The 576,716-nt window shown below is 46.4% G+C and overlaps 1 protein-coding gene across 2 annotated transcripts; it reads left to right on the top strand.

The window, feature by feature from the left end:
* The first annotated feature begins 100,896 nt into the window (after window positions 1–100,896).
* Window positions 100,897–378,069, top strand: HDAC3 (histone deacetylase 3). Of its 2 annotated transcripts, XM_086931362.1 has the most exons (15): window positions 100,897–101,091; window positions 123,956–124,038; window positions 137,144–137,286; window positions 189,118–189,199; window positions 235,291–235,347; window positions 235,459–235,514; window positions 268,393–268,526; window positions 269,411–269,491; window positions 269,583–269,656; window positions 271,949–272,013; window positions 289,065–289,154; window positions 289,322–289,380; window positions 290,198–290,277; window positions 321,112–321,269; window positions 376,458–378,069. In XM_086931362.1, the coding sequence occupies exons 1-15, from the start codon at window positions 101,037–101,039 to the stop codon at window positions 376,525–376,527; spliced, it is 1,287 nt and encodes a 428-aa protein (XP_086787488.1). In that variant the 5' UTR covers window positions 100,897–101,036; the 3' UTR covers window positions 376,528–378,069. The 2 variants fall into 2 exon arrangements, with proteins under 2 accessions (XP_086787488.1, XP_086787489.1); XM_086931363.1 differs by lacking the exon at window positions 137,144–137,286 and having other exon boundaries at window positions 100,938–101,091.
* Window positions 378,070–576,716: the final 198,647 nt, after the last annotated feature.

Genomic DNA, 576,716 nt, shown 5'->3' on the forward strand with positions numbered 1-576,716 from the left:
AATTTTTCATCACTTCATCAGACGGTGCACCTGTTTTAGAGTCCCTAGGATATTCTTCTTTTGGCCAATCAACAGTGATCTTACACTAAGTCCATAGATCTGCTGGAACAACAATCTAAGTCCTTTAACAAAACCTTCAAGAGTTTCACAAACCTTTCTACCTGTTTGTACCATTCAACTGGTTTATCTTTTAACCTGGGGAAATCATTCGTGAAGGACAATATATCCTGTCTTGTCCATGGAACATGAAAATATCCACCACCTGGTACTCTCATCGGACACACCCTTTCAACCAGTTCTGTCTCTTTTAACTGAAACATGGATGCTCCTTTACTAGCTGCTCATTCCTTCTTTCTCGGCCATCTATTTTTCCATCGATCTACATCTCCCCATTTCTTCTTAATTAATTCTTTTATCTGTAATCTTTTTCCAGACGCATTCAAACTCTCTAAGTTCTGTATGATGTTTGCAATACTTTCGATTTTTCTATGTCTACTCCGTACTCACTAGCAGCTTCAGATATCTTCTCATGTAAGTCCTTTGCTCCCAGGTAATGCTTTTGCACAAAAACAACAGTTCATTATCTCGATAAATCCCTAATCTGTCTGGATTTATTGTCCCAATAATAATTTCTTCCAAATCTACTTTTAATTGACTCACATTAATACTCTGTGGTTGTGTTTTCGGCTTTGTCATTTCCTTTATCCAATTATTCAATTCTTCTGGTGAAGGACCTGAAGAACTCCCTGCTATCGGAGTGACATTCGGTCCTATTCTCCTTGGGTCTAACTGTATACCCCTTTGGGCGTCTCCGTTATCAACTCTCAAACCAGAAGATCTCATAATATGGTATTCTGATCATCTTGACCATTCTCATTCATTACTGTCACCACTCCACTCCTGCTACCCCTTCTCGGAACTGCCAATGAATGCACTTTTTATATATTCTGTCTTTCTCCATACAAATGAACTACGGGATCAATTGTCACATGTACTGTCAATGCTTCCGCATTCAGGCTTAACTGGATTATTTTCGGAACCTGCTTCAGTCATGCCTTATTCAAAAAAAGTGTTTCATTTTCTTTCACCACTTTAGCTATTTCGGTAAACTTGGGTATCAGTGGGGTTCCCATCTGTGGTGCACTCGGGGTTATTTCTCCTAAATTTTCTTCATAAGGCGGCAGAGGTCTTTCAGTCATCATATCCTCCAACAACTCATCATCTTCAGAATTATTTGGGTCATCTCTAAAACTAGAAGTCTATACATTCTTCTTATCTTTACATTTTGCTCCTGTATGATCATCAGCAACTAAAACTGGGTACAACCCTTCTCTGACTACAGCTCTCCTCCATCTTTTCAACTTTTCTTCCCTACTTTCAAAAGAGATATCCATGCCTCCAATTACTGTATCTTCTGTTACCTCCTCATTTCTCTCTTTCAAATGCCTCAACTTCCCATTCTTCCAATGCTTTGTACTGCGTCAATCTAGGATTTGGTTCTAGTGCATTAATTCGATATCTCAGATTCTGCAATATCCTTACATTAAACGTACCACGTTGTGGAAAAGCTATGACACCATTGCCTTTGTATACTCTACAAAATTTACTAACCACAAGCACATGATATCCTCGCTCCAACATCATATAAGAAGCAGGCGTTTTTGGGGGCAGAACAGGGATAGGAATTTCTTCTCTAGACACAATCGGTTTGTTCCTATTGAATTTTTTTTTATTTTCTTTAGCAGCTTCATTTTTCTGATCCTTTACACTACCTCACCAAAATAAACAAAGAAAATCCTTCTGTAACTCTATGTATTCTATGTGTCAACTCTCGTCCTATCCCAGCACGACTCACACTAACCAACCAATCAGAGAACTTCTACGTAAGCAAAGTCTCAACCAGTACAAGCACGTTTCACACCAACCAACCAATCACAGCTCAATACACGCCCACTGCCTGACCAATGCCAAAGCAGCCTTTTCTGACGTCACTATTACTCCTTCTACTGACCCTCCCTTCACAAAGTCCTATGGTAATATTTTCAAAGTAACAACACAAAAACAATGCTAACTTGTCTGTTCCACTAAATAAAGAGATAGTTTTCACTTTTTTCTGAGATTTTCCTTCAATATGAGTCCTAATAACGACCAGCGTTATTTTACTCTTCACACAAGGTCCAGGAGGACCTACTACTCCTCTAGGGATAGGGCCAAGATTTCACAAGAGGACTTTTTGGCGTGCAAAGAAGTCATGTTACTCTCTTTGGGGATAAGGCTAGAGTTTCGGAAGTGGATCCTTCGCTATTTCAGTCACTCCACTTATATACAAAATGTTCCCTACTATGACACCTACAGCCCACCTACAGCCCTCCGTAGCTTTTAGGTAGTATTACAACAGACTAAGTACTTCTGCAGTGTGGCTTCTTTACCACACTCTTCTCCCACCTACTTCAGGCTAAATTCCATTCCCGGGATTTCCTCAGGTAACTCCGTACCTGATCTTCCAAACAGGGGCACTAACTTTTCATGTTAAGAACATATAATCAATAATTATTACCAAACGAATCAATAATTAAACCTTCCTTTGCTATCAAGAAACTGATCCAGTGCGAGGTCAATACTTGATCAGGGATCAATACTCAATTTATACAATTAAAATGGCACATCCACATTCACCCAGAATCCCTGATGCGCTGGGGTCAATTTATTTATATTCAATACTTTCCTTTCTATTAACCATGTATAACTTCATTAGAATGCCTACTAATTTAATTAACCAACTTTCCTTCTATTTGGTTGACGGACCAATTAGTTGAATAGTTGATGATGAATGAATGAATGAATTAATACACTTTTATAGAGCGCATGGCTACCTTTAGGCATCCCAGCGCTATAAGACCAGTGGAGTACCCATAGACACTCAATGGAATAAATGTGTCTTCAGTTGCTTCCTAAAGGCGAGATGGTCTCTTTCAAGCCTGATGTTGTCTGGTAGGTTGTTCCAGTACTTAGCTGCCAGGAAGGAGAGCTGGCGGCCTCCCATTCGGGCTCGCTTTAACCTTGGTATTACCAGCAGATTTCGCTGATTGGATCTTAAAGACCTGCAGGGTATATGACAACAAAACATGGGATGTAAGATAGTCGGACCACCATTCCAGATGGACTTATGTGCTATGCACATGACCTTAAACTTCACTCTCTCATGAATCGGCAGCCAATGGAGAAGCCGCAGTGCGGCTTTAGCCGAGCTGCGTTTAGGTATGTTCATCAGCAGGCTAGCTGCACAATTCTGCACTGACTGCAGAGTTTGGATGGAGCTTGCTGGGGCCCCGAAGTAGACTGCATTTGCATAGTCCAGCCGAGAAAGAATCAACGACTGGACCAGCATAGTCTAGCCTCAAAGGGAAGGAGGGTCAAGACCTTCCTGAGGACCCTGATCAATCCAAAACAGGTCGCGGCCACCTTCTTTGCCTGAACTTGGAATCCCAGGGTTGAATCAAGCCACACCCCTAAGCTCTTTATCTGGGTTCTAGGGGGGGTGGAGGGCCAAGACAGTTAGGCCACCAAGGGTAAAGGTTGAGGGGGGCTTTATAGCCCAAAAACATAATGTCAGTTTTCAACCCGTTGAGTTTTAGGAAAGAGGAGGTCATCCACTCCATCACCTTGGTGAGACAGGGGGTAAGGTTACCGATCCCTTGATCTATGGCCTCATCCCTTGCCAAGGAGACGATCAACTGTGTATCATCGGCGTAGGTGATGAGCTGGATTCCCCAGGAAAGCACCACTTCAGCCAATGGTCTCATGTAGATGTTAAACATGGTAGGGCTGAGTGATGATCCCTGGGGGACGCCGTGATGCAGTTGAAGTTGGTCCGATGACCCCTCCTCTTCAAAAACGGAGAAAAATCTTCCCGACAAGAAGGAATGAAGCCATTTGAAGGCCATTCCCGAGATCACAGCGAGGCGGAGCCGGTGAAGCAGGAGGGGATGGTTGACTGTGTTGAAGGCTGTGCTGAGGTCCAACAGGATCACAGCAGCGCAGCCTCCGGCATCCACAATACTCCTAGTCGCTTCCACCACTGCCACCAACGCGGTCTCTGTCCTCTGCTTGGCTCTAAATCCTGTCTAGGAGGGGTGTAGAGCTCCAGTGGTCTCTATAAATGAGGATAGAACATGATTCACATGTTTTTCAGCCATCTTACTGAGTCCCGGAAGCAAGGAGATGGGCCTGTAGTTGGCTATATCGTCAGGGTTAGATTTTTTTAGTAGGGCCTTGACTTTAGCCAGCTTCCAGGTGGGGGGCACTACTCCCGTCTTCAAAGAGGTATTGATGAAATGCACTATGGCCGAACACACTGTCCCCGAAACCTGTTTAAAAGCGGATGGTGGTGCAACATCCAAAGGGGAACCTGACTTAAGGTTATTGAGGAGTCGTTCAACTGTGGCCAAATCCAGCAACAGGAACACCTCAAGAAGTCTGTGGGGGTCAGGACTGACCTCTTCCAATGTACCCTCACTCTCCTTAGTGCTGGTGGACTGGTCTATTGGCGTAAAACCAGCATAGATGTTATTAACCTTGGCTACAAAAAAGGCCGCAAGGTCCTCACATTGTTTCAAAGTATTGGTAGGGGCTCTAGCGGCCAGAGGGGGAGTAACCAGTTCTTGAAATATTTTAAATATTTCTCTTGGCCTATTGACCGCTTCTGAGATTTTATCCTGGAAGTATGCCGATTGCGCCGATTTCAACTGGTTTTTTGTAAGATCTAAGCAATACCCTATATTCCTCTTTAGCCGGGGTGGAGAAATCTTTCCTCCATTTTCTTTCCGCCCGTTTACAACGTTGTTTAAATTCTTTAAGATCCCCCGTGTACCAGGGTTTCTTATTCGGGCCGGACCGATGGCAGTATTTGTTCCAGTTGTACTACCCTCAAAGTGTCTAGCAAACACTGTGCTGGTGATGCCTCTGTGTCGTCGAGCTGTATATTGAGGTCCCCCAAGATGGAGTAATTAGAGTGGCTACTGATGGGAAGAGTGATCTTATCCACCAGGTTATTACAGAAGCCATGATGATCTCCAGGGGGCCTATAGACCAAAATGCCTGAAAAGTACAGGTCGGCGAGAAGGAGATAGAGAAACCTAGGCTCTCACAATCTAGAAGGGGACTCTCAGAGGAACGACAGACATAAATATTTTTCAAAATAATGGCCACTCCTCCTCCTCATCCAGATTGACGATCTAGTCTATGTATTGAATAATCGGAGGGAAGCGCCCGTACTATATCCGGGTCTGATGACTCTGTGAGCCATGTTTCAGTTAGAAAGAGGGTGTCAAATGCTTGCCCTTCCAAAAGTAGATGAATTTCTGCCGCATGCCTAGGAAGAGAGTGGCAGTTTAGTAAGGCAAGAGAATATGATTTCGGAATACAAGATCCTGGTCCTGTAAATTTACATAGGGGACATGGTTTCCCTATCTCCTCTAACTGAATGTTCATAGAGCAGCAGATATCTTCCCTATCTCTGATCTCCCGCAGCTGCTTACCACTGTAGCTCCGCAGTTCCATCATAAGATCCCCAGGCCCCGCTGGTCCCGGCCTGGCACGGACAGGCACAGACGGGCTTTCCATAGGCGCTCCTTCGGCGCGAAAAGGCACGTCCGCTGTTGCGTACACTGGCGCGTAGAATGACCGTCTGCTTATGAGTGTTTGGGCGCGTCGTATGAAGCGCCTCTAGCCAAACACTAGAGCAGCAACCTGCACTACTCAATATGGCCGCCAAAGTGATCCGCCTCTCTATGCCCCGAGCCGGATTCAGCTCCTATTCGGCTGAGGTACCGGGTCCTAATGTGGTGACACTCCAGGTGAGCCAAAGCGCTCAGAGAAGGATTAAACACACAGGGTGGTGAAAGCTCAATTCAAAAACAAACAAGCAACAAAACGCGGACACGCGATTTAAAATAGCAGGTCTAATTAAGTGCACAGAATCAGTTATTTAAAACACAATTACAGCTAGCACTGGCTCCCGGCGTCTCGCCTCAGGAGCAACCAAAACTCTGGTCTTGATGATGATGATGATGATTATCTTATCTATCTTATCTTATCTAAATTAACCCTACAGTTAGCTAAATAACCACAGTCACTCAGTGAAGTTATGAAGCTTTATCTCAATATTAATTCAGATGCTTATTGCATACAGTCACAAATGCAAATAATGAAACTCACAAAGGGAGAGAAATCAATCAGCGATTTTCAAATGAATACAAACTCATCTCTTAAACAATGACATTATGAATGGAGGAGTGGATATATTAAGAGATAAAAGATTCAGCAAAATCATATGCAAAAACAGAATACACCCAACAGAGGGGATAGATGAAGAGACAATAGTTTCATCTAAAATAATATGTTCATTGTATCTAATATTGGAGTGGCTAGGAGGAGAGACAAACGTTTCAGAGACAAATATACATATGCAAATAAGTTTGCATGTATGAGTCACACACAAAATACAAACCTAACAGTCTGTGGGAAAACCACCCCCTCAACATAGGAGATGATGGGGGTTCCCCTAAATAGAATCAGGGAACAAAGATTTCAGGTCTCAAAGTAGGACAGAGATAGAATACAGCTAGGTCTCTCTGCAAACCGACGATCAGTGACGCATTCACCTGTCTTCTCTTCCTTCCCGCAAGTCTAAACCACACCCCTAAAGGCACCCCAATTATACCCTAAAAACAACAGGTCCATCCAACATAGATTGAAACATTTCTGAGAACTAAACAGATGATTGGAGGGTCTAGTGGGTGACTCTGTCACACCATGGTGACTTCACGTATAATTTAGTCACTTTATTGTCCTACAACTTTTCTCACAGTTTGGTTCTTTACACAGACTCATACTTTCTTACATAAGTTAAAATTGATCACTTTTATTCATAAATTGAAAACATCCGCAGAATAAGACTCGGGTCCCTCGGTTGATTCTGTCACTTCTCCTTTCCCACTTTTACACTTACAGCCTTTATATGTTGTTATTATCATTAAGGCTACTATGGCCACAGAAACAATTGGCATTATTATTTTCCCTAATAAGCTACTTCCAAAGGTAGAAAACTATTTACTCACAGAGGAGAAACCCTTACCAAGTTTCTCCCAAACACCGTCAACTACCAGTTGGGTCAAGTCCTCATGTAACTTCATAATATTTTTATATATCCCTCAATTCCCTTACTTTTATCAAGAATATAGGTACAGCTGTGTTGGATTTTTAACATGCCACCGACTCCACCCTCTTTTTCCAGTGAAATATCAAAAGTCAATTTTGCAAAACCATTGATCTGATTGCAACCATTTCGGTGTCAATCATCAAAAACCCACCAGCAGTATCTGTTGATAAACGATCAACACTGTGGACAACTTTCGAATTTTGTGTGAATTCAGGATGACTCTAACTGAGGGTAACAGTGCGTCAAAAATATCACCTATTATTTCTGAGAAACTTGCTCTTCTATTGTGTGTTAGTCCTTGTTTTACTTCGTTGAGTTGATTACTACTTCGGTCAATGTGATATACCTTAGGGAAGACAATAGCAATAGCAAAATAACAACTTCCATACCAGTTGCAGGCAGTATCACAGTAGCAGTTCCACCTTTCAATCCCCAACCTCCAGCAATGTGCAAAGTATGCTCACATTCACTACTACCAATAAAGTAATTGTTATATTTAGTTTTTGTTGTAAGTAAACATATTTTCTCTTTCTGGGCCCAGTCCAGGGACATTGCGGCATATGTCTTACCTTTCTCATAATCTCCTTCTCTAAAAGCCCACCGAGGTACCAGTGACTTCTGTTCAGCAGTTTTTCTTTGGAAACTTTCTCTTCTACCTTCTACCATTTCTATGAAATCTTTTCTTCCAACCACAAACTACAAGTCAGGTTATTTCTGTATGCATATTCTACATCTAAAGTTTTAGTGATATGGAATAACTCTCCCATATTTCGTGCATTTTTGCCACTTAAAACTTTGTTCAGCTCGTTAATCCCAGGAATTTCTGAAAATACTAAATCTATGTTAGAGTAGTGGTATTTGTGTTTCCCCGTCACTAAAAATAGGCTAGTTAGTACACTGGAAGACACACCATAGGTTAAAGGTAGGTAATTATAAGTCACCCCCTCAATTACAGGCGAAGGTAATTGCATGCACACATAACAATCACTCACATTCATTGTTTCTATATACTCATACAATTTAGTAAACACATTTAACTAGGAATCTCTACTTGATTTATCATGATGGAGAATACTTGCATCCAATGGTTCTAGTTTAGTATTAGATGTTTCATTAGTGACATCACTCATTCTTTCTCTTGTTACATCATTAGTATTGTATCCATCATTAGTTACCATCAGAATAGGTACAAGTACAGTTAGTAATATCCACATAAATGTTAAGAACAAGACACTACATAAGCAAGCTTTAATACATCTAAGTGTTAGACTAGATTTTGGATGTTCAGTCACTTCTGCTTTAGCCATTTTGTATCTTTAAAAAATAAAAATCTATCTAAACATATGAATGCTAAATAAAAAATCAGGAACAATAATGGTGTAATCCTACACCTACAGGCTTTCTTGTTTACCCCTTTCTTTTATTTTCTTTTTATTTTGATCTTCTGAGTCATTCAGTTTTTTTTCTTTTAGTTAGCAATTTTCACCACTTTACAATGTTCACATTTCTTTTAAGGTGGTCTTAATTTGCCTTCATTGACTTGCTCAGTATCAGAGCTGTCTTTTTCTTCACTTGGATCAGAAGTATCAATTTCTTCCAAAATGACGTAGGTCCATTCTGGTGCCTTGTATTTTCTGCTTGGAATTCTCATGCTCCTGGTTTTTCATAATAATTCTTCTCCTGACTCTTCTTGTTCTGTTTGACTTTTCACTCCACTCGGCCAATTATCACCTTTTCTTAGTTTCTTGGTTTGAACTACTTTTTCACCTTCTCTGTCTGGGTCACTTGTTATTTTATTTGACCTTTCTTTGATTTGCTCTTCTTCCTGATTTTCAGCAACAGGATTTTCTCTTTCAACTGTGAACTCACTTCCCTCTGATTCAAGAGCAGTTTCACTTGTTTCTGGTTCAGCTGTGAACTCATTTGGCTCTTGATTAGCATTGAACTCACTTTCTTCTGGCTCAACAGTAGTCTTTTGAGGCCTAGTATCTGGTGCTCACTTTACTTGACTTGTGCTCGGCTGTTCATCATCTGGTTGATCTTCAGAATCTGTCACTCTAGATTCATCAGCGTCACACACTTCAACCACTGGTCTTTGTTCTTGTTTTACCAGTTGCTGCTCTTCTTATTGTTCAAGTGGACCTAGGACTCATATGGTATGGTTCACATGAATCCAATTTGGCAAACCACCTCACTTCACTGTCGTTGTCGTCACCAGTATGACTTGATAACGTCTGTTCCACCTGGGTTCTAACCATGATTTCCTTACGTGCTTCTTGACAAGAACCCATTTGCCTGGACTCAGATCATGAGTTTGTTTCTGCTGTTATAGTGGCATCTTCTTCAACCTGGTAAGACACAGAACGTACCAGATCGGCCAATCCTCTGCAATAATCGACACCAGATCATTAGAAATACTCATCAATTTGTTTGCTGGTATGTATGCTTGTCTCATTGCTCTTCCCATGAGGATCTCATGAGGACTCAGTCGGTCTTTTTGTCAGGAATACTTCTTAGACTCATCAGTACAAGGGGTAAAGCATCAGGTCATTTCAGTGATGTGGATGCATACACCTTCCCTAACCTGGATTTTATAGTGCCATTGATCTGCTCAACCACTCCAGATGCTTCAGGTCGATAGGCACAATGCAGCTTCTGACCAATCTTAAATACTGCAAAAATCAGCCGAATTATCTTATTATTAAAATGGGTTCCTCTATCTGTGTCTGAAGTGACTGGAATTCCAAACCTAGGGATCAGTTCTTTCAAAAGCAGTTTAGCCGTAGTGAGGCTATCATTTCTTCTCGTTGGATAGGCTTCCACCCAACGAGAGAACAAACAGACAACAACTAGTACATACTTCAGCCCGTCACATGGGGGAAGCTCGATGAAGTCAAGTTGGAGTCGGGTAAATGGTCCTCCTGCTCTATCAAATCGTCCCCAACTAACAATTGACTTTCTGCCTGGGGTTTGCTGCTGACAGGTGACACGCCTCTGGCAAAGGCTCCCTGCAATGACCCAGAACTTTAGGTTGTACCATGACTGCTTGAAGAGTCTGACCATTGCATCTCTTCCAATATGTGCAATTCAATGGTAAAATCTGGCCATATGGGAAAGTAAAGAATCTAGTAGAACTGGTCTCCCATCATAATAGACCCATAGTTAATCTTCTGCTCTCTTATTACAGCCTGTATTAATCCGCCTTTCATTTTCCTGCATCTGCCTAACTTCTTCCCAAGTTTCAAATGTTGTGGTAAACATAAGATGGCATTCGGTATTTCCCCTTTCAATTGATCTGTTTAAAGCCATTGAATTTTGTGCACAGAAACGCTCAATTTGGTCGGCATATCTGTTGCCCTTTGTCACATAATCATCTCCTGATTTATGCGCAACCCAATCATTTGAGGGGGTAGAGTCATTTGAGGTGGTGGAACGCAAAAGTGATGTCACCTACTTGCAGGCTCCAAGGAACCCTTTGAGGGTCCTCCACGTGAACCGCCTCAAGCCCCACTTCGAGAGTTCCGAAGTGTTGCGCCCAGCTACTCACCTGTCCACCAGTTTGTTCCTCCTCTGATGACTATTCCCAAATCCCTCCGAAAATTACAAGAATGCCCAGGAGATTTAACACTGCCCAATCCTATAAGTCTCTGGGGGAAGGGGATTGGAAGGAGAAAAAAGAGAGACAAAAAACAGGTTGCAGTCCTGACTTCTGCTAATGTCCAGGATCTGGTCTCTCTGAAAGGGGAAGGGCACCTAACGTAGTGGATTGGTTGAAATGGGTTTGAAAATCGTGGTCGCCTGAAGTTAACTAATATAAAAGAAATAGTTTGATTAACCAGGATTGTCTCTATAAATGTGCCAGTACAACTTATAAATTTACCATTGCTTAATAAATCATACCAGGTTCTATGAATAGTTCTGCGTCTTTCTGTTTGGCAATCTTCAATAAGGAACTTGTGGTATCCTTCTATGTGCTATGTATGTGTAGTAGTTTTCTGATTATAGAATGTTATTTATAGAATATCATGATGTAGTCTTGTGATGATTCTAAGTGTGGCCGGGACTCTGTCAGTTGCTGCTGCCTGCCTGTGCCTCCTGTGGATGAGATCCTTTCCTTCTTTGAAATGAATAAAGAAACCTTTTATTCAACTTATATCTGAGATGTACTTCTGATGATTGATGAAGACTCTGATTCGGATTCAGATGAGTTACATTGTGGTGAGATTTCCATATTTGATGAAACTGTTAATTCTAATTCAGATGAATTACATTGTGGTGAAATTTCCTTATCTGATGGGAAAAAATGTAAAGGTGCTATTGATGTTGTGCGCATTGATAATTGTGAGGTCAAAATGCTATTTGACTCTGGAGCAAAAATTACTTTAATTCCTGAAACTTTCTTTAACAAGAAACTTTTTGGAAAGGTAAAAGTTCTCAAACCAGATATAAGACCTGTGGCCTATGGGAGAAAACCTATTAAACTTGTAAGTTATTTCAATGGTCAGATTGATTACAAGGGACGACTTACTGCTGGGAAAATGTACATCTCTTGCAGGGGAGATAGCATCATAAGTTGGTTTCACCAGGCGGACTTACATCTTGCCTTACTTCCTGGTGAGAATCCCTGCATAGTTCTAAGAGACATAGTATCTCACTCTGGGAAAAATGATCTTGTCTCAAATGATCTGTCTTCATACACATCTGGCTGTAATGTGGTAGGTGTACAAGAAGTCTCTAATCTGAGTAAAAATGAGGTGTCTTATCCTGATTGGCGAGGAATGTTTGAAAATGTCTTTACTAATAAACTAGGTTGTCTTTCTGGTTATGTTCACAATATTATCCTGAAGACAGATGCTGTTTCTGTGGCATGTAAAGTGCGCAGCGTTCCTTTAGCTATGCAGGAACCTATGCGTCTAAAGTGCGCAGCGTTCCTTTAGCTATGCAGGAACCTATGCGCTTAGAATCAGAGAAACTAATGAGTGATGGAATCATTGTGAAATCTGAAGCAAGTGAATGGGTTTCACCTGTTGTCTTAGCGCGTAAGCCCTCAGGCGAGATTCGTTTTCGTGTCGACCTTAGGGGTCTTAATAGGGAGGTTGTAGCTGATAGATACCCTCTTCACCAATATTAATACCCTGCTAACTCAACTTGGGGATGCTTGCATGTTCTCCACTCTGGACTTGAGGGCTGCATACCACCAAGTGAGAATTGATGAGACGTCCATGGGTTTCACAACCTTCATCACACCCTTTGGCACATATAAGTTTACTCGTTTGCCTTTTGGTTTAGTCTCTGCAGCTTCCGTTTTTCAGAGGGTGATGGAGGATGTATTGAAGGGTATCACTGGCGTTAAAATTTATCAAGATGACGTACTTGTTTTTGGTTCATCACAAAGTGAACATGATCTTAGAGTTAGATCTGTTTTGGAGCGTTTTGAGGACAGAGGACTGACTTTGAGAGAAAATAAATGCAGATTTAATCTGTCGGAGATTGACTACTTAGGTCATTGCTTGACTCCTAATGGTGTAAAACTAAAGGATAAACTGGTGAAGACCATACAAAACTTGCCTACGCCGAAATCTAGGGAAGAATTGGTTACCTTTTTAGGTATGGCAGAATATTATAACAAATTTGTGCCTCATTTTGCCAATAAAACTTCTAACATGAGAGCTTTGTTAAAAAAAGGAACTAGGTTTTCTTGGTCTCAGATGTGCCAAAAGGAGTATGAGCTTGTTAAACATTATTTGAGTTCAGCTCCTTCTTTACAGAGTTTTGATGTGAATAATAATTCAATTTTGATCAGATGCTAGTTCTCGAGGTTTAGGGGCTTTGCTCAAACAAATGAGAGATGGGAAAGAGATTACCATCTTGTTTCTGTCTAGGTCTTTAGTTGGCCCAGAGTTGTCATATTCTGTGATTGAAAAGGAGGCTCTTTGTATTTATTGGGCAATTAGGAAATTAAAAAAAATTCTGTGGGGCAATTTGTTTGTGGTTCACACGGATCATAAACCATTGAAGGAGGTCTTTTATAAAAAGGGTTTGGATGCCATTTCTTCACATATTTGCAAATGGGTTATCGATCTCCAAGAGTTTGAATTTGATGTGAGATATTTACCTGGGGTGTATAATAAAGTTGCGGATTGTCTCTCTAGGCTAGTTGTGGAACAAACTGACCAGAATTCTTTACCATCTGAAGATTCTTGGGAAGTAGATGAGTTCAAGGTCTGCGAGGTGGTTGAAGGAGTTGTACAAGAAAGTGATTGGAGAGACGCTATGTGTACAGACTCTGAGTTACAAGAAGTTTGCGATTTGGTAAGTAAAGGTTGGCGATGTCTTAAGAATTTGAGTGTTCCTGCCAAGTGGTATTGGAATGTCAAGGATGAGCTATCCTTAAAGGATGGTTTGTTGTGGAGAGGCACTAGACTTATTCCACCTTCTCCTATTAGGGAAAAAATTCTTCTCTTAGCTCACCAAGGACACCAAGGCATATCCAAGATTAAGGAGAGAATACGATTACATTTCTGGTGGCCAGGCATCGATCTTCTGGTTGAGCGAATGATTCGTGATTGCGTTGAATGTAACTCTTCTGACAAAGTGTGTAAAACAAGGACACAACCAATGGTTATTAGGGAAATGCTGTTACGTTGTTGGCAGGATGTAGCTTTGGACATTCTAGGCCCCATTTCCCCTGGGAATGGTCAGAGGTATGTGCTAGTCATGATGGATATGTTCTCACGATGGCCGGAGATAAAAATAACCCAAAATATTGAGACCAAAGATGTAGTTAAATTTTTACGAGATATTTTTGGTAGGGAAGGTTTACCTGAAACTATCCTTACAGATAATGGTGTGCAACTAGTGTCAAAGGAAATGAAGGATTTCTTGGCAAGTAAAGGTATTAAACACAAACGTTGTTCACTTTATCATCCGGAATGTAACGGAATGGTGGAGAGGTTCAATTGCGTACTTAAGGAGTCTATTCAGATCTCTAAAGACCAGGGCTCGGATTAGAAAAATAATCTGATGGACAGGGTAATGATTTATAGAGTTACACCACATTCCACCACAGGTGATATTCCTTTTGTGCTTTTCCGAGGTCGCATTCCAAACACTTCTATATTTCAGAGTTGGATGAGAAATTTAGGGGTGGAAACAGGGAATCACAGCAAGGACTTAAGTTCATTGAAGCAGGAGATAAAGTTCAATATGAGGAAGGAAAACTTTGATAGAAGATATGCTGTTGCTCATACCAAAGTGTGTGTTGGGGATCGGGTAAGACTTTGCTTCCACTTAGATCTTCTGGGCCTAAGTTTTCTTCCCCCTTTTATGTCACAAAACTCTTCCATAATGTTGTTAAACTAAATGATGGAAGGATTTGGAATTTGAATCGAATTGCTTCATTTTCAGGTTCTTCTGGTAAGACCTTACCAAATAGCAGTTTGATTAACAAGGAGGTTCATGTCAAGTCTGATGTTCCTGTCAGGAGAAGTACACGTTTGACCCGTGCTCCTGCAATTCTCAAAGATTATATTTTGAAATAGTTTTTTTGTGTTTAAGGGGAAGGTGTGTGGTATCCTTCTATGTGCTATGTATGTGTAGTAGTTTTCTGATTATAGAATGTTATTTATAGAATGTCATGATGTAGTCTTGTGATGATTCTAAGTGTGGCCGGGACTCTGTCAGTTGCTGCTGCCTGCCTGTGCCTCCTGTGGATGAGATCCTTTCCTTCTTTGAAATGAATAAAGAAACCTTTTATTCAACTTATATCTGAGATGTACTTCTTCACAGAACTCTAAACTCAAGGTTCTCTCGTAGAATATCTATAACATAAAGCAATAGTTATACAGTGTTCAATCTCCTAAAACGTTTGACACATTATATCTTGCAACATGGTCCTCTTAACATTCCTACTAATTGTAGTTCATCAGAAGTATTGAGGTGCCAAACAAAAATAATAAACTAGAGAAAAAATATGCAAGTCTTTGCGATCTGTAATTATCCTTCAAACAGTAGTCTGAATACAATGGGTTAATTTGTTTTGAAAGAGATCAGTTCTCTTGTACTGTCCTTGAAATCTACTTGTAATTGTCTTTAGCGTTAATTTCAACAGAGTTAGCCTCTGAATGCAGACTTGACCTTGAAATCCTTTAAATCAAGTTCTTGGTTTCTTATTTTAACCAATAAATAACTTTTGCAGTTAGAAAATAAACTTAAAGCTTACCGCAATACTTTTGAGGAAAGCAAATGTTTTACTGAGTGCTCAAGAAGTTGCTAAGCAACGTATTCACTGTGGTTGTCTTTTTTTTCAGGGCCAGAAGATGCCTCAGGTAAGGAATTCAAAGAAACACCAGGGACCGGAACTTGCCACTGGAGAAGAAGGGAAGCTGGAACGCGCGTCGAGCAGGGGCGGCTGGTTACATTTGAAAGTGGTGAGGAGTAAAACAATTGTCGTACTTCACTGTAGCAAGCGAGCGTAGCGAGCGAGCCTGAACCACCTATGGGGAGGTTCATGGAAAATATTGAAAAAAGAGTGGGCATATGGTGCATTTTCAAGCAACAATAAAAAAGAATTTTAAGAGGGTCAAGGGAATATCTTTAACGACCCGTCATTCCATTTCCCTATATCATAGACAATTACACAAAAATGAAGAAATGACCAGTCTTGTGTGTGTTGCTGTACTTGTAGCTGAGAAAACAGGACTCATGCAAACAGTGAAAGAGTTACAAACGGCTGAGATATTCCCATCAGACCACCCTTCTGGCGGAGTTTCATCATGTGGAATGTTTGTCAATCCATCCAACAAACCACCCAAACCATCGAATGATGGTGCGGATATGGATGTGGAATAAAAACTCTAGCCAGAATGTTACTCTAAGGGTAGTGCTGAAGGTTTGTGGTGCAGTGCTGTGGTGAAGAAAACTTAAAATTAACGACTCAGACAAAAAATATGTTTAATGGGAATTGTCTTAGTGTCAAGGTATAAAAACACGCCGGGTAGCCAAGATATGTCGCTACACTATGGCGCTGTGCAGAACGGTCAACATGTTTCAGCCTATTTGGAAGTTTCTCCGGCTTTCATCAGGACCTAGGTGTTAAGCTAGTGCAACATCAATAACGTGAATGTGAAATTAAATAACAACATTATTCATAAATTATATAGGAATACTCATATCTACCAGGAACTTGGAGCCCCAATGTTCACAAGGAAGATGTGATTTGTGTCTTTAACCGCATCGCTGCGGCGGTTATTTTTCCGCTGTGCGGCTTTTTTCTAAAAGCCGTGTTACATGACGAGCTCAGCTCGTCATCCGCACACGACCACCGTGGCTGATGACGAGCTGAGCTTGTCATCAGCAGCGAAGGGGTTAATCCGCGCTTTGCATGGGAGATGACCTCACCTCACCCGGCAACTGCTCGGGAATATGAGGCCCCGCTCTGTCCGTCGGTACCTCTCTCAGTCTTCCGAGAGGAAGTGGAGATCACCAGACGGCTGGAATGCCAGAAACTGGTCCTCGGAAGCTTGTTTCCGGTCCTACGAAGGTATGGCTTGGCAGTTCGGGCTGGACTGTTACCATGAGGCACAGGGTCAGACTGATTTGCATATGGCCATGTCTGCACTGGGGTGGTGTGGAGTGCAAAAAAACGATGGATTTAGGCCCAGATCTCTGAACTGGGGTGAATGTATGACATTGTTCTGCATTCTGTCCATCAACTGTGGTTTTTGCAAAGACCAGTTAGCCTCAAGTGCGCACATTGCGTGCTGCATCCTGCATCCTGCCAAGTCATGTGTTTCTAAGTTTGTAAATGTAGGTGCACCTCAGATGAGTTCCTTAAACGGACGCAGGGCACTGTCTGCTTATTTACAGTTTGTTGGGCACATCGGTGTTTAGTATTCCGTGGCTTAGCAAGCCTGTATTCCACATGAACGACCATTCTGAAAAAATATCTGGTTTGGGAAAAGCAAGTTTCTAAAGCACAAATGTTTTCAGCTTCCCTCCCTTTAATACATCACTCGTCCCCCCTTAACCCACTCTTGTGACACTGTTTTATGTACTGCAGCTCCTATGCAAGACGACAGGAAAAGTGAGGCGGAAAGGGGATGATGTTGCCTGGCGGGTGCGTGAAAGAGGGCTCGCTGGTGCCGGATGGTGCGCAGCAAACAGACACCTGTTTTGCCGCCATTCATCTTGAGCTAGCTGGATCTTCCCCAACCAGTGAGCGTTTAATGTCTCTGACTTAATTGGGGACATTTTTTCGTGGCTGGTGTATATTTGATAGTTGATAATGGTGTTCTTTTAACCCCTTCACTGCGGCGGCTATTCCGCCGCAGTGCTAAGGGGGTGGGGCGGCCGCGCGGCGGCCAAATGCTGGTGACGGAACCGCTCCGTCACCAGCGTCGGGGGCGCTGTGCTTATGACGGAGCGGTTCCGTCATGGCCCGCCCCGCTCAATGGAACGCTCAGCGCAGGCGCGGAATTCGCGCTGCGCAGGCGCTCCGATCGGGCCATGACGGAACCGCTCCGTCATCAGCACAGCGCCACCGCAGCTGATGACGGAGCAGTTCCGTCATCAGCAGGCAACGGGTTAAATAACGTTCTTCCTTACGTTGACATTTGGCATCTAGGTTAATTCAGTGCTTTAAGTACAAGTATTGAAGCTGGCCATCTTATGGCATTGTGCAAAGGACCTATATAGTATTTATGCACAGTCCCTGTGTGCCAATATTTATTGCCTTTTTTTTATATTTTTTCAGTGACTGGTCTTTAGCTTTTCAATTTTGTTATTGTTCAGAATTATGTTAAAACGTAATTATGTTTGAGAATTTCATCCTTATGTCACCACGAAATGAAAAGTTGTTGATAAAACGCCAAAGTGGTTGTTTCTGATGTAACAAGGGATACGTTACTGTACCAAGTTTCAATTATAAACTGCCTTCTTTTCAATTCCTCTCTTTTATGGAAATTCTGTGCCTGTTTTAAATGGTTTGTTGAAATAATTAGATATGATGCTGTTTTACAAACCTTGCCACAGCCTTTAGAGTGAATAATAAAGCAGCTGAATTAAGTATTCTGATCAGAGTACACGGCTATGAGATATGTTAGAGGTTTTACTTTAGTCGTGCCATGATGAATCTGGTTTATGCACCTATCAGATATCAGTGTGAGCTCTGTTCGAATAAAGGTGGTAGACAGCTTACTACTTTGTTTCAGTTTAGAACTTGCTAATGCAAATAAAAAACCAAAAGATTCTACCTCTCTCATAGGTATTAGTCAGTTGAATGAAATTGTTCAATTTATAAACACCAAAAGACCTTCCGGCAGTAGAGCACTTTAGAAATCTGTATTAACATAACCATTGTTGAAACAACTGAGGATAGCCACCTTATTTCTCTTCATGTTTGTCAAAAAACTCGACTTCTCGCACCGAGACTAGATGGTGTGAAATAGTGTTTGAAGGCCAGAGCGCCTTAGGTCATGTTCAGTGATCATCTGTGCGACGAGGATCAAGCCTCAGTGCCTCAGATAAGTTAACTGTTATGCGTGGCTCATGCTCCAATACTCATGCGAGGTGGGGGGGTCCCGCGTGGCGCGGGGGAGGCTAAAATAAAGCACCATTATATTAAGCAAACTAAATTTACCGGATCCGCTCGCCTCTGCGAGTCCTCCTGGTCCTGGGCCGGGGTCTGACTCCCACGTTGGCGCCTTAGCAAGTATCGCTTGCTCTCAGCCAATCCAGACGCTGCTCCAGCAGCAGCGCCAGGATTGGCTGGAGCAGTAATGTGCATGTTGTGTTTAGGGCTTAACATTTTTTGCAAAGAGCCCAAACAGGCGCACTAGGCTGCTCATTAGAAGAGTGGCATGGAACAACCCTCGCTCTTCTAATGAGCAGCCTAGTGTGCGCATGTTCAAGGCTGGTCGCAAAATGTTTAAGCCCTAAACAGAACATGCGCACTCTTGCTGTTCGCTCCGCCAATGACCGCCTTCTGTGATACGTGGATGTCATCAGATACTGTCTTGCAGCTGAACTCCTCTCCTCGATTGCTGCCCCGCCCCCTTCTAAGCCGACTGCTTCCGGCTCATGTGGCCTGAGATACAGGGATTGCTGCCAGAGTTAGAGTGATGGCAACGCTCAGTGGGGCAACGCCCAAGCGCCCTAATGGACGCACCGCCCCTGGTGTCGAGTGCACTGGAGCTTGACTGAAGACAGGTGAGTGCCAGCATACCAACGAGGCGAAGCAATTCTCAGTTTAGTGGGCGTGGTTTAAATACTCTTGCGCTCAGCTTGTAACAAAGAACATGTGTGCACGTTTCTGTTCCTGACAGTTCACATGTGTCTGAAAGCAGCTGTTTGTTTTCTTCTGCGTGCTGTTCTGTTTGGATTAGTAAGCACATGTGCACCTTTCTGACAGTTTTCAAAAGTGTAAAGTTTAACCCGATGCTTCCTCCTATCATGCAGAATCAAGGCACGTTTTTTAACACTTGAACAGGCGTGGCTCACTCACAAAGACAACGTGAGCTGAATTATTAGACAACCTTTAGTTGTGCCTGGTGAGATGTTAACACTGTACTTTCATTTCTTTTATAACAACAACTTTTATTCAATTCTAAATATACATCGTACAGAACCTTATATAGGACAATTAGGGAAATTAAGAAAGTGATGCCAGATCCTTGCTACCCGTAACACGAAGTGAGCATGCTCTTGGCGACAGATGATGGGGTGAAAGAGGAGAGTGAACCTCTCCCTGACCTCCTGTCTACCAAGTAGCGCGATGGGTCAGTGGAAGGTGTGATCCTCTCCCCTACACTGACTCCAGAGCAGCTGAGCTACTGTCACCAGTTGTTGGGACAGTTTGCCCCACTGTTCTCCCTGACCCCAGGAGTTACTTACTGGTGAACCCATGATGTGGACACCAGTGATAGCCCTCCCGTGAAGCACAAGATTTACAGGTCCAGGCCCTTATTAACCCGTTTACTGGGGCCGTTATTTCGGCTCAGTGCGGGCATTCTAGAGAGTGGGCGGGCCGTGTTAGCCGTTGAACGTTCGCAGCACCAGCCAGGTAGTGCTCCGAACGTTCAGCGGCCGAAGGCAGCGCTGATAGGGTTAAAGAGGAGTTCTCTAAGATGTTGGTGTTAGGGGTGATCGAGCCTTCCAACAGTCCTTGGGCCAGGCCAGTGGTCTTGGTCCCAAAGGCTGCTGCACCCGGTGCCACTCCAGAACTGCGGTTTTGTGTAGACTACCACGGGCTCAATACCGTCACCAGGACTGACGAACACCCCAGCCCCAGAGCTGATGAGCTCATTGATTGGTTGGGAGCTGCCAAGTTTCTCAGCACGTTTGATTTAATGTCTTTGTACTGGCAGATTGCCTTAACCAATGGGGCCAAGGAGAGGTCAGCATTTTCAACCACAGAAGGACACTACCAGTTATGGTTGATGCCCTTTGTGTTGAAGAATTCCCCTGCCCCTTTCAGAGGTTGGTCAGCCAAGTGTTGGCTGGAGGATTTCACTGCCGCCTACCTGGATGACATTGCAGTGTTCATTCCAGCTGGGAAGAATATTTGCAGCATCTGAGTGAAGTGTTGAAGGCGTTGCAGAGGGAAGCTCAAGGCCAGTAAGTGCCAGATCGGGCAGGGTTTGTTGGTGTACTTGGAACACCAGGTAGGAAGCGACCAGGTGGCGCCCCTACAACCCAGGATTGACACCATTCAGGCTTGGGAGCCCCCCAAGACCCGGACAGAGGTGAGGGCCTTCTTATAACTCACCGGGTACTACAGGAGGTTTGTTAAGGGGTATGGCACCATTGTTGCCCCCTTAACTGAGTTGACTTCCAGGAAGCAGACCAAGAAGGTGATCTGGACTGAGTCCTGCTAGAAGGCATTTGATTCCCTGAAGGCCACTATATGCATGGCATCCGTGCTCAAGGCACCCGACTTCTCCAAGGAATTCGCCGTGCAGACTGACTCTTCAGAGCATGGAGTGGGAGAGGTGCTCTCACAACTGAATGAAGAGGGCCTAGACCAGCCTGTAGTCTTCCTTAGCTGAACACTACTCCCCAGGGAACAGAGGTGGAGTGTTAAGCGTTCATCCACGAGATTCCGGTTGTTTCCTTCTTGGCGCTGCAAGCTCGCAACTCCCCTGAGAGCTAACCAGCTAGCAAAGAGGAGTACACTTGACTGAACTGGTTATTCCCCAATGGAAAGGGGAAGTGGACAGAGAAAACAAACAAAACAATGGATCTCTTCTGAGATATCAGCCAGTTTTCTCTTGAAGTGTTCTGGGCTTCAGAGTGATCGGATATGTTCAACCACTAGTACCTGTGCAAACCGGACACACTTGTAAATAGGGATAATTGGTGTTAAACGAATACTCATAATAGCTGAACATAATCTGTACATACCAGTTTTAGCTAAAGCCCATTCGCACACTCCTATTATTGCAAGACGCTGTGTTCTGACTTTGCCTCTTTTTAAGAAAAAGGAAATAATACAAGATAAATCAACCTAAGCCTTCAAACATTTAAGATAAATCAACAGGTTAGTTATTAGTTAAGATTATTGTAACTTATCACACCACACGTCTTAATCATACCTTGCAATAAGAAATCGTAGTCCGTAAAATGGGTTCTGTAGAGTCAAAGAAAGAGAGAAAAAAGAAAAGCCAACAGAACAAATTCTACTCTAGCGTCTTTTGATCGCAAACGATAACCAGCGCTAATGTCTTGAATCAGCAGTTAAAGTCACTACTGCCCAAACTAGAATCTTAGTTGTTCTAGGTTTCACATTAATATCACATTAATTGAGCTTGAACTTATACATAAAATAACTGTAGCAATTACATTCATCTTCAGCAATTACATTCATCAAAATCTTTCTATAAACTCAAAAAAGTCTTGCAGAAAAATACTCAATAAGAAATGTCTTTAGCAAGAGTTGTTTCTTTTTAAAACATGGATCGGGGATTGTCTTTAACAAAGTTTGTTGATTTTGTTGTTTGGCAACTAGAGTCTTACTGTCTTATCTCTTCCAGGAAACAGGATACGGAAGTCCTTGCAGGTTGAACCAACCGGAAACCGAAGACGGAGAAACTGGAGTCCAGGAACAGCTCCGCAGACCGGCAGCAATGGCAGAAAGCAGGTAGGGAGGAACGGGACGGAAAGGGAGGGAAAGGGAAGTCTTGCGCGGACTGAAGGCAGGATCTGGGGAGGTATCCGGCGAGAAGAGGAGCGGGTTAGCGCGAAAGAATAGCTGACGAGGCAGGAGACCTCAGGACCAAGACGGGAAATCCAGGCGGGGCAAGCGATGTGTCAGGAAGCTCACGGTGACGCTCGAACACAAAGCGAAGCGTCACCGTGAATGAGAGCGCTGTTTGAATAGTCTCTCGTTTAGGGCGTTGGCTCCTTCTCACATGTGACTAGAGAAGCTGTTTGCTGGTAGGTAGAACGTGCGTGGGATTCAAACAAGCACTGTAAACTGCAAGAGCCCATCCAGCAACATTAAGCTGAAAACAAGCATTGCTACTCACAAGAACATTGGAATCAATGCAAACAATCATTGTCAGTTTACAAAAGAACACATTTCCATGAATATACTCACTATGTAGTATATTAACAATGTTTGTACACTCTTTCACCTGACTATCAATGAATATCTTACTAACAAGGAGTATCTTAACTTAAGGCAGCATGTGCGCCCATGACATGGAGTGCCGTAGAAAGGAATCTTTCCCTATGGTCTGGGTACTGAAGAAGCTGAGACCATACGTGTTTGGGACTCCCTTCCGGGTTCAGACAGATCTCAGGCCCCTAAGGTGGTTGATGCAAATGAGGGGTGAGAATCCAATACTGCTGAGGTGGTCCATCTCCCTACAGGGAATGGACTTTACGGTGGAACACTGTCCTGGCACAGAACATGCCAATGCAGATGGTGTGTCCAGGTTCTTCTGATAGAGCGCGCAGTTCACCCGTGTCACCGAGTTCACCAATTACTTACACGCACTGGGCCCTGGCGTGCGTAAGATTTAATACACCATTGTCATTGTAGGTGAACTGGGTGATGGCTTTCGCTGCACACTTCTATGAGCAATTAAGGTTTGGGTTTCACCTCTGCTTACCACGTACCTGACTTACTCCAGGCACAACTACATACGACAGATCTGGAGCTAATAGGGAAAATAGTAGACAGGGAACCTAGGAAAATTATATTCTTTATCCTTCAGTACACACTTATCCACAATTTCTATAAAATGACCACAGACACCTGAGGGAAGTTCAAAACTTTATATATAGTTCAAAAAGGAATATGACAAGGTAATAAGTGATAGGCAGAATAATGCATCTAACATCAAAATCAAAACCATAAAATAGCTATAGATTAATGCTAAGACCATTTGAGTATATGGGAAGACTAACAGGTAGGAATTTTAGAACAAACTAGTCACTGCAATTTTATACTAGGAACAATAGGACGGGGATGGGACCTAGAACATGTACTTAACCTAAGTGCACTAAACTATTCTTGCTAAGATCACTGCAACCAGCTAAAGGAAAGGGAAAAATTGGAACACACTAATACAATATAACAGTTTGACAATTGTCTAAGGGAGGGGAGAGAAATGGAACAATTCTACAACAATTGCATATGACTTGTTCTCAAGGTGATAGAGCAATATCACAGGCAAGGGTGCTTTATTAAGAAAAATAGAGAGAGAGAGAGAGAGAGAGAGAGAGAGAGAGACAAACCCACAGGTTAATATTTACCTAGGTCTGAGAGAAGACTAACCCTGGCCACGGGTCAGTTGGAAGGACGGGGACAAGGACCCTCAGGAAGGAATGCCAGAATGTGAGCAGGTACAGCTCACGGACAGTAAGGACAGGATACCCCTCAGGATTTGGATCAGGACTGGGCTCACCAAGGTACGACCAACACCCACAGCTTCGGACAGCAACGCCAGCGTTACCCCTCTCTGCAAGTAATCCGCCAGTAACCCCGCTTGGGCTTTTGAATTTTCCCAGCAAAGTGCTTCGCCAGCACTTAGGATTTTTCCACCCCTTAGGAGTTTGTGGAAAGTATGGACAGAGTGCTCCGCAGCACTTCAGATTGAGCACCTATAGAGTTCGTAGGGTCAGTGACAGGTCTGCTACTCGGACAAGTCGGACAATTTTCCTAAGCTAAACTGGGGCAATTATACCATTCTGGGGTCCCTCAGACCACCCACTAATGTTGCAAGTGACAGTTTCCCACATTTTGATTGGTCAGGAGAGGTGGTGCGGTCATTACCACCTCCTAAAATTCAACGTTCCCACCATGAAATTTAAATTTTTCTATCCGCCCATTAGGTTCACGTTCCCATCCATAGAATACAATAGAAAATCTGAGTGCACAAGACATCGCAACAAAGTCAGTTATTCTCAAGGTGAGTGTCCTCATCTTGTGCTGGTTTTCTCAGGCGCATTTGGCTTCGGGAGCCAGCTGGCTGATTTCAGCTTCTGCGCAGTCGAGTTTCTCCCAGGTCACATGGAAATACCCAGAGGAGCTTCAAAGATGGCGTAGCTTAAGCACTCCCAGCCCCCAGAGACGCGGTACATGGAAAGTAAGCGAGAACAAATTAAAATCACATATAAAATGATCACACTGTATACCATGATAAAATCTAACCAACCCTTATTTTATAATGACTATAGCATTATTGTTTAGTGCGAAAAGACAGATAGGCTGAAGCAGCAGTAGCAAGCGGAGAGCGTGGTGAGAGTCAAGCGGCCATTTTTGCAACAGTGCGCATGAGCACAAACTCCCTCCAGAATGCGAGTGCGTCACATCACATGGGTATGACCGACGCATGCGCAGACTGAATTTCAGCGAAGCAGCCGATTCTTTAGTGCAAGCTTCGTTAATATGGAAAAGACATACGAGCAAGCATCCTGGGGACACCCGCGTGTATGGGAAAACGTATAATAAATGACGAACAACAATGTTAATATGATTATACAGTTTAGGCAAGGGTTTTGTTTACGAGCAGGGCGCTTTACATGCGAATCCCTGCTCCATCACTTCCACCTTAGTGAAGAGAACTCCCAGGAGGGTGGGTAGTAGGGGCAGCTGCTGCCTTTGGGCGTAGGGGCTGCGCCCTTCCAAGTTTCCTGCTGCCTTATTTATTATCACAAATATCAATTTGGATGGCACATAAAGCTTTTATGTAATTATGTACCATCCGGATCCACATTTGTAATATTAATAAATTGCAGTACACGATGTGTGACAAAGTTAACAGTTCCTTGCTTTCATGCCCCGATTATCACTTTGAGGGTCAGGCAGTAACGTGGCACTTTACACAGACATGCGCTAGGGCGCATGTGCTAACCATCGCAGAGGCCAACGGGCTTACCTTACACCAGCCCTGGCCTTCCACGATCAGGGGTCTTCGGTGTCCACCCCCATATGACGCATGTAAGCAATACAAAAACAGCCCAGATACGCCTCTGGCTGTTTGTCAATCATTGCTGTCTCCCACCCTTTCCTAAGTAATCACAGGGTGGGTGGGGTCAAGTGTTATAAGCAAACATCACTGACTCCACCCTGTGATGAATTGCGAAAGGGTGGGATTACAGTGAACGCATGAAGGCCGCCTATGTTGAGGTGGTAACAGAAACACTTTACCAAGCGATCCGACGAAGGCAAAGCAGGCGCGGGTCACTCTAAATTGCCGAGATTCCATTTTGAAATTAGGATATTACCTCTGAGGACGAGCAGGCTCACTAGAAGCAAAGAACCGGCGCTCCACAGCCGGAATGAGACAGGATGTGTGGTGTGACGGCCGGAGCTGCATTCTTTGAAGTAGGAAATTAGGTTTGAATCTCGGCACCCCCTCAACATCCAAATTAGTTAATTTTCCCGTGCCTAAAAAACACAAAAATGTGTGTGACCTTGTGCAATGCAACTAGTGGCACTCCAATACCTTTAGCTGGAGTTAGCGCTTCATAAACATTATGGGACTCAAAACTCATCACATGTTATATGACACATTTTCAGTGCAAAGTCAGCGTCCGCATCCAAGCAGAACACAATATTCTACAGCTATTTTGTTACCCTTTCACTTCTAGGTAAAACATTTAAAAAAAATATACCTACAATTAAAAGTACATGCAATTTAAAAAAATAACATCTGGAATTTCTGCTCAGTCAGTTGATATGACCAGTGCACATGACTGAATAATCAGACAGTCTCAGAATTGAATTCTCTATTGCCCAGATTGGGAATAAATAGTGACATGCATATATATGATGCTATGAAGTCCCAGTCTTTGACTAAACATTCTTTGAATATGAGAGTCATTATGAAAACATGGTAGTATCCACAGTATAATTTAATGATGACCTTGGGGGCCTCTAGCTGAAAAGGAAGGGATTAGGGTGTCTAATTTACTGTCAATCCACTTGCTTTTCCCTAATGCTAAGGCTAGCAATGCCTTATAGGTGCGGCGGCTGCTATTTTCTTAACTTATGGGAATGGAAGGTGCATGAGAGGTTGGAAGTTGGGGGAGCGGTGATGTGACAGAAGAAGGGAAAGCAGGAGAAATGTGGCTTTGTGGTGAAGAGGGGGGAAGAAAGGGAGAGGAGGAAAAGGGTTGTGAGGAAAGCAAAGACGAGTAGATGCGGGAAGGAAACTCAAAAAGAGAAAGGGTGGAGAGTGGCATCTTGCGAACCTCTGACTGGTCGCAGGATGTGGTCTGAACAGAAAGTACAGAATATAAGGAAAGACTCTAGATGACCGATAGCAAAGAAGCAGTGCATAAGAAAAAGAAGTACAGAGCTCAGTGGTTAATATTACAGGTTAGATATTGAAAAGAAATACAGACACTGCAGGAAGGAAGAAGTTATAATGCTTCTTTTAGGGCCTTGCCCAACCTTGTCACATGGATGCCAGAGAGAAGCAAAAATACTCTGTCCAGAGAAGACAAGGACGGTAACCAATTCTTCTGCTCTGCTACAGGCAGCAGGACCCCCTCCCTCTCTTCTTTCGCAATAAATTCCCTCTTTCTATCTTGCTCCTGCTCACTTACTGAAAACTGTGACTTCAAAGCAGTTGGTTTTCACCCTCTCTTTTCTCCTTGCGTTTATTTGTTCACCAGTGAAATGTATCCAAAAAAGACGAACACTTTTGCTGGAATTTCTATGTGTAGCCTCGGGAATAAATGGTTCAAAATATTTTTTTAAAAATAACGAAATAAAGCAAGCCAGAGTGGTCAGAAGAGGGCACTCACTGATTTCTGAATAGTGAGTGTAAAATTGTTTGGTTAACCATGTTGTTTCTGCTTACATTTCACATGCTTTACTTAATGTTGCATACTATGAGTGTTTGCTTTTTCCAGGATGTTGCTACTTTTTTTTTTAGACAGCATATTGCTCTTTTCTAGTGTGTAATTTGAATTGAGTTGCAATGTGCAGTCAAGTGTTCAAAAGTTAATATGGGCAAATGATAACATCAGCATACGCAAAGATTGTCCTCTGCAGCTCATAAAAATCGTCAATTTCTTTAATGATAAATAATGAAATCGTATTGCTTTATTAACCTTCCTGCTTCCTCAAATGTGCTTGAAAATGCACCATTTAGCCACTCTTTTTTCAAAATGTTCTCGGGGGAGAACCCCCTGTAGGTTATTCAAGCTCGCTCGCTCGCTGCAGTGCACTACGCCAATAATTTTACGCCCTACCACTTTCAAATCTCACCAGCCGCCACTGGTGGGTAGTTCTCCCTACTTTCAGCTGGAGGGGACATGCGTTAGACTTGGCATCTTTTGGCGTGTTTCCCCTGAGTTTTTGCTTTCGGACCTCCCGGTGTTGACTCTGTTTTTGCTGACGTAGTGTTTCTGCTCACTTTTCTCACTGCTGATCAGTGGTAAGGTGCAAGTGCTCCTGTGGTAAATTGTGTTATGGACTGGTGTTTCCATGATTGGATATTTGATTTACTTGTTAGTCCCTCGTAAAGTGCACAGAGTGTGCCAGGGTCTGTGAATCAAATGCTACTAGTGGGCCTGCAGCACTGATTGTGCCACCCACGTGAGTAGCCCTGTAAAGGTAACTCAGACCCGCCATTGCGGGGTCTGCGCGTAGTTTGTAACTGCCATATTGACTTGGCCAATGCAGACACTTGCCAGTTCCTCACCTTCCCTTTTCTTACATGTCAGCCACCCCTGTGATAGGCCCACTCCCAAAGTATCCCTGTGGGCCAGGTGCAGTGTATGTAAAAGGTAGGACAGGCCCTGGTGTGTGTGGCAAGTCCTTATAGCGAATTACGGCCAATTTCGTTTTTTGCGCTATTGCAAGGCTACCTGTACCCCATAGGGGGGAATGGGGAGATTGTTTAGAACATCTTATACACATAACTGGCCTGGGGAATTAGGTAGGACAATAAAGTTTAGTATGCCTGAACTCAGAATATAAAGATGCATCTTTTACTGAAGGTGATTTTTACATTCTGTGTTTGAAAATATCACTTTTAGATAGTAGTTATTTTCTTGCTCTGTCATCCCGTGTGCCTCTGCTGGAATGTGGATGCCTGTCTGGGTTTTGGATGACAGAAGTCTGGGGACCAGGAGTGGCTCCAGATAGTCTAGGTGGGCCAGGAAAGGGCTGAATAGACCAAGGCTGCAATTGGGGCTGCTTAAGAGATCAAAGGGTTTTGGGATATAAATATTGGGGCCCAGACCCCTGAACTTTAGAACTCTTTTGGATCAAGAAGACAGCCAAGAAGAAGAGCTGGAGAAGCTGTGAGTGAGGAGGAACTACCACTTTGCTGTGTGGGCATGTAGTGGCTGCTTCTGTCTTGGGCAGTGAAAGGACTGGACTGAACCTTCTGCAATATATTTTTGTGTGAAGGTGAGCCTCTCAGCTCACCTTGCGCCACCGGCGTGTGTCCAAGAGGGCCCACCACATGCTGAAGCGAGCACCAACGCTGGGGCCCACGTCCTTGGCAGCCAGAAGGTCGCAAATTGGATTCTGGGTATTGATATCGCAATGGCAGAGAACATATCAATGCACCTCGCTGAGGCAGGGGCATAACAAAGGCCCCTGCAGCCCCTGCAGTGCAGAGGGCCCCGCGCTCCAGGGGGCCCCTCACACTTACAAACTTCTTCATGAATTAAATGGCCGGCTGCAGACTCCTAATAAAATGGTGCTCAAGCTTGCCTTGGGGGGGGAGAGGGAAGGCCCACTCCAGGAGCCCCCTCACAATACTTAGCCAGTATCAGAGGTCTCCAGCTCTTAATTAATTAAATGGTCGCAGTTGCGCACGCAAGCGGGGGCCCCGGCCAGGCCTCTGAGCTTTTAGTGCCATAGCGACTTCTCGAGTGACTAAGGGTGGCGACAAGACACCCTTCAATATATCTATGCCTTTCTTTTGATAATATTATATTGAAAAAAGGTTTTGTGTTACACGCCAAATCTACACAGGTCATCCTGCGTGATTTGCAAATAGTGAAGGGGCTGGGGCAATGAAGTGCTTTGCTCAAGGTCACGCACACCTGTGACTGAGGCTTTTTATTCATTCATTAAATTGTGGTGTGTGGGGGTGTGGGAGCTGATGACCAATGCCATTGAATTTGTTGTCAGACATGCGCATTGTGGAGCGCCCCCAATTAAAAGTGCGCATGAGACTTGTGAGCCTGAGGTGAGCGAGGCATCCAGGACCCAGCCACGCTACGCCTAACATCAGAGACTGAAAAGGACCAGGTGAGTGAGTCTGCCCGAGGCAGTAGAGGGGGCCCCAGCGCTCCAGGGGCCCCCTCACTCAGCAAGAATCTTCTGCTCTTCATTATGAATTAAATGGTTATGGTGTGCACGCCCGCCACCCGTTCTCTTATTGTAAATTAAATGGTGCGCACGCATGGAAGAGGCTGTTCGAGGACAGCCCCGGACGGTTGTAAGCGCCACTCAGCACTGCAACTGTGCCCCTGTGTACGCCGTGTGATCTAAGGTGTTGGTAAATCTCTACAAATACATATTCCTGAAAAGCAATCGCCATATGTTTGTATATAGATCGATTTAAAATGGCGTTTGTTGGAATTAATTGGGAGATACATTTGAAAACAAATGCAGTTGTTTCAAAGACTTAAGAAAGGAGGCAGTTTATTTTACACATTGCTCACAGCTCGTAAAAAAACTATTGCATTAAACCAGTCACTAGTCTGTACCTAGGGACTACTGTGCACGTTACTCTGCACTATGATACATGCATACAGGCTTCCTTGCCTGCTGAAGCGTCGCCTGTTTGCATATCTGCTATTTTTTTCAAGTGACAGAGACCAAGTCAGTGGAGTGAAATCACGTGTTGTGAAGACCCCCATGTAACACTTCGGCCTTGTGCCTGTAAAAGACCAATACTATAAGACTGGGACAGCGTCAACTGTTCAGCCTGGCAAGTAGATTCTCTGCGCACAACACCCATATCTGGCTATAGAAAACAAGCTAAGACAGTGCAGAAAATAATTCTGGCAAATGGGTGCTAACATTTGAATTTGAAAAATAGGTTTTGCTGAGTCACTGCACTTTGTTACTAAGATAACAAACATGGTTGCCTGCTGAAGCGCAGCCCGTTTGCATTTGTGCCATTTTTTCCATGGCTCAGGCACAATATATGTTCATTTACTCGCCATATGGCAGGCCCCTGATCATCACGCTGCCCTTGCTCTACAGAGCGGTCTGAGGACACGCATTTGACTGCGCTGTGCTGTAGGTGTGCTGTGCTTTTAATTACCCGTTTCTTCATCTTTGTTGATTTTATTTGATTCTCCCCTGTTTTTAAATCCGTGCACCATCTCCTCTTACCCGCACTTTAATAGTGGAATCACCGCTGCTTTAGCGGGTCCGGTTCTGGGGTTTCCTAGTCCATGGGGAATCGGCCGCCATCTTGAGAGTGGTTGGGACGTTTCTGGCCGCCATTCTGAGCAGTCTAGTGTTTTAGCAGACACGCGATCTCCCTTCTTAAGGCGGTTCTTCAAGGGGGTCAGCCTGGACACGCTACCCTTGCTCTATAGAGCGTTCTGAGGACACGCATTTGACTGCGCTGTGCTGTAGGTGCGCTGCGCTTTTAATTACCCGTTTTTTCATCTTTGTTGATTTTATTTGATTCTCCCCTGTTTTTAAATCCGTGCACCATCTCCTCTTACCCGCACTTTAATAGTGGAATCACCGCTGCTTTAGCGGGTCCGGTTCTGGGGTTTCCTAGTCCATGGGGAATCGGCCGCCATCTTGAGAGTGGTTGGGACGTTTCTGGCCGCCATTCTGAGCGGTCTAGTGTTTTAGCAGACACGCAATCTCCCTTCTCAAACCAGTCCTTTGCGCGCAGCGGTATCGCGCAGCGGGAGCGCCCTCATCGCGCCTGAGTCAAGCCCGTCAGCGCCAAGGAGGCGACAGGCGTTGTAGTGTAGTTCCTAGTTTCCCACTAGGCCCTGCGCATTGGAATAACATAAACAGTAGTATCGACGTGGAACTGCGGATATTCCAGGCCTCCACTGACTATGCTAAACTTAATTGGGTTGTGTTACCAACTAGCTCAGAGGTCACTGGAAACTTTCTTCTCTGCATAGGAAGTGATCAGCTTCCCTGGCACAGACAAGAAGGGATTCAGTTTTCCAACAACCGTGCAACATGACAACTTTGCTCCTCAGATCAAGAGTCGATCTCTAGGGTCGTGTGAAACAATAGACATAGATTTCACTCAGTCAGTCTAGTGCAGTTTACTTTCACAATATGTAGAGAATAGAGAGACGGGCGTGTATCAATAAAGGTTAACATTTATTGAACAGTCTTTCTTCTCGTACAAGAGAAATGTATTGCCACAATTGCAATAACTGTTATTATAAAAAGTACGTACAGTAAGATAAGAATAGCGAAATAGAACTGTAAAAGCATTGATATGGTTTCTTAGCCATACAATGGTTTAAAAGTAATAAAACATATATACAGTCATATATACATTAGGCTAACATACTCAACTGGTGCTTCTAACTAAGCCTACCCCGGTGTGCCTGACCTAAGCCTAACACGTGAGAAGGGGAGTAAGTAAGTAGCTTAAGTTAAGTTGGTTTTGCCAAGGTTTGTTTCAAGAATTCTCTTCTAAGGGTTTAGTCAACACCATACCTCTGAATAGAATGATGGAGGATTGGTATCTCCTTCAGGGGTCTCTCTCGATATCCCAGTCACCCGCGAGGGTAAACCGGAAGCGCCGGGACTGGATTTCTCTGCACGAGAAAGGCAGCGGCTTCTCTTCAGCGCGTCGGGAGGAAGGAGGGGTGACAGCGTCCGCGGGCAGCTGGGCTGGATGTCTTCGCAGAGGACGGCTGCACGGCTCCTCAAGCGTACTGAACCACAGTTCGCGCTGTAGCGGCGATAATGGTAATCAGTAGCTTCACCACCACAGGATAGCAGGCTGCAGCGACAGAGTGCTAGTTTTTACCAACACTGGTCATGCAGGCAGCTGGCATCAGCAACAGGCAACGCACACTGCTTAAGGCAACGTTGGTAATATTTATACCTGACAGGTGCCGGGTTTGACGCAAGTTTGCTGGACATAAGACGTCAATAAAAGATGTCACTAGGAAGTGGCAGCTATCAGTTGCTCATTAGAGTTCTATTACTAATCAAAACATAGCAAGCGGGGATTTCCAGGTTTGCTAAGTTTTTATCTTGTTGAAGAACTCGGAGTGTTATCTAGGAATATCAGATAGTGACTGCTGCTCTGTCATTGCACTAATTGGTCGCAAAGGAAGTAGCAGAGAGTCATGCTGGAATGTGGCTCTGTGGCTCTGCTCGTGTGAGGCCAGAGATGACTTTTCAGAAAATCGCACTTGAACGGTTATGCCAATATAGGGAATAAATGGATTTATAGTCGAATAGGGGCATAAGGTCACAGTATCGATCAGGAACCTAGATAAGCACATGACACCCACTCCACGAATTCATGTCCATCAAAATTACTAAAACTAAGCAATTAGATGCATGTGTAACATAGTGTAACATAGCCCACCCCAAAATACATAAATGCATTCGAAATAGGCGTACTTGTAATACATGGAATTTAGGTACTGTACGTTTTTTTTTAAAGCATAGTAATCATTCAAAAGGTATTGCATATAAAATCAATGAACGATTATGCAAAAAGAATTACACATGAAGTATCTCTGACAGAAGAAATGCGAGATAAATCATCACATAAAAATGCATTGTAATAACATGTGTGCTAGAGGCTGGTGTAATGTTGTTATGTCTCTAGATGTGTTTTAGAAATAGAAGTGTGAAGCTTCTGTTCTCTAAGAATAGTTTTTACGTTAAGCAAAGAATTGTTTGTGCCAAAAAGGAAAAGGGTCAATATTTGAAAAATTGTCCAATTCAAAGAAAAATCAGTTTACCAAAGCTCCTGGCAGTTTTTTTGTTGAACAAAACTGAAGGCCGAATCCAGAGTTCATAGGAACGCTGTGTGTCGGAAAGCTTTTCAAAAGTTATTGTTTCTCTATGGGTGAGAACATCGTATCAGACAGGCTCGCAAAGAATTGGTCTACAAAATCAGGTGATAGTTCAACCAAATTAGATAGCGCTGTAACTTGGCAGGTGTGAGAATGATTGCTGTCATCGAAGTCGGGACCAGCAATGCTCACAGCACGTTGTACCTGGATGATGTTGCTTTTGTCACTCGCTCCACTGTTACCACTTGGCTGTAGTACAGGAGTCTCCACAAATGCCGTCATCAGGATTGGTAGCCGCTGGGGACAACACAATGCGTGAGCCGTTATTGGACTTAGCAAAGTATCGACGTCCATTGGTACTGCTGATGGAAGTGAAAGACAGATGTCCAACACGCATTCATCGCCGCAAAGCATACACCGTAGCACAGGTAAAATGCAATTTTGCCATATCGGTCTGAATGAAAGGAACCAGGTCATGTTTAGATCTCTCAGCCTGGCCAATCCGAGGACGTTAGTTATCCTGTCCCTGTAGCGCATTGCTAGGATTGTCTCTTCCATTCCCATGGGAGCTATGTCTGAGCCGAGGCTTGCCATAACGTAGCAGGAGGGTCAAAAATAGAATCCCTGCGATGAGTCCAAAAAATAGTGGAATACCACCAAAAATGGAGTGCACAAAATTAGGAAAGATTCCCAAAATTGCCTGGAAGGGTGTTAGCAGTCCTGTAAAGACTGTCTTAAATATGCCTGGGATGCTTGTAGCACTAGACATGTTAAGGAGTTGGTCGAGCATTTGTACGAAATGCACGGGGCAATTTGTTGATAAAAGGTCATGAACCTCAGTAGCCGTCCTTGCGACTAGAAGATCATACGTCTCTTTGGATGACGTTATAGGCACTGTTGTCTGTAAAAGCACAGATTTCATTTTGCTTAATGTATCAATTCGTATAGAATAGAGATTCAGACGAGGCCAGAGGGGAGTCACTATGTCTGGAGGCCCGCTCGGGAACAATGCTTGCATACAGCATTTGACCATGGACGTTACTTCTACTAGATAACTTAGTCCGGGCGCGAGGCCACAGCACCTGTGATCCGTTCTTAGAATGTAACTCCCGTTTGCGAGTTGCATAAAGAAGGGCTCTATCTGAGTTGCAGGTGTGACTAGCTGGTGGCATGAAAGGTTGTTTGAATTTCCATCACATGCTCCGTGTAAATTAATACCCTGACACAAAAGTATACCGCTTAGTGAATGTTTACAGTTCTCACCACTAAGAAATACATTTTTGTTGCTGTCACTGTAGCAAGAATGAGTGTATGGTAATTTCCATTTGGATTTTAAGTATCCTTTACCCAATTGTTCATATTGGCCAGCAGGTATGTACTCAAGGCATTTATGAAATCGGAAAGTTGTAATCGGAATTGTGATAATTCCGTGTATTATCCATTCAATGACAGGGCTCTCTGACATTGTCAATGGTAATCTCTCGAGTTTCTCGATGCTCAAGATTGTATAGTCTGCTCCTTTCTGTGCCAAACTGATCTGTTTATCAGTAAGGTTAAAAATGGAAAACAATGACGTTGTGTTGATTAAACGCCAAGGCACATAGCCTGAACGAAGATTTTGCAGCGTCCAGCCTAGTTCTATAATAGAGCGTAATTGAGACTGGCCATGTTGTAACATTAGCAAATCTCTGTCTATCACATCAAAGGCAGATGATACAATATTGTCCAAAGAATATATTCTGGAAGACAGAGTCATTAACCCATTGTCTACTACAGATAGTGATTTCTCCAAATTAATACGATCAATTTCTCGTATCTTTTCAGCAGTTTCAATTTGCTTTACTTTCCAAGCCTCGTTGTAAGCAGCATAGATGCTGGTCGCTATGAAACGCTTTTGACGCTGTTTGCGTGGTCCAAGAATGAAATCGCGCAAATCAGCACCATCTTTTAATAAAGACAAGTGTTGCTTAATTTCAGCCAGTGTGGATGTAGCTAGCCATTCTAGGCAGAGTTTACCTACACTGTATGTTGTTATACCCCTGGATGTTGTCTCTGGGAATATCGTGAGTCTAATCTGGTCATTTTTAAACCCTGTGTTTTATTCAGGAACCTATCTTGACAGTTATTTGTGTCTGTAGGCCAGATTAACCACTTTTTCCAATCAGGATGTGTTCTGTTGAAATGTAAAATGTGTGACACGTCTAACTCATTATCTGCAGTTGCATTCTCAGCTATTGGCTTTGGTATAGACGGTGTTTTAAGTTCTTTGTTCTTAGCTAGGCCAAGACAAGATGTTTGGTGTACAGTGTCATTTAAAAATAACATTTGTTCTGGTATCATGCAGGTTCTAAATAGTGCTTCAATGCCTTGCACCTGCCAATCTTTTGTACCCCAAATTGTTTTCGTTTCAATATTATTTTTCCAATAATCAAAACCAAATGTCATCATTTTGTCATAAAATGCTTCTGAATATATCAATTTAGAATTTGTCAGCATTGTTTTCATTCCTGTTTTATCTAACAGTTTGTAATAAAACGTTTCTGCATCACTTGTGTTAAACCCTGAGAAGTATTTGAATTTCTCAAAAAATGCTTTAGAACTGCTTTTAGGTGGTGTAGCACAATGTTCCCATTGATTATACATAAAAACATTTCTAGGCTGTGCAGATTTATGCAAGTAATGATCCCCATAGTGGGTGTAACAGAATAACTGCTCATAACTAGATGAACCTTGTAAATAATCATGATCTGTGAATCTAGCTGACATTACTAAATCAGACATCATGTTATTAATACTGTTAAAGTCCCAATCATCAGAGAATGTACTTGGTGTCACAAAGTCACTTAAGGAAACCTTTAGTTGATGAGGATACTTCAGGATTTCGACCGGACCATAGATCTCATAGTCTGTTTTCTCCCATACTACCCCACCAGGTATTGGAATTGCTGTGACATTTACTGTTGACAGTTCTCTTTTCTTCACGTGGGATGATCTGTGTGGTTTCAGGACTAGGTTGATGTTCTGACTTGCTGTGTCCATTGTAATAAATTTTCCTTCAATGAATTTTCCCAAACATAGTACCATGATGAGCCAAAGCAGGAGGAAAAATACACCTAGACCGAACCAGAACTCTAGCCAAGGGGAAATGAGGTAGATTTCCTTCAGTTGATGAAAGAGTTCCGTTGCTTTTTCTTTAAAAGACTTTTTTGTTTCTGGCATCACTTCGGGGTCGTTTAAATCTTCAGAGAAGTTGTCGAAGTTGATGAAATAACCAGAGGCAGTTCTGTCAATTCTTTCAATCTGTCTCTCGGTAGCACTTTCTGATGCCACATCATTGTAGACTGGTGTTGTTTCCTGACGAACTGTTTCAATCTGTGTTTCAAGAGGCACGAGTTCCATGGCATTATTGCATAGTCCTTCATTGTGCACTGCAGGCTGATCGAATGTGATGAGTCTTTCAGTTTGAACCTCTTGGATTGTTGCAAGTTTGGGTATTCTGTTGTTTCTTGGGAGTCCACTGGGCCTACTGTTGATTATAGGCCACATACTTGTGGTTTTACCAGATCGATGGACACGATTCTGTTCTCCTTTTTACCAGCAAGGGGCGGTAGCACAACTGATCTTGTTCCGGTGACTGCCAAGACAGGTACTGCTTTTCTGTAAGAAGGCCCAAATTCCTTCTTCACCGCGATCTTTTCTCTGACTAGATCCCCAATCTTTGGAATCCAGACAGGCCTTGCTGGGGCTGTTGCGGGTGGTGCCTCGTCAGTGGTACTTGGCTGTTGCTTTAACTTTATGTTGCTTAATGATTTTCTTGTTTCATTCAGTTCCTGTAAAACAGCCAAACGGTCTTTTACTTCAAACTGCTTTGTTTCTTTTTGTACCACTGACATCTGACTATCGAGGTCCTGAACGTTCATTCTTATTCCGAACAATAGTTCGTATGGGCTGAAACCTTTTAGAGAATTTCTTGGCATGTTGTTAAGACTAGTCTGGACACTTATTAAATGTTTGACCCACCCAGCGCCTGAACCTAATACCTTCGCTGTTATAGATTGCTTTATATCCCGGTTTTTTCTTTCTATCACACTAATGTATGAATGACAAGAATACCACAACCCAATTCCCATGCTGGCCATGGCCTCCCCATAGCTCAAGAGCCAAAAGCAGGACCCTGGTCAGAATGGAACGTGGTAATTGCGTATGTGCCGATATGGACTCGCTAATCTTTTATAACAGTTCTAGCGTCAGCCGAGCGCTGGTGGCCTCATTATTTAAGTGTATTTCGTCTTAAACGTTGTACACTGGGACGCGCTTCTCTTCTTTGATTGCGCAGATAGACCGCCTTATGCTGTCTAGAAGGGATCCTGAAACTACACTGGCCTGTTCATTACTGCGATCTCTGTTGCAGTCTTCACAATTTTGAGCAAAACATTGAATATCTATACTCATTCCTGGCCACCAGTACTCTGATTGTAATTCTTTCAGAGAGGCTCTGATTGTTTGGTGTTTCAGACCCAACCCCATGTGTGCTTCCAGTAGGAGGAAGCCCCTCCTGCTCCTGTTTGGAATTACTCTATCCCCCACTCCAGGGATTCGAGCAAAAGGAACGGAGTTTGCATCGATTATGTATGCATAATTGAGTGGATAGTTTACGGGTAGTGCTGCACAGTCGCCTTTTACGGTCGTTCTTACTGCCAGCATGGTTTCCCCGTCTATATACTTATCTGTACGCTTTTTTGTGGCTACGGAAGCCGGGTTAGTTGCTTCCGCGGTGGCTGTATTAGCCAATGAATTCCCTGCAACGTGAACGCCATCACGTTGAAGACTCTGTGCGTGAATCACGTGAGTCTTTTGTAGTTCTTTGTGTAAAAGAGCTACCTCGTTCCAGAGCTTTTTATGCTTTATTGTGGCACCTGTGTCATCTTTGTAGTCGTTTTCGATCCAACTCTGCAGTTTGTTGTTGAAAGAATTGACGCAAAAATGAGAATCGCACACTATAAGTGTGGGGAATTCGCGTTCTGCATTTTCGAGCGCCATCTTTAAAGATCTGATTTCAGTTCTTTGAGCCGAACAGTACTTAACTGATTCAGTTTTTGTTATTTTCGGTTTTATTTTACCGCACAGCCAACGACATTTAATGATCGCACATGCTGCATTGTAGGATTTACTCTCTACATTAAAATGCTGTACAAAGCTATCTGTGTAGATTATACAGGCGTATTGTGGGAGAGGCAGGATTTCGATTGGCAGAGGATATTCTTCTTCATAATCTAAGTCATTCAGTTCTGTGTATTGCGGGGCGAAATAGTATTTCACATCTTCCGCTCCTAGAGAATCTATGCACTGTATCCATTTTGGATCCAGTGACACTGTAGGCAGGTTTACTGGGCTGAATAGCGCTTCGAAGGCGGATTCCGCTGTAAGGATATTAATCCGTTTGCCGTGTGCTAGTTCTCTTTCATTTGCTAATGCGATTTGCACTGCATTCACAGTTTTTTCTGTGTGACTGAATGTTTTTTCTGCTTGTGTGTACAAGTGAGATTTAATAGAAATTGGTACCTTTTCTCCCTCATTAGAGGTTAGGTACGTGAATCCGCATCTTCCTGGGATGACTCGGATTACAAGATCACGTGTGTTGTCACGTGTATCTAATTTAGTTTTTGCTAACATGTCTGTTTGCAGTGATCTCAAAATTTCTGTGTGTTTTTGAGTCCAGTTGATTTGTTTTAAATCAGGTTTAATTAGTTCGTAGAGAGGTTTAACCCTCTCTGCGTAATTTAGAATGTAAGTTCTTCCGAAATTCAGAAAACCTAGTATTGATTGTAAATTCTTCAGCGTTTTTGGAGCTTGGAGTACAGCGCACTTCTCTAAGAAGTTGTCCGCTAGGCTTTTCCCTTCACTTGATAATTCGTACCCTAAAAATAGTACTGTCAGATGGGCAATTCGGGACTTTTTAAAGTTGAATTTGTAACCCTCTGCTGCGAACCCAAGTATAATGGTGTTCACTCTTTTCAAGTGAGTATCCAAGTCGTCATCTGTGAGATAAATATCATCTACGTAAGATAATGCTTCATCATCATAGATTTGTAGTAACTCTGTTACCCTAGCTGAGAATAATCCTGGGCTGTTCTTGAACCCCTGTGGGAGTCGACAGAATTTTTTCTGCGACCCAAATGCGGAGAAAGCGGTCAAGTATCTGCTTTCTGGTGCAATGTTTTGACAAAAGAAACCATTAGAAATGTCTAATGTCGTTTTATATTTTTTCCTAACTATATTATTCATTAGGGCTGCACTATGCGAGTTTTGTACTGCAAAAGTTTTGCAACATGTATTAAGATGTCTGTAGTCCAAAACTAGACGATATGAATTGTCTGGCTTGGAGACAGGAAACAAAGGATTGTTCATTTGAGAGGTGCATGTTTCAATCACCCCCTGGTACTCAAGTTGATCTAAGATCTCCCTGACCTGTTTTTTAGCTTCTTGCTTTATGGGATACTGCCGTTGGGCAGTTGGTTCACTTTTTAGCTGGATTTTGTGAGGCGTAGAATCCTCATCCCATCCTACATGATTTTTATACAATGCAGGTGCCTGGGCTACTGCCCATTTCCTTGCATATGTGTATTTTTTATGAATCGGTATGTGATTCGAGAAGGCAGGCATAATTACCTCTTCGCCACGAGGGCACTCCCTGACAAACTCCGGGGGCCAATCTTTTTCAGCTAACAGAATATCATAGCCTTTTGAGAGCTTATCCCAAAATAGACCCTTAATTTTCCTAGTCTTATCACCCTCTATACGTAATGTTATTTCGTATATTTTATGGGGCTCGCTAAGCCTGGCGTCGGCAGTTTCAACCTGAATGTATTCATTCGTGTCCACTGTCTCCAGATGACTCATCAAGATCTTGCGCGCTATACTGATCTCTGCTGCACTGTCCAACATTGTCAATGCCCACTCCCCGTTTTTCAACTGTGTCCTCAGTATTCTCGGCATGGTTGATTACTCTAATACTGGCTACCTTCTTTTTCTGAAATTGAGATTTCTTATTTTGAGCAGGTTCCTTGTCTTTGGACTTGGTGTGCTCTCCTGGGTCTGACCGTCCTCTTCTTTCCGAATTCTGTGGAAGAGATCGAGAGGGACGTGTATCAATACTTTGATATCTATCAGGTCTTTTTATATTATCCCTATTTCTAAGGTTATATCTTTTCTCAGAGGGCTCCCGTTGGGGAGACTGGCGTTCTCGAGTCGGAGTTCTTTCCCTCCGTCGAGGAGACCTTCCTCTGGACTGGAAAACTTTTTCCTTGGGAGTGGATTGTTTATTTCCATCCCAGCTCTTTTTAGGAGTATTTAAATTATTTTTAATAAATAATTTTTCAGGATTTTCGAGCAGTTGGGGCTTAACTGGTTTTCCACCCAAGCTGTCTCTACCTAGTTCTTCATAGCATTTTTCTATGATTTTTGCTAGCTCAACAGGATCTTTTATATCTGTTTCCCTCAACTTCTGGCGAATCGCCACAGATGCTGCTTCTCCCTTTACATTGGCTAATAATATAGCCGTGACCTGCTTGAAATCTTTCAGTAATTTCATACCTAGATTTAAAGCGGGCTCTGGACCGAATTCATTTTGAATCTGTTTTAGCACGTCTGGTATTACCGCCATAGACGGAACACCGTGTGTTTTTGTGTAAATGGAAGCAAAGACTGTACCCCAAGTGTCGCAGTCCTCCACGTGTGGTGCGATTCCCATAGGAAGGCAGATGGTCAAGATTCTGTGTTTCTCAATAGGGGTAGTATCAGGAAATACTGCCTCTATTTGAGTGATTTTCTGGGCTAACCAGAAAGGAATTTGTTCCCGTTTTACGGGTGTTTTACCAAGACATGACTGTATGTTCTGTGGTGTAATTTTATTTGTGTTCCCCTGATGAGGGGTCAGCTGTGGTGAATTAACAGCTGGCTGGACTGTTGCAGTCCGTATTACATATTGGACTAATTGCCTATGTATTTTTATTAATGTGTTTAGCTGTGCTAACAGCTCTTCCTTAGACATTTTTGCAATGTCAGGATGTGGTGTGTAGCTGGCTAGAACCGGCCACGTGGCTCCTGGTCTACCTAGTGGACCGAGCCTAGTTATGTGATCATTGTGTTTTAGGGCGCCATTAAACCAGAGCAGGTGCTCTTGAAATTTAAGCGGGATTTCAATCTCCTCGAAAGGAGCGTACTCTCCCGGAGGTTCCTCTATTTTGTAATAGTGAAACTCTTGTGTTATAGCGTTTACCGCTGGAAAGTTTATCCATGAATAGAATACCTCTGTCTGCCGATACTCGTGAGCCTCTATCACGAAAATTACTGTACCACCTTGAGGTGTCAGTCCGTTCTCTATAAGTTTTAAAGTTATAGATCTTCTTAACTGGACCGGGATGATAATAGCATCCGGGTCTGCCTGTAGGAGACTCGAGTCCTCCTCTATTAGTATGGAAGCCAGCCTAGCTGCTCCTTCATTGTCTGACATTTTATAAATGCAGGCTTTGCAGAGTAGGTCTCCAAGGAGACAAAGATTAGATGCACAATATTTTGGAACACTGTATCCTTCAACGTTGAATAAACCGGAGCTTTACATAGGAATCTCTTCCTACTAAGGTCGGGCGGATTTTAACCTTTCACCCACTCCAGACGTCTATTGGAGTATTTACGGGAGAAAGGGGTGTGAAATATGCACGACTGAGTTACTCTACAAGTCTTACGTTAGTTTATCGCCTTACCAAACGTTGGGCGCCATGTAGTGTAGTTCCTAGTTTCCCACTAGGCCCTGCGCATTGGAATAACATAAACAGTAGTATCGACGTGGAACTGCGGATATTCCAGGCCTCCACTGACTATGCTAAACTTAATTGGGTTGTGTTACCAACTAGCTCAGAGGTCACTGGAAACTTTCTTCTCTGCATAGGAAGTGATCAGCTTCCCTGGCACAGACAAGAAGGGATTCAGTTTTCCAACAACCGTGCAACATGACAACTTTGCTCCTCAGATCAAGAGTCGATCTCTAGGGTCGTGTGAAACAATAGACATAGATTTCACTCAGTCAGTCTAGTGCAGTTTACTTTCACAATATGTAGAGAATAGAGAGACGGGCGTGTATCAATAAAGGTTAACATTTATTGAACAGTCTTTCTTCTCGTACAAGAGAAATGTATTGCCACAATTGCAATAACTGTTATTATAAAAAGTACGTACAGTAAGATAAGAATAGCGAAATAGAACTGTAAAAGCATTGATATGGTTTCTTAGCCATACAATGGTTTAAAAGTAATAAAACATATATACAGTCATATATACACTAGGCTAACATACTCAACTGGTGCTTCTAACTAAGCCTACCCCGGTGTGCCTGACCTAAGCCTAACACGTGAGAAGGGGAGTAAGTAAGTAGCTTAAGTTAAGTTGGTTTTGCCAAGGTTTGTTTCAAGAATTCTCTTCTAAGGGTTTAGTCAACACCATACCTCTGAATAGAATGATGGAGGATTGGTATCTCCTTCAGGGGTCTCTCTCGATATCCCAGTCACCCGCGAGGGTAAACCGGAAGCGCCGGGACTGGATTTCTCTGCACGAGAAAGGCAGCGGCTTCTCTTCAGCGCGTCGGGAGGAAGGAGGGGTGACAGCGTCCGCGGGCAGCTGGGCTGGATGTCTTCGCAGAGGACGGCTGCACGGCTCCTCAAGCGTACTGAACCACAGTTCGCGCTGTAGCGGCGATAATGGTAATCAGTAGCTTCACCACAACAGGATAGCAGGCTGCAGCGACAGAGTGCTAGTTTTTACCAACACTGGTCATGCAGGCAGCTGGCATCAGCAACAGGCAACGCACACTGCTTAAGGCAACGTTGGTAATATTTATACCTGACAGGTGCCGGGTTTGACGCAAGTTTGCTGGACATAAGACGTCAATAAAAGATGTCACTAGGAAGTGGCAGCTATCAGTTGCTCATTAGAGTTCTATTACTAATCAAAACATAGCAAGCGGGGATTTCCAGGTTTGCTAAGTTTTTATCTTGTTGAAGAACTCGGAGTGTTATCTAGGAATATCAGATAGTGACTGCTGCTCTGTCATTGCACTAATTGGTCGCAAAGGAAGTAGCAGAGAGTCATGCTGGAATGTGGCTCTGTGGCTCTGCTCGTGTGAGGCCAGAGATGACTTTTCAGAAAATCGCACTTGAACGGTTATGCCAATATAGGGAATAAATGGATTTATAGTCGAATAGGGGCATAAGGTCACAGTATCGATCAGGAACCTAGATAAGCACATGACAGCGTGGCGGTACTCTGTTTGTGAGGGTCTCATCTGGAAATGCCGCCGAGGTACGTTTACTCCCGGGCTGATTTGCTCGGTTTCAGGCAGTCTGTTCCACGCTGTCTACATGGGCCTGTTAGTCCCCTTTGTGGCCCGTACGTTTGCGCCTGCGGGGTGTGGTCTCTTACTGCCCCCTCTCCAATCTTTGCCCTAACGGAGTCTTCCCCGGTTAAGCCCCCCCGTAGTAGACCTTTGGTTCCTCAAGATATTACGGTTTGGAATCTGAATATTAGATCCCTTCCGAAGCACCACGCAGAACTTTATGATCTCATTAGTGATGAATTACCAGACGTGTTTTTTATGACGGAAATATGGCTCCAAGAAGCTGATGCGGCTGCCGTGAATCTTGACTCCCCTCTGATTATTCCATCTTCACACACAATCGGCCATCGAGGGGTGGTGGCATTGCTGTAGTCGTAAAGTCTTGTTATCCATGTGAATGGAGGGTAGTGGATCTAGCAGGGTGTGAAAGCGCTTTTTTTAGAATTTCTATCAGCCATCAGTTTACTTTGTCCGGCCTCTTAAGTTATCGCCCTCCTGGCTGCAACACTGCTTTTCGAAAGGCTCTCCCAGAATGTGTCAGCTCTTTGGCATTGGGCTGCGCTAACTTTTGTATTCTTGGAGACCTTAATCTTCATTTTGACTGCGCCCATATGCCCACTATCAGCAGTACCTTGGCTGATTTGGAGGCCCTTCAGCTTAATCAATTGGTCACCTTCCCCACTCATGTGGGGGGCCATACACTTGATCCTTTCTTAATAAATTTAACTGGGGCCAAGGTAGCCAGGCCCAGTTTAGTTGCTTGGACTGATCATCTTTTGGTGAAAATTTCTCTTGTGATTAAAGAGCATCCGTTCAAGCCCCTAGATAGAGTAAAATTGAAATGCCACTGGAAGAAACTCAAATTGGATGACTTTCATCATCTCCTGGAGGTCAACCCACTAGGCTCTTACCCCAGTGTAGAATCCGGGTATGACGCATTTTGCGATTGGGTTTCTCGCGCTTTGGATGCTCTGATCCCCGCTGCCTGGACTAAATGCCGTTCCAGAGAACCCAGCCCATGGTACGACAGTTCCCTGGTACCGTTAAAAAAAGCCTGTAAACAGGCAGAAAGGGACTGGGGGAAATCCTATGAGGCTGGAAAAAAACTGCCTATCTCTCTAAAATCAAATTATATCACAAAGCGGTATGTAGAGCTCGTGCAGCCTACTACTCCCAGGAATTTAGAAATAGCCCCAATCCGTCCAAGCTAATTTTCAAAGTCCTTAAGGACTTGACGGCCAAAAGAGCCACTGCAGCAGAAGTCTGCTCTGTGGATCACTGTGAAAATCTGGCTGCTTTTTTCATTGAAAAGGTTCAAGCTATTTATCATGCCTTCCCCACCATCGAGCAGGTAGATGAGCCTTCTAGTCCCACATTAGCCATAGGTGAGGCCTTATCCTCACTGCCTAGTCTGTCGATGGAGGCATTTCACAAGCTGGCCTCTAAAATTAAATCAGGCTCGCCAGAGGATCCCTTGAGGCCTGCCCAGTTCAGAGAATCTGCTGTTGTCTGCCTCCCTACAGTGTGCCATCTCATCAATCTTTCCCTCGCTTCAGGCGCCGTCCCGATCAAGTGGAAACAGGCCGTTGTGACACCCATACTCAAAAAGGCTACCCTGGACCCTCTTAAACTTGAGAGCTATCACCCTATTTCTCTCCTTCCCTGGGCCGCTAAAATTGCGGAAGCCCACGTGAATGAGGTGTTGACCGAACATCTTGCGAGGGAATGTATTCTGGGTCCTTCCCAGAATGGGTTCCGTGCTGGCCACAGCACGGAAACAGCCTTGCTCTCTATGACGGAACATCTTCGTTCTGTGCTCGACTCCGGTCAGACTGCGGCACTGGTACTTCTTGACCTTAGTGCCGCGTTTGACACGGTCTCGCACAGAATCTTACTCCAACGTCTACGAGAGGCGGGTGTTGAGGGCACTGCACTCGATTGGTTCCGTTCCTTCCTAGCTGATCGGACCTTCAAGGTCGCCACTCCATCGTTCGAGTCCAAATTCCATCCCCTGGAGCTGGGTGTGCCTCAGGGTTCGTCATTGAGTCCCACATTATTCAATCTTTATGTGAGGCCGCTGGCCGCTGTCGTCAAGCATTGGGGTTTGACACGCAGCAGGCGGTCACCTTGAGTGGGGACTCCGACCTCAATGCCCCCAGATTTCGGGAAGGACTCTTGGCAGGAGCCAGCTGGATGAATAACAACTGTCTCCAGCTTAATGCTAAAAAAACGGAGGTCATGATAGTGGGCAAGCGAGCGGATCTCTGGGGTGATACGTGGTGGCCCCCTGAGCTGGGTGTAACCCCTACTCCATTCACAGAGGTAAAGAACTTGGGGGTCTGGCTAGATCCTGCCCTCAGTTTCTGTGGCCACACGAAAAAAGTAGCGGCCACCTGTTTTGGCATCTTACGAGGGCTGAGACCTATCCTGAGGTTCTTTGATGCCTCAACTAGGCTGCTGGTCATTCAAGCATCCATACTATCACGGCTCGATTACGCCAGTTCACTATTGTTGGGGGCCAACCAGGCTGAAATCGCCCGGATGCAACGTATCCAGAATGCTGCAGCCAGAGCCCTGGTAGGGTTACCGAGGTTCTGCTCTGCAGAGAGTACCATCCGCTCTCTACATTGGCTGCCTATGGCACAGAGGATCCACTTTAAGACCCAGTGCCTGTCCTTTAAGATCCTCAGGATGGCCTCCCCCCAGATTCTTGATAATCTTCTGAAGCCTTACGTGCCCTCGCGCTCTTTGAGATCCCTGGGCCAAAACGTGGTCGTGGTCCCACGGTTTAGACTGTGCAGGGCGGGAGGTCGTTCCTTCCGAGTTTTGGCTGCAAAGCTGTGGAATTCTCTTCTGTCCCACATCCGCGAAATAGATGAGCTGCTGAAATTCAGGAGAGCCATCAAAACGCATCTGTTCCCTCATTGCTCTTAGGATCTTGATCTGTGTGTTTCCTCTCTCATACTGCTATGTTGTGTCTGGGTACCCTTCCGGAAGCGCCGGGACGCCCCTTGGCTGGGGCATCTGTGCGCTATAGAAGTGTTATTAACATAACATAACAACATAACATAACATCAGCTGCCTGCAGCCAGTGGGGTGCCAGTCTGGTCATGACGTGTTAAACTCACCTAGAAATTCTGCATTGGCATGGCTGCAGGCGTGGCTGCTTGTAGAGGCCCAGGCTGTGACAAGCGTGTGTTTTTTAAATTTATATGTTTCCCCCTTCTTCATTGCTTCATTTTGCTCGCACAAAAGTGTCATTCATAGTCGTTGAAATGTCACTCATAATTAACACTGAATAATGAGAATGTCACACATAGCAATTTTAAACCTTGGCAGCTATGCGTAAGACATCACGTTGCATGCATGTCGCAGTAGAGGTACGCAGTAGGCAGTTGTGTGTCTGATGGGAGCTATCGTTCTTTGAGTTAAACGGCACAAGATTTACTATGGTGGCTCCGATAGATATGGATTGAAAAAGGTAATATGCAATTATATAACTCTATTTTTAATTACAGATTCGAATGGCTGAAAGTTCATTCAATCCTAAGTACCAAGACTGTACCTTTGTTCCAGGCACAAGATCGCTTGTATGTACTTTTATACCGGAACCGAGAAGAGATGCCTGCATATTATAACCGATTCTCCAGTTTGCTATACGTAAAACCCAGTGACGAAGGACACAGGCCATATTTCTCGCTAAGCCCTCCCCGTCATTCAATCAAGAAGCATCTCCTTGTGCCCCACGTGTCTGTATGTATATACACGCCATGCCCCTCTATTCCCTGTTGTTGTGCCTGAAAGAAGGCACATGACCTAACACTGATGGAGCCATTCATCAGTGACAGCTCTCAGCTACTCACAATCACACATGTTGGACAGTGTGGAACTGCGCAGTTTTCGGCAGCTATGATCCTCTGCCTTATAGTTGAACTGTAACGCTTAAAGGATAGACATGCCTATGTTCCTTGCATCTCTGCAACTGACTCTCTGCTTCGGAACAATCGGGCGTGCATGTATCCCAGACACACTTTACTTTTATCTTTGCCTGAAGAGCAGCATTCTGGGCCAAGCGTGTCTCTGTTTCCATTCTTGAACAGGAGACCTATTTGGTAGAGTAATTTAACTGAGAAGGAGACCATGTTCCTCAGCTTACAAACAGAACATAATGGGGACTTATATGCAGGGCTTTAAGTGGGCCAGGACTTGCCGGTGCATAGCACTGGCAGTTCTTATATGCAGGTGCCAAGACGGGTCCCTAACAGGGTCTCCCTTTCTGCACTCACCATAAAAAAATTACATCTTACCTCTGCAGCAGTACCACCCTCCACTGCCTTTGATGTAACTTCACATAAACTCGTTATAGTTCTTTCACAGCCCTACCATTTCAGAACTAAAGCATTCTCAATATGCTATACTACAAAGGCATGGTTGTTGCTGATTTATGTTATGCAACTAACAACCATTGACAAAGCCAATAGTACTGGCTTGCTGTAAGTGTAATGTTACTTGCTGTATTATATATCTGGATGTATTGACAGAAGTAGCAAAAAAAAACAGTGGGGCGGCACACTAAGCTAAGCATAGATTTTCAGTTTATGTGCTTTTAAGCCAAGCCTTTAAATACATCGTCCACAACCCTTTCAGAGAGCCGCCAGTTTTTTAATCCTACTTAAAGCCCTGCATATATGAGACCCTTTACAAACGGGCCACACGCTATACCTTTGTCGGTATACTAGATATTTGCACCAGCTCACTATGGTTCTTCCCTCACTCCCGGTCCCTCGAAGTAGCGTTATATTTCATTGCCCTGATTCCCGTTTCCTTTTCTTTTCCGGTACGGGAGCGGAGTTAAGAAGACGACGTCCGTCTCAGAGCACAGCCACCTATTCCCGATCTGAACGTACTGAAGCCGAAGATCTAAAGCTAGAGAAAGACTTATTTCTCTAGCTGCTTTCCAAGAACTGTGTTCATGAAAAAACTTACATCCCAATAAAGCCTTCCTTAAAACCGTTGCTGAAGGCACCTGTGTTCCTCTTTTCCCCTACTCCTACCTTAGAACCGACAGTAGCCACTACAGGTCCCCACGTTCCGTCCCACACGGGACAGTTGGCAAGGTGGGAACTCCAGACTGAGATTTATCTAGGCGCAGAGATACCGGGAAGAGGCATGTACAGTCCTCATCATCTCATGCATCAGTTCACACCGTTGATTTCAGGCAAACAGTGTTATACAACGAGAACTATGTCAAGTACAGTTAGCTCCTGAAGCCCCAGAGCCTAAACAGTGTTGCTTTCAAGGTGAAGATAACTTATCCCTGGATGCTCAAAAATGAAAACATGCGAAGCCTGGGGGTTATGGGCACATTGCAGGAGACAACAGGTGCCTAATCATGGCAAGTATTTCAAAGTGCTCTTGCACAGGCTACATAGAGAACTGTGCGGGCATGCATCCAGTAGCGATTACCCCACCAGCACCAACATTGTCTGTGTGTTGGGTGAAGTGCGCATTGAGTATTTGGGTATGTAAGCGCTGGGTCATGTAGCAAGTAGTTGGGAGGTGCCATCTGCGAATATGATGGTCCTAATTACCCCATGGGCTGGCACATCTAGGTCCATGGAAAAGACATTTTGTGTATACAGTTTAGCAAAAAAAACAAATTGTAGCAAAGGTGCAGAATGTTTAAACTCTGCATAAGTGTTTCTGTGGTGGTGCCCATCAAAAGGGGAATTAGTTTGACTAAATAGGTTTGATTTATGTATGCTGCTGATTGCTGTACTTGTTATTATCTTACCAGTCACTTTGAAATATTTACACCTTCATGCACAAGCACAAACCAAAAGGTCATTGGTTGACTAAAGTGGTTTGATTTTTGTATGCTGCTGCCTGCTGTACTTGTTACTCTTTTGCTAGTCACTTTGAAATATTTGAGCCTTCAAAAAGGGAATTGTTAGTTTAAACTGGTTTGAATATTGTATGGTGCTGTAGTTGTTATTGTTTACCCGTTGCTTTTAAATATATGTGCCTTTATGCACACACCAAACAGGGAATTGTGTGACTAACCTGGCTTCATTTTTGCATACTGCTGGACTTGTTTTTATCATGTACGTTGAATGTATTTCCACGTTGATGCAAGAAGTTAATTTTTTTACTAAATGTGCTTGATTTTTGTTTATTGCCAGACTGGTGATTGCTTTATTGTGCACTTTGGAAGTATTTGCACTTTTCTTTTGCTTTACCAACTACAGTTTGCATAGTTTGTCATTAGGTACTTGCTGATATGGTTTGTTTTTATTCTACATGCAGTGTTATTTATGGTGTTGCTTGCACTTGTCTGTAATACGTGTGCCTTACATTTTGTATTGACTGATACCGATTGTGTCCTCCGTGTGTACTGACTGGCGCGCTCATGTAAAGCCAGCCGCGCTAATACTTCCGGGTCGCGTTTCTTCTATATAAACATTAACACTTTTTGAAGTGCAGAGTGACTATTACTAGATTTTGTCTACAGAAAGGGAACAATACGTTAATCATAACATTTCTTCTTGAATGCTGCTAGTTTGTGACCGGTTTAGTTGTTTGTTTAGTTGTTTGCAGTTTGAATAAAAAAATCTGTGAGGTTCTCAGCATTGTATCTTGAAGTCTGTTAGGAAGCTCTGTGGGTATACAGAAAAAGCAGCTACCATGTTGTTATATGACATCCCTTTATTAATGTAATAACTGCACTTTCACAATTGCTTTATTAACCTTCTTGCTTCACAAATTTGCTTGAAAATGCGCCATTTACCCACTCTTTTTTCAAAATTTTCTTGAGGAGAGACCCCTCCGAACCCCTTTTAATTGTTCATGCTCGCTCCCTCCGTTAGTGCGCCACAGTGCTCTCCCACCAAACATTTACGCCCACTACTTTCAAATGTCACCAGCCACCACTGATTGTCAGTCGAGTCATAGTTATTCTTCAGCCATAGGCAGTTCCTGAACAATAAGACCGCTCTTTGGCATTGTTCTGATTGCTGCAGTTCCTGAGACAATAGGATCGCTCCTTGGCATTGTTCTGATTGTTGCCTTAGTTAAATAATCTGCTTTTGACATTATTGTTACAAATGGCATAGCTTATATGAAGGGTTTTCCCACTTTCGCATTAGAACTTTGAGAAAGACAAAAGAGGCATTTCATTTAAATGTTGGAGGTTTCAAATCAAAATATACAAAATTTTTGGGCTGTGGGGCAAAGTGTTAAGTGGTGGACGGAGCCGTCGGGGGGGCCCCCTCCATGTGTTTTTCAGGGGAGCCCCCTCAAGTTTTGTTACGCCACTGCCCTGAGGAGCCATCTTTGTGTGGCGTACACGCGGTCCAGCTGAGCTCACAATTCGGGTATTGATTGCCAGGATGGTGTATCAAGGCCTACGCATCATCGCAGACTGCACACCCACTCAGCTCTGGTGGCACTAACTCAGTGGAACTCAAATCAACGCCACATGGCGGGAGGTCCGTGTTGGCCAAAGTGCCTCGGCTGCCACCAACTCTGTGTACTTCAAGTCATGGGAGACAATGAAAATGGCCTCCAGCACATGTGCCCGGCCCTTTTTATTGGCAGGGGCACATGTCCTGTGATGCCTGTGCTGCATGGGTGTGGTGTGGGAGTAAACCAGTCGTGAGGGAGTGGCTGTGGCATGCTGACAACTTGACCTGTGATCAGCAGACCACTACAGGGAAGATATGAGACATGTAGCATTGTCGTTCCTTCCCTGTTAGCGCAAGTGAAGTGGGCTGGCTGAAACGTGCATTCTTCATGACTTTACCAATATGGCGGTTTGAATCCGCGCATCCACCGAGATAGGTACATGATGGGTGCGCAACTCCACTTTTTTCTCCCCCCAAAAATTTTTGGGGGGTATTTAATAAAGAAGAAAACATTATATACTTTTAATAACAAACACAAAAAATTACCAAAACTATTTTTAGGATATCAAAGTTACAAAATATCACCCAAAAAAATTCTAAATTACTGAAAAAACCATAGGTTTAATGTACATTATAATAAAAAATTTGCATTTAAAAAAAATTTGAAATTCACAAGAATACGATAGGTGTCATGGACATTATACTTAGAAATTAGCATTTAAAAAACCTTAGAAATTCACTGAAAAAAACATAGGTTTCAGGGACGTTATAGTTAGAAATTAGCGCTTAAAAAACCTTTGAAATTCACTGAAAAAACCATAGGTTTCAGGGACGTTATAGTTAGAAATTAGCGCTTAAAAAACCTTTGAAGTTCACTGAAAAAACCATAGGTTTCAGGGACGTTATAGTTAGTTGGACATTTCACTCGTACAAAACCATAGAAATTCTGCTGTTATAGTTAGTTCAGCTAACTATAACTCGTGCACCCGCATTGCACTGCTGATGATGTCACGTATTACATAATTCATGACATGGTCAGTGACTTCATTGATGACATTACTGATGACATCTCAAATGACATCACTGTTGGTCGTTCTATGCTGTATAGGATAAACCAAAGAGGTCATTGTAAGAAGGAACCAAGCGGGAGACCCCTACTTACGGATATCGAAGGAATCACCTGGGACAGAGACGCGCCGGCGGGAAACCCGGGTAACTCTTGGTCCAGGTCTCTATTGCAGGCAGTCGGAGGCGGGGCCAACGGAGAAGACCAATCACGACGTCCCGGGCAGGAGGAAAAGGCGGACCAGGAAACAGGAGACGTCTGGGAGTCCAGAAGCGGAGTAGGGAATACGACGCGAGGACTGGAAAAGACGGGACCCGAGGATACAGCAGAGCAGGACGAGGAGTCAAGGAAGGTCACGGACGACGACGGAGAAACCGAAGAGTGGTCGGAGGAGTGGTGGATTCCTGCCGTTCCCCAGGAAGGCGCAACTGCCCCCGTAACTCGGGAGAGTTACGGCCAGGGTGGTGATTGACACTGTACACAGGGATTTGGGTAAAACAGGGCACGGAGGCGGGAGGAGAAATGCGGGAGGGCGGAATAGAGGGAGGAGGAACGCAGGAGGCTGAAGGGTACCGCATCTCTTTCCACAGAGTCTTGTCAACATCAGGCGATTAGCACTCCTTTCCCCTGGACCCTGTTCGGAAGCAACCTAGCACTTTCCCTGTTTCTTTATACCTGCACATACGTTCCTGCACGATATAAACAGGCACCATCCGATATCAACAGTAACCCCCCCCCCTAATCTTGAATGTAAGCTGATACAGGCTTCTACTACTCGTAATGACTGCCTGATACTTCACTGGGTGTGGTGACGGTACCCCTTTTTTTGCACCATTATCTTGTCCTAACAAATTACGGATCACTTACAGTCCTCTTTTCTTTACTCGAGTATCCTGGGGGTCGACGGAGGAACCACGAACATCAAGTCCACGGAGACGCCAGAAGACTTCATCCTTCACCAATTACTACAAAGACTCCATTTTTCTGCTATCCCTATAAATAAACCCACAATTGACAAACTACTTAAACCTCCTAGCTTATATTTCCGCCCATCCCTCCCACAGTCATTAAATGATTTTTTTCTTTAAAAGAAATGTGTATTTATGGGCAGATCACTAGAAATGTGATGTGTGTCTATTTTCAGATATCCCCAAATATCCCCAAACCTCAAAATATGTAAATGGTTGTCCTGATGAAGTTGGATGGAAATTTGAAATCCCACCGAAAAGTGCATTGACCTGGTTGTTTTGAAATCCCAACTTAAAACACAACTGTTATTTCCTAAAGTTCTCTCTCCGTTATTACCATCTGTGTATGTAAGTGTGGTTGGGAAGGCTAGGTATGAGATGTGATTGTGATAGTGTGCTGCTGTGCATGAGGAGAGAATGGTTCTGTGTCATTGGTTGCTGGGGTATATATTAAGATATGTATTGTATATGTCTCTAAGCTATTGTATAAACATCTGATGCACCATAATGTGGATGAACTGTGTAATTTGAATTAATGATTATTATGTGGATTCATAAAACTGCTTTTAACTTTGGATAATCAAATGAGAAGAATTTCTAATTGAGAAAATTAAAAAAAGATAAAGACTAGTATGTCTATGTCTGTAATTCACTTGTAAACAAGTTTAGTGATGGTCAGCCCTTAGAGCTTTTATAAGTAATTCAGATCTCGTGGAAGTCAACCTTGTTTTCTATCCTCAGTTCTGAACAACCTGCATAGAAGAGGACAGAAGAAGAGACCCATGACAGCATACAAAGAAGAAGGTGCAAGGTCCAAGAGGAGGGGGAAATAACAACAAAAATGGAACAAACCTCTTATTTGACCTATTTCATTTCAACAATGGTAATCACTCAAAAAACGACATTTCCCCATAAACAAAGTCTCATCATATATAATTTTTCTTATGATTCTGATTATTTATCAAAACACTTGTGCTTATTCTTTTTTGGGATGTAATTATCTTTTTTGTGTGCTGAAATAGTCATAAAACCATTTACAAAAAATCACAAATTCATATAATTTCTGTGTTATTAAACATTAAAAGAACACATCTCTCAATTGTGGTAACCCCCACACAAAACCATCATGAATCCATTCCCACCTCTCATTCTTTTCAATCATACTACCAAACATACCACACACAAAAAGTGACAGTAAAATACACAACTTTAACGGGATCCTACTAGCTATTACTTTTTAACATGATTTTTAATGTCATTTTAAATTTCAACTATACCATTCAAAAATGTGCTCCTTGCTTCTGATTGGTTCTTTTCTCATCTGTGTCTTGGGTAGGATTCCAAGGATTCCAAGATGTGTAAAAGATGGTCTACACACGTTTTGGCAAAAAACAATTTATATCACCTTCTTCAGGACCAATTAAACATACATTCCTTTGAATCTGTATAGTGGTCTGTGGGGGTTATATGAGTTGTTTGACGTAAGATTTTCTCTGGTTCAGCGAGATGCCTTGTCCTCAAGTGGGAATCATAGTTTGGTTATATGCTCAGAGATTCATATTTCTAAGATTGTATATTCTTATCATTACCATTGTTGAAATGAAATAGGTCAGACAAGAGGTTTGTTCCATGAGACCCATGAGAGCGACAACAAGACTTGCCCAAAGCTTAAGATGGATACCCTGTTCTTGTGGCAATGCTCTTGGAGCTACCTGATCAAGACTCGTCCGAGGCTATCTCTCAGTTTCCTCAGACAGAGGGACCCCTTGGGAAGCTGAAGCACCCTCAGGCTCCCCTAGACTAGTGGCACTAGTAACCTGCATACTGCAGATAAAACAACGCTCAGGATCTGAAGGATCACTGGCTTTCGGGCTCCCTGTGGGGTCACCCAAAGTCAGATGGTCTAGTGCATTGTGGGAACTGTAGTCTTTCCTTCCACAAAGTTACAGGCAGCTACTGCACTCCAATTGGCCACCAGATGTCAAAGTTACTTTCTGCTTCACTTAACGCTGCCAAGACTTGTTGGTTGCCAGTCCAGCAACCAACCTTTTTACCCGATGCTGCATTAAGAGGGAATTCCACACAACCTTTGACTGATGTCAGCAACCACTTAGTTGTTGTCTTTTTGCATCATTTCTCCTACAGCACCATTACAATGGTAAAAGCTAGTCTCCCGTGGCACCGGTTCAGCACCAGGGACAGCCAAGACAACTCAGCACCTAGGTTCCTCTGGCCAGGTCAAACTGAACTGACTTTTGTGGACTGGTTCTGGGACCCGCAACATCTTTACCCTAAAAGGGTAGAATGCAAAGAAACCTGCACGTGAACGATTGTCAATTAGTGGTTTTTCCCGTAGACAGCCAAGTAAAATTTTCAATGTATTATTTTGTGTAGATCTTCTATTACATCTAAAATCTATAACTTCAGTTATATGTATGCAATTCCATTAATTTTGGTATCTAAATTAAGATAAAAATTCACTTTACTGATTTGTGCCTGCCAGCAACACCGTGCTCAATCTCCGTCGCCTCTTCTGGGTGCTGGGCAGGGCCTCTATCATACAAGAGGATTCAGTCATTGTGTCCCTAGACGCTTTTGATATGATAAAATGGCCCTTCTTGTTCACCTCACTCGAGAGATACGAATTTGATGGGCAGTTTTTATCATGGGTGCATCTACTTTATTCAAAACCCTTGGCCCGAATTACGGTTAACGGTGACATGTCGGCGATCTTTGAATTAGGAAAGGGTACGAGGCAGGGCTGTCCTTTGTCACCGCTGTTGTTTGGTTTGGCTCTGGAACCCTTGGCTCTATGGATTAGGGGTGATCCCCTTATTTGGGGACTTAACTGGTCACCGGAGTCGTCGGATAGAATATTCCTCTATGCCGACGGCATTCTCCTTTATTTGGCCAGACCCTGATTTTCGATTCACAGGATATTGCATATTTTTGCCCTTTTCCAAAAATACTCTGGTTACACCATCAACTGGGATAAATCATTGATTTATGTCTTAAGTGGGTAACCCTGCTCCTTCCCACGGGTTGCGACGCCAATATAGTCACAGACTGTTTCCGATATCTCGATATCTATGTCACGAGAGATGAGGGAGTTTTCCACCAAAGAAATCTCTTACCTCCTTTACATCGTCTCCAAGCTGACGTGCAGCATTAGAAAACATTGCCCTCTCTCTCGGGTAGAGCTGCCATTTACAAAATGATAACACTTCCCTGTTTTCTCCAAGCCTTACAGAATATGCCATATTTAGTACCGCCTCAATACTTTCAGGCAGTTGACTCCGAGGTACGCACTCTGCTTTGGAACAATGGCACACCGCGAATCGCTCTCGCCAAGCTCACAAAAAGCTGGTATGACAGAGGTATTCCTTAGCCAGCCATTAGATCATACTACTGGGCCACACAGTTAGTGGTCCTCAATCACTGGACGCACCGACCTATTACAGACCCAGCATATAGAATGGATCGACACAATATGGTAGCAGGCAACTACCTGAGGTCACTATATGGAGGGACTAGCTATATATCTAAATATATCCAGACTTCTACCACAGTCTCGATCTGGCATACAGCAACTGCTACTTTGGGTTGGAAGGGCAAAATCACGTGGGTTACTCCACTGCTAGAGTCTGGCAAATTAGGTATGCTCTCAAGGCAACCAGGGTTTGGTAAATGGGATCTGATTGGTCTCTCCACGGTTGGGGACCTGTAGGAGAAGGGCGGGGTGGTTCCGTTTAGTGAACTACAAACATTGTATCGACTACATGAGGGAGAAACTTTTAGATATCTTCAGGCAAGAAGTGCGTTATATAAAGCAATTCCCAAGGGTTCTGATCTGCCTGTGTCCTCGCCTTTGGACGACAGACTCCTGGATGATTTCCTCCCAGACAAAGCCATCTCGCTGACCTTAGTAAAATACTTTAAAATTTTCCTGAAACTCACGACAAAATACATGAAAAATGGTGTGACGATGTACGAGGCATAACTGATGAGGATTGGAGGGAGGCCCTAGCCTTTCCCCGGGAAGTGGCTATCCGTTCCAGTTTCAAGCTTAAAATTCTTTACAGGGCCTAATATAGTGGTTTGGTACTTGTTAAGATGGGGCTCCTTGACTCCCCGATATGCCCTGTGGCTGTGGTTCCACTGGTACCTTCTTGCACCAGTGGTGGGAATGTCCCGTGCTTCAGCGGTAATGGGGTAGGATTGTGTCCACCATGTCTCGAATATGTCACAAATCTATTGAGGCTTCCCCTCGACTTTGTCTATTGAACATTTGGGAAGCCACAGATTTGTCACGAACTGAACAAGTATGGGTCTCGTTGGGCTGAGTGGTGGCAAAGAGTAACATTGCCAGAACATGGAAGGGAGGAGTTGCGTCTAGATATACTGACTGGGAGGCCGACATGGACTGGTGTATGCTGGCAGAGAGGGTGGTTTATGAAAGCAGGGGATGCACGGGCAGATAGACAAATATATGGAGCACCTGGAACAAGAGCAGAGGTTTCCTTTGTACCCCCTTTAGCGTCACTCTCTCATTTGATGTTTACAATGAGGAGCTGTAAGATTTTAATAGATGTATGCGACCATGATTCATTTGATTGTGTCATTGACCTATTGTGCTGATTGTATCTAACTGTAGCCTTATGCTAAGTGACTTTGAACATCTTGACAACTGCTCCTCACTGCATTTGTATTTTTTGTATTGTTTTCTGTTGATTCTTTCAGTAAAACAGATTTATAAAAACAAAATCACTTTACTTTTATAAATTGGTATCAAATTTCTCTTGAGCTGTATCAATTAGTTATTGTTCATGCTGGTGGTCTGAAATGTTTACACATGTTCCTCTAGTAAAGCCTGACTGCTCTTTGCCACTCTACCAGGACTGAGCTAAGGATTTATTAGTGTTAATCAAAGGATCAACTTTGGGGAATCGTGACAGTATTACATCATGAGGGATAACCTCCACACGACATATCCCACTTTCGTTAAAGGATTGTGTAGACAAATCTTCCTGAAATCATTTTCAACAAATGTCGAACGTTTTAATGACCCTGGTGGTTTCCCTCAGCGTAAGAATGGGCTTGTTTGAACTGCTTTGGCCATGGATTTACTCTTAATCATCCGATAGGGGATCAACTTCGGGATTTCTGACCTTATTATTGATATTTCTTGCCATGTGTTTGCAACCAGCAAGTAATATTACAATCTAAGACAGCATTTCTACACATGATCTGAATTAGATGAGAATTTTTCAAGCAGAGAAAAGACAGACCCGAATACTTTTTTAAGAGCCAACAAAGTTTTGGATAATTGAACATATTCACCAGGTGGATTGTAAGAGACATCTAAAAAGAGTTGTCTGGTAATCGATAGATTTGTCTTATGTGTGGATTTGTCACTTGGGGCACTGATAAATGCAGTGTCTCTTTTGGCATGTCTAGAATTTCATGTACAACTTCAACATCAGAGAATGTAAAATCTATTGGTAGCTAGCTAGACAAAACTTTAGACTCTTGAATTAAAGATGGATCTTGTGGAGGTAAAACTCCTGTTGTTCTCTCTGTATATATCAAACTTTGTGAGTACTTTTAAATTCCTTCCTTGAAAGCATGAGATTCCTGTGTATTCCTTACTTCTGTTGAGGTCCGAGAAATCTAATCATTCAATGTATACTGAGTATGAAAGAAAGATAGAATAATGGGTAAGGAAGATAAGGACATAGATCCCATATATTGCACCTAGAAGCCTTTGGAAGATGTTTTAGTGAGGCTCTTTTAGTGACTATTATTTGACTGCACAATTTCTTAATCATCAAGTCTGCATCCCTGAGTTAAACGGAAAGTTGCTGAAGTATTTCAGCCATAGGTGGCACTTTTCTGATGTGACCGAGGCGTAAATCCAAACCCTTGCCACGTGTTCTCTTTTATAATTAGGGAACACAGAAGGGCGAACAAAAATGCAGAAAGAAGTACCACTATCTTTAAACAAAGACAAAAACTATTCAATATGCATGGTTTGATTCTGAATTGTAATAATGTTATGTAAGTCAAATAAACACATGAACAGGCGTAACTAATGCACCACAAATAAACAAGCACATTTTTTGCAGGAAGCAAACACTCTTATTAAGCAGGCTATTTATGATAACTAAGACAATCATAGATTAGGCATTATTTTCAAAATATTTCACTTCTACATATTGACATTGATTTGTTTGTGAGCATGTAATTTTTCATTTTATTTTTAAACTCCACCTCTTTCCTTACAGTCTACTCTCTGTCTCATCCCAAAGACTTCTGAGTACTACAGACTCCCAAAACTGTTTTCCAAACCTGTCCATCTTTTCTTTCTATTTCTTTTATCCCATTAACATGCAGGCATGCCATCACTCCAAATAACATCTCACACTGTCAATTTACTAATCTATTTAAATGAATGTAACCATATTCAATAAGCTTGAGTAAATGCTTGAGATCTCAAAAGCATACAACTTAACACACTTAAACACAACTATCTAGTTACTATCTATTATAGTGTGCTAATCACTGACTAGAATTCACATTTAGGTCAAATCATGCTTCGTATGAGGCAAGCTGGATGATGGAGGGTCGAGATGACATCAGACACAACCATTCAGCTGGACATAGAGTCTGTTCTGTGGGGATGCTCTTCAGGTAGAGACAGGGGAGAGAGCACAGGTCGTGCCTGCCTGCCAGCCCAGCTGATCCCGCCACGATTAGCATACGGGCCTCGGCAGAAGAGGAGTAAAAGCTCTCCTGCTCCCGTACTAGCGAGCGCTTCGCGTTCTAGTGTTTCGGGAGTTCGAGGGCCCCTGCTTCTGGACTACTCACCATTGCGTTTCTTGTTCACTGCGGGCTGGCGGCATCTTCTACTCCGCTCTTCACGGGTTCGACGGTATCTCCACCACAGCTTCCTGCCTCCCAGTCTCTCTCTGTTTGCTGTTCTCGACGCAACTCCTGCTCCACTCCTAGTTCCGGTCTACACTGCAGTTCCTTGCTCTGGTTCCCAGTAACCTAGAATGGAAAAAAGAAAGAACCCAAACAAACAATGATTCAGCATTTACAGTAACAGTGCTTTCAGCACCTGTGAACAGTTATTTTAAAAAGCAGATAATGGCACACTTTACCTGAGTACTGGTCTTTCGTCCCTGGAGATCTGTCTCTTCTTATTTTTTGATTATATGAATGCTCCTGTGAAGGTAAAAATAGAATACCTCGTCACTCTTCCTGAAGTTAAGGATAAAACAAGGTATTCAAATTTAAACTAGCAAGTTGCTAAATACATTCTTTTGTTTACCCGATCACAGAGGGTTCCTCTCAGTTTAACTTAGGTGGGTATTATTACATGACTTGTTTTATATTTTATTATAATCTTCGGGCACAGTTCTCATTGGTATTTTTTCCTTTCTCCATAGCCAGAATAAATGGAGCTTTTTCCAGACACTTTAAATTGGCACATAAAGGAAGAGGGGAAACACTCAAGTGGTAAGAGAGTCCAAACCCAGCTGAAACATTACAATTTATTTTTAACTTATCATACACTCATATGCATCCTTTATTTTGTTACATTTAGGAACCTTCCCTGATTGACTGACCCTATGTTTTACGAAGAGACATCGGGGGACAATTGTTTTCTTTACCCTTATTTTTTCCCCTCTTCCCCTGCTTACCATTGTTGCTTTGACATTGTTGGGCGCGACTGGTGAATAGAGATAGTTGGGTACTTTCATCTTGAATGTTGCTCCTGCGGAAACATAGGTAAGAGCTTGACAGCACCTTTCAAACCAGATATTGTTTAATATATATATGAGCCCACCGATTTCAATTATCAAGACATATATAGTCAATCTAGTGAATTACTCTGACGACATACAACTTCTTCTGTCTCTGGAAGTGAATCAATCAGTGTCACTTGATAGCTTCCACGAATGTATGCAAAAGGCTGCAGAATGGCTTAAAGATAATTCCCTGCAATTTAATGCTGAGAAAACAGAGGTCTTATGCTGCATGACAATGAAAATCCCTCTTTCCCTCCCGACTAATTTTTGGCCCATTCGCTCAGATTAGCCTCCAATACCCTCAGAGACAGCCCATAATCGGGATGTAGTTTTTGACAACAAATTTAGCCTAGAAGCCCGGGTGAATAAAACTGTGGGAACTTGTTTTTCCCTCATCAGAGCACTATGAAACAGTCTCCCAATGCTCCCTGTCTCGGCCAGAGCCCTAGTGGTAAGAAGTGTCATCCTGTGCCGATTAGATTACTGTAATGCTCTTTTATTAGGTGCCGCAAACATTTTGATTAGGAGACTCCAGAAATTCCAAACAATGGCTGCAAAGCTGGCCGTAAACAGACCACGTAGTTCATCAGCATCCATGTCTCTAAGGGAGCTCCATTGGCACCCTCTGACGCAGAGGGTACTGTTCAAATCGCTCTGTAACATGTTTAAGGCACTACACAGCCTTGGGCCTATCCTGACACAAAACAAATTTAAATGGTATGTTCCAACATGAAGTTTATGGTCTTCATCAGCCAATCTGGTAGGCAGGTCCAGGTTTAAAACAATAAGATTTTGAGGAAGAGCTTTTAGCATCAGAGCAGCTCGACTCTGGAATGAGCTCCCGTCAACCCTAAGACAGACAGAAGATTTCCTACAGTTCAGAAAGAGGCTTTAAACATGGCTCTTTCCAAAGGAGTAAATCAGATCGCTTGATGTTACCCAGAAATTGCTACCTGTCTAGGAATGTGTGTCAGTAGTTGTAATCACATAATACAGCGCAAGGATACCCGAAGGGTGACAGTGCGCTTTATAAATAGACATAACGTAACATAACATATTGAATGGGTCACTTAAAAAGGCAATTGATTTTGATTGCTGCAATGTGTTTATATTATGTGTAGTTTGTTTGGTGTATAGTGATTTGGACAAACTGAAACAATAAACTATTGGTATTGAATATACTGCTGTACTAGATTTGATAGCATTGCTTGCATTACATTCAGTAGGGTGATGGTGGTGTTGTCAAATTATAGTTAAGGGTTCTGGGATGTTCAATGTCAAACTTCTTCACAGTTGATGGTAAGGGAATCTCAGAAAGCATTAGGCATACGTTTGGCACTGAGGTGAGTATCTGCCACTTTTCTTTACAGCAAAATTTAAAAAGGTTTCTTTATAAGGTTTTACATCAGTAGATTGCATGCTGTTGCGAACAGACACCAGCTATAGCCCTTAAAATCCTGCATGACTTTGAATTACTATTTCCCTCCTTTATTTCAATTGCACCTCTGCTTACCCTATATGTCTCTTCTATATATAAACTACTCTTAAATCTCAAGCCTGTCTGTCTTCAGGGTTTTTTTAAACTATTTTAATCATTTGCTTCTCATATATTCCCCTCTAATGAGCACATCCAAGTCACTAACCTACCACAAAGAAACTAATAAACAGAATGGTTTCCTTGAGCAGGCAAGACTAAATTCAATCAGCAATGGACTGACTACTACCTTTGAGCTCCCGGGTAGCGTGCTACTTGCTGTAATGTGCTTTAATGCCTCATCAGAGGTAGTAAGCGTGAAATAAGTATGATTTACAATCGTTTAAACTGTCATTTTCATTACATTTAACTGTACCCGATTTAGGTATAGCCAGATGTCAAATATTATGCACGCATTCTATGTGGTGGCCCTTTCTATATCGTCTTTATTGTACAACTGTTATGTATTTCACATAATTTGGTATTTTGCTTGGGGACAGCTGCTGTTCCTAAAACTTAATGCCACTCACCAACCTTATGAAATGTCACTGCAATGTAATATTGCGATATTCTGCGCTCTATATCTGAAAATTATTGCATTAACAGAAAAATAGGTTAAAATGTTAATAAACAAATTCAAACAAAAATGAATAAATATGGTTTACAATTATTTGGGTCAGTGTGCTGCAACTTAAGGAAACTAAATTAGATCAGGGATCAGACTGTGTCCTTACATACGTAACTGGTGCTCATGTACAGCTCTCCAACATATTTGGGTCGAGTTTGTGCTATATAAATCTGCAACAAAAAAACACTAGCATTTGCAATGCAATAGGTCTCGCATTTTTTAGAGTTAGAGCTATTTGCGTTGAAAATCACAATGTCTTTTACCTATGTGTTTTGTTTTGGAGTGTAGTGGATGTATGAAGAGAGATGCAGCTGCAGCTCTGTCTAGAGGACTAAGAATATGGGAACTACCATCAGGAACAGAGACACAGCTGCAGCACTGCCTAGAGAACTTAGAATGTGGCAACCATTGACTGGGCCAGAAAAGCAGCTGCAGCATTGCCTAGAGGACTTAGAACGAGGAATTACCACTGGGAACAGAGACGCAGCTGCAGCACTGCCAAGAGGACTTAGAATAGGGAATTACTGATAAGACCAGATAAGCAGCTAGCAACACTGTCTAGAGGACTTAGAATAAGGAAATACTGACTGGATCAGAGAAGCAACTGTAGCTCTGTCTAGAGAAAATAAAATGGAGGAATTACTGATTTGACCAGAAAAGCAGCTAGCAGCTGCCAGTTGACCTTCAGTTATTGAACTGTGCTGGAATGAACATGCATGTTAAATAAACATCTGTGCCTGCCAGTTCATCCAGCACCTAAATTAAAGTCAGTCACCACACCGGAGGCAGACTGCCACGATACGCTCCCTGTGTTCGCGTGTCCACCACCAGGGGGCCACATAGTGGGACTTTCCAGTCTTCTAATAAGCTTCCAGACCCTCCCCTGCATGCATATCCTGACTTCCAGCCATTTGGACACTTATTGCGAATTGACATCCATTACTTCACCTTCTGTGGAAATCACTGTTGTGGCCAAGACTCCTGTGGGCATAATTAAATACTGAGAGCTGAGCGGAGTGGAAGGCAAGGGACAGCAGATTCGGACGCCACGGACATTCCGGGACGACAACTCCCAGGGGACCAAGCGTGACGCTAACCAAACGCATCACTGTAAGCGCCCGGAGGCGCTTAAAACCAACCAGCGCCTCCCGCAGCGCACGCGCGAAGCCCGGGCCAAGGGCGGGCCCGTCCACGCCCGTCCCAGCCCAAAAGAGCCCGGGCTGGGCCATCCCTCTGATATTTACCACCGGGGGCTGCCACCACAAGGTACTGAAGTCAAAAATGTATTTTGCCAACAGTAATCTATCTGTCACTAACTGCATAGTGAGTTGGAACCTTTATCAGCACTAATACATCATGACTAAGCGTAAGGGACCGGTGGGCACCTTGGATGCCTTTATTGTCAGGGCCAAGAGTATACTCACCTACGAGATTGAGCTCACTGAAAGACGTTTGTCCTTAGATCTTTTAACTGCTGAAAGACGAGCATCCCTGGATGCGCTTAACCAGGGTGACATCATTCATCACCGCCTTTCTCTGACACCTCATTTGTAGACTTTACCTGAGGTTGCGCCCCCTCCATCGACAATGTTGCTGATAACCGATTCCCCTTCTATCGGGTCACCTATTGGCCACAGAATTACAACACGGGCGCGAGCCTCTAAAACTTTGGCCCGAATAAATCATCAGAACCCGCGGCAAAACGGAAACGGGTTGCCCCACCAAACTTAAACTTAAAAACGTTTCCAAAACCTTAAGAAACACGGCTCTTCCTACACATGCAGTGAATACCTGTTCTACGGGCACTCAGACTGATGACGCTCTATTTACTCCTAATAAAGATAATTTTATGGACGCCTTGGAGTCTAGAATGAGAACCATGATGAGCTATACTAAGGCCCTATTTGGGAAGAACCTCAGCTCTTTGCTAGACAGATATGAACATTTGGATCATTTGGTCAGCCCAGATTCTCCCACAGAGAGACTTAGAGGTCGCCCCTCCACCTTACCTATTAATCATGTTACGGAGGCTGACTGTTGTCATACGTGCTCCAAAATTCAGGACCTTATTGCCTTAAACTCTGCTGTTATTATTGGTTCTACTTCAGAGGCTCGCATTGAGCAGCCTCCACCCAGGCATCTTTGGAATCTGGTAACCATCTTACTAATGTTACTGGGCACAAGGACTTCCCAGTCAATGCAAGATCGGTGACCCCTAATGAACTTCCCAGAACTGATGTTTTGAATCTTTCTCCTGCTTCCTGTCCTTATGTTTTGATTCTGGCAGGTGCTCCTTGTTTGAAACATAATGTTAATGAGGCATGGCTAGATTTTCGGAATAAGTGTGTGAACTGGCTTAAGAAATATAAAGGTTTTAACTCATCTAACCTACATGATATCTTAATGGTGCGCAGAGTGGGGTGGGTTGGCCAATCCCCCAAAAACATTAAGGGAGATTGCATTGTTATTAATTGCCGTAGCCCTCATTTGGTTTGTAACATCTTATCATCCAGGGAGCACACATTTACTGTACAGACTGACATATGCACCCTCCCTCTGGGTTATTTTTACAAACCCCTGGCATGCCCCCACCCCAATGAACATGTAGCCGTATCTTTAGCGAATCGCTTTTCTGCATTGTCAGATCTGGATATTCCTGACTGACAACTACACCCACAAAGTCATAATACCCAACGATTAGGAAAAGTTGTCAATAAAGTTTTCCCCTTTGGGTGAACTTAAGAGCAAACCACAGTTTTATACTAGACATACAGAGAATTCACCAACTTTAACACAATAAGGAGCAGTAAATGATAAACATGAATCAGTCATACAAAAAACCTTGTACATTTTATTTAGGTAGATTTAAAGCAATTTAAAAAACAGAATATTGTGACACATCATAAATTCGTTACATAAAAAATGGGACAGTACATAAGGAAAATAATTCCAATTAAAAAGGGGAGAAAAAGAACACCAGTTCAATGAATTGATGAGATTTACTCCAAGTTGTATATTCAATTCCACAATTATAGGAGTTTCTTATCTCTATCACTTAGTGCTTCTCCACCACAAAGTGCATCGACGTGTTTCGGTTATGGCAAATAAATGTTCAAGGCCAAAAACCTTCCTCAGGATTAAAATAATAATATCCCACTTAAACACAATATCTGAAAGTAAAAATAAACAAAATAAGATATACAACATATGACTGTCTAAATTCAACATAAGGACATGATATGCAATACTGCTCCTCAGAACATCTAACATTCACTACATACATCTGTGGATTTTGGTTACATAAATTTTCATTATACATTCGAAGTGTCACCAGGAACATGTGTAGACATTAGTCACCGAATGATCTAAGCATTAGTAATAAATAGGTGACTGCTCTCAATTTACCGCACCTATTTGGATCAACGTGTATTGAATCTCAAGGCAATCGGTAACACAAGGTACTATTAGTACACCAATGTAATATAAGTGCAAAAAATGTATACATAGATTATAGGAATAGTTTACCTTGATGATTATCAAGCGAATGTTGCTTACAGTCAACCGCTTCTAATAATCGACCACCTTCAAGATGTATCTACAAAGGTTGACGAATAGTTAATATTGTGCTCAATATTAACTTTAAATGCACTGAAATACCTATCTCCAAGTTATAAGACAGGGCTGAGACCAATCTATATCATAAGGTATTATTTAGATATCAGAGTATAGAGTTCTCAAAAGGCATCTAATTAGGATGCATAGCTTTTAGTTAATCTAACAAATACTCAGTTTTAAACAATGTCCCATAGCTCTTATAATTATAAACGATGGGAAAAAGCCGGTCAATTACACAGCTAAAGGTCAAAATGGCAGGTACCTCAATTAGGGATAGTACCATAAGGTAACACGATATGCATTTGTGATATTTGAGGCTGGCCTCTAAATGTTTAAAAACATTTCTAATTACTCAAAGTCCCAACCGCTATGTACTCGGTATATGTAGAAATGAGGGGTCTGCAGCTAAAGATAGTCGCTATGCCAGAATATAAACCATTCACTGCAAACGATTAAAAAGCCATTTAGTAATGTAAAGGATGAATTACCATCGAAATAATGGTAATGTGCATATAGAAATATACTGCAAATTTTCTTCAGAGACGTCACAATCACGTCTCATATATTGGGGACCGACGGGATGCTATTGTCCTCGTTCCTAGTCCGACTGCCCGCAGCCTAGGGGATACCGAAGGAGACACGGGATTAATACTAAAATAGTCCATGTAGCGTCTCCAAAGGAAAACCAGCTACCCCTGAACTTCCACATACCTGCTAGTTAGACGACTTGGACCGCAACGTGGGGTACTGCGTAATGTCTTCTCCGCTATTGCCAGACGCATTTGGGACTGCGGCTTTTATGTTAAAAAAAACGCGCATCGTTATAATCGGCTTCCGGTTGAGAAAATACTTCCGGGTTAATAGGCTAGGTGATAAGGGAATATTCAATGACGGACTAAAATCGCCTAGCGTATTTTGTACAGCGATTTGTAAATAAATCTCAAATTGCGATATTTTTTACAATTATGGCAACTAAATTGTAGAAACATATGAGCAATACTGCATATTTATGTTACATTTCCAGATAACGATAAGACACATATTATAATTACTTGCAAGTATCATTTTTTCTAATATTGGAACAGTGCACATATATACTTAGGCACGACCATCTATACATATATTAATTCATATTCATACTATAAAGGCAAGATTGAATAACATTTGCATTTGTACATGTGTTAATTCATATTCATACTATAAAGGCAAGGTTGGATAACATTTACCATCCATCTGTAAGCACCGGCAAAAATGCACCATAAAATTATAAGAATGACCTCTTATCCTATACATTGTGTTCTAGCTAAATGAATAACAGATGTTCCATTTACATTATTAATTTTCGGTCGTAGTCTCCTGAGATGTAAAATAGTACATGACAAGTATCTGATGCAATGGTCCGTACCAGATAGTCTGGGAGATAACAATACTGTTGACACTACATGAAACAATTTGTATGTACATTTGTCCTCCTTTTGTGGACATTCAACTCTCATAAATACATAGTTACTGTTAGAAACGGGACCCTGGCTGGCCAAGGCTCACGCCAAGGTCAGTCAGGGATCACCACTTCTAAGTCAGGGCAAGGGAGTCACACACCAAGGTAACCCCTGCTCACCCTCTAGGTAACGTGGCGCGAGCAGCAAGGCTAAACTTGGAGGCGGTATGAGTTAAGTATTTGCGCACGCACCCCAGCAACAACACCCAAGGCCCACCACAAAGGAAACTCCACACAAGGTTATATAAAAAATAGCCTTTGTATTATAATAAAAACACATTAGATAACACACGCAAACTTTAATATGTGCCAGAGGCACGGGCAGAATTTACAAGGGAATTATGTACAGGACAGGGCCACATGGACCACTGTCAGGGGTAGGCACTTGTTAAAAATAATACTTGTAGGTATACACTTAGCACATACACATAGAATGATTAGCACCAAAATAGTACATGTAGCACACAACCAGTAATCACTGGAAAAGAGTAAATACCTCCTACGCAACCCTAAAACACTGTAGGAAAATCACGCAGGGAACTAGGGCCTTATCATCAGGACCTAAGGAAGGAATACAAACACCTAAGCATGTCACTCTTAGGAAAGGGAAGGAAACCTAAACATAAAATGGGACATCAACAATCCTCTATGCAGGTCAGCAAAGTGGATAAACATAAAGTGGGACGTCAACAATCCGCTATGCAGGGCACACCTAACAAAGGGGATAAACATAAAGTGGGACATCAACAATTGCACATGAGGTATTAAACACATTCAGAGGTGCAGGTTAGAACTTTTGCGCAAGAATCACATACAAAGAAATCACAATGCGCAGGGTGCACATAGCACAACACTCGAAATGTCCCTCAGGCCAACTGGCCTCGAAAGGAGCGGGATGCCCTGAGTCTCAGTGTCAGGGGGTCTGCGCAGGCAGCACAGAACACAAAGCCTAAACTTAGCAACTGTCCACTAAGTGCTGGAAAGTTGTAAATCAGAACTGGGCAAACGTTGGAGCCAGGTGGGCTCAAGAACAAAGGTGAACAAGGAGCCTCTCAGGGGCTCGCAAAGCAAATGCGCGAATTAGAGCTTAAGCGCTCTCACAATAATGAATTGCCCCAGAGCCTCTCTCAGGGCTCTAAAGCGATGTGGCCAAGGAGCCTCTCTGCACCCACAAAGAATTGCTGCCACATTGGAGCGGCCCTCAGCCAACTGGGGCCGCTCGAAGAAATGCCTCCCAGGAGCCTCGGGGCTCCACACAACAAGAATGCGGGCGTCGTGGGAGTCCCTCACGGGGGACTCAAAAACAGGTAATGCCCCCAGGAGCCTATCGAGGCCCCGCACAGCAGCGCGCGCGAGATCGCGCTACGGGGGAGGGGCAGACACCTGCAATGTGTCCCGCGGCCCCTCTCCCTCCTCGGCACTCACCGGCTGTTCTGCTGGCGGGACGGCTCCTCGGCGGCTCTGCTGGGGCCGCGGGCGGGCTCCGCCGCTGGTCTCTCGGCTCTTCTGCCACTCCGGGGCTCTCCTCTCAATCGGGAGCCTCGGGAAGACGCGCCGGCCGCTTCCTGCTTCTCTAGCCTGGCGCTTTCCCGCTGTAATCCGCCTGACTTCCTCTGGGGCCGCCAATGGCAGCGCGGCCCTGGAGGTCAGGAGGCGGGACTTCCGGGTCGCGGTAGGCAGTGGCCCGGCAACAGTTTCGGATGCTCCTGGGCTGCGGCGGTGATCACAGGGCAATGCCGGGTGGGCACCGGCACGTAATTAATAAAATATAAGCGAGGCAATGCCGGGTGGGCTCCGGCCTTAAAATAAAGTATATGCGAGGTGGGCACTCGCTATGCCGAAAATCGGCAATTCCAAACGGGCAGATGCCGGGTGGGCACCGGCTGTACCACGAGCGCTCCCCAGTGCTCGGGGACAAAGGAAAGCGTTCTCTAGCGCCAAGAGAAGTGCGCCCAGCGCTACAAGGAAAATAAAGCGCGCCTAGCGCTATAAATCAAACTAAGAGCGCTTCCAGGCACAGCAAAGCTCCAGCAAGGTCTGGAGGCAGGCAGAGGGGCAAGGCAGGGCCAGAGCCAGCACACTGGGTCTCCAGGCAGGGAGACAGCCAAGTGGCAGTCCTCTTGGCTCCAGCAGCAGCAGCAGCCCCCTCTGGCAAGGATCCACAAGCAGAACCAAGGACGGACAAATTGTATGGGGACACAGCCCCTTCTTATACAGTAAAATCCCTTTGTCTCAGGGGTGCAGGGTGGGGGAAAACCAGTCGCAGCTGGTTTTGAAGTACTCTGTTTACCTCAACCACCCTCTCTATTCACTGGCAGGGCTAGGGACATCAGTCGCACTACAGGGGGTAAATCCAGCATTGTGTGGGGAAGGTCCAGGCCCATCAGGGACCAGGTGCACTCCTCCCAAGCCATCAACATGCTAATCTCACACTCACCACCGGGCAGACCCATCCAGCCTTCCTGGAGCCAGGCTCACCAGCCGGCTCCAGCCAATCACACTGCAGGCATATTTTACATTAATATGCCAAGTCCTAGAAATGGCATTTCTACACATGACACACACATACCACATACACCATTGCGAAGCATTCATTCCCACGAACTCGCACATACCAAATTCGAGCATGCACTCCCCACGCATCAGGAACTACTAGGGACACAGACATTCCCCATGCATCCCAATGGGAGAGCAGGCCAGCCTAACTACATGCACGCACTTTACTCTGGGACACAGAGAAAAAGTGTGCACAGACCAGAAAATCATCCACACAGATCACAGATCTAAAGCAAAAAGATTAGGGGTGAACCTGCCTTAAGGGCCAAGTCCAACAGTTACTATAACATTATGCTACACTATATGCCAGCTATTTACAACAAATGATAACCCTTAGTTACCTACTTATTGAACTCACATAACAATGTGGATGATTGCAGAAAAGGTACCATATAGTTCTTATTACTTGAGAAGCACCTAAACAACAAAGTATTTGGCCATATTTACTCCATGTATGGATACATATATAGACCAAAGACTAATCAAGCTCATGGTTATAGTTATTAGACAGGTCTAATGAGACGCTCCCATTCCTCTTTTGAGTTCAAACCCTTTCTTACAGTATTTAAGAATGAAATATGCCATTGTTCACATGATTTTCGTTTCGATTGCATATTTCCACCTCTTTTACCGATGACTATTTTTTCAAGAATAAACCATGTGAAATTATTTTCACCATGGCCTACTTCCAGAAAATGTTCCACTAATGGTGCAGTAATTTTCCTAGTTTTTATGGCTGATCTATGTTCCTGAAACCTTGTCCTGGCTTCTCTTCCGGTTTCTCCAACTTAGCCCAGTCCACACGGGCATTGCAGTAAATACACTATATTTTTACTCCTACAATTCGTGAAGCTCTTGGATTTTAGCACATGTCCATTAAAGTTAATCTCCTTTGCTTGTACACATTGCGGACATATATTACAAGTACCGCATTTGTAATTTCCTAGCGCTATGGTTTTGATTAGAGTTCTTTGACAAGGCTGTAGTGCTTCTCTGTATGTATGAACTAAGAGATCACGTAGATTCTTGTTTTTCTTAAATGCGAACATGGGTCTCTCAAGTTTATTTAAAATATGCCAATTTTTATTCACAGCATTTTTGATTTGATTGCTTAAATTTGAAAACTGACTGACAAAGACAATCTTTTTGAGTGGTTCCTTCTCTCTTTTCTCCCCATTTTTATTATTAACAAGTGCCTCCCGGTCATAAAACCTATCCCTTTTCAGGGAGTGTGAAAGGAGTTTTTTAGGGTAACCCCTATCTCTAAATTTCTTTTTCAGGATTTCAGAATGTTTATAAAAATCATTTAAATTGGAACAATTCTGTCTAGTCTCAGAAACTGGCTAAATGGGATACTCTCTCTTTGAGTTTTGGGGTGAAAACTTGTAAAATGCAATAGGGTATTTTTGGCTGAAGGTTTCGTATAGAGTTCAACCTCCAGGATGCCCTCTGCATCTTTGATGGTAATATCCAAGAAGTCCACTTTGGATGTACTATACGATGACGTAAATCTTAGATTCAAGTCACCAAGGTTCAGCCACCTAAGAAAGTCTTCCAGCATGTCTGTTGAGCCTTCCCACACACAAAAATGTCATCAATGTAGCGGTACCAGCCCGCTACATTCTCATAAAAAGGTGCTAACTCATTGTAAATGTGTTTGGTCTCAAATGCTCCTACGTAAAGGCATGCCAGACTGGGGGCACATGTGGCCCCCATGCTGGTACCCTTCAGTTGTTTAAAGAAGTCTTCCTTAAATAAAAAAAAATTATTAAACAGGATGAGTTCAATACATCTCACGATGAACTCCTTACTTGCTCCGCCCAGATCTTGGGATTCTAATAATTCATCGATGACATGTACTGTATCCCTTTGGGGAATGTTAGTGTAGAGAGACTCAATGTCTAGGGTAACCAGACACTGAGTCTCTCCACAGAACTTTTTTCCTTCTATCAGCGATATCATGTGGGCAGAATCCCTCACATGGGACTTAAGACCACAAACCATAGGTCTTAGGAAGTGATCAACGTACTTACTAATCGGTTTAAGGAGGGAATCAATGCTACTCACTATTGGTCTCATAGGAGGATCCACTGGGTCCTTATGGACCTTTGGTAGGCCATATATAGCCGGAATTCTGGGTTCACTGTTATTAAGAAACTTAAACTCCTCATCGCATATCCAGTTATTAGTTTTGGCTTCATTCAAAAGATCAAAGCAGTCTTTAGATACTTTAACAATACTACTGCCATTGATGCGTATATAGTGTTCTTTAACTTCGAGGAGTTCATACATCCTTCTATTGTAATCCATGGTGTTAAAAAGGACAATCCCTCCTCCCTTGTCCGCCGGTTTAATGGTAAGGGAGTTATCATCTTTTAAGGAATTTAGGGCAGATCTCTCTTGTATGCTGATGTTATAAGCATTTGGTTTTTTTGCTTTACACACTATATTATGGATATCGCTTTCCACTGCAGTCTCAAAAGCTTCTATATTTTTACCAACCATCGTAAGCGTGGGGGTAAAAGATGATTTGGGTTTAAGACCAGAAATGTTGGTCCGTTCTCTAGGTTCTCCCTCTTCGAAAGGAAACACAAGAGATTTTCCCTCTCTATCCCAACTGCCAGGAAATGTAAGTGATTTCCCTTCCCTAACCCCCACCGTTTATGCAGATCAACCTATACTTAATAGGATAGCAGCACCTAATGATTTTAATGTTTTGTCCTGGAACATAGCAGGCCTAGAGTCAAGGCTAGAAGATCCAGAGTGGCTTAGTCTAATAAACCAGCAGGATATTGTAATGTTTCAGGTAAGCATGGGCGGAAAATCCGTTTCGCTCGCGGATTTTGCGGATTTTCGGTAAATTCGCAATCCGCGAGATTTGCGAATCTCCCGCAAAATCCGCAAATCCGCGAGCAGCGGATTTTGCTCGCACTGTTCGCACTGTTCGCGTGAGTTCGCGCCCCGCGAATAAGTGCAAAATTGCAGAAATACGATCTTAGCAAAACTGAAACTACTTACCAGGTTCAAAAGTTCAGGCTCATCATTAGTAGCCATTTCCTGTAGTGCTTCCTGAGGGGCCCCTCCAGAGTTCAGTTGCCAGTTGAAACTATTATGTGACCCTGCTCTGAACCTCAGAATAGTTACACATATGCCACAAAGGTCCTGAATTACAGCTAAGGGAGACAAGCAGGAGCCAGGCTGGAAGTTCAAATCCATTAATCAGCCCCTAATTCATTATTGTCAGTTGGGGCAGGGCAGGTGTTGTAACTAATTTTGCAACAATGAAAGCACTTAGCAAGTGCAAAAGATCACTAATCAGGAAGCACTAAGGAAGCAGGTGCCAGCTAAAAAAATATTCTGTGACACATTAATCAGCCCCAAATTAATTCAGGTCACTTGAGGCAGGGAAGGTGTGCTTGCGTTGCCACAATAATGTACACTGACTGGACAACCAGAGGGTGCTGTGATGAAACAGAGGGTGGCATGGGTGGGCCAGAGGGTGGCATGAGTAGTCAGAGAGTGGCAGTGGTGACATAGAGTGGCAGTGATGAAGAAGAGTGTCCCAAACAGGCTGGGCACGTAGAAACAACAAGTTCGCGAAACTTGCGACCCGACAGGTAAGTTCGCAATTTGCGAAATTGTACAAAACCCTCGCAAACTGGCAGAAACCCGTGCAAACACACAAAAAAAAAAATCCGCAAATTCGCGAGAATTCGCGGATTTTGCGGATTGCGAGTTCGCAGATTCGCAAAATTTGCCCATGCTTAGTTTCAGGAGACCTGGGCTACCAAGGAGCTGCACGTTAATGGGTTTCTCTGTTTTAACTTCCCAGCTGTTAAATTAAGCTTGGGACGCCCGTCTGGGGGACTCTCTATTTGGATCAACATCGCCGCCGCCGCCGGGAGTTTTGAGTACATCCCTACAGATAATTTACATTTCCAAGCCTTATTTTTTAAAAGGAAGGTTTATGTTTTTTCTGATCAATTTTTATAATATTGATTTTAACATGATTCCAAATAGGAATTTTATTGCTTTATTTACATTTATTGCTAAACTAGAAACTATGCAAGATTATGAGAAAGCTGATGGCATTTTGCTGGGCGCGGACTTCAATGCTAGGCTCAATAACGCCCCCTCGCATATTAGGAGTAAAGAGCAAGGCACTTCCCATCGGAGGGGTCTCAAGTTGCGTTCTTTCTTGAGCTCCCACAATTTGGAAAATGCCTTAATTACAGCTGCTAAATTTTTATTGAATGCACAGTTTGTGCCAACTTTTAGAGGCAGGGGGTGTTCGTCAATTATAGATTATTTTTTTTATCTCACCTCGCCTTGCCGACCGCCTAATTGAAGGCATTGTTATCCCAATGAGCCAGGGGCACCATAGCCCCATCAAGGTGATTATGAGACTGGAATCACGACCGATCATAGAAAGGAAATGTGGCGCCAGGAACTTATCACCCTCAACCGATAATCTTAGACTCAGATGGTGGGGTATTAATATAAAGGAAGTGTTTGGTGTCCTAGTAAGAGACAACCTATGCCTCTTTAACTCATGCTTGTCAGATACGGCTCCCCATCCTAAGGCTGTCTGTGATTTTGTTAAGATTTGTTCAGCCTCCAAGTCTCTACTATCAGTACCACAAAGGGAAATTAAATCAGACCCGAGATGGTTTAACTCTGAGTGTTCAGCAGCAAATAGAAAATTACATAGGGTATTGTCCTTTAAACCTATTTGTCCTATTGCTGTGAGAGAAGCTAGAAAAAGGTCTAAGACAACAATTAATAAAAGGAAAAATGACATCCTTGAAGATCGCTGGGATGCATTAGCCAGAGCAGCCGACCTAAGAAAGGGTGACGACTTCTGGGCCGCTGTTAAGGACCTACGTAGTTCAAGTCAATTTCTGACCCCGATTAGCTGTACTATCACAGGTGAAGCATGGGTGGATCATTTTGCTACCATCTATGCTGCACCAATTCCTAGGCTAGTCCCAGTGTCCTTCTCCAAACCACCGAGGGTTGATATAACCCTAGCAGAGGTAGAAGACAGCATCACTCAGAGCGCAGGGAATAAGGCACCTGGCCCTGACGGTCTACCAATTGATATTAATAAATTAAATTTGGAAATTTGGGCCGCACTTCTTTTAAATGTTTTTAATAAACTCACGTCCGCTCCCCTCCCTCCCACCTGGTCATCAAGCATTATCGTTCCTATTTTCAAGAAGGGAGATCACTCTCAACCGAGCTGTTATAGACCCATCTCCCTTATTGATAACACTTTAAAAATTCTTGGTAGGATTTTATATAACAAGATTTTAAGCTGGGTCGAGGACAATGGAATTTTGGAACGCTGTCAATTGGGCTTCAGTAATAAAGTAGGAACCATTGAACAGTGCCTTAATCTAAACCTTATCCTAAGCAAATATAATATTGCACGTAAATCAGCACTTTATCTTGCCTTTATGGATCTGTCCTCTGCCTTCAATCTTGTGAATAGATCGAAACTCTAGACAGCCCTTTTAAATTATGGTTTGGACGAATCACTTGTGCATTTTTAGTTGCACAAAGATCTTAATGCTTGCGTGAGGATTGGCCAGGGGGGTGAAGTGACTAAAGCAATAAAAGTCAACAGGGGAGTAAGACAGGGTTGCGTGCTGGCTCCTCTTCTTTTTATTATCTATATTAACGGGCTGCACAAACCCTAATTGAAATCACACATGACGTTCCCAAAATAATGGGTAAACCCCTCCCTGTTTATTATATGCGGACGATGCAGTGATCATGGGCCGCACTCTGAGGGCTTTATGCGCTCTGGTCAAGGGGTTTACTGACTATATGGAGTCCCTTGATTTAAAAACTAATTTAAAAAATCTTTTATTATGTCCTGTGGCCCCAAAAAATGACAGCTGGGCTGCATTTCTGTGGGCACTGATAAGCTTTGGTCTACTAATAGTTTCCCGTATTTAGGGATAGTCTTTGCTGCGAACAACTCCTGGACTGAACACATTGCCTATTCCAGGGGCAGGTTCTCAAAGGCCATTAATTCTATCCTCAGCTTACCGCGCCCAAAAAATGCAGGTTCCTTAGTGGTAACTTTAAAGATTTATAAAGCTCAATGTATTCCGGTCGCCACATATGGAGCAGAGGTTTGGGGCATTGCCAAGATCTCAACCATACAGTATGAGGAGAACAGGTTTCTGAGGAAGACACTTTGTGTTCCTATTTCTACTTCCCAATATGTCTGCCACGAAGAACTGGACGTTAACTTTATTGAAGACTTTGTTTGCGCACGCCCTGCTCTCTTCTGGCTTTCTATTTGGAAAAACCCTGCGGCACTACTCACAAACGATATTATCACCGATTGTTTGAACTATGATAAGTGCATGGACATTCCCTGGCTGTCGGGAGTGTATAATAGTCTTAGTAGCATTAATAAAGGGAGTATTTTCAATAACCATACTGTTAATGTCCTCCCACCTAAAAACGACTTGCCACATTCTTTATACACACTGTATGCCAGGGAAAGATCCCACAGGGAATCTCTGAAGAAAACGGTCTCCTCTTACTTGTCTTATGCTTTTTTGATTCCACCATTGCCCCGCTATCTGACACTCCCGATGAGTCACTGGGAGCGTAGCTTATTTTTTTGCCTCAGGGCTGGCACTATTAAATTTGCACTTTGTTTCCCCCTTGGCCATCATAATGAACTTGATTCCCTGCCTTGCGATGGCATGAGCGGACAATCCGTATTGCACTTTTTATTCTTTTGCAAATTTTACATGAAATATATTAAATGGTTTTTAATTCCGTATTTTAGAAAATGTAAACCTATTAGCTTGGAAAATGCTTATTTGATGATGTTAACTCTGTATGATGATGAAATTATCTTTCGCACTAGCACTTTTTTGCGTATAGCCGTTCGAGCAAGACAGACGATGTTTGATCCATAATTTCGGCCTTTTTGTATATGTATTATGGTGATCCTTTTATTTTATTATTATGGTGTTTTTAATGTACTGTTTTTCGCTTCTTATGTACTGTACTTTTGTGGATACCTGGATATCCGAATAAAGTTTTCTGATATGATATGATATGACATCCATTCCCAATCCATGCCGGGTTTTGTGAAAGCCAGCCTGCTTATACTTGAAGTAAGCCTACTCATGTCTGAAACTCCATTACCCAGAATTCCCTGCTCACTGCTTTGTCTCCACCCCTGCAGGCCAAGGATGGGTGGAGAAATTCAGCTCACCTGTGGCTCGCTGCTGCTAGCGGGCTCACACCTGATGCATATGATTACTGTGAGCTCTTTTAAGCCCCAGCTCCCTTCAGGCCACGGTTGGTCATTGTAGCTGTTTACTGGTGAGACCGATGCTTGTTTCCAGTGCTCCCTGAGCTTTTGCTATTGTTTCCAATGTTTCCTGAGCTTTAGTTATGCCTTGTTTCTGTCCTGCTGCTGTTTTCCTTGGTCAATCAATCAATCAATCATAATATTTGTATAGCGCGCTACTCCCCCAGAGGGGTCTCAAGGCGCTGGGGGAGGGGGGTCCGTTACTGCTTGAAAAGCCAGGTCTTCAGTTGCTTCCTGAAGGAGCGGTGGTCCTGGGTTAGCCGAAGGTGGATGGGGAGGAAGTTCCATGTCTTGGCTGCCAGGTAGGAGAAGGATCTTCCTCCGGCGGTGGCTCTGCGGATGCGTGGGACGGCGGCGAGTGGGAGGCTGGTCGACAGTAGCTGGCGGGAGGGAGCGTAGAAGGTCAGGCGGCTGTTGAGTTACTTGGGGCCCAAGTCGTGGAGAGCCTTGTGTGCGTGGGTGAGGAGTCTGAACGTGATCCTCTTGCTGACGGGGAGCCAGTGCAGGTCTCTCAGGTGGCCGGAGATGTAGCTGTGTCGGGGGATGTCCAGGACGAGTCGTGCGGAGGCGTTCTGGATGCGTTGGAGTCTTTTCTGAAGTTTGGCTGTGGTTCCGGCGTAGAGGGTGTTTCCGTAGTCCAGTCCGCTTGTGACGAGTGCCTGGGTGACCATCTCCCTGGTTTCGGTGGTGATCCATCGGAAGATCTTTCGGAGCATGCGCAGGGTGTTGAAGCACGATGATGAGACGGCGTTGACTTGTCTGGTCATCGAGAGGGAGTCCAGGAAGAAACCCAGGTTTTGTGCGTGGTCCGTTGGCTTGGGAGTGGTGCCCAGGGCAGGGGGCCACCAGGAGTCGTCCCAGGCGGAGGGTGATGATCCCAGGATGAGGACGTCCGTCTTCTCTGAGTTCAGTTTCAGGCGGCTGTTCTTTATCCATTCGGCGACGTCTTTCATCCCTTCATGTAGGCTGGTTCTGGCGGTGGCTGGGTCATTGGTGAGGGAGAGGATCAGCTGGGTGTCGTTGGCGTAGGAGATGATGTTGAGGTTGTGTTGGCATGCGATGGCTGCGAGGGGGCTCATGTAGACGTTGAAGAGGGTGGGGCTGAGCGATGATCCCTGTGGTACGCCGCAGAGGACTTCGGTGGCCTCGGATCTGAACGGGGGGAGGCGGACTCTCTGGGTTCTTCCGGCGAGGAACGAGATGATCCACTCCAGTGCCTTCTCTTGGATTCCGATGTTGCTGAGGCGCTGCACTAGGGTGCGGTGGCAGACAGTGTTGAACGCTGCGGAGAGGTCCAGGAGGATGAGGGCCCCTGTTTCCCCATTGGCGAGCAGGGATCTGATGTCGTCAGAGGCCGCGATGAGGGCGGTCTCGGTGCTGTGGTTGGCTCGGAAGCCGGACTGCGAGTGGTCGAGGGAGCCGTTTGTCTCGAGGAAGGCGGCGAGCTGTCTGTTGACGGTCTTCTCGATGACTTTGGCAGGAAAAGGGAGGAGCGAGATGGGGCGGAAGTTCTTGAGGTCGGAGGGGTCCGCTGTTGGTTTCTTCAGGAGGGCGCTGATCACGGCGTGCTTCCAGCTTTCCGGCAAGGTGGCGGTGTTGAAGGAGGCGTTGATGATGTCCCGGAGTTGGAGTGCGATGATGGAGTCGGCCTTGTTGAAGACGTGGTGGGGGTAGGGGTCGGTTGGGGATCCGGAGTGGATGGTGTTCATCGTGCGGGTGGTGTCTTCGGTGCTGACCGGGGCCCAGGCCCAGAGGGTGGTGGTGGGGGGCGTTGGTTCAGTGGTTGGGTGCGTGGTTGGTGCGCCGATGCTGTTGTGTATTTCGGCGATCTTGCGGTGGAAGAACGAGGCGAGTGAGTCGCAGAGGTCTTGCGAGGGAGTGATGTAGTTGTTTCCGGCGCTGGGGCTGGAGAGCTCTTTAACGATGCTGAAAAGTTCCTTGCTGTTATGGGCATTGTCCAGTTGTTCTTTGAATGCTGTCTTCTTGGTGGCGCGGATCAGCTGGTGGTGTTTGCGGGTGGCGTGCTTGAGGGCAGTCATGTTGTCTGTGGTCTGGTCGTTGCACCATGTTTTCTCGAGGGTGCGGCAGTTCTTCTTGGAGTTCTTAAGTTCGTCGGTGAACCAGGAGGCTTTCTTGCTGCCGTATCTGTTGGGAGGGGTCTTCAGAGGTGCGAGGTCGTCTGCGCTGTTGGTGATCCACTGTGTGAAGTTGCTGGCTGCTATGTTGGGGTTTGTTGTGCTGGCGGGAGGGTTCTGGCTGAGGGAGGTGGTGAGCTGGTCGGCGGTGATCTTGTTCCAGTTCCTGTGAGGGACCTGTTGCGGGTAGTTGTGGGTCGTGGTTCTTCTGAAGCTGAAGTGGACGCAGCTGTGGTCAGTCCAGTGTAGTCCGGTGGAGTGGCTGAAGGAGATGTGCTTGCTGGAGGAGAATACTGGGTCAAGCGTGTGGCCGGCGTAGTGGGTGGGGGTGTTCACCAGTTGCTTGAGACCGAGGTTGGCGAGGTTGTCCAGCAGGGCGGTGGTGTTGCTGTCCTTGTTGTTCTCCAGGTGGAAGTTGAGGTCCCTGTCCCGGAGTGAGTGGGGACTGGGGAATCGGACGAGACTCTTCTGCTATTGTAGTGACCCTGGAGGTACGATCACGAGAAGCAGAGCCAGAGAACTTGAAAAGACTTTTAAGGGAAGGTTTTATTTGCGTATAGGTTTTTCGACTCCGACTTGTAATGCGTTCTCTGGCGAATGCTGCTGGATCAAATGCCGGGCTGCGAGGGGTATCCAGCGTGCCTCGGATGTCGGGTCAGCTCATCCTTAGGGCCATGGGTCTCCGTATGCAAGGAAAGAGACATAGGAAGTATTAGACCGGGTTATGGGGGCTGCAGGTTGTAGGGCCGGGAGTGAGGGAAACCGGTGACCAAGTGTATTTACAAATACGGACCGTGAGGCAGTGCTCGTGAGGAAAAGGGTGACTAGGTAGGAGAGCTTTACACGGGACTATACAGATATACAACTAGTCAATAGGCGGGACTCGGTGCCCCATCCAACCCGCCACTCGGCCCGTACCTGTTGGAGCCACGTTCCTCCCGTGGGAACGTGGCGGGGCGGGGCACGTAGTTCCGTTCTCCTCCTGGCTTCTCCGTCTCAGCTCGGGTCCTCGCGCTCCTCTCCGTCTCCTCGCTGGCACTGCACACTCCTTCACCGCCTTCTCTCCTCGCCTCCTGGGAAACGCCGACCGTCGCTTCCTGGATCCGGGCCTCTTTTGACGCCGGCGACTCTCTGTGTAGGGGCGGGGCTTCCTCTGCGGGCTCTGAGTCCTTAAAGAGACAGGGTTCCTTTTCATCCGCGGTCGGCCACCAGTACTCGGGGTCTCCAGTCCGCCAGTCTTCGTCCACGTCATGACCAGGTTGCTGCAGAGAGGGAACGGAGGTACGTGAAATATTGGGGTCAGACCACCAGTCCATAGTCCGATCCCCTGTCATGGGGCCCAACGTCTCACACAGGGGGCCTGCCCCGTCACAGTCCCCTAGGAGGATGTAGTCAGCGGAGGGGAGGGCGTGTGGGCTGATAAAGTCTGCGATGTCATCGCTGAATTGTGTGCGTGGTCCCGGGGGTCTGTAGATAAGGGTGCCTCTGAGTGTGGTCTTGGGGTCGGTGTGAATCTGGAAGTGGAGGTGTTCAGCGGCGGTGAAGGTGTCGTTGGAGCTGGTCGTGATGCGGATGGTGTTCTTGTGTATGATGGCGATGCCTCCTCCAATCTGGTTGACGCGGTCCCTCCGGGTGATCTTGTATCCGTCCGGGATGGCGATGTCGAGCGCTGAGGAGGCGTTCATCCAGGTTTCTGTCAGGAAGGCGACGTCCGGTGATGTTGTGTCGAGCAGGTTCCAGAGTTCGACGGTGTGTCTGTGGACGGAGCGGGTGTTGAGCAGGATGCACTTGAGATGGTTGCTGCTGGTGCTCGTCTTGGCGGGTGTCGTGCAGGTCTGGAGGCAGGTGTAGTTGCAGGCTTGGCAGGTGAAGGGTCCGTGGGTGCGTTTCGGGGTGGCTTGGTAGCAGGCAGGGGTTCGGCCAATGTTGAGTGCATTGAGGGTGGCGGTGTCGTAAGTCTGTTGTGTGTTCTGGCGTCGGCGGGGGCCAGGGGTCATGGCACTGGGCGCAGTCCAGGCGTGGACGGGCGCAGACGGGCTTGCCTTTGGCGCGCCTTCGGTGCACAATCGGCGCACCCGCTGCGCGTACGCGTGGTCTCCATTTGATGCCAAGTGGGAGGGAGGAGCAGCTGGGAGGCGGGAGCGGGGAGAACACAGAAAGAAAAGGGGGCAAGCCGCGATGTCACGGCAGCGGGAAGCGGGGAGCGGAGGAGGGGTCACACCAGGGGAGCAACGTGCAAAAGAAACAGAGAAACAGTTTAAAACAAAGTACACAATCAGAGGCACAGGAGGGCAAAAAACGGAGCTACAGATTAAAACCAAAGTACACAGTCAGAGGCACAGGAGGGCAAAAACGGAGTCACGAGCAGCAACGAGGGGGACACAGACTTGCCTACAGCAGGAGGTCCGTGCGGCGTGGGGGTGTCCTGAGGTCAGGTCACACTCACCTGCGCTGCGCGGTCTCCATTTAAGGCCAAGTGGCAGGGAGAAGCAGCTGGGAGGCGGGAGCGGGGAGGACACAGAAAGAAAAGGGGGCGGGCCGCGATGTCAAGGCGGCGGGAAGCGGGGAGCGGAGGGGGGTCCCACCAGGGGAGCAACGTGCAAAAGAAACAGAGAAACAGTTTAAAACAAAGTACACAATCAGAGGCACAGGAGGGCAAAAAACTGAGCTACAGATTAAACTCAAAGTACACAGTCAGAGGCACAGGAGGGCAAAAATGGAGTCACGAGCAGCAACGAGAGGGGCACAGACTTGCGTACAGCAGGAGGGCCTTGCGGCGTGGGGGTGTCCTGAGGTCAGGTCACGGTAATTAGCATTGCCTGCAGTGCTACCTTGACCCCCTGAGCCTTAGTATTCCTTGTTCCTAAACTGCAGCAGTTTCCCTTCTCCTGAATTAGTTGCTACCTTGTTTCTTGAGTTCCTGAGCTATAGCTATTGCTTGTACCTTAATTAGCACTGCCTGCAGTGCTACCTTGTTTCCTGAGTTCCTGAGCTATAGCTATTCCTTAAGCCGGAATTAGCACTGCCTGCAGTGCTCTTGTTTCCTGAGTTCCTGAGATATAGCTATTCCTTGTGCCCGAATTAGCACTGCCTGCAGTGCTCTTGTTTCCTGAGTTCCTGAGCTATAGCTATTCCTTGTGCCTGAATTAGCACTGTATGCAGTGCTCTTGTTTTCTGAGTTCCTGAGCTATAGTTATTCTTTGGTCCTGATCCTGGGCTTCAGCTATCTCTTGTTCCTGATTTGCACTTCTGGCAGTGCTCTCTTGACTTCTGAGCTGCAGCTATGTCTTGTTCCTTGAACCGATTCAGAAAAGGGGGTGGTGATGGACAGAGTATCTGAATTAAGCAGAACACTCCTACCCAGTCAACAGATCAGGGCTTGATCCATCACAGTTTTTTAGCTCACTGCACCATCCCAGCTCAGAACCTGGCTACATGCAAATTAGACTGTCCCTGGCCCAGTGCATCATGGGAACAGGGCAGACCAAACTACCAAGCCAATTCTTTTACTGGAAAGGAAACAAGCTTCCGGGGACCGGTTTCTGGCATTACAGCCGTCTTCGGCCCGGCTTGCTTGAATCCTGATGGTGCAGTGAGCAAGGGACTCATGTCTGAGCATACCCTTCCACGCTTATTGTGGACAAAACGATTCAGAAAAGGGGGTGGTGATGGACAGAGTATCTGAATTAAGCAGAACACTCCTACCCAGTCAACAGATCAGGGCTTGATCCATCACCGTTTTTTAGCTCACTGCACCATCCCAGCTCAGAACCTGGCTACATGCAAATTAGTCTGTCCCTGGCCCAGCACATCATGGGAACAGGGCAGACCAAACTACCAAGCCAATTCTTTTACTGGAAAGGAAACAAGCTTCCGGGGACCGGTTTCTGGCATTACAGCCATCTTCGGCCCGGCTTGCTTGAATCCTGATGGTGCAGTGAGCAAGGGACTCATGTCTGGGGATACCCTTCCACGCTTATGGTGGACAAAACGATTCAGAAAAGGGGGTGGTGATGGACAGAGTATCTGAATTAAGCAGAACACTCCTACCCAGTCAACAGATCAGGGCTTGACCCATCACCGTTTTTTAGCTCACTGCACCATCCCAGCTCAGAACCTGGCTACATGCAAATTAATCTGTCCCTGGCCCAGTGCATCATGGGAACAGGGCAGACCAAACTACCAAGCCAATTCTTTTACTTAGATCTTTTTAAAAAAATCGAAAATCGTTTTTAATTAAAACAAGTCAACCAGTGACTTCTGCTCACTTACCCCCACACTGCCCTGCTTCCTAATTCCATTCCAGCCGATTTTGGGGCTGGGGAGATTCTCTCCCAGGCAGGCAGAAGTGCGGCGGCCATCTTGGGTGGGGAAAGCATCTCCACTCATTCGAGTGGCCAGTACATAAGGGGATGGACTCTCCTCCGTGCAGCGGACGCGATCAGCGGATGCACCGGAAACCCGCACAGGAGTCCAGCCCGTCTGCACCCGTCCGCGCTGAGGACGGGCTGCAGGACGGGCAGCCCTTTGCCATCATGTCCTCAGGTAGGCAAACTCTGGATGGTCGCGTATATTACTCTTCCACGGCACTACTTTCACTGCGACCCTGCACCTCATGCATCTTGCCTCGTCATTACTTCCTATGTGATGGTTGTGGCTTCTCTACTGGCAAAATGCAGCTCTCTAAGACACAACAGAGCGTTAAGCATTATAGGGGAAAAAGGAAGCCTACCAAGGGTCATACTTCTTCTCCTTCCCCGCTCCATCTTTGGAGCCTAAATTGTAGATCGCTTCCTAAGAATAAATTAAACATCTTCGATTTCATAACTGAGGAATCCCCCGACGCTCTGTTCCTGACCGAGACTTGGATACACGCCAGCTCGGGTCCGGACATTGCTGCAGCTATTCCTCCCAACTATGTTGTGCTGCATCAGGATAGACCCTCAGGTAAAGGTGGTGGAATTGCAATCATTTTTAAATCTATTTACCAATGTAAACTGGAACTATTACATCTTCCAGGTAGTGAGGCAGCATTGTTTAAACTCATGATTAATCCTCGAATTACGCTCTCCGGTCTGCTAATTTATCGGCCGCCCGGTAATGCCGCGTCATGGATTACCTCACTCATTGATTGCCTATCAGCAACACTACTAAAATCGAATAATTTCACCATTCTCGGTGATTTAAACATCCATTTAGACGATGTCAATAATCCCCTCAATAAATCTTTTCTCTCTGATCTTGAGGTTTTTAACCTCAAACTTTGTAATTCCGGAGCTACTCATCTTGCTGGTCATCTCTTGGATCCAATCATTTCTACTCTTTCATTTGACTGCACTTACTCGTCGCGTCCGCTCGTCTGGTCTGATCATTATGCGATACATTTCGTGCTACCACCTGGTCTATACTCGGCCAGTGTTTACGTGGAGGAAATTAAATCATCTTATCGCTGGGACAGACTTGATATAGCCGCTTTTAATCTGCGTCTGACTGAGACAATTCCATCCTTTATCAACACTGAGCAGAATCTGAATGCTCCCATTTCTGGTTGGTTGACAGATGCAGTGTCGGCTCTCGTTCCTCGGTCTAGCAGCAAATGTAGATCCTTGCGCCCACCAGCACCTTGGTACTCGGATGAGCTGAAAATCCAACGTGCCAAATGTAAAGCCCTGGAGAGGAAGTGGAGGATGTCTTACTCCGCTCCTTCTAAAGTGATTTACAAAGAAGAACTAAAATTCTATCACGCAAACTGTAAAGGCCTCTTACATCGCCTCCACAATCACTTCAGTGCAAAATTGTCCCCGGACTCTCTTTGCCACAGTTAAGAAACTCACAGGAGCTGATACCACTCCCGCGCTGCCGGCTTTAGATGGTATACAATGTAATGCCATTGCAGACTTTTTTATATCCAAGGTTGAGGGCATTTATCAATCTTTGGCCTCCCTTCCACCTCCAATTGATCTCTCTCAACCCGGTTCTTTCTGCAATGCTTCCGTCTCCCCTACTGAGTTCATTCACAACTGGACACCATTTGATGACACCTCCTTCCTGTCTTGTTTAAAAAGCATCAGGTCAGGTTCCCCGCGGGACCCAGTCCCTATGAAGATACTGAAACAACTTGACCTTGAACCACGGAGATTCCTAATGAGGCTACTTAACATCTCTCTCACTGAATCTCGGGTGGAACAGGACTGGAAACATGCCATGGTCGTCCCCCTGCTTAAAAAATCTGGTGCTGACATCACAAATCTTGCCAACTTCAGGCATATATCCCTGCTGCCAGCCTGTTCCAAAATATTGGAGCGCCATGTTAACACCCAGCTCAATGAGTTTGTTGAAAACGTGGGATATCTTCATTCATCCCAATCAGGCTTTCGCGCTAATTATTCCACTGAATCCGCACTCCTTGGGGTGACTGAGCGACTCCGACACGGTATCGATAGCGGTGAGACCTTTGCGCTTATTCTTCTTGATTTAAGCGCTGCTTTCGATACCGTGTCCCATTCCATCTTATTGGAGTCTCTCTGCTCCCTTGGTGTTGTTGGACCAGCGCTTGCCTGGGTGGCCTCATTTCTCAATGAGCGCACCTTTCAGGTTTTCTCAAACAAAGCTGAATCTGCGATTCACTCCTCTGCTTACGGCGTCCCTCAAGGGTCTATATTGAGCCCTCTGTTGTTCAATATTTACATCAGACCACTTGCTTCTATCGTAGAGGACGCCGGTCTGTCTATATACTCATATGCAGACGACACGCAGATTGTGTTTTCTTTGTCTAGCAGCAGGGCTCAGGACACTTCTGCCCTTAAAACAGGCCTTTCTCGTGTTGCAGCTTGGATGCAAGCGCATCTGCTAAAGCTCAACGGTGACAAGACCGAGGTGATCATACTAGGCAAACATAAAGATCTGTGGGGCTCTAGACACTGGCCCAGTGATATGGGTCCGCTGCCTACCCCCGTGCCTGTTGCTCGTAACCTCGGTGTCCTGATCGATGATAAACTCTCGATGAGGCAGCAGGCAACTAAGGTCGCTGCAATCTGTTTTAATACTCTACGCTCCCTGCAGAAGATCATATGGATGTTGCCTGAGTCCACTCGAAGAACTGTCGTACAAGCCCTTGTGATGTCCCGTATCGACTATGGCAATGTGCTCTATCTAGGAGCAGATAAAGCCACAATCAATAAACTCCAGGTTGTACAGAACTCAGCTGCTCGCCTGCTGCACAATGTTCCACGTAGAACGTCCGCAATGCAAGCTCTGCGTGACCTTCACTGGTTAAAAATTTCTGATCGTGTGGTCTTCAAAACTTTGTGCTTCCTATTTAAGATTCGTCAGGGTTTTGCTCCCATCTACCTGCACTATCTTGCCCAGCCATATCAGCCTGGCGGCTCTCTTAGGTCATCCAACAATGGCAATCTTGTGATTCCTAGAATCCGACTGGCAAAAATGGGAGGCCGTTCATTCGCATATCTAGGACCTAAGATGTGGAATGCTCTCCCGTTGGCGCTAAAAACAGAAACTAGTCTTCTTGCTTTCCGCAAAAAATTGAAGACTCTTCTGTTCTAAGTTCTTCGGTTCTGTTTTTCTTTTCTTTCAGCAATTGCTTGTTTTCTTCTTCAGTCTGTCCCTGAAGCCGGGAAACCCATTGCGGGTAGCTGTGCGCAATACAAGTTCAATAAATAAATAAATAAATAAATAAATACTGGAAAGGAAACAAGCTTCCGGGGACCGGTTTCTGGCATTACAGCCGTCTTCGGCCCGGCTTGCTTGAATCCTGATGGTGCAGTGAGCAAGGGACTCATGTCTGAGCATACCCTTCCACGCTTATGGTGGACAAAACGATTCTGAAAAGGAGGTGGTGATGGACAGAGTATCTGAATTAAGCAGAACACTACTACCCAGTCAACAGATCAGGGCTTGATCCATCACCGTTTTTTAGCTCACTGCACCATCCCAGCTCAGAACCTGGCTGTTTAATTCAGATACTCTATCCATCACCACCCCTTTTCTGAATCCTGTTCCTTGAACCAGCACTCCCGTAGTGCTACCTTGACTCCTGCAACTTTGGTATTTCCCTGTTCCTGAACCAGCCCTCTGCTGTGCTACCTTGACTCCTAAGCCTTAGCTCAATTATTGTTGTTGCCCCAGCACTGCCTTCTATTCTACTTTGTTTTCTTGATTCCTTAACCTGCACTATTCTAGTATACCCTTGTAACCTCCCCTTCTGTATATCCATTTCCAGTCCCTGCCTTTCTTCCCATTTCGTTGGTTCCAGTTCTAGTTTACTGTCTTTCTATTATGTTGCCTTGCATGTTTGTTACCTGCTTTCTGCCATGTGTGCCCTGTGATTTCCTTCCTTTCCTGTTAAGCACTTCTCCTTGCTAGCTCCTTGTCTATTGTGCTAGTGTTTAGTTCTACCCCCTTGCTGTTACTGCCTCGTGTGTTCCTGTTTGATCGCCAGGATCCGTGGGCACAGCTGACTACCTAGGTGGTGTTTCTTGTTCACTGTGAGTATTGTCTTTGAGTTGCATTTATAACATCACCGCAGGTTTAAGCTCCACAGACCCTGCCTTTGCATGCATATCCTATATGTGGGTATTTGCAGTCAGTATCTGTAACAGCAATTGTGGGTAATAAACTTACTGAGCTTCAGTCTTACCATGTGGAGCTCCTGAGTGCTTTACCCCACACCCCCCTTTATTGTTAATGTTGTTTCAAATATATGTCTTGCACATTCGTCCTGGGTGTAGTTATTCTGAATGCTAAACTACCTTGTGAGCGTCCTTCCTTTCTGAGTCTTACCCATCTTGTTCACTTGTACAGGCTTCCCCTTTGGATCCCTTTTTCTTCTCTATCTCCCTGTATGATCCTGGGCAGTGCTGTACTCCTCTTTCTGTGTACGTTTTCTACCCAGTTACCAGTCCTTGCCCACGTCCCTGACTGTGTTCCCCACATAGTCCCAGACAGTCCCTGACCCTGACACAGACAGTTTCCATCCAACAACCAGTGCCAGTGTCACCTATGTAACTCCCTTGAAGTGTAGCCCTGAGTTCAGCATGTAAAGCAGCATCTGCAGCTCCAGCCTCAATGCGTGTCTCTGACATCACAGGCTTCCAGTGGATAGCAGCACTCGAAGTTAGAGCTGCTGCACCAACGATGCACACACCAATAGCTATGGTCCAGTCAGCATTGGGCAAGCTGTTGAGGACCAGAACTGCACTCCAGGGGCCTGTGGGCAAGTGAATAACTAATCACATTGCATATGGTGTTCTGCATTACCAGAGTGACCACCTGGCTAATGAATTGCCACTTTGCCATATATAATTTTTTCAGTCGAACCTGTATAGTAACATGTGCCTCAATGGCCTCTTTCATAATTTGCACTGTGTTGGTGTTTAATAGTGTAGTTCGACGATCCGGTTCTGAAGTATCAATTTGCTGGACAGTTTTGGTGGTGAGCCATGCCATGTCAGGAGTGTGGAATTTAATAAAATATCTACTTGTCCATGGGACAGGTTGCTTCATAAATCTACTTGTCCTGTAACAAAATCCACGTGTCCCTTGTGTGACATGTAACGTGGTGACGAATTATGCCAGCATTCTCATTGTATAAGAACTCTGAAATAGCCTCTCTGATTATGCCAGGGCTACTTCCATAGTAGGGTTTGAATACTAGCAAACACTTATTTTGCCATGTTTCTGCAGATCTACATACTGGGGCTGAAGGTAATGGTAATCAACAGTTTCAGGGTTGGAATGCTCATTTGAGTCTGTGCAAACCTACTTGCATGTTTTAAGGGTTTTCACCAATTATTCTCTAATCTTTTCCAATACTGGGAAAGGTTGGACATTTACTCCTGACAATGGCAGACATAAAACTTCTTCCAGGGTTGTGAAAAAAGTGGTTGGTGGGAAAGTGAACTTGTAAACACTCAGATTTTTCGTATGAGCAAATGTACACCTGCATACTTGCTCGTGCTAAAATGCAGATCCCATATATTTTCTAGGAGTACTATTTCTTGGCCTACTTGTGTAAAGATTTATGAATTCACAGAAGCTGTATATCTGCACTTAATGCAAGGACATGGGTGCACATTTGAGACTTTATTTAATAATTGGGCCCCTAATTAGGTCAGATGTTAACAAGGACCTTTTGTGTTTATCAAAATCCTTTCTCTCTCTCTCTCTATAGTCTAGCTTCACTGTGAGGGACAGTATTCTGTTCTTTCACAAGGAGCATATCGACACACAGTAGTTTTGTTCAGTACCAGGAACTACTGTGGCAATGTGTGCTTTTTGAGAGCAAAACAATTTTTACTTTTGCCACTGTTTGTTATAATTGTGAGGGCCTAGCACCTCCCACACCAATAAGGTTTTACAAAAACCATGCCAAAACAAGTGATGCGTTGACAAAAACCAAAAGTCTGACCAACATTTTCAGACCCATTGGCTTTACCAATGCTTGTTTCTTTTTGTTTCCCATAATCTTATTAAAACTGGTTACACTCATTTTCCATTATGAATATATTTAGGAAATACTAGCGTACATCAACACATACTAAATCATGCAGAAAAGAAATGGTACCTGAACTTTTACAGTAGTTTAGCGAAAGGTTGCATTTTTTGGTGAACGTTTTATTTTGAAAGCAAAGAACCATCAATCTTGCTCTCAAGCTTCTGCAAATAGTTGCATCTAATCAGGGTGCATTCTGGGAGCATTATACAAAGTCTCATATTGCTAAACATTGAAAACTTGTGTACACATTTTTATACGGGAACCACTGTCAATAGTGCATTTTGAGCTTACATTTACTTAGAGCGCTCACCCTAATAATAAAGACTTTGCATTCATGAACCATAAATACAAATTTGAACAGCATTAACACATGGACACAAATATTACCTTAACTGTAGACAGTGCCTTTCCTTGATCCATAATGTGGTACTGTAAACTGGCAGCCAAGGGGCTTGTGCTGCAGGGGGTTGGGCCTACTTGCCCCAAATACAAAATACACATAAAAACGTGCTGCCCTTGATACCATACAATATGTCCCAGGAGTCGAGCTATAGGAATACAAAATTGCTAGCATTCGCGCCTAGAATTTTCAATTCTATTAAGGACACAGAGGCAAGGAATATGCTTTCTCTTTCTTTACTGAAAATTAACATCAGCCAATAAGAACATTGTTAACATAAAATGAAAAATTACATTTCCCAAAATGCCTTAGTACAGCATCCACAACCATAGAGACTAGCCCTATAAATGACGCTCTTCTCACAAACACTTCTTCTTTCTTTGTCCAACGAGCATTGTCCATGAATTAATTGTCCATTGTCTAAGCAAAAAACAAAAACTTATCAAAAAAGTAAGCAATAACGTCGTAGACTGAACTGCAGGATCCGATGACGAGACCATATAAACACCTTCCAAGAAGACCAAAGTCATTGTCTCTTCTCCTTTTTGTTCTGCACCTGTAATAGAATTCGTACTTGTAATACCTTTAATAAACACTTGTCTTAGGGAGGGAAAAACATGACAGTTATCAACAATAAATTTACCTTGGGCGGGATAATCCTTGCCTCCGTGTCCTTAATAGAATTGAAAATTCAAGGTGCAAATGCTTGCAAATTTTTTATTCTATTACAGGACCGGAGACTTTGGATTATGCTAGTTTAACGCTTATCTAGAACCACATAAGCAACATCGCCCACAGGTTTATAATAAAATTGCATGAATGTATAGCTAGACGACCAATCTGCTGCTCGTTATATCATGTATACTGGTACCTAACATTAAGGATTTTGAAGGCATAGCGTCTCTCATGGAGTGCGCTCCAAACAATTCAGTGTCAATGCCTGCCTCTGTCATTACATACCTGAGCCACCTGGCAATAGTAGCAGAGGTAACAGGCTTACAATGTTTTTGTACAGCAATCATCAATCTTGAACAACCGACCAGTCTAATAGGTCGGGTACATTCCTCATATACATTGAGACATTTCATTACGCACAATTTATCATTCAACGGAAAAGCATTGTAATCAAAGGACCTGGAGAAATTTTTTGTACGAGCAGAAATTACAAACGACACTCCCTCCAGAGAAAAAATCCTACCATCTAAATCCAGAACTCTAACATCAGAGACACATTGGCATGCAGATAAACAGGGAAGCATAGCTAATTTAGCAGAAAGTTGTTTCCTTGAGAGTAACTCATTGCTAGGCCAATTGTCAAATAAATTTAGAAGTTTAGCGACATCCCATAATTAGCCTTAGGAGGATTCGCCACGTGTATTCCTTTTAAGAGTTTACATACCACCGGATGCATACCTACCGGTCTCCCATCTATGTGCGCATGCCCAGCAGAGATGGCCGATCGGAAATTGTTAACCAATCTATATGATAAACCATTTGTGACCTTTTTGGAAAGAAAATTCACAATTTGGGAGAAACTTGCCTCCACGGGATCCAGGTGCTCCGCCAGGCACCAACCCAACCATGCTCTCCATGCTGAACAGTGTGATTTCCTGGTAAAGGGAGCCCAGGCCTGTTGGATGAAGCTTGAGGCTTCTTCCAAAATTCCTGGCAACAACACTGTTGCCTAAAAAGCCTCCAGGCCATCAGGGACAGCTGACCCGAGAGAACTAGAGGGTGCAATTCTCCCTGAGGGCCCTGGAGCATCATTGGGGAACACGAAGATGAAGAAGGAAATCGCAGGTCAGCTCCAGCAAGACTGGGAACCAAGGTTGGGGATTGCATACCGGGGTGATTAGTAGGATCTCCGCTCTCTGCAGAACAATTTGGTTTGCTACTCTGGGTATCAAAACAAATGGGTGAAATGCATAATTGAGTGTCCTGGACCAATCCTGAGGGAAGGCATCTATGGCTTTCGCAAGAGGGTCCGGTCTCCAACTGAAAAATGACTCCAGTTGACGGTTTAGCCTGGAGGCAAAAAAGATCCATGTGATAAGGGCCCCAAATTGACTGAGTCATTTGAAAGAGAGACGTGTGGAGCTTCCAGTCGCTGTAATCCTTCAAGACACAGGAATTCCAATCCGCTATTGAGTTGTCTCACCCCGAAAGGTATTCCGCTATCACCATTATTTGGTGAGGAAGGCAGTAAAGTCAGTAGTCCTTGGCGATACCCGCCAACATCAGGGATCTTGTCCCCCCCAGCTTGTTTATATATCTCACCGCAAAGATATTTTCAATCCGTAATAAGATGCAACATGATACCTTCCTGGGTGAGAGAATGGGAATCGCAAAGGATCCCGCCAGGAGCTCAAGACAGTTGATGTGCAACAATAGCTCCTGGAGAGACCATCTTCTCCCATACTAATCGCCTCGCATCGTGCTCCCCAACCCGGCCGGCTGGCATTGGATTCTATGATTATTTCCGGGCGAGAGCCGAAGACTGCCCGGCCGTACCAGGCATCTACGTGGGCTAACCACCATTTGACTACCTCTCGGACTTCGTCTGGGAGTGAAACCTGGTCCGAGTAAGAGAGACCCTTTTGGAGATGCCGGATCTTTTGGCCACGGAAAAATTGCTTGTATAGAGAAGGCTAGAAGGCCTACTAAATGCGCAATCGCCCATAAGGACATGACCTGTGTCTCCAGAGTCTTCCTCAGTTCCTTCTTCAGGTCTCTCAACTTGAGCTTGGGCAACTGGAGTTGAGCCGTCTTAGAATTGATTACAAACCCTAAGAACTCCAGTGATTGCGCAGGGACTAGAACAGATGTAGTCTTATTACAAGACCCAGATTCTCTAACAACGTCATTGTCGTCTGCAGATGTTGTGTAGCTAAGGCAGCGGAGGGATTCATTATCAGTATATCGTGTCCAGGTAAATTATTGAATGAATACCCTGCTCCCGGAGACGTGCGGTCACTGGTTTCAGCAACTTGGTTAAACACCAAGGAGCCAAGGAAAGACGGAAAAGCAGGACCAAATATTCCAGTCGCCTTCCTCGCCATTGGAATTGCAAGAACCGCCGATGGCGATGAAAAATTGGGACCGTCAGGTAGGAGTCCTTGAGATCCAGGTGGACCATCCAGTCCCCTTGTCTCAAAATGTCTGTCAGAAGGAGAATCCCCTCCATCTTGAAATGTCTGTACAAGACAAAATAGTTGAAATCCTTCAGATTTAGGACTAGTCTGTAACCCTCGCCTCTCTTCTGGACTGGGAAGACGTTGCTGCAGAACGCCAGAGGCAATAGGCTACCGTGTATTTCTCCAGCAAGTCTTCTATTTCTTGATCTATAAAAAGTTCATCTTGTTGGGAATAAAGATAGAGGAGGCAGGGTAGCCCTTTGCATAGGTGTTTGAAAGAAATCTATGCGGAAACCCTGTACCGTTGGCAAAATCCAAGCATCCGGAGTAATGACTGACCAGTTGTTTAGGAAATGGCGGATGCGACCCCCCCAGAGGATATAGAGCTAGAGCCATTTGTCTTACCTGCTGTAATCTAGGGTTGGGAGTTCCCCCCTCAGACCTCCATGGTGGTACCGGCGACGACTAAAGCGTCTCGTGGGGTAGAACGTGCCGCCTCTGGTGGTGTCCTAGTACTCTCCTCTACCCCGACCGTAGCCACCTCTGGAAGGGCCCGGGTGATACTGGCGGCCTGGCGAGCGGCCCCTGCCTCGCCCGGCCCAACCAAAAAGGCCAGCTTGGAACACACTCTTAATATTTGATTGGGCCTTGTCCAGTGAGGTGAAGGTCCCGGCGTACTTGGAGATGTCCTTGACAAACCTCTCGCCGAACAGCAATCCTTCCGCCAAGGGGCCGACTTCCGCAGAAGATTACTGTCCATCCACATGAGAAGTAACTTCCTGCGTTCAGAGGAAATGGCACAGTTTGCGTTGCCTAGGAAACCAATGGTGCGCTGTGTCCATCCCACAAGGATATCTGGGTCAATTGGGGCACCCCTGTCTTTGGCTACTAAAGCCAATTCTAAAATCTTTGCAAGGGGGGCCAGTGATATCCAAGAGGTTAGCCTGGCACCCGTGCCAGGCACAGTCAATGCTCTATTTGGGATCCGTCGCAAATTTCTTCAAAAAGGCTAACATATTGAGGTCTATGTCAGGCGTGTCCACCTCCTTATCTGGGCCGTTCGGACGGGGGCATTCGGACCTCAACCTGTTACGAACCTCCTTGTCAAAACTTCGCTTCAGGTTTTGATGTAAATAGTCCGCCACCTATGGGGGAGGAGCCCAATCTGACGATCTCGGGAGGACAATGTCTTGCGGATTAAAGTTGAAAGGAGGATGCAGTATGGCCCTTAGAATCTGTGTCCGTGTCCATGTTGATGTCTTGGACATTGAATGATGAGGGACTGAGATCTGGGGCCCCTGAATACTGGTGATCCCTAGAGGAGGGTGGGGGTAATTTAGTTAGGGACTGCGCGTGCAGCCAGCTCGAAGCTTTGGCTTTAGTTGCAGCTTTTCCCCCCCGAAGAGGCTGCGGCTGGTATCACTGACTCTTGAGGATGCGTCCCATGTCGTTTCGCAAAAGTTTTCAAGCTGCGCCGTGATGGGTTTGAGAATACGATTTTTACGATACATTTCATATTTATGTAAATATATGTATTGATTGAAGAATAAGATTGGAAGTGCCTTTTTGGGCATGTGTATTCTTTTACTGCCTTTCAAACTTTTTGAAGTATACTGTTTTGTATAAAGAATATATGAATAATAGGTATAAATAAATGTACCAGACCAGATTTAATGAATTTGTTTATTTGGTCATCGTAAAAATCGTATTCTAAGTAGTGTGAGAAGAGGGCATTTTTGTGTGTCTTTTGACATTATAAAATGGTCCAGCCCTCCCTCAGCCCCCCAAGGACCTAACTCCTTTTTTGCGCAGTGATGGGTTTGAGAGCGGCTGCAAGGGCTATGTTGACTGTCCGGGGAACCGCCACTTCTACTGCCTTACTGACAGACTGCTGCACAGATGCATCTAGGGCATCAACTAGGTTGTCTTCCAGGGAAGGACTTTGCTCCTCCTTATAGTACCTATACTCATCTTCCTCAGAATAGACCCATCTTCCATCTATAGTTATTACACTGCGGTTTAGACACTTGTTTGCCAAGCCCACAAAATTCCAATGGAATCTATCAAGGGGAAGCAACCCCTAGGGAAAAGGAAAAAACTTTCACTGCTCCTCAGTAACAATGTATTCTCTATTATTCCAGCCCACGAGAGGGTGTCAAAGAGCGAACCATTTAAAAAAAGCCTGCACTCAGCTTGGGCCGTCCTTATTATGCAGCCCGGGACAGGCGCCAGGTACAGGGAAGAAGAAACAACCTGCGCTCCGATCCGCGTTTGGAAATGTGCGCGGAGTGATGAGGAAATTAAATTGGGCGTCGGGTAGCCCAACAATACCCCAAAACCAGCCCAAATGGGCTACGCGATGTCTGGCTCAGGGAGTAATGCAGGCCCATATGAGGGAAGGTGCTGCGAACCGTGGTGCATGCTTGCGATAATTTTGGGTAGCTACAGAGGGGCAAAGGCACTCTGGTGGGGGCGAGTTGCGACAGTGAAATCCTATTGCGCTCGCCACCATCCAATCACCATGAGGGGAACCTCCCCGACACTTGCGCTGCACGCTGCCGTTGAGACACGGCTCAGAGAACAATTATACTCTTGCATACAATTAAAGATCAGCACGCAAAAACCTATGTAAACAACAATAACAAATGATAACGGTTGCTTAAGGGTAATAACAAAATCAGACCACTTAACTCAGCTGCGAGCAGCAAAGAAAGATAAAATGTTCGTGAGAAGAGCGTCATTTATGGGGCTAGTCTCTATGGATGCTGTACTAAGGCATTTTGGGAAATGTAGTTTTTCATTTTATGTTAAAAACTTTCTTATTGGCTGCAGTTAATTTTCAGTAAAGAAAGAGAAAGCATAATCTGAAGCCTCCGGTCCTGTAATAGAATCCCACATCCCTGCATGTATTGCGTTTTTGTGCTGCTCTCTGACTTATTACTTAGTACATAGATGACAAATGCTTCATGTGTTTGTGTTTGGTTAATGGATTAATTAGTTTATTCTAATAGGCTGCATGCTGGAACTTGGTTGTTGGAGCAACATGAGACTTTTCCTGTGACCCTTTTATTTTTCTGATATCTGGTCACTGTTTCATTTCTTGGCATCTTGTTTTCACATCAGCCAATGTCTGCTTAAAAAGACCCTTTGATTTTTTGGCTGCTGGGCCTTGAGTCAAGTCTCGCAACAACACAAGTTTTCACTCAGTGTGGTCTAAGGATCAATAATATGTATTCTGCCACAATGAAGTCTCACCTTTTTTATTGCTTTCTTGTAAGCTGCTATTTTTACCAAGTTACTTATTTCAACTGTGAAAATGTGTTTGGTGGGCTTGGATGTAGCTTATCACCTTGATTCTACAGTAGGTGTATCTGCAGCACGTTCATTTCATGTGATGTTTTTTGCATATTTATCATTTATGTTGCCGATACATAGCGTATATTTTGCAAGTCACATGTTTAATTGTGGAGAGGTTGATTCAGCCTTTCATCTATCCACAGATGATAAAAGTGTATAACGCAGCAACTAATCTGATAGTAAGTCCTACACACAAAACATGGTAGTTACTGCTTGTCCAGTACAGGTAATAAAGTATTGGGTAGGCATTTGCACAGCAGCTACAAGCACATTCTGTGTTGTAGAAGTCGAGTTTTAATGCTGTTCTAAATGCACATCCTTAAATCTATCAATCCCCTCAGCTGCCAATCTATTTTGTAATGAATTCCTAAAAATTGGCACACAAACGAAAGGTATAAATCTATAGCTCCAGGATGTCATTGTGTCTGTGCTGCACACCCACCATTTTTTCCTTTGTGCTGTTCTGCCCCAAATATTTCAAATGCACTATTTCTCTCTTGTTGGCCCAGTCTATTTTCAGCTTTGTTAACAGCTTAGAGCTGCCAGCTAATTGTCCAATTTGAAACACCTGTCAAGCATACAAAGTGTCCCTTGCATTAGAATCATTATACAGCAGACACACCATAGATAGGACACAGTAGCAAAACTTTTGCAGAGATTGCGCCCTTTCAGTCCCACTGACACCGTTTACATCCCCTTGTCAAATCTCTTACTGTTCCTGCAAAGAAGGGTCCTCGAATATCTCCGAAGAGAATCCCTTTCCACTCCCTTTGTTTTTTTCTGAAGCCTAACTCGTGCGGTCTGCTGCCTTGTATGTATGAAATGTACGTGCTTGCGCCTGGCGGTCTATATATGTACATGACAAAACACATCTAGTGGCAGCTGCCTAAATGCTTCTTGGAGGGTTCATATTCACTTTCCTTGTGAATCAAGCTGGCGTGTCTTCACTTCCACAGTGTCTTATTGAAAGCATGAACAAGGTTGCAAAAAGCAACAGGATTATTTCTTGGGAGAGCAATTTTATATTTAGCTTCTAAAGGGAGGAAGTGAAGAACAAGTGAGCAAGCAAAAAAATAAAACTTGTTTCCACTATGTTTACTCCGACGAAAACAGTGGAGCTCGCTCATTGATTGGAAAGGAGGGGGGATGGAGGAGAGAAAGGAGGGAGGGAGGGAGGGAGGTAGGAGAAAAATGAGGGGGAGAAAGGAGGGTGAGGGAGAAAAGAGCATGGGATGGAGGAGTGGGGATAAAGACTAGACAACAAAAGCAAAACCAGCGTAATGCTCATGAAAGGGCACCGTGCTGATAGAGCTGATACCAGCAGTTCTCCTTGAAGATCAGATCCAGCCAACGGGCAGCTGCATGTTTTTTTTTTTAACAAATATCAACATACTTTATCAACACTGGTTTTACTTTAATTGTTGTGTATTTTCTTTGATCTCCCTTCGAATCAGTCAAGGGAATCTAGCCTTGACTGGCTCACAGCATGGCAGCGGTGCCAGGTGTATGGAGAGGGAGGGCGAGCAGAGAAAATACACAACAGTGAAAGGGAAACCAGCGCTGCGCTTGTGAAACAGGCGCAGCGCTGATAAAGTATGTTGACAATTAATAAAATGTGCAGGGTGGGAGGGAAGTGCAGGGAAGAGGAAGTAGCCTTACAGCTAGAGCGGTCGACCTCAAAGCCGGGGAACCAGGTTCAAGTCGCGGTAACAACGCTCAACATCCTGTAATTCTGGGCAAATCACTTTATCTCCCTATGCCTAACAAAAACTGTAACGAAACTGGTGCTCATGTAAAGTGCTCCGATACCCGATGTCTCGGGTCTAGTTTGCGCTATATAAAACTCTTAAAAAAAAAACAACAAAAAAACAGAACAGGCCTGGCTCTGATGATGAGCAGGATGCAAATGCTCTGGGTTAGTTGGGAAACAAAAAGTATGCGAAGTTGGTGCTGGGCTGATACACAAACCGGAGGCAGACCCCCTCCAAAAATATTGCACAAACGATGGAACGTAAATTAAAAAAGTGGCTGCCATTGTCCCGGCTGCACACGTCGTCCTGCCTGCAGTAGAATAAAAAAAGAAAATAGTGCTTACAGACTAACAAACACGTACCCTGTAACAACAGAGGTAAAGGGGCCAGTAGCCATGGGAGGTTACAAATGAAAAGGAGAGACTAACAAACCAATTACTGAATCAGAAGCCTGGGTTTACGAAGGACAAAGACAAAAGCCAATGACAAATATGGGCGGAGCTTCTCTTCCTACACCACACTTCAGCAGCTCCCCAGAGTAGTGCATGCGCCCTGACTCGACCTAAAAAGAAAGACTCCTTTCATTGAGGGGTGGACACTAGACCAAAGATCTGAGGAATCTGTGCTTGAGACGCACAGCGGCAACTTGTGAGGAGAGCAGAGTCCGTGGAACGGCCAACGAACAGGAGATATCCGAGTTGTATAGCAATAACAGTACAATAATGGCTGTTAATCCGTAATGAACCCGTCGGATATCGGAGCACCAACCGCGTGGTTGCAGTAGGTACCGCTGACCGACTATTACTCATTCTCATAAACCCGTGTCAGACTATAACAAATTGCCACGCAGTCGCCGCTGCACTATCCCCCTACACCATACCCTTACTTCTCCTATCCATAATCGTGGGTGGCAACACCACACCATGAATGGCAGGAATCAAAATGTCATAGCTCTAGCTCAAAACCCACTCCATATTAAAGTCTAGCCAGGTACCAACAGACAGTGTTTATACAGGGCAGAAGCACGTGCTAACTCCACAACCAATAAGCACTTCGTAATTTGAGCCGCGCGCAGTGATTTGCCGATGTCCTCTAACGTGCCAATCCTAGGTCCCTCTCGCTCCAGGTTATTCATTGGATGTGTTTAGCCATTTGATTGGCTGGTTATTTGACCCGGAAGTATTAGAATTACTGACAAATGTCATCCGTTAACAGATGAATAGGGAATATTAGACGGAATTTCCGTAAGGTCTGTGTATTTTCTGGACCGAAGCCCACATTAGCGTTGATACCAACGTCCGTGGCCCATATAAATGGCCAAGACAGTGGCCTATTTCTACGACCCGGACGTGGGCAACTTTCACTATGGTAAATGGGGGAATAAAAAAGCCACGGAGGGGAAAAATCTGGGAAATGCAACGACATTCTTGAGTTTTATGATTTTGTGAAAAGGGACTTGTTTATTTTAAGACAAGTATTTTAATGGATTTTTACCTGGAAGTAGAAATATATGCATCAATCTAGGAAACTAAGGATTACCTTAATCCCCATTGAAATTTATAGATGCAGTGGTCCTCCTCTACCTTCCAGAAACGTTACTAGTATAATGGTTTTGATTCGCCCCCTGTGATATATACCTACCCGTATGTTCGATAATATGTCGTCTGCAACTAAAAATGGTTATTTATATGTACTGAGTGGAAAGGAACCTGGAAGTCACACCCGCTCTCAACAGTATTAAAATATAGTTATGGAATAATAGTGATATTCTGTCTTTAGGAAGAAAACTACGTTATTTTGGGGCGAAACAGGCAACCACTTGGTAGTATATTTTGGTTTATTTTTGTGTGTCACACAACCCATAGAAAATGGCTAACCGCAAAGGGTCGAAACCATCTACCCACTGAATGTGTACATCATATGTTTTTCAAGGTTTTCTACATCTTATCCGGTTTAATGGAAAAGCTGAACTTGACCACTGATATCACTTAGTTAGAAGCATATTTCCTGAAACATATTCGATGTAACAGTGCTTGCCATGTACCTGCTGTGTGCATCTGCTTTAGCCTATCCCCTGAAACATAGTCGATGTGACAGTGCTTGCCATATACCTGCTGTGTGCATATGCTGTGATTCCTATTTATTTTGGAGGTTTATATTGCATAACACCGCCGCCTTTAGATTATTTTGGGGTACCAGACGTTTAATGAGCTAAATGACACGTGTGATTAATACAATACACAAACTAAGTGGTTTAGTATGACGTAAGGTGTTCACTCTGCTATGATTATCCTTGAGTACGCAGTTCATCGTAGGTTGGCCTTTGTTCTGGGTAGCGGGGGGGGAACTCGAGGAGACTATCGTGTAACAAGCCGAGGCCCTATTATGCATGCACATAGCATGAATTCGTCTACCTGGCATTGCTCATTGCTGTTTTTGTGATCTTTAACTGTTAGCCGTATATTTTACTGAACTGCCCCATTGAGTATTTTCCTGAATAGAATGTATTTTGTTTGCACAGTCAAGGCTAGCAGGGATGGGGTTACATAGTTTTGGGCTAAATACATAAGTTGATCACCACCGGTGCTTTTGAGCTTTGCCTTATAGATGGCCAATGCACAAGATACAGAGATTCCTACAGGGACATGGCATGTATATGGTCAGTTTGTTGATGTCTCCAGGAACCTTACTGCCACAGGATTTGTTGACTATTTTCAGCACCTTTTGAGCTTGGTCCTGGTTTCTATCTGACACCAGTATGCTAGCTTATGAGGCAGGTGTAGCATGGTCTTGTCACGTCATATTTCGAGCTTCTCTAAATGCCTGGTTTTGAGTGCATTGTTGCTCTCAAAAAGCATTATTTGTGTTTTCGAGTGAAATCTATTGCTATAGCCCACTCTGTGTTAGTCCATTGATCTGGGGAACTAATCTTTTTGATGCTTGATGGAATGGTGGTATAACTCTGGGAAGTTGAGATTTGAATATCGTTTTCTTTTCACAGCCACGTTACTTGAAAGTCGAATCGAAGTTTGCAGTCAAATATCACTCTGAGATTCCTCGCCTTTTGAGCTAGGGGTGTGGATTTTTCCGAAGCATAGCCAAGCACTTTTTAAAGAACCAGACCAATGTTAATTACCAGGTTGAAGCAAGAAGAGTACAAGATCATCTTGGGTCTCCAAGGGGGATATTAAATTGAATGCTGTGGTCTACTGTTTTGTAAACTGTAGTTCTTGCCATTACAATTTGTGCTACCTGTTAATCCGAGTCTAGAGCAAATAACAATTCTACACTTCTACACTCTTCACCAAAGTTAATTTCCCTCATGTGGCTATCATCCCACCTGACTATTTGTAATGGGGTTTACTCGAATTTTAGTGTTGTAAACAAACAGTATAGCTCAACAATTTATTGTCATAACGAGCATGTTAATTGTACCGTTTTACCAGTAAGCAGTAAACAATTTATATAAGACAACTTAAGAAGCATCCATTGTTATAGAAATTACAACATTTATTCATCCTGGTCCTACGCCTATGCTCAATTGAAGAGCACACTCCACCCCCGTCATATTTATTGCAGTGCTTTATTGGACTTCCATAGCCTGGCTAAATGCCTTTTGGCCAGTGTTTATGCTAAGCCAGTGAGTTTGCATTCAGTTTTATTTTTTCTGGCTCACCCAAATAGGCATGCTTTAGATTGTAAAATTATTGTGTTGTCGATTAGCTGTTCTATTGAGGGATCAATTTAATTCCAGCATTGTATAATAAATGTGCACAAACGTGGTCTAGGCATTAGATCTGTATTTTCAGAATAACGTCTCCGAGCATGCGTCAGATACTCTGGGGAACATCATGTGTATTCAACTGGGTGTCAGATTGCAGTGTTTGGATGTTGTACAGAATCAGTTTGAATCTAGCATTTATGGGCATTCATTTTGGACAGCCTTATACTAACTGTCAATTGGCGTCAGTTTAGTCCTCATCTAAATGTATCACCGCCCAGGGCTCCTGTAGTGCCTACGGGGTGGTCTTGATCATTTTCAGAAGGGTTGAGTATGATTGTGGCATTATTTTCATGCTTGTACCCAAACTATGAACCTTCTACAATACAGCATGTTTTTGAGGTGCATCCAGTTCTCTCAGCCCCAGAGATTTTAATTTCAGTTTGGTTGTGAAAGAGATATTGCAAATTTACAGCAAGCTTACATCCCGCCCATTGGTTACCACTGGCTGGCTTTATTGTCATTCTTATTTGCTCACTTATTATTTGATAGTTTAACTTCCATCTATGTGTTTGACCCTTCTTTGAACCATAGCCTCTATACAATACTTTTGATTGTCTGGCTCCCATTCTTTTGGATCTATCCCTTTGAAAAAAATATATATATTAATTTTATTATTTAACATTTATTAGAGTGCATGTGTCTTCTACATCGGTGGTTCTTAACCATACCAAGGGTATGTGCCTGAGTTTATTGACCGCGGGTCTGATGTACTACATCAGCCGGACGATAAGTGTCATTTCTTAGTCGAAGCCCATTGAGGGGACGATTAATAGGTGCTCTACCCCAATCTCCCTCCCTCCAGTCTTCCCCTCGCCCCCTGACCACTAAAACAGATCCACCATGCCACCCCTCAACCATTACCCTCATGACACAGGACTCACCCATCATTAAGCATGGACCTAACTCTTGGTCCATCTTTTACACCTCAAACCTTTCCAAAAAGGGCAATAAAACATTAAACACAACTTATATGCCACCAAGAAACCTTATTTGTTGACAACTATCTTCGCCTAACCTCCATCATAAAAACAAACTACATCTTTTACACTAAACGCCCCTCTAAAAGGAAAAGTATCTTTCTCCGCCACCTTCCTATCATGAATTCCTGTAAAATCCTGTATGGTCTGAAACTTTCCACCACTCCTTACCCCCCACTTTCCCTGGCAAAATCGACATCTCTATTTTCAAATCGGGAAATATCCTCATTCAAGCCTCCGAAAACCACCTCCCTATTTTTGAACTCCACTTCAGCTCATTATCCCAAAACCTACTACCTACACTTACCACTAACCTTCCACCACTCCCCCCCCCGCCCCCCCAAACGCAAGAGACCTCTTTGTCCCCTCGCACCCTGACCCCAAACCATCTGTTCCCGGACACACTAATCGACAATGAAATTCCTGACGCACAGATCTATTTTCCCATGACCTCATCAGCATCTCCCCCTCCTGTTCTTCCCACAACTCCCTCTGTCTCTCAAAACCCCGCGTCCTGCACCCTGCCCGGATCCCCTGACAGCTCCACAAATAACTAATCGCCTTCTCTCCTAACAACCTTACTACAACGCCCACAGTAACCCTTATCCTCCCCATCTAACACATACCCTTGACCCTCCAAAAGCTCCAATAATAACTCCAATCTCTTCTCCTGTTATCCATCCCACCCATTATCTAACAGCCCCCAGCCCCCCTCTCATGCCCCCTTCACCTCTCATAACTCCCAATTGACTCCTGAGAATGTCCTCCCACACCCTCCAATACCACTGCCACCTTGCAACAGTAACACCCCTCTCTCCCCTCCACCTGGTTTCCCACTGTACACACACCCTAGTCCACCACTCCTGACCAACTTGGATCACTCCCTCCTCCCACATGACCTCCTAACCTCCCTCCCCTTCTCTCTTCTTACCCAGTCTCTACTAAATATTACTCTCCACCTCTCAACCCTCGTATTAGAACTCTCCTCTCTCAGAAACTATATCACCTCCCTCTCACAGAGAACCCTTCTAATCACAACTATTCCCTGGACATCATACCTACGTACCCTGCTCCCCATAACCAAGGGATTACTTCCCCTAACGACAATTACTCACCCAGGCCGACTTGCAGTAATTGTTCACCCATACCATCCCACTTCCGAACCATCTCTCCCCCCCCCCCCATCTGATCTTCCTGGACTCAATAAAAACTATCCCCTCCCCTCCCACACCCCCCCACCGACTACTAATTCTCTCCCACTACATTCATCTATCCTTGTGATCCTGGGAACAAGTAGGGCCCCGTCCTCCCCAGCCTCGCCCAGACCTCCACAACAACTCACCACTATCCACTCCTGTTCCCCCACAAAAATAAACTACCCCAAACCCCTCAACTGCATGCTGGTCAAATGCTGATCAGCAAACTGTCATGCAACTGAAATCGCTGAAACCATCCTCAGTAAAAGCATTGACATCGCCTTCTTGTCGGAAACATGGCTCAATGACCACTCCTCGCCAATCCTTGACTTGCTCTCTCCCCCTGGTTACTCCATTCTCAGAGAAGACGGGTTTAATAAAATTGGTGGGGGTCTCTTTATAATTTATAAAGATGAACTCCAACTCACACCTATCCTGCACCCTGATCTTGCTACTTTTGAATACCTTGGTGCCGAACTCACAGTTCAGGGTTCCGCCCCCCCCCCGATTCGCCTACATAATATTTACCATCCCCCTGGTGACCCTCTCTCCTTTGTTGAAGAGTTGTCTGATCTTCTCATCCAATCAGCGATTACCAAATCTTGAAACCTCTTCCTTGGGGACTTCAACCTCCACTGGAACAAAATTGACGACGCCTCAGTCAACCTTGTCCATGACCTACTTCAGCGACTTGAAGCAACTTTGCAAATCTCCAACACACGCCAAAGGTGCCACCCTTGATGCTGTTATCACTAGCAAAGAACTGGCTTTTCTTTCCTACATTATCCCCATTTACTGGTCCGGCCCCCACCTTATCCTCTTCACGATCAACAACTCTGTGTCCCTCCCCCCCCTTATACAGCTAAACAAATGAAACTGATCAGAAATCTTCACCTTATTCCCCTGGGTGAGCTGGAGACTAAAATAAAAGCACATTTACAGCATACTCCTCTCTCCCATAGTACCAGTGACCTTACTGAACATTACAACAAATCCATCGTCGAGGACCTTGACCAAATTGCCTCAGCCACATTAAAACTACAAACAAGTAAACTATCCAAATCATGGTTCAATACCGACCTTTACAATTAGAGGTGAGCTCTCAGGCAGACTAAACGCACATGGAGACAACTGCCCTTCCCCCCAAATCTTGCCCTCCTCAGAGCCGCAAGGGCCAACTGCCCAAAAAATGTCTTTAATGAAAAAGCATCCTTCTTCCGTTCACAACTTGACCGGGTAAAAAATTGACCTAGGGAACTCTTTAACATTGTTAAAAACCAAACTGCCTCAGTCCCCCAAAACTTCCGGCTACGGTTGAAAGATGTGAAGAAATGGCTAGCTTCTTCTTAGACCAAATCACTAAGATTGATTGATTAATCCTTCGCCTTAACTCCACTCACCCCCGCCCCCACATAACCAACCTTCCCTCCTTAGCATTCTCCCCATATCTCCTTCCATTCCTATCCCTCCCCCTGATCCTGCTCCACTCACGTTCACTGTCACCCCCTCGGAACCGCACCACACTGTCCCCCAGCGAAAAAACAATGCTTCCTGTAATAACTTTTGCCCTGTCTCAGAAAGGGATGTCATCAGCATCATCACCAAACTTAAACCATCCTAACATACCCGAGATCCTATCCCGTCCCATCTAGTACAAGACCTAAAACCCTAAAACGCCTCATCGCCCCATATTGGTCCACTATCATCAACTCCTCCCTTGCCACCGGAGAGAATAGAGCCCTGGGGGACGCCCATGGTTACTGACAGAGGTTTAGAAAGGCAATTACTTTTTTTTAATTTATTATTTTTTTTTTTACTTATTTTAATTTGTTGGGTTCTATATTGGAAAAGGGAGGTGAACCACTTGAGAACAGCACCGTCAAAGCCCAAACGGTCTTTGAGTATATTGAGTAGGGCTGCATGGTTAACAGTATCAAAGGCGCAGAGAGGTCAAGAAGAATGAAAAGGGAGGATTCACCTTTGTCTAGAGAGCAATGGATATTGTCAGTAATGTTGAGCATGGCTGTTTCAGTGCTACAGCTCTTTCGAAAACCTGATTGGGAAGCATCTAAGAGGTTGAATGAGTCGATGTGTTTGCCTAGCTGGTGCAGGGCGCATTTATCCAGGGCCTTAGATAAGAAAGGATGGTTAGAAATAGGGTGTAAGTTATTTAAGTCATTAGGGTCAGCTGTAGCGTTTTTGATGGTGGGGTAATTTGACCTAGTCCCACCCTATTCAACCTCTTCATGGAACCCCTCACCCTTATCCTTAAACAAGCGAAAATCTGTTACCACCTCTATGCCCACAACACCCAACTTTACTATAGGATCAAATCCCATGCTGATGTTTCACATCTTAACGATGCCTTAACTAAGATACAATTATGTTTACATCACAACCACCTTAAACTCAATCCTAAAAAAACTCCCTTCTATTTTCTCCTAAAAACAACTTGCTCTCTATTTTACAATGGATCTCTGTCATCGAAGCTCGCAACTGCTCTCTCTCATCTCTAATTAAGTCAAATCCCTCGGCATCAGCATCGGCCAGAACCTCTGTCTTACTCCCCACACAAAAAACTCAGCCAAAGGTGCTCTTTTCATACTCCATCATCTTAAACAATTCAAACCCTTTATTCCTGCCGATGACTTTAAATCAGTTTTACATTCGTGGGTCCTTTCTAGAATTGACTACAGTAATGCCACTCTTGCAGGAACTCGTAAAGTCCACCTTGCCCCTATTAAATCCGTTCTCAACCTTGCTGCCAGGCTAATTACTGACTGTAAACGTTTTGACCACATCTCCCCCGTTCTCAAAGACTTCAAATGGCTCCCGATTGAAGGCAGAACCACCTACAAGACTGCTTGCATCACCCACAAAGCCATCCATCAAAATACCCCATCTTACCTCTTCGACAAACTCCACAAAGCGGGCTACACTAGAACAATGAGGAGCACTAACCCTCTTGTCCTTGTCCCTCCTCTATTAAAAAATAAATCCGCGCAGTCTCGCTCTTTCTCTGGAAATGCACCCTCTGTTTGGAATACCCTCCCTAAAGATCTACACTGCAACCCCTCCTACCCCAGCTTCAAAAAAGACCTCAAGCTGCTCCTTCTCAACTAATACTAGGGTTCTTAATCCACTGCCACTGGCTACTAATTCCTACCCTGCCTTATCAGTATAGATCCCATCCACTTCTTCCAGATCTACTATCTTCGATCTGTTGTTTGATCTAGGTATTCCTAGTTTTTCCCCACTTAAAATCTGCTTCATGTGTTCAAATTGTCTTATCCTATTATTTCAATGTTCCAAAGCTGTATTTCAACTTTGTATTATCAAAACTTGTAAAGCGCTCTGATACTCTTGGGTCCAGCCAGCTCTATATAAAACCTTTAAAATAAAATAAATAAAATAGGTAATTGTAATTGATCATTAAATGATTCTACTAAATTGCTTAATATTTAAACCATGCAATAGTGGTACTAAATGTTTCTAGCAGCAATATAAAATGAATAAGACCATAAAGAGCAGTGTGCATTGTGCTGACTGTCACAGGGGAATCTAGGGAGTTCTGCAAACCATGTACCACAATAGGCGAATGAGAAAAGTGCACAATATAAAGCCTGACATGGGGCAGATCAAATCTATGCTGTGGGGTCTTTACAAAAAGAAGGCAGGGCTTCACTCTTACCGCTGTCCGTAAGACAGTGTGAGCCATCACGGCTGGGCTTCACTCTTACCGCTGTCCGTAAGACAGTGTGAGCCGTCACAGAGAGTTTGCATGATTCTTGCATAAATCTAACATTCTCAAAATAGTTGAAAAATTGCTTCACGTCATCTTTTGTTAAATAAGCAATACATTCAGGATTAGTGAATAATTCCAAAACACCCAATGAACAAAAGACCTTTATATAAGAAAGCCAGGAGATACAGAACATATTATCTAGGCTAATACATTCCTGTGTTACTGCCTGCATAAAACCGGTCTCTGGTTTTACCCATATTGAGATTAACATCAATAGGTGTTTTTAAATCTAGTTGGATGTGGTGTAAAAATGTGCAATCTGCAGTGCGTGAGGCTTATGCCTAACATGGTTGTTCTTTCACATTTCGACAGAATGGCCGTTTCAATGTTTGTGCTTGTGTAACTACCAAGGGTTGATTTGTACTTTATTATCATCATCATCATCATCAAAGTATCTTTATTCGATTCCGAGAATCATAAAAGAACAGTTCATGCAATAATCTAACAATTCCAATTTTTAAAATACATTTGTGCTTATAAGATAACTATATGTGCAAAATTACATTTGTGCATGAATTAACATAAAATTTGGGTAACGATCCATCTAATACTTATCGAAACATTCATGAAATCCATTATACTAATATGCAAAATTGTAAATTACTAGTTAGTAAGGAGCATCGTTTGTGCAAATACGCAAAAATCCAGGGTAACGTGCCAGTGCGGAAAGTTCCGACTACCATAGACTTACAAAATATATTCCATGGGAGACAACAGGTACAGACTATGTATTTTATAATAAAATATAAATACTATGAACATTAAAACGTTAAAAGAAACAATTAGACAAAATACAATCTTAGTCATTTTTTTAACCTATTGTGAGCAAAAAAAAAGACTATTTAAAATTTCAAACCATTCTTCATTCTAATATAGTTAGCAGCCAACAAGAATCTTGCTACAACAAGTTGGGTGTTGTCAGTTTTTAAAATACGCAACATTTCCATATATCTTCTTACACCTAATTTTCTTCCTAGCGGTGCAATTCATTTTTGTCTAGCTTTCATGTAAGTTGGACAAAATAGGAGGACATGTGCTATGTTTTCTTCTTCTGACAACTGGCACATTGTGCACTTTCTATCTTCTTCTCTATTACAAGCACTTCTCCACCCAGCTGTGAAAGATCTGATTAAGAGTGTCCCGCATCTCAGTTTTAAAAACAATATCTTGTCGATTTGGGGTTCTATCTGGTCAAGAAAAACCTCAAAACATGGGACAAGTTTAAACATCAGATAATCGTTGGGTATTGGGCCAGTGCAGCTATTTGATGCATTTTTTAATATTGCCTGGTTCCAATAAACCCTCTTAAGTTCTATTCTTGAGTTAAGAGTCAGATTTTCTGGATGGGACCAGAACTCACTGAGCCCTAAGTTTATTAACCATCTATGTACATTAGCTAGCCAGGGGAATTTTAAGTGTGTATCCAGTGCAATTAATTCTTTTAGTGCCATTCTATAAGTATAGAGTTCTTCAGTAGCCCATAGCCTAATCCAGAACAATAGTCCTCAAAATTGGTTTATCCTCAATGCGCTTTAATCCTAGGTCATGTGTATGGAATCATTGGGGTGTTTTGGGGTAAAGGAATAAGTGCTCGTAGAACCCTATTTTCCCCTGTGGTAATTATAGCCATTTTTTCTCCACCCCACAATTCAGACCCATAGAGGGCCCCACTTTGAGCCTTTGCTTTTTATACTTCCAATGCCGGGGTGATCGATTTGGTATGAGTGGCATGGAGTTTTTTAAGGATGGAGGCTGAATTCTGAGCTAGAACAGTTTTAGCGTTCTCAATATGGGGACGCCATGAAAGCTTGGAATCTAGGGTTATACCTAGGTAAACAAAATTGTAAACCTGTCTCTGGTTTTACCCATTTTGAGATCCACATCAATAGGTGTTTTTAAATCTGGTTGGATGTGGTGTAAAAATTTGCATTCTGCAGTGCGTGAGGCTTATGCCTAACATGGTTGTTATTTCACATTTCGACAGAATGGCCGTTTCAATGTTTAAGCTTGTGTAAGGGTTGATTTGTACTTTAGGTCGAGGACCGTCGCACTGCGTAGCGGTGGGCAGAGCCCAAGATTTAATGTTTCTTAGAGGGGGCTTGGAACCCCCCATTTCTCCATTGGCTGGCCTAGTAAAAGCTGGCTAGCCATTGGAGGAGAGGGGCGTCACTCGGTTCAAGCCCCGTCTTTTTCGGATTCAGGGGCATGTTTTTTGCGTTCTTTCTATCTGTGACGTCATCCGTCACTCAGCAAAAAACACGCCCCGATTCCGAAAATTTCGGAGCTTAGCGGCAGCCATTTTTTGTTGTTGTTGTTGTTGGCAGGAACAGCCTCGCTGCCACTCCAGGTAAGTTTTCATTTTTTTCTTGCTCTGTCGTCCTGAGCGCTTTATTCTGCTTTAATGGGCAGAGCGCTGTGGTTTTCCCTCTGAGGGAAGCGCTTCTGCCCTTCGTATGCCCCAGAGTGCGCAGGTGCCCACCCTGTGTCTTTTGCTATGATTTAAAATTCCCTACGGTTGCTACCCCCTGTATGGCGCCCTTAGCGGGTGTCCACCCTGCTTGTTGGATTTATTTTTAATCTTGAGTGTGCCCACCCCCTATTTTAGCGCTGTCGAAGTCACCGCCGCAGCCCTGAGCCATTGCAAGCCCAAAACCGGACGTCAGGCCGGACTGCCCGTGACAGGTGTGGGGCCTGCCATCGGGCGGAAGTGCGGCCGGGCGAGAGGAAGCTGGCTTGAGAAGAATGGCGCCTGCCTGTGCGGGGCTCCCATGCGGAGGGATAGCCCAGCAGGCGCCCAAGAGTGAAGCTCGCAATGGGCCGCAGGGAGGTACGATTGCGGAGGGGGCCCGAGGCACATTGTCAGTGCCTGCCCCTCCGCACGTGGACCGGGAAAGCTGCTCAAGCTCCATCCCGGCCGAAGACCTACACGGACCGGGCGAAGCCAGAGACTGCAGTAGAGCCACCACAGAGTGAGCCGGTAAGAGAGGGCTCATGGGTGTCTCTTTTTGCCTCCCTACGGAGCGGGCCGCTCCCCCATGTGTCACACCGATCAGCTGTAGAGCCCGTGCAGTGCTAGGATTTAAATATGTAGTGTCTCTACTGGAAGCAACAATGATGCGTCCAGCCCTCTAATCTCCTTCTCAGATTCTGTAGTAGTTAGCTTCTAGATCTTAAATGGATCCAGACCCACAGATCTTAAAGGAGAGGTCCCACAAAAACTTTTGTCTATCCCAGAACGGACACTGGGGATGCACACGCTCAGTATTAAAGTCCCGCAGGAAATTAAACAGGCAGCACGTGCAAAGGCATGCGCTGATTTTCTCATGGTCTACAAAGCTTGGGATATTTGAACAGGCAGGAAACCAACCACATTGCCCTGTCAGCTCTGTCATGCGACTTGTACCAGTGCCATTTTCATACCACCCAATGGTGCACATATACAATATATTTTGTAGATCACAGCGAAGGGTCAAAAGGTGTCCATGCCTGCTGCTCAGCCAAAGCATAGCCCGCCCCCGTAAAGCGCTTGTATGTAAGGTGTTGGGGTCCACTTTTCTGAGCCTCCCGGAGCAGATGATGAGGACTATGTGTTAATAGTTGGCTTCTCCATGCAGGGGGTCACCGTGTTGGTTTGAATTGTTGCCACTCTTGTAAGGAGGGTTCACAAATATAATTGAAGTACAAGTTTATTCATGGGAGTAGATTGGAACAGCTCTTGGTGCGTGTGTGTAGTCCTTGCCCTGATGGGTGTGTTGGTGGATAGATGTGTGGCAAGATCCATCTTGTTGGGGTTTGAGCCTACTTTTGTGAGTGTGTGTGCAAGTAGTTCAGTCCTAGTGGGAGTGCGCAGGTAGGAGCCCTGCCCTATTGTATGGGTGCAGGTACTCGGCCTTACCCACTTGGTGTGTCGCCATATGCTCTTGTCCTGTAAGCAGTTGCGCTTAACCTGTGTGCGGGTTGAAGCCAGTTTCAGGTTTAGCTGTGTGGCTAGAAGTTCTTTTATGGATATGTGTGGGTATAGGAACTCATATTGTATGGGTAGGAGCTGTCATTAAGAAAGTGCGTGTTGGGTTACAAGACCACATCTGACTAGAGTGTTCACACAAGCTCTTTTCTGGGATGTACGTGGGTTGAAGCATCCCTTGTCAGATGTGTATGGAATTGTCATACAACAGCTAATGTGTGCCCCCACGTATGTGTAAGCTCTTACCTGGTGAGTTTTGCTTCTAAACCCTCTAGCTGGGTGTTTGCAAGTTAGTTCATGTCCTCAACCGGTACAGTAGGGTAAAGGATGTGTATGACCTTGTGGTGTGTGTCCCCACTCATTGGCGGCTTTGAACCCGTGAAGTTGACACAGTTTATGTTCTTTCATTATTCCTTACTTGGAGTAGCTGTTGGGATGCTTTTCAAATCTGAATGAGTCCAAAGGAACAGCTTTTGTTGTCTTGCTTTTTTACTCCGTCATGGGGGTCCCTTTAAGTAGCTATTTGTCCCTTTCTCTCCTCCTCCTAATGCCGTCCATCCACAAAGCTGACTTTTTATGAGGAGGATTTTCAACAGTTCACGTGAATCCCAATCACGTGACCTGCTCTCATGCCCGAGCCTTCCCCCTGCCAGCAGCCTTTCTCCCTTCACACAGCATCTGTTCCTCTCTCCCCGCCCCCGTCGTCACTTATTCACGGCCGCCTAATCAGCCTGCCCACCCCCTCCCTACATCTGCCTACGTCCTGCAGAACTTGTTTTTAAATCCGTGCTTTTCGGCCAGCCCTCCCCCCGCCACAACAATGCCGAGAGCTTGTTTATTCCTCTCTCCCCGTCCCCCGCCGTCACTTATTCACGGCCACCTAATCAGCCTGCCCACCCCCTCCCTACATCTGCCTACGTCCTGCAGAACTTGTTTCACAGAGCAGGAGCTTCACATAGAGGTGTTTTCGTGTCCTGAACTCAACCGGCTCCCATGGCTTCAGGCTTACACCTTCTACATCCAGACAATCCTCCATTCAAAGTTGACCCTGCTCCAAATCTCAGGCTCCCCTCCTCCCTTTCATTTCTTCAACTTCAGAACCCTACTGCCGCCTTCACATCCAAACGGGTGTAGCTTGGTCTGTAAAGTTGGGGAGCATGTGTGCATGAGATTTCCTAACACTCACCTTGGCATACCCAAATAAGTTCTACTTTCCCATCTTTAACTTGGGAGCTTGCATGACAACAACGTTCAGCAAATCCGTTTTGCGCAAGAAACCTGATGTGACTGAAGCACAAAATGAATTTTAAACATGACGCATCAATGCTGCCTATTATCTACTGCGATTGCTACAAAAATATATATATATGGCAGAAGCACAGCTTTTATTTTCTATTTAGTGACATTTGTGGCAATGGCGTCTCGCCGCCTTTAGCTTTCAACATCTAAAGCCAAAGTGCGGCAGGCCGTCATTGCTTCAAAAGTCAATAAATAGTAAAACAAAAGCGGGCGGAAGGTGCCTTGTTTTCTGTTGATGTACTTTTATAAAATCACGGCATGCATCCATTTACTTTACACATATTCGGCTAAAGCGCAGGATGCCATGATAGCTACAATAGTAAATACATAGAAAAAGAAATACGTAGGCGGCAAACTTTATTTCTATTTTGTTAGGTCGAGCTTGCTCGACATTTCGTACAGGGGCTTTTCAAATTGCGACCCATGTTTTCCCTGGCTGCAAGCTTGAACGCGCGCAGCGCCAGCTCGCTCCATGTCACCGTGTTGCGCCCCTCCCCCCACGCATTCCCAGCCCTTTGATGCTTCCGCCACACTCCAATTGCTCCCCTCTCCCGTGGCGTTTGTAATCTTGCCCCCTCACCCTCACACTGTGCTCGCGTCTTTGTTTTATAACTTGCTTTTAAGATAGCACCAAATGCCGCAGTGTGCTTTTTCTCAGTGCTAATCAGTGCTAACCAGTAAGTAACTGGATTTGCTTTGTCAAAATTCACCCGTGCTCAGTTTGTCATTTGAAAGACGTGGCATTCATTGTCTTACCCACATCGACTCTTTGTGCACTCGTGGCAAAGTCGTTCAGGGCGGCTGGCATGAATGTGTTCACAATAATGTAAAAAAAATCACTTTAAAAAAATGCCCAAAACACTGCAAAGATTTATAACTTCTACCAGGGTGAACATCTGCATTTCAATCCATCTCTCTCTCTCTCTACCTCTCTCTCTCTCTCTCTCTCTCTCTCTCTCTCTCTCTCTCTCTCTCTCTCTCTCTCTCTCTCTACCTCTCTCTCTCTCTCTCTCTACCTCTCTCTCTCTACCTCTCTACCTCTCTCTCTCTACCTCTCTACCTCTCTACCTCTCCCTCTCTACCTCTCTACCTCTCCCTCTCTCTCTCTACCTCTCTCTCTCTCTCTCTCTCTCTCTCTCTCTCTCTCTACCTCTCTCTACCTCTCTCTCTAGCTCTCTCTCTACCTCTCTCTCTAGCTCTCTCTCTACCTCTCTCTCTAGCTCTCTCTCTACCTCTCTCTCTAGCTCTCTCTCTACCTCTCTCTCTAGCTCTCTCTCTCCCTCTTTCTCTCTCTCTCTCTACCTCTACCTCTCTCTCTCTACCTCTACCTCTCTCTCTCTACCCCTCTCTCTCTCTACCTCTCTCTCTCTCTACCTCTCTCTCTCTACCTCTCTCTCTCTAGCTCTCTCTCTAGCTCTCTCTCTAGCTCTCTCTCTAGCTCTCTCTCTCCCTCTCTCTCTCTCTCTCTCTCTCTCTCTCTCTACCTCTACCTCTCTCTCTCTACCTCTCTCTCTCTCTCTACCTCTCTCTTTCTACCTCTCTCTTTCTACCTCTCTCTACCCCTCTCTCTCTACCCCTCTCTCTCTACCCCTCTCTCTCTACCCCTCTCTCTCTACCCCTCTCTCTCTACCCCTCCCTCTCTACCCCTCTCTCTCTACCCCTCTCTCTCTACCCCTCTCTCTCTACCCCTCTCTCTCTACCCCTCTCTCTCTACCCCTCTCTCTCTACCCCTCTCTCTCTACCCCTCTCTCTCTACCCCTCTCTCTCTACCCCTCTCTCTCTACCCCTCTCTCTCTACCCCTCTCTCTACCTCTCTCTCTCTCTCTACCTCTCTCTCTCTACCTCTCTCTCTCTACCTCTCTCTCTCTACCCCTCGCTCTCTACCTCTCTCTCTCTCTCTACCTCTACCTCTACCTCTCTCTCTACCCCTCTCTCTTTACCTCACTCTACCTCGCTACCTCTCTCTCCACCTCGCTACCTCTCTCGCTACCCCTTTCTCTACTGCTCTCTCTCTACTGCTCTCTCTCTACCTCTCTACCTCTCTCGCTACCCCTTTCTCTACCTCTCTCGCTACCCCTTTCTCTACCTCTCTCGCTACCCCTTTCTCTACCTCTCTCGCTACCGCTCTCTCTCGCTACCGCTCTCTCTCGCTACCTCTCTCTCGCTACCTCTCTCTCGCTACCTCTCTCTCGCTACTGCACGCCACACACTGGTGCAAGCCTCACACTGCTGCACCACTTCACTCTGGGACACCGCCGCATCACTCTGGGACACCGCCGCATCACTCTGGGACACCGCCGCATCACTCTGGGACACCGCCGCATCACTCTGGGACACCGCCGCATCACTCTGGGACACCGCCGCATCACTCGGGGACACCGCCGCATCACTCGGGGACACCGCCGCATCACTCAGCCCAACCACATCATCACTCAGCACCACAACAGCATTGTGCTTGTTTACAAATGTAACAAATAGATGTTAATATTTCAGTTCTGTTCTTGGATTTTCGTCACAATAAAATACACTGAAAATAACCTTCACAAAAGTTATTTACAAAAGTTTAAGCTATTGCCATTCTTAAATTACAATAACTTTTATTTAAGTATTAATTAATGTAAGTCACGTAAGTACAACACATATATTGCATTACACATGCATAGGTGTCACATTTGCGAAAGTTATAACTAGTGGCATTGTAAATGACAAAGCTATTAATTTCGCTATTTTCAAAAACAAAACATGAATAAAAAATGTGCCATTTACAATACCAATAGCTCAAACTTTACTAATACGAGACCTATTGCATTGCAAATGCTTGTTTACAGTTATTTCTGATTTAATGGAAAGTAACACCAAATCCCAGTCACATCACCTGGCCTTACAATCTTTGCTGGCCGAGCAGATTAGAATAATAAATAACAAAGCAACTGTTGGTTTTTGTAGCCCTTGTTTGTTTCATCTTTGTGGCTGCTCTTTGATCCTGGTGGGAAAGCGGACCTTGCAGGAAAGTTTCGTTAAGAGGGTTAGCTGAGGAACAGAGAGCTCATGCTCACTTGCGCAAGCTTCTCCTGGCAGCGATGCCAGCATGGCCTAGGGTGGGTGTATGGGCTTCCTGACCCCTATTGGGACGACGACTTCCCTTTGGATCCTGGATGGACATTAAGAAATGGAGAAGGTTTATCACCTCAGTACCAAGTCTTGTTCATGGGTCCTCTTTTATCTTTTTCGAGCCTGGGTGCGAATGGGTCCGCTGTGCTTGCTTCCCTGCCCCCCTGGCTGTGCTTGCTTCCCTGTCCCCTGGCTGTGCTTGCTCCCCTGCCCCCTGGCTGTGCTTGCTCCCCTGCCCCCTGGCTGTGCTTGCTCCCCTGCCCCCTGGCTGTGCTTACTCCCCTGCCCCCTGGCTGTGCTTGCTCCCCTGCCCCCTGGCTGTGCTTGCTCCCCTGCCCCCTGGCTGTGCTTGCTCCCCTGCCCCCTAGCTGTGCTTGCTCCCCTGCCCCCTGGCTGTGCTTGCTCCCCTGCCTGTGCTTGCTCCCCTGCCCCCTGGCTGTGCTTGCTCCCCCGCCCCCTGGTTGTGCTTGCCTCCCTGCCCCCCTGGTTGTGCTTGCCTCCCTGCCCCCTGGTTGTGCTTGCCTCCCTGCCCCCTGGTTGTGCTTGCCTCCCTACCCCCTGGTTGTGCTTGCCTCCCTGCCCCCTGGCTGTGCTTGCCTCCCTGCCCCCTGGCTGTGCTTGCCCCCCTGCCCCCTGGCTGTGCTTGCTCCCCTGCCCCCTGGCTGTGCTTGCTCCCCCGCCCCCTGGCTGTGCTTGCTCCCCCGCCCCCTGGCTGTGCTTGCTCCCCCACCCCCTGGCTGTGCTTGCTCCCCCGCCCCCTGGCTGCGCTTGCCTCCCCGCCCCCTGGCTGCGCTTGCCTCCCCGCCCCCTGGCTGCGCTTGCCTCCCCGCCCCCTGGCTGCGCTTGCCTCCCCGCCCCCTGGCTGCGCTTGCCTCCCCGCCCCCTGGCTGCGCTTGCCTCCCCGCCCCCTGGCTGCGCTTGCCTCCCCGCCCCCTGGCTGCGCTTGCCTCCCCGCCCCCTGGCTGCGCTTGCCTCCCCGCCCCCTGGCTGCGCTTGCCTCCCCGCCCCCTGGCTGCGCTTGCCTCCCCGCCCCCTGGCTGCGCTTGCCTCCCCGCCCCCTGGCTGCGCTTGCCTCCCCGCCCCCTGGCTGCGCTTGCCTCCCCGCCCCCTGGCTGCGCTTGCCTCCCCGCCCCCTGGCTGCGCTTGCCTCCCCGCCCCCTGGCTGTGCTTGCCTCCCCGCCCCCTGGCTGTGCTTGCCTCCCCGCCCCCTGGCTGTGCTTGCCTCCCTGCCCCCTGGCTGTGCTTGCCTCCCCGCCACCTGGCTGTGCTTGCCTCCCCGCCCCCTGGCTGTTCTTGCTTTCCTGTGTGTGTATGTGGCTCTGTGTGTGTGTGTGTGTGGCTCTGTGTGTGTGTGTGTGTGTGTGTGGCTCTGTGTGTGTGTGTGTGTGTGGCTCTGTGTGTGTGTGTGTGTGTGTGGCTCTGTGGCTCTGTGTGTGTGTGTGGCTCTGTGTGTGTGTGTGTGTGTGTGTGTGGCTCTGTGTGTGTGTGTGTGTGTGGCTCTGTGTGTGTGTGTGTGTGTGGCTCTGTGTGTGTGTGTGTGTGTGTGTGTGGCTCTGTGCGTGCGTGTGGCTCTGTGCGTGCGTGTGGCTCTGTGTGTGCGTGTGGCTCTGTGTGTGCGTGTGGCTCTGTGTGCGTGTGGCTCTGTGTGTGCGTGTGAGGCTCTGTGTGTGCGTGTGAGGCTCTGTGTGTGCGTGTGAGGCTCTGTGTTTGCGTGTGGGCTCTGTGTGTGCGTGGGGGCTCTGTGTTTGCGTGGGGGCTCTGTGTTTGCGTGGGGGCTCTGTGTTTGCGTGGGGGCTCTGTGTTTGCGTGGGGGCTCTGTGTGTGCGTGGGGGCTCTGTGTGTGCGTGGGGGCTCTGTGTGTGCGTGGGGGCTCTGTGTTTGCGTGGGGGCTCTGTGTTTGCGTGGGGGCTCTGTGTTTGCGTGGGGGCTCTGTGTTTGCGTGGGGGCTCTGTGTTTGCGTGGGGGCTCTGTGTTTGGGGGGCTCTGTGTGTGTGTGGCTCTGTGTGTGTGTGGGGGGGCTCTGTGTGTGGGGGGGCTGTGTGTGTGGGGGGGGCTGTGTGTGTGTGGGGGGGCGGTGTGTGTGTGGGGGGGCTGTGTGTGTGTGTGGGGGGGCTGTGTGTGTGGGGGGGCTGTGTGTGTGGGGGGGCTGTGTGTGTGGGGGGCTCTGTGTGTGCGTGTGTGGGGCTCTGTGTGTGTGTGTGGCTCTGTGTGTGTGTGTGGGGCTCTTAAAGGGGACCTAGACTCCTACTCGGGAGCGACCACTGCGCCTTCGGCCTGGTCGCCCCCACGCTCCTCGCCTCTCCTGCCTCCTGAGCCTCACCTGCTGCCTGTGATTAGCGCTGACGCCGATTCCAGCGCCCCAGCCGCCGCAGGGCCGCCCGCCAAGCCTGCACCCGTTTTCCCGCCGCTGACTGCCTGCAGCCCCGCCCCCACGCCAGCCGATTGGATCCCACGCTCCCGCCTCCCACCGGACCCTCCCTCCCGGCTCCCTTCTTATGACGCCCCCAGAGCGACCGCGCAGCGGACGCGCGCAGAGGGAGCACCGAATGAGCGCCGAAGGTGCGCCAAAGGTAAGCCCGTCTGCGCCTGGACCGCGCCCAGTGCCAGGACCCCTGGCCCCCGCAGACACCAGCCCACCCGCCGGACCTACGACGCCACTGAACTCAACGCACTCCATGCCGGCCGAATCCCGGGATGCTACCGAGCCACCCCGAGACGCACCCACGGACCCTTCTGCTGCCACCCCTGCAAGTTCTCCTGCATCCGGACCTGCACTACTCCAGCACCGACCAAGACCAAGACGAGCAACAGCAGCAGCCACCTGAAATGCATCCTGCTCAACACCCGCTCCGTCCACAGACACGCCGTCGAGCTCTAGAACCTGCTCGACACCACAGCCCCCGACGTCGCCTTCCTCACAGAAACCTGGATGAACGCCTCTTCAGCGCCCGACATCGCCATCGCCATCCCAGACGGCTACAAGATCATCCGGAGGGACCGCATCAACCATACTGGAGGAGGCATCGCCATCATCCACAAGAACACCATCCGCATCACGACCAACACCGACGACACCCTTACACCCTCGCACCCGCCGAGCACCTGCACTTCCAAGTCCACATCAACCCCAAGACCACCCTCAGAGGCACCCTCATCTACAGACCCCCGGGACCACGCACACAATTCAGCGAGGACATCGCCGACTTCGTCAGCCCGCACGCCCTCCCCTCCGCTGACTACATCCTCCTCGGGGACCTCAACTTCCACCTGGAGAACAACAACGACCGCAACACCACCACCCTCCTGGACAACCTCGCAAACCTCGGACTCAAGCAGCTGGTGACCACCCCCACCCACTACGCCGGACACACACTCGACCCCGTCTTCTCATCCAGCAAGGACATCACCTTCAGCCACGCCACCGGACTCCACTGGACGGACCACAGCTGTGTCCACTTCAGCTTCAGAAGGACCACGATCCACCACCACCAGCAACAGGCTGCACGCAGAAGCTGGAACAAGATCACAGCAGACCAGCTCGTGACTTCCCTGAGCAAGAACCCACCCACCAGCGCAACGAACCCCAGCCAAGCGGCCACCAACCTCACGAAGTGGATCAGCGACTGCGCAGACGACCTCGCCCCCCTGAGGACCCCGCCTAGCAGACCCGGCAGCAAGAAAGCCCCATGGTTCACCGACTAACTCAAGAGCTCCAAGAAGAACTGCCGAGCCCTCGAGAGAGCCTGGCGCAGAGACCCAACACCGGACAACATGACTGCCCTCAAGCTCGCCACCCGAAAACACCACCAACTGATCCACGCCACCAAGAAAACTGCATTCAAGGAACAACTGGACAACAACGCACACAACAGCAAGGAACTCTTCATTATCGTTAAAGAGCTCTCCAACCCCAACGCTGGAAACAACGACATCACCCCTTCGCAAGACCTCTGCAACTCCCTCGCCTCCTACTTCCACAACAAGATCGCGGACATACACAACAGCTTCAGCACGCAACCAACGCACGCCACGGCCGAACCACCGCCCCCCACCACCACCCTCCGCTCCTGGACCCCGATCAGCACCGAAGACACCGTCCGCACGATGAACTCCATCCACTCCGGATCGCCGACCGACCCCTGCCCTCACCACGTCTTCAACAAGGCCGACGCGGTCATCGCACCCCACCTGTGGGACATCATCAACACCTCCTTTGACACCGCTACCTTCCCGGACAGCTGGAAGCACGCCGAACTTGGCGCTCTACTAAAGAAGCCATCAGCCGACCCCCACCGACCTCAAGAACTACCGCCCCATCTCGCTGCTCCCGTTCCCTGCAAAGTCATCGAAGACCGTCAACAAGCAGCTGGCCACCTCCCTCGAGACGAACGGATCCCTCGACCTCTCGCAGTCTGGCTTCCGGGCCAACCACAGCACCGAGACCGCCCTGATCGCAGCCACCGATGACATCCGAGCCCTGCTTGACAACGGAGAAACAGTAGCCCTCATCCTCCTAGACCTCTCCGCGGCCTTCGACACTGTCTGTCACCGCACCCTAGTGCAGCGCCTCAGCAACGTCGGAATCCAAGAGAAGGCACTAGAATGGATCATCTCCTTCCTCGCCGGGAGGACACAAAGAGTCCGCCTCCCCCCGTTCAGATCAGAAGCCACCGAAGTCATCTGCGGCGTTCCTCAAGGCTACTCGCTCATTCCAACCCTCTTCAACGTCTACATGAGCCCCCTCGCAGACATCGCACGCCAGCACAACCTCAACATCATCTCCTACGCCGACGACACCCAGCTGATCCTCTCCCTCACCAACGACCCCACCACCGCCAGAGCCAACCTTCACGAAGGGATGAAAGAGGTAGCCGAATGGATGAAGAACAGCCGCCTGAAACTGAACTCTGACAAGACGGAAGTCCTCATCCTGGGATCTTCACCCTCCGCCTGGTGGCCCCCCGCCCTAGGCAGCGCACCCAAACCAACAGACCACGCACGCAACCTGGGCTTCATCCTGGACTCCTCCCTCTCCATGACCAGACAAGTCAATGCCGTCTCCTCGTCGTGCTTCAACATCCTGCGCATGCTACGTAAGATCTTCGGATGGATCCCCACCGAGACCAGGAAGACGGTCACCCAGGCCCTCGTCACCAGCCGTCTGGACTACGGCAACTCCCTCTATGCCGGAACCACCACCAAACTCCAGAAGAGACTCCAGCGGATCCAGAACGCCTCAGCACGACTCATCCTGGACATCCCCCGTCGCAGCCACATCTCCGGACACCTGAGAGACCTGCACTGGCTCCCGGTCAACAAGAGAATCACCTTCCGTCTCCTCACCCACGCACACAAAGCCCTACACAACCAAGGCCCAGGATACCTCAACAGCCGCCTCAACTTCTACGCTCCCAAACGCCAGCTTTGATCGACCGGCCACGCCCTCGCCTCCGTCCCCCACATCCGAAGAGCCACCACAGGGGGACGGTCCTTCTCCTACCTCGCCGCCAAGACTTGGAACTCCCTCCCGACCTACCTCCGCCTGACCCAGGACCACCTCGCCTTCAGGAAGCAACTCAAGACCTGGCTGTTCGAGCAGTAGCGGACCCCCCTCCCCTAGCGCCTTGAGACCCTCTGGGTGAGTAGTGCGCTATATAAATGCTTTGATTAATTGATTGATTGATTGCTCTGTGTGTGTGTGGCTCTGTGTGTGTGTGTGGCTCTGTGTGTGTGTGTGTGGCTCTGTGTGTGTGTGTGTGTGTGGCTCTGTGTGTGTGGCTCTGTGTGTGTGTGTGGGGGGGGCTCTGTGTGTGTGTGTGTGTGTGTGTGTGTGTGTGTGTGTGTGTGTGTGTGTGCGGCTCTGTGTGGGTGTAAATGCAATAGGTCATGCATTTGCGGGCGAATAGGCTATTGGCATTGTAAATGACAATGCCATTTATTTGATTTAAAAAAAAAAAGTCATGAGCAATGTCAATAGCTCTACCTTTAATAATGCCGAGACCATAGCATTGTAAATGCTTGTTTTAAAGTTTGTTTCCAAATTTAGTAGAATCATTTAATGATCACTTTACATTTTTTTTAATTTTTATTTTTTAGGCACAGGACATCCGATGAAGCCTCACCGATTGGCTCTGACCCATAGTCTTGTTCTTCACTACGGTCTCTACAAGAAAATGAGTGTAAGCTACGATTGTGATGCTGAAAAAGACTGAATAGTGCTCATTACTAAACAGAGATGTTGGTCCAAGTGATGGCTAACAGCTATGTCTCACAAATGTACCACCAACTCCATTTTAGTGGGTAAATATGAGGGGATACGAAAGTTTAGGTATTCTATCATGCTTTCTCTCTTTCCTTACCAACAGTTTTCAATTGCCTCCTCAAGAGGCAGGCCTGGAAAAGACTTTTTTAAATAAGGCTGTTAATCATTATCTTTATTGTGACTATATAAGAATTTTTTTTCTCTAGATGAGGTCCCATACACCTCATTTCCCAATTCCTTGCTCAGTTCACCATGTTTTTCAACTATTGAAGGAAGCAGGAATGGACTTCATTTACCCAATTTTTTAGATTTATCCTTGTTTTTGCTCTTTCCTTTGGGGCAAGAATGTTTTGAAAGGGTTTTTTTTATTGTCTTTGACTGTTCAAAGAATATAGCAAAGAAAAAGAATGAGCTAACTACCATATCTTTCAACTAGCAACGTGTGCGTGTGTGTGCGTGTGTGTGCGTGTGTGTGCGTGTGTGTGTGTGTGTGTGTGTGTGTGTGTGTGTGTGTGTGTGCACATACACACACACATATACGTGTGTGTATATTAGTCTCTCCTGAAAAAAAACATTTGGTCCTTTGATTTATAGAACCAACCTAGTTGGTGACATGCTTAATCCTAAAAACCTCGTGGGTGAGGGTTCCTTAAAATAAAAGTATTTTTTCCAGGGAAACTACTAATACATATACTGGATGTTAGTTAAATGATATTGTAGTTAGCTCTAGTTTTTTGCTAGAAGTGTCAAGGGAAGAAGGACGAGCGCTTTTTTACTCACTCTCTTCTTTGGTTGGTGTTAAAAAAAAGCCTCCTTTTTTGCTCCATGTGTCAGTAAGAATTGTCTTCGAACAGGGAAGTCAGTGCTGCAGGTTTTCTATTGCGCAGGATTCTCTTAAGACTAGTTTTTTTATCTGAAAGTATTTCAGCCACTGCATTCCTGTCCGTCCTGCAAGGGCATCCAGCAGAGAATCCAGAAGGAAAGACTTCTATTGATGTTAAACATAGGAATGGTATATATTGCAAAACCATTGACTTTGTGGTAGGAGGTGCCTGTTGCCTCTGAGCATTAGGTATTCAGAACTTGTTTTGACATTGCTACTCCTACAGTGATGGATAACATGCTTAGGCCCGATTTGTTTACTGGGCAGAGGCGCTGTTGCCTCGGGACACCACCGAACATTCTTGGAACACGCTGGGACTGATTAAGCTTCTAAAAAAAAATCCTTTGTAGTAGATATTGAGCATGACACTTTCCATGGTACCAGCAGCTCAGTACCAGAGTTGTTTGGATCTGGCGAAGCTGTATTCTGTTGCCAGAAAAATGCACTCCTGTCACCAGTATTGTGAAAGGTACACCATTCACTGAGAATGGAAATGGCATCTCGTTCTCCAGAATTGGGACCCATACTCTGCCCTTCTTCCGTGTACCATGAAAACATAAAGACTGAGGATAGAAAGGAGAATCCTTAAAGGAGGAGTGAATCTTGTCCATTAAGGTACCATTTTCACTGATTGCTTGACTAGTAAATTCAGAGAAAGATTAAGCCTATAGGTTTACCTTTTGCCAGTAAGTGTGAGCCTCCAAAGTGCTTTTCGTATTCACCTGAAGCTGCTTGGAAAAAACCAGGGGAAGAGAAGTTCTTCACCATGTGATTCTCTGATACTCATAAAGGTAGTTTATCTCTGCCCACGTATGATTCCTTATTCATTTTCTAATAAATTTCATGTTTCCCTAATTACTAAATGGAGACATCCAAATAGCTAGCCAAACATTCGAAACAGTGCACACTGACCTTCCCCATTTAAGAATTTTGGAAGCAGGCACTATCCCATCATGACCAGCAAGAAGTCGGACATTTTTCCCATCCTATGATAAAAAACATTCAGATTTTTTAAAGTTTGCTTTGGACTAGGAACATCAGATATTTTGTTTGGTTTGCTACCATTTAATCCATTTACTCATGTTCAACCTTTTCCCACCTTTTTTTCTGGAAGAAAGATTCTTAAGTAAGGCTTTAAACTAAAGTTGTTGTATTGGAATGAGGATGACACGCCAGGTTCTTTCCACCAATGATTTATTGGCCACATCAGTCGTCCTACTTCCGAATAATCAAAAGCATCATGTGTAACGCTATGCTTGAAATGCTAAACTATTTTTGCCTAATTACTTGTTAAGCGCATCAAGTTCCTCTTATTCGACCATCTCTTTCTAGACAGCCAAACATGCAACTTAATCATTTTGGCAACCCTAGTTAGTTCTCAAAGTCTTGACTCTCCCTTAGCCACTTTGTTTTTTTTTTTTTAATGACTTCCATGTTCCGCTTATCCAAATCCATAGACTTCACACACTTATCAAAATACATTTTGGAAGAGGCCTTCTTGAGAACCTTGTTAGGCAGTTCATGCCCCCTGAAACTTTTGTTGAACGTCAGCACATTTGGAGTCTCTTAACCATCCTGGACAAAGTTTAACCGTAGATTCCCATACATTTAATAATTTTAAAGGGGACACACCAGTTGTGCTGTGAGGGATGATGACATAACTCCACACTTACTCTGTCAAATATTCGTCACCCTTAAACCGGAAGCCAAAACTGTCTGAAGCCCGTCCTTAAGGAAATGATTTGCGAGCTCAACAAGTCGATTTTAAACTGGACTACATAGGGCACCCAGTAAATGATGAATCTCATGTACAGTCTAAAACTTGTGCCTAAGTTCGGGAACGAAATGGATCCTTTATCTTTTACAGATAGGGTTGCCAACTCAGCTGGTTTTTACTTGCCTGGCCAGCAAGAAAAGGCAGTGAACCTAGTTACAGCCTCTTTAAGAGGCTCTTCTAGTGCAAAAATATTTGATAAGAACCTGAATACACCATCAGTATTGACAGATTCAGCAAATGAAAAATAGATCCACTTTGAATATTAGACCACTACTGCGTATATACATGTCTTTGAATAGGCAGTAAATAGTATAGACTCAAACAAATTCCATGGCCACCTTCTTCCCTTGGAAACCAGGGAGAGAAACAGGATGCAAAGGCTTCTCTGCTGTTTTCTAATGCTTATCAGACACTAAATATGCTTCGAAATTACTTGCACACCTTTCTACTCCTGTGTCTGGCAAGGCCCACCAATACAATTGCTTCAGATTTTTGCAAGGTGAAGTAATCCCCAAGTCTTCATGTGCCGTCTTAATCCTGGTGTCCCTTAAAGATGCAAAAAGGTAATGCCTCTTTATTATTCCCTGGACTAGAGTTTACCCCCATTGTGCATATCCTCTCATCTCTGTGCTTGAGCATTGTGCCATCGGCTAACCATTTCTGATGTATTCCATGACTTTGGCAAGTATACTATCATTCAAATAATCCATTGTGTCTCATAACTAGTCTCTACATTCATGGACCGCATCAAAAGCAGCCACATCGTCTGTCAATAGCATGCGAGATGAGCAATCTGACTTGACATTCTTAACCTCGGTCACATGCTTGATTGTGAAATTGTACTTCTGGTGTTTATATTGAAGTCCTAACTAGTTAGGACGTGGCCTTATCCACCCCTTTCCCACTAATTAGTAAACTAATGGTTTGTGGCCTCTGAATTGTCAAACACAATACCCAAATTTTAAGCCAGAAACTTCTCTACAGAATAGAGTTTCTCTACCATTCACCCACTGGTCCAAAACATCCTCCATACCCACATAAAATCACATCCCCTGTGATCACGCATTTTTTATTTGTAATAAATGGATTCAGGACATGTGCTTCCAAAATTAAATTGTTACTAAGGTCAATTCAGCTTTACAACCTTCCTTTAATAACGTTCTAGGAGGTTGTACAAAAAGGTCATAACTGCATAGAACAAGCATATTACTTATTTAACCTGAGAGAATAAAACGTAAAGTACTTATCTGTGGCAAGAGTTGCTTTCTTAAAGGCATGGATGAAACAAAATGTAGTCTTAATTCCATTCTCTGAAACTGTATGGCCCAATTACACAATTTTGTGGGTAGAGAATTTCAACTTCTCCCTTCTTACAGTCACCCCTCTCTCTTTAAGTATTGACAGCACCCTTTCCAGAATGACCTCATGCTCTATGGAAGTACTGGAATGCGTATACACCCGAGATATCGCCATACAGGACATCCATCAGTTCCTGTAAAATGCTTGCCGCTAAGAGAAACCCAAACAGGAATTCTAGCTATGAGAATGTCTCAACAGTCTCATAAATATGGTCCGCTCCAGAGACCTTGCATCGAGGGGTATCTGATGATATGTTGAATGCAAGTCAATGATGGAGAAATTCTTAGATTTACCTAAATTCACTAACATTTCATGTATTCTGGGCAGAGGATGACAATGATCAGTACTCTTGCTAAGGGTGCAAATGTCAGCACAGAGATCTATTTCACAGAATATTTTGGATCACTACTGGGGCCTCCCACTCTAAAGAATCAGTAGTTCGAATTAAGCCTTCAAAACAGGATGATTCTAGAAGGGCTTTAAGCATGCCCTAGATGCTCAATGGAACAGGCATCACCTGTTGATTTTAAAGAGCCATGTTGAACGTAAGATTTATGTGTGACTTAAGCCTTATGTTGGAGCTCTAAACCTTTCATCTCACCAATACGGTCCTGAAAAACTTTTGGAAATTTTAACAGAAATCGTTACACACTATTTGAACAATTGAAAGCATGTTAAACTACACTCAACATCGGCATTTCAGCCAATACCATTCTCTGCACCTGGTCTCAAAAGTAATGCCAAATCCTGCTACTCCATGATGTCTCTACTTTTGATGGTCTCACAAGTCTTAGGTTCAGTCATCCTACCTAAACACTCCAGCATGCTCATGAAAACACACAGCATGTCTAGGCCTTGATCTTTAAAATCTTTATGGAGTTGACTTCTGATTTGAACAAAGTATATACTTTACCCCAATGCTCACAGAAGGTTTGATGAGTAAGAATGTTGATCAGTGATCCCGACTATGCCATTAGCTGAAGCTCAACATCGCCTATACACACACATCATACATAGAACCCCTGACAGATATATATATTTTATTTCTACAGCCCAAACCTTTCCAAAAGGCAGTGGAGGGCTGTACATGGTCAAAGGCAAGCATAAAGTCAACAAGTTGCGGAAGCCAGGTTGTGTATGGGTAATGCATTGGGATGTAGTGTTTTTTAAAGAGGTCGGTCTTCAACTCTTCCCCAAATTGGAGAAGCATTTGGGCATTCGTAATGGATACAGAGCTGTTGTTTCAGATCTTGGGTGTATAGATGGAAAAGGCGTGCTGTGTTTTTTCATTAATACACTTCTAGTGTACATTCTTAAACTGTCTTGGTTGCGGGTGTGCCAAGATCCATCACAGACAGCAAGCTTCTCACTAACATGAGCAGGGTACTGGATAGCTTTGTAAATGTTGCAACTGGTTTTCTAGATGGTGCGGCCAGCAAGCGGAGCCAATGGGGTTCCATCAGGATGGAGGTGCTGTGATAATATTTCTTCAGGCCCTGGATGAGATTTGCTGCAGCATGTGGAATGCACCTAAGGGCTGCCAGTGTGAAGTTTTGGAGGCCGTGGATTAGGCCATTAGCATCATCCATATACAAGAGCATGAAATCTTAAACAGCAGTTCTGAATTCACTTTCTGGAAGAAATGATTTCTGTTTCTTTAGAAGTGAGAACTTGTTCCAGACTTTTTTTTAGGCTGTGTGAGGTTGGTGTCTAAGGGGAATCCAGGTGATTTGACATTCATTTAAAGTTGTGGTTCGAAGCAGTCGGCGTTCATGTCATTGAACCAGGTTTGTACCTTACCTTGTTTATTGTTGACAAATAACAGCAATTCTGTTTTTATTGTGTTGAGCTTCAGTTAGGCACTTGGGGCCCGATGTAGGGGCCCTAATACCGGTCGGAAACGGCCTAATTCGGCCGTTTCCGACCGGTATTACGTTTTTCAGATGTAGGGTATGCATTTACAGAATCTGTATTTACAGATTCGGTAAAATTACAGAATCTGTAAATGCAGACTCGGTAAAATACCGATTCTGTAAATGCAGATGTAGCTGGCACATGTCAGAGTGCCACAGGGCTTTAAGAATCGGTATTTTACCACCCAATCCTATTGGGTGGTAAAATACCGAATACAGGTGTGCATGCACATCTGTGCATGCACACCTGTGCAATGTGACACACAGACATGCCCTTAGGGCATGTCTGTGTGCCTCATGGCACACAAGTCCGGAATTGGGGTGCTAGAGGGTGTCGAAGTGACACCCCCTGCACCCTTGCAACAATCGGAATTTACCGAATCGGTAAATACCGATTCGGTGTTCCACATTGATTCCTATGGGCTTCAAGGCCCATAGGAATTAATGGGGGATACCGATTCGGTATTTACAGAATCGGTAAATACCGAATCTTACTGATTCGGTATTTACCGATTCTGAATTACCTACCCCCCCTCTAATTTACCACTTCTTAAATACCGAATCGGTATGATTCGGTATTTAAGAAGTGGTAAATTAGAATTACCTACATCGGGGACCTAAATATCTAGGTCTAGATGATGTGCACTGAACATCTAGGTCTGGGTGATGTGCAAGCATTGTTTAAGCAGAAGAGCCTTTCAAGTAAAGTTGTCCGTCATCGGCATAGTGGTGAATCTTGATGCTGTTATCTGTGAGAAGTGCAAAAACAACAGTTGATGGACAGAATGCAGAACAATGTCATACATTCACCCCAGTACAGAGATCTGGGCCTAAATCCATCATTTTTCTGCACTCCACACCACCCCAGTTCAGACATGGCCATATGCAAATCAGTCTGACCCTGTGCCTCATGGGAACAGTCCAGCCCGAACTTCCAAGCCATGTCTTCCCTGGACCGGAATCAAGCATCCTAGGACCTGTTTCTGGCTATCAGCCGTCTTCAGCCAGGATAGCTTGACTCCAGGGGTGTGGAGAGCATGGGACTCACGTCTGAGCATACCCATCCCACTCGGGGTGATAAATGCTAAAAAAACAGTCGATGGACAGAATACAAACAATGTTATGCATTCACCCCAGTACAGAGATCATATTTGAACTGGGGTGGTGTGGAGTGCAAAAAAATGATGGATTTAGGCCCAGATGTCTGTACTGGGGTGAATGTATGACATTGTTCTGCATTCTGTCCATCAACTGTTGTTTTTACAGTTATCTGTGAGAAGAGCATTAAGCAGCCCCATGTATAGGGTGAAGATGGCAGTAGATGGTATGGAGCCCTGGGGGCCTCCACAGGTGATAAGAATCTTTCGTGACCTGGATGTGCCCATGTGAAGAACATTTCTGTTGTATCGTATGTGAGACTCCAGGGTGCATATGAGGGTGTGGTGGTTGACTGTCAAAGGCAGCTGAGAGGTCCAGCAATATCCAAAGGCAGGGGGGGGGGTCATCTTTTTCTGTGGTCAAGAGACCATATTCTATGATGTGTAAGGGAGCGGTTTCCGTGCTTAAGCGAATTCTGAAGCCAGACTGGTAGTCATGCAGGAGATGGCAGGAGATGGCTAGGAGATGGCTAGCATTTGATGTGATCTTGTAGTTTAACATAGATTGCTTTTTCAGTGAACTTTCAGATGAATTGTAGATGAGTACCAGTTACTTAGTTGCTGAAGTCATTAGTGTCTAGTCTAGACTTCCATAGAAAAGGGAGGATCTGCCTGTCTTGTGGGCTTCTGGGAAATTGTCTTGCGGAAGAAAGGCATTGACAATAGTAAGTAGGTGTAAAAGAGCATTTCCAAAGAGCTTTGATGAAGGAAGGTGATAAAACATCCTCATAAGATGTGGTTTTAAGGAAATTGGTGAGATCTGTGAGCGATAGGACTTTAAAGGCTCACCATTGTATGATTCTATTGGAAGGGGTGGGTGTAAGAATTGAAGCCGGGTTGGTGTTGTAGATGTGCTTCCGGAACGTCTCTACTTTTATCATGAATGAAAAGGTTAATGGCATTCCATTTTTCTGTGCAGTGAGGAATAGTTGGGCCTAGGCAAGGGATTCAGGCAATTCTTGATTGGCGTGTACAGCTTTTTTCTTCATTTGATGGATGGCTTCATTGATAGAAGTTAAAATAGAATCCACAGACAGCACGACATTGGCCAGATTTACATTACATTCATCCTGCTCTGCTTTTACTTCGTCTCACCTGGAGTTCTGGCACTCTTACAGACAATCTGGTGTTTTTGCTCGGATTGCAGTATTTGCTCTGGTTAGAACAATTCTCATTGTTTCCCAAGTGTCATTTTGACTCACACCTTTACCAATCCCCAACAGCCCTTTTATCCGAACTTCTGCACAATTTTTATTGTGAGTTCACAGGAATCGGTTGCTCAATCTCCTGCATGACACTCCCTCTTCTGAAGCCAGTGCTTTAGATGAAAGCATAAGATTGTTCAATGCCTTTGGAGATGTCTACCACCTGCAAATGTGTGAAGTTACTGCATCAGTTCTTGTGTTAAAAACAAACTGATCTCTTATGTAAGTGTAAACACTATTTTCAAAGTTGCAGTTGTAGTCTGCAACCTAGCAACATAGTTCTACACACTTTCCTCCATACTTGCTTTAAGAAAGTTATGACATTCATAATCTTATGCTCGTCAGAATACTGCTTTTGTAAACGTGCTAGAGCCTCATGATATTCATCCCAAACTATACACTGCCCCCGAGGGGCATCTGCCTTTGATCGTTTGTCAAATACTTGTTGGCCCACTAGCCTCAAATGAGTAAATAGGAAATCAGTTTTTCTTGCAGCATAAAACTTCCAACCATCAATAGCCATGTATTACGTATGAATAAGTCAACACAGGACTGTGGGGCTACATCTTGCCTCACATGCACTGCAACTCAAATGGGTTGATACTGCGGTCGTAAACGCACGGACCTTGTTCATCTGTCTCTGTACTCCCAAACCAAGTGCGTACTATCTCATGGCCAAAGAGGTCTGATGATCAGGACTAAATGTACCTCTGGCAACCCCAAAATAGTCCCTTACACTGTAGAACGGATGGTATGCCTTTATAATTTTATTCACAGGCGCACTGCACAGATCCTCAACTTTGTGGCAGTGGGCTCTCCAGTTTACAATTTTCACTGAAATCTGTTGTATCAGAATGAGGATGCGGCACCAGGATCTCTTAACCAATACAAGAGACAAATAGCAACTGCCAGACTGCAGAATATGAGACTGATCATGAGATGCATCATAACATCAGTGGTGATCTAGGAGTAAGTAAAAGTGAGCAAATTCCAGAAAAGTTGCCATATGTGTCCCAAATAATTTTATGACCTGTTGAAAATTATAAAATTGGGAGCGTATTAACACGTCTGCTAGATTTCCTCCAGAAGTAACAGAGGAATATCTGTTCTGTACAATAGGATTAAAATTTGCTATTCTATAGTTCCTCCAGATTAATAACGTTTTTGGGGGACGCTACAGCCAGAACAACTAATGGCTCATTCTGTGCACAGAAAACACGTGCCTCAGAACTACACTCTTTAACTCTGACTTGCAGGTTAAGGTCATAGACTTGCTGGTTGACGTCTAAACCTTGTTTCTGATAAGGTTCTGGAAACAACTAGAATGGGTGTTGAACACCAAGTCACTGAGTATCATTGCTACCTCATAGTAAACCGATATTTCCAACCTTTTATGTCTTTTAAAAGGTTAGCAGTTTTCTTAAGGAACTTCTGATTTTTCTCCACTAACACAATCTGGTCACCCATTCTGCTTCCTGTGATGCCACTAAGAAATCATCATGACTCCTGCAGGTCCCTAACATACTTTCCTCCTTTTACAAAGAATGGTTTTTGTCACTCAGACCAGTAGGTTCTGAAAATAGTCTTGGAGGTTAACATATTACTTTTCTCTTGGCTTCCCCTGTGTTGCCTTCAAAGAAAAAAAAAAAGGCAGAGCTTCTTCGGCAGATACAGAAGCTTCTTCTCTTCGGAGCTAGCCTGTTGAGTGTGGAGCCAAAAAAGTGGGGCAGGGTTTTTACTCTAGGTGCTTTATTGTATCCAAAATACTAGGTCATCATACTTATCTCTGACCTCTACGACCTTAAGCATTTTCTTCTGGTAGACATTTTTCATAAGATAGGTTAAATTCTCAAGACATTACATAATAGAAACTGGTTGCCATCCTTTGACATCTAAGATGCTTAGTTTCACATACCCATCAAGAAAAGGCATTTGTGGTACCTCAGATTTCAGATAGGATTGGGCACTTTCAATATAGATACATATCTCCCGGCCTCAACTCCGTCTAAAGTTTGCAGCGCTGCTCTGATGGGGCTTTTCCACCTCTGCATTATGATGTAAAAAAAAACTACCATGTTCCAGTGGTGATCTTTACTTGTAGCAGGGAAGGGAGTGGTCGGGGCACAAACGCACCGATAAACACTCATGCATTCACACAGGCACACAGGTATCCATTTACAACACCCACTCCCAAATATTTATGCACACAAGCACGCACAAAAAATTAAAATAATTCATTCATACTTATCTCCGCAGCGTTCTGCCTTGGAGATCCCAGGAGGGCTGAAACTGCTGCCCATGGAAGGCAGCAGTCTCTTACTAGTCTGAGAGTGGGATGGGGTCATTGAGACTGCTGACACACCCCACCCTGTGACGAGGTGCCGTGATTGACACTTGCCCATCGGCACTTTAGCTATCAGAACTGTAGCATCCAGGTCCGAGGCATTCAGTAATGCTCTCCCCTCGTCATGAGGGTGAGGGCCTCGAGGTGCTTTGCCAGGCTGAAGATGTCACGCCCACAGGAGCTGTGACTTCTTCAACCCCTCAAAGTTCATCTCGGGCAGCCAGAAGCCTGCACATTTAGTACTGGTCTAGCTCCTGGCTGCCTGACCTGAAAATAGAGTGTCTGCCAGGGTGACCATTGCTCAGCTTAACAGATTCTCTTTATGGTGGACCCTCAGCCCATTTGGATGGTCTGTGACAGCCATGTTCTATTTGACCTAAGAATGAGATGCCCAGTCTCCTGAACTTTCCCTTTGTTGTTCAGGTATGTAGCTCGGTACTTGTAAACATCTTTCTCAAGGCCTTTCTGCTATGGAGGAAAAGAGTGTAAAATCAGACACGGAGTAGTTAGTCTCTACCATGCTGCGCAAGTATGTCGGAGAAATCAGTCTATCCTTCATTCTGTCTTCAGTAGGTGGGAACTTCCTCAAAAAGATGCTTTGTACCCTTATATTGCCAATCCCATCCTGGTGCAGGAGAGTATTCCCTAGCAGAATTGTAAAGGAAAGTTATCTATTACTTTCAACCAGCCCCTTTCATTTCAAGCACTCCACAGAAGTTTCCTTATTCCAACAGCTTTGATATTTTCCTCATAGCCCCTCTTTGCCCGTGATAGATTTGACACTCACACCAGATTCTTCTTCCACAAAATGTTATGGCGCTTTCTCTGATTCCAGATCTCCGGGTGCAGCAAAAGGAACTGATTCTTCATTCCTCCATCCCTCCATACTTATGAGCCTGGTTTCTGAGACCAGTTTATTCAGACTAAGATCTGTGGTACACAGCTATCACTGTCCCTTGTTCTGTCCTAGTGTACTCAAATCGATTTAATTATTATAACAAACTGGTGCTCTTTCAACACTGGGACCATCGAAATTGCCTAAATCGTTTGCAACCATGCTTATATAATAATATTCATGAGACTTTTATCGGCCTTTGCAGTCCTTGGTGACAAATAATTTCACTTGGCTCTCGCTGAATATCCTAATTGGCATGCAACAGTGTTTACTCCAAAACATATGGTACATAATGACACTTTGATAATCTACTCTATTTACATCCTCATATTAAAGAGCTTGTTCCACAGTTGGAGGGTAAGACGGTTAAAAAGTTTGGTCAGTCCCTCCTTGATGCCAAGATCATTCAAACCAATAGCATTTTGACTGTCTTTTTCACTATCACCTCAAAAAGAAGTATAGGTGAGCTTCAAGCTCTCACTTCAAAAGAACCTCAGCGATTTTCAGTAACGATAACATTCTATTGAGAACTGTCCCCTCTTTTATTCCTGAGATTCTAATGGAAACGTATGTACAACCGAAATAAAATCCACTCTACGCAGTAAGACCACATTCCTCCTCATCTTCTGAAACTGTACACACCTTTATTTTCAGGGTACTTACATTCTCCTGGGAAAGAATGACCACCTTCAAGAAGTGTGATCATGTTTTCGTTACTCTGGTGGTTTTATCCCAGCCAAAATAGCAATTGAGGATAGTATTGGAAGATCAGTGGTCTTGTGTATATTAAAAGCATTTGAGGTGAGAGGTTTATTCCCCTCTGTCAGTTTGTGCTCATTCCCACCGGACTAAGGTGTAATCACTGAATTTCCAAGCCCCATTTGTCTATTGCAGGGACTTGTAGCACAGATACTTGGGTTTCCCTGCATTAGTTATGTATTCATTACTCACTGGTTACATCTTCCTTTAAAGAGCTGGCTCTTGAAGTTCTTTTCCTCTATTTGCTTGGTCTGGTCTCGTGTGTTCTGTCACCATCCAAGCATTTGTGGCCTCTTGCTCCTCTAGACCCCTTGTTAGTTTTGTTATGCGTATACCTTACATTGCAGAAAAGAATTTGTTGAATATGGCCTTGCATTATTGATGGATGGGTGAGGATGCAGCTTGGACAAGAACAAGGGGCGCTCATTGTAGATCTGCTCAAATCATTAAAGTGGCTGCATCTTTAAAGAAGCCTTTCCAAGTCCTGCCTGCTTAACATACATTTTCCAATTATCGGAGATGGAGGGAGAGCATGAAGTAAAAGTATTGAAGTCATCATGAACATTTTCTTTTCCTGTCCTTTGTACTTTAAAAAGGAATAAAGGTTAATATAATTTGGGGTACATGAACTATGTGGCACTAGTGGCCACCTAAAAACAGTTCTCATTTGTTAACAAGGCTGCTTTCACATCCCCGCAAATGCTTGATGCCAACATTTCTTGTCTTCCAGGTATTTAAGCCCTACCAAGCTTCCCAGCATGACATGTGCCGCTTCCATTCGGAGGATTACATTGACTTCCTTCAGAGGGTCAGTCCCAACAACATGCAAGGCTTCACCAAGAGCCTGAACACCTTTAATGTAGGGGATGACTGGTGAGTAGGGAAGAGATTAGTACATTTTCAGCATAGTTTAACCAGGGTATTAACAGGGGAGGGTGTGTGGGTGGGCGTGGCGTGGCTTGGGAACATGGCCAACTAGATGCACCTTGCAGAGCTCCTGCTGGCATAAAGTAATCCTGCCGAAAATCCTGCAACATCTGGATCACTTATGCCACATAAATATCCCGTTTGGCACACATGTCGATTAGTGTGTGCGAGGCGGAATCCACGGCCAGGGACGGCGCTACTGATGAGGCAGTGATTGCCGCTGGAGACTCGGTCATATTGAATCTCAGCAGCTGCCGGGCACCTGGTGAGGCTTTTCAAGGTGCTGAGGCCTGAATCATTGCAGGGGGAGCACGCCGGGCACGGTGGTCCCCTGCACACTACAATATTGCTGAAGAGCATTGATTCTGGGCTGCTGAGAGCAACATCTGCAACCTGGCCACGTGGGAACCGGGGCCTGAAGGCACCCTGACAAATTGAAAGGAGAGGAGAGGAGAGGAGAGGAGAGGAGAGGAGAGCAGAGCAGAGCACTGCCTTCTGGTACAGAGGGGCTATTAAGTAAGTGCAGGATGTCTTCGGAGTCCCAACGCCAACGGCCTAGACGCCAGTCCAGGTGGGGGCAGAGAAAAGCTCTGGACACATGTGGCACGTGTGGAAACATCGCAGCGCTCTTGGAGGCAGGCCCCTCTAGGAACAAGACTGAGGTTATGTAATGCATATGGCAGGCCCGTGAGTACGACTATTGAGAGTCCAGTGAGGGGTGGATCTTTGAGGTGGCGGACCGTGTAAGGGAGCTCAGTGAAGTGAGTGTAGTGCATTTGAGGAACAGGAGTTTCCCTAGAGGGAACAAGGCAGGGGAGATTGCCTCCTTGTCGCAACCCAGACGGAGGGTGACATACAAGTTGGGGAAACCTAGGAGTGACCCCTAAAAACACTTCCACAGAGGGCTAGAGGACTGCCCCTGCTGCTCAACAGGGGAGCATGGTACAAGCGGCACCCATACTGGTTTGGTGCAAGGGACCCGAAATTACTGGTGCCGGAATGTTTGGGGAGCTGCCCTGAACTGTGCACAGCAATTGGGGGGGGGGGGGGGGGGGTAGGCTAAACCAGCCAAACAAAATTCTGAATTAAACACGTGATCTATCCTGAGTGGGTGGAAAACGATTCACGGGTCAGGAGTGGGCAGCAATACGATTTTGCCTTGACACTGGCAGACCTGATGGCAGCAATTAACAGCTCACAAGAAGAGCTGGTGGTTAGGATGGACTTTGTGACCATCAACGGTAACCTCTTGCGCACAGATCTCTGGAAAGTAGTGGACCGAGTCACTGGGACAGAAAGCTTAGTCTCGAAACTCAAAAATTGTGAAGGAGCTAAAAAAGAGACAGTACCTATGTTGTCAGAAGTGTCTACAATACTTAAGGACTGGGTGAAGGACCCTGGCATGTCAAGAAGAAACAATTTGCGCTTTATTGGGTTCCCCGAGAATGCCGAGGAACAATCGGCCGAGTTGTTCCAGGAAGACTGGATTGTGAATGTGCTGCAATGCAAAAAGATGTCCAAATTCCTCAACACATAACATACATACATACATGGAGTTGGGGGGGCGTGGCTAAGCAAGCCACGATGGCGGCCGTGTTTTGCTGAGGCTCCGCGATCGGGCTAGCACTCTATCCAAACCCGAGGATCGCCGTGAGCCCCACAGCGCAAAACTGCTGACCGGAGCACCCCAACACGACGGAGCATCGACCGCCGTGACTCTGCCGACGCTGGAAAGGGCGAATTTCCTCCATGACTGCTTCCACCGGAGCCGCACGCCGAGACCCAAGATAGCGGCCACGGCCCGGTGACACTGCTCTCCCCGGGACCCCCTACGCACAGCAGTGAGGTGACTGTCGGTGGATTGCCCGGAGCGGGCGGCAGGACCAGCGGGAGTTGAGCGCTGGTGTGCCCCGCTGCTGCGACACCCCTCCGGCTACAGGAGCCGTCCCGGCACTCCGAGGGCTCGCCCCCGCTGCGTCCGGGTCCCCGGCGGCCGCACTGGGCGGTCCACGGAGCCTGCCGTCATCACTGCATCCCTTGCCGGAGGTACGCACGATGCAGAGACACACTGCATGACTGGGGCGCCCTCCGCTGCCATCCGGCTCCTGTTTCCCAGAGGTGTCTGATCTTAACATGGCGCCCGTGCTCGTCTGAGAGGGACGGCGCCTGAGGAGCTCCCGGCTGCACTTACGGAGGCCCTGATCGCCGCACTCCGCCTATGCGCTCCTGCTACCTGCTCCCAGGAAGTTCGGACTGGCCCCCCCCTTCTTTTCCCTGCCACACGATTGCTACAGCCGCCTGGCCCCGCCGAAGCATCCAGAGACTTGCTCCCTCCCCACCCCCCGTTGCGGGGACCACCAGGGCGGGACTGCCGATACCCACGACGAGGACAACCAGCGGGGAGACCCCGCAGCCCACGCCCCTGCTTCGCCCTTCAAGTGTGGGCACTTCACCGCTCGAGAGCCCAGGACCTGGTGGGCTAGTCCTTGGCCACCCTGCACCTGTCGTGACCACACATTCTCCCCTGACTAGGGTCTGCTCGTGGGACCCCTCCTCGGGGGGCCGGCCTCTCCCTGCCCTCGCAGACTCACAGCGCCCCACCTGCTGCCGGCATGGGGAAACCTAAGGGCACACAGGTGACCGCTGTCCCAGAAACAGCCCCAGAGAACATGCCACACACCCGGACATGGTCGCAAACCCACGCGCCACAAACGGACCCCACCTTATCGGCGAAGCTGGACCAGGTGCTGGCAGCTCTAGAGATGTCCCGACTATCAATGGAGGAACGTCTGGGCAGCCTCTAGACAGACATCAGCTTGCTCTGCGACGACCACCGCAAACTGGCAGACAGAGTGACGGAGGGGGAGAAGATTTTGACCAGCCTACAACCCGCCGTGAAGGCGCAGGGGACAGATCTGCAGGAGGTCCTGCGTCGCGTGGCGGCCTTTGAGGAGCGCACAGTCGATCTGGAAGGGCGGTCGAGACGCTGCAACATCCGCGTCCTGGGCCTTCCGGAGGGGATTGAGAACTCAGACCCCATGAACTATATGGAGTCATGGGCCAGGTCTTTCACCCCCGAGGCGGAGCGCTCGGCGTTCTTCTCCATTGAATGAGCTCCCAGGGTCCCCGCCCGGGAACCAAGACCGGGCTTCCCTCCAAGACCCTTGTTAGCCAAGTTCCTGCATTTCCGTGACCGTGACGCGGTGCTCCGCGCGGCCCGGGCAGCGGGCCCTTTGCAGGTGGAGGACCAGCGGATCATGGTGTTCCCGGATTATGCTCGAGAGGTTCAGCAGCAGAGGTCCGCATTTCTAGATGTCAAAAGGCGCCTCCGGGCAAACTATGTACAGTACTCCTTGCTGTTCCCAGCCCGCCTCAAGGTCTTAAACAAGGGTAACGCCAATTTCTTCGTCACCGCCGAGGAGGCGCAAGATTGGGCTGAGCTCCACTGCCTATTACTACCCAAGGCTGGAGCCCGACGAGACCAGAACAGTCACTCACGGAGATCCAGGAGACGTGGCCTGAAGTGCCCCCAGGCAAGCCCCTCCAAGAGCCAAGGATCCTCCCCCTCGAGATCGCCTGATTTAACGCAGATCATGCGAGAGCGACAAGAGGCTCTGAGAGCGGTGGTTGAACTGCACTCGTCACCCCTAGAACCAGACCTGGAACGCCAACCACACCTCTTCACTCTGGAGAAAGACCGTGACAGTGATGGCACGATGTTGGGAAAAGGTCAGGCCTTTTCCCCCTGGTCATCTTGCAAACGATGGACGCTATCCTGGATGGACGACCTAGCACCTCTGAGTAACATGGGACTGGATTGTATCCTCTTTATGAACACCTTACTTACCGAATGTGCTCTGACTCTACTTAAGCGCTCTTCCTATGTAGGCTCACGCGCGACATACGTCACTCCTGCAAAAGCCCGATCAGCGCCCAGCCTCGCATACACGCGCTGCCACCCCCCCAGTTTCTTGTTGTATTCCTCCCCTAGTGGGACACTAGTTTGGATATACCGCCCCCGGTGATGTATCTCCTGCATTGGGACTGTTTCCCATCCCCTGTTACAGCAGTTTTCCCTCCTGTCAGTTCCTGTCCCTTCCCCTCAGCAGCAAGGCATACACGGGCATGTACACGATATACAACCTCACATTCCCCCGGCCCTCCTGGGTGCTCTCAGTTGTTTGCACAGCCTCTGATTGATGGCAGTTCCACGATCGGACGTTAATGTCCTCACGCTCAATGTACGAGGCCTCCACACGCCTAGTAAGCGCTATTCTGTTTACTCATACATCAAGCGCATGACAGCTGGAATTGCTCTCCTACAGGAGACACACATTAAAAGCACCGAATTGGGCAGGCTGCAGGCTAAATGGCGCGGGACGTTTTGTGCCACGACATACTCTGCTTTTGCGCGCGGCGCCTTAATTTGGGTTAGACCAGGTACCCCCTTCAGGGAACTCAAACGGGTGGTGGACATGGAGGGAAGGTACGCTCCACTGGAGGGGCTTTTAGACGGTCAGGGGATCCTTCTTGGCAGCATATACGCCCCAAATACTGAGCAGGATAAGTTCTGGGATCACCTTACGGGAGTCTTAGCCCAATTCACTGCTGTTCCCTGGGTCTTGGGAGGCGATTATAACTGCACGCTAGACCCTTCCCTGGACCGATCGCACCCTCCCACTCCGCGCTCCCCAGCCCCCGACAGTCGGAGTTGTTCCGTGCTTGGTCCACGCATTGGGCTCTCACCGATGCTTGGCGACACTTACATCCTCATACCCGCCTTTATTCGTTCTACTCTATCCCTCACAACCTCCGGGTCCGCCTTGACAGGTTTCTATGCTCCGCGCAGATCCTCCCTACGGTCGTCTCTGCGGACTACCTGGGACGGGTCGTCTCAGATCATGACGCTCACATACTGCGGCTCACCTGGCGTCCCCCACACCCGCCTGTCCCTACCTGGCGACTACCTAGGGAATGTCTGACTGATCAGGTGTTCCGAGACTCGCACACAGGACTACTTCACGCACAACACGAACACGGCTTCTTCAGCATTGATAGAGTGGGATGCGTTCAAGGTGGTGGCACGGGGGAGTGCATTAAACAAATCGCAGGGGTACGACGCACATTGGAACGGGCACTTACAACCACGGAACAGCGCCTAGCTACACTCACTAAACAAGCTGATCCCTCTGAGGAGCACGCTGCGCTCACAGCTGAAGCAAAGTCGGCCTACCAAGCAGCCTGTGCAGATCTCCGGAAATATAATTTCAGGGCCTATGCCTCCAGAGTCCATAGAGACAGAGACAAAACAGGTGCGATGCTCGCATGGCTGGCGCGACAGGACACCGAAACCAGACCGATCACGGACATCGTCACCCCGGAGGGTGAGCTCGTGCGCTCCCAGGCGGAGATCCTGCTGGCGTTCCAACGCTATTACACCGTGGTGTATGGTGCCCCAATCTCTCTTTCTCCGTCGTCTGTCGCCCATTTCCTTGATCCGCTGTCACTACCCACTATTTCGGATGCCGACAAACTCGCGCTGGACGCCAAAATAGCACCTTCAGAAATCACTCAGGCGCTACGGGCCCTATTTCGCAATAAAGCCCCAGGTCTCGATGGCTTCCCGCTAGAATATTTTTAGACATTCTCCCCTCTAGTGATCCCACGCCTGGCTCAGGTGTTCGCGACGGCCCTCGATCAGGGTGTGTTACCCCGCTCACTACGAGAATCTGTGATCGTGACCTTTTTAAAACCGCACCGGGACCCGCACCTTATGGGCTCGTATCGCCCCATCACCCTACTGTCTGCACACCGTAAACTCCTCGGGAAGGTATTGGCGGACAGATACGCCCAGGTCATACGCCCGCTGGTCCATCCGGACCAGTGCGGCTTTGTCCCAGGGAGAAACACCTCACAGAACATCTGCCGCTTCTTCCATGTTCAGGACCAGGTACGGGACAGGTATCCCCGCTCCGCCTGTCCCATCCTGGACCTGGAGAAGGCATTCAACACCCTCACATGGCCATATCTCTTCTCGGTCCTACGCCGCCTCAACATCGGCCCTGTACTCATGACGTACACGTGTCTCCTATATACAGACCTGTCTACACTGGTCCGGATTGGGCAACACCTCTCGACGGCGTTCAGGGTCCGGCGAGGCACGAGGCAGGGGTGCCCCCTCTCGCCTCTCCTCTTCGCCCTTGCAGTCGAACCACTAGCGATCAGGTTACGCCAGGGGGGTCTGAACTGGGGCATCCCACTCGTGGGAGTTACGCACTGCGTCTCTATGTATGAGGAAGACCTCCTCATCTACGTCCGGGATGTTACGGCCGACCTCACCCCCATATGGACGGCACTCACGGAATTCGCGGACGCCTCGGTCCTCCGAGTGAATTGGGACAAATCCACGGTATACCCCTTCCACTCGGACCTACCACCCCGCGATACCTGGCTGGGGACGCAAAGAATCTCGTGGTCCACGGAAGCCCCTCGATACCTAGGGGTTCGGCTTTACCATTCCCCCGCTGACCTCTTTGGAGGCAATCACTGCAGGGCGCTCGGGAGTGTTCGACCGACGGTTGCTTTCTGGACTAGACTCCCACTGGCCCCGATAGGACGAATTGCCCTAGCTAAAATGATAATGCTTCCCTGGCTCCTATATCATTTTACCAACTTGCCGGTGGTCCCACCCAGGTCCTTCTTCCAGGACCTCAATTCCCCCCAGGGGGCCCTAATTTGGGGATCGGGCCGGTGCAGGGTAGCCTTGAAAACTCTTCAGCTTCCTACCACCCAGGGAAGCCTCGGAGCCCCATCCTTTGAGTCCTACTTTCTAGCGGCCCAGCTCCAATGGCTGTCGTACTGGACAGCGGACCGGCATACACAAGAGGGCCAATACCTCAACGGGTAGGATTACGACGCAGGAGCTCACCCGTCTTCTTCTCCCGGGCACCAAACCACGGCGCACATATCCCCTACAGGTCACGGTGGCGCGTCAATGTATGCTCCGGAACACCCGATGTCTCCCGGGACAACCCCGTATTCCCCGTTGCTCCCGTTGGTCGGCTGGCCCAGGTTCGATTCGTACTTCCCAGCCCCCATGCTCGTTGAGTGGACAAGGTGCGGTATTACGGACATGGAGTCGCTCTTTGAGGAGGGTCGGATTAAATCATTCGATCGACTAATCGCCGAATTGGATCAAGGCGCTCTAAGCCCCAAAACGTACGTCTAGGAACGCCCGGTTTTAAAACATCCAATATTACATATTACACAGGGCGTATCTAACACCGGCGCGGCTGCAGAAATTTTACCCCACTACACAATTCCTCTGCCCCAGATGTCGCTCTCCAGATGCAGATTTCCGTCACATGTTCTGGAGCTGCCCGGACCTCCACCCCCTGTGGCAGTCGGTGCATAACACACTGAAAGACCTCACGGGCCTCACAACCCTAGCCATCTGGGAATCCAGCGCGTTGGGCATTTTCCACATTCCGAAACAGCTCCCGGCACACAGGCGTTTTGTATCCCTAGCGTTACTACTAGCGAAAAGATGTATAGCTATGCACTGGCGATCATTAGAGGGCCCCCCACAGCAGCATGGATAGGGGCGGTCTGTAAGTGGGCAGCGGCGGAAGAAGACGCCCTGCGGGAGGAGGAGGCTAAAGGCACCCGTAAACACCCCATCTCTATGGAATGGGCCATGCTACTACATCGTTTACGACCGCTGACGCGCCATGATGCCCCGGCCACCCCTACACCCGCAACTGCACCCATCCCGACCGATTCCCCCCCACGCGCCTGCTGCCCCTGGCCAACGACTAGTGCCGTACTTTGGCGATGCACAGCCCCACACTACTACCTAGCCCCCAGGGCGATTGGCCCGATGCCCAATCGGCCAGGACACTCCCGCCTTTTAGCAGCTCTGCCCACTGTAAACGCGAGTCATTGACCCCTCTAGTGCCCGACCCCCATTTCTTCTTAATATGCCAGTGCAAACGCCCAGATGCTCCCTCCCCGAGTTCTGTCCCCCCAGTTACTTGGCAACACCGCTGTACGGACTCTGCAGACGCAATCCAATGATCCCCATGATAGTGGCTCACATGCTTGCGCTTGTTTTCCTTTCTCCTTGACTTTTATCCTACGTTTTCTAGCTTATGTGATTACTTACATGGTATGTACTTTTCAAATAACGAAATGCCAATAAAAACAAGTAAAAAAAAAAAATCTCTTAAAATACATACATGGAGTTGGCCCACTTCCACTGCCTGGGGCGCCCCCCACGGTCATCATAGCCGGCATGTTTAATTTCCGCGACTGTGACGTCATTTTGAAATATGTTCGGATGAAGGGCCGACCTTAGTTCGAGGGGAGTAATATCTCCATATTTCCAGATTACACAGAAAAGGAGCAAGATTTGTGCAAGAACTATATGGCAGTCTAAAAGCCTCTCTGAGACCGTGGCCTGAAATATAACCTAATATTCCCTGCAAAAATGCGAATTGTGCACAAAGGGAAAGTTCTGTTCTTCTATACACTGAAAAAGGCAAGTGACTAGCTTGACACACTGGCTGGGAATGCATTTTTGAGAAATGTCCCATGAGGATGGATCCGTCTGCATGCAATGCGTCAAAGGTGAAACTGAGAGATTGGACAATGTCATCAGCAAGCTAGAACTCCACAAAACTGTTGTCTGCCCTGATGGAACCCTAGCAGATACGGAGTGGGAGCCGGACACTGGAAACTCATTCTCGAGACCCACGGTAGACCCAGGGTCAGGAAGCGATAGCACAGACACCAGCCTTACTTGAACTCCCCTCCCCCCCCCCCCCAACTTCATTTCAAGGTCATCTGGGGCGAAGGGGTGGGCACTGTGTGGCTGGAGACATTTGGAACACTGCTTTGGTCGAATCTGCAGCCATTGGTAAGACAGTAGGAAATGGTAAGGGCATGATCGATCTGTGTAACATGTATAATAACCAATGTAAATAAATTGAGGACTGATGGCTCTGCCGGCAGGAACATAAGTGAGCCCTGCTGCCAGGGGGAAGGGCTTGAGAGCCAAGGGCCTTGCCACTCTCACTGGTCAGCGGAACACTGGCTAAGCACTAGTGGGGAAAGAGTTAATTTATTCTCTGAGAAAGGGGTTTGGGCGGTGTATGAGTTCCCACAAACTGCTAGTTGCAGGGTTGGGTTTGTTGCTTGTACTGCCAGAGGGGGGGGTGAGTTGGGGAGCTTCCGGTATTGTTTTAGAGTTTTGTTTAGGGCGACTTCGAATTGCTGGTATACGATTGCCCCATTGCTGATGTTATGCCATGTAATGATAGGGGGTGGGGAGTCTGCAGTGGGAGTACAGTTGACCGAGATAAGCAAAGCAAAGACAGGTAACACCACAAAAATACTGCCATGGATTATCAGAGGGGTAGGATTGGTAAAAAAACGATTGAGGGTCTATGCCTGTATGAAGCTCTGTGGAGTTTCGATGGCCATTCTGCAGGAGAGGCTTATCTGGGGGGATTTCATACAGGTGCTGCCAAAGAGATGGAGGAGTCCTCTCTACTCCACCTCCCTTTTTTTTAACCTATTTTATTGAATTCTAAAAAGAGGACCATTTCAATATGGCAGCATTGATGCAGTGACATCATTGCACAATTACAGCACACTTTGACCAGGTGAATAACAACACTACTTATACCTTTTAACAGATAAAGTTCTGGAACCTAAATTAAAATCCCCTCCCTACAACAATTAACTATTAGCCCACCCAATTTCCCTCCCCAGACTCACGATTGTATCTGCGTTACTCAGCGGAGGCAAACTAGTTACAGTATTGTCTATGGTGTTGAGTACATAACGTACAGGCTTACATATAATACTCATGTGGGGTTCGTATGGGGGCGGTTATCCAATATGGCCATGATAACTGTACAAGGCTACAACACAATATAATATTTCAATGCAATAATGGTGCAGCAGAAATGAACGATTCCAACTACATATCCCATTCCAGAGAAATTGGGTTCTTACTCATCTCTCTATTTTCTTCTCTTCTGATCTCCATACTTTCTGCCCTCCCCCATCGGACCACTACTTCATGCAAGTGGTGGTTGCGCAGACTTCCACCGGATTGTAATTGATCAATTTGCCAATATCAATAGTAGGTTTGCGAATCTGGCCTGTGTTCCCTGTGACTTATGCTTCTTACCGACTCCATCTAGCTGTATTCCATTGTATTGTGCCCCGTCTCAGGTGCTACCTCTATGATAAATTTGAGGACAGTCGCCCAGAAGGGTGTTATTCTTGGGCATGCCCATAACATGTGTATAAGTTCAGCTGGTTGTGTTTGACATAGAGGACATGCATCGGCTACACCTGGGAACATTATACTCGGTCTGTATGGAGTCAGATATGCTATGTGTAATAGCATGTATTGGATCAGTTTAAACTTGGGGTTACTGGATATTTTCTTGGGATATTCCAGAATTCTTTCCCACTCTTTATCCAACAGTTCACGACCTATGTCTCCGGACCATTTTGCCCTAAGTATCTGCAGCGGGAGTACCGCCTGTGAGCAGATACTAGGATATAGCCATCTGGTTGAATTATTCCCATTGCCCATTAAAGTTCATGCGTCTGGGGTTCCACGCCATCTGGCGACCAGGTGTGTCTCTCATGTACCTAATGATGCTGGCTTGGAGGATATATAGGGAATTGGGTACCCCCTGCTCTCTGAAAAAAGTTGTCAAGTTCCATAAGCATATTATCCATAAACAATATTGCGACCATAGTGACTCCCTCTTCTGACCACTTGGTCAGAAATCCTGTGGATATTGGTCTAGACGGTGTGGGGATCCCTAATATTGGGATGTTAGGGGCATAGGGGTTTAATCCTTTGGTGTAATGAATAGCTTTCTTCCAATAGTGAATGCCACTTTTAACAGTGGTGGAGCTGATGTTAGAAGTTTACTGTTAGGCAATAGTAAAGTATGCAGTGTGCCCATCTCCCATTATCTCTGTGACATACATATTTCTTGCAAGTGGCTCCCGTCAGTATGAGAGCCACTGGAGCTGGCTGGCCTAACAATATGCCTGGAAGCCTGCGACACCTAGGCCTCCCCGGTCCATGTTAAGTTGCAATCTAGAAAGTCCTATTGTCCTCCGTTCCTCACCCCAAATCAATCCAGTCAGCATTGTGTTTAGTGTTTCGAATATATGTGCTGGGATTATTATCAGAAGGTTAGAAAAGTAATCTAGGGAGCATAACCTTTTCAGATATGGCCACTCTTCCTGCCACTGAAAGCAGTAAGGAAGTCCAGAAAACAATTTATGTTTTTAACGCCTTGATTGCAAGACCCAGATCGCCATCCAATAGATCCTGTGGTTCCCTGTATATTTGTATGCCAAGATATTTAAACGTGACAGGAGCTACGGGGAATGACCAGTGACCAAATTGAACAGGTTCCTGGCGTGCAGTGTCCTTAAAATAATAGGCATAATATTTGAACGTTGATAGCGAGTCCCGAAAGTGTTTGAAATTTACGAAACACTGTAGGAAGTGGATCATCAGGACCCCTGGGTTAATGAGATAAAGTATAATGTCATCCGCATAGGCCAATAAAATATGAGCAATGCCCTTCATCTTGATGCCACTGTCCGAATCTTAATGGCTAGTAGCTTGAGTGCTCACACAAACCGGAGGGGCGATAAAGGGCATCCCCGTTGTGTACCTCTGCCTACCCGGTAGGGCTGTGAAATATGAGTTCCTGTTCTGGCCCGTGCCATGGGATTCACGTACTCAGATGTGAGTCCCTTGCTCATTGCACCATCAGGATTCAAGCAAGCCGGGCCGAAGACGGCTGAAATGCCAGAAACCGGTTCCCGGTAGCTTGTTTCCTTCCCAGTATAAGAATTGGCTTGGTAGTTTGGTCTGCCCTGTTCCCATGATGCACTGGGCCAGGGTCAGACTAATTTGTATATAGCCAAGTTCTGAGCTGGGATGGTGCAGTGACTTAAAAAACGGTGATGGATCAAGCCCTGATCTTTGGACTGAGTAAGAGTGGTCTGCTTAATTCAGACACTCTGTTCATCACCACCCCCTTTTCTGAATCATTTTTGTCCACCATAAGCGTGGAAGGGTATACTCAGATGTGAGTCCCTTGCTCATTGCACCATCAGGATTCAAGCAAGCCGGGCCGAAGACGGCTGAAATGCCAGAAACCGGTCCCCGGTAGCTTGTTTCCTTCCCAGTATAAGAATTGGCTTGGTAGTTTGGTCTGCCCTGTTCCCATGATGCACTGGGCCAGGGTCAGACTAATTTGCATATAGCCAAGTTCTGAGCTGGGATGGTGCAGTGAGCTAAAAAACGGTGATGGATCAAGCCCTGATCTTTGGACTGGGTAAGAGTGGTCTGCTTAATTCAGACACTCTGTTCATCACCACCGCCTTTTCTGAATCATTTTTGTCCACCATAAGCGTGGAAGGGTATACTCAGATGTGAGTCCCTTGCTCATTGCACCATCAGGATTCAAGCAAGCCGGGCCGAAGACGGCTGAAATGCCAGAAACCGGTCCCCGGTAGCTTGTTTCCTTCCCAGTATAAGAATTGGCTTGGTAGTTTGGTCTGCCCTGTTCCCATGATGCACTGGGCCAGGGTCAGACTAATTTGCATACAGCCAAGTTCTGAGCTGGGATGGTGCAGTGAGCTAAAAAACGGTGATGGATCAAGCCCTGATCTTTGGACTGGGTAAGAGTGGTCTGCTTAATTCAGACACTCTGTTCATCACCACCCCCTTTTCTGAATCATTTTTGTCCACCATAAGCGTGGAAGGGTATACTCAGATGTGAGTCCCTTGCTCATTGCACCATCAGGATTCAAGCAAGCCGGGCCGAAGACGGCTGAAATGCCAGAAACCGGTCCCGGTAGCTTGTTTCCTTCCCAGTATAAGAATTAGCTTGGTAGTTTGGTCTGCCCTGTTCCCATGATGCACTGGGCCAGGGTCAGACTAATTTGCATATAGCCAAGTTCTGAGCTGGGATGGTGCAGTGAGCTAAAAAACGGTGATGGATCAAGCCCTGATCTTTGGACTGGGTAAGAGTGGTCTGCTTAATTCAGACACTCTGTTCATCACCACCGCCTTTTCTGAATCATTTTTGTCCACCATAAGCGTGGAAGGGTATACTCAGATGTGAGTCCCTTGCTCATTGCACCATCAGGATTCAAGCAAGCCGGGCCGAAGACGGCTGAAATGCCAGAAACCGGTCCCCGGTAGCTTGTTTCCTTCCCAGTATAAGAATTGGCTTGGTTGTTTGGTCTGCCCTGTTCCCATGATGCACTGGGCCAGGGTCAGACTAATTTGCATATAGCCAAGTTCTGAGCTGGGATGGTGCAGTGAGCTAAAAAACGGTGATGGATCAAGCCCTGATCTTTGGACTGGGTAAGAGTGGTGTGCTTAATTCAGACACTCTGTTCATCACCACCCCCTTTTCTGAATCATTTTTGTCCACCATAAGCGTGGAAGGGTATACTCAGATGTGAGTCCCTTGCTCATTGCACCATCAGGATTCAAGCAAGCCGGGCCGAAGACGGCTGAAATGCCAGAAACCGGTCCCCGGTAGCTTGTTTCCTTCCCAGTATAAGAATTGGCTTGGTAGTTTGGTCTGCCCTGTTCCCATGATGCACTGGGCCAGGGTCAGACTAATTTGCATATAGCCAAGTTCTGAGCTGGGATGGTGCAGTGAGCTAAAAAACGGTGATGGATCAAGCCCTGATCTTTGGACTGGGTAAGAGTGGTGTGCTTAATTCAGACACTCTGTTCATCACCACCCCCTTTTCTGAATCATGGGATTCACGTACAGCAGCCAGACACAGTTCACATATGCACTAGGTATTCTGAACAGCGAGATGGCACGTAGTTTAAAGCTCCAAAGTAGGGTATCAAACGCCTGTCTTAAGTCGAGGGAAATGCAACTCCCCCTGACATTGTCTACCGGCACCGTGGTGAGTATCTGCTGCAGATGTCCAATGTTAAGGTATGTACTCCTACTAGGAACGAAGCAGCACTGGTCTATATGTATGCACTTCGTAAAGTAGCTATACAGTCGGGCCAGAATCTTACTAAGAATATTATAGTCTGTGTTTAATAAAGAAAGAGGGCGATATCCTGAAACGTCTGTGGGATCGCTGCCTTGCTTTGGAAGGGATGAAAGCCAGGCCTGTCTTGCGGTGGGGGGCAAGAAATCGGCTTCTAACGCAGCCTGGTACAATGTTTCTAGATGATGGATCAATTGTGCCGAAAAGGCTTCAGAAAATTTCGCAGGCATACCATCAAGCCCCAGGGTTTTGTTTTGCTAAGGTTCTTTATGGCCGCTCTAATTTCGGCTTTTGTTATTGGTGCTGCCAATTCTTCTTTTTTTTTTTTTTTTTTTTTTTTTTAGGGGGTGCTTCCAGAAGCTGGGGGAACTCAGATCCTTCAAGGTAGTTGCACAACTCCCCTTCTCGGAGCTCCTCAAGTAGTGCATTTAGGTCCTCATAGTATTCCCTGAATGCCGTGTTAATGTCTAGTTGTGCATGCACTGTGGTTCCCTTCAGTGTATGAACCTCGTGAATTGGGGCAACGGTCGGCAAATCCCTTATAATCCTGGCTAGAAGAGCACCTGCCTTATCTGCCTCTGCCTGTTGTTTCTGCGTATAGGTGCACAAATCAATAGTTCTCAATTGCTCTAGGAGTTCTGCATATTTTATATGTGCTTCCTGCAAGGCCACCCTGATTGATTCATCTGTCACAGCGGCACACTCAAGTCCTCCCCGTCTGCCTTCTAGTTCCCGAAGCTCTCTGGTTACTGTGGCACCGACCTGCACTTGAGCGCTAATGGCCCCTCTACTCTTCCTCCTATTCTGGATTTGTGAGGGGCACACTGATGTGGGTGGTCTGGTGGTCCCATTCAGCGTCAAGGGCCAAAAATGCGATGTGAATGGCAGGTCTTTGGTTTTGTAGGGACTCTTGGAGGGCATGGATGTTTGTCTGATAAATGTTTATGCGTCCTATTCTTATTGCCCACAGTTTTATGGTAGAATGCTAGCAGACGCGACTGAGTATCTGATGGCAGACCCGGTGTTGGCAGGTGACTTGAACTGAGTCTGATACTGTGCTCTGACCACAATCCACCTAGACTCCATACAAAGTAGGCAATGACCGGGGCTCTTCGGGACCCACTGACTAGATTGGGTTTGGTGAAAGTCTGGCAGCAGCGAACACCCACAAGAAGGCGCATACTCCTGTTACACATCAGCTGTCGGAACCCATAACAGGATAGACTATTGTTTTGTCTCTCGGACGATGGAGCAGAATGTGTGGGATGCTACATACCTGGCGAGGTATATATCGGACCACTCCCCCTTACTGATGGGAATAGACCTGGGGCGTGGGTGACGGCCATACCGCTGTGGAGACTCAGGGCAGAGGAGTTGATAGACCCTGTTTCTTCGTCCATGGTTAACGAGACACTGACTCACTACTTTGCAGGAAACTGGGGTAGTGCGGACAGTAGAGCAATGGACTGGGACGCAATGAAAGTGCTACTCCATGGGAAATGCTTGAAAACCACATCTGAGGTTAAGAAACAATTGGAGGGCAGCCTAGATAGCCATGAGCACAAATTGAGTGCATTCAGAAAGGGACTGCTGCGAGACCCGGGCAAACTCCCTGAATGGAACTCCTTGAGGACTGGAGTAGAGTGGACAAATTTGTCTACAAGACCTATTGACAGAGGCTACATGCTGGAGGGGAATAAAGTGGGAGTGCTGCTCGCTCAGCTGATCAGGGAGGAGGTGTGTAAAACCCTGCTGTAATCTGTAAAGGATGAGGGGCGGAAACTAGTCTGCACGCACCTGACCATCAATAACCCGTTTGCATTTGATACATTTTATTAAGATTGGACACAGTCTGGAAACAATCTGAAGGGGAAGGCAATATCTGACGAGAGCACAGATGAATAGGTTAGCAGAGGAGGAATGGTAAGGCTGGAGGCACCACTAGCCAGAGAAGAGATACTAGCGGCAATACCCAGCCTCAGAACCGCAACAGCGCCAGGAGGGAACAGGCTGGCCGTAGAATTTTATCAAAGGCATGCAGGAGTACTAAACCGACAAATTGTTCGAATTCTACAATGAAGCCCTTTCCAGGGTGCTTCTGCCAGACTCAATGCAAGCTCCCTTGGTAGTAATGCTACACAAACTGGGTAAGGACTCGACTGAGACTTCGACATATCGCCCACTTTTTATGTTGAACATAGATGTCAAAATACTTAGCAAGGTGCTGGTGATGCGCCTTCTTCACCACCTTCCCTCACCGATGCACATGGATCAGAGCTGGTTTATCCCAAAACAAAGTACGCTTTGCCATCTAAGACGTCCGGCACACGTCTTCCATGCCCACATCTGGAGGTTAACGCGTATGCCTTGGCATTTTAGATATTGAATAGACGTTCGATTTGGTGGACTGGGAATACTTATGGTTGGTACTTGATTAGACTGGGGTGAACAAGTATATGGGTTGGATTAAGCTACTGTACACCGAACCGGGGGCGAGAGTCAGGACTGGAGGGATGGTCTCTCAGAGATTCATTCTGCATAGGGGGTTTGCGACAGGGTTGCCCACTGTTGCCACTTAAATTAATCAATCCATAGGGGAATTGTAAGCGTGCTACTCACCCGTGAGGGTCTCAAGGCTCTGGGACCATGGGGAATCGATGTGAGCGAGACGCAGCATGTGATTTCCTTGTATGCCGATGACGCACTAGTGTGTTTTAGTCAGCCGGAGTATTCAGTACCCATCCTCCATAAGGCAATGTGTGAATATGGGACAATTTCAGGTCTCCATGTTAACCACACCAAGTCCACACTCTTCCCACTGGCGGTGCTGAAAATCGGCACCCCAGCCAGGCTGCCATTGATGGGTCTCCCGTGGGCGACCAAATGTAGACTTTATTTGGGAATCCGAGTTTGTTCCTAATTTACAGGGTATCCCTGATAAAAAATGGTGCTGCTGGCAAGAAGCTTCTGTATGCTGCAGGGCTCGCTATATGAGATACCACACCGTTATTTCACAGAGATAGACAAATTAATGACAGAACTATTGTGAGCAGTGAAACGTGTGAGGTTGGACTCATCACCCTCAAATGGAGTTGGCTCCAAGAGGGGTACTAAGGCTGTCTGACATGGATTCATACTATATGGCAGCCCAATTGCAACACACAGTACATTGATTAGATCCTGATGACACCTGGGAGAAGCAAATACTAGGGGCCTCCTACGACACAGTCACTGCCCACATTACTGATGAGGGGGGCGGGAGTGCCTTTTGAAGCGCCAAATGTGGTGAGACTGACATGCAGGGTGTAGGAAAAGGCAGTAAAGAAGGTGAGAAATGGAGCGCCTTACGCACCAGGCATGCCTCTTTGGGTACTCCAGCCATTTGTGAAGATGACTGCCACCAATGCAGTAGAGCAATGGAATAGAGGAGGGTGCAACATAGTGGGGTACTTGCACACAGACGGACAATTCATCACAAGACAGGAGGCTATGGAGACCTTCTCGCCGGACCAAGGACAATACCTCCAATATGCTAGGCTCTCTGCCACGGCCGTGCTTTCTGGAAGATCCACCTCTGTCACAGACCCTGATTGGCAATCCTGGCATTAGCAGGGGGAGGAAAGCTGACATCCCACTGTGACGGGGTGGACTCTGGTCCGCCTGGCTTACCTGTCTCACCTCTCTTTGAACAGCATACAGGCGCCTGGCGGGGAGCTGAGGAACAGGACGACACGGATACGGAAGATATTGGAGAACACTGTTTCTTTAATTGGGCGGAGCTGGACAACGATAACATCACCGGACACGCCCCCTCGGCTCAGGTAAAGGCCGCCCAGGAACAATCTCAGGTGTGTTATGCACTCGGAGGAGTCGGAGGTGAGAGCGACGGAGAGCGAAGTGAAGAAGAGGACGAGCGGAGATTGAGAGCGGAGACGGAGGAGAGGCGGGAGCTGAGGAGAGAAGAGGAGGCAGGAGAGGAGACGAGAGAACATCAGAGGCAGGAGGCAGGAGAGGAGACGAGAGAACATCGGAGGCAGGAGGCAGGAGAGGAGACGAGAGAACATCGGAGGCAGGAGGCAGGAGAGGAGACGAGAAACCATCGGAGGCAGGAGACCGAGTCGGGACCAGCGGAGAGAGGACGACGGGGAAAGCCAGGAGGCCAACAGGAAGGCTCTTCGCCCAGCCACACTTCATCGAGGGAAGTGTGGCTACCAGAGGTACGGTCACGGCTTGCGGGCTTTAAGTGGGCGAAACCGCCGTAGGATTACCTCACTCACACCCTATGCACTACCCCCTCCCTCACTACCCTGCACCCTAGAGCCGAGTTGTGCACGTGTGAGTCCTCACTCCCTTTCCCTGTGATATCGGTCCGACCAGGAGCCTAAAACGCTGTTGTTTTTCTTTCCACCCTGACGAGACGGCCCGACACCGTGGAGGAGAAGGATCGGACCCCCAGTCCCAGAAGACACCGGGACGAGAGGAAAACAGCGTCTGAGAAACGCCTGCAAAGACTCACGGACGAAGCAGAGACAGCACTTCCTTATTACCGTAAAACCACATACCGTAAACGCACTTTCAAGTCAATAAAGCCTGCGTTACCCAGATTCCCGGTGTCTGTGAGTCTCCTTGAGGGGATAGTACCCACCCCCACGGCCCCGATCATACCCATACCTACGGTCCAGGACCAAGGCGACCCCGAAGCGCCACACCCACCTTGTATAGGGTGTTGCAGGATGATTGTTCCACACCACTGTTAAAAGTATAGGCGAAATGGGCAGGAACATTAGCTGCACCAATTATGTAGGTGGAGTAGGAATGCATGGTTCAAGCTGATACAGTACAATAAGGGTGATTTGTTTGATGATTAGTCATACAATGTATGTGGTAGGCATGAAATTGAGTTGATATTGTATGCTATTTTAAAATGCTATAAAAAGTATTCGAAGAAAAAAAGGGTGTTAACTGCAGCTTTGGCAAGCAAGTGGTGCAGCTTTCATAGCCCTTGGTGTTAAACGAGATCTATTGGATGTTTGTCAATGCACCTCCGGCTTAAAAACATAACAGCCAAAAAATGTTTATAGTTTAAGGATAAACAAAAATGAATTACAGTACTGGGGAAACCTCTGCCCTTGGACAAAAACTGGATTTTGACCACAGCAATTCCATTGTTAAGATTTTATAGTCACCCTAAACCTTAAGTGATTTCACTGTGTTTTGAGGAACCCTCAAATAAAGTTTGTTCTTCAGTAGAGAAGTTTTTTTTATGGTAATCCATAGTATGTTGATTGTGAAATCCAGGGCATTGGAGCAATCCTGTATTTGGAGAGGTTGTCAGCTATGTTACCATTGCTTGTCTACATTTTATGAATTTTACTTGTCACAAGGGTTCTGTATTCTTGTACCTCCATTAATCAACTTTTGAAATTCTGTATGTAAGGCAGGTGCGCCTACCAATTTTATTTTATATTATTTCATATTCTGTTTTTTTTATATTTTACTTAACAAAACAAAGGCTTACTGACTTTGCTAGATTCATGCTTAGAGCGAATGGGAAGTAACAATATATTTTCATTCTGTGCTCCTTGATAACATGACATATCATATTTGAGAGGCATCAAGGATTTAAACAGGAGAACAATGAGTGCCTGAATTTCACAACTGTGAGCAGTCCTACAAATCCATTTTAAATATGTTTGAATTATTTGCAAGCTATCTTCACTAATTGCGATCACTTAAAAGAGCGGCTCTCCATTCATGGGGTAGACTCAAACCCACTGTGTATCAGATGAAAAAGGTCACCCTGCATTGATTTAGAGGGAAAAGTGTACCTTTTGGCTTAATAGAATTAAAAGAATCGACCTGGATTAGTGAAACCTAAAAATAAAAGAGCGACTCCTCTTTACAGTTGTAGCTTGGTAGGAGTGAGCCACATCAATGCTTAATCTGTTGCTTGCTGTTTAACAACCTACTTGAGTCCAGGATAAGCTTTTCCTTACTTGACTCTGATACAGTTGTTGACGTGCAAAACCGAGTAGTACAGATCATTCTGTTGGGAATTTCCCTACATTTTATTTAAAACCGTTTTAACTTTTCATAACTGGGTTAACAAGGAGTGAGAGCATATTATTGTGGCTACAGGCGCTTGTATGAACTGTTTGAAAAGTCCTAGATGGGCGTGTAATGGGTGATCCGGGCAGGTTAGGTGTGTAGTATTCATATTGTAAATGCATTGTGTTGCACTTCCAAAGAGAACTACCAGCGTTCAGCTGGGTTGATTATGCTAATATACAAACTGCAAAGGATAAATACTGCCGCAAGCATGCCAGGGGGCCCAGGCCTACATCGTCACCAAGAGGAATCGAGAATAAAGACCGTTAGATTTCACCAACTGGGTAAGAGTACATTTTTGGGGTAGCAAGGAAATTAGATAATGAACTCCAGCATGCATAAAGGCAATAGGTGAAGGTGCCCTACAAACATTCCATCTGGCACCTGTTACTTATTTATCATTTTATATTTTCACAGTAGCTTGTATTACTATTCTGAGTATCAACTGCTATAACAGTAAATTCATGTGATGTACTTCTGCCCGAGAAGTTTCTCAACATATGTATTCATGGTTTCCCCGATACAGCAAAGGTCATTAGGTGAATTGTCAGTTGTGTAGTCAAAAACCCAGTCATTGTGTAAATACACTCCCACTTCCCAACATGGAGCTATACATCTGACGAGAACACAGAATTTGGAACAAGAACACAAACTCCTGGGTGAGTGGACGTCTCTCGGGCACGGAAATAAAGCTTTTATTTGTACACGGAGAGGGATAGTTTTAATACTAGCTATATAAGAGCAATGCTCCTATTAAACCTGATCTGGATACTTTGAACCTCTGAGAACGTTGGTCTTCATTCAGGAGGCTTTGTCTACTGTGCTGCACATTATTATTGTCCATTACGACCTTTGCAGCTGATGACCTCATTCAACAATCAAGATGTTGGAGTCCTATCCTGAGCACTTCCCATGCAGGGAATTCAGACAAAACCTCACGAGAGACCAGAACCGATGGCAAACGTAGGACCATGCAAAGACCGCTTTGACTTCATATGCTCACATCTGTCATACATTCATGATGTGCGCAATAGGCCCATCCACTCAAGTAAGGTACCATTTTATCAGAAGTGTGGGAACACTGGATGGTATGATTTTGTGGATCCCTGCAGAACTTTCCCTCAGAGAATTCTGTGAAAATGCATTATTTTAGCCAAAGTTTAAAGTTTGCAGGGCATTTTGAGAGGAAACAAGTCATGAGGTCCATTCAAGTCACACCACCCTGGATCCTTGTGGCTGTCTAGTTTTCAGAAAACTCTAGCTTTGGTAGGTTTCTTTGGGAGGCGGCCGAGCCCAGGCCTACATAACGCAGCTTTCAACATCACCAAAATGGGCTCTCATTGTGTTTTTGGGTCTGACATGGTGCAGCTAAAAGTCCCAGTCACATTAGTGCAGTACAGTTTTTTTCTTTTTCTTGCAAATACAGTAGTGTAAACCATTTATCAATTAAATGTTTTCAATTTTGGCTTCTATATGTAAGCCAGAGCCCATTTTCGCAAAATGCCGACTGAGTCCCTACAGTGCTGGAGTATACAGGCAAGCCAAACAGTCTTGAAACAGAAGGCGGCAGCCAAATGCAGCAATTGCCAGTTGACTTGGCCTGTACTTTGAAGTGCATGGTTTATCAGATATTGAGTCAAAACTATGCTTAAACATTTCTTTAAATATGGCATAAGGATAATTTCTAAAAATGAATAATTTCAAAGGCACTTTCCTCTGGAACAGAAAGGTATTAAAAAAGCGAAATATACTATAACCTGGGGAAATGAATGGGAGTAACATAGCCCACTTCCATGACGAAGGATGGACATTGCAGAGAAGGCCACCGCAGAAAAGGAATTGTGTAGTCACGGGTAGGTTGAAATGACTCGAGAAAAGAAAGGCATGTGTGCAATATAAAAATACTCTGGCATCTGAACATTGTTATAGATGCATTTATTCGATGATAAGCACATATATCCATCATATTGTTCTTAATTCCCCTTTTTTCCCTCATGAACTATTGCATAATAAAATATAAATTGTGATAAATAACTGTGTGAGTGTGTACATATTTGTATAGGCATTCGGTCCAGAGTAGATTGTGGTTCCTATATAGTTTTTTTGCATAAATAAAAGGCAAAAGCATAATAAAAAAAGTTTATTAAAATACTTTAAAAAAAAAAAAGATGCATTGGCCTAGTAACCCTGGATCTGATAGAGAATACTTTTATTGAGAATTTACGCATTGTTCAAAAGTCTAACTCAGGAGCGTTAATGGCTTCAATGGGCTGGCCCATTGCCCCATGCTGTATGCTGTGACGGGTGGAAACAAAGAGTGAGTGACAATACTGGTGACAGCTTTCCTTCTTGACTGCCAGCTTGGCAGATTCAGCACAGAAGTAGCAGATCGAACCCTATCTGTCACTGGCTCCGCCATGTCCTGGAAGTAAAAAGGTAAGGGTATGCTGCTTAACTTATAGCAGCGTTCAGGATACAGTTCCTGGCTCGCCAGAGATCTGACTGCATGTCTCCTTGCACTGACCTCTGTGCGGAGAACACTAACAGGAGCTTTCCTTGTTATGTTATGTTAATTTAATGTATACTGCTCACAAACCACCCTGAGAGGGGTATCTCGGTGCAAATAGGTTGCAGATAACTGATCTGTAAAGTTGCAAATTATAAAAGTGCTGTTTTCAATAAATTGCTAAATTGGCATGGTCAGTGCACATGCTAACATGCAATGGCAGCTCATTCCAGTAGGAAGGGGCAAGGTATTATAAAGACCTGCCCCCAGTTCGAGACTTTCTGCCTTGGGGAATAGTAAGTAAAGCCTTGTCACTGGATTGTAAAGGTCTGACTGGACAATAATCGTGAAGGTCTGACTGGACAATAATGCGTCCGTTTTGCAGCCAGATAGCTAGGACCATTCCCCCACAGAGATTTGTAGCTGAGGCAACACATTTTAAATATAATTCTTTTTCAAACTTGTAGCCAATGAACTGAGGAGAGGGAGCTACCCCATCCCCGTTGTGTTCTGCACAATCTGCAACTTGGAGTGCAATGTTCATTACCCGAAGCCAATAAGGCATTGCCATAATCCATTCATCAAATAACAAGAGCCTGCACCAAAGTTTTCGCAGCAGAGAGTGGGGAGAAAAGGAAAGACTCCCCTCAAAAGGCGCATCATATGAAAGCAGGTGCCTGTAATAGACAGAACATGTTCATTTTGTTTTAGTAAGTGATTGATCTAAGCTGACTTTCAAGTTCTTAATTATCTGTTCAGGAGTGAGAGCCATCCCTAGTTCAGGGGGCCACTAATCAGGGGCCCAAATCTGCTGGGGCTTACCGAACAACATAATCTTTTTGCCAGCGTTAAACTGCAGGCAATTCTCCGACACCCAAGCTGCAATAGCTCTCATCCCATCTGAGAAGCTGTCTTTTTCTTTGTCAAAGGAGATTATTAGCTGTGTGTAATCTGCATAGGGCCATATTTCAATGCTAAAGGCTTTAACAATCTTGGCAAGGGGAACAACTTGTATATTATCCAGCAGCATGGTATGAGATTTATCTGTGCCCAAAGTGATAGTTTGGGTTTTGTTGGTTAAGAAATCCCTTAACCATTGTAATGCTGTACCATGTATACCATTCTCCTGTAACTTTCGCATCAGCCTGGAATGGGACATGGTATTGAATGCTGCTGACCAGTCCAGCAGCACGAGCATAGTTGGTAGATTGGCATCTAGAGAACATCTGATGAGATCTGTAACAGCTAACAAGGTAGTCTCGGTGCTATGAAGATGTCGGAATCCAGATTGTGACGGATCCAAGAGATTTTTGGCCTTTAAATATTCCATGAGTCATTGGTTTACTGTCCCTTCAACAGTAAGGGAAGTAGCGAAATTGGCAGATAGTTTGAAAGATTGGTAGAAGCAATATTGCCCTTGTGTATCTGCATGACCTCTGCCGGTTTACAGGCCAATGACATTTTTCCGATATTAGCTGAAAGATTAAATAAGGAGCAAATTTACGGGGGCTAGCTCATTGGAGAGAGGAGCACAGATCCTCGAAGGGCAGATATCCAGAGGGGAGCCTGGTTTGGCTGATGCAAGTGCTTTCTGTATTGACTCTGTTGAAAAGGCTTGGAATTTTCTGAAGCTAGTGCCACCATAGGAAGAAGGAAGAGTGAGATTTAGCTCCACATGCCTAATCAGATATAAAGGGGAAATTCTGATAGATGATTGAGATTTTATTCTCAAAATAGTTAGCTAGTGAATCTCATAATGCTTGACACGCATGAGAATCGTGAACATGTTTGTGGATTAGTAAAAAGCATTAAGTAATTTCAATAGCTCTTTTGATGAATTGCCAGCCTGCTCCATTTGGCTGGATAAATAACATTTCCGGGCTTTATTAATATGATCATGGAATGCTGTTAAAGATGCTTTATAGTCCTGCTTACCCTTTGGTTTGTTAGATCGACGCCAACAGCTCTTTAATTTTTTATAGGAAGCTTTTTCAGTTCTTAATTCTGTTGTATAACTGGGGCCATGAGATCCATGTTTAGAAAATGGACGATTTTTTAAGGGGGCAATCTTATCGAATGCATAGTTTAAGGCATTACGATATTCCAATTGCTCTTGTTCAACGTCCGGGTTAGCGAAGGTTGGGTCAAACTCTTTGGCAAAAGCGTTGGGAGTGACTTTTCACCAATGTCTTGACATGTTTGTGGGTTTTAGCAGAAATGTCAGTTTCTTTCGCCTTGGGTATCTGAAAATAGATCATCGAGTGGTGTGTCCAGAGTAGAGGTTGGGGAGATTCACTAGTCAGGAGAACTGAGTTTCTAAATATTATATCAAGCATGTGACCCGCATCGTGTGTGGGTCCACTGACCTTTTGGGGAAGATCAAGTGTACCTAGGTCAGAAATGAGCCATTCTGCCTCAATATTTAGAGTCTTCACCATGATAGTTAAAGTCACCCAACAAAAGAAACTGTTGAGATGTGAGCACATTCCATGCAATAAATTCTGTTAGGCGTGGACGGAACTATTTGTTTGGGCCCTGGACGGCGATGCACTAGGGTGCCTTTCCAGCAATCTTTGGAGAGAACTCCAGCTTAAAATGCATAACTCAGCCCAATCGGCAGATAGCATGCCAGTAAGCGAGAATTTAACACTATCCTTAAAAACGATGGCTATACCACTGCCTGACCTGCCCACTCTGTCAACTGTATGCATACGATAGTTGTCTGGGAGAGCCAGCGTAATAGCCAGTGTACTAATGGGGCTTAACCAGGTCTCAGTAAGAAAGGCAACTTCTTGTGATAGACAGGAGAGCGAATCCCAAAGTCCTACTGCATGTTTGGGCAAATATCTGACATTACAGCAGAGCCTGACATGCTGCTTTGAGCCATGTGAGTAAAAAGAGTGAGAAGTGATGCTTAGTAAATCAGCAGGCCTAACAACTGTCTGATGTGTGCAATTTTTAGCCCAACATGTAAGCATAGTACTTAAAGCATCATATGAGCATTGAAATGTATATTTCAAACAAGTAACAGGACCTTCTAGATAGAGTGAGGAAAACCATTGCAATGGGTAGCCACAGGAGCAGAAATGAAATGCGGATCCCTAATTTTATATAGATCATCAATGAAAAAGATACAGGGGTTGTGGCTTCTAACGATGGACGGGCGTAGACAGGCTTACCTTCGGCTATCCTTACAGTGGCCGACCACTTGTCTCACACTACAGTGTAGAATATTTCTGACAGCTTGTCTTCATTTCCTGACTTGTTGTTTTCTCACTTTTCAGTGTGTCAAAGCTCTGGCTGTATGTCGCTGTGTACTACAGGTCTCACACAGTTGTGTGGCAGACCTCTGGTAGTGTGTCTCCATGCAGTGACATGTGACTCTCCTGTCACAGTCTCATACGCTGTTTAAGAGACCGGTTTGACCATATGTCATGTGTGTAGTGAAATGGTCCTTTCCCCCACTGCAGTGTGAGACAACATTTAAATCCACACAATGACATTTCACTGTCTGATGCTCTGCATTGCTTACAGTAACATCACTATCTCTCACTGCTGTATAGGCTAGTGCTGATTATCTGTTTTCACGCAGTGACTCTAGCTCACAGTGCAACGTATGAAAGCTGTAACAGTACATATCAATTAAATGACTTGTTGATGTCTCACAATTTGCAATGCATAGTGTCACTGTCCTCCTAAGTAACGTAGGTCCGACCTATTCCCATCAAGTGATCTTTCACGGTCCCTCACTCTGGACGCCTGGGGAGAGCGGATAGAATGCTCCACTGTGTCACATTGTAGTGTGTAAGAACTCTGATGATCTGTCTTCTGCTCTTGAACATATCTGTCTTCAACATTGCAGTGTGGTAGGACTGTGACTCTTTGCAGTGACCCGTCACTGTCTCAGAGATCACAGTGTAGGTGAGATGTGGCAGTACTCTCACTCCAGTATAGGAGATCTCATAAAGCATGTTTGCATAAAGTAATTAGTATGCCCTTGTGTCACTCTGCAGTGAGAGCTCGGATGGTGTGTCTTTATGCAGTGACTTGTCAAGCTATGCAGTGACATGTCACGCTATGCAGCGTAGAAGAGCTGAGGTGACACACCTCTGTGCAGTGACCTTTCACTATCTTCGGTCTATCAGGCCCTGCTGTTCGTCTGTCTATTCGCTCTGTTCTAGGTCCCAGACTCTGAATGATTCACTTCTTTACAACTTTAGAATATTTCTTGCACTCCAGCTCTTTCTGTCCCTCGACTCACCCCTTCTACATGTTTGTTTTTGGTTGACATTTTAGCTATCTCCAAAGCTGTACTAAAATGGGCACGGAGGGGTTCCCATGGCATTTGTTGCTAGCATTCCACTCACCAAACTAACACTATTCATATTAATGTACATATGCGTAGTAATACAATCCAAAAGTGTGATTTTCTATTTAGATTGTTTTCACAAATACTGAAGATGAAACACCGTGTCAAAACAGGCCTGTCTAAGATCATGCTGGGTGAGCACACTCTGTTGGTTCTTGGTTGGCAATTTAAGCACCTCCAAAGATCTTCTAAAAAGGGCACTGTGGGGTATCCACAGCATTTGTTGCTAGAATTCTTCGCACCAATTTTGTGTATCAGAGAGCGTCCGGAAGTGGAATATTTTGTGGATCCCCTCGATCTTTAAACCGTGAGAGAGAGAGAGAGAAAACAATGGAGCCACTCTTGGTCCCCCCAGTGTAATAGCAAATAAACAGAAGAGTGAAACCAGATATATGAAGAGTTAGCGAGAGGAGTCACACTTTTTTAGAAGAACACTCACACACCAACCTAGTTGGTGACATGCTTCATCATACAGTTCCCACCAGAGAGGCCGAGTGCTTCCCTGGTGTGCTGAGACACTGGATTACTGCGGAGCGGGTTTTTAAAAGTTTTGTGTAGGCGCAAGAAGTGAAGGTGTGAATGTTAAAATTGTCTTTACCAATCCAAAATATTTATTGATGGCGTAGTAAGGCAAAGTTGTTAAAAGCAATTTTAGTGATGTGGATGTAAGACTGGGTAGATTGGCCTGTTACATCTCAAAGTGGTGATCAGGTGTGGTCTACATGTTTCAGCCACCTAATGCCCATAGCAAGACCAGTCAGAGTGAGACACCACAGCTCTCAGCACAGCAAACGAGGGTCAAGTGTATCACCCTAATATTTCAATCTGTGCCTGCAGTCTGGTTCTGGGGTGTAGAGTATGAGTCCAAAGTGTGAACGGGAAGTAGTTGAGAGTGAGAAGAGATGTGACTATGTATGGGGGAGTGTTGAATTGTACCATCTGTCAGCTGTGATTCCTTAGGTGGTGACACTAATTACTTTGCATATATAGTAGTCTTCTGATCTGAAAGAAACATGTGAGTGTTCGATTCCTTACCTTAGAATATCCCCAGACGTCAGGCTGGATCCGGAAAGTTATTGTCAGCAGTACCCTTGCGCGTCGGTAGGCGTCATCTGCGGCTCCGCGTCCGTCATCTGCGTCGTGATCGCCGGGATGACGTAGTTGGAGTACTTAGACGCCGCCCTCGCGCGTTGACGTCAGTTCTTTTTTTCGCACCAGCTAGCGCAGATCCGGGAGGAGCAGTACTCTTAGTTATTTTTTTTATTTATTTATTTATTTTTTTTAAACCTTTATTACAAGAAAAGTAGTACAGTTACAGACCTACAATCACAGAGGCCGGCCAGTAGCAATAAATACCAAATTTGCAATGTTACACAGCTCATCAGCCGACAACCCGTGGGTCCCGCAGCAATATCGCATGGCAATGTAGAAATCCTGTGGTGATAGGACGACGAGTGAAAGGTTTCACATTTTATATTTTATAAAACAAACACACAAACAAAAATTCCGAGGCAATAGACTATACAGTGAGTGGCTGTCCAGGCAGCAGGGGGAGCGACCTAGGTAAAGGAGCTGATTTGATAAAGGATGGAGGATCTCGGGGAAGGAAGGGGGCCGAGAGTAGGCAAGCAATTTGTATACAATAGGATGTAGATGCCATGGAATGCACGGTCACGGGGACAAAGGAATGTCTGAGACTTCTACAAAAGGGGGGGTTCAAATCTCACCACGATATGAGTTCCATTGGCTCCATATCCTCCCCCACTTCTTGGGCCTGCCACGGGCAATATACACAATTTTTTCTCTGAACATGCACCAGTCCATGTTTTCTTTCCATGTTGAGACTAGAGGTGCCCTTTGAGATCCCCACAGTTGGGCTATGTCCCTTTTCGCTATCATGTTGCCGAGGGTGGCCCATTGAGGCCTAGCAACGCTATAGTCATTTGGCTCCCAGATGTTCAACAAACAATGTCTAGCCTCTGGCAATAACGAAACACCCGTCACCTCTTCCATAACAGCATGCACACGGTTCCAAAATACCACAACATCTGGACATTCCCATAAAATATGAAGAAAGGTAGCAAGCATACCGCAGCCGCGCCTTCACAACCCATCCACAGAATAACCCATACACATCAGGCGTGGACCCGTCACATAAACACGGTGTAAAATGTTCAGTTGCACCAGCCGGAGACGCGCCGGAATCGCAACCTCCTTGGGGGAAGATATCGATCTTAGTTATTTTTTGACTAACTTTTTGATCTATTTTGGATCTCTCTTTCGAGTGGACTTCGACTCCTGGTGCCGTAGGGATGCCTGGCTTCAGGCCGTGTGACGACTGTCACCGCCTGATGTCGGTGACCGACCCCCACCATCGGTGTCTCTACTGCTTCGGGTCGACCATGACAACAAGTCGTGCCCCAACTGCCGGGCCTTGACTTCGAAAGCTAGGTGGGAGCGGTCCCGCAAGTTACGCAAGATCCAGCAGTCGGCTCTGCGCCGCACAAGGTCCCGGTCGAGGAGGAGGTCGAGGGACTGGTCGCGGAGCTGCGTTCGTTGAGTCCTCGCCAGCACTCGTCGGGCTCCAAGTCCTCTGGTAAGTCGAGGCACTCAAAGAAGAAGTCGAAGAGCCGACATCGCTCTTCAGACTCCCTTCACCGCTTGCGCGACGCGGCTGAGGGTTAGAGCGACACAGCTCGCGCGGCCCCATCAGAACCGCAAGCGCCGCCTCCAGGCCCATACCCCCGTTCCCTGGCCTGTGAGCGATGCCGGAGGAGATTTGTGATTTCCTCATTGCCATGAGGACTCACTTCCCTCCATTGAGGCCTGCCGGGGCGCCTTCGGGCCCGCAGACCCAACTTGGGTCCTTGGCGGGCCGGTGGCTCCGGCCCCGGCGCCGTCGTGTGCTTCAGCCCCGGCGCCGTCGTCTACTTCGGTCCCGACTCCGCCTGCACCGTGGGATCCGTCCCTGGATCCCGGTCGATGCCAGTTGACCTTACAACCCCTCCGCTGGCGCCGACCCCCATGGTGTCGCTCCCGGCGCTGTCCTCGGACGAAGTCTCCCCAGTTTCAGGCCCGGTCCGGCATCGATGGGTGAGGCCTTCACCTAAGACCCGGCTCCGTCATTCCAGCCTGTTTACCAGGACACGGATCAAGGGGAGGACTGGGAGGGGTCTGAGGACCCTCTGGCACAGCACTGCCAGTTGAGCCAGGACTGGGCAGACGTGCTAGGGGAGGCCAGTGGTCTGGACACTTCGCCCGACACTGGATTCATCTCTCCTCCCTCCGTGGCTACGAGGAAGGTGCCACTTATGGTGTGGTATTACTCAGGGCAGCCAAGGCCTGGCTCTTGAGCTCCCTGCTGTGCCCGTGAGGAATAATCTCCTCACTGAGGTGCTTCAGCCACCAGTAAGCCCCTCGGAGCCTCTACTGCCGTTCAATGAGGCCCTCACGGATGTTCTGTTGGGCACCTGGTCCAAGCCCTCCACAGTGCCCCCTGTGGATTGGAATGTGGCCCGACTCCACCACCCGGCTCCGGGCGACCCTAACTTTCTGTCCGTGCACCCCACCCGAGAGCCTGGTGATCCAGGCCTCTACGTCCCAGAACGCATTCCCTACCGCCCCCCCAGATCGGGAATCCAAAAGGTTTGATCAGTTTGGGAAGAAACTGTTCTCCCCAATGAGTTTGGGGTTGCGGTCTATCAACACCGCTTGCCTTTTGGGCCGTTATACCCACTCTTTGTGGGACAAGGTTGCGGACGTGCTGCCCCTGTGCCCGGAGGAGCCCGGGCCCGGCTCCCCCAAGCCCTTGCGGAGGGGCAGGATGCGGCCCGTTATTCCATCAGGTGTGAACTGGATACCACGGACTCGCTGGGAAGGGCGATTTCCACGACTGTGGCGGTTTGCCGCCACGCCTGGCTGAGGTCCGCCAATTTCTCGGGGGATTTCCCTGCCACGCTCATGGACCTGCCCTACGATGGCTGTCACCTCTTTGGCGACAGAGCAGACCGTGCCCTTGAGCGTTTCAAGGACTCCAGGGCTACGGCCAAGTCCTTGGGCCTGTCGGGCCAGCGCCAGCAAACTTATTCTTTTCGCCCCTTTCGTGGCCGAGGAAGGGGCACCCCCACACGTCCTGCCAGCCACAAGCTGCAGAACCAGCCTCAACGCGGCCACGGACTTGGTATACGCCGTGGCGTGCCGGGGGACAACGGCGAGGTCGGTCCACATCCGCTCCCGCAGCATCTGCCTCAAAGCCTTCATAGTCCGACCTTTCTTGCCCATTCAACGCCAGTGGGAGGACAGGGTCCGCCATCACTTCCTTCACTGGCGCTCCATCACGTCTGACAGGTGCGTGCTGCAAATCGCCCAAAGGGGCTACTCCCTCCCCTTCGAGGCGACCCCTCCCGCCATGGCACCGCAATGCCACCGAATGTCGGGGGATCACTTGCAACTTCTGCAGGAGGAAGTTATGGCCCTCTTGGCCAAGGGGGCCACCGAGCGTGATCATGGGCCAAAAGTAGGACGTGGTTGCTACTCCCACTACTTTCTGGTACCCAAGAAGGGCAAAGGAGGCCTATGCCCTATCTTGGATCTCCGGAGCGTCAACTGCTTCCTCCGGAAGGAGAAGTTCAAGATTCTGACTTTAGCTCATGTCCTAGCTGCCCTAGACCCTGGAGACTGGATGGTAGCTTTGGACTTGCAGGACGCATATTTCCACATTCCCGTCCTACCGGCCCACCAGCACTACCTGCGGTTCACGGTAGGCCACAAGCACTTTGTTTACCCTGCTCCCCTTCGGTCTTAGCAATGCCCCTCGGGTGTTCACGAAAGTGATGGCGGTGGTCGCAGTTCATCTGCGCAGATCAGGGGTTCCAGTCTACCCCTATCTCGACGACTGGTTGTTGAAGGCGGGCTCGCCCCAAACAGTCGTTTCCCACCTCCAGACTACGGCTGACCTCCTGCACTCGCTGGGGTTCTCCATCAACTTGCCGAAGTCACACCTGTGTCCCTCTCAGAAGCTCCTTTTCATCGGAGCGATGCTGGACTCAGTGCAGGTTCGGGTGTATCCTCCCGATCAGCTGGTTCGGGATATTCAGGCTCTGATTCCCATCTTTCAGCCTTTCTCCCGAGTTTCGGTCCGGTTGACGCTGCGGCTCCTGGGGCTGATGGCCTCCTGCATCCTTCTGGTGCATCACGCCAGGTGGCGGATGGGGGCTCTGCAGTGGGACCTTAAGTTTCAGTGGGCACAGCATCCGGCCAACCTGTCCGACCATGTCCTGATCTCGGAGGGCACTGCGAGTCATTTGCAGTGGTGGCTCATGAACAGCAATTGGGTCAGTGCCAGATCCCTCTCCCTACCCCAACCGGAACACGTAGTAGTGATGGATGCGTCCCTCCTGGGATGAGGGGGCCACATGGGAGAGGCTGAGATCAGAGGCCTCTGGCCTCCGGCGGAGTCCCGGCTCCATATCAACCTTTTGGAGCTGCGGGTGATCCGTCTTGCACTGAAGGCATTCCTTCCCTCTGTCCGGGGAAGTGATGTGCAGGTGTTCACGGACAACACCACCGCCATGTGGTACTGCAACAAACAAGGCTGGGTGGGGTCGTGAACCCTTTGTCAGGAGGCTCTGCGCCTCTGGACATGGCTGGAAAGCCAGGGTCTCACCCAGGTGGTTCAACACCTGGCAGGTTCCCTAAAAGCCAGGGCAGACAAACTCAGCCGCCGGTGCATGATGGATCACGAATGGTGTCTAAACTAGGACGTGGCGCAAGGTCTCTTTCGGCAGTGGGGAGAGCCTTGGTTAGATTTATTTGCCACTGAAGAGAAAGTGCAATGTCATCAGTTCTGCGCGTTGGAATTTCCAAGGCGGCACTCGCTCGGAGACGCTTTTCGTCGCGAGTGGAGCTGCGGTCTGTTGTTCGCCTTTCTGCCTATACCACTTCTGCCCAGAGTACTGAAGAAGATCAGGCGAGACCAGGCCCAAGTCATCCTTGTGGCTCCGGACTGGGCATGAAGATACTGGTATCCCGAGCTACTCAGTATGTCAGTCGATCCCCCGGTTTGTCTCCCTCTTCAGGAGGACCTTCTGTCGCAGCATGGGACGGTCCTCCACCCGAACCTGTCCAGTCTCCACCTACATGCGTGGAGATTGAGCGGCGACAGTTGAGGCCTTTTGACTTGCCTCCTGAAGTCTGTGAGTGATTCTGGCAGCCAGGCGTCCCTCCACAAAATCGGTATACGCCTGCAGGTGGAACAAATTTGTGGCAGGGTGTACAGCAAAGGCTGTGTATCCACTCTCTGCCCCCCTTTCAGAAATTCTCCTCTTTCTTCTTTCTCTTGCCCAGCAGGGCTCTGCTCTGGGCACTATTAAAAGCTACCTCACGGCCATATCAGCCTTCTTGAGCCTTCCTGAGCAGCCTTCTCTTTTCAAGTCCCCTGTTGTAAATCGATTCTTGAAAGGCATCACACACGTTTCCTCCTGTTCCCTTCGTGATGCCTCAGTGGGACTTGAACCTTGTACTGACTTATCTGATGTGCGCTCCCTTTGAGCCACTTCATAACTGTCCTCTACGTCTTCTGACTCTTAAAACTGCGTTTCTGGTTGCCATCACCTCTGCCAGGAGAGTGAGTGAGCTCCAGGCTCTATCTTCTAATTCTCCTTTCCTCTCTGTCTATCTGGACAAGGTTGTTCTTAGGACTCGTCCTTCTTCTTGCCCAAGGTGGTTACAGCCTTTCATATTGGGCAGTCCATCACCTTGCCCACCTTCTTTCCGCATCCCTCGAAAGAGGAAGAGAGGCTTCACAGTCAGGACCCAAAACGTGCGCTCTCCTATCTAGGCTGCACACGCCCATTCCGGGTGGATGACCAGCTCTTTGTTGGTTACGTGGGCGCTAAGAAGGGACGGGCAGTGCACAAGCGGACCATCTCTCGGTGGGTCGTCTTGTGCATCAAGGTTTGCTATTCCTTGGCGAAACAGGAGCGTCCTCTGGGGCTGCTCGCCCATTCCACTCGGGCCACACGGCTACTGCTGCCCTGGGTCGGGGAGTCCCCTTGCAGGAAATCTGTCAGGCAGCTACGTGGGCCTCGCTGCACACGTTTGCTAGGCACTACTGCCTGGACAGCCAAGTCCGGAGAGATGGCTTTTTCGGCTGTTCCGTTCTCCAGGACTTTCTTGTGTGATCTTGGTTCGCAGACCCACCACCGGGGTTGGTATTACTGGGGTATCTATTCTAAGGTAAGGAATCTAACACTAACCTTTTTCTGTCAGATGCACAAGGTACTTACCTTCGGTAACGATATATCTGTGAGAAACAGTAGTTAGTGTTAGATTCCTTACCGCCCCGGTGTAACTGGGTGGGAGCGGAAGCCTCTATGGACTGGTGGAAATCTGACTCTACTTCCCCTCCTTCCCTTCAGTCTGACTGGGACACCTGTCCCCTGCTTTCGAACGATGATGAAGAAGTAAGGGAAGGCGCCTTTAACTGGGATCTCCACAGTGACGTGGCCACGCCCTCGCATGACGTAGGAGGTTCCCGTCTGGACAAAGGAGCGGAAGCCCTGTACTGGGGGTGTGTCGACACCCAGGAAGAAGGAAGCGAGGACGAGGAGGTGGAACGCGAGGCTGACGGCGTGCAAGGAGACGGAAGAAAACCTGCAGAAGACGGCAGCGGAGTGCCAGGAGGCCAACGACCCGGTGAACTGCCGTGCCACACTCCCGAGGGAGGAGTGTGGCTTTCCAAGGTACGGCGGCGTTGGGCGGCTTAGGTCGGGAGTAAAGGGCACAGTGTGTAAAAGTGTTTAGCACCCTCTCGTTTTCCGTCACCCGCTTTCCAGTCCCTCCCCTACCCTCCTTTCCGACCCTCAAAACCCTCACTCACCCCTAGAACCACTGAGCACTGTCTTCTAGTATAACGCACAGGTGAACCCTCACAATCACTTGGTCCCCGGTGCAACTCGTATCAGACCGATTTCCTGACCGGTTTCCTCTCTGTTGGTTTTTCTCTTTCCGGAGCTGACCAGACCGAAGCGTCCCACGACGTCTCCACCAACAGAGGAAAGGCTGTACCATCCCTACACACAACGGACGCCAATACGGACCGAGCAGAGTTTGCAGGTGAACGTTTAACATTGCGCACCAGAAAAACCTTTATCCGAATAAAACCCTCTCTACGCAGAACTAGTGTCCAGCCTATTCTTGAGCAGCCCACTGACAATATCGAGCACCCTCCCACCCCCACACTACAACTGGTGTCAGAAGTGGGATCCACCCCTTCCATCCAGGACTCCGAGATGGATCAGGTAATCAAACACCTGATAGAGGGGCAACAGAAGCTGGAGTGGGCTGTCAGTCAACAAATCTCGACCGCTGATGCTGACAGGACAATGTTCAGGAACACTATATCGGCTCAAATAGAAGGACTCCAAAAAGTCGTACAGAGTCCCAGCATACCTGTACCCCTGGAAAGGAAGGCTTACTCACACCATCCCGCCGGGGTCTCTCTGCAAAAATATGTGTCGGGAGAAGACCCTGATGCTTTCCTCACCAATTTCGAAAGGGCAGCTCGTGCTTGTGGGTGGCCAGAGGATAAGTGGCCTTTCTTCTTGGCCCCACTGTTATCAGGAGAAGCCCAAGCGGCGTATCAGGTCGCAAACCATGCAGGTACTACCTCGTATTCAGACATAAAGGCAGTCATATTGGATCTCTTGGGACTGGATGCTGAAGCATACCGGCTACGGTTCAGGAAAGAGAGAGGAACAACTGGAGAAAACCCGAAGACGTTGTTCTTGCGTCTAGAAATGGCTGCTGATAAGTGGCTAAGACCAGAGAGCCGCAGTAAGGAAGAGATAATGTCTAGTATTTACTTAGAACAATTCATGGAAGCCTTGCCTTATGGCACCCAACGCTGGTTGAGGCAACACTCTGGCCTCACCCCCGCTCAGGCCATTGAGATGACGTCCAATTTTGCGAGGGCCCAACCCCGGAACTTACCATGGGAAATGGACAAAGGACTTAAAATGGGCCCCGAGGTTAGACAAGAAAAGAAAAACAAACCAGTGGCAGAACCCCTGAAGCAACGACCAGTGAAAATGGATGTTATGCCACCTATGAAAGGACCCCAGTGCTTTGAGTGCGGGGAGTGGGGACATATCGCAAGACACTGCCCACGGAAAAGGAATAACGAAAAACCCATGGAGGTCGGATATGTCCCCAAAGCTGTGTTGTACACCGCAGAGATGGGACCATTGTTTTATGTAAGGGTAGTAGTCAATAAAAAAAGGGTAAAAGCACTATTGGACTCAGGCTGTAGGCAGTCAGCACGTGCATATATCTCAGATAGGGCCAAATGCCTTGGTTCATATCAGGTGTGTCCATGGGGATGTGAAACCCTATCCAGTGGCCCAAGTCACATTATACCCAGAACACCAACCCCCATGCACAGTAAGAGTGGGGGTGGTGGATTCGCTTCCAGAGGACCTTATCCTAGGCGTAGATAACCCTGATTTTCTATCGCTATTTAGGAGGGAGATAAACAAACGACTGGAAAAACGACCCCAAGATAGCTATCTAACCACAGAGCCCTGGGTGTTAGACAGAAGCTTTAAGTAACGCAGGACAAACCAGACACGCCCTATCCACGGTTCAGGATAAACAATGACTTGTTGTATAGGGAAGGGAAATTGGGGGATCCCCCCCAGTTGGTGGTGCCCAAGGACTTCAGGGAACAAATCCTATTTTATGCCCACACCCATTTAACTGCAGGACATTCAGGACCAGAAAAGACAACCCAGACTATAGTTAAACTATTCTTTTGTCCTGGTATATACAAAGAAGCAGAGAACTATTGTAAGCAGTGTGAAATATGTCAAAAGAGAAATATGAATAGACCCACAGCCGTTCCTCTTCAGCCCTTGCCTGTAATTGGGAACCCTTTTGAAAGGGTAGGAATGGACCTAATTGGACCCCTTCCACGTACCACGAGAGGCCATACTTATGCTCTCGTGATAGTAGATTACAGCACCCGGTTTCCTGAGGCCTTTGCCCTTAGCTCCCCTACTACAAAGAATGTAGCGGATAAGTTGGTAGACGTTTTCTCAAGGGTTGGTTTCTCCAGAGAGATATTAACGGATCAGGGGACTCCCTTCGTCTCCAAATTAATGAAGGAGGTGTGTAAGACCTTGGACCTGAAACACATTCGAACCTCTGCCTATCATCCACAAACAGATGGCCTGGTGGAGCGATATAACAGGACTTTAAAAACCACGTTGAAAAAAATGCTATCAGCCGAAAACAAGGATTGGGACAAACTGTTGCCTCTGGCCCTATATGTCCTCCGCTCACAAGTACAAAGCAGTCTAGGGTACTCCCCCTTTGAGTTGCTCTATGGTCGACAACCAAGAACCCTCCTAGAAATCACGAAGGAAGCTTGGGAGCGGGAAGAAGCCAATGATCAGAGATCTTTACTTGAATATACCCAACAATTACAATCCAGATTGGGTAAACTCAGAGATCTAGCTTATTCCAATCTAGAGAAAGCCCAACAAAAACAGAAGTTGTACTATGACAAAGGAAAAAAATGGAGGATGTTGGAGAAGGGCGATTGGGCCTTGGTACTCCTGCCGTCATCCACCCAGAAATTCAGGAGTGAATGGATGGGGCCATACAAAATCATAGAAACAATAGGCAGAACAACCTATAGAGTGCAGATATCGCCCTCACGACAGCAAACATTTCACATAAATATGTTAAAGAAGTGGATAGGTCCCCTACCCCGATCAACTCACCTGGTATTACCAACACAGGGAGAGCAGTCCACTCTAGAGAAACTCCCCATCAACCCTGAGTTGACAGAGGACGAAAACAGAGAACTGCTACAGGCGATACAACCTTTTTCTGGTCTGTTTTCCGACCAACCAGGTCACACACATATGGCAGAACATTGCATTGAGACTGAAGAGGGAAAGATAGTAAAACAGAGGGCTTACAGAATACCAGCAGCTAGAAGAGCAGATGTGAAAAAGGAAGTAAGGGATATGCTCGATCTTGCTGTCATAAGGCCTTCTCGGAGCAATTGGTCCTCCCCTATCGTGATGGTCCCCAAACCAGATGGGTCCACCAGATTCTGTATGGACTTCAGAGCCCTCAATGCTATACCAACTTTTGACGCTTTTCCCGTCCCGAGAGTAGACGAGCTTATAGAGAGGATAGGGCGGGCCCGATACATCACAACATTGGACCAAAGGTTATTGGCAGGTGCCGTTAAGGGAGAAAGACAAACACTAGACTGCTTTCGCCACTGATGACGGCCTGTTTGAATTTAATGTCCTACCTTGCGGCCTTCATGGTGCCCCTGCAACATTCCAAAGGTTAATGACAGGAGTGTTAGCCCCTCATACTCAATATAGTTCGGTCTACTTAGATGACATTGTCATCTTTAGTACAACATGGACAGAACATTTGGACCACATAACCAAGGTCCTTCATGCCCTACAACAGGCAGGACTGCATGTTAATGCAAAAAAATCAAGAGCCGCCTTTCCCAAAGTCAAATACCTGGGCTTTATGTTAGGCGAGGGGGTAATAGCACCTCAAGAGGAGAAGATTAGAGCAATAACCAATACATCCTTCCCCTCCACAAAAAGAGATCTAAGAGCGTTTTTGGGCCTCATTGGCTACTATAGGAGATTCATCGAAAACTTTGCGGTCATAGCAACACCTTTGACAGATCTTCTAAAAAAAAAGTGTCAAAAACACCCTTAGCAAACCACCCTCAGAAGAAGCAATGAAATTGTTTGAGACCCTAAAGAAAGCCATCACTTCTAGTTCGGTATTGATACCCCCTAACTTTAGGAAACCCTTCTCCCTAGCCACAGACGCCTCGGACACGGGGATAGGGGCAGTGATGTCACAAGAGGGGGTGGACGGGCTAGAACACCCCATACTATTCATCAGTAAGAAGTAACATCCTAGAGAACGCAAGTATCCTACAGTAGAAAAGGAGTGCCTTGCTATTCACTGGTCTATAGATAAACTGAGGTATTACTTGGAGGGTAAGCCCTTTGTATTATATACAGACCATGCTCCCCTCCAATGGATGCAAAGGAACAAATCCCAGAATGCAAGAGTATTACGCTGGTTCCTTTCTCTACAACCATACGCTTTTACAGTGGTGCATCGAAAAGGGTCTGAGAACGGCAATGCAGACTACCTGTCCAGAACTCCTATTCTCCCCGATCGAGAGAATCCAAGGGGGGAGGGGTGTAACTGGGTGGGAGCGGAAGTCCCTATGGACTGGTGGAAACCTGACTCTACTTCCCCTCCTTCCCGTCAGTCTGACTGGGACACCCGTCCCCTGCTTTCGAACGACGATGAAGAAGTAAGGCGCCTTTAACTGGGATCGCCACAGTGACGTGGCCACGCCCCCTCATGACGTAGGAGGTTCCCGTCTGGACAAAGGAGCGGAAGTCCTGTACTGGGGGTGTGTCGACACCCAGGAAGAAGGAAGCGAGGACGAGGAGGTGGAACGCGAGGCTGACGGCGTGCAAGGAGACGGAAGAAAACCTGCAGAAGACGGCAGCGGAGTGCCAGGAGGCCAACGACCCGGTGAACTGCCGTGCCACACTCCCGAGGGAGGAGTGTGGCTTTCCAAGGTACGGCGGCGTTGGGCGGCTTGGGTCGGGAGTAAAGGGCACAGTGTGTAAAAGTGTTTAGCACCCTCTCGTTTTCCGTCACCCGCTTTCCAGTCCCTCCCCTACCCTCCTTTCCGACCCTCAAAACCCTCACTCACCCCTAGAACCACTGAGCACTGTCTTCTAGCATAACGCACAGGTGAACCCTCACAATCACTTGGTCCCCGGTGCAACTCGTATCAGACCGATTTCCTGACCGGTTTCCTCTCTGTTGGTTTTTCTCTTTCCGGAGCTGACCAGACCGAAGCGTCCCACGACGTCTCCACCAACAGAGGAAAGGCTGTACCATCCCTACACACATCGGACGCCAATACGGACCGAGCAGAGTTTGCACGTGAACGTTTAACATTGCGCACCAGAAAAACCTTGTAACAGGGCGGGTCTGATAAACAGGCGTGGAGGCGGTAGTGGAGGTTTAAAGGAAACAGGTTTATTGAATACAAAGGATGAGGTGACGGGATTTGGCAGGGAGTCTTCAAACATGTCCTCTTCTTCTTCCTCTTCCGAGGTCCCCGGGGAGGTGTCAGGCGATGAAAGGGCGCGGGTGGTTTTCGTCAGATCTTCAGAACGTGGTGGCTTGCCCCGGTGGCTCATAAGAGAAGGGAAATAAAGGAGGGTATCGTGAGAACTCTAAATAAAGTTCCAAGAACAGGCGTAATACCTTCACCACACATTTCGTGTCTAGGGTCTGTAAAAATGAACGGGGTAACGTGAGGGGGAGGGGAAAATTGGGATAAGTCAGGATAGGGGAAATTCAGGATATTTACAGAAGTTTTATAGTGCCTAGGAGGGTTGAAAGTGCTCATACGTATGAACATTCACAAGGTCTGGGCAAGTGTCGACAAGAGTGCACAGTGCCGATGGAAGTAAATGCCGTCAAGAATAAATGTAACGCCATGCATTTAAATACCCCGTGTGGATACTCGTAGTTTGGCTTTTTACTCAATTGCACAATGCCCTTAACAAACAACGGTCATGAACGTTCAATCTCCCTCCCTGTATCTTCTTCCTCCCGCTTCCCGATACAATTCCCTCGAGTCGGTATTACTCACCAACCCTGCCGTAACTCTTCCTAGAGTCACGGCCGCTCTCCAGCATCCACCGGACACCACCAGTCCTCGCACCAGCTGTCGTCGTCGACGTCCTGTTCGGGGCTGGACTGGGTCTCCTTGGGTCCCGCGTCTTCGGTCTCCTTCTCTGCACTCCTTTCTCCGTCTTCGGCGTGGACGACCGTTGTCTCCGCCCTTGCCTCTTTGTAGCGTTCCGTCATTCGTCCTGCCGTACCGTATCCGGGTTGTTTCTCCTCCTCTTCCGGGTTACGGTATTCATCGCTTCCGTCTTCCTGAGGAGAGACAGTAAAGGATCGTGGGTGTTGCAGTCCGCTTTTAGGCCACGGCAAGGTACGATTATCCTCTAAAACGGTCACTTCCTCACATCCCCTTTCCCTTGCTGTCCTTCTACTAGAGTCTGTACTTTGGGGATATCGGGATAGGTAGTCAGCATTGCCTTGTTCCTTTCCTTTTCTGTGTTTGGTTTGAAATCTGTATGGTTGTAAAGATAGAAACCATCTAAGTACCCGTTCGTTATGGCCTTTATTTCTGGCTAGCCATTCTAGAGGGGCATGATCAGTAAAGAGTGTAAACTCCCTCCCTTCCAGATAATACCTCAAGGATTCGATGGTCCTTGATGGCCAGGGCCTCTTTTTCAATAGTCGCATAGTTTTTTTCTCGTGGAAATAATTTGCGACTGATATATAAGATCGGTTTCTCCCCTTGTTGAGTTTCTTGTGATAGAACTGCTCCCAGGCCTTGGTCAGACGCGTCTGTCTACAAAATGAATGGTCGGGTATAATCAGGACTGATCAAAACACTATCTGACGTTAGAGAATGTTTCAAAGTGTTAAAAGCTCTTATTACCTCAGCAGGAGGGACCTCCAGGATTTTTTCAGTTTGACTATTTTTCTGTAGCAGATCCGTTAGAGGAGCAGCCAGCTGAGAAAAATTAGAGATAAATCTTCTATAGTACCCTAACAGCCCTAAAAACGCTCTCAAATCTTTTTTATTTCTGGGGAGTGGTATTTGTGAAATGGCTGTCAGTTTTGATTTCTGCGGTCTTATCACTCCTTCTCCTAATAGGTACCCTAGATATTTTACTGTCTGTGCAGCCAAATGACTTTTAGCAGGGTTTATTCTCAATCCATATGACCCTAGAGTTTGTACCACTTGAGAAAGATGAGACAGATGCTGTTCCCAGCTATCACTGTATATCACAATGTCGTCAATATAGGCCCCGGCATAGTTGGTATGGGGCCTCAACACTATGTTCATGGCTCTCTGAAAGGTTGCTGGTGCCCCGTGCAAACCGAACGGCATTACCTTGAATTGATATAATCCATCCGGGGTGGAGAAGGCAGTTTTTTCCCTATCTTCCTTTCTGAGAGGTATTTGCCAGTAGCCCTTACATAGATCTAAGGTGCTAATGTACTTGGCTCTCCCTATTCTCTCTACCATTTCGTCCACCCGTGGGAGGGGGTAGGTATCAAAGTCAGAAATCTTATTTACTTCACGGAAGTCTATGCAAAATCTAACTGACCCATCAGGTTTGGGTACCAGTACAATGGGCGAATTCCATTCGCTCCTAGAAGGTTCAATAATATCCATTTGTAACATGTTTTGTATTTCTTCTCGTATCACCTGTCGGCGTGCTTCAGGTATACGATAGGGTCTTAGCTTAACTCTTTTCCCTGGTGGAGTTTTGATGACATGTTCGATCAAAGTAACCCTCCCTGGTTGGGTGGAAAAGACATGGGATAGAGTTTGCAATTTCTGAATCAACTCTTCTTTCTGAGGGTTCGGTAGCTCAGTATCAATACTCTGTTGAAACAAGGGACTTAAGGACTCTATCACATGTCCAATGCCCTTGATCCCACACAAAATGGCTTCCGTGCTGGGCACAGCACGGAGACCGCTCTTCTTGTGATGGTGGAACATCTCCGTGCGGTGTTGGATGCTGGCCAGACGGCGGCGCTGATATTGTTAGACCTCAGCGCCGCCTTCGATACGGTCTCTCACAGTATCCTCCTGCATCGGCTCGAGGAGATTGGTGTCGGCGGCCAGGCCTTGCAGTGGTTCCGCTCTTTCCTCGGCAATCGTTCCTTCTGTGTTGCCATCCCTCCCTTCAAGTCCAATTTCCAGCCACTGGCCATGGGGGTTCCGCAGGGATCCTCGCTGAGTCCCACGTTGTTCAATCTGTACGTGAGACCGCTGGCTGATGTCGCCAGACAGTGGGGCCTAACTTTGGTCTCATATGCCGACGACACACAGCTGGCGGTTACTCTCAGCGGGGATGCGGAACTAGATGCCCCCAGGTTTCAGGATGGACTGAAGGCGGTGGCTAGCTGGTTGACGGGGAACTGTCTCCAGCTTAATGCCACTAAGACAGAGGTTATGGTTGTCGAAAGGGGAGTGGAACTATGGGGTGACCAATGGTGGCCACCGGAGCTGGGGCCAACCCCGACTCCGGTGCTGGAGTTGAAAAATCTGGGAGTCTGGTTGGACGTCGGTCTGACTTTTGTAGGACATACTAAAAAAATAGCTGCATGCTGCTTTGGTCTGTTGAGAGGCTTAAGACCTGTCCTCAAATACTTCGATGCCCCAACCAGGCAGCTAGTAATCCAGGCTACTGTCATCTCTCGCCTGGATTACGCTAGCTCTCTTCTGGCCGGGGCGAATCAGGCTGAGCTCACCCGCTTGCAACGGGTGCAAAATGCCGCGGCCAGGGTGATTGTCGGCCTGCCTAGATTTTGCTCGGTGGCGAGTGTTCTTCGCTCCTTACATTGGCTCCCAGTGAGGAAGCGTATTCTTTTTAAGGTCCTCTGTTTGACCTTCAAGATTTTGAGAGGCTTAGGCCCTGAAATTATGTCCCGCTTTCTCTCTTTTTATGTCCCTACTCGAACCCTTCGATCCCAAGGCCAGGCCTTTGCTGTAGTCCCTAGATACAGGATGTGCCGTATGGGGGGTCGCTCCTTTTGTGTAAAAGCGGCATCAGCTTGGAATTCCCTTCCGGTGGAAATCCGCCTGCTGGAGGATCTCATGGCCTTCCGGAGAGCCCTAAAAACTTTTTTGTTCTAGTTGCCCCCTAGTTCTCTGCTTGTTTTAATGTGTTATTAAACTTAGTGGTCCCTGTAATATTTTTCTTCTTCCTGTTGTGTTATGTTCCTTTTATGTTCTTCCTTGTCAAATGCGCCAGGACGCTCCTTAGCTGGAGTAGCTGTGCGCACTACAAAAAACAATAATATAACATAACATGTACCGCTGTCGGTGCGGGTCCTTCCTACTTTTTAAGCAAATTAATGTGATAGATTTGGGTTGTATGTTTGTTGGCATCAGTTTCAACGCGATAGGTAACGGGAGTGACCTGGGCAATGACTTTATAAGGTCCTTGCCATTGTCCCAACAGCTTTTGATCTGAGGTGGCCATCATGAGTAACACAAGGTCCCCTATCTGGAAGGACCTAGTCTTAGTCCCTTTATCGTATTGCCCCTTTTGATCACTCTGTGCGTTCTCCAGATTGGTTCGGACAATATCTCGAATTTGTCTCAAATGTGTTTTCAAGTTTGAGACATACTCCGGGAGGGGTTTTGTATTGTCAGGCTCATTTTCCCATTGTTCTTGAGCCATGTCAAGTAAAGTACGGGTTTGTGTCCATACAACAGCTCAAAAGGAGAGTATCCAGTACTTCTCTGTTCCTTACACCTAATGGCAAAGAGCGCTAATGGAAGTATATCCTCCCCCTTCCGGGCTTCTAACGCCAGTAACTTTTTTTAGCGTGGTCTTAATGGTGGCATTGTATCTTTCCACTAAGCCATCTGTTAGGGGGTGATAGGCTGCTGTTTTAATTTGTTTCACACCCAACTGAGTACAAATGCCTCATCATTTTGGAAACAAAAGGAGTTCCCTGATCCGTTAGAATCTCTTATGGAAATTCCACCCTAGCAAAGATCCCAATCATAGCTTTTGATATGTTAGCAGTGTCTGGTCGTCGAAGGGGTACTGCTTCTGGAAACCCCGTAGCATAATCCACAAGCACCAATACATAACGACAACCACTGCGTGAGGGCAACAAGGGTCCTATTATGTCCATGCCTACTCGACTAAATGGCTCATCAATAACAGGGAGGGGACGCAAAGGTACTCTGGAAGGTTGGTATCGACTATGTTTCTGGCAAATTGGGCACTCCCTACAATTTCACCTGCTGGTATATTCCTGGCCAATAAAACCGTTCTAGAATGGTTTTCTCTGTTTTCTCTGCTCCAAAATGTCCCCCTAATAAATGACTGTGTGCTAGATACAACACTTTATCTTGAAACAACTTGGGAACTAACAACTGGGCTTTCTGACTGGGACCCCCTTTCCTATATAGTAAGCCCCTTTTGACAAAGAAGTATGGACATACGTGTTGTGGCTCCTCACTGTCATGGGCTTTACTCCATGCTTCTTGGAGTATGGGATCCTCTCTTTGGGCACCATGAAAATTCCTGTCTGTTTCCCAGGGATTCTCTTCAGGGATAATCGGCATGACTACTGGTACTCTCCCTTTCTCCGCCCGTCTTTGCCTTCTACTTTTCCGTTGCTTAGACGGGGGCCATTCCTTCCCAGTATCGGTGGAGAAAGGTGCAGTGGATAGCCAGTTGTCTTCGGACCTAGGAGCGTTTTGTAGTAATTGGGTCAACTTGGGATAATCATTCCATAGGATTATTTGTTCCGGTAAACGTGATAAAAGTCCCACAGTCATGGGGGTACCATCATCCTGAGAGTGTTGAATTTGCACTTGAGCAGTGGGGTAGGGTTTCGTGTCCCCGTGAACACATTTAATAGCCACCATTCCATCTATGGGTCCTAGCGTATTCCCCAAATCCTGAGGTCTGACTACACTTTGTAAGCACCCCGTATCAGCTAAAGCAGTTAAAGGTTGTCCATTTACTGAAACTGTACATCTGTAAGGGGGTGATTTCCTTTCTGTAGGGGAGCAGTAGTAATTGCGGACCATTCCTATCTCCATAGGTTCTTCTTTCTGTGGACAAAATCTCGCTATATGACCCATTCCTCCGCACTGAAAACATTTTGGACCTGTAGTTGGTGGACGGATAGGGAATGGAGCACTCCTAGGGGGGGACTTGGGATGAAAGTCAGAGTTTCAGGTTTCTTTTGCATAGGAGGCCGGGGATGCCTAATTCCAGTATGGCCTCCGGTTTTCCCTGCAGTCTCGTCTTTCCCTTTTTGGAAGTCTAAAGCTCTATGATAAGCACTTGCTATTTCAACAGCGGTTTCTAGGGTGAGGTTAGCCTGTTGTCGCACCCATCTTTGAATTGGGGGGTGTAGAGATGTCAGATATTGTTCTAGATAGATCTTGGCCATGATTCCGTCCTTATCTGTAGTAGCAGGTTTAAGCCATCGATCTGTCATATCCTTTACTCGGAAGAACAGAGCATGTGGGGTTTCTTGAGGCCCTTCTTTCATTTGCCTCAACTTCACCCTATATGTTTCTTCATCTATACCTAATCTTTCCAAGATACACTTCTTAATGTCAGCATAAGGTACTGCTCCTTGTAGAGTTGCTGCCTGGTATGCAGCTTGTAAGTCTCCTGATAAAAAAGGTCCGAAGTATTGGCCCCATTTTTCGGCCGGCCAGGAGGCTGCAGTGGCCATTCTCTCAAAATTATTAAAGAAAAAATCAGGGTCTTCTCCCGCTACATATCGTTGTAGCACTACAGAAGGTAGGGTGGTAGGGCCTTTTTGTTGTCCTAGTACTTCAGTAAGTTTGCCCATAGCAGCCTCATGTGTTTGTCCTTGACCCGAAATGACTTTTTGGATCTTTTCCCGGTCTTCTTCAACAACGTTTAGAAATCGTTCCATGATTTTTTCCAGGTGTTTCTGATTTTCGGCCATCTTCGCCATGGCGGCCTCTATCTTGCCTTCAGATCCCACTTCTGACACCACTTGTAAGAGGGCGGGTCTGATAAACAGGCGTGGAGGCGGTAGTGGAGGTTTAAAGGAAACAGGTTTATTGAATACAAAGGATGAGGTGACAGGATTTGGCAGGGAGTCTTCAAACGTGTCCTCTTCTTCCTCTTCCGAGGTCCCCGCGGAGGTGTCAGGCGATGAAAGGGCTCGGGTGGTTTTCGTCAGATCTTCAGGACGTGGTGGCTTGCCCCGGTGGCTCATAAGAGAAGGGAAATAAAGGAGGGTATAGTGAGAACTCTAAATAAAGTTCCTAGAACAGGAGTAATACCTTCACCACACCTTTCGTGTCTAGGGTCTGTAAAAATGAACGGGGTAACGTGAGGGGGAGGGGAACATTGGGATAAGTCAGGATAGGGGAAATTCAGGATACTTACAGAAGTTTTATAGTGCCTAGGAGGGTTGAAAGTGCTCATACGTATGAACATTCACAAGGTCTGGGCAAGTGTCGACAAGAGTGCACAGTGCCGATGGAAGTAAATGCCGTCAAGAATAAATGTAACGCCATGCATTTAAATACCCCGTGTGGATACTCGTAGTTTGGCTTTTTACTCAATTGCACAATGCCCTTAACAAACAACGGTCATGAACGTTCAATCTCCCTCCCTGTATCTTCTTCCTCCCGCTTCCCGATACAATTCCCTCGAGTCGGTATTACTCACCAACCCTGCCGTAACTCTTCCTAGAGTCACGGCCGCTCTCCAGCATCCACCGGACACCACCAGTCCTCGCACCAGCTGTCGTCGTCGACGTCCTGTTCGGGGCTGGACTGGGTCTCCTTGGGTCCCGCGTCTTCGGTCTCCTTCTCTGCACTCCTTTCTCCGTCTTCGGCGTGGACGACCGTTGTCTCCGCCCTTGCCTCTTTGTAGCGTTCCGTCATTCGTCCTGCCGTACCGTATCCGGGTTGTTTCTCCTCCTCTTCCGGGTTACGGTTTTCATCGCTTCCGTCTTCCTGAGGAGAGACAGTAAAGGATCGTGGGTGTTGCAGTCCGCTTTTAGGCCACGGCAAGGTACGATTATCCTCTAAAACGGTCACTTCCTCACACAGTGATATACAAAGTTTTGTCTGAGTGGAAAATACGTAGTTTTGCTGGGTAGAGCAGAGTATTTGATGTCCTGGTTCTGAAGCGTCCTTTTCACTGGCACACCCTCCTTTCTGGCAGCCATTACTGCCAGGTTAAAGTCAGAGTAGAACGAGACAGCGTTTCCCTGGTAATATTGTTTGTTGCTGATCTCTGGCCTTGCGCAGCACTGTGTCCCGATTTAGTAACTGGCTATTATCAGTCTAGCCGGGGCACCCGGAGGGGACCTCTGACCGAGGGCCCTCTGGAGCTCTCTACTATGCAGACCGCTGACAGGGAGCAGCCATACACATAGTCCTCAACACGGCTCATGGCGGTAGATTCCGGTATTCCCACAACGCGCAGGTTGTTGCATCTAGATCTAGCTTTTAAGTCCTCATTCTTTATTCTAATCGCTTCCAGAACTTTTTCAATACTGAGCAGTTTTTCCCATGTTGCTGCCACCTCATCCTCCAGCGCAGACGTGTGTTATTCGACGTGACCAATGCGTTCATCGTGACTGGATAGCTTATCTTTTAGCTTGTCCAGTCTGTCAGACATTGTTAATTTTTTGGTAAGTGACCGTGAGTGATTGCTTTGAACATTTCACGGATGTTCAGCTCTTGTGTGGACATGGTGCCCGACTTTGCCTCATCTGTTCATCCTCTAAAGGGTTACCGCTCAGGGAAGGTCTGCGCTGTCAAAGGTCTGCTATGATTGCTGGTTACCCATCTTCCCCATGTTACCTGTCTCTCCTACTTGCCCTGAGTGGTGCACTACAGCGGTCTGGCAGTTATTGTCCTTTGCCACTTTCCCCCAATAAGTACCAGGACTTTCAGAGGGATCTCTCTCTGTCTAAGGGAAAGAGATTCAACTGGACTCTTTGCCTCCTCAATTGGGGAGGGGCACCCACCCTCTCTCACCGGGCAGGAAGCCTTTCTCCACCGGGCAATATTTCACGGGACGCTTGGTCGTCGTGTGGCAGCCCCAGGCTCTTTTAACGCTACCCCTATCTGTACGTGCCATGGGATGCCCTTCCTGAGTCCATGATCTGCCCCCGACTAGGCCCACTCGGTTACACAGCCCCCGGTGGACTGGAAGTCGTCCTACTCCGCTGCTCCCCAGGCGCTTTGTGTTTACGCAGAGACCACCTGCAAGGTCCGCTCTGGGTCGGAGCAGAGGAGGTGATACCCCCAGACGTGTTGCTCCGTTCTGCACAATTGACCACTTATCTTCATGGGAGTGGGCTGAGCGAGGTCTCCCACCGGGTTTCAACCCTCTCCCCACCCACCACCCCCTTGTCGGGCCTGTTAGAGCTCCAGCCGGGCCACCTCCAGGTTGATTTCGCTGGGGACTGCGGGTTCACCTTCTCTCTCTCTCCACTGCTGTGGCCTAGGACCTGCCGCTCCTCTGCTCTCAGCCTCTCTCTCACACTCCTCTTCTCGGGCACATGGATGCAGCCGCGGGCACAGACGATTAGGGTACCTTGATGCACACAGTCAGACTCCATGGAGGCAGTGCCGCTCTCCCACCCACAGGTCTTCAAGCTTCTTCGTCGTCTGGCCTGCTCCCGGCACCTTCGCGGAGTCTCTGCAGCTTCAGCTTCCGCACTGCACTCGGCTGCTCCTCCTTTGGCTTCTGGCCCCCTGGTTGTGAATCGTTGGCCGGGGGGGGGGGGCGGCAGTGTATTACACAGTGCGCACCGTGAGGCTCATGTCGGTATTCTCCAGACAGGCTTGGCGTTAGGGTTGCCGGGCCTTGCAGAGCCACCATTTTCCCTCCAGCCTCACTGCAGCTTGCCTCTCCTCTGTGAAGCAGGTCCTGTCGGTGTCCAGGACATGTTCAGCCTGTGCCTCAGTACCTGTGTGGCAGTCCACATCATTTCTTGGGGTGCGATGTCTACCCAAACTGCAGGATTAATGTTGGATCGGCCATCCAGCCTGCAAAGCCTCACGAAGTGGCGGCCATCTTGCAGCCATGCTCATTAGCACCCCCCCCATGATTGTATTCTTCACAACAAAATGTAATATGTTTGACTGAAGGGCATAGACAAGAGACTAGAAGTTGGATTAAAAGGATTTATTTACTGACAGTATTACACCTTACAGTATGTGCAAGCACAGGAGCCTGCTGTTTTGTTGTGCATGCTGAGAAACATTATCAACGGCTGCGTTTGAGGAAAATTGATGTTATAAAATCTTAACCTCATTGCTGCGGCTGATATTTTCCTCCTGTGCTGGGCCCCAATGATAAGTGGTGTTGCCGTGACGGAGCCATTCCGTCATCAGCACAGCTCAACCGTGACTGATGACGGAATGGTTCCGTCACCAGCATCGAAGGGGTTAAATTGTATTAGAACATTGGAATGTTGGTAGCTCCATTGAAAGCAATGGAGTGCTCTGGGCCTTATAATGGCTGGTATAAGCCCGGAGCTCCAGTATTTCAATGTTTCTTTGTTCACAGCTCTGGCTGTGAACAAAGGCTTCAGGGACCTGAGGGGATGTCAATCCCCTTGCGCTCCCTGAAGGCTTTGTTTTATTTGTTAGAACATTCTGCCCTCTAGTGGCAGATTCTGCCCTCTAGTGGCATAATGTTCTAATAGCCTCATAGCCCTTCGTAGCAGGGCTATACCGGCTTTTAAAGTCCCTCTGCTTTGTTAAAGTCCCTCGCCTTCGGCTCAGACCTTTAACACTGCAGCGTGCCTATAATGTAGCCTTATAGCCGGCCCTAGCGAGCTATAAGGCTATAATCACTACTCGAAGGAACGCCATAAAATCCTAATCCAATCCAACCATATTTGTAAAGCGCCGCTTATCACCCATGAGTGTATCCAGGCACTGAGTTTAATATTCAGCAAACCTTGATCACTGGCACTTGAAGAAACGGAATAGTAATACCGGGAAACACGTGTTGTTTGAACAATTTATAGGAGAGAGGGACTCTTTACTTAAGTGGATTTTCAATGTTTTTTTAAAGACCTTTTTGTAAATATTTTTAATGAAATATTTTGAATCAAATGAAAGTACATTTTCATTGTCTAAAATTTGGACAATTGCTACAATGTCATTAATGTGAAAGATGCAAACAAATTGCACTTGTAAAGAGGTTACTCCAACCTTAAACCTAGCATCATGTAGTACCAGTCCATATAAATGTTAAATACTATTGGCAGTGTCTCTGACTTGGTGGATTTGAGTCCGTGCAGGGTTACTGATGAACACAATCGTGGGTATCTTTTATTCTCTTGAATAACCTGAAATAGAAATGTATGGATTACTGGAGTCCATGACCTTTCCTTGTCCTGATTTATCTCCCGTTGCCTTTCGGATATGAAGTTGATACGGCGAAATACAGTCTGTAAGTTAATAGGGAAGTTTTGGGTCATGTCCCCAGGACGTCATGATCTCTGTACCATCTCTTTACCACGTAAGTCAGTCTCTGAGATCTAATAGATCTGGTCAATTGAAACCGAGCTTATTTCCAAGTTCCACTGTTCTTGGGACAATCAAAAAAGGCAGGGGCCCAGAAAAAAAGAGAAAGCAAGGCAGCACTTCTGTCGGCATACTGATGCATTGGGTGGTTTCCACATGATCATTAGTCTTTCTCAAAATTGAAAGTTAAACTCTTGAATTAAACAACTTATAATATTCTGAACCCCACACTGGATGGTAAGTTTGTGTGCACAGCATGGCATTCTGTAATAAAATAGGCTACAAACGCTTGGTTACAGTTATATCATTTTGCTATTGATATATGCTTTGTCTCTGTACCTATTCACAAAATAAACCTGAAGTCAATTTGAGTTGTATGTCTCAAAGCCTTTTAGAACTTGTTGAAAAATAAGATGTAGTCTGTTAAGGGCAACATAAACCAAGGGATTGGCATCTGCATTTGAAGAAATTCTTTTTGTAATTCAGTTTTTTGTCTGTTTTATTTTGCAGTCCTGTATTCCCAGGTTTATTTGAGTTCTGCTCTCGCTATACTGGCGCCTCACTGCAGGGGGCAACACAGCTAAACAATAAGGTAGGCCTCCGATCCTGCTGCGTTTGTCCCAGGCGGGTATACTCGGGTGGAGGTATACTTAGGTTTTGTACATTTCTCTAGAACACTTTTAGTTCTTGTACCACCACACTGTTTGACCCGCAAAAAAATATGCTCCAGCGCTTATGTTCTACTTTGTGTCAAATCAATAGTAAACTTAAAATCCAAATTTTCATAAATACTCCCAGTACCTCAAGTACTAAAGTTGGTGGGCAGGAGAGGTTGGTAAGTCTCTTCATTGGCCTCACAATAATGGTGAATTGTACATGCATATTGTATAAAAGAAAATATTATTATGGTTGACGCCAATATATTATTATGGTTGACGCCAATGCAAAAACATGTTCTTTGTATCTTTAAAACCGCATTCTTCAATTATCAATTGTATGCTATGAATGCTGCCTAGCAAGGTCACACTCAGAGACCTCAATGTTATACAACACTGTGGATCTATACGCATTTGTATGCAAATCTCCAGCTTGGTAACTGTGTTTCTTGCAGGCCTTTTTATTGCTGATTCCCCCTCTCTAGTATGTCTTCTTGCTTGTCACCCTTGGCATTCCTGCTCGTTTGTGCTATTTTTTCCTTGATTTGAAAGATTAAGTCTGGCTGGGATTCTAAAACTGCAGTTTTGAAGGGGGTGTGTGGGTGGGAAAAGTATTTTAATTTATTGTCAATACATCAAAAAACCTTGTATAGATTGCACTCGCCACTGGTCATTTTAGTTCTTTCTTGTGCCTACAGACTTTTCCCTGCACATTAACATCTAGAAAGAACAATTCACTTCCACTACATTACTTCTGGAATGCAGAGGATTTGACAGTTCGTCTTCTGCACTCCCGGAGAAAATGATTATTGTGCTTTTTTTCCCTCACGTCCCATCCTGAAATATTTGTGTCGGACACTGTGACATGTAGTGTACTGATATCACTTTGATAGAAAATGAAACCATTGGACACCAACTGGTTTCACTTTGGTCAATAATCAGGGGCCATAACTCTGCCCCTTTTACACCGGTCAAGAATAGAGAAAGTCATTTCTGGAAATTGGACAGGCCTACTTTTGCTGCCTTACACAGGGAAAACGATCTGAAGCAGGATCCACCCATTAGACACAGGGGAAAATTATTTTTGGGATTTGGCCCTCTGGGCATGGGGCAGTGATGTCCCCAGTGCACTACAACCTTTCTGCCCCTCCACCCAGTCTGACCCCATTTGGACAGAAAGCTAACTAGACACAAGGGAATAACAGCTATAAGTAAGAAGAACATATGTGGTGCTTATCCAGGCATTGGGCAACTACCTCCATCCAGAACAGGTTAAACTGTTATTTTGCCCCTTTGTCTAGTGAATTGGGGGAGTGCGGTTTACCCCAACTGGGCGCCCACGTAGGGGAAGAGGCAAAAAGTCCACTAGACACCAGGGCAACTGAGCACCCAGGAAGGGGAGAGGCAAAAAGTCCTCTAGACATCAAGGAAAAACGACCAACTAAAAGGAAGGGGTGACAGCCGACTCAGGCATCGGACCGTGCCCCTACCCTAGCGACCGGAAAATGCAAACCATTAGAAGAACATTTTAACTTAATCTAATCACAGTTTTTATCTATTCCTGTCATGGGTGCTAGGCCCAAACACCTAAGTGGAGTACCTTTTTAGGTCTCGCCTGGAAATCGCATCCGAAGGATGCGTCCAGGCTGGAGACTTAAAGCTGTCTGACACGGGGGAATGAAGGACAAGAAACTGTGACGAGCTTATCCTTGGCTGGATTCAGCTGCGTGCACGCGCACCAACTTTCACGCATGCGCACATCACAGCCACACGCATACACAGCACTCACGCATGCGCACATACATACGCATACACAGGCACACCCCCGTCACCTACACGCATACACAGAGACCCCTCCACACACACCAGCCCCTCTCCTCCCGGCTCCACACACACGCACACGCATTTACACTTACACAGACACGCAGGCACCCAGACAGGCAACCCCCCCCCCCCGTCACACACACGCATACACACAGACTCCAGGACACATACACATACACACACACATGCACGCTCACACACATACACAGCCCGCCGCGTGCGCGCACACAGATGCGCCCCCCCCCCCCCCCCCCCCCCCAACAAGGCGAAGCCCCACTCACCGGCTTCCTCAGTGCAGCGGCTCCCACCGGCAGCAAGACTCTCCTTCCCTTCTTCGGCACCGGGGCGCAGGGTAGGCTCCTGCCTGCTCCGGTGCTCCAAACAATCGCGGCTCTTCCGTGGGAGGCGGGGTAGGCTCCCGCCCTCCTACTTCCGGTTGTCCCGCCCGGCCTGCCTGACTTCCTGGTCGCAGGCCGGCGCAAAACGCTGCATAAAAATGCTTAGAACAAAGGCTGCTTCTCAGTTTCTTTTCATCTTCCAGAATATCCCCCTCGAGCGTCTCTATGTGCCTCGTTAGTTCCGTTCTATGCCCCACCATCAGAGCAAGAGCTCTGCCTTTTATGACTACACGAAGGGATCGAAGGGGAAGTGACATGGGAGTAAAGAAGGGCGGAAAGAAGCAGGGAGTGAGTTGAGGGGGTAGTTTATGTCTTCCGGTCACAGTGCCGAGCAGGCAGGGAGGTGCTCGTCCAAAGCACTCAGTGGCAATTTGTAGAGGAATTCCGCGACCGCGCTCCGGTTACCGGCGTCTTGTGTTTTTTCTTTTTTAATTGCGAGCCTCTTTCAGACGTCTGATCGGGATCAGTCCTCGGGCTCGCGCGCGGGCCGGGGTGCATTTCTTGAACAGACGAGTATCGCCTGCCCGGCGGGCCCGGTACCAGGGCAGCCACTGCTGCTAGAAGCGGCGCGGGAGCAGGCGAGGCGCTGTGTACCTGCCAGGCACACTAACAAACCAAGGAGGGGAGACCCCATAACCAAGGGCGGAGAAGACACCACCTTTATGGTGGGGCATGGACAGCCCTGAGAAGAGCCGAGCCAGGGGTCTGGTGTGGCTCTAAGAGCCAGAGCACGAGCCGAGCCAGCCAAATATGTAAATCAGACGAACAATAGCAAGAAAAAAGACATAAAAATAAAACGTTATATATTTTCAACATTTTTCAGTGTCTCAATTAAGTGCATACTATTATATAACTGAGTTAAGCAGCATTTATTGAAAGTAATATTTATAACTTCAAGCATTCAAGTATCACCCCATGCCCTGGTGACATTGCCGCATGTTGCTCAAAATGTGTCAGTTTGCCATGTTCTCTGTTTACGCAGCCTGTATTATTCTTATTATACATGAATCAAGATTCGTTTATTTATGCTAACCTTCTATAACTGAAGTTTTTGTAAGGCACAGATCCACTATTGAATTAATTCAATGTGTTCTCAAACGGGATGGCTAAGGAAAAGTGAAGTGAAGTGAAGCAATGGGCCGTGGAGAGTGCGTGCAGAGTGAGTGCGGAGTGACAGTGAGTGCGGAGTGACAGTGAGTGCGGAGTGACAGTGAGTGCGGAGTGACAGTGAGTGCGGAGTGACAGTGAGTGCAGAGTGACAGTGAGTGCAGAGTGACAGTGAGTGCAGAGTGCGTGCAGAAACAGTGAGTGCAGAGTGCGTGCAGAGTCAGAGTGAGTGCAGAGTGACAGTGAGTGCAGAGTGAGTGCAGAGTGACAGTGAGTGCAGAATGACAGTGCGTGCAGAATGACAGTGAGTGCAGAATGACAGTGCGTGCAGAGTGACAGTGCGTGCAGAGTGCATGCAGAGTGACAGTGCGTGCAGAGTGCATGCAGAGTGACAGTGAGTGCAGAGTGCGTGCAGAGTGACAGTAAGTGCAGAGTGCGTGCAGAGTGACAGTGAGTGCAGAGTGCGTGCAGAGTGACAGTGAGTGCAGAGTGAGTGCAGAGTGACAGTGAGTGCAGAGTGACAGTGAGTGCGGAGTGACAGTGAGTGCAGAGTGCGTGCAGAAACAGTGAGTGCAGAGTGCGTGCAGAGTGAGTGCAGAGTGACAGTGAGTGCAGAGTGACAGTGAGTGCGGAGTGACAGTGAGTGCGGAGTGACAGTGAGTGCGGAGTGACAGTGAGTGCAGAGTGACAGTGAGTGCAGAGTGACAGTGAGTGCAGAGTGCGTGCAGAGTGACAGTGAGTGCAGAGTGCGTGCAGAGTGACAGTGAGTGCAGAGTGAGTGCAGAGTGACAGTGAGTGCAGAGTGACAGTGAGTGCGGAGTGACAGTGAGTGCAGAGTGCGTGCAGAAACAGTGAGTGCAGAGTGACAGTGAGTGCGGAGTGACAGTGAGTGCAGAGTGAGTGCAGAGTGACAGTGAGTGCGGAGTGACAGTGAGTGCAGAGTGAGTGCAGAGTGACAGTGAGTGCGGAGTGACAGTGAGTGCAGAGTGACAGTGAGTGCGGAGTGACAGTGAGTGCGGAGTGACAGTGAGTGCGGAGTGACAGTGAGTGCAGAGTGACAGTGAGTGCAGAGTGACAGTGAGTGCAGAGTGACAGTGAGTGCAGAGTGACAGTGAGTGCGGAGTGACAGTGAGTGCAGAGTGACAGTGAGTGCAGAGTGACAGTGAGTGCAGAGTGACAGTGAGTGCAGAGTGACAGTGAGTGCAGAGTGACAGCAGAGTGACAGTGAGAGCAGAGTGACAGTGAGAGCAGAGTGAGTGCAGAGTGACAGTGAGTGCAGAGTGACAGTGAGTGCAGAGTGCGTGCAGAGTGACAGTGAGTGCAGAGTGACAGTGAGTGCAGAGTGACAGTGAGTACAGTCACTCAGCACCACCACAGCATCACTCAGAACCACCACAGCATCACTCAGAACCACCACAGCACCACTCAGAACCACCACAGCACCACTCAGCACCACCACAGCATCACTCAGCATCACTCAGCACCACCACAGCACCACCACAGCACCACCATAGCACCACTCAGCACCACCACAGCATCACTCAGCATCACCACAGCCCCATTCAGCACCACCACAGCATCACTCAGCACCACCACAGCACAAATATGTTCTCTCAATGTTTCAAGCTTTATTACAAATGTCACAAAAAGATGTTAATATTTCACTTCTGTTCTTGGATTTTGTTACAATAAAATACACTGAACATAATCTTCACAAAAGTTATTTACAAAAGTTTAAGCTATTGCCATTATAAATTACAATCACTTTTATTAAGTATTAAAAAAATTAAAAGCCATTGTTATTTGTAATATCAATACATCTAAGTCACGTAAATACAAATGTTGCATTACAAATGCTATAGGTGTCACATTTGCGAAAGTTATAACTAATGGCATTGTAAATGACAAAGCTATTAATTTAGCTATTTTCAAAACCAACACATAAATGAACATTTGGTGAATTTCCATTAAAATATTTGACTTTTTTACTAAGATATTATTATACTGTTTTATGCAAACAAAATTTAGATACTGCATAAATAACTTTAATAAAACATATTTTATATGTAGCTTTTTATGTAAAAAAAAACTATAGCATAAAGCAGAAAACAATTGCCATTTACAATGCTAATAGCTCAAACTTAAATAATGCGAGACCTATTGCATTGCAAATGCTTGTTATTAGAACAGGCGTGGGAATGCCAGGTTTTAAGTATTTGGTGGATTCTACAGTTTCAGAAATGTTATTCAAGAATTATGAACAAAATATGTGATTTTAGGCAAAGTTTGATGTTTGCAAGACCTTGTATGTATGAAAACGCAGTGGAATCCCCACATTTCACACCACCCTAGACTTCCCTAGGTGTCTAGTATTCAGAAATGTCTGGGTTTGGTAGTTTACCTCGGTGTTGGCAGAGTCCTAGCCCAAATTCTACAGCTGCCCACATAGCCTAATGGGGTTATTTTTCATGACACAAATTGATTACCCCTTGATGAATTCATTTTCTTTACTTTTCAGACACTTAATGCTTTCCGGGTTCACCCATGGGTTTCACTTGTGTTCCCCTAACAAACTGTCAACTTTTTGAAACAATAAAGTAAAAAAATTGACTGCCGGTTAGAAAAAACTGTGATTGAAAAAAGTTTTGATTTTTTCAGGACTCTGCTTGTTCTTCAAAAGCTGGAAAGATGGTGATTCTATCTTAGCAAACCTTTAGTTCATGCCATATTTAGCAAAAATAGACTTTCTTCCACAGCATGGCTTTTCCCATTGTTCCAAAAAACAAAAAATGATACTTTTCATGTGTTTTCTAGGTTGAATGAATGAATGAATGAAAGCCATCTTATAATGCGCGACTTAGCCCAACGGGTATCAAGGCGCCTATCAAAAAATATAATGCAAAAAATTATAGAACCGGGGCCAGGTGCTGGATTATCAATATGCCTCAGCGAAGAGCCAAGTTTTTAATGCTTTTCTGAAGAGCAAAATAGAGGGTTGAGTCTTCAGTTCAGGGGGGAGGTTGTTCCAGAGTTTGGGGGCCAGGGAGGAAAAGGCCCTTCCCCCCCACCTGACTCTGCGAAACCGTGGGACGGATAGGAGATTCTTGTTAGAGGAGCGCAGATTTCTGCTGGGAACATAAGGAACCAGCAGGGATCTTAAACCTTCCGAACATTCGCCAGACAAGGCCCCATAAACAAGGCACAGGATCTTAAAAGTGATCCTTGCCTGGATCGGGAGCCGGTGCAGGCTTTTCCTAGCGGAAGTGGCAGAGGAGAGGCTGGGGGCGGCAAGGACAAACCTAGCTGCCGCGTTTTGGACGATCTGCCGGCGTTGAATCAGGCCTTTATTGATGCCCGCGTAGAGCGCGTTGCAATAGTCTAGCCGTGATGCGACCAGAGCGACAACGACCTGTTTGCGGGCTTGGAGGGAGAGATAATGTGTGATTTTCCTCAAGATCCTGATAATACCCCAACATGTTGAGACCGTCCTGTTTACCTACTGGACCATGTTGAGCGAGGTGTCAATCAAAACGCCCAGATTCCGCGCGGATTTTGAGTGTGAGGGGCAGGCTCCAAGAGATGGAGGCCACCAGTCACTAGACCAGACAACCTGGTCTCCGCTGAAGACCAGGACCTCGGTTTTCTCTCCGTTCAGCTTCAGTGAGTTCAAGATCATCCACTGCGCAACTGCCTTCATGCAGTTCCTGAAGCTAAGAACGGAGGTACTCATTGAGTGGGAGAGAGACACCATAATTTGGGTGTCATCGGCGTATGACACCACATCCATCCCAAAAGATCTTACCAACCTGGCAAGAGGGGCCACATAAATGTTGAAAAGAGTGGAGCTGAGAGCCGATACCTGCGGGACCCCACATTGCACAGGTGTAGCTTGGGACAGGAACTCTCTCAACTTGATCTTCTGCTCCCTCTGATTGAGGAAGGAGGCCAAGAGACTCGGAGCAGGGCCCTCCACTCCTATCTCCCTAAGATGAGCTGGTAGGATAGAGGGAGATAGGGTGTCAAATGCAGCTGTTAGGTCGAGCAGGACCAGCAGAGTGGTATGGCCCTGGTCGACCTTCGCACGAATGTTATTTAGGACCACTGTGAGAGCCGATTCGGTGCTGTGAAACTTCCGGAAACCATGTTGTGACTGGTCCAGGCGGCCAGAGGTGTCTAAAAAGGCCGTAAGGTGTTGATTGAGGTGTGTCTCGAGCATCTTTGCTGGGGCCGGAAGCAGAGATATTGGGCGAAAGTTTTTTAATATCTCCGGGACTAGGGTTGGCTTTTTCAGCAAAGGCTTGACCACTGCCCTTTTCCAAGAGGAAGGAAAAATGCCTTCTGTCATAGCATGGTTCATCACCTCAAGGTAGAGGGGCAGCAAGACTTCCCTACAGTCCTTCAAGATCTTAAGAGGGCATGGATCCAGAGGAGATCCAGATTTAGTTTTATTCAAAAGCAGAACTAGCTGCTGGTAAGTGAGAAGGGGGAAATAGGACAGGCTCCTATGAGGGTCCATTAGACAACCTTCAGGAAGGGCCGGGGCCAGAGGGAGAGGAGAACCCAGCATATCCCTTTGTACTTCAAGAGTGGTATGAATATCCACTATTTTGGAATGCAAAAATAGGGAGATATTGTCACATAACTCTTGGGAACCTATAATAGGATCGGGGGTGTGCAGGGTGCACAAAGAGTCAACAATTTTAAATAATTTCCTAGGAGAGGTGAGGGAGGTCGTTAGATTGAAAAAATGGGCCTGCTTTTCCTCAATTACCTTTGCTTTATAGTCTCTAAGGAGGAGTTTGTTTTTCCCTTTCCCTGAGATCCCAGCTGGCTCGCCAAAGCCTTTCCTGTTTCCTGCAGGCCTGTCTTAGAAGCCTGAGTCTTTCCGAAAACCAGGGGGCTGAGGGTCTTTTCCTAGCAGAGTAGCGATACGACACTGGGGCCAGGAGGTCCACTGCACTTGCAATGGAGTTAGATAACTCCAGTGCAGCGGCACTGACATCTCCCACCGGAGTTGTTCTGACGTGAGCCATGAGGGGGGCCAGAGTGTCATTAGCAATTCTCCTGAAATTCCGCTTAGGTTCCCTTTTCCCAAGGTCATACGACAACTTGTGAGGAGAGGGGGGGGGGTTGATTTCCAGGGGGACAGCTCACACGAGGGGAATGGGAGGGCCTGTCGTAAGTCTAGGGTCGTTGGAGAAGACCCCATCTAGTGTGTGACCAGCTCGATGGGTGGGGCCATCCACCAATTGCCGAAGACCACATGCGGCCAGGGTGTCCACTATGGTGAGAGTGTCACTGGAACCTTGATCCTCTAAGTGGAAATTCAGATCTCCCATAACAGTCAGATAGACACATCCGAAATAGGGTTCTAACATTTTCAGTAGGTCCTGGCTAAAGTCAGCTCTGGGGCCCGGAGGTCTGTAGATCAGGAGGCCAGAGAAGGAAACTGGTGGGGAAGAGGCTATAGAAAAATAAATGGCTTGAAAGGGATCCGAGGGGAGGAGAGAGTTTTAACACGACAAATTGAGGAAACCTTATATAGGATACTCAGCCCTCCGCCCCTACGTCCCACTCTGTCCGACCTTGCCAACGCGTAGCCGTCTGGAACAGCGTTCACGAGTTCAGGACCAGAGGATTCAGAGGCCCAAGTTTCTGTGATGAAGACCCAAGAGGGTTTCCTGACAGAGATAAAATCCCTAAACGCCAGATTATTCTTCACCAGTGACCTAGCATTAATAAGGAAACCACCTTCCTTAGTTGTGGTAGAGGCAGTATGTATTTTATCATTGACTGTATCGGATATTAAGGGCACAGTGTTCCTGGTGAAACAACAGCAACCGGGGAACCCCAGGAAAGCATCGGGCGGAAGAGAGTAATGGCAGGGCAGAAGAATGGGTTTCAGTGCGACTAGGTTCCCTTCATGGGGAATCCACAAGCCCTGTGTAATGGGGGAGGGGGAGAATGAACTGGGCGGAAACTAGGCCGTGTTATTTAAGGCCTTATTGATCTTAATTAACATCTCCTTCTTGCAACCAATACATCTGGGGATGGTGAAAAGAGCCTTTGGAAGTGGGTGACAGTCCTCTTCTTGACGCTGTGTAGTTCGCTTCGCGTCTTCGACTTCGTCGACTCCGTGATGTTAAAAAAAGAGAATAGAGGAGAACGGGTGCGAGATCTCAGTTCGGGGAAGTAAATGAGGAATGGGGAGTGAAGTGCCACCGCACACCGTGCTACACACAACGAAAAGAACGTTTATGCGAAGAAAAACCGTGAGGGTGCTCGAGGTAGGAGAAAAGTGGGCTGAAGAGGGAGAGACCCGGCTATACCTACGGACGCCTGTCCTGCCTCCAATCCAGCCCGACGCCCGCTTCTGTACCTTGGTAAGCAACGCTCCTCCTTGAGCCTGGCAGGCGGCTCGTGGTGCTGAGGGCCTCCTGGTGGTCTCTGGGTTCTTGTTGAGGTCGTTTTTCCGGCTGGTCTCTCTCCAGTTTCTTACGCTGATCCGTAGAGGATCGCGCTCCGGTTACCGACGTCTTCTTCCTCCTTGGTGTACGCACACACCTCCTTCCTGTTGTCATCCGACCTTATTGCGTGGCACGTCGTGACGTCTTCCGGTGGCGGGGTTTTGATGGGAGAGAATACCCAGTTAAAGGAGCCCTCTTCATAATCCTCCGATGCATTTAGGAGTGGTAGAGAGGTTGAGCTCCAATCGTCCTGTTGGGGAGAGACAATAGTGCGATGTTGCAGTCCACCAGTCCACACAATTGTTGTTTTCCTTTGGTATCAACCCCACTTTGTTACACCCTACCCCCTTCTCCCCCTTAGGACACGGGGAGAGGGAACACCCGTGATAGGTAGTCTGCACTTCCATTGTCTTTTCCCTTTCGGTGACGTACCTCAAATGCAAAGGGGTTGAAGAGCCAACAACTAACAAAGGACTCTGGGGTTTGGGGATTTATTCCTACACATCCACTGTAAGGGGGCATGGTCAGTGTACAGCGTGAATGGCCTCCCTTCTAAGTAATATCTCCGCTTGTCTATTGCCCATTTTACCGCTAAGCTTTCTTTCTCAATTGTGGGGTATTTTACCTCCCTTGGGAACAGCTTATGTACAAAATAGGATGTTCAACTCCCTCGTCAGACATCTGAGATAACACCGCCCCCAGCCCATAATTGGAGGCGTGAGTGTGTAGTAAGTATAAAGGGCTTGTTGAAGTCAGGTGATGCCAATACCAGACTCGTAGTGATGGTAGTTTTGAGAGTCTGGAAGGCCTCTACCATTTCTTTGGTTGATTGAAGTAACAGCTGGGGCCTGGCATCTTTGCGGAGAATATCAGTTAGAGGGGTAGCCACTTCGGAAAATTGTGGTACAAATCGCCGATAATGCCCCAACAAACCCAAAAAGGCACGGAGATCTCTTTTGTTTGTGGGAAACAGGGTTTCTGCTATTGCCCGTACCTTTAAGGCTTGAGGTGCTATTGCGCCATGTCCCAGAACATACCCCAGGTACTTCACTTTCTGATATGCTGCCCAGGATTTTATGGAGTTAATGTGTAGGCCGTCTTGTTTAAGGGCTTGTAGGACTATCTGGAGATGCGATAGATGTTCTTCCCATGTCCTTCTAAAGATCACTATATCATCTAAGTATGCTGAGCAAAAGGGATGGAAGTCTTGGTGTACTGTGTTCATTAAATGTTGGAACGTAGCAGGAGCCCTGTGTAGCCCGAACGGCAAGACGTTAAATTCATGAAGTCCTTCTTCTGTTGCAAATGCAGTCTTCCTACGATCTTCCTCTCTCAAAGGTACCTGCCAGTAACCTTTAGTCAGGTCCAGCGTGGTAATGTACTTGGCATTTCCTAACTTTTCGATGAGCTTGTCGACTCATGGGATGGGATATGTATCGAAGGCAGATATGGCATTCAAGGCTCGGAAATCCATACAGAACCGTGTTGAGCTATCCCGCTTTGGCACTATCGCTATTGAAGATTACCAATCGTTCACCGAAGGACGTATCGCCCCCAACCGTAACGTGTCCTGTATCTCCTTCACTGTGGTCCTCTTTGCTGCTGGTATCCGATAGGGCCGCTGTTTTACCACCTTCCCTGGCGGAGTTGTTACACAGTGTTTGGCAAGACTTGTTCTCCCCGAAATATCTGAAAACAAAGCTGAAAACGGCACCAAGGTTTCGTACAGTTTGGCTCTGGCTTCTTTAGTTAGATCCTCATTGATCACCAGCTGGGCAAGCATGGTTCCCTCCATATCAGTAATAGGTTGGGTCAAATGGGAGGATTTTGGTAGGGGCCCCAGCCATTTTATTAAACAATTTTTTATGTGAAAAGTTTGCATCCGTCTCTGGGTCATTTGTATTTGGTATGTTGTCTTTCAGACGATCCCCACAACTTAATAAGGTCCTAACCATTCGGATTGGAATTTTTTTGAGGAGGAAGCGAGAAGCACCAGGACCCAATATCCAATGGACAAGTGTCTCCACCTATTTCCTCGGTTATAATAGGCCTTTTGTTTTTGTTGGCTTTTTTCTAGCTGGGAGTAATTTCCAGATCTTGGATGTCAGTTGCTGTGTGTATTCCAACACACCTTTGTCCTCTTCTTCTTCCTCCTTCTCCCAAGCTTATTTAGTTATTTCTAGTAACGACCTAGGCTGCCTGCCATATAGTAGCTCGAACGATGAGCAGCCCATACTGCTTTGTACTTGTGCATGGATCACATAGAGGGCCAGGGGTAGCAATCGGTCCCATTCCTTTCCCTCGACTGCCAACATCTTTTTCAGAGAGGTCTTCAACGTCCTGTTGTACCTTTCCACAAGGCCATCCGTTTGGGGGTGGTAGACAGCGGTTCTTATGTGGCGCAGATCCAGGGTACGGCAGACCTCCATCATTAGACGGGATACGAACCGTGCCCCTTGGTCCGTGAGGATTTCTCTTGGGAACCCTATCCTGGAGAAGAGTTCCAACAACTTGTCTGCGATGTTTCGAGATGTTTGGTCTTTAAGTGGGAAGGCCTCCGTAAACCTGGTGGCATAATCCACAATTACTAGGGCGTATTGGTTCCCTTTTTGTGTCTGGGGTAGGGGTCCGATTGTGTCCATTCCAATACTTTCTAATGGGTTTCCTACCATCGGCAACGGCTGTAGTGGTACTGCCAGGGGTCATTGGATGTTTTTTCTTCTGACATTCTTCGCAGGTCTGGAAATGGATTTTAATCTCTTTGTAGACGCTGGGCCAGAAGAAATGACGCAAAACGTTTTGGGTCATCTTCTCAGCGCCTGTGTGTCCCGAGGTGAGAGTGAGAGAAGAAGAGGATTTGATCTCTAAAGGCCAAAGACTTTTACAATACAACAGACCCTCTTTGATCAGGAAGTGGGGATAGGTTGGTGATGGATTGTCTTGGTTTGCATGAGCGGTCTCCCATGCGTTAAAGTGGGTGGCGTCATTAGCTTGAGCAAACTTAAAACTCCTATCCATTAACCAGGGTTCAGGGGACGTAATGGCAGGTAGTGAGGGTTGGATACCTGTGTTTTGAGTGATATGTGGCGTCCCTTCGGTATGCTACGCTGGAACAACCGCAAGAAGTCAGGATTGTCTGTTTCCAAAAGCAGTTCCTCAGGTAGTCCCTCTACCACCCCCACCCCAACAGTATATGGATTCCCATTTGGTGGGGTGAGGGTTATGGAGGCCACAGGGTAAGGACGTACATCCCCGTTTACGCATCTGATGTGTACTAAGTTGTCCGGTATATACTAGGAGGGGACTACAAGGCTTTTCTGTACTACTGATTGCCTGCAACCTGAGTCTAGCAATGCTTTTATCCTCCTGCCATTCACCTGTACACGTACATAGAAGTGGTCCCCATCTCGTCTGTGTATAAGATACACTTCGGAAGGTAGCCCACTTCCATTGGTTCTTCTGTGGGTCTACGTTTGGGGCATCGCCGCGCTATGTGGCCCCAGTCACCACACTCTAAAAACTGTGGTCCGTGTAAGGTTGGCATGTCCGTTCAGTTGGGCTTGATTCGTGTTGGTTCTAAGCCTGCTCGTCCTTTTTTCCGACTTTACGGGGATGAGTTTCGATGATTTTTTGCTGTCCCACACAAGATTGGGTGGTTGAGCTTGCAAGAAAGTCGTAGCCATTTCCACGGCCAGCTCCAGGGTAAGCTGATGGTGTTGCTTTAACCACCTCGGTGTTCCATATGGTAATGCCTCCCGGAATTGTTCCAAATATATCCGGTCCATAATTTCATCCTTGGAACTTGAGGCAGGTTTCAACCACTTGTCAGCTGCCATCTTGAGACTGAAGAAGAGAGTCTTAGGGTTCTCCCCCGGCCGGCCCCTCTCTTACCTGAAACTCACCCGGTATGCCTTAGCATCCAATCCGAGGTGATCCAATGTGATGTCTTTGATTACATGGTATGGGGTGTCGCAGTGGGCGTTAGCTACTTGGTATACTGACTGGGCTTCCTCAGTCAGCAATGGAGCCAGGAAGAAGGGCCACTTGTCTTCAGGCCAGCCACAGGCTCTTGCCGCACGCTTGCAATTCAATAAAAATGCTTCCGGATTCTCCCCGGCTATGTATTTTTGGAGGGAGATTCCCGAGTGCCCGTGTGTTGTATCCCTAACATCTCTTTGAGGGGTTATGGTGGGTTCCTTTAGGGCTTTCTGCAGTCTTTCTATTTGGGTAGCTATAGAGTCTTTAAACACGTCCTGATCTGCTTGGGCTGATGTCATCTGCCTTTCGACGGCCCACTCTAATTTCTCCAGGCCTTTTACCAGATGCTGTATGAGCACGTCCATCTCAGGTGTACTGATGGACTGGGATGGAGATTCCACTTCTGACACCAAATGTATTGGGGGAGGGGGAGAATGAACTGGGCAGAAATTAGGCCGTGTTATTGAAGGATTTGTTAATCTTCATAAACGTCTTCTTGCAACCAATACATCTGGCGGTGTTGAAAAGAGTCCTTTGTAAGTGGGTGACAGTCCTCTTCTTGACGCTGTGTAGTCCGCTTCGCGTCTTCGACCTCGTCGACTCTCGGGGGACTCCATGAAGTAAAAAAAAATAAAAAAAAGGGAACAGAGGGGAACGGGTATGAGATCGCAGTTCGGGGACGCAAATGAGGGATGGGGAGTGAAGGGCCACCGCACACCATGCTACACACACAACGAAAAGAACGTTTATTTGAAGAAAAACCGTAAGGGTGCTCGAGGTAGGAGAAAAGTGGGCTGAAGAGGGAGAGGCCCAGCTATACCTCCGAACGCCCGTCCCGCCTTCCAATCCAGCCTGACACCAGCTCCCGTACCTTGGTAAGCCACGCTCCTCCTAGAGCGTGGCGGGGCGGCTTGTGGTGCCGAGGGCCTCCTGGCTGTCCCTGGGTTCTTGTTGAGGTAGTCGTTCCGGCTGGTCTCTCTCTGGTTTCTTCCGCTGCCCCGTAGAAGATCATGCTCCAGTTACCGACATCTTCTTCCTCCTTGGTGTTCCCACACACCTCCTTCCTGTTGTCTTCTGACCTTATTGCTCGGCACGTCTTGACGTCTTCCAGTGGCGGGGTTTCGATGGGAGAGAATCCCCAGTTAAAGGAGCCCTCTTCATAATCCTCCAATACATTTAGGAGCGGTAGAGATGTTGAGCTCCAATCGTCCTGTTGGGGAGAGACAAGAGGGGCAGAGGGGGATGTTGCAGTCCACCAGTCCGCACAATTGTTGTTTTACTTTGGTGTCAACCCCACTTTTTACACCCTGTATACCTTTTTATAATTCCATTCACGTGAGAAGCAAAAGATACAGTTGGCCTAGATAACTTTTTTGCAAACAGCAGTATTAAGGCTAAAATGTGAAGAGCGCCAAACTTTAAACAAAGGGCTCAGCACTGGCATGGGAAAAGCCTCAGCAGTTAAGGGTTAGCTCATGTTGTAGGGATGTAGGTGGGTAATTGATTGCTAGGTCTGGCTTAACAGCACACGTTTTTAATCTTATGTGATCAACAGAAAAGAGCTTTTAAAAAACAATTCTGAGAAAGGGGCTTTTGCTTACTCCACAATTTGATTTTCCTCTCTACTGCATTTAGATTGGCCTGGGCAGAAGTTGTGTGCTTCAACAAAACAGTGCTTGTATTGTACATATTGTAATCTGTATGGTCGGCCTGGTGTGGTTATGGTGACTGTCATATGACCACGGTTATAGGCCTGATTGATTCATTGGAAAGAATTATGTCAGATACCATAGGTCTGATCTGTTTACTATGTAAAAAGTAATGATAAAAGCAGTGGACCTGAAATTTTGTATTGTGAAAAGTACATATTTAACATGAAAGGCCTTTATGGAATGGCTTGCCAAAAGAAATTTGGAAGTGGCTTTGCATTGTGAACACCCTGGTGAATACAGTAGGATAGAGATTTACATTGTGATCTCCTTTGCCAAACAACATAGACAAGGGCTTTATATTGTGAACCCTCTGACAAATACAGTAGGAAGGGGTGAAGTTAGTAATGCATCCCAATTTAGGTCCTGCCAGAGCAAGTGCTTGGTATGTTGAGGAGAGTTAATGCTCATGTCATTGCTAAATGGGTCTCTCTAGGCAACAACCACAAGTCATTGCTTATGTTCATGTTAGTCATTAGCCTTACTTTTTAATTTTTACATGTGATAACAAAGGTAGTAGGCCTCTCTTTTTGTTTAACATTGTGACACAGCTTGTAGAGTTCATTTTGTATTACGAAAAGCCTCAAGTTTTCGAGTAGATCCATGTTGGACGATTAGAGCCTTCTTTCTCACAAATTGTCAGTTGGTACTGCACAGATCAGGGAGGAGATTGTTTTTTAACGTATCTCTTTATTAGATTTTAATAGACCTCGACCATTAACGTGTTAAGCCAACAGTTATACACAGGAGCAATGTTAAAAACCTCTTCCGTTCCCTCAGCAAGGAGAATAAAAATAAAAAAATCTTATCATATGCACATATTGTATAGAAGCTCAGGAAAATATATAAGGTTCGTTGTCAAATTAACACTAAATCTAAAACATGAGAATAACAGTAGACCTTATAAGCTTACGTTGTTATACCACTAGGCAGTTGAAGCACCCTAAAGATACTTCAGCACCCTCTGTCTAATTGATTACTGGATTGTAAATTTCAGGACGCACCTTCCTGGCTCAACCCCTTCCTCCGGTTAACTCCTGCTTCTAGCAAATAAACAACTCCCCCATACACCTATTCACACGGCCCTGCTCATTAGCATGCAGTGAACCTCCGTGCCAAGCCTATTCGCACTGCTGCATCTGACAGACCTCCTCCCCCGCAAACATGTGTCTTATATGTTTCGGAGTGAGATAGGCCTGATGCAAGTAATTAAACTGCATGAAATGGAATCTACAGTTTCAGGACACCTTAATGAATTACTTGAATGCTCCCCATTATTCATCCGTCCACTCTAGATGCATGCAGTTGGACCATCTATTTCTGACCTCGACACAATTGCGTAACTAGTGTGATGTATTACGTTTTTCCTGACCGTACATGTCACCCAGGGTGTGGATTTCCACTTCAGACCATGACCTCATATTATATGTAGTAGCAGCATCTCCGAGTTGAGGCAATACCCAAAGCGGCAATTGTGGAATATATGGGCACGACGCAGTCTTAGGCTGCACATATCTACCCCAACAGACTTTAGTAAAGTCTGTCCATGCCAGATCCAGAGCATTTAACAGCTGTCCTTTCCGGAGTGTCTCTGTCCCTTAGCCACCTCATGAACTACTGCATAGTAACACTCTTATTTGGGGTGCCCAAGCCTCCTCCTAATAACGGAAGATGTGTATTGTGCAGAGGGATCCTCTAATGACCCTGGTCCCAAGTCTTGGAGCATGGCATGCAGTACCATAATAAGGTGTCTACTAAACACCACTGGCAGAGCCGAGAATAAGTACAGGAATCGCGACAGCACCAACATTTTGGCTATTTACACGAAACCCAGTGGGGACAGTGGGAGTGTGCACCAGTAGGGCACAGATTGTTATGACGAAACCAGCACTATTCTCAAATTCACTTTGATCAAATCCTCTTTAATCAAATCCTCTTCAGAATGGTACATATTTACCCCCAAATACTTGAAAGTGACTTGGTTCTATTCTAGTCCAGTGAGGGGCATAGGCTCTGGCTCCATTTTCCTACTTCGTCTTAGCAGGACTTAACCCAATCTATCAGGAGGCCCTAAACATACTAAACATATTTTACTCTATCACCAGTGCATCAAGGACTGTCGGGGTTTTCGGAGATATACCACAGCATCGTTTCCATACACTGCTATTACATACCAGAATCTCCTAGTGCTTAGGCCTCACTCTCGACATCTCTGACATAGGAGAGATGCTAGGTTCTCCATTGCCATGACAAAAATAACTGGGAAAAGGGCGCACCAATATCTGATGCCGCTGCGAAACCCCATTACACTTCGATTTGACTCATTCAATCTGTATCCATGTCAGTGGCACCCAAATTTCATACCTGTACCCATCCAGAAAAATCTGGCCTAATCCTATCCTCTCAAGAACCTCCATGAGGTAAGGCCGGCCCAGGCTATCAAAGTCCTTTTCTATTCAAGAGATACCATCACCGATAATTCCTCCATCTGCTCCAACATTCATCAGACCAAATAAACTTCGTATATTCATAAAGGTATTAATAGTTGGGATAAACCCTTTTTGGTCCAAGGGGATTTCCATGTGCAAAACTGGCATGAGCCTATTGACCAAAATGTCACTCAAAATTTTATAATCCTGATTCAAAAGTGAGAGTGGCTTATAGGACCTTTCACCGAGGGGGTCTCTATCCTGCTTGGGCAGTACTACTATCAGGGCCTCCCTCATAGATCTGGTTAACTCCCCTTTTTGCTTAGAGGATTTGTACGCCATCTGCATTGGTTAAGAGTTAAGAGTCGTATAAAGTTCAAGGCACTTTGCATTGCCTACAAGGCCATCTATGACTCTGGACCAAGGTTCCTCAAAGATGCCTTTCGGATCTATGCTCCGCAAAGATCTCTTCGTTCTGCTGGCACCTGCCTTCTTTCTGTCCCACGCACCAGAACCACCAGCTGGGGAGACAGACGCTTCTTAGTAGCCACCCCCAGGCTGTGGAACTCTCTTCCTCTGCCCATCAAAACCAGTTCCACCCTTACATCTTCCGCAAACTCTTGAAAACTTGGTTATTCAATCAATGATTCATATGGTAGCTTTCCGTATTGGGAAGTCCGATATGCGCCGAGACACCCTTGGGTAGTTACGCGCAATAAAAATCTCAAAAACATAAACATAAACGTACATAAATAGTTGTCAATGGTAGTTCTGTAAGTGGCATAGACCTCTACGGGCAGGTCAGCCATACGCGGCATCCAGTTTCTTGTTATTTGATCTATGGCTACTTGAGCCTTTACAGGCAGCAAAGGATCCTCAAATTCCTGATGCTGTAAGTGGTTCACCCAAGGGATTAAAATGCACTCAGTATAAGCCCGTAAGAATTGCAATTTCAGATCCAACCCTGGTGCATACAATGATTCATTATAATCTGCAAATACCTCATCGATGGTCCCTTGTGTGTTTCACTTGGCATAATTTTGGGGTTCTGATGGCACTATTAGAACTCTAGATACTTCTGACCCCAAGAGCATGGCAAAGATCCTGCCGGCTCTATACACATCTGCATGTTGATGTGCAACAGACTCCCTGTAATCCGTTTTCTAATCGGTCCAGCAACTAGGAGTACTCTTTTTAGCTCTCAAAGTTTTCCTCCCACAGTCAGGACGTAACTGCCTCTTTTTAAGCATGTCCGGTATCTTAATGCCCCATATCATCTTAATATAGTGCACACGTATAGCCACATCAAAGACGCTCCACTCAGCTATACCATACGTTGTCAACCCCTCATTCTCTGCAAAATATTGGTTTATGTGTGTGCTTATTTTTTCATGGAATGGACCATTAAACAATACCTCCGCTCTCAGCCTCCAAGTGGCGACATAAGCCCTACTCCTTTCCCAGGCTATGACCATTTTTTACTGATTATGGTCGAACAATGTGTGCCCCAAAAACTCTGTGTCAACCCCAGATCCTGGTTACTCAACCCTAAATCTGTTCTGGTATGGAGCTGGTGTACTGGTGAGTAAAACGAGTATTCACTGGTCTCTGGTTTCATGAGCATCCACAGTTCATACAACTGCAATCTATCCTACCAGTCTATAAAGTGTCATTACCTTAATGTCAGCAGTGTTCGGCAAGGGTAGGTTGATCTATTGGCAGCTGTAGCACAAATACAATTACAGTGCCCTTTTTCCCCCGCACCCTCCTCCCCCCACACTTGCTATCTACTCCTAGATTTGACATGACAGCCTAGCTTTTTCTTGCAAAATTAAAAACATACTGTGGTGGTGATCCACAAGCCTGGGATGCCGTCCATGGATTGTGGGTACTACCGACCAATTTCTCTCCTGAATGTGGAGGTCAAGGTGCTAAATTCTATCTTGGCAAACAAACTGGCCGGGGTGATCACTTCCTTAATACTTGCTGATCAGTCAGGATTCATGCCAGGGAGAACGACTCAATTTAATCTGAGACGATTAGCGAACTGGATGAGTACGATCCAAGGCAGAGCAGAATATGTTACGGTCACTGGACGCGGGATTGGCCTTCGATGCAGTCCACTGGCCTTTTATGTGACAGACACTAAGGAAATTTGGGTTTGCCCCTAAATTTATAGAATGGATTCAGCTACTTTACAGGTTCCCGACTGCCAGGTTGAACTGGGCAGCGTCAGAGGAATTTGAGATAGAAAGAGAAACGAGTCAGGGATGCCCATTGTCTCCGATGCATTTCGCATTGACTCTGGAGCCGCTAACCTGTCTTATCAGAGCATACCCACAAGTAAAGGGATTCAGGACAGGTGGAAGGGAAGAAAGCATCTTACTTTATGCTGATGACGTCCTCTTGTATGTCACTGATCCCCCAATTACAATCCCAACTCTTTTTTGAGAATTGGACGCATTTGGGAAACATGTAGGTTTATAAGATCAATTGGGGTAAGTCGATCCTTTACCCAGTGAGCGGGCCACTTGACACGCAGGATCTTCCCCAAGAACTTCAAGTTACTTCAGACGGTTGTAAATACCTGGGGATATATATATATATATATATATATCCATGGACAGCACATACAGCCACTTGCAAAACGTTTGAAGGGTATTAACTGACTTTCAGGCTGACGTGGAGAGATGGAGAAGGCTGCCCCTCACAATGCTGAGAAGTGCAGCAATGTACAAAATGGTTACACTCCCTAAGCTATTGTACACCCTGCAAAACACATACCATAAGATTCCGGAAGACACCTTTAAGGCCATACATGGGGAGGTTCGTACTCGCTTGTGGGACGGGGGCAGCCTCGAATTGTGCTCACAGCGCTACATCGTAACCATTATATAATGGAGGGCTATCCCTCCCGACATCAGGTCTTATTATAGGGTAGCACACTTGATAGCAGTTAATGAGTGGGGCCATATGTCGAGATCCCATCCAGCTTCCGTGCTCGAACAGGACCAGTTTGCAATCCGATCCCATCTGCATTACATTTATGGGGGAAAAGGAGTCAAACAGCTGCTTCCAGTGACCGGAAGGGCCCTGGAGGCTTGGAAGAGTGCATTTACTGTACCTGTTTGAGAAACGTGTGGTGCCTGTTGACCATATTTGTACCATATGAGTAATTAATGTGGCTCGCTAGTCATGGAAAAGTTTAAAACATAAACTTCAATTTAAAAAAAATATACTGTACCAATAAAACTATGCTTTCAATCTAGAAACTTAATCTATGCCTTGTACAAAAAAAACATATTAAAGGAATTCTTTTGGACCCCATTTTTCCTCCTTTAGCACACTTGAAAAGCATTTTTTATACTATATACCAAACTATGAAGACACTTTGCAAAGACATTCACCATTAAGTGTATAGTACTACACTTTTAGTCGTAAATGCCTTCGTAAGTTCACCTTATTGTGTCGAGTGTCCTGCACTAGGAATTCCACTTCGTAGGCCATCTATTTAGTATCCATATATGTGTTTTTCATTTGCATAGTGCAAACAAGTCAAAAGGCAGTGGAGCACTGCACGGGGTCAAATAAAAAGATCTAGTCTGTACGTAATTGCAGGGGTTGTGGAGCTCTGAGAGCAGAAGTGGACTGTTACTTCCTGGTGATATTCTGCGCTTTAAAGAGATATGTCCTCAATTCTTTCCCAATTTTTTTTTTTTTTTTTTGAAAACCTTTATTTAACATTTGCACTCAAATACAGACCCGGGCCTACAACCCCCAGGGCTGGCCGCTAAGCAGTTCAGTACAGTATCACAATCCAACTTCAGAGTCATTGTCCCTGGGGAGCATAGTAACTCAAATTACTAAGCGCAGCGGTTGTAAATGCAGTTCGATGCGGAAACAGGATAGGAGGTTTTCATTTTATAATATAAAATAGAAAGGATCAGGTGTCGTACAGTGTCTCGGATCACAAAAAGGGGGCGAGCAGAAAAACGATGTGTCCACACCAAGTTCGCTACCATGTAAATCAACGGCGTTAAGACATGCGACATCAGGATAAACCAGCACATTATTAATATCTACACCATCGTTGTTGTCCGCCCCACAGCGCCAAAGCCCCAGAGAGGTCAAGGCACAGGTGTAGAAATAAGGATGTAGAGAAAGCCGAACCCACTACACTAACCCGGAAAAAGAAAAAGAAAGAAAAGGCCAGAGAAGAGAAGAAGAAAAAGAGGCCATAGAACAAAGATAAAAAACGGAATACCCACCCCCACGCCCCCCCACCCTGCACCCCTGCAAATGACTACGGCCACCCCCCACGCAGCGTGCCTGTCGCCCAGCAACCAGAGCCCGAAATATAGAAGAAAAGGGAAGAAAAGAAAGGAAAAGAAACCCCACTCGAGAGGGGAAATCGGAGGAGGGCATTATACTACGGACTCCCGGTCTCCTTCCCCCACCATAGCCAACCCTGCCCCGGATTCCATTAGGTCAATAAAACAATCCCGTCAACCACAATCCCACAACGAGAAACCCAGACAAGAATCTCAACACTGGCCCCTTCGATCAAATGTACTGGAGTCGTCAATTAAGGGAAGCCCTTTACACAAAATGTCACAAAAGTCGGCAGAACAGGAGCGAACAGATGTAGATGGCTGGTACCACTGTCGCCCCTTCCCGTCTCCGAGGCCAAGCTTCATCCCATCCGCCATCTTGAAAGACCGATGGAGGAGGGGAATCGACACAGTCCAAGACAGCATACGGTACAAAGTAGATGGTTCCGTAATGGGGACGGCATGTAAATGTTCCGAGGGGTACAAAATCGAAGGTTCCAACGGTTCAATTGGGTGTCCAGGCACATTACAGTCAGGTAGATCCACCACAATAGGGGCAAACACTGTTTCCAACGCCGGGTCCAAATACACCTCCGAAGCATCCATTGCAAAGCGGGCTGGTTGCCGGGTCACAAGCGTCGAGTCAGGGTCCGGTCTCAAGCCTGTGATTTCATCCATCGCAGACAACAAACTGCAAGTCCGGTCTTTGATAGTGCCCTGAAGCGCCATAAGTGCCTCCAGCACCGTCAGCAATGACGGGCCAGGTCGAGCCTGCTCCGCTAAATTCCTTTCGTCCTCAGGCATGGTGGTCCCCACGGAGAGGCGCCTTCTCCGGGGCAAGACTAGGCGGAGCAGGAATAAGCTAGGAGGGACCAGCGGTCAGCGAGCAATGGTACGCAGCGAGGCACCGACCCGGGGGGATCGGCGATGTGAATGCCGGACCCCCGGTCAGGGACCCCCACAACACAGTATCGTGCGTCAATTCTTTCCCAAATTTAAGGGTTGGTGTGCTCCAGATAGATGTGGGGATGTTGTTCCCAATCCTGGGGACATAAATGGAAAGTGCTTGTTGCCTTGTTTAACACTTTTTCTTCTGCAAGGATGTCGTCATGATGGCATGTCAAATGCCACCTTAGTGGTAATTTTATCAAACAGGCAGGGTGCAGTCCTGACAGCTATGTATATTAAGACATTAGTTTTGAAGACAGTGAGGGCTGCAGCACAGACCATGAAATCCTCCAGTATTGGGGTGTCTTTCATAGATTCACATGCTTGAATATTGCCCGTCAAAGTGGGAGTCACATGGTACATAACATAGCAATGTAGCCATAACACAAGTATATATACATAAAGAAAGAAACAACCATAGAGTTTTCCTTAGATAGACAACATATCACTTCTATGATACATCATAGTCATTATGTTTCTGTCCAAATTCCAGCCAATCAGGCGTTAGCACCCTCTTAGAATGTTCTTCTCAGAGGCTCAGGCCTCGGAGTTTCTATTGCACGTTGTGTGAAGGTAGTCTCTCTGAGCTCTGCTCAGTTTTCTTCTCATTTCTTCTCAGAAAAGCAATTTTATGATGTCTACCACCAAGAAGTCCCTCTTCAGACCCTGTGGAACCTGTGGAAAACAGACTTCATTCTGAAGATCCTCATATAAAGTGCATATATTGCCTATATCCTGAACGCCAGGTTAAGGATTGTAAGATATGTAGAACCTTCTCTCAGAAGAGTCTGAAGGACTGAGAAGGGCGTCTCCTTCTGTGGCTACAGACGTTGAAGACTTCAGAGAACCCTCTCTCAGATGTGGGGAGTGTGTCTTCAGTCAAGACTTCTTCATCTTTGAAGAGAACCAGTGAATATCAGAAGGTGTCTCCAAAACCTAAAGTGGTGAATAAACATCATGTGGATCAACCTTCAACTTCAAGAGGGGTGAGTTCTCCCCCGCAGAGTCTTGCTGCACCTGTTATGCCCTCAAGATCTGACTCTCAGAGGTCAAGGACTCCATCTATGCAGTTTTTTATCTCAGAAACTGCTTATCTTGTCGATGAGCTCGTCGTCACATCCCCCGTCGACGAGAGCTGCTGTCGTCACGTCTACGTCGATGACTTCAACATCTACATCTATGAAGCCGGCTACGATCCTGTCATCGGCATCTTAACCATCGACGCTTGTATCAGTTAAGGGGAGGCCTATTTCGTCTACGGTGACTTTGACCTCGTCGACTGTCAAGCAAGCAGATAAAAAAGAAGATTTAGTCGACGCACTGTTCGTCGTGGACGGTGGCTTCGCTGCCGGTAGCCTCGCCGGCGGTGACTTAGTCAACGGTGGCTTCGTCTGCGGTGGCTTAGTTGGAGGTTGGCTTCATCGGGGGGTGGCTTCGTCGGCGCTGCTCTTCGTCGGCGGTGACTTTGTCGCTGGTGGCTTAGTAGTCGCTGGTGGCTTAGTAGTCGCTGGCGGCTTAGTCGACGGTGCTCTTCGTCGGCGGTGACTTTGTCGCTGGTGGCTTCGTCGGCTGTGACTTTGTCGACAGCGCATCTATCGTAGACGACGACTGTAACAACTGCTTCCAAGGATCTGGTACCTTTGAAATCTTCAAGTTCTTTACTTCAACGGCGACATTCATCTTTGGATACACTAAGGCCAATTCAAACTCCTTCCCAACCTCCAGCTGAGTTATTTTCTTCAGATGATGAAGATTCTGAAGATAAAGATTCCTGGCTGCTCGCAGTCCCTCTGAACTTCTAACAAAATGTCAGGACTCTGACGAGGATGAGAACCTAGAAGAATAAGATTATTCTACCTGTGTCACACAACCTGAGCCAGAACCTCTCATGGCACAGATGCCTTTAGCACTCATTTCAAATCTACAATTTATGCAGGATGATTACTACCGCCGTTTTCCGTGTTCAGTACAAGCATCTCAAGCACCTATTCAACCTCCTCCTACTAAAGACATATTAATCACACCTGCTGTGTTGAAGGCCAAGGATCAGCATCAAGATGCTCCTCAGGTCATAGAGGAGGACAATGATGATGATGATGATGACGAGGACAGAGATGTAGATGAGCTGGATGACAGATCCCTTCTTTCTGAGTGGGACAACTACCAGATTCAACATAAGGTCTCTGTTACCAGATACCTGAGAGCCTTGCTAGTCACTATAAAACCATACACAACACTCAATGGGGTTGGTCTGTAAAGTCATAGTAGATAGAAAAGGAGAAATTGCTCTTTTTCTATGTGTCCCCTCACTCACCAGGGTTGCCCCATGGTGACATGCTTCATCATTGGGGCCATCCCAGTCCTCTACGGGCTGGGGCGTGCTGCGACTTGCGAATTACGAATTACGTAGGAGCACTTATAAATGACTATGTGTGGTGCAGATGTGATAGTGGAGTGGACTAAGTGATGTATTTAAAAAATACCTGCCCAGTAGGGTTTCAATAGACTTTATTCTTGCCTCTAGGTGGTAATATTAAAAATGGGGTGGAAGAATAGGGGTCCCTAAACGTAATGTGTTAAGGTGTACCTATCAACTCCTGTCGTCAACATGTTTCGTGCATACCCCAAGCACTTCTTCGGGACTACACAGGGACCAGCCCTGTATTCGCCACTCCTTAGCTCTGTAATGAGTTCTTTTTAATAAATTAAATAATTGCTGCAATCTATAATTAGTGCATGCAGTGATACCTACGTATTTATTCCAAACACGTGGTTCATGTCGTGGGACCTAACTGTGCCCCATGGACTCGGAGGGGTTCAGTATCCCAGCAAATTTGCTTCAAGAATACCTCCCTTTTTTAGGTACCTACTAGCGTCCCTCCGGTCCGGACAACTACCAGATTCAAATACCATCTCCTACTCCAGCTCCTCTGGATTCTCCACCTGTAGACATAGGTGGTTTTCATTTACTCATGGAAAGAGCGGCAAAAAGATTCAAACTTCCTATGACAACAAGAGAACAAGATTGTTTCTTATATGATTTTAAAGATCAGCCTCAGAAATAAGTGCGTTCTATTCCCATCATCGATTTTATCTGGCAAGAATGGCTCAAAATCATGCAAAACCCCAATTCAATACCAGCTATAATGCTGAGGCTGGATAAGAAGTACAAGGCACTTAGAAATTCACCTGCTTGTCTAGTTTATCAAACAAAGCCTGATTCCATTATTATCCAGGCAGCACAACGTCGGTCTAGAAATCCTTCATCTCCAATATCTGTGCCGCCTGACCGAGAAGGTAGACGCCTTGATGCTATAGGCAAGACACTTTCCACTATGTTGGCAACTACAGTTCGTGCGGCCAATTCTCTGGGTATCCTTGCTCGTGACGACTGCAAATGTTGTCGGACATATCGTCACTAGTAGATTTAATTCCAGAACCTTCTAAAGCAGAGGCATTAAATTCTTCATGAAGGAGAGAACATTTCTTCTGAAATGATTAATTGTTCTGTGGACGTGTCTTCCACTGCTTTCCGCCTTTTGGCTGGTGCTGAAGTTCTCAGGAGAAAGGGCTGGCTAAAAGCCACATCTTTTCGTCAAGAGGTGCAGACGAAAATATTAGACATGCCTTACTATGGCGAATCTTTGTTTGGCCAACATATCGACTATGCCCTTCAAACAATAAAGAAAGAACCCGACACGACCCATGCTCTCGGAACTCTCCAGTTTAAAAGACAAACTTTTCGAGGTGCAAAAGGTTGCGGATCCTCAGCTTTCCTTTCGAGAAAATTCCAATCAGTATAAACAAGGGCAACAATGTTACTCCTCCCAGAGTCAGCAATCGTACAGGCAACAGCACTCTTCGTCCTACAGACAATACAGAGGCAAATCCTCTTACAGAGGAAAATACTCTTCCAAAAAACAATGACTTTCACCACTCTTAACTCCGCCTGCCTTTTCGAGGGTTGGAAGTCGAATCTCCCACTTGTACTCAAAATGGTCACTGATTACTACAGATCAATGGGTTCTGGATATTGTACGCAAGGGACATGCATTGGAGTTTGTAAAGATTCCTCCCAATTCTCCACCAAAAGGTCCACCTCCGGCCCACCTGAAAGAACTTTTAAACCAACTCCCAATTCTACTAAAAAAAAGGTGCGATCAAAGGGGTAACATAACTACAAAGGGTCAGAGGTTTTTATTCGAGGTTCTTCTTCATACAGAAAAAGTCGGGAGAATGGCGTCCCTTCAGGAGGTGCTTCCTTCACTATCTCAAGGGGAGTATATGGCAACTTTGGATCTTCAAGATGCTTATTTTCATCTTCCCATTCTGCAGAGACACAGAAAAACTTTCCGATTCAGAGTGGCCGGGGAAGACTTACAATTCAGGGTTGTGGCATTCGGCCTTCGCTTCGCCCCCCTGTGTTCACCAAAGTTCTCTCACCGGTGGCAGCCTACCTTTGCCAGAGAGGAGTGCAAATCTTTCCATATCTAGACGACTGCCTGCTGAAAGCAAGGTCATTCGAACAGGCTTCTAAACACACTCTATTCTGCAGGTCCCTCTTCCAGTCCCTGGGCCTTACATTCAACATGGAAAAGCCAAATTTTCTCCCTGCCCAAAACAGACTGTTCTTGGGAGCCATTTTAGACACCAAGCTAGCAAAAGCTTTTGTTTCGCACGAAAGACGTCTATGACTTTGCAATTTTGCGAAGAGTCCGCTTCTGTCTGACAGTTGAAATCTCTCCTAGGGATGTTGTCCTCTTGCATCCCTCTTGTCCCACTCTGCTGGCTAAAGATGCAACCTATCCAGGAGGAATTGGACAAACAATGGGCTCAAGTTTCCGGATCCTGCAACGATACGTTCAGAGTCACATCTCGGATGAAAAAAGCTCTCTTGTGGTGGACTCTCGAGAAAAAAGTCTCTTCAGGTCGTCCATTCCTGATGGACACTCCAAGTTTCACTCTCACAACAGATGCATCTCTAGAAGGATGTGGTGCTCATCTTTAGGGGCTAACCGTAAAGGGAAAGTGGAGCATTCAGCAAAAGACCTGGCACATCAATCTACTAGAGTTGCTGGCCATTTGTTCTAGCACTAAAAGCTTTCCATTCCATCATACAAGGAGCATCAGTGTTGGTTCGAACGGACAACACAACGTGCATGCACTACATAAACCAGCAAGGAGGTACAAGGTCCATCCTACTGTCCCATCAAGCTCAACAGATTTGGGATTGAGCGATTAGACATCGTCGTCCTTTCTGCAGTGCACGTTCCATGAGCATCAAACAATCTTGCGGACTCACTGAGCAGGTCTTCCACAACCAATCACGAGTGGGAATTGCATCAACCCACACTGGATCACGTTTTTCAAGTATGGGGTCCTCTGGATCTGTTCGCAACACATCTGAACCGCAAATGCCTGTTTTATGCAGGTTGGATTCCCCAACCAGAGTCGTGCGAAAATGCCTTTTTGATGAATTGGTCGAAAATGTATGCCTACGCTTTTCCACCAATACCTCTAGTTCCCAGAGTTCTTTGAAAAATGTGGAAGGAACCCTGTCGCATTATTCTAATAGCTCCCAGATGACCTCGACAAGTCTGGTTCACGGAACTCCTGCTCCTGTCACAGTGCGACCCGATTATTCTTCGCCCTCTTCCAAATCTTCTGACTGGATCAAGGCCAAATTTGTCATCCTGACCCAGCATCTCTACGCTTAGCGGCTTGGAACCTGAGCACTATGAATTTCTGAATTTGGACATTCCTTTAGATTGTAGAGCGGTACTGGCTAAGACGGGAGCAGCTTCAACTGTGAAAACATACAAACTTAAATGGAAAAGATATTGTCTATGGTGCAATGATGCTCAAGTACATCCTATTCATTCCAAGCCGGAGCAACTCTTGCCTTTCTTTTTACTCTTGGCAAAGCCGGGCCTCTAAAAGGCTCTTTCTAGCAGCAATCTCACGGTTCCGTCAAAATGCTCTAATTCTCTTTACTCTTCCAGAGTCATTCAACAATTTTTCAGATGTCTTTTTCGGATGTTTCCTGCAATTCGTCGACCACCTCCTCCTTGGCATTTGAACATTGTATTGGCGCAACTAATGAACACCGGTTTGAGCCAATTCATAAGGTCAATCTTAAATACATTACTTGGAAGACTTCTCTACTTCTGGCTCTCACTTCCTCACGTCGAGTCAGTGACAAACAGGCGTTTACTACTAAACCACCTTTTCTCCAGTTTACCAAAGACTTAGTCTTGCTCCGCACCAATCCAGCCTTTATCCCCAAAGTGCCGTCGGACTTCCACCTCAATGAACCAGTTGTTTTAAAGTCATTTTTTCCTAATACTCAAACGCCAGCACTTCAGGCCATATGTACTTAACTTGTAAATACCGATTCCTAAATACCGAATTTTACCTATTCCGTATTTAGAAATCGGTATTTCCGATGTACGTAAAAAATCGGTAAATTTTACAGAATCTGTAAAAATTAATAAATATTTACAGATTCCACCATACCGATCGGTATATCCGAATCGGTAAATATGGAATCAGTGAATATTACTGACTCAGTAAATACCGAATCGGAAATTCAAAACAGTAGCAATTGAGGAATCAGCCAATCCTGTGCATCCACCACCCCTCCCAACCAGGAAGTGGCCACACCCAGGCTGGTGCACACAATCAGAACCCTCTGGAGAGGCTGGGAGTGCGGAGGAGTGCAACAGATCCACTGCCTGAACTTTTCCAGCAAAACTTGCACAATGGCTAGCCAGGACACAGAAAGAGGAGGTGAAAGGAAGAGGAAACTGAAATTCAGCCAAAAGGAACTGCAGGTCCATGTGGAGGAGGTAGTAAAACAGCATACAAAGTTGTTTGGAAAGCAGTCCCTGCAAGTGGCTGAATCAGAATTTTTTTTAAATCTGGCTTGCGATCGAGTCACAGGTGAATGCCATTGGAGTGACCCCCCGGGACATTGAAGTGCTCAAGAAACGGTGGTATGATATCAGGAGCATCACCAAAAAGAAGATGGCTGATATAAAAAGACAAGCCAGCCAGACAGGAGGAGGAATGAACATGGCACCTGCCCTGACTGAACTTGAGCAGCTTGTGGAGTTCACGATAGAGCCAAAAAGTGTCTGTGGACTCGGGGATGCAGCCAGCTCTGCCAGAGCTGCTACCAAACAAGGTAAGAAGCATGCACAGCATTGTGCACCCCTTCCCCTATCCCAAATCTCCAATTGGGCTGTGTGAATCCCACTCCAGTACATGTTTTTGTTAAGACCAGCAATGCATTATGGGAGATATAGTCAGTGAAACCCCTATCATGACAACAAGGCATGTGACACACATCAGCTATACGATTCAGAAAAGGGGGGGGGGGGTGATGAACAGAGTGTCTGAATTAAGCAGACCACTCTTACCCAGTCCAAAGATCAGGGCTTGATCCATCACCGTTATTTATCTCACTGCACCATCCCAGCTCAGAACCTGGCTATATGCAAATCAGTCTGTCCCTGGCCCAGTGCATCATGGGAACAGGGCAGACTAAACTACCAAGCCAATTCTTCACCAGAAAGGAGACAAGCTACCAGGGACCGGTTTCTGGCATTTCAGCCGTCTTCGGCCCGGCTTGCTTGAATCCTGATGGTGCAGTGAGAAAGGGACTCATGTCTGAGTATACCCTGCCACACCTATAGTGGCCAAAAACGATTCAGAAAAGGGGGTGGTGATGAACAGAGTGTCTGAATTAAGCAGACCACTCTTACCCAGTCCAAAGATCAGGGCTTGATCCATCACCGTTATTTATCTCACTGCACCATCCCAGCTCAGAACCTGGCTATATGCAAATCAGTCTGTCCCTGGCCCAGTGCATCATGGGAACAGGGCAGACTAAACTACCAAGCCAATTCTTCACCAGAAAGGAGACTAGCTACCGGGGACCGGTTTCCGGCATTTCAGCCGTCTTCGGCCCGGCTTGCTGGAATCCTGATGGTGCAGTGAGAAAGGGACTCATGTCTGAGTATACCCTGCCACACCTATAGTGGCCAAAAACGATAAGCAGGCAGAGGATAATGAGATAGTGTGGCAGAAATGAATATTTATTATTGCAATGCAGGGCTGCAGGAACACAGAGCTAATGTACAATTTCTGTCCACAGGCGAGACATCGCGCTGGACTGCTCAGGACAAGGAAGAAAGGGCAACCCGGAAGGACAGAACAGAGAAGGCCAGTACAAGTGCAGGGCACACCACACCACCACAGCCAGCCTCTCCCCCACAGCTAGCCTGGCCACCACAGCCAGCCTCGCCACTACTGCTAGCCTCACCAGCAGCAACACCGCCTGCAGTGGTTAGACCCAGGAGACATGCTGTTGCCACAATGCAGGAGTTTGAGTCGTCCTCAGAAGACACGAGGGGGCGGGGGACATAAACTATTCCGCTGGATGGCAGTAATGCTGGTTTGCTGTCCACCTCTGAGGGAGCGCACACAGGTGCCAGACGCCGCCGCAGGGCTCGGGGAAAGCAGTCCACCTCTATAGGGTGAGGATCATGGTGTCTTCTCAGGGCTGGAGGCAAACATGGTGAAGGTGCAGGCCTGCAAGGCAAGGCAATTCAGTGGGTACAGCGAAAAATGAAGCACCTCAATACCAACATGGTTAACATTGAGAAGGGCATTAGCTCAATGGCTGAGGGCATGAAGGAGATGGCTGCGGGCATGCTTGACATGTCCCAGTCTGTGATGCTGCTTTGCAGTAAAATGGATGAGGACAGGGTAACACTGCGCAGGGAGGGACAGAAAATGGAACACCATACGAGGGCAGTGAACTGCCTAGCAACTGCCACTTCTCTGCTCTGCAGGCGCTTCGTGGCCATGCAGGAGGGGCTCGCGCACTGCAGCACTGATGTCTTTAGGGGGCTGGTAAAGATAACCACTGCACTTGAAGTGCTGCTGACGACTCAGTTTGCCACTACTGGTGCTGTGGAAGTTGGGTACAGCGAGGACACGACCAGTCGGAGCAAAAGTGAGCTAAAGAATGGTGATGGATTAAACCCAGATCAGTTGACTGGGGGTGAGTGTTTGATTTGCTCAAACGCTCCGTCCATCATCCCCTTTTGTTTCGCTTTGTTCGCCCTAAGTTGGCAGGGTATGCTCAGACGTGAGTCCCTTGCTCACTTGGCCACTGGATCCAAGATAGCCTGGCTGATGAGGATTATGAATCCGAAACCGGTCCCAGGATGCTTGTTTCCAGTCCAGGGAAGACATGGCTTGGCAGTTTGGGCTGGACTGTTCCCATGAGGCACAGGGTCAGACTGATTTGCATATGGCCATGTCTGAACTGGGGTGGCTGAGTGAGCTAGAGAATGGTGATGGATTAAACCCAGTTCAGTTGACTGGGGGTGAGTGTTTGATTTGCTCAAACGCTCCGTCCATCATCCCCTTTTGTTTCGCCTTTTTCCCATCTGTTGCTGGCGCCACTCCTGCTGCGTTGGGGTCTCTCTGTGCAAATTCATCATCATTGTCCTCATAATCAGTTAATTCAATTTCTGTACCTTTCTTTGTGGCAAGGTTTTGCAGCATAGCACAAGTTGCAATGATTTTGCAGCAGATGATGGGTGTGTACTGACGCGCGCCTCCGTTTTTGTGGAGGCAGGGGAACCAGTTTTTCAACCGTCCAAAGGTGCGCTCCACAAAGTTGTGTGTTGATTTGTGTGCCACATTGTATCTTCGCTCACTCAGGGTTGATGGGTTTAGGTAGGGAGTGAGGATAAATGACCGCACGGCATATGCGCTATCTCCTAGGTGAGAAAGAGAGTGCCATTAGTTACATACACCAAAACACATTCATCTGCAGTAACTATATGGGTGTGTCACAGTGACTTACCTAGCAGGTATCCTTCTTCAAATTCTCCCGCAGCCAGGCGTGTGTAGATCCCACTGTTCTGGAAGATGTATGAGTCGTGGGTGCTCCCAGGAAATTTGGCCATGATGTCGGTGATTATGTTGGCAGCATCACAGATTACCTGCACATTTATGGAGTGGGTGGACTTTCTGTTCCTGTAGATTTACTCAGTGGGTGCAGGTGGACAGATTGGAATGTGTGTGCCATCAATACATGCGGGAACTGTGCCATCTGGTAAAAGTCTGTCTTGGTTTTCAGCAGTTCCGCCTGTGTGTATGGAAGCTAATGTAGCGATGCATTCTCTGCATCATGGCATCCAGGAACCTTCTGATGAAACGTGACAGGCAACTATGAGACACCCCGCCTACCGCAGCTATCACCCCCTGGTAACTGCCAGATGCAAGTAGATGTAGGTTACAGAGCACCTGCACATGTGGTGGTATGGTGTGTGCCCTTGGTATTGGGGGCTCCAGGAGTGGGTGCAGGTCCCTTACCAATTCCAGGGTGGTGTTGGGGTGTAGCCTGTACCTTTCATGGATCTCAGCCTCAGTCTGTTGGAAGAGTGTGATGCTCTGTCTGTAAATGCGCTCCTCCCGTCTCCAGATCCTCACTCCTGCTGCCTGTAGCCGTAGCTGCCTTGCAATCACATAGAAAGCCGCCATAGTGATCACACTGTTGCATTTTGTGATTGCTTATATACACTGAAGCTGATTACCACCTGCTTTCAGTCAGTGTTAATTACCGATTCCTAAATACCGATTTTTTTCCTACATCTCTTTTCTCGTTTTTACCGTTTCTTATTTACCGATTCGGTAAATAAGTTATCAGTAATTCCGATTCGGTAATTTTGAATTCAGCAATGATGAATCAGTATCTACCGATTCATAATTACCAAATCCTTCCCTACATCTCAATTTCCCAAATACCGACGGTAATGGTGAAATGTTCCGAATTTCACTGTTACCGACCTGTATTGGCCCACCTACATATGTCCCTTCATTCTTTAGATATCAAGAGGTGTCTAAAATTCTACCTTCAAAGGACGGCTACTATCCGTAAGACTGATCAGCTTTTTGTGGCCTACGGGCGGATCCGAAAAGGACACTCAGTCACCAAACAAACAGTTGCATGCTGGATATCCACTGCGATTGCATTTTGCCATCAGCAAGCGGGAAAACCACCTACCTCAACTGTTCGACCACATTCTACTAGAAAGGTTTCCTCTTCTACTGCACTGTTTGCTGGTGTGCCTCTCATCACATCTGCAGAGCTGCAACATGGTCCAGCAGGCACACCTTTACGAGACATTACTGTCTGGATGCTGCTGACAACACTGACTCCGCTGTGGGACAGGCAGTTCTATGTAATCTTTTTAAATGAGGTGAGCCTCTGTTGCTTCCCTTCTCCTGTATACAAGGTACTTTTTGCTTTCATATATACTTCAGTCTTTTCGTACTGTGTATTATTATTATGTTGAATAATAAGTACCTTGTATTATTCTACACCACTGCTCACTATTCTTATTCAAGCATGTGAATCTATGAAAAACACCCCAATACTGGAGAAGAACAAAAGTTACTTACCTGTAAACTGTGGTTCTCCAGTATTGGTGTCTTTCATAGATTCACTTGCGACCCACCCTCCTCCCCTCAGAGGCTCTTTCTTTATCTCTTGGCTACATATTACTTTTGTGCTACGAAAATCTGAGGGCCTGAGCCTCTGAGGAGAACATTCTAAGAGGGTGCAGACGCCTGATTGGCTGGAATTTGGACCAAAACATAATGACTATGATATATCATAGAAGTGATATGTTGTCTATCTAAGAAACTCTGTTTTTTTCTTTCTTTATGTATATATACTTGTGGTATGGCTACATTGCTATGTTATGTACCGTGGGACTCCCACTTCGACGACTGGGAGTATTCAAGCATGTGAATCTATGAAAGACACCAATACTGGAGAACCACAGTTTACAGGTAAGTAACTTTTGTACTTCAATTAGGTTGGGGAGGTTGAGGGGGCAATGGTGAGGTGGACATTCCAACCTGATACCTGGGAATTCTTTAGAGCTATCCTCTGACATATGTCTGATTCTGTATATGCTGTCCAGCCCTCAGTAGCTTTGTATAGACTATACAAAGCACTGTGTCCCTATTTGTTGCACTTGTAGCACAGAGGTCTCCCGTAACAAATGACACTGGCCTCTCTGCCAACACTTTCTCTGTTCACCTTAATATGGCTGCACTTGCAAGGGGATAATCAGCCACTGTCTCTTCTAATTCCTTGATAAATAGTGGTAGTATAGCTCACAAAGTGGGTAGAAATATTCGGACCCTGAGCCTATTAAAAGTGTGGTAGCTGGATTCATCTCTTTTAGCATGCTAACATTGAGATACCAGGTTTGCATTTCAGACAGTTGGATGTTAACAGCCTTCGTGTGAAGTAGGTTGATTGGATTTGGAGTGAAAATGCATGATCCATTTCTCCTCATAGTTTCAGGAAGCTATTGTAGAGCAATGCATTGTTGTGCAAGGTAGTCAACAAATAAATATTACATGTACAAAAGGGGAACGCTTGACTTAAATTTCTTTCCCCCAGGAACATGGAGTTCTCCACATCCTCAGTGAAAAATGAGACTGGTTAGACAGTAAATGTAAGAATTTGTATTATTGTGGGGGGTGGGGGGGGGGGGGATTGACAGCACAGTATGCAATTTGTCGCTGACCTGATGGAGTTGCGCAATCGGATAAACCAACCAGGTTTGTCCTGGTCAAAGATATTACCTTCTAACTTAGACCTTTAAGTCCCAATCCGCTACAGTACACTTCTGAACCCTGTCCACCCCCACCCCAGGCCTAAGAAGAGGCACTTAGAGACTCATAGGGTATCAGGTAGAGGCTGAAAGCATGGTTGAGTCCAGGTCAAGTTGTCACAGGTCATCTGGGTAGATTGTTTTATCCCTGTAGCTTGAACAGGAGGTCTGCCAACTCATCCTTGGAGTTAACTTCTTGGTCCTGGGTACAAGAGAGCATGTTGAGTTCTTCATGGGTCTTCTCAGGTTGCAGAAATCAACTTCAGTCCTCTTATCTTCCTCAAGTCCAGGAGTGTTCGGAAGGGAGTAATTGTAAGTGCTGTGTTTATGCCTGGCACAAGCTATTGGATGGTTATAATCCCTTAGAACATTGTAACCAAGGGGTAAAGATCAGGGGCCAATTCTACCCACTTTGGGCATTTTCAAGATGTCGAAGGTCTCTAGCCACACTAAACATGGGCTATGCGGTCTTGGGGGCGGGGGGGGGGGGAGAGTGAATTGGAGAGTGTATTATTAGGCCTCGAAAAATCTACTCTACCACTCGTAGTTGCTAGTAAAATTTTCAGGTCGAGCTATTTTTAGCACCTACTAGTCCCATCTAGCAAGTGAACTTGGGCTGGAAAGGAACAGACATAAAGCCCCTAGGGTCGATCCCCATCTTCTGTAGGCCCCAACTCCATCTTATGCCATGGAAGTCACCATCTTCCTCAACTTAAACAATGAACACCGCCATACTCTCTGATTAAAGCAGAATCATTTTCGTGTCTGCCTCAATGCAGATGTGGCCAGACCGTATCTTTCTAAAAACTGTGAGAGTGTCAAATTTTTTGATTTATGCCATAGATAAAATATCTAAGGAGACATTCGTCTGGGTCAAATGTCTTTTGAGCAACATGCAAAGTTTACTAAGAACACATAGACATAACAAAAATAATGTAGTCTGAGTTGACGTCCGCTATCCTTATGTGTCCATAAAGAGGTGTCTGAAATGCATACCATAATGCACATAATCTGTCAGTCATTCCTAAACTCATGTCGGAAATTCCAATCTCTGATAAGATTCAGGATATAAGGACTGTCACTTGCCCACTTGTCAGGAGAGGTCCTCTGCCCAGATAATCACCCGAGATTCTGCCAGAGACAGTCTTGCCTTCAGTGCACTTCTCACTTCGTGGATGATACAGCTCGCCTGAAGGCAATAAAGAAGCGTCCCGGAGGAAGGGGCTGACTGGCTGCTATCGCAGTGCATGGTTGTCCTCCATGGGGAACGCTGTCTGAAGGCAATAAAGAAGCGTCCCGGAGGAAGGGGCTGACTGGCTGCTATCGCAGTGCATGGTTGTCCTTCATGGGGAACGCTGTCTTCACGCCTCCGCTAATAAAGATAACCTTTGCTGTCAACAAGGTATGCTGTGCGCCTTCCCCCCCAAGAAACTCTAGACTGCAAGTTTCTCTGCCTTTCATGCTCTCAAAGTATAGTGCATAGTAGTAGGCATTAGGGTGTTGGGTTCTAGATAACATTTTAAATGACATTTTAACAATGCTGGAAATTTTCATCTTTTTCTCGTTATTTATAATGTGTTTAGTTGCTATTTTTGTAATCTGTGTAGTTGTTTTAGATGTACTGAGAAACAGATTGTTGATGTAGTAATAAATGCTTATAACGCAAAGTGTACATAAATAAATTAGGTTTGTTTCTATTTTCACAGTCCCCCTGATCCCTTTATGAGATTGTTAGTAATCCAAAAGCAATATCTCTATATCAATTACACATTGAATAGTATTTGCGGGGCTACAATAATTTGTCTTTCACATTCATCGTGGTATATTGAACCAAGTTCACCTTTGGCACTAATGGGTGTGAAAGCGCCCTCTGTAAAGTTATGCCAAAGTCATAATTTACGCAACAAGTTGTGCTTTTTAATTTGAATGGGACTATCCTTTCTCTAGTTTGGATCATATGGTGAAACAATTTTTGTTGCAGAATTCTCCCTTCCCCCCCCTGTGGGTTATGAAAGGGTGGCAAAGTATTCTCATAGCACATAGGGTTGTGCAGTGTTATAAAATCTCAGCTTGTCCAAAGGAAGGAATGCTTCATAAATCTACTTACCCTATATAGAATTCCACAAAAAGTTCCATTTGATGCCATGTAGTGAGACGGCTGATTTATGGCACTCAGTTCTCAGTTTATCAAAATTTTAATATAGAAAAACCCCAATATATTTGCGATCCAATGCCTAGGTTGGATCGCAAATATATATTGGGATCAGTGAAACCGGTCAGTCTTACCTTCACTACTTAATCATATTGTGTAATTGTTTGGGCAGATTATTTCTTGTAAGTGTGCCTTAGTTTCCTAATTTGTGTGAAAATGTAGATAAGTTACTGTTTTTCATTTTATAGCTAGGTGAACTCTGCAAGGTCTTGTCAGAGTCAAACTGTTATGGACCTGAATCTCTAAGCTATTTGCACATGTAAGTTTGCCTTGCTCAAGCAAAGTTAGATTTGCACTGACAAAAACATTTACACACGAAGATTTTCTTGTGCACAATTCTCCTCATGGACTAGAAGCAAAGGGGAAATGGTAGATTCCATGCTGGAAGGCCATGTGAGTTTGTGCATAGCCACAAGCTTACAATCATGTTAAATGCCATCACCCAACGAATTCCTAGCCCAGCCCATTCCCACCCTGAAAGGCAAGACGCCGGCATTTAAACCCTGTTCGTACCAGATACAATATAATTTCGGTACAAAGCCTTATGTCTCTTTTTAATTCTCCGCCTGATTAATTTGTTTGTCTGAACTTGTTTAAATTTATAAAGAGCTTTTCAAAACTGTTTTGAAGTGATTACATTATTATTGCTTTAAACTGAATATATTTTTAAAGATTGTTGTTCTCAGTAAAGGACTAAATCCAATACAATCTTGAATCTACTGCCACAAGGTAGGAGTAAAATGTTTTTCAAGCGTTGAAAGAGATGACGCCTTTCAAAAAATACGGTGGGGCTGCACGGAAATATATTTGAACACTAGAGAAAAAGCAAATAAATGCTTTCAAAAGTTAATTTGCATTTACTATCCAGGGTGCATGATCAACTATATGTCTGTATATTTGACCCTGCACAAAAGGTTTGAGAGGAGTATGGTTTCCAGGCTTACTGTTGTCAAATCCCAAAGTCGGACTCTATTTTGAGGAACGTTACGTTAGCCTGTCTGCCTTTGTCCTAAATTCAGTTTATCATTTTTTTTTGAAGAAGTTGTGAAAGTATAATTTCATCTAAACAGTGGCATTTTTTATAACATCTGGTATCGCAAACCTGCCACAAGCTACTCCATATCCATATTTCAAGGTTTAACAGATGTGTAAGGTAAACATTTAGTTCGAGTTGACGTATTTTCATCTTGATGGTGTAGGCCTATTAAATCTTGGAATATTGAACAGTCCCCACTAGATTTTGCAATGGAGGCTCAAAGTCTGTGGTCAATCCTATATAAATTATTTTGACTACTGAAAGGGAGAGTCCCTTCGCACCAGTTTATTACAAGAGGTCCTGCCAGATTGTCGAATATTCATTCTTATGCTAAGAGTCGATCCAGTGATGAGAGTACCTCAACCCAGTGTGTTTTCCTTCCGAGGTATCATTTCTCTCCCAGCTGAAGTCTGATAACCACAGCTGATCTGCTGGGACCAGGTATGCAGTGCACTGGGCCTCACAAAACTCTAGAGGAAAGCTAGCTATTCCATGCCCTCTTGGTTTAGAGCATAGGTGTAGGTTTGGGGTTGGTAGGTAGCTAGGAAAATTCTAAATACGTTAGAACGGTCTTATTTTTGCTGCTAGTAACATGCATAAGTGCTGTTTTAATTATATTCGGTGTGGTTATTACTCGTGTGCTAAGCAATATAAATAAAACTAGTGAGAAAATGCTTTTAAATATATAGTGTATTTTCTTATTTCAGTGCTTGTGTGCTATTCTTAGAACAAAATTGGGCGGAAATATCAATTTATCTCAGAACCCTTTTATAGACTGTTGGTAACCCAGAAAGCACTAACATCAAACCAGCTGGAGTGCTCAGTAGGTTGTATGGGGCTACAAGAACCACAACGTACTCTCTCAAACGATGATGCTTTGAACTCTGTCCCGAACCAGTGGGTTGGTAATCCAAACATTGTTGACCTGGGCACTAGGTCCCAGGATATGCACCATTACCTCTGCAAACACTTGTAATTTTTTGGAAGTCATAAATCTGTATAAGTGTATAGTCCGAGAACTGTGGATGCCCTTTTGTGACTTTTTTTTTTTAATTTAAAGAATGGGACTCCTAATGAATTTTTTATATGTTGTCCATAAGTTGCACTTAATGGTTTGTACACCAATGCTATACTATTATGTCTTAACGTACCAGGTTGTGTTATACAGTCACTTCGAGAAATTATATTTAAACTACCCTTAAAAATCGCATGGTAGTTTGGTAAAACTACCTTGCCACCAAACAATATATCCTGAGTGTGGGGACGATAGGAATTCCACAGCTCTTTAATATAGCAGTGACATCTCCCTATGTGTCTGTGATAGATACTGACTATTTAATTTGTTTTCAAATGTTGATGCAATGTAATCCCACTTTGCATAGATAGTTACTGAAGAATTATCTGACCAGGTTTGGGGTTGGACAACCACCTTAGATATTTCAAAGCTGCAAGCAAATGCTAGGTGCCCATGTTTTCCCAGGTCTTTATTATGCCCATCCTGAATTTGAAACCCCTATTAGCATTGTCTTTTGTGACTAATATAATGTGTACTTTATAAGAAAGACATTTTCCTTAAGGAATGCAGGGCTGTATCCTTGTTTCTAGTATACCACATACATCAAAGATGGATGAGATCTGACTCGTTGAGCATCATGAAAGTATATGCCTAAATTAGATGGCTTGAACTACTTCCATGGAGGCTCTTAGTTTTTCATAGTCATTCCACTGCTGGTTTGTTCGATGTATGGTGAGTGTATGGTTCAGCAGTAGGAGCTCATAGATGAAATCAAGTGTATTGTCCGTGAACCAAATCTCTTACTCTTGTGATGTTGCTGCCTTCCTTCCTCCATAATATCATGGCTATACTTGGTGCCCAATTGTGCTTTAAAGAGGCTGATTTCGACCACATTGACAGCTGGTTTAAGTTTCATTTGCAAGGTTTGTGGCACGTGAGTGCTGACCTGTGACCACCTTGAATTTGGTTAGGTGTCTGCTCCATTGTTTCTATTTCCAAAGTGCTTGTCAGATGGGTCTGGGGCTATTCACGGTTGTAAGACGCCTTACTTCCTTTGTATTTTCGTATAATTTGACGATTGGAGTATGGAGGGTGTGACCAGATGTTCCTCCTTATTGGACTAAGACTTCTTGTTAATAACCATACTTTTGTGCAGGGGTAGGATGCAACATGAGCGTTTAGTTCCTTCTGCACACGTGTAACAGTAGGTGTTTTAACAGTCAGCACTTCCTAGACGTTTCAGGTAGTAAGACAATCGGAGCCTAGTGGTGGTGTCACCTGCTTGAATCCTAACAGTGTTGATGGCATATATGTTTGTTGCAACATCAAAGTTGTACATGTCTCTTATTGTTTAGGCCCTCCTTGGGATTCATATAATATTGGAGCTGGAGATGATCCAAAAAAGTTTGAGAAGGTTTTCTTTCACTATAAAAGATATTTTTTTTGAGTATTCTTTTTTTTTTTTTAACTTTTTATTGTAATTGTAATCAAGGCACAAATTGGTAGAGTAGTTCATACAGACAATCAATTCTGACATTATTTTGCAGTATGGCAGAGTGCGTAACAGTGGTACATACATAATAGTTGAGTGCAGTGTTCCTCTCATGAACTTCCCATCTCCCCATGCTTGTCCTCTTCCGACTCACTGTCCTTGTGTGTCCTTGGCGGCTCACAAATGTATCTCCTGAATTTTTTCCATGCCCCCCAAAACCTTGCTCCACTACTGAGGACAACCTCGATTAATGAATGCTGCTTTCTCGGCCACCATTGCCGTGTCTAGATCCCCACACCATGCTGTGAGTGTTGGTGACTCTCCCGCACCCCACTTTTGTGCTACAGTCCGCTTCGCTATCATGATTCCCAGTGTGGCCCACGTTTGCGCCGGGCGTGTTAGATCAGTCGTGTTCCCACACATTCAGTAAGCATCGTCTGAGCTCAGGCGTTAATGAAATTTTCACTGTCTGTGATTTAGTCCTCGTGATCTACACCCAATATTCAGTGATCCACGGACATTCCCACACTATGAAAAAACGTTCCCTCCGCCCCACATCGTCTAAACAGTACGGGTGTGGTGCTGTTCCTATTTTATGCAGGGTGTATCTCGTAAGTTCTATGAATTTATTTTAGCTGCACTAGCTTGAGTCTTGAGGGTATGCCCACCTCCCGTGGGGAGGCCGTCGCCTCCTGCCATTCGGAGTCCTCGAAGACCCCCACATCCTGAGACCACTTTTCTCTAAGTGACACATTTGGGTCAGGCAAATTATTTACTAATTTGCGGTAGGTGAGGAAAGTCGCCCGTTTCTGCATATGCTCTGTCAGTAGTCTGTCTTTCAGGGAGGTTGCCTCTGGAACCTCAGAGTTGGACGGTAAGACCGCCTGCAGCGCATGCTTTATCTGCATATATTTAAAAAGTTCAGTAGGTGCTAGCTCATACTGGGTCTGCAGACGCTCAAATGTCTTTACCTCCCCTTTATACCACACGTCACCCACAGTGGAAATACCGATATCATCCCATTTATCAAATCCTTTATAGTTTTGAAGGCCGCCCAGGCGTTTCGTGTCCCACAGAGGGGTAAGTTGGGTTATTGTTCCTTTCCAGCCCAATTTAGCATGTGCTTCATGCCATATGTGGACCGTCTGCCCAGTGGGATCGACCACTGCCTGCGCTCGCTTCTTGTTGTAGAGTGCTGACATCATGCTCTCAACCCCAAGTGCGCTCCTATCTTCCTTGAAAGCCGTATCTGTCTGTGGAGCTTGTATCCACTGGTTCACCACCTTCTGTTGGGCCTCCCAATAATATAGATGTATGCCGGGGAGTGCAATGCCGCCATCATACTACCCTCTTGTCCATTTACGCTGAGCTATGCGTGCAGGTCTCTTCCCCCATAACAGCCCGGAAACCTGAGCCGCTATTTTTATTAATAGTCCATTGGCACTGGGTACGGCGTATTCTCAAGCATATAGAGGAAACGAGGCAGAGCCATCATTTTAAAGAGCGCTGCCTTACCCTACATCAACAGAAGGGTTCCTCAGTGAGTTGCGTCTCTTTCTTAGGCGTTCCAGGGGGGGTGTTAGATTCCTTTTTATAAACTCACCCGGGTCCGGTGTGATATAAAAACCTAGATATTTAAAGGCCTCGCCAGAGATCTGCAGCGGGCAGTTTTTTGGAAGCTGTGGCGGTGGACCATGAAGCACGAATAGTATCGATTTTGACCAGTTTATTGTATACCCTGAAGCTCGCCCATAAACTTCAAATACGTTCAGGAGCTCCAGAATGGATCGCTTGGGGGAGGTCAGGTAGAGTAAAACGTCATCCGCATATAGTGAGATGCGGTCTTCCATCCATCTAAGACCTCGGATCAGTGACTCCCATCTGATCCATGCCATGCGCCAGCGGCTCCAACAGCAGAGCGAAAAGCAGCGGCGACAGTGGACAGCCCTGACACGTGCCCTGGGTCAATGGAAAGTCATGGGAGATATGACCATTAGCCGCCACGTGCGCCATTGGTTTTGTGTACAGGAGACGCACCCAAGCACAGAATTTTGGGCCGAAGCCCAGGTGTTGTAACACCGCAAACAAGAAGGGCCATACGAGCAGCTGGTTCTTGGAGATAGGGTTTGCAAGCCAACACTCCATGTGAACGCCTCAAATTTAACGCAGTACCTCTACTAAGCATGAACCCAGACTGATCTGGGTGAATCAGGGTAGTGAGGTGTGGGGTCAGTCTAATCGCAAGGAGCTTTGCTAGAATTTTGACCGTTTATTAAGGATATGGGGCGATAGGAGGCGCACTCCGGCAGCTTCCCCGGCTTCGGGATTGCCACCACCGTGGCCAGACGTTGGCCCAATGGGAGCTCGCCCATCTCACTATAAAATATTTGTCATAGGGAGCCGTTTCCAGTTCTAGCTCACTGGACAGATAAGCATGGGTTTCTGAATTGTTGAACACACTGGATTTGTTCTTTTTTGTGGCATTTTTCTATGTTGATTGATGATATAATAATCAACGTTTGCTTCAGGTTCAGACAATTTACCTTTCGTTGTTTAGGTTTTTACATATTTGGTGACATAGTGGGTGTGCAAGGCATCACTGTGGAGTGAAGGCATGTACCTGGCTGTGAGTAGGGGCTAGAGGTGATAAAAACAAGATCAGCACATTAGCTGAACTCTTAATTTTTGTTTTGCTGAAACAAGCTTTGATCGACCATTGTTCTAACTGACCAATTGAGGATCAGCCACATTGAGGAGTTCTTCGACGACTTTTGATTCTGGTTTACGATTGTTTGGCCATATTTGTTAGTTTCATACCCAGCAAGTGGGCAGAATAACCTTAAAGTTCTGCCTCAAGACTGGCTTCATTGTCAAGTAATGCTTTGTGTAATCGTCTTTAGATTTCTGTCTAAGGATTTTTCATCAACCTTTGAGTTAAGCCTTGTAATCTTTATTCCTTTTTGCCATGAGATCTGGGTCTTGTAGCAATTAATGGTTAAGATGAGTAGCAATGTTGGGCTTGTTGCTGTTGATGCCTGTGATTGAATATTTCTACTGGTATGCAACCTTAAGCAACGCAACTTTTACCACGTAATGCTGTTACAACGAATGTATTACAACGAAAACCATTACAACGCATTACACTGGGGGGCGCTCTAGGATAAGGAATAGTTTTAATTTACTCCCCAACACCTTCCCTAGTGTCCACGGGGACTGGAGTTGGAATAGTAAATTAAACTATTCACTATCCAGCACCCCAAGTGTAATGCATTGTAAAGGTTTTCGTTGTAATACTTACGTTGTAACAGCATGCGTGGTAAAAGCATGCGTTGTAACGTCATACATCCGATTCTACTATACTGTGGTCTTTTTACCTTCATGGCGAATTGAGGGCTTCCTATATAAGTCAGTACTCACATTCACCTCTATTGTCTCTTTCAATAATGTCTCTTCTAGAATAATGCGGCCTTTGGTTTGGGAATGTTGTTTCCAAAAATTTGCCGAGACTACTGTGTATGAAATGAGCCAGTGTGAAGTATTTCTGTAGTTTGTTTGTGTTGATATATTGTGGATGATTGGTGGAGCTCTCAAATAGGGAGAATTATGTGTTTACTTAATTATATACTCTCTACATTTCTAGTGGACAGCCTTGCCTCTTATGGTCAGTGAAGGTATGTGCTATTCAGTGTGGGTGGTGTGGAGATGCTTAGGGCTACAGGTTAACAAATATAGTGTGGCCAGGGTGCTGATGGAAAGGGCCTTCAAAGCTAGTGTTGGGGGTAGCTAGTCAGAAATAGTAAAACAGCCCAGCCTGAGGAAAGTGCAAAGGCAAATAAGCAAACCACAGGACTGGCTGTGATGGTGATGATGGTGAGGAGAGGTGTGCTGAGGCAGCCTTCTGATGTGTTCATTGAATGTGTAAAAGGTTTAAAATAGTAAGAGCTCGGAGACCGGTTGGTTACTTATTTCTTAAAAATAATTGTACTGTTAACTATGACGCTCTAATGTTTAGGAACATTTAGAAAGCAGGTAAAGTGCCTCGAAATTTATTCTATTCCAAGATCAGAATAATTCGGTGTATAGCTGTTAGCAGTAACAAGGAATTCCTTACCCTGTTTTCAAGTTTGTTCTGTATCACAATCCACATTGTCAAATTGAAATAGCATATCATTGCACTCTATGTAGTAAGGAGATTGGTGTTACTTGAATAAAAACATTTCTCTGAAAAAGAACATCGATCAGAGAATTAGTAATTGGCAAACTAGGGAGCGGAAAGTACATAATAACGATGCCTTGCAATGTTTGTGTACCACAGATGCCAAAACATAAACTGATTCAAAAAAATCAAGTAAGCCCTTTCTTTCTTAGATATGTGATATTGCAATAAACTGGGCAGGCGGCCTGCACCACGCCAAGAAATTTGAGGTATGTTCAAAATTATTTTACATTTAATATGTAAAACATTCTATTTTTCAACAACTTTGTTATTGCTTAATAGTAACTTCTTTTTTCCCTCCCCACCCACTCAATCTGCAGGCATCGGGATTTTGCTATGTCAACGACATAGTTATCGGCATCCTGGAGTTACTCAAGTAAGATTTGTTCTCTAAAATATTTTCCTTTGAATGATGGTTGCTGTTTTTTTTAATTGTTGACCAAATGGGGCATTTTTAACACCAGTGTGAACTATTGTATAACTGTTCAATAACAGGAGAAGCACGCATTGTATTCTCAGCATTCTGTGTTAGCATTCTTGCATACATCTGTGTCGCAGCACATATTGGTAGGGTGTGGCGCTTTGACCTTCTTTTATGCAGATTTGAATGAATCTGCAATGCAATTTCTAGACCTGTGCATATGTTTCTTCCTCTTAGTATTTTTTGAAAGCCATGATCAGTATAGCATAACGTGCTGGATCCCAGAACACATTTATTCTAATATATACATTTCTGTTTTGAAACCAAATTTAAAGAGAAGATGTGTACCTAAAGGGCAATGTTTGTGCAGGAGCCATCCTCTCTCCCTTTGAAACTCATAACTCCCACCATCCCGACTCGCCCTTCACCCTACTTCCGAACAATCCTGCCCCTCCTTCTTCACCCTTTATGGCCATATACCCACCTTCCCCCTCCATGCCTCTCCTCTTGCCCTACTATGAACACCCAGTGCCGCTCCCTCCACCTTCTCCAATTTCCCACCTTAGTCTTATATCTAACTCTCTTGGCAACATTGAACGCACTCTCGCCACTCTCTCTAGAGATCTCGCTCATCTTAGATCTGATTTCTATTCCCGCAAAAACGGAGCCCTCCCACTCGGATAAACACCACTCACACCAGACATATTAATCCCACTACCCCCAAACCTTTTAGCACAACTCCTCTACACTGCTGTGCACACATACCTCTCCGCACCGCCTGCCCCCTCTCACCTATGGAGATCCTAGACCTCTGCAAATCCTACCCTCCCTGCTCACCCACTAATATCCAGCCTCCCATTGTCTCCAGCATCCCCGTCAAATTGGGCACTAGCCGAACTCCCGCTCACCTTGCTCACCAAGGCCACCTCCCCAACTCACCTCCATCCACTCCCCAAAACTCCCCCTAAACCTCTTTACTGCATGCTTGTCAATTGTCGGTCCGCTGTTCGACATGCTATTGAAATCTCTGAAACTATTCTTAGTGAATCTATTGACATCGCATTCCTAACGGAAACCTGGCTCAGTAGCCACTCAACAAGCATCCTTGACGTCCTCGCTTACAGAACACTACAACAAAGCAGTTATGGATACCCTGGACCTCCTGGCCCCGCTGAAGCTTAAAAACCAAAGAACCATTCCTTCCAAATCATGGTTCAATTCTGAGCTTAATAATGAAAGACGCTCACTTAGACGTACGGAAAGAACGTGGAGACAACACCCTACCCCTTTGCACCTAGCTCGCCTCTGACTTGCAAGATCATCTTATAAAAAACACATCTTTAAACAAAAAGCATCCTTTTTCCAAGCCAAAAATAGACCCAGAGAACTGTTTAACATTGTTCGCAATCAAACCTCATCCACTCCTCCTATACTTCTGGCCTCGACCACTAGATGCGAAGAAATAGCCCTCTTTTTCTCTGAAAAAATTGCTAGAATAGAACAATCCTTCCTCCAGACTCCAACCCTTACCTCCATTTTGGACTTCTCCCCTAACTCACCTGCATCCCTCCCACCCCCACCCCCCTGCTCCCTCCATGATCCTACAAAACATTGATCTCCCAATCCCCTCCATTCCCTCCTCCCTCCACGATTCCGATCCCCCTAACACTCTCCTTAAAAATAACGCAGCCTGGCATAATTTCCAGCCAGTTACTGAAAGAGATGTCTTTGACATCATTGCGAAACTTAAACCCTCCTCCCACACCAAAGACCCTCTCCCCTCTAAACTTGTCCAAAATCTCAAACACATCATTACCCCTTCCTGGACCTCGATCATTAACACTTCCCTAGCCACCGGCTGTGTCCCTTCCTCCCTACAACTGGGCCAAATCACCCCCATTCTCAAAAACCCTACTGCCGACCCTAATGACCTCAACAACCTCCGTCCTATTTCCAATCTGCCCCTTCTCTCGAAAGCCCTGGAAAAATGTGTCCTCCTTCAGCTTGACAGACACATTGAACTTTTTAACTTACTTGACCCCCTCCAATCAGGCTTCAGGAAAGGTTGCAGCACTGAAACCGCCATGCTTAACATTGTAGATGACATTCACCACTCCCTCGACAATGGCGAATCTAGCCTATTTATTCTCCTCGATCTCTCCTCAGCGTTCGATACCATTAACCATTCTGTTCTACTCAAAGTCCTTGGAGAACTATTCGGCCTTAATGGTATGACTCATAATTGGTTTGTCTCATACCTGCAACACCGTGCTCAACAAATTAAAATCCAAAACTGCTTATCTAACCCCTCCCCCACTTCTCTAGGAGTTCCGCAAGGATCCATTCTCTCTCCCTCTCTCTTTAACCTCTTCATGGAACCCCTCACCCTCATTCTCAAACAATCCGGGATCAACTACCATCTTTACGCTGACGATACTCAACTCTGCCATAGGATAAAAACCCATGGTGACATCCTCCACCTCAACAACACCCTCATCAAATTCAAGCCTGGTTCCACTCGAACCACCTCAAACTTAACCCTAAACAAACTGAAATTATTCTTTTCTCCCCAAAAAACAACCAGCTCCCCATTCAAAATTGGATCACAGACCTTAATGACCTCAACTGTCCCTTGTCCCTAGCCACCTCAGTCAAATCCTTGGGCATCTCCCTTGACAACTGCCTATCTCTCAACGTACACATCAAAAACTCTGCCAAAGGACCCCTCCTTACCCTCCGTAACCTTAAGAGAATTAAGCCCTTCATCCCAATTGATGATTTTAAACTAGCAGTTCAATCTCTTGTTCTATCGCACATTGATTACGGCAATGCCAACCTCACCGGAATTCCCAAAACACACTTGGCACCTCTAAAATCAGTGCTCAACCTCGCGGCCAGACCTGTCACAGACTGCAAACGATTTGACCACATCTCTCCCGCCCTCAAAACCCCTCAAATGGCTCCCCATTGAAGGCAGATCCACTTATAAAACCGCCTGCATTACGCACAAAATCCTCCACCAAAACACTCCGACATACCTTGCTATCAAATTGACCAAAGCAGGCTGCACACGATCCCTGAGAAGCTCTGACACCCTCCTACTTATCCCCCACCTTCAGAAAAAGAATTCCACTCAGTCACGCTCCTTTTCAGGCAATGCCCCTCTTATTTGGAATGCCCTCCCACCAGACCTCCGTTGTAACCTGTCCTACCCCAGCTTCAAAAAAGAACTCAAACTTCTTCTCCTTAATAAATACCGGGGCTTCTAACTACCTCCCGAATGGCCTCGCCTTCCTCAGCATCCCCCCACCCAGCTGCTCCGCCTACGGCTAGTGAACCCCCTCCTGCACCCCTCTCCTTTCCATCCCCTTCAATCTTATCACCTTCCCTCCCCGCCTCTCCTTTACCTCCCGTTTCTTACTACACCTTATGACCTTCAGTTTTTCTTTCACATTTTTGGTCCTTCTTGCTCCTAGGTATATTTTATCGAACCTTCCCACCAAACTGAGACCTCTATATTGCATATCTTATGGTGTTTAGCAATTGTTTTTTACTTTTCATCTAGTGTAACCTTTATCCTATGTGGACTGCTTATTTTTTAATCAACTTTCTGTACTTATACACACTGTACCTGTATTTAAACACCTTTGTTACAATTGTAAAGCGCTCTGATACCTCTGGGTCCAGCCAGCGCTATATAAAACCTCTAAAATAAAATAAAAAATTAAAATATTGAAAGAAAGTAGGATTGCCTACTCTGAAGGCAAAGTATTTGTTTTCAGAAAAATCCGCCTACTCGAGACTTGGGCAAACCAACCCATCTGCAGCCTGTCAGCTCCTTTATGGGGGTAAATTAACAGTCCATTTTCTGAATTTATGGAGAATAGCAAAATTGGGTTCGCTTTTTATTGTGAATTGTTAAACAATGTACATATTGTATATATTGGTAAAAGGCTTAACTTTTAAATTCTCGTCCCAACATTCCACCGTTGAGGGCAGAGAACATACCTCCTGCACAGGATGGTGTGCTAATTTCAGTTGTTAATGTAGAAATAGGCAGTAAAAATTCTCAACAAACGGGAGAACGAAACATTCTACATCTACTGCTGATTATGAACATAATTGAACCAGTAAGAGAAAAAACAGTTTTTTAAATTCAGAATACAGAAAAACTGGAACAACTACACAAAGGATGGTGGACCCATCTCTTACTTCCCGTCTTTTCACAAGGCTAGATATGTGTCCCTTTTTATATCTCAAGTGAGTGTGCTATCAACCACCAGGTACGTCCGTGCCATCGCCACATTTCTTAGATACATTTTTGGGTCCTCACCCAGTGGTCCCACCTGCGGCCTGCTTCATCATCGGACCCACACCACCTAGTGTGAGTGGGTGGACTCTACGCGTTTGTAAGTAGAGCACTTTAAAGGGATAAAGCAAAGGATTGTGGGTGAGTTAAAATTGCCTCAAAGATCCTAAAATTACTATTTAATGGGCAAGGTCTAAAATCAGTGGGATGCCACAAGGATATAATATTCCTTGACATCAAAAGATCGCTGTTTCACCCGTATAACCGCCCAGATGGTCATTTGGCTTTCTTCAGGACCAATTCTTCTATGATGAATTGCTGCATGGCATGGTTGTTCTTCACAACCTATCTGAATGCATTTGTATAAGTCAAGCTGCAGGGTTGCAGGGATACAAGTAGGTATTCTCACGGACGAAGTTCCTTGAAAAATGACTACAGGGACTGTCCACCCCTAAAAACGTATTATTCCTAATTAGTATATGGGCCATCCAATACCATATCGAGGAAAGAGTCACAATGTGTGGTCTGTATATTTGCGTGCATGCTTTCCTAAACTTATAAAATGCATCTGAATAGGCTGTAAAGAACGTCGTCACCATGCAGATCGCGCTATCAATATTTCGTTCTTATTTCAGGTACTGCCATTTTACCATTAGTAATTTTCCCTGTAAGAGATACGGATAATTAGTTAAACCTTTTAAACAGCTTAGATGACATTGTATAGCATATCATAATTTTCTTTCAAGAAGGCACCTGCGTTATTAGTGGTACTCCCAGATATTTAGTACTCTTTATGACTCATCATTTGGTTTATTTCCCCCTAGGAGCATTATGTGCGTTATATATTTTGCTTTGTTCAGTGTGTATCCTTTTACTATCCCAACTGTAGCAGCAAATTTTAGGATAGATTATATAGCTCCCCCAAATCTTGAGCTTGTAATTCCACATCATCAGCATTTATTGTGATATTTGCACAGTGGCATGGGCCCTTGACTAGTTGTATTTCTGTAGCCCAGTTCCTTTTGAGGGTGTCCATGCAGATGGCATAGAGAAAGGAAAACGGTGGACATCCTGCCCTGTTCCTTTACTTCTTGGTATACACATGCTGAAACAGTAATGCTGATTAGCATTTTGGTGCAACGGTCCTTGTGGACAGTTTGGATCCAACAATGTTGGTCAATGTTGTTTCTACGTATTGCCTCCACCAGAAACTGGGCAGGGTGGTGTCTATAGACGTAGATGATGCCTATGAACTTGCTTACATTTTAAAGAAACCTAACCTAATTCTGCTCCAAAGTGTTTGTCACCAATTCTAGGTCAAGCAGTTTGGCTTGAAATCCGCTTCCTGGACCTTGTCCAACAACATTGTGTTGATCATGGATGTTTATAAGTCTATATCTAAGCAACTGGCTGATCAAGAGAAAGTTGCAAGAGTTTCAGACTATGGGGGGGATGTCATTCACTTTGTGGCGCTAGATAAAATCCGACTGGTCATCAGCAAATTTAAACTTGGACCGGTCTTCACCAAATAGGGCTGAAGAAATTAATAGGTATCTTGCTTCTGTTCAGAACTAGATTTCTTGCAACTTCCTTGAATTAAATGGGAATAAAACCGAGATTTTCTTGGTGGGCGGTAATCTGGAGTGGTTGCTTTATTCAGAGTGGCCAACCTCCTTAGCAAAGCTTCAAGTGTTCACATGGATGTTTAAATCCAGTGATGTCCTTCTGCACTGTTATCTTGAGAAATGCAGTGACATCCACCTATTTTTCCACCTCAGTATTGAACGATATTTTATTCCATCACAGTTTTATGCTCGAGCTGTAGCAGCCTGAATCATGACCAGGGTAGACTAATGCAGCCTACGTTTGACTGTGCTCTCAGAGTATGCAGCCCTTAAGTTTCAGATGTTTCAAAAGTTCGCGGTGAGGCTAGTCTTCAGCCTTAAAAGACAAGATGGTGTGTTACAGGCCGGAATGTCACTGCAGGAGAGTAGGGTCTGCAATCCTATGATCACCCAGATTTTTTGCTTTTGTTTCACTGGTTTACGACTTTCTCGGGCTGTGGGCCTGCCAATCAGACCCACAGCCTAGCTGTTCTCTCGCTAAATGGATGTGTGTACCTTAGGTGCATTACCCAATTGGAACTGGGCCACCTTGTCAGACCCTGTAACTCAGGGCATCGGTGTACCCAGGGCCTACCAGGGGCTGAAGCATGTATTATGCCACCCCTGGATGGCCATCTAAATCTGACACAACTGGCTGCGCGACAGCTGGGGCAACGTGGCGTACTCGCCCGTTGCTTTAGGTATAGTATCCCTATATCTAACCCTAAAATGGACACCCGAGTTCCTATCAGTCACTCCTATGGCAGGCCTTGACAATCCTGAAGGCAGGGTGCGTGGAATCGTGTGAATTGGGCTCTGGCACGAGCCGAGCCCGGTTGCAGCTTGCGGAACCAAGACCCAATGGCTGTTCCATGATAACGCGTGCCATATTGGTAACTTCGGTATCGCGTTATCAAGACATGTCTAGTAAGGTGTCATACGAATCGGGATACTGACCCCTCACCAATGCTGGCGACGGGGTTAGCATTCCGCCCTTCTAGAGGGACACGACATGTACGTAACTGTGAACCCCGGTTAAAGTTAACTGAAGCCTCAGCTCCACAAAATGGATGCTGCCACCACAGACACGAGTCTGACCTCCTGCTGCTGGGAGTCCTTCCAGCGAGGAGAGCTTGGACAAAGGGTTTCCTGTCCGGGGCGGTGCTCGCACCATCCCAGACAGGGTTTTGTGTATCCTGGGTAGGCAGGGCTTTACAGGAAGGTGACTGCGGAGTGGCACCCCGGTGCTCACTACGCATCTGCCGGCTAGAACCAGTTCCAGGGGCACACCAGCCCCTGACCTGGGGAAAGCCCGGCATGGGAGAGGGGTGTAACTACCCCCCTTCCTGGTCCCACCCCTAGGGCAGGACCTAGTCACGTACCCACCCCTTTCTTTGGGATAAAGGCAGGAGCGGGGACCCTTCCAAATCAGATCATCTTTGAATCAAGAATACTTTCTACGAAAGGACTTCAAGACTCTTCTCAAGATTTCTCCCTTGTGGCTAAGGAGTAGTCACCCTGCATCCGCAGGCACCATCTAAGAACTCTGCGGTTTGCTGCAAGTCCTTCCTCAGGAATCCGACTGCCCAGCTCGACGAGAACCGGCTTCCCTGGCACCTCTGACCTCTACCCACATCGTCAGCTCAGCTGAGATCTGTGGGTGCGACGAGACCTCGAGGGACCGGCCATCATCAAAACCTGCACGATTTCTTGAACCAGCACGACCGCCGAGGGATCCTCTGGTGAGTGCTCTGGGGTCCGAGAAGCCCCGACCCTGAGCAGCTCCAGCATCGAAGTGCAGCCTCCCAGCATCTCCACGATCTGCGTGGGGCCCTTCTGCTCTTTGCTGTTCAGCACGTTGTCTGGTTACTAGCCGCTGGCTTGTGGCCTTCCTTGACGACGCCGACAACCAACGCTGTTGGTCTGGTTGCTCCAGACCGACTTGTTCTCCCTTCTGAGAGAGGAGTACCCCGGACCCTCCTGGTCCACTCAAGACGCCATTTTAGGCCCACCACGTGGCCCTGAAATTTGCCAAGGCTTGTTGCCCCAATCCTGGGCCCAGCGACGCCGACAGCATCAACCTTCGTGGGACAGCTCGCACCTCCATCCTGGTCGCCGACAACGCCTCCTGGTCCGTGAGACTGCAGAGCCTAGCGTCGCCCACTCACCTAGTCGAGGTGACGATCATCCGGTGCCCTCCTGGCACCCTCTGACTACTGGCTAGTAGTACGAACTTGGTCCCCTCTGCTTTCAGGTGTCATCCATCTCTGATCCAGGCTTGGATCTCTACGAACTATCTACACTGGTCGCCGGCCAGCAACTCCTTCCTTCCGGCTCCTGGCTCGTCAGCGAAGACTCCCGACGTCTGTAAAGACTTGTGCAGCCGCAGCCCTTGGGGCTAGGTAACTTCGGCATTTCGGTGCCCGCATAGCCTCCTTATTTAAGGGTCCCGAGTCCCTATCGCTTCCGACGAGTTTCGTTGTGTGCTTAGTACCCTGTCCACATAAAGAGTACAGGGCTGTTGTGATTCTAATAAATACACTGTTTATTTTCATAACACTTGTGTGGTGTCCTTTCACTTGGTGTTCAAGGGGTATGTGATGGTATAACAGCTGGCTTAACACGCCCGCTAGAGTTTAGCCCGAAGACTGCTCGTATCCACGCTACTAGGATAGCTGGTCTAAGGTTGACTTACAACCTATCACCATAAGGATCGTTTGGACTGATGCATAGTGATCACTAGAATAGTGAGCACTGCATATCGGGCCAACTTCTCACAGTCCCTACATCAATTTCTAGTCAAGCAAAGTGATACTTTTAAGACGTTATATCTCATGCGTAAAGTATTTTATAGTTAGGACAAATTGCTGTTTATGCATCATCTGAAGGTTCATAAGCCAACAAGGGCTCTGTGCAGCAGCAAGCAGTTACACTTCTCCACAACCCACTTTGAGGAAGTCTAGAACAGGTGGGTGATCTTTTTTCTGGCTTAGTCCCAAAGTTTGGAATTACCTCCCAAAAATAGACCAAATCTATCACTGGGCATGCTGTTTTTAGGAAAGTACTTAAAAAAAAATATTTTCTGATAACTTATCTTTTGGCTCGCTTGAGTCCTTCATTGTTGTTGTTCCTAATGCCAAGATGTCTTTTTGGGCATTTTGCACTGAAGAAATTCTATTTCATTTAATTTGATTTCATAAGATGACCACCCAAAAACATTTTAAGCATTAGAATGCTTGGTGCTACTTCAGCACAACAGTGTCTCTAAAGTATCCCTTGGAGAGCAGACTATCATTTATTATCCTTAACTGCCAGCAGCTGCTGGCCTTTCTTTAACCTGTAGTCAAGCATGTTATCCATTTGTCTCATGCTTTTTCATAGTGCCGAACACCAGATTTAACAATAAGACATCCTTAGTATTGTCTACAATACCAAATAGCACATTAAGAGGGAACTGTGGTCACTAGTGAACAATGGCCCAGATAGCTCTGCAACATTTCACCTTTTGGTTCGAGACCTCCTGCTGGCTGAAGTGCCTTTCTGAAGACTCTTTATTCGTAGTCATTTGTTGCATATTTCTCCGTGCAATACGGAGTGCACATGAGTGACTTGCCAATCCAGGGAAAATGGTGGACTATTAAAATGTCCTACCACATAAACTTGTTGAAATTTTGATTCGATTAAAGGTCATTACATTAGAGTTCACTTTGACCCAATAGAAAAAGATGTATTACCTGAACTAACTATTCATTATTTATTTATTTATTTATTGCCATTTCAACAGCTTTATTCGACATTTGCAGTCATAAAAGCGATGTACAATAAAAACAAATGGAATTGATTATACAAAATCATGGGTGATAAAGACATACATAGATCATACAATAAAACTGCTTCGCATCCCAATAGGTAAAAGTACATGTAATAAAATTATTTACAAACTCATTAAATTACAAGATAAAAAACAATTAAAATATATACAAGTCACAGCATTAGGTAGAAATCATTTTATTTTTTTGTTTTCACACACTCTGAGAAATTAAGCGAGCTCTCAAAATCCATACCCAGCCTAAAAATGTTGCCATGGCTAATACAATTGGTAGTGATGTGTCTGTCCGCAGGATGCGTTCAGCTTGCACTACCCTCCTAGTGCCCAAGAGCCTGCAAATTGGTAACAACCAGGCCCGTCGCGGGCTGCATAGGCTTCACAAACAAAGAGGATAGGGGCCGTGGACTCGTTGCAGAATCTACACCCCGTGTACCTAGATGCAGTTTGGGCTGACCATTTAGTAGTAATCGATCTCACTAGGAGCGTTCCCACCCTGAACTGAAAGTACAAATTACGGTCCAGGGGTTTAGTAAAAGCATCCCAGTAAGGTCCCAGCTTCGGGGCGACTTCATGGTGAAAAAAACGGCTAGTAAGGGAAGTTGACCCTGGTTGTCTGGCGTTTATTTCCTGAAACCAATCACAATAATTGGTCTTCAGCACCTCTTTTGATGGGAAGAGAGAGTTTATAGGATCTACCCACAGCGAAATCAGGCCTAGATCTACTAGAAGGTTACGAACCACCCATAGCCATTTAATACGATGTAATGTGTCAGCCCTGATTATTTCTAGGAAACCTTGTGCTTAGCCTGCAAGTTCTGGTGTAATCCATAGTCTCCTCCAATACAGAAGGGGACGCAATTTAGCTGCTGCTGCAATAGATTTCTTGGCTAGATCAATTAACAACGGACTCATAGGGGTACTCTGAGGTAGTCTGGTAATATTTCTTAGGAACCTGTTTTCAAAGATGGTAAGAGCTGGAAGGTTCTCGCATCCCCAGACTTCCGAGCCATATAATGCTGAGCTAACAGCTTTAGGGTTATACATTTCTGGGGCTGGCCTAATAGGCTTAAAATGAGAGAGATTGTGCTCCTGACAGAGAACCCCTGAAATCTGCCTGCGTTTAAGAGAAGCTAGATCAATTTGGTGATCCCATTTCATACTTCCTTGAAAGTTCACCCTTACATAAGTGAACTATTTAACTGATTCTAGCGGTCCATCCTTCGTACTAAAGCCCCTCAGGTTTGCCTTACGAGCGTTGCATGCCATTAGCTTTGTCTTGGACACATTCACTCCAAGCCCCTCTGCCAGCAAAAACCCTCAAAGATTTTTAAGGCCTTCTGCAGCCCACTAGGGGTCTTGGAAAGGATCAATCTGTTGTCGGCAAACATCAGTATTGGTATTTTTTCTCAACAAGTGTGGGGGCATCAGTTGGTGTTGCACTCATACATTCAGCTATCCCGTTAATATATAACGAGAATAGCGTAGGGGCCATCACACATCCCTGCCTCACACCGCGTTCAACAGGGAACATTTCAGTGACTTCCACATGCCACCACCCCCCCCATCTTATTTGGGCATTATTATCTTCATGGAGCCTTCTAATCAAAGTCAAACGGTCCAAGGGGAGCCCAAGCTGTTTCAAAACTAGCCATAATTTCCAACGGGGTACTAGATCAAATGCCGCCTTAAGATCTACGAATGTGGCAGGGTATGCTCAGACGTGAGTCCCTTGCTCACTTTGCCATTGGATTCAAGCAAGCCGGGCTGAAGACGGCTGGAATGCCAGAAACCGGTCCTGGAAGCTTGTTTCCGGTCCAGGGAAGACATGGCTTGGTAGTTCGAGCTGGACTGTTCCCATGAGGCACAGGGTCAGACTGATTTGCATAGAGCCATGTCTGAACTGGGGTGGCAGAGTGGGCTAAAGAACGGTGATGGATTAAACCCAGATCTTTTGACTGGGTGTGAGTGTTTGATTCATTCAGATGCTCCGTCCATCACCACCCCCTTTTGTACCGCTTAAGATCTACGAAGGCGGCGTAGAGGCTACCCTTGCCTATCGTCACAATCTTCCAGTAAATTAACCTTCAGATTAGGAAGAAGTACATCATTTATCCATACTTGGGCTCAAGGGTGAACACTTTTTGCATATAGCCCCTGGCCAATCAAAAATGACCAAATCAGAAAAGCTGAACAGTTTGAATGCATCAATCGTTACAAATTCATACTATGCAATAAATGTCAAAAATAGAAAGCCGACGCGTTTCGAATCCTGTTTGCTGATTCACAGGATTCTCCTCAGGGCAGTTTAATTCTAGTCCATGGACACTTAGGTGGGGATTGTCCACGGTTGCATTTAATTCGTGGAAGAAGATGTACTTCTTCCAAATCTGAAGGTTAATCCAATGTCCATGTTTTTGTCATAATTATGAACACTCTGTGATTTAAATGTTTTCACGTATGTTTGTGTTTTATTCACTTTTTGTAAATATTCACACATTTGTAATGTATTTCACATATGGCTATATGTGAGGTTGATGGCAATCTTCTTATTCTGTGTATAAAAAGATAAGATAAATTGACATAAATCAAAGACAAAATCAATTGTCTGGATAAACAAATAAAGTTGTGTTTATCCAAAGAACATTCAGTGTTTGAATTCATCCATAGAGGCTTAGGTAAAAATCCCCTGTTTTTTCATTATATTGGCCCTACCTACCCTCTTTCCCATAGGGCCAAACCACCCTTGTTTCTTAGGATTTTTCAAGGCACACACGTCCCTCAAATCCTGCCACCTTTTAGCATCCCAGGCTTTCTTGGCCTTTACTTGCATGAGCCTATAGAGTGTTCTCGTTTTGTGAACCTTTATTGGGTCACCCCCTCTTATGGCTTTTCCAAGGGCCAGGCGTGCCTCTCGGCATTCCCCATTGTACCAGCGCCCCTCTTTCTGAGCAGATACTTTGGGCTTCTTTTCCTGCTTCACAAATATGAGGGCAAGAGATTAAAAAAGGCAGAGTGAGTGCTCACTATAACAGCTTGATCCCCTTTCTGGTGTATGCAAGCCTCAAGTTCTTTAATAGCGAGATCCAGGCTCTGTGCTATGATATCGAACATGTTTAGTGCCTCTTTTACCTGTACTCATTTAAGTCTCCTTTGATCGTTGGTGGGAACAACCTCGCCTAAATAATACCTATCAACTAAGTGCGAGTCTGACATTTGCCAATTCAGAAGCAAAGAACCGCACAGCTGGTTATGATCTCTTTCAAGCCTATCAGTGACCTTCATGTCCTCCACCAAATACCACAGGCTCAGGCTTACCAAAACCTAGTCGATTCTACTTGCATGATTATTAAAAGTATTCACTCCTTGCCTATCTGATTTAGTGCGCCCATTCAGAGCCCTCAGGCCCTGTTCCATGCAGATGTTATTTAATTGGATAGCCACATAGGTCCACTTTCTAATAGACTGCAGCTCAAGCAGCGGAATCCCCCATTTACTGTCATCCATCTCAATCCAGTGGCCATCTTCTTCAGTAAGGGGTTCAAACAATATATTAAAGTCCCCCCACTAGTATTACCTTAGAAGCGACAGGTAGCGTATCAAGGAGTTCTTCAAAAACCGCTAAAACTCTTGATCTTTTGCCCCTTGTGCCCCTGACATAGATGTTAAATAACTCTATTGATAAGTGGTCATGGGTGACTAATCTAATCGCTTGGATATTCTTGTTCTGGGTTGAAAGAACCTGGATGTTGACTTTAAGCTCTTGACAAACCCAAACCGTTAGCCCTCCAGAGGGCCTTCCCATCTCTCCGTTTCAGCTCCTATTGAGAAATTCAAATACCCTTCACAAAACAGAGGTGTTTTGGCCCAAGTCTCTTAGAAGGCACATACGTCGTATATCTTTACAAATGTATTCCATTCAGGGGGGCATAGCATTGAGTTAAGACCTGCATTATTCCAGCTCAAGATGTTACATACTATTGGTAAATTCTCAGCCATCTGTGGCGTTCCTGATTGGTATGTGCCCATATTGCTAAGAGGTTCTACAGGTACCCCACTCGGGACATTACTTACAGATAGGGTTGAATCTAAGATCTGGGGCACGGGTTGTTTCGTAGTTGGTAGGGCAGCTAATCTTATCCCCCCCCCATCAACTTCTAGTGTCTGAGCCACATTAAGAATAGGGGTCGGTAGCCCCTTCTTAGATCCCGCCCTAGGGGATGCAATGGAATCCCCTTTTTGAGCCCCGGGAAGGTCTGTGAGATTTAGGCAATCGTTAATCTCAAGGCTAGAGCAGCCCTGCAATCTGCACAGTCCCTGGCAGACCTCGGCGTTATAGCCAATAAGGGAGCGCCTAAATTGTATTCTAGAATTCTCCAGGCAACTAGTGCGGAACTCCAGTGTAAAGAGATTGTAAACTAGATATACACTCTTTATAGTAAGTTCAATACTATCAAAAGGTTTATTGTGGAGAGAGATCCTTTGTTCAGCCATGATGTCCTCCCTAATCACCGAAAGACAACCTCTCACGTGCCTAATCCAATGAATGACTTTGTTTGAATCCCCATTCTCAATGCCACCATTTGGGGTTAGTTTAGGAACATTAGCCTTATAGATTCTAGGCAGCTTGTGTGTGTTCAGCTGGTTGGCCCCAAACCTGGTCCTGAAAGCCTTGGGCCCTGTTGTGCATAAACCTTGTGCCTAAGGGGTAGATGGATACTGCTATCCAATTGTGTACCATACGATGAACTCATTTCAGCGGCAACTACAGTGGGGTTTGTGTAACTCACTGATTGGTCATTCAAGCCGTTAGGACATCTTTTATCTGGGTGTAATGTTGCATTTAAACTTGGCACTTGCAAATCTTTACTAACTGGGAGGCTTGAGTTTGACCTAGGACCCAAATAATCTTTAGATGAAGGTCCTAATGGGGGTTTCGTCTTCTTAGTGCCCTGTAAGATGGACTGCCCTTGTGGACCCGCCCCCGATGTTCGAGATCTCACCAGTGGAAGTATCTCCTCTAGTGAGCCCTTCATTTTCTGGACTTCATCTCTCAATGTGGAAACTTCGTGTGACAATTTTTCTAAAGTCTGCTCTTGCAAGCCAGCAATAGGATTTCGCTCATAAGGGAGGTTATCAGTTTGAGTTTAAGCTTGCGCCCTCCTCAAACCATTTTCCTCTACCCTATTTTGAATTTGTGCATCATCAAGTAGTTGGAATCCATTGGTACAGATAACAATTGGATCAATGTTGGCTACATGATCTACATCTGGAGAAAGATCATCTCCCCCAGAATCGATAACAGTTTGAAGAGGAGCATTTTCAACCTGGGTCTCGCTAGTTGTGATAGGTAACTGACTCTTTCTAGCTTTGCAGAACATATCTGGAATGGCTAACTGTGCTCAATTTACCTGGGTCTTTCTGGTGGGGTTTGGTGTTACTATTTACAGGTTTAAGAGGGGCTGATTCGAGGATTTCCTCACACTCTATAATCAATGTGTCTATCCGATCCATGACACAATTATTAGCAATAACCTTCTGTGCCTTTTTTGTCTTTTTCCTGATGTTAGTTTTGCCCCTCCCTCACTTCCCTCCTCGCTCTCTTACAGTGCCTTCTGCTTCCCCATTATCCTGTGTCTATCTCAGAAACAGTAAAACAACGGCTGGCTACACTAAAACAAATAGTAGCCTCTCCTAACCCAAAACCCACTCTTCACCCAGGGCCTATAGAGTCTCAAAGATACAAGCAATAGACTAGCTTGACAGAGTATAATAATAGTCCCAAAGTCCAGGGCAGAAACAAATAAAGGGCCCACAGTGTAACTTATGACAGTACCTTAATATGGACCAGCTTTGGCGCGCTTTTAAGCGCCTCCTGGCGCCGGGAATGCTGGGAGCTGTAGTTTGAGACCGTCCGCGTCACCACCAGCGGAACGGTCTCCCCCAGGAAATACTGCAGGGCTGCTTGGAGGGCTTCAAAACGCAATGCCAGGTATGATCGTTTACTGAGCTGTAGGTAGCCACCAAAAATTCAACGAGTGGGCCTCGAGGCGAGACCCCTCCAGGTTCCTCGCACTGCGAGGGTTGAGTCCAGTGCTGGCACCACACGGAATGCAGTGCTCCGGAGTGTAACTGTGGCAGATAGGCTGTGTTTTTGCTCGAGGCCCAAGCTGCAGGTCCCAGTGCAATCTGCAGGCAGTGTTCCAGCCCTACTCGTCCAATACGGGCTCTGGATGCCAAAGTCCGGGCCGCGCCCAGCACCGGAGGGTCACAGCGTGTCGGATCCTCCACCTGCTGCCTCATTCAATGGCCCAGCCCCTGTTGCTCACAGGTCAGTGGGCCCTCGCAGGGCTGCGCGTGCGGGCCTCTGCACCAGCCCACGTTGACCACCGCATCGCAGCTTTCCGCTCCCCCAGGGCGGTCCACTCTGCCCCGGCCCCGCAGCACAGCAATTTTTTTCTCACACCGTCCAGCGATGTCAGGAGGAGCTGTATCCTCTGTTTCGTTCCTGTCTGGTTTGTTCCGCAATCTCCGCACCGATATCGTTTGGTGTCCCAGTCAGCATGGATACCAGAGCCCAGGGGTCGGGACGCATGCAGCCCTCTCGCGGGGCACCTCCTAGGAGAGGTAACTTCGATCCAAGGAGAAGGACGCCAACACTGATTCAAGGGGGACCCAGAAGTGCCTGATCAAACAAGGAAGAACAAGGTCAAGAAAACTCTAGGCTTTCTCATACCGGGGTGTGGAATTGAATACAATAGCTACTTATACATGGGGCAGGTTGCTTAACAAATCTACTTGTCATGTAACACAATCTACTTGTCCCTTTTGTGCCCTGTAATGCATCGACAAGTTATGCCAGCAATCTGATTATATAAGAGCTCTGAAATAGCCTCTATGATTATGTCAGGGCTCCTTCCATTGTACGGTTTGCATACTAGCAATTACCTTCTGTTGCCACATTTCCGCAGATCTACATATTAGGGCTGAAAGTAATGGTAAGCAACAGTTCCAGGGTTTGAATGCACTTTTGAGTCTTTGCAAACCTACTAACTTGCATGTTTTAAGGTTTTTCACCAACGCTTTAACTTTTTCCCATACTGAGAAAGGTTGGAAATGTACGCCTGACAATGGCAGACAAAAAACTTCCTCCAGGGTTGGTGGAAAATTTGAGTGAAGGGAAAGCGAACTTGCAAACACTCCGATTTTCACATGAGCAAATTTACACCTGCAAATTTGCTCATGTTAAAATGCAGTTCACAAATATTTTCTGGGAGTACTATTTCTTGGCCTTCTTCTGTAAAGTCTTGTGAATTCACAAAAGCTGCATATTTGCACTTGATGCAAGGGAATGGGTGCACTTATAAGGCTTCATTTAATAATTGGGCCCCTAAGTAGGTCTGGCATTAACAGGGGTGTGAATTTATTAAAATATCTACTTGTCCATGGGGCAAGTTGCTTCATAAATCTACTTGTCCTGTAACAAAATCCACGTGTCCTTTTGGTGCCATGTGGTTCGGCGACAAATTATGGCAGCAATATCATTATGTAAGAGCTCTTATATAGCCTTTCTGATTATGCCAGGGCTCATACCATTAGTAGCTTTTGAATACTAGCTATCCCTTTATGTTGACACATTTCTGCAGATCTACATACTGGGACTGAAGGTAGTGGTAAGCAATAGTTCCAGGGTTGGAATGCCCTTTAAAGTCTGTGCAAATCTACGAAGGGTGTTTTTAAGGGTTTTCAAAAACTCCTCTCTAATCTTTTCCCATACTGAGAAATGTTGGAAATTTACTCCTGACAATGGCAGACGTAAACCTTCTTCCAGAGTTGAGAAAAAGTGGTTGATGGGAAAGGGAGCTTGCAAACACTCGGGTTTTCGCATGAGCAAATGTACACATGCATATTTGTTCAGGAAAAACTGCAGTTCACAAATATTTTCCATGAGTACATTTCTTGCCCTACTTCTATAAATTCTTATAAATTCACGAAAGCCATATAGCTGCACTTAATCCAAGGACATATACCAAAGGTGCACTTTTGAGACTTTCTTTAATAATAGGGCCCCTAATTTGGTCTGGCGTTAACCACAATCTTTTGTGTTTGTTAAAATTCTCTCTCCCTCTCTCTGTATCGGCTGGCTTCACTGTGAGTGACGGCATTAAGCTCTTTCACAAGGAGTATATTGGCACACAAAGTAGTTTTGTTCAGTGGCAGTAACTAATGTGGCAGTGTGTGCTTTTTTTAGACCAATTTATTTTGCGTTTCCCAATGTTTTTTTATAATGGTGAGGGCCATGAAGAAGGTTTACAAAAACCAGGCCAAAACAAGTCACGTATTGGCAAAACTAAAAAGCAGACTAATTTCAGACCTACTGTCTTTGCCAATGCTTGTTTATTTTTATGTTTCTCATAATCTTATTTAAACTGGTTACACTGATTTTCCAATATGAACATTTTTGCGAAATACTAGCATGCATCAACACATTTTACTAAATGATGCTGCAAAGAAACGGTACCTGAAATTTCACAGTAGTTTAGCAAAATATTTTTTTTTCCTACCTTCATTTTTTTAGGAACATTTTATATTGAAAGCAAAGAGTCATTAATCTTGCTCTCAAGCTTCTGAAAATATTTGCATCTAATCAGAGAGCATTCTGGGAAGCCTTATGCATAGCCTCATATTACTAAACTTTGAAACCGTGAGTACACATTTTTATACTGTAACCACTGTCAGTAGTGCAGTCAGAACTTACATTTTCTTAGAGTGCTCACCCTAATAATAAAGGTTTTCAATTAATGAACCATAAATACAAGTTTGAACAGCATTAGCATAGGTACACAAATAATAACTTCAGGCAGTGCTCTTCCCTGGCCGTTAATGTGCTACTGCAAACTGGCAGCCAAAGGGTTTGTGATGCAGGGAGTTGGGCCTTCTTGTCCCAAGGACAAAATACACATTAAAACTTGTTGCCCTTGACCCCAAACAATATGTCCTGGGCTTCGGGCTATAGGAATTCCACATCCATGAGTAAGGGGGTCTTCAAATTGCTACCGCTGGCATAGAGCTGTAGTGCACGAGGCGTGCACGCGCGCTAAGCAGCCATATGGCTTTATGTCTCTGTCCCTCAATGCCTCCTCTCCGCCCCCTTCCCTGCTGCAGCTTTAATCAGGCTCCTCTGCTGCTGGCATACCCCCACCCTTCTCGCCCAGTCCTTCTTGTCACGACGGCGTGCACTCACCCCTCCTTTGTCCCCTTTCCGCCGCTTTGATGTTTTCAGTGAGCCGCGCGGCCAATGCTTGTTGCAGTTTAGCCCTAACATCATCACTCTGAGGAAGAGGTGACTGTGCAACTGGATTTAGACATTATAAAGAACAGCAAATTAAGGGTGCCCCCATTCGTTACTCTGTGAAACATAAAGGCTTGCATTTTATGTGTTTATTCGTAACCAAGCAGTGCGGTTGTTTCACCAACAACCAATTGATTACCCATGACACAGGGCATTTCTCATGGGTCAGTAGGGACAACATCAGCAACTGAGCAGTGGCCTCATCTTTGAAAACTCCCACTTATCTACAGAAAGCGAAAGGGTTATATCCAAGCTTATAAACGTACTAATAGTTTGACGCTTGAAGGCTGCACGGTGCTTTGGGCAAAAGACTGGGGAGTCAAACTCACGCCAAAAACCTTCAAACAAAAGGGCTTCAAAAGAGAGCACACTCGCCATCATATGAAACTGAAGAGGCCCAGAGCAGATTAAAATGCTTATTCCTAACATACGACTGAACTTGCATATGAAGCAGCACTTATGATATGTTCTCTCAAGGAATGGCAACAAAAAAGCTTTTCCGACAAAAAGCAACGATAATGTTTGCGGTATCAAAGAATGTGTTAATAAGGACATACCCATTTGATGAATTCATCATGATGAGCCCTCAATTGCGAGAGGGGGAATGGTGGCAACTCAAACCCAAACCGCCACCATCAGCACTGCATCTCATGTTTGCGCGCCTACACATACACACACACACACACACAAACAAACGCACACGCACAACCACAAGCACACATACAACCACACACAAAACCACAAACACACACAACCACACACAAACACACACAACCACACACACACAAACACAACCACACAACCACACAACCACAACCACACAACCAAACACACACACACACAACCAAACACACACACACACCCAAACACACACACACAACCAAAAACACACACACAACCAAACACACACACAACCAAACACACACACACACAACCAAACACACACACAAACAACCAAACACACACACAACCAAACACACACACAACCAAACGCACACAACCACATACAACCACACACACACAACCACAAGCACACACACAACCACACCCAACCACAAACACAGCACCCACAACCACACACACACAACCACACACACACGCAACCACACACACACGCAACCACACACACACACACACGCAACCACACACACACGCAACCACACACACACAACCACAAGCACACACACACTACTACACCGTCAGTGCACACTTTCACCAGGCACAGACACCATCAGTTGTCAGTGCACGCTTTCACCGGGCACAAACACCACCAGCTGTCAGTGCACGCTTTCACCAGGCACAAACACACCACCAGCCATCAGTGCACGCTTTCACCAGGCACACACACCCACCATTAGCAGTCAGTGCATGCTTTCACCAGGCACACACACACCACCAGCCGTCAGTGCACGCTTTCACCAGGCATACACATACCACCAGCCGTCAGGGCACGCTTTCACGAGGCACACACACACCTCCAGCCGTCGGTGCACACTTCCACCAGGCACACACACACCACCAGCCGTCGGTGCAAACTTCCACCAGGCACACACACACACCACCAGCCGTCAGTGCAGGCTTCCACCAGGCACACACAGCACCAGCCGTCAGTGCACGCTTCCACTAGGCACACACAACACCAGCCGGCAGTGCACACTTCCACCAGGCACACACCATCAGCGCACAATTTCAAAAGGCATACATACCAGCAGCCATCAGTGCACACTTCAATTGTTAACTCATCCACAATTAACTATTGTAGTAATCGCAGTATGGCACACTTCACTTTTTAATAAGTTGTGACAATTAAACATTTAAAACATTTTAAACTTGTCCCAGTAATCACTCATGAAAGTATTTGTTCAAAAATATATTATTCTTGTATTTTTTCAAGCAGTGCATTATGAATTTGCTCGTACAGACAAACTAAGATTTGATCAATGAGAATGCAAGATTCAAGTGCAACAACGTAATTTGAGAAAAGTAATGATACAAAAAACTATTTAATTCAATCAGTCACTTGCTGAAGACTCAAAAACTGCCGTCTATCCGGGGGCCTCTTCAGTCAGTAGGTCACTCCAGTGACCCGTGCGGCACCAGACATCCGCTTTCCCCCGAGCTCCCAGGAAGGCAGCAGGTGCCCACTCGCCTTATTCTTGGTCCGTGCATGGGTCCCTCTTTGTCCGGGTGCCTCTGAGGCTTCTTGTCTGATATCTGTGGGTCTAATGGAGGCAGTGTGTTCATGTCTTTGAGCTGGTCTGTGCTTGCACATGCATTTTTCTTGTTTGCAGATTTATATAGCTCGAACTCGACCCCTAGGCATCGGAGCGATTTACATGGGCACCAGTCACAATGACACACGGAAGTCTCTAGTTTCCAGCTGCCATCCGGACTTTTCAGTCGATGATTTTCTTTACGATAAAGTCAATCGATGTTTTGTTTACCCTGGTGTTGTGAAGGCACCTGGAGAAGGCAAACTAACATGTTTGTTGATGGTTGTTAAATGCCTGACGCAAGTTAGTTGCTGAACCACAGTGATTGATTACTTTATAGGCCCCCACAAAACAACGAACACTTTACCTACCCATTGAGCCGCAGATTTGTTCGTGCACTGCTTTTTTGACTCTCCGCCTTTTAATACCGGATGTTTCGCGGTTTTCATAAATACGCAGTTATGTGCAGAAAAACCTCGGATTACATTATTTGAAGGAAAGGTGAATTTTACGACCCTTTCATGCAACTGATATCATTGAACAAATTATTATTTGTGTTGTCGGATGTTGTTCATGCACTGGTTATGCAGGATATCTCATGGCTATGTGCTGCTTGCGGTTTCTGTCACTTCTGTTTGATTTATGTCGGAAATTGTCCCGAAAATGGTTCAGGTGGCATTCTTATTTCCTGTCCTATCGACAGGATCCTTTCATGTGTGAAAATTAGACTGGGTCAACTTCTATAGCTGATTGTAATGCCTTTTATGTCGAAGGTGAGGCGAGTTTTGTGCCCTGGAATTTTGGAGAATGGACAGAAGGTGAGACTGTAAAGACATTACGTAACAGGCAAGAGATGATGTGTGAGAAATGCAGATGGACGATATTGTTGGAATGTTGGGAGTAAAAGCTTGTCTCTATCAGAGTGAGAGACTGCTGAGTAAAGTGGTATGAAGGAAAGAATGGGAGTGACTGAGACATTCCAAAAACCACTATTACTTCCATAGACCGTGGTAATGTTTCATTCACAGTTTCATATTTTCAGAATTGAAACATGACCAATTTTAATTATTCATTACAAAACATTTGTTGTTACTCATTTATTTGGTCCTATAACAAGCACTGCCATAGCCAATAGGTCTAGCTGATTTGGGTATTTGTCCATTGTAATGTGTCTAGATACAATAACATACACGGACACAAAGGCACCCTAATAGGAGTCAGCTGGCATTCTGTGTGATGCACAGGTTAGTTTTCATATTTTAAGTCACACCCTCCATTTCATAGGCTAGGTTTCTTGGAAAGGATTCCTGGGTACGATAATTGGCTACACCTCTTTTAGATACATCCCAATTTTTTTTAAATCCCATTTAAAGCACTAATTATAATCACAGTAAGGTAGCAATGGGTTTTGCTTGCAGTTACCTGAAAAGTGCATTTCCTCTGACGTGTCAATATACTTAACTTTTAGAGCCCAGAGTGATCTTTTAGCTGCCTGCCATTGTTCAACCAGTTAGGGGAAGTTAGGGAAAGGATCACGCTCTCAGTTTCTACAAACCTACAGTGATAAATTATTTTTAAGTTTAAATCTAGAGAATATTCAGAAAGTTTCCATGTCGCACATTTTAACCATGTAAAGTGCCTCGACCAACAGTCCTTGCAGATTAACAATGAGCAGAGTGGTGTGAGCAGCTTCACGTTATGTATAGCCTGTTCAACAGTTTAGACACTGTGGACCTGCTACACAAACTGCACTTTTGAGTAATTTCTCACTTTTGAGAAAGTATACTACTTTTCGATATTCACAAACTGCACTTTTGTACTTCCAGTACTCCAGATAGCCAACCCCTGGTGCTGCAACACTTTCCCATAGAAAATTTTAGCAGGTAGAGCTATAGATAGGAAGTAATGTTAGAATTTATAATAAATATAAGTTTATATATATTTGAACATTAATTTATATTTATTTATGTTTTTAATGATTTTAAATAATGTAATTTATTTTACCATTCTTTCCTATGCATTTTTATATCCTGTCCCTACATCCATTATTTTCTTAGGACTCAAGTACACCTTCTCCTCTTGCTAACAAGATTGGATGTGTGAAGCAGAAAATGGTCCAAGCAGCTTTTCAATGATGATGCACTGGGGAAACATTTACTACACTATACAAGTGCAATTTATTAGGCAAAGGAAACCTGGGTATACAATAATAGATAAAAAAAACAGTGGTTCACCAAGGATTAAATACACATTTATGTAATGTCAGCAAATTAAGTACTGCATACAAGGAACAACAAGCATTGGCATAGCCAATAGGTCTCGCCTTTGGGACCTTATAAGTGTTTAGCAATGCAACAGTTGATGTAGGTGGGGGCGTGGCTTGAGAGCCGATGGCGGAAGAAGCGTGAGCCCGCATCTCCGCGCTAGCCCGCCGATTCTCCTGACTAGGGGGCTGCTGTGGCCCCCCAAACAAACCCCCGGCGTAAGGGAACGGCTACAGCACCTGCCCTGGTGTGCTGTGGAAGCTGGCGTCCCCCCGGACAGGCTGGGAGCCCTGCTCCGACCCCGGACCCAAGACTGGTCGGATGTCTAAAATGGCGGGAGCCGGAATATGAACAGAGCGTCGGAGCGCTTGGGAAACCGGGCGAGTCAGCAGGCCGCTGCCAGGACAAGAGGACGATTACGGTGAGGCCCCCCCTCCCCCCTTGATGGCCTAGACGTACTTAATGGCGGAGCAGTAACGGCCCGTGACCGCCCCTCTTTGCGAGTGGACCCGGGAGGCGGGGTCGGCCGGCGGCTGGGCGGAGGAGCGCATGGATCGGGCCTGGTGCCGGGCCGGGGTTTTGCATCCCGCTGGGGGCGGAAACCCGAGTGGCGGCCAGACTGCGGACTGGAGCTGAGTGCTCTGGGGGTGCGGGAGCAGCACGAAGGATAGTGGGTGCCTCTTCCCCCCCCCCCCTCCATTGTTGAGCTCCTCGCCACTCCATCTTTGGCGACTGACTGCTGGGGGGTGGCGGATGGAGGAGCGGCCGGCCCGGGCACTAGGGAGATGCGCCTGGGGCCGGGAGGGCGCCGCAGTTCCTCTGGGCACGGGCGGCGGGAGATCTGCCCTGCGACCTGTGCGGAGGAGGCTGCGCTGCAAAAGTTGGAGCGCTGTGCACCCCCGGGCATATTGAGACACTGGGGCTCCATTACTGAGGGTGCCTGGCGCCTGGCCTGCCGTGTGTTAGGCGGACCTTAAACAGAAGACTCTGCGCTGAAGACAAGCTCTCCCTCCCGCCTTGATGGGCTTGCGTCGTGGGCTGACTGCCTCTTGCTCTGCGGCGAGTGGCTTCGGTGGGGGGCTGTTGTGCGTGACTGAGTGGCGCTGAAAGAGAGCAGAGAGGATTGCGCATAATGAGACCGTTGGTGATCTTACAGCCGCTGGCATACCCGGGTGGCATTGACTCGCTGGGGTGGCCCTACAGGGCCAAACCCTGCCTGATCTTGGAGACCCTCTGCCGCAGGAGCTGAGTGTGTAGCGGTGGTGCTTGGCACTCCCTTGTCCCCTTTGAGGAGGGAGTTTGCATCCCGGACTGGCCCGGGCCGGCGACCCTTGAGCATGGGGAAACCCCGGGCAAGGCAAGGGGGGACCCCCTTGTACGGCGCGGAGCCGGATGGAGAGCGGGGACCGCGGGACCCGGATGCTGACCCTCCTGGATTACTCCCGCAGCATCAGGTGGACCAGATTCTACAGGCCTTAACTGACACTAGAACGGCCCTCCAGCAGGACATTGCACAGGTGGCGACGGGCCTGGGGCTCCTGAGGGCTGATCATGCTAAATTGTCGGACAGGGTGTGACAAACTGAACTCACCCTGAAGGACGTGGGGCCTGCACAGCATAAGTTGGATGCTCAGATGGTAGATGTCCTGGCCCGGTTGTAGACCTTAGAGAAGAGAGTGGACGATGCGGAGGGCTGCAATAGGAGGAATAACGTCCGAGTGGTGGGCTTGCCAGAACGGATTGAGGGGACGGACATGGTGGCATACCTGGAGCGCTGGTTCCGGGAGGTGGTTGCGCCGGAAGGCCTGTCACAGTTCTACACGCTGGAAAGAGCGCATAGGGTGCCGGCGTGCCCGCCGGTCCCGGGACGCCCACCTCGACCGGTGGTGGCGCGTCTTCTCCACTACAGAGACGGGGACCTGCTCTTTCAGAGAGCCAGGACATCTGGCCCCTACTCCGTGGACAAGAGCAAAGTCATGCGGTTTCCGGGTTACACGCTCGAAGTGCAGCGAGCAAGGGCCTCCTTTTTGGTGGTCAAAAGGGAACTACGAAACGAGGGCTTGAAATGTTCCCTGCTCAGCTGCGGATAGCCCTGGACGGCAAAACACACTTTTGTAGCCTCCGGAGGAAGCCTGGTCCTGGTTGGAGGAGTAGAAGGCTGGCAAGGGCCAGGCTGGGTTGCCCTTGAGGCGGTCGGCGTTGGAGCAACGAATTTGTAGATCCCGCCCTACCCGGAGAAGACGCTCGAGGCTTGGGGGCCCTTCACTGTCCCAGACTGAAACGGAGCGGCTGGCGGCACTGCAGGCGGTGGCGGTAATCGCTGGAGCGGAGGCGTCCTCCGCGAAGCTGGCTGCGATATCTGGAGAGGAGTCTGATGAGACTGAAATGGAACTGTAGGAGGCTGGCAGGTCCTCTCTAAGGTGACACCGGGCACAGCAGACGACATGGTGGACGCTCCTTGAAGGTGGGGTGGTTCCAAGACTCTGGACCTGTTGTGGTGGTAGCTACTGATTCGGCCTTCCTGGGGTGTTGAGGGGGGGCGGTTGGGGACTGGGTTGCCCGGGGGTCTGGGGGGAGAAACCTGATCGCCAGTAGAACTGTTAATCATTATTAGGGGAGCGGTGCTGCTCTCGCCGCTGGGGGCTCGGCTGATTACACGGGGCTGGGGCTAGAGGGCCTGGTTAATTGTTGTTGCTCGTTCGGCTCTAACCCACGCCCGCCGGATGGTCCATAGTTATTACGCCTTGATAGTTTGTGGGGGTGTTTGTTGGGATAAGTTTGGATGGGATTCACTCTGTTAGTGCCTGTTCTGGGGAGGGAGGGATGCGTTTTGGGGGGTATCTGGAGGAGGTGGGGAGATTTAGTTTGGGAGTAGCACCCACCGGCGTGTCTTGGCGTGATCAGTGGTTCATTGTTCTTTTAAATATTGACTATGGGGACATTACCTGATGTTACGTGTATGACTTGGAATGTGAGGGGCTTGCATACTATGCAACGGCGGCATAAGGTCCACTCATACTTGGTATGCAGAGGTGCGCAGATAGTATTCCTGCAAGAGAAGCACCTGACTAGGGCCGAAGGGATGGCGCTGCAGCGTAGATGGCGTGGGCAACTCTATTATACTACCTGTTTAGCCTTTGCGAGGGGAGCGCTGATCTGGATTAGGGCCGGGTTTCCTTTCCAAATGACTGAGCAAGCTGTTGATCCTGAGGGCCGTTACGTGGTGGTTGCGGGATGCCTTCATGGGCGGGACGTGACTGTGCAGTATTTATGCCCCCAATATTGAGCAGGCGACCTTTTTCACTGGCGTGTCTGCTAAATTGGCAGTTTATTTCACGATCGCGGTCATAATGGGGGGAGATTTCAACTCCATAGCAGATGTGGCCAGGGATAGATCTCGCCCCCCGCTGCCTGGCGCCCCCATTCATAGACTTTCAAAGGTCCGGGCCCAGTGGCAGGATAGTTGGGGACTAATAGATATATGGAGGACGCAACATCCAGATGAACGTGAATATTCCTACTTCTCGGCATTGCACGAGTTATGTGCTGCTTAATGCGGTACTGTGTAGCTCCGGCCTGGCTACCATGGTAAAATGAAGTGAATACTTGGCGCACACTATATCCGATCATAATCCGCTATTGATCAGTTTCTGCTGGGCCCACGAGCGTCCGGCCGTACCGGCCTGCCGACTGCGTCCGGAGATGCTGGAGGACCCGGTCTTCCGTGCTGAGCTGGAAACGGGAATAGAACGTTATTTTGCCGACAATGAGGGTACAGCCAGACAACTGCCCTGGAATGGGATGCCTAAAAGGTAGTTATCCATGGCTTGTGTATTACCAAATGGGTGGGCGTACGGAAGTTCCTGTTCCAGGAAATCAACGCCGTGGAACAGACACTCAGGGAAGCGGAGAGGGCGCACTCGACTGGCCCTGAGGCCCGGGATTCGGTGTTGCAGGCAAAGGAGGCCGTAGCGGTAGTCCTAGCGCGCTTAATGTGTTTTGATCATAGGGCTTACCTAGCTAGGGCGCATGCCGAGAGGGATAAGGTGGGTACCTTATTGGCTTGGTTGGCCAACCCCATTCCCCGCGGCGCCCCCTTCCTGGCGCTGAATTCCCCGACTGGTCAAGCAGAATATACTCAGCATCAGATTAATACCCACTATCTCGATTTTTATGCAGATCTGTATGACAGCAAGCTACAGACTGGTGGGGTAGACGTCCAAACTTTTCTGGAGGACTTGGAGCTTCCTACATTGGAGGCAGAACAGGCTGATTCCCTTGGCCGTGACATTACCCTACCAGAAATTAGAAGTGCTATCAAGCATATGGCGCAAAACAAGACTCCGGGAATTGATGGCCTGCCCATAGAGTTTTATGCGACATATGCGGAGCTTCTTGCCCCTAGATTGTTGGCGGTCTTTAGAGAAGCGAGAGAACTAGGGAGGTTGCCGGCCTCGACTAGGTAGGCTCATCATTCCCCTAGTGAAACCGGGAAAGGCTTCCACAGACCCTGCTGCGTATCGACCCCTGTCTATGCTCACCACGGATTACAAGATTCTGAGTCGCGTGTTGGCTACCCGACTCCTTCCGCACATGGTGTGCCTGGTCCATCTTGATCAGGCGGGCTTTATCCCTATCCGTAATACGGGGGCAGTGTACGCAGACTGATACCAATATTGGGGGAAGACCACGGTGGGGACCCAGTGGCGGCAATCTTATCTGTGGATATTGCGAAAGCGTTTGACAGTTTGGAATGGCCCTATTTATTCTTCTTTATGAGAGCTTTCGGGCTTGGAGAAGGTTATGTTCGTTGGACTGAAATATTGTACTCCTCAGCATGCGCGAGAGTGAAGATGGGGACGGTTGTTTCCTCCTCCTACCCGGTGGGCTGAGGCACTCGACAGGGGTGCCTGCTTTCCCCGCTGTTTGCACTGGCCATAGAGCCACTGGCTGTTAGGGCTAGATTGGGGAGGGAATTCCACGGCTTACAACTCCGAGGTCAGACGCATTTCATATCGTTATATGCAGGTGATCTCCTATTGTTTTTAAAAGATGCAGGCACCGGATTGGAGGGGGCTTGGAACACTGCTCCACAACTTTGGGGAAATCTGTGGACTTAGAGTCAACTGGGCGACGACTTCTGTTTTCCGGGTTAATCCTGAGTGTGGCCCGGCTGATGTGGCACGGGGCATCGTGTGGGAGCCTCGCTGCCTTCCTTATTTAGGGATGCAAATTTATCATACCCAGGAAGATTTACTGGATGGCATTATTTGTCGGGCGATGCGAGGCCTCAAGACTAGCATGCAGTTCTGGGGGACGCTGCCATTGTCAGTGGTATGCCGGGTGGCCTTGTTAAAAATGGTAGCACTCCCTAGGCTACTTTATTATTTTAGAACATTGCCGGTGTGGATACCCGCCTTTTTGTTTAGACAGCTCAGGTCCATGGTGGGCAGCTTCATCTGGGGAAGTGGCAGACGGAGAGTGGCACTTAACACACTAACGCGCTCGAGAGAGGAGAGGGGTCTCGCGGTCCCTGACTTCGAACTATACCATCTGGCCGCACAGTTCCAGGTCCTTACTCAAGCAGTGGCGATGGAATTCAGGGGCCCGGAAAGGGACCATGATCCGGAGGTACTCCGGCATGTGCTGTTGTTTATTATATTCCAGCAGAAATTGCACGTAAATTCACTATCCACAGAGGAACCCATGTTATTGCTCTGCTGGAAGCGTTATTTCAGTAGGATCAAAGTGCGGAGCCCCTATGCCCCGGAAATACCGTTTGTAATGTGTACAGCCCTGCCACACGGAGGGGACTGGCTGGCCCTTGCGGAGTGGCAATCCCTCGGACTACAGGTAGTGGGCGACTTGTATGAGGCTGGTACATTGCTGCCCTATAGCGAGCTGCAAGAGAGATTCGGGCTCCCACGGGGTCACTATTTACTCCATTCAGCCCGACAGCTGTGGTGCGAAAGTACTGGGGGGAGGGCCTTTCAGAGCCACCGGTAAGCACGACGTGCCAATATGTGGCGATGGCAGCTGGTACTTACAAAGCAGTCACTTGTTTATATAAGCGCATGTTGGGGGAGGGGTTGCAGCTGCGAGACAACTGGACGACAGACATGGGTAGGGATATACCGGACCCGGCTTGGTCACAGATCGTTAAGAGGGCTTGGAAGAGTACCAGAAATGCCAGATTTCAACTGGTCCATTATTTCATACTGCATAGGGCCTACCTCACCCCGGCAAGGATCAACCAATATTTTCACGTGGATACAGAGCAGTGCCCTCGTTGTAGGCTTGCGGGTGCGTACCTGCTACATATGTTGTGGGACTGCCCGCACCTGGGCACATACTGGGAGGATGTGGTGGAACTATTGAGCAGGGTCACGGAACAGCAGATTGCACTGGACAAGGGTACTTGTTTATTGCACTGGTTCCCCCATGCGGCTAGGACCAAAATAACGAGTACTTTTCAAGATCTGGGGCTGGTGTTAGCCAAAAGGGAAATCACAATCAATTGGAAGGCTGCTGGGGGGCCTAGCTACGCCAGATGGAAGGCCGCAATGCTTACATGGGCGGGGAGTGAGTGTGTGATTCGCCTACAACAGGCACAGAGGTTCCACAATGAGAAGGCGTTGGAAGCCGCCCGGGCGTGGGAAGCCCTAGTTATGGAATTGAAGGCCGCTAATGCGGACTCTGGGTCAGATCTGAGTGTGCACTCAGGAAGTGAGATATCGCAGGCGCTTACGATTCTATGAGAAATGTAAGATGTGAGTGTGCCCCTTTCCCTTATATAGTCATGATCTCCCAAATAATTGGTACTACACAGTCCAGTACCTAGAAATGGTTTCTGAAATGAATCAAGATATAGTAGGCACAGTCCAGTACCTAGAAATGGTTTCTGAAATGAATCAAGATATAGTAGGCACTCCGGTGAGAGGGGGGGGGGGGTATGGGGGTGAATAGTTGCATTATTATTGTATAATTCCTTAGCAAACATGCCGCTAATTTATAATGGGTTGTATTATTTTGCATTGGGAAGAAGTTGTGATTGTCCGACTGTGATTGGATAATTGTTATTATTTACCCTGACCTCGGCCATTGACTGTATTATTGCAAGCCCTGTGGCCCTCTTGCCATTTGTAACGACCGGATTCTCGAACCAGATGGGATCAGCTCCTAGGAGCCCCTCCAACCCAGTCGGAACGTACTCACCTCCCTCCTTAGAACGTATTTACAATGGGTATGGATATATGTATGTACATCTCGTACCTAAGGATGGGGAAAATAGCAATACACATGCATAGGTCTTCTACAATATCATATTCATATCCTATTCATACCAACTAGTCTCACGGCCACCTAGGCCCAGACTAATCTACCCTGGGGCAGGTCTGATTATATACTCTCACACACACACACTGATCACCTTCAGTGCTCACTCGACACGCAATCCGGCGTGCCATACACACTGATCTCCCTCAGTGTTCACCCGACATGCAATCCGGCATGCCATTCACACTGGGCTGCAGTCCCAGTGCTCTCTCTCTTTATCCGGTCCACAATCCGGCAGACCTAGGCACTGGTCTCCCTCCCAGTGCTCGCTTACTTACAACCCGATCCACAATCCGGCGGATCTATGCACCAGTCTCCCACCTGGTGTTCTCATTAACGCCACTTACCAATGACGATCACTCTCCTATGAATACCTTTGGAAGAAATCGCTCATTTGCTACTCGGGATGATACTGCAATAATATGAATTAGCACGGCTTTCCAAATTGAATTATGTACCTTCTGTTCTCGGCATCAAATGGTCCCTCTCTCCCTCATTATTCAGTCACCTCTTACCTGACCGGGATTTACATCCGTTCATGAAAACAATGTCTGACTAGAAGACCAGGTTACCCTAATTGAACAAGAATACAAGGCACATGTCGATTCACTAAGAACTGGGGTATTTTATTATAATGATTATAAGCACAGCACTATACTATAACATATATATATATATATATATATATATGTATATATATATATATATATATATATATATGTATATGTATATATACTGCAAAGAATAGTAAAAGGTTAGAATAAGCAAACTATGGGAGGTGGGGCGGATGTCACCTTATTAACGTGAAGTCGGGGTTCGGCAGTCATCTAGGTTCCCTTCTCGTCTGTGTCTTGGCTCGTCTCGGAATCACACCTCAGCAGTCACGAGTACACGTCTGCACCGCTATGCTCTATCTCCTCTGCTTCCTTCCAAGTCACTGGAACCTTTCTCTTTATTAGCTGCTGTCTCTCTCTGTCTCTGATTGCTCTGCGCTACTTCTCCTTCTCCTTCAATCTTTCTCAGAGAGTATCAGCTTCATGATCTTTCTCGGACTTCAAAATGGCGACTGTCTGCCTGGAAATAATTAATGGCATTGATGCTAACAGCTAGCTGCCGCCTACAGACTGACTGACTCACAGCCTAACACTTTCGCTAATATGGAAGCTTGTCCTTTCATGGAAAGTTACGGCCAGTAACCTGCCGCCCACCAAATTCTTGTACCTCCCCGTACCAAGGACACGTTCCCAGCTGGCCAGCCTGATGTTGTGTCTTCGGAGTGGAGAAAAATACAGTCTTTCGATAAGGGCCAGCCTGAGCCGGTTCTCTCCAAGCGAACAACACTTCGAAACTAAAACATTACACTTGACCTAGAAGCCTCTCAAGCTGCCGGGCAGAAAGCAAGATGGAGTCTCTCCCGTTTGAGGCCTACAAGGCCCGAAATGAGCATAACTCCATAGAAGGTATACTATCACTCTTGCAAAAGGACGGATTATCACTAATACTAATTAATCTATCCCCTAACTTAAGTTTATAAGCCCTGATCTAAGGAAAAGGGTACGAAAATGCACTACTGTGCCTTATGAATAGGCCCTGTTTATAGTTCTAATCCCTGCACCAGGAGGGTAATAGGCTGGAGTCACCTTCAATCATTCTCCCTCCAAGTAGGCCGAAAAAGTCGGTCAGAACACCATTTCAGTAGTGCTTGTTTGATAATACTCAACTACTGAATGTGTTGATGATGGTTGAAAATTAATAAACAGATTTTTTTAAAGACAGTTGATGTAGGTGCACCAAGGATATTGTGCTGGATAACAAAACAGTTGTAAGGTCCCAAAGGCTAGACCTATTGGCTATGCCAATGCTTGGTCTAGATTGGTAAACATGTCTGCAATCTATATGATTTGATTTGAGCTCTTTTCTTTCTTGGCAGGTATCACCCGCGCGTTCTCTACATTGATATCGATATACACCATGGAGATGGCGTGCAGGAGGCTTTCTATCTCACAGATCGGGTTATGACTGTCTCCTTTCACAAATATGGCAACTATTTCTTCCCTGGCACAGGTAATTATTATTTAGTTTTTTTTAAATACAGGTAAATTCTTTTTTGCATCTGCTTTGGTAATGTTAAGTCAGTATGAGACTTGGGGCCTGATTTAGATCTCGGCGGATTGCTTACTCTGTCACAGAGTTGACGAATATCCTGTCCAACGATTTATAAATCCCATAGATTATATAATGGTATTTATATTTTAGTGGACAGGATATCGGTCCCTGTTGTGACATAGTAACCTGTCTGCCGAGATCTAAAATAGGCCCTCGGTCTAATCTCTTACACTGGGACATTGTGGTGCATTTTTTCTAAAAGTAAAGTAGTGATAACTTGTTAGTCTAGCGCAAGCATTAGCTTGGTGGTTATGGATCTATATTTGAGCTGTGTTTAAAATGGACGTTTTCAGTTGTGTTTTGGATTTCATTCCTGATTAAAAGATTTTGCCTAACCTGTTTTAAATTTGCGAGGTTGTAAGTAGTCAATAAATAAACATATCTCATAACCAAAGTATCGATTTCTTCTTTTTTTTTGGTGTGGAATGCGCTTAATTTTATTTCTAGGTATACTTTTCCATTAAGTTCATTTTCTTCCCGTTCACATGCCTTGATAGCGTCACTCATTTCTTTTGAGTATTGCCATGTTTTGGGGAGGCCCACACATTAACAAAGCTCATTCCTTCTATTCCCGCCATCTTATTTAGGCTGCCTGTGACTGTGATGAGGTGTAAAATGTGAAAGGGGTGGAGCAAAGATGATGCAGGTGGCTATTGTATTCCATACTATTGCTGCTATTCTGATCAAAGGCTTTACAGGTCCAACGTGTTTGAATTTATTTGTTAAATCTTTTCTGAGTTTATAAAGCTGAATAATGCTTACCGTGTTCTTTCTTGGTCCAGGTGATATGTATGAAGTTGGAGCTGAGAGTGGAAGGTACTACTGTCTGAATGTTCCCCTAAGAGATGGCATTGATGATCAGAGTAAGTTGATCCATCCTTTGAAATTGCCTTTGTCTGACGTCATCCAGTTATCTGTTTTGTACAACTTGTAATCTTGATTCCTTTCTCCTAGGTTACCGGCATCTGTTTCAGCCGGTCATTAAGCAGGTGGTTGATTTCTACCAGCCAACGTGTATAGTGCTCCAGGTACTAGTGCAGAAGAGGATACAGTGAAAAGATCACTGTAATGCATGATTTTATTTACTTATGTGTGTTTTTATAGAGTTGACCAAGTCATGTTGATGTCTGAGCTCTCCACAGGAAAAAATAAGGCAAGAGGTATGCAGCATAAAAACCTCAAAGCGGAGATATTGTTGCATATTTACATAGTGTGCATTTTAACAAAATATTATTGGCTCAAATAACCATGAGATTACAACTTTTGTTTATTGGAGATCGCCTATGCTAATTACATTCTACGTTTACAATGAATACATTTAGTTTGTTATTCTACCTCCGGAAGTGACTCCTATCAAGTAACACATAATCTTTACTTTTTGTTTATAACCTGAGCTATACAGTCTCAGAAAAGCTTATTTTCGCAATTTATGCTCATTTGAAATGGTATAGTGTTACGGTGGATGGTACACATTCATGGAGAGAAAGTTCATGATTTTGCGTCATCCGTAGATCTTTCAGCACCTACGTAGAGGAAAGATTATGTCTGACGTTTTGTCATTTCGTCTATGTGCTTTTCAGGGAACTACTATAATTGAGATCGTTTTTCTTTGAAAACGAATCGAAGTAAGAGTCAGGTTTTCAATACTTTGAATTAGTATGGAAATGTTGGTCAAAAGCATTTATTAAAAAAGTAATCATTAAAAGATGCATTTATTTCAGAAGCTACTTTCCCATACCTTTCTGGTACATATTTCACAAAAAACTCTACAAATCTTGATACCCAACTCCAGTATTTTACTTGTTTTTAATCTTGGCACAAGTCCTAACCTCATTAGAAATATGTTCCTAAACCAAACCACTATAGAAATCATTACCCTAACTCACACCTGGACTCTTACCGCAACCCTGTCCCTAACCTTTACTGTGTCTTTAACATCGACCCCCACCCCATCTGTAAAGCCCTAATATTTACTTGTCCTTGCCTTAATAGCCGAATTGGTATCTCATGCGCTCTTCAGATTAGATTTCTTTAGTCGAGCGTTTTCTTTAAATGGGTCTTCTCTGAAATGTACTCAAATTAAATGACAGGTTATCATGTCTGTCTTAGTGATCTGAAAAAATATATAGGGCGTCTTCATCAGTGCAGTACTCTTTTCCTGCGCTTTGGTAGTCCTTCGTTCTGTTGTTGACTACTTATTTAGTGTTTAAGGTAGGAGTACAAAACAAATGAATGTGCATTTATCTGAGTATAATTATATGAACTGTAGTTAATTGGCACCAAATAAAAAGGAATTACCGATTGCTTTTTTGTTATTGTTGTAGCCTGTGGAAAACAGATGACACGGTTTTCCACATTGGGGAAACTGAGTTTAAAGTTTCATAAAGAATGAAAGGCTCAGATCACCTCGCAAGTATTGGAGCCTGTATCCTGAAGGTTAATCACATGGCATCCATCTCGTGAGCCAGTTTAGCCACCTCTGTGAATGCAGAAAAAAGGAGGTGAAGATATCCAAAGCAAATTAGATAAATGACACTGCATCCAGATGGATGTCCCTTACCTCACCAACTATTCCACAATCACCTCTTAACTAAATTAACATAGTTTCCATATTAGTTCAGAAAATTGTATCAGGTTTTTCTGCATTCAACTAGCCTGCACGGTGCCTGAGGAGGCATCAAGACACATCGGGCAGCAGTGTAAGGTAATCTGCTAGCTTTGGTTAATAAAGGAAGGACAGCCTTAGTGTACCTTCTGGATTTATCAGCAGCATATGGCCTGGTGGAGAGTCCCACCCATATACACAAGGAGCATGAACATCTGTCAATTCTTTCTTTTGGTCTGCTGGGATAGAGCCTGCTATGTAAAGCTGGATACTTTTTTTTTTACCGCAGACATTGATGTAAGATTCAAGTGCCCACATCGAAGTCTTCATGTGTGATCGCTTTGTCCAGTTCAATCCTGCCAAGACTGAGATTATTCTGGTTACAGGGGATTCAAGTGATTGTCTCAATTGTCAGTAGCGAAACTTTTCTTAAGTAAATCTGTGATGAGGATTGCAAAAGTAAAATATCTTTGGATCCTTATGGATGAGGAGTTGTCATTAGCATGAGTTGCCAGCAACATGGTAAACCGTTTTTGGCAGTTGCGGCTCTTAAATTAAAAAATATGTTTCCTTTTTAGCAGATGAAAAACAGAGGGCCCGACTTAGTAACATTTGTTCATTGAGTAGTGCTTGATAATTGAGTGTTGTAACGACTGCTAGCACTTCTATCTATTGCATTTGTGGCTACTTTGTTCAATGTTTCTTTTTCAAACAGTGTGGTGCTGATTCGCTTGGCTGTGACCGACTGGGCTGCTTTAATCTCAGCATCCGTGGGCATGGGTACGTTCTGATTCTTTTTGTTTGAAGAAGATAGATTTTGATTAGTCTCTCATGCCAAATCCTGTAACCTGTGATTATCAGTGTAATGTGATGTAAATTATTTATCCAGTATTGTGTCCTTTATAGAGTCACCTTGTGTAATATCTGTAGGGTCAGAATGTGTGTGTTAGTAAAATAGATCAAAATGGCACATTTTTATGCTTGCTCCCCTTTTCATCCATGACAACGCGGTCAAAACACCGTACTGCCATTACCACGCGTCTTTTACAACTCAAGTCATTACCACGACTTGCGCTGGAGGGCGCTCTAGGCTAAGGAATAGTAGATTTACTATTCCAACACCTTCCCTACTGTACGTAGGATGGTATTGGAATAGTAAATCTAACTATTCCTAAGTCCAGCACCCTACAGCGCAAGTCGTGGTAATGATTTGCATTGTAAAACCTGCGTTGCGATGTACAACGATCTAAAAGATCGCGTTGTAACATCATACAACCGTGGGGGGGTAGTAATAAGAAATTCAGTTTTCATGGAATTAAGAAACAGATGATTATGGGTTAGCCATTGTTGAGTTTTTTGAAGCGCTACATTAAGAGTTTTAATGTCATCTTGAGAAGAGATCTTCAAATACAGTTGTCATCCACGTACATGTGGTACTGAATGTTTGAGTTGTTCAGAATGGCAGTTGGAGGTTCCATGCATAGAAAGTGCAGAACCTTGAGGCACCCCAATAGAGACTGAGGTGCTGGCAGCCAAAGATTGGTTGACTTTGATTCTTTGTGTTCGGTTATGCAGGAAAGAGGAGAAGCAATTTAGGACAGGGCCAGATAATCCCATCCTATATTGAAGAAGGTTAATCAAGTTATCATGTTTGATAGTGACAAAAGCAGAGGACAAGTCCAGAAGAATTAGAAGACAGGGCGTATCTTGGTCAAGAGCTCTCACAGCATCATCAACAATGTGAGTTAGAGCTGTTTCTGTGCTATGACGTGATCTAAAGCCTGATTGATGTTGGTCTAGGGGCTGAAATTTCTCGATGTGGTCGCAGAGCTGTATGTGAACGCATTTCTTGAGCAGTTTTGCTAAAGACGTGATGCTGGTGATTGGCCGGAAGTTATTGGGATCTGTTAGGTCTGCATTGGTCTTCTTTGGGATGGGTGTGACTTGCCCGATTTTAAGACAATCTGGAATCCTCCTCTGTAAGAGAGATTGTTGGATGATCCTAGACCAGAGAGGCTGAACGGCCACGTTGAGGTCTTTGAGCAACTTGGCGGGGAGTGGGTCCTTGAACCATAACCCGCTTCTATCAGCATGGGTTTTACTCCGTTATCTGCAAAATGTGATCCCTCTGCAACTTATACATTACATTCGAGCAGCCTTACTACCATGCTGCAAAACTGGCCTCTACTATTGAAGAATATAATTCCAATGATTGAGGCTTTTGTATCCATGGACAAGCCAGTACAAGAAATGATAGGAAATGTATTTAGTACTGATGAATAGAATGAAACTATTTGTCGCTGGTATCCTTCATCCTACAGTTGCTGCTAATACTGCTATTTATTGGTTTGGCATGGACAGTTCCCCTGTCCAAAAATTATTTACTTAAGTTAAGTGGGCTGAAAGCCTTCTGCCCTTGCTTATGGGAAGATAAATAGCACAAATGTGGGCCAACTATAAAAGCGTAATATTGGAAAAGAAAAAAGATTGAGCCACTAGTGAATTATGTAGTTGGTGACTCTAATCCTTTCAGTGGTTTCTAGTTGTTAGTGTTGTTGAAATATTCTTAGGCCTTGGGCATAGGGGTTAGTTGGAAGTCAATTCTTTATTCACCTATACACCTTAATGGAGACTTTTCCATATTTCATCATTCAAGTTTTCAATGGCCATCCAACTTTTTATGGTATTACACCAGTAGAATACAAATGATGCCCCCTGGACTTTATTCCGTTCCATATTATGTCTGCAAAACTAATCGCTGTTTATGCGCTGCTATTCTAATTATCACTATCAGGCTATCTTCCCTGATGCAGAGAATTCCTTTTTCATGAGAAGGACCTTTAATCTATATCAATATTTAAGAAAGGCTGTCAACTAATTATAGACTGATATCATTAACTGACTCTACTTCAAAAGTCTTTGGAGGTGTAAGATTGTCCAGTTTTCCATTATCCCAAGTGTACAAGCTGGCTTTTCGGAATAGTCAATTAGGAACTAACTATTGCTCTTTTTGGTAATTATTGATAAATGGTAGATGCATACCTATCACACAAAGGATAGGTTATTGTTCTTTGACAAAAATTCCTTTTAACAGATTTCACAACGTTTGACAGTGATGACTGTTGTAAAGTTGTTAGGAATAATGACATGCATTCAACTGGCACCCAGGTGAGGTTACACAAAACTACTCTAAGATTATCTTCACACTCAAGTCCATCACATATTTTGGAATACTAGGCAAATCTAGTGGTATTAACAGCAAAGATATTGACATCCCAGCATTTGGTGGAATATGTGCACCCATCACAGGGGAAAATATTCCGACCCAAAACCCCTAGTGATTATCAAGACAATTTTCTTAAACCGGGTGGGGAACTCAGTAGAATCAGCACTGTAAATACATTTGTTGAAACTGATACATAACAAGGTAGGGCAGATCACGATAAATAAAAGCATTACAATGCTGTTCGCACTGAAGAAATGCTGAACGAATTCCCACAATGAACTGGGGAAGCCAGTGACATTTGACAATGTGCCATTAAGCTCATAGAATAGCATGTCATTTGAAGCCATCACATGTAAGATAAATCAATAATAAAAGGCATTTAATTTTTACATTAATTATGGAAACCCATTTATCAATCTATTAATGAAAAAGTAAGCCGAAAATGCTGCGATTGGATGTTGAGGTATAACATTTCCCAGAAGCAATCCACTGTTTCTAAATTGGTAAAAGCTGCTTGCATATACGTTTTCACCAATTACTGTAAAGTGTATCTGAATTAATAATTGTAGATTCAACATTAGGTTCCCTGTCAGGCTGCACTATGCATTAAGCTAAATACACACACAGCATTTTAATCGGTACCATTTTCATGCTGCAAAGAACAGCTATTTATCGTATTTTTCTTGTTAAATACTTTTAGATTAAAATGTGACCCACTTAAATTCCCTATGTTGGTGTACCAGCCATAAATCTTACATAGTGTAGGTGCAAAAAACAAGCTGTTGAGATAACTGAACTGTGGGGGATCATGGACGACTAGTTCACATATTTGGTGAGCCGTTTTACTCACACATGCTCCAGACCCATAAAATGTCAAGACTGTTGAACATTCTCAATCAAAACAGTTGCTGGCAGGATATGCTCAACATGTAAACCCATAAAAATTCCAAGCTATTGTGCTGGGAAAGTAAAAATGTGTTGATGGTGCTGCTGCCCTCAACTTGGAATTCTTGAACATCCCCGCCTAATTGGTCAAGCCAAATTTGATCAGACTTCACAGTAGAAAGATCCAACATGAGAAAGGTCATTTGTAGGTCTCGCGTGGGCGGAGCAGCGAAGCTGCCACGCCTCTGCGAGAGATATTGTTAAAAAAAAGGGGTACTGTGAGCCCCGCTCCTCCTTTCCATCGGGTAGCGTCAGCGTTTATGGTAAACGCTGGCTTCCCTATGGAAAGGAGTGTTTTCAGGTGCCATCCTGTCCGCTTTTCAGACAGCCGCTACGACACCATGGCCTGCTTTACGTCTGTGGTAAATTACTTTCTTATCAGTGGAGGTGTGTTTTATTACTCTATTTACTATTCTGGCCAGGCACAGAGCTCACAGGTGCAGGGGTTCACAGGGAGGTCAGAGGGATCCCGGCAGACTCTGTAGTCTAAAGAAGAGCAGAATTCCCTCCCTCCCCTCGCTCCTCTACCACCACCCCACTCTCTGCTGTTCCTCCCCCTGCCTCGAGTGCTCTGTAGAGCCCACCCCTCCCTCGGGCTTGTTTTCCATTTCAAGCACTGATGGACGTGCATTGAAAAAATACATTTTGGGATGCAGTTTGACAGCATGCGTGAGCCAGTGGAAAAGTAGACATCAAGTTTGGCTCAAAACATTTTCAGAATACTGTATTCATTTTAGCCAAGGGTGCGTTAATGGAGTTTGGTGAAATAGAAATGTTCACAATGACCTAACCACACCGAGGCCACATGGTGGTATCCGATCACCCCCACCGGAGACATTCGCAACTCCCATTTCCTGGCTTTCTAGATGCTGGCATTATTTGTTTCAGGCTGTCCAGCTTATTTTATAAAGCGCCCACCAGCCTCATGGCATGAAGCACACAAACCAGACGCTTTATAGAGCTGTGGACAACCGTCCTGCGCTTCACACTGCAAACACCCTCAGCAGCTCTTTCAGCCTCTCCGTGAATTGTTTTTGTGTGATGCTATTTACTGTGTCTGCTTTTAATACAGCGCTCCGAACCCCGTAGGGGTCATGTTCGCGCTATAGAATACTCCTCAAATAAATAACACAACTACGAAGAGGCGCCTAAAACAAACCAGAACTATTGGCTTTGACAGTGCTCGTTAGCATTATCAAACAAATAAGTTACAAGGATAAATTTGTTGTGAATATGTCAATATTAGTGGCGGAGTTAAGCCGTGGAGGCCCCTAGGAGTGTACAGTCAAGGGCCCCCCGTATCCGATCACTCGCCCCCCGGGCTTATCAAGAAATATTTGGGGTTAGTGATTTACAAACTGGGGCCACGGAGTGCTCAGTGCGTGGGGACCCCCAGGGCACAATCACGAGGCTGCGAGCACAGCAGACATGGCATGTAGAAATGGGGCCTCTGTGCTGCTAAAGATGCTTCATTGGCACTGCAACAAAGGCCTATCATACTGGTAGTTTTTTTCTTTCACTTTTCTCCATCCCATCTTTCCGAGTCTGCTGCCCACCTTTAGCCTGATTCATTCATCACCTTTCCTGCTTTTCCTACATCACCCAGCCAAGCTTTCGCCCAGCGCTGCTGCTCCTCGTCAATATACTGAAGCCCCCCTCTCACTGGCACTGCTGGCCTTTACCTCTATCACTCTTATTCTGTTTTTCATGGTTTCCCCCGCAGCCTGCTCTCTCTCACAGTTTTCCTTGCTTCCCCACCCTGTTCTCCTCTCACAGTTCTCCTCACTCCCCATGCTGCTCTCCTCTCCCAGTTTTCCTCACTCCCCCACCCGTTCCTCCTCTCTCTCACAGTTTCCCTCGCTCCCCCACCCTGCTCTCTCTCTCTCACAGATTTCCTCACTCCCCCACCCTGGTCTCCTCTCTTTCCCAGTTTTCCTCGCTTCCCCATCCCGATCTCCACTCTCTGTTTTCCTCACTCTCCCATGATGCTCTCCTCTCTCTTCCGTTCCCCTCAGTCCCCCGCCCTGTTCTACTCTCTCTCCCAGTTTTCCTCGCTTCTCCGCCCTTTTCTCCTCTCTCACATACTTCCTCACTACCCATCCTGTTCTCCTCTCTCTCCCAGTGCTCCTTTTAAATCCCCTTCTGTCCTCTGGTTTCATCCATTTCTGTGAGTTTCCTCTTCACACTTAAACTTATGTCTCTTGTTCTCTTGCCTCTGCCATGTTCCCTCATGCCTCTGCTACTTGTTCTGACAATTTTACTCTCCTCCATTTCTCCTAGTATTCTTTGCACCTCAGTCTCTCATCAGCTCACTCTATCTCTTTCAATATTCTGCTTACCTCCCACTCTCCTTTGGTAAACTGTATCTCTACTATCTCACTCACCTCATTCTCGCCTTTGTTTTACTGCCACCCAACTGGTCCTTCTCCCACCCTACAGCTCATTCTCCCTACAGATCATTCTCCCTTCCGCTCATTCTCCCTTCCACTCATTCTCCCACCCCACAGCTCATTCTCCTTTCTGCTTATTCTCCCACTCTACCACTCATTCTCCCTACAACTCATTCTCTCTTCTGCTCATTCTCCCTACCGGTCATTTCCCCCACCTTACCGCTCATTCTCCCTTCCGCTCATTCTCCCACTCTACAGTTCATTCTCCCACCCTACAGCTCATTCTCCCTTCTGCTCATTCTCCCACCCTACAGCTCATTCTCCCTTCTGCTCATTCTCCCACCCTACAGCTCATTCTCTCTTCTGCTCATTCTCCCTACCAAGCAATCTCCCACCCTACCACTCATTCCACTCATTCTCCCTACTACTCATTCTCCCACCCTACCGCTCATTCTCCCACCCTACCGCTCATTCTCCCACCACACCGCTCATTCTCCCACCTCACCGCTCATTCTCCCACCTCACCGCTCATTCTCCTACCCTCATTCTTCCACCCTCATTCTCCCTCCCGCTCATTCTCCCACCCTCCCACTCATTCTCCTTCCCGCTCATTCTCCTTCCCGCTCATTCTCTTTCCCGCTCATTCTCTTTCCCGCTCATTCTCCCTCCCGCTCATTCTCCCTCCCGCTCATTCTCCCTCCCGCTCATTCTCCCTCCCGCTCATTCTCCCTCCCGCTCATTCTCCCACTCTAACGCATATTTTCCACTTTACCACTAATTTTCCTTACCGTACAGCTCATTCTCTCACCCGCATTCTCTCATCCTGCAGCTAATTCTCCCATCCTGCAGCTCATTCTCCCTACCACTCATTCTCCCTACCCCTGTTTCTCCTACCCCCTCATTCTCCCGCCCTACCGCTCATTCTCCCACCCTCCCGCTCATTTTCCTGCCCTACCACTCATTCTACCCCCTACTGCTCATTCTCCCACCGTAATGCTCATTCTCCCACCCTACTGCTCATTCTCCCACTTAACCGCTCATTCTCCCACCCTACTCATTCTCCCTACCGCTCATTCTCTCACCCTCCCACCCTCATTCTCCCTAGGGCTCGTTCACCCACTCCATTGTTAATTCTCCCACCCTACCACTCATTCTCCCCACCTTTAATTATTTCACCCTACCACTCATTCTCCCTACTGCTCATTCTCCCACCCTACTGCTCATTCTCCCACCCTACTGCTCATTCTTCCACCCTACCGCGCATTCTTCCACCCTATTGCTCATTTTCCCTACCACTGATTTTCCTACCCTACCACTTATTCACCCACACTGCCGCTCATTCTCCCATCCTATCGCGCATTTTCCTACCCTACAGCTCATTCTCCAACCTGACTGCTTATTCACCCACTCTACCGCTCATTCGCCCACCCTATCGCTCATTCTCCCACCCTATCGCTCATTCTCCCACCCTATCGCTCATTCTCCCACCCTATCGCTCATTCTCCCACCCTACCGCTCATTCACCCACACTACCGTTCATTCACCCACACTACCGTTTATTCTCCGACCCTAGCGTTTAAACATTTTTTTTGAGCACGTTGATTTTACTGAAGCACGAAAAATTGAATCGACGCTGAGACTAGAACCTAGGTGTTCCGACTTCTAAAGTCAGCAACTCTGATAAAAAGACTCCGCTTTCATTCTCGTATGGCTTGTTCCCCTTAGCGCTGTCAGTGTTCTTATGGCGGTGTAAAGTGCTATACAAACAAGCATTTAAAATGCAATAGGTCTCGCCTTTCATTAAGTTAAAGCGTTTTGCTTTGCTATACAATACCATTAGCAAAGCAAATGGCTTTAACTTAATCAAAGGCGAGACCTATTGCATTTTCAATGCTTGTTTTAGTATAAAACACTTTGATTTTAATTGTGGACATCTGTATTTTGTTTAGTTTTAAGAGTAAATATGGCATGTTTTCAATATTGGGCTCCAACATAAGGGTGATTTATGGAGAAAACTAGTGCCTCTCTAATCTGCTTGGGAGTTCTGTTGGAGGATCAAGAGAGGAACATGACGGCCGCATTCCAACGGCCGCATTCTCACTCCCTTGGGCTCCGTATGGGCTGCTAGAAACCGAGGCACGAATGAGCGTTTATTGTTAGTTTAAAATGTCCCATCCCTCTACCTCAGTTCTTCCCCGTTGTTGCGCTTCTTTGCTGTAGTTTTGTGATATGCTCGCGCTTGTGCGTGACGACCCGGCTGACTCTGCTGATCTCGGTGTTCCTGGCGGCGAGGGCAGAGCTGACTTTGGGATACCGTGTTGGAGGTGGAGAGTTGCCGCGCTTGAGCGGAGGCGCCGGGACTTCATTTCCCTACTGCTCCGCTTCACCAAGGGAAGGGCCAGCATTTCTGCGGAGGCTTGTCCAGGCCCCAGGTTCGAGTGGTCTTCAGAGGGCAGTGTGCAGGTAGGGGGGCCTCAGTCCTCGCGACTTGCCCCTGTTGAAGATTTTAAGGCCTCCAGTCCCTCGGTGTTATGTTATGTTATGTTAATAACACTTCTATAGTGCACAGCTGCCCCAGCCAAGGGGCGTCCCGGCGCTTCAGAGAGAGTATCCAAACACACCACAGCAGTACAAGGGCAGAAGCGCACAGATCAGAGTGCTAAGATGTATGAAGGAACAGATGCGTTTTAATAGCCCTCCTAAACTTCAGAAGCTCATTCATTTCACGAATGTGGGACGGAAGAGAATTCCACAATTTTGCAGCCAAACCCGGAAGGACCGACCTCCAGCCCTGCACAGCCTAAACCGTCGGACCACCACCAAGTTTTGACCCAAAGATCTCAAGGAACCCAAGGGCACGTAAGGCACCAAAAGATTATCAAGGATCTGGGGAGAGGCCAACTTGAGGATCTTGAAGGAAAGGCACAGGGCCTTAAAGTGGATCCTCTGTGCCATAGGCAGCCAGTGCAGAGAACGGATGGTACTTTCCGCAGAGCAGTACGGTTAATGTCCAGCTGTTGGGTAAGTCGTGTTTGAGACCTTTACCGACCGAGAAAGGACTTTGTGCAATAGTGGTTTCTCGATAATCTCTCAGGGGAGTGTCTCGTTGATGGAGGTTGGGAAGCCTCTTTCTTGTATGGAGAGGAGTGTTGTGACTCAAGAGGGTGCCTCCCCCCCCAAATTAAGTAGGTACACCTTGCGAGCAAGAGCAGCCCATTTGTCATCTAATACAGCGATTACGCATTCAGTTATACCTCTATTAGTCTCCCCTCCTATAGCAGAAGTTAGAACGACAGTTAGACAGCGCAAACAAGGGGGGGGTAGTAGTGGGTTTGTAACCCCAGTAAAAGCTAAAACGATCAAGGGCAAGGGGAAAGCCCAGGATAAGAAAACTTCAACCATAAAATCAAGAATCACCCCGTCCCTGAAAACTTTCTACCAAGTTATGTCTCTATCGTCGACAGCTTCTCTGTCTCAGTCCTCGTCAACTTCTGCAACCACCAGCATGCTCAAGCACAAGCCTGTGTACATTTCTACAGCTACACCGGTCTCTACACTTTCCTCTGCTCCTGTCTCCGTGGGTTCAACGTGTTCAATGGGGAAGGCATCAATGGGTGAAGGTAGCGAGCCCCCAGTTAAAGTCACTCAGTTGGACTTGGCAGGGGTGCCCCAGACCCCGGCTTCTGTTAACATCACAGACACGGAGTTGGTGGTTCACCCTGCGACTAGCCTCACTAACAGATACTCAGTGCTGAGATTGCAAGATGATCAAGACCAAGGGCAGGGCAAGGGTGGAGCTGAGCAAGAGAATGTGCAGAAGTTGGAACCAGAACAGGGGGGGGGGCAGGTATTGGCACAAATGGATGGAAGACCTGGGTAGCCTGGGCTTCTAAAACAGCTGTAAAAACTCAAACTCCCCCCCCTCCCCCCCGACCACCCCAACAACCAAATTACATCAGAATCGAACACACACTCATTAGCCGATCTTCTTTTGGCTATGAAAGATGAGATGGCTTGTAGATTTACTGTTTCAGAGACAAACCAAGCATAGCTGGCTATCAGGTTTTCTGTTTCAGAAGCAAACCAGGCTACTACTCGATCATCATGTGAGGTACTTGCTCAGAAGTTTGAGGATGTCACTGCGAGGACTGAGGCAATTGAGGTTGAAATCCCCAAATTAAAATAATCGATTGAGACAACCACCTCCCATCTGGTAAAATTATCGGTTCAAAATAAGGAACTGAAGGATGACCTCAAACGATTGGAGAAACATTCAAGGAAACAAGCACTGGCGTTGCCAATAGGTCTCGCAGTAGGAAAGTTGGAGCTATTGGTTTTGTAAATGACAAAGCCCTTTATGTTTTTAAAATGAAAACAAAAATAAAAGGCATTGTTATTTGCAATTGTAATAGCTCAAACTCTCGTGAATGCGAGACCTATTGCATTGCAAATTATTGTTTGTTTTTTGTTTTAATGCCTGCTGAGATGTCACATTGTGCAATTTTTCTATATTGTTAATTATCCCCTGAGGCTGAGGGCGTGAGAGGGCAGGCCGAAGCCACTTGAAGGCTCAGCTCCTTTTTGACTCGGGGCTCCAACAGACCTCGAGCTTCCAGGGCCAGCAATCTAGTCCAAGCCCACAGTGGCTCGCCCACCTCTAGGGTTCAGAAAAGCCCCATTTCCCGGACGTCCATTCGGTGTGCGATATCAAATGCATCCCAAGGCAGGTGATCCCCGAGTGTATAACTTCCGTATATTAACTTTGCGAAAAAACAGACAGTCGTTCTGAGGTCAACGTTTCAATGAAACAAACTCCATTTACACAAACAAGTCAGGAGAGCGCCTCATTGGGAAAGAGAATACCGCCCACCTTAAGTGAAACTGAAAAGGGACTTCCAATTTATGCGTCTGCGCCTTTCTTCATGAACGTAGCGGCCATCTCAGCAAAGTAAGTTTATCACCAAGTGGACAATGAAACCGTTGAGTAAATGGTGCTTTAAATCCGATCAGGACCCCAAAGATACATTTAACGAATTCAAATGTTTAATATTTCACTTACAGTTCATCGTAAGCAACATAAAAAATATATTCTAAAGTTGTTAATAAATGATCATTGGTGGTTTGTCAACTGCCACGAACGCGAGGTAACTGGTACATGTATGAGCATGACTTAAAGGAGCTAGCATATACTAGAGGTTACCAGTCTTTGTGCACAGAGTGAGTGAGCAGAGGCTGCACATTGTAGAACAAGCCCAGGCGGCGACTAAGTTAAGTGACAGTTCGATGAAGCTCTGTCTCCCGCAAGCGTCTAAAGCAAAGCAGCTGCGCTCAAAGTCATGGCGTGCCACGTTAGCAGGGTCGGCAAACAGCATAGAGGAGGACGTGTGCTCTTGCACTTCCCTGGTTAGGAGGAGGCGTCCTGCCGAGCACAGCCTCTGGCTACAGAATCAGTAAATGTAAAATACAACAAGGGGGTGCAGTGCTGAAGCAAAGCTTGGCGCCTGTGTTCAAACATATGTGCGCGGCGGCCCATGAAGTGGGCGTTAGGTAAACAAGAAAGCTACTCTGTAATTGGTTGACGTTTCCCTCTGTAATTGGCCAGCCGCTAACACCTTCGGAATGGATTGGTGTGAGCTGTGGACATGTTGGAGAAAGTTTCGTAAAAACGTTTTAGGTCGAGCTGTTAAAATAATGCAGAAAATAAACATTAAAGGAGAGAAAAAAACTTAAATGAGCGCTAGTTCGTAAATAATACAAGACAGAAAAGGGCGAGAGACTGAATAACGGAGGGAAGCCGGATGGGGGCGTGAGAGCCTGGTGGAGGGGCGAGAATGCGAGCGAGGGGAGGAGAAGTGTGGCAGGCGCGCGAAGGGAAGCCGGATGGGGAGCGGGAGAAGAAATCCAAGTAAGGCTGTGTGCGGGGAGAGAGAGGGGAGGTGCTGGAGCTGGGGAACAGATGGCCGTGAAAGTTTATGGCCCAAAAGCGCGTTCCTGTGGTCACGTGAACTCGAAGAAAACCGCACCAAAAAGCCCTTGGTTTCACGAGTATTTTGAGCACTTGAATTCTCTCCATTTCCCATTCCTTCGGAATGGAAAAGGCGAGACCTAAACAACCTGAAGCTCCTAAATATTCCGGAAGCTCTCGAGGGGGAGGATATTAAGGGATTTTTGATCTCCTTATTGAAGGGTACTGTTATCAAGAATCATCCAAATATCGATCTTACCTACGAAATCCAAAGAGTCCATAGGGACCCTTTTAAAAGGAACCTAGGAAGACAGAAACCCTGGAAAATATTGGTAAATTGATTGTCGTACTCAAAGAGTTGATTTTGACTGCTGCCCTAAAGGAAGGGGTTATTCCTTCCCCATTTTCAGATTTATCTTCCTTCTCTTTCTCCATCAGATCCGACATTTCGCACATAACGGCCACAATGCAGTGGGAGTTGGGGGAAGAGGTTAGTGAAGCTAAATAGTTTAGGGGCCAAAGCCCAACTGAGGTTCCCCCTACACTACATGTGATGTGGAATAACCACATACACATGATTCGTTCAACGGAAGAAGTAGATACTCTTATAGCAAAGATACAATACGAGAAGGAGGGAGGGAAATAAAGGAGAAAGTAAAGGCTTTTATGAGAGCTTGGTTTCTAGATCCTAAGCATTTAACAATTCAATGTTATTGAATTAAGGCCCAAGGGGGCGGTGTCCGAATATGCGTAGCCTATTGGAAGGGAGGGTTCCTCAGGGTGGGGCGCAGAAAGGGAAAAAATATTCCTCATCTCATTTGTTCTTTAATTAATGCCATATTACTCAAGCCAAGGGTGCCTATACTAATGGCAGGTAATGTTAATAGGGGTTGTCAAATTAGTTTTATTTACTGTAATCTGAATGGTATGAGATGCCCACGTAGATAAAGGTTGAGCTTTAAGTATTTAGAACTTTCCCCAGCACAGGTCTGTCTTCTGCAGGAGACTTAATTTAGTTCAACTGAGTTACAGACAATTTTTTCAAAAATTCCCTGGATAGATTGTTTTATTTCTCTCATCAATCACTAAATAATCGCTGGGTTGCAATTTTGGTGAAGAATGGGACTCCTTGTAGGATTAAATCTGTACAAGCAGATCAAACGGGAAAATGGATCGTGGCTGTGTTGGATTTTCAGGGGGTGGAGATGACGTGTTCTTCTTTTTATGGTCCAAACATGGACGACCCCACATATCTAGGTAAACTACAAGATCAATTGATCACAACGAATCCTCCCTTAATAATAGGAGGTGATTTTAACGTCCGTCTTGATCCTTCTAAAGCTAGATCTAACTCTAGTCATGTTATAGGGACCCCGCAATCACGCAGGGTTATGAAGAATTTGTTATTTAATGTAAATTTGGGAGACCTCTGGAGGGCTAAAATGGGCGATGCCCAAGGATTCAACTTTTATTGTAAGAAATACCATCACTCCTCTAGAATAGACTACATTTTAGTTAACAGGGACATTTTAGATAACCTTTGCAATATATTTGTTTTGCCTAGCCATTTATCTGACCATGCCCCCCTCTTGTTTTTATATTCCATGGACGGCAATAGTCCACAAATGAGATGGAATTTGAATAGATCAATGTTGTCGGACCCTGGAATTGTTCAGTCTATCAGAACATCTACTTTAAAAATGTTCTCATTTAATCTAGGCTCTACGGCAATAGATTGTTTGGGAAGCTTATAAAGCCAGTTTGAGAGGCATGCTACATGGCCTAATAAGCTCTAAGAATAGAGAAAAGACCTTGGAACTACAGGCCATGGAGAGTAGGATTTCTGAACTAGAACTGGAAAGGGGCAACATTAATCAGGATAATGCAGAAAAACTGAAGCTGGTATGAAGACATTTGGAGGATGCCAGGCAGGACCTCTGGTGCTTGCTGGATCAGAAATGTAAAACGCAATGGCAAGCGAGGAACATGGAACATTTTGAATATGGGGGAAAGAGCAGGAGCCATACTATCCTGGAAGGCCAGGATTGACCAGTCAAAAAATATCAATGAACTTATTATTGATAGTAGTGGTGGAAAATCTAGTAAGCCTGAAGAATTGCAAAAATGCCTTCTTTCTCTCTTATCAGATTTGTATAGGGAGAATTTGGACCCCTCCCAGGATATATCTTCCTGGCTAAGAGATAAATCTTTATCTGTTTTAACTGAATCTTCCAGTGACGTTCTTGACGCTCCCATAACCATCCGAGATAGCAGGGATCAAATAAAGAGGTCTAAAAATAAAAAATCCACTGGTTTGGATGCTATTCCCAACGAAGTATATAAGCTTATTTCAGATTAACTCTTCCCCGGTACTCCATAGCGTATTTAATTCAGTTTATTGCACCTCCGGAGTGGTACCCAGATCTTGGAAGGAAGCCACAATCTTTTTAATATTGAAGCCAGGGAAGGACCCACTTAAGGCTGATTCCTACCATCCGATCTCCCTGCTGAATGCCCATTGTAAGGCATTCTGGCAGGGAGATTGGCGAAATTGGCATCAAGCCTGATTAATATCGACCGGAAGGGTTTTATGGTAGGGAGATTTATTCAGGAGCAGACGCCACTACTGATAGGTAACATCGATTTGGCCGAGATGAGGGCAGATGCTGCTAAGGCCTTCGACCGGGTGTGTTGGGGGTACCTTTGGGGGGTCCTTAAGGGTATGGGACCTATCTTTGTGCAGACACTAAGGAATTTTTATTGAGGAGCATCCGCGAAGATGCTCCTGAATGGCTCCCTGACCCCCAGGTTTGATATCCAGAGAGGGACCAGACAGGGATGTCCCTTATCCCCTTTCCTATTCAACATTTACATTGAGCCCCTAGCACAAACTATTAGGTTGGATGATACTATCAGGCCGTTTAAATCACAAAACTATCAGTGTAAAATAGCATTGTATGCTGACAATGTTATAGTGTACACTAGTAATCCTGAGACATCCATTCCAAGGCTTGAAAGCCTGCTAGAGGAGTTTGGCTTGATTTCAGGTTCTCGCCAATTCGCCGAAAACTGAAGTCATGTGTAGGGACACCGATTACAAAGGCGGCCCCACCAGCAAAGAATTCAGGTATCTTGGTATAAAAACTGTTAAGGACTGAATAAAATACCTCTGATAAATCTGCGGAAAATTGAAAAGGAAATTGACTACCTCTTCGCCAGATGGAGTAACCTCCCTTTGACGATCTATGGAAAGGTCAATCTGGTGAAGATGAGTGTCTTACCCAAGCTGACGTACTTATTTATTGCAGTTCCCTTAATTTTTCCCCATTAGAACATAAGTAAGATCCAGTGGAAAATCGGGAGCTTCATATGGGGACATAAAAGTACTAGGATGTCCTGGAAAAAACTAAGAACAACATTTTTAAAAGGTGGGTTGGCTCTTCCAGATATCAATTGGTACCTAACAGCCTTCCAATTTAAGGACATAAAGATGCTGCTTTCTATTCCAGAGGAACGACGTGGGCAGGCTTTTGGGCGCAATGGCTGAGGGTGGCAGTGGTCAAGGAGGGTTGCTATACAAGTTTGGGACCCCAAGGTACTTCAAACCTGTCCGTCTTAAGGTTCTTAAGGCTGCCTTGACGACATGGTATAAAGTGAGACGCAAATGAGGCATAAGATATTTCTCTGACTTTGCCCCTATTTGGGATTTCCCGGGGACCCCTCTTTGTCAGAGTGATAACTTGGCAATTCCGATTAAGAGAGCTGGTTTGGTGAAATGGTCGGATCTGGTGGACACAGATCGGATTCTTCCATGGGAGATCTTACGAGCTAAGATAGGCCCAACTTTTTCTAGGTTTAAGTTTCTTCAACTTAGATCATGGTATGAGGCAGAAGTAGGCGAAATTATAGGGAGCTGGGAACTCGAGCGGTTATTGCAAGATGCTCAGTCAAAAAAGAAAGAAATATCTTTGTGGTACACAAGGTTTCTCGAAGCAGAAGAATTGGAGATTCCTCTCCAAACATTGGTTTGGAACCAAACATCACTTGTCCACGATATTGAAGACTTTTTTGAGCCATCCCTTAAACTATTTTATAAATATAACAAGCCTGCTAGTTTAAAGAAAAATCACTTTTTTGTGCTCAACAGACCCTATTTTACCCCAGCCAAGATAGCCAAGTTTGCTCCGTTGCCCCCCTCCTCCCCCCCCCACCCTCCCCAAATGCCCCCGATGTAAATTATCCAACGCGGATGATATTCACATCTTCATTGAATGTCCGGGGTTAAGATCTTTTTGGAAAAATGTGGAGGATTCTTTATCATCCATTCTTGAAATTGATATCGAGATTGATCTCCACTTGGTGATTTTTGGCGATAATATTCTTATAAATGGGGCGCTATCACAGATTCATAAGGGGCTGCTGTTATACCTCATACTGTTAGCCAGGAGGGAGATCTGTATAAGGTGGAAGTATTCGATCCACCGAATAGAGAGGGTTGGCTCAAAGCTGTGTTTGGTATGGCACGTTTAGAACAAGATGGCAGTGAGGAAAATCTGCATAATATTTGACATCCTCTGTTAAGCTGGGGAAAGCGCTTAGGATTGTTAACCTTTTAACTGATGGTCTCCCACCCCGGTCCTATGATTACACCAAGCCTCAATCACGTGAGGCAGGTCGGCTTGGCCTAGATAAACGCAGTTAGCCGAGAGGCGCCCAGAAGCAAAATAAGACAGCTTGTTAAATCTGCTGATTTCTTTTAGTGAGATGAGGACAAAAATAAAATCTGCTTGGGAGTTCTAAACAGGGCATCCTGTTACTTGATTACCACAGACTTGTGTACTAGCTGCATGCCCTCATTTGCTTAAACACTCCATTCTCCTCTTGATTTCGAGGCATTGTCTGGCATTGGTTAGGTCAATTGTACATACACATTTTTGTTGCCCGTGATCCTTTATTTATTTCTTCCTACTTTATTACAGCAGGTACACTTGTTGTGCTGGACAAGTTCACGAAAGAATAAACCGCAAAATTTGACATTTACATTCCTTTTTCTTGTGATTAATAATGGAGCTGTAGACTGGTTCAGCTTAATAAACTGATAATTTGCTGCATTGCATGGCTGTCCAACTTTAAATTATCTATTCAGTTGTTTAAAATCAGAATGTGAGTTATTTTACTGTTGTTGAATATTGGTGTTCTCAGCATTAGAAAATGTCAGTATTCTGTGGGAGATGACCTAAAAGTTAGGATATAGCCAGTGACCTCCATACACGATGTGTTAACATTGTTCATTGGTTTGTTCTAGAGAGTGTGTACAGTATGTGAAGAGCTTTAACATACCTCTACTGGTACTTGGAGGAGGCGGGTACACAGTGCGTAATGTCGCCCGTTGCTGGTAAGTTGTGGATGCAAGGAATAAGTGGATTGTCTTTTCTGTGTGAAGAATGTCCTGAGCACTTTGTTCCTCTGCTTTACCTGCGGCAGGCACAAGGTAACTTAATTGTAAGCTTCATTGCAGTATCAAAAGCCTGTGTGCATTTCATACATTTCCTTGTGTTTCAGGACTTATGAAACATCCCTGCTGGTGGATGAGACAATCAGCGAAGAGCTTCCTTATAGTGGTTTGTGCCTTGACTTACTATTAATTTGGTATTTGCTTCTTTGGGATTGTCTTTGCTTATGACAGTGCCAGAATTAGGTCCCGTATTAGAGCAAGAAAGGAAAATAACTAGGCTTCCGAGGCAAATTTCAAAGGCCACCTGCTCATCAGTCATTTATTTATTTGTAATAATTGTGGTGCCAGTGTCTTTAAAAATCTGCACCAGTTAATGGCCATTTTTTTGCATTTTGTCTCTCCCAGATAGGAAAGTTCTTATATTTCTTACCTATTCTAACTTGCCAGTGCACCTAAAATCTTGACCTGCAGAAGCCTCGGCTATCTGGTATAGCACTAATGTAATTCATTTGGCATGAATTCCTTTCTGCAATTTGTGCAAGTGTTCCTTAATCGAGACAGATAGATAACTTTGTTTTCCGTTTTAGTTTCTTTGCACTAAAAAGGTGGTATTTAGTAGTTATCACTACTTGTTTTATTCAGTTGCAGATAACTGCTAAAAATGACCTTTTTGTGACAGGGCTCACGAAACTTTTTCTTTCCTGTGGTGCAAAGACTTTGTTACGTTAGTAAACCGTACCAATGAATTCTGTTTTTGCATTCCCCTCTTTAACTCCAGTATATACTTCATCTTTTTAGTATGCACAGCATAAACTGGTTACTTTCCATTATGTCTATTTTTTTTTTGCCTGGTTAAGTTTGTAAACAAGACTGTGAAGTAGCCTGTATTTTTCTTCATGTCTGTCTCTGCGGGAGAACAAGTTCTATGTCATTATTACAGCTTAAATAGTCATTAACTATCCATTTGACTTTTTGTCTTACAGAATACTTTGAATACTTCGCTCCAGATTTTACTCTCCATCCAGATGTCAGCACACGGATTGAGAATCAGAACTCCAGACAGGTGATGCTTCCTCAAATGTGTGTGTTCAGTACTATCTTTATGATTTACATGTCACACAGATGGTCTTCTCCATTGTAACCTTCATATGTTTGCAAACAACTTGCATTTTAGTAATTTATAAATGAGCATTATCTTGGGAGATAAATGCAAAATAAGTATAAACTCCTTGTTGAGGTTTGATACCATGTGTAATGTATTCATGAAGTGTTCTTTTTATTTTGCTGACAGCACTTTGCATTCTATATTTATTTTTTTTGGTGATTTTAGAACACACCAACAGTCCTCCACTTCAGGGCACGTGCATACTACTGAGTAATAAGGTAGCTGGTACAGTTGAGTAGGTGAATGCCACTCTACTGAAATATGATAATGGTATCTGATAGAGACTACTAACCGCAGATTCCTTTACGTAGAATTATCCCCAGGCGTGAGACTGGATCCAGAAAATTATTTGCCACAGCATCACTGCGCGCTGGGGGGGCACCACGTGACTCCGCCCTGACGTCGTCCGCGGACGTGACGTCAGCGAGGTCACATAAGCCCCACCCGGGCGCGCTGACGTCCGTTTTTCCTCTTTTCCGCGTGCAACGCGGATCCGGATCGTGTCCTGGCCTATTTGTTATGTTATGTTATAATTTGGTAAAGCGCAAACAGCTGCCCCAGCAAAGAGGCGTCCCGGCGCTAAAGAACCACAGACCCTGACCTGAGAATCAGAAGCGTGGGGATAGAGGAGACCTAGAGAGAGGGGAACAGGTGAGTCTTAATGGCCTTCCGGAAGGTGGACCCATTTTCCAAAGAACGGATGTTTAACGGCAGAGCGTTCCAAAGCTTGGCTCCCAGGACCTTGAAGGAGCGACCGCCAATGCGGCAGAGCTTTGTGCGGAGAACGCTCAGTAGGTACTGGCCTGGGGAGCGCAGGCCGAGGTACATATGGTGTAAGGAGAGGTCGCAACAGTTTAGGGCTTCCGAGTTTAAGGATTTTGAAGGTCATAATGAGGGTTTTGAACTGGATTCTGGAGTCGATAGGTAGCCAGTGCAATTTACGAATAGTGGCTCTGGCCGAGCATCTGCGGGGAAGGCCAACTAAGGCTCTTGCCGCAGAATTCTGCACGCGTTGCAGTCGTGCTATCTCTCCTTTGTTGGCGCCAAGAAGAAGAACATTGGCGTAGTCCAAGCGGGAGAGGATTGTGGCTTGGATAATAAGTTGGCGGACCTTAGCGTCAAAAAAGCCAAGTATAGCGCTGAGACTCCTCAGCAGGCCGACACAGGTAGCAGCCACTTTTTTAGTGTGGGTCTGGTAGCTGAGTGAGGAGTCCATCCAGACTCCTAGATTTTTGACCAGGGATTTTGGAGGTGGGATGGTGCCTTGAGACGAGGGCCACCAGTGCTCATTCCAGTGGCTAGTGTTCTTTCCGAGGAGCAGCACCTCCGTCTTGCCCACATTAAGCTGCAGGCAGTTGTCCGTCATCCATTGGGCTACTGCAGCAAGACCATCCCTGAATCTTGAGGCCGAGATGGAAGGACCTTCCGTGAGAGTGATGGCCAGCTGCGTGTCGTCAGCGTACGACACCAGCGTTAGGTCCCACTCTTTAGCCACTACTACGAGTGGCAGTACGTAAAGATTAAAAAAGGATGGGCTCAGTGCAGAGCCCTGCGGGACTCCCTGTCCAATGGGATGGGGCTTTGATAAAAATGGGGGAGCTGAGACCCGGAAGGATCTGTCCTTCAAGAAGGAACAGAACCATTTCAGGGCAAGACCGGAGATCCCTACTGTCTCCAGACGATTGAGTAGGATGTTATGGGATACCGTGTCAAAGGCTGCGCTGAGGTCAAGAAGAATCAGCGCAGCACTCTGACCGGCATCGAGGATCGTCCGGAGATGTTCAGTTGTAGCCAGGAGGGCAGACTCAGTGCTGTGGCCCGGTCTGAACCCGTTTTGGGATGGGTCCAGGATGTTGTTTTGGTCCATGTGTTGGGACAGGACGTTGTTTGCATGGGCCTCTGCAAGTTTGGACAGCCATGGGAGCAGTGAGATGCGTCGGAAATTTTCCGGTTTGGAAGGGTCAAGGGTGGGTTTCTTGGTAATAGGTGAAACCCATGCTTGTTTCCAGGCTGTCGGGACACTAGCTGATGAGAAGGAGAGATTGAGTATGGAGGCCAGAGAGGCAGAAAAAAATCGAGTGATTCCATAAATTGGGTAGGCCTCATGGGGTCTGCTGGGGAGCCCGATTTAACTTTCCTACATAGTTTGGTGAGGTCATCATATGAGATTTCTGGTATGTGTGCCATGATGGTGCCATTGGTAGTGGGATTGGTAGGGTTGGTCGGATTGGGGGAGTGCTGAGAGAAGGATCTGTATATCCTTGGTACTTTCTCTACAAAGAACGTAGCAAGGTCCTCCCATTGCTGCACAGAGGAGATGCTGGAAGAAAGAGATCTGCTACTCTGCAGTTCTTGTACCAGTTTGAAGACAATTTTAGCAGGATTCGAGCTCGAGTTGATTTCTTCTGCGTAGAAAGAGGCGCGTGCGGCGCAGATGGCTTTGTGGTAGAGTTTTTGTTTGGAAAGGTAGATGACTTTGTCCCCATTATTGTATTCCCTTCTCCAGAGACACTCGGCTTTTTTGCAGTATTTACGCATGGATTTAAGGGTGTCGTTGTACCATGGGTTGGAGGGGGAGCTGCGCCCTTTAGTCCATTTGGCTGGGATGAGAGCATCTAGTCCTCTAATAATCCAGTCATAGGTCATATTGATGTCCTGGTTAGCCTCACGATGGAATTCTCCGAGGGTGACGTGTAGGTCACTGGTAGAGAGTTTGTGCCAAGGTCTCTTTAAACGGCGGGTTGGTTCGGTTTTGTACGATGCTTCATTGACTAACATGGTCAATTTAATAAGATAGTGGTCTGTCCATCCCATAGGTTTGGGCACCTCTGTCTTAACCTCCTGGATGTTTGTAAAAACCGGATCTAGGATATGCCCAGCCGAGTGCGTGGGGGCTTGGATTAGAGAGTTGAGTTGTAAGGCAGCAAAGTCGGCCAGCAGGTTTTTGATGGTGGGGTCATGTAACAGATCAAAATGGAGATTAAGGTCGCCTAGTATGGTGAAGCTGGCAGACTTCGTCACTAAAGAGTTTGCCACCTCAAGGAGAGCTTCGATAAATTTGGAAGCAGGTCCGGGTGAACGATAGATGTAGAGGCCTGACAGGGCAAAGTGAGGACTGGTTGTTATTTTGAAACGGGCACTTTCACAGCCCGGAATTTGTTCCTTGGTGAAAGAGCAAGTGAATTGCTTTTTGTAGATGACTGCGAGACCTCCACCTCTTGCGTCTCTATTTAGGGTCATCATTAGATAGTTGTCTGGTAGCGTGAGGTTAGGTATAGCAGACATCCCGTCGCGTAACCAGGTTTCACATAGGAAGAGGATGTCAGGATTCTCATCAAGTATGAGGGTGTTAACCTCAAGGTGATGTTTAGCGAGAGACCTGACTTTGAGTTGGAGGATGGGGAGAGGGGTAAATTTGGGCGAGCCTCGCTTCTGCCGAGGAAGGCGGGGGTTAGGTGTAGTAAAGTGGCAAGACTTACATTGAAGGCATGTGTGGCCAAGGTTGCCTGATGTGTCCACACAGCTCCGTCCAGGGTTCAGGGCAATGAGGATTTCTCTATCATATTGATGGAGTTCCCGTAGAGCTCGACCAGGGGGACTGGCGAGAGGCGATGACGGGCGTAGACGGGCTTGCCTTAGGCGCGCAAACGGCGCGCCCGCTGCGCGTCCAGTGAATGCACATATTATCTAGGGGGAGGAAGGCGGGGGCGTGGCCTCGAAGTAGGCGTGGCCTCGCAGCTCGCCGGCAATGGCGGCAGGAATTGTTTGTTTTTCTCGAGTCCGTGGCAGCGCTAGATCCGCTGCATGGTGAGTTTAGGATCAGGCTGTAGAGTCCTGAGTGGTGCCAGGAAATGAAGTAAGTAATTTAAAAATACAACAAATTTTGTGACACTCAAGTTTTTAAAAATGCAAGTCGCGCTCCCGGCTTCCGCCTCAGGAGAGAAAGTGGATCTGATGTAGGTGCTCGCAATCATCGTCTTTATACAGTCTGGGCGGGGGGGGCGTGGCCTCGAAGTGTGCGTGGCCTCGCGGCTCGCCGGCAATGGCGGCAGGAATTGTTTGTTTTTCTGGAGTCCGCGGCAGCGCTAGATCCGCTGTGCGGTGAGTTTAGGATCAGGCTGTAGAGTCCTGAGTGGTGCCAGGAAATGAAGTAAGTGATTTAAAAATACAACAAATTTTGCGACACACAAGTTTTAAAAAATACAAGTCGCGCTCCCGGCTTCCGCCTCAGGAGAGAAAGGCCTTCTTTTCACGCTTTGCTTTAAGGAACAGTGTAAGAATGCCTTCGGGCTTCAAGACGTGTACTTCTTGTGCAGGTCAGATGTCTGCAACTGACCCTCACCCTATCTGTATGTGGTGTTTGGGCGAGCACCATGCCTCTACGGACTGCAACGCTTGTCAGCACCTCAAACCGAAGTCCCGGCGGGAGCACCAGATGAAATTGCTGTCGGCCTGCTTGTCCAGGTCGGTGTCGTCCAAGCGTCCGTCCTCCACTTCAGAAGCCCGGAGCTGACGATTCCGACTGCGACATCACCCTTCGCCACGGCCCCATGTGCGTCGCTCGCCCGCTGGTAGGTCATGTAGCTTGTCTTCGAGGCCTTGTCCTCGTTTGGCAGAGGGCGCGGGTTCCCCTCGGGACGTGCGCCCTCTCCACCCTACCTGCCGTTTCCTGGCGTCGGGTCGACTAGGGCCCAAATGAAGGCCTACGCTATGGCTCTGCAAACTTCTTTGGCCCCCTCCTCCTCCTCAGACGTTCGCAGATCCCTAGCCTTGCGAGGGGACTTCCGCAGAGTCGCCGACGAGTTCACCTTCAGGTTGTGGGGGTGTGGTGTTGTCGAGATGTGGCCCTATGGGGTTCCCCTCTTCGAACCATGGATTCCCTGCCTCGCTGCAAATCCTTGCAGGGTTCCCTGCGGTGTCCCAGGGTTCGTCCCCAAGTCCTCCTTGGTCCTCTGGGCAGGCGGCCGCCTCGCCAGCAGCCGAGCCTACGCCTTTTCGGCGCCAGAGGCTTTCCTCCCTGCCCTGGTGGTGCCGGGGTGGAAGCCGGGACCTGGGGTGCTTTTCCAAGTCCCTCTTGGTCCTCTACGCAGGGGGATGCCTCGTCTTATGTCTAGCCGGCCGAACCGGCTCAAACCCCCCCCCCCCCCACATTCTCCTAGGGAGCACGTGGTGGTGGAGGTCGACTCAGCGCCGCCAATGTCCACTCCGGTGCCGTGCTGGCGGCGGGTCCTCGACTCGTCTCCAGAGGTTCCTTCCTCTCTGGAAGTTTGTCATCTCCTGGTCTCTTCTTCTCCAGAGACGAGACACACGTCGTTGCTTTTTCACCGGCGTCTTCTAGGGAGGGCTCCTCGCCGTCCCCGTTACCTCAACCCTCGGACACTCTCTTCCGCAGCTCGCGGTTGGTTGCTCTGCCAGCTTCTCCGCCTTCCCCGGAAGTCCCTCATTCCCTCGTCTGTGGATCCTCCGCTATTCAGAGGCTGGGCTATGCCTCAGCCCTTAGCTCTTTACAGGGGATGCGACTCTCCTTGCTGTTGTTGTCTTGGGGTAATTGTTGCTACTCTTCTGTTCTGGATTTGTTGTCCTTCACTGTTTATACATTGTGGTTGCAGGCTTCTTTCGTCTGCTGTGACATTTTTCACATGCTTTTTCTGCCTCCAGGGAGGATGTCATTTTGCTTGCAAGGTTGCCGTGCACTGGCTGTGCTCTGCTCTTCCCTTCCATTACTTTCAGTGTCACAGTGCCTGGCACTTCCCCGTATGGTGCTGTTCCTCACCATTAGTTTCTTCCCTTTCTATTTCTCTGATTTTTTTCGCACGCTGTTCCCATATTCTCACAGTTTTTGTTTATGATGGCTCCGCGTTGTGGCGCGGAAAAGTTCTCCAAAGAAAACTGAAGTCAGCACGCCGGGGTGGGGCTTATGTGACCTCGCTGACGTCCCTTCCGCAGACAACATCAGGGCGGAGTCACGTGGTGCAGCCCCCAGCGCGATGCTGTGGCAAAGAATTTTCCGGGTCCAGTCTCCCGCCTGGGGATGATTCTACATTAAGGAATCTGCGGCTAGAATAGTTTCTACCAGATACATAGTTACCGAAGGTAAGTAAATTGTACTGCTGGCAAGCTAACCAACAGACTGAAGCATGATTTAGCCTCCATTGTTGCATTGATAAGAGTAGGTCATTGGCAATTCAAGCATTATGGGGTGTCATGCAGGCCCATTCTAAGAAGGTGCTGAATTGTTCAAAGTAGGAACAGGACACTGAGCAGACCTTCTGCATTGCTTTGTTCAAGTATGTTGCCCCTTTCCAGTGGAAACCTAGCAAATGAAAACTCACCCGGTGAACCCGGACAAGGCGAAATGCAGACTCTATATCCTCTTTAACCATGAGGGCCCCTTGTCCTTCAGCTGTTAGCAGATAAATGGCGTCGTCCACCGTGGCGTAACCCACTGAGCATGCCGCTGGACTGATCCCATAATTTACTGATGTGCCTTCAGAGAAAGGAAGGTTATGGATGAGCCTGAACTGGCCTATTTCTTTATTTTATACAACCCCCAGGGGCGTTCTCACTAGCCCCTAGGGCATAGGGGAAGGTAGGGGGCCCGATCCTTCCGAGCCTCCTCTCCTTTTAAATTTTTTGCTGCACCACTTCGGGGTGTTCCAGGGCAGATTTCAGGTTCTTCACCCTGCCCCTGGGCATTGGGCTTTCAAATGGAATTCTAAATCCTTCCACAAAACCCTTCACCAATAGGGCTTCATCTCTCTTGTGATATCTGTTGGCTAGCCTCCTGAGCTGGTGTATGTTGATGGGGATCTGGCTAGCTTGAAACAACTGCATCTTATCACAGCCTCTGTGTCCCTGCTAGTGCTGCTGCTTCTTTTCTTTTTTCTCCCCACAGTGTTTGCCGTGCCTGCATCCTGACACTGAGTGCCTCCCCCCGCATCCTGAGCATAAGTGCTGAAATTTGCACAACAGTTTTGTATTTCCAACAAATTGCTGCTGGCCTGCTCGGGGTTTCCTGCTATTGTGTGATTTAGGTCTGTAGTATGCCTTGTGCTCCCCCTTAAACTTATGAAAGGACTGCTCGCCCTGTCCTCACTTCCTTCGCTACAGTCATTTTGTGGACGAACCCCGACACATCCTCCTCATTTTATTCCATTTCAGTGTGTCTTCATTTTCCATCTAAAACCCTTATCGTATTCCAACCAGGCATCCCCTTGGAATTGCCTGTGTGCCCTGTGGATGTTGGCTGCATACAGCCAGAGATCTGCAGCACATTGTAGAAACTTCTCTACAATAATGCATTCTGTATGCATGCAACCAATTGTCAAAATTTCTCTCTTTTCCCCTCCCTTCTCCTCTCCCTCCTATCTTCCTCTTATGGTTGCACACGTTTCAGTCCAACCTGTCTAACTGTATTTCCAGTGATGAAAAAATGTTGATAAATTCCTTCCCCCAAATTATTTCTTTTACTGCTAGCGGAATTAGGCTTGCCAACCCAGTCGCTTTAGTGGTAATTGACCGCTGTCCTGGAGACAGCCTTGCAAATGCATCTGGAGCTTGCCCCATCCGTACCGGTTTGCCTGCCCTGTTTGTGTTGCCCTAGGCTGCTAGGGGAGACACTAGCGCCCTCCACCCCACTGCCATGCCACGTAGCTTGGACGTTTGCCAGCCCTGCTGACTTCCCCATCTTGGCCATCGCCTAGTCACAAAGTCTTCCAGGTCATTCAGGGAAACATAGTCCTCGTCAAAATGAACTACATGACTGCCATGTAATACTTGAAGAAACAAAGCAGCACATATTCCTCCTCAACTCTAAGTTCTATTGCAGGGAATCTGGCATTGGGGCATCTGCCATGTTATAGAACTTCTCACAAAACATCTTCCAGCAGTGAACAACTACCTTGCAGACCTATGGGGCAGGACGCATTAACAAATTCACATAAGTGGAAACTTTTGACGTTGGGGCACCCTGCAAATGTATCCATACGCAACACCCAAAAATGCAAATGGCCAAACCTCGCCTCCAGGTACCAAACTCCCATAGTCTATGTTCAATGTACTATGGATTAATTGGTCAGGGACCTTTGTCTGTACTTTTCCTCCTCTTCCGGTGTGTGGTGGGGAAAATGAGACCAACATCCCTCACGCTAATCCTGGTTGTTCCCACTTAGAGCAAGTAGCCCTGTTACTCCATGCTCCTGTCGATGTCCATCAGCCCCCAATAGAAGCTCCCACTTAGTCTGGACCTTTTCACATGAAGATAAGGCAAGATCACACACCCAGACAACAGACAGTTCAACCTAGCGATCTGGCACTTGCTGTCTTAGAATTTGGATACCTAAATTTCACCCAGGCTCACTACGCCTGCAATGTGGAAAAAGGTTATACACTATTGCTTTTTCAAAGACCATGACCCCTTAAAGCCAAACATTCAGAACATCACTTGCTATGTTTTATTCCCGCAATAACACAAAAAGATATTGGACGCAATGCTGTACATTGTCAAACCTACATCTCCAGTACAGAAATATGGGCCCTAAATACATCGTTTCTTTTTGCTCACCATGTCATTCCAGTTTGGAACAGTACTGACACTGCTCTCCATGAGAATAGATGCAAAAGAAGTGAATGTAACTGCACACCTTACTTTTTCAATATAGAACTTAATGGTTACCAGTAATCTAATGTTTGTTCTGTGTGCGTGCTACCGATGGGTAGAGTGATTAGACCCCTATCACTCAAAATGTGTGAAATCATAAAGGAGGCTCTGGACTACCAAAGTCTAAACACGGTGCACAGCTTAACGGACAACAATCTGTCGTCTCCACATTTATGTATACACAATTTTTGAGACAGTAAACCAAATTAATTCAACTGTTGGTTCGTAACCATATTCTTTTTATATATGAACATTTCTAAAGAGAAAAATAACATGAACATAGTCATAAATGGTAAATCAATTGAACAAAAATTATCTAATGTATTTCATAAAGTTTTTGAGTTCCGCTACATGACGAAAAACCAAGGTAAATGCTAATTAAAGTAAAAGAAAGTCCCAATGCATATCGGGTTCCAACAAATAAACCCTTCGTCAGGGGAAGTTAAACAATATTCAAAATCTAGAAAAATCATCCATTTTTATCTTCCGCAGGAAACCTACAACACATAAGGTTGCATCTATCCGCTCTGAGCTCTATCTGGTAAAAAACTGAAACCTTCATCTGTTACAGGATTTACAGTTAGAATTTGCACTCACCGAAAATTGAAACGTACAGAACGAGATAAAGAAAAAGATGAAAAAAAGAACGGTTAAATAGTGTGTGGAAAAAGCCCAAAGGGTGAATGGTAATGGTATATTCCATGCGCAAAAAACTCGTTGTGCCAAATGATAGTGGGTGGTCATAATGCATTATCACAATACACAGAGGCACAAATTGGATGGAATGCTGAACTGTCAAACATTCACTCGCCCCTCCCCCCTATTCCCCCCCCCCCCCCCCCCCCCGCTCCCCATATAAAGATTTGGGCCTTAATCCATACCCTGAGCGTACAAACCACTATGCTTAAACCTAGCCGCCGTTGCAGCCTATATGCAAAATAATGAACCGTTATTCCTATTTAGGATCCCAGTAGTTAAGGCGCAAACATGGTGGGTCTTAAGATTGTCACACCTCCCAGAATACCTCCTGCCCCCATATAAAACTTTTATGTAGTCGTCACAAGGCACATTGGCCCAACCTTTAACCTCTTCCATGCTCATGATGAGCCCAGCTCATCATGAGTCACAGTGGAGCTGTGCTCATGACTAGTTGAGCTCGTCATAGCGGTCGCGGTCCGCCCACGAGCGATTGATTCTCCGCCTGTGCGGGCGAATTAATCAGTGGGCAGAGTCGTGACTAGCCCAGCTCGTCATGAGCACAGCTCCATTGTGAGTCATGACATGCTGAGCTCGTCACGAGCGCCGTGGCCCCTCTCCCCACTCCCTGGGGTAATTAACCCCGGCAGCGAAGGGGTTAAACCTTTACACTCATGCCCCTCTCATTTATTTTCCTAGAAGGTGACCTTTCTGGTGAACATTACTTCCCTCAGACCCATTAGTGAGCTGCAAGCACTTACTTCACAAAAACCTTTCATTTTCACCTTAATCACACTATATGGCTCCCAGTCTTATTTCCACATCCAAATTCATTACTGGAAAGAACTCTGTACATGTTAGATGTCAAAAGAACTCTTATAAATTGATACGACCCGACCAAGCCCTTTCACATGTCTGATTAGCTTTTTGTAGCATTTGTCACTCCTTGCAAGGGCCATCGCCTCTCATAGCAAAATGGATAGTTAAATGCATCCATGTTTGCTACCACGCACCTAAGAGTCCTACCTACTCTGCCCAGGGTGCACTCCACCCGTAACAAAGGTTTGTTCCAGACATGAGCATCATCCGCACTGTAGCCACCGCTTATGGAGGGTACTGCTTTTTAGCTTGTGCCGAACATGAGTATCTACAAAAACATATGCTATAAAAGCAAAATTTGTACATATCTTGTAAGCATCATTTTGTAGCGTATAGTGCTGTAGGTTTACTTGTGTTCATCCATTTGCCCAAAATCTTCTGTTGATTACGTATCTTTTTTTAATTACCTATTTGAAACTCCACAACACCTATGGTGCACTGTGCTACGCTTATTGAATACTCCCTACATTTTCTCACCTACACTGTAAAATACAATCTAAGACAGAACTAATGCCCAAATGCATTGTCCACTAATTAATAATTTAATTTAGTAATCAATCTCGCTCATACAAGTGGTTTCCCCCAATAGATAACAAAACCAAAACGCTTAATTCACTTGTGTAGAAACCTTCTTAACTTCAACTTTAACTAGACTGCGTGGCCCCTCTTCTGCCTTGTTTCTGCTAAGTTATATTTCATGCATGATGCAGTTTGTGATGCCTAGGCAAGGCGGTTGACCCGGCTGCTTACTGCTGTTCTAAGTTTCTTTTATTACTGCCCACATTGGAATTGTTTTTAAAGTATCTTTCTAATCAAGGTAGTTTGCTGAAATAGATCTTTCTTTAAGGGAACAAAGGTTTCCTCAGCTCACTCCTTAACCCATATCTTGCCGTTTTTAGACAATGGGAGAGATTCACACGCATCATGGAAGGGCAAGAAACTTACCCTCAAATATTTTTATCTGCATTACTTTTATCAGAGTAAGCAATAATTGCTAATATAAAACCTAATCATATACTGGGATGCATTATTGTATATTCCTGTGCATTACAGTATTGTTGTTTTGCACATATATGACAGGTTTCAAGATATTTAAATACACTTGACACATATATGACAGTGTATTGTATTAATATTTTAAAAGCAAATATGAATGGCATTTTGTGTTTTGGTTAGTTAGTCTGAAGCATCTACTAACTTTAAGGATGCTTGTTAATCTCCAAGGTTCTAGTAGGCCTAGAAGCAATGTTATTCAAGGTGGTTCTTTTGCACATTTCTGCAAAGCATAACTTAGTTTTCAAACCTGGCATTAGGAAACAACATTGTGATCAACAAGGATTATAGAAAGATCTGGTATACATTGTCAATTTGTAGACAAGAAAACGATACAACTAGTTGTAATGAGAAGAAATATGCATTTTTAAAAAGGAAACTCCAAATTTGCAGCACAGATTTCTATGCAGTTTGGTTGGAATGACAATACACGTAAATACAAAAATATAAAAGTGTTATAAGTGAATGGCAGACGAAGTACAAAAAAAATCCATTTGTTATTGCTAATGCATAAATATTATTATTGTAAAATTGTGCACAGTAGGCGTTTCTGGTCTCGTAAGTGCATGTATAAATGGGTGGATTGAAGTGATAGTTGCACATTTGCCAGATCCTTGTGATCTCTGAAATACCTTATTCCACAAGTCTGATCTAAATTGTACAGCTTCTTTTTGCTGCGTTAAGGACTAAGAAGGCAGAAATGTTTGTATGGGTAGGTTAAACCTGCTGGAGGCAGGAACACTAACAGCCTCCCCTCCTAAGGAGAGGTAACACATGGCATGGATGGCAGATTAAACTGTAAATTACTTTATTTATTAAGTTAACAACCCTAAGTGTCATTTGGTCACTGTTAGACCTGGCACCTTGGCGTGAGTCTCCATTTCACTTTTTGCTGATGTGCCTCAGATGTTTTGCTGGTGTTAGCTGCTCAGGGCACTGTGCCACTGCCAATCAGTGCCACAGTGCAAGTGCTCCCTATGAAAAGTGTACATGTAATTGATTTCCATGATTGGCTTATTGGGTTTACTATCAGTCTCCAGTAAAGTGCACCAGGAGTGCCAGGGATTGTAAATACCAATGCTGCTAGTTCGCCACCCACAGAAGCAGCCTTTTAAAATGTGTCTAAGGTCTGCCACTGCAGAACCTGCTTGCGGTCTGGTACTGTCATGCTGGCTGTGCAAGTGTACACACTTGCCAGCCTCTAAACCTTCCCTTTACTTATTGTGATTCACCCCTATGGTAGGCCCAAGGGCAGGGTGCATTGTAAGCATAAGGTAGGACAAGCCCTGATGTGTGTGTCATGTCCTAATAGTGAATTACAGCCATTTTAATGTTAAACTATTGTAAGGCTACCTGTTCTCATAGGCCAGAATGGGCTGCTGGAATTATTACACTCTATAATCCCAGTAGGCTCAGGGAACATGGTAGAAAGTCAAGTTTAGTATGCCTGAACTCAGAATAATAAAATACTTCTTTTAGTAAAGTTTATTTTAATATCCTTTGTTTGCAAATGCTTCTTTTAGAAAGTTAGCATTTGCATGCCTATCCATTTCAGCCCGCTTCTGCTATGATGTGTATCTGCTGTCTGGTTTCTGTGAGTGACAGGGCTGGGGGATTCCAGGGGGCAGTCTGGGCTGCCAGGTGGTGAATAGAGGGATTACCCCCAGTATAGGTGGGAGGAGTGCCCCTTGACTCTGAATAGGGCTGTGCTCTGTCACCACAATGCTGGCTCCAACCCCTGGAGAGCGTCTGATGTCCCTGCCCTGCTCCCTGAAAGAAGAAGCCAGAGTCTGCCAAACAAAGTGCTCCAGAGCTGAATTGGACTATGCAAAGGCCCCCCTGGCCTGAAAGAACAAAAGAAACTGTGTAAAAGAGCAGCTCTGCTCCTAAGAAACTAGATCCTGTTTTGACCACGAAGAACCTCTGCCCAACTAGAAGGACCAAGAGAAGCTGAAGAAGGAAAGACTGTCCCTGACCTGAAGTTCTGGCCTGCAGTGGTGCCTTGCTGAGGAAGGAGAAGAAAAAGACCAGAAAGTACTTTGTGATATTTGTGCCTAAAACGATCTCCAAGGGCTTGATCTTGAGCTAGCCCCCTGACCTGAGCCCCGGGACCATTGAGCTCATTCTACCTTTGCCCGTCTGCTGCTAAAGCTGTGTGCTTCCCTCCCGCCGGAGCTGTGACCTCTGGTGCCTCTCCCATTCCTAGGGCCGTGACACCCCGGAGCCTGGCTGCCCCTGCCCGCTGAGAGCCGCTAGAGTTCGAGCCGCTCTCTCCACGCTGTGCCGGGCCGCCCACTCACCTGTCACCTCGCCAGGTACTGGAGCGCATTGTGCGCCCCCTCACCCCTGCCGCCGGAGTTAGATCGGAGCGCAATCCATAGCCCCGGACGGCCCGTACGCTTGGAGCGTACCCGGCCACCCCGCTTTGCCCTCCAGCAAATGAATAGGCCGCGCAGCATCCTGAAGAGACCCCCATTAAGGTCCATACTGGAGGCCCTGTGCCGCGCCTGCCTGCCCGGAAGTGTCAAGCCACAACAGACCCGAAGGTACGCTGCATCCACCGACGCATATTGGGAAAGTACATCTCATCCCTCGTGAAGTACGCCGTGTGGACCTGAACGCCGCATAAAAATCAAGGTACTGTGTCATTCGAGCTCCGGCAGGAGTTTGCATCGGACTCGGGGTCTGCAACGTTTGTTTTCCCCGCATTACGTTAAACCACGAAAGAGTCGCACGGCCGTCCTGCGACTCGTACCCTTCAGTAAAGCCTGCCGCGCCGCACGCCCCGTACCGCGAGGCGCGTGAGCATCAGTAGGGATTTCTCGATCTCCCCGCACGGAGTACGCCAGAGCACTACGCAGCGCACAACTGTCTACGAACTGTGCCACGAGATCTGGATCCGCTTGAGTAGGTGTGGGACCGTGTTTTAACTAATGGACTTTGTAGAGTAAGCAGAAATCAAGAACTTTAAAAGAACTCTGTTCCAAAGGAAAGTACTGTGGCCTCATTTTCTAAAGTTATATTGGTCTTGTGATCAAACTTGCATAGTATCATATTTTTATATAAAGTACACGTATTTTTAATACAAATCTTACGCCTGGTGTCCACTTGTGGTGGGTCTGTGATTTTACTGTATATGGTCATAAATGCTTAACTCAACTAACGCCCTGAAGATTAGCCTTGTCTGCTCGCGCCACACTACCTAGAGGGTGAGCAAGGGGTTATTTTTAAAGAGTAGTTCCCTTACCCTGACTAGAGGAGAGGGTCCCTGTTTGTCACAAGAGCATACCTGTGCCAACCAGAGACCCCCAACTATAACAGTCACCCAGCCCTTTCCAGTAACAGATGGATTTGCACGTCTCCTCCATATTTGTTTTCCATTCCCATTTCCTATCATGACTCCAGATATGCAAGCATTGCTGACATGAATCCGAAGGTGCTGATGGAACGGTCTCTTAAGCTTCCCAACATTGGTTGACCATGCAACGCTCTTGATCCCGGTCACAGAAAGGTACCCGGATCGCTCATGGTGCTGCTCCAGGCGGTTGTCCTCCCGATCATCAGTGCACAAAGAAGAACTCAAAGTAGTTGAAGCAGTCTTCGACTTCTCTGCACCTGTCAAAATCTTCAAACCTGGCGCGGAAACGTCGGCACTCCAGGCCTACCTGCGCAGTGAAGCCTGCGCCAGGTTCGTCTCCGCCCCTCTCAGCTTCTCAGCACAACCCCTGCCCAAATCAAGACGTTTTGAGGCTATGCACCTCACATTTGGGCAGCTCAACCATTCTGGAGTGCCTTCGAGCCCCATGGGTATAGTAGGGACCCTAACTGGTTCTCCACCAACGGGCTTACCCTGGGCGCCAGTCATGCCCCTTGGATCAGTGCTGGATCAAGTGCAGCACCGTCCGTGAGACCTATCCCCGGCACCCACTCCAGTGCCATCACTACCAACGGCCCATTGTTCTACATGACTGATACAGAGCCACATTGATGTCACCTGATGCCTACTCGGGCCAGGCACAAGCTTTCCTAGTCAGAGCTAGTGCCTTTTTCATTTGACGGGACTGGAGAGGGTAACGCTTGGGAGGGGTCAGAGAAACCTTATGATTACCAGCATCCCCTAGATGACACAGGGGATACCTGGTATGAGGATCTGGCAGATGCCACTGGTTTGGACACCTCACTTGACACTTCCCTGGACTCTCCCCCTACCGTGGCTACGGAGCAGGTTACCTCTTTAACAGTGGGGGTGCAGAGGGTGACTGCAGGCCTGGGTCTTCATCTGTCCTCAGTGGCAGTCAAGACAAACTTCTTTACAGAAGTGCTTCAGCCCGGAGTTGCACCCTCCTCCCAATTAATAAAGCCCTTACAGCTGTCCTACTGGGGGCCTGGTCCAAGCGCTGCGCATGGGGTCCTGTGCACAAGACAAATGCCCGCCACCATATTCCCACATCCAGGTACCCCAATTTTCTCACCCAGCACTGTACCCCAGAGAACTTGGAGGTACAAGCCTCCACTTCCAGGATCAACCCCGGCGCGATCCCTACTTCTCCAAGAGGTTGGATACATTAGAAAAGAGGATTTTCTCTTCCACCAGCCTCGCAGTGTTATTGGTGAACACCACATGCCTTCTGGGCCAGTACCAGCACACTGTGTGGTATTGGGTTGTACAAGTGCTGTCTATGGTCTCAGAGGAGGCCCTTGCCATACTTTTCCCAGCTATTGCTGATGAGAGAGATGCATCAAAGTTAACCATTCCCTGTGGACTTAACACATTTCCAACGGGCAGAGCGATCTCATTGTTGGTGGCCTGAGGCTCCACACCTGGCTTTTCATGGTCTAAGCCACACTTGTGGACATGCCCTTTGATTGCTCTCTTCTTTTGACGAGAAGGCAGTTTCAGCGCTAGTGCTTCAAGGATAGCAGAGCTACAGCCAGGTCCTTGGGCCTATCCACAGCTCCTCTACAACACTAGTCCGCCTTTTACCCCTTACACCTACCGTGCCCTTTTCCACCCAGCCACCAAGGCAAGAGAGTTCCTGGCCCTAGCGTGGCTGTGGATGCGGTTCCCACGGAGGACATGGAACTGCCAGCCTCCCCCTCACATCAGCTGAGGCCTCAAAAAAAGTCTTTACTAGTGTACTATTGGGCTTCGCAGCTCATTCTAATAAATCAGTGGCTTCACGCCTCTTAAGTGGAACCAGCTTTCCGCATAGATAGGCATCTCCTGGAAGCCTTGGGAGTTATAGCAGTATTATATAGTAAATCAAGGGGGAATACTCTCACAGGTCTAACAGCACACACTGTCCAAGTCTGGTTTGCTGCACAAAGAGCGCTCGGCTGGGAGGGGGTCACAACAGCAGGCCACACCACTATAGGAAACCCGGCGATTAGGTCAACTACGTAACACTAAGGGGTTCAGACAGTGGGACCTGATAGGTATCTCAAAAGTGAGGGATCGATGGAAAAAGGGTGAGCCCATTAGTTCACTCAACTTCAAGCCATTTACGGGCTGGCACAGACTGAAACTTTCCGATACACACAGATCAGACACGCACTCATGGGGATTATTCCAGCAGGAACGCAACTGCCAGAGGCCTTATAACTAGAGGGCAGACTTCTAACGGACCACCTAAGCAAAGAACCCATTTGCCAAACTTACCGGAAAATAATAAAAAAGGAACCGGACTCCACAAAAGCCCTTAAGGAGCGTTGGCAGGCTGACGTGGGAGAACTGGATGAGATGGCAGGGGGCAGTTGCATCCTCAAGAGAGGTAGCAATATCCTCCAAACTAAAATTAGTACAACTAAAAATCCCCTACGCAGCTACTTCACGCGAATACTTCTGCACATACTAGGTCGGACAGACACACCACTTTGTCTGAGACAGTGTGGAGCTCCAGGCACATTCTGTGACGCACTCTGGGTCTGCTCGGAAATCATACCCTACTGGGAGGCGGTAATGTGCACAATTTCGCAGGATGGTGAAGCGTTGGTTCTGCCGGGACAGAAGAGATGTCTCCTAATTGTTTGGGAGCCTACAAATCTCAATCATATGGCTCAAATCTGATAGAGACCACTAGCCGCAGATTCCTTAACATAGAATTATACCCACCCCAGGCATGAGACTAGATCCAGAAAACTTTTTGCTACAGCATCCCTGCACTGGGGGGACGGCACCACGTGACTCCGCCCTGACGTCGTCCGCGTCCATGACGTCAGCGAGGATACAAAAGTCCCACCCCGGCACGCCCTCGTCAGTTTTTTCTCTTTTCCACTTGCAACACAGATCCGGATTATGTCCTGGCCTGTTTTTTGACCTTCTATTGTTTTACACTCTTGGTTTTAAGTGGAACAGTGTTTAAATGCCTTCGAGCTTCAAGACGTGTACCTCCTGTGCGCGTCCCATATCGGCTGCGGACCCTCACCCAATTTGCATGTGGTGCCTAGCTGAACACCACAACTCGGAGAGCTGCAGCGCCTGCCAGCACCTTAAGCCTAAGTCTCGGCGGGAGCCACGGATGAAGTTGCTGTTGTCGCACTTGTCCAGGTTGGTGGCATCCCCGCGTCTGTCCCCCACCTCGGAGGCATGGAACCGCCGGTTTCGTCTTTCGCTGCGGCCCCAAGGGCGTGACTCGTCGGCTGGTGGGTCCCTTCGTTTGTCTCCGAGGCCTTGTCCTCTTTTGACGGTGGGCTCCTGCTCCCCCCGGGACATGCACCCCTGTCTGTCGCCTTCCTATCCGCCGTTTCCTGGCGCAGAAGCCACTAGGGCCCAAATGAAAGCCTACACAGCGGTGCTGCAGGCTTCTTTGGCCCTTTCTCCAACACCGGAGACGTCCGCGGAACCCTTGCCTCGCGCGGGGCCTTCCGCAGAGTTGCCGGCAGCAGCGCTGGAATTTCTGGCTCCAGGTCATGGGAGGGTGGTGCCGCCGAGGTGCGGTCCTTCGGGGCGTACCTGCCTTGCCACAAATCCCTACGGGGCTCCCTGTGGCGTCGCAGGAGACAGCTGTGACTCTGGTCCTGTCCCTGAGTCTCGCTTGGTCCTCTGAGAAGGCAGCTGCCTCACCAGAGGCCGAGCCGGCGCTGTTTCGGTGCCAGGAGCCAATTTGCATGTCTCCCGTGAGGGTGCCTGTCCTGATCTACGGGGCCATGTGTTGGATGGTAGGGTGTTGGCCGCGTTTATTCTCCGTGCGGGTTTGGATGTTGCCGATGCTCTCAGCCGAGCTATGGCCAATTCTGTGGCTCTCCGTCGCCATGCCGGTCTACGTGATGCTGTTTTTCCTGAAAATATCCAGGAATGCTTGGTTGATCTACCCTTTGAGGGGGTCCTTCTGTTTAACACTCATGCGGACTCCGCCATTCGTTGCGGGGCTCCTTCCTGCACCTCCTCCTCAGTAGGTGGTTTTGTTGATCCTCCTTATCTTAGTGGGAGGTGTTATCCCACTGTCTCCTGGAATCTGGTGTTGGGTGACAGTTACACTTTCTGTGCCCTCAGGGACTGGGGTTGGCCTACCTCTTCAATTGGTTCAGCCCCCCCTTTGGGCAAAGTGTGTTCTTTTTGGCTGCTTACTAAGCCTTCTGTGGTTTCTGCCGCAGGTTTTCTAATTTGTTCTCGAATACGGGATTTTCTTCCCTAAGCGTGGTTTCCATACTTCTTGGGCTGTGTCCTACCCTACGTGGGGTATTTATAGCTATTGTTTGACCCTGTCTTACACTGGGAGGGTGTGGACTCCCCCTTGCGGGTTCCCTGCCCTTCCTGGTGTTGCTGTATGCCGCTGATGCGTTTTCCTGGGCAGCTGAAGCCTTGTGCTGCAGTGTTTTTGCCCTTTTCTGCCATTTGGTCTGGTGTCTAGAGGGGGTATTTTCCTGTGTTGATGACTTGGTTTGTCCTACTTGTTTCTCCTCTTGTTTTCCGGCTGGTTGCTTGTTGGCTCCCGGCTTTGCCTGCCTGGGTGTTGTGGTCTGAATGTTTAGTTCTGTGGCGCTTGTCGTCGTCCTGCTACGCTGCGGTTTCTTCTGGTCTGCTGCCAGGGGCCTTGGGGTGAGACCTGGCGTCCCTGCTTCTGGTTTTCGGTAGCCTTATGGGTCTCATCCACCTGCCTTGTTACTGTGGCGCTGTTCTGTCTGGCCTGTTGACCAGCTGTGATGAGTTTGGCCGCCCTCTTCACTGGGTGTGTTCCCGATGGAGGGCTCTTGCCCTCGTTTCTGCTTCTTCGCCTTGGAGTCTCTGGGTTACTCTTCTTCCTCAGTACTCCCCTGCGTTGCCTGCACCTGGGGCTTCCGGTGGAGGCCCCTGATACATTGGCTCCTGACCTCCTCTCTTATTGCCTGTCCCTGGGGCTTCCAATGGAAGTCCCTGGTACATTGGCTGCTGGTGTCCTTTCGTATTGCCTGTACCGGGGGCTTCCGGTGGAGATCCCTGGTACATTGGCTGCTGGTCTCCTTCTGTATTGTCTGTACCGGGGGCTTCCGGTGGAGGTCCCTGGTACATTGGCTGATGGCCTCTTTTCGTATTGTCCTTCCTTCTCCTGCTTGGTGAGGGCGGGGCTGCCGTTTGTCACTGTGACACATCCCCTGTGGGGCGGTGTTCTCCATGACGATGAGGTTCTAGTCGGGCTAGGGGGAGAAAGAGGCTCTTTTCCTGTCCCTGTGGCTCTTCCCCTTTTGAGGGGACTGGGTATACTTCCCTGTCCCGGCGATTTGTCCCCTGTCATTGCCTTGGGTTTGCCTGAGCTGGGTAGGTCCTCTTGCAGACCTTCCTTCCCCTTGGGTATGGCTAAGGTATCTATTCTACGTTAAGGAATCTGTGGCTAGTAGTCTCCATCAGATGTTCGCATTACTTACCTTTGGTAACGATGTATCTGGTAGAGACGATTCTAGCCGCAGATTCCTTCACAACCCGCTCTTCCTCCCAGTTCTGCTAGAGCTCTTGGGCTTCTGCACTTGTCTGCATAGGGGTGGTTGTCTTTTTGCGAGTGCCCTTTTCTTTCTCCCTCCTTCGGGGGATGCTCGCCTTGTTGTTGGTCCATTTTTTAAACTTTTGTAGGCACCTCTGCGCCCCTGCACCCTAGTCTCCAGCGTGGGATTCGCTCATGCTGCTTCTTCCCTTAGTTACTGCACTTCTGTCTTTGGCAGTCCTTGGGCTTGAGGTGCCTTGGCTGGTCTCGACTTTGGCTTATGGGAGACTTTCTCCCTGCTGGTATTGTCTGAGGCTGAATGGTCATTGCTCTCCGTTCTGACCTTGGTGTCTCCTTCTGTTCCAGGCGGTGGCTGCAGACTTCTTGGTCTGCTGTGTATTTTTCACATGCTTCTGCCCCGGGAAGTGCCCTGTTCTTTCATTTCAGATCTTGGTGCCTCAGTACCTGACTCTATTTCATGTTCCAGTATTCTCACAGTTTTGTTAGTGAGGGCTCCGTGTTGTGGCGCTGAAAAGTTCTCTGAAGAAAACAGACGTGGGAGCGCCGGAGTGGAACTTGTGTACCATCGCTGACGTCATGGACGCGGACGACGTCAGGGCAGAGTCACATGGTGCTGGCGCGCAGGGATGCTGTGGCAAAAAGTTTTCCGGATCCAGTCTCACGCCTGGGGATAATTCTACGTTAAGCAATCTGCGGCTAGAATTGTCTCTACCAGATACATCGTTACCGAAGGTAAGTAACTCGTACGACTGGGCGAGGCTGGTTATTGTGTTAGCAAAGTGAAATATAGCTCAGCACTGGGGAACAAGACTGACTCCTACCCATCGTCAATGATGTTGTGACATATACTGATTTCTCTGTTATCATTTCATTGTCTATGTCCACAGGGGGTGCCCCAAAAAATTGACTTGGATACGGGGCAAATGGAATGCTTTCCAGGGCAACATCTGTGAGCATCCCAGGTGGAATCGTCAGAAGTCAGTGAATAAAGGACAAAGTCCAAAGATAATGCGACGAGTAATATAACTCTGTAGCTATGTTGTCAATGAGTAAGAGACAAAAACTGTCGAATAGCATATAAGGCAAACAACTCATGTATAATTCCTTATAACACCGTGTATGTATCATTCCATTTTATTGTAATGTACCGATTGTCAACAGTTACAAAATGCCAATAAAAAAATGTATTCTTTACTTTGTTTTCTTACAATTATTGGCACCCACTCGGTGGCAGGATCCGCCACCTACTGACCCACTGGAAGTCAATAACATCTAACAAGTGGGGTTTATCGATTATCCAGAAGGCTTACTCTATCCCTTTTCTGGAAAACCCACCAACTTGCCACCCATGTATGACCAGTTGATGGAGGACCATCTCACCTTAGTCCCTCAGGAAGTGTTGGTTCTTTTGGCCAAAGGAGCCATCAAGAGGGTGTTGCATCACAGTAAGTTGTGGATGCTATTCCCACTATTTTCTGGGGCCCGAGAGGGAGGGAGGCCTTAGTCTCAACTTCTTCCTGAAACAGGAGAAGTTCAAAATGCTCACACAAGCAGAAATCCTGTCTGTCCTTGACCCTGGATAGTGTTGTTGGGCTTACAGGACGCTAATTCCACATTCCCATCTTGACGGCCTACAGGCGCTATCTGCGGTTCACTGCGGGCCATGAGCACTTTGTTTTCCAAGCTCCCCTTTCGCCTCACCAGCACCCCTGGGGTGTTAACGAAAGTGATGGTGGTAGTTGCAGCACACTTACAATGGTCATGAGTTCCAATCTTTCCCTACCTCAACGATTGGCTGTTAAAGGCTGACTCTTACACGGCAGTCGTCTCCCACTTCTAGATTCAGTGGACCTCCTGCACTCGTTAGCCTTCACTTTCAGCATGCCGAAGTCACACCTGACTCAGTCTCATATGCTCCCTTTCATTGGGGCTGTTCTGGACACCGTGCAGTTTCAGCCTCAGGTCAGGTCAAAAGTTTTTATTGAGCGCAACTTATCACAGCAAGGTCTCAAGGCGCTTGGGCAGAAAAAAACAGTTGACTAAGCCAGGAAGTGTTGCAAGAAGCGGCAGGCAATATTTCGGGAACAGCCATGTTTTAAGACCTACCCAGAAGAGGTTGTGTTCAGAGATGGATAGAAGGTGAGGGGGCAGTTTATTCCACAGCCGAGGGGCAAGTAGGAGAAGGAGCGGTGGCCATTTCGGGAGGTACGGACACGAGGCTGAAACAAAAGTGATTTATTGCTGGATCTTAGAGGTCTGTTTGGTACATACCAATTAAGTTTCTTTAGGAGGTATTTAGGGCCAGTGTTATACAGGATGGCGTGAGTCAGACTCATGATCTTGAAGTGGCTTCTCTGACGTATGGGGAGCCAATGGAGCTTTTTCAAAGTCGGGGTGGAGCGAGTTCTGGGTGGAAGGTCAAGAGTCAGTCTGGTGCAGCGTACTGCAGGGTCTGCAGTTTGGAAAGCAGATCTTCGTTGAGTCCAGCAAACAGGGCATTGCCGTAATCAAGCCGGTTGATGACCAAACCCTGCACCAGAGGCTTCCTGGCTTCAATTGGAAGCCATTTGAAGATCTTCCGGAGATTACCATAATCCCATAGCAGATGCCGATTACCTGGCTGACATGACTTTTCATGGACAGGAAGCGATCTATTGTTAGCCCAAGGTTGCGGATTGCTTGTTTTGGGGGGGGGGGGGGGGGGGACAGGAGCCCAATTCGGAGGCCACCACTCTTGTGACCAGATTTAATCAGCCTTGCCAAACAGAATAATGTCAGTTTTGCTGCAATTTAGTTGGAGTTTGTTAATGTTCATCCAGTTACTTATATCAATCATGCAATTTTAAAGCGGGAGCGAGTGTCAGAGTAGTCTGAGCCGCATGTGATAAGTAACTGGGTGTCGTCGGCATACGATACGGTTTCGAAGCCGTAAGTTTTAATGACGTTAGCCAGCGGGGTCAGGTACAGATTGAACAGCATAGGACTTGAGATTGATCCTTGGGTACCCCCACGGTAACTGGGCGGCTGCTGGAGGTCAGGGAGTCAACTTGAACTGTGGTGGAACGGTCAGTAAGATCGTTTCCCAACCAGTCAAGGGCTTTTCCTCTGATACCAAACTCCCACAATCGATGTTTCAGGATGTTGTGGGAGATGGTATCAAAAGCTGCCGATAGGTCCAGAAGGACCAGAATTGCCGACTCCCTTTTGTCCAACCTAAGCCTGATATTATCCACAATCTCTAGGACTGCGGTCTCTGTGCCATGGGCAGCACGGAAGCCGGAATGGGAAGGTTCTAAAATCCTGTGTGTCTCCACAAATGTAGTAAGCCGCTTGTTCACTAAGTATTCCATTACTTTCCCAAAATAGGGCAGTAGGGAAATGGGCCGATAATGAACCATTTGGGTGGGGTCATTTGAGGTTTTTTTAAGAATAGGCCTAACTAGAGCGTGTTTCCATTTTGTAGGTACCCTGGCTTGTTCTAATGAAGAGTTCAAAATGTTTGAGCGTGTTGGCCAGTAATGGTATGATTTTGGTACAAGAACGGAGAGGGGGATCCGTAGGGGAACCAGATTTTACTTTGTTTAGGCCTTCGAGTACTTTGGTGATAGTTATCAGGTCAAATTGAGTTAGGCAAGGAATGACCGTATGTGCATCCGGGAGGAGGTTTACCCGTGTTTTATTAATTTGCTGAAATTGGCCTGGATCAGTGTTCGAGAAGGAGGAGTAAATTGTTTTAATGTTATTATCGAAGAAAACGGACATAGAGTCCATCCATTCTTGGTTGGGCAAGAAGTGAGACTGTTCGGCCCGGGGCGAAGTAAATTCTTTTAGTATTTTATATAGTTCCTTTCTAGAATGGGCTGCATTATTTATCCGTAGAGTAAGGTAAGTCTTTTTAGCCGATTTGATGTTTTTTAAGTAGAGCGAATGCAGTAGCTTGTAGCTATTTCTGTCCTCCTCAGTTTTAGATTTACGCCATTGTCGTTCAGCTGCTCAGCTGTATTGTTTGTCGTTTTTAAGGCAGCAGTGAACCATGGCGATGCAATACATTTCATATTGACATTTGTCCTGGGGATTACCTTTAAAATGGTGGAATCTAAGTTGGTAGCCATTTGTTCCACTGAGGTTTCCAGATTTGTTTGTTGCAATTTTAAATGTGTTTGGAAGACTTCCGGGGTCAGTTTGTGCCTTGGGCAGATGAGGGCTCTTTTTTTATTATCGGAAGTGAACTCGGGAGGTGATAGGAGGCTGAACTTTAGAAGGTGATGGTTCGTCCATAGCATGGGAAGCGGGGCCCCATTCACTCAAACGGTGACTCCAGGCTATGAGTCTGATGTCTCAGCCTTTATCCCGGATTTTGGAGAGACTGACTCAGATGCTGTTGATTCTCATAGCCTTCTGGTTATGTTAAAAAGTCTCATATAGCGCACGTCTACTTTTAGGTGTCTTGGCACTTGCTAAACATAAACATGCTGAGACCGTTAGTTGTTAAATAACCACGTCTTTAGCTCTTTCCTAAATGCGAGTAGGGGAGAGATGTCGCTAAGATGTGGAGGGAGAGTAATCCAGAGCCTAGTCGTGCGATTAACAAAGCTCCTTCCTGCTCAGTTAATTTTCCTAAATGTAGTAGTGGCGACCATTCTGGCACTAGTCGAACTGAGGAGACAATCAAAATGTTTCCATAGAAATTCCGGTCCTGCATTATACAGTGCTTTATGAGCCACACCGAGAACTTTAAATTTGATTAGCTTCTGTACCAAGCGGCAGTGTCGTTTTTGAATAGCTGAGTAGATTCAGTAGAATTTAGGAAGATTCAAAATCATTCTGGCTGCTACATTTTGGACTGATTGAAGCTTTCTAATCAGTTTTTCCCTGAAGGTTCATTTACAATCCATTGCAGTAGTCCAGTTTTGAGAGAACTAATGCTGAGACCACAGTTGTCCTGGATGTGTTGGAAATACAAGGGAGGATTTTTCTTAACATTCTAATTATGTGGAATGAAGAGTAGACTACCTTGGATACTTGGGCTTCATATTTGAGCTTATCAATGATGAAGCCCACGTTTTTGGCTTTGGCCACGGGTAAAGGAGGCGGACCCAAGCGATCAGGCCACCATGCAGGAAAATATTGCCGAAGAGTATTACCACAGTTTCACCTGAGTTAAGTTTTAAACAATGCTTACTCAGCCAGAAGCTTATGGCAACCATACAGTCATGTAATCTTGATGGACCTGAAGAGTCTTTGCCAGCTGGGTGTCCTCCGCATAGGAGGTAGGACTTAAGTTAGAACCTTTGATCAAGGAGGCTAATTCAGAAAGCTATATATTAAACAGGGTTGGGCTCAGCGAAGAGCCCTGAAGAACACTGCAAAGCAATGTGAAAGGTAGGGAGTTATAATGGCCCAAAGTTAGGATTAGAGCTCTTTCCGAAAGGAAGGATGATAGTAGTCTGTGGGCCATATCTTTGACTCATATGGCATTCAAACGGTGGACCAGGAGCTCATGGTCCACTGTGTCGAACACCGCTAATAGGTTCAATAAAATGAGGGCCACTGATTCCCCCATTGTCCACTGAAGTTCTTATTTCTTCTGTAGTTTTTAACAAGGCAGTTTCAGTACTGTGGTTTGCTCTAAACCCTAACTGATTAGGGTCCAACTGATGATTATCGAGGATGAATTTTGATAGTTCTAGATTGATAATCTTTTCAGCAATCTTCACTTGGAGAGGAAGTCTAAAGATGGGACGATAGTGGGCAGGGTCATTTATATCAAGAGTTGGCTTTTTTTTAAAGGAAGAATATAAGCTTGTTTCTATATCATGGGAAACATCCCTGTGAAAACATTTGCTTGAATGTGGAGGATAGGTAGATGGAAATACGCTATACAGCAAGTTTTAATATCCTAGGGGGAAATGGGTCGTCCGGTGATCCTGATTTAGAAGCTAGTAGAAAAGTGGTTACTTGATCAGGAGAGGTGGATGTAAATTCCAAAAGTGGGGGGTATCCAACCACTTCCTGATGACTCAACTGAGTAGTAACCTTGGATTTTGAGTTGTCAAATATGTTAAAGATTTGGTCGCCCTTATCTCTAAATGTAAAAGCTGGAGTGTCACTGAATTTGGCAGGGACTGTCTGGGACACAGTCAGGGACTTGGGCAAGGACTGGGAAATGGGTAGTAAAAGCACACAGAAAGAGGAGTAGAGCGCTGCCCAGGATCATACAGGAAGTCAGAGGAGAAAAGGGAACCAAAGGATAAGCCTGCACGAAGGAAAAAGATGGCTAGGACTCAGAAAGGACAGGCACTCGTGAGGTGATTTAGCATTCAGAAAAACTACACCCAAGACGAATGTGCAAGACATATATATGAAACAACATTAATAGTAAAGGGGCGTGTGGGGTAAAGTACTCAGGAGCTCCACAAGGTGAGACAAACTCAGTACGTTTCTCACTCACAATTGCTTTTACAGATACTGACTGCAAATGCCCACATAAAGGATATGCATGCAAAGGCAGGGTCTGTGGAGCTTATACCTATGGCGATGTTATAAATGTAGCTTAGAGACAATACTCACAGTGAACAAGAAACATCACCTAGGTAGTCAGCCGTGCCCACGGATCCTGGCGATCAAACAGGAACACGCAAGGCAGTAACAGCAAGGGGGTAGAACTAAACACGAGCACAATAGACAAGGAGCTACCAAGGAGGAGTGCTTAGCAGGAAAGGAAGGAATTCACAGGGCACACTTGGCAGAAAGCAGGTAACAAACATACAAGGTAACAGAAGCAAGACAGCAGAATAGAAAGACAGCAAATTAGGAACTGGAACCAAGGAAATGGGAAGAAAGGCTGGGACTCGAAAAGGATATACAGAAGGGGAGGCTACAAGGGTATACTAATATAGTGCAGGTTCAGGAATCAAGAAAACAAAGTAGCATAGAAGGCAGTGCTGGAGCAAGATAAGAATTTAGCAAAAGCTCAAAAGCCAAGGTAGCACTGCAAGCAGTGCTAGTTCAGGAACAAGGGAAACTGTTGTAGCTCAGGAAGAAGGAATGTTAAGGCTCAGGAGCAGGAAGTAGAATTGAGCTCAAGCTCAGGAGTCAAGGTAGCACTGCAGGCAGTGCTAATTCAGAGACAAGGGAAAATGCTGCAGCGCAGGAACAAGGAATACTAAGTCCCAGGAGTTGAGGTTGCACAGCAGGCAGTGCTAATTCAGGAGAAGGGAAATTGCTGCAGTTCAGGAACAAGGAATAACTAAATCTAAGGAAACACTTGAAACAAGGATATGAAAGGCTCAGGAGACAATGGAAACAAGGATCGGTCTCACGGGAATACAGCTACAATGACCAACGCTGGCCGGAAGGGAGCTGGGGCTTAAGAGCCCACAGTAATCGGATGCATCTGTTGTGAGCAGGCTAGCAGCAGCTAGCCACAGATGGGCTGTATTCCGCCACCCATCCTGGGTCTGCAGGGGTGGAGACGAAGCAGTGAGCAGGGAATTCTAGGTAGTGGAGTTCCAAGCATGAGCAGGCTGGATTTCAATTCCCACATAGTGTCTAAATGGCTGGAAGTCAGGATATGCATGCAGGGCAGGGTCTGAAAGCTTATTAGAACACTGGAAAGTCCCATTATGTGGCCTCCTGGTGGTGAGTAAGAGAGCACAGGGAGCGAATCGTGACAGAATTGTTGACTATGGATAGTCGAGTTATTTTTCTGGACCGACGTAAGCCTCATAATCACCTGAAATCATTCTTTGTTAGGGTTAGAGGCATTCTCAATCATTTGAGTATAGCAGAGACTTTTTTCATTGACACTTGCCTTTTGGCACATGAAGGCCTCTGCAGTGGCACCTGAAGCTCCAGTGTGCCATGCATCTCCGACTTGGTCCAGATCTCGGAGGGCACTACAACAGACCTGCAGTGGTGGCTGACAAACTGCGATTAGTTCAGCATCAAACCCCTCTCCCTTTCCCACTCTGGCCTGACAGTGGGCACAGATGCATCACTCCTGGGCTGGGGCAATCATCTGCGAGAGGTGGAAATCAGGGGACTCTGTTCTCCAGTGGATTTCGAGAGTCATATGAACTTGCTGGAGCTCCAGGCGATCCTATTGGCATTGAAAGCCTTTCTTTCTTCGATCAAATGAAGGCTAGTGCAGGTGTTCATGGGCAACACCACCCCCATGTGGTATTGCAACACACTGCTGGAGTGAGGATTGTGGATCTGCACCTCTGGACATGGCTAGAACGACAGGGCATTTCCCTGGTGGTTGAACACCCGGCGAGCTCCTTGAACTTCAGGGCTGGTTAAATCAGCCATCGATGCCTAGCTGATCACAGGTAACGCCTACATCTGGAAGTGGTGCAAGGTCTCTTTCGAGAGTCGTGAGGGGCTTGGTTAGATCTGTTTGCCACCACCGTGAATGCACAATGTCAGCAGTTTTGTACAGCAAGAGTTTCTAAGTTGGTTCTCTCTCAGAGACGCTTTTGGTTCAGGAACGACCAGGCTTATGTCACTCTTGTGGCTCTGGGCTGGACACACAAAGTTTGGTATTGCAAACTTCTGAGCATGAGCATCGGTCCTCTGATTAGGTTGCCCCTTCAAGAGTATCTCCTGTTGCAGCAGCAGGAGAGGGTTCTGCACACGCCTTCATGTGTGGAGATTGAGCAGCGACAATTGACCTCTTTCGACCTTTCTTCCGAAGTCTGTGATGTTATCTTGACAACTATGCATCCCTCCACCAAGATAATATACCCTTGCCATTGGGACACATTTGTGGCTTGGTGCACATCCAGAAAGATTGGTCCACCCTTTCTGCACCCTAATCTGAGGTTCTACAGTTCATTCTTTCTTTGGGCCAGCAGGGCTCTGCTCTGGGAACTATTAAAGGTCACTTGTATGCCATCTCTGCATTTTTGCAATTTGTATTTGTTCAAGTCACCCTTTGTGACTAGGTTCCTGAAAGGGCTACAACATATGTTTACCCCCTATGCCATTCATTATGCCCCAATTGGATCTTAACCTGGTCCTTACCTTCCTCATGTGTTCTCCCTTTGAGCCATTATATAACTGCCCACTTCGCTTATTGATTTTCAAATTCGTTTTTCTACTGGCCGAACCATTTGCCGGGAATGGCAGTAAGCTGCTGCCCTCTCTGTCCAACCGCCTTATGCCACCTGTTTCTCAGACAAGCTAGTTCTACGGACTCATGCCTCTTTCCTACTGAAGGTTGTCGCACCGTTTCATGTAGGTCAAAACATTGCCTTCCCTATCTCCTTTGCTCCACCGCACCCATCCAAAGAAGAGGAGAGACTCAAGAAGAGCGTTGTCATTCTACATTGACCTCACACAACAAGGTTTCCATGTGGACAATCAACTCTTTGTAGGATACTTGGGTGGCTAGAAAGGAAAGACAATGGAGAAATGGGCTAACTCACAATGGATAGTGCTCTGCATCAATATCTGCTATGCATTGGCCAAGAAGCAACCCCCTTGCGTTCTCATTATACCAGAGCCAAGGCTGCAACTACTGCGTTAGCTCAAGGAGTCCCTGTCCTAGAAACCTGCCAGGCAGCCACATGGGTGTCTTTGCATGCATTCACCAAGCACTACTGCCTGGTTCTTCAGGTCTGTTACGACTGGTCATTCACCTGTTCGGTCCTGCAGGTCTTTTTGGTCTAAATCTGTTTGTAGACCCACTTCCAGGGAGGTATTGCTTGGGTATCTGTTCTAAGGTAAAGAATCTGAGACTAGAAGTCTGTATCAAATGAACAAGTTACTTACCTTCAGTAATGCCTTATCTGATAAAGACTCTTCCTGCAGATTCCTTACAAACCTTCCCATCCACCATGTTCTGCGAACTGATTCATTAGGGTCTCCCCTTTTTAGGACGTTGGTATTGCACACCAGGGTGACACTTTGTGTCTTTGTGCTTCTGCCATGGAAAGTCATGAAAAGTAACTGAACTGCAAGCTTGGGTGGACCCTTTATAGGCACTGCATATGTCACTTCTGGTACCACTGATGCAGAGCCAAACAACACCACCTACTGACGCGCAGTGGTACTGCTCGAAAATTTCTAGATCTAGTGTGACACCTGGGAAACATTATATGGTAGATAATGTACAACTAGATAGTCTTTACCTTATAAGGAATTACCAAAGGGAAGTGACTCGTTCCTTTTGTACACCACCAAAACAAATCATTCCACAGTATGTCATCTTTCATATTGAGGTAGAACAAGGCTGTTTACATTTTTCTATCCTATCAAAGTGATTTTTAACAGTTGGTAGTATTCTCCCTCTGTTACTAGTAAAGGATATACACAACTCTATTCAAACCTGCTTTTTCTATTGATTTATGTGGGGTATCCTCCTCAAATGTGTTCCATAATTTCACCATAAGAGTCAATAAGGTTTTTAGTACAACATGGTGCAAAGCGTGAGGTGAAGGAAACCTTTTCAAGCACTTAAAGCATTAATTTAACCTTACTATTAAAGTGTCAGATGGCCTTAATGTGGTTATGATTTCTCTACAGTACCTCGACCAAATAAGGCAGACTATTTTTGAGAATCTGAAGATGCTAAACCATGCACCGAGCGTCCAGATCCATGATGTACCCTCCGACCTGATTAGTTTTGATCGTGCAGATGAACCTGATCCAGAAGAGCGAGGTTCTGAAGAGAATTATTCCAGGTAAAGGCAGCAAACCTCCCATTCTTTGTTCCCTTTAGAGTTATTTTTTATTCCTACTCTGCTTGGATGTATCCATTTTCCCTGGCGCACAAAAACAAGTTGATAGATTTCAACATGGTTTCAAGATATACATAGGGTTTTAATATTCTACTGCGATGGTCTGTGTGTGTATATGCAACTTCAGAGTGGAATGGAGCATCTTTGAGAAGGAATACTGTATGTGGAGTGGATACAATTCTATTTACATTGGTGAGTGAGCAAAATGGTGGTGTGGGGCAGATCGCACTGCTTCGGTTTGCTGTTTCAGGTACTCTTTCCGTTAGTTTGTCTCTATCTGTAGTGTTGTACTGAAGAAACACAATTTCTTGTATTCCTTCTCATCTCTTTAGTGGGTATGACAATGGAAAAATGGGGATCTCATTTTTAAGTGTTTCAAAACCACAAACTCTTCTGCTACCCATAACCCAAAAGAGCAGATTTGCTGTGGGTGATTTGATGAGTAGCGCTAATGTGCATGCTAATGAACCTGTCTAGCAGGAGTTTCAGAGCCTCAGCTGTCATGTTGCACCCAGCCTAGTGCAACTGTGAGTAAGACAAACCTAAAATGTATGTTATAGTATGTCAAAAAGGTTTTGGGAGAATTTCTGGTGGCCTGGAAGGTGGCAATGGAATGGCAGATCTAGCTATGTGGGTCTCCACTACATGTGTGGCTGGTGAAGACCCAAGTGACTGCCACTCTTCTTCCACAGTCTCTATGCCTTCCAATCCCAGCTACTAAAAGCCATCAAGAATCTTGAGCACGGAATACACGAAAGTGCTGTTATCCAGTATTTGGGTGTCTTTCAGGCAGTACAAACAAAACCTACTCGCTCAAGTGGAAAAGGTTCTGCATGTGGTGTTCGGACCACGGTCTGCGGCCACTGGATGTCACCCCGGTACAGATATTGCCGTACCTCCTCCAACTAGCACAGTCAGGACTAGCTCATGCTTCCATTAAGGTTCACCTGGCGGCTATCTCTAGGTTCACCAGAACCTTCTCGGGGCCTTCCCTGTGGTCAAGTAGGCTGGTCAAACAATTCCTGAAAGGGCTCTACAGATCCTTTCCGAGGCCACGGAAAGTCCCTCCAACCTGGCAACTGAACCTGGTACTCAACCAACTCATGAGACATCCGTTTGAGCCCATTCACCGAGCGTCTATCAAACACCTCTCCTGGAAAACGGCACTCTTGCTCGCTCTAACATCGGCCAGGAGGGTTAGCGAACTCCAAGCAGTGTCCATTCAAGAACCATATCTACAATTCAGACAGGACAGGGTGGTGCTCAGGCCCAACCCTAAATTTATACCAAAGGTGCCTTCGGACTTTCACCTCAATGAACCGATTGTCCTTAAGTCCTTCTTTGCGAACCCTTCCACGGCGGCGGTAAGGGCGCTGCATTCTTTAGACCTCAAACGATGCCTTAAGTTCTACTTGGATAAAACCAAGGATCTCAGAAAGTCTACTCAGCTATTCGTGGCCTACAGCAGCCCACGAATGGGTTTACCTCTTACGAAACAGAGTATCTCCCGATGGACCTCCTCGGCGATTGCATTCTGCCACGACCAGGCCGGACGGCCTTTGACTGATCGTGTTACTGCTCATTCCACCAGGGCGATGTCCACGTCAGCGGCGCTATTCGCTGGAGTGCCAGTCTTGGACATTTGCCGGGCGGCGACCTGGAAGTCTCCGCACACCTTCTCCAGGCACTACTGCCTGGATATAGAGCTGCAGAAGGACGCAGCGGTGGGCCAGGCGGTGCTACGCCATCTCTTTCAGTGAGGTGAGCCTTACTACATCCCGCCATCCAGGTATGCACATTCATTATGGTTGTATAGTTTCTGCTTACGCTGTTGTTACCAGGTTGTTGATGATTTTCATATTGTCTGACATGACTGCAGAACTGCTTGCTTTACACATGTGCTTTACAAATGTGCATATATAATTGCTGGCTACTCTGATTCAGGCATGTGAATCTATGAAAGACACCCAAATACTGGATAAGAAATGCGTTACTTACCTGTAACAGCAGTTATCCAGTGTTGGTGTCTTTCATAGATTCACATGCAACCCTCCCGCCTCCCCGGTAAGGACTCACATCCCTCTATGCCTATGTTACGCCAACCTACCTGGGTGCGTACGAAAATCTGAGGGACTGAGGCTCCTCCCGGGAAGGTTCTAGAGGGAGGTCGGAGCTGATTGGCTAACGGTGAGAGTTTGGTCCTTTTTACAAAAGGACGTAGAAAGGCTACTAAGGGGAGGCCCTTAGGCCTATTTTCTCTATGTATGTCTATAGGTCATTACTTTTTTATGTACCGGAGGCTCCCGTCTCGGCGACGGGGAATGATTCAGGCATGTGAATCTATGAAAGACACCAACACTGGATAACTGCTGTTACAGGTAAGTAACGCATTTCTTGTGAGTTAGCCCTATGCCTGGAATACCTCTGCTCGTCTGCATTAATAGGTAAATCGTAAAAGATTGGAAGCTACTAAATTAAGTCACATACAGAATCTCTTCCGGATTCACATGCTGTGCATGGTTCCATCATCTATTGGTTTGATTTAGAAATTGTATCTATGTCCCTTTTCCTCCCCCTTTTTAGGTCGAGTCTGGGCAGTGAATGTGCACCTCTGAGAGCAATGCTGTATTGGAGTGTGTATTTGAAGCGCCGCCCACTCTCTGCCCATATTTGTCATTGGCATCTGTCGTTATCCTTTGTAAATACTGGCTTCTGATTCATTAGACTTGTTGTTCCCTCATTTGTAACCTCCCATGAGGACTGGCCCTTTTACTTCGTCATTACACGGTACGTCTTCTTTAGTCTATGAGCACTATTTTCTTTATTGAGTTTCTCTTACTGCAGGAGGATCTCATGCGCAGTTGTGACCAAATATACAACACTAAACCCCTTATAACATATTCACATCATATATTCGTTAATCAAAAATTTCCCACAGAGAGAGAAACAATTTTTTATACAAAATTATTTTGTTTTTATTATCAAATTAGTAAAAATATACTTATTTCATTTATTTTTAGATACATACATATACAATCAATTCTGTATGACTTAAGGATTCATTTGATACACAGGAGCCCCAAGTAAGGGGGAGCAATCCACTAAATAAAGGTACTTGTCTCCACAAAGAACAATAAGGGCAGAAACAAAGAGAAGCACATACTCAAAAAATCACAGTTTAACAAAGACAATATATAACAATTGTGAACATCATGAACAATTTAGACAACATTATTGCGCCGACGCATGTTTACGAAATCCCATGTACCGTCCTTCATCAGGGCGCTGATGTGGTATAGTATTTTCAATATTTAGAAAACCTGATACGTTTAACACATTCGGCAGAAAAATTATAGAATATTTTGAGGCTCAGTCAATAAAATCCAACCATCTCTGTAGGGACAGAATAACCCAATTAATCCTTAAGTTCATAATATTTACTAAATTCACCAAAGTATAAAATCACATAAGGTCAAAATATTACTAACTACTCTGGTAAGTGTCATCAAACAGGTAAAGTGTCATAAAACCAGACATGCTAGCCATCTCCACCTCTTTATAAAAAGAATCTGAAAGAAACAGGTTAGTGTTAGATTCCTTACCTTAGAATATCACCAGGCGTCGGACTGGATCCAGAAAGTTTTGTGTAGCAGTACCCCTGCGCGTCGGTAGGCGTCGTCTGCGGCTCCGCGTTCAGCGTCGTGGTCTCCGGGATGACGTCGTTGGAGTACTTAGACAACGCCCTTGCGTGCTGACGTCCGTTCTTTTTTCCGCGCCAGCTAGTGCAGATCTGGGAAGAGCAGTACTCCTATTCACTTTTTGACTAACTTTTTCGATCTGTTTTGGATCTTATCGAGTCGATTTGCGACTCTGGTGCCGATGGGGATGCCCGGATTAAAATCCTGCGACGACTGTAATCGTCGGTGCCTTTATTGCCTCGGGGCCGACCACAATGACAAGTCGTGCACCGACTGCCTGGCCTTGACGTCGAAGCGCCTCGAGATCCGGCAGTCGGCCTCGCGCTGCTCGAGGTCCCGGTCCAGGAGGAGGTCGAGGGACCGGTCGCTGGGCCACAGTCATCACAGCTCGGCGAGTCGACACCACTCGTCTGGCTCCAAGTCCTCAGGTAAGTCGAGGCACAAGAAGTCGAAGAAGCGACATCGCTCTTCTGACTCACCCCGACGCTCGCGCGGCGCGGCCGGGGGTTCGGGCAACATGACCCCGCCCACGCGGCTCTGTCGGAGCCGCAAGCGCCGCATCCAGCTCCACATCCGCCGGTCCCTGGGCTGAACGCGATGCCGGAGGAGCTCAGCGCCTTCCTCATGGCCATGAGGTTGTGCTTCCCTCCGTCTGTTCCCGCCGAGGTGCTTTCGGGCCCCGCGGACCCATCTGGGAGCCCAAGCGGGACGGTGGCTTCGGCCCTGGCGCCGTTGATGACTTCGGTCCCGACGCCGCAGGGTTCCTCAGGATCCAGGCCTGGATCCGTGACGACGCTGGTAGACTTTATGACTCCGCCGACATCGTCATCAAGAGTGTCGCCCCCGGCGCTGTCCTGGGGCGGCATTGTCTCCGATCCCCACCCCGGTCCGGATCCGGCATCGGATCGGCACCGCCCGGCGCAGTTTTCGACGCTGATTGGTGAACCCTTCACCTACGACCCAGCGCCATCATTTCTTCCTGACCTTCAGGAGATGGATGACGAGGGGGATTGGGAGGGGTCTGAGGACCCTCTGGCACTGCAGTGCCAGTTGAGCCAGGACTGGACATACGAACCTGGGGGAGGCCAGTGGTCTGGACACTTCGCCTGACACTGGTTTTGTCTCCCCCTCCTACCGTGGCTACGGAGGAGGGGGCTGTTTATAGCGTCGTGTTGACTAGGGCAGCCAAGGCCTTGGCTCTTGAGCTCCCAGTTGCGGCCGTGAGGACTAATCTCCTCACTGAGGTGCTCAAACCGCAGGCAAGCTCCTCGAAGCCTCTCCTGCCATTCAACGAAGGCCTCACTGACGTTCTGTTCGGCACCTGGTCCAAGCCCTCTACAGGCCTCCCTGTAGATCGGAACATGGCCCGACACCACCGCCCGGCTCCAGGCGACCCCAGTTTCCTGTCTGTTCACCCCACCCCTGAGAGCCTGGTGATCCAGGCCTCAACTTCCCAGACCACATTCCCAACCGCCCCTCCAGATCGGGAATCCAAAAGGTACGACCAGTTCGGTAAGAAGCTGGTCTCCTCACTGAGTTTGGGGTTGCGGTCTGTCCACACCGCCTGCCTTTTGGGCCGTTACTCCCACTCTTTGTGGCATACGGTTGTGGAAGTGCTGCCGCAGTGCCCGGCGGAGGTCCAAGCAAAGCTTACCCAAGCCCTTGTGGAGGAAAGGGATGTAGCATGATATTCTGTTTGGTGTGGCCTAGATACCACAGACTCGCTAGGCAGGGCAATTGCAACAGCGGTGGCGGTTCGCCGCCACGCCTGGCTGAGGTCCGCCAACTTTTTGGGCTATGTCCAAGCCTCTCTTATGGACATGCCCTTTAATGGCAGTCGCCTCTTTGGCGACAAGGCCGACAGCGCGCTGGAGCATTTCAAGGACTCCAGGGCTACGGCCAAGTCCTTGGGCCTCGGCCAACGCCAGCAGACTTCCGCCTTTTGCCCCTTTCGTGGCCAAGGAAGTGGCGCCCCCACAAGTCCAGCTAGCCACAGGCAGCAGAACCAACCTCAACGCGGTCGTGGACGTGGTAACTGCCGTGGCGGTGCCGGGGGTCACACACAAGGTCAGTCCACACCCGCCCCCGCAGCATCTGCCTCAAAATCCTCCAAGTTTTCAGGCCCATTCGACGCCAGTGGGGGGCAGGGTTCGCCATCACCTCCTCCACTGATGCTCCATCACATCGGACAGGTAGGTGCTGCAAATCGTCCGAAGGGGCTACTCCCTCCCCTTCGAGGCGACCCCTCCAGCCATGCCACCGCAGTACCACCGCATGTCAGGGGATCACTTGCAACTTCTGCAGGAGGAAGTTACGTCCCTCTTGGCCAAGGGGGCCGTCGAGTGCGTACCTGGGCCAGAAGTAGGACGTGGTTGCTATTCCCACTACTTTCTGGTACCCAAGAAGGGCAAAGGGGGCCTACGCCCTATCTTGGATCTAAGGAGCGTCATCCTCTTCCTCCGGAAGGAAAAGTTCAAGATGCTGACTTTGGCTCATGTCCTAGCTGCCCTGGACCCAGAAGACTGGATGGTAGCGTTGGACTTGCAGGACTCATATTTCCACATCCCCGCCCTGCCGGGCCCACCGGCGTTACCTGCGGTTCACGGTAGGCCATGAGCACTCTGTTTACCGTGCTCCCCTTCGGCCTTACCCAGTGCCCCAAGGGTGTTCACGAAACTGATGGCGGTGGTCGCAGCTCATCTGTGCAGATTAGGGGTTTCAGTCTTCCCCTATCTCGACGACTGGTTGTTGAAGGTGGGCTCGCCCCAAAGAGTTGTCTCCCACCTCCAGACTACGGCCGACCTCCTGCACTCGCTCGGGTTCTCCATCAAAGTGCCGAAGTCACACCTGTGCGCCTCGCAGAGGCTCCTTTTCATCTGAGCGGTTCTGGACTCAGCGCAGTTTCGGGTTTATCCCCCCGAACAGCGGGTTCGGGATATTCAGGCTCTGATTCCGGTCTTTCAGCCTTTATCCAGAGTCTCGGTCAGGTTGGCGCTGCGGCTCCTGGGGCTGATGGCCTCCTGCATCCTTCTGGTGCATCACGCCCGGTGGTGGATGCGGGTTCTGCCGTAGGACCTGAAGTTTCAGTCGGCACAGCTTCAGGGCAACATGTCCGACTGCGTCTGGATCTCGGAGGGCACTGCAAAACAGTTGCAGTGGTTGCTCACGAACCGCGATTGGATCAGCGGCAGATCTCTCTCCCTTCCCCAACCGCAGCACGTAGTAGTGACAGATGCGTCCCTCCTGTGATGAGGAGGCAACATGGGGGAGTGGGAGATCAGAGGCCTCTGGTCTCTGGCGGAGTCCCGGCTCCACATCAACCTTCTGGAGCTGCGGGCGATCCGTCTTGCACTGAAAGCATTCCTTCCCTCTGTCCAGGGAAGTGTAATGCAGGTGTTCACGGACAACACCACCGCCATGTGGTACTGCAACAAACAGGGCGGGGTGGGGTCATGGACCCTTTGTCAGGAAGCTCTGCGCCTCTGGACATGGCTGGAACACCAGGGCGTCACCCTGGTGTTTCAACACCTGGCAGGTTCCCTGAACGCCAGGGCGGACGAACTCAGCCACCGGTGCATGATGGAGCACGAATGGCGTCCGAACTCTGACGTGGCGCAAGGTTTCTTTCAGCAGTGGGGAGAGCCTTGGTTAGATCTATTCGCCACCGAAGAGAACGCGCAATGTCATCAGTTCTGCGCGTTGGAATTTCCAAGGTGGCACTCGCTCTGCGATACTTTTTGTCTCGAGTGGAGCTGCAGTCTGTTGTACGCCTTTCCGCCTATACCACTTCTGCCCAGAGTGCTGAAGAAGATCAGGTGAGACCAGGCCCAAGTCATTCTTGTGGCTCCGGACTGGGCACGAAGATACTGGTATCCCGAGCCACTCAGCATATCATTCGATCCCCCGATTTGTCTGCCTCTTCAGGAGGACCTTCTGTCGCAGCAGCAGGGGACGGCCCTCCACCCAAACCTGTCCAGCCTCCACCTCCATCCGGACAAGGTTGTTTTAAGAATGCGTCCTTCTTTCCGCCTCCTCATCCCTCGAAAGAGGAAGAGAGGCTCCACCGTCTGGACCCAAAACGTGCGCTCTCCTTCTACCTTAATCGCACACGCCAGTTCCTGGTGGATGACCAGCTCTTTGTTGGTTGCGTGGGCGCGAAAAAGGGATGGGCGGTGCACAAACTGACCATCTCTCGTGGGTCGTGTTGTGCATCAAGGTCTGTTACTCCTTGGCTAAAAAGGAGTCCCCTGTTGGGCTGAGGGCCCATTCCACTCGGGCCACGGCGGCTACTACTGCCCTGGGTCGGGGGTCCCCTTGCAGCACATCTGTCAGACAGCTACGTGGGCCTCGCTGCACACGTTTGCTAGACACTACTGCCTGGACAGCCAAGATGGCTTTTTCGACCATTCCGTTTTCCAGGACTTTCTGGTGTGATCTTGGTCTGCAGACCCACCTCCGGGGTTGGTATTGCTGGGGTATCTATTCTAAGGTAAGGAATCTAACACTAACCTGTTTCTTTCAGATGCACAAGTTACTTACCTTCGGTAACGATATATCTGTAAGAAACAGTAGTTAGTATTAGATTCCTTACCGCCCCTGGATTTAATCCATTGTTATTTTGCACACCACACCACCCCACTCAAGACATGGCCATATGCAAATCAGTCTTGACCCGGTGTGTTTTGCTCTTCGGGTCAAGACTGATTTGCATATGGCCATATGCAAATCAGTCTTGACCCGGTGTGTTTTGCTGTTCGGGTCTAGACTGATTTGCATATGGCCATGTCTGAACTGGGGTGGCGCGGTGAGCAAAATAACTATGGATTAAACCCAGATCTGTGACTGGGGGGGTGAATGTTTTGCCAATGTGCAACATTACGTCCATCACCTTGTTTGTTTTGCTGTTCGCCCTATGTGGTAAGGGTATGGCCAGATGTGGTTCCCGTGCTCACTACGCCACTGGAGTCAAGCTATCCTGGCTGATGACGGCTGATAACCAGAAACAGGTCCTAGGATGCTTGATTCTGGTCCAGGAAAGACATGGCTTGGCAGTTCGGGCTGGACTGTTCCCATGAGGCAAAGGGTCAAGACTGATTTGCATATGGCCATGGCCATGACCGAATCTGGGTGGCGTGTTGAGCAAAATAACAATGGATTTAACCCGGATCTGTGACTGGGGGTGAATGTTTTGCCAATGTGGAACATTCCGTCCATCACCTTGTTTGTTTTAAAAATATATACATGACTTTAAAAACGTGAATACAGATATAGCGTCAAGACTAACGTATTAGATGGTTAGTGCCTCTCTTCTGGATATACGTCATGCCCATCAAAAATTGGATCTAATGTACTGCCGACTCCGGCACCCAAAGCTGATATGCCGGGATAAACATAAACATGCATATCCAAGTTAATCCTTTATGTCCTCCGTATAGAATCGAGGTGGCTAGAGTAAAGGTTAGAGTAAAGGGAATGTTAATGTATAGACCCCGCAGGTATAAATAAATCAGTGTCCTAAACACGCAATTAAAACTAGCGGGCCCCTGTCTAGTCGACAAACCTCCTATTGAGAAAGCCTAAACCCAGGGCGGCTTCGGAATAGAGTGACGACGTACTTATGTAGTCGAGGAGCAGCTCCCTCTGCAATCATAATGCAGCCATCAAACTCCTACACGGAAAATACTGGAAACTACGAGTACGGGACAAAAGATCCCTTCTTATATCCTGTAAGGTCCTGCCTCGTTGCTGTGTAGTTAAATCAGTTCAAACCACCTGAGGTGTACATGGGGCCAAGCCCGTACACACCGTACACTTGATTTCTTCTTCACCATGTTGGAATCTACATAATCACAGACCTCGACGAACGCCACCAGAAAGTAAGCATATTTTATGCGGCCCAAGCTGGCGGCCATCTTGGAATGAGTAAAGGGAGCTTAATAAATATACTTATCCTATACTCCTGTGGGCATGCAAACACAAAATTCGAAAAGATCAAAGATCCTATGGAAAAAAGAACGTCCATAAAACACTTGAATGATAAAATATAACCTATCCAATACTGAGGGGAATTGACAGCAATAAATCAGAAGTAAATCCTATAGATAAATCTTAAACATAATCTGTGAATCAATATTGGGCAATTTCTGTATAAGGCAGATAAAATCACTATGGAACATCGTATTCACGACTCTGACAAACGGCAAGAACGGGTGCTAAGATTCTGACAAAATGATAAAGACAGATGGTAGATTCAAGTGGTCACATTTTCCCATGGGAGGATTTCATTTAAACTACTCTCAGACGTCTGGAGGGTATATATCACAAAAACCTCCCTTCTGCGTCTCAAGTCTTCTATGTTACCATCGTTAGGTGTATGCACATGTTCAAGTATAAGCCATTGTAGGTCATTGATGGAATGTTGTTTTTCTTAACAACGTTTAACAAGTGGCGCTCCGTTTGTTATTTATCGCAGATTTATGTACGCTAAATCTGACCTGCATTTCTTACATATCCTTTGGCGCAGGGGCAAAGGATAAGGTAGATCAAGTTTTTTATCCTCCAATTTGTCATTTCTTTGAATAAAAATGTCTTCCTCCCCCATTGTAAGTTCAGAGTTACTCTCGCAAAACTGCAAGCATGGCAGTTGCCACATCTGTGGGTGCTTAATATGGGATTGGTTGCCGTGATGGAACGTTGGACAGTTTTTATTTTTTTTCTGGTAATATGGCTTTATCCAGGGCATTCCTAAGATTTCTGTTACTGCGGAAGGCAAAGATGGGTTTAGATATAATGCTCATCTGGTTACCAGAATTGAGGATGTGCCCAGAAGAGTTAATTGCTTGACGTAGTCTGTTGTTAAAATTAGAGTGCCTGGTAACACACACCAAACTATTTCGATTTTCTTTAGGTTTGGTTTAGAGCAGAGTGTCGCGGTTGTAATATTTGGCCCTTTTGTAGGACTCTGATTATTCTAAAGGGATTTCCTCTGTTTAGGAGTTTGATTTTCAGTTTTTCAGCATTGAAATCAAATGTTTTGATACAGGTGCAGTTCCTGCGGAGACGCAGGGACTGGCTTAAAGGGATACTATCCTTTTGGCTGCGTGGATGATAGCTTTGGTATTGTAAAGGAGTGTTTCGTGCAGTAGGTTCAGTATACAACGAAACCTCATGCGCAGTTGTGACCACTGGCTAGAATCCTATATGGTGCGCGGCGGCATTAGATTAACATTTAACGAAAATATTGAAATTACGAAATAGCCCACTTGTTTTTTTGTGAGGAACACAATTGATCACTTCGTGGGCTGAGCTCCCGCCGCTGCGACGATGTGTGGCCCATGCACAAAAAGCATGAAATAATGAGACTAATGAAACATCAAGTCAAATTAGTCCGTCTCAGCCTTTCATCCTTCCAAAAGTATCACTCTGTGTACGGTATTTTTGAAAACACGATTTTTTTAATCTGGTGTGTGCTATACTGGTGATGAAATAATCAAAGCGCTAGGGCTGGAGTATAAGGGAGAGCACGCATGTACCCAGTTTTCTGAATTACACAAATGATGTACCCAAAGTCATTTGAAGCGGTCCTTTTCCTTATAACAAGGTCAAATATTTGTCATCGGGTCCCAGTCAGTTTATCTCACTAAGGGCCCGATGTAGGTACCAAATACCGGTCGGAAACGGCCGATTTCGGCCGTTTCCGACCGGTATTTGGCCTACTGAGATGTAGGGGACCTTTTTTTGTCCGATTCGGTAAAATTACCGAATCGCAAAAATACCGAATCGGTAATTTTACCGATTTTTTGAATTTGGGATGTAGGTGGGACTACTTTCAGTCCCACAGGCCCTTCAGATTCGGTATTTTAACACCCAATCCAATTGGGTGTTAAATACCGAATCCAGGTGTGGAAACCTATCACCATAGCAGGCTGTGAGAGTGCGCTTTTCAGCATTTCAGTGAATTCCCATTTTACATTTACGGGCTTATTAATTTATAGGCCCCCTGGTCCTGATGTCGCCTTTCGTCAAAGCCTCCCGGAGGTGATTTCCTCCTTAGCTTTAAAAACTGCCAACTTCACGATTATTGGCGACCTCAATTTACATATGGATGCCCCACTTTCCAATTCGGTCCAGAGCTTGTTAGCTGATCTCGAAGCGTTCCAACTGATTCAAATGGTTCGATCATCAACCCACACAGGCGGCCATCTATTAGATGCCGTCCTGACGAATCTCGCTACGAATATTTCAGTGCTCCATCCTAGACCTATGGCCTGGACTGACCGCCATCTGATTGAAATCCGTATCATCACTGCTTTTTCCCCTTCTAAAAACAACCCCTCAGCCAGTCTGAGACGTCCTTGGAGAAACTTAAATTTAGAGCATTTTCATCAGCTTCTGATGAAATATCATCCTCTACCCCCCATTGAAGTTTCCTGCGGCTATGACAGCTTCTGTGAGTGGCTAAATCACTCACTAGATATGCTCATTCCGGCTAAATGGAGTAAGACTAGATCTAGTCCTTCCAGTCCCTGGTATGATGAATCTCTTAAAAAACTTAAAATCTCTTGCAAAAAAGCAGAACGCGCATGGCGTAAAACTTATGATACTGACCTCAAGGCGGCCTATAGGGCTTGTACTAGAGTGTATCATCGGGCCATATGCGCGGCTAGGGCTGCTTTCTACTCTCAGGAGATAAAGAACAGCACAAACCCCACCAAGGTCATCTTCAGGGTGTGTAAGGACCTTACTAGCAAAAGGATTGACACTGCTGCTCTCCAACCGTCTATGACACATTGCGAGGATTTAGCCTCGTTTTTTGTCGAAAAGGTGGAGGCTATCTACAGGTCATTTTCTCAGCTTCCCATCACGGAGATTAGCTCTCCACTATTGGTTCATAAACCATTATTGATTATACCCAGTCCGACTCTAGAGGAATTTCTAGCTTTGACGATTAAAGTCAAATCCGGCTCTCCGGACGACCCCATAAGGCCCATTCAATTCCGTGAACTTGCTGAATGCTGCTATCCTGCTTTGCATGATCTTATTAATCTGTCCTTCAGTACGGGCAGTGTTCCTAAGGCTTGGAAACAGGCGACGGTTATTCCCATTCTTAAAAAACCCGCCCTTGACCCTACCAAGCCTGAACACTATCGACCTATCTCTCTTCTCCCCTGGCCAGCCAAACTATCATCTCACCTGCAGGAAGCGAATATACTGGATAATTCCCAAAATGGGTTCCGTGCAGGTCAGAGCACCGAAACTGCTCTTTTGGCTGTGGTGGAGCACATCAGGAAGCTGATGGACCTGGGTCAGACGGCGGCACTGATCCTTTTGGATCTCAGTGCCGCTTTTGACACGGTGTCTCACCAGATTCTTTTACATCGCCTGATGGAGGCAGGAGTTGGAGAGGTGGCACTTGAGTGGTTCCGCTCCTTTCTTAAGGATCGAGCCTTCAAGGTTTCCACACCTCCTTTTGTTTCTGCTTCCCGCCCTATACTTCAGGGTGTTCCCCAAGGATCGGCCCTTAGCCCTACCTTGTTTAACTTATATGTTCAGCCATTAGCGGAGGTAGCCCATAGTTTCGGTCTCTCCCTGGTGTCATACGCCGATGACACGCAGCTGGCGGTGGCACTCAACGGCGATTCCAACATGGATGCCCCCACCTTTCAGTCAGCTTTAAAAGCTGTGGCAGGCTGGATGGCGAACAATCGATTGCAACTTAATGCCTCTAAGACCGAGGTCATTATTTTCGGTAGGGAAAGTGGATTATGGAGAGATCAATGGTGGCCTTCTGAGTTAGGCCCCGTTCCTTCCCCCGTGACTGAGGTCAGAAACCTCGGGGTGTGGTTCGATGACAAGCTCTCTTTCACCTCTCACACCAAACGTGTGGCTGGCGCCTGTTTTGGCACTCTGCAGTGTCTTCGTCCAATCTTTAAGTTTTTCGATGCGGAGACCAGACAGATCATAGTCCAGGCCCTGGTTCTTACCAGGCTGGATTATGCCAGTTCTCTGTTCTTGGGTCTAAATCAGGCTGAGCTATCCCGCCTTCAGAGGGTTCAGAACGCGGCGGCTAGGATGCTTATTGGCCTCCCGAAGTTTGTCTCGGTTCGTCGGACTATTCAGGATCTCCATTGGCTGCCGGTGGGGCAGAGAATTAAGTTTAAAGCTCTCTGCTTAACTTTTAAAATTCTCAAATCTGCCTCCCCTCCTATTCTTGCACAGACAATTTTGCACTATGTCCTTGCTAGAGCTCTTCGTTCCGCCTGATCTAATCTGGCTGTTGTGCCACGCTTTAAAAAATCCAGGATTGGCGGACGCTCTTTCTCAGTGCTGGCGGCAGCTCTTTGGAACTCTTTGCCGGCCCCTCTTCGTTCCATCCCTGACTTGCTCCCGTTTAGGAAGGCATTAAAAACCTTCCTTTTTTCCACAACTTAGGCCTACTTTTTATCTTCTCTGATGTGTTGTGTTCTCAATTCTCCATAGCGCCGGGACGCCACTTGGCTGCGGCATCCGTGCGCTATACAAAAATTAAATAACATAACATAACATGCACATGTGTGCATGCACACCTATGCCATGTGACAGACAGACATGACCTTAGGGCATGTCTGTGTGCCACATGGCTCACATGCCTGTGTTGGGGGTGCTAGAGGGTGTCAAAGTGACACCCCCTGCACCCTTGCACAAATCGGTAATTACCGAATCGGTAATTATCGAATCGGTAATTACCGATTAGGTAATGCCCATTGATTCCTATAGGCTTCAAGGCCCATAGGAAGCAATGGGGGATACCGAATCGGTATTTATAGAATCGGTAAATACCGAATCTTACAGATTCGGTATTTACCGAATCTGAAATACCTACATCTCCCCCCTCTAATTTACCACTTCATAAATACCGATTCGGTATGATTCGGTATTTATGAAGTGGTAAATGTAGATTTACCTACATCGGGCCCTAAGTCCCCAAAACACAAATGCGTTTATGTAAAGGCTTCTGGGCACACGTTTAACTTTTACGCTTCTGAGTGCACCCATTAAAGTCAGGAAAGTGAACGCATATTCACCAAGAACAGCTGCGACTGCTAGAAACCAGCTACTCCCTTCTGTTGTGTTGTACTACGTTGTGCGAGCCATGTTTTGATTTGCTGGGTGCACGTGGGTAAACTGGTATGTTGTATTACGCTTATGCCACGCTAAATTGTTATGCTTTGATGTTCTCTTAGAGACTGTGCTTTTATGTTAATTATCCTACAATAAGTTCTGCTGCCTCGTACAATGTTATTCTTTATTAAGTTGTGGGGTTGGGTTCTCCTTTGCTGTGTTATGCTGTTGTTCTGTGCTACACTAAGTTATATTTTTGGTCATGCTTGGAATGTTATGCGTTGCTGTGTTATGGTGTTTATGCTATGCTACACTAGGCTGTTTGCAGTACTCTGGCCGATGTTATGTTATGCTATGCTGCTGTGTTGTGTTTATGTTGTACTAGGCGGGTTTCCCGTGGTATACCATGCTACGTTATGCTATGTGCTTATTTTAGTCTGCTTGTGTTGGGGCATACAATCACACTCCGTTGTCAAAGCGGTATGTCCCCAAGCCTGGGCTTTATATGTACTAAGTGTGGATTCTGGGAGTCGTAGTTTTGGTCTGCTTCCATTGAACCAATCAAACAAGCGTGCAGGACGGCAACCATGTGTAAAGGCAGAGCGAGTGCGAGGTTGTGACATTGAGAGACATTGAGAGCATACCATACCTTCACACAGGTTATATATAATGAAGTGTTAGGTTACCAGTAGCTTGCGGCAGATGTTTTGTTATGCTCTGCTGTGTAGACGACGGTCTCTTTTCGTGGTTATTTGAGCTGATTGCATATTGAAATTTGGAATATGTCACAGTTATAAATTGAGCTGTCAATACCACGTGTGTTAAAATGTGCACATTATAAGCAGAGGCGAGTCTGCCAACTTTCAGTGTGCACTGTGTGTCACAGTGCTATCGAGTCGTTAACTACTGGGCGTTAACAGCAAAAAGTTAATGTTCAGTACAGTTCAACCTGTATCTGCTGCTGCTCTTGCACGCTTTCATTCCCCTCCAGAACTCTCCGGGTAGCACGGGGCTCCCAGAAGCCCTTTCCGCTTACCGTGAGAACACAGCACTGTATGCCAATACTTCATGTGGCGATTAACATATTACATATTCGTTAATGGATTGCACAATGTGGAAAATGCTGGTTTATTGAAATGTGCACTCTGTGGTTGAAAAGACCCTATGCATCCTTCGGCGCCAGTCCGTCCGTCTAGTAATGTTTCTGCCTATCGGTCTCTGCCTTTCTCCGGTCATTTTATTTATCTAGGTATTGTTTCATACCCGTTCTCTCCTTCACCAAATATTAGATCAACATTGCGACAACAACTTGACAAAAAATACGGTCGAACGATTTGGTAACTTAAAATCCCCGATGCGCAGTTCTCCTTAATCAACACGTTGACAGACGGAAGCCTGTAAACAGTGCTTTGTTGAGTTTTTAACGACCGATAGCACTGGTGACTCAGAGCTGCCCAGCAGAATACCCGTCACTGCTTCTTGTCATGCACATTGTGGGGTGCAAGGGCTGTTAACCAAGAAGACGAAGGGGCGACTGGGACAGGAAGGGAGATGCAGGTTGATTGCCTGCTCATGGGAGTACAGACAAACACACCACACCACGTGGAAAGCATTCGGAAATCTGTACTTGCTAACACTGATACATCTTCTTCCCCAACAAGAAAATACAGGTAAACAACTGTGCATCGGTCTACATATGCTGACTGTGCACATCTACCAATTGTGTGTGTTATTGTTTTCACTGACCCTAAATAAAATATCTCAGGGGTTTGCCCAAAACCCTGGAAATCCGCTGTCATAGATGTCTCTCATTTACTAGAGTTGGAGCTATTGGCATTGTAAATGACAATGCCTTTATTTATGTGTTAATTATATAAACAGATACATAAAATGCATTGTCATTTACAATGCCAAAAGCTTAAACTCTCTTAAATGCGAATTGCAAATGCATGTTTTCTTTTGGTGTCAAAAAAGCCAAGCATACTACCTAGGATGTCGAGCAAAAGTCCACAAAGCCCCGGTGCGTGGTTGCTATCATAAGATTCTTTTCCCGAAGTTGGTTTTGGAAGTAGTGTTACAACTCTAGGTTGGTGGTTGTCCAGAGACATTGAAACGAGCAGAACTATTCTGAAAAGCAAAAGGAGACAGGTTTTATGTTTATTTTTTACTAAAATGGGCCGCAGAATGCATATGCGGGGAAATCGAATATCCCGGAGTGTATTCTGAATCGAATAACCGAAGAGATGGAAAATTTACATTTTAGATTTAGATCACTGAAAGAGTTAGATACATCAGATTGAGTGAAGTTGGAATAGACAGAAGACACCCAGGGGAGAGCTCTGTATCGATAGGTTGAAAACTGAGGACTTGCACGAAAAGACACAGAAAGAACATGTGCTGATGTTGAAAGAGTGTACACTCATAATGCAACATACTGTGTCTTGGTTGAGAAATTCTTACTTATCCAACCAGCATTTGACCCTAAAGCATTCAGCAGTTGATTTGGCACCAAAGACCAATGAGGTGCCGCCTGGGTCAAAAACTAAAGAGCCCTGTGAAGACAAACCTTTGCACGCTTGTCTCCAATCAGAAAGGCTTTTGTGATCCAAAGGAGGAAAAATAACAGCACAAAGTGGAGGACCAGTGCCTTTATATAGGACGAGTGAGTTGGTAAACAATATCTTACAAAAGGCAATAAACATGACTGCACCCATAGACTTAAAGGCTCCTCCAGTAGTGCTAGAGACTAACTCTCCAGAGGAGAAATTGGACTCCCCTCTTTCGCAACCCTCGCAGCCAGACGATCTGTCATTATACAATACCGTAGACAAGAGAGTAGCAAACACCTACAGGTTGCAGATAGTAGAACACACAGAGGCCAGCTTTCTGATAGAAACACTTCTGTTATAGCAAAAAGGAGCTAGTTCCTGTCCTTGCTTACTAGAATACTAGACAAGGGGAAAGAAGGCATTCACCCAAATGTGGAGAAAAATACAAGTCTTTATGCCAAGTCTTGGTTATATTTAAAAATAATTGCACAGCAAACGCCTTGATAGTCTCCTTGGCTAGTAAGTGGGCATACACATCTGCATCCACATGCTCCCCACCAAGAAAGAGCAAAAGGCTGGAGGCAATAGTCGGAAAAAATGGAGAGATCAGCAGCTACCCAAAGACACATTGCCAGTTCAAAAAAAAGCTTGCTCAACAGATATATTCAACAGCAGTGGGACTAGAAAACAGATCTCATGCAGCGCTCGCCAGAGCAGTTTAGAACAAGCATTTACAATGCAATGGTCTCTGCATTATTAAAGGTAGAGCTATTTGCATTGCTCATGACATTTTTTAATTTTTTTAATTTTTTTAAATCCTAAATAAATAGCATTGTCATTTACTTTGCCAATAGCTTAATCGTTAAATACATGACCTATTGCATTTACACCCACACAGAGCCACACACACATACAGAGCCAGCCACACAGTCATTCACATAGAGCCACCTACAAAAAAAGCTATCTACACAGAGCCACACACACACACACACACACACACAGATCCACACACACAGAGCCACACACACACACACACAGAGCCACACACACACACACACACACACACACACACACAGCCACACACACAGAGACAGAGCCACACACAGACACAGACACACACACAGACACACATACAGAGCCACACACACACACTCACACACACACAGCCACACACACAGCCACACACACAGCCAGCCACACACACTCACAGCCACACACACTCACACACACACAGCCACACACACTCACACAGAGCCACACACAAACAGAGCTGTGCATTGGTCACGGCTACGCAATAAGCCCTGCATGTATACATAGTCATTATGTTATTATCCTAGTCCGTGAAGCAGATTCCAGTGAAAAGTTATCTTTTATTATTCTGCTTTTAAAAATAGCAGGTCATGATTTAGAAGCCCAATCTTTTTTATTTTGAGGAGATATGTGTTGATTTAACACTTAACTTGGAAATAGCCCAAAGAAGTTTTTTCCTGTCACAAAACAGATTATCTGTTTATCCGGCCCGGGCGCAGCTCAGATAGCATATTATGGCCATTTTTAGACCAGAAAGAGGCCGTGGCCGCGTGCAGCAGGAGAGCGCCTCTGCGGGTGGCATCGAGCCCGTGCTTTGTAATGTGTTTATAGCAGCTGCCGAGACGCAGCGTGTGGAGAGAAGAAGCGCCCAGGTCCGCGGCACGGAGAGACCCCAACTGTTCTCCGATATCCTGTTAAAATAACATCCGATTCAAAATTACATGTTCAAGGCGTATGAGCTGCAGATCGTACACTTTTGCAATAGATCGCCACCTGGTGTTGGGCTTGGATGATTGCAGGTTGTTGTCTTCTTGGAAGAAGTCTTTGTAGTCACAAGATAGGTGACTCCTCCCTTGGACAATACTGCACATGGTCATCGACTCCATCCTCAGATTGTTTTTTTTTTGTGCCATTGGGTTCCGATAAAGTTTTCCGCTCCGGCTAGAAAAGACTTTTTCAGCAACTTCGAAGCGTGAAACTTTATACAAACATTTTCGACATCGAATAGACTTTTCGACATCACCAGCTACATTCCGGTGCGTCGACGCGGGCCGTTGGGCCTATCAGCGCCGTACGGCCTACACCTCATGGACAGAACTCCATTCAAGAGATGCCCGGTATGTCGAGCAAAATTCCCTCATAGCGACCATAACGAGGTCTGCAACCTCTGTCTATCGCCGGAACACGACGAGTCGACCTGCACAGCTTGTGCATCCTTCCGATCGAAGAAGACCATTCAGGATCGGAGGGCACGTCAACACGAGATGAGATCAGCGGCAGCACCGGAGGTAGTCTTCGAGGAGTAAATCGTCGTAGACGACGTCTCCGAGGACGAGGCTCCACTCGTCGCTGAGGAAGACTCGCCTGATTTCCAGATCATATCGAGGGCAGAAGACTCAGACGACTCTATTCCATCTCGGCAACCCGTGAGTACTCTTGCCCCTGCACAACATACACTACCCAAGCCAAAGGCAATGGTCAGCACTCCGCCCATGGGGCCCAGTCGAGACCGAAATATCCCCTCAGAAACCCCGCCTTCGGGCTCGGCTCCGAGGAAAAAGACTACGCCTTCCGGTGCCTCGGCACCGACGAAACCACGTGTGCCAGTTCCACCTCCTCCATTGGCACCGAAGCACATACATCCTTCGACACCGAAGGACTCTTCGACACCGAAGCCAAAACGCCCTTCGGTGGGCAAAGACGAAGATCCTTCGGCACCCAAACCAAAAGATGCATCGAAGCCGAAGACCGTACCGGATCTGAAAGCTTCGACTCCGAAACCTTCCGGTTCCAAGAATAAAGATGGAAAGCCAGAGTCCGGCACCGCAGGGCCAACGAGACCTGTCTCCACTCCAAAATCTCCAACCTCTGTACCAAAGACTCCATGGCCTGATACAGAGACACCTAAACCCTCTAACAAGCCTACTAAGCCGAAACCACCTTCGGCACCGAAAAATTTGCCACAGGACTCGATAACGCCTCCTACAGCAAAAAACACAAAACAACCCTTATCGGCACCAAAAAATCAACGCCGAAGAAGATTGTAGAGGAGGAAGAACTGTTTAGACCAGATCCCAAAACAAAGAAAAGTCCATATCAATCCAAAAACTGGACATGTGGAAGCAATTCCTTACAAGAAGAGACCAGCAGACACACCACTTCTACCTGTGGTTCTTGCCAAGAAGAAGGATTGTGCAACTTCTCCAATGCACCCTTCCTCTCCTTCACCTTCTTCCTCTCCTATCCCTCCTTACATTGAACCTACAGTTTCTCCTGTTCAATCTCCTGCATCTTGTTATCATATACGGGGTGGCCCAATGGAAGTCCTAGGACCCAGGTATCAAGTGTTACAAATAAAAGTGGTCCTAGATGTTGATTCTGAATACGATTATTGGTACTTTTTAACACAACATAACTAAATTTTTTATTTCACATGCGATTTAATCCTTTAATGAAAAAAGAGAGAAAACAATAGCCCAAAAACAGTTAGATGTCCAACAGACCACACAATACATTTCGAAATGTATTTAAAAGTAGAGAAAGGACTCCACTATTTATTTTTCTAAAAAATCCTCATCATTGTTCGCTATACAAATATACAATTTGAAGAAACAGAAGGGGTTACCATCAAGTAACGGGCACAGGATCGAGTGAAAGTTTTAAGTGCTCGTGTGAAATAGAGTTAGACCAAGAGGGTCTGGAAAGAATTCATTCTGAGTTTTGTGGGTCTAAGATTAACTAATCCTTAGACAGATTTACAGAGCCTGCCCTGAAAGTTTTATTTGCAAAAAATGTCATTCTTTCTTGCTGTATCACGGTGGGTGAATCATCCGTGCTCTTATTTATGGAGAGAGAGGGGACAAGGGCACATAAAGATGCAGGCTCCAGAAATATTTAAAGACCCGGTACGATGTAGGGTATTAAATCCAAGAATAGAAAAGAAGTACAGACCAGCACCAGCGGATCCAGTCTATATTAAGGGACATATGCCACTAGACTCTTTAGTAGTGTCTAATGCATGGAAAAAAGCCAATTCCCAGAATTCTGGTAACACGCCCCCGGCCGACAAAGATCTAAAGTTATTGATGCGTCAGGGAAACGGATTGCTGCGCAGGCAACAAACATATGGCGCATAGCAAATACACAAGCCCTACTCTCACGTTATGACAGGGCTCACTACGACCAATTAGGAAAACTAATGGAGCACCTCCCAGATCAATACAAAGATCAGGCAGCAGTGCTCATACAAGAAGGCAAATTAATATTCAATGCCTCAATTAAATGTGCACTAGATGTAGCTGACACAGTATCCAGAGCAGTCAATACTAGTGTTATACTCAGACAACATGCGTGGTTACGCATTTCAGGTTTTAAACCAGAGGTACAGACTACCATCTTGAACCAGCCCTTAAATCAAAACCAATAGTTCGGGCCGGAAGTAGACAACACACTAGAAAAGATGAAAAAAGACACAGCTAAGTCTATGGGTGCATTACAATCCACACAGACTAGAAGTTCTTTTCGCCACTCCTTTTATAGAGGAGGCTCTAAGCAAACTGGCACAGATACAACATCATCTTTTAAAAGGCACACACAGACCTCCTCTTACAAAGGCTACTTTAGAGGAGGATGCAGAGGCAATAATAACAAGGGAAGAGGTAGAGGTAATAACAACTGCTCCTCTTCCACTCCCAAACAGTGACTTCCCTCGGCTTCCCCTGCAGCATTCCACTCCTGTGGGGGGCAGATTATCACAGTTCCTACCTGTCTGGAATTCCATCACAACAGACAGGTGGGTAAGACCGAGTTCGAGGCATGAGGGCTGTTGAATTCATATCTGTGCATAGATCGCCGCCTAGTGTTGGGTCCGGATGATTGCACATTGTTGTCCTGGAAGAGTCTTCGAAGTATCACAAGATAGGTGGCTCCTCCCCTGGACTACAGTGCGCATGGGCATCCTCTCCATCCCCAGATTGTTTTTTTCCGCCATTGGGTTCAGATGTCTAATCTTAACTCCAGTTAAATAACTTGTAATCTTTCTATCCCTAAAGCCAAAAGGCCTTCTTAGCGTCGGTATTGTATCGTTCGGTGCCTGGCCCTTTCGGTTCTTCGATCGGCGTCGAAAGAAGATTCTCTCGACTACACAGGCCCAGACTACATCGACGATGGAACGGACCCCGTTTAAGCGGTGCCCCGTTTGTCATTCAAAGTATTCGAACTTGGATGTGCACCCAGTGTGCAATACCTGTTTGTCCCGCGACCACGACGAGACGAAATGTTTCGCCTGCTCAAGGTTCCGCTCAAAAAAGACTATTAAACTTCGACGCGCGGCAAGGCAGTCGGCCCAGCGGTCGGCACCAGCGCCTGCAAACATCTTCGATGCCGGGGACGAGGAACTCTTCCAGGATGAGGAAGAGGCGGAAGACGACGTTCCCGAAGAAGTGTCGGAACCGGCGTCGGAGCAGGACTCCAATTTCGAGATGGACGAGCCAGATGAGGAGTTCGCCCACGACCAAGACGTCGTCGAGGTAGGGGCCGACTATCAGGCCCTTGCGGCCGTTGATGATGACTCCGGTGGAGAACCGAGTCCGCCCGCAGTTCCGGGGCCTATCATTAACATTCAGCCCTCTCCGGCTCCGGTCGAGGCATCGCCGAAAGGCCTTAGCCAAGATCCATCCTCTCGGTCGACAGCCCCGCGACATAGCCAGGCTAAGACCCTTTCGAAGGAGCCATCGGTCGATTCTGCGAAATCGAAACCGAAACAGACGGAGCCAAAATCGAAACCGAAACTACTCAAAATGGTGATCGGTTCGACGTCGACGACCTCCTCGAAGGCTGCCGCCGATCCTTCGGCGCCGAAGACACCTGTCGGCGCCAAGACTGGGACTTCGAAGCAGGGCTCAGCTACCAAGATCGTCGCCTCAAAGGCCTCGGCGTTGGTGCCCGTGTCAACAACCAAACATGGCGAGAAGGGCAAAGGACTTCCGTTGGGAAAAGGTCTGCAGCCACCCCTCTCAGGACTCAAGACTGGACTGGCTAAAAGGGTCGAAGCCACGGGCAAGGACGCCCCGACTTTGTCGTCGACGCCCAAGGATGGAGGCGCACCGCGCCGGGAGCTCGATTCGACGCGGTCGAGCGAGCGGCCTACACAGGCGTCGAAGAAACCCGAAACGAGCGCTTCCGGTTCGAAGCATGCAGACTCTACGCCACTTAAGTTTGGCCTTCCGCCCACGGCCCGTCCAAAACAGCTCGAGGTTTCCAAGATGGCGAAGGTGTCCTCCCACGCACAAGTCGTCTATCATGAGCCTTCTTACGACAACCAGGCAAAACTGTTTATTGACTCGGAGTCGGGCAGGCTTACCGTCCACAAGCGGAAGATCGCGCCTGAACATCCCTTGGAAGGTTACAGGATTCCCCTCAAAAAGAAGATGGTCTCCACCACCTCTCCGGTTCTTGTTGAACCTATCCAGGACTACTCGCACCATGCTGTTCAATCTCCAACACAAAGTGAGGAGGACTTGAATGCGGACTATAGCCAAATGGGCTTCTCTTACAATACTGACACTGATCAAGATGTCTCAAATCAATGGTCAGGGGCAGGAGATCAAGGCGATGACCCTGATGACCCCCATACCGCTCCAGACTCTCAGTCCTACATTATAAAACCATCACCAACTGAGGACACTGTAGCATTCAATGCATTAATAGAGCGGGCAGCCCTCAACCATGACGTCGAGATGCATGCCGAGCCAGTGGATGAGGATTTCTTGTTTGATACCTTCTCCACATCTGAACGCACTACCAAGACTCTGCCCATGCTTAAGGGAGTCCTCAAGCATGCCACAGCCATTTTCAAGGAGCCAACCAAGGCCAGGGTTATAAATCCCCGGATTGACAAAAAATATAGGCCTGCCCCAGTGGACCCAACCTATATCAAAGGCCAGCTCCCATTGGACTCCCTCGTGGTGGCTAATGTACGCAAAAGGGCTAATTCTCAATCTACTGGTGACGCTCCCCCTCCGGACAAAGAGTCAAAAATCTTTGAGGCGTCTGGGAAGCGTGTGGCAGCGCACGCCGCTAACATTTGGAGGATAGCCAATACACAGGCCCTGTTGGCTAGGTACGACAGGGCGCACTACGACACCCTAGAACAATTGATGCAGCACATGCCTGACATGTATAGAGAGGCAGCAGAAATGGTTATACAAGAGGGTAAACTGGTCTCCAATGCGTCAATCAAATGCGCACTGGATGCAGCAGACACTGCAGCAAGGGCAGTCAATACTAGCGTGATGCTGCGACGCCATGCATGGCTGCGCATCTCAGGGTTTAAATCCGAGATCCAAACTACTCTTCTCAATCAGCCGGTTAATCCGGACTTCCTGTTTGGACCCGAAGTGGACACAACACTTGAGAAAATGAAAAAAGACACTGAGACGGCGAAGTCCATGGGGGCTCTCCAGTCACAGCAGTTTTGGGGCGGTTCCTTTCGTCACTCCGGTAACAGGGGAGCAACAAGAGGACAGGCTCAACAGCATTCACAGTACGCCAAGGGCAACACGCAATCTGCCTGCACTAAAAACACCAGAGGTGGATACCGTGGGAACAACACCAAAGGGAGAGGCCGCGGCAATAACAACGCCAGGTCCTCCACTACCAACAAACAGTGACTTCATGTCACTGCCCCCCGACCATCTAACACCTGTCGGGGGGAGACTCCAGCAGTTCCTGCCACTCTGGGAAAACATCACAACAGACAGGTGGGTGAGACAACTTATCCGTTACAGCTATTGTCTAGAGCTAACCTCCACCCCCCTCCCCCAACATACCCCCAAGAAACCGTCCTATGTCCGCAGAGCACTCGCTCTTATTGCAGCAAGAAGTACTCTCCATGCTGCAAAAAGGAGCCATAGAACTCGTGCCTGCCGAGGAAAGGGGTGCAGGGGTTTACTCCCTGTACTTCTTGATTCCAAAAAAGGACGGGTCCCTGCGACCCATTCTAGACTTCAGACCCCTCAACCAATACATCCTTTCGGAGCACTTTCACATGCTAACTTTACAACAAGTCCTGCCGCTGCTCGGTCAGGGCGACTTCCTAGCCACCCTGGACCTCAAGGATGCGTATTTCCACATTCCCATTCACCCAAGTCACAAAAAATATCTCAGGTTCACAATCAACAGTCAGCATTACCAATTCAAAGTTCTGCCGTTCGGGGTCACTACTGCCCCCAGAGTTTTCACCAAGTGCTTAGCGACTGTGGCAGCGCACCTTCGCAGAGAAGGTGTTCACATGTACCCCTACCTGGACGACTGGCTCGTGCAGGCCAAATCTGCAGAGCAGTGCGGCCGTGACATGTCGCGTACAATTCACCTCCTTCACAGTCTGGGGTTCTCTCTCAACTACGCAAAGTCTCACCTGCAGCCGGCCCATGTGCAACAGTACCTGGGGGCAACACTCAACACCCAGTTGGCCACGGCTCAGCCGAACCCAGCCAGGGTCAACAGCATGCAAACGCTCATCTGGAGGTTCCAACCTCAGCGATCCCTCCCAGCCCAAGTTTTCATGCAACTGATCGGCATGATGGCATCCTGCATATTCATTGTCCCGCACGCGAGGCTGCACATGCGACCCCTTCAAGAATGCTTAGCCCGTCAGTGGAACCAGGCTCATGGCCATCTGAAAGACCTAGTGTTGGTGACCGGTCGTGCTTACAGCTCTCTGCATTGGTGGAACCCACAAAACCTTTGCAGGGGACGACCGTTCCAAGAGCCTGTCCCACAGATAGTGCTAACAACGGACGCATCTCTCCAGGGTTGGGGAGCGCATGTCCTCCACTACACAGTGCAGGGACTATGGACAGCACAACAGCAACGGATGCATATCAATGTGTTGGAACTCATGGCAATCTTCATGGCACTGAAGGCATTCAAGCTGCACCTGTGCAACAAGGTCGTGTTAGTCCGGACGGACAACATGACCGCCATGTATTACATCCAGAAGCAGGAAGGCACGCACTCCCCGCAGCTGTCTCACCTGGCCCAGAGCATGTGGAAGTGGGCCATTCAAAGGAACATCTTCCTCATGGCGGAGCATCTCCCGGGTGTCGACAACCAGATGGCGGACCTGCTCAGCAGGCACAGTCATCAGATGCACGAGTGGGAGATCCACCCATCGGTTCTCCATCCGTACTTCCAACAGTGGGGTCATCCGGACATCGACCTCTTCGCCACAAGCGAGAACGCAAAATGCCCAAACTTCGCCGCCAGGTTCCCACACCCGCAGTCTCAGGGCAATGCGATATGGATGAACTGGTCAGACAGATTTGCGTACGCTTTTCCGCCAGCCCCCCTCATACCTCTGGTGGTGCGCAAACTGCGACAACACTCCATGACGCTCATCCTAGTTGCTCCAACGTGGGCACGGCAGGCTTGGTACACCACGTTCCTAGAACTTTCAGTGATGCCTCACCAGCGGCTGCGCCTCACTCCCAGCCTCCTCACTCAGAGCCATGGCGACATTCAGCACCCAGATCCCCAACAGTTGAACCTTGCGATTTGGCTCCTGAGGTCATAGAGTTTGGATACCTGAACTTGCCTCCTGAGTGCATGAACATCATCAAGGAGGCAAGACGACCGACTACCAGGGCCTGCTATGCAGCCAAATGGAAGCGTTTTGTTATTTACTGCTCCAACAATGACATTAATCCGTTGGACGCATCTACGCAAAACATCATATGTTACTTATTGCATCTGTACCAATGCAACCTGGCGTACAGCTCCATCAGGATCCATCTGGCGGCCATAGCCGCTTACCTTCAAAACAGGCAGCACCTTTCCGTTTTCAGGGTACCGGCCATTAAAGCCTATCAGTTCAAAGTCCTTCCATTCGGGGTCACAACAGCACCACGAGTGTTCACAAAGTGCTGAGCAGTAGTAGCAGCACATCTCAGAAGACAATAGATACATGTCTTCCTTTACCTAGACGATTGGCTCAAAAAAGCAAAATCGTTCAACCAGTGTGTCCAACACACAAAACAAACAATTCAGACATTGCACGACTTGGGGTTTACAATAAACTACACCAAGTCGCACCTAGAGCCTTCGCACATTCATCAGTATCTAGGAGCTACCATAGACACATCTACAGCTCTAGCGTATCCCAGTCCAGCCAGGATACAAAGCATTCAGACCTTAGTCTCCATTTTTCGACACCAGCAGTCTCTCCAAGCCAGAGTGTTCATGAGACTGATAGGCATGATGGCGTCTTGCATCTTCATAGTTCCACACGCAAGACTGCAAATGCGCCCATTACAAGAATGTCTAGCACAGCAGTGGAATCAGGCTTAAGGTCAGCTCACAGACCTAGTGTTGGTAGACAGCCGTACATATCGCTCTCTGCAATGGTGGAATACCAAAAACTTGACAAAGGGACGGCCGTTCCTAGAACCTGTTCCACAGATAGTGCTCACGACAGATGCATCCCTCACAGGATGGGGAGCCCATCTCTTACACTATACCACACAAGGCCAATGGAACAACCAACAAAAACAGTTCCATATCAACCATCTAGAGCTGCTAGCACTTTCCTAACACTCAAAACGTTTCAAGTACAAGTACAAAACAAAGATGTCTTAATCCGGACTGACAATATGACAGCCTTGTATTCCATACAAAAACAGGGGGGACACACTGTATTTAACTGTCCCAGCTTGCACAGATCATTTGGAGATGGGCCATTCCTCAAAACATACACCTGACAGTAGAACACCTTCTAGGAATTCACAATCAGATAGCTGATCTGTTGAGTCGACAGTCACAACAGATTCACGAATGGGAGATACATCCACAAGTTCTTCAACCATTATTCCAAATGTGGGGGCATCCACAGATAGATCTGTTTGCGACCCTCGAAAACGCCGCCAGGTTTCCACACCCACGGTCGGAGGGGAATGCAATATGGATGAACTGGTCAGGCAGATTTACGTACGCTTTTCCGCATCTCCCACTCATTCCACTAGTAGTGCGCAAACTCAGACAACAGTCTCTCAAACTAATACTAGTAGCTCCCACATGGGCATGTCAGCCGAGGTTCACCACACTACTAGATCTCTCACTGGTTCCACATCAAAAATTACGGCTCACACCATCCCTGTTAACACAGAACCATGGAGAAATAAGACACCCAGAACCAAGCCAACTGAATTTGGCGATCTGGCTCCTAAAGTCTTAGAGTTTGGTTACTTAAACCTACCACCAGACTGTATGAACATAATTAAAGAAGCTAGAAGACCCACTACCAGGGCATGTTATGCCTCTAAGTGGAAAAGATTTGCAATATATTGTCACAATAATCACATTAATCCACTGGATGTTTCCAATCAAAATATTATTTGCTACCTTCTACACCTACTAAGGTCCAATTTAGCTTATTCTTCCATACGCCTGCATCTGGCAGCAATTGCAGCCTATTTACAGAATAGACAACATCTATCTCTCTTCAGAGTACCTGCAATCAAAGCATTTATGGAAGGATTTAAACAAATAATCCCACCTAGGTTACCACATGCTCCAGTATGGAACCTAAACGTGGTCCTTACAAGACTTATGGGACCCCCTTTCGAGCCTTTACAGAAGTGTGAATTGCAATTCCTAACATGGAAAACTGCTTTCCTTGTTGCCATCACCTCTCTCAGAAGAGTTAGTGAAATACAAACATTCACAATACAAGAACCATTTTTTCAGATACATCCTAACAAAGTGGTTCTTAGGCCTAATCCTAAATTCCTGCCAAAAGTTATTACTCCTTTTCACCTTAACCAATCAGTAGAGCTACCTGTGTTTTTCCAAAACCCGGACTCTGTTGCAGAAAGGGCTTTACACACCTTAGATGTTAGAAGAGCTCTGTTATACTACACAGACAGGACTAAATCCTTCAGAAATACAAAACAACTATTTGTATCTTTCTCTCCCCCACACAAAGGCAACCCCATCTCTAAGGGAGGAATTGGCAGATGGATTGTAAAGTGTATACAAATATGCTATCAAAAAGCTAAACGTACACTAACTGTTCCTCCTAGAGCGCACTCCACTCGCAAACTAGGAGCCTCTATGGCTTTCTTAGGAAATATGCAAAAACCACAGTTGAGGGACAGAATTCAGAACAATGTTATACATTCACCCCAGTACAGGAAAGACATGGCTTTGTAGTTCGGGCAGGACTGTTCCCATGAGGCACAGGGTCAAGGCTGATTTGCATATGGCCATGTCTGAACTGTAGTGGTGTGGAGTGCAAAAAAACGATGGATTTAGGCCCAGATCTCTGTACTGGAGTGAATGTATGACATTGTTCTGCATTCTGTCCATCAATTGTTGTTTTGCATTTGTCATTCGAGTGAGATGAGAATGCTCAGACGTGAGGCCCATGCTCTCCACACCACTGGAGTCAAGCTATCCTGGCTGAAGACGGCTGATAGCCAGAAACAGGTTCTAGGATGCTTGATTCCGCTCCAGGAAAGACATGGCTTGGCAGTTCGGGCTGGACTGTTCCCATGAGGCACAGGGTCAAAGCTGATTTGCATATGGCCATGTCTTAACTGAGGTGGTGTGGAGTGCAAAAAAACGATGGATTTAGGCCCAGATCTCTGTACTGGGGTGAATGTATGACATTGTTCTGCATTCTGTCCATCAATTGTTGTTTTGCATTTCTTAGGAAATATACCACTAGAGAACATATACAAGGCAGCAACATGGTCTACAATACACACCTTCACTAAACACTATTGTGTTGATGTGCAAGCCAAGCTGCAGTAGGCCAAGCTGTCCTTAGAACACTGTTTCAGAATGCTGCAACGGATACAAGCGACCACCGCTAGGGGAGACAATGCTGCACAATTGTTGCAAAAGTGTACGATCTACAGCTCATATGCCTCGAATGGAAAATGCTACTTACCAGTATGCATCTGTTCTTGGCATGTAGAGCTGCAGATTCGTACACGCCCTCCCGCCTCCCCGGGACTTGTATCCGTTCCAGTACTCATCTTACTTAGATGCACACACATGGACATCCTTTCTCTTTACTTCTACTAACTCCATCATTTCCCATCATGGCGAAAAACAATCTGAGGATTGAGTTGATGACCATGCACAGTGTTGGCCAAGGGAGGACTCGCCTATCTCGTGACTACAAAGACTTCTTCCAAGAAGACAACAACCTTCAATCATCCGAGCCCAACACCAGGTGGCGATCTATTGCAAAAGTGTACGAATCTGCAGCTCTACATGCCAAGAACAGATGCATACTGATAAGTAGCATTTTCCTTATGGGCACGAAGAGCCACAAATGTCAAATTCCGCAAAATTCAGTGACTCTTGCATATGTTTAAAATACCTGTGACGTTGGATGGTCGCTCTGCAAGACCATGGAACACCATTTGGAAGTAATGCGAAAATTACATAAAGCTCTTGGGTTGTTTGGGAAACTCCTACACTACAATGTTAAAATTCAGCCAAATTCCGTAACATAATTTGTACATTATTAAGCACACTTCTGTGCCATTTGTCATTTGTGCAAATTGTCTTAAATCACTTGGCAAGTCTGCAAAATGTTGTGACACTATCAAGTAACAAAGCAAATTCCTGTCCAGTTTGTAATTCTGCAAAAATTGACATTTTATAAGAAAGAAAAACGATGTGACACAGTTAGCTGGTGTTTCAAACGTCTGCAATTCAACATTTCTCTGCAAAAGTTTGTGTCATGGCCCTTTGATTCGGAAAATCTGTGGAATCAAACGCAAATTCTACAAAATTATTGACAACATACATTGTTTAAACACAGCCGGAGGGTTTGAAGAAACCGCAGTGCTGAGCTGGAATTTTAACATACAGATACAAAGATATTGCAGACTGTTATGCTCAAAACATCAGGATAGTGAACCAGTGCGTAATATTTACATATGCAATAAAAAGGTAATTTGGCAAAAATCGGTGACGTAATTTTCTAATCCTGCGGTACAAAAGGGGGTGGTAATGGACGGAGCATCTGAATCAATCAAACACTCACACCCAGTCAAAAGATCTGGGTTTAATCCATCACCGTTCTTTAGCCCACTCTGCCACCCCAGTTCAGACATGGCTATATGCAAATCAGTATTACCCTGTGCCTCATGGGAACAGTCCAGCCCGAACTGCCAAGCCATGTCTTCCCTGGACTGGAAACAAGCTTCCGAGGACCGGTTTCTGGCATTCCAGCCGTCTTCAGCCCGGCTTGCTTGAATCCAGTGGCAAAGTGAGCAAGGGACCCACGTCTGAGCATACCCTGCCACACTTATGGCGGCCAAAAGTGGTACAAAAGGGGGTGGTGATGGACGGAGCATCTGAATCAATCAAACACTCGCACCCAGTCAAAAGATCTGGGTTTAATCCATCACCGTTCTTTAGCCCACTCTGCCACCCTAGTTCAGACATGGCTATATGCAAATCAGTCTGACCCTGTGCCTCATGGGAACAGTGCAGCCCGAACTGCCAAGCCATGTTTTCCCTGGACCGGAAACAAGCTTCCGAGGACCGGTTTCTGGCATTCCAGCCGTCTTCAGGCCGGCTTGCTTGAATCCAGTGGCAAAGTGAGCAAGGGACTCACGTCTGAGCATACCCTGCCACACATATGGCGGCCAAAAGCGGTACAAAATTCGAGCACATCGTTTGATTGAAATGTCTGTTTTGAAGGCGGTAGGTACGGGTTCAATTAGTGCATGCGGCCTGTGGGCGACCCTATGCTGGGGGTTAAAGTTGCCCCTAAGAGAGCTTCGAAACTAATGGCCCAGAGGAAGCGGTGAGACTGGGCGCCCAGGGGCATGCGGGACGGGCATGAAATATTTATTGTCGAGAGCCTGCCAGTCCGTTAACAAAAGCAGATGGAAATTTGCATGTTTATTAATTCCGCCGGATGAGCTATTTGTTTTAAGGGGGAGGCTTGTTTTTGGGCGAATACGGCTGAAGAGGAAGCTGTAGTCTGCGTCTGATTGAGAGCACCTGTTTTGTGCTGTGTATGTGCATTGTGTCTGGGGCTTATATCCAAAGTGTGTGTTTGTGTGCAAGGAGCGTGCGTGTGTGTGTGGGGGTGGCCACTGTGTGAAGTGAGTGTCCATAGTGTGTGCTCATGCATAAGTCAAGTTTCTAAATGATCCAGAAATATGTGTGAGCAGAACAACCAACTCAGAAGTGTTTTGTTTCACCAAGGAACTTACAAGGACAGTCAGCGAGCAAATACTGTGGATTTTTGTGGGGAAAACAATGCCGGATGCCTACATTCCATCACAAATATATTAAGTAAATCATTTTAAACCAGTTTATCGTTTATTTACTCTAACAAGGCAGTGGTTTTGATGTTTTTAATTAACATCTAAATCCATTTAGTAAAATGTGCATAGCAATAGCCTTCTATTTAGCATTTTAATGACAGCTTCCAGCAATATATGACCAACTGAGAGATGCCCATCATCAGAAATTCAATATTTAATGGAAAATCTGCACTGCACACTGCCATTTCCTGTTACAAAATTGAGTCACTTCTGCAGCAAGGTCCTTGTACAGGGCTACTACAGGAGTCTAGCGGCCCACGCTCTCTTCTCATTGCTGACTAACAGACAGGACAGCAAGCAAAGCCTCTTACAGCAGCTGTTCACTCTAACGCATTGTCTAGACCAAGAACCCCATCTGACTTAAGGGCCTGCTCTTTTTCAACTGGTAGAAAAGAGATCGAATGAGTGAGTACTGCCTATTTCTGCTATTTACTGAGACGGAAACCCCATTCAAACAGCCTTACAAAACTTTTACTGGTCCAGAAACACATCTCCTATGTAGAACCCACACATTTTTTTTTACCAATCACAAGAACACTGTCAATGTCTACAGAGAGACCAGGCAAGCTGAGACCTAGGATTAAAACCAATTTGTAATTGGGATAAGTTCAACCCAAACTTCTTGCCAGTTTATCAGAAATCATACTAGCCTTTAGCAGCATACTCTTAAATCCTGCATAAAAAACAACCTACTAACATCATGAAAGAATCTCAACAAGTCGGAAATGTGCAGGATTTTATACCAATTCTGTTGTCACTGCAAAAAATGTGCTTTGCCATCCTAGCGACTGCAGGCCATGTGGGGAAAATAGTGGGAAGTTGATGATAAAACAACGCTTTTGGCACAGTTGCGACTATGCAGTTGTCAAGAAGGATGGCAATCTATTCAATTTGCGATGGGGGGCATAACTGTAGGAGGGAGAAGTAAGGCTTTTTTATCTCAGGGGAAAAACAGCGCACTCTGGGTCATTCCGCCGTTGCTAGGCAGAGCTAGCAATGTTCACAAATAGAATGTATGAATTCGATTCTCCATGCTTTTGGAAACCTAGGGTTTCATCTGAGTAAATAGTTTCAAAAGCCAAATGACTCAGATACAATGTATATTTAGCCCAGGCACAAACACACATGTACATGTATTTCCTATTATGGAAGTGAGGTTACTCTTCCAGGTTTTAAGAAGATGCACACTTACCCCAGGTAGCAGGACCTCTAATGGGGTGGGCGACACTCCCTAGTCGCCGCTCTCCTGGCTGCGGGCGCTGAGCTGCGGCGACATGGTGGTCTCCAACCCTTCCAGCGCCAGCTTCTGCTCCTCGGGCCCATCTGCGTCGTAACCCTCGGGCCGTAGTTGAAATCTGCGACGAGGAACAAGAGAGGTCCATGAGTGCCTTGGATGAACGCCGACAAGGAGGGACGGGAGGCAGGCGCCGGGCTACGCTGGCGGGCAGATATGGTGCCTCTCTACGGCAAAGGTGCCAAGCGCAGGTAGAGGAAAAGATTTAAGAGACTAGGAGTGGGAGGCGGGGGGGGGAGAAGAAAAAGTGGTTGAGGAAAGATGCAGAGGAAAGAGTGGCCAGACAAGTGTTGAAGACCATGGAAGAAAATAAGAGACGGCAAGGAAGAATGAAGGGAGAAAGAGAATGAGTGTGAGGCCGAGAGGGCCCGGCGTCGAGCCCGAGCTCTCTGCACGACTCCCCACAGATCACCGGCTGCATTCACCACGCACTGAACATTTCGTTAGAGGTTGCTGGATGCTACAGAGCAGGAGAGAAACAAGAAAAAAAAATGGCGGCCGCAAAGCTCTGAAATTTTCGGAATTGGGGGCGTGTTTTTTGCTGAGTGACGGATGACGTCACAGATAGAAAGAACGCAAAAAACACGCCCCCGAATCCGAAAAAGACGGGGCTTGAAGGGAGTAACGCCCCTCTCCTCCAACGGCTGGCCAGCATTTACGAGGCCAGCCAATGGAGAAGAGGGGCGGGTTCAAGCCCCCTAACCTAAAAACATAAAATCTTCGGACCGAACTGCGCAAGCGCTGTCGACGGTCCTCGACCTAAAAAGTGTAGAGACTGACACGGGAAAGACTATTCCTAGCACCTGACTAAAGTTCTCTCTGGATGCTTCAGACAAGGGTGGCAGACAGCTTTGCATTGGCACCACACTAAGAAGATCTGCTTGGCTGATGGTCTCAGGCTTCAAACCTGAGCTGTAAGCAACAGTGATCAACGTGGTTTTTACAGTGAACAGGATGCGGTGGGTGGATTCTTGCACTAAACGAAGAAAGATAATGACACAGCTACAACATTTAGAGAATTGCTACCTACGGGCTCCTTCAAGAGAGGCACAGCTACCATCCATAGACCAAGCTGCCCCACAGTTGCAAAAAGTTGTGCTAGGGAGACACTCCTTTTGGGACAGTGCAAGAGGTAAAAGCCATTTCACAAGGGCATCTGGAAAATTACACTTGATCAGGTCATTCACCAACAGTTAACACATGTATGATGCAGAGTTAGAGGTTTCCTAAAGGAATGGATAAAAATCACCTTCAACAAATGGTATTCTAAATATTATAAAATATCAATATTACGTTGAATTTTAGAAAATACTCCCAAACATGAAACAAAAAAAAGTGAGCCTGCCAAATAAAGCATTTCATGCTGTTGAAAGAGGAAGTGCAGGAGCTACTAAAAACAAGCATTTGCAATGCAATAGGTCTCGCATTCGCCAGAATTTGAGCTGTTGGCATTGTAAATGACAATGCCTTTTATTTACGTGTTGGTTTTTAAAACATAAATAAAAAGCATTGTCGTTTACAACACTAATAGCTTAAACTCTCGCAAATGCGAGACTTATTGCATTGCAAATGCTTGTTGTATAAGTGCATTGAGTTACTTTCTACGGATGTTCACAGCATTAAAACTTGGCAGGCATTCAAGCTTGAATGCATATTTATCGGTTAAGTAAATGTGGAAATATACTAATTTCAGCTTCATTTTTTCAGAAAACCCCAAATAAATATAGATAAATACAGATAAAATAAGGGGTAAAAAATATGTATAAATACAGACGGAAATGTAAAAAAAAAATACATAAAACCGGGAGCACTAGTCATAATGATGTACAGACAACATGTTCATCCAGTCCTTGGCCTCTCTGCAGAGAGCACAGGGTACTGGTAATTACAATTCTGTCCAAAAGTGTATGAAGGAGGAAAACCACTCTCGAAATATTGACAGGGCAAAAGGAAAAGACTGTACAGCTTTTGTGGATATGTGTGAGAAAGAATGAGAGAGGATGGTGAAGTGGAGGAGATAAAAGAAAGTATGTCTAGAAAAGTGAGCGAAAATACAGTGATAGAGGAAGAGGTTGTAGTGTAGTTCCTATATTCCCAATAGGCTCTGCGCATTGGAATAACATAAACAGCAGTGTAGACGTAGGACTGAGGTCATCTAGGTCTCTACTGACTATGTTAGACTTAATTAGTTTTGCCAGCTAGCTCAGAGGTCACTAGAAACTTTCTTGAATGTTCAGGAAAGGGTTAACCGTCCTGATTAGACAAGAAGGGATTAGTTTCTGACAACCGCATAAACATGACAACTTTGCTCCCTCAGAATAAAGAGTGTATCTCTAGAGTCGTGTGAAAACAATAGACCGCTATTTCACTCAGTCAATCGTGCATGCTTCATTTCACAAGAGTGCAGAGAAATAGAGAGACGGGCGTTTTCAATAAAAGGTGTTATTTTATTGAGCAGTCTTCTTTCTCATGCAAGAGAAATGAATTGCCACAATTGCAGTACTTATGATAAAGTAAAGTGCCTACAGTAAAAGTAGTATTATGAAATAATACTGTAAAAGCATTGATATGGTTTCTTAGCCAAATGATACTTTAAAATGGATAAAATATATACATACATAAAAACATTGACTAACAAACTCAACTGGTGCTTCTATGATACGCCTACCCCGGTGTACCAGACCTAAGCCTAATACGTGGGAAGGAGTAAGTAAGTAGCAGTTTTAAGTAAAGTTAAGTTTTTGCCAAGTATCGGAATCAAGAATTCTCTTTATGGTTTTAATCAGCTCCGTACCTTGGTTATAGAATGAAGGAGGTCTTGTATCTCGCTTCTCAGGACTCGATCTCCCAGCAACCCGCGAGGGTGAATTGGCAACACCGGAGCTGGATTTCTCTGCGTGAGAAAAGGCAGCTTCTCCAGCGCGTGAAAAGGGAGGGGCGGCTTCCTTCGGCTCTCTCATCAGCTGGGCTTCGGATAAGTAGATAGCCGCTCTGCTCCACACCACCGTGTGTTTGCTTAAGGCAACGTTGGTATATTTATACCTGAAAGGTGCCGGGTTTGACGTAAGGTTGGACATAAGACATCACTAAGAACTAACAGTTCTTTCTGGACTCCAGGAGTTCTTGTGCAAATCAAAACAAAAGCAGGGGGGATTCCGGGGCTGCTGGAGGCTTGGTTTGTTTAAAGAACGCGTTGTGCTTTCTAGGAGTCTATGGGAGTAGCCTTGCCGTGCTTTGGACTGCATGGGCTATTACTAAATATGGATGTGATTCTTATGCCTTTATAAGGATATTATTTATTATAACCACATAAGGGCATGAATCGGGAATATCGAATTAGGGTCCTAGATAGAAATACAACAAGGTGAAGGATGAGCCGTTTAGATAGAAGAAATGCAGGAAAAGATTTGTGGAACAGTAGCATAATACAAGCCCTAGCGGATGGGAGTGGTGTGCCTTGAAGTAAGCGCCCAACCTTTCAGGGCCCTCATTCAGCCCAAGGCCAATGGATATCTGTGAGGTAGGGAAAACTCTGGGGTTCAATCACATTCTACGGAGTCTGGGGGCGCAACTGTTTGTTTTACACCATTGTGGTGGACAAAAAAAAAGGTGTAGGTGACAAACAGAGAGAGACTAGCAGAAGGAAATGAAGGGGAAGGACCACTATATTGAACACAATTCAGTGCTAACAAGCATTGGTAAAGCTAACAGTGGCATGACTTCCTTGTGTGCCATATATTTGGAAGGATTAACGAAAACACAGAGGCACCCTAACACCAGTGTGGTTATATGCTGTATCAAACATGTTTTTAGTTCATATTTTAAGGCTACTTATAAAAGACGCACTTTTTGGCCACAGATCTTTAGCGAACCCTAACATCCACATTTTTCTTTGTACTTAGAACCCTGCCCTCTGTATTACTTTTTCTGTTATTGTTACTTTGTGACACTCCCTGCACGAAATTTTTATTGGAAAAAATAACCATTTACAGTAGTTCTTTGTTACATCTGTCCAAAGTTAAAGGTACTGGGGGGTGTTGTGAAGGGACAGTTAATCTGATCTTTGTACGTGTAGTTCCGAAACTGTCTGGGAGCCCTATACTATTGCAGAGGCGATTAGAGGGTTGCGGGGCTCAGTCCACTAACATGTTACAATTTGTGAGAGATTGGGTGTACAACAGTAGTGTTCAATGGACAGCAGGTGGGTTGTAGGGACGTCTGCGTATAAAAAGGCTTGGGGGCAGGGATAACGATTGTGAAGGGGGACCGTTGCTTGTGGTGCTGGATGCTCGATTTAGGAGTGGCAGATTAGTAAATGGGGTTTAGGAGCACAAGGTTATTACGGGAGTCAACTGTAGGCAATATCGAGGACGAAGGGGGACTGAACAGGACCTTGTGCTCAAAGTTGCCGATTTTCGATCTGAGGGGCAGGGGGGACTAAGAGTCTGATTTTGGCGTGATCACCCTTCTGTGATCTTGGGCAGATTGTTTAAACTTCTTGGAGTACCCCAAAACATTTTTTAAATAGACTTTGTCCTGGTGTGAAGCAACGTGGCACATGTAAAAACACATAATACCAGAGTCGGGTTAGAGTGAGACAAAAGTGGGAGCAAGGGGGTGGGGAGGGTAGGGGCAAGAGGCCCTCATTTCCGCAATTTAAAGAAGAGGCAGTAAATGGTCTAATTACAAGGTTAAGGGGGGGAGCGAGCCTGCCCAGGAGGAGGATTTTAAGATAATGAGAAAGGGGTGGGGTCTGCTATGATCCATTGGGCTGAGTGGGCTCCCTCACGGGAAATATCCTAAACAAAGGTTTAGTTACGACTTACCTGAACAACGAAGTCCAAACAACGAAAAATCCTGAACAACAAAGTTCCAATCAACGATGCCCTGAACCACAACTTCTCCTAACAATTTTCAGACTGTACGTCACTCCATTCCTCACATTAATCTCTGCCCCCCGTACTTGCTGTTAAGGCACGTCACTATTCTCCGCCCCGACGCCTTTGGGAAACATGGAAACAGCAGACTGAAAAGGCTTCACATTCTTGTGGCATCATTAGTTCAATGCCTATTCGTTCCTTGGATTCTCCGCAGTCAGCGTTTGTACACAGGTGCAGTTTATTGTTTTTTATTTTTATTGTCTGAAGTCCATTATTGCCAATTATTATAATAATTATTATATTAAAATAATTATTATAATATTATTATTATTCTAAATCTTATAAATGATTGTTGTAAATTAATTGCCGTGGTTCGCCAGAGAGGGTGAGTGTGGCAGCGCTGTGCCCGATTGTGTCGCACTTTGTTGTGCTGGATTATGAACATGCCAGCATTTGTTCTGGGGGCGGTGTCAGAAGGTGAGGGCGGAAAACCAAGCTGTCATGCATGGTCCTCTTGCGGGGGAGGAAGGAGGTGCTATCAAACACAAACAGAAGCACACACCCCAACTCCCACGGGAACGGATGACCCTGCAGCAGCGCCAGGCTAAAGCAGGGACCCCAGGTCTGAATATTCGGGGAGTGCAGTTTCATCAAGGGAAGACTAGGCATTTAGGTGCGTTTGGTGTATCTCACAGTAGTGACCCACTCCCACAAAAGTAGGAGTGGAGACGAACTGCACCTCACGGAAAGGGCTACAGATAGCGCGCAAAACAGGAGGAGCAATTTATAGGAGGACAAAGTAGAATTTAGCAGCAGCATAGCCCAAGGTTTGTGAGGGTATTTTTAGGGTGGGTGTAGTTAGTTTTTAAGGGGTGGGGGATCTGGGTATTAGATGTAAATGTAAATTAATACATTGTAAATGTAAATTGATACTTTTATAGCGCACTACTCACCCGCAAGGGTCTCAAGGCGCTTGTACGAATACTGCTGTGGAACCCGTCCTGGCTTTCCCTGTGAGGCGTCCACTCCTGGGCACCCCCAGGGTGGAGGCCAGGCATCCTTAGTGTTGTGGGGGCCATTGTGGAGATTAAGCAAGCTATTGCCCAGAGTTGCAGAGTGGGACTCTATGATTAGAATAGACACTGAGGCGAGCATTATCAGGTCCGTGGAATTTTGATCCCAAGACCCGCCGAGGCGGGGAATTGAACCCTGGTCCCGGGCTAGACCTCTGCATCAGGGTCTGCCGCTCTAACCATTGAGCCACACTTCTCCACCTTTTTTTTCAAACACGCATTCCTTTACCACGAAAAAACGTGATAAAGGAATGGGTGGAAAAAAAGTTGTGATCTGAAAGAAACAGGTTAGTATTAGATTCCTTACCTTAGAATATCCCCAGGCGTCAGTCTGGATCCGGAAACTTTTGCGTAGCAGTACCCTTGCGCGTCGGTAGGCGTCGTCTGCGGCTTCGCGTCCGTCGTCGTTAGCGCCAGAATGACGTCGCTGGAATACTTAGATGCCGCCCTCGCGCGCTTACACCAGTTCTTTTTTCCGCGCCAGCAAGCGCTGATCCGGAAAAAGTGGTACCCATAGTCCATTTTTGACTAACCTTTTCAATCCTTTTTGATAATTTTTCGAAGTCTTCTCGACTCCGAACGGTGCCGGTAGGGATGCCTGGATTTAAACCCTGTGAGGACTGCGACCGACTGTCGGTGACCGATCCTCACCGCCGGTGCCTTCACTGTCTCTGCTTCGACCACGACGACAAGGCCTGCCCCGACTGCCGAGCACTGACGTCAAAAGCTAGGCTTGAGCGGTCCGGCAAGCGGCTCGAGCTCCGGCAGTCGGCCCCGCGCCGTGAGAGGTCCCTTTCCGGACGGAGGTCGAGGGACTGGCCGCAGGATCGGAGTCATCATAGCTCCGGGAGTCACCATCTGTCTTCGGGCTCGAAGTCGTCGGGTAAGCACAAGAAGTCGAAGAGGCATCATCGCTCTTCCGACTCCCCTCAACGCTCACGCAACGTGGCCGGGGGTTCGGGTGACACCGCCCACGCGGCTCCGTCGGAGTCGTGGGCGTCGCGGCCTGCTTCATACCCTCCGGTCCCTGGGCAGGACGCGACGCCGGAGGAGATTGAGTGTTTCCTCATGGCCATGAGGTCGCTCTCTCCTCCGACGGGCTCCGCGGCGCCTTCGGGCCCAGCGGACCCGTCTGGGGGCCCCAGCGGGTCGGGTGCTTCAGCCCCGACGCCGCCGGCGCCTTCGGGCCCGGCACCGCAGGGCCCGCTGGATCCACCTCCGGCTTGTCGCGGGTTGACCTGACGACCTCACCGGCGCCGGTCCCTAGAGTGTTTCCTCCAGCGCGGCCTTCGGCATTGTCGTGATTGTCAGTCCCAGCAGGACTGGACAGGTGAACTTGGGAATGGACACTTCGCCAGACACTGGTTTTCTCTCCCCTCCTTCCGTGGCTACAGAGGAGGGGGCAACCTACAGTGTGGTGCTGACGCGGGCAGCCTAGACCTTGGGCCTTGAGCTCCCTGTCGCGGCCGCGAGGACTAACCTCCTCACTGAGGTCCTTAAACCGCAGTCAAGCTCGGCTGAGCCTCTGCTGCCGTTTAATGGGGCCTTGACAGACGTTCTTTTTGGGCAATTGGTCCAGGCCCGCTACAGGTCCGCCTGTAGATAGGAACGTGGCCAGGCGCCACCGCCTGGCTCCGGGCGACACTTGTTTCCTTTCCACCCATTCCACCCCCGAGAGCCTGGTCATCCAGGCCTCCAACTCCCAGTCCGCATTCCCGACGGCTCCGCCCGATAGAGAATTCAAGAGGTACGAGCAATACGGGAAAAAGGAATTCTCCTCCCTGAGTTTGGGACTGCTGTCTTCCAACACCGCATGCCTCTTGGGCTGCTACACCCACTCTCTGTGGGACACGGTCGCGAACGTGCTGCCAGAATGCCCGGCGGAGATCAAGGCTAAACTCACCCAAGCCCTTGCAGAGGGTCGAGATGCAGCACGGTTTTCCATCCGGTGTGGGCTGGATACCTCCGACTGACTGGGCAGAGCGATGGCAACAACGGTGGTTATTCGTCGCCACGCCTGGTTGAGGTCCGCCAACTTTTCTGCCGATGTCCAGAATACTCTCATGGACATGCCGTTTGATGGCCGTCGCCTTTTTGGCGACAAGGCAGACCATGCGCTTGAGCGCTTTAAGGACTCCAGGGCTACGGCAAAGTCCTTGGACCGCTCGGCCCCGTGCCAGCAAACGGGTGCCTTTCGCTCCTTTCGTGGCCAAGGAAGGGGCGCCCCCACACGTGCTGCCAACCACGCACCGCAGTGTAATTTCCAACGCGGTGGTGGCCGTGGAAACCGCCGTGGCGGCGGTCGGGGACAACGGCCAGGCCAGTCCACACCTTCCACCGCAGCATCTGCCTCTAAAGCCTCCTAGTCCGTGCTTTCAGGCCCATGTGACGCCAGTGGGGGGCAGGGTTCGCCATCACCACTTCCACTGGCGCACTGTCACCTCGGACAGGTGGGTGCTGAAAATCGTTCGATGGAGCTACTCCTTCCCCTTCGAGGCGACCCCTCCAGCCATGCCACCGCAGTACCACCGCGTGTCAGGGGATCACTTGCGACTTCTGCAAGAGGAAGTTACGGCCCTCTTGGCCAAGAGGGCCATCGAGCGCGTTCCTGGGCCAGAAGTAGGGTGTGGTTGTTACTCCCACTACTTTCTGGTACACAAGAAGGGCAAAGGGGGCCTACGCCCTATCTTGGATCTACGGAACGTCAACGGCTTGCTCCAAAATGCTGACACTGGCTCAGGTCTTAACTGCCCTGGACCCAGGAGACTGGATGGTAGCGTTGGACTTACAGGACGCTTATTTCCACATTCCCGTCCTGCCGGCCCATCGGCGCTACCTGTGGTTCACGGTAGGCCACAAGCACTTTCAGTTTACCGTGCTCCCCTTCGGCCTTACCAGCGCCCTACAGGTGTTAACGAAGATGATGGCGGTGGTCGCAGCTCATCTGCACAGGTTAGGGGTTTGTCTTCCCCTACCTCGATGACTGGTTGTTGAAGGCGGGCTCGCCCCAGACAGTTGTCCGCCACCTCCAGACGACTGCAGACCTCCTGCAACAGCTGGGGTTCTCCATCAATGTGCCGAAGTCACACCTGTGCCCCTCTCAGAAGCTCCTCTTCATCAGAGCGGTTCTCGACTCAGCACAGTTTTGAGTTTAACCTCCCGAACAGCGGTTACAGGATAATCAGGCTCCGATGATAATCTTTCAGCCTTTATCCCGAGTCTCGGTCAGGTTGACGCTGCAGCTTCATGGGCTGTTGGCCTCCTGCATCCTTCTGGTCTATCACGCCCGGTGGCAGATGCGGGCTCTGCAGTGGGACCTGAAGTTTCAGTGGGCCCAGCATTAGGGCAACCTGTCCGACCATGTCCTGATCTCGGAGGGCACTGCGAGACAGCTGCAGTGGTGGCTCACGGACCGCGATTGGGTCAGCGGCAGATCCCTCTCCCTTCCCCAACCGGAGCATGTAGTTGTGACGGACGCGTCCCTCCAGGGCTGGGGAGACCACATGGGAGAGGTGGAGATCAGAGGCCTCTGGTCTCCGGCGGAGTCCCGGCTCCATATCAACCTTTTGGAGCTGCGGGCGATTCATCTAGCACTGAAGGCATTCCTCCCCTCTGTCAGGGGGAGTGTAGTGCAGGTGTTCACGGACAACACCACTGCCATGTGGTACTGCAACAAACAGGGCGGGGTGGGGTCGTGGACCCACTGCCAGGAGGCTCTGCGCCTCTGGCAGTGGCTGGAACGTCAGGGCATGACCCTGCTGGTTCAACACCTGGCAGGTTCTCTAAACGCCAGGGCGGACGAACTCAGCCGCCGGTGCATGATGATTCACAAATGGCGTCTGAACTCTGACGTGGCGCAAGGTCTCTTGCTGCAGTAGGGAGAGCCTTGGTTAGATCTATTTGCCACCGAAGAGAACGCGCAATGTCAACGGTTCTGCACGTTGGAATTTCCAAGGCGGCACTCGCTCGAAGACGCTTTTCGTCACGAGTGGAGTTGTGGTTTGTTGTACGCCTTTCCGGGAGCAAAGAAGATTGTACGTGTGGTGCCTGGCACCTGGCAGTGCTACATCAGGGGGGGTGTTGGGGTAAAAACTGTGCATACCGATGGCATTTGCTGTGCAATTTTACAACTGAGACGCAAAGTACATCAGAGCGCAGAAGCCTCACTTCCTTAAAAATGCAAGCCGTTTCCCAAAGAAACGAGTGGTGCATGCGCGCGCGCGCGACACAGCGAGACATCTGGTTTCAATAATCGCACCTGTGTCTGGGCACGATAATTGAAACCACATGGCAGCCGTGCGGGTAACCAACACCAATAGGCCATGGGCAGAGCAATGCGCCCCACTTTGGCAAATTGCGTGCTGTCTTTGTTAATAAGAAGCACGCAAAGGCCAATAGTGTGGGTCAAAACGAAAAGCACATGCACAAGCATGTGCGATTCTTAGGTTAGTTTTAGAAGCCCCTACATGAAGTCTTCGCCAGGACAGCGCATGCACGCTGTTACAGGCTCGACCTTAAAAGGGCCCAATAAAGAAAGTACCAAAGGAGGAATACAGTCTGGTAGTTTTCTCTCTATACTCCCTTGTCTTGAAATAGAACCTGACTTTGAAGCCAATAATGGACTTAAGATTACTCAACAAATTTGTCACGGCACAGAAATGTAAAATTTTTATACTTACTACAGAAAGTGATCCCACTGTTACAGATGTTAGACTACATGGTGACTACTCATTTGAGAGATGCCTACTTCCATATTCCTGTGAACAAGATCCACAAAAAATATTGGGTTTGTGGCAGGAAAACCTCATTGCCACTTCAAAGACTTCACCTCGGTGATAAAGTCACCACGAGAGTGTTCAAAAAATTGTCTTACCGTTGTGCCAGGACAACAGTTACATGCAAATGTTCTGTCGAAAGACTGGTCAGGAACATTTGCCAGTGCCTTTCCACTGATCCTTCTGATACTAGTAATGATGAGCACATTCAAGCAGACAAACATGATGATGATTCTGATAGTACCCTGTATGGTGAGCCCACTACAGAGCTTAGACCTAATGCAAAAAATAACCAACAGAATGATAAAAATGTGTTTTCCAAAACCTCCTAAACTTGTTGAAGGCAAGGTGTGTCCCTTTGAACCAGCCAGCCTTTACCTGGCTCCTAAAGACCTAGAGTTTGGGTACCTTAGTTGACCAGATAGGGGTATTAATGTGTTAAAAGGCAATTCTGAAAGAGACACGTTAGTGATAGATTCCTTACCTTAGAATATCCCCAGGCGTCAGACTGGATCCGGAAAGTTTTTTCGTCAGCAGTACCCCTGCGTGTTGGTAGGCGTCGTCGCACGGCTCCGCGTACGTCGCTGGCGTCGTATTCACCGAGATGACGTCGCTGGAGCTACTTAGACGCACCCACGTGCGCTGACATCAGTTCTTTCTTTTTCAGCGCCAGCAGGCGCAGATCCGCAAAGAGCTGTCAGTGATTTTTTGACTGAGTTTTTGGGGACTTTCTGTCTCTGTTTTCAAGTATATAATCAATCTACAGGTGCTTAGGGATGCCTGGTTTGAAGTCCTGTGCGGCCTGTCCCCGCACGATGTCGGTGACGGACCCACTCTGTGAATGTCTCTACTGTCTAGGGCGCGACCACGACTCCAAATCATGCCCCCACTGCCGGGCAATGGCTCTGAAAACTTTACTTGGGTGGTCCCGTGGCTGGAGGCCCGTGAGTCGGTTCCGCGCTGTTCACGGTCCCGGTCCAGAATGAGGTCGAGGGACCGTCCACTTAGCCATCACCATCACTCGAAGTCTTCGCACCCAGAGTCAGGTAAGGTGAAGCATAAGAAGTCGAAGAAGCGCCGTTGCTCTTTGCCTTCCCCTAGTCAATAGCACAACGCGGCTATGGGTGCAGGTGGCACCGCCCCTGTGGGACCAGCGAAGCCTATGCAGTTGCCGATGGCCTACACACCATTTCCGGGTCCATCAGCGACTCCGGTCCAGCTGCAGGAGTTCCTCTTAGCGATGGCATGTATCTTTGGACCGTCCGGCCCGTGGGCCTGGCTGGGTGTCCTCGTTCTTCGATGTCGCCGGCTCCGGCCCGACGTCGTCGACAACTCCGGCATCGATACCGAGGGACCCCCGTGGATCCAGGTCTGGATTCCCATCCATGCCGGTTGGCCCTGTGCTACCTCAACCGACATCGCCACCACTGGCCGCAAACCCAGCCGACGCCGTCTCCGGCAGGGGACAGGTGCCGGAAGGCTGTCGACCGACACTGATTCCGACGCCATTTGGGAATTTCTTTCCCTTTGTCCACCCACCTCCGTCTGTTCCACAGGCTATGGAGGGCGGGGAGGACTGGGAGGGGTCTGAGGACCCTCTCGCAGCCCAATGTGAGTTAAACCCGGACTGGGATGAGGATCCGGGGGATGCAGATAACCAGGATTATGCTCCGGAACCTGGTGCAATGTCTCCTTCTACTGTGGCTACGGAGGAGGGTGGATCATATTCTATTGTGTTGTGTAGGGCAGCCAAGGCTCTCCACCTCGAACTTCCTACTGTGGCCGTCAGGACTAATCTGACAGAGGTGCTTCGGACAGCTTCTACTACTACGGAGCCGCTGCTGCCCTTTAACAATGCACTCTCAGACATTCTTTTGTGCACCTGGTTCAGGCCCCAACACAGGGGCTCGCTCCTGTGGTCAAGAGTGTGGTCCGACTCCATCGCCGGCCCGGGCGACTCCGTTTTCCTCTCTCAACACCCCACCCCGAGAGCTTGGTTGTCCAAGCCTCTGCGTCCCCAAGCGCATTCCATTCCGCACCTCCAAGCGCATTCCCTTAAGCACCTCCGGATAGGGAATCCAAGAAACTGGAGCAATTTGGGAAGCTTTTCTCTACCGCCAGTTCAGGCCTGCTGTCTGTGAACACTGCATGTCTCGTGGGCCGTTACTCCCATTCTGTGTGGGATACGATTGCGCAAGTGTGGAGGCCTGGACAATTCTTTCCCAAGCTATTGCTGAGGGGAGAGATGCAGCAAAGTTCACCATCCGTTGTGGTCTTGACACTGCTGACTCGCTGAGCAGGGCGATTTCAACGACCGTGGCGCTACGCTGTCACGCTTGGCTGAGGACGACTGGCTTTTCTGGGGATTTTCAGAACACTTTGATAGACATGCCCTTTGATTGCACTCGCCTGTTCGGCGATAAAGCAGAACTCGTGGGCTACATCCAAGTCCTTAGGCCTTTCGGTCACACGCACTCCTTCCGCTTCTGCTTTTCGCTCCTTTCGTGGCCAAGGAAGGGGCACCCAAGCATGTTCTTTTCAAAGCCACAGGCCTGCGCAGCAACTGTCTTAGCGCAGCAGTGGACGTGGCACCTGCAGAGGCGTGTCACGGGGCCAGTGTGCGGGTCAGTCCATCACCCCCCCCCTGCAGCCACTGCCTCCAAACCTTCCTAGTTCTGTGTTTCAGGCCTACCAACCGCCAGTGGATGGCAGGATTGCCATCACCGCCACCACTGGCGCACCATCACGTCGGACCGGTGGATTTTGCAACTGGTCCGAAGGAGCTACTCCCTCCCCTTCGAGACTACCCCACCAGCCATGTCACCACAGTGCCACCACATGTTGGGGGATCACTGGACACTTCTCCGGCAGGAAGTTGTGGCCCTCTTTGCCAAGGGGGCCATCGAGCACGTTCCGACAACAGAAGTAGGTTGTGGTTGTTATTACCACTACTTTTTGTTTTCAAAAGAAGGACAAGGGCCTGCGTCCTATCTTAGACCTTTGGAACGTCAATCGCTTCCTCTGGAAGGAGAAGTTCAAGATGCTCATGCTTGCTCAAGTCTTGTCTGTCCTAGACCCACAAGAATGGTTGGTAGCGTTGGACCTGTAGAACGCTTATTTTCATATCTCCATCCTGCCGGGCCACTGGCGTTACCTGCGATTCATGGTTGGGCAGGAGTATTTTCAGTTGACCATGATCCCCTTCGGCCTTACCAGCGCTCTTCGGGTGTTCACGAAAGTGATGGCGGTGGTCACAGCTCATCTGCGCAGATCAGGCGGTCTTCCCCTATCTCGACGAGTGGCTGTTGAAGGCGGGCTCATCCCAGGCAGTTGTTTCCCACCTCAGGACTACGGCCAACCTCCTGCATTTGCTGGGGATCTTTACCAACGTGCCGAAGTCGCACCTTATTCCCTCTCAGAAGCTCCTCTTCACCTTCGATGTCATAGCGAGTCAACATGGGTCCTCTTGTGGATGCTCAAAACAAAAAAAAAAGAAGGGGGATTACGGTTGATGGGATCCACTTCTGTCAAACGTCTGGATGGCGAAATAATGCATAACATGTGAATCCATACTATAGTTAAAGGTGTGAAACTTTTTTCTTTCAGCTTCTACATTGTATGTCCCCAGGATAAGTTTACCCCATTTCTTCTTCTCACAAAATGTCAGTCTTTGCAGAAAACTCCAAAGGCCTTCAGACAGAAGATTTAGTTTTGAAAATCATACTTTAACAATCAGTTACCAGCTTGCTAATGCCTATATATTGATCGTTGTTTGCCACTGTGATCACAACCCAGCTTCCTTAATATTAGATCCTGTAAGTCTCTGAATGCTCCCAGCAACTCTAAAGTTGCCCAGCAAAAATCTTTCTGCTGCATTTTATTAGTATTTTTGGGAGGGGGACTGGGAAAAGAAGCTTGTACATTTTTTAAATTTCTTTCTGTAAAATAGTGTCACTGAAAATAGATGCTGTGACCACAGTGGAAGGGGATAGTAGAACATTTTGCCGGATTCAGAGTTGCTTTATTTAAAAATTCTATTTTTCCTGATTTACTTTTAATTTCTGTACCATGCGGAGTGTAGAGGCTTGCTTTTGCACATATTAAAATGTATTATATCACTCTTTCACTAAATAGAGAATGCCAGCTGCATTGAAGGTGCATTCTCTCTCCCGGTAGACAGAGATAATTACAATATCAAGAGGTGCTGGATGGCTTTTCAACCATTTAGCACATTAAAAATACAGAAGAAGAAATTGATGAACATAGAAAGTTCCCTATAAATTACTTGTAAAGTACAGTGACTCTTAAGTGTTTTCCAGTATATGGGGTGTCTTTCATAGATTCACATGCCTGAATCATTCCCTGTCGTCGGAATGGGAGTCCCGGGTACATAAATAAAGTAATGTCCCATAGACATATAGATAAATAGGCCTAAAGGGCTCACATTAGTAACCTAACCATGTCTTTTTGTAAAAAGGACCAAACTTTAGAAAAGAGCCAATCCGCTGTCACCTCCATCTAGACCCCTCCTGGAAGGTGCCTCAGTCACTCATATTTTCTACCGAACGTTGTGCTAAGGGAGTCTCCTCTGAGCTCTGCTCAGTTATTTCTTCACAACTGGTTTCCAGTGTTCTTTGGTATTTTATTCTGTTCCATCTGTGATTGCTGATATCATCATGGCTGACACACCAAACAAGGGTCTTTTTAGGTCCTGTGGTTCCTGTGGAAAGAAAAGGCTGCATATAGATGACAAACATCAAGATTGTCTGTATTGCCTGTATCCAGACCATTCTTCCAAGGACTGCAAGGTATGTCTTACCTTTTCCACTAAAACCCTCAAAGACCGTGAGGGACGCCTCTTAATCTGGCTCCAGAGTCTAAAAGACAGAGACAACCTAGAATCTTCTGAGGAAAGTGAAGGTTCTTCAGTCTCTTCCAAATCTTCACTAAAGAGACCAAGGGTGGCTTCTCCTAGCCATACGGTGCCTCCTCAAAAGTAGACGTCAAAAAAGTCTTCAGAGGTTCTCTCCAAGGCTACTTCTGCGAAGGTTTCCTCTCAGGAAGTTCCCACCTTCAAAAAGCCTGTTTCGACTCCATCACAACGCTTTCATCGTCGAGGAGAGCTATGTCTACTGCTTTGTCTGTATCAACATCGACGACAACTGTTTCTACGTCGATGGCATCGATGTCCTTGTTCTCGTCGACGACTACGCCCCCATCGTCGACGGCAGGTAAGACTGTGTTGTCGACGATACACATGAAGACGACGGAATCTGCGACGACCTCGACGACAAAGTCAACATCGTTGACACCGTCGACAAAGGCACCGTCGACAAAGGCACCGTCGACAAAGGCACCGTCGACAAAGGCACTGTCGACGAAGGCACTGTCGACGAAGATGTTGTCGACGAAGTCTCCAGTGATGTCTCCACCGTCGACGTTGGTCCCGTTGACGATGAATCCGGCTACCACACCCGTCGACGCTCCGCCGTAGGCGACCACACAGTCAACGGGCTCTTCGACTATGATGGATTCAGGTCTGCAAAGCACATATGTGCACTTGAAGATTACAAAAAAGGCGATTACACCGGCTTTAACATCGCCAAGCAGAGTCCAGCCACTGCCTCCAGCATGTCTTCTTCAGGAGGAGGATTCAGATGAAGGGGACATGTTTCAGATGGCGACAATCCCTTCGTAGCTCCATGTCAAATGTCAGAGTTCAGACGAAGAAGGGGATCAGGAGGAGAAATATCATCCACCACCACCTCCAATGGTTTGCCTTCCAGCCTCTTTGGTTTCGGACTTGCGGTACCTCATACAAGACTATAAACAGAGGTTTCCAGAGTCTCCTGCTCCTCAAACGTCCGCAGTATCGCCCTCACCAAGACCACAACCCCCACCTTTGAGTGTACAGCCGGAGCGGATTGATCTGCCGCATCCTCTGTCTACTGATGAGGAGGAGGAGGAAGAAGAGCAGCATGAAGGAGAACTACAAGATACTCAATCTAACCACGATGACTGGGATGACTATGTCATTCCCTCTCCCACATCTCTAGTACCTGCGCCCGCAGAATCACCACCCGGCGACATTGGAGGGTTCCATAATTCGGTTGAGACATTGGGCACTCTCCAGTACAAAAGTCAGTCTTTTCATGGGTCTAGAGGTTGAGGACAGTCCTCTTATAGAGGGGACTACCAGTACCGGTCTTCATATTCTTCAGGCCAGAATTGTTCCCAGTATCAACAGCGCCAGCAACATAGTCAACAATCCTCTTATGGCAAGACGTCCTTTTGTGGTAAAGGCCAATGAAAAAACAAGGGACGTAGACAATGACCTTACACTTCAGCCAGTCTCAGATTCATTTCCATCATTACAGATTGGAGGGAAAATCTCCCATTTCATAAAAAATTGGAAGCAAAGGACCCCGGACCGTTGGGTTCTAAGATTAGTTCAATTCGGCCATTCTTTGGAATTTATGCATATACCTCCCCAGACACCTCCCCGCCCTATGCTTCACCAAAATCTACATCTGCTTCTCCGAGAAGTCTCTTATGCTCCAGAAAAGGGCGATAGAGAAGGTCCCTCTGTCTCAGGGAGGGAAAGGATTTTATTCCCGCTTATCTTTAGTTAAGTAAAAAAAGAATAAGTGGAGACCGATTTTGGACCTCAGAGCCCTCAATAAATTCCTGAAAAGGCAGTTGTTTCGCATGGGTACGATCCAGGAGGTCTTGCAACTCCTGGAGGGGGGAGATTACATGGTGTCCCTGGACCTTCAGGATGCTTACTTCCATGTCCCGATTCACAGAAATCACAAAAAATATTTAAGATTTGCAGTGGCAGGCAGACACTTTCAATTTCGCGTCCTGCCTTTCGGGCTCAAGTCTGCACCTCGCATCTTTACAAAATGTCTCTCCCCAGTAGCTGCATATCTCAGACAGCACCACCATCAAGCCTTTCCATATCTGGACGACTGGCTGATCAAGGCTCCATCCTTAGAAGACGCGTCCAGGTCTTTGCAGTGGCAGGCAGACACTTTCAATTTCGCGTCCTGCTTTTCGGGCTCAAGTCTGCACCTCGCATCTTTACAAAGTGTCTCTCCCCAGTAGCTGCATATCTCAGACAGCACCACCATCAAGTCTTTCCATATCTGGACGACTGGCTGATCAAGGCTCCATCCTTAGAAGACGCGTCCAGGTCTTCCAACGCATGTTTGCAGCTTTTCAATTGTTTAGGACTCGCGCTCAATCGGGAAAAATCAGTCCTTCTACCTTCTCAGCGCATCAACTTTCTTGTGCAATCCTCGACACACGTCTGAAGAAAGCCTTCCAATATCAAGAGAGGAAGGACAAGCTTTTGGCACTGGCTATTCTTGTGGCTTCAAAGAAGACCTTAACAGTCCGCCTTTTCAAATCCCTTATGGGGATGAGGTCATCATGTATCCTCTTAGTACCTCACTGCTGTCTGCGGATGCGCCCCCTCCAGGAGGCACTCTCAAAGCAATGGGTCCAATGCACAGGGGCATTCGAAGATCTCATAAAAGTGACTCCTCAGATTGTCAAGGCCCTGCAATGGTGGATGTCTTTTCAGAACCTTTCTCAAGGCATACCATTCCTGCTTCCAGCTGCATCGCATATCATCACAACAGACAACGCCTTGGAAGGTTGGGGAGCTTTTCTCCAGGAGCTAAAAATACGCGGAAAGTGGTCCCCCTTTGAAAAAGGGCTCCATATCAATCTCCTCGAACTGCGGGCAATCTTCTTTGCCCTTCAGGCCTTTCTTCGTAGAATCAAAAATTCCCTGGTGCTCATCCTTACAGACAACACTACGACGATGCACTACCTCAACAAACAGGGAGGGACTCGCTCTTTGACACTCTCTCACGCGTCGCAGAGAGTCTTGAACTGGTTAATCGGACACAATATATTTCTTCGGGCGGAGTACGTCCCAGGCATGGATAATGTACTCGCTGACTCATTAAGGAGACAGAGGACAACGTCTCACGAGTGGGAACTGGATCAAGCGATCCTCTACCAAGTCTTTTCACGATGGGGCACTCCTCGGATCGAACTGTTCGCCACAAAATCCAACGCCAGATGCCCACACTTCGCAAGTTAGCATCCCCAGAAAGGGTCTCTAGGGAATGCATTTTTGATTGCATGGTGCAACGTCTTTGCGTACGCCTTTCCACCATTTCCAATGATTCCCAGAGTCCTCAGGAAATTAAAGGCGGAGCCTTGTACACTCATTTTGATAGACCCAACTTGGCCACGCCAACATTGGTTCACGGAACTCCACTGCTTGTATCTGGAACCGCCAACACGCTTGAAACAGTTTCCGTCTCTGCTCACGATGAGCAACCATCAAGTCCATCATCCGAATCTAGTTTCAATCAAATTAGCGGCTTGGCTCCTGAGTTCAGAGAACTTCGGTATTTGAATGTTCCGCCAGACTGTAGAGCCATCCTGGCTCGAGCACGAGCGGATAGTACCAGCAAAACATACTCTTTGAAATGGAAGAGGTTTTGCATCTGGTGTAAGGCTCAAGGGATACATCCTTTCTCTTCCTCTCCGGAACAAGTATTGCCTTATCTTCTCCATTAGGCAACCTCAGGCCTTGCTCATGCTTCCGTCAGGGTCCACTTGGCTGCGATATCCCGTTACAGAAGATCTCCTACGGGTCCTTCTCTTTAGTCTCACAGATTGATCAAACAATTTTTGAAAGGACTCTACAGGACTTTTCCCCCTGTGAAAATGTTGCCACCTACCTGGCACCTTAACACAGTCTTAATCGGCTCATGAAGCATCCCTTTGAGCCAGTACACAGGGCTGATCTGAAATACCTCTCTTGGAAGACAGCCCTCCTGCTTGCACTCACCTCTACAAGGCGGGTGAGTGAGCTCCAAGCCTTCTCGATACAGGATCCCTTTCTGCAATTCAAGCAGGACAGAGTAATTTTACGGACAAATCCAAACTTTATTCCAAAAGTCCAGTCGGACTTCCATCTCAACGAACCTGTGGTCTTGCGCTCTTTCTTCCTGAATCCCAGTACTGCAGCAGAAAGGTCGTTACACTCTCTGGATCTTGAACGTTGCCTGAAATTCTAGATCGACAAGACAAAAGCCTTCAGAAAGTCGAATCAGCTATTCGTGGCTTACAGTAGGGCCAGGAGGGGCCTTCCACTCACCAAACAAAGTATTTCCTGCTGGATTTCGGCAGCTATTTCATTTTGTCATGAACAAGCAGGGCAACCCCTACACTCTAAAGTACGAGCCCACTCTACCAGGGCGATATCTACATCCATGGCGCTTTTTGCAAGAGTGCCGGTCATAGACATTTGTAGAGCGGCAACATGGAAGTCGCCACATACCTTCACTAGGCATTACTGCCTGGATACAGAACTCATGAAGGATGCTGCGATGGGCAAGCAGTACTTCATCATCTGTTTCAGTAGAGGTGAGCCTCTCTTCATCCCTCCATCCTTCTCATATATGCACATTTCTCTATTGTATAATTTGGTAGTATTTCCTGCTTGCAAATGCATGATTAGTCGTTTGATATGTTGTTATCTAATGACTGGTATATCTTATACTATCCGAAATGTCCTTTGTTCATTGCTTGCTATTCTGATTCAGGCATGTGAATCTATGAAAGACACCCTTACTACTGGATAAGAAATGTGTTACTTACCTGTAAATGCAGTTATCCGGTATTGGTGTCTTTCATAGATTCACATGCAACCCTCCCGCCTCCCCTGGAAGGGCTCACCTATTTCTTTCAGTATTACGCCTACTTAGCATTGTGCGTACGAAAATCTGAGGGACATAGGCTCCTTCCAGGAGGGTTCTAGAGGGAGGTGACAGCTGATTGGCTCTTTTCTAGAGTTTGGTTCTTTTTACAAAAGTACATGGTTAGGTTACTAATGTGAGGCCTTTAGTCCTATTTATCTGTATGTCTATGGGACATTACTTTATTTATGTACTGGGGACTCCCATTCCGACGACAGGGAATGATTCAGGCATGTGAATCTATGAAAGACGCCAATACTGGATAACTGCAGTTACAGGTAAGTAACGCATTTCTTACAATCAATTCCGGGGTCTGGTAGCTTAGAGGACTACTGCAACAGGAGTCGGTGTTCGACCTCATGGTCACAGGTTCAAATCCCGGCAGGACCTTTCATCCTTCTGAGGTTGATAAAATGAGTACCATTGAGTTGGGTAACAATAAACATCTGTTATTCAGCACCAAGATATCCTTGGGTGAACGTGTTTTACAAATACATGTTATGTTAATGGAGATTCCATTGTTATTTGCCGAGATTTTTGCTGAATATTTATGTGGTCTCTGCTCATATCTCGGTGTACTTTTTATTTTAGGCCTGAAGCTGCTAATGAATTTTATGATGGTGACCACGACAATGATAAAGAGAGTGACGTAGAGATATGAACGATTGACTAGAAGAGTAAAGAAGACTTCGTGAAGTTCGTGTTATTCACTTCCACTTGACCACTGCCCAACCACTGGTCTGATGTCTCTGCTGGAGAGAGAAAACCCACGGATATCAGTGGAGCAGTATGAAACAGATGTTCTGCCCTGCTTGTATTGGTGGTATTGATGGTGGAAGCTGCCCTATGCGCTCACCTTGTCCATCTTGTGGTGTTGATCAGATTGTTGGACCAGTTCAACAAGTTTGTCAAGCTGTCCGGCTTTCCAAGTGTACAACTGGGTATTTTTCCTTTTTTTTTTTAATGAAAGGTCCTTTTTGGAATTATCTGTTCCAGAACTTGCCTCTCCTTTTTCTTAAAGCTCCTGTCATGGAAAATCTGGTCTGTTCCTGACTTGAACTGCAAGAGGATTCTTTACCTGTGGCTTCATGGACTCAGCTAGGTAAAAATGAGGCATAATATTGAGTGGCATAAAACTTAATGGGAGCTGTGACTCTGCTACATCATCTTCCACTTCAATCCGTTCTTCATGACGAAAATTAGGATTCTCGACTTAAATATTAACAGGAATTATAGAATGTCAAACAATCGAGCATGTTTATGAACTTCAATTGCTATATGGCCGTTCCTGTTCTTCAGTTCTCTTACTATGGGAGCTTGTTTGATCTGAGGTGAATATTTACATTGGTATTCTGTTTTTTAAATATCATTTTTAACAAGATCCTTATGGGTCATTTGTTCACACCAGAAATTAGTACTCTGTCTGCTGAATGAAAACCTGCCCCATCAATCGTTTAAGGCATATCATACCAGAGCTTGCAGGCTCGGGTTCTGGTAGTTTGCGAAGTTTGTTAGCTGTCGGTTCTAAACAAGCTCAAATGCATTGGTTTTGGAGTGGAGAAGAATAACAAGGTATCTCCATTCTTCTCTGCACATATTTTACACAGGTGAAAGGCACATATACCCTGCCAATCAGGTCTGCAGCAAATGCACACACTCCATCTTAGATGCCTGCTGCAACTGTTTAGCAAATGTACACACAACTCTATGACTTGTATATTCTATACAGTCACAGATCTATTGTGTTTTTTGTTCGCCATATGGTACTTTTGATCCAGCACACACTTCTCTATAGCTTATGGTTTGCACAGGACTTCAAGTATAGAATTGTGAACCCTGTTTTCTAGTCGCAACAAATGTTTTGAAATTAAGTTAATAATATGTAATGCTCCTCAATTACAATTTTGCAATTCAATAACATTTTAGAATTTTACTGCCATCTTACACTGCATGTCTACACTCTGGGCTTGTCCATTGAGCACACCCTATAACCCCAGGTTTGGGATGACGCTCTGTTATGAAAAAGTAAATACATGTCCACTATCTCAGTCCATATTGAAGTCCCACTTCTCCTCTTACCCTGAATTTGTATCATGTGTCACGTACCCTCTGAATTAATACCGACATTTTGATTAATTTTGTAATTTTAAAATTGTTTATCAGCATTTATTTTTTATTTACTATTAAAGAAGACATTTTTTTCCTGGTGTGTCTTTCTTTCTCTGTGACGTTAATAATGACCATTTACACTAACATTTCTCTATAATTTAATAAGGTGGCCCTAGGACTAACCTTTAATGTGTAGCATATGTATATGCCATATGCATAATTTTGAGAAAAGTAAATTTTTCCTAAGTATGTCTCTCTGCACTACTTGTCAAAATAAGTTTTCATTCCAGACAAACTTACGTGTACATCTACATGGATTCACAGCACAAAACGTGAAAAACGCATTTAGTTACAGTTTATGGTGACCTATTAGTTTGATGCCCAGAAAAAATCCTGAAATGTGATATTTGAAATTGCAGTCTATTATCTAGAAAGCTATTAGCTCTTCTTCCACTGCTCAGGCTTTCGACATGTTGTTGATTTTGCCCTGAAAAGTAAATGTTGCTTTTCTGATTGTCTTTTTTATAACTCTCTGTTTTTGAGTATTGGATACTTCATAGATTCAGATGCTTGTTATTACCCAGCTTCAGGTTAGGAACCCTCAGTGGTCCATGTTAGTATATCAGTATGCATATACACCATAAACATAGGAAACAATCACAGACTTTTTGTAGCCAGTCCACCTCATAATGTGACCCATCCTCTAGCCATTGAGGTGGAGTGGTACTAATTTCCCATTTTACTACATGTCTACAAGCAACAGGGAATTATTTGAGATCTGCTTACTTCCTTCAGATTTACTACTTTCCGAATTTTTCTAAATCAGTTAGGCTCCTTCCACAAGCCATGGTGCAGAAAGTAAGCAGATTCTGCCGTTTTTATTTCTGGGAGGTACAGCTTGAGAGTTTTCGATTGCGATTACAGTAGAAGCTTTGAATTCCGTGTCTATTTAAAATGTTAAATGTGTGAAGCAAAAAGGATATGTGCAGAAGACCTTCATACACATTTCAGATATACTCTTTTATTAAAGCCCTGTTGATGCTTCCAGTCCCCCTTTACTCCTGCTAAGGTGTGACCTAAACCTTGGACAATTTTCAAATATTTCCTCTTTAAAACCCATATTGTACTGGTCCAGGCTATGGACAATACAAGAACTAGAGTCGTACAGAGCCTGTTTTGGAGAGAGATTGGCTTATAATCAAGCACATATGATCCTTTGGTTACCTCCTATGAATACCTGGGTGATCAGTTTGGGAGTAGGAGAATATTGATTGCCCCCACCACCATTCCAAGCTGCAGCCGAGAAACTGTTAACACTCATCATTGGGGATTTTGTCTCTTACTCTAAAGTTTGAGCTGTTGCTTCAGGCAGCCTAACAGATTCCTATTTGTCTTTTTAATGTGCCCCAGAATTTGAGGAATTTATGGATTACATCAATGTCCTGTTTTCGCGAGCTCTTTTTTAATGAGATTCAGGGTAGGAGTTTTGCCAATATCTTCCTTTATTGTTTCTTGGTCTGAAGATGTTACCTCTTCCACCTTGTGTCCCATGGGCTCCAATGTCAAGGAAAATGAGGAATATTTATAATTTTTCTGCAGCGCTTATGCTAACAGCGTACCAGCATTATTCCTCTATTTCTTCTGTTTGGGATTAGAGCTAGACACCACCCACTGAGCCTGCAAATTAGACAATAGGTGCAGTATTGTGTATTCAATTTCAACGTTTTTATTCTCAGTCTGGCACATTAGGACGAGATGCGTTGGCGACAATCCATTTCCTTAAGGGATCAATTCTTGATCCTACTAATGTTCGTAAGGATTTTAGGGACTATGCACTTCACTTTTGAATCTAAACGTTTTATAATATCTATCCGAATGGCATAGCAGACCCATCTTTGACCCCACTTTTGGTCTCTTATTGAGGTTTTTGTGGACTGGTACCATAGGAAGCATGTAGGTATACCAAATTCTTTCTGTTCTTAAATGAACAGATTATGGTTTTGAATTTGTCATGGTATGCACTGCAGTGTTCTTACCTTTGTATGTTTTATGTGATTGTGCTGTTTTTGTATTGTACTTTTATGGTTCTTTGAACCGAAATAAAGTGATTGATTATATATTCTATCCTCAGATCGGGATATATATACAATGACTGCCTAATTTGTTGGCAATTCAAAACAAAGACTGTCCGTGATAGAAGGGGCCGTCTGCTGCAGACTCAGAATGCTGAATCTCCAGGGCCGGGAGCACAGCTAAGCCTAAAGGCTGGACTATGGAAATAGCCTGTACGCTGGGTTACCCAAATACCGGTGCACAGGTTGCAGTTAGTTCAGAATGCAGCAGCACGTACTATCTTTAGGCTCCCACGTCACTCTCATGTCTCCGGCCTCCTCCACAGCCAACACTGGCTTCCGGTTAGAAAGAGGATTACTTTGAAAATATTGCTTCTAACTCAAAAAGCACTTCACGGGACAGGCCCTAGCTATCATCAAGACAAAATCAAGACCCATACTCCCCAGAGAAACCTTAGCTCCGGAAATCTCTGTCTGGCCTTTGTCCCTCGGATTAAGAAGACGAGAGCGTGGACAGGGCCTTCTCATTACTAGGCCCTACTCTCTGGATTGAGCTGCCACTGACTCTTGGGGCCATAAAGGAAACACCAATCTTCTGGAAAAACTTAAAACCTGGCTTTTCTCCTCCATTTAGACTCCTTTTCTGGATGCAGACGTAACAGTTGTGCTTTATAAGTCACCTACTTACATACATAGAAGGGAGAATAGTACCTTCTCCGCCTAAGGAGTCTATTGCTTATGTAACCCACTCCAAGAGGCCTTCTGCATCTCCTTAGAAGATTCAGATATCTGGTCATATTGGTGACCTAATAGATGAATCTAAAACCAAGTCTTTATCTGGTGATCTTTCCTCACCTATCCTTTCAAAATAAATATTTTATCAATGACCTTGATATTCACGACTAAAGGCAAGAAGTCTTTGAATAAAAAATAAACTGCTGTATTTTTTTACCATGTCAAAAGAGACTTCAAGATTGCCTGCTATGCAGTAACGATCATGAAGTCCAGCAATGCCATGTGTTGCATAAGTCGAATGCAGTAGGATCACTGGTTGTACTGCAGCAGAAATAAGGTTATTCCTAATACAGATAACAACATTATGACCAGTCTTATTTCAGCCAGGTACATCGGGCAATTTTTGACCCTCCTGACATTGTTATTATTCACAAGCACACCTGAACAATATGGAAGGAGTCAGACAGAAGCAACTCATGGGGAAAGGATAATCATCCAAGAAAGATTAACCTAGGGCCCACCATTCATGATTTCCTGGGTAGACTATGCTCTTCATCTTCCATACCACTAGATGAAAAGTTTCAGGCAATTCGTTCAGAATTGCAATAAAAATCAATTTGGATCTTTGGGTACTGGACATACCATTGAGTTCATCACAAAACCCCACAGACATCTCCTAGAAAAGAGCACCACCTACATCTGGAGGCTTTGAGATCAAATGAAATGATCTAATGAAAACAAGGCTGCTATACGAAGCCCAGATACATCAATCTTTTATTGAAGGTTCTACCTAATACACAAAAAAGACAGGGTTGTGGCTTCCAATCTAAGCATTAACCAAGCCATAAAAAAAGAGAAAAGTTTCAGGATAATCTGGTCTATAGATATCCTCCAGTCCACCAACCGTATGGATTTTATGCTATAGGATGGATCTAGCAGATACATACTTTCATCTGCCCATTCATCCCCAGCATCCAAAATACCTACAGTTCATGGTGGATGCTTGTCAAGGTCAATTCAAATCAATGCTCTTTGACCTTAGGTCAGGTCCCAGGGTATTCAGAGTCTACTTTAGTGGGAGCTCATCCGCGGTGTAAAGATGTGAGAGTCTTCCCTTTTCTCTGTGACTGATCCAAGCTCCTTCAAGGCAGCAAACCATTGAGGCAGTCACCATTACTCTTTGCCCATTAAAGAAAGTAGATCATACTCTCAACAGAAATATATGTGTTCTCACTCCATCAGAACAGACACTGATCCAGGCAGCAAACATCTGTGCCATCGCCCTGAAGGCTTACCCATTGTAGGAAAGAGGGAAGCATGTGATAAAATTGGATCAAGGCATCCAGGTGATATCCTACATTATGGTCAGTAAATACATAGTGTTATTTGGAATGTTATCTTGCATACCTTTAACTCAGCTGTGCTGATTGAGAAGTGCTAATAGATTTGCAATGGACACAAAATCGAATAACTGGAGAGATTAAACAGGCTCTGACTCTGAAAATGTATAAAGAGAATATCTGTGTGGGGCAAGATTTTTACACTATACAACCGCAATTTAATTTCATGACATACTAATTTGAAAGGATTGGGCTGTCAACCACAAGGCTAATCTTCAAGCGGCCTTTGGTCTCCTCATGAGCAAAACTTGCATTCAAGCATCCTGGATAGAGCTCAGGGCAGGCAAATTGGCCATGAGATGTTTCCTAACTCTAATCTCACTCGAAAAAGGGCGTTTAAAAACCAGCAGTGTTACGATACTCTATTACACAAGAGATCAATTAGGGGCAAAAGAAGCTCAACTTCTTTTGCACTGGATCTTAGAGCCCAGAATCACAGTGACAATGGAATGTGTCAGAGCTGCAGGATGTGATGGCAAATACTGCAAGAAAAACAAATATTTCAGTTTGTCCTGAACTGGAGATGGGCACAAAACAGCTACAGTTAGTATTCCAGAGGTGGGGCACACCCCTTCTAGATCACTTTGCAGTGCCAGGAAACCTAAAATAAAAAAACCGAGCCACAAGGGTTTGATTCCTTGGACAGAAACATTTGCAAATGCTTTTCCCCAATTCCACTATTTCCGATGCTACTCGGAACCATGCACACTTATACGAATCACAAAAGGGTATATGTCGATAGAAACACTGTTCAAACTGCATCCTTACCTCTTTTTCAAGAACAAAGGCCAAGTGTTACATCACAACCCGACTCCCTGCACCTCATTGCCTTGCTGCTGTGGATTTAAAAGTATGGCCTCTTCAGCGTGCCACCAAACTGCTGGAAAATTCTCAGCAGCTGGAGCAGCTTATGGGGTGAAGATTTACTCCCTAAAATAGAAACTCTGCTTTTACTGGGCTTCTTCCCAAAACATTGATCCTCTTTCAATGCATCCTCATGAAATATTGCTCTACCTTCTGTATGTAGCGGAATTGGGGTTCAAATATTCTTCCATGAGATCAGCTTTCTCTGGAATTTGAACATGTCTTCTCTTGTGTCAACAAGGGAAGTGAACAGGTTATGAACGTGCTATGTTGTACTTTTCTATCTATAATAACAAATCTGGTTCATTGGGAGAACTTATAAAATATCCTTTTACTCAGCTGTTCTCATGGAAATGGTGGTATATGTTACAACACATACTTTTACCACACATGCCTTTACCACACATTTGTTTGTACTGCATGCATTTACCACGCTTCTGCCTTTACCACGGAGGTAAGTGTAAATAAGTTACGTGAAAAATACAAATATGTATATTTGTGTGTATGTGTGTGTGTATATATATACATATTTTTTTTTGGGTGGGGTGAAAAAAACGAACAATGGACTGATAAAATACTTTTATGGACAAGGTACATTGATGACCTCTTTGTCATATGGCGCGGAGATCGGTCCTCAGCTGAGGACTATGTCTCGGCGCTTAATGACCATGACTGGAATTTAAGATTTACGAGCACTGTCAGTAACAGTAGTGTGTGCTACCTAGACCTGGAAGTCTATATAGAAAATGAGAAAATCCACACAAAACTATATAGGAAGCCTACGGCGGGGAATACTGTGCTACACTCAGCAAGTCATCACCCAAGAAGCTTAATTCAAAACATTCCCTATGGCGAACTTCTACGCCTTAAGCGCAACTGCACATCACCAACAGAATTTATGGTAGCAAAAAGTGAGGCAATCAAAAGATTCCAGGTCAGGGGATACAGTAATCATATACTAAAACAAGCTGAAGAGAAAGTCTCTAAAATACAGAGGAAAGATCTTCTGGTGACTAAACCAACCCAGATGGTGGAAGAGCTTACCAGAATGATTACAAGTTTCAACACACAGGCAGGAAAGATTGTGCAAATATTTAAGAAAAATTGGCACATCCTGACCACAGATTATGTGCTCAAAACAATTCTTCCAGAGAGACCCTTAATAACATACCGACGTAGTCAGTCTCTAGCAGATCACCTTGTCCATAGTAATTTTTCACCGAAGACCCAACCGACAAAATTATCCAAAACAAAAGGTTTCTTTCCTTGTCTAAGGTGCAAAGCCTGTAAAGGTAGCAAGAAAGTATCTTACTACCCAGGAAGAACAAATGAAAATGCACCGAACAGAGAGATCAGGAAACTTTTAAACTGTAACTCAGAATACACAGTATATTGCTTGACCTGTCCCTGTGAAAAGCGATACATAGGGAGCACCATCAACCCCACAAAGTTGAGAATTTTAGAGCACATGCGTGCTATAACTAAAAACGACAGGGCATACCCAGTGGCGCGCCACTTTGCAGAACTACATCAAAGCAACATGGATCTGTTGAAATTTTACTGCATAGGCCAGGTCGAACGCTCAGAAAGAGGAGGGGACCGAACAAAGGCTTTGTGCACTCTAGACTCAAAGTACATAATTGATCTCAAGACCATGACTCCCTGGGGACTCAATAATGATGAGGAGATGTGGGTCCATCTATAATGTCCCTTCAGATTTGGTATACATGTACAAAATAAGATTATGAAGCAATAAGAGACTCCGCAATGCAAAAGACATTCCTTAAACCGTAGGATCTAAAAAAATCTGTGCCCATCCAGAGCTGCAAAACAAACCTAGAAAAATGCCTTCGCCCATTCAGGGCCAAAATGAGCAAATGTAATAAAATAAATATGCACTTTTATTGATGTTCAAAACTGGTAATAACCATGAAATGCTATCAGTCTGCTGTCCTATGTTTTTAAAGAGGGAAAGCACTTGAGCACTTTATTTAAGAAACGCCATAAATAAAATGACATAAGTGAATATGTGTAAATGAACATACTACAAGATGGCCACCACAATGATTGTGAAATGTATCATACCATCTACTATGTCGATGAACGAAAATGTCTTTAAAATGGCGCGAGTTTTAACACGCAAATTGACACTGACGAAGCTTTTTTAAGCGAAACGCGTCTGTTAAGGGTGACAGGGTTACAATAAAATTTACAAAATCGGAGACCTGTGTGCTGGCCTATTTTCAGCCTTATTGGAGTGAAAGTGTTCGAATATATATATGTATGTATATATTTGTGTAATTGTTTCTTTTTATACATTGATTTTATTATTATTGTGTGGACCAGTATTGTTTTTGCTGCCAAATAAAACGTGGTTTTTCCCTGGATTTCCCCCTCTGGCCTCTGTTCCTTCTACGTGTGGTGGGAAGTTTCTTCATATTTTCTGCATCAACCAGCGGTGCCGCAACAAGTGACCCGGACTACAGCTCGTGACACATCGCTGCTCTGCAGTGATCTTGCAAGCTCGGGATATCAAAAAGTCCGGTGTCCACCATTCGCTTTGGGAAAGCTCTGGCGGAGCGAGGTATTTTACCTCCACCAGGACGCTGTGCCGCAGTATGGCTGTCCCTGCCTTTACTGCTTACCTGACTCGAGTGGTAGCGGCGGAACGAGGGGCCCAGGGAGAACCATGGAGATGTTGTTGGGAGCACTCGGGGAACACCGCGCCACCCACCAGCAAAGCCCCCGCAAACCCGTTGTGAATACATCTACATCCTCCATACCATCAACCCAGATGCATCAGACTATTGCATGCTGGGAGTTGGAGTCCCGGCATTTACCGCGGCAAGCAGCAGGTGTGAACAATCAGCAAGGGGGAGGTGCTTTGCGGGACTACTTATTGTAAATGCTGGTATGGGACTATTTTGGCGAGGGACTCCGTGCAATATGGGGCACTGAAGAAGGCCAGGAGCCAAAATGCATTTGCCAGTATTGTTTTTGCTGCCAAATAAAACGTGTTTTTTCCCTGGATTTCCCCCTCTGGCCTCTGTTCCTTCTACGTGTGGTGGGAAGTTTCTTCATATTTTCTGCATCAACCAGCGGTGCAGTCCAGATGGCCCTGCCGCAGCAAGTGACCCGGACTACAGCTGGTGACACATCGCTGCTCTGCAGTGATCTTTCAAGCTCGGGATACCAAGAAGTCCGGTGTCCACCATTCACTTTGGGAAAGCTCTGGCGGAGCGAGGTATTTTACCTCCACCAGGACGCTGTGCCGCAGTATGGCTGCCCTGCCTTTACTGCTTACCTGATTTGAGTGGTAGCGGCGGAACGAGGGGCCCAGGGAGAACCATGGAGATTTTGGGAGCACTCGGGGAACACCGCGCCACCCACCAGCAAAGCCCCCGCAAACCCGTTGTGAATACATCTACATCCTCCATACCACCAACCCAGATGCATCAGACTATTGCATGCTGGGAGTTGGAGTCCCGGCATTTACCACGGCAAGCAACAGGTGTGAACAATCAGCAAGGGGGAGGTGCTTTGCGGGACTACTTATTGTAAATGCTGGTATGGGACTATTTTGGCGAGGGACTCCGTGCAATACGAGGCACTGAAGAAGGCCAGGAGCCGAAATGCATTTGCCAGTATTGTTTTTGCTGCCAAATAAAACGTGGTTTTCCCCTGGATTTCCCCCTCTGGCCTCTGTTCCTTCTACGTGTGGTGGGAAGTTTCTTCATATTTTCTGCATCAACCACTGGTGCAGTCCAGATGGCCCTGCCGCAGCAAGTGACCCGGACTACAGCTGGTGACACATCGCTGCTCTGCAGTGATCTTGCAAGCTTGGGTTACCAAGAAGTCTGGTGTCCACCATTCGCTTTGGGAAAGCTCTGGCGGAGCGAGGTATTTTACCTCCACCAGGACGCTGTGCCGCAGTATGGCTGTCCCTGCCTTTACTGCTTACCTGTCTCGAGTGGTAGCGGCGGAATGAGGGGCCCAGGGAGAACCATGGCGATGTTGGAAGCACTCGGGGAACACCGCGCCACCCACCAGCAAAACCCCAGCAAACCCGTTGTGAATACATCTACATCCTCCATACCACCAACCCAGATGCATCAGACTATTGTATGCTGGGAGTTGGAGTCCTGGCATTTACAGCGGCAAGCAACAGGTGTGATCAATCAGCAAGGGGGAGGTGCTTTGCGGGACTACTTATTGTAAATCCTGGTATGGGACTATTTTGGCGAGGGACTCCGTGCAATATGGGGCACTGAAGAAGGCCAGGAGCCGAAATGCATTTGCCAGTATTGTTTTTGCTGCCAAATAAAACATGGTTTTTCCCTGGATTTCCCCCTCTGGCCTCTGTTCCTTCTACGTGTGGTGGGAAGTTTTATATATATATATATATATATATATATATATATATATATAGTGTAATTGTTTCTTTTTATTAATTGATTTTATTATTATTGTGGGGACCCCACACCTCCCTTTTATACGATTACCCTTCCCACCCCAAAACCCTACAATACCCTAACCACCTTATACCCCTAACCACTCAAACACGCATACAACCCTATAACCCTAATCACTCCAAATCCCTAAACATACTCTTTCCACCCAATACTCTTAAACACCCCAAAATCCTTAACTACCATTAGAAACTATCCCCCTAAACCCCAAAACACCTGTACAACCCAATACCCTTACACACCCCTTAACGCTAAAAATACCTTTTCCACCCAATACCTTACCTTGCCCTAACCCCTAAAAATACCATACCACCCTTACCTCTACACACCCTAAACACTTATGTATGCACATATACAAACGCACGCACATATATTTACATTAACTAGACTTACCACGCATGGTAGAGGTATGCATTGTAAAAGCACCAAAATATACATGTGTGGTTGTGGACTGGGCTTGGTTACCCGGGGCAATAGAGGTAACAGTTTGTGGTGCAGAAACAACTTGGACACCGGTACGTGGGGTTAATGAGGGCTTTATTGGTATTCCTCTGTTTGTTTTTAACATCAATGTTCTCCTTGTCCTAAACGTGAGTCTCTCCTTTGCAAACTGGCTGGGATCCGTTTCGGCGATTGGGGGATCTTCCGTTTCCTATCCTGGGCGCATCGCTGCCTTCGAGGTCTGGTCAGGGTCTTGGTGTTATGCTGCTCCCTTGGCTCCGGCACCCCATGGAAAGAGAAGACCAACAGAAAGGGAGCCGTTAGTTCAGCTGTCCGCTGGGGAATTTATGCACCGAGGGACCGGGTGAAGTGTGAGGGGAGAGTAGTCACCGGTGAACGTGCATCTCACTCCTATGCCAGTGAAGTGGGGAGGGGATGTACACAGACGGTGAGGGTAAAACGCGGGGTAACAATGAAACAAGAGGGTGGGGGTACGCAGGACACAAACAGGGGTTATGTACACTATTTCACAAGCTTGCTTTCTACCCAAGCCGCCATACGCTGCCGTACCTGGGATAGCCACGCTCCTCCCCCGGGAGAGTGGCACGGCGGCTCGCAGGGTCGATGGCCTCCTGGCTTTCCCACGGACTCTCCTCCGCTCGCTTCCAGGAATTCCTCGGGTTCTCCGCTTCTCTCTTCGGTATCTCTGTTCTCTGGTTCTTCGTCTCCGTCTCCGCTCCTCGCCGCCTCTCCTGTGGTGATGTCACACGCCTTGTAATACACTTCCTCATTCTTATCCACTCCGTGTCCGCTGACGTGTGCAGAAGGCGGGTCCCCCTCCTCCGTGTAGGCCCACTTAAAGGAGCCGCGTTCCTCCTCATCATGTTCGTCGAGATCCGTCCCCCATGCCTCAGTCTGCAAGGAAGGAGGGTGTACTTGGTCAATTCCGGGGGCCCACCACTCTTCACCAGTTCGTATCCTCACCCCGTTACAGTGGTAAATGCTTGTGTGGTAAAAACTTCATGGTTACTAGTGCTTTGTAAAGGATCTGCATTACTACAGAGGTGACAACTACAAGTATTAGTGGAACTCTCTATGGAAGCACCTTATCTAAAGTTTGAAAAGAACACAATTGCTCTCTCTACGAATCCTAGAATCCTGCTCATGGTACTATCCTCATTCCATCTGGATGAAAAAAAATATTTGATTAACATTATATTGTAACAGGGTCGGGGCGGGATGCCGAGAAGACTGGTGGATCCCTGATCGTGCCCCTTCTGCTCTACAGACTGCAGCTCCGAGGGATGAATGGGACGTGGATCCGACCGAAGAAACGTCCAGAGCCCCCTTTAAGTGGGCGTATGATGACTGCAGTGAGGCCCCGCCTACTACCGACGTCGACACTCCTGGATGGTTGAAAACAGGGGAAGCCCTGTACGCGGCGTGTGACGTCATCGGCGATCCGAGGGACCGAGAACGCAAGGAACACCGAACGGAGGAGAGAAGAGATGGAGGAGAAACGGAAGACGGGAAAACGAAGGAAAGCCAGGAGGCCAACGACCCTGTGTTCCGCCGTGCCACGCTCCCGAGGGAGGAGTGTGGCTTAGCCAGGTACGGCGGCGTTGGGCGGCTTGGGTGGGGAGAAAGAGTGCTCCTTGTGAATAATGTAAAGAGTCCCCCTGTGTGTTTTCTTTTTCCTCTGTGCTTCCCGAACCTCCCCCTTTCCGCTACCCGATACCCATACAGTACCTATCCCTCTTCCCTCACTTTCCCTCCCAATACGAACACCAATCACTAGCGTGCTTGTAAACTACACCGGTGCCCCTCACAACCACGGGATCCCCTGGGTGCATACGCTTGTCGGATATATCGACTAACGGCCTCCCTCTGTCCATCTTCTTTTTTCCATGCTGCTGTACCGGGGAAATTGAATCCTGAGACCGTACCTTGCCTGGGGTATCCGCGACGCTGCACCTAAAGACCCGACCACTAGGATCATCCTGCATCCCCCTGGAAGCTTAAAGAACTTTCAGCGCTTGTTGCCCCGCGTGCACCGAAGACCACCACCACGGATAACCTCAAGTTTGCGAGGGAGAGACTAACGTTCCGTACAAAACGTACCATAAAAATAAAACCGAGTTTGAAGAGATATACTGGTCAAGTTTCTGTTGAGTCACCTGTTGTCACCACCGAGAGTGTCCCCAGCCCCCCTCCCACGCCTACATATATCTTCAACATAGAAAAAGCTCTACATTCTTTAGATCTGAAATTGTGTTTGAAATGTTATATTGATAGAGCCAAAGACTTTCAGATAATTGAACAGCTGTTTGTTTCAAATTAAACTACTGCATGGGTCGCCCTCTGTCAAAACAGCATTGAACAAGGGATCACACCTTGTACCTCCTCCTGTCATGCTAAACCTGGGCTCCATCTTAGGCAACAGTTGCGCACATTCAGGAAGAGGCATGGCTATCAAAGCTGTATTGTTCGCTGTAGTGCCCCTTCAGGAAATATACGGAGCCAGAAGTTGGGATGTCAAGATGAAAGTCAAGATGGCAGTGGGCCAGGCGTTGCTGTGGGAGCGTCAGTTCCTTCTCTACCATTGCATGATAGTATTTATTGCTTCTGTAATTTTTACTCCAGCATGTTAATCTATGTAAGAACATACCCTAGAGAAGATTTACTTACCTACACCTATACATCTTCAGCATTTATATCTTCCATGATTCACATGCATCTACCATTCTCCCCTTCCGTGAGGCTAATAGTAGTTGCTTCTGACAAGCTATGAAAATCTAACAATTGGTGCATCTCAGGAGGGTTGGAGCTCTGAGCCCCTCGATCTCATGGCCCTAGTTCAGGTCACAAAGTGGTATTGACAGGCTACACATAGTTTATGGGTGATTTTAATGTTAATTGATACATGTGTTTGCTATGTTGCATTGACTCCCGAGTTTTCACAGCCTGATGTCGCGGAATAATATAAGCATGTGCCTCTGTGAAATATACCAATGCGGATAATTACAGTTGCAGGCAAATAACATTGAATTTCTCTGTGCAAGTTAGTCTTTAATTGTTGAATTCTGTTGCTGTGATATCCCGATATTGTGAAATGTTGACTCGTAGATCTGGTAAAACTGTTGTACAAAAGGGACTTGTCTAAAAGGATCTATTGGAGTACAGGTAATTCACTTAAGTGAGCTTTATCTTTACAGTACATTTTAATCAAACTGCATAGTGTATGTACTTTTATTCATGATTTAAAAGTTCACGTTACAACCTCCATCTCCCTGTAAAAAGTTATTTCCACACCTGGGACATTCCTTCATTCATGGTAAGGATTGGTTGAATAAAAAATGAAAACCTAGTCTGCCTCCATGGTAGGTTTGTCCAGCAAGTATAATTTTAATCTTTGTATGTGACATTACAATTCCTTTTGCTAGGCATGTGCATTTTATATACCAAGGAGTTCATAAATGAAGGTTATACTGTACAATAGCATTGAAACTTGGTTTTAGTATTAGTCGCAGTTGGTCCCTGACACCAACTCTGAAATACAAGACTCCTTCTTAGACAACGTCTAGTTTGCGAGGACTCCAATCTTATTTTTTTCAGATGAACAGGGGAAGATTTTATAGTAACATTTACTTGGTCTCCAGAAATGTGATCGCTTGCACATTTTAATCAGGCTGTAAGCCCTGGTACCCACGGCTCATGCAATATCCTATAGAGTGTCTGAATATATAGCATAACAAAGGTCTAGAGAAAAGAGGATGAAATAATTGCTGAGCAAACAGCATTAGGTGTCCCTTGATTGTCTTCAAATCGAGCAACTGATTTGGCCAATGAAAGGCAGTTGAGGCCTGTCATGGTAGAATGACAGGGTACTCGAAAGTTAGCAAATAATAGCAGATTACCTTTGAAGAAGGAATACGTATAACTCGTTCACCAAGAAAGCACAAAAGGGGAAAATATTAAACCGAAGCCACACCACTCCACCATTATTTCGTCACTGACACCGAACCCGGTAGAGGAAAAAGAAGAATCGCAGAATAATGCTGAAAACTTCAAACCTCGATCCTTTACCTTCTCGCGACTGACAGCCCTGAGGAACTGGATGGATTAATTTGAAAAGTATGGCAACATTTTGAAATATTACACATAATCTATTTGTGAAACAGTCTGGCATTGTTGTAATCCGGAACAGATGAAATAGCAGCATATTACTTAATCGTTCTTAGTGCAGTGTAGCCATCATCGGAGACTGGATAAATTAATTCATGTTTAGTGATCAAAACGCCTGAATATTAGCAAAAAAGGAATCCATTTCACATCATGTTGTTAAGGGTTTTTTCAGAGTGGTAAAGAAAGATTTGTTACATGGCAATAAACTGAGTACAGTAACGAGCAGAAGTACAAGCATTACAGGATCCTCTTAATTTAAAAGTGATTGTATAATCATTACTAGAGTTCTTATGAAGTCAGCGAAAGAATGCTCATCTATGGAACTAATGCCAATAATGAGAATAATCAATAGATCAAGTGGGAGTGAAGGTGGGGTCACTCGATCAGTAGATTTGTGGAGCGCCTCTTGCCACCCATGAGAGTATCCAGGTGCAGACAGGATCCATTTGATAAGCCAGGTCTTCAAGGACTTTTGGAACTCTGAAAGAAATGGAAATGTCCATTAAATGGAAGGGTAAGCTCGTTCCAGGCCTTCGCTGATAGGTAGGAGAAGGAGCAGCCTCTGCATCTACTGCGTCTGATGCTGGGGGTGAGTGTTATTGTAAGGGCTGCAAAGTGGAGGTGTCTGGTTGACTTATGGAAGTTCAGGCAGTGGTTCAAGTAGGTGGGTCAGCAGTTATGTAGGGCCTAGTATGCATAGGTCAGGAGATTGAACTAGCACATTTTCTGTACAGGAAGCCAGTGGAGTTTCCTGAGGTAGGGGGTGATGTTGGTTCATCTAGGGACTTTCAGGACAAGTGTGGCTGCGGCGTTCCGTAATGTTTGGAAACAGAGGAGGTGAGTTGCAATCCCTGCATAGAGAGCCTTGCCGTAGTCCATTTGACTGGAGGAGAGGGTGATGGTGAATTTAGGGCTTTGGGTTTGCCATTTGAATATCTTATGAAGCATTTCAGAGGATGAAGAAGTTGGAGGAAAGGAAATTGACCTGAATAGTCATAACTGTCTTGCCTACGTTCCTACTGTGGTCAGTGCGGGTAGGAGTAGGTCTGTCCCATGGTGAGCTTTTGTTTTTGAGAATCTGTGCCTCTGTCTTGTCCGAGCTGGACTTCAGGCAGTTGTCCTTCATGCATTTGGCAATGTCTGTTATGCAGTTGCAGATACTGGTCTCAGTGGTGTCTTCTGAGAGGGAGAGAATGAGTTGTCTTGGCGGAGGATATGATTTTGAGTTGGTTGGTTTTGGCGATGCAGGCTAGAGGTGTCATATATGTGTTAAAGAGAGTGGAGCTGAGCGAGGATCCTTGGGGTACTCCACAGATGATTTCCTTGGGTTCGGAGGTAAAAGCTGACTTTTTGCGTTCTCCCGGTGAGGAAGGAGGCGATCAATCTGAGAGCTTGGATGCCTGTGTTATGCAGCCTTGTGATGAGTGTGTGGTGGGAGTCCAAATCGAATGCTGCCAAGAGTTCTAGGAGGATCGGTATCTCCTCGGTCGAGTAGGGCTTGGATGTCATCTGTAGCCATGAAGAGGTGCGGTCTTTGTGCTGTAGATGCTGCAGAATCTGTATTGGGAGGCGTAGAGTAGGAGGTTGCGAACCAAATGTGAGAGTTGTTATTTTGTTTTTTTTCTCCTAAGTTTTATAAAGCGCAAACCTGACCCGAAATCCGGTATCAGAGCGCTTTACATAGGCACCAGTTGCGTTACATGAAGACACATTCATTTTTTTGTTAGGCACGGGGAGATTAAGTGATTTGCCCAGAATCACGGATGCTGAGCGTCATTGCCGAGACTCGTACCTGGTGCCCCAGATTTGAAGTCGACTGCCCTAACTGTTAGGCTACAACCTCTCCCTGGTTAATGGCTTTTTCTAAAACTTTGGCCAGGAGGGAGTTTGGTCGGTAGTTGAGTTTGTCTGGGTCGGCCAATGGTTTTTCAGTAGGACTCTGGGAAGGTGGCCGTGGCAATTGAGGTTTTGAACAAGGTGGTGAGTATGTGGCTGATTCTGGCTTCACCTAGGTTGAAGATATGGTGAGGGCATGGGTCTTTTGGGTTCCCTAAGTGGACAGAGTTCATGATGGAGGCATTGCTCTGTTGGGAGAGCGGACTCCATTGGATTAGTTGGATGTCAGTGATGGTAGCCGGGTTGTTTTATTGCTTGAAGAAGTTTGTGGCCTTGTGCTGGGGTATGAAGTTTCCGTAGATATTGGCAACCTTGTAGTGGAAGAAGTTTGCAAGGTTGTCACAGAGTTCCTGTGAGGGTGTAATGTTAGTTGCAGCCGAAGGGTTGGAGAATTGTTTGACTATGTTGAAGAATTCTTTTCTGTTATTGGAACTTGATTCGATGCCTGAGAATAAGCCCTTTTTTTTATTCTCTCAAATGTCTGTGGTAAAGGTTAAGGGCTGTCTTGGAAGAAGGTGGTCTTGTCTATCGAGTCCTTGCTGGTGCCCATCTCCTTTCCAGTTGTTTACACTGTCATATAACGGTTCTGAGATCTTCAGTGTACAATATAGCCTACTCGATGGACTTCTGGGGGTGTTGTTGGCAGTGGGGAGCGGCGCTGTGCACTTAGTGATCCAATTGTTGAAGTTTCTGATCGAGGTTGTTGGGGGAGATATGTTGGGTGGTGTTGAGGGAGTTGATCTATATGTCATTTGAGACTGGTCCAGCTGCGGTGGGGGGCATTGGGCAGAGTGGACTGTGATCCGTTAGCTGGTGATGTTGAAGTGGACAATGGAGCGGTCGATCTATGTGAGTTCCATGTTGAGGCTGAACATAAAGCAGTCGCTGGATATGAAGATGGGGTCTAGCGTGTGACTTGCAGTGTGCGTGGGGTTGTGGACAAGTGGGTGAGTCCGATGTTGTTCATGCTGTCGTGGAGATCGACAGTGTTGATGTCATTGTGATCGTTGGGAAAATATAGTTGTTGGAGTCTATGAGAAGGGGGTCAATGAAGTTGCAGAAGCCTGGACATTGTCTTGGAGGACAGTAGTTGATGGTTTTGCTGTCCATTTGGAGTTGGAAGTTGAGGTGTTCCATGGCTGGGGTGATGTCATTATTTGTGGTGGTGCTTTGGTTGCATTATCTCTGCCAGGCTTGTTGATGCAGTTGCGGTGGGTGATCTTATATCCTTCGGTTACGGTGGTGGCAATGTTGGGTGCAGAAGTGGAGTTGAGACAGTTTCAGTCCGGAAGAGGACATTGGGTGTGAGGGTGGAGATGAGGTTTCAAATCTACATTGTATGTATAGTGAGGGTGTGTTAGAAATTAGATTCCTGGTTGGCAGAGGTATGCACCCAGGCCAAGCAAGAATCACAACCCAAGTCAGGGTAAGAGAAGGGGCACTCAGATGATCTGAAATGGACCGTGCTTGACAAACTATACATACCACTGACTCACGCAAACTTTTCCCAGCTTTTAGGTTTAGTCTGTGCTACGCATGTGCAGTTCTGTGAGGCATGCTGTATTAGAGTATGGACTTGAAGCTCCGCCAACTCTCTGCCCATATTTTTCATTGGCTTGTTTTTCTTTGTAAATGCTTGCATCTGATTCATTAATAGGCTTGTTAGTCCCTCCTTAGTAGCGCCTTGTCTTCATTTGTAAACTCCCATAAGGATTAGCCCTATCTGATAGACTTCTAGCTGCAGATGTCTTACCTTTGAATTTCCCAGACGTCAGGTTGGATCCAGAAACGTTTACTGCGCAATTATTAATTAATTATTGTTGAGCGTATGGCTACCCATAGGCATCCCATCGCTGTCAAGCAACGGTTAAGAAAGGAGACTTTAATGTATGTTCTGGAAAAGGTTTTAGTTGTTTCCTGAAAGTTAGATGGTCAGGAATGGATCTGAACTTGGTCGGGAGAGAGTTCCATAGGATGGAGGCATTGTACGAGAACATGCGTCCGCCTGCTCTTCCTCGTGTTGGGTACACTGAATTGGATGAGGTTGGCAGATCTAAGGTTGCGTACGGGTCGGTAAAAACTTAGGAGGGCACGATTTATTTTAGGGCCTGTGTTCCAGAGCGTCTTGTGGGCAGTACATAGTGCTTTGAATTTAACGCGTTCTGCTATGGGCAGCCAGTGTAGAGCTATTAATGCTGGTTTCGCAGATTGTTTTCCTGGAATATTGTGAAGTTATCTGGCTGCGGAGTTCTGCACTATCTGGAGCTTCCTAATCGTGGTTTTAGGAGTTCCTAGGTAAAGTGAGTTACAATAGTCCAGCTGGGGGAGAATCAGGGATTGTACCATGGTTCTGCTCACAGTATCCGGAAGAAGCTGTAGAATCTTTCTTAGTTGTCTTAGGATGCCGAAGCATGCGCCTGCTGCTAGAACTGCTTGATTGTCAGGCTTGAGCGAGCTGTCTAGCCAGATTCCTAAGCTTTTAATCTTCTCTTTAGGCTGTGGGGGGGGGACCGAGGTGGCTTGGCCAACTTATGTTTGAATGTGTTTCGGCTTTATTTCCGACTATCATTAGCTCCGTTTTGTCTCCATTGAGTTTGAGATACGATTGGTCCATCCAAGTGGCTACTTGCTCCAGGCAGGACATACGGTCAATGGGTTTATCCTTAGGGTGTTCTAGGGCTACTACCAGTTGGGTGTCGTCTGCATATGTAACTATTCTGACACCATAAGGCTGTACTATCTCGGCCATTGGTCTTAGGTACACATTAAAAAGGGTGGGGCTTAGAGATGAGCCCTGCAGGACTCCGCAGGTGAGTGGAATCTCTCTTGATGTGTACCTGCCTTCGAACACTTGAAACATTCTATCTGATAGGAAGGACTTCAGATATGCTAGGGCCTTTCCTACGACTCCTATCTCTTTCAGTCTGTCCAATAGGATCCTATGGTTCACTGTATCAAAAGCTAAGTAAGATCCAGCAAGATAACTGCCACTGTTCCTCCAAGATGCAGCACTTTCCTCCATTACCGTTGGGAGTGCTGTTTCCGTCCTATGGTTAGGTCCCAATACCACTTGCGCGCCCCATCGGGTGGCACCATTCGGCTCCACGTGACTTTTCTTTCCATGCCACTTAAGCGCCGATCCAGGCAGAGCTACCCCACTGTTGCTTTTTGACTAACTTTTTGTCGAATTAGGAATTTTTCCTCACCATTGTGTGCGAAGATGTCTTCGAGGAAGACAGGGTTCAAGCCATGCGGTGCCTGTCACCATATGATGTTGGTTACCGACCCCCACCTCGTCTGCTTCTGGTGTCTTGATCATGACCACGATTTGAAGTCGTGCTCAGATTGTCGGGCTATGGCTCCGAAGGCTTTGCGAGAGCGGGCTATGAAGCATTTTGCGGCCTAGAAGTCGACACTATCCAGAAAGTCTTCACGGAGGTCCCTGTACCGATCGAAGAAGAGGCGGTCGCAGGACAGCTCCCGGAGCCCAAAGTCCTCTTCTTCCCACTCGGGGTCTTCGGGACACTCTGGGAAGAAGTCCAAGCGGACTTAATCTTCACCTTGGCTGTCGTCCGTCGATTAAAGAGGTAAGGAGCACCAACGCTCTAGGCACAGTTCTGCAGAGCTAGGGTATACTTCGCGCCTCCCTCCCTTTCCGGGAGCATCAGCAACCCCCGATCATTCAAATTCTTTACATGGCCATGCGGAGTCGGAAGGGGCCCCAACGGGATCAACGCTGGTGGGGCCTCAAGGATCCGATCCCAGATTCGGGTCAACAGCAGTCATGCCATCACAACCTCTGTCGTCTGGCCCGGAGTCCGTGCCTTAACCCCGACGACACTGAGTCGGAACAACCTTGCTCTGCGCCGATTCCAGTGCTGATTGAACCCAGGGGTTCTATGTTGTCGCCTGAACACTTTGAGGATGTGTTCGGCTCGGGAGAGGAATGGGAGGAGTACATGGACATTTGGAACACCAGGATGGCTCTGCTGAGCAGTTGGACTGGTATGGGGAATTTGGGGAAGACAGTGGACTGGACACTTCTCCAGATACTGCATGCTCTCTCCGCCAACTGTGGCTATGGAGGAGGGGGCATCCTATGCCATGGTGGTTGAGGACAGCCGAGGTCTTCAGACTATAACTGCTCTCTGTGAAGGTCAGGACTAATCCCTTGACTGAAGTGCTTGAACCACCACCTCCGAACCCATTTTGCCCTTTTATGAAGCATTAATGGATTTCCTTCTAGGCATGTGGTACAAGCCTAGCACAGGAGCCCCTGTGACTAGGACAATTACACGCCCCCAGCGCTGCTCGACCCAAAGTTCCTCAGCCAACACCCCACCCCTGAAAGTTTGGTGGGGCAGGCCTCTACATTCCAGGGCGCGTTACCTTCCGCCCCTCCAGATAGGGAATCCAAGAGGCTGGAACCATTTGGTAATAACGCTTTCTTCCTCTAGCCTGACAATGCAGTCGGTGAATACTGCATGCTTATTGGGCCATTTCTCCCTCTCTTTTTCGGAGACTGTTGCTCAAGTGCTGCCACAAGTCCCAGAGGAGGCCCGGGCAGCGCTCTCTCAAGCAGTTAAGGATGGGAGAGATGCAGCAAAATTCACCATAAGATGTGGCCTTGATATGACGGATTCGCTGCACAGATCAATTTCAATGACAGTGACATTGAGACAAACACAAGGAGATGATGGACGGAGCGCTAAAACCTTTCAAACGCGCACCCCCAGTCACAGATCGCTGTTTAATCCATCATTGTTCTGTAGCTCACTTCGCCACCCCAGTTCAGACACAGCTATATGCAAATATGTCTTAACCCTGTGCCTCATGGGAACAGTACAGCCCTAACTGCCAATCCATGTCTTCCCTGGACCAGAAACAAGCATCCTGGGACCGATTTCTGGTTAACAGCCCTCATCAGCCAGGCTAGCTTGAATCCAATGGCCAAGTGACCAAGAGGCCCATGTCTGGGCATACCCTGCCAACTTAGGGCAAACAAAGCAAACTGGCTTAGGACAACTGGCTTCTTGGGTGATGTCCAGGCGAATTTGATGGACATGCCCTTTGATGGAACCCGTCTTTTTGTGGAAAAGGCAGATTTGTCCCTAGTGAGATTCAAGGACTCTTGAGTTGCAGCCAGATCCTTGGGCCTCTCTTCTGCTCCTCATGGCCAATCTATCTTTCGTGTCAACGGAAGGGGTTTCCAGCTTCGTCAGCCCTATCCCAGCCACCATCCTTTGCAGGCTTCCCAAACCATGCGGGACATGGATGCAGTTCATTCTGACCTAGGAATGGAAGCCAGAAGTCGTCGGCCACCCTGCCCCCTGCGCCGTAGACTCCAAGCAACTCAGACTCTGCAAGACCACACCACTCCAGTTGGCGGGAGAATCCATCATCAGCTTTCCCACTGGGTGTCCATAACAACGGACAAGTGGGTCTTGCAGATCATTTAGGAGGACTATTCCCTGCCTTTCCTTTCTACCTCCCATTCTGCCAAAGCATGAACAGCTGATGGAAGATCATCTGAAATTGCTCCAAAGGAGGTTACAGCTCTCTTGGCCAAGGGACCTATAGAAAGGTTTCAGTTTTAGAAGTAGGCAGTGGCTGTTATTCCCACTACTTTCTGATTCTGAAAAATAAAGGGTTGAAGCTCATTATAGATCTTTGGACCGTCCATCTCTTCCTCGAGGAGAAGTTCAAGATGCTCACTCTAGCTCAGGTCTTGTATGCCCTAGACCAAGAAGACTGGATGGTAGCGTTGGACCTGCAGGATGAGTATTTTCCTTCCCCATACTGCCGGGCCACAGGCGATACCTTCAGTTCGAGGTAGGTCGCAAGCACTTACATTTTATCATGCTCCCCTTCGGCCTTACCAGTGCCCCTCTGGTGTTCACTTAGATGTTGGCTTTGGTAGCAGCTCATCTGCGCAGGTTAGGGGTTTTAGTCTTACTCTACCTCAACGACTGGCCGTTGAAGGCGTCCTCGCCCCATGCTGTCGTTTTCCACTTTCAGACTATGGTGATCTTCCTGCATTTGCTGGGTTTCTCTATAAATGTGCCAAAGTGACACCTGCTCCCTTTCATTGTAGCTGTTCTGTACAGAGTGCAGTTTCTGGCTTATCTTCCCGAGCAGCGAGTCCAGGATATTCAGGTTAGGATTCAGATGTTTCAGTTTCTAAGCTAGATTTTGATGAGACTGACTTTGAGGCTGTTGGGACTCATGGCCTCCGGCATCCTGTTGGTAAAGCATGCTAGGTGACATATGTGGGCTCTGCAGTAGGATCTGAAGTTCCAGTGGGCACAGCATTGCGGAAATCTCACTGACCTGGTCAAGATCTTGGAAGTAACTGCGAGAGATCTGCAGTGGTAGTTCACAAACCACAATTGGGTCAACGGCAGACCCCTTCTTCCCCAATCAGAGTTCACAGTTGTGACAGATGTGTCACTTCTGGGATGGGGCGCCCATCTGGGTGTGGTGGCGATCAGGGGACACTGGTCTCTGGCAGGGTCAGTACTCCACATAAATTTGTTGGTGCTTCGAGCAATTTGATTGGCATTAAAAGCATTTCTTCTCTTAGTCAAGGGGAAGTTAATGTAGGAATTCATGTGTGGAAGTAGATTATTAACCCCTTCCGTGCTCCCGTCAGCACTCCCTCCCCAGTGCTGCCATCGCCTAACGGCTGACGCAGCCCCGCCCAGCCTTTAGAACGCCCGCACCACGGTGGAAAAACCGCTGCGGTTAAGACGTTAATAATCTACTGGTGCAGGGTCACCCTTTAGTCCACAGGTTCTTAACAAGTAAGGAGGAATCCACACGAGCGAAGTGCAAACCATAGGTCATTTATTAGCATTCATGAATGGGGCCTCATCCGACAAGCACCATAGAGCTACTGAAGGAGAAAGCACACCGAACGATGGTTACATTGGTTTTTATAGCAAAAGATCACTAAGAAGGGACGCCCAGAGGTAAATGGAGCTTTGGGACCAACACACAAAGGAGGTGACGGTAAGAATCGACAGCCTTGGTGCCATGTGCAATTGTCGCGTACTGAAGCTGCACAACAAGATATGCTATCTGGATTAACCTTACTTAATGATTTACCATTGTCTGAAAACCCTTGAGCAGACGCCAGCTGTTCTTTTGCGCTAACTCTGCATGTTTACACAGCCTACAATGCCCAAATCTAGATTATTTACTCATGTTTACACAGATGGGTGTCAAGGATAGAGCCGGGCTGGAAGCAGGGCAGGGGTGAAAAATGGATGAGGCAAGCTTAATTAAAAAACAAGAGAATCAGACTTTACATTTTAACAGCCTTCCTTTTCAGCATATGCTGAATCAATTTAAAAAGTACAGATATTAATCTCGTACATTAATATTCATAAGTTTGTAAATTTGTGTGCATCATCATTTCTCGAATCAATTCATGAACATTGACTGGGAATGTTTAATAATACTACAAGTATTTATAGAAGGGGTACATATCATAGGGGCACATTGAATGCAGCAGGTGAGAAAGATGGCTCCCATAATTACTATTCCCATTACTAATTTCCAACCCCAAGTGAAAATAAGTCCCTGTAACCATTCAGACCAGGACCATGTTCCTTGGTCTTGATGTATCTCTGCAGCTATTTTATCTAATTTGGAAATGCTGTCATAGATGGAAGGGGCGTGGTCAGGTATGAACACTCAACAGCTACTACTGATGATGTGACAAGCTCCACCACGATCGGCGAGTACTACAGCTGAAAGAAACAGGTTAGTATTAGATTCCTTACCTTAGAATATCCCCAAGCGTCAGACTGGATCCGGAATCTTTTGCGTAGCAGTACCCTTGCGCGTCGGTAGACGTCGTCTGCGGCTCCGCGTCCGTTGTCGGCGTCGTGGGTGCCGTGATGACGTTGTAGGAGTACTTAGACGCCGCCTCTGCGCGCAGACGTAAGTTCTTCTTTTTTCCGCGCCAGCAGCGCAGATCCGGAAAAAGTGGTACCTTAGTCATTTTTTGACTAATTTTTTACGATCCTTTTGATCATTTTTCGAGTCTTTGACTCTGAACGGTGCCGGTAGGGATGCCAGGTTTTAAACCCTGTGAGGACTGCGACCGACTGATGTCGGTCACCGACCCTCACCGCCGGTGCCTCCACTGTCTCGGCGTCTATCACGACGACAAGGCCTGCTCCGACTGCCGTGCCCTAACATCAAAAGCTAGGCGGGAGCGGTCCCGCAAGCTGCTGGAGCTCCGCCAGTCAGCCCCGCGCCGCAAGAGGTCCTGGTCCGGACGGAGGTCGAGGGACCTGTTGCGGGGTCGGAGCCATCATAGCTCCAGGAGTCGACATCACTCCTCAGACTCAAAGTCGTCAGGTAAGCACAAGAAGTCGAAGAGACGTCATCGCTTTTCCGGACCCCCCCGATGCTCGCGTGAGGGGGGGGGGGGAGGAGTCTGAGTCGCAGGCATCGCGACCTGCTCCATACCCTCCGGTCCCTGGGCAACAAGCGACGCCGGAGGAGATCGAGCGCTTCCTCATGGCCATGAGGTCCCTCACTCCTCCGGCGGGCTCCGCAGCGCCTTCAGGCCAAGCGGACCCGTCTGGGGGCCCTAGCGGTCGGGTGCTTCGGCCCGACACCGGGCCTGGCGCCGCAGGGCCCCACTGGATCCGCTTCTGGATCCGGGTCGTCGCCGGTTGACCTGACGACCTCACCGGCGCCGGTCCCTCAGGTGTCACCTCCGGCGCCGTCTTCAGGCGGCGCCGTCCCCGATGCCTCCCTCGATCCGGTTCCGGCGTCAGAGCGGCGCCGCTGGGCGCCACTCTCGACGCCGCTTGGGGAGTTTTACTTCAGTGAACCGGTCCCATCGTTTGACAACCCTGATTATCAGGAGATGGGTGATGAGGAGTATTGGGAGGGGTCTGAGGACCCTCTGACACGTGAGTGTCAGTCCCAGGAGAACTGGACAGGTCGACTTGGGGATGCCAGTGGTCTGGACTCTCCGCCAGACACTGGTTTTGTCTCACCTCCTACCGTGGCTACGGAGGAGGGGGCAACCTTCAGTGTGGTGTTGACGCGGGCGGCCAAGGCCTTGGGCCTTGAGCTCCCCGTCGCGGCCGTGAGGACTAACCTCCTCACTGAGGTCCTTAAACCGCAGTCAAGCTCGGCTGAGCCTCTGCTGCCATTTAATGAGGCCATTATGAGTATGATGTAACATTTGGATGAAAGTGTAATTGAGGTACCACATCCAATGTTTTTTCCCATGATAGGGAAGAGTGAAGTAATAATGTTCCGTGGGGACAGGAGTAGAAGTGGGTGATAAGTTTCGAGCTGGAATCACTTTCTCTGTTGTCCAAAAAACTGCTGCCAATATTATTAATAATATGATCAGTCACCATACAGTCTTGTCATTACTTCGCAGCTTGGATCCCAAGATCTGCATTTCTCCTTCTCTGTATCAATACAACCACAGGTCGGAGAGAGACCCAGGCACCACTGAACACGTATCACAACCCACTCTGAACCTAGTTCAGCCGATTCTGTGATCCTACTGTCTCACAGCTGAACCGTTCCACTGATTGAAACTGGTCCTCCGGTATCTCTATCTGCTCCTTCCCTTCCTTGGTCGTAAATTGTACCTTGTTGATGAAGGCTTAGTCTGATCAGGAAACAAAGTGTCTTCATTCAGAGGAGCAACACTTCAGAGTCTGTAAGATGTCTTTCAGATCGTTTCTGGCTGGAGAACAGTTGCTGGGATTCGCTTGCAGTGTGCAGCATTAATCCAATGGCGTCTGTTGGTGACACGGACAGCAGTTCAAGTTGCAATCCGGATCTGCTCCAGAATCTTCCAGCGAGGCTCCAAATTCTTAGAACATTGAAAATTCTTCACAAGTATAAAGTTACCCGGCTGAAGACCAGGAGCCGGAACTTCCGATTTGTCTGGGATAGCTTCATGCACCTGCTGATGAATCAGAGACCGTTTTTTCAGTCAAGTTATTTAGGTAATCACTCAAAACAGGGTACTGTATTTCTTTCTTTAAATTTGACCTCTGGGGTCCCCATACATTCATAGGCCTACCAAAGACGATCTTGTAGGGAGAAAGTCCAATCTTACTATGTGGGATGGAACGCACAGATAACAAGGCTAAGGGCAGGGCATCTGGCCAACTAAGGCCAGTTGTTGCTTGTATCTTTGCTAGTTTCAACTTCAATGTGGCATTGTACCTTTCTACCAGACCTGTTGCCTGGGAGTAATTAGCAGCATGAATCTTCTGCTTTACCCCTAAACCCTTCATTAGGTACTCTATTATCTGGCCAGTAAAGTGGGGGCTGTTGTCACTCCATAGGACTCTACAAACCCCAAAACGGGGGAAAAACTTCTTTAACAGAATTTTAGCTGTTGTCAAGGTTGTGTTGTCTTTAGTGGGATACGCTTCTACCCACTTACTAAAGGAACACACCACTACTAGTACGTACTTTAAATTGTTGCAGCGCTCTAATTGAATGTAGTCCATTTGAAATGCTTCGAAGGGAACCTGAGGTGGGGGAAAATCCAACCAGTAGGGGCTGATACTCCCTTCCCAGGATTGTGCTATAGCGATATCATGCAATGTTTAACCAAATGTTCTGCTGTTTTCCGAATGTGCTTATTATCCCAAACCTGTTCTAGTTCGAAGATGGTGTTTTTTGTTGTTGTTTTTAAAAAAATATTTTTATTGAGTTGTAAATTAGGGCAGAGTTGCATACATCAAGATTCATCATTGGCTGCGACCACATCGAATTTATAAAGCGACGCTACACATTGTCACTTCCACATATTATAAAAGCAAATCCATACACATAACCACCCATGACATTACAGCCCTATTACGGGGAGACATGCTCTGCGACAATTTCTGGCGGATCACAGATGTATCCTCTAAGGAGATGGTGTTTTTGGCACTGACATGAGCAGGCCCATGAGCCATAGTCACAAAAGGTAATATGTAGGCATAGGGCAACTTCCATTTCGACATATCTTTTGACCTCTAACAACCCTCATCATCTAACTGTCCTTCATTTTGCCAGTTTGCCCTTTCTTGTTCAGTGTCTGACTGCTGTATTTCCTTAATTTCTGTATACATGTTTTCCCATCTTTCAGCTTGGGATCGTAGTACATATATTTTACTTGTGAATACAAATGCGGTATCACGTGCAACTTCGTCAGCGAAAGCATTTCCTTGTCCCACCTTGTCTGTAATTTTCTTGTGGGCACTACATTTGATAATGGTTACACTGTTTGGTAATGTCAAGGCAGTAAGGAGGCAATTAACAAATTTGCCATGTTGTATTATAGAACCATCAGAGGTTAGGAATCCCTGTTCCTTCAAAAGCTTGCCAGAATTGTATGTCGCACCAAAAGCATACTGGCTGTCGGTATAAATGTTCACTGATAATCACTGACTGAGTTCGCAAGCCCTCAAAAGCGCAATGCTTGGGCAGATGTTTGTGGAGCACGGGCTGTTTCTACCACAGTTTGTAATAAGCATGAGCGGATTTTGCGGATTGGCAATCCGCGAATTTTGCGGATTTGCGGATTCGCAATCCGCAAAATCCGCGAATTCCCGCGAATTTGCGGATTTTTTTTTTTTTTTGTGTTCGCCCGTGTTTCTGCCAGTTCGCGAGGGTTTTTACAATTTCGCAATTTGCGAACTTACCTGTCGGGTCGCAAGTTTTGCGAACTTGTTGTTTCTACGTGTCCAGCCTGTTTGGGACACTCTTCTTCATCACTGACACTCTCTGTCACCACTGCCACTCTCTGACTACTCATGCCACCCTCTGGCCCACCCATACCACCCTCTGTTTTATCACTACACCCTCTGGTTGTCCAGTGTACATTATTTTCGGCAAAGCACACCTTCCCTGCCTCAAGTGACCTGAATTAATTTGGGGCTGATTAATGTGTCACAGAATATTTTTTTAGCTGGCACCTGCTTCCTTAGTGCGCCCTGATTAGTGATCTTTTGCACTTGCTAAGTGCTTTCATTGTTGCAAAATTAGTTACAACACCTGCCCTGCCCCAACTGACAATAATGAATTAGGGGCTGATTAATGGATTTTAACTTCCAGCCTGGCTCCTGCTTGTCTCCCTTAGCTGTAATTCAGGACCTTTGTGGCATATGTGTAACTATTCTGAGGTTCAGAGCAGGGTCACATAATAGTTTCAACTGGCAACTGAACTCTGGAGGGGCCCCTCAGGAAGCACTACAGGAAATGGCTACTAATGATGTGCCTGAACTTTTGAACCTGGTAAGTAGTTACTTTCAGTTTTGCCAAGATCGTATTTCTGCAATTTTGCACTTATTCGCGGGGCGCGAACTCACGCGAACAGTGCGAGCAGTGCGAGCAAAATCCGCTGCTCGCGGATTTGCGGATTTTGCGGGAAATTCGCAAATCTCGCGGATTGCGGATTTCCCGAAAATCCGCAAAATCCGCGAGCGGAACGGATTTTCCGCCCACGCCTAGTTTGTAATGTGGTTATGGCATAGAATGCAGAGGTGATGCCATCAGGTAGTCTTATACAAGAGCCATCCACCCATAGCTCTCCCTCAGGATCTAAAAAAGGTGCATCTTTAAGATCTATTCTTCCTTTAGTTTGTTCTTTTGTCAGAAAAATACAGTCGTGCAAAATCATGAGTTTGTTCAGCTGGAAAGGGTAACAATGTAGCTGGGTTCAATGTCAAGCATCTCATGAGTGTGAGATGAGGTGCCAAAAGCACAAGTTCGTAGCCTGTGAGTCTAGCGCTAATCAAGTGTTGTGTCTTAGTCTGATTAAGGAGTGCATCGACAGAATGTGTTACCATAAGCTTGTTACTCAACACTATTCCCTCAGATTGTTGTATAGATATTGCTGTGGCGACAACCGCTCTAAGACAGCCTGAAAGTCCTCTGGCCACTGGGTCCAATAGAGCCGAATATTAAGCACATGGATAATGTTTACTACCATATGGTTGTATTATAACTGACAATGCACATCCTTCTCTCTCGTGTACATATAATTAAAAAAGGCTTAGCATAGTCTGGAGTGCCTAACACTAGAGCAGAACAGAGCAGAACAAGGGGATGCACGAAGCTGCTGATATGCTTCCTGACATTCAGATGTGCACGGTAGAGGAGAAGGAGTGTCTTTAGTAACAAGGGACAAATAAGGTTAGATGATAAGTGAGAAGTTGGGTATCCACTGTCTACAGTAGGAAGTTATACCAATAAGTGCCCGACTTCTTTTTGAGTACTTGGAATAGGAATTTTTAGGATAGTTTGAATTCTGTCTTTAGTCAGTGTGGCCTCCCTTAGACAGGAGGTGACCAAAATAAGCGACCCCAGACTGACAATATTGCAACTTATTCTTAGAGACTTTATGTCCCTTAGTAGCAAGATGATGCAATAGGGAGAGAGTGGCCACTTTACAATGCTTAACTGTGTCCGCGGCTAGCAATATGTTATCGACATATTGCACAAGTGTAACTCCTGATGGCAAAAGAAGTTCATCCAACTGTTGTTGTAGTATGGCCTAGGGCCTGCTTTGCGCGCATGTTAAGTTAGCATGGCTTATTAGAAGTTTAAACGCCATTTTACCTTTTGTACACAACACTATATAGCTGTTTTTGTAAGTTAACCTTGCGAAGGTCTACACATGAGAAAAAGTTTAGTCTTCGACATCTCTAGACTTACATCGTGCCCCTAGTCTGCACAGTGAGTGCTGAAGCCGTCCAGGTTATCGACATGATAGAGTAACTCTTTCTAGACACAACAATTAGGCAGCTGTGAGCCAACTAAGATTCTGGCGCCCTTATTATTGCACACTTGCCATGATTTCACACACTTGGAAGATTTTCCGTTTCCAGGGATGCAGAGCTACTTACTGATCCTGATGTGATTTACTCTTACTGAGCGGAAAGGTAATGGAGTCCCCCAAACAAGCCTAAAAGACCTTCTTTAGTTTATAATACATAGTTCCTATATAGGGAAGGTGTTAAAACTAGGCACTATAAGACATGTTTTCACCATCATTGTAATAGGAATTCTCCTTTTGTATTTTATGGAATTCTAACAATGCTGACCATATTATTTTTAATCATATGTCTGCTTATGTTGGCTAAGATACTGCACCTGACATTACTTCGTTAAAATAAATATTTTAACCTTACCGTGTCTCTTTACTCCATTTGTGGACGGGTATGAGAGTATAACGAAAGAGTGTTGGTTGCTTTGCTATAGGACGAAGAGCTAATGCGACACTGATGCTAGCTGGTTGGGGGTTTTCTAGGTACTGAGGTGAGTTTCTGGCACACCATAATTCACTGATGTCCTAGGTCTCTGAGCACAGCTCTATGTATGAGCAGGATCCTTGCAACATTGTTTAAGTGCCTGACTGTAAATATTGGGACATTTTGTATAGCCTTGTGGAGCCCTACAAAATTTAAATGAGCGCCCCCTTAATGAAAATCCAAATAGATATCTACTATTCTCATGTATAGGAATAGAGAAAAGGGGGGTTTTGAGGTCAATAACAGAAAATACAGTGGCTGTAGGTGGGATTAATGTCAACAAGGTCGTAGTATCCGAGACAACAGGATATTGAGGAATCACTATTTTGTTTACTTCTCTTAAATCAATCACGAATTGGTGAATCTTCCCCCTCTTCCATCGCCCAGTTTTAGGATGTGGAGAACGAGGCTGTTGCACACATTAGAGGAAACATCCTCAACAACTCCTGTACATACCATGTCTTCAATGATAGATAATGCATCCTCACCTTCTTTTCATATTTTATATTGCAGGACCCTTGGTAAGGAAGCATCCTCCCGAACCTGTATGTGTACTGGGGAAATGTCCATTCTTCCCACATCTGTGTCAGCAGTAGCCCAAACTCATGAAGGAACAGAATCAAGATCCAAACATAAAGAAAAATTATATTGTTTAGGCAAAGTCTTTTTCCCAAAAATAACACGTACTCCAGATGGGGAACAATGTATCATGGAAATATTTCAAAAGATCAAGTCCCATCAAATTATCAGGAGCGTGAGGGGGGAAGTAAAAAGGGGGCAGAAGCAATAAAATTCACAACCTGCTAAGGCAATTTTTGGGATACAGGGCTAGGAGTTGGTGTTCCATCAAATCCTATCCATGTAATCACTTGACCAGACAAGGGTATCCCAGGGACCAGTTTCTGAGATATCGCACTACGTGATGCACCTGTATCCACAAAAAATTTCTGATCCTCCCCAAGTATGATGGCTGTTATATAGGGCCCTGACTGGTCTACAGGCATCTCGACCGGTCCTCTTTGTCCTACTCTGTCCTAGGCAAAATGTCTTCCCACAGTTTCCTCCGATTCCCAATCCTCCATGGAATATTGATTATTCCGTTGATCAAAATAATTTTCTGACGTATTTTTCTCTGGAGCTTGAGCTTGTTGTAGCTGCTGTTGGGGAGCTAAGTCCCTCGATCACCATTCACTTGTCCCCTTCCTCTCCCACTAGCAGCTAAAACAGGACATTCAGAACGCCAATAACATTTCTTCTTACAATAAGCACATTGATCTGGCCCTAATGGAGTTTGTCTATGCAGTGGCCCTACTGAAGGTGTTTGTGTAAAATTCGGACCATAGGTTTGACCATGACCTCGGTCTTGGGGTCCATAGGCCTGGACCATCATTACCTTAGTTTTCAATTATTTTAGTTTTCCTTCTTTCCGATCTTGCCCAGTGGTCACCTGATTCTGACAACACTGAGCCATATATAATATAGCTTTCGGGGTTACTGAAGCCCGTGTACTCTCAGAATTCTTTAAGCGAACCAATATCTCGAAGTAAATTTCCCACAAATCGATCTACAAATAAATGTGCACCCGTATGCGTAGATGTATCTTGCCCACTAAAATCATGGACTACTTCCTCAAAGCGAGTAAAGAAATCCGAGACGGCCTCTCCCTGTTTTTCTTTACAAGCCGTAAGAAGTGCTCAAACTATTTCTCTTGCCGGAAGTATCGTTTTTATGTCGCGCGCCTACATTGCAGTGCTTGCGCAGTGCGAGACCTCTTCTAAGGGGGTTTTGAGAGCTGACCACACGCTCGTGCGTGTGATCAGGCTTTCGCCTCTGCTATTGGCTTTATTTTTTTTAAAACAAAAATAGGGCACCTAATTGGGCACAGGCGGGCGCATGTCCCGCCTTTGCTCCGCCCATTCCCATCTGTGTCTAGAACGTGCATCAGCACGCGGCACAGACGATGGGCTCCCTCACCCCCCCCCCCCCCCCCCCCTCCTCTGTGGTGCGCATGAACCACTACTTTCGATTCCCAGCCCTGCATACCGCTTAAACGAGGTGTCAATCATCGTGAACCATAGAAAGCCTGTCTCGGCCCTCTTTGGGAAGCCATGCTTACTTGAAGCCTGCCTGGTTCATGTCATGTGACAGGGTCTTGCAGGACAGCGTGTGCCAAAGAGCTGAGCCCAGCTGATGTGTTTGAGGCAGAAAAAGCTGCAAATAAGTTGGCAAAGCCGTCATTTTCAGAGTTGCCTAAAGCGCCGAGCATTAGATGCTTCTGTCCTCATCTGAGCACCAAGGAGGCAGCCCTACAAGGGTGAGCCCCCAGCCGATGTAGCCACACTATTGTAGCCTGCCAGGGGGGGTGGGTGCTACAGTGTGTGTGTGTGCCTGCAGTGATATCACAGCACTATACTCTGAGCTCTCCGCCGAGGCGAGCGCGTGCTCCGAGCACATGGAGCCAGGCAGAGCAGCTCGGTGCAGAGCAAGGGATCTCTTTTTACAAACCAGACCGTTTCCCTGTCCGGGGATGGATTCTGGGATTTCCCAAAGAGTTACGGAGGGCTGAAACTTTAGTAAGTGAGGATGAGTTCAGAGTCTGGGCTACTGCCAGTCAAATCTTGCATTTCGAGCAGTGGCTTCCAAGGAGCGCTTGGGGTATCAGAGCCATGTTTATTTAGTATATTTACAGGCAGTCGGAACCTTAATTTAAATTGAAACTGGGGGTCATTATTAGATTATATAGAAAACAAATGTATCATGCTTGCCATCTTGCCTGCGGGCTGGATCCTCTCTGCCATAGCTGTGACAGTAATGTTTCAAATGCAGAAATCACTGCTGGTGTGACCATGTCATTGAGGTGCTCGAATGATGACCTGTGCTCCTGAGTGTGAATTTTATCTTGGCTGGTTCAGATAGTCGATAACGCAGGCATTCACCCCCCCCTTCCCCATCACCCTCACTCTCTACAGTATTACAGCCATTTTGAGTACATCAGTGCTGCTTCCTTCTAATGTCAATCCACTTATATTTACATTGGTACGGTTCCACAATACATAGTGTGTCTCCTTGTTGCATTCATTTTATTTAATTATCTGTGTAGGAGTGAATTATATATCTATCTTATAAGTTGGGTTCATTGATACATTTGTAAATTAGACACTGCAAACATAGCCATACACTATCTGAAAAGGCCAGAAGTGAAATTACAGGGTTTTTTCACACAATGTAGATGTAGACGTTTTTAAGTTTGTGGGCTCAAAGGCTGTGTTCAGTGTAGGAGTGGCTGCAGCATAAATTTAGGCCCCAAAGCTGTGCGCACAACCAAAATAAAGAGTGTTCTATGTTCATAAAGAAAACATGATATTAAAGTTGGAGTAATAGAGGAACCCATAACCTTTATATTGTCTCGCACATAAGCATATCTCATTTTTTAAAACTGGCCGGTTTCCAGGTAGTGTGTGTGTGTTGTGAATGCATTTCTTTGTCCAATTCTATAATACCTTACTTACTGGCATGTGGCTGATATAATATTGGTGGTGCATGTTATCAATAAGTCACAAAGAGAAAAAGCTGTGCAACTCGAGTATACTGTAGCTGCCACAGCAAATGTTGTCTTTTTTCCACCATTTTATCTGATTACTTGCAACTGAGAGAGAAAACTTTTAGTGAATTAGAACACACCTTTTATTTAGGGGAGGGAGGGAGGGATAGAATACTACCTCTTCCATCCAGTCTATTCTCAAATCAATCAAATTGTATGAAGTCATTGGCTGCATATATCTTTGAAAAAACGAATACGTGTCCTCTTTGCTGTAGAGCTATTGATATAGACTTCTTGTCTTTTCTTGTTATGTATCACATTTACAGAGAATCTGTTGCGATAAGTACCTACCTAAGAGTAATCATTGCATGTCTCCAAGTAATTTATTTTTACCTAAATACTCATTGGGAAGTGTGAGCTGGCTGGGACTGTCCTTGTCTTCATTAGAAGGCCTTTGGGTTCCATGATTTGCTTTATGACACAGATTCTCTAATCTTTGCTCAATGGAAATTTCAGGTGGAAGGAAGTTCTTGATTCTGAGGACTGTACCAGAAAAGGATTGAGCAAAGGTGCTGCTTTTCATGAATTTTGAACTTTCCTTTTGCAGGGAGGAAGCGGGTCCCCCCAACATGGTGAAACTGTGTGCTAGTTATTTAGGTGTACCTAAATGTACAGATTTGTTTATTCGACAGGCTAGCGTCATCATGCTTGTATGGGAAGCCACTGTAGAGATACAAGAGATAGAGTAATGTGAATGAAGTATCTCGTACTAATTGCCTGTCTTGCTGCTGCGTTGTGGGGTGCTCGGAGCAGAGCCAGGAGATTGTGATGTACCAATGAAGGTAGCAATATCACAGTCTAGTATGGGTAGTCCAAGGCTTGTTGTATGTGTTGTCTCTATAGCTTACATCGTAATCACATATCTTTTGTTTACCAAATATGTACTCCCATTGTTCTGTCATCTGGGTGTGCATTTTGTGCCATAGTGGCACACTTAGGTCTCTCTTTACTGAAAATTACAGCTCTTGATGTTGCATTGATATTTCCAACGCCAAAAGCTCAAACTTTTACTAATGCGAGACCTATTGCATTGCAAAGGCTTGTTATATAAGTAAGTATGTTTCCAGGATATGCTTTTGTATCCAATATGAGCTGACTTGGTTTCTGACCAGGTTTCCTATCCCTGTCGGCTGCTATGATGGCAGCCCAGTCTCCTCCCCAATCAACAACTTGCTCCTGTTTCCGGGTAAGTCACCACATATCTGGTGGCAGGAACATACTAAAAAACATATCAATTTCTGCTAAGGTCATAACACAAGAATCATTGGCTACCCGTACATCATCATAGAATCCACTAGGATTTTTGCGTATGTCTGGTAAGGAGGCTTTTAAAGTGAGTACATCTGTCCTTTTCCAGGGGGTATATATCCAATTGTACAAAAAATGGGCTCTAGAATTAGGACTATTAAGGTCATCACTATCTGCATTCCCTTCTCCAGGAATGAACTGTGGCATGGCTTCCCTCATAGGTCTTATTCGGGGAGAGGAAGAAAGTTCATTACGATATCCAATTATTGTTGCTATGGCAGTGTTAACTCTACTTACAAGGAAGGCTCCTATCTTGCACTGTCGATTAATACCTCTAACATCGTCAGGGCCATTCTGTCCTGTAGTCATCTCCCATTGGACCATAAGTTGATGAGAAATTTATTTACGACACTAGAAGCTCGCACTCAGAAAAATCCTGTATTTGATCTATCATTTCTCCTACCTCTATTTCAAGATCACTCAACCAATTTAATACCATCAACCTTATCGCATCCTGACGTGATTGAGATACAGTAGAACGAAGAACAAGGGGTCAGGACAGATGCAGAAAGTACAGGATTATTAGTCATATCGGGTGCCGAGGCTTGGGATGGAGGGAGTATGGGATGTACTGGTACTGGTTGCAAAATAGGGAGCTGAACAACCGCGGGCAAAAGAGGTGGAGCTGTAAGTACAAGGGGAACGACATTTGGGTGTCCAGGGGGAAGAGGTGTCAAAGGTACATATGGGGGTCATTCAATCAATAATCTGTCAATGTCTGAATCCACATCTTCTTGGTGGATTTGTGCAGTTGCTGTCGGTATGACTACATATTCCTTAGATATTAGTAATCTATGCTCTCTATATAAACATTCCTTTTTCTCCTGAACTTCCTTATCCTTTAATTCCTTATACTTCAGATACTCTGTCTTCCTCTCTTGCTTCCTTTGTACCTTCTCTGCCTTGAGCTTTCGCTCCTTTACTTCCTTCCTCCACATACGCAAACTGTCAAACATAGCTGGCCTAACTTTCTTTAAAAACAATTGTTTCTCAAAATACTTAAGTTTGTGAGGATCCATTGTCCTCTCTAATGGCCATTGCAACTGGGGATCCCTTTTGTATAATTGTTCCACAATGCACTATACATGATGGGACAAATACTATATTTGATGTACATCTCAAAATTCGGCATACCTTCTGGTGGTGCCGGCAGACTTGCTTCCAAAATGCTCTGCTTATCACAGTGTGTTACAGCAAACAAATGATGGACTGAATACTGACAATGTTAACATTCTCCCCCAGTCAAAAGATCTGGATTAAATCCATCGTTCTTTTGTCTACTACGCCACCCCAGTTTGGACCTAGCCATATGCAAATCAGTCTTGATCCTGTGCCCCGTGGGAACAGTGCAGACCGAACTGCCAGGCCAGGACCTCCCTTGACCGGAAACATGCATCCTGGGACCGGTTTTAGGGAATGTCACCCTTCTTCAGCCAGGCTAGCTTGAATCCAGTGGCACAGTGAGCAATGGACCCACTTCTGGGCATACCCATCCCACTTAGGGCGAAAAGTGTTACAGCAAACAAATGATGGGCAGAATGCTGACAATGCAAACATTCTCCCCAGTCAAAAGATTTGGGTTAAATCCTTTGTTCTTTTGTCCACTATGCCACCCCAGTTTGGACCTAGCCATAGGCAAATCGGTCTTGATCCTGTGCCTCATGGGAACAGTGCAGACCGAACTGCCAGGCCAGGTCCTCCCTGGACCGGAAACATGCATCCTGGGACTGGTTTCAGGGAATGTCACCCTTCTTCAGCCAGGCTAGCTTGAATTCAGTGGCACAGTGAGCAAGGGACCCACTTTTGGGCATACCTATCCCACTTAGTGCGAAAAGTGTTACAGCAAACAAATGATGGACAGAATGCTGACAATGCAAACATTCTCCCCAGTCAAAAGATCTGGGTTAAATCCTTTGTTCTTTTGCCCACTAAGCCACCCCAGTTTGGCCCCAGCCATATGAAACAGCAGCATCAGCAGCAACAAACTTCCTAAGCGTACTAAGTTCAGGCATGTTATATAAGATATAAAAAACTTCTAAACAGCGAGAATAAAAAATATTCTCACATTACCTGTAAGGGAAAAAAAGGCTTAGTCAAAACGAATAGCAAGTTCCAAAACAGATTCCAAATGCCAAAACAAATTCCAGGCAAATTCCGAACAGATACCAAGCAAATTCCAAATATATTCCAAGCAAATACCTAACAATTCTAACCAAATGAACCAGTTCAATACAGACTTACCTTATGTGTAGTCTTCAACTCCCACCTGTCGATCCTCCCTGATCCAAAATAATGACCATCTGAAGGCCCCAGTCAAGGCCAGCAGCCGCCAGGAAGATCAGTCGGAGAGCTGAAAAATCACCTTAGACCAGGAGAAACACCAGTCTCTTCAAGTGGGGCGCCCCTCAACGAAGTTCATCTTACCAACCTGATCTCCTCCTCTGGTCCGACTGCAAAACATTGATGGGGTTCCGCTTTCAGGCGCCAATTTGTGGAAGTAGATTATTAATAATCTACTGGTGCAGGGTCACCCTTTAGTCCATGGGTACTTAATAAGTAAGGGGAAATCGATACTGGAGAGAAGTACAAACCATAAGTCATTTATTATCATTCATAAATGGGGCCTCGTCTGACAAGCACTGTAGAGATACTCAAGGAGAAAGCACCCCGAACAATGGTTACATGGGTTTTTATAGCAAAATATCACAAACAAGGGGCGTCCAGATGTAAATAGAGCTTTGGGAAAAATACAAATAGGAGGTAACAGTAAGAATCAACAGCCTTGGTGCCTTGTGCAATTGTCGCGCCCTGAAGCTGCACAACAAGATATGCTATCTGAGTTAACTTTACTTAAGGCTTTACCATTGTCTGAAAACCCTTGAGCAGAAGCCAGCTGTTCTTTTGCGCTGACTCTGCATGTTTACACAGCCTACAATGCCCCAATCTAGATTCTTTACTCATGTTTATACAGATGCAGTGTCAAGGATGGAGCCGGGCTGGCAGCAGGGCAGAGGTGAAAAATGGATGAGGCATAGCTTAATTAAACAAGCATTGGAAATGCAATAGGTCTCGCACCATTAGAGTTAGTGCTTTTAGAATTGTTTATGGGTTTTTTTTGTAAATGTTTAGCATTTTTGTTTCCTGTAGCCAATGCTAAAGTATTACAAATAAAAAAAGCCATAAACATTTCTAAAAGCTCTAACTGAAATGGTCTGAGAACTATTGCACTGTGTGAGGGTGAGGGTGAGTGAGGGTGAGTGAGGGTGAGGGGTTGAGGGTGAGTGAGAGTGAGGGTGAGTGAGGGTGAGTGAGGGTGAGGGTGAGTGAGGGTGAGGGGTTGAGGGTGAGTGAGAGTGAGGGTGAGTGAGGGTGAGGGGTTGAGGTTGAGGGTGAGGTGTTGAGGGTGAGTGAGGGTGAGTGAGGTGTTGAGGGTGGGTGAGGGTGAGTGAGGGTGAGGGGTTTTGGGTGAGTGAGGGTGAGGGGGAGTAGTTGAGGCTGAGTGAGGGTGAGTGAGAGTGAGGGTGAGTGAGGGGTTGAGGGTGAGGGGTTGAGGGTGAGTGAGTGAGGGTGAGGGGTTGAGGGTGAGTGAGGGTGAGTGAGGGTGAGGGGTTGAGGGTGAGTGAGGATGAGTGAGAGTGAGGGTGAGTGAGGGGTTGAGGGTGAGGGGTTGAGGGTGAGTGAGGGTTTGAGGGTGAGGGGTTGAGGGTGAGAGGGTGAGGGTGAGTGAGGGTGAGGGGTTGAGGGTGAGTGAGGGTGATTGAGGGTGAGCGAGGATGAGTGAGAGTGAGGGTGAGTGAGGGGTTGAGGGTGAGTGAGGGGTTGAGGGTGAGTGATGGTCAGGGTGAGTGAGGGTGAGGGTGGGTGAGGGGTTGAGGGTGAGTGAGGGTGAGTTTGAGGGGTTGAGGGTGGGTGAGGGTGAGGGGTTGAGGGTGAGTGAGGGTGAGGGTGAATGAGGGTGAGGGGTTGAGGGTGAGGGGTTGAGGGTGAGGGGTTGAGGGTGAGGGGTTGAGGGTGAGTGAGGGTGAGGGGTTGAGGGTGAGGGGTTGAGGGTGGGTGAGTGAGGGTGAGGGGTTGAGGTTGAGGGTGAGTGAGTGAGGGTGAGGGGTTGAGGGTGAGTGAGGGTGAGGGGTTGAGGGTGAGTGAGGTTGAGGGTGGTTGAGTGTGAGTGAGGTTGAGGGTGGTTGAGTGAGGATGAGTGAGAGTGAGGGTGAGTGAGGGGTTGAGGGTGAGGGGTTGAGGGTGAGTGAGTGAGGGTGAGTGAGGGTGAGTTAGGGTGAGGGGTTGAGGGTGAGTGAGGATGAGTGAGAGTGAGGGTGAGTGAGGATGAGTGAGAGTGAGGGTGAGTGAAGGGTTGAGGGTGAGTGAGGGGTTGAGGGTGAGTGATGGTCAGGGTGAGTGAGGGTGAGGGTGGGTGAGGGGTTGAGGGTGAGTGAGGGTGAGTGAGGGTGAGTTTGAGGGGTTGAGGGTGGGTGAGGGTGAGTGAGGGTGAGGGTGAGTGAGGGTGAGGGGTTGAGGGTGAGTGAGGGTGAGTGAGGGTGAGTGGTTGAGGGTGAGGGGTTGAGGGTGAGTGAGGGTGAGGGTGAGGGGTTGAGGGTGAGTGAGGGTGAGTTTGAGGGGTTGAGGGTGGGTGAGGGTGAGTGAGGGTGAGGGTGAGTGAGGGTGAGGGGTTGAGGGTGAGTGAGGGTGAGGGGTTGAGGGTGAGGGGTTGAGGGTGAGTGAGGGTGAGGGGTTGAGGGTGAGTGAGGGTGAGGGGTTGAGGGGGAGGGGTTGAGGGTGAGGGGTTGAGGGTGAGTGAGGGTGAGGGGTTGAGGGTGATACCAGTGACTGCCATACTAGGAATGAAAATATCAGGGAATTGCCTGGTAGACGAACCAACTAACCACGCTAACAGAAAAATGTGTAATCTGAATTTCTCCATCAAAAATTAAAAAAAGTGGGTCTTTGCAAAAAAATCCCATCAATGAACCAGTGGACATTACCCACGCAACTATCATATCTTCCTGCCAAGTCAGGCAAGCTCTTGCCACACTACACATTTCGTTTCCAGGTCCATATCTCTGAAAACAAGTTAGAAAAATCAACAACCCCCCGGATATACAATACTGTAGGCTAGCAGGTCAAACACGGTGGATTTCAAGAGATTGTACCAACGGCTCATGCAGCGAGACAAGTCGATGAACGAAGGCTTTAAGAGACAACTTCTTGCTTTACAAAACGTATATGGATATCTACAGCAAGTGGAAAGAGCAAGACGCATGCAGACGACGGGTTCAGTGGACTGCGACTGCTCCATGTGCGGGATGGGCGGTACCTGAAAGAGTCTACGCAAAGCAGGGTAACCTGACCCAGGAGGGGGGAGGAGGGAGGAGAAATGCGTCTCGGCCGGAGCAGGGGGCGGAGCAGGGAGAGCGGGCTTCACACGGCCGGCCGGTCGTGAAACTGAAAGCATGGCCGGCCGGCCGTAAGACACAAGCAAGGTGGCGAATGCTTCTATGCAAACTAACCGGCATCCCCGTATAGGTTAAACCACGTTTTAAAGGTAAAACGAACCAAACCACTGAGATCGGCAGAGTGAGGGGAAGGCGGCCAAGATGAAAATGAAGGTCCGGGAGGGCTCGCCAGTGGAAGACCATGGAAATGGTGCGACAGCTGTGACGGGTTCAGTGGACTGCGACTGCTCCATGTGCGGGATGGGCGGTACCTGACAGAGTCTACGCAAAGCAGGGTAACCTGACCCAGGAGGGGGGAGGAGGGAGGAGAAATGCGTCTCGGCCGGAGCAGGGGGCGGAGCAGGGAGAGCGGGCTTCACACGGCCGGCCGGCCGGTCGTGAAAATGAAAGCATGGCCGGCCGGCCGTGAAAGCCTTTGATGCCGCAGGGGGTGGAGCGGCACCAGCTGGGAGAGTAGGCAAGGCAGGCGGCTGGGGGCATGTGCACGCGCATTTAAGCTCAATGCGCATGCGCATTGAGCTTAAATTTCTCGTGCACTGCAAGGAATCGCCACGATTCCTTGCAAGTTGGGGATAAAGAGTGGATAAGCCACCATAGACTCGCAAGCTCGATGCGCATGCGCATCGACAGGCGAGACCTAAAAATGAGAGAATCAGATTTTACATTTTAACACACAGACAACACCAATGCCTTGTGGTACTGCAATTGGCAGGGTGGGTCGGGTGGGGGACCCTTAGTCGAGAGGGCCTGCGTCTCTGGACATGGCTTGAACTGCAGGGCATAACCCTGGTGGTTCAACATCTGGCAAGTTCTCTGAATGCCAGGATGAACAAACTCAGCCCTCGATGCCTAGCAGGTCATGAATGGCATCTCCAGTTGGAGGTGACGCAAGGTCTCTTCAAACAGTAGAGAGAACCTTGGTTAGAGTTCTTCGCCTCCTAAGGGAACGCACAGTGTCAGCAATACTGCATGCTGGAGTTTCCAAGACAGCTATTGCTCGGCAATGCCTATTGTCGCAAGTGGAGCTTGGGTCTGCTGTATGCCTTCTCACCCATAAGACTCCTGCCCAGGGTTCTGAAGAAGATCAGGAGTGATCGGGCCCAAGTCATCCTTGTGGCTCCGGACTGAGTGAGGAGAATCTGGTTATCCAGAGCTTCTGAAAATGAACATCAATACTCCGATCAGGCTTCCGCTTTGGGAGGATTTTCTGTTGCAGCAGCAAGGGAGGAACCTGTAAACTCTGCGCCTCTATGCATGGAGTTTGGGCAGCGGCAGTTGATGGCTTTTGAACTTTCTCCCAAAGTATTTAACGGTTTTTTGGTTGCCAGGCGGCCCTCCACTAAGACCGTATACACCTGCTGTTTACAGAAATTTGTATTATACTCTACAGAAAGGTCTATTGACCCTCTTTCTGCTTCTCTTTCCACTATCCTTCTATTCATTCTATTCCTTGTGCCCAACAGGGCTCTGCTTTGGTAACTCTCTATTTTTTCTTTTTCTTTTTTATATATTTTTATTTGCCCCCCCACCCCCCATTTTGTTATACAGGGCACATAAATACATTCAGAAATGAAATGCAAGAATATGGCAAAGCATACAATACATAAATATAAAATATACCAATGAAATAGACAGTACAAGGGAAAACAAGATAAGCACAGTTAGATAAAATAAATCCTAGTCACATTAATTTGAATACACCCTACCCCGGGTCTCTCTCCTTCCACCTTTGTATAGGCTCCCATATCTCCAATCTTGCCTTTTCTACCCCTGCTTGCTTTTTCTACCCCTCCTTGCTTTCTCAAGATTGTAAGCAGCTAATAGTTTAGCTAGCCATTGGTGGAATGTCGGTGGTAAACGGTCCAACCAAGCTGTAGCAATGCACAGCCTCAGGACAGCCATAGCCACAAAAATAAAGTATCCGTACTGGTTCTGGCTACCATTATCATCTATTCCAAGCAATACCACTGTTGATGTTAGGGTAATCTCTATCCTTAATGATCTCTTAAGAAATACCTCAATTTCATCCCGAGTAGTTTTTAAATGGGTACAAGTGACAAACATATGGACTAAGTCCGCCTCAGAGCTATCACACCTTGGGCATGTGATACCGGCTACCCCTCCCCATTGTGCTATTCTAGAGGGCGTATGATACAGAAAGTACAATGTCTTATAGTGTTGTGCCTGGAATGGTGCTGAACACAGAAGATTCTGTCCTAATTCCGATGACCTACGGAAAAATTCCTTTTCTGTATCCAACTTCTGTGCCCATTTATCTTCATATTTTTCCAGATCATCTGCTTGGTGCTCTTAATTCAAAATAAAATCATTTAATTGTACAGTCTGTGCCGTCCTGTATGACCTCCAAGATAGGGTTCGTCCCAAATCCCGCCGGCCCTCCACTTTTTGTCAACATAAAACTCCTAATTTGCAAAAACTTTAAAACATGGGTTGAATCTAAACCATATATTGCATGGATGCCATTAAACTGCATCACCCCGTGCAATCCCATCATGTCACCCATTTTGCTTATCCCATGATTTCCCCATTCTGAAAACACAGCATCTGAAAATATATCACCAGGGAGATTGGGATTGTTACTCAATCTGGTATATGCATTATATCTACCTAGGCCGAATTTTTTTGCGAATGCCGTCCAGATCTTATGTGCGGCCATCACCGTTTTAAATTTAGTCCTTTTAAAATAACTGTGATCAGTAAACTTCAGAAAAAGATTCTCGGCATGATCTCCTAACACCAATGCATAAATTGCTAAAGTTCCTATCTCATCTTGCCCTTCCATTTCTGCTCCTCCGAATAAGCCAGACATATATTGTAGGGACGCTGCCCAGTAATACATTCTTAAATCAGGTAGGGCCCACCCACCTCTCTCCCTAGGGAGTGCCATAAATCTCAACGCTCTTCTGGTCTTTCCATGCGCCCACCTAAATCGGTTTATCATATGCTCAAGAACCTTAAACCACTTTGCTTCAAACAGTAAAGGTATGGCCCTAAATAAATGCAAACATTTCGGGAGGAAAATCATTTTAACTATGTTGGTTCGACCTACTATTGAAAAGTGTATGTTCTTAGCCTTATTTATTACTGGTGTTATGTTTGCCTCCACTAACGTGTCTAGTTCTGCCATTGTTGCCCCTAGATACACTCCACTTTGCACCACCCGACGATCTGTGCAGTCCACTTTGCTATTTTTAATAATCTGCGTCTTTGCAGTATTCAAAGCATATCCGGACATCTCTCCAAACTGCTGCACTTCTGCCTCAACCAGTCTTATCGCTTCTGTGGGGTTAGGAGTGACGACCGCCACATCATCGGCGTAGGCCAAGATCTTACACTGCCCCCTATGGGTATCTAATGGACGGATGTTATCGTTTAAGTCCATACGCCGTATTTATGGGTCCACTGATAGGGCAAACAGAAGCGGGGAACAGGGGCACCCCTGATGTGTACCCCTCTTAATTTGGAATGGGAGCGTATATCCTGTGTTTAATCTTATACGGGCAGTTGGTGCTACATACAATACTTGCAGAGCTTTCACCAAGCCCCCCCCCCCCAAATCCAGCCCTCAAGATAAACCACAAGAAGTCCCAGGAGACCCAATCGAAAGCTTTTTCCGCGTCTAATAACATCACCGCCATCGGATCTCTTGCAACTTCTGCGGCATCAAAAAGGGTAGTAACCTTTCGGGTATGATGTGTCGTACCTCTCCCTGGTATGAAACCATGCTGATTAATACTCACAAGAGTACCTACTACTTTCGCAATTCTAAGTGCAAGGGCCTTCAAATACACTTTTGTATCGGCGTTCATTAGGGTTATTGGCCTATATGAGCCAGGTTGCTTAGCTGATTTGCCCTTTTAAAAAATTATTACAATGTCTGCCCTCACCCAGCTACTCGGAATCGATGCTCCTGCCTACGCCTATTGCAATGTAGTGATCAGATCTTGCTTAATTACATCCCAGAAAGTTTTTAAAAATTCCATTGGGATTTGATCAGGACCTGCAGCTTTACCAGACGGGATACTAGTTAAAGCAGTCAAGATCTCATCTGAGCTAAGCGGTGCCTCCAACTCCCCTGCCTCATCCTCGGGAAGAGTAGCTACCGGGATATCCCGCAGCTAATCACTTATTTTAGAGAGATCGCTTGGGTGCTCTTGATCATACAGTTAAGTATAACATTTTCTAAAAACTTCTCGTATCCCCTCAGAATCTGAAAATATTGTTCCCGTATCATCCTGGATCTCTCTCACTTCGCCCGTGGATACATTCTGCCTAGTACGGATAGCAAGGGTACAACCAACAGATTCATTGAACTCGTAACACCTCTCTCTATTTACTAGATATGTTTTAGCAGCCTTATTAGCTATGCTCTCCTCTGCCTCCATCTTTGCCTTCGCAATTTTAATTAATACCTGACCTAAAGATGCCCCCCGTACCACACTCTGTGTTAATTCGTCCTCTGCATCTGCCACAGCCTTGACCAACTCTGCCTCTCTTTGTCTTTCCCTCTTCCGACGCTGAAGCTTATTGTCTCCCCTCGTACAGCCGCCTTAAAAGCATCCCACATATTCCCTGCTGCCGTGCTACCCCTATTGATATCCAGAAAACTCCTAATCCATTCAGACATATGTAAGATATAAGCATCATCTTTTAGTAACCCTCTCTCAAATGTCCATACCCGATCCGGGCCTTTAGTTGCTCCAGAATTTACTGTTAGAATCAGAGGGTTACGATCGGAGATTATCCGAGGAAGTCTCTCAATTTTAATTTTAGATTGCAGAGAGTTCGAAACAAAAAAATAATCTAACCTAGCACACACTTTGTGTGGAGCTGAGTAAAAAGTAAATCCCTGCTCACCAGGCCTTAGGGCCCCCCATACATCCAATAAAGCATTATTTCTTGTGAGATTGCATATTGACCGCCAGACTCTTTTTTTTTCCTACCCCTGATATCCCCCACTAGGGGTCATTCCCAATCCCCCTGACCCATTGATGTTGAAATCCCCAGTCAAAATAATAGTTGGGGACCTGGTGGCAAGCTCCAAATCCAAAAAATCAAAAATATCCGGGTCATCTTCCGTCGAGCCATATATACAACCTAAGGTAACCCACTCCTCGTTGGCTTTATACTCTATGAGCTCCCATCTCTCCCATTAGTCTTCGAGCTTTCTCCTTATTATAACATCCCTACGTTTCGACAGGATTGCCACTCTGTTTCTAGCCCCCTGTTTTGAATATGCAAGTACACAATACCCCAGCTGCTCTAACAAATATCTTTGTGCTCCCTCTATATGGGTTTCCTGAAGGCACACAAGGTCCACATTCAAAGTTCTTAACCATGTGGCAACCCGTTGCCTCTTAGTACGATCATTTAGCCCACAGACATTTATCGTGATCATTGGAGTACACATTAATGAACACCAGATAGTTGTCCCAGCCAATTTTCATCAGTAAAAAATAATATGTTGCTGTTTTCCCCTTGTTGCAATACCTTCATTACCTCAAACACCCAAGCTCTGCCACTGCTTCCCTGCATGTCAATACCCAGCCACAATACAACGGCCCTGTACCCCTCCCCTACCCCCCAGCCCCCTACCAGCCCCCTTACGGGCAAATAGGTCTGTACTGACCTTTGCGTGACAGCTGTAGCCCCCGAAAGTCACCCGCCCCCCCCTGCTCCTGTTATTGCCATCTCATGCCTATGCCTATGCCATATGCCTATACCATATCTAATATGTTTGGTACTGCTGCTACCCTTAGTAAATATACTTAGCCATATCCTTTTCCACTATTAAACCTTCTTATTTAGACTATCTCCGCGTCACCGTCATAGTTTTCGGGCCTCCTTTCCTTTTTCTATCTCATCTAGATATGCCTGAGCTTTGATTTCGGAAAAAAAGATCTTGATCTGCCCGCTATCCACTACATTGAGGCGACATGGGAACATCAGATAGGCCTCGCAGCCCATATTTTGAAAATGGGTTATCATTTGCCTCATCCGCCACCTCCTTTCCACTGTCGCGGGCAAAGACATCATACCATTATAAGAGCGTCTAGACTCAGGTTTGGCCTTATCCATATTTCCTGCCTCAATAGGAAGTTTCCCATGTATATCAAGATTGCCCTAGGTTTATCGGTTGTCAGCCCTTTCCTTTGCACAGGGGGGAACCTACGGGCTCTTTGTACCTCATTCTCCCAGTTCTAGGCTGACAATTCTGGGAAGGCCCCTTTGAGCAAGTTAATAATAAATGCCCTTACATCCTGCCCTTCCTTTCCTTCCGCCACCCCAAGTAATCTAACATTATTCCGCCGTTGGCGATTCTCATAATCCTCCACTTTCCAATGTACATCTGCTGCCATCTTTTCCTGTTCCTTTTTAAACTCGTTCCACTTCCCGACATCTTCTTCCAATTTCTCAGTTCTTGCTTCTACCTCAGTGTCCCTTGTTGCCATATCCGTATATAGTTTGTTCACTTTCCGTAATGATCCTTGTATTTTTTGGTTGGCCTGCTTTGCCCTCCGGGATTCACTCCTGGCCTCCCCCTGCATTTGTTTCAGTGTAGCATATAGCATGTCCATGGTAGTCGCTTGACCTGAGGTGTTAGACTGAGTATGGGAAGAGTTATTACCTCCCTCCTGATAAAGCTGGGAAGTAGCTGAATAGTACCAATCCATTTTTTTAGACACTTCCGGATGTGAGGGGCTCATATTAGCTTTTGACCTGTTGCGGGACCTATTCTTCAAGCTCTTAGCTCTCCGTTTAGTGCATGCCTTAAGAGCTTCTTCGCTATCAGGTGTTGATGCTGCCGACTCCAGCTCTACTTCCGAACTACCAATATCGCTTTCTGTTATGGAGTCAGAGGCCTCCTTATCCTCATTGTCCTCGTCATCGTTCACGGAGAAGAATCAATCATCACTGGGGGATCCTGGATTCATAGATGCACCATCCATACCTTGCATAGGAGCTAAGTGTTTATTGTAATATTTTAAGTCTAAACCCAGGTTGTGTACTTTAGGGGTGATATCCTTAGGGTGTTTTGCTTGCTCCGTACCTGGACATTGGACCATAGTAACTTCAGGAGTCCCCTTAGGCTGCGCGGTGGGAGCTGCTGTGCATTCGTTGATTCAGGATTTATTCTGTGGCCTGGGTGTTACACACGAGCCCTCACCCTCCGTGTTAGTCTCCGTAATAGTCTCTGTAGTAGTGACTGTATTAACATCACTCACTAGCAGCGTTTCTATACCTGATATCTGCCCATTCTCATTATTGCACGCAACCAAGGGTATTGTTCCGCCCTCAATATTGCCCCCCTTATCGCGCAAAGCAGAGATGTCCACTCGCTGCTGTTTCCCATCAAAGTCCGAAACAGAGCTCTCCCTTTCGCACGCCAAAGCCGCCTGACTTCTTCGATCCTGAAACTGCTCACTCTGTGCTGCCAGAGCGTATTCCAGCGAGACCGCGGGGAAAGACTTCAAACGCGGCGCCTCATCTGTCATCTGCACGTCGGTCTTGCTGCCTGCGGCTCCCGTCACCATCTCATGGACTCATGGAGGGTAGGTTGCCGCATATTTCCCTCTTTGGCCGTGACTTTGCTCCTTTTTTGTTGCTCTGCGCTTTCTTTTCCTTTTCCTTTTCTTTCGGTCTTTTGCCATTCTCTGCGTCTTCTTAATTATCTTTCTTGGCATTCCTTCAGTTTTGAGTCATCGACCTTAAATTGGTATTCATTGTTGCCGTACCCGGGTCACTGGAAACAGCCTTATCCTTTCCTTCTCCTTCTGTGATTTTGGGCCTCGAGGTGCCATACCTTGCATCGCCGTCTGCCATGGGCATGGGATGCCCGTTTTCAGGGATTTAAACCAGCAAAGCACTCTTGGCGGTCTGGGTTTGCCATTCACTACCCAGAGGAGCAAACGCTGTATCAAGCTCAATGGATATAGAATACTACTTTCGATAAACCGCAGCAGCGATCAGTGGCATTTTCCATAACAAACAATGTCCTCTAGGAGCGAGGAGAGGAGCGACTGCTCCCTTCGGCCTGTCAGCGGCCATCTTGCCCCTGCTTTGGTAACTCTCAAGGGTTATCTTTCTGCTCTGTCTGCCAGACTAACCCTCTCTCTTCATGTCTCCAATTGTAAATATGTATTTAAAGGGGCTGGTGTACTCGTTTCCGGCCACGCCCTTTGTTATGCTGCAGTGGGACCTTAATTTGGTCCTCACTTATTTTATGTGTGCTCCCTTCGAGCCTTTACACAACTGTCCCCTTCGGTTGCTTACAATCAAGACAGCCTTTTTAGTGACGATTACATCTGCCTGGAGACTGAGTGAGTTACAGGCGTTATTTTGAACTCCTCCCTACATGATGTCTTTTCCAGACAAAGTGGTGCTTCGCACCCGTGCATCATTCTTGCCAAAGGATTAGACCCCATTCTATCTTGGTCAATCCATCATGCTTCCCACCTTCATTGCTCCCCCGCATCCCTCTAAGGAAGAGGAGTGTCTCCACTGATTGGACCCAAAAAGAGGGTTGTTGTTATACCTTTTTTCGCACAGAAGAGTTCCGGGTGGGCGACCAACTCTTTGTGGGGTACGTGTTAGCTGAGAAGGGGCGGGCAGTGCAGAAAAGGACAATCTCTCACTGGGTTGTTTTCTGCATTTAGATTTGCCATGCCCTGGCCAAGAAGCAGCCCCCATGAAGTATTAAGGGCCATTACACCAAGGGAAAGGCTGCAACTACTGCCTTGGTTTGGGGTGTTCTAGTCCTTGACATCTGTCAGGCGAAAATGTGGGCATCTTTGCACATGTTTGCTAAGCACTACTGCCTAGATAGTCAGGTCTGTAGGGATGGTCGTTTTGCCTGTTCGGTCCTGCAGGGCATCCTAGCATAAGGTATCAGTCCGCAACCCACCACCCTGATGGTATGTCATGGGAATCTAATTCAAAGATATGGAATCTGAAGCTAGGAGTCTCTTTCAGATGAAAAAGTTACTTACCTTTGGTAGCTCATTATCTGGTAGAGAGACTATCTAGCTGCAGATTCCTTACAGCCCCACCCATGCCTCCCAGTTTTGTGGGAATATTTTATTAGGGCTAAGGTTACTCCCCTTTTCAGGGCCCTAGTTTTGCACACAATTAAGTTGTTACTTCGTGGCTCTGCACTTCTGGCGTGGAAAAAATGAAAAGTACTGATGTCCGTGCGCCTCGGTAACACCTATATAGGTACCTTGACGTCAGAACTGATGCTACCGATGCAAATGACCTCACTCTGAGCCGAATGGAGCCACCCGACAGCTTGCGCGAGGGGTATTGCTCAACAAAAGTTTCCGTAGCCAGCCTCATGCCTGGGAAATTCAAAGGTTAGGAATCTACAGCTAGATAGTCTCCAGCGTTGCCAAAGGTAAGAAACTTGTCCTTTTAAATGCTAATTCTTTTATGTTTCCCTTATATAACCCCCCAAATGAGAGCTTCTGTTTTAAAATTTTTAATTTTTTTTAATGCTTTTTAGCTATTTATTGAAGGATCGCCTATGATGAATGTATCTATGAATTATTTTGTATTGCGGTAATTGTTGTAAACTGTCTTTCTGGTAATGAATGGAGTTTTGTATTGTGTGTTTCTTTTATGTGGACCTCTATGGAGTTCCAAAACATAATAAAGATTGAATTGAATTGTCCTTTACTATGTTGTTCCCCGGGTTTGTCTTATTTAGTTTGTAAGCACTATTTTCTTCATAAGTTTTTTCCTACTGCAAGCAGGACATGATTTCCTGCAACATTCAGCGCGCAATGTGCGCTTTCAATTTCCAAGCAGCCTGGACAATTGCGCCTGCTTCTTTGAAATTAAATAAGTCTTGCATTTACAAGATTTTTAGTTATTGGAATTATAAATTACAATGCCATTTATTTGTTAATTATCAAAACCGATAAAGAAAAGGCATAGTCATTTACATTGCCAATATCTTAAACTCTCGCATATGCGAGACCTATTGCATTGCAAATGCTTGTTATTTGTAAGGTAATGGGTTTTCAGGATACGAAGCCATATCTTTTCTAACTTCATCATAGGGCATTTTCTGTCGGGATAAGGAATACACGGACTTTGTAAGATCTAGGGCCCATTGCACCTTTAGTCTTTTTTGTGCGCATTTGGGGACATGTTCCCATGAAGCGAAGATATGTACAGCCATTTGTGGTTTAGCGCGTGCAATTTGGTAAAGCTTTTTTATACTGGCCTATAAACAATCATGGCCTGAAAACAAAAAATAAAAATACAGAACACTATTGGAGGTTGAGAAACGGCACCAGGTTTACCCCAATTTCTTTTCAATATGCTTTTCCTATTGTTAAATTACATCTCCCATAATTATTTTTTTGTTGCAGTTCCTAGTCTATAAAAGATTGACATAACATGAAAAGTAACACTCATGACCAAGAGATATTTACGATAAATAACGAAGTTCCAGATGGCCTATCCTGTAAGTTGACATCAAGTAGGCCGTCTGTTTACTCATTATATAAATTATCTGAAAGAGACTATTAGTTCTAGATTCCTTACCTTAGAATTACCCCAAGGCGTCCGACTGGATCTGGAGAATTTTTTCTTAGCAGTACCCCTGCACGTTGGTAGGTGGTGTCGATCGACTCTGCGTTCGTCGTCTGCGTCGTGATCGCCGGGATGACGTTGCAGTAACTACTTAGACGCCACCCCAGCGCGCTGACATCAGTTCTTTCTTTTTCCGGGCCAGCCAGCGCAGATCCGGAAAGAGCGGTAATCTTAGTAATTTTTTTTACTACCCGAGTCTTCGTATTTGGGTAAGTCAAAGCACAAGAAGAAAGTGAAGAAGCATTGTCGCTCTTCACCTTCTCCCCGTTCATCGGCCAACACGGGATGCGGAAGGTCATCATCCTTCGGCTCCGCCCGTGGAGACTACTGGGACGGTTCCGAGCTACCCTCCCTTCCCTGGAGACGGAGCGTCTCCTGCCCAGCTTTGTCAGTTCTACAAAGCACTGCACTGCATTTTTGGTCAGCCCGATTCCGCACACATGCTTTCGAGCCCCACGGACTCAACTGGGAGCCTAGGCCTTCGATGCCCTCGGTGCCACAGGGACCCCAGGGATCTAGGATTGGATCCGGATCGGTGCCGGTCAAATGTATGCAACTTCTACGGCACCAATACCTCTAACGACGCCTCCGCCACTTCCAACATCAGTTGTGTACCTGGCCGGCGTCGAACCCAGCCTCCCCCTTGACTTGGACACGGAGTACCAGTGCAGACCAGTACTTTTGTGCCACTTTTCTACCCTGGTGTTCCCTATCGCCCGGAGGAAGGTAAGGAGGACTGGGAGGGGTCTGTTGACTCTTTGACAGACCAACTTGATGAGCTGGACTGGATAGAGGAGTTGGGTGAGGCCAGTGATCTGGATACCTCCCCTGGCCTTGGCATGCCTACGCTGTTGTGTTGCATAGGGCGGCAGAGGCCTTGGACCTTGCGCTTTTTACGGTGACAGTTGGGACTAATCTGCTGACTGAGGTGCTTCAGCCAGCAGCAGCCTCTTCAGTGCCCCCGCTGCCATCCAACGAGGCCCTCACGGATATTCTTCTGGGCTCTTGTTCCAAACCCAGCACAGGGGCTCCTGTAAAAAGGATGATTGCCCGATGCCACCGCCCGGCCCCTGGCGACCCAATTTTCTTCTCTCAACACCCTACCCCTGAGAGCTTGGTGGCCCAAGCCGCAACATCCAACGGCACGTTCCCGTCTGCTCCCCCAGATATGGAATCCAAGAAGTTGGACCATCTTGGGAAGAAGATGTTTTCTTCCGTCAGCTTAGGACTGCGGTCGGTGAACACCACATGTCTCTTGGGCCATTACACCCACTCTGTGTGGGATACAGTTGAACAAGTGCTGCCACAGTGTCCGGAGGAGGCCCGGGTCACACACACTCCTGTGCGGTTGCGCAAGGGAGAGACGCAGCAAAATTCGCCAACCCCTGTGGGCTGTGCACTGCTGAATCACTAGGTAGAACGATTTCTATGTCAGTAGCCTTGAGGAACTACGCCTGGCTGAGATCCACTGGCTTTTCAGTGGATGACCAATCTACTCTTTTGGACATGCCCTTTGATGGCGGACAGGGCGCTCATGCGCTTCAAGAATTCTAGACCTACGGCCAGATCCTTGGGCCTCACTGCACAGTCTGCCTTTCGCCCCTTTCATGGCTACGGAAGGGGTGCCCCACTAAGTTCCACCCAGGACCACAGGCCAGCGCAAGCTACCCAGCCTCTGTGTGGCCAGGGACGTGGGACCCACTACAGTGGGTCTGGGGGCCAGTGAGTGGGCTAGTCCACCAGTACCCCCTCTGCAGAAGCTTCTAAACTTTCCTAGTCCTATCTTTCAGAACCACCAGTTGCCAGTGGGTGGCAGGATCCGCCATCACCTCTCCCACTGGCACAACTTCACGTCAGACAGGTGGGTTTTGCAGATAGTCCAAAGGGGCTACTCCCTCCCCTTCGAGACTACCCATCCCTCCATGCCACCAACACTCAATCGCATGTTGGAGGATCACTTGGCCCTTCTCCGTCAGGAAGTTACGGCTCTCTTGGCCAAGGGAGCTATCGAGGGAGTCCCTGTCCCAGAAGTACAGAAGTAGGTCTAGTTGTTACTCCCACTACTTCTTGGTGCCCAAGAAGGAAAAAGGCCTGCTTCTATCTTGGATCTGAAAGATGTCAACAGCTTCCTACGGAAGGAGAAGTTCAAAATGTTGCCATTCGCTCAAGTCCTGTCTGCCCTCGACCATGGAGACTGAATGGTAGAGTTGGACGTGCAGGACGCTTACTTTCACATTCCCATCCTGCCAGCCCACAGGCGTTACCGAGGGTTCACGGTGAGCCACAAGCATTTTCAGTTTACCGTGCTCCCCTTTGGACTTACCAGCACCCCTCGGGTGTTCACGAAAGTGATGGCGGTGCTCGCAGCTCATCTGTGCAGATCAGGGTTTCCAGTCTTCCCCCTATTTCGATGACTGGCTATAGAAGGCAGGATTGCCCCAGGGTGTCATCTCCCACCTTCAGACTACATATGGCCTCCTTCATTTGCTGGGGCTCGCTATCCATGTGCCAAAGTCACACCTGATTCCCTCTCAGAAGCTCCTTTTTATCCGAGCAGTTCTGGATACAGCGCCCTTTCAGGCTTATCCTCCCGAGCAGCGAGTCCAGGATATTCGGGCTATGATACCTAAGTTTCAGCCTCTATCCTGGGATTCGGTGAGATTGACCTTGAGGCTGCTAGGCCTCATGGCCTCCTGTATCCTGCTGGTGGACCATGCCAGGTAGCATATGTGGGCTCTGCAGTGGGACCTGAAGTTCAAGTGGGAACAGCATCCGGGGAATATTTCAGATGTTGTCCAGATCTCAGAGGGCACTGCACACCAATTGCAGTGGTGGCTAACGAACCAGGATTGGGTTAACAACAGATCCCTCTCCCTTCCTCAACAAGACTTTACAGGAGTGACGGATGGGTCTCTTCTGGGATGGGGCAGCCACATAGGAGAGGCAAAGTTCAGAGGGCTCTGGTCTCCGGCGGAGTCCGGGCTCCACGTCAACCTTCTGGAGCTCCAAGCGATTCATCTTACACTGACAGCATTCCTTTCATCTGTCAAAGGAAAAGTAGTGCAGGTGTTTACAGACAACACCACCGCCATGTGGTACTGCAACAAACAGGGCACGGTGAGGTCATGGACCCTCTGACAAGAGGCTCTTTGCCTCTGGACATGGCTGGAACATCAGGGCATGTCCCTGGTGGTTCAACACCTGCCAGGTTCCCTGAACGACAGGGCGAACGAACTCAGCCACTGGTACATGATGGATCATGAATGGCGTCTTCACTCGGAGGTGGTGCAATGTCTCTTTCGACAGTGAGGATAGCCTTTGTTAGATCTGTTTGCCACCGAAGAGATCGTGCAATGTCAGCAGTTATGGGTTTTGGACCTTCCAAGGCAGCACTCGATAGGCGATTCTTTTCTTTGCAAGTGGAATTGCGGTCTTCTATATGATTTCCAGCCTATACCACTTCTGCCCAAAGTGCTGAAGAAGAGCAAGCACGACCAGGCCCAAGTCCTTCTTGTGACTCCGGATTGGGCATGGACAGTCTGGTATCCCGAGCTCTTGAACATGGCCATTGTTCCTCATATCAGACTGCCTCTTCGGGAGGATCTTCTGCGCAGCAACAGGTGACGGCGCTCCACCCGAACCTGTCCATCCTCGACCTCCCTGCGTGGTGATTGACTGGCGACAGTTGACCGCTTTTGACCTTCCTCCCGAAGTCTGTAATGTCATCGTGGCAGTCAGGCGCCCCTCCACTAAAACAGTATACGCCTGTAGATGGAACAAGTTTGTGGCATGGTGCACAGAAAAGGCTGTGGATCCCCTTTATGCCCCTCTTTATGAGGTGTTCTTCTTTCTCCTTTCTTTAGCTCAGCAGGGATCTGCTCTGGGCACTCTTAAAGGTTATCTTTCGGCCATTTCTGGCCTTTCTGGCCCTTCCTGATCAAGTGCCATTAAGTGGGACACTTTAGGAGAGACTGTCCGGTGGAAATCTTTGTAGGAGCTCCACCTGTGATAGTGAGTAAGCTTCGCATTGGTGAAAGCACTCAAGGGGCCCGGATGTGCTCAAGTTAGTGGCTATGGACATTTGGGAGACTGACGCAGATGTTCTGAAGCACACTTATCCTAACATGATGGGGTTTGTGCAGGAAGTTAGTATCAAAGGAAGGGCAGTGCTTTCCCTGAGAGACACTGGAGCCTTCTGCTCAATGGTTGGGATGAAGCACCTTAAGCCTAAGAAGTTTCTTTGTGGTACCAAGAATACAGGTTTGGTAGACAGTGGAGAGGTCATGGAGTACCCGCTTGCCCATGTTGAGATTGAGCTCAGTGGCACGCCAGCCATGGTCAATGTGGGAGTAAGGGGAAAAAAAGATGCTGGTTGTTTCTTATGCAATGATTTGATTGCCCCTGGTTTGGTACCAAAACCAGAAGCCTTTACAGCTTTATGGCTTACACCACGCCAACTGTGTTGACCAGAGCAGACCAGTCTCGGGAGGGGAATGGATCATTCCAGATTGTCGAGGACTGGAACAAGGTAGTTTGCAGGAAAGGGTAGACACCAGGAAAGCAGAGGCCGTGGAGGTCCTCTATCTGCTCCAGAGGTAGGTAAGATTAGGCCCCTGAAACAGACCAGGTGATGATTGTAGGTTGCTTCCAGAGCTACAGGATTTGCTAATGACCCTCCCCCCCCGGGGGGTGGTTTCTGCAAGGCACTGGAAGAGTGTTCTATGCTTGTTGATCTTCGGAAGGATGCCCAGTATGGAATGATTGGGGAAAGACTATGGTGACCCGGAGGATGGCCTACTGTACAGTGATCCGGTGAATCCTGTGCCAGTAGCAAGCAAGCAACGAGTGGTTCAATTTGTACAAAGACATTTATTGTTGTCACTGGCCCATGAAGTGCCCTTACCAGGACACTTGGGCATTACAAAAACCTAGGATGGGTTGGACCATCTGTTCTACTGGCCATCGATGCGCAAAGACACAGAGTGGTCAATGTAGAACCTGAACCCCTTGCCAAGTGCGTGCTAAGTCAGGAGGGAGAACAAAGGCACCATTAGTGCCTCTACCAATTCTAGGTGTTTTGTTTGAGCAGGTGGGAATAGACTTAGTTAGTCCATTTGACCGCCCCTTTTCTGTGAGGTGCAAGTATATCTTGATTGTGGTGGATCACGCCACCAAGTATCCAGAGGGGGTATCGCTGAGGAGCGTGACTGCATGGGTAGTAACCAGACTTCCCCTGTGGATTTTTATCTGTGGTTGGATATCTGAGAAACGTAATATCAGGCTGTAAACTAATTTCATCTTGATTTACATAAGAGAGGTGTGGGAGCAAGCTGGTGTGACATAGCACTTCTCCACAGCATACCACCCACAAACCATTGGTTGGAAGGAGCTGTTTAGAAAAACACTGAGCAGCATGATGAAAAATCTGGCAGAGAGCCTCAGGAGGAAGTGGGATCTTTTCCTGCCATACTGTGTTTATTTAGCAAAAGAATGAGTGCTGGTGCCAAAAGCGCGCCCCGAAGCTCAAGTCTGATATTATTAAATGTCGGCGTACTGAATACCAAATCTGCATAGAGTTGATTCCACTGCATGGATCCTTAATCTACTACCAGACACTCCATGCTCCTTAATCTCACTCTAGCAGGTTCCTGCTTTCTCCCTTTCTGTGAGTCTTTCTGTCTTTCTCATCCTCCTTGTTTCCCCTTGCTCTTGGTAAATGTCTGATGAGGAAAAACAACTGCTGGTCCATAAAATGTATTGTCAGTGGGCCCCACGGGCAACCACCAGCTCGAATGAAAAACATTGAAGGACCTATAAGGCGCATCCTCTGAACCCCAGGCCCATGTAAGGTGCAGGTTAAAAGAGCCCCCGCCCCCTTTCTCCAAGCCTCCAAATTAAAAAAATAACACACAGTTACAGTACTGCAATCAGGGCCAATGTTCACCTAGACAAGGTGCTAAACTTGGGTTGAAATTTAGACAGAATATACAACGCTTAAGAAGGGCTTCTCAAACAGGGGCCTTACTATTGCTTTTTTAAACATAGCCAGAAATGACACCATTGAAGATAACTGGACAGTGGTCTAATGATGAGCCCAATGTAAGTGAACGGAGGACAGTGGTCTAATGATGAGCCCAATGTAAGTGAACGGAGAGCAGTCAAGACATCTTACACTTTAAGATTAACACTTTGGGTGCTCATGACAAGCTCAGCTCGTCATGAGGCACAGTGGTGTTGTGCTCATGACGAGCTCAGCTCGTCATGACTGCCGCCGAACACCCACGCGGGGATAATTCCCCTCCTGTGCGGAGCGTTCCATTGAGTGGTTGAGTCATGACGAGCTCAGCTCCACCGTGCTGCATGACGAGCCGAGCTTGTGACAAGGACCGCGGCGCCGTGCACGGCCCCCCCTCCGCGTCGCGGGGGAATTAGCCCTGCGGCGAAGGGGTTAATAAATCTCAAAGGGCAAGGATTGTCCAAACTGCTCAAACTAATATCAAGGGTATCCTCAAAAGCAGAATGCTCCACTGCCAAATTATTGATGTTAACAGAACTAATGTTGAACCGAATTAGCTCACTTTTGGTATCAAGAATTTAAGGGCATATCATCAAGACAATTATCGCCCATTTAGCAGCCGTTTTCGTACGGAAAGCAGCAATAATTGTAACGCGGTATCAACAAGGACACACTAACAGACTTTGGGGCATATCATCAAGACCAATATCACCGCTTTAGCGACCATTAATGTCCAGAAAGCGGCGATAATTGTAATTCGGTATCAACAAGGACACACTAACAGACTGTAGAGTGGGTTTCCTTATATTATCACCCATTTCACTAACACCTTGCATCGCATCACTAATGAGATGCAAGGTAGGCGTTCCCGACCGAAATTCAGCTACACACCTTCTCACTATCAACAAGGATATCACTAACAAGCCTAGCGGCATAAAAAGTTGCGCTAACCGCGTATATCGCCGGTTACTAACACCTGCTAATTGTCTGACTTAACTATATGTATCATGGGAGATGGATTGTGAAGCTAAATCCACATCTCCCTATCAACAATGTTTTCCCTATCATTTTTTATTGCTGGAAGTCCAGCGATATTGCTGCTTTTCGCCGCTATTGCCTGGATTTCTATTGCCTCAGTGATGCGCGTTGTTAATAGTGCGCTAACCAGCGACAGAATTCGGCGATAGAAATGTTCACGATACACACGTCCAGCGATAATAATCGCTGCTGCTTGATGATATGTTCCTGTAGCGTGTGTTTCCTTGTATTAATGAGATGCAAGGTAGGCATTCCCGACCGAAATTCAGCTAAAATAGTCGCTAACACAGCTTCTCACTGTCAACAAGGATATCGCTAACCCGCCTAGCGTCATAAAAAGTTGCGCTAACCATGTATATATCGCCGGTTTCTAACACCTGCTAATTTTCTGACTTACCTATATGTATCATGGGAGGTGGATTGTGAAGCTAAATCCCCATCTCCCTAACAACAATGGGGCATATTATCAAGGGCTTTATCTCTGCTTTTTTGACTTTAAAAGCCAAGAAAGCGGAGATAAAATGATCTCCCTATCAGCAACAGAGTGCTAACACGCAAATTCGCATGTTAGCACCCTTTTTCACTACGCTTCCCTTTGTATCTCTAATGAGATGCAAAGTGGGCGTTCCAGAGCAAAATAATAGGAGAAATGTTGCTTAGCGACATTTCTCCTATTATCAAGCTTCACGCTAACCCTGTTAGAGACAAAAAAAGCAGCGCTAACCACGGTTAGCGCTGCTTTTTTTACACCTGGTATTTTCCTGACTTAGCCATGATATCCTATGGAAGGTGGATATCATGGCTAAGTTTGTGAGCCCCTATCATCAAGCTAACGCCAAACTTCGAGAGATTATCGTTGGTTGTCCAGCGATAATCTCTCATTTGGCAGTTAGCGTGAGGATTTTTATCACTTCTGAGATAAACGTTGCTAATAGCAAGTTATCTCAGCGATAATTTCCGCAAAAATCGTTGCAAAGCCTAGTTAGCGATAAATATCGCTACTCGTTGGTAATGTGCCCCAATGTTTTCCCTATCATTGTTTTTATCGCTGGAAATCCAACGATCTTGCCGCTTATCGCCGCTATTGCCGGAATTCCTATCGCCTCTGTGATGCGCGTTGTTAATAGTGCGCTAAACGGGCAATAGAATCTGGCAATAGAGGGTGATAGAAATGTTCACGCTACACGCGGCCAGCGATAATAATCGCTGCCGCTTGATGATATGCCCCTAAAAAACTATCCAGATTGAGATAGGCAGCCCTTGGCGCCAGGATTAGGCATGAGCAGTCTTGCGTGCATATGTCACAGTCTGAAGAGGGCTCTGGATGCAGGAAAGGGAGAAAGAGAGAAGTTAGAGATAGAAGAGTAGTGGACGAAGTAATAAATAAAAATAAGATTACAAAATTTGAAACTCCAAGGGAGAAGGGTGCCTAACTCCCGCCTACTGGGAAATAAATGTTAAAAAATAAATATAAAATTGAACACAATTAAATTAACTGTAATACAGTCAATTGTCTAGTTGTTAGTGGAAGGCACAGCAGCGGGAGAGGTGGGGGGTGCAGGAACAGACCAGAGTCTGTTCCACGGTCACATGAATATTCTTCCATTCCTACACGGGCCTGGAGAGAGAGGGGATACGGCAATGAGAAACTCGTGACACTACTTTCTCGTGTGGCTTCTGAATCTGAAAACTGGGTCAACCTAACAATAATCTATCCCAAAAAAAACTGCGGGTACTACTGCTAAAGGTATACAGAAGTATAAGCTACGATCAGTAAAATGTTTATTTGTATTAAACTCATATAAAATGTACTCCTTTTTCTTTAATACCTTTGTTTCGCGATATTTACGTCAAAGCCAAACATTTCTATTTTCACTGTGAGTAAAAGATGTTTCCCGCCCCTACTCGGTGGCTAAAAATAATTACATCCGAGCGTGGGATCCTGGTGGATGCCGACCACTAAACCCCCAGGCTGTGTGGAATGCGGTTCTCTGTAGGGGTATAATGCATTTCACAAGGGACAGGATGAAAGTTGCCTTGATAATATCTTTTTAAAAAAAATAGCAGGAAGCTGTTTTTGGACTCGTCACTGGCCCATCGCGTTCCAAATCACGGGGACAGTATATTATGTACCGCACCTGCAAGGCCTATGGATGCCCAAACCTTGGTTTCATCCTGGTGTTGGCAAAGTACGTTAGGCAGGATAGCAATGCATTTTTGCTACTTCGCTGCCTAAAAACCTTGGCGCAAAGTTTGTGTCTGGTCTTCTGCCTCATAATTGATGGGAGTTCAAACGTAGTCATTTCAGGGGCTCGGTTGAATGCTCGCCACTCGGCCATGCTTAGATCTGCAGGTCACAAACTCGAATCCCACCCAGGCCGACTCAGCCTTCCATCCTTCAGAGGTCAGTAAATTGTATAACATTGCAATGGGTAATAAAAACATCGGTTATTCGCACTGTTAAGAAACGTCAGAGGTATGCCATGGAGCGCTATCTAACCCCAAGTGATTAGTTTAATTATATCTGTTTTTAAAAGATGTATTATTATTTTTTACTTCTGCACAGTGCTAAAAGCAGTGCAAAAGTTTAAAAAATGTTATGACGTGCGAAAGTCACGGAGCATAGAAATAATCATATTGGCGTGCAGTTCTAGATTTCTTGCTGTTTTAGATTTGTCCTATATGGAGAAAACCTTTCAGTATTAGGTAATTGGGTCTGTCCTAAACACAGTTTAACTTTATCACAAGTCTTATATTTTATTTTAAAAAACATAATAAAGATACATAAATATATGTATACATGCAATTTTTCTGTCAACCTTCTTCCTCGTTTGTCTGTTCTCGAGGCATTCAGATTTTGCTTTCGCTTGCCACAGTCTGTAGCCTAGCTTCAGCTACTGGCTCTCTTCACCGTTATTGAGCCCACTTTGCTCTTGCACATATGCAAATACTTCTAAAAAGTAGTCCTCTTCAGTCCCAGGTCCGGTAAACCCATACTGCCATAATTAATTAATTTATTTTTATTTATTCTTAAAGTAGTTCATTATTAATTGTCTTAAAAAAAGACATATGCGCACCACAGGCAAGCAGTATTTTTTATTTTGTATTACTTGTATACTTCTAATGTTAATTACAAATATTTGCGATCCCCCAAAAATTGCAGGCGTGCCAAGGACAGATGAGTTGGCTCCGTTAATGCTTGTTTTTATTTTTGAGCTGTGGGTGATTGAGTTTGCGGCTGAGGTTGAGGGGCTAGGAGTCACACTATAATAAATAACTTCTGGTCTGCAAAGCGATGTTCCTAATACTGTGTTTCACTGACTGCTTTAATACAGGATGTTGCTCTGACGAGGGTTTATTTCGTGTGGTTACGCATATATGTCTTTACTGCCTACTACCAGCTTACCTGATAAATTAGTCAACCACTGTGCACAAAAGTATCTTAGCATTTTCATGGGTCACAGCTTCCCTGTGACATGTTTTTTTGTCTTTCAATTGCTCTCCCATCTATCCGACTGTAAAAATTCCCTAGTTTAGGAAAGTCAAAGCAGTGATGGGTGGAATGCATGCTGTAATCTCTGGCTGCATTGACGTCGGTCTTTTTTCTCCACTTTGCCTCTGAAGACAGGGGCCAGTCATATGGAAATCAGACCTGGTCCTGCTCCATTAGAATAGTCACTCCTAATTGCTCGACTAGGTCATTAGTCTCAAGTTAAAAAATAAAACAATAAAGGGTGGGATACTCTCTAGATTGCAACACAAGCCAAAGAGGTTTTAGCCTTGTTGGGCCTCATTAGTATGATTTAACTTGAGCCCTATGACTCCATGGACATCAAACCCAAGTTTTGGCATACCCATCACAAAAAACAATGCAGCCCAAGGAATTATTAACGGCTAAGAAAAATTCAGGCATTTCACCCATCACCTTTTTGTTTTTCCAGTCGTGATGTTAAAGTGCAGGCTCCCCTTCTTTCCCACAAGTGCAAGCTCATCACACAGCTCATCAGTGACATATTCGCCTACTCCCCACTTCTGATATATGGACTCTTGGGGTCCAACAGTTTCAGGTTCTGTGGCTTCTTGCAGCATGTTGTTGGCTTTGTGGCATGGGGCGAGTCACCAAGAGACCCCAAAGGGCAACCAGAACTCACTCAAAGTAGCAAAAGTTACTGAAGTTGCCTAACATTGGACCTAATGCCAGAAGTTAATTTGGAGGAGCAAGGTTGCCTAGTGAGCAGGGAGGTCTTCCCCGCAGAAGCCCGGCCAGAGTCACTATTCGTAAGCTGCACTGGTTACCTATCGAATCCAGTTCAAAACCCTCATTATGACATTCAAAATCCTTAAACTCGGATGTCCAGAACTGTTGCGACCTCTCCTTACACCGTACGTACCACGGCGCAACCTGCGCTCCTCAGCCCAGTACCTACTGAACGTACCCCGCACAAAGCTCTGCCGCACTGGCGTTCGCTCCTTTAGGGTTTTGGGAGCCAAGCTTTGGAACGCTCTGCCATCGAGCATCCGTTCTTTGGAAAACTTGTCCACCTTCCGGAAGGCCATCAAGACCCACCTGTTCCCCTCTCCCTAGGCCACCTCTATTCCCACTCTTCTCATCCTCAGTATAGGGTCTGTGGTTCCTTAGCGCAGGGACGCCTCTTTGCTGGGGCAGCTGTTTGCGCTTTACCAAAACTATAACATAACATATGTAAGCGGCTATCCATAGGCTGGGTAGAAGTGGGGAGATATGGAAGTGCCTCATGAAGTGCTCCAAAGAACCACCTAAAGTTAGGACTCCTAACTTCTGTGAATACTGAAATGAGTAAGTGCCTTCTGTGAATACCAAAATGGTAGTAAGTTTAGGATTTTGTCTTAAGGTAGTTCTGTGAATCGGGCCCATATATACAAACTGTTCCTCAGAGGGAACCATGGAAAGCAAGGGAGGAAATATTGAGGGGCCTATGACTACAAACTTCTCTAATCCATATTATTTAAGCTAGAAAACTTCCTCTATGACTAATAATTCCATATCTGTATTAGCAAGTCATGTTATATTTCCACCATCCCCATGCTCCAGACCAAAGACACCACATTCTCCAAATCAAGCACAAGAGCAATCACAAGATATAGTTAAAAGTCCCTTATCTTAACCTAAAACCCGGAGCACAAAAAAACAAGATAAGGGAGATCAAGGGAGCTGGAAAAGGTGGCCAAGCTGTGTAGAAAGGCTCTCAGGGTCCATCATTTGTAGCAAAAGTGCCCCCTTACAAATTATCATGGGAAACAGTGAGCGCAGCAGAAGGAGATTGGAGCTAAAGAGACTTGATGCACAAGATGGAATAGCTAATATAGCAAACCGAGATCCTCCCCAGGATCACTTGACCACTCCAAGACAAAATCCGAAGCTTGCAAAAAGATTCAGGCTTCCACGGATGACTCCACAGCAAATCTTCAAAACACCAGCCGAACAGTAGCACCAGTAGTAGTTTTCCAGTAAAAAGCTAAATATCAACAAAGTCTAGCAGTGGGCAAGTTCCTGCCCTCCTAGGATGGACTGCCGAAAAGCCTGGAAGGAAACAGGAACACTGCCCCAGATGTAAATGTATTATTAAGAGCAAATAACACATTTCTTCCATTCCAGTAACAGCCAACAACTGACTGCTGATCTAAAGTAAAACATAAAAGTGTTGACACTCCAGAAACGTCATGATTCCAATTAAGGAACTAGGGAGATTTCATCTTCTCTTTAAACCAGTTACACATGTACCATAAATTATGATGTTGATGATTGATGGATAAACAAATGAATACAGGAAAGAAAAGAAAGATGAAAATGAGTGGGATTTCATAATAGGTGTTTCAACATGTTTTCTGGCACAGTCTAATAAATATTAGTCAGAACGTCATTCAGAGGGCCACGGGACAGTCGTGAATTTCTGGGCCCCAGCGTGGTGGTTGAGGCCTTTTACTCCTGATGTCCTGGTGTCCAGCCTACTATGGGCTCCGAACCACTAGGTCAAGTACCCGTTCAGCACTTGATTATCAGTGGGTGCAGAGGTTGAGCAGTCGGAGGCTTCTCAAGGAGAAGGTAGAGGTAAGGTGAGCACAGCTTCTCAACTCAGAACACATCCAGCAACCCCAATAAATGACTGTCCAGTCAAATACTTGCTTTTATGTAAATAGAGTATTTATCTACTAACACAAAGTACATTACAACAAACTGCAAACAACATGTACAGCCTTCTTGAAGCAAGCCCACTAGTGCTACTTGGGTCAGCTTTCCAGTTCCACTTCTATGTTTATGATTGATGGACATTTCCCATTCATGTGTGGCGACTTCCAATCTAGGTCCTGCAAATCTTAGAAGTTCTGTGGGGCTCTTAGGCAAAATCCCAGAGCCCCTTCACTGGAGTGCGTTCATTGCAGGACAAGTCCCCCAGGGTCCTACAGTGCATTTGTCAGCCTTACCCACTCTTGCAGAGTGGTGGTTCTGAGTCTCCAGGTGCCCCGTGGCCACCCTGTGATTTCCAGATAGCAGGACGCTGCGGTGGCCAATGTCCTTGGAGCACTTCCAATGCATTAAATCTCTCCTTGAATCCTGGGGCAGGTCTCTGATGCACCCAGATGGGGAAGTTGAAGTTGTTGCTCCTGATAGCGCATACTTGGTTCCCAAAAATCTTAAATAAATGAATCTGTATGATTAAATCACTAGTTTACCATCATTTGCAGGGTTAAGCCCCCTTTCCTTGTTGAATTCTTCTTTCTTTCAGTGATGGTTCTTTGAATGCTGTATTATAGGTTGAGAAGCAAATTGAACACCTCAAATTTAAATTGCATCAACAGTTTTAAGTTCAGTCAATGATGAGAGTTGGGATACGTTTTCAAAACCTCTATTCTTCTTAATAGATTAGTAAACTTATTTTCTTTTTGGCAATTTTATTTAGATGAGTCCATACATCAAATACATTTACAGAAATCTCCTCAAAGAAAAGAATTGGTTAAATTAAAGAATTAAATAATGCAATTAGTATGTTCCATAAAGTAATAATTCCCTATTCTATGGATTAGGATCAGCGTTTTAGATTAATGGAACCCATGAAGAGTTTGAATTTAAAAGGAAGAGAGTGAGATCAGATGAGCATAAAGCTCAAAGCCAAATTAAAGCAGCAGAACTTCCCATAACAAGTAGTTCATTAAACTCAGTCAAGTCTCAGTAAAATCCAAGTAATTCAGCATAGAGTTGCAGTAACAATCTGACGAAAAACAAATAGCAAAGTGAGGCAAAAAGGGAAACCATAACAGCAGCAGTAACGATAATCATCAAGGGTCTGAGTCTAGGATGGAGTGTGTAGGGAAGCCTTAAATCTAGCAGGGTACACGCACTAATATAAAAACCAAGAATATATATCGCAAATATTGTATCAGGCTTCTTCATCCATGGACCAATGAGATGGCAGTAATCTTCTGTAAGCAGGTTCAGCTCCTCAGTTCCCACAAAAATTACATGTAGTTTGCAAATGTTACCAAAAGGTTAGCTACAGACACTTACACAGTTAGACTCTGGAAACATAAGACTTAGGGGCTCATTACGATGGTGGGCGGACATCAGTCCATCTGCCATCGTTGCGGTGCTGGGACCCCCAGCCATTAAGGCTGCGGTCCCGCGAATTAGGATGTGCCTGCCACTGTGGTGGGCGCATCCAGGGCCCTGATCAGTGCGGAGGTGCTACTGACTGCAGCACTGTTCGCAATGCCAAAATGCCACATAGTGCATTTCCATGCACAACGTGGCAGGCACCACGCTGTGCCTGCCAACTTGTGCATGGAAATGTGGGATTGGGTACCATGGCGACCCTCCGCCCCCCCCCCCCCCATTGCACATACACCCCCCCCACCCATAGGGGGCTCGCAACAGGCCCTCAAACCCATCCTCCGCCAGTCTTTCAATGGTGGAAGGCTGGTTGACGGCAGCATTGTAATCTGGCGGGCGGGGCCTGCTAGGCATCTCCGTCATTTAACCCATGCTGACCGCTTCGCCAGGCAATTGTGACGATTGCCATTGGCGGAAGCATGGAGGGCTGTCTTTGTGACCGCCGCGGTCTCAAAGCGATTCTCCCGTCATCCTACTGTGGTGGGGGGAAATGGGAGTCAGATGGCGGAGGGACCGCCACCGCCGGGCCAGCAGTGGTGGTCCATCTGCCATCATAATGACCCCCTTAGTTCCTATAGGCACTTGAGCACAGGTCCACCCTCTACATCTCAATTTGTTTCACTGTGAGAACAATGAACTACTAGCTAAAAGGCAAAATCCCTGTTAGGTAATGCATTCCATTTAATCCGACAAGAATTGTAGTTTAAAATGCACACGCTATTCTATTCAAATATATGACATGAGAAAATAGGATGCACTTTGTCATTTATAAATAAAAAATGCTGCTTATGAAAAGTAATACATTTGTTAAACTGTACCATTCTGCAGTTATGACAAGCATTTTTAAGTATGTCACTTTAAGGTCAAGATTCTAATTCATGTTGTGCATATTTCAGCAATTGTAAGTTTGCTTCTAGTTAAAGAAAACTTGCCACTTAGCTTTTCTACGGCCTATACGGATAACTTTGAATGCCTATCACAAATCAGCACATTTCCAAGCGTGTCATTTGAGTATTAAATGAAAAGAATCTCATTGCACATTCAGCAACTAAGTTAACTAATTTTCGTGCTAATTAGTGGACTCTGTCACTCCCACGGTTCACAGCCTGTATTTTCTTCTGTGTTGTATATGTGGTCAGTACGATGACCCTCCTCCTTTTCCCCGCTTCCTGCTGGCAGGCAGGTAGGATCGCTGCAGTACACACTGGGTGACGCCCTCTCTCTTCACCATGGCTCTCACCTGGCATACTGGACTCTGGGGTGGCACAAACTAGTTGCCACAGCGCTGAATCAGGCAATGGCTCCATCCATATTCTTTACTATGGCCACCACCTGGCAAGGAGGTCACAGACTTTGGTACACAGGACAACAGACAAATTGGTGCAGTGGTGCCGATGTATCAGAATCTCACACTCCGCACCTGGTATTCACACAACAGGATCCCCACTGGACCTCACTCTCCTCACCAAGGACCTCTTCACTTTGATTACTAAAAACATGATATGTTGCCACCACCGCACTCATGATACTCTACTCCAGATGAAGGCAGTAGCCTTACACCTCCAGAGGGTGCCTCTCTCATGGATTGCAGTCTCCTTAGAAAAGGAAATGTCTCTAACAAATGCAAAAACCACAGTTGATGGACAGAATGCAGAACAATGTCATACATTCACCCCAGTACAGAGATCTGGGCCTAAATCTATCGTTTTTTTGCATTCCGCACCATCTAAGTTCAGACATGGCCATATGCAAATCAGTCTGACCCTGTGCCTCATGGGAACAGTCCAGCCCGAACTGTCAAGCCATGCCTTCCCTGGACCGGAAACAAGCTTCTGAGGACCAGTTTCTGGCATTCCAGCCGTCTTCAGCCCGGCTTGCTTGAATCCAGTGGTGTGGAGTGCATGAGACTCACGTCTGAGCATACCCATCCCACTCGGGGTGACAAATGCAAAAACCACAGTTGATGGACAGAATGCAGAACAATGTCATACATTCACCCCAGTACAGAGATCTGGGCCTAAATCCATCGTTCTCACAAGGCAACCAACATATACCCCTGCCATTTGTGCCCCAGCATGCACAAACAATGTTTGCTCATGAAAATCATTACCAAGGATCCAAATATCACTGCAGCTGGGGCACAAATGGCAGGGGTATATGTCCGTTGCCTTGTGAGAGACCTTTCTGTCTCACCAATATTAATTATGGATTACATCTTGACTGTGTGCACATGTTTGGTTGATTTGATGTCATTTCCATTTTGGCTGTGTTGTTTCGGACTCTGTTCTGTGTTTTATGGTCTTCTTCAAATCCAGATCTGTATATATCTCTGTTTTCTTTTCAAATTAGACACATTTCTTGTTAAAGACTGCAGCCTATCGGCAGCAGACAACCACTGCACCTTTGGCTTGATTAACTTGCATCAGGTTGCTTCTCAAAGGAGCATCAGACTTCATTGGTTTAGACTGCCTTACTAGTTCAGATTCACCTGGTCTAATGTCTGAATCTTTTGTCTGAGAGTTGGAGTCAGTCATTGCCTAATTTGAAAAATAATAGATGCAGAGCCCTGACCAGGAGGCCACTGCAGCTTGCACCACCCATTGCCCCTGTCATCGCCGCCGAAATAACTTCTGACCATCTCTTTTACCTGCAAATGCGACAGTTCAGATTATTCCAGGTCCCCAAAGCTAAAGGAATAGCTGGGGAGGCAGGCATTATTTATTTATAATGTATATTGTATTCATAAACAACAGTTGTTCCGCTCAACTCTAAATTATATGAGGAACGCCACCAAAGTGCGGTGTTGACAATTAAGTGACAGTGCCCAGCACTGGAAAGCACTGGCTCAAATTGAGCACTGGGTACCACAGTTATTAAACAGTTAGCAAATAATTTATATCCAGCTTTAGCTATTTCTATGGCCTCTTGTGCTGATTTTTGTTCTTATTTTAATTCAGATAAAAAATAAATCTAATAGCTATATTCTGTGACGACGTCTATACATACAAAAGAAAGGTCATATCCCAATAGCTGAATATTCAGTATTGTTCTAGGCTAATTCTGCTAAACACAATGTCTTACTCCAATAATTTTTTTTGTTGCAAAACTTGACATCTTATATATTGTTTGACACATTGCTTCAATCTTTCATTCTTGCCTGTCCGAGGGTGATACCTCTAGACCCCCATATCTAATTCCTTACACACAACAGGCCAACATCTTTTGGTGAACTTGGACCCCTCTCGTTAATTACAGCATGTGAAACACCATGTAGTGTTGTGTTGTGTAAAAATTTGTGCTAACTCTTTGGCAGTGGGTAATTCTGCTAATGAGATGAGATGACCCTGCGAAAAAGTGGCTTACATTTTGGGGATAGGTTGAGCTTACCACAAGTAATAAAGGGCTATCTTTTGAGGTCTAGTTAAAAGGCCTCAGTAATTTGGAGAGAGGAGATGGCCTAACGGCTAGGGCGGTCGACCTTGGATCTGGGGAACTGGGCTTGAGTCTTGACAATGACGCAGAATCTCCTGTGATTCTGGGCAAATCACTTAATCTCCCTGTGCCTAACAAAAATGAATGTCTGCTCATGTAACGCAACTGGTGATATGTAAAGCGCTCTGATACCTAAGACCGGGTCTAGTTATTTATAACGCTATTAAAAAAAAAAAATCTACCTGAGCTCAATTCATGGTAGCTATGGCAAAGATCAAGCAGGCGTATCTTAGAGGAACTGTGTAAAGCATTTAGGAGCACTAAAAAAATTACAAGTAAAGAAACATAACAAAATAAAATCTCATAAAAACAGAGAAAAATGTATTAGCCAAAATTACATCTACACGTCAAAAATCCAATAAGGGAACTGGAGATGTACATTTTTAAAGATGCAAGGAAAAATAGTGCCAAAAACCGCAATAGTAGACAAAGGTCATGGTAGAGTGGGACCTAGGCTTGATATGAGGCTGACCGTGATGGAGCCTCGCTCGAATACTTCAACTAGGTTTGACTTGGTATGAGTAACTGCTTTAGGTCTCAGTCTTCTTTCTGGATGTCAGAATCCTCTAGCAGGGCAAGGCAGCACACTGTATCTGAGTAAGTCGGATAGGTGTGGGGGTGAGGTACCACTGAAGTTGTTGTTTTTGTTAGGAAAAAGTCAGAGAGGGAGAAATTTAACATTTTGCGCCCAGGAATCCCTTTTGCCAGTCAATACTTTTGGCACCTTTGCCTGGTCATGATTTTTACCTTCTGACTTTGTCTCTTCATGGGGCTCGGAATTTGAGAGTCCATTAAATCGGATTTGCTGCTGCGGAGAAGCTCTGAGTGGGAGAAACCTGACTTCTTAACCTAGTGCATTGCGCCTTAGTCTGAAAGGCTGTGGCAGTTTGTCCCAGTCCTCCTGGGGTCTGGAAGTCCAAAATTGTTCTAAGACTCAGGTTTTCAAGAGTTGTAGGAGAATTCCAGTTAGCAATATTAAAATATGATCTAGTCCAGTTAGACAGAGCCAAAGATCCCAGAATCTAAGGAAGAGCACTTAGGGGTGGGGGTGGATTAAACTCAGTCCAGTAGAGGTCACCAATAGGTTCCAGGTCAAGCCCAGTTGCTACTGGACAGCTGGAAGCTTCAGGAAAAAGCATTGTGTAGGTTTTGGTAGCCCTGCATCCTAACAGAAAGTCAGTCAACTGACCCTTGGAGTCTACTTCTTTGTGCTTGTTCAAGGGGGAGGTCCAGTCCTTTAGGGCTCCTCTCAAATAGCAGGTTCAGTGCTCTTTTGGTCTTCCACAGGTCCAGAAATTATTCTGAAGAGGATGCCTCAGGATGCCACATTGATGCCTGGAACTAGCTAGGGAGTAAGGGTGACTCCTAATCCCTCCATAACCAATGAGGTAAAGACTCTCTATCTATTTATGCAGCAGTTCTTATTTGCTCTACTGCAAACAATTCTACAGTGTCTCTCACTCCTAAAATCCAATATGGGGTCTCTTCTCCCCTTGAGCAAAGCCTATGTGCCCACCCAGTTGTGTGGATAGAGTAATGAGCAATGGACTCCTCCTTGGGTGCTTAACAACAGTTTTGGGGCAACTCTCTTTCCACTAAGTTTGGGTCCTGCCTGACTGGAAGTGCAAAAGCTAGGGCCTTTCTAGCTGTCACCTAACATTTACTAACACTGAAGTAAATCAAATTCCTGGGTGCACCTCCAAGGGGAATAGAAAACATCTCCCCATTCCCAAGCCATTGTCTCTGTTCTGAGAGCAGCTTTCACATCTCATTAAGGCCAAGCACTCACTGGGTCTACTTATGAAGAGCTAATTAGAAAATTAGCCTCCAGTAGCTTCAGGCAAGGAAAAGGTAACTTTCTAAAAGTTACGTTTCCTTACCATTTATTAAAATCTAACTGCACCATTTATTTGGGCTTCTAATAAATATTATACATAGAGGTTTAATGATATTTCTAGCTATTTTCAACTCAGAGATGGCAGAATACATTTTTAATATTGTTCCAGATGTTTCTTTATGGGACTGTCGCGTCTACAGGAACTTCTCAGAATACGGGCGATGGTCAAAGGGGGCCACCTCTCGACTTCCTCAAATCTAACACATAACGTACAGAGTATTGAGGTGATCAAGTGAGGGAAAGGAATTAGGGTAGGAACAGCTGGGAACAAGATACCTGGAAATAGAAAACACAATGATTAATACAGTTCTACTTCCTAGCTGCTCTCATATAATCTCACTAAGCAAACTAGTACCTGTCAACCAAGTTTCACCAGTAGCGGTGTTCCAATATCCAACACACTACTCAGTGATGATACTTCTCACACTTGAGGAGGATATACCCTGAACACAGAACACATAGGTAAATACCACATTCAGCCTACCTTCACTTATGTTGAACCGCCTCCCCTACTCATATATACCCTTGTGTATGTCTTTCCCATTCCATAGTAAACCAAGAGCAATAAAATAGTAGAAAGGAAGAGACCTCAGCTAGAAGGTAGATAGTAAGGAGTCCGAAACCAAAGTCCTGTTCCTTGCACCCAGAAGCTCTTTAAGAATAAAGCATAAGAAATGCTAGTGCAGGTCTTCAGACATTTATAGTGTTTTAAGAGTCCATGAACACACCATACTCCATTAGGGTAATGCAACAAATGCTCCTTGGAAAAGAAAACTAAAAGAAAACTAAAAATAGAACACACCGGAGTTTTCTCTTTACACTACGAATGAACAATGCCAAAGTTAATTGTTAATACCGAGAGCGTCGCTCTGAAAGTCTGATCTTGTCCAGCGCTGATTACCCCCACCGGTGGGTAGCCATATGAGCCCGTGCAGCCTCAGGACTCCTACAGCCCTTGGAGCCAGCCTTGGCGGAAAACAAAATAACGGCTAACTGCACTGACGCGTCTCAATCCCTTTGAACGCTACTTCAGGTGCATGGTGCGGATAATCCTCTGACTCCGGTTTGAGTCCCACCGCGAGTCGACATCAGGTTGAATAATGGCACGCACTGCGAACCAGCAGATGGTTGTAGAAAAGGAAACCCACAGGAATCGTTCCTTCCTTCTAGAACGGACAAACATCAGGGGCCTCATTTATGCGGCCTTGAGCCAGTTTTGCGCTTCCAATGTGTCACTTTTTGTGACGCATTGGTGGCGTAAAACATGCCTCCTGTTGCGCACTATTTACAAAGTGTTGCATCTAAGCATATGCGTCACTTTGTAAACCCCTGCGCTACATTATACCTGCGTCAGGTATAATGTATGCAGGGGGGCGTTCCCCCGCAAAAAGCCTCATAGAAGTGACGCAGTGAAATCTATGAGATTTCACTGCGTCACTTCTAGGACGCCGCTGCGTCAAAATCTTGCGCCTGCCTCACAGCTGGCAAGAGACTGACGCAGGCGCATTGATGGAGTTGCATCCCTTTTGTGACACACTCCAGCAATCCGTCACTTTTGCGCTTACAGATACGTCAGAAATACTGACGAATCTGTAACTCCTTGCAACATGATGCGTCATGCATTAAATATGACGCATCAGGTATGTTGCAACAAGTGCGCACTGAGAAGTGACGCATTGCTGCTTTCACACAGCGAAGCGTAATTTCTCATAAATGAGGCCCCAAACCTTGTAGCTGCAAGGAAACACCGTTCCTCACCAATGGAATTACACACGCCAGCTGGTGTGCGCCTCTGCCTGAAATACTGAGAGGCCCCTCCTCCCTAGGCCACTGGGATCGGTAGTTCGTGGGCTCCTCTTCACAAATCCAGATATGGCAGGCGCAAGGGTCAGACCCTGACAGGGACATCCAGCCTTCCAACAGTGAGCATAGCTTTTGGGTGCCAGTTACCGTGAGGAGATGTTAGTTTTAACTTTTTACGTGTCCAGCTTTTAAATACTATTCTCACTGCTTTGTTTGCTGCAAGGCGTACAGAGGTGGACTTATAAATATTTAAATGGAAGGTTTTCTCCTGCTAAAAGGGTTATATTGACAGGTCGGGCTGCAGGTTTTAAACTGCAGCTGCCAGGCTACAGCAGTAGGTCTGTGGTCATGTTTGCCTAGTCACACTAGTGGATGACACAGTAGAGCTGCATTCCATGGGCGACATTTAACTATACATACCATGGGTGTATTTGGGCACCATATATGTTGATAGGAAAAGGCAGTATGCCAATTAGGTTTTAGCCAATTTGAAAATGTTGTAGGCGTCAGAGCGCATGTACTGGGGCCTGGTTAGCAGTGTCCAGGTGGACAGAGTCAAACACCTGCAGCAGTATTCGACAAACAATGGTGGTGACCATGCAAACAGAGGCTCTTTCTCACTGGATCTTACCTGTCATTCCCTAGGCAAATGATGAGGAGCAGCTTAGCCATTCCATTGGTAGTTCTTATCAAAAGTCCCTGGAAAGGCCGTCTGCATTTGCGTGGTCAGTTCCAGATCTGTGCTTCACCATACATTCTATGCTCTGTAGGCAAAAGGACCACCTCAGCAATGTTCGGCTCTCCCCTCTCATCTGAATGAGCCATCTGAGGTCTATGGTCAGTTTGAACTCATAAATGAGTCCCAAATAGGTAGGGTTTTAACTTCTTCAGGGATCAGACCACAGCAAAGGCCTCCTTGTCTGTGGCGCTCCAATGTTACTCTCTAATGAGTAGTCATTTGGTATTAAAGGCAACGGGCTGACCCTCACCAGCATCATTTAGCAGTGTAAATACTGTCCCAATTCTATGCTCTGCCACACCTGTTTGGACAACAAACTCCCTACTGATATCAGGCACTCTGAAGATAGGTGCAGTGCACAGCTCCTCATCAAGGGTGTCAGAGACTGTCTGACACGTCTCTGTCCATTTGACCTTTTTGGTCTGCTTTATAAAGTCAGCTCTCTCAGGGGACCCACAATGCTGCATACCCATTCAAAAACCTCTTGTAATATTCTGTGAGACCCAGAAAATCTCTGGCCTGGGTCTGGGCTTTGGGAGGCTTCCAAGCCATGACAGTCTGGATATCGGGTTTGAGAGGCTGCACATGGCCCCCACCAACCAGTGGCCCAGGTACACCACAGACTATTGCGCTATCTGGCAATTGCTGCCTTGATAGTCAGTCCTGTCTGGTGCAGGGCCTGAAGCTCTTCCTTGAGGTGAGTCAGATGCTCCTACCAGGTGGAGCTAAAGACAGCGATATCATCCAGATATGCTGCACTGAAAGTCTCCAGTCCAGACAGTATGAATGCTGATCTCTGCTTGGCTTTCTCAATCAGTACCCGGCAATTAGGTCAAATTAGACATTTATCTACCCCTAACCGATCAATTAACAGCATCGGTCTTGGTAATGGCATTGGGTCTCTGGTAGCCCACACAGAACTGTATTTCTGGGGTCCACCCTTGGGGGTTGACCCCGGGCACCAGCACCACTGGCTGGTCTAGGGACTACTGGAGGGCTCAATTACCCATAAGGACAATATCTTGGCCACTTCAGCGTGGATGCTGGCCCTCATCTTGTCTGATGATGTGCAGATTTTATTTTCGACAGGTACCAGTGTCACTGTAAGAAAACAGGCCTTTTTGCAGATGCTCCTACCCCATTTGACAACTAGATGCTGGTTTTCGACTCTGACAGTGCACTGAAGCCTGCTAACCAGGCCACAGTGCCAGTGCTTTTTCCCAAAGACTGACATGTGTGAATTGGTAACCCCAATTGGCAAGGACTTTACCCCCTTACAAGTGTAGTGTAGTTCCTATTTTCCCTATAGGCCCTGCGCATTGGAATAACATAAACAGCAGTGTAGACGTAGGACTGAGGTAATCTAGGTCTCTACTGACTATGTTAGACTTAATTTAGGTTTGCGCCAGCTAGCTCAGAGGTCACTGGAAACTTTCTTGACTGAATAGGAAGGGATCAGCTTCCCTGGCTCAGACAAGAAGGGATTCAGCTTCCGACAACCTCATAAACATGACAACTTTGCTCCCTCAGAATAAGAGTCAATCTCTAGAGCCGTGTGAAAACAATAGACAGCTATTTCACTCAGTCAGATGTGCATTCTTAGTTTCACCAGAGTGCAGAGAATAGAGAGACGGGCGTTTTCAATAAAAGGTATTATTTATTGAGCAGTCTTCCTTCTCATACAAGAGAAATGAATTGCCACAATTGCAATACTTAATGTAAAGTAAAGTACGTACAGTAAAAGGAGTATTATGAAATAATACTGTAAAAGCATTGATATGGTTTCTTAGCCGTAAGACACTTTAAAATGGATAAAATATATATACATATATACATAGGCTAACATGCTCAACTGGTGCTTCTAAAATACGCCTACCCCGGTGTACCTGACCTAAGCCTAATACGTGGGAAGGAGTAAGTAAGTAGCAGTTTGTTAAGTAAGTTTTTTGCCAAGAATTCTCTCTAAGGGTTTAGTCAGCACTGTACCTTGGGAATAGAATGTATGAGGTCTGGTCTCTCTCTCTCAGGACTCGATATCCCAGTCACCCGCAAGGGTAGGCTGGAAACGCCGGAGCTGGATTTTCTCGGCAGGAGAAAAGACAGCGTCTTTCTCAGCGCGTCAAAGAGGAGGGGTAGCGTCCGTGGGCTCTCCGCGTCTGCTGGGCTCTCGGCAAGTAGATTAGCTGCTCTGCTCCAGAACCACCACCGTGTGTTTGCTTAAGGCAATGTTGGTATATTTATACCTGAAAGGTGCCGAGTTTGACGTAAGGTTGGACATAAGACGTCAATAAAGATGTCACTAAGAACTGGCCGTTCTTACAGTGCTCGCAGGAGTTCTATTACAAATCAAAACAAAGCAAGCAGGGATTTCCCAGGTTGCTGGAGGTTTGGTGTGTTGAAAGAACTCGTTGTGCTTTCTAGGAATCTAAGGAAGTAGCTTTTGCCATGCCTTGGGCTGCAAGGGCGATTTACTGAAATATGGATCTGTTTCTTATGCCATTATAGGGATATTTATTGATTATAGCCATGTAAGGGCATAAAATGGTAATATTGATTCAGGTTCCTAGATAAAAACACTACACCCACTCCACGATTTTATGTCCATCAATTACTAAAAACTAAGCAATAAAGATGCATGGTATTCCAACCCACCCCAAAATACATTTTGCATTCGAAATGGTGTATGCGAAATACACGGAAGATTATAGGTACTGTATGTTTTTTAACAGGGTAATCATTAAAAAAAATGCATATATTTTTAGCTGAACGATTTGCGAAAATTACACATGAAATGTCTCTTAAGCACAGAAAAGAAGGTCGAGACTATTTCATCACATATAAATGAAATTACTTGTAAGTGTGCTAGAGGATGAGGTAATATATTGTCTCTAGAATTACTAATAATAGAAGCTCTGTTCTTTATGAATAGTTCTACCGTAAGCAGAGTACATGTGCCAAAAAAAGGTAAATATTTTGGAATTTGGAAAAAATTATTTAGTTTCAGAGGAAAAAATAGTTCTAAATGTTTTCAGTAGCTTTTGTTTTTCAAGCTGAAGGCCGAATTCAGAGTTCAGGGGAACGCTGTGTGCCGGTTTGCTTAAAAGTTATTCTTTTGGTTCAGGGGAGAACATTACTTCAGATAGATGTGCAAAAAAACAGTCTACAGCTTCAGGTGAAAGTTCGACCATGGTTGAAAATGCTGTAACTGGGCAGTCGTGAGAATGATTGCTATCATCGGTGTCGGGATCAGCAATGCTCACAGAAGGTCGTACCTGGGTGATGTTGCTCTCCTTTCTTGCTTGACTGCCACCACCTAATCGTAGTAGAGAAGTCTCTACGAATGCCGTCATTAGGATTGGTAACCGCTGGGGACAAAACGATGCATGAGCCGTTACAGGACTTAGCAAAGTATCGATATCCATTGGTACTGCTGATTGTAGTGTAAGACAGGTGTCCAACACGCATTCTTCTTCTCATAGCATACATCGAAGCACAGGTAAGATGCAGTTCTGCCATATAGGTCTGAATGAAAGAAACCAGGTCATATTCAGATCTCTTAGCCGGGCTAATCCAAGGACTTTAGTTATGCGGTCCCGGTAGCGTATTGCTAGGATCGTTTCTTCCATTGTTGCTGGAGTCATGTCTGCGTTTTGGCTTGCCATATCGGAGCAGAAGGGTAAAAAACAAGATTCCTGCTACGAGTCCCAAAAGTATTGGTAGGTTGCCAAAAACTGAATGGACAAAATTGGGAAAGATGCCCAGGACTGCTTCGAAGGGTGTTAACAGTCCCGAAAAAATTGTCTTAAATACATGTGCGATACCATTGGCATCTGACATATTTAGGATTTGGCTTAGCATTTCTACGAAATGCACGGGGCAATTAGTTGATAAAAGTGTAAGTATCTCTGCCGTTGTCCTTGCAACTTGAAGATCATATGTTTCTTTTGATGACGAAATAGGCACTGTTGTCTGTAAAAGCACAGACTTCATTCTGCTTAAAGCAACAATTCGTATATTCAGCGGAGGCCAAATCGTTGCCTCGGTATCTGTAGGGACGGTTGGATACAATGCTTGCATACAGCAAGTGACCATGGAACTAACGCTTACGAGATATGCTTTCCCTGGCACCATGCCACAACAGCTGTGGTTCGTTATTAGAACGTAACTCCCGTTAGAAAGTTGTCTAAAGAATGGCTCTATTTGTGTTGCAGGTGTGCCGTGCTGGTGGCATGAAAGGTTATTTGAAGTCCCCTCACAGGCCCCATGTAAATTAATACCTTGGCACAGAAGTATACCGCTTAGTGATCGTTTGCAATTATTTCCACTAAGAAATACATTCTGGTTTTTGTCACTATAACATGTGTGTGTATAAGGTAATTTCCATGATGACTTAATGTACCCTTTACCCAACCTTTCATACTGGCCTGCGGCTATATACTCTTGACATTTTTTAAATTGGAAAGTTGTTATCAGAATTGTGATTATTCCATGTATTATCTATTCAATGACAGGTCTTTCTGACATTGTCAATGGTAATCTCTCAAGTTTTTCAATGCTCAGAATCGTATAGTCTGCTCCTTTTTGTGCCAAACTGATTTGTTTATCAGTAAGGTTAAAGATAGAGAACAATGACGTTGTGTTGATTAAACGCCAAGGCACATAGCCTGAACGCAGATTTTGCAAAGTCCAGCCTAGCTGTACAATAGAACGTAATTGGGACTGACCATGTTGTAACATTAGCAAGTCCTGATCTATTATATCTATAGCAGATGATACAATACTGTCCAGTGAATATATTCTGGAGGCCAGAGTCATTAACCCATTGTCCACAACAGAAAGTGATTTTTCCAAATTAATACGATAAATTTCTCGTATTTTCTCTGCTGTCTCAATTTGAGTCACTTTCCATGCTTCGATGTACGCAGCGTATATACTGGCCGCTATGAAACGTTTTTGACGCTGTTTGCGTGGTCCCATTATGAAATCGCGCAAGTCAGCACCGTCTTTAAGTAAAGTCAAGTGTTGCTTAATTACTGCCAGTGTGGATGTTTGTAGCCATTCAAGGCATAGTTTCCCTACATTGTATGTTGTTACTATCCCTGGATGTTGTCTCTGGGAGTATCTAGGGTCTGGTCTGGTCATTTTTAACCCCTGTATTTTGTTCAGGAATCTAATTTGACATTTATTTGTGTCTGTTGGCCAGATTAACCACTTTTTCCAATCAGGATGTGTTCTGTTATGGTGTAAACTTTTGGATACGTCTATCTCAATATCTGTGGTTGTATTATCAGTCATTGGATTTGGAATAGACGGTTTGTTTGAGTCTTTGATCTTAGCTAGGCCAAAACAGGTAGTTTGTTGAATGGTGTCATTCAAGAACATTATTTGTTCTGGGATCATGCAGGCTCGAAATAATGCTTCTAGGCCTTGTACCTGCCATTCTTTTGTACCCCAGAGGGTTTTTGTTTCAATGTTGGTTTTCCAGAAATCAAAACCAAATGTAATCAATTTTTCATAAAATGGTTCCGAATAAATCAATTTAGTATTTGTCAGCATGTTTTTTGTCCCTGTTTTATCTAACAGTTTGTAATAAAATGTTTCTGCATCACTTGTGTTGAACCCTGAGAAGTATGGGAATTTTTCTTAGAATGTTTTTGAACTGCTTTTAGGTGGAGTAGCACAATGTTCCCATTGATTATATTTAAAAACATTTCTAGGTTGAGCAGATTTATGCAAGTAGTGGTGGCATAGTGGTTATAGCAATACATCTGTTCATAGTTCGATGAACCCTGTAAATAATCATGTTCTGTAAATTTTGCTGACATTACTAAATCTGACATCATATTATTTATGCTTTCAAAGTCCCAATTATCAGAGAATGTACTTGGTGTTACAAAATCACTTAATGAAACTTTAAACTGGTGAGGATATTTCAAGAGTTGGACCGGACCATAGATTTCGTAATCCGTTTTGTCCCAAACTACCCCGCCGGGTATCGGAATGGCTGTGACATTCACTGATGACAGTTCTCTTTTCTCGATGTGAGATGACTTGTGTGGCTTTAGGACCAAATTGATGTTCTGACTTGCTGCGTCCATTGTACTGTATTTTCCCTTAATGAATTTTCCCAAACAAAGTACCATGATGAGCCAAAGCAGGAGGAAAAGTACACCTAACACAATCCAAAATTCTATCCATGGAGAAATAAAATAGGTTTCTTTGAGTTGATGAAAGAGTTCTGTTGCTTTGTCTTTAAAACTTTTTGTTGCTGGCGTTACTTCAGGGTCGCTTTGATCTTCAGAAAAGGTATTGAAATTGATGAAGTAACCAGATGCAGTTCTGTCAATTGTTGGGATTGCTTTTTCAATTTGTCTTTCATTAGCACACTCTGAGGCTAAATCGTTGTAGACTGGTGTTTCTTGACGAACTGTTTCAATTTGGGTTTTAAGAGGCACAAGTTCCATGGCATTGTTGCATAGTCCTTTTGTATTCAATGCAGGTTTATCAAATGTGATTAGTCTCTCAGTTTGAACCTCTTGGATTGTAGCAAATTTTGGTATTCTGCTATTTTTTGGGAGTCCACTGGGCCTCCTACTTATTATTGGCCACATGATTGTGGTTTTACCAGGTCGATGGATACAACTCGGTTCTCCTTTTTTTCCAGCAAGGGGTGGTAGTACAACTGATCTCGTTCCGTTGACTGCTAAGACAGGTACTGCTTTTCTTTAAGAAGGCCCAAATTCCTTCTTCACCGCTATTTTCTCTCTAACCAGATCCCCAATCTTTGGAATCCAGACAGGTCTTGCTGGGACAGGTGGTGTGTCTTCAGTGGTTGTTGGCTGCTGTTTTAACTTTATGTTGCTCAGGGCTTTTCTTGTTTCATTTAAGTCCTGTAAAACAGCCAAACGATCTTTGATGTCAAAGCATTTTTTCTTATCTTCTACCACTGAAGTTAGACTTCTAAATCCTGAATATACATTCTAGTTCCGAACAATAGTTCGTACGGGCTGAAACCTTTTAGAGAATTTCTTGGCAGATTGTTAAGACTACGTTGGACACTTATTAAATGCTGAACCCACCCATCACCCGAACCTAGTACCTTTGCCGTTATAGATTGCTTTATGTCTCGGTTTTTTCTTTCCACAATCCCGTTTCCCTCAGGATGGAAGGGACAAGAGTACCGCAACCCAATGCCCATGCTGGTCATGGCCTCCTTATAAGCTCGAGAGCTAAAAGCAGGACCCTGGTCAGAATGAAGCATGGCAATTGCGTATGTGCCGATAAAGACTCGCAAATCTTTTATAACAGTTCTGGCGTCAGCCGAGCGCTGGGGCCACATTTTTAAGTGAATCTAGTCTTTTAATGGGACGCTGGATTTTAAGTATATAGCCTTATGCTAACTACAGAAATGGCCATGGCAATACTCCGGTTGGCTCGTTACTGCGATCTCTGTTGCAGTCTGGACAGCTTTTTGCAAATGTATAATGTTGCAGGCTCATCCCCGGCCACCAGTATTCTGATTGTAATTCTGTCAGAGATTCCTTGATCTGTTTGTGCCTCGGACCTTCACCCATGTGTGCGTCTGCTATTAATAAGATTCTCCTGTTCATGTTTGGAATTACCCTATCCCCCACTCCAGGGATTTGAGCAAAAGGAACAGAGTTTGCGTCTATTACGTATGTATAATTGAGTGGATAATTCACGGGTAGTGCTGCACAGTTGCCTTTTGAAGACGTTTTTACCGCCAGCATGGTTTCCCCGTCTATGTATTTTTCTGAACGCTTTCTTGTGGCTACGGCAGCCAGTTTAGTAGCTTCCGCTGTGGCTGTATTAGCCAATGAATTCCCTGCAACGTGAACGCCATCATGTTGATGACTCAGAGTGTGTATCACGTGAGTCTTTTGTAGTTCTTTCTGTAAAAGAACTACCTGTTTCCAAAGCATTTTATGCTTGATTGTGGCACCTGTGTCATCTTTGTAATCGTTTTGAACCCAGTTCTGCAAATCATTATTGTAAGATTTGACGCAGAAATGCGAATCGCACACTATTAGTGTCGGGAATTCACTATCGGCATTTTCAAGCGCCATCTTGAAAGATCTGATTTCAGCTCTCTGAGCCGAACAGTTTCTCAGTGATTCAGTTTTTGTTATTTTCGGTCTAAATTTACCGCAGAGCCAGCGACCTTTAACAATCGCGCAGGCTGCTTTGTAGGATTTATCATCTACATTGTAATGCTGTACAAATCTGTCCGTATAGATTATACAAGAGTACTGTTGGAGAGGCAGAATTTCGATTGGCAGAGGGTATTCTTCTTCATATTTCAAATCATTCCGTTTTTTCATGGTCGGGACAAAATAGTATGTCACGTCTTCTGTAGCAAGAGAATTTTCCCACTGTATCCATTTTGGATCCAGTGCCACCGTTTTTAGATTAACTGGGATGAATAATGCCTCAAAGGCTGATTCTGCTGTAAAAACAGTTATTCTTTTGCCTTGGGCTAGGGCTCTTTCTTTTGCTACAGCCGTCTGAACCGCCTTTACAGTATTTTCTGTAAGACTGAATGTTTTTTCTGCTTTTGTGTACAAGTGTGATTTGTAAGCTATTGGTACCGTTTCTCCCTCATTAGAGGTCAGGTACGTGAATCCGCATCTTCCTGGGATGACTCGGATTACAAGATTGCGTGTATTGTCGCACGTTTTTAATTTTGTTTTAGCTAACATGTCTGTTTGCAGTGATCTCAAAATTTCTGTGTGTTTTTGAGTCCAATTTATTGGTTTGAAATCAGGTTTTATTAATTCGTAGAGAGGTTTAACCCTCTCTGCATAATTTAGAATGTAAGTTCTTCCTAAATTCAGGAAGCCTAGTATCGATTGTAAGTTATTCAGCATTTTTGGTGCTTGGAGTACAGCGCACTTCTCTAAGAAGTTGTCTGCTAGGCTTTTGCCTTCACTTGATAATTCGTATCCTAAAAATAGGACAGTTAGATGGGCAATTCGGGACTTTTTAAGGTTGAATTTGTAACCCTCTGCTGCAAACCCAAGTATTATGGTATTCACTCTTTTCAAGTGAGTATCCAAGTCGTCGTCTGTGAGATAGATGTCATCGACGTAAGATAATGCCTCATCCTCATACATCTGGAGTAACTCTGTTACTCTTGCTGAGAAGAATCCTGGGCTATTCTTGAATCCCTGTGGGAGTCAACAGAAATTTTTCTGTGACCCCATTATTGAGAAAGCGGTTAAATACCTGCTTTCTGGTGCGATATTTTGACATTAGAGATGTCTAATGTTGTTTTGTATTTTTTGCGAACTATGTTATTCATTAGTGCCGCACTGTGCGAATTTTGTACCGCAAATGTTTTGCAACATGAGTTTAGGTGTCTGTAGTCCAAGACTAGACGATATGAATCGTCTTGTTTGGAGACAGGAAACAAAGGATTGTTCATTTGAGAGGTGGATGTTTCAATCACCCCTTGGTATTCAAGTTGATCTAAGATCTCCCTGACCTGTTTTTTAGCTTCTTGCTTAATTGGGTACTGCCTTTGTGCAGTTGGTTGACTTTTTAACTGGATTTTGTGAGGAGGAGAGTCCTCATCCCATCCTACATGATTCTTATATAATGCAGGTGCTTGAGCTACTGCCCATTTTCTGGCATATATGTATTTTCTATGCATTGGAATATGATTTCAGAAGGCAGGCATAATCATTTCTTCGCCATGAGGGCACTCCCTGACAAACTCTGGTGGCCAGTCTTTCTCGGCTAACAGGATGTCATTGCCTTTTGAGAGGTTATCCCAAAACAGACCCCTTACCTTCCTAGTCTTATCTCCCTCTATACGCAATGTCATTTTGTATATTTTATGAGGTTCGCTAACTCTGGTATCTGCAGTTTCCACCTGAATGTATTCATTCGTGTCCACTGTCTCCAGATGATTCATCAGGATCTTGCTAGCTATGGTGATTTCTGCTGCGCTGTCTAGCATTGTCTGTGCCCACTCTCCGTTTTTCAGCTGTGTCCTCAGTATCCTCGGCATGTTCGATTATTTTAATACTGGCTACCTTCTTTCTTGGAAATTGTAATTTTTTACTTTGAGCAGGTTCCTTGTCTTTGGACTTGACGTGCTCTTCCCTGTGTTCTGACGTCCTCTTCTTTACGATTTCTGCGAAAAAGATCGAGAGGGACGTGTATCAATATCTTGATATCTATCAGGTTTTTTTCAAATTATCCCTATTTCTAAGGTTGTATCTTTTTTCAGAGGGCTCCTTTGGGGGAGACTGGTGTTCTCGGCTCGCAGGTCTTTCTCTCCGCTGAGGAGACCTTCCTCTGGACTGGAAACTTTTTTCTTTGGGAGTGGATTGTTTATTTCCATCCCAGCTCTTTTTTGGAGTGTTTAGATTATTTTTAATAAATATCTTTTCAGAATTTTAAAGTAGTTGGGGTTTTACCGGTTTACCACCCAAACTATCTCTACCTAGTTCTTCATAGGATTTTTCTATGATTCTGACAAGTTCAATTGGTTGGTCTGTTATATCTGTTTCTTTCAATTTTTGACGGATCGCTACAGATGCTGCTTCTCCTTTTATGTTGGCTAATATTATAGCTGAGACCTGCTTGAAGTCTTACAGTAATTTCATACCAAGAGTTAAAGCAGGTTCTGGACCGTATTCATTTTGAATCTGTCTTAGCACATCTGGTATTACCGCCAGAGATGGAACACCATGTGTTTTTGTGTAAATGGAAGCAAAGACTGTGCCCCAAGTGTCACAGTCCTCCACATGTGGTGCGACCCCCATTGGAAGGCAGATAGTCAGAATTCTGTGTTTCTCAATAGGGGTAGTATTCGGGAATACAGCCTCTATTTGAGTTATTTTCTGTGCTAGCCAGAATGGAATTTGTTCCCGTTTTGCGGGTGTTTTACCAAGACATGATTGTATGTTCTGTGGTGTAATTTTATTTGTGTTCCCCTGATGAGGGGTCAGCTGTGGAATGTTAATAGCTGGGTGGACTGTTGCAGTCTGCATTACATATTGGACTAACTGTCTGTAAATTTTAATTAGTAATTTTAGCTGGGCTAAAAGTTCCTTGTCTGACATTTTATCAATGTCAGGATGTGGTGTGTAGCTGGCTAGAACCGGCCACGTTGCTCCTGGTCTACCTAGTGGACCGAGCCTGGTAATGTGATCATTATGTTTTAGGGCGCCTTTAAACCAGAGTAGGTGCTCTTGGTAATTTAGTGGGATTTCCACATCCTCGAAAGGAGTGTATTCTTCCGGAGGTTCCTCTATTTTGTAATAGTGGAATTTGTGTGTTCTAGCGTTTGCCGCTGGAAAGTTTATCCATGAATAGAATACCTCTGTCTGCCGATATTGTGTGCCTCTATCACGAAAATGACTGTACCACCTCGTGATGTCAGTCCGTTTTCTATAAGTTTTAGAGTTATAGTTTCTCTTATGTTTGCCGGGATGATAATTGCACCCGGTTCATTAAACCCTGTAACATCGAAACCCCATTGATTCGCATCTACTGCGACTTCATCGGTTTTGTTGTTGTCGCCATTATTTGACATTGTTTTAAGGAAAGTTTGCAGAGCAGGTTTCCAAGGAGACAAAAGATTAGGTGCACAATATTTTGGAACACTGTATCCTTCAACGTTGACTATACCAAAAACTCTACATAGGAATCTCTTCCTACTAAGTTCCGGTGGATTTTAACCTTTCACCCACTCCAGACGTCTATTGGAGTATTTACGGGAAAAAGGGTCTGCGTGGAAAAGCACGACTGAGTTACTCTAACGTCTTGCGTTAGTTTTATCGCCTTACCAAACGTTGGGCACCATGTAGTGTAGTTCCTATTTTCCCTATATGCCCTGCACATTGGAATAACATAAACAGCAGTGTAGACGTAGGACTGAGGTCATCTAGGTCTCTACTGACTATGTTAGACTTCATTTAGGTTTCCGCCAGCTAGCTCAGAGGTCACTGGAAACTTTCTTGACTGAATAGGAAGGGATCAACTTCCCTGGCTCAGACAAGAAGGGATTCAGCTTCCGACAACCGCATAAACATGACAACTTTGCTCCCTCAGAATAAGAGTCAATCTCTAGAGTCGTGTGAAAACAATAGACAGCTATTTCACTCAGTCAGATGTGCATTCTTAGTTTCACCAGAGTGCAGAGAATAGAGAGACGGGCGTTTTCAATAAAAGGTATTATTTATTGAGCAGTCTTCCTTCTCATACAAGAGAAATTAATTGCCACAATTGCAATACTTAATGTAAAGTAAAGTACGTACAGTAAAAGGAGTATTATGAAATAATACTGTAAAAGCATTGATATGGTTTCTTAGCCATAAGACACTTTAAAATGGATAAAATATATATACATATATACATAGGCTAACGTGCTCAACTGGTGCTTCTACAATACGCCTACCCCGGTGTACCTGACCTAAGCCTAATACGTGGGAAGGAGTAAGTAAGTAGCAGTTTGTTAAGTAAGTTTTTTGCCAAGAATTCTCTCTAAGGGTTTAGTCAGCACTGTACCTTGGGAATAGAATGTATGAGGTCTGGTATCTCTCTCTCAGGACTCTATATCCCAGTCACCCGCAAGGGTAGGCTGGAAACGCCGGAGCTAGATTTTCTCGGCAGGAGAAAAGACAGCGTCTTTCTCATCGCGTCAAAGAGGAGGGGCAGCGTCCGTGGGCTCTCCGCGTCTGCTGGGCTCTCGGCAAGTAGATTAGCTGCTTTGCTCCAGAACCACCACCGTGTATTTGCTTAAGGCAACGTTGGTATATTTATACCTGAAAGGTGCCGAGTTTGATGTAAGGTTTGGACATAAGACATCAATAAAGATGTCACTAAGAACTGGCCATTCTTACAGTGCTCGCAGGAGTTCTATTACAAATCAAAACAAATCAGGTGGGGATTTCCCAGGTTGCTGGAGGTTTGGTGTGTTGAAAGAACTCGTTGTGCTTTCTAGGAATCTAAGGAAGTAGCTTTTTCCATGCCTTGGGCTGCAAGGGCGATTTACTGAAATATGGATCTGTTTCTTATGCCATTATAGGGATATTTATTGATTATAGCCATTTAAGGGCATAAAATGGTAATATTGATTTAGGTTCCTAGATAAAAACACTACACGTCCCGTGTATGGTACCAGTTGTATCGAGGGCATGGGTGGTAAAGGGGTCCCAAGGGCTTGCAGCACTGTTTGTGCTACCCTGCGTGACCAAAGTAAACTACTGACAGCAGGTCTGCCACTGCAGACTGCAGGAACAGCGGGAACTGCTTGAACTCCACTTTGCCCACATCATGTATGGGAAAGCCAATGCACTATCTTTGATTTATGCCAGTCACCCCTAAGTAAGGCCTCCTGAAGCCCCGGAGTCAGGATGTAGTATATAAAAAGTTTTAAAGGTGTGAACATGTAACTGCAAGCTTATATGTCCCTATAGTGCCCCTTACAATTAAAGGACACTATAAGTGACAGACTGTCCATAAGATAACATGGACTGGCACTCGGCCAAACCCAAGGTTGGCAGCTCCATTATGGTACCGCCTAAATATGTCATGCTAGGTATCAAACAATATGCCTTCTCACCCCTGACATGAATCTTGTGCGAGTAATGATGTGGTATGCACCCAGGTGGCTACCTTAGAGTTTGCAAACCTGTTTGCCCCAGCTTTCCTGTGTTCTGGCTGAAAGCACACGCTTACTGATGCCAAGACAGGCAGTGTGATCACTCCCAGGAGTCGGGAATAAAGGCATGTGCAGGAAGGAGGCTCCACCACCTCCTTCCCAGGAAGGCTAGTGAAGTGGCACATCAAGGCGATGAGCTTCAAAGGCTGTATCCATTCTTATATACATCCAGGCTGTCTCCCAGAGGAGTAAACAGACCCCGCCCCAGGCACATTCACACCCGGGGAGGTGGGAAAATTAGGTAGTCAGGATGGGTGCACACCCGGAAGGCTAGTCACACCTTTAAGGTGAGCTGCCTGGTCTGAACACCTAAGAAAGATTTCTGCCTTTTTTAAAAGTGGTAGAAATAGTGAGTTCTTGGTAAGAGAGGTGGCCTCCACCCCCATATGTGATCACCTCAGGGGTGGATTAGCTGTGGGGAGTAGCAGCCCATTGTCTACTTATTCCCACACCCCTAACTTCTCTAAATCTAGGATTTAAGGGACAACCCTGACACCATAACCTCAGTTCTGAACACCCTGCATCAAAAGGATAAAGCAGAGACCAGTATCGGAACAACAGGGCTTGCAACGATGCAAAAGAGGGACACTCAGTCCCTGTGGCAACACTCCTGGATCAAGACTCTTCCTAGGCTATCTCTCATTTCCTCCAGACAGTGGGACCCCTGTCGAAGCCTGAAGCATCCACAGACTCCCATGGACTAATGGCACGAATCCCTGCAAACTGCAGTTAAAACAACACTCTGGATCTGAAAATTCACTGGCCATCTGTGCCTCAGAGGGATGTCCCAAATCCAGATGAGTTAGTGCATTGTAGGAACTGTAGTCCTGCCTTCCAAAGAGTTACAGGCAGCTACTGCATTCCTCGGAACCAACTGGCCTGTCAAAATATTTTCTGCTCCATTTACTGCTGCCAAGGCTTGTTGCTCATCAGACTGGCAACTGACCCCTGCATTTGATGCTGCACCTAGAGGGGGCTCCATCTAACATTCATATGACATTAGCAACTGCCCGTTGTATTTTTGCATCTTTTTTCCACGCAGCACAGTTTCAGCGGTAAAAGCAGATCTCCCGCTGCTTCCGTTCAGCACTATGGACAGCCAGGACAACTCTGCACCCTGGCTCCAAGGGCCAGGAAAAATTTAAATCACTTTTACCCTCCACGCAACTCAACCTGCAACTGACCAATCATCAATAGTGTTTTCCACAGTGACCCCAATGATAAAGTTTCACTGTGTTATTTGGAAGGATTTTATATTGCTTCAAAATCTATAACTCTGGTTATATATATGCTATTTCATTATTGGTCTGTATTTTCCTCTGGCCTGTCCACCTCATGTTTGATGTTGCTATAGTCTTTTGTGGACAACAGAATTTGGTGGCCTGACGTACCGCACAGCCCAAATGTCATTAGTCAATACTCAAAATGCCCAAAAGTAGTGCAAGAAGCCATTTTCCATGTATTTCCTTCTTTTATACACAGCCGGTGGTAAACACCCTGCAAATCAAGTTTGGTAAAAAACATATGAGCCCCTCACACAGATTCTAGAATGTCATTCATCAGATGTAATAGATTCTGATCTTTGGTCATATTTTGATTTATAACTGGATAGTTGATACTGGATCTGAGATATCAATCTTTGTTCAGAAGGAAGAATAAGGATGCTCCAGCTCGAGATGAAGAATGTAAAATCAATTAATTCTGTACATTCTCTTGTAAGCAAGCCTTAAGACTCTCCTACTCAGACCAAAATGAATCTGCTTAAAGATTAAAATTGCTCTTTATTCCGTTCATATTGTGCAATCATACTACTCACGCAGAGGAAGAGAATAAACCCAAGGTTTAGCAAAAACTGTAGCATATGCACAATACTGGCACAAAAGGAGATTAAACAGAATTAGATGTGAAGAAGCAATGGATTTCTTCAGTTCTTCTATGAGAAACCTGTAACCTCCCGAAGCTTAGTACTGATCATGACCAATCTGAGATGATGTTGATATTGTTCTGCTAGCCCAATTGACCAAAGGACTGTGCTGCTTCAGTCAAGCAATTAAAAAATCACAGCATAGTTTGGAGATGCTATTACATCAATAAAGTGTATTTTTCCATAATCACCAAAATAGACCTGAAATAGAAGTGAATTCTTCTCAAGTTGTCCTGAAGCCAACTTTGTACTATCGAAAAATAAGTCTTTCCATCTTCAGGTTTCATTGTCATTTGCAAAAAAAATTACTATATATTAAAATTCCCACAGACGATGACTGTAGGAAACTCAATGAACTTCTGCCAATGTCTTTTTGTACAGATATTGGGGTCTTTTTTAAGTCCTCATATATAGTAAGCATGAATTAAATGCCCAGAACAGCCACAATAAAGCCCCTGCTTACGTAGATTCTTCTTCCTGAGAAGAGTTACTGTTGTTTGCTAATTTTTAGGTCTTGCTGGTGTTAGCAGCGCATAGGGGAATGGCTGAGCGGGGTTGTTACGCGCATTTCTTAGGCGATTTCATCTCTATCACGCGCTTTAGCCTGCACGCTAGCATCACGTGTTGAGACATTCCCGTGCGCTGCAGCTCTGGTGTAGAGAACGCGCCTAATGACTTCCGTGTTTGTTTAGATATCTTTTCTAGCACGCGCTTGAGCGGGCGCCTTAGCATCACGTGGACATTCTCGGGCGCTGCAGCTCTGGTGTAGTGAACGCGCCTAATGACTTGCCTGTTTGTTTATATTTCATTCCTAGCACGCGCTTCAGCTGGTGCGTTAGCATAACGTTTTGAGACTCTGCCGGGCGCTGCAGCTGTGGTGTAGAGAATGCGCCTAATGCCGTGCGTCCTTAGTTTGTTGTTTGGGGCAAGCGTCAAGCGGCACGCGCACAGGAAAGTGAAAATCAATTGAATAGCGTCACATGTAAAAGAAAAACACATATTGGACCCACAAAGAAGACCAATGCTGCATAAGAAAATAAGTATTAGTATAATAAACAGCGGCACGCCTCACATGTAAAAACACATATTGGACCCACAAAGAAGAGCAATGCTTCATAAGAAAAGAAGTATTTATATAATAAACAGCGGCACGCGAACAGGAAAGTGGACAGCAATTGAATTGCCTGAAATGTAAAAATACATATTGGACCCACAAAGAAGACCAATGCGACATACGAAAATAAGTATTTCTATCATAAACAGTCATTTATATCATAAACAATCATAGATTTCACTCCTAGCACGCGCTTCAGCTGGCGCGTTAGCATTGAATTGCCTGAAATGTAAAAATACATATTGTACCCACAAAGAAGACCAATGCGTCATAGGAAATTAAGTATTTCTATCATAAACAGTCATTTATATCATAAAGTCATAGATTTCATTCCTAGCACGCGCTTCAGCTTGTGCGTTAGCATCACGTGTTGAGACTCTGCCGGGCGCTGCAGCTGTGGTGTAGAGAACGCGCCTAATGCCGTGTGTCTTTAGTTTATTGTTTGGGGCAAGCGTCAAGCGGCACGCCCACAGGAAAGTGAAAATCAATTGAATAGCGTCACATGTAAAAGAAAAACACATATTGGACCCACAATGAAGAGCAATGCTGCATAAGGTAAGTATTAGTATAATAAACAGCGGCACGCCTCACATGTAAAAACCCATATTGGCCCCACAAAGAAGAGCAATGCTTCATGAGAAAATAAGTATTTATATATTAAACGGCGGCACGCGCACAGAAAACTACACTGCAATTGAATTAGTGTTAACATCGCGCACAGGGAACTAAACTGCAATTTAATTACATCAAATGTAAAAACACATATCGGACCCACAAAGAAGACTAAAGCTTCATGAGTAGAGTGCCGTGCACCCCATTAGCCAAGTTGCAGAATTGCCACGTGTCATCAAAAGGTGCCGGCAGGAGTACATGTATCTAACTACTTCCAATACTAAGCATCCCGTCTGTCGTGTCACTTGGCGAATGTGTACGAGGGATAGAGTTGGCAAATCAGGGTCGGTGAGCTAGGCAGACAAAGGAAATTTAGGGGAAAGCATGTCTTTTGGCTGCCACGCGGTAATTAGTTCATCATCGGCATTTGTGAAGGGCTGCTAAACAACCGTGTGGGAACCCAGGCCCTATTTAAACAAAATAAGGGAAATACAGAGAAACATTTACTGTTTGGAAGGTTTTGCTTCCCCTACAACGCTCACTTGGCATGCCGTCATGCCTTATTTTGTCCAGTACTGAGAAGTGAGCAGTGTGAGTACTTGCACGCTGATGTGCCTGCTGCCACTGCAGTCTAGAAATATAAGAGGCCGAATCGGGTCCGTTTCGCGGCCCCGTTTCAAAACATTGCTGGTGCGCGGACCCGGTGAGACCCGGCCTACTTAAAGCCTTGATTACCAAGCAGGAGAATCTTCCTACGTTCAGGAAGGCTTTAGCGGTCTGATTGCCTAACAGATGTGCGCAGATGACGCTGCTTCTTGACTCTCTTTCAAGGTGGCTTTGGTGTAATAGCTCGGATGGCGAATGCACCTACAACAGAGATGCATTGATTTTCATTTGTTCGCGCACTAATGCACGTTTAACCCTCTTATGTCGATAGCAACAGTACCATTTGGTTGGGGGTGGGGGAAGGGTCAGTACAAGTTAGCGCGTCGCTACTAAGCCACAGGAGGAGGTACGCAGTCGCTGCCTAATGGTTGTTTTTGTGCCATTAGCTGCAGGCAGGGTTTACCCCCAGATCCACGAGGACTTCCCGCAGTTGGCTTGAGCCTGGTACAATCTATAAATTAGAATATGGCACTTCCTGTTGGCTGTTGTGAGGTGCTGAAGAAAACTGTTCGGAAACCGGCACATACTCTGTCGCAGGTGCATTACGCCGCTGAGCTATGTGCGAGCATGCAGTGTTTGATGGAGGTGGCTGTGCTGTTTTTCAATGCTTAATATCATATAGATCATGAACCAGGAGGCCAGTTAGAGGCTTGTGTGCACCTTCGTGTTCCACAGAGGAGGGGCGGGGGTAGGCCAGTCTTGAGTAATCAGTAGCGCTAGGCATGCTGAGACGAGTAGGCCGCCACTTGTGACACAAGTACAACTACAAGTCCCAGCATGCTTACAACTGCTAACTGAGATACAGGACCCTTGCTCCCTAACACCACTTAGTGGGCGCCTGGATGTCTAGGCTTCCTCACGCTAGACCATGCACCTGCCTTAGCAGTGCGAGTGAGGGTGACTACCTTAAACGGAGGTGACACACACGGCGCCACCCCCCATAACAAGGTTTCCAAGACCGCGCACCACATTAGCCAAGTTACGGAGATGCCACGTGATATCAAAAGGTGCCGACAGGAGTACATGTATCTACCTATTCTCAGGACTAAACAGCCCATCTGTTGTGTCACTTGTAAAGCCCTACAAATGTTAGAGGTTTCTGTGCAATATAATCTGTCTCCAAATATACTTGGCCTTCATATACAATTTATATGCCAATGCTGTTTACTTTGCTCTTCTCTCGTATTGCAATCTGTTTATTAGGCTTTGGCAGTTGACTTAAACAGCCTGACCTTTTCCACATTGGCGCCATGCCGCGTTCATTCATTTCCTGCTTAGTGAGTCAGTATCAGTGTTAAAAGCTTTGCTTTCAGATATTGTAGGTCTGAATGTCCGATTTATTGGTGCTGGTGTTTACTTAGGGCGTGTCTGTTATTACATTTTGTTAATTGGACTTTTGCACTCGCTGGCGCCCTGCCATGTTCATCATTAGTTTCCTGCTTTGTGAGCAGCACAACAACATATTAACTCTGCAACACAACAGCATCACTCACCACCACAACATTTACATGCACTGTTCTGTTTATTAAGTCTTCTATTTCTATTACATATTAAATGCAATACAATGCATACATCTATAAGCAAATTACTCATCCAATAATTCTCGCTTTTTTCTACTTTTGCCAATTTGCTTTGTACGTTACAGTTGCTTTTTCTTACTTTTCAGGAGCTAGATAAACACACATTTTTATTTGCACTTTCTGTTGCTCAAATGTGTCTCGATGCGAGACCTATTGCATTGCAAATGCTTGTTTTAAAGGATATGAATGAATAGCACTCTAACCACACCCACAGTAACAGGGAAGTAGCATTGTCCTTGCATGACAAAGCACATGAATAGAGATGGAATTCTTTTCCCTGGCTCTAACTGGCACCTCTGATCTTCCTTGGCACTGGACTCCTTCCTCTGAAATCTCAACCCAACAGCGGAAATCCTTCAGGGTGGCTGCAACAGCACTAACACAGGCCATGCTCATGGGCCAAGCAGAGGGGGAATCCTTTCAGCTCATTGGCTGAGCCGCCTCCACAGATCCCTGGCTGCTCTCCGGTGAGTTCTCTCTGCAGATGGAACAGGAGCTGGTTTGTTTGCCTCAGGGCCTTCTGAACTCAGATTAAACCCAACACAGACACGGCCCTACTTGACTCTGAGTCGAGTGTGGCAACCGCACTGGGACGCAGTGGGGTTGGTTTCGTGACTCAGAGACTCAGTCACCAACAGTCAATACTGTTGCCACTCCACCTATGCAATCCCAGCCTTGCTCTTGTTCATTCAGAGTTGTTTCTCCACTGCTGAGAAAGAACCTCCCTGAAGTATCAGCAGCTTCCAAGAACATGCTATATAAGAGCCCTCCACTGCACCATCTAACTCCAGGTCTCTCTGCTCTCTCAGTGCTCCGCCTGCACACCGAGGCCCTCAATACAAGTGGCAGCTAATTCCGATGGGACTAGTAACTGTAGATCAATGGAAACACCGCAGAAGTCTTTGCTTTCACCTGGAGACTTTGGGTGCTGAAAATAGATGAGATTTCCATGGAAGCGTGGGGGGAAATGAGGAATTATCAGGAATCTGGCCCAGAACTACCAAATTGAAATAGATTGGATTTTCAACACCCCTGGAGTTACTGTTACCCTCGATTGTATCTCCGGGGGCGGGGCCTAAGGGTTTCTTGTGTTGGGCTTTTGAATATAGGGGACATTTCTCAAATATGAAAGTATAAAAGGCAAACCACAAGCTGTTGATTCTGTAAATATAATCATAAATTAAGCCGAGAAGTTCCTAGCCCCAGTCTTTCGGCTCTTGAGCATGCCATCACTGCCTGTTGTAACGGTTCAGAAGGCATGCCAGTAAACCTCATTGTAAAGTACTTGAAAATTGTGTCAAAAACTTTAAACAACCTACATGCTTTTAGTAAATTTTGATTAGGTCAGTCTGATAAAAGTTAAAGACATTTTGATAAGCTTTGCATACAAGTTGTACTTTATTATTTTAGCGATGCTAGAATATTTAATACAAGTGTAGTGCATTCTGTATCTCGAATGACTTTTACCAGCAACAAATATACGTATTCATTCAGTAGACTTCCATAACTTGTCAAGTGTATTTCATGAATCAAATACGGTTAACACATACATGTGCATATACGTTTAAATATTTTTTTCGCAGAAATAAGTAACTGAGGTGCATATCAGCAAGGGCCTGCGATAATTATCGCTCAGCGCTTATAGTGCGAGGATAATTATCGCAGGCTAACGCTGGATTCTATCGCGGAGATAGCGTGCTATCAGCAACACTTATCTCCCAAGCGATAGGAATCCATCTGTTAGCTGGAAAACAGTGTGATTATCGCTGGAAATCCAGCGATAATCACACTGCGAACTGCGATACCTTGCTGATAAGGCAGAGTGGTCTTAGCCATGTAATCCACCTTTCATTGGATGGCTAAATCAGATTACAAGCAGGCGTAAGGAAAGTAGCGTTAACTGTGGTTAGCTCTACTTTTCTTATCGCTCTGCTTGTTTGCGTGCAGCTTGATAATTGGAGAAATATCGGTTAGAGACATTTCTCCAGTTATTTTGCCACGGAACACCCACTTTGCACCTCATTAGAGATGCAAAGCTGGGCGTTGTTGTAAGGGGCGCTAAATCAGCAAAACACGCGATAGCGTGTCTATGCAGATAAGGCGATGAAATTATCGGCGCTATTCGCCCAGAAACGGACGCAAAAGCGGAGATAATTTCATAGCGCCACCTTGCTGATATGCCCCAGAGTGAGGTGCTTTATATATAGATATACACTCCTGTAGTTAGAGGAGGCGTGCTTGTTTGGAGAAGGCGGGTGTGGCAGAAGTGGTTAGACAGGGCTGGGCGTTGCCGCCATCAAACCAAGGCTTTATCAGGGACAGAGATTCCCTGTGTACATTCTGAGGCAGCTACAGAGCAGATAAACGTGTTTATGATAAGTACGATGTTTGCAGCCAGTCTGTCTTCTAAGTGAAATCAGCTATGGACCTCTCACCTTCGCGAGGACGTATATTAGCTGCTCTTCTGCAACGTATTTTAGAAAGATTCTATGCAAAAAAAATATTTTATTGAAATTGATATGATAGTATACTGACTGCCAGGGGCGTAGTTGGGGGGGGGGGGGGGTGTATGGGGTGTTACACCCCCCCTAATAAATGTATTCCATAGCAAATAGTTGGATACAGGTGCCTTCAGTCGTGTATGGTGAGATGTCACATTTCCCCTAGGATTTTTTTATCTTTAATAAATGTTTTTATTGAGACATTTTTTCAATACACAATAAAATGTAGGCAGATACATTGTGACCAGTCATAACAGTGTAGAGTACATCATCTGTTCTGATACATAACATAAGAGACATGCAGAAGGGAGAAAAAACGGAAAAAACCGACCTCGAATTACTTCACACAAAAAGAAGACAGTACAATCTTGGTGTCAGCAATCCTTCAATTCCATTGTTAACCTTGTATGGCTACTGTCCCAGAACGTGTAGTTCACATATCTACTATGGCCCTTTCACATCCACACACAGAGAGGATAGGGAGTGTGTGTGCTTTAGTCTGTTTTGAAGTTCTTAAAATATGTTGGTTATTTCTCAAAATATTTTCTTTTATGTACAGCTTATAGCAGGGTGACCTCCAGCTGTTACTGCCCTGCAGGACGCACTTAGGGGAACACGCAATGGGGTGGCGCAGCAAATAAATTAATGCACAGAGTATTCACGTACTGGGGACTGACCCCGTGCGGCCGCACCCCCTGCTTTTATTAGCGCGCCCGGGCCACGTCTGGTACGGGCGCAACATATATTAAAACATTACATCCCATCTTAACTCAGTTCTTTGGGGCATATTATCAAGCCTGTGCGCTAAAATTATCGCCGCTTTATCGGCCGAAAACGGCCGATAAAGCGGCGATAATGGGCTTGATAATATGCTCTGTGGAATTCCAATCGAAGCCCATGTTAGATGTCTTCACATCTAACATGTGCTTCGATTGGAATTCCACAGAGCATATTATCAAGCCCATTATCGCCGCTTTATCGGCCGTTTTCGGCCGATAAAGCGGCGATAATTTTAGCGCACAGGCTTGATAATATGCCCCTTTGTTTTTTTCTTGGCAGAACTTTTCCAAACGGTTTATCGTGCAATGTCTCTTAAACTGCTTAACATGCAAAGCCTTTCAAACGAGAACTGGGACTAGCGTTGTCTCTCAACCCATATCGAGTGGGGGCCCCTATCCCCTGGTTTTGGGCAACAGGTGGCCTTCCAGATTCTGTAAGTTCAGGTTACTCCCTGCCAGACGGGACAGGTGCCATTCCTTGGGGAGCCTCACCTACTCTGCTCGGGTTTCCTGCTCGTGTGGTGTCAGGAGTCTGTGTCCCCTCGTGTCCTTCTTCCGACCCGTCGGGATATGGTTCACCATCTTCCTCTGAGTTTTCTCCAAACTCCTTGAACCATGATATGTTTCTGGTTACCTCCTCACCATCTCTTTCTACTGTAACCATGGTCCCCTTGACGTTCCCCATGGTCCAGCTTCCTTGTTTATACCATGTCTGGAATTTTCCCCCTGGCCTGCAGTCCCACAGTAGTACTCAATCTCCTTACACCAACTCCAGGGTCTTAGCTCTCCTACGGAGGCTTGCTTTCTGGTTCTGGCGCTCCCTTCTCTACAGGGTTTCTTCTTCACTGTACGGGGCGAGGTCCAGCCTGGGCACGTAGGGAGAGTGTCTTGTCGGGGTCCATTGAATAGTGGCACCCACGGGGCCAGGTATGTAGTGCTGTGGGGTGTGCGCCTGTATTCCCGGAGGAACGACTGCAGATGGCGTTCCGGATTCTCCGCCACGGAGATCCGCGTGGTCTTATTCAAGGTCCTCATAAATCGCCCAATCTCTCCATTGACCTGTGACCACTGAGGGGTGATTCAGCGGTGTGTTATGCCGTGGTGCCTCATGAAATCGCGGAATTCTTCTCCTTGGAACGGGAGCCCGTTGTCACTTTTGATCTCCCCGGGCACCCGAACATTTATCTATTTTACCGCGATAAAAATTAATGTGATCAAATGGCAGGGTTTTTTCAGTCAAAGGTGCAAACAATATACAATGAACTTGGGGGAACTGGATTCTGGCCCCCCTTTTCCAATCGTTCAGGACAGTGAGGAGAGGTCAGGTATTCTTAACCGTTTATCCAGTTTTTCGCTAGTGACACAGGATGCGGTAAATAATCTTCTACTGTCCATTAAGTTCACCAGACGATCCCTGACCACCAACTATAATTCATGAGACCTCTAAACTAATAAGCTCCTTTCTGACTCCCTTACTAAATATCATTGTAGGATCAGGAGATTTCCCTACAGTATGAAAGAAAGCTTGTATTAGGCCTTTTTTAAAGAAGCCCTCTATGGATCCTAGTGACGTTAAGAGCTATAGGCCTATCTCCTGCCTCCCTCTGGCGGCCAAGGTTTTGGAGAAAGCCATTAATCAGGGATTGAATAACTTTCTTATCTCTAACAAAACTCTGGGCATATCACAACATGGGTTCCGTGCACACCATTCTAAAGAGTCCGCACTGGTTGTGGCTATGAAAGAACTATGCATGCAAATTGATAGTGGTGGAAGAGCCATCCTGATCCTACTTGACCTGTCAGCCACTTTTGATACAGTGAACCATCTAATTCACATGCAGCGGCTGAAGGCAAGTGGGAACTAGGATAAAGGGCTGGCACTTCTTTCGTCTTTCCTGGCAAATAGAGAACATCAGGTTTGCTGGAACAATCTTAAATCGGAGACTTTTCATCTCCTGTGTGGGGTCCCACAGCGCTTTCACCCACCCTTTTCAATGTTTATGTAATGCCATTAGCCAATCTAGTTAGAGACTTTGGCTTTTCTCTTGTGTCCTATGCCGACGACAAATCATACTTTCAATTTCTTCAGTTAGTGAGGTGCCGTCTGCAAGGTTTCATAGTTGTCTTAGTTGCATCATACAATGGATGCATACCAACTATTTGAAACTAAACACACAGAAGACCGAAGTCATGGAGTTTTATAAATGGCCCTCCGATTTGGAATACAGCCTGGTGGCCAACGGAGGAAGGAGAGTGTCCATCACCAGTGGACAACATGAGAAATCTGGGTGTGCTTTGGGACACACAGCTTAATTTCTCCACTCAGATCAACCAAGTCACCTCTGCATGTTATTTTACATTAAAAATCCTACAGAAGATTCTACCATTTCTCCCCATGGAGCTGAGGAAAACTGTAGTAGTTGCTCTGGTACTATCTTGCATCGACTCATGCAATGCTCTCTATCTAGGGATTGATAAACGACAACCGACTAAGCTGCAATCCCTTCAGAATGCTGCTGCCCAGACATTACTTAACATGCCTAAATTCAATCAGATTTCTGGGGCCATTAGGGGCCTTCTCTGGCTCCCTGTTAAGCAGTGTGTCGAATTTAAGGCTGTCTGCCTGGTCCACAAAATGATGTATGGTGAGGGTCCTATGGCGTACTGCACATTCTTCCAATGGTACTGTCCAAGACGCTCATTAAGATCTTCTAATCAATCCCTGGTTAAAATTCCGAAATGGAGGAAAGCAAGATGGGGTGGCAGATGCATCTCATATTTAGCCTCTAAACTTTGGAACAAGTTGCCGTTGGATATAAGAACTCAACCTACTCTTTCCAGATTCCACAGCCTTTTAAAAACTTGGCTTTTCCAGTTTAGTAGAGGAGCTTGTACCTAGGACTTCCCTGTTCTCTTATGTTTCTCCAGCGCCAAGACTCCTCAGCAATCAAGCGCTATACTTACTTACTTAGGATCTTCTCCAGCACTGGGGCGATCCCTGCAAATGCTGTGGAGTTCACCACCTCTATCACTGGATACTTCGAGAGACTATCCATTAGGACGAGGGTCGCCCATCTATCTGGGAAGCTCCCAAAGTCAATGCTGACCTTCTCCCACAGAACTTTTCCAGGCTCTCAGCTTTGGATGGGAGTGGGCCTTTCTGGGACACCATTCAGTTGGAACTCAGGGCACTTCTTCACCATTTCCTCCACTCAGCTCTCAAACCCCAGGAACCATACCTTCTCCCGCATCCTGGCTTTCATCTTCTCTATCCCTTGGTGTCCTCAATGGGCCAACTGGGTTGCTTGATGTTGTACGGCAGCCGGGATGACGATGTGAAACCCCCTCAACAGTAGTCTGTCCTGAGTCATCCTCAACTCGTGTCAGACCCTCCACATCTTTGTAAGATACTCTCGGTCCTGTCCTGACCAGTCGTTCGCTGTTTGTAGGAGTTGATTTCAGCTTCCTCCTTGGACGGCTTGCCACACTTTAGTCAGTACGGGATCCAGCTGTACCCCCGCTACGATGTCAGCCGAGGTCAGGGCCTTCGGGCACGTGGTTGCCAAGATCATGTTAAGGTGGGCCTCGAGGGTTTCAATGTCTCTTTCTTCCTCTTGATTACCCTCGGGGGTGACTGCCGGGAGAGGAAATCAGCAGGATTCTTGGCACCGGGTCGGTACACCACTTCCATGTCATATTGTTGGAGCACAACGGCCCATCGTTCTATCCAAGGAGGTGCTGATCCTTTGAAGAGGGGCACCAGTGGCTGATGATCCGTGACCACCTTCAACGGCTGACCGCAGACATAGAGATGAAAATGTTGGCACGCCCACCGGATGGCTAGGGCCTCTCATTCGATCTGGGCGTAGCTTCACTCTGTGGGCGAGAGGGACTTGCTGACATACGCTAGGGCGGCCCACCTTCCTAGTTCTTGTTTCTGAGTGAGTACTGCTCCAAGACCCACCGTCCTCGCATCCACCAGGAGCTCCGTGTACTTGGCTAGGTCGAAGTACACCAGCGTTGTGTGTTCAATTAGGGCACTCTTGACGTTCTGGAAGGCTTTCTCTTCACCCTGTTCCCAATTCCATGGGGCATCCACCCAGGTCAGGTCCTGGAGGGGTTCGGCTATGGTGGCCACGTCCGGGATGAATTGACCACAGTACGTGGCCATCACAAGAAAACTGCGGACTTCTGACACTGTTGACAGGGGTAATGCGTCCTTGATGGCCTGGGATTTCCGCGGGTGTACTTGTATGCCTTGGCAGTTGAAGAAGTAGCCGAAGAATTCTATCTTCCTTTGGAAGAAGAAACATTTCTCCCTATGTAGGGTGAGGCCATGCTCCTAGAGTCGCTGAAGCGTGGCCTTCAGGTGCCGGTAGTGCTCTTATGCTGTGGACGAGGATGTCGTCACTCACATTCAACAGTCCCGGCAGACTGGTTAGGATTCCTCTCACGGCATCTTGGAACACCTCTGCCGCAGAGGATATCCCAAAGTTGAGACGCTTGTACCGCCGAAGATCCAGGTGAGTGCTGAATGTGGCGATGTATTGACTGGCTTTGTCGAGCACCAATTGGTGGTATTCGGTGTTTAAGTCCAATTTTGAGAACCACTTGGACCTATTCACATCGGCCACGATGTTGGCCACTGTGATGTGGCGCTCTCGTCGGATGGCCTCGTTGGAAAGGCGCATATCTATACACAGCCGAATCTTCCCTGGTTGTCATGGTCTTTCAGCTATAACCATCGGTGACACCCACGGGGTCGGTCCAGACACCTTGTCAATTACCCCTTGATCTTCCAATTTCTGGAGCTCCTGTTCGACTAGAGGTCTGAGATGGAAGGGGATGCGTCTGTGGTGTAGCGCCGTAGGGGTGACTTTCCGATCGATGTGGAGTTTCACTGGGGCTCTCTTGATGCGTCCGAGGCCAGTGAAGAGGCCTGCAAACTGGTTCAGTAGGTCCTCCGTCTGGGTGCTTCCACACTCCTCACAAAGGATACTAGCCCAAGGTCTTCCGCTGCATGGCTGCTCAGCAGAGTGTCCGCGTCTTGGTTGATAACATGGACCACCGTGATAATCTCACTGTCTTCTTACTGGATGGAGACTGTCGTTTTTCCCTGCAGGGGCAGGGGTGAGCCGATCCCATAGGCGAATATTTTCGTTTTGGATGGTCACAGTTCCGGTTTGGGTCATAGCTTGGGGTATTGTTACACCCCCATGCCGTTTACGGATGCCTCAGTGTCGATGACTGCCTTCACCTCTGATCCGGCTATCTTTATGATGAACATGGGCTGTTGTCGTCTTCGTCTCTTCAGGTCTTTGGTAAAGGACACCATGTACATGTCGTCTTCTGTGGATGTGTCGTCCACCCGATATGTGGCGTTTTTGGTTCTTTCGGCTCTGCTTGACGACGCCAGTGAGGTGCTTGATAGCTGGCGCACCAGCTTGCACACGGGCTTCCCTCCTTTGTTGTCCTTGTGTTGGAGCCGTCTTCTGCAGAAAGAAGCAAAATGGTTCGGGATGCCGCAATTGGAGCATGTTCGCCCCTGGGCGGGACACTCAGGTAGGGGTGTTCCTCACGTCTGCTGTATCCACACTTTTGTGGTGGGGCCTTGTCGGGTTGGTGGCTTTTGCCCTCGGCCACGTGGTCTTACTGCATCGACCCTTTCTGTCTTCATGGCCACTTGCCTTTCAGACTGGCGTGTTAACGCGAGATCCGTTTCATCAGCCCTGGCTGCCGAGAAGTCATGCGTCCTAGCCATAATTAAAATATCGTTGAGGGGTATGTTTGGTTGTCGTAGTATCAGTTGAAAAGTAAAACAAGAGATTTCCCAATGGGAGATACTGTTTCCTGCTCATAAGTCAGGGCTCAACTATCAAACACCATTCATACCATTCATCTTTGTGGAACGGGGAAACACTCGCCAGAAAGGAAAACCACCCAGTCTAATAGTACTGTAAAAAATATACACTTTATTCTAAAATATACAACACTGATCAATAAGTGAAAGTTAAAAAAACATAAAAAACACAATGGAATGCACAGTTAAAAGCCACCTAATGTGGACGTGGAGAAAATGAGTCTAAAGAGACACTTATATCTGTCTTTAGTCTGTCATTTCGGACCCTCATTTGTCAACACTACGAGGAAAAATATTCCTTTGGTTCAGTTAGAATGTTGGCAATGCCGAATATGACTTTGAAGTTGGCGCCAACTTCAAAGTCATATTCGGCATTGCCAACATTCTAACTGAACCAAAGGAATATTTTTCCTCGTAGTGTTGACAAATGAGGGTCCGAAATGACAGACTAAAGACAGATATAAGTGTCTCTTTAGACTAATTTTCTCCACGTCCACATTAGGTGGCTTTTAACTGTGCATTCCATTGTGTTTTTTATGTTTTTTTAACTTTCACTTATTGATCAGTGTTGTATATTTTAGAATAAAGTGTATATTTTTTACAGTACTATTAGACTGGGTGGTTTTCCTTTCTGGCGAGTGTTTCCCCGTTCCACAAAGATGAATGGTATGAATGGTGTTTGATAGTTGAGCCCTGACTTATGAGCAGGAAACAGTATCTCCCATTGGGAAATCTCTTGTTTTACTTTTCAAGTATATTGGTGCTCTATTTCCCTTTGGGTCATTAAGAGCCCCTCTCTTTCCTTTTTACCTTTACCTGTCGTAGTATCAGTCCATGCAGGATTTGGCTGCAGACCCCTTGAATGACTTGGGCGAGTATTTCCTCTATGGCTCTATCTTCCGTGACAAAGGTGCTGGCCAGTTCCCTTAGACAGGCATAGAATGCATCAATCGATTCCCTCTCCCTCTGTCGGGCCTGGCGCAGTTTGAAGCACTCGAAGTCCGGGTTAAGCTATGGGTCGAAATGTGCATTGAGGGCCGCTACGGCGACATCGTAGTCCATTGGCCCACCCATGTTCGGGAGGTGTTTGAACAGGAGGTAAACCTCTTCTCCTGTGTAGTGAGGTAGTGAAGCAACAGGGATTGTTTCACCACCCCATCGGTTTCTCGTGTCACAATGAAATAGTTATTGAGTCGCCTGATCCACGTCTTCCATCTTGGGGACGCTGTTGTGGGGTCGGCTGCTTTGCTGAATGGGGGCAGAGCACCTGTTGGGGCAGGCTGCGTGATCACCTGCGCAGGTGGCTGGTCCGCATTGGGGGCTGAGTCTCCCATTGGGACAACGTACTGTGGCACGCCTGGCGCGTGGTGATGACTGGAAGCTGACTAGAAGCGTCGTTCCGTGCTGTAGGACTACATTCCCGGTGGAGAACATGATTGGGATGGGTCCCTTGCTGAGCGTGAGGCAATTGAGGCTTTCCACAGGCAGACTTGTGCAGAGTTGTGGTGGTGGTTGCCTAGGCACTGAGGAGTCTGGGCTGGCTCCTAGATGTGCTTGAAGTGTCAATGTTGTGAGCTTGGGCCACGAGTTGCTCCCCCTGGTGAAGGATGCGCAGGTTGTGGGTGGCAGCGTGTTGTGCACGTGCGCGGGCCCGTTTTGCAATGTCCCCGGGTAGCGCACTCATTGTTTGCTGGCTCCTCTCTGGGGCGGGACGTTCACCTATAGGAACGTCATTATACCATAATTAACACTCGGAGCCGTTCAGGTAGAGGTTACTCTCTTTATTCCTCGGAGCGCCGGGGCAGCGCACATTTCAATGCCGGGCTCGGCGCCAAGACAAAATGGCGGCCTTCCGGTTCCGGTTAGGGTCTTCCGGTTCCGGTCCTGCAATCAGAAACTAGTCCGTCACCACATATCTCCCCCCCTTAAACATCACATGAAAACAATAACTTATGCACTATTCTTACTAGGTGTCCATGGTAAAGTCCTCGAACTTCTTTGGAATTCTCCCCACTCTTCCTGCTCTGGTCTTCACACTTCTGCTTTCCGTCCTTACTGCCAGTCCTTCTTCGTTCTGTGCTTCCTCTTGTCCCTTCACACTGTTATCACCTCCATTTGCTCTCTCTTCACCGCTACTACCATCTCCCTGCTCCATTTCTTCTACTTGCTCTTCCCTTTTTCCTACTTGCTCTTGTCTCCGTCCATCTCTTCCGCCGCACGACACTTCCCTTTCCAATTCCACAACACCTCGCTTTTCAGTCTACCAATTCAGGATCTTGTTGCATTTGGCCATCCTGTCTTGTGACCACACCTTGCCGTCGCTCAACAACGCCGATCTGGCATACGGCTCCAGTACTTGAAGGGGCGGGGTGAACTTCTTTTTCAGTGTAGCTACTCTCACCCTCACCCAATCTCCCTTTTCCAGTGTCACGCTCTTCACGTTTCGTCGCGTGTTGTAATGCTTGGTATATGTCTCTTGAGCTCTCTCCAAATTCTTCTTCACTATCGCCTGTGACCATCTGCTCTGTACCACCATCTGTTTCCATGCGATATTGTCCTTAGTAAACAGCTCTCTTCCCCTCAATATTTTGAATGGACTGTAGCCCGTGCTTCCAGGTGTGATGCGGTAAGCCCACAGCATCTTAGGCAGTTCCTTTTCCCAATCCTGTCTGTCACTTATGGCTGCTTGTACGGTCCCCATTATGACCCTGTTGAACCTTTCGGCCAGTCCGTTCCCAGCCGGGTGATATATGGGTGTATGTTTGACTTCAATTCCATTTCTGGACATGAACGCTTCCCATTTGGCTGAGACGAACTGTGGTCCATTGTCACATGTTATTATCTTGGGGATTCCTTCTTTCACAAAGGTCGCATTTTGGAACGCCAATACAGCTTCTGTGTCCACCATTTCTCTCACCTCCACCTCAGGCCACTTGGAGTACCTGTCCATCAATACTATGGCATATTTCTGTACCCCTTCAATGTTCAAAATGGGCCCTATTATGTCTATGGACACCATCTCCCAGGGGCCAGTTGGCACGGGGAACTTGCCCAGTTGTGGTCTCATCAGGGTTTGAGTTTTGTCAGCCTTGGAGCACGAACTGTAATTCCTCACGTACCTTTCCACTTGGGCATCAACCGCCGGCCACCAATATGCTAGTCTCGCCAAGGCTTTAGTTCTCGTGATCCCTTGGTGTCCTTCATGTAGGATCGCCAAAAGGTGTTCTATCAGTCCTTGGGGAGGAACAACCTTGTCTCCCCTCATCAGGAACATGGGGTTCTCTCCTAGGGACAATTCTTCTCTCACCTCCCAGAATTTCCTCAATCTGTCGTCCAGGTGTCTTTTCTCAGGCCACCCGTGTGTAACATATCCCTTGACCGCCTCCATGTCCTCATCTTGCTTATACGCCTCTGCCCATTCCTGTCCACTGATGACTCGCTCCATCTCTTGCATGGTGGCCACCATGTAACCCTCCCATCTAGGAGGTTCTTGATCTTCTGCTTTTTCTTTGGCTGCTGCTCTGCTCAAGAAATCCGCTACTTTGTTTCGAGGTCCGGGTATGTACTCCACTTCATATACGTAGTCCAGGAGTCTCAGTGTCATTTTTGCTATCCTCGGGGTGGCATGCGCATGACCGCTCGAGGTAAGTACCTTTACCAAAGGTTTGTGGTCTGTGCGCACTAAGAACGTGGCCCCCCACAAGTATTGTCGGAAGCGTTCCATTGCCCACACCACTGCCAGCATCTCTTTTTCGATGACGCAGAATTTTTCTTCATTAGGCGCCAATGCTCTAGATGCGAAGCAGACCGTGGACATTTCTCCTCCGTTCGACTCTTGCATCAGCGTGCCCCTAGGCATCGGTCACTGGCGTCCATAGTGAGTATGGGACTTGCTGCTTGGTCAAAGCCTTTGAGCGGTATGGACTCGCTCATTTATTTCTTTAAGGCTTCAAATTTCTCTTGTTCCTCCTCGCTCCACTTGAACCCATTCTTTTCCTTCAACAGTTGACGCATGCAGTGTGTCTTGGTGGCAAAGTTCTTGATAAATTTGCTATAGAACTCTGCCATGCCCAGGAACGACCTGACGTCTTCTTTCTTCAAGGGGGCTGGCGCATTCTGTATCGCCTCCATGTTTTCTCTCTTCGGTTCAATGCCCCTCTCGCTTATCTCGTGCCCCAGGTATGTCACCGAAGGCATACCGAATTTGCACTTCACCCACTCTGCTGTGAGTCCATTGTTTCACAGCACTTTCAGTACAGTATGCAGCTTTTTATTGTGCTCGGGTTTTGATTTCCCCATTAGGAGAATATCTTCTTGGAAGTATTGAACACCTTCCACATTTCTGAATAGCTTGTGCATCAATTTTTGAAATACAGCCGCCGCTGACGCCAACCCGAATGGCATTCTCACAAATTTCTAACATCCAAAGGGTGTTATGAAGGATGTCAGGTGGCTGCACGAGGGATGGAGAGATACCTGATGGTATGCCGAGGATAGATCCACCGTCGAGAACCATTTTATTCCCTTTGTCAAAGATAGCATCTCATTAATTCGGGGAAATGGAAACTTGTCAATCAGGATGTTTTTGTGGAGTTCCCTGAGGTCCACACATAGCCTCGCCTTTCCGTTTGGTTTCTGGGCTACTACCAGGGGTGACAACCACTCCGCACTTTCGATTGCCTCGATCACACCTCCTTTCTCCAATCTGTCCAATTCCTTCTGTACCGCCTCTCTGCTGCGGAACGGTATGTTTCAAACCTTGTGGCTCACGGGCGTTGCCCCTTCCTTCAAGCGTATCATGTGCTTGAATGTGGTCAATTTACCAATCTTCCCGCTGAACACATCGGGATATTCTCTCTTCCACGCTTCTCCTTCCATTCCATATTCCGTGTCCATCAGAATCACCTTCTCTATTCCTTCGGGATTCAGTAAGATCCCTAACGCACCCTGATCTTTCCACCCCAGCACTGTGGGCCCCTTTTCCGCCACGTACAGCTTGCATGTAGCCCGACGTCCTCTGAATTCGAAGGGCAACGGGGAATACCCCATCATGGGTATCCTCTGTCCCGTGTAGGTGACTGGCCTCAGGTCCATCGGGCGTAGTTCCTCCTTCACCACATTCATGAACTTTTCTTCCCATACCTTCCTCTGTACGATCAAGATGGGTGCCCCCGAGTCGGCCACTATGTCGATCTCCACACCTCCGATGCTCATGTTGAGAATGGGTTTGTTGGACTCTTTACAATCCACATCCAGGATCTGGTAGTCTATATACAAGACCTCTTCCAGATATTCTTCCTCAGCTTGGGCTTCTTCTTCATCTGGGCTGCCCTGATCCACGTATTTGACAGCCGCGCCCTTGGGCTTCCTCCTGCACACCTTTTCATAATGTCCGAATATGCCGCAGTACGCACACTCCGCTCTAAACGCTGGGCACACTTTGTCGTTTCCTATGTGTGCGTTGCTTCCACATCTGTAGCAACTCATTCTCCTATCTCCTCCAGTCCTCGGAGGCGCCCCCATGTATTGCTGCCCTCTCCTGTTCTGTTGGTATCTTGATGCTCCTTGTTGCTTGGCTTTTTCTCCCTTGTTGTGTACCATCACCTTACATACCGTCTGTGTGCTCCCTGCTTCTTTTCTCACCGCCCGTGCACATCTCTTTGAAAGTTTTGCTTTCTTGACTAAGGCCCACACCTCCTTGAGGGGGGCATCGCCATTCACCCATAGTTTTACCTGCACTGCCGTGTTTGATGTGTGCATGATGATTTGATCTCTCACCAGATCATCGTGTAGGTTTCTGAATTTGCACGTGAGTGCCAACTTTTGCAGCGCTGCAAAGTATTCATCAACGGTCTCTCCACTCTACTGCTTCCTCTGAAAGAAGTTGTGCAGATCAATGGCCACGCACACCACCGGCCTGAGGTGTGCATCCAGGTCTTCAATCGCGTGCCTGAACACATCTGTGTCCGTCGCGTCCCTCGTGGGTTTCACTAAGTTGTCGAACACTCTTAGTCCTTCTGGTCCCAGATTAAGTAGGAGTATTTTCTTTCTTCTCGGGCTAGAATACTCTGCGTCACTCTCTTCCTCCAGAGCCTCTAGGTAATTCAGGAAGTACCTCTTCCAGTCTTCCCAAGGCATCGTGGGTTCTCCTCTCTTCGGGAGGAAGGGCACCATGCTGGTGAGGGAAGTGGCCTGTTGCGCCATCTTCTCGTTGCCCCTCAGGACTGCTTGGGCGGGAACGCTCTGACCGGGCGGGCTGACAGGCGCCTGCCTGGTGTCGGAGTCCCTCCCTTGGTCTTGTCCGCTTACACTGCCTCCCGCGGCCCCTCTGTGGTCCAGGTTTGCTTGGTAGCTCCCTTCTCCACTCTTGCCAAGCCCAACACCCTGTGCGAGCAGGTCCGCCAGTGTATCGCGGCGATGGGTCGGCGGTAGGTGCTTCTGCGCCTCTTGTCCACTTCCAGCCTAGCGAGTGGGGATGGGCCTCTTGCTGTACCCTACCCGCCTTGCTCCCGCTCAACACGTGCTCGTGTCCCGTGCTGTCTGCGCCCAGGGGTGTTACTCCTCGTTCGGGGAACAAGTGCTTTCGTGCCTACCAGGTCGGTGCGATTCTTCGCAGATTCTGTAACCCGTTGGCATCCAGCGCTGTCTCCTGCCCTCTGCCGCACTCCGAGGATTCTCCACATGCTCTGCTCCCGGCACGTCCGTGGTCGCGTGTTTGTATGGTGCTTCACTGGTGCATTCCGTTTTTCGTTTCGTTTTTATCGTCTTTTTTTTCCCTTATATTGTCGGATCCCGCCTCGTCGCCATTATAGGAACGTCATTATACCATAATTAACACTCGGAGCCGTTCAGGTAGAGGTTACTCTCTTTATTCCTCGGAGCGCCGGGGCAGCGCACCTTTCAATGCCCGGCTCGGCGCCAAGACAAAATGGCCACCTTCCGGTTCCGGTTAGGGTCTTCCGATCCTGCAATCAGAAACTAGACCATCACCACATCACCGCACCAGTGCTCCTTCAGCGCATCAACCATCACGGGTCTTGAGGGAGGAGGGCCTACACCACGCCGTGCAGCGCTCTCGGCCGGCCTCCAATGATGCGGGTGCGTTAATGGTGCTACGAATGTGCCTCACTGGGCACAAGCTTGTTTCTCCCCACGTCGCCAGTGTAGCGAGGTGACCTCCCGCTGTTACTGCCCTGCACACTTAGGGGAACACGCACTGGGGTGGCGCGGTAAATAAATTATGCACACTAGAGTATTCAAGTACTCGGGACTGACCCCGTATGGCCACGACCCCTGCTTTTATTAGCATGCCCGGTCCATACCTGGTCCGGGCACGTGGGTGCGACATATCCGGCCCACGCAGGGTTGGAATACTGGACCTCTTAAAACATTACACCGCTAACAACCCATACTGTTCTCCCTTTCCACTGCCCCTAAAGACACCATCCTGCTTTGCAGATAATGTATTTTACCATGATATCTACGCCTGCCTGGTTGTTGGGTAGGCGTAGATATCCTCCCAATCTTAATGGCCACGACCCTGTTTAAAGCACGTGAGCTGCTAGATTCTTTGTATTGGAGATTAGTCTGGTAGCTTTAGTGAGCGTTTTTGTGATGGGTGTTTCTAATGCCACTGGATTCTCTAGGTAGCACACACCACTATTTTCTTTTTAACTTACTTAGTTACCATCCGAGTTCAAATAAATGTAATCGATCGTTCTTCAAGATTGTCTGTGTTCTTGGAATAATCGGGTGGGTTGTTAAAAATATAAGAGCCATTTGGCATTTGAAACTTTGGCCAAAGCAGTGAGAGTAAGTGATATTTCTAATATCGAGATGTCCATGATGTGTGCAGTTAAAACACTAGAATTAATATAAGATCCGGCAAAATTGAACATATTTTTTATAATGATTGGGGTTCTCTGGGAGCATTTCTAGAGAGTTAATTGAAATGAAATCTAAATTTATTGCTTCAGTTATTTTTTTGATCCTTGATAATTGAAAAATGTATTTGTCGTTGGCATACTGTATATCTAGCATATCTGTTTTAGTGTCCTTTCTAGATATTGATGTGACGGTTTCCTGATAAAGGCATTTCTGCCAAAATGCTCATAGTGTTACTAAACCATCAGCTATCACACCTATTATATCCTGTCCAATTCGTTCGCTCCTGTCCTCCCCTCCCCTTTGGTTCCACCTTAGAATCCTCAGGTGGAGGCTGCTTTAGAATGTTGTGAAGAATCCCGGCCAGTCAGAGGTGCGCCTAGGACTGGCAAGCTGAAGGTGTAGACATTAAAGAAATTTGAACTCACCTGCTGCGTCCCTCCTTACTTCATTTTGGTGACGAGCTTCGGGATGCTGTGACAGGGACAGCGCTGCACCTTCACCCTGTTGATCTTCATCTTGCCAGTCGCTCTGGGACTCGCTTCAAGCCCATTTCTGCCGCATCCATCCAGTTGGAGAGGTGCCCATCCTGCCTGTTTTGTGGTTGTCTCACGTGGTGAGTGACTCTCGTCGAGGCTTTCTGCGCCTGGTTTGCGTGGTGTGAGTGGGACCATCAGCTCTTCTGAGGACCTGCTACCTGCGTCTTCTTCGGTTTTGTTTGAAAACAAGGTAGGTAGTAGGGTTCCTTTAAAAAAGGAATAGAACCGCACAGTCCAAGAGTATTTTATTTGATCAGTATATGTGTGAAATTGTGTATATTACTCTTCTATATATCTTTTATTTGGGGTGCTCTTTCCGGGACCCTTCCAACTACGTCTTCATCCTCATGTCAGCTGACATGAGGATGAAGGCGTAGTTGGAAGAGTAGCAAGTGGAACTCTTTTTGCGTGCCGTTAAGACTTACTAGGGTCACGGCGTCCAACTACCTTGTGCACATACCAAGCACACTACAATGGTCTTTTAGGATTTATTAGGGTCCCGGTGTTTTCATCTTTGTGTTTGTGAGAAGTAAACTACAAACACTTTTTAGGAGGATCACCATACACATTATCTTCAAAACTAGCGAAAGTATCTGAATAACTTTGTCATTTTGAAGTTCTCGTGTTTAGCAAACCAACGGAGGTTGTTTTGATATCATAGTACATCTTTTGTGGACGGATTGTACGAGCCCGACTATTGCTATCACTACTTCGCCCGTGCCTTGACAAAGTCTAAGGGAAGACGAAACACGTGTTGGCTGTTGTTTGTTTGCTTTGGAAACATCACTGAGAAAGAAAAATAAAGGAAACTTGCATATATGAAGATATTGATTGTTATGGACTCTGTCACTGTAAGACAATACAGGATCTGAGACATACAGTTCCTGAGCTACATGTATAAGGAATGATTTTGTCTTGTGGACTCTATTGATGGCAATAACAATTTTTGTCTTTGGGAGTTGAAGAAACTATAGGCTGTGCTGTATGTCTTCTTCGGCTTTCTGCACCCTGGCGGGGGATGGGAGCCTGGTGTGTGCCTGTTTCCACGGGTGTGCATCTTCGAGGCTTGACGTTGTCTCCTCAGCTCCTGGGAGGTGTGTGGGGGAGTTTCCCCTCCTACGCGTCCTTGTCAGGCTAATCTCCGCTTTAGCTGCTCTCCGTGGGAATCTCCTCCTGTTCCTGCTTTGTGCTTTTGGTGCCGTTTGGACTGGTTGGGAGCCGTTGTTCTCTTGGGAAGCCATGAGTCATCCAGTGTGTTATCTCGGACAATGGCTGTTTCTTATCCCCATTTCGGCTCCTTCAATTTATTTGCGGAGATCTGGTGGCGAAGCGTTGATCTTCCTCACAGCCAGAGGTGCAGTGGGAAGCGGACGCCATTTCAGTGCTCAGGCTGCTTCACTGCTGCTGGGAGCAGTTTGACTCCACATCTGTTTGGGATCATTCGATTGGACTCGGTGCACACCAGCGGTTTTCACAATGTGGATTCTCGTCAGTTACAAGTCTCCACAGCTTTTTTCACAGGAACTTACTGTCATCGCCCCTCCTTCAATCTACACACATCCTCCTGGTGGCAGAACACAAGCATTGAAAGAGGACTCCACTCTTATTTTCAAAGTAACTCTAGCCGAAGTTTTTAATTTTATTTTATCCATTCCTGTCAAGCTTAACCAAGACTTTGGAACTCCTTAATCAGTGTATTACTCTCCTCTGTGCAAGGCTTTTGGTGAATCTTTTCATGTGTATTTTATAAAGTATTTTTGTCTTGTATCTTTCCTTTTCAGGTCCTCTGGCATTTATCCTTACTTAACCTAGCCAAATTATTGTTATATTATCCACAGTCCACCCCAGCTCTTGGCTCACTTCCACTCCCTCACTTTTAGGGTACCCTGCCCTGCCACCACCATGGCAGGTGCAGGCGTGAGCCAACCACCCCCCCCCCTTTCTAAACGAGGTAGGAGAACCTGATATACGGTGGGGAAAGTGGGTGGGCATTTTTAAATTATACCTCATAGCAATTGGGGGGGGGGTAATTTCTTGTCTATAAAAAAAAGCACATTCTTTGGCACAATTTGGGCATCCAAAGTAGGAAAGTCTATGAGGATATTACTGGGAGGCTGGTTGAAGAGGAACCAATTGAGGAAGAAGCAGGTGTTGATGTCTATGAGTTCACTTTAAGGAAGTTAGAGTCCCACTTTCGAGTAAAGATAAATGTTGTCCTGGAGAGGCACACATTTTTCAATAGAATTCAGAAAAATATTACAAGGTTTCCTCTTATGTGGCAGCTTTAAGAAGCATGTCAACCAAATGTGATTTTGGAGCTCTTATGGATTCCTTCATCAGGGACCAGTTAGTTAGATGTACTGATGACATGAAGGTACAGGAAGAACTGCTCACCAGTAACCATGACCTATCAGAAGCCCTCAGTATAGCTAAGGGGTTAGAGCACACAGCATTGTGTATTAAGGAGATGAAGACATCAGCAGGGTTGAATAAAGATAAAGGAGAAGCCAAGAACACTGTCAGTGATGAATGGTGTGTAAAGTAAGCGAGAAGAGTAAAGAGGGTTCCCACAGTAGGACAGATAACTTTCTGTGCTTTAGGTGTGGGAGTCCCAACCACCTTGCTAACAATTGAAAATGCCCAGCTAGAAGTGTAGTTTGCAGGAAATGTAATAAGAAGGGACATTTAAACTCTGCAAAGCTTTTAGTGCAAAGGTACGCTGGGTACAGGATCCTGAAGTTGAGATGAAGGAGAATAAAGTTTTCGTCTTTCAGATAGACCAAGGGAAAGTGGAGGAAAGAATACAACATTCCACATGTTACAGAAGTCTTGATGAAGTAAAGGTTCAAGTATATGCAGATTCATGATCTCCTTATACCCTGATTGAAAAGAAACTGTTTGATGAAAAGTTTGCCAAACATAATGTCATTTTAGAAACTGCTGATATTTGTCCTGCCGGGTACAACAAAGAACCTATTCCTTTAGAAGGGATGGTGAGAATGAGAATTACTTTTAAGGACAGGCACACAGTGAGAAAAGTATATGTTACCGAAAAGAGTTAAAACTTAATGGGCTGGAAACAACCAAAGGAATTGGGCATCACCCTTGATTGCAACAATGTGGACCAGGTGTTGTTAGTCGAACCTCCAATAGTGGTTGGGAACCTCACCAAAGAGTTTCCCGCAGTATTCACAGAAAAACTAAGAATGTTGAAACGTTATATGCACAAGGTTGTACTTCAAAGATTGAGCTTGCCCTGTAGTACATAAGACTCGCTCCGTACCACTACTCATGAGGAAACCTTTAAGGTTGGAACTTGAGAAACTGGTCAACCAGGGAGTTATGCAAGAAATTGAAAGTTCTGAGTGGTTAGCACCCATTGTCCTTACCACCAATGCGTGGACTTTAGGGACCTCAACTCAAACCATGGATACACGAGATGCTGAGTACCATTCAAGAGGCAACGTTTTTTAGCGTGCTTGATTTTTCATCGGCTTACCATCAGATCAATCTCCACCCTGAGTTCCAGCTGTTAACGGCATTCACTACCCCCTTTGGCAATTTCACATTTTTAAGAATGCCATTTGGACTGGCGTCAGCCGCCTCACCATATCAAAGGATAATGCAACATATTCTCAGGGATTGCATCAAAACTTTATGTTTTCAGGAGTACATACTGATATATGGTTCCAGTGAAGATGAGCACAATTCCAATGTCAGTAAGGTGTTGAACAATCTCAGAGAGGCAGGGTTCACTACTAAAGAATGTAATTGTAAATTGGGAGTGACATCTGTGGACTATTTGGGTCACATGATATCAGAGGAGGGCATCAAGCCTAAAATTGACTTGGTTGAGGCAGTGAGGAGAGCTCCCACTCCCACCCACTTGTAAAGAGGAGATTTTGTCATTTTTGGGTTTGGCTGAGTATATGGCCAAATACATTTAAAAAAAATATTGACTCAACCTTTGAGGGACCTGCTAAAGAAGGGTACTACATATGAATGGGGAGTGGACCACAAAGGGCATTTGAAAGCATAAAAAATGCCATCATCACAGCTCCCTACATTGGTAATTTCAGTTTTGAAAGAGATACTATTATATCCACTGATGCCAGCAGCAAAGGAATTGGGGCAACACTATCTCAGAGAGTAAACAACAAAGAGAAGGTGGTGGCCTTTGCTTCCAGAGCTCTTACGGGGGGCAGAGACTAACTATTCCACCATAGAAAAGAAGGTATTGGCTGTTTTTTGGGCAACAAAACACTTCAAGTTTTTTGTTTGGGGCTTGCCTTTTGAACTATGCACGGATCATAAGCCTTTGCTGTCTTTGTTTACAAAAAAAGACATGGAGAACTTGACACCTCGCATTGCCAATGGGTATTAGGCCTTTTAGGTTTCAATTACAAAATGGTCTATGTTCCGGGGGCAAAGAACAGTGTAGCAGATTTCTTATCCAGGGCACCAGTAGAGGGTGAAAGGGATAGTACTTCTCCCAATGATGCGATTCTGGAGAGTGTCCTGCCTGCTGTTACAAGAACAATGGGATATCCATATGGAGCAAGACGAAGACCTTAAGAGAGCCAAAGAATATGTTATCAAGGGGTTGCCCCGTAAATGCATAATCTTACCTAATGAAGTGCAGACCTATTGGAATGTAAAGGATGAATTGTCCGTAGAGGGTGATATCCTTCTGCAATCAGGGAAGATTGTCCCACCCAGTGGCTTACTGGACCACAATATAAACCTTAAACATGAAGGACACTTGGGGCGAAGTCTCAGTAAGGCAAGATTAAGATCAGAGTATAGGTTCCCCTACATGGATCAGCTGATGGAGGAGAAGATGCAGTATTGCCATGCCTGTAGCCTCAGTGACATATCCAAAAGTCTGAGGCGCATTCCCCTTATTACAGTTGAGGTTCCTACAGTTCTGTGGAACAAGTTAGGACTTGACATACCTGGACCCATCCATGCCTTGGGGCCACAGGATAAGTACATTTTTCTACTCATTGATTACTATTCCAACTGGATCACACACAAGTTTGTGAACAAGATCAACACCAAGTTCCTCATTCATTTTTTAAGTGAGGTGTTTACCAAGGAAGGTATTCCGTCCACGATTATTACGGACAATGGGGTTCATGTTGTTTTAGAAGAAATAAAGGATGTTCCTGGCAGATATGTCCATCGCACATGTACGCACGCCTTTGTACTGTTCCAAGGCTAATGGTAAAGTGGAGAGAGCAAATAGAATGTTAAAAGAGACTATGCAATTGGCTGTTGCTTCTGGCAAACCCATTGAAGCTGGTGTGAGAGATATGCTATGGTCGTACCATACCACACCCAACCTCACCACGGGTCGCTCTCTCTTTCAACTGTTGAGAGGGAGAAAGGCGGGTTCCAAGTTGACTCCCAATTGGCTGTTCCAGAACAAGGAGATCACTATTAATCCAGAAGAGTTGGGGATGAGAGTGATGAGAAGACAAACAGGGTACAAAGATGAGTCCGACAAAAAGTGGGGTAGCAAACACAAGTCCTGGAGTCAGAGGCAATGGGTTTGGTCAGAAAACCCTATGTGGCAGGGAGAAAGGTGACAAATTCATGCTCCTGAGAGGACAAAGGAAGCTAAGAACAACATGGTGATTCTTAAAAATGGGAAAATGTGGAGTATGGACCGCATAACCACATGTCCTGACAATTTGATCCTAGTGAAGGAATGGTGGTGGGTACCAGCACTACCCAGTTTGAACAAGGGCTGGGAAAAAGGGGGGAAAACTCAAGCAATCCCCTTGCTGCACAAGACCACTCTATGCTGGTGTTTCCCCTTCCACAGCTGTCTTCTGTTCCATCACCTGCCTTTGCAGAATCTCTCTCTCTCTCTCTCTCTCTCTCTCTCTCTCTCTCTCTCTCTCTCTCTCTCTCCCTCCCTCCCCCTCTCCCTCTCCCTCTCCCCCTCCCTCCCTCCGTGAGGGACTCATATTGTCAAGCCATCCACAATATGATTTATATCTGTGTTTAATTACAGAAATAGACTATACATGGTTTTCTGTCCTCGACTATGCCTAACAAATCAACTATTGACTGATAATGTTGTCCCTTATATTTCATGTATACTAAATAACCTTATCAAATGTTATACATGTACTGATTTAGGACTTTATGAATTTCAAGGACACTCTATACACAGATTTTTAATATAATCTCACAACTTTTTTAACATTAATATCTCGTTTTCCTAACATTGTATATAAAAATAAATCATAGAAAATTTAAGTATATATTTTGTAAAAAAAAAAGGAGGGGGAACATGTTTTTCCAGTTATGAGTTTAGTTTTGACCTAACTGTAATACTATATGTTGGTTAGAAATACTGTATGCCCGCAGATCTATGTAAACTAGTCCTTGCTCAAGTATATTTTCAAATGTGTAGTTGTTTCAGTTAGTAGCCATACAAAAATATATTGAAGATAAAATGAATCATATTTTATTTAAAAATAGCACCTTTGACTGTACAGTATTTAAAACATGATCCGTTGCTACTGTCTGACCGAATCATTACAGTTTATCTTGTTAATTTTCACGCTGACATTATATAAGAATCAACTGGTAAATGTATGCCCTGTGAATTGCACCTCAGGCATAAGTCCAGAACCTCACTGCATGTTCTTATGTTGTGTTTCTGGAATATACGGCGGAAAAATTGCTTCCAGGTTCTCAGTGTATTCAAACGACACAGCATAAAGTGTAATTCACTTTCGACCTCCGAAGTGACAATTACAAAGGCTCGAAGTGTTCTCAGAGAATTACTATGTTGTTGTAAAGGTCATGACGGGAAGAATCCTCAGTCTGAATTTTTCGGGATAGACTTCTCTTTAGTTCAGGTATCAAATGTTCTAGGTAAGTTTCAAAGGAACTTGGAAGTTTTCAGTTCCGATAAGTCATGGGTAACTTTCCATTTCTATTTGAGATGATATAGTGATAAGGGTGACTTCATGATGGTTGTTTACGATTCACAGCCACAGTGCTTGCAAAAATCTCTTGTATTTAAAAGGAAATTCTCAAAGGGTCCATTACTTACCTTTACTTTCCATTTACTGTCTCCCATGTCACTCTCGTTACCTTGCTTCCTATTGGTCAACGCCTCTGTCTTCCTCCTGGGCATTGCATCTTCGCCTTGCCATTGAGCCTGGTCCAAGTACTGCTTCTAGTGACCAGTGTACTTCCACTACAGGCACCTGTAGGTAATCCTTTTTTTTTCTTTCTTTTTTTTACTTTTCGGGACCTTACTTCATCCCACCCTCACCCCAATCTCCGTTATATTTAAACCTCACCTGCTCACTGATATTCTTTTAAAACCCACTCTCTGCCCTTCTCCTGCTCTCTTGAACCCACCTTCCTGCTTACTTTTTTTTCTAAACCACCTCCCACTTTACTGTTGTTTCTAACCCACTCCCTATTTCTCCATCACCCTCTCCCACTCTCTATTGTTTTTCCCACTTTCCTCCCTTATGTCCCAAACCTCAGCACTGTTTTTTTACATGTTGCACTGCAGTGTGGGCTGCTATGCAACATGGCTTAAAGTTAAAAAAGCACTATGACGGGGTTGGCGCTGGCCGCGTCATAGTGCTTTTTACATCTGTTTCGTTGAGCCATTTTGCACAGCAGCTTCTGCTGCGGTGCAACTTGCAAAACAATATTAACAAAGTCAGTAGATTTTGCATGGGTAAAACCAATTGGCTTTGCCAATGCTTGCTTTGATTAATGTGATGCTGGATTTAGACATTGAACAGGGGTTTCTCCAGAAATCATGCAAGCCATTTCTTCTACACTCAAGAGTTTATAACCTTTACTTAGGTTCCTGAGCTTTTCTTTCCCTAACATACCTTGGTGTCTGTTCTCAGCGCCTGTTTTACCTTTAACACACTCATCATCAACCCATATCACATTCTCCAACTTGTTTCCAATAGTGAAATTGTGTCTCAGTTGTCATTTCAAAGCCAAATGCCTGAGGAACTAGAAGCTAAGAAGAATTTCTGCTGCTTTTCCTGGACTTTTATCTAGCTTGATTATCAGTTGGCAGATGGAAAAGATGGGTGTCAGAATATTCTTCCTGTTCAAGGTTTTGCCTTCAGTTTATGGGTTGAAAGATGTGGCCCCGTTTTATGAAGACAAGTTCTGCATAATAAGATTTTCGAGTAATCCAACAGTCATCACTTTCCAGTCGGCTCTCCACTTTAATGTCCTCCACCAGGTGCCAGTGTTGATTAAGATGTAGACAAGAATGCTTGCACGGTTCTTGACTCTGTAGGTTTCTCTTGCTGGAGTATCCAACTAAGTCCTTTCATTACATGTGCAGAGTCCACATGATGCCAGGATTGAAGTAAAAAAGGATTCCATCCTTGAAGGCTTTCTGATGTAAAATGAGGTATACCCCAAGCCTGATCCTCATTTATGAGTCCAATTGTGATTCATGAGGTTTACTGTTAAAGTCCCCACATGCCAATGCTATTTTCGATAGTCTGTTCAAATTTGTTTCTTTTTTTTCATTTTTTTTTTATTGGTGAATGTTGGATTGTAAAATTTGTATCAAATTGTGTTTTCAGTTGTTTTTGTATGGGGGCAAATATATGTTAAACAGGTATACGATCAACGAATAATTTCTCAAGGAGAAATGCTGTATGTTGTTTATGGAAGTCACAGTTAGATCAACATGAAGGTTAGCGCTACAGAAATCCATATAGTCAGGCCTCCACTTCATGTTGCCTTGGTTAATTTAATGGATGTAAGATAGTATAAAGTGCCCCTCTCCATTACTAGTTCTTCAAGAGTCCAGGTTACCTAGAAGCAGCAGATTGCAGTCTTTTGCATCAGACCTGCAATATTCCAACTCATTATTGTGCACATTTGCGGAAGGGGCCTGACTGGGTCTTGTTTCTTTGTCCCGGTGTTATTTTGGCAATAATAAGGCAGAGCCTAGCCAACTCCAATTGTTGTTCTTCCACCTGACGCTACCTTATTCATGTCTCTTACCGGGTTTTACAATTACTTCCTCCTCTCGACGTAGGTGGTGGTTAAAAACTGCGGGGAATGAGATTTTGATATCTTTTCTGATCACTTTGATACCTATCTCATTCATCTATTTGGATCGATTATTTTCTGTCATTGAGTAAAAGACAAACCCCGCATAGGTTAGATCAACCCCATAGACTGACGCAACTCTGAAGAACCACTTACGACTGATAAAGTTTTAAAAGTTTAATATAAAATCAGAATTAAGTGCATATACAATCCTCTCAGGATAAGATTCAACAAATACACAGGAACTAGAAGGAACATAAATTCCCTAAAGAACCTAAGTCTACAAAAGAATACAATTAAAGTCAATTCAAGAATCAGCAGATTAAAAAGCATAGACACAAAGTGGTTCCGTTGCGTCATCTACAAAAAGAGAATAAACAAGTTAAATCTGTCCCTACTCTATGCTAGGTGACATCCCTACTTCGCAAGTTCCTTTACCCTAAAAAGGTGTCAGCAGTTTGACTTCCAAAGAAGTTCAAACTCTCTTAGCCTCTTATGGTAACTTATGTCGAGAAGCAGTACCCTCTCTGCCTACCCATCCGCTCTCTAAGGGTCCTCGGCCTACTGCTCTCTTGCGCTCTGCTCTTTCTCTCTTCGCCTTTGCCTCAGGCCATCTGCGCTAACTTCTCCCCTGGGTGCTGTCCCTAAATACACAATCGCAGTATAGGTGGAACGCCCCTTGACGCCCACCACATACACATACATGTGATGTCATTCTCTAGGTCTTTCCATAGCTTCATCTCTTCGCGTCGTCCGTTAAGTTGACCTTTCTTCTTAGACGCCATCTTCGTCTTCTTGCTGGTGACTTCATTGACATTCCAGTTGACACTTTCAGAGCAAAGTCTATCACCTCATCAGAACTTCATTCTTTACGACTATGTTCTTAACCTCATTTGGTCCTGTGAACGGTCATTTCTAAACAAGACCCAAATTCCAAGCGTCTCTTATCTCACTTTAGGCCATAAACTTCGTCTAGCACTGTCACTTGAAATTTAACAAGACCTTTGACTCTTGGCTCGCACGTTTAGATCAAGGCTATCCACGACTCCTGTGAGCCCACTAAATTACATACAGCGGACTACACTCCTGCGAACCCTTGGTCAGTCAGGTTAAAATCACACATGACCAAACTCTTCTAACATTCCTACAAACTCTTCTACACAGTATAACCTTTAACACACATTTATATATAATCGAATTTAGCAAACCATTGACTATGCGTGAATACATCTTACATAGAATACAACTTTATATTCTCGTGCTTACATCGTGCTATATATGCTCTGCACATTTCTCCACTTTACATTCCTCGCCGCTTTCTCCATTTAGAATTATACACGTACATGAATTCTGTTTTGCACGTTCTGCTATTCGTAAACATTTCTACACACTTCTATATTAGCCCACTACGTATACGGGCCTTCTAATCTAAAGTGAATACAAATACATTTCCTATTACATTGGTTACATCGGCTAATTTTATACTATAAGTGCTACTTCACGTTACAACTTCTACAATTATGCGATATGCTTGTGAATATGGTACAGATATGCTTTTTATTCAAATTGCGCTCTCTCAGTTCCCCCCTTTGATGACCTCTAGGGGTCATCACTAAAATGCAATTTGAATGTTGCATTACACAGAACTAGTTACAAGATTCCCTCTTTTTATCGTCTCGAGAGCTCTTAAACTTTTATACTGTTGATCTTGTAAAGCAGCTAATCTCCTTTCTTGCTCTCTCATGGACCTTTGCAACCGGTTCGACCTATACCATTTGTACAATTTCACTAACCCTAATAATGTAATTATGCAAATCAATATTATCAATACAGGTTTTAATATATACCACACAACGCTTTTACCAAGGTTGGCAAACCAATCTCCAACTTTTCCTACTCCACGACCTACTTTTTCCCAAACATTTACTTTTGTTAAATCTTCGATTTCTTGATGTATCTGTGTAATGTTTCGTATGACTTTCTCAAGTGGTTTTGAATTATCTGGAATGTAAGTACAACATTCTTGGACCTTCAGAGCCTTGCAGACTCCGCCCTCTTTTGCTAGCAGAACATCTAAAGCAAGACGGTTCTGTAGAACCATTGCTCTAATCGACTGCATCTCTCCTTCTACTAGCATCAATGACCTTGCAGTACTTGCAGATAATCTATCTACAACTGTAGCTAGTCTCCTGATCTTAACATCGTTAAGTATTAAACCTAACATAGGAAACATCGCTCCAAATATGTCTCCAACTACTTCGGCATCTCCTACTTCCCTTTTCGTTCTTGTCGAAGCCTTTCCTTCTATGATCGCTAAATCCTTCGCATGATATATTTTGGGGAAGACAATTGCCAAGTAACACGAACCATACCAGTTGTCAGGCAGTTTTACATAGGCATTTCTTCCACATACAAAATATACATTAGGAATAACTTGCATCCCTTTCATAAAATCTTTCGTATAGTACTCTAACCTAAAAGCATGTTCGCAATTAACTTCACCTACAAATACACTCTCATAATATGTCTTGCTTCGAGTTAAACATAACTTTCCTTTCTGCGTTCTATCCAAAGCTATTGGACCATTGCTCCCCTTCCTCTTATGTGCTTTTTCTTCTTCGGTCCAATCAGTTTTCCACTGTCCTGACATTTTTAGAATCTTTTGTCTTCTGTATCGGTCATCTACTTGTCCTATGAATTTCTTCTCTATCTCTGACACCTTGCAAGTCAGATTATTTCTGCGTGCATATGAAGTATCTAATGTATCCCAAGGAAGAAAGAATTTGGCTAATCTATCCTCCTTTTTATAATAGTCCCACTTATTCATTTGTTTATAATTCGGGACTTCAGGCAGTACCGAATCATAATTTGAAAAGTAGTACTCAAACCCTTCTCTACCATAAAATATACTAAGCAATAAACTACATGTTATCCCATATGTCAGTGGGAGATGATGATATCTGATACCTTCATCTACAGAAGCCGGCAATTGCATACAAACGTAGCAATCTTTGGCCTCCATGGCATCGATATACTCGTATAATAGCTTAGCATAAGCGTTTGATCTAAAATTTCCCTGTGACTCGTCTACATGTAACCTACGAGCTTCATTTGCCAGTAACGCCTTTTCACGAATTACATTGCTCTCCTCCTTCTTCCCAACAAGAGCAGGTTTCAAAGTCGTTACAGGCTTTACATCTGTTATCTCCTTTACGCTTGTATGTCCTACTATGTATGATATGGTAACTACTGTAATAATGAGAAAAATTACTACTGCTATTAATGTACCTATTATGCATTTAGCTTTTCGGTTTGGGTTACCATTCTCCATGTTATCAAACAGCGTAGCTCTTTCTTTCTCGCGGAAAAGTTTTTCTTTTTCAGTCTTTATTTTGCTTTGTTTGCTTTCTCAGTCTGTGTAGCACTCTTTAATCAACAAAAGTCTCTTTTTCACAACAATGTCTTTTTATCTTCAGCAACAGACAACCCTAACCCTTCTCCGTCCTCTAAATGTAATCCCTAATTTTATTCTTCTTTCCACTCGGCGCTAGGTTATCTTCTTCTTTATAGCTTAAACACAAAAAGTCTTTATGCATCTACAATTATTCTCGTACCTGCAGCTTTAATAACATATTCCAATAGTTCCAAACGAATGACTTTCTCTTCTTGTTCTGGTATTTGATGTCCAAAAGTCGGAAACTCTAATCGATTTAGCACTAGATCTTTGACCCGACTTAGGTAAAGGGGTATGGGAAGTGTGAAAGTCAGTAACCCCTCAGTCTCGATTCCAGGCGTCAACATCCATATCTCCACTTCCACAAATGGATCGAGATTGATCACCTTCACGTCTCTCACTCTCCCAGATTTCTGTCCCCAAGACATCTGCTAGATAAGTCCACTCTGGGGTGGCGTATCTTCTGCAGGGCACACGTACCCTTCTTGATCTTCTCGGACTCTCAGAACCTGAATCCGTGGCTTCTTCGTCTAGCTCTGAATCTTCAGCGATCGGGACAAGGGTGCTCTCTGGATTTGCTCTCAAGGTTGACCCTCTCCTTCTTTCTGGCCAACTAGCTTCTCCATTCCTTGTCCTCCTGCTCCTTGTTCTTGGACTCGTCTCTTGATCACTTACGGCTTGTTCGGTGTCTGACTCGAATTCCCAGCTACTTTCCTCTTCTGAGACAGCTTCGGTCTCACTGGTGTCTTGACCGTCGTCGGCCTGCTCCGACACAGGTTCAGCCTCTTCAATCACCTCTACAGCTTGACTTTCCCCCTCTGTGGCTTCTCCGCTTTCTGCTGGATTTTCATCCGAGAGAGGAGCTGTTTCTTCCAGAGGTGTTGGCACTCTTCGGGTGTGTGAGGCGTGTATCCAGTTGGGCAAGCCTCCACACTTTACTGCAGTGTTCGTAACTAGTATGACTTGAAATGGTCCTCGCCAGCGCACGTCTAGACAGTTCTTCCTGACATGCTTCTTCACCAGGACCCAGTCCCCTGGACACAAGTCATGGCACAGGTCTTGAGCTGACGGAACCTCTGCGGCCTGGACCTGGAGGGACACAGAATGAATGGCATCAGACAGTCCCTTGCAGTAGTCCAAGATCAAATCGTCTGTGATGTTCAACAACGCTGCAGTCGGAACCGATGGCAATCTCATAGCTCTCCCCATTAACACTTCGTGTGGAGAGAAACCTGTCCTTCTATCTGGTGTGCTACGTATGCTCATAAGAACCAAAGGAAGTGCATCTGGCCAACTCAGGGATGTCGATGAACAAACTTTGGCAAGTCTGGACTTTATTGTGCTGTTGATTTGTTCTACAATCCCCGAAGCTTCTGGTCGATAACTACAATGGAGCTTCTGATCGATACTCAAAGCTGAACATAGCATCTTCACTATTTCGCTGTTGAAATGAGTTCCTCTGTCCGATTCCAAAGAGGATGGCACCCCAAACCTCGGTATTAACTCTCTAAGCAACAATTTTGCTACTGTAAGTGTATCACACCTACGTGTAGGATAAGCTTCAACCCATCTAGAAAATATACAGACAATCACCAAAACGTATCTGAGTCGATTGCACTTGGGCATTTCAATAAAATCCAGCTGCATTCTATTGAAAGGCCCCCCAGACCTCCCTATGTGACTCAATGTGACTGGTGTTCTCTTTCCTACGTTTAGCTGCTGACAGATCGCACAACGCTGACATACTGCTTCTGCCGCTACTCTAAATTTCGGATTAAACCACGTTTGTCTGAATACTCTCACCATGGCGTCTCTACCTATATGTGCTGATCCATGCAATTTCCTTGCCATTGGACTAACAAGTTCATTTGGTAAAACTGCTCTCCCATCTGCAGAAATCCAAAAATTCATTTCACCTTTAGTACATCCAGCTGTTTCCCAGCCCTTTTTCTCATCATCTGGTGCATTTTCCTGAACACATTTCAGTTCATCCCACGTATCTACAGTGTCTAACAACATTGTTAACTCAGTTCTTTCTTGTATTCCCCCCACTTCTACATTGGTGTGAGAATATCCCTGTTCTGCGCAATAACGTGCTACTTCATCGGCATAACGGTTGCCTTGCGACACAAAGTCTACATTCTTTGTGTGCGCGGCACATTTGACAACTGCGATAGCTGTTGGTCCTTGTAATGCTTCTAACAATAATCTCACGAATTCTCCATTCCTAATAGGAGAACCCGAGGAGGTCATGTAACCTCTTTGAGACCATAACTGCCCGTAATCATGAACTACCCCGAAACCATACTGGCTATCGGTGTATATGGTGACTCGAATTTTGTTACCTGCCAAACAGGCACGCGTCAAAGCAATGATTTCAGCTACCTGAGCGGAATGTACTCCTTCCAGGCAAGCGGCTTCCACAACTCTGGTAATTGTACAAACTGCATATGCTGCTCTCAGCTGACCAATATCGTCTCTTACGCATGAACCATCAACAAAGAATATTTCATCAGGGTCAGTCAATGGCTCATCTACGATATCTGGTCTCGGTTTGGTGCATAGTTCAGTCACATCAAGGCAGTCATGATCTGTACAAATTTCATCATCAATCTCACTTGGAAGTGGCATCAAAGTAGCAGGATTCAAAACAGAGCATCTCTTTAGGGTCACATTCTCAGCAGCCAATATGACTTGCTCGTAGCGTGTGAGCCTGCTATTCGTCAGATGCTGAGTCTTGGTCCTGGTCATTAACAATTCTACAGAATGCGGTACGTACACCACTAACTGATGTCCCATTACCACACTTTCACATCTTTCAATGCTGACACCCGTTGCAGCTACGGATTTGAGACATCCGGGCAACGCTGCGGCTACTGGATCTAATGTAGCCGAAAAATACGCTACTGGCCTACGCGCATTTCCGTGTACCTGGGCCAAAACTGCTAAAGCGCAACCTTCTCTCTCGCAGCAGTAAAGCAAAAATGGCTTCTCATAGTCAGGCATTCCCAAAGCCGGGGCACGACACAAGTCCTCCCTCAGCTGCAAAAATGCCATCAAACAATCTTTGTCCCATGGTACCGGATCACTCACTCCTTTGTGCGTCAGTTGTAGTAACGGTTTTGCCTTCAGTGAAAAGTTAGCTATCCACTGCCGACAATAACCGACCATGCCTAGAAACATCCTGACTTCTCTTTGTGTTTTAGGCGCGTTCATTTTCATGATCGCCTCTATTCTGTCTGGAGACACCTTCCGTTTTCCCTTTTCAATCCTATGGCCCAAGTATTGCACTTCGGTCAGACAATACTGCAATTTACTTGGAGACACCTTGTGTCCGTTCTCGGCCAAGTGATTTAGTAAGGTGATGGTGTCTGTCTTGCAAGCTTCCTCAGTTTCTGACGCAACTAGGAGGTCGTCTATGTACTGGACCAGAACCGAGTTCTTGGGCAGCACTAGACTTTCAAGATTTTTCTTCAGCAGCTGGTTAAAAATCGATGGGCTTTCTGTATACCCCTGGGGAATACGACACCATGTTAAAACGCGATTTTCCAGCTTAAAAGCGAAAAGATACTGGCTATCTTCATCTAAAGGAATCGAAAAGAAAGCCTGGCATAAGTCTATCACTGTGAACCATTCAGCTTGGAACGGTATCTGAAACAATATCACTGATGGATTCGGTACCACTGGACAACATGAAACAACGATATTATTAATCTTTCGAAGGTCCTGCACTATTCTGTATTTTCCACTAGGCTTCTGCAAACCCATAATCGGGGAGTTACATGGACTTCCCACGATTTCCTTCAGTATTCCTTGTTTAATCATGGATTCGATCACAGGCTTTATTCCTGCAATCGTCTCCGGTGTCAACTTATATTGTGGTGTTCTGGGAAATTCGGCATTGGGCTTTACCATGATCTTTACCGGTTCTACTCCTTTGATCAGTCCTATTTCTTCTCCAGTAAAATCCCACACCTCAGCTGACACAGTCTCCTTCAAATCCTGTGGAAGCTCCTCCACTGTTAAGGTAGGATATAGTTCCACACATTCCTGCGAGTTTACAACTTTAAAATCCGCATCATCGTCGTTAGCCTGCACTTCTACTCCTTCAGGTGTGCAATATATTGTGCAATTTAGTTTACACAACAGATCTCTTCCTAGCAAACACACAGGACTAGAATCACAAATCACAAACTGATGTTCATCACTGTAATTCCCTATTTTCACTGACACTGGTTCTGTCAGAGGATTCGTCATTCTCCTGTTTGCGACTCCTACCACCTGAATCGTCTCTCCTGACATTTGCCGACCTGGGACTACCGCCGATCTCAAAGTGGATCGAGTGGCCCCCGTATCCACCAAAAAGGTCGTAGGACATCCAGCCACTTCAGCCTCTACGTATGGTCCTCTCTGATCTACCTCCAGGGCTGCTCCTAGAGTACAGTCTTCTTCCCTATTCCCCCGTAAGAGGATCAACGTAGTAGCATTCTTCTCCTCCTACGAACAGTGGCATTTGTCTATAGGTTTTCCCTCCATTTGCAATGCGAGGCGGTTGAGGGAACGGGGCTCGAGGAGTCTGAGTCCCCCCTTTGATAAACTTTCCCTTTGGGACTGCTGTTCCCTTAACCACGTTGTTCTGAACCTCATCCTCCTCCTGTTCTAATTCCCCCGTCTCGACATTATATGGACACTCGCGTCTCCAATGTCCCACCTCGTTACACTGATGGCACCTCGTTGTCTTTTTCAGTGTTGCGATATCTATCCTTGGTCTCGGTCTTTCTTCCTCATCTCTGCTTTGATTATTCTGTTTCTTTCCTAGTGTTCCTGTTCCCTGTTGTCGCTGTCCACCCTTTCCAGCTGACTGCATCTGTACCAGCATCAGCTTTTCCTTAAGTTTCTTTGCCTTCGAATCTATTTCATCGCTACAGTACCTCGCATACCTCAGAATCTCATCTAAAGGTTTGTTCTGCCAACAGATCAAATGCTGTTGAATCATCAGGCTTACGTCTGGTCGCAATCCTAGGACGAACTTCGACACAAACTGTCCTATGTCTTTGGGATCCATCACATCCAATCCACTGTACTGTTTGAATGCTTTCAGCAATCTCTCATAGAACTCGTGAACGGTCTCTTTAGGTTCCTGAGTTGTTCGATCTATCTTAACCCAGTCTATGTCCTGCACCGGCACTTTCTCTTTTAGCCATGCAATTACTCTTTCGTACTTTTCCATGACTCTCTCTGATGGACCATTCGTCCGAGCATCCCTCGGAGGCTCACAAGCGGGCCATTCGACACTAAGCTTGCATGCCGTCCACAAATCTCCGGGTATTACGATATCGAACAAGGTGTTCAAATCGATCCACTGTACCTTAGAGATCTTCACGAACCTCTCTACCTGTTTATACCACTCAACGGGATTCTCCCTAAGCTTTGGAAAGGAATTGGTAAATGCCGCTAAATCCCCCCTACTCCAGGGCACATGCACGTAGCTTCCGTTCGCGATTTCTCGCAAAGGGAAAGCTTCCATTCGCATTAGCTCTCCATCCGGGGACCTCGTAAGTGTACTCCTTCTGACGGATCCCCTCTTGGACCATCTTTCCTCCCATTTATCCAAATCCCTCCATACTCTGATACTCAGGATCAGTTCCTTTATGTGTACTTTCAGCCCAATCGTCCTACGCTCATCTAGATCCTGATCCGTACAAGTTAGTCTGTGGTTTCCCTGTAAAGCTTTAGTTCGTGAAAGGTCTATCATATACCTGTTTGCCAAATTAGACAAGTTTTCATGAACTGACCTCGCTTTTCGAGTAACATCTTTAGACATATACAGTATTTCATCCGGTTCGTACAGCTCTATCCTTTCCTTTGGCAATGTACCGTCTATTATGTCCTCCAAATCTGATTTCAAGCTCATTACGTCGAGCCGTTTTGCTTTTATCTCGGCTCTCAGTACCTCACTCCTAGGTGGTTCCTTTACATCCCTCTCACCCCCACTACGAGCCCTACGTCTAAGAACAGGTGAGTTATGAGGCGTCCTTCTTGCTTCTCTTTGTTCCCATCTCTCTAGATCCCAAGCTTTTCCATCCTCCCTTGGGGTATTGTGGAACAATGATTTATTCCCCATTACTGCATCCTGTCTTTTCGGTTCGGACTCTTTAGGTGCGAGATAGGATCCCCCGTTCTGTTCTAAAGCACTGCAACTCCCTTGCTGTCTGGTGTCGCTCAATAATCGATAAGATCCTTCACGGTCCTCCATGTTCCCGCGATCTCGTCCATGATCGCCGGATGTATGGCGAGACCCTTCGCGACTCCCTATATTCTCGTGACTCCAATGTCGCACATTTTCGCCCGGGGCATGGTGAGTGCACCTGAAACTATCTCGGTACTCCTGCGTCCTTCGTTCCCCCTCACTAAGGATGGGGCGAGGCACTCCCCCACACCCTGCACTCCTGTCATCGCACATTTGCCTACTGCCACTGGTGGTATGGCAAGTATCTCCTTTGCTTCCTTGACTCCCTCTTTCCCACTCCGGGCTGCTTTCGCCAGCTCCGCAGTGAGAGAGGATCCTGTTATCCTGATCTCTCCATTCTGCTTCTGTTTCTAATCTTTTATTCTGAGTCTCTTCGGCAGCATCCCATTCTTTCAAATACTCCCTTAATTCCTTATAGGTTTTCGGTTTCGGTCCCCTCAAATCCATCTGTCCTCTTTGACTCCCCTGTTCTATCCAGGGACCCGTTGCTGAATCTAATGGGGTACTCCGACTCTTTGGTGCTAGTAACTGCCTTTGGGAATTGATCGTATTATTCCTACTTTCCATCTCTGCCCTTTCCCTGTCCCATCGTGCCTGTTCCTCCTGCTGGGCTCCCTCTGGGTTGTAGATTGACACTATAGGGCCTATGGTAACAGGTACTTGTAGAGCATCTGGCAATTGATACGACCTTGCATGCTCCGTTTCTGGCACCTTCTGGACCACGAATCTTCCTACTACTCTCTGTACGGGACTAGATTGAGATACTTCCTCACCTTTCTTGGGATCCCACTCTGATGTGGGGAGCGATTTATATTCCCCCCATCTAGCTCCGTCCCCTTGCTGTAGTTCGGGACTTTCGGCTTCTCTGTTGTACGGAGGTGGTCTATCTAATAATAGCCTCTCTATCAGATCCTCATCTGGCTCGCTATCCTCATCTTCTTCTAGGGGTTTCTTTTCTCCCGTCGTCTCTAGCATTGTGAACAGTTTGTCTGCTTCTATCTTTTGTACTCTCCACTTTTTAGCTTCGTCGTCCCATTTAGCATCCTGCACTGCTTTTACCGATCGTCTCACTCTTTCTTGGCGTCTATTCAAGCTCTTTTCGTGTGCTGCTCTAAACCATGCACTAAGGGCTTTGAACTGTGTTGGCCTCGGTAGAGGTCTCGTTGCAAGCATTACCGCTTTCAGTTGGTTCAATACTTCTAATTTAAACGTCCCGTACCTCGGGAACGTTAGTTCCTTATTCCCTTCTGTTAGCTTATTCCACTCAGAGATCCATAGTATTGAGTGTAAGCCTACATTCACAGCCATATAATAAGCTGGTGTGCCTTCTGGTGGAGCTTCTTCTCCTGCATACAAATTTCCTCGATCTCTCTTAAAGATCGCCCTTAAGCGCTTAAAACACTTCATTTTCGGTAATCTACGATTTTCCTTTATTAATTCTCTTCCTTATTTACGTCCCGATGTCAACCACCAATCCCTGTGCGGCTCTCGCTAACCAGCCTATCTCAGCACGGTTCTACACCAACCGGCCAATCTCAGCGCGGCTCTACGCTGACGTCACTCGTCCCCTCTGCAGCAGTTCCCCTCCTTTCTCAGCTTGCCTCGCGGTCTTGCATACGTCTCATTCATACGCCGAAAAATGACTACTTCCGTCCAAGCGATCACTTTTCTCTGACTGTACGGCCACAGTCTAACTGTAATTGTCACCTCAACTGACGAGACGTCTTCCTCTCACTTCAGACGCTCGCCTTAACTGATAGGTTACTTACACACAGTAAACGTACGACCAGCGTCCGTTACTCATACACTCACTCAAACACTCCCCCTATCATCGGTCTGCGGGCGATCAATGGTACCTCATGACCCCCTTTAAAATGGTAGACAATTACTCTGGGTGTTCGATACACCCGAACCACTTAAGCCCTCTCTGGATCTTAAGATTTTATCCGGTTGCGCGCGCTCACAACCTTCCCTCAATCACACTACAGGCATTCAACTCCGCTTGACATTACAACACAGGTACAACATAAAACACCGCAATCTGGCAACGCATGACCCTTATACTCACTCTCGACCGACTCTGCTGCTTTTCTCTCGACGCACCGTCAGCACCGTCTTCGGCAGGGATTCTTCTTCTGGTCGTCGATGACTAGGGACCTTGGGGTAATCTAGACCTGACCTAGGTTGTCTTCCTCAAGAAGAAAACCATCTTTCTCTGCTACCAACTGCGGGGAATGAGATTTTGATATCTTTTCTGATCACTTTGATACCTATCTCATTCATCTATTTGGATCGATTATTTTCTGTCATTGAGTAAAAGACAAACCCCGCATAGGTTAGATCAACCCCATAGACTGACGCAACTCTGAAGAACCACTTACGACTGATAAAGTTTTAAAAGTTTAATATAAAATCAGAATTAAGTGCATATACAATCCTCTCAGGATAAGATTCAACAAATACACAGGAACTAGAAGGAACATAAATTCCCTAAAGAACCTAAGTCTACAAAAGAATACAATTAAAGTCAATTCAAGAATCAGCAGATTAAAAAGCATAGACACAAAGTGGTTCCGTTGCGTCATCTACAAAAAGAGAATAAACAAGTTAAATCTGTCCCTACTCTATGCTAGGAGACATCCCTACTTCGCAAGTTCCTTTACCCTAAAAAGGTGTCAGCAGTTTGACTTCCAAAGAAGTTCAAACTCTCTTAGCCTCTTATGGTAACTTATGTCGAGAAGCAGTACCCTCTCTGCCTACCCATCCGCTCTCTAAGGGTCCTCGGCCTACTGCTCTCTTGCGCTCTGCTCTTTCTCTCTTCGCCTTTGCCTCAGGCCATCTGCGCTAACTTCTCCCCTGGGTGCTGTCCCTAAATACACAATCGCAGTATAGGTGGAACGCCCCTTGACGCCCACCACATACACATACATGTGATGTCATTCTCTAGGTCTTTCCATAGCTTCGTCTCTTCGCGTCGTCCGTTAAGTTGACCTTTCTTCTTAGACGCCATCTTCGTCTTCTTGCTGGTGACTTCATTGACATTCCAGTTGACACTTTCAGAGCAAAGTCTATCACCTCATCAGAACTTCATTCTTTACGACTATGTTCTTAACCTCATTTGGTCCTGTGAACGGTCATTTCTAAACAAGACCCAAATTCCAAGCGTCTCTTATCTCACTTTAGGCCATAAACTTCGTCTAGCACTGTCACTTGAAATTTAACAAGACCTTTGACTCTTGGCTCGCACGTTTAGATCAAGGCTATCCACGACTCCTGTGAGCCCACTAAATTACATACAGCGGACTACACTCCTGCGAACCCTTGGTCAGTCAGGTTAAAATCACACATGACCAAACTCTTCTAACATTCCTACAAACTCTTCTACACAGTATAACCTTTAACACACATTTATATATAATCGAATTTAGCAAACCATTGACTATGCGTGAATACATCTTACATAGAATACAACTTTATATTCTCGTGCTTACATCGTGCTATATATGCTCTGCACATTTCTCCACTTTACATTCCTCGCCGCTTTCTCCATTTAGAATTATACACGTACATGAATTCTGTTTTGCACGTTCTGCTATTCGTAAACATTTCTACACACTTCTATATTAGCCCACTACGTATACGGGCCTTCTAATCTAAAGTGAATACAAATACATTTCCTATTACATTGGTTACATCGGCTAATTTTATACTATAAGTGCTACTTCACGTTACAACTTCTACAATTATGCGATATGCTTGTGAATATGGTACAGATATGCTTTTTATTCAAGTTGCGCTCTCTCAAAACCTTTAATTTGTCCAGGTTGCTGCCAATTAAATTGTTTGATGAAGTGCCACTTATTCATGTGAGGCCATCTTGTTATTACATATTAAAGACAGTGTGCTTATACTTTCCATTTTCTCCAAGATACTGGGGTATTACTGCTCCAGGCTTATCATAACTGTTGTGTCCCGGTCCGCAAGAGTGTCTCTGCTGGGCAGGGTTTTTGAGGTCATGTACAAGTCTCTGTGGGCTCGCTACTGTTGTTCAATCACTTGCCAAGGAATTTCGGCATCAGTTTGTCTTCTGAGCATATCTATTTTAGATTGTAAATCGGCTTGATTATTTTCTGAATGTTTACAAGGTCATGGGCTCCTCCTGATTCCATAGTAGGATAAAGATAATTTAGTTTAGCATAATACGATTGTTGGAAGTATCATAATTGAGTAGTGCAGTTGTTTTCCTATCTATGGAGTTGTGTCTACGCCAGGCAGATTCCCAGGAAATCGTCTGTCCACTGATGGAACTGCCGTTGAAGGTTGCGTCTGTCCAGAGTCCCCTTTGTGGGTCATGTCTAGAGGGTGATCTATGGAAGCTTCTCCCTCAGACCGTATATTTAATGTAGTCGATCTCGATTCTTTGATGTTGTGGACTTGAGATATCTTCTGAGTCTGATGGTCACCCAAATTATTAATTACAGAGTTGTCTATCTTACATACCACTCTCAACCTGGCCAACTGGTCGTATGAGCCATGCAACCCTAACTCATTTCCATCAGCAAAGTATACAACAAAGTAATTGGGTGATTCAGTCCAGAGCTATGCCACTTTATGTTCAAGTTGATCTGCATTATAGTATATTTTGAAGTTTCGGCCCCTCATTCACTGTCCTTTCTCCAATAACTGGAGTCTGACTTGCACAACCTTTGAAGCATTTCCACTTCACACTAACCTAGCCATTTTCGCATCTAACTTAAAGGAAAGAGCTACAGGGATAATTATGGGCATCACCTGAAAGATAAAACACAATCTAGTCAGAATGAGCACACTGGTTAAATCCAGTCTCCACAGTAGTCGCAGTGGAAACTTCAACCTGAGCTTGGACTTGTTCAAACTTCCTAATAATAACCATACCATCTCCAAATAGATCTCCTAAGAAGCACACTGCTTTACAAACCTAAAAATATAAAAGTCTCAACTGTTCAACTGTGTGGCTAGACCCTTTCACCCCTAACAGCAGATAGGGCGCACACTTCCCAAATTAATCTCAGCTCAGAATTCATGCCAAGCTCTTCTGTTAGTTCCAGCACTTGTGGGAAGTGTATACTGGGCCTGCTATCTACAAGAGAAGAGCATCTACATGTGAAGCGATCATATGCATTCCCACGAGAACATCAAAGCCCTGTTGCATGAACCTATGCTTAAAAAGACAAGTCAGAGGCTCTATTGTCAATGCAGATATCAACAGTGAGTGGAGAGCCCCGTCTGGGGTATACCCTAGTCAATAGACCCATTATAGTACCCTTGTTGCACACCGCAGCCAGTGGACTGGAAACGTTATCACCTCGTCAAAGCTGAAAGAAACCACTACCATATATTTTGGCTACCTATTGTGTTGAGAGTTTTCCTAGTGTCTAGGCTAGTACGAGAGTAGGGATCCAGCTCATCAATATGCTCATCTAGTGCAACAAGGTCTTAAGTTAAGGCTCCTGTTTCTGTGGAGTGTAAACCAGGCCTGCTCCTTGTATCACACATACAACTAACATACCCACACAAACTTTACATAGGATCTCGGTATCAATTTTAATTAACAAGAAAAGTAAGCAGACATGTGATTCAAACTACATGTAGCCTTTCAGTGTACCACACCCGGCTTCTTATGAGCCTATTTGGCAGTCTTTCTGAGCGTGCTGGCTCTGCTCAGAAGGTAATGTCTTCTGGCCTCTTGAAGGAACTCCATGTAGTTCCACTTAGAGGAAGCTTTGAGAACATACCACATTATATTGGTATTATAAGCATAAATTTACTCATTTAAGAAGGATACAAGAGTGTGGTTCGGTACCGTGCCTCTTGTTGGCCTGGAAATGTCCTACATGGGCATGCTTCCCTGTCTTTGCAGTCCCGACTCTCAGAGCCACTGCCAAACTGACAATGACCTTTTAAGGAGGTAATTTCTTTATATTGAGGTCCAAACCTTCATGAGAGCCCAGTCTTACTTACCTCAGAGTCTCGAGTGAAAATGTAGTAGCCCCTAAGGGACCATAGAAATGTAAGTTTTAAAAAATATCTCTTCCTGATTTGAAGATGTGTTCCCCCAAAGTTTCCCCACTAGCTGTTGTTCATTCCCCCAAAGTGCCCCAGATCAGTTAATATATTGGGTAGCTTTCATCAGTTTTTTAATCTATATGATGGTTCAAATGAACAAAACTCAAGAGTGTAGCCCTGGAAGTGTAAATACTGTCTGTGGGCGGAGAGCTAAGAGAAACATTTCTCATGAACAACTTGGTCAGCCATGACCTGCATGAGAATCTGTGTTCTGATCCCTTCAAAAAATACTGAGCTCTGCAGGACTAGCTTGACGTTCATTCTGAAGTTCATAGAACTGAGGCATGCTGAAGCTGAGCATCAGAGCAGGGCTCAGGATGGTGCGACCAGTGCGGCCGCACTGGGCGCTGACCTGTAGAGGGCACTGTGTTGAGTAATAACTTACGATTTAAAAGCACCTTCTGCAGAGTTCCTTGCATGTCCAGCTTTCAGGCACCATAAAAATATCATGATAACTCTTGTGGTTACTGTTCCGGCTAGAGAGAGGTCGGAATTTTGTCTATGAACAGTCCAGCCCAAACTACCAAGCCAGTTCTTCTCTGAACTGGAACACAAGCAACCCAAGGCTGGTTTCGGCCTCTTCAGTCAGGTGTACCTTGATCACAGTTAGCAATGCACCTGTGTCTACACATACACTTGGCCACTTAGGGTGTTATATCAAGCACACAAAAACTGATGGGAGGAGTGCTTACAATAAGTCAAAACCACTGGCAATCGCTCGGGGTAGCATTCAAACTAATTTTTCTTTAGTTCACTATGCCACCTCAGATGAGACCCAGCCTAATCAGCCCACACAGGTCTTGGGTCGCTTATGTTCTGGGTCAGATAGGACCTAGCTTGGCAGTTTGGGCTGGATTGTTCCTATTGGATTTGGACCAATGCTGATATGCCTATGGCGGGGTCTAATCTGATGTAGCACGCTGTGCAACATCACGATGGGTTGAAGTGCAATAAAATCTTTCTAACAGCAAAACTCAACGACAATTACCTAGGACCAGGTTGTAGCTTTCCAGAAGCCTCTAAACTTGAGCTTACAACAGTTCAGAGCAACCTACAAGGACTGCTGAATTTTAAACACAGAGTTAGGAGTCAAGACACGCGATTGTTTAGTAGCTCCAGTGTTCATAACCCTCACTGCAACTCGACCAAGGCTCTACGCACCACGTGTTGGCAAATAAAGTATTAACCAAGTTCGCAGCCATCAGGAATAGAGATGCGAACCTTCCTGATTTGCCTCACTGGGGCATCTAGATTAGGGAACTGTAAGGTAATATAGGGCCATAGGCCCCCGTGGTCACCAAGAAAAGCTTGAATCTGATCATCAGAAATCAAATTCAATCAAGAATAAAACATGTTTGGAAGGCTTATTTCTTTAACCCCTGGTTACAACAAATGTCAGTGGCCTACAGACAACGGAACTAATAGGGCCTCACACCCGCTCACAAAAATTATGCATATTCTATCAAATGTAAAGTCCTGCCATAGACTTCCATTCTCAAGAGGTTCAGTATGAGGAATAACTTTAATAAAAGAAATCACCGGTGCTAGTCCTTCCAATTGTCTAGGTAGTGCCTAATTGTGGAGATAGTATCAATCTAAGGTGCACTTAAAATAATTTTTCAATGTTAATAACTCACCCTTGACTCGCTTGTGACATTTATGGCATATCTGACTCGCTTGTGACATTTATGGCATATCTGACAAGAACCTCTACTCATAACCCATTAGTTAGAGCTTGACTGCTCAACCACAGCTGAAGAGCCAAAGAAGGTACAACATCCTGGATAATTACTGCTGTCCTCGTATTCACACTGCAAGCCCAGTAAGGCAAACATGCAGTATCACCATCTCAAGTGTTGTCTGCAACCAGCATGATCTTACAGTAAGCAGTATGAGACTAAACTTCAAGAAACACGGACACACAATAGATACAACCCAGCATAGGGCAGCAAAGGGCCGCTGGAATGTATCTTCTTGTGGTAAGCACAGATTAGTTTCTGAAAGTTATGCTGGTAAATGAGCTAATAAAACAGTTTCACCTCATAAGCCTGTTTGAACAAAATTTAGTTTGACTAGAATTTGCAACAAGAAGTATGTTCTAGGGTAAATTAATATATAAAGTTTATTTGTAATGAACTTAAAGTTTAGGTGTATATCCTAGAACAGAGAGGCTACAAGACAAGGTTATGAGTTTGTAAAATAAGATATATAAAATAAAAGATTGTATATGTAATATTTCTTTAATCTTTAAGCTCAATACCTGGAACTTAATCAATACAATTTTGTTTTTGTACAAATTTACAAAAGTGCATGGTGGCGAGCTTTCAGATGGCAGCCCTCCATAGTTTAATTTAGAAAACGTAAATTCTAAGCTAAACTGTACCGCTACAGGAACAGATTTTGGTGATGAGCTAGGCAGCAATGGAATACTCAGATACTGATTACATGATAAAACTAAGGATCCCCGAGGAGCGCAAACTGCCACTTTATTAAGTTCTAAGACATCAAATGGTCATCTCACTGCCGGGCAATCTTTGGTGTGGCAAAACGGACCTCCACAACTTCTGTATGGTGCTTTTTTCTCCTTCTCCTTTGACTATCAGCGTGATGCAGAAGGACTGGTGAATTCACTTTTATGGCTCATTGAAGGGCCCCCTCTATGTGCGAGGCTCGGGCCCTTGACAGTTCTTTTGACCGGCCCAGCATCAGGATGTCCTTCATGGATTTGCTTGGTTCTTGCAAGATCAGTTCCCTCACTTTAGCTGGGGTGCATCCTTGAATTAGCTGGGCTCTGGTTTCCTCCATTTCATCCCGGAAGATGTACTGCTAGCGAACTTCCATATCCGGGAACTGTTCACTGACTTCTCTGGGCCTTGTTGCACTTTACATAACAAGAAACCTTCTTTTGTTTTTGGGGTCAGGGTTGGAGGTTTAAATCTAACAAATATCACACATGTGCATTAAAAGTTTATAAGATAACAAGAAACGTTGATAATTGGGATTGGGATTGGGATTGGCTATGGGCTCAATTGATTGTTTAGGGCGGTGGTGTAAACCATAAACCCCCTGCTGGCCCTGCGGTGCAGGGGGTCCGAGCTCCAGTCGGCCCCGTCAGCAAAAGTGGTAGGTGGTGGACCGGGAAGAGGGGGCCCCTCCATGGACTTTGCTGGTCCCCCGCCCCCCCACGTTTTTTTACGCCACTGTTTTAGGGCTGCCTTTAGGGTATCATATGTGACTGGGAGCCCAACCTCAAGGGGAGGAGGGGGTGGGGGTGAAGATGCTCTTCACTGCTAGGTTTAACAGCTAAGATCTCCATCTGTCATCGCCCACAGCAGTGGCCATGAGTTCATTTCAAATCTCTCACCTCACAACTTTCAATTCGGAGCTTGTGCTAAGCCAAGGCCGGAAACAACAGAAGGTTCTATGGAAGGGATAGAGGCCATGGTGGTTGTGACTGGTACACCCCTAGTGGGGGGCTGCAAAACCTTTTCTCTATGCTGTCGCTTCAGTATGTGTCTTCAAAACCCGGAGGTAAATATTCACCTCTGTGGTGATTGCAGTGGTAAGGCCTGTCAGCTGTGACCCGGTCTAGATCACTGGCTCTTTATTTCCCCAGCTGATCCTCTTGCATTTGATGGTGGAGTTACAGCATATGTTTTTTCCTCACCGGTCATTTTATCTCTCATTTCTCTGCAGTGGCTCCAGCATGGGCCAATGGGGCGCCGTGCACCAGCAGAGGGCTTTTTGGGCGAGATGGCAAAATAACCAGGCTCAGTGAAAGTAAAAGGGCGCTTTATTAGGACAGGTATGCAGTTCAGAAACTCATTGAAACATTTTACAATTTGGAATTCATCACCTCACTAATACAAACACAGATCCTAACACCCCCCCACCCTTAAGCCTCCCCAACTTTAAAATCCCCAAACCATTCTTACAACGTTCAATCGTCCCCCTCCCCTTTCTATCTTCCACTGACCTTCTAACATGCCTCAACTATCGCTTCCATGTGTTCCCTCTGTCCAGTCCTACTCTGCAATGCGCCCAACCCTCCTGGCCTGTTGCGAGGTACTCAATTTCTGCCACCAGGTAAAAAAACCCTGTAAAGGCATTTTTCCTGTCCATACCCCCTTTTGCCATGTTGAATCGAAAAACTCATAAATAAACCCTCAACTCCTGAAAAAAGATCTGTCTCCAAAACAGCTGGCCCGTAAAAAACACCAGAGCTAGAACAAATTGGCTGAAAAACGGAAAATATTTTTTTTGTATATCAGTGTGTTCTAACCATCCTATATTCTTACTTTTACAAAAACACTGCATATCCCGATTAACTTTATGCCGGCTCTTTCAACAGCACCCCGTCAAAACCTTCTAAGCACTAAAGCAGTCGTTAACATTTTTGTCCCTTACCAAGATTTTCCGAACATGTTTAGATCTTTCTTCATGCCTTTAATCAACCCCAAACCTGATAACTGAACTAAGTGTTAGATAACCAAGGTAATAGTTGGGCCCATTTCATACCCCCTCCCCACCACTCTATCTTGATTTCAGCATCTCAGAAGCCCAAATTATTTCCAGAAGGACGTTTCTCAGCTTGCTTCGCTGCCCACTTAATGAATGAGTGTCCAACTTTCCAAATAGAAAAGAAAGTCACTGCAGGACCAGCAACGAAACCTGAAAAAGAAATAAGAGTTAACAAACCATATAAAATCTAAGCCTCCTCAATTTCGCTGATATACCGCAAACAATACTCAGAGGACCAATGGCCTTATCTTTTAACTTCCCTGAAGGAGAAACCCACCTCGCTGCTTAAGAATCAGCAATGATTCTAAAAGAATGAAAACAAAAACAAAAAGAATCTTCACCATTATGGCATAAAACTTTACTCATTACCCCCAATACTTGTGATGGCAACAGCCTCGAGCCATTTTGGGGCCTGAAAACAAAACCTGAATTAGACCCCCCTGCTGCCCTGAAATCCTGCTAAGAAATCACTGGACAGACAATGCCTTTATACCCTTACCTGTTTCATCCATTTTAGATCATTCCAAAAAGGTCAGTATTGTTTCACTAGAGACTGATATATCTTCAACTTTCAAACCACCTGACTGTCCCCTACCTAGCAATTCAGATATTCGAAAAGCACCAAAAAAAATAACCAACACAACCACAACCTAAAAAGCAACTGCTCAAATACAGATGAACTTATAGAAGAAAGGTTCCTAACCATACATATTAATATTTTCATTGAAACTGGATCCTGAGTAAACTGACCTCTCTGCTTCTCTTTTGACCACCCTTGTAACATCCTCCTACCAAACTCACCAGCTGAGAGCTCATAACCCCAGACAAACTTGCCCTAGAAGCTCAAACCAGCTAACTTACCAGCAATTGTGGTAGTTGAAACATTCTTATCAATATTATTCATAATGAAGCTTAGCACATCGTTTCTGCGCATCCATAAACATTGTTCATCGGGATTAGCCAGACCTCAGAGATTCTTCCCAAGCTCTCCTAAAAGCTGCTCTATTACTCAGTGCCAAAGATTTCATGACCAATTCAAGCATTCTCAATCCACTAGCTCCCATACCTCTTACGGCGCCTGTGTTTTCTGCACATCTGCTCCGGGCGCCAATCCATGGAATCTCTGCGACTTTGAATGAGACAATGTGTCTGCAATATTATTGACCACACCGGGCACATGCTTGGCTCTAAAAACAATATTGTACATGAAGCAACCAAGCAAAAATCTCTGAAATAACTTTACAAGATCTTTTGCACTTTGTCCATTAACCAAGTCCACAATGGTTTTATTGTCTATATTAAAGGTAAAATTGTGTTGACCAATTTCTTACCCCACACAGACAAAGCAACCAACAGAGGAAAAAATTCAAAAAAGGCAATGCTCCTTCTCTCCTTCACCCACTTCTCAGGCCATTTCTCCGCACACCATCTTCCTTCCCAGAATAAACCAAAACCTCTAAAGCCAGCTGCATCTGAGTAAATCTGGACCATCCACACAAAATCTAAATCCAAAGATCACATTGTGACACCATTGAAAGCTTTCAAAAACATTAACATATATCAAAGTCTGTCCTCAATGCTGCTGAAATCATGATCCTGTGATGTGGTAATGTGTCTCCTGAAATATCAAAACATAACTGCCTTCTAAAAGTCCTGCCTGCTCGTACAACATACGAAATTCAAATGACTCAAAAGACGTTGAATTTGCTTCAATTGTAGTTTGGGTGCTAACTTTGCTTCTTCAAGTATAGCCACAATTTCTTTAATTTTCAAGGCAGGCAATCTCACTTCCATGTTAACTGTATCCAGTTCAACGCTAAGAAAAACTAGACATGTACTTGGACCTTCCGTTTTCTCAGGAGCCAGGGGCACACCCAACTCATGAGCAACATTCTGAAACTGATGTAGGGCCTTCTTACAAACCTGCGTACCTCCCACACCTACAAACAAAATATCATCCGGATAATGTGTAAATGATTCGTGACCAGTTCTATAAACAAAACACCATTGCAAAAATGAACTAAAAGACTCAAACAAACTGCAGGAAATGGCACAACCCATCGACAGAACCTTATCCACATACAAATGATTGTCAAAATGAATACCTTAAAGAGAAAAGTCCAAAGGATGAACTGGTAGCAAACGAAAGGCTGACTTGAAATCACATTTTGCTAACTCTGCTCCTAGGTTCACATCTCTGATCAAAGCCATGGCTACATCCACAGAAGCAAACTGTACTGCAACATCATTCCTCGATATAGTCGTTCACTGCCATACCTTGTGGCCATGAAAGATGATGAATCATTTGAAACTCACCTGCAGCCTTTTTAGGCACTACTCTTAGCAGGGAAATCTTCAAATCAGGCAAAGGTCAGTGTGTAAAAGGACCTGCCATCCTTCCCTCCGCTACTTCCTTATCCAGTTTCTGCTACACAATAGGGGGATATTCTTTGGCCGACTTTAAGTTTTCAGCAAACCTGCTTGACCTAGGCCCTTAATAACCAAGCCTAAAACCTTCTCTGAAATCCTTTCTAACCTTGTTGCCTCATCTCTGTTAGGGTAAAATGTAAGCCAGTAACTCAAAGATTCTAATCTAATTTGAGTAAAAGCCTTTGTAACGAGGTCGAAAGATCTACCCTTACCTCTGCCCTGTGCACTACCTCTGAAGCTCGACTGTTCCCCAAAACATTGGAGGATTGCATGTTTCCAGACACCTGAATTGGGATTTTGGCCTCTCATGTAGCCCTTCTCCCCCTCCCTTGGGTGGGTATCCCTAATAAAGGACGATGTGGAACTGCTAAACTGATTGCAATGTGCATGGTTGGAGGAGGTCTTTGCAGATACATCCATTGCACCCATGACCCATTGTCCACTTCTTCCCATGGTTTAGCAGGAATAAGAACCATACTGGCCCAAAACTCTTCATCACAGTGTAGCCATGCAAAACACGCAAACTCTTTTTTTTGCACTTTTAAAAATAGGCAATTTGTTAACATGAGTGCTCTCACTAAAAAGCACTCTAGACTAGAGCATTCAGCTGCCCCCTTTCTGGCTTAAGTAGGCCGACACCCTGCTTAAAGGCAGTGCAGAGACAGCGCTCCGCACGCCGCTCCCTTCAGTGATAAGAAATATCACCGAGCCCCACCATTCACTCGCTGGGCATTTTGTTCTGGCTGAGCGTGTGTGTGCGCGTCCCCTCCCACTCCTCCCAGACGAGGCCGGTTCATCCCGTGGTGAGGTAAGCTCAACCTCTGCTCTGACTGTGCATACATTTTCTTGTTCTTTCTCCTCTCCTTGACAACAAGCACTCTGCACCCTCACTTTACAATGAGGCGGTGAGCACGTCAAGACTGCTGCCGCAACCTCGCTAGCAGCAGCCCTTAGGGCATTCCATTCCAACCAAGACCTGAGAAAGCATTCTGAGTTGAAGCAAATCTTCCCTGCCCGCTTCACATGGTGTTCTTAAAGCCTCGCTAACCGCCTCTGCTCTATCAGCCATCACAGACCTTTCAGTGACAAGAAAAGACAAAACTACCCCTACCCACAGGTCCCCAGCGTCTTCATGACGCAAAACTTTGAAAAACCCTCAACAGCTAACTAAGCCTCACTCCCTGCACAAACCCACCCAATAGTAGAACCCCAAGGGCTTGGAGTTTACCACTCACCGGAGCTGCCCGAAAGCCACCCCTGGAGCTCCCAATCTGCATAGTGCTAGCACTGCACCATACTCTCTCTGGAGGACTGAGCCCGACACCCAAAGACCGTGGGCACTGCATTCTTCGCGTCCCCGCATGTGTAGTGGTGAAAAATCCCATCCCCATGACTGCCTGTTCTAAACGGGCATTATTATAGCATCATTACTGTGCAGGCTCAGGACTCAAGGCTGGGCGTTAATTTAACTGACTGTGCATGGTCCACCGAGGAGCAGGTACTTCAGGGTGGACCACAGGGGGCCTAGGCTCAGCCGTAGACTGCAGAATGATCACTGCGACAATCACTATCGTCGACTGTGAAAATGTGGCATGGGCTGCATTGCCTGCCTTGTCGCAATTCTGTAGAATTGCGCGCATGTAAGTCATTCAGGGGTCACCAGGGGTCGCAGCTGCGACCCCTGGCACTGCCTTTGTGACCTCTGGCCTCAGAAGTGGCAAAATCAATGCTAAAACCACAGGGGAGGATCGTCATTCCTTATTTTCTGTACGTTTTCCTTAGACTTATAGTGAATAATATCCAGTTATTCACTATTTAAAATGGGCACACTGTTTGGTGACAACTGTGGTAAGTAAAAATGGTTGAAATGCATGTTGTGTGCATGAGTGTGTTTACATTGGAAAGAATATGTGTATGCGTGTGCATGTATGTATGTGTAAGAATGTGTGTGTGAGTTAAAGTGAATGAAAGTCAGTGACAGATAGTGTATGAGATTGTGTGAAATGTATTCCCCATATTTACTTTTCTTTTTTTTTTTCTTTTTTTAACGTAAGACTTTATTGACATCTGCACATTTATACACAGCATTTTGCCTACAACCATGAGGGCTGCTGCTATAGAGCTCCTAATTTAGCATTTATAATACACAGCTATTAAGCTGACAACCGGCGGTCCGGCAGCAAATTTCCATCCGTATAGCAGAAAATTCGATTTTTATTTCTAGACAAATCCAAGTGTGTCTTACTTTTCTCTTTTATAACCATAACCAAACATGTGACTCATTAGGTTCAGCCAGTACCATATAAACGACAAATACGTACCCACCACCCACCTCCGCACAACCACATCATCATTCACTCACTCCGTCACAGATATCCCCGGGACTTCTCAGACGAACTAGACATGTTGCCCATCAAGTTACACAGCTCAATATTGTCACTTGCGGCCATCCCTTGTGTTCTTTAGTCTACATCCTCCTCATCCTCTGAACTATTTATGTCTTCTTCCTGTAGAGGATCGCACAGATCTCCCCGATAGCTGTTCCACGGACCCCAGATCTTATTCCACTTGCGAGGATTAGCTCTCATTTTGTATACTGCCCGCTCAATCACCAGCAGCATGTCCATGTTTCTGCACCACTGTGCCAAGTTTGGTGCGCCCACCGCCCCCCAGTTTTGCGCTATATCCCTTTTAGCCACCATGATACCCACAATAGCCCATTGTTGTCCCTGGCGTGTCAAATCATTCGGCCCCCATACATTCAGCAGGCAGACTCGGGGATCAGGTGTAATGGATATCTCCAAAGTTTGAGAAATGGTACGCAATACCTGTCGCCAATAATCAGCTATTATCAGACATTCCCAGAGTGTATGCCACAATGTTCCTTCCTCTCCACATCCCCTTAGACAATACGGGTGGGCAGCCCTGTGTATTTTATGTAAAGTGGTTCTCGTAAAGTAGACCCGGTGCAATATCTTTAATTGCACCAGCCTAAACCGAGCCGAGATGCCAGCCTCCTTCGGGGAAGCCATTGCTGCGTTCCAATCTTCCTCATCCATTTCTCCTAGTTCTCCCACCCATTTTTCTCTCAGTTTAAGTAGGGGGTCCTGCAGGTTATTTATTAGCTTCCGGTATGTGATGGAGGTGGCGCTAGTCTGCATATAATCAGTTAGGAGGCGGTCTTCCAGGGGAGAGGATTCGGGGACCTCCGCTCCTGCTTTGATAGCTGACGAAAGTGCGTGTCTTATTTGGATATAGCTGTATATTTCGGTAGGGCCTAACTCGTATTGCTGTTGAAGGTGTGTAAAGGGGATCACCCCCTCCTTTGTCCACATGTCTCCCACCGTTGATATTCCTATATCGTCCCATTGGGTGAAACCTTTGGTACGTCGTAGGTGGCCTAACGCCTTGGTGTCCCATAGAGGCGTAAGCTTTGTTATAACCCCTCCCCATTCGAGCTTGGCCTGTGCTTTGTGCCACAGGGCCACTGTGTGTCTTGTCGGGCCTCTTAGTTTTGTTGCCAGTCCCTTATGGTATAGCGGGGCAAGTATACTGCGTGTTCCTAATTGCGCTCTGTACGCAAGGTATGCCGGATCATTCTGTGGGGCATGCAGCCATTGGTTGATAACTTTGAGGTGTGCTGCTCAGTAATATAGTTGTATGCTTGGCAGGGCTATCCCACCGTCATACCAACCACGGACGAGCTTCGCATGTGCTATACGAGCGGGGCGGTCTCCCCAAAGTAGACCAGTTATTTCAGCCGTCACTTTTCGGAAGTAAGAAGGGGGCACCAGAGTCTGCGTATTTTCCAATACATAGAGAAAGCGTGGCAGCGCCATCATTTTAAACAGCGCTGCCCGTCCAAGTAACGTCAGAGGAAGGGTCTTCCAATGTCTCACATCCGCCCTCTACCAAATGAGCGGTGGTAGCAGGTTTAGCTCGTAGAAAACCTTGTCTTCATGGGTGATGTGGATTCCCAGATAGCGGAAGGAAGTGTCTGCCACTGTCAACAGGCAGCCGGCAGGTAGAACCGGCAGGGGACCTTTAAGTGTGTAAATAACCGACTTCGACCAATTGATTGTGTAGCCGGATGTGTATCCGTGCCTGTCACACAATGCCAGGAGTACCGGAATACCCCTCTCTGGGTCCGACAGATAAATAAGCATGTCGTCAGCATAAAGGGAGATTCTGTCTTCCCAGCCGTCTCCCCAGTATATTCCCTTCAATAGCGGGGTGGTTCTGATGGTAGTCGCCAATGGTTCCAAAGCCAGGGCGAACAGTAAAGGCGAGAGCGGGCATCCCTGCCTTGTCCCCCTTGCTAGCGATATCTCACGAGAGATGTGTCCGTTCGCCGTCACGCGTGCCACCAGTTCCGTATAGAGGAGCCGTACCCCGGAGATAAATTTAGGGCCAAAGCCTATATGTGCCAGCACCGCGAGTAGGTACTGCCATTCCACCATGTCAAATGCCATTCTGGCGTCTAACGATAGGATGACTGCCGGTTCTGACAACAACGGGGCTCCCGCCATCTCTCCGTGCACTCTACGGAGGTTCAGCGCCGTACTCCTATGTGGCATAAATCCCGACTGATCCGGATGGATCAGGTGTGCAAGGTGAGGCATCAGTCGGGCTGCTAATACTTTGGCTAGGATTTTGGCCTCTGCATTGATAAGTGATATGGGACGGTATGTCGCGCATTCTGTGGGCGATTTGCCTGGTTTCGGAATCGCGACGATGGTAGCACTACGCTGATCCAGAGGTAGGATCCCCCGTTCCAGGCTGCCCACATACATATCTAATAGGGGTTTACTTAGCGTGCCAGACATTGCCTTATACCACTCGATAGGGATCCCGTTGGTGCCCAAGGCTTTTCCGGAGTGTAGCGCATTAATGGCCAGCTGTATCTCCTCCTGCGATAGGTCAGTCTCTAGTTCATCTACTGCCTCCTGTGATAGAGATAGAGTCGGCACATCCTGGAGGGCTGCAGTCGCCGCCTCTAGTGTTATTTCAACCGGCGGGGTTTATACCTCCTGGTAGTGATCAGCCAATATTTCCACTATCACCGATGGGCACGTGTGCAGCGCGCCATCGGAGCCCTTCAGTTGCAAAATATTCCTAGTCCCACCCTTCTTTTTATCCAGCCAGGCCAGGAGCTTATTCGCCTTATCGCCAATGTCATAGACTCTATGCGCCGTCGCTGCTATGTTCTTGACTGCCCGCCATTTCAAATGGTCATCATGGCGCTGCTGGCAAAGTTGGAGTGAATGCAGCGTGTCTTCAGTCGGGTTAGCCATATGGGCTTCATTCGCCCTATTAAGATTCAGCTCTAAGTCCAGCAGTTCCCACTGTTGTGTACGCTTATGTCCAGCTATAGCTGTGATAGCCTGCCCCCTAAGAACCGTCTTGTAAGCTTCCCACAAGATTGTGGGTGATGTTACTGATCCTATGTTTTCCTCAAAGTAGTGTTGGGTCGCCTTCTCTAATCCCTTACGTATAAGCGGGACCCTGAGATAGCCTGGGAACATCGGGTATATTCTCTTGCGAGCCCTCTCTGAGCACGACAAAGTCAGTGTAAGTGGAGAGTGATCTGATATGCCCCTAGGTCTAATCTATATCATCAATGGTAAGGAGGCTGTCGCCCAAAGTAAGGAATTAGTCAATGCGTGATAGACTATTGTGAACAGTGGAATAATAGGTGTACTGTTGGTCCCCTGGGTGCAGTTGCCTCCAGGTGTCTATCAGTCCCTGCGCCTCCAGGAATTCACCGAATCGGGATGGACCCATGGCCTGAGTCCGGGTCGGGAATCTATCACGCATGTTATGTGCCACTGCGTTAAAGTCCCCTCCTATCACCAGTTCACCCTCTGGAAGCTCAAGGAGGAACTTCCCTAGGTCAGTAAAGGCGATTGTATGGAGCGCTGGTGGAATGTATATCGATACCAAGGTTAGTGACTTACCCTCCTATTGCCCATGTGCAGCTGCGAAGCGTCCTTGATCATCCGTTTTAACAGATTGTACCATGAACGGGGACGACTTTCGCATCAGTATTCCCGTCCCACGTGATCCTGAGGTAAAATCTGAATGTACTATCATGCGGTAACCCCGTCTGTCTAACGCTTTACTAGCTGTGCCTACCAAATGCGTCTCCTGCAAAAAGATTAATGTGGGACTCAACCGCCGCATACTTTGTAGCACCAACCCCCGTTTAATCTTGTCTCCCAACCTCCGTACATTCCAGGACATCAACTGAAGTGGTGCTATCGGCCCCGTGCTATGTCCCTCCTCTGAGGTAGTACCCTGCATGTCGTGTGCCATTCCTGTTCTGCATTGAATGATTTGTAGGCGTCATGGATCGTGACCTTCGTGCCACTTGTGGGTCTGTCATTGTGATGTGATCTTTGTACATTAAGCAACCATCATGAGTCAAACAGTGATCAAAAACCAAAAATACCCCCTTCCCAAACTCCCCCTCCACCCAGCCCCCCTGCTATACGGACCTGGAACCACCTGCCCCCCCAATTTAGCAGAGTGCTTAACCCATCCCCCTCACACAATATACTTGCTCGCTGAGGCGAAGGACTCTCCGGAGTCTGCAGCCTCTCTCACCCTCCTCGGATTGCCTCCGCCCAGTGTCCAATGGCAGTTCGTAAGGCACGTAACTTAATAGTTTCAGTGTCTTGCATTCACCGGGTGGTCATTATTCCATAGTTGCATCTTCATTCACTTCTTCCCGTACTGACGAACAGTCCTCCATATCGTGCCCTGAGGCCTGAGAGTTCGGATGACTTCCCGCCCTTTGGGTTCTCTGTGTCCTGTTCGAGCGGCGGGGCTGAGTTGTAGGCCTCCAGCCCTCCAGCCAATCCTGGGCCATCTCTGGAGTGTCGAAAAACCATGTCCTGTTTTCCGCCACTATTCGTAATTTAGCTGGAAACAGCATCGAGTATTGAATTTCTCATGCCCTCAGTTCCTTCTTCACGTCTAAGAACGTTCTTCTGCGGCGAGCCACCTCCGCCGTATAGTCCGGAAAGAAAGCTAGCGTGGAATTTTGGATTTTGACAGGTGGGGACACTCGCGCCGCCTGCAGAATGGCATCCCTGTCCCGAAAATTAAACAATCTGGCCAAAATTGGTCGCGGAGTCGCGCCCGGTTTCGGCCTCCCCCCCGGGACTCGATGTGCTCTTTCAACAGAGAAGAAGGAGGACAGGCCTTTGGGCTGGAGTTCTTTTTTGATAAGGTCTTCCACGAAGAGGTCCATTGCTCTAGTACCCGCTGATTCCGGAACCCCAAGGATCCTTACGTTGTTCCTTCTGGAGCGCCCTTCTTGATCATCCAGCCTCTCTCGCAGCGACTTGTTCTCTGTTGCCATCCGTTCCATCGCCGTCTGAAGCTCGGAGACGTCTTCCACCAATGATTTCTGAACCACTTCCATGGAGCTCACCTTCTCTGACATTTTGTGGAAGTCTGCCCAGATAAGAGTGATTTCGGCGGAGATTGAGCCCACCGTCGCTTGTACTTGTGTCAGGGCCCTCATAACGTCATCTAGGGTCGCCTTTTTCCCACCCGGTGCCTCACTAGATTTACTGGCGGGCGGTCTGCTGTCCGTCGGGGAGGAGGCGCCCTTGTCGCAAGCATATTTGTCAATACGGGTCTGTGTGGTGTTTCCCTTTGTGCCTTTGCCCGTCATGGTGGCCGTCGCAATGCCTTTCCCCGTTCACTGTCGCTTGTAGCTTTCGTGTGTTGATGCGGATGAGGACACCAGGGGGAGCCAAGCCTCTTTGTAATGTACCCACGAGGTGGTTGATCAGATCCGCTCCCACAATCAACCCAGGCACCCTGTCCCTCCAATTGTCCGGTAGGCCGTATAATGACACAGCCACAGTTAGCCTGATCAGCAGCCTGGTTTGGAGAGGTATCGCCGCGGTAGTAAATTGGTTGGTAACGCGAAATTGTTCAATCTATGCCTCCTGCACCAGTCGTATTGCCATCTCCTTCATTTATGCAGGCCCCCGCTGCACTCTAGTGAAAGGCTCTTCTATTTGTCTGATAGCCCTGTTGATACTTGGCGCCTAGGGCCGGTGTCTACAGCTGCTCCCCAAAGTCATTGCCCCTCACGTATCTGTGCTGTTAATTGTCTTTTCAGAGTTGTGTAGACACCATGCGTTTGGACGCTACAGGTGTCCATATACCAAGGTGCGTGGGGAGAAGCGCAGGAATTCGTCCGCCAGACGTCCCGTAGCCCCAGGGGTCCGTTCTTGTAGGTAAAGCCGCCAGCCACTGACAAAGGAGATATAGGAGTCTCCGTGCGGTCGTATTAGTTCGCGCCCCCGAAGACAGGTTGGTATGTACCAGCGCTAGTGGGTCCGGCGGTCGGCCGGTCTCCGCAGTTCCCCAGCGCCACTCACCGCAGCCGCTCACTCATCGGGCCGCTCAATAGTGCCCCCGGAGCCACTCACTCTCAGAGCTTGCAGGATTCGGATGGGGAGCAGTCCGCCAGCGCCCGCCTCTGAGTCCGCTGGATAGCTGCACAATGTAGTCTGAAGACCCGGTCCCTTCCCTCAATCCGCTACCAGGAGAAATTCTGTGGCACTAGTGATTTCCGGCACCTCCACAATCCCGCCGGCATATGTCTCCGATCACTGTCAGGGCCGGACGCTGCCTGGGTCCCGGGCCGGGCGCGGCGTCACAAGATGGCGGTCCGCTCTTATCTCCGGTCAAGCTGTTCCGCACCACAGCCCGTGGCCCAGCTGGTTGTGCTAGCGGCAGTGCCTCCGGCTCTTTCCGCTGTCCGTTCCGCTTCTGCTGCGTGTTTTATTTGGTGGCTTCGGCGGCCCTTCAATGTCTCTGCAGCCCTGTCCCGCACTCACGAAGCACTTCCGGTGAGGCTTCCCCAGGGTCGCTCCACTTCCGGCCGGCCATCACACTGACGCCATCCCCTCGCTCACCGGAGCTGTACAGGCCTCAGTGGTGACTTGCCAAAGCTCCTCCACCCGGTGTCGGATTCTTACCGGGGTTGCTGCCCTCGACTCTGCCCGGTCCTAGGCATCGGGCCCTTCCATCAAAGGTCGTAACTGTACCGGATAAGTGTACGGATGTTAGTAAAGGCTGCTCTAGCTACGGAGCTCGCCCTTTATGCTGCCGCCATGATCGGCCGCTAGCCACGCCCCCCCCCATATTTACTTTTGATTGACATGCGACAAAGCTGCACCAAAGTTACTGCTCTGCCTAGCCTCAAAGGCAGAGAGAGAAAAATATGCCATATCTGCTAAGATATGCACGTTTCTCTCCCTGTGCACTGGTGCACTTAACACAGCCATGTGCCAATGCACACACACTTGCACCATAGTGCAATGGTCTGGGAGTTCTCTCAAGCATTGGTTTTCTACTGTAAGGTGTCCCTTCCATTACAAAAACTATGCTTTGAGGCAATTTCCACTTTATATGTGTGCTGTACAATGCAGCACACATGTAAAGTTGGAAAAACAAGGAGAAATGAAACATTTCTGCTCGTTATGCCTACCTCGAGGAGGCATATTATTTTGGTCCTTATGCTTGCCTACCAATGTCTGTAAACAGGGATTTGTGTCAATGCCCATACACCACCCACGGAACGCCCTCTTGATGCCAAGTTATGCAACAGAGAGCACAGCGCAACCTTGCATTACTTTGGTGTACTATCGCACTCAAATCCTGATTTGCATTGGATAGAAAATCCCACCTTAACAACTTGCAACAGGGATTAGCCTCAAAAGTGACACAAACCCACCGCAAAGTGTTAGTAAACCTGGACCTGGGTGTCAGTAAGTATGAGTGAAGGCTTGAGAATAGGTGAGATTAAGGGTGAATGCCAGTAAGTGAGTGAGAAAGAAATGAAAGAGTATAAGGGGGAGTACGAGACTGAGAGTGGGTGTGAGTGTGAGTGTGAGTGGGAATGTGATGCGATGCTTGCAGGTATGTTGTTCGTCCTGGCACATGGAAGGTAATTATTCTCTTAAAGAGACACTCATGGCACAATACCAGTACTGGCATACTTGCAGCAGTTCTTAGAATGAGAAACACCTGTGAAAATATACTTGCACACTGGGGTTAGTTCTTGGCATAAAGTGTGCGTGAAAATGTAAAGTGATGGTAGCGGGTGTATTGTTAATCCTCGCACCCTGAAAGTAATTATTCTCTTATAGAGATACGCATGGCAAAATACTGGCACTGGCATACTTTCAGCAATTCTTAGCCTGACAGACACCTGTGACAAATTACTGACACTGGCAGACTGGTGTTCATTCTTGGCATAAAGGGCACCAGTGGCAAAATACTGGCATTCTAGAGGTAACTGATGGCATATAGTGTGCCCGTCAAAAAATACTGGCATACTTGAGGAAATTCTTAACATGTGGATACCAGTGGCAAATGCTGATACTAACACAAAGAAGATTATTTGTGGAATAATGGTGGACAACCCTGGCTTATGTGAGAGTGGCAATCACAAAACAAATGCTGCCCTGACATACTCATGTCATCTTGACATACAGGTCACTTATGGTACATGGATGGCATAACTTGCAAAATTCTGAGGCATCTATGACAAAATGCTAGCCCTGGCACATTGGATGTATTATTTGACATATGGGGGCACTCATACCACATGTGAGAAAAATGGGATCAACGACTGAGGAACATCATTCATTGGCTGGGTACATAATGAAAGGATTTGAATATTTAATAAATGATTTTTCAGAGCCTATGGCATTTTAGGACCTTTGTGTGAAAAATGTGCTTTAAAATGCTCTACATCAACCCATTATTTTTTAAATAATGTTATTAGCGGGGGAAGAAACCCCCTAGAAGGGTCTAACCTTCTCATTTTATCCGCTCACTACAATTCAGGGCAAGTATTATGCCACAAAACTTTCAAAGATCAAGCCAGCATCAAAATATATGTGGTATCGAAAATAGGCATTTGTCTGTGTTATGCTGTCATACTAATTATGTTATGGAACATAACCAATGCAATTACTGTGATGGTAGATTCATGTGACATGCCTTACTGGAAAAACCCGGGTCAAGGATCTTATGATGTCACTAAGGTCAACGGATATATGATGTCATGATGGTGCAATGCAGCAATTAAATACTCAGAAACTGATTACATGGTACAAGCAAGGACCGCCCGAGGAGTGTAAGCAGATGCCTTTATTAAGTCCTCTGACATCACATGGGCTATGCCATTGTGATCTTTCTAAAAGGGGAACCCACACCCTACCAACAATAAACTAACAGTATTGCATCACGAAATACTGATGTGGACAAGGTCTACCTGGCACAAAACAACATGATAATGGTGAAATTAGGTTCTTGGGCTGCCGTCTGACTGCTGATTGGTAGCATCATATAGATACACCATACTCAGTGGAACAACCTGTGGCCTAAGCAGGAACTCGAGGTTATTGTGGATGTAACTGTTGCCCAGAGGCAAGGTGTTGAGTGGTGTTACACGGAAGGAGCTGTAGGCTCACTGACACCCGCCCAACTTTGGCCTAACCTCGCTGGCTTCCAGGGACGGAAGATGGCTGCCGGGAAATGCATCCATCACCTCACCAACCATATTTTGTTCTAACCGTTGTGTTGCGCAGTTTCTTGCAGAATGTGATCATACAGGAGACGCGTCTGTAAATGAAACGTGCCTTCATGCTGTCAGTGTGATGGAGTGTGCTCTTGTCCCTGCGTGGCCTTGGGGTGGGGAGCGTCACTTTACAGGCAGGTTATGTAAGTACTCAGAAAACAGATTCCCACGCTTAAAAACATACACATAAAACATCCCAGACTGAAGTTAGTTTAGCCGATGGTCTTGTTTGTTTAAGATAATCATTCAGGATGTGGCACATGGTGCTCATACTCTGTTCACAGCTGTGCACGAATTATCAACACAGTAGCACAATCCAGGTGTCTGCTTTCTGTCCGCATAGATTTTCTCCGTGTGCGGAATCCTCCCCACCTCCTGGCATGAACTTTGGCCTCGCTGGAGCGTGTGCAAAGAATGCAACCAGTCCCTCCCCATCAGCCACACCTAGAGCTTGCGAAATCTCCGGGACAGGTTCACTGTTTTGTGTTGGTTGGTGATGATCATAAGATTACAATATATTAACTGTCGAAATACCAGGGTAGCTACAAGCCTCCTACGCTCCGCAAAAAGCCCAGAACAGAAGAATGATATATCTCTTATTTGTGTAACTCTCACAATACACACCTGTTCTTATTATCTGGTTGTACGCCATCTCCACGGTTTATTTGAAGGTACTCTGCCAAAAACCACAGGTCATAACAGAGAAAACAGATAGTTTGACAGCAGAGAAAGTAAGCATTGCTAGGCCGTCGCCGCCTGCCCCCGTGGCCTCGGGCTTTTCTATGATTAATACTTATTTTATTTATGGTCATTTTAAAAGGGCACTTACACTCATATACAGAGTTTCTCGGTGGTAAGCGAATTTACCATTAAAAGAAGGAGCAAGATGTGAAGAGCCAGGTTTTAGAAGATTTCGAAATATTCCCTCAGCTGTCTTACAGACACTATCATGTTGGTCAAGTCCTAAGGTATGTTCACACAGTTTAGAAAATATATTTTCATAGTAAAGTTGAAACTACTGACTGTACAATAGGCGGTGCTTTAAGTGGAAACAAAAAGATAGAGGGTCTCTAAAAGTGTGGGAGGTGTCCTCGTGTTTCCTGGGTTTTTAATGTTATGGTGGTAATAATGAGCGATAATGCTTTTTCACACAAGATTCTAAATATATATATGATAAATTAACATGATTCCAATTGGAAATATTTTATTATGATGTAGAAAAGTGTGTTTATTAACGTATTTTAGTTTGGTCACATTATTGTGCATTCACCATCTTGAACAACAGTGCTGCAGTCGTTACAGAGGCGGCTCCACCGCAATAGAAGAGGAGCGTCGCCCCACTGGCTCAGAGCCAACAGCAAAAAAATAAAACAATATTTTATTATCGTTTTATTTTTAAGCTGCTGGCTGAGCCAGCGTGTGCAGGAAGGGGCGGGCCAAGGAATGGGAGGGGTGAGGAGGAGTTCTATGTAAGTGCTCATGTGTGTTTTGCCGGCCGTCTCAGGCCCTTAGGTTTCACTAACCCGGCTGTATTGAACAACTGGATTAGAGAAAACCACAGACTCCCTGACCTGAGCGTAGTAACTTTCTAGCCCACTCAGGTCAATCTGGGGATTGGACAGGGAGTCTGTGACGTAGTCACAGTGTCAGCTGGGACAAGAAAGTCCCAGCACCGAGGTGCAACACGGGAGGCGGCCGGTAGCAGGTAAGTTGAACTTATTTAAAAAAATATATATTATTATGGTTCCTCGTCCACCCACCACACTTCCCCCCGCCACTGTGTCTTTGTCATTCACTCATTCTTATTTTCCCCTCACTACACATATCCTTTCCTCCCCCCAAGAGATCTGCAGAGCAAATTTGAGATGATGTAAGGTTAATTTCCATTGTTGTGAATAATAATAACAATAATCCACATTTGTAAAGCACAAACAATGACCCGTAAGGGTCGCCAGGCACTGGGGGCCATCGGGAAGATTATGCAAGTTATTGCCCAAAGTCACATGGCGCTGGGCTAATCTGCCACCGGCTGCCGGGAATTGAACAGTGATCCTCAGATTCCAGCGTCAGTCACCCTGGCCACAGCGCCACACCTCTCCTCTCGGAATACCTACCTTTTGATAAACTTTTCATTTTTCCTGACTTGTTTCAAATTCAAGGTTCTCTGCTGTAGTTCCGTTATGAAGACTGGTTCTATTCAGTTGTGTGACACGTCATTGTTAAATGTTTAATATTTTGTTCAATCATCTCCGATGATATTAGCATAGAGGATGATGAATATTTTCTTAAAATGGGATAGTGCTTATGTGTTAAGTTAATGGTATTTATTATTCTGATTTGCCAAAAAATTTATACTTTGCTGCTCACGCCACAATGATGCAGCTGTTTTACTAAGTAATTATGCAAGAATTAAGTATAAGAACCAATTGATTCTGGGGTTGAGACAAATTTTTCAGAAATTTTGAGTTTTCTACTGGGGATGCTGCTAGATTCCTATTTGAATTTGCTGCTCATTTGGGATTTATAGGGATTTCAACTACTCTGTTGATACTCCATTGAAGCCTTCATGGCCTTTATTCTGTTCTGTTTCATTTGATACTAGAACTCAATTATTGAGTGGTCCCAGTTACCAGTATTTGTTTCTCTGCTAAAATCAGGGGTTGGGAGGGTGCCCTTTCGTGTAATTTAAATAAGTGCGAGGACTAAATGAGGTAATGTTTGGGTATCTTAAATATTGGGGTGTCCCGTATTGTGGGGTATGGTTTTTGCTCCCACAGAGGTGATTCAGGGGTAAGAAGCATAGCCACGAATCCTCCATAACAGCATATGTAACTAAGAACGCATATTTACATACATGAGAGAGAATCCTGAGCATGACAAATTCATAAATAGAGATTTACTAGACAACTTCAATATCCAAAATAAACAAGCAAAAACATATGTTTTTAACAGTTTATATAGCGCCATTATCCTGGGCCATAGTAAAACACTTTACAAAGTAAATTTAAAAGTATGTTGTGCCTTACTAACACTACACCTGCAGAGTCAAGTGTACAAAGTGAATAACTTAGTTATTTAGCTGGAATGAAATAATATCTTAGGCCGAGGTACACCAATGCTAAACAACAATATCCACCATTGCTTGGTTCTATGTGACATTGTGTTGCAAGTTCAACAGCAGCATATTTTTTCAGCAGTTGAAGGGCAGAAATTGTGGCCAATGTCCATTCTTTAGCTCCGGACTAGAGACCGCATTTTTTTTGTCACAGGCCTCATGTCATGAAAATAATCTGAAATGAAAAACACTTGTATGTATACATACTTATAGGGGGTCTAGATCAGCCCTCTTCATCTACTATCATTCACACTTTACCCCATGCTATAGTTTTGTGGTGGCTGGATGCAATGAGTCAGCCCAATCCAGTCTTTTGTGTTCTTTTGCACTGAGTGACAGCAGTTTGCCTGTTCACTTGTACGCACCTGCCAAAAAATAAAATAAAGTGCCTTTCAGTGCCAGTGCTGGTAAGTCAATACATTGTTAATACGTTTTTCTTTCTATACCCTACACTTTTTTTAAACTTCGTTTTAGGCATTCTAATGTGTTTTCAGGTAACAGTGATATGTATTAAAATTAAAAACAGTTTATATAACTGTTTCAAAAACACTTACCTAATAAGAAGCAGCCTTAATGTTCTTCTAAAATTGCAAGCAATTGTTAATTATTTTAAGTATACTCTTTAGGTCTCGCCCTGGCGAAAGCGCGTGAACCGCGCTCTCGCTGCGAGACCTATAGCCGTCATCTCTGCTTACAAAGAGCTAGGGAGACAAGAGATGGGCACGCGCATGCCGGAATCGGATCAGGTCGCGCGCGTGAACACGCGCTCCGATTCCGGCATGCTGTTCACACACACACACACACTCACACACACCCTTGCCCAGCTGCCGGCCGCTGCACTCGTCGCTCACCACCACCTCCTCGATGCGGCTGCGTGCGTTGCAGCCCCGGAAGGACACCGTGTTCAGGCTCCAGTCCAGGTCGAGCAGCAGCCGGGGGTCAAAGAGCGGCGTGTCGTCCGGCATCATGGCAGGAGGGAGCGGCTATGTGTCCATCCCCGGTCGCCAATACCAGGCCGGCAGGAGCGCGAGCCTCTGACGTGGCACGGCGGGTACCGGCTCCTGGCGCGCGCCTTGTGTCCGCCCATTGGGAAACAAGCGCAACCGCAGGGTGAAATAGGTTTGAAACAAGCCAAGTTTTTAATTTCTCCCTTCAGAGTCAATTAGCCGAGCGCTTGTTAGGTACAGTGCTTGCCCTGATAACAGAAAGGCTAGGCAGCCTCTCGTTCTGTGAGGCAGCTCGTTTCCCCATTCTTTCAGCTCTTTGCTAACTTGTGACTTGATTTTGGTTCCTGTGGCTTCAATGCAGTGATGACATTGAATTGCAATCAGTGGCAGTCATTTCGGGAGGCCATTTGGACTGAATCCAGGGTCGGGAAGGTATGCACGCACCCTTCCGGTATTGAAGGGGATTCCGTTCATTGTTAGGTTCTTAGCTGTTCTGATTTGGGCTCATGTTTGTCAGGTTAACTCCATCCATATTTTCCCAGACTAGAAATCGATGCAGACACCAGTATCTTCCAACTCTTGGAGGCGGTTGCTAAGCAACAGGGAGTTCCAGCTGACCAGATGCGTGTCATTATTGCAGGGAAGGAGTTTAGGAATACCTTGACACTCCAGGTAGGACTCTCCACTTAATTCCTGCCATGTTTCCAGCTGCACTGTTTCTACCTCTAATGCTGCCAATCTGACATTAATGCCTGAGATCTAATAGAATAAACAGTGCCTGGGGATGCCTTGAACTTTGCTCCAAATTTCAAAACGTTATATTATAAATAAAATAACAATTGCCAACCTGCACAAATCAATTAATTTTCACTCAGGGAACAGTTCACAGAGATTGTGCACGATCTAGCCCAATCTGTGAACCCTGCTTGCAGACATTCTCGGCATCACTTGAACGTGCAGATTTTGGATGTTCACAATGTTCAAGGCCCATACATTGTGGAGACATCTAAAACTGCTAAAATGCATGATAAGACCTTTTTTTTGTAAAGAGCCAGTCCGCCTGCTGATTGCTTTTGGCATTTTCTTGTTCGTGGTAGTATGGTCAGTGGGGGCTGTTTTGTTTTGACCAAAATGAAGCATGTGTGTTCGTTTTATTATTTGCACCTTCGCACTTTTGTTTTGAGGCTTGTTTTTGGTTTGCATGGGAGATGAAGTGATTTGCCCAGAATCCCAGCATGTTGAGCCAATGCCAAGACTCAAACCCACCTCCTAGGTCGGTAGCTCTGGCCGTTACGCCATACCCTGCCCCCATTGCTGCCTTACACAGGCCTCCTCTGGGAGGGTAAGTTAATACATCTCTGAGAATTCATTCGACGACGCACGGTGATGATAAAGACCAGGAAAACTGAGTTTAAGTGCAAATTTATTTTCACTGACGAGGCTGAAGCCATGAAACGTGATCTGCTTCAGGCGCATCCCTGTAGGCGCTTTCTTTCAAGCAGCAGGAGGCTAATTAAGGTTTTGATGAGTTGAATTGAACGTGTTCGTTTGTGAGATACCAGTAGTTCTACTATTACATTATAACAAGTGAAGGGCAGCATACTTGTCCTAACAAGGGTCAAAATTCATGCTGATCAGTTTTTAACATTTTATTTTGTACTGGAATAAATGTCAGTATAGTTTTCTATTGGGCTACTGAGGTACAAAACATGTTTCTGATGAGCTGGTTATCTCGATGGGCAGACCGAAAGGGTTAAATAAAACACCAACTCCTCTCCACGCGTGTTTTGAGCCTCATTTAAAGGTGCTCATGTCCAAGCCTTATAGGCGGGGGAATTATCTCATTTGGTAGCTTTTTCGCTTAGCATGCGAGAGGTAGCAGGATCGATGCCCGCATTCTACAAAATACATTTTTGAACATTTAAAGTCAAATGATAGATTATTTGAACTCTCGTAGGTGTACAGTGGGGTGAGTGGTACAAGAGCGAACAAAATGAGGAACGACGCTCAAAACATTAAATATTTGATGGAACTGCAGCGAGAGAGCATGAGACTGTAAACTTTTCACATCAGTTTAAGTTGAACTTTTCCAGCAATAGGATTTTACTTCTACAACCACGACCCTGCCTCTTCTATTCCCTTTCATAGTTCACATTCCATTCACAAAACGAACTGAAACCAATTTCAAAATGAAAAGAGAAGAACGCTGGCGAAAATCGGTGCTAATTCTCGTCAACTGGAGCCTGCAGCACACTCTGTGTGCCACGTGCTAAGGCAGAAGCCTTGTTTTTGGGAGTGTACTGCCCTCAAGATCTGTCGTATGCATTTGTATGCCTTTGTTCTGGGATGGGCACATAACTATTTTGACCCCCCCCTCTCCTTTTAAAAAGATTAACCCAAAAACGTGATAGAAATAATGTGAATATGAAAAAAATACTGTAGTACTTTTTTCACAGATTTGTTAAAAATTATTATCACCAAAACATGGGTTACAATTAGGCAATATGCAACGGGCTGTTTGAAGGTTTGCCACCTGGAGAGAACTTTACCCCTCCAGTCCTAGTCCTAGTTCAAGTTAGCAAAACATTCAAAACATTACAATGCAATAGATCTCGCATTACGAGAGTTTAAGCTATTGGCATTGTAAATGACAATACCTTTTATTTATGTTTTAAAAACCAAAATAAAAGGCATTGTCAGCTGCAATGTCAATGGCTCAAACTTGTGCAAATGTGAGACTTATTGCATTGCAAATGCTTGTTATTTCACGCTCCTGGTCGCCACATTGACCCAATGTCACGTTTTCATTATCATCCTTTTATTTTGACATATTCTTAAAGTCAAATATTTATTTTAAAAAATAACTCTCTCACCAGCTTTCACAGGACAGACCTATTGGCATTGCCAATACTAGTTTTCTTTGTCAGAGATCAGCCCTTGTAGGGCTTAGCCCACTTAAAGTACTGGCCAAGCAGGAGAACAGCTTCAGAAATAAAACAAAATAAGTATTGGCAAAGGCAATAGGTCTCTCCTATCTAAGATCTGTTTTCTTTGTGTCGGAAGGAGACTGAAAGTATACGCCCACAAGGACCCCACATACTTGACATTGAAACACAGTCCCTTCCACTCAGGAGATGGTCGAAGTCTGTGACTGCTAAATTCAGCATCGCAACCCCTTTCCCACAGGACGAAGGAGGTGTGCCCAAGCGGGACAGCCAATCAGCTGACCGAACAGGAGATGAAATGGAGGAGCCAGTAGAGGAAGGTCGTCAGGAGGAAGAGGAGGAGACTGGAAGGCGGAAAGGTGGCACGGTATTGAGATGGTTCACGTCTTTTCTTGTAAACTGCTCACAAACTATCTGGTCCCCTTCTTTCGCCACTGTGATTCCACCTATGAATGTTGGGGTCCCACAGGGCTCATTATTGAGCCTAAATTTGATTGATTTGTATATGGCCCCTCTCGCCCTTCTCACTGAGAAATATGGAGCCAAAATAGTGTCAAATGCTGATGTCACCCAGCTGCTGTTTACGTGCGAGAAAGGTGTTGAATTCAATGGCAACTTAATTAACATTGGCCTTTCTGAAGTCTTCTCCTGGCTGAGACACAACCAACTGAAGTGTAACTCTGAGAAGTCAGAAATTATTTTCTTTGGTCCACGTCCGTTTGAAGCTTGGCATACCTGGTGGGCACAGGACATGTCCCCCCCTCGTCCTCGGTCACCATCGTGAAAAATTTAGGAGTCAAATTGGATGCAGCCCTTTCTGTGAAGGCCCAAGTCTAAACGGTGGCAGGTGATGATGATGATGATGATGAAAATTTATAATGCGCAGAAACAATAACCCGCAGGTATCAAGGCGCCTAACAATATGATCAAAAGTTGAAACAGACGTCCTTACATATAGGCTTGCCGAAAGAGGAGAGTTTTTAGGGCAGTGCGGAAGTTCTGTAAAGACGGAAGGGATCTCAGGTCGAGGGGAAGATCATTCCACCATTTAGGGGCTAGAGTGGAGAAGGCCCTGCCACCCCATCTAGCTCTTCGTACGCGGGGGGCTGTCAGAAGCAATTTCCCGGAGGAACGCAAGTTCCTTCCAGGGATGTAGTGGGAAATGATGGACCCAATTCCCGTGTCGCTATTTTTGGCGATGGCTCTGTAGGTCATGCATAAGACTTTGAACCGGATTCGATGTTCTACCGGTAGCCAATGCAGCGTTTTCCTGGCTGCAGTGGCCGAGGAGCGTCTGGGAATATCCAGGCTATGGCGTTTTGGACTACCTGTAAGCGCTGCAGGTGGCTCCTGTTTAGCCCAGCATACAGCGCATTACTGTAGTCCAAACGAGAACCAATGAGTGCGACGGCTATTTGCTTTCTAGCCTGCAAGGAAAGATATTTCCTAATCCTTCGTAGGGTGTGAATCAAACCCCAGCAGGTGGAAACGGTTCTACTCACCTGGCTGCCCATGTCAAGGGCAGGGTCTATCATCACCCCGAGATTCTTGGCAGATGTTGTGGGGGAAGGGCATATTCCTAGTGAGTCAGGCCACCAGTTGGCTGACCAGATGTTTTCTTTCCCCCCAAACACCATCACCTCAGTCTTCTCCCCATTCAGTTTAAGAGAGTTCTGAATCATCCAATGACCAACCGCCTCCATACAAGATCTAAACTTGGAGGCGATTAGCACATCTGAATGGGGGAGAGAGACGAGTATTTGGGTGTCATCTGCATAAGAGACTACCTCCATCCCGAAAGATCTTATTAGTCTGGCTAGTGGGGTCACATAGATGTTGAAAAGGGTCGGGCTAAGCGCCGACCCTTGGGGGACCCCACACAGCACTGGTCGGGATGGAGATAGGAACTCCCCCAGCTTGACTCTTTGTTCCCTCCTCGTAAGGAAAGAAGTCAAAAGATCCAAGGCTGCGTCCTTCACCCCCACCTCCCTCAGGCGAGATGAAAGTACTGAGGGGGAGAGGGTATCGAAAGCCGCAGTTAGATCTAGCAGGACCAGGAGGGTGGTCTGGCCCCCATCCACTGTCGTGCGGATCTTATCGAGCACGATGGTGAGGGCTGACTCGGTGCTGTATTCCCTCCTAAATCCATGCTGGGAGGAGTCCAGGCATCCCGAGCTTTCCACAAAAGCAGCGAGATGCTTGTTAAGATGTGCCTCAAGCATCTTCGCTGGGGCAGGAAGCAGCGAGATAGGCCGGAAGTTTTTTAGGACCAGGGGTCTGTTTCGGCGTGATGAGAATGCTGTGAGACGTTCTCCCCCTGCTCTCAGTCCCCTATAGGAAAACAGTGGTCCAGGCCCTGGTTGTGTCCAGACTGGACTATGTTAATTCCTTGTATCTCAGCTTTCCTGAGTACCTTCTGGGCCCATTACAGATGATTCAGAATGTGGCGTCAAGGGTCATTTTTCTGTCAGGGCCCAGACTCATACAACTCAGCTTCTGCCCTCGCTACACTGGCTTCCGGTGCGGAAAAAAATAAATTTTAAAGCCTTGGTCTTGATTTTTAAAGCATTTCGCAAGATTAGGGCCCCCTACCTTAGGGAAAGATTTCAACCTTATATTCCACAGCGTACCCTGAGCTCTTCTTCTCAGCTCTTGATCTCAGCTCCGAAGGTCCTGCTCTCCCGGGTAGGGGGCAGATTTTTCCAAGCAGTGGCTTCTCGGCTGTGGAATAGCCTACCCTTCTCTCTTAGACAGATCCCTGACCTATTTACTTTTAGGAGGAGTCTAAAAACATTGCTCTTTTAGCTGTGAGCTTTGCTGTAGTGGAATGCTTTGTTTTATGTTATGTGGTTTCGGTTTTCTTAGCGCCGGAACACTCCTGGGAGTAGCCGTGCGCTTTATAAATATTAGATAACATACCATAACTCGGAGGAGCTGCGGCACGCCGGAGAGGAAGAAGGCGAGAAAACGCTGGAGACGGAAGATGAGGAGACCATCAGGGACCGGAGCGGTGACAAGGACATGGAAGAGGGGTCCGAGAAGAGGTGGAGCCCGGGCGGAAAGTGAACCATACACGGGCCTTAGCGGCAGTTTTTCGGGAGGGGTTGGGAATACGAGGGAGCTGGGCGGGATCACAGTATAGGGACACCCCAGAAATCCCAAGCGAGTGATCTGTGTCTACAACAAAGTGTGAGTGTGGACAAGACCCTATCGTTTTTATTTTTACTATTCCATCCCTTGGGGGCGTGGCCGAGCCAAGCAGCAAGCTGGCCGCTTAGTGGAGTTGCTCTGCCGGCCGAGCGCATCATCCGACAAATATCTGCTCTCTGGCTGCTGATCCAAGGGCACATACCCAGGCATCCCATGGAGTGACCCCTGCTGTGCAAATTTCAGAGTTCTGAACTGCGCTGGTGCATCGATAAGCACAGGACCGCCGAGGTGAAGCTGTCGCCTGTACTGGGCAGGCGAGCTGCGGAGAGTGTAACGGACTGGGCGACCCTGCTGGGTGCCGCAGTGGGGCTCCCAACATCGGTGAACCTTTCCTCCCCTGGGTGGTGGAGCTCTGGGAGTGTGTGAGGGAGCGATGGGCGCTGCCTCGGCGAGACGGAGGGACCCGGTGCCCAGTAAATGAACAACGCGACCTACCAGGAGGCCGAGTGCCGATTGGCGGTCTTCCTGCAGCAGGAGCCTCTGTGAGTAGTGGGGCTGAGGAGCGGCGAAGGACAACACACATGAGAATGGCCTCGCTGGTGAGCCCCTTGCTGGGCCCAGGAACAGACTGCTCCCTCCATGAAGCGGCACTGCTGCGGAACTGTACGTAGATGGAGTCGCGTCACGACCCACATCCTGCTGATCCCTCTGGCTGGGCCTACCGGGAATGCTGTTGCCCGTATACGGGGGAAAGTGAAACCTGCCCGATAGAGCGGCCCGCTGAACTCAGGGAGCGAGTCGTCTCCTGGTCTTGTTCGGGAGCCGCCTTCCCCCTCTCCATCCTGCTGGGGCACGGCACTCCTGCAGACACAAAGGCAAACCTGTGGGGGAATAAGAGGTGCAAGGACACTACGTGCGGCAGAGGCTTAGTCGCGTTGTCCTGCGGAGGCGGCTAGGCGCTTGTAGAGTGAGATTAATGGTGCCCATCTGCATTGTTTAGTTCTCCCAAAATAGAGAGCCCTGCCACTGTGTGAACACCTCTAGCATAGCCGATATCCAACACCTTCCCAAGCAGGTACATGCACATTGAAGGCTGTGGAGTCCCGAAGACACAGCGCATCCAACACGACGCACACCTCGCTGCAGAACAAGGATTGCGGGCACTGCGCATCGCAGTTGGTAAACTCGTCTACCAGACAGAAGTGGCCACAGACATTGACTTGGGCGGTTATGAGAGAGGGAGGCGGGGTGTGCCACATTGCTCACAGATCTATATATGAACACAGAGTCTGACCTGCGTGGAGGTGAACCGGACAAATACACCACTCGAACCGAGCACTGAGACCTCGTGGGATTGGCCTGCACTGGAGCTGCAGAGAGGCGGATCCACTCTGGATCGTGCTAGGGCTGCCTATTTGAAGGCAGAGGAGAGATGGGCGTTAGAAGAGTTGGCTCCCATGTCGCACACCATCTTGGCATCCTTCCCTGTGTCCCCTGGCGGAGGCCCCGAGGGATTGAACTTGCTGTCTCTGTGCACTGGGGTGAAGCGACGCCGCTGGAGAACCACCATGGAGAAAGCAGACAAAAGGCAGGCCAAGATGTCCTTTGAGAAACGAACCACAAGTCTACAGGACCCCGAATCTACACCAATAACGATGGTGCCCAAAACGCAGTTGGAATCGGAACAAGATGACGACATCAGAGCCATGATTAGGGAGGTGAGGGGCAGCCTGCCAGCAATAGAAACCAAATTGGACTCTCTGGCGCTGAGAATGGACCAGGTATCCCAGAAAGTGGACAAACATGAAACCCGACTTGACCTGTTGGAAAACAGGGTATCGGACTCGGAGGACCGCCAGGAGGAGACACAAGGATGCCTGCTACAAATGGACATGGTGCTAGAGGTCATCAAGGTACGCAACAAAGACCTAAAAGCGAGGATTAGACAAAATAACATACTCATAACGGGCATTCCAGAGTCCGCGAACATCAACAACATGGAGCGCTTTGTGGAGGAGCTGCTGAAAGAACTGTGTGTTGAGGAACTATCTCAATGTTTCTTGTGGGACGAGCCCACCGCACTCTGGGACCTCGGCCTTCCCCAGGGGCCCAACCGCGGCCATTCTTGGCTCAATTGCTAAACTATAGAGACAGGAACAACATCTTGCCGTTGGCCAGAGAGAAAGAAGATATCCACTATCAAGGGAAAAGAATTGCGCTCTACCCAGATTTTACCCAGGCCGTCCAAACTGCACGCAGGGAATTTATTCCCACCAAGAAACTGCTACAGCAGGTGGGCACAAAGTACGCAATGTTGTACCCCGCAAAGCTCAGAGTGCACACAGAGGGTAAACCCCTGATATTCACAGAAGCAAGCGCCGCCCTGAAATAGGCCAAGCAAAACGTCAAGAAACAACGCAGTCGGACGGGGTGACCTCACCCTCCTCCAGCAGCCAGCTAAGTGACAATGACTGATCCCAGGGGGGTTATTCACCCACTGTGTGGGCCTGTTGCGATACCTGTAACCACAAGTATGTTAGTTTATGCCCCACTTTGTCCAGTGTCGTTGGAACTCAATGACCGATCATATCTTGAATCCTTGTGCCAGTGTTAACTAAATATGCTCCGTCACCCTGTTCTTAAGTGACAGGGCAGTATGCAGGCAACCCCATGCCTCTCTGGGTTGATTCCCTGTTGCCCCGTGTATCGAGGGCCTTCATGCATAGTGACTTGTTCCATAAGGGATGCACAACCTGATTGGGGGGTTTGTGTGTGTGGGGGGCGGGATGGGAGGGAAGTTATCGGGTGTTGTTTGTTGCAGTACGAATCAGACCTAAGACTAATTTGTCATCTAATGAAGGGCACAGTGTCCGCAACCGAGACTCACACACAACGATACATCCATGTCGGAAACAGTGGCACCTGGTAGGAGTACAGGTAGGCTCTGGGTTGGTGACCTCACACCACAGTGCTCAGCAAAATCTTTAAATGTCTAAACTCTCCTGCCTAACCTGGAACGTGCGGGGTCTGAACGACCATCGAAAGGCTCGGCTGGAATCCTACTTGGTCAGACATGGGGTACATGTCTGTCTCCCACAGGAGACCCACCTCAGGGAAGCAGCTCGCTCTCAGTTAACCACCAATAGATGGAGCAAGGTAAATACAGCTAGCTATTTTAACTACTCCCGTGGGGTAGCAATTCTAATACACAGGAGAGTGCCCTGGGCCCCTGGCGAACACAACAATCGGTATGTGACCCAGAAGATCGATGTCTCATTCTAAAGGGAACATTATTTCACCAGACACTTATTGTGGTTAACACATACTGTCCGAACGTAGACGACCCCACATTCTTCTTACAAATTTGGCACAGGGTCCAGTCGATGGGAGACGCTGCAATTATTTGGGGGGGGAGTTCAATATAGTGCTGACACTGACAGGAAGGGGGGGCCGCGCTCATCACCCTCAGGCGGCAGCAGCCCTGAACAGTATGATTTTGGACTTCTGTCTGGTCGATTCATGGCGTTCGTTGCACCCCATGGCCTGTGAGGGGACGTGCATTACACAGTACCACCAGGCAAGGGTCAGAATTGACTTCTGGCTACTGACTAGGGACTTACACGTCTGGGTTCAAGATGTCACCAACCTCGCACAGACTTTATCAGACCATGCCCCAGTGGCTTTGTCTCTTTCAGTCCCGAAGCTCAATCAGCAGCCATTCGCGTAGTGCCTGCCCCGAATGAAACATTACTTAACGCGGCCTTCTGTGAAAGTATCAGAAAGCACATTAGGGAGTACTTTGAGCACAACACTGGATTGGTGACCACGGAGGGTGCACTGTGGGAGGCATTCAAGGTGGCAAAACAGGGGTACTGCATCGCTGGCCAATCTGGGGTGCTCCGCGACGTTCTGGGTTGCCTGAGCAGACTAGAATGGGAACTCCACCATCTAGAGACACAGTATTGTGGGACACCATCCCCCTCGATTCTGGCTAATATACGCACTAAACTAACGGCGTATCTGGAGGAGGCAGAGCGTGAGACAAAATTTCTACATAAACACGCAGCAGCACATCGGTACGGGGAGGGTGATAGGCTGGGCAAGACACTCGCCAACCTACTGCGGACACCCATAGGGTCCCCATTTATTACCAAACTGGCCGCCGCAGATGGAGTAGTAGCGTGCTGTTCACCAGACATTCTGGCAATTATGAGAGGCTTCTTTGCACAACTCTACTACTTCCAGCTCTAGCCCCCCTGAAACTATCCTGCGAGAATACTTTGACTCCATTGAGTTAATATGGTTAAGCAGAGTACACCGCGAGTACTTAGAGGCCCCCTTTACGGTGGAAGACATCAAACGGGTTATAGGTGGCCTACTTGCGGACAAGGCCACCGAAGCAGACGGCTTGACGGCCAAATTTTATAAAGAATATGCAGAGCTATTGGCACCATGGCTCTTGGCCATTTATCAGGAGGCCATGGAGTCCGGTGGCCTGCCAGCCTCAATGCGCAAGGCCATTATCATGACTGTCTTAAAACTTGACAAGGACCCCTCGAACTGCGACTCGTACTGCCCACTCTTCCTGATGAGCTTGGATGCAAAAATCTTTGCTAAACTCTCGGCCGTTCTACTACAGCCCCTGCTTCCCCTGATTATATGCCTGAACCAGTCTGGTTTCATACCAGGGAGGGCCACATCTCACAACCTCCAGACGCTGTTTGCTTTAATACATTACCTCGCACCACATGTCCCCCCGATCGCGGTGCTCCTGGACACCACTAAGGCGTTCGATTCCTTGCAAGGGGGGTTCCTGTCCCACTGCTCCAGCGAATAGGCCTTAGCCCCATTTTTAACCAACAGATAAAACTGTTTTATACTTCGCTCACGGCATGCCTCAAGGTGAAGGGCTTGATTTCAGAACCCATCGCCATCATGAGAGGCACTAGACAGGGCTGGGCCTTGTTGCCGCTACTCTTTGCCATAGCTACTGAACCACTTCTAGCCCGAATTAGACATCACACACACCACAACATTGGGTTCACCACCAGAGGTCTCATTGTGTCACTCTACATGGACGATATTACTTTATAGACCCCAAAGAGAATCTGGCACCTAAGACGAGGGAATTGGTGTGCTATGGGGAACTCTCCGGGGTACGGATAAATTGGAACAAATCAGTTAATATCCCCCGGACACCTGGGACCCAGCCCTTTGAAACGGACTACCTTATTGACTTGGCGACAGGGCCAACACTCTATTTGGGGCTATGGATAAGCAACGACATAAACAAACTCTGGAGGCAAACTACGGTAGGGCAGTGGTCTGGATCGTGGAGAGGGTGCACTGTTGGCCAAAATAATAATCCTGCCCAAAGTACTGTACTGAAATGTCCCTATCCCTCTCACCTCGCATTTTTTTAAAACACTGAGATCCCTCATGATCAAACAAGAGTGGGCAGGGCGACAACCTAGGATATCCTGGGAGATACTCACCTTACAATCAATCAATCAATCAATCAATCAAAGACATTTGTAGAGCGCACTACTTACCCGGAGGGTCTCAAGGCGCTGGGGGGGGGGGGGGGTGCTGCTACTGCTCGAACAGCCAGGTCTTGAGCTTCTTCCTGAAGGAGAGGTGGTCTTGGGTCAGGCGCAGGTCGGGAGGGAGGGAGTTCCAGGTCTTGGCGGCCAGGTAGGAGAAGGACCTTCCTCCTGTTGTCGCTCTTCGGATGCGGGGGACAGCGGCGAGGGCGTGGTTGGTCGATCGGAGGTGGCGTTTGGGAGTGTAGAAGTTGAGGCGGTTGTTGAGGTAGCTCGGGCCTTGGTCGTGTAGGGCTTTGTGTGCGTGGGTAAGGAGACGGAAGGTGATTCTCTTGTTGACGGGGAGCCAGTGCAGGTCTCTCAGATGTCTGGAGATGTGGCTGCGTCGGGGGATGTCGAGGATGAGTCTGGCTGAGGCGTTCTGGATCCGCTGGAGTCTCTTCTGGAGCTTGGCAGTGGTTCCGGCGTAGAGGGCGTTGCTGTAGTCCAGACGGCTGGTGACGAGGGCCTGGGTGACCGTCTTCCTGGTATCGGTGGGGATCCACCGGAAGATCTTCCGTAGCATGCGCAGGATGTTAAAACAGGACGCGGAGATGGCGTTGACTTGTCTGGTCATGGAGAGGGAGGAGTCTAGGATGAAGCCCAGGTTGCGTGCGTGGTCTGTCGGTTTGGGTGCGGTGCCCAGGGCGGGGGCCACCAGGAGTCGTCCCAGGTGGAGGGCGAGGAACCCAGGATGAGGACTTCCGTCTTGTCTGAGTTCAGTTTCAGGCGGCTGGTCTTTATCCACTCGGCTACGTCTTTCATCCCTTCGCGAAGGTTGGCTCTGGCGGCGGCGGGGTCGTTGGTCAGGGAGAGGATCAGCTGGGTGTCGTCAGCGTAGGAGATGATGTTGAGGTTGTGTTGGCGTGCGATGGCCGCGATGGGGCTCATGTAGACGTTGAAGAGGGTGGGGCTCAGCGAGGATCCTTGAGGGACGCCGCAGATGACTTCGGTGGCCTCTGATTTGTACGGTGGTAGACGGACTCTCTGTGTTCTTCCGTCGAGGAAGGAGATGATCCATTCCAGTGCCTTCTCTTGGATTCCGACGTTGCTGAGGCGCTGCACTAGGGTGCGGTGGCAGACAGTGTCGAATGCCGCGTAGAGATCTAGGAGGATGAGGGCCGCTGTTTCTCCGTTGTCCATCAGGGCTCGGATGTCATCGGTGGCAGCGATGAGGGCGGTCTCGGTGCTGTGGTTGGCTCGGAAGCCAGACTGTGAGGGGTCGAGGGATCCATTTGTCTCGAGGAAGGCGGCCAGCTGTTTGTTGACGGTCTTCTCGATGACTTTGGCTGGAAACGGGAGGAGCGAGATGGGGCGGTAATTCTTGAGTCCGGTGGGTCCGCTGTAGGTTTCTTGAGTAGGGCGCTGAGTTCGGCGTGTTTCCAGCTCTCCGAGAAGGTGGCGGTGTCGAAGGATGTGTTGATGATGTCCCGTAGGTAGGGTGCGATGACAGCGTCGGCTTTGTTGAAGACGTGGTGAGGGCAGGGGTCGGTTGGAGATCCGGAGTGGATGGAGTTCATCCTGCGGACGGTGTCTTCGGTGCTGATCGGACTCCAGGCGCGGAGGGTGGTGGTGGGGGGCGGTGGTTCGGTCGTGGCGTGCGTCGGTTGAGTGCTGAAGCTGTTGTGTATGTCCGCGATCTTGTTGTGGAAGTAGGAGGCGAGGGAGTTGCAGAGGTCTTGCGATGGGGTGATGTTGTTGTTTCCGGCGTTGGGGTTGGAGAGCTCTTTCACGATGTTGAAGAGTTCCTTGCAGTTGTGTGCGTTGTTGTCCAGCTGGTCCTTGAATGCAGTTTTCTTGGTGGCGCGGATCAGTTGGTGGTGCTTCCGGGTGGCAAGCTTGAGGGTGGTCATGTTGTCCGGTGTTGGTTCCCTTCTCCAGGCTTTCTCGAGGGCTCGGCAGTTCTTCTTGGAGCTCTTGAGTTCGTCGGTGAACCATGGGGCCTTCTTGCTGCCGGGTCTGCTGGGCGGGGTCCTCAGTGGGGCGAGTTCATCCGCGCAATTGCTGATCCACTTCGTGAGGTTGTCAGCGGCCTGGCTGGGGTTCGCTGAGCTGGCGGGAGGGTGCTGGCTCAGGGAAGCGGCGAGCTGGTCGGCTGTGATCTTGTTCCAGCTTCTTCGAGCAACCTGTTGCTGGTGGTGGTGGATCGTCGTTCTTTTGAAGGTGAAGTGGACGCAGCTGTGGTCCGTCCAGTGGAGTCCGGTGGCGTGGCTGAAGGCGATGTCTTTGCTGGATGAGAAGACGGCGTCGAGTGTGTGTCCGGCGAGGTGGGTGGGGGTGGACACCAGCTGCTTGAGACCGAGGTTAGCGAGGTTGTCGAGCAGGGTGATGGTGTTGCGGTCGTTGTTGTTCTCCAGGTGGAAGTTGATGTCTCCCAGGAGGATGTAGTCAGCGGAGGGGAGGGCATGCGGGCTGATGAAGTCGGCGATGTCCTCGCTGAATTGAGTGCGTGGTCCCGGGGGTCGGTAGATCAGGGTGCCTCTGAGGGTGGTTTTGGGGTCCGTGTGGATCTGGAATTGCAGGTGTTCGGCGGTTGTCAGGGTGTCGTCGGTGTTGGTCGTGATGCGTTTGGTGTCCCTGTAGATGATGGCGATGCCTCCTCCTGTGTTGTTGATGCGGTCCCTTCGGGTGATCTTGTAGCCCTCTGGGATGGCGATGGCGATGTCGGGCGCTGAGGAGTCGTTCATCCAGGTTTCCGCGAGGAAGGCGACGTCAGGGGCTGTGGTGTCGAGGAGGTTCCAGAGTTCGATGGCGTGTCTGTGGACAGAGCGGGTGTTGAGGAGGCTGCACTTCAGGTGGTTGCTGCTGGTGTTCGGCTTGGCGGGTGTTGGTGCGGGACAGGTCCGGGTGCAGGTGAACTTGCAGGCGTGGCAGCTGAAGGGTCCGTGGGTTCGTCTCGGGGTGGCTCGGTAGCATCCCGGGATTCGGCCGGTGTTGAGTGCGTTGAGGGTGGCGGCGTCGTAGGTCCGGCGGGTGGGCTGGTGTCTGCGGGGGCCAGGGGTCCTGGCCCTGGGCGCGGTCCAGGCGCGGACGGGCGCAGACGGGCTTACCTTTGGCGCACCTTCGGCGCTCAATCAGTGCTCCCGCTGCGTGCGTCCGCTGCGCGGTCGCTCTGGGGGCGTCATAAGAAGGGAGCCGTGGGGGAGGGTCAGCTGGGGGCGGGAGCGTCTTAGCCAATCGGCTGGCGGGGGGGCGGGTCTGCAGGCAGGCAGCGGCGGCGGGAAAACCCGGTGTGGGCTTCTCTGGCGGCCCTGCGGCGGCTGGGGCGCCGGGAGCAGGCGTCGATGGAGATCGAGCGTCACAGGCAGCAGGAGGGCACAGGAGCAGGAGCGGGGATCGTGGGGCGACCAGGCCGGTAAGGGCGCAGGCTCAGGGTGGGCTTGCAGCTCCCGACTTTGCTCTCTACCCCTACAGCACGCAGGCGCAGTTACTAGATCACTGGGTGCACCCCAAGCCCCTTCAACTGCACGTGGCCATTGAACTAGACAGATCAGTGCCACTTCCACTTGCCAATTCTGTATATCAGCCATATAAGCGACCACGCAATGAAGTGGATACTGTTGAAACAATGCGATGGGCATGGGTGGGCCTGCGCAAACAAGCAAAACTAGAAGTGCTTTACGCTTCCTCTATGCCCCTAGCCAACAAACCACAAATACCCCCACTAAGTGACCGCGGGGCAAGGGAGCGGGCGATGATGCATTGGCTGTGGGTAGGCAAGGACCTTTTTCCAGGTGACACCTTCCTAACACTGCAGAAAATGTGCGACCCAGCAGACCCATCGCCCGCGGACATGTTGTTATATTGCCAACTGCGCGCTTCCTGCAGAAGCAAGACACATTTCTGAGCATTCCTCCCCACACAACAATACCAGCACTCGAGAATGATCTTGCAGTGGAACACGGCTGCAAGCTCAGGACTCGCATTTACACTATCACGCAACGTGATTACCCAATCATATCCCAGGTGCTTGAGCGCCGTGGGAGGAAGACATGGAGTTGGACGTCACAGACGACCAGTTGTAGCTTATCTGTGGTCAGTTGGAAATCTATCCCCTAACTATCGTTTTTGACTGTTCCACTTCAAGTACATCCACCGCCTATACCATACCCTGGCGCAGCTGCACCGCATGGGTCTGCGGCCCGACGATCGCTATTGGCGATGTGGAGCCACTCAGGCAACATTCTTACACATAGTGTGGCAGTGCCGCCCCATAGCCATCTTCTGGCTGCACATACTACACCACATACACAACATAATGGCCAGGAGCTGCCCTACACGCCTCTCTTGCAGCTGCTGGGTGTTATCACTGATGTCCCGCCGAAGTTGAGGAAATTAACTGCCATGCTTTTACTCATGGCCAAGCGTCAGGTGGCTCTGCATTGGGGGGCGGCCCCCCGCCGACAACGAAGGGATGGATATTGAGTGTCACTCAATGTAAGACTCAGCTAGAGAGTTTTTGGGAGCTAATGCCAACAAGAGTTCGCACCCGTGATATTTGGGACCCGTTTGTCAACTGTTTAAGCACAATAGATACCGATGAACCTATGGACATTAGGAAATGGTATCGCAATGTTGGGTAACTGTCCTGCCTAACTTGAACTAAGTTGATACTAGTCGAAATGGAAGTAAAAACGTATGTATAATAATATGTATTGAATGTAGGTCTGAACATATATACAATGTGTCTATGATGACGACACCTACACACCACCGACTATGCGGTCGACAAGCAATGAACTGCTGTTTGGTTATGTTAAAGTTCGTAACTTTACAAATGCATATAAAAAAAATTACAAATAAAAAAACATTTCCATCCCTTTCCCTTCTGTTTATTGTGGCCTTACCAAGGCCATGGTGTTTTCTCAGTGCTAACAAAAAAAATGGGGAGAAGAGACCGCAGCCTGACAACGGGGTGTTTCCAGGGCGCCTAGAGAAGGAAACAGTCCTAGGTTGGGGTATCCTCAAATCAGGTGACCAAGTCTAGTGACGGGGCATGAAATCAGTTATACTTCTCCCACGGAGCATATCATAGAGCGTTTTTTTTTCTCTCACTTGCGGTGTGGTGAAATCAGTTGGAATACTCACCGTCCTATTTTTTTTCTTTTGAGCTTCCTGGGAGAAGACCAGCCACAGAACCTATCAACCCCAAGTGAGAAGAACCTCGGAAAGTCCTTTAATGACCGAAGCCCCTACCTGGAATTCGTCTAATGTTTCTTTTTGCTTCCTGAAGAACTAAAATAAATCTCAACCATTGATAAACATGTTAAACCTCCTAGCTTCCATTTCCGCCCATCCCTCCCACACTTTGATAACATTTCTTTTAGCCAGGATGTACAACAGCATGGCTGCTGCACACAGTATGGTATGGTGTGGAATGTATTGTCTGTCACTGTATAGTATGTTATGTTATGTTATGTTATGTACTGTCTCTTCTATAGCGCACGGCTTCCCCGAAGGGTGTCCCGGCGCTTTGGCAAAGAGACCTGGAACTGAAAAAACACAACATGGCAACTCACAGGGGTCCACAGAATCATGCAGAAAAAAGCCAAGTCTTCAGCTCCCTTCTAAAAGAAAGGAGACTGTTGGCTTTCCGAAGGGTGACAGGGAGCTCGTTCCAGCGACATGCTGCCAAATACCGGAAGGACCGTCCTCCCATCCGGGCAGGTCTGATAGGCGGCACAGCGGCCTTGGCCGACCGCAGAGTCCTCCTCGGTGCATAGAAAGCCATACGCTTCCTAATGTAACTCGGGCCAACTGAGTGAAGAGCCTTAAAAGCCAAGTTAAGAATCTTGAATGTGATTCTTTTAGAGATGGGCAACCAATGCAGCCTATTGAGCAAATCAGATGCTTTTGCTCTGCGTGGAAGGCCGAAAATGGCTCTTGCCGCCGAGTTCTGCACTATTTGCAGCCTGGAAAGCAAGTATTTAGGCAGTCCTAAATATAGGGCATTGGCGTAGTCGAGTCGTGATCCAATTAACACCTGAACAATAATTTTTTTGTACTGCAAGGATAGCAGCGGGAGAAATTTCCTAAGCATCTTCAAAATGCCGAAGCATTTCCCCGACAACCCAATGATCTGGGGTCTAAAAGAAAGGCCGTCATCACACAGCACACCAAGGTTTTTAGCTTGTGTCGACGCCTTCTCAGGAGGAAACATGTCCTGAGGCCACCAAGATTTCCAGCAAGGATCGGGTGCACACCCAAAGAAAAGCAGCTCGGACTTATCTGAGTTGCATTTCAGGCTGTGCCGTTGAAACCAAGCGAAGACCTCACTCGGACAGTCTTTGATGCTGGCACCATCAAAAGCCTCACCCTTCCTGCAGGTAAACAGGAGCTGGGTGTCATCCGCGTAGGATATGATCTGGGCACCAAAAGCCTCCGCTACCGCCGCCAGAGGGACCATGTAGATATTAAAAGGGGTGGGGCTCAGAATAGACCCTTGAGGAACCCCTACCTCTAGCGACAGCATTTCAGCGGAGAACGGGGGTGCCCAGATCACCTGTTGACGACCGGAAAGAAAAGATTTAAACCAGTCCAACACCGTCCCACGAAACCCGATCTCCCGGAGTCTTAATAGGAGATCGTCGTGAGGGACGGTGTCGAAGGCCGCCGACAGATCCAGCATGACTAAAATAGCCTTTCCCCCAAGATCAAGAGTTTCCCTGATAGCTTCGGTGACCTCAAGAAGGGCTGTCTCTGTGCTATAATTAGCACGGAAGCCAGATTGAGAATCATGGAGGATGTTGTTGCTCTCGGTAAAGTTAGTGATCGAGAGCTGCACATGTTTCTCAATCACCTTCGCCAGAGCAGGAAGCAGGGAGATTGGCCTATAATTAGCATGCACCAGGGGATCTAAGGTAGGCTTTTTGAGTAACGGCAGAATCAACGCATGTTTCCATGCCAGAGGTACCGCTCCTGTACTCAGGGAGAGATTGAGCAGAGGGTTCAGCAAGCTGTTAACTGCCGAAGCTACTTGACCCAGGCACTTCGCTGGACAAGGATCCAAAGGTGAGCCACACTGAAGCCGGGACAAAAGATCATAAGAGGTGGCACAAGACAGCGGCGGAAAGACCGATAGTATGGGCCCTTTCTCTTCCACTAATGAAGGTAGAGAGATCGAATTACATACAGACACGTTGAGATCCACAGTAGGAAAAGACTCCTGAATAGCCTTAATTTTGTGTACAATAAAGTCTCAGAGTTGGCTGATCCAAACTTCCGTGTGAGCGTGAGAGGGTGAACAGGCAGCAGGGGAAGCAAACTCCTTTACTATTCTAAAAAGTTCCTTGCTCATATTATTCGCTTCATCGATTCTACGCTCAAGATATTCTTTTTTGCCTTCAGAAATGTGTTTGTGATAAAGCTTAATAGCATCACGATATTTTAATTTATCCTCAGACTCATATTTGCGCCGCCACACTCTTTCGGCCCTTTTACAATCTTGGCGCATTTTCCGCAATGAAGGAGTGAACCAAGGGGCGGACACATGACTATGAGCTGATTTGGCTACCTTGGCTGGAGCCAACTCATCGAATCTGGCTGTCAGCCACTTATGAACCACATCTACGTTAGCTTCCAAATCGTCTGTAAGCTCGCAAGGATGAAGACGGAGGGCATCTGACAACATTTCCGCCGTGACTAGATGAAAAGATCTTGACTGTCGAATAGAATCCTTCTGCACTCTCTGGCCAATCATGGCCGCATAAGGGATGCCGAAATTTATTATAAAATGATCCGACCATAGCACTGGAAGTGGCGAGGACACGTCAATCTGTCTAGTGGAAAATTAATGGAAAATATGGTCAATAGTATGGCCTTTATTATGGGTGGGACTGTCAATATAAGGAACAAGCCCAAGCAGCGCAGTAATATCCGGCAATTTAGACGCATCAGGATCCGCTGTCCTGTCCATATGAAGGTTTAAATCCCCCAACAGAATACAATGCACCAATCTCATACAGGGTACCGAGAGTGCTGCCTGCAGGTCGTCAAAAAAAGTACCAATGGGTCCGGGCGGTCTATAAACGAGGAGCCCGGTGCACGTCTGACGAGGCGAAAGGCCAAGTGTAAAGCCCAAGGCTTCAGAGCCCGAGATGTTCTCGACAGGAAACGTAGTACACACTAGATCCTTATCCACAATAACGGTCACTCCCCCTCCCCTCCCCCCAACTCTGTCCTTCCTTAAGATGGTATAATTCGGGGGTAATGCACTGGCCAAGTCAGGGCCTGAGCATTCCCCGAGCCAAGTTTCTGTTAAAAACAAGCAAGAAATTTTAGAGTCAGAGAGTAGATTCCAGATGTCAGTGGAATGTCTGCCAAGGGATCTGGTGTTCAAAAGAGCACATTGACAGTACTGAGTAGGAGGTGGCAACACTGTTCCCATCGACACAACAGGCCGCCAACCACAGGTCGGACAGCCTTTCATCAGGAGGCGTCCTCCCGGAAAAACACACTGGCACAGAGGGGAATGTTTAAGCAAAGCAAACAGCTCGGTGGAGCTGTAAACAATCATCTTGAACCAGATACACAACAACAACAGATAAAACCGTGGATGAAAGAGCCAGAGTCCCACCTCCTACACCTCCGAGGCGCTGACGAGCGCAGACGGGCAGGACTCTGGCACGACTCCGGCACAGCGAAGGCACGCCCGCTGCGCAGGTCCACTGCGCAGGTCCGCTGCGCGGAGGAGGGAGCTTTAAATAGGAGTCCCTCTGGACATCCTGAGCGCTAGACCGCTCACTGTTGGTGTTCCTCGTAGTACACACCACTCCAAGATGGCGCCCGTTCTTACCCCACCACCCTGAACCGGGAACCGGACCCGCGAAATGTGGTGGATACCAATTAAAATGCAGGTAAGGGGGCCCTAGATGCTGCCAGCTAAAAGCAGGGGTTAAACAACAGAAAAACAAATTAAATAAATAAAGGGAGCGTTTAAAAGAAAAGCGCGATAGTGAAGCGCCAAGCGTTTATGCAGCCTTCGGTGTCTTATCAAGGGCTTTCCCCCAGATGCTCGCCTCAAATAGGAGTCCCTCTGGACATCCTGAGTGCTAGACCGCTCACTGTTGGTGTTCCTCGTAGTACACACCACTCCAAGATGGCGCCCGTTCTTACCCCACCACCCGGAACCGGGAACCGGACCCGCGAAATGCGGTGGATACCAATTAAAATGCAGGTAAGGGGGCCCTAGATGCTGCCAGCTAAAAGCAGGGGTTAAACAACAGAAAAACAAATTAAATAAATAAAGGGAGCGTTTAAAAGAAAAGCGCAATAGTGAAGCGCCAAGCGTTTATGCAGCCTTCGGTGTCTTATCAAGGGCTTTCCCCCAGATGCTCGCCTTAAATAGGAGTCCCTCTGGACATCCTGAGCGCTAGACCGCTCACTGTTGGTGTTCCTCGTAGTGCACACCACTCCAAGATGGCGCCCGTTCTTACCCCACCACCCGGAACCGGGAACCGGACCCGCGAAATGCGGTGGATACCAATTAAAATGCAGGTAAGGGGGCCCTAGATGCTGCCAGCTAAAAGCAGGGGTTTAACAACAGAATAACAAATTAAATAAATAAAGGGAGCGTTTAAAAGAAAAGCGCGATAGTGAAGCGCCAAGCGTTTATGCAGCCTTCGGTGTCTTATCAAGTATGGTATTTCATGTCAAGATATAGTATGGCCTGTCATTGTATAGTATGGCATGGCCTGTCATTGTGTGGTGTGGTATGGTATGGCCTATCATTGTGTGGTGTTTATTGGTTTATCATTTTATAGTGTGGTATGGCCTGTCATTGAATAGTATGATATGGTATTGCTTATTATTGTATAGTATGGTATGCTATGGCCTATCATCATATAGTATGGTATGGTATGATATGGTATGGTAGGGTATGGCCTATCATTGTTTAGTATGGTATGGTACGGAGTGTCATTTTGCAGTAACGTATGGTATGGTACAGCCTATCATAGTATGGTATAGCTTGTCACTGTATCGAATGGTATGACTTGCAATGCATAGTACTGATGCACCACTTCGTTCCATGCAAATTTATGGTGTAAACTGAAGTACATGCTGCATACAAGAAGATGATATTTTAGTTCTGACTGAGGTTGACACAACAATCAATTAATTTCAATAAGATGAAGCACGTTAGGCCTCACAAGAACGACAGAGAGTGTTAGATTTGCAAGCCATTATGGTTCATTAAAAGATTAGCAAAGTTGCGAGTTCAAACCATCAAGTTAGATGTAAATTAATAGCCAATACATGAATTTATTAATTAATATATTTCACAGCTTAAAGGGAAAACCCCACTTGGTTATGCTAGTAGATATCCTAGACTCCATCTACTCTACTTCACAGGCAGCATATTACCTAGAGACCCGCAGGATCCACAGAACGCAACGCCACTAGGTGACACAGACATCGTTCCACCCAGAGAGCCTCAGCATCCTCAACCCCCAACGCCACTAGGAGACACAACTGAGACAGAAGACAGTTTTGATGGAGAGGATATAGACAGCATAGAAACACCTATACTATTTGCTAATAACGCTCCGGCACAAGTACAGAGGGAAGAATCATCGTTGCCCCCCACAACACTCAACGACACCAGGAGACTTAACGGAGAGTGAAGACAGGCTGGATGAAGAGGCTACAGAGAGAAAAGAATTACCTATAATTCCTGGTAATACTGGCCCGCAGCAAACACGGAGGAAAGAATCAACGCTGCTCTCCCAGGAGGTGACTCCGCCTATAAATAGGCCACTCAGTAGGAATCTAGAAACGAGTGATAGGGAAGATGCCACCCCTCCATCAAACTCCCCATGTACAACACAAAGGTCAGATAGGAACACACGAAATGCTTGTCACCCAAAAGTGGTAGACAGATCACACGACACAGATAGTGCATCGCAATTCTCACATAGTGGAGGCACAGACAACAAAACTAAGACTTCAGAGCCATCTTAGGCGAGGACTTGCCATTTTCGGGCGCCATCTTGTGAGCGCACTAGTGGCGAGGTCGGCTACACTTGTTGCCTACTTAAGCCGGGCAATGCAAGCGCGCAGATGGCGCTCCGGAGGCGCGCCAGAGGCAAGCCCATCTGCGCCCGTCCGCGCCCGGCAGGGACCAGGGGCCATAACCCCTGGACCTAACATTTCGTATTCCAGGCTGGAACTCATATCATTAAATCTGGGCGCCCTACAGGTAAGCCACCTTATCACCACGGAACTACGGCATGAAGGGTTGCTGAAACCTTCATTCATTGCCCCTGAATGTAAGGTTAATATAAGATCAGTAAAAAAGGCAACCCCACTCAGGTATAATTTTGCACTGCTTAACACCCGCTCCCTTCAAAAACATAATTTAGAGGTCTTCTCGCTACTCCATGAAGGCAGACTCGATATTTTAGGGGTCACGGAAACCTGGCTTGAAGAATCTTCTACTCCTGACTTGGTAGCATCCCTACCTCCAAATTACGTGGCCATTCCTAAAAATCAGTCAGGCACTCGAGGGGGGGGGGGTTTGTTTTTTTATACAACCGCTCCTTCAAATCGGAAATCATCTGTGCAGAAAGTCTGGAGGGTGCGGGCGTTCCAGGGGTTAAGTTCCACTCTACTACTGAATTTTTGGTAATACTCCTAGTTTACCGTCCCCCACGAACATCACAAGGTTTTGTTGATACTTTTCTGGAAGTAGTTCATGACCTTGAGTCGCGTTATAAAGGACTGGTGGTAATGGGAGACTTCAACTTCCATTGGGAAAAATCTCCTAAAGACTGTCAGGCAAAACAGTTAGATGAGGCCATGACCTCATTAGGCCTTGGTCAACGAGTGATGGGCCCAACACATGGGAAAGGTCACACTTTAGATCTAATCTGGATGGCTGCCCCGTGGCTTAGCCCAATTGTCATCTCCCCCTGTTCATGGTCAGATAACCATTTATTGCAGGGCCATCTTACTTTACCAGGGCGAGTGGGAAAGCCACCATTAGGATGGAAAGTCCTTAGAAGCTGGAAGAAGATCGGAGCAGAGGATCTGATAGCCACCCTAAAGACCTCTGTCCTACTCAAGCAAACTGAGGGCGACATAAAGGCTGCATGCCTAAATTTGACATCAAAACTTGAAAGGGCCATTGAAGCTACTGCACCGGCCCGTAGGGTGAGAATTGTGGATAAGGGTATAGGGGCTCCATGGTTCAACGATACCCCTAGGTTGAGGAAGCGAGCTCTGCGCAAAAGCGAGCAAGCTTGGCGCAAAGAGTATGAACCTAGTGCACGGGCTACGTATGTGCAAGAATTCGCTATTTATAAACAGGCAATTATTTCTAGGAAAGCGGAATGCTATGAGGGTAGAATCATGGCAGCAAGAGACCCCCACCCAGAAAGACATTTTTAAAGTCCTGACAGAGTTGAGGAAAAATAAGGAGCAGAATCCTTCTTTCATGCAGGACGACTGCCATAAATTCCAGGGTTTTTTTCCAATAAAATATCGGATCTTTTGACAGAAATACATCACACACCGAGACTTACCTGCTCTGTTCAACCCTCTTTGATAGCTCCTTTGATTGCCCACTCCTTAGCATTCTGCCTCTGATTACTAAGGAGATGCTGGCAGGCCTGATGGGGCGAGTAAAGTCAGGGTCTCCAGCGGACCCGTGCCCTTCGAGGATATTTAAGCTAGCACTACCAGGAATAGAGGATGATGTTCTCTCCCTCCTCAACAGCTCCATGGAAACAGGGCTGGTCCCTACCAATTTTAAGGAGGCTCGTCTGATCCCGCTTTTGAAGAAGCCGGGTGCAGACGCTAAGATTTTGAAAAATTTTAGGCCCATTTCACAGCTACCTTTTTTAGCTAAAATACTTGAACAACATGTTCTCACACATCTTTCTTGCCATCTTAAAAACAATCAGTTGTTAGAACAGAACCAGGCTGGCTTTAGAGCTCACCATAGTACGGAATTAGTCATGCTTTCCGTGCTCGATGATCTGAGACACAGAGCAGATAATAAGATCCCGTGCACCCTGGTGCTGCTAGACCTCTCCGCTGCATTTGACATGGTTAACCAGGGGGCGTCGACGGTTGGTGTTAGGCGGCGTGGTCGGCGGCTGTAGCAGAGCGCGGTGCGGCAGTACCTTGTGTGAAGGGAGGCTGCGCTGTTCAGGATGGCGGCTCTTCAAGACCCCAGGGTGGTCGAAGCACTGCGGCTACTGGGGGAGGTGGGCCGCATGGACATAGTCCGGCCCGACTTGCAGGTAAGGCCGCCGCGGCGCGCTGCCAACGGCGACGCGGCAGCTGTGTGGGCGTGCGAGCCGCCGCAGTCACGATCGCGGCCTACTCCGAGGGGCGGGAGCGGGGGCGAAGGCTCGAAGGGCGGGGACCAGCGCGAGGCGGCGCCGCGGAAGGCAGCGAAGCATGGGGCTGCGAGGGCCGGTCGGCGTGGGCAGAAGAAGGCGCTGGCGTTCACGGAGGGAAGGGGAGGAAGGAGGGTGGTGGCAGAGGGTTTGGGGGAGGGGCGGGCGGCTCCGGCGCCTGACGCGGTGGTGGGAGGGCAGGGGGAATGGGGGGGTGGACCCTGAGGAGCAGGTTCAGTTGATGGTGGTGAAGGCAGGGGGGTTGGCGGGCGGGGGGCGGAAGGGGGACCGGGAGGTCCGGGGGGGGGCGAGACTCGGGGGAGAGGCTGGGATACCGCAAGGGGGGCCTACGAGCAGGGCTGGGGGGGTGCGGGGGGCGAGCTCCCCTTTGTTGATCGAGGAGTCAGAGGTAGAGGAGTTGGGAGGGGGGGAGGCGGACACGGAGTTGGATTGGAGTTCCTCGGCGTCGGAGGAGTGTAGGGACATAGTGGGCTTGAGCAGTGTTTCCTTGCCAGGGAGGGGGATGCGGGGGAGGGGAGGTGTGGGGGGCGTGGGGGGAGGGGTGGCGGGATGGGCGGGAGGAGTGGAGGAGGGGGGGCGGCGGGGGAGCAGTTGGGGGGTCGGGAGGACCGGGGTGGCGGGGGAGACGGGGGGCGGGGAGTGGTGGGGGAGGCGGTTTTGGTGCGGCAGGGGTCTGGGAGGGGGAGCGCAGGGGAGGGTGGGGCCTGGTTGGGTGTCTGGCGGGTGGGGTGGTGCGCGGGGCTGGGACTGGGAGGGTGGGTGGGGCGTAGGGGGCAGAGGGGTTCCCTCACAGCGCAGCGGTCACTCAGCAGGTTGGGGCGGGGGGCGATGCTGGGATGGGGGAGTGGGGGTGTGGGGGGTGGGGGGGTGCGTGGGGGGGAGACGGTGGGTTTTTTCACCCCGGTATGCTGGACTCCACCTTATTTCCCTGGCAGGAGCTGTTTGCGAGGCGCTCGGGTGAGCAGCTTGGGGCTCCACACCACCGAGAGGATGGGCCGGCTCTGTCTGGTGTGGGCGGCCGAGCTCCAATGAGGGACCTGGCAAATGAGCGCGGCAACTGGCGGCGGGAGTCATCCCCGCCGGCCCCTCCCCGAAGGGTTATTACAGCCGCCGGGGGCAGGGGAATGAGGATGGATGCACATGATTCCGAGTTTGATGCGGGTGTGACTGAAAGGCGTGGGAGTGTGGATTTGGGTGACTTGATGCGGGTGTGTCGGGAGAGAGTGGGTTTGAGCCGGCTGGACCCCCCAGGGGGGTGCCGGGATGGTGTGGAGGTGGCAGATGGTGAGTCCGCAGAGGAAGGGGAGATTCGGGAGGAAGTGGGGGCGAGTAATGTTGTTGGCAGTATATTACAGGTGCCGGTGAGGCGGGAAGTGCCCAGAGTGACGGCCCCCTCAGCTCCACTGGTTAGGCGGCGGGATCCGGCAAGGACGCCGACCTTGACGCCAGGTAAGGCGGGAGATGGAGCAGGGAGTGGCCAGCGGCGCTGTGTGCAGGTCTCAGGAGGGACTGGGGGCGAGGGGGAGGATGGCTGGCGGCTGGTGCGGGGGCGGTACGTTAAGGACGCGGGAGTAGGCACGGACGGCGCGATCGAAGGTGAGGCAGGCGCGCGGAGCGGGACAGCGGCGGTCGCCGGAACGGACACGGCCGGTGGGGGGAAGGAGAGTTGCGTAGTGCCGGTGCGAAAAGATATGGAAGGGGGAGTACATTGACATCTTGAAGCTTCTCCACAGGTAGTTGACGTCGAAGGAGGGGTCAAAGGAGGAGGAGCAGGAGTTGGCCAGGTGCCCGAAGGTGCCTCTGACGCTGGACAATTGGTCGGCGGCTTTTCTCATGTACGCAAGTGTGTATTGCGAGAAGTTTCCGGACCGTTCAGTGGCGCTTTTCAAATACATGGATGTGGTGCGGAGGGCGCAGGTGACATACGGCGGTTTCGCGTGGTCGCACTATGACGAGGAGTTCCGGGCGCGCATGGCGGCTGACCAGGAGGCGCTATGGGGGGAGCTGGATGCGGACTTATATCAGCAGACGATGGGCGGGGCCAAGTTCGGCCGCACCATTTACACGGCCAGCGGTTTGCCGCTTGGGCCGCCCCCTTTGCCTCGCCCCCGCCAGGGTGGGGGTGGTGCGAGGGGAGACCAGCCGTCAGGCCACGGTCGGGGCCTGTTGGGACTTCAACAGAGGTGCGTGCAGGCGGGCGGCATGCCGTTTTAGGCATGTGCTCGACATGCGGAAGGCGGCACCCAGCACTGCTGTGCTGGGGGCTCGGGTGTCCGCCGGGCCAGCAGCCCGTGCAAGGAGGTCCCCAAAGCAGAGGGGGCAGGGGGGGTGGGAGCGGAGGGGTCAGAGGGGAAGGAGCCGGAGCTTAGGGCAAAGGCTCTTACGCCGGTTAGGATTGAGAGGATGGAGCCCTGGTTGGTGGCGTATCCGCGGGCGGAGGATGCTGTGGTGCTACGTCGAGGTTTTCTGGAGGGATTTCGGCTGGGCTATGAGGGCCCTTGGATTGCCCGCTGGGCGGACAATCTGAAGTCGGTGAACGCGCACAAAGGTATTGTGCACAAGAAGTTGTTCACGGAGGTCAGAGAAGGGAGAATGGCGGGCCCGTTCACGGAGCCGCCGATGCCTGGCTTGATCATCTCCCCCATTGGGGTGGTGCCCAAGAAGGAGGAAGGGCAGTTCCGCTTGATACAACATCTGTCGTGGCCAGAGGGGGAGTCCGTTAATGCCTACATCTCGGCGGATCTGGCGTCGGTGACATACTTGTCGGTGGACGTGACGCGGAGGCTCGTTACGGCGGCGGGGAGGGGCGCACTGATGGCAAAATGCGATGTCAAGTCGGCGTTCCGGCTCCTTCCGGTCCACCTGGCGGATCACCAGCTGCTGGGGATTCAGTTCGAGGGACTCATATTTGTGGACAAGGCACTGCCGATGGGGTGTTCCATCTCATGCTCGCTATTTGAGCGTTTCAGTTCATTCCCACAGTGGGTTTTTTCCAGGCGCACAGGCTCGGAGTCAGTGACGCACTACCTGGATGACTTTTTCCTGGTGGGACGGCCCGGGGCGGCGGACTGCCAGCGGCAGCTGGACGGTTGGCCGGGTTGATGGGGGAATTTGGGGTTCCCCTGGCGCCAGAGAAGACGTACGGTCCCAGTACGGTGTTGTCCTTTCTCGGTATTGAGCTCGACTCGGTCGCCATGGAAGCACGCCTACCGGACAACAAGAAGTCGGCGATGCTGGCGCTGGTGGATGGAATGCTGGCGAAAAGGAAGGTGACAGTGCGGGAGGTGCAGGTGCTTTTGGGGCACTTGAACTTTGCGTGCCGCGTGGTGCGGGCGGGTCGAACTTTCTGCCGGCGTTTGGGGTTGGCATTGTCCGGGTTGTATTTGCCTCACCATCATGTGCAATTGTCGGTGGGAATGAAGGAGGATCTGTGCATGTGGCAGGCGTTCTTGGAATGGTTCAACGGAGTGCCCATGGCGCCGCCGGAGGATTGGGAGTGGGACGTCACCATGTACTCTGATGCGGCGGGCGGCGGCGGTTTTGGTCTGTGCTGGGATGGAAGGTGGTGCGCGGAGCAGTGGCCGGAGCATTGGCAGGCAGGGGGGCGGAGCATTGCATTTTTGGAATTGTTCCCGTTGGTGGTGGTGGTCACGGTTTGGGCCGGGGAGCTGGCGCACAAGCGAGTGTTGTTTCGGGTGGACAACATGGCGGTCGTGCAAGTGGTAAACAGGCAGTCGGCCAGGGACTCGCAGGTGTTGAAGTTGATTAGGGTTTTTGTGTTGCGCTGCTTAGAGAATGACATCCTGTTTCAGGCGCGCCACGTTCCAGAAGTGGACAATGACATTGCGGATGCTTTGTCTCGTTCACAGTGGGAGAGGTTCCATGGGCTAGCCACGGCGGCGGCAGAAGTCAAGACGTCGGTTCCGGGAGAGATGTGGTCGGTGGGCGAGCCCGGGTCCTTCAGCTGGTGAAGACATCCGTGGCGGTGTCCACGTGGAAATCGTACGAGCAGGCCTGGGAGGAATTCCTGCTGTCTGGCGCGGTAAGGCGGGGGGACCGGTGGCAGCGCGAGGAGCAGGTGGTGCGGTTTATGCTGGCGCTCATGGACAAGGGGTTGTCGCGGGTCACGATCGCGGGCAAGATGTCAGCAGTGGCGTTCATGGGGAAGTTGTGGTGGGGTTACTCCCCGTCGGATGTATGTCGTTACAACGCATACTTTTACTCCGCATACCATTACAACGCGGTATTTACAACGCATACCGCTACAACGCATAGCGCTTTGGGGTGCTGGATAGTGGTAAGTATAATTTACTATTCTAACTCCAGTCCCCGTGGACCCTAGGGAAGGTGTTGGATAGTAAATTAAACTTACCTCTTATCCTAGAGCGCCCCCCAGCGCAATGCGTTGTAACGGTATGCGTTGTAATGCCTGCGTTGTAGTGGTAGTGCGGAGTAAAAAATGCGTTGTAACAGGTGCATACCCTCCCCGTCGGCGGGGGAGCTGGGGTCTCGGCTGCTGGAGGGGTGGGCGAGAGAGCGGGGCGCTTCGGTTCGGTTGCGGCGTCCCATCACAGTGGTTTTGTTGGAAGGAATCATTGGCTCGCTGTCAGCGGTGTGCAGGGATGGGGGCGAGGCAGTGCGGTTTTCGACCCTGATGTCTTGGCTGTTTTTTGGAGCGTTTCGTGTGTCGGAGCTGTTGGGCACTAAGGGGGTGCTAGGGGTGGTGTGGGAGGATGTGGACTTGCGAGCACAGGAAGTGGTGGTGTGGCTGCATCCTCGAAAACTGACCAGACGGGGGTCGGGACTTGGGTGGTCCTGGGCCCGAGCATGCGTGAGGGGGTGTGTCCCGCAGCGTGGGGTAGAAGGCTGATGGCGACCCGACGTGAAGAGGCGGGGGAGGTGTTTGGTCGGGGTGGGGATGCCGGAGTGCCGGCGGCGCAGGCGTTGTGGGTTCTGCGGCGTGCCCTGCGGTGCATGGGGGAGGACCCTCTAGCTTTCGGGACGCATTTCTTCCGGATCGGGCGGCAACGGAGGCAGCGCGTAGAGGTTGGGGGAAGGAGGAGATACAGAGGCTAGGACGGTGGAAGTCGGATTGCTACCGGACGTACGTGAGGCTGCGGGAGGTGGAGGGGGTGTCATTACTTTGAGTCCGAATTCTGATATGTGTTTCTTTGCAGGTGCTGTGGCGGAGCCAGAGGTGGCGGTGTTGAATGTGTATATGGTGGGACACTCATTTGTCAAGCGGGCAGAGCAGGCGGAGTGGGAAAGGCATCGTGCACTCAATTTGGGATTGGATACAGGATTATATCGTTGTCACTGGAGGGGCAAAGGGGTATGCGTTGGCATGAACTGTTGCCTTTGTTGAAGGTAGTCAAGGGGGGGGTGTGCCCGGATGTAGTGGTGATTCACCTGGGTGAAAACGACTTGGTGCAGTGCAAGGGGCTGGCATTGGTCAAGCAAATGAAGAGGGACCTGAAGGAAATCAAACGACAGTGGGCGGGCTGTCACGTGATCTGGTCTGAGTTTATCCCCGGCGGGTGTGGAGGGGGGCGGAGCGCCTAGGAGCTATAGACAGGGCCCGGAGGAAGATTAACGGGGTTATGAGGGATTTCTGTGCCAGAGAAGGGCTGGGGAGAATGGAACATCCGGAATTGTGCTATGGAGCGGTGTATTTTTTCAGGGAGGATGGGGTACACCTCTCAAGGTATGGCATGGAACTGTACCTAGTGCAGTTGAAGGAGGCGCTGGATGGAGCTTTGGGGGTGCTCAGGTATCCCAGGAGACAGAAGCCCTAGTGGGGGGGGTCGGAAGTCGTAAACGACTTCCGAGTGGCGTTTTCCTAAGAGAAAGGGGGGTATTCGCAGGAGGCCTGGGGGCTGTATGGGCAGAGGGGAAGCGGAGGTCAGGAAGGTCAATGAGGTCATGGCAGTCGGGGTAGGTTGCTGAACGGAGGTGGATACTTTGTTGCATTGTTGGGAACAGATGTGGATACTTTGTTGCATTGTTGGGGATACATTTAGGGGTGGGGGTGGGGGGGGCTGTCAGGCAGTTGCTATTTAGCGAGCATTAGTTTTGTTCGGCACAGGCCAGGTGGGTGTTGTTTAGGTGCACCTCATTCCAATAAAGCGGGCTTTATCACACTATTTTGGTGTTTGTGTCAGTGCTTCCCCCCCCCACCTACTGATGTGTCCCAATGGGGATTTGGGGGGGCAGCCAACCAGCGGGAGGCTTGCCCACCCGAGGAAATTTGGGGCAGCAGGAGGGGGGGGGGAGATAGGATAGCGCTGAGGGGCTTCCGTATTTGGGCTGGTTTTGGGATGGTTTGGGCTGGTTGGGCTCGCTTTGGGCTTCCTTTGGGTTCCTTTGGGCTGCAGGGTTTATAACCGGACATTTTGTGTGTCTGAGCACCATTTGAGGTGAAGTGACACGGCAGCCGGGGTGGTCCAGTGAATTTTGTCCCGCCCTCCCTCCCTTTGTCTCCGATGGGGTGGGGGGGGGGTTGTTTGTCTCTGTGGCAGGTCTGGGAGGGTCTTGGGGTCCCCTGAGGGGTTTTGTTGGTTGAGGGTGCACCAGAAGGTTAGGGCGCAAGAGTTGTGTTGTCGCTGGAACAGGTGCTGGGAGGGGTGTCGTTTTCCTAAGAAAAAGGGGGGTATTCGCAGGAGGCCTGGGGGCTGTATGGGCAGAGGGGAAGCGGAGGTCAGGAAGGTCAATGAGGTCATGGCAGTCGGGGTAGGTTGCTGAACGGAGGTGGATACTTTGTTGCATTGTTGGGAACGGATGTGGATACTTTGTTGCAGATACATTTAGGGGTGGGGGTGGCGGGGCTGTCAGGCAGTTGCTATTTAGCGAGCATTAGTTTTGTTCGGCACAGGCCAGGTGGATGTTGTTTAGGTGCACCTGATTCCAATAAAGCGGCCTTTATCACACTATTTTGGTGCTCCCCCCCCACCTACTGGTGTGCCCCAAAAGCCACAAGGACGGAGGGAGAGGGTAAATGCAGCATAGACGGTTGGAATGAGAGAGGGCAACCTGAAGGAATATCATGTCTGCCATACAACTAAAACAACACAAGTCATACAAATGTAAGTGCCATATGAACTAGAAAAATTATTTTGTGCGTTTAGAGAAGTAATAAAGACAGAGACATGGAGAGAGGAGTCAAAAGACACAGGGATAAAGGCTGGAAGGGAGGGCCTAAAAGCAACAGAAAGTGAGGTATGGAGGGTGGGAGGAAGATTGAAAAGGCAACATGGAAGGTAATGAAAACACGCAGCTTGAAAATAAACTTCCTCTGCCATGGCGAAGCGTGTCTGATGCAGGAGAGGGAGTGGAACAGAAAAGATGGCCTGCAAACAGATGTAGTATTATGGAGTGTCTGTACCTTGTATCATACACAGAGTGTAGGGGAGGGGAGAGAGATTCTCTATATCTATACATATATGGGAATCGTAGAATACAGTCTCCCTATCTCACTAGTTTATCACACAAAGTATCCTACCACCTTCTTGATTTCGCTCAGACATGTTTCTCTAGAAAGAAAGAAACCCAAAGTTGTTGTTTATGGACCTTCACAACCCTATTGGTGTTATCCTTCATCATCGGGTCTCACCCTGGTCCTTATAAACCAGGATGGGCTCAACCATCTTTCAGGGAGCTCTTTGAACATTATTCGTAGTGGGGTCTATAAGATTAAAAACACCTGAAGGACACCTTGATTTCACTTTATTTTTGGGTGCCTTTGGTATGGTTAAAATAATCTAGATATAGGGGTGTTCTTGGGGGATTACTAAACTTGCTGTTGACATGTTTCAGTCCTCTGAATGGCCTGACAAATGTCCCAGTCTTTTTTCAGGGCTACTCTATGTTGATGCCCCGTTCTGGTATTCGTTGGTCTTTTATTGTTCTTCTAAAAAAAACATGCACACACCACAAAATAAAAAGAAATGCAAGAGTCACAGAATTATAGACTTAATGGTGCAGTGAGGAATAGTGACTTGTTTATTTATAGTGCTCGAGGTCCCAGTCTGTGACAGAAAGCAATGTGAATCTCATTATTTTTAAATTGAATTACACACAATAAAGCAGGCTGGGCAAAATACTGTTTAAGATAAAACTAGTGCTTTAAAAATATACATTTTAGTAATAAGCATTCAGACACTATTTAGTGAAAATATTTTATATGTGTCCATTAAATCGGTGCACTCCTTTTAAAGGACACATATATTAGCTCAAAAAACAATAAATATTTGTCACAATGAAGCTTCAGGTGACTTCATTAAGCAGCCTTAATATTTGGTGATGAACCAATTGCACACATTTTGATTTCTTTCAGGCAGTGGGCACCATGGTGAGAAGGCATGTTTCTTCTTTAGAATTTCTCTATTTCTCGCTCTCTGCTTCGTAGCTCCTCCCACACTTTCTTTAAGTGGCCACTGGAACCAAATTATGGCAGTCTTACAATGAAAAAAAACGTGGACGTTAGCATCAATCAATCAATCACTGCATTTCTAAAGCACGCTACATACCCGTGAGGGTCTCAAGTTGCTGGAGGGGGGGGGTGGGAGGCTGCTACTGATCGAAGAGCCAGGTCTTGAGGAGTCTTCTGAAGGCTAGCAGGTCCTTGGTACATCATAGGCTGGTAGGGAGAGTGTTCCAGGTCTTGGCGGCGTAGTAGGAGAAGGATCTGCCGCCGGTGGTGGTTTTCCTAATACGAGGAACTGAGGCGAGGGCGAGGCTGGCAGAGCGGAGGCTGCGGGTGGGGGTGTGGAAGCTGAGTCGGTCGTTGAGGTATGTAGGTCCGGTGTTATGTAACGCTTTGTGTGCATGGATGAGGAGTTTGAAGGTAATCCTCTTGTTGACGGGGAGCCAATGTAGGCCTCTCAGATGGGGTGTGATGTGTCTGTGTCGGGGGACGTCGAGGATCAGTCGTGCCGAGGAGTTCTGGATTCGTTGTGGTGATCCTCTTGTTGACGGGGAGCCAATGTAGGCCTCTCAGATGGGGTGTGATTTGGCTGCGTCGGAGAACGTCGAGGATCAGTCGTGCCGAGGCGTTCCGGATTCGTTGTAGTCGTCTCAGGAGCTTGGTTGTTGTTCCTGGGTAGAGGGCGTTCCCGTAGTCGAGTCTGCTTGTGACGAGGGCCTGGGTGACGGTTTTTCGTGTGTCGGGGGGGATCCATTTGAAGATCCTGCGGAGCATTCGGAGGGTGTTGAAGCAGGACGCAGAGACGGCGTTGACTTGCTTGGTCATGGAGAGGGTGGAGTCGAGGATGAAACCCAGGTTGCGTGCATGGTCGGTGGGTTCTGGGGTAGTGCCTAGCGATGTGGGCTACCAGGAGTCGTCCCAGGCTGATGGGGTGGGTCCGAGGATGAGGACCTCCATCTTGTCTGAGTTCAGTTTCAGTCTGCTGTCCTTCATCCAGTCGGCGACGGCCTTCATTCCTCTGTGGAGATTGGCTTTGGCGGTGTGGGGGTCTTCGGTGAGGGAGATGATCAGCTGGGTGTCGTCGGCGTAGGAGATGGTGTTGAGGCTATGTTGTTGTGCGACGTGGGCGAGGGGTGCCATGTGGATATTGAACAGCATTAGGCTGAGGGAGGATCCCTGAGGGACCCCACAGATGGAATCACTGACAAATTATCGATTTCACAAAAATCGACCTACACTATTATCGAGTCTGAAACATCGATAACAATTACATCGACTCCCTATACATATTTAAATAAATACTGAAATATCGACCACACAATGTCGATGCACAAAAATATTGACTACACTATTTTCGATAACATATTTTTCGAAATATATAATATCGACATTTATAATTAAATATAGGACCCTACAATGATATCGATTACACTAATATCGACAGCACTTATTTCGACTCTCTGCAAATATCGATAACACTAAATAAATAAATAATGATTTTCTAAACACTACAAATGAACACTAGTACAAATACTCCCAATAAAATATTTTTAACGAACATAATATACTTTTACATACTTATATATCACAAAATGTTTTATTAATATTTAATATATTAATAAAATATTTTTATACACACACATTTAATATATACACATTTATTTTACTAATTTAATTCTATTTTTACTAGCAATACAAACTATATACATTATTATTAAAATACTTATAAATACACTACTCCTCTGTATAAACCTTTAACAAACAAGTAACTTAATTATTTTACTTAAAAAAACTTCAAACTAACCAATAGAAACACTCCTCAACGTATGTGACCAATCAGAAATAAACACTAATTAAGCATACCCTATATAAAGAATTCACAATTCTACCCTAAAACCTGCAGATTATTTTCAGCTTGAAGACATACTGCCAAATTTTCGACTACCTTCAAGATTCTTCTGTGAATGAAAATACTACTAACTACAACAAGTAAGTAATCTAATAGCTCTGAATGAAAAATGTCACCTAATGTTACCTACTACTCATATTCAATATATTTTAATTGAATGTCTGACATAATATCGACAGACAGAATATCGAAATACAAAAATATCGGCACAAAAATATCAAAATCAAAAATATCGGAGTCATATCTTCATAAAGGTAAGTACAAAAATATCGAAAAATTAATATCGTAGTACAAAAATATCGAAATTAAAAATATTGTTTTTTTAAATGTATTAATAATAATGTAAAAATAATTTTAAAATACATATAATTTTACAAATATTAAATAAAAATATTAAAACAAAATTAAAACTAATACATATACATTTAAAATAAATAAAACACTTAATAATTTAATGTAATTTTTTTTTTATTTTCATTTAATTGATTTAATGTAAATTTATTTTATTTTTACCCTGTACGCCTGTACCCCAAAAACCCAAAACTGACCCTGAACCCTAAAAATATCCCTGTACCCCAAAAACCCAAAACTGACCCTGAACCCTAAAAATACCCCTTTACCCAAAAACTGAAAACTGACCCTGAACCCAAAAAATACCCCTTTACCCAAGAACTGAAAACTGACCCTGAACCCAAAAAATACCCCTTTACCCAAGAACTGAAAACTGACCCTGAACCCTAAAAATACCCCTTTACCCAAAAACTGAAAACTGACCCTGAACCCTAAAAATACCCCTTTACCCAAAAACTGAAAACTGACCCTGAACCCTAAAAATACCCCTTTACCCAAAAACTGAAAACTGACCCTGAACCCTAAAAATACCCCTTTACCCAAAAACTGAAAACTGACCCTGAACCCTAAAAATACCCCTTTACCCAAGAACTGAAAACTGACCCTGAACCCTAAAAATACTCCTTTACCCAAAATTATTAATATTATTTAATTACCAATTAATTATTGTTTAACAATAACAATAAAGCAAATATATTAGCACATTAGCTGTAATTAATTTAATTTAATAATTAATATTATTTTTTCCCAATTAATTAATTAAGAATAACAAAAAATTATATAGATAAAAAATTACTCTAATTAATTTAATTAACTAATTAATATTAATTAATTACTAACTAATTAATAATGAAAAATATGTACAAAATTATATTAATTAATTAACTAATTAATATAAGTTAATTACCAATTAATTATTAATTAAAGTATTTACAAACATATATTAATTAATTAATTATTATTAAATTACTTCCCACCCTATTCCCCTATAAACCCATAACCCGCTACAGAACATATTTATCAATTAATCAATTAATTAAAATTAATTAAAAATTAATTCTCAATAAATTAATTAATAATTCCTACTAATTAATAATAAATTTAACATAATTAAATTACTTCCCACCCTATTCCCCTATAAACCCACAACCCGCTACAGTACTAAAAGACAATATTTAATTAAATTACATTAAAAATAAATAATAAAACATAATAAATACAATATAATATACACTAAATTTATTTAAAAATTGATATTAGTAACATCGAAATTATTTATTTTGATATTATTGACATCGATATTTAAAACTTCGATATTACTGATATCATACTAATATCGATATTAAGACTGTCGATATTACTTACCTTCTATATTTTGTCCCATCGATATTTAAACTTCGATATAATTGTATATCGAAATTTAAAACTCGATATTTTGTCTGTGTACCATTTTAATTCATTATTTCTTTCTCTATCTCCTTTTTTCAACAACAGACTCTACTATTAAAAACAGATGAACATTTTCTTCAAGAAATACTACAAACAATTTATAAAGTAGGTATATACCTAATTGTTGTTTTAAACTTCGAATAATTAGACAAATGGTTAAAAGGAAAAAACATTTTATAATTGTGTCTTCTCTTTCAAATAGTTAAAAATTAGTAAACACAGGTTTATAAGACGAAATAAGTGATATTGGTTTTGTAAAAATGTCACTTTGATTCTAATTACATAACTAACTTTTTACACATACTACTTTTTCTCTCACAACAGATAACAGAAAAACCAAAAGCAGCCATTTATCATCCAAGAACAGACATTCAACAACTAAGCATAAACAGTTGGTAAGTACAGAATGCCAACACATATACTAATTTGTTGCTCTCACACATAGACAATGTAAATACTTGCCTTAATTAGAATTTTTATTTCTATTTTCTAAAACTATTTACATTAAAAAATATAACAAACTTACCTTTCTCATTATGAAAGGTTATACCCTAGCAAATGTCTAACCAAAATATACAAATATACATTTCCTATAATATAGTTTGCTTTCTTTCTACAGACCTATAAAAACTATAACTGCATCAAACTGAAAATACATCTACTTTCAAAATCTACAACTTTACTGTTGGTAAGTAAAAAGCTACAAATGGTACATATTTAATTTAAAATGCTTGTAAAGTTACAAAGTTTCCTAATATTTTGAATACACCTTTTCTAGATTTAAGAAAACAACAATGACAGAAGATGCAAGATTTATTACATATCAGAAAGGAAATTTTTTATTATGCTATATGGGGTATACTTATACTCAGGAAAAACAAAAAGACCTTAAAGTTAACTGGAAATGTACTAAGTATTACTCTAACAAATGCTATGGGCGTGCAACAACCAGAGAAACAAGTGTCATTAATACTACTGAACATAACCATCCACCTAACATCTCAGAAATAGAGGTTAGATCTACTCTAGAAAATATAAAAGAATTAAGTAGCACATCTGACCTACCAACAAGCTTAATTCTAAAATAATTACTACCTAGAGTACCTAGAGAAGCAAGAGGTCAGTTACCATCAATTGCTTCTATAAAAAGAACCATAGCTAGGACCAAAAAATCCAGTAGACCCACAATACCAATACCTAAAACATTTGAGGAGATCATTATTCCACCTGAACTTACCATCACACATAATGATGAATATTTTATCTTCTACGATAAAAACAACAAAGATAAAAGGATAATAATGTTTGCTACAAATACCAACCTGAAAACATTAAAAGAAAGTCAAACGTGGATGATGGATGGCACTTTTACCATATGCCCTAAACCATTCTATCAATTATATACTATACATGGGCAATACCATAATACCTGTATCCCATTCATCTACTGTTTGTTACCAAACAAACAAACAGCAACTTACACAGAAATATTGAATAAAATCAAAGAACAAACATCAGACTTCTTTCCACTAAAAATAATAATAGACTTCGAACAAGCTATGATCAATTCTATTCTTAAAACATATCCACACACATCCATACAAGGATGTTACTTCCATTTTAACCAATGTCTAAGGAGACATTTGCAAAAATCAACACTTAGTGTTGAGTATGCAACCAATATTACCTTTGCATACCAAATCAAACACCTAATAGACCTAGCATACGTGCCAATAACTGATGTAGCTGAACACTATAATCTTTTAATCGAAAGTCCTTTCTACACACAAAACAAACAAAAACTTGCTCAACTTTTGGATTACTTTGAGGACACCTGGGTGGGGAGACTACACAGGTCAGGCCACAGACGCCAACCTAAATTCCTAATACCTTGGTGGAATGTATACCTACCAACCCTAAATCAAGAAGCCAAGACAAACAACGCAGTTGAGGGTTGGCATAATGCCTTCCTATCTTCAACTGGACGGAATACTCCCACACTACGCAAACTCCTCACAGCAATCCAAAAAGAGCAAAGTTTTCATGAATTACGAATGGAGCAATCTGTCTTACAACTAAAACCCAAACTATCAAGACAAACTGCCCAAATGTACCAGTATTTACCACAACAAGTACAACTTTACCCCACAACTAGAGGACTGGAATACTTAAAAATGATAGCCAAAACATTAAACTAAAACGACTAACTAAATCAGAGGATAAAAATTCAAATAAATCCTGAAATATTACACCACACATATCAATATAAAAACATATTTTCCTTATTTTGTCTAATATATTTATTGAATTAGTAATATATAGACAAAATATGTATCTAAGTATAGTAAAAACATTTCATAAGAGCACATTTCCCACCCAACATAAATATTAATATTAAATCACTTACCTTTCACAGCAACGTCATAGGCAAATCCAATAATCCATAACAATCCATGTAGTGATAAATCCACAAAAGTAGAAATAAAAAAGCCCAATAAAATGTAAAAATACAACTGTGCTAAATCCATCCAGCATCCAAATAAATCGATAGGTCAAAATCCATGAAAAACCCGAAAATAATGTAAAATTGTAATAAACGCTCCTGTAAACCCGAAAAATAAAGGAAGTATACTATACATCTCAGTTCAAACAAGTGAAACACACTTCCTTTGAGAAAAAAAAGTCACAGCTCGGAAACGGAAATGGCTGTATCCAAACACCTAGAATAAAAAAAAAATATTCCCACCCACATAACACTTAGAATGACACATTAAAATTTAACATTAAATACTGTCTTTTTAACAAAATAGACACAACCTGCCACAAACGCACTAACTCCAACTACTGCAAACCGCAAAAAGGCTGGATAGCGGAAATACGTACCTACTAAACTCCATAATATCTAAATAGTCATAAACTAATCCACAAC

This window comes from Lissotriton vulgaris, chromosome 7, assembly GCF_964263255.1.
Source record: "Lissotriton vulgaris chromosome 7, aLisVul1.2, whole genome shotgun sequence".
NCBI classification, from domain to species: Eukaryota; Metazoa; Chordata; class Amphibia; order Caudata; family Salamandridae; genus Lissotriton; species Lissotriton vulgaris.

Bases quoted from the DNA above. Each gene is read 5' to 3' on its own strand.
- HDAC3 (XM_086931362.1), top strand. From the start codon at position 101,037: ATGGCCAAGACAGTGGCCTATTTCTACGACCCGGACGTGGGCAACTTT. The intron at 101,092-123,955 runs GTAAATGGGGGA...TTTATTTTTTAG, and splicing joins CGTGGGCAACTTTCACTATG to GCACAGGACATCCGATGAAG. The intron at 272,014-289,064 runs GTACGTTCTGAT...GGTTTGTTCTAG, and splicing joins CTCAGCATCCGTGGGCATGG to AGAGTGTGTACAGTATGTGA.